This window comes from Ambystoma mexicanum, chromosome 13 (assembly GCF_040938575.1).
Source record: "Ambystoma mexicanum isolate Mex_15411 chromosome 13, UKY_AmexF1_1, whole genome shotgun sequence".
Taxonomy (NCBI): Eukaryota; Metazoa; Chordata; class Amphibia; order Caudata; family Ambystomatidae; genus Ambystoma; species Ambystoma mexicanum.
This window is the reverse complement of record NC_090938.1, coordinates 580,059,694-580,636,409: the sequence shown is the minus strand read 5'-3', so window position 1 is coordinate 580,636,409 and position 576,716 is coordinate 580,059,694. Positions and strand designations below refer to the sequence as shown.

General features: G+C 45.1%; 1 protein-coding gene across 1 annotated transcript; it reads right to left on the bottom strand.

Annotated features, from left to right (window-relative positions):
- Window positions 1-168,168: 168,168 nt before the first annotated feature.
- DUSP3 (dual specificity phosphatase 3) lies at window positions 168,169-567,213 on the bottom strand. Its single transcript, XM_069634406.1, has 3 exons — window positions 566,863-567,213; window positions 430,406-430,632; window positions 168,169-175,119 (listed from the first exon to the last, which is right to left on the bottom strand). The coding sequence occupies exons 1-3, from the start codon at window positions 566,982-566,984 to the stop codon at window positions 174,914-174,916; spliced, it is 555 nt and encodes a 184-aa protein (XP_069490507.1). The 5' UTR covers window positions 566,985-567,213; the 3' UTR covers window positions 168,169-174,913.
- Between the last annotated feature and the right edge of the window lie 9,503 nt (window positions 567,214-576,716).

Below are 576,716 nucleotides of genomic sequence, written 5' to 3'. Positions count from 1 at the left end.
GGAAGAACTGGTGGCTGCAGCCAGTAGCCACACAAGACTGGCTGGGGCCAGCATGAAGCCCGCTCCAGCAGAACAATGCATGCACATCTGGTGGCCTTGTGGGGGTGTGCCAGCTCTCCATCATACTGGGTGGCTTGGGGGTTCAAGTGCAGGGGCACGTGACTACAGGTGCCTCCATGGCACCCTTCCAGGGGCTGCTCATAGGCATAGGGCATCCAGGGATCTGGGGCCACGGTGGTGAGGGGGGCAATACCCTCTAAGGAAAGTGGGCTGTAGGGCCAGGGAACATTGCCACAGTAGGTGTTCTGCATGGCATGGGAGTGGGAACTAGCACACAGGGTGGACTTGGCCCTGCACTCATCCATCAAAATACAGCATAACTCACACATCATGAACATGCAAACATGTGAAAAATCAAAATACTGCTGCTGCATGCCACAGAAAATGTCCCCTTACGTGGAAGGTGATACACAGGTGCGCAGAATGCACATGCATGATGGAGTGGATACTTGACAACAATCATGGTAGGAAATAGCATGCAAGGTGAACAGGCTCGCTCCCCACCTTACCAAAATAAACTCAGAATAAATGACACATCCCAGTAGGGAATGAGACCAGGAGAACAGATTGCGAGGTTGCCAAAGATTTATATAAGAATCGGTATCCAGATAACTCTGCTGCCCTATGAGCACTCTGGCAAACATTACACTTACAATGGATTATAAGGCCAAAAGGCGTCATCAGTGATGTCAGCCATAAGGGTTACAAAGTATAATGTTATTGGTTCCGAGGCGACGATGCGTAGGTGTCTGTAGGTGCTGCTTCATCAGGATTGGCTGCTCCTTTGGTGGGGGGGTGAGCCTCACGTGGTTCAGGTGGACTTTTCCGCGTAGGGTGAATGTCGGGTCAAGCTGGAGATGCGGTTGAAACTAGCTAACCTGGCATGAATACTTATTCTTGGCATATACTAAACAATGAACATCAATATACCTTTCAGTAAATCTTAGAGCCTTACAAGTTGTACATACATAACTACATCATTTCACATTGGGTCATTCATAAGGTGCAACGTGTGGGGGTCTTACTTTCTGCGATGACCTGGGGACTGGGCTGGTCTGGCACATCTAGCTGAAATGGGGGCTGGAGTGACACATGTTAGGTATGGACATAATATACCGTGACAGAGGTCTGAGTTTATTGGGGGCACTCTGGGGTGGTCAGCACAGTGGGGGCACACTTCTGTTACATCAAGGGAATACCTTAGGAGGGCACAGGGTTACACAATCAGTAATTTTCCAACCGCAAGAGTGAGGGGTGAGGGAGCAGGTTTGTGGAGATGGACGAGCTACACGTCATGGTTCAGACTGGTTCACACACAGGACAGTGATCTCAGATGAAGAATGATAAGATACATAATGTTAATTGTTGCAGTTAGCTTCAGTGCATCCATGAGAAAATGGAGTCCAAGTGTGTCTTGCAATAGTCCCACCTCTGCTCCAGGTGAGGCCTTATTCCTCATGGCAGCAGAAGGGCGATGGAGGCGTCCCCCACTAGTGCAAGAGCAAGTGGTTCATCTCGTGAAGAATGTATGGGGGGGATAATTTGTCCCTTCCTTCCTTACATTCCCCCCTTTTGTTACATCTTAAGCAACAAATTACTTTTTATCATTGTTTGCATTCCGGTAGTACTCCGCCTCCATTACCTCCTCGTCCCAAGCAGGTGTCCCTTTATTGGCATCCAGGCCCTGCAGACCTCTCCTAAACTTTTGCCCCTTCTAGCATACTCATCAGGGGTACAGGTCATGTATATTCCCCCATCCCATCCAGATCCACCCACACCTCCTTATACCATTGTAACTCCCTTGGTTCCTTTGTTGTAGTGTGATACAAATTGTCTACCCTGTCCCCGGGATAACGATATACTGCTGTCATACGGTATTTGAGGGGATTTGACTCTCCTGTTTGTATTTGGGCATCTTTCATTTTTTTCACCCTTGTCCATTGCCCCATCGTCACCATCATCATAGCGGAGCTAGGCATTGATTTTGCACAAAAGCAAACGCCTACCTGACACACACAAAAAATGAGTAAAAGGAAAACGATAAGTGGGACAAACATTTTCATCATCATGCTGTACCAGGATGGTATCCAGATAAAAATGTCATCGAACCAGTTACTGGGGGTGATGCCTCCTTCTTTTCTCATCCTTTCACCAAAGTTATGCACCGCTGAGATCACATGGGACAGGGTCCCATTGCCCACGTCCGCAGAAAGTACGAATGTGCAACAGGCACTCCCGATTTTACAGCAAACACTACCGTCCATTGCTGTGACGAGATCCAGGACGTACCGGTTTTGCATGGTCATCAACCGCAGGGTGCGAATTTCCACTTTAATAACGTTGAAGCCTTCTTCTGTGTTGTTGGCCAGCTGGATCAACTCCCGGTGCACGATCTACAGCCATTTTGCATTTGTTCGCGCCTGGAGTCCTGGCAGGAGGAGTGAAGCAATTAATGTTTCGGTGGAATTGAAAAGCTTGTACTGATCCGGAATCTCTGCCAGGAGGTCTGAGGATTCACTGGAGATGTAATTTGATGATCTACGCTTGCGGGAATCTCTGTCCTGCAACTCATCTTCAGTCAGGATGTCATACGTGGAGGGCTCTTTGGTTGCTGGCTGGGGTGCCGGTGATGGTTCAATTGGCACCTTCCCCCCTTGGACATGGCTCTCCGGAATCACCATTAGGGCTAAGTGCAGTGTTACCATGGCACATTTACCTCTCCATGATGGCGGGAGGTGTAGGTATGCTTGTTTGCCACACACCCAGTAAGTGTCCATTAAGGCTGCTGTTCCCTTTTTCATGTCTGGAATGATAATTGTATTATTGCAGTGTTTGTTGATGCCCATTCGTACCTTTCCCTCACCGTGAAAACAAAGTTTGTGCTGGATATCTTTTTGCATCTTGATCGTTTCTTCAAGTGCTGTCACCCACGTTAGTTTGGCAATGTGCTGGGACCAGGTTGCAGTGCAAGTTCGTTTTACCCATTGGATGTTTTCTTCTGTCAGTCCTCGCGATGTTTCAGCTTTACATGTGATTGTTTCATCTTGCACTTTGTTTTCGTGAACATTGCCCCTTTGATGATAAAAAATGGTTCTTTCAAACATATCACTGCTTGTGGTTTGCTTGTGCATGTTTCTTCATTCTGCAACATTCGCACTGTTACCATGTGTGCTTGGAAGGTACTTTGTATTCTACATAAAGCTAAATGAATTAGACACTGGGCATCCGACATGGGTGTCTCTTGGGGTATGAGTATCTTGGGTGTGCCCGAGGCATGGGGTATGAGAGAGCAAACGTAACAGCTCTCATTTGTTGCTTGTTTAGCTGTGGCACTCACGTCTGAGTACCATTTTTGGACTGATCCGGGGGATGCGGGGGTCTTCAATTTCATCTAATTCTAAACCATGGTATGCATCATAACCCTTCCTTCCTGCCCCCCTTTTTCGTCTTTTACCCCCCCCTTGAACATTGTGTAACTTTTTCACTTTCTGATGTCTTATAGGAAAAATGTTTGTCCATGTTTCATCGTTTTGTTCGCTCCCACTCTGCAAGGATTGGCACACTTGGTACATTAAGGTTGTTGGGACATAGGGTGTAAAGTGCATTTTATCGCCATCTGAGGTAGGTTCTTCAGTTGTGTACATATTTACATATGGCGATTCCAAAATACCGAACGTGGAATAATTAACATCATACTAGTTTGATATGTTATCAACATCATAACCCATAGCAGCATATGTAAAAATATGGTTTTTGACAGTTCGGTTTTTATGCAAGGTGGTTTAGTTATCATTCAGGGAGGCATTGTGTGCCCAAATAGTTTTAACCCGAGTCCATATGAGGCTTGACCCTTCTTGTATTAAGTGTACACCATTCCACCCCTCTTTTATATCACCTAATATAAACAACACACTCCAAACATTCCAAGGCAAAATAGCATGATAGAAAAAACAATTGCTACAAAATAAAGACCACAGTCATAATTTTAATTTCTGTTACTACTAACATCTGCCCTATCGCTATCTAAATTTGGGTCGTTGTTAGTGAGGGCCCTCCTCTCCGTCATATTTCCACCTGAAGGGATGATATAAATGTATTAAGTACATAGAAAAACATATTTACATTATTCTTTTTTCTTTTTACATTTTGTCACATTTCTTTGTGCTTCTCTTACACTCACTATTTATTCATCATATTCAATCAATAGATTATTATTAAACCAGGAGAATGCTATTCTGCAGGAAGAAGTATTTATACCAGGGCATCAAGGTACCTTTTCAGGGGTGGATGGGGGTGGGCACTGGGATGCTTAGTGGGCTTGGCAATCTTATTTGGGAGGGTACAACCACATTAATAATAAGATGGAAGAGTAAAGCAGAGAGAGAGATATAGCGAGAAATTTTACATTCACATTTACTATTTATCATTCTTCGTTATTCATTATTAATCATAATATTATTTTCCAGTTAACCTTTGTTCTGCTGCATTTTACATTTTGTGATCTGCATCTTACCTCTAAGGGGTTGCAACCTACTGACTGTGTTGTACTTTCATGTGCCTTTCTTTGAAAGATGCACCCAGTATTTTAATCCTCGAACATTTACTGCTCAGATCGTGCAATAAATTACTTCATAAGGGCCATGAAATTGTGGGGAGTTCCACCTCCGCACGAAGCTGCGATGATATAAATTTTCCCCAGGCATTAGCTGTCCTATGGAGCTGTCTTGTGGGAGTGTGGTTGTATCAGTTTCATTTTCTCGAGTGAACGCAGGTGCTATTTGTCTTGCTATACTCCGCACAGCCCGTATCAGTTGGGTAAGATATTCATCCCCTAGCACTGTGGCAGCTCTATGAGCGTCTGATTATCTTACTGGGGATAGTGGCGTATGGATGTGCCTTCCCATCACTATTTCATGCAGGCTCAAATGGTGGTCCTTACTTGGCTGTGTCCGGAGTTGGAACAGTGCTAGGGGCAAGCAATAAACCCAATTTTTCTTAAGAGTGTGACACAGTTTTGACAATTTACGCTTGAAAAGGCCATTGATTTTTACTACCAACCCGTTAGCTTGCAGGTGATAAATCGAACAAAGTTTGTGTTTCACTCCTAACAATGTTGTCCCTTCTTTGAAGGGGTCATTTACAAAGTGTGTGCCGTTATCTGGGTGGATCATATCACATATTCCCCACCTGGAGAATACCTCTTTCACCAAAATTTGCCCCTGCATTTTGCGTCAGGGTGTGCACATGGTCCTGCTTCCACCCATCGTGAGAAGGGGCACATTATCACTATGAGGTATCTTGCCCCGTTACATCTTTCTCCCATGTTAGCATAGTCTATGTGTAGTTCTCGAAATGGCCCTGACGGGCGTGGCAGCGTTCCTCGCAGTGTTCTTAGTGTCATACCTGAATTGTATCACTGTGTGACGTATTGCTGTTGCCCTATCTGGTATAATCCTCTTACCATCTTTCAAAATCAGCTGTCCTAGAAACAATACTTCTGCCAGGAAGTATTGCAGTTTGCCCCTATCCACTTTGTACCCCTTTGTTGCTAACAGGTTCAGTAATATTATTGAATCTGCTCTACGTTGCTCTTCACTTTCTCTGCAAATAAGGAGATTGTCTACGTATTGAATTATTGTGCTTTTTACATCAATATTGCCAAGGTTTTCGTGCAAAATGCTGTTAAATATGCTGGGACTTTCACAATAACCCTGAGGTAGTCTGCAATGTTCATATATTTTCCCCCCCAAGGTAAATGCTGTTAAGTATTGACAACTGGGGTCAAGTGGTATCGAGAAGAAGGCATTCTTCAAATCCACAACTGTGAAACACGTGGCGTTTTTCGGGACGCTGCATAAAATGGATGCAGGGTTTGGCACCAGAGGGAACTCTTTTTGTATGATGTCATTAAGTGGGCGGAGATCCTGTATCATTCTCCACACTGCACCCCTTGCCTTTTTTATAGTATAAATGGCCATATTGCATGGTGAATTTGATGCCACAATTATACCTTGTTGTAGTAATGCACTTATTGTTTCTTTTATTCCCTCTTCTGCTTCTCTGGACAGTGGATATTGTTTTACTCTGGGCAGTACTGTGCCTGGTTTTAGTTTAATTTTTATGGGCGTTACTCCTTGCAAGAGTCGTACATCATGAGGCCCTGTTGTCCACACTTCTGGTAGTACCTTTTCCATATCTTGATCGAATATGGAAGGTGGTGTACTGACACTGGCCATGAGGGGGTTATGTATCTCTCTGTGTTGAATCATTATGTCAAACGGCACACATATTTCCATTATTATTTCCCCATCAGTGTCACTGTCAGTAAATAGCTCTTCATCTGTTAAATCTCTTAGCGCTATGTTTGGGTCTATGCATAACACTGTTCTCCACTCACATCCATGTGTGTCCAGTCCTATTGCCACAATACACCTATTTAACATCTGTGCTCCTTCTAAGTCAATAGAGAGGATGGTGCCAGGTACAATGTCTGGGTTTGCAACAGGGCGGAATACAAAATCTGATGGTACTTGCCATTCTTTTTGTGATATTTCTGGTACTACTCTAGCGAGAACCTGTATCCCATATATGAACATGTCAACATCTATGGGTACCCCCCTCACCGCTACTTCATTTGTCATGGTACTGATCATTAGCATTGCTCTCAAAGGACACACTCCTGGGGTGGAACACACTATTCCTCTTTCTGTAAAGGAGATGGTCATATTCAGTTTACTTAGGAGATCCCTTCCCAAAAAATGTATAGGAGAGTCCTCATGATACAGCAGGGGTGTTCGAACTGTTTTCCCCCCACTGTTATGTCCACATTTTTTGTGTAAGGAACTTTTAAAATAGCCCCAGAAAACCCCTGCGTTTCCAAATTATTTCCTGAGAGAGGAAACCGGCCTTCCATGAGGCACAATTTTTCCCCTCCTGAGTCCACCATGAAGATGAATTGTTTGTTGCCTATCTCTGCCCCCACCAGTAGTTCCTCTTCTGCACGTAGGGCAGTTGATAGGACTGGACACGCAAGAGCTTTCTGTGGGTTGTCCTAATCTGGGTATGTGTTTGTCCCTGGGATGGAAAGAACGTTGTCTCCAACTACTTTTGTGTTGCGGAATGGTGCGGTGCACCATTAGCTCTGGTAGCGAAAATATTAGTGTGTTTGTTTCCCATCATGTTCTGAAGTGCTACTTGTGGCTGCATACCTTGCTGTTGTGGTTGTTGTCTGTGTTGCATTTGTTGTTGTCTCTGTGGGCAATCATTATAATACTATTCTTGTTGTCCGCCACCATCCATGGTAATCTGTAGTAACTGCCTGGATGTGGGTGGCCAAATTGCTGTTTGTTTCCCATGGGAGGGGGTCCTTGGTAGTACCCCATAGGTCTCATTCTACATTCTCTGGAAAAATGCCCCAACCTTCCGCAGTTACAACAAGACCCTTGGCTCCCATCCCGCATGCCCTTCCCTCCATACCCTCTGTTTCCCGGTCCTCCGAATCCTCCTCTTTGTCCCCAGTACCCACCTCGTCCTCTTACGGGTCTGCCCTGCCATTGGGGGCCTTCGTACTGCTCCTCTCCCACCCATTGCTCCTGTCCGTCTGCAAACCAGGTTGCGGCCATCCTTTCTGGTGTACTTCCTGACCCCTCCTCCCCTCCTTCCTTTCTTTCCGTGGTTAAGGTTGCGTTAATCGCAGCAACCTTCACCAATTTATTCTGAACAAGCTTTGCTTCGTCTGCCAACCTTCTTTGTGCTATTTCCTTTTCTCTCTCTTTGATCCTCCTACAATGATGTAATATGATGCTTTGAATCTCGGGCCAGCCTTTGGCTTCTATCCCAGCTATTTTATCCGGTGGATTGGTCCCAAGCCATGCCCGTTTCTGATCTCCACAGGTCCTGCACCCCAAGAATGAACTGCGCAGCCTCTTCCTCCTCTCCCATAGTACACTGCATTACGAAATGTAAGTCTGGAGTATCTGGGAATGTGTTCCGCAGTGCATCCCACACTTGGGCCTTTACATTGTTAAACGATGACCCATCATGGCGGTCACAATTTATTGTTATTCCCGGAAAACCAGCTTTCACCCACACCCTGTCTGCCTGATCTCCCACTGCAGATACTAGTAAACTCTTTACATTTCCCATGGCTAGGGACACTCCTGCTGTATGTTTTTCTAATGCGTGTATCCACTTTCCCGCCCCACCTGAAAGTGGAGGCAGGCGTTTCAACAGGTTGTTTTGTCCATCTGCGCCCATGGTATGTAATGGGGTCTCCCTGCTCCTTTGTGTATAAAGGGCATTTGCATTTTTGCTTTTCCTCCTTTTCTACTTACCTTTACTTTCTTAACCTTACTTAGTGACATGTTTCCTAACCTGATTCTCAGCCTCCCCTGCCACCTTTCCAGCCCTCCCCATCCTCAGGATCCTCTCGTAATGGTAGGGATAGTCCTGCTGCTGCTGCCCCCTCTTCATACTCATCTAGATCACTCCATACCTCATATATCTCTCTATCTGAATCTTCACCTCCATGCCCCTCCCCTGCCTGGCTTTCTGCTGGATAAGCCTGCACAATTCTTATTGGTTTGTTGTTTAAATGAAAGAAAAACTCATTTTCTGACCCCTTAGGTATATTGCCTTGTGGTGGTGGCGAAGGTCTAGAACCAACCACTACTCTGGGTGGGGTGTCAACCCGATGGCTATGCTGGGTGGTGCTTCCCTTCCCCCGGCAACATTTGTCCCTTGTCACACAAGGCTCTTAATCGTGTCATGTCCATTTGTGTGCTGGCGAGTTGTCGTTCTAGATCTCCAGTGAGGCGTGCTAAATTTACTGGAGGGCGCTAGTTGGTCCATATAAGCCTCTGGGATCATAGGATGGTGCGGCAGTAGCTGCTGGGGTGGTCGGGGCACTCGGTGCAGGCACATATATGGGATCACTGTATCCTGCTGCGGGCCTAGTTAAAAGTGGATAGAGTCTTGGAGGTCATTTTCCCCTGCTTCTGTTGTGGGGTCCTGTACTGTTACTCCCTCCTTCTCTGCTGGGGCTGTCAGTGATTCTGGAGATGTCTCTTTGGTTGTGTCATTACTGGGGGCAGCATCTTCAAACATCCTCCACAAATCTAATATTTCACGTCTGTTCTGGAGCTGTTTACCCCGGTACTTGGCCAACAACTGGGTGGTAACAAGGTCTAGCACTGTTTTATCAAAGGACCCTTCTTCTGGCCATATTTGAGACGATCCCTATCCTTTTATTTCCGGAACCCATTGTTCGTGGTATTTTTGTATTTTCTTCGCTATGTAGGGGGAGATGCCGACAAATATGAGCTAATGGTGTGTCTCCTCCCATTGTTCCCTGTCCTACCTTCGTGTTTATTTAGGTGCTTAATGTGTCTTTTAGTTCTGTTAAAGAAACACTTGTAATCAGTCTATTACCACCTTCTGCCCCACACAGCAGTAAACCACAAAGACTCTTTTTACTTACACCTCTTCAGACACAATATAAATATATTTTCAATCAATACTCTTTACCTGAATAATGTGATCACATACAAATGTTTAGACAGACCAACACATTTACTTTTGACAACACATAACATATACTGTTTCTCTAATACTCCTTACACCTTTGTCTTATTTAAAGTTAATTTGCCCTTAATCTATTCTCTCACTCACTCCCCTCACCAGAGCCTGCTAGGGCTCTCTTCTACAAGAGTTTTGCTCACGTGGAAAAACAGTACTCTAAATTTCTACTCCGAGTCTACTCCATATATGAGACTCTTACGTTTTTATCTCCACTTATTCCCAGAACTGGTCAAGACAATGCTACGTGGCGCCGCCTTCTACCCCCCTTCGGAGCTAGGATCCCGTATTCCTTTACCTCTGTATCCACACCGTAATGGCGATATAAAGAAAAGATAAGAAAAAGCCTATCAGTTACAATCACACAGTCCCTAGGCCCAAAATCTGACTCCCCCTTGTTATTTTATCCTTAACCCTTACACAAGCTACTTCATAACTTTCCCCTCTTTAAGAATTTTGCAACTGGTACTCACGTGTCCGGGGTGGTTCGAGAGCCTCCGTTCATGGTCTATCCACAATCGGGCCGCACCCCAACCAAGCCGTGGCCCGCCTTGGCAAGCAGTCAGGTATTTGCAAAGATGGCAGGGACCCTTGGAACCTTATTTTTTGTGTTTGTTTGTTTGTTTATTCACTTATTACGCGCTCCAGACCCGGAGGTAATAGGGCGCGACAGTATGAGAATGCAAGGCTTACATAGTTATACAATATACAGATATATACAAATGTAATAAAGGCTTCTATAGTTACAAAGCACAATTCGATGTAGGAATATGGCAGCTATATGGTTACAGTAATATAAAGTACAAATATACAAATTACAGAGTACTTCGCTCCGTGGAGCAATTAGACTCGCAGGTAGAGTAGTTTACATATGCACACTGGGCTGGTTTTGCTCGGCGCGTCCCGGATCTCGCCGCATGGCACTTGGCCTCTCTTGGCGCACTTTCTTGATCACATTGCGGGGGTCACCAAGTGAAAGGGCTCAATCCCCACCTTACCAAAATAAACTCTGAATAAATGACATATCCCAGTAGGGAATGAGACCAGGAGAACAGATTGCGAGGTTGGCAAAGATTTATATACGAATCGGCATCCAGAGAACTCTGCTGCCCTATGAGCGCTCTGGCAAACATTACACTTACAATGGATTATAAGGCCAAAAGGCATCATCAGTGATGTCAGCTATAAGGGTTACAAAGTACAATGTTATTGGTTGCAAGGCGACGATACATAGGTGTCTATAGGTGCAGCTTCGTCAGGATTGGCTGCTCCTTTGGCAGGAGGGTGAGCCTCACATGGTTCAGCTCAACTTGTCCGGGTGGGGTGAATGTCGGGTCAAGCTGGAGATGCGGTTGACACTAGCTAAGCTGGCATGAATACTTATTCTTGGCATATACTAAACAATGAGCATCAATATACCTTTGAGTACATCTTAGAGGCTTACAAGTTGTACATACATAACTACATCATTTCACATTGGGTCATTCATAGGGTGAAAGGTGTGGGGGTCTTACTTTCTGCAATGAACTTGGGACTTTGGTGGTCTGGCACATCTGGGCGAAATGGGGGTGCAGTGACACATGTTAGTATAGGACAGGATATACCAGGACAGAGGTCTGAGTTTATTAGGGGGGGGGCACTCTGGAGTGGTCAGCCCAGTGGGGGCACACTTCTGGTACATCAAGGGAATACCTTAGGAGGGCACAGGGTTGCACAAGCAGTAATTTTCCAACCGCGAGGGTGAGGGATGAGGGTGCAGGTTTGTGGAGATGGACGAGCTACGAGCTACGAGTCATGGTTCAGACTGGTTCACACAGGACAGTGATCTCAGAGGAAGAATGATAAGATACATAATGTTAATTGTTGCAGTTAGCTTCAGTGCATCCATGAGAACGGGACTTGGGCCACGCAGAAAAGGTGGGGGCATTTGGTGCTCGCTGTGCGCGGCGCTGCTGAGGGGAGAGGAGACTTCGTAGTGCCGAATTGCGGCCTAGTCCAAAGATGGAGTCGAGGGTACACACAATGGAGTCCAAGTGTGTCTTGTAATAGTCCCACCTCTGCTCCTGCTGAGCCTTATTCCTCATGGCAGCAGAAGGGCGATGGAGGCGCCCCGCACTAGTGCAAAGAGCAAGTTGGTCATCTCGTGTAGAATTCATGGGGGGGCTAATTCACCCCTTCCTTCCTTACAAAGGCTCACAGGACATGACATCTAATAGCCCAGCAACAAACAAAGAGGTCATTGTATGGCCCAGCACCCGGAACACATGCACATAAGCACCATCAGTATACAGAATACTACCAGCATGCTTCAGAGGTCAAAACAACATCCAAAATCATGGAAATCTTACCACTCCCAGGTCCATACACTGTGCCAATCACCCACATATCACCAGATTTACACCCTCATGAACAACCCTACTTGTGCCTCATTAGGAAACTACTGGGGTGGGTTTGTAGTGATATTATCGAAAAAATATTACCGAAAAACAATTATGTTGAAAAAAATGTTGAATGTATATATATGTCGACATTACATACTACAAATGGCCGTGGTCATTTGTTTGAAAACATTTTTTAGTGTTGTTAAGGTGGGGGTCCCTCCAACGTCCTCCTTCTACACACGGAACCCTTGCACCCTCCGCAAAAATTAATATAACTGTTACTATTTAATCAAATATTTAATATACCACTGTTACTATTTAATAAAATATTTAATATACCATTATTTCTATTTACTAAAATATTTAATATACCACTGTTACTATTTAAAAACATATTTAATATATCACTATTACGATTTAATAAAATATTTAATATACCACTTACTTGTATTTCGAATAATTTCGATTTATTATTTATTCGACATAACATTTTTTGAAATAATATTTTCGACATTTTGACTTTCGAAAATATTACATTTGAGAATATAACTGGATACCACTGGAATACATAGGTCAACAAACATGCAAATGCTTGACTGTGTACTCCCTTACCTTGTGACACTGCTGTTGTGCTGTGTATCCCTCACCACCTCCACCTAACAATGTGCCTCCTCATTTGTGTCAGGAAGGTCAGTGTCCAGCAGAGAGAATGGGGAATTGGATAGAAGGATAGGAATCTGGGTGCATTCACAGGGTGGGTGTGAGCTGACTGTGCAAAGTGACCTGAAATGACAACTGATACATGTTCAATAGAGTGAAAAGGACCCTTTCACACATATTCCACATATTATGCACTTCATTGGTCAACATAATGTTTACTTGAATGGCCGATCGTGTCCCTCGGTTAATCAGCATGTCAGTTATCCTCACTGAACATGTCAGTATGAACATGCCACCTGGTGTATCACAAGCAAAGTCCCAATTGGATTGAACCCACTGCACATGGTGCATCATGGCAATGTCTGTCAAACAAAGAAAAGGAGTCCACCTGGGACAGCAAAAATAAAATATCAACAAAAAACATCACTGTGCACATAGTCAGCGGGGGTGGCATGAGGAAGGGGCATGTTAAGGTGAGAGGCAACATAAGAATGGTGTGCAGGGAATTCAGAAATAGCATCACTTGCGTGAATCCTTGCTAAGACCCACCCTGTGGATCATCCTGGGATGGTGGGCCCTGGTCGTGCAAAAAACAAAATATTAACAAAAAAAACATCACTGTGCACATAGTCAGTGGGGGGGCATGAGGAAGGGGCATGTTAAGGTGAGAGGCAACATAAGAATGGTGTGCAGGGAATTCAAAAATAGCATCACTTGCGTGAATCCTTGCTAAAACCCACCCTGTGGATCATCCTTGGATGGTGGGCCCTGGTCACGCAAGGCCAATGCCTGGTCCTCTTGTGTGGCTGCCACACGTGACACTGAAGCATGCAACAGTCCGCCAATTGCAACCAGGTCCTGATGACTCTCCTTGTGTATCTTCTTCATGTCCGCTTGCATGGCAACCCCTATTTCATCCATCTGGATGTTGAGAGTGTCCCTCAGGCAAGACATCTGCAGACTGTGACGCACCCTTGAGGCCTCCATCTGCTCATTCAGGAGTACACCAAAATCTATCATCTCCTGCCTGCGCTGGTCTTTTGAGGCTTTCATTTCCTCATGCAAGCATTGTCTCAAGGTAGACACCTCAACGGGAAACAGTTGGAATTCCGTACACATCGTGGAATTAGATGTGATGATATTGTCAGCCAGACGATGTATGTCCCTGCTGATCTTCTCCATGACCTCGCCCTGTTGCACAATTTCCTGTATCACCTCTTTGTTCCAGTCAAGGCTTGAAGGAGGCATGCACATCCCCACGTGTATGTGGCTGATGAAACCATGATGAGGCACTGTGTCCCTGTCTGAGTAAGCACACTGGCATGGGCTTTGGGCCTACATGCATCCCACTCCCAGTATACACCTCTGATGCCTCCAGGATGGATGTAGGCAACATTGCAGGCACTGTGCCATCAGAAGAATCATGAACCACCATTGGCAGGGGCACAGTCTCCTGCCCTCCACACCCTAGGCTCTGTTTCCTCCAAAATCCCAAGGAGAAACATGGGATCGAGACTGCTAAGTGGTGGTTGTTCCGGTATACACGCATTTCGTCGAATAATTTTACATCGTGGGACTTTTCATCGCCAACCCTTTCATTGCCAAAAACCTTTTTTTTGTTTTAAACTTTTTTATGGAGGGGTGTTTGGTGTGGTTTGAGGTATGGTTAGTAAGGGGGGGTTGGGCGGGCAAAGCCCCCCCATAAATAAAAAAAAAGGAGTTTTTGGCGATGAAAGGGTGGCGATGAAAAGTCCCACGATGTAAAATCATTCGGGGAAATAACGTAGAACCGGTTGTTCCACCATCTACCTCAATATGGCTGCCACATCTGCATCTTCATCCTCATCCGAAGATGCCTGTGAAGGCACGCTGAGGATGGTCTGCAACAGCAGCAGGTTCTCACTGCTGGTGCCTGGTTGTGCATCCCCTGATAACTCCTCTGACACCTTCTCCCCCTCTGCTGTGTCATCACCTACAAAATGGTAGACAACATAAGTCAGGGAATCATCTGGATATATACATATGCCTCACATGAAATGCATGCAGAACAAATGTGCTATCTACACATGCCTCAGACTCTCAAACTGGCCAAATAGTCTTGTTCCACATCCATGCCAGCCCTAGCAGGAGCACCATGGCACCCCAGGCACCTCAATCGGACATACATGATGGCAGTGTAAACCTGATCGGTAAGGAAAGAGGTATCCATGCAACTTGGACATGTCACGAAAGTCATCAGGATGTACGTGGAGCACACTGACAGTGGCCTGCAGATATCTGCGTCACATATTCTGGTGGTGCAAATGCAATGGCCCATTCAAGCAGACATCATCAGTTTGCCAGGAAAGCCTAGCAGTAATGTAATTGGCAGCAGGATTGGATGCACATGCTAGAATGTGCACATATGAGATGGCGTCAGTATTCACACATGTGACCAGCATCATGTAGCTACACTGACAGAGGAAGCAACACATGGATGTAGCGGCTGCAGAGGCAAAAAGCAGGGCAACATATAGCAGGTGTGGTATTTGTTGGTAATGCAAAATGTCACAATCAATGGGACATGCAAGTAGGAAAATGATACAGGTAGGAGTGGGAAATGGAGTGACAGGGGCATTTTTGCGAATGCAAGGTCTATGGGCCAAGGTGGCAAGAGACCGCCATGTTGATTTCTAACAATGTAACCCATCCAATCCGAAGGCAAACCTCTGTTTGTGGATGGGGTTGTGTTGAGTCAATGCCCCTAAAATCCCCCTACGACCTCCATGGGGTCAGGCAATGCCAAGGTGACTGGCAACCTCCTTGCAAAGGCTACAGTCAAGAGTGTATCTAATGCCAAACGCCCATATGCATCACAGGCATGTCTAGCCAAGGACCAACATGATTATCACCTGTGTGCACTTACTTGGACAACAGAGCATGGACACCCCATATACACCTGCAACATGAGAAGACATGACTATGCTGTCTGTTACCAGCATAAGGGCTGCAGTGGATGTCACCCCGTACATTTCACTGGAATTGCACCCCTTCCTGGATCACTGTCTGACCGGAGCAGTGAATAATTCACACATGCATGAGCCATTGCTAGTAGAGGAGCCAAGTGAGTGCACCCAACATTGAGAGTGCACATTGGACACATTTGCATTTAGCCACTGCCATTCACAAATACACCTCTAAGGTGCAGTGAAATGACAATTATGCATCCAAAAGACACGCTGCATATTATGTGGACAGAGTGTACATGTATGTACAGCCTGCATGTTAATACCCTGAAGTGAATCCCCTTCGGAAACATCAATACACTCATCCATTGCCATGCATAGTGGTGTCATGATCACATGCCATCAGTCACACATATCACTCACCTGCTGCAAGTGCATATGTGTCATAGCTTCCCACGCCAACAACCTGTTCACTCCCGATGAGTCCAGAGGAGCTCCTCAGCATGTGGAGACCCACCACCAGTAGCCTGTGCAGAGCACACATTTGCAAGAGGTTTTTCTTAGGAACTCCTGGTGATGTCACCCATCCCCTTATGCACTTCTGGGGATGTGCATTTCTCCACCCCACAGGCGTTGCTTAATTCAGTGACTTCCTGCCACTTCTGCTGCCGCTTGGCCAGTGTTAATGAAATAATGTATGATCCTTAAGCACACAGGAGGGTTCCAGTATAGTTCCTTTATTACAGCTTCATTAGGTTACATTAAGATAATACAGAAACAACCACTGGCTCCCATCACCCAGGCAGGGGCTCTTCAACTGACCTTCTCACCACACATTCTCTTATTCACACATAAACATTCTCTCAGTCACAACCAACATTCTCTCTTGCATCACCAGCTTCTGCATCCATCCCAAGCACTAAATAACAGTTAGGGTGCTGCCGGCCCATGTGTAGAGCTCCAATTGGTGCTCATCAACATAGTCTGTGAGGATTTGCAACTTCTCTTCTAAGAATGTATTCTTTCGGCTCTGCCCCTTCTCAGGGACCGGTGGCTGCCCCTGGGTCGTTGGAGTTCCACTGGCCCCTTCACCTACAGCACTGCTGCCCGTCTGTGCCAGTGATGCATCCCCAGCATGTGGTGCTGCTGCTGTCTCCCTGGCATGTTTTGGTGGTGGGCACCTCTTCTTCACTAGTCTCCCAGCCCTGCCAGTTGCCCTCCTATCCATGATAGGGCTGATGCAGAAGATTCACAGCAAATCTTGCTAGTTTGCACTTTCACAGTGTATACTCAGGCACCACCCATTAGCTACTTTTTTTAATATGACAACTAACAAAGTCAAGTTTTTCCAGGCAGCCGCCCACTATTCTGCAAGGCACAGGCGACGCCTCCCACTCGAATATATTATGCGCACGACAAACAGAATTAAAGAAAGCAGAGGGGATTCAATATTCTCAAACAATGAGGGCCTTCATTTCTATGGCATACATGTATTTTAACAATCGCAACTTCCACAAAAACTAATTTGCATCCCAAATATTTACACAGCATGAACTAAAGATTAGACTCATCTAATTGCTTTCCTGAATCCTTGCTGAACCATTTCCATGCCGCATACTAACATATGAGTGCTATTTGAAGGTTGCAATTTACAAAAAGGGACATAAATCGGTAAAGCATACTGATTGATGCCTATAAAAGGTGTTTGTGTAAGCATAAACTGATATGTGGTTTAAAGGCGATTGCCAAGCTCATTGGGGATTTCCACCCAGTCTTTCACTCCCTCAGCATGTTTCCATATTCGAGAAAGGTGCAGATCTGGTTACTGCCTGCCAGCATCTGTCCCTGCAAAATATCTGTTCCCCGAGCCACGTTTTGCAATAAAAGGCCCCATTTAGTGTGGTGAAAAGCATACCTTCCCCCTGGTCATTCAGTGCTCAAGTTCAGACCCAGTGACATCAAACCATCCGTGTGTCACATACATATGCTAGCTTACAATTGTAATTGGTTATTTACTACACGCTTAATACCCAGAGGTTTCGAAGCGCAGACCCGGGGATCGAACCTGTGTTGCACTGCTTTGCCTTGCTTCCAAGGTGAGCGCATTGCCTCTGAGCTATCCTCCCTGTGAATTGTGATCAGTGCTTCAGAGCACTATGTGCCAGCAGTAAACACATACATACCACCAAACAAACCCCTACTTCAGTGCATAACAAGGGACATTAAACTATCTACTTGCAATTATAGCATGTTGCCAAATGTATGCAAATCTTTTAACAGGGCAGGGCCATGGGCACTCCTGCTTCAGGGCCGACGTCCCCAACTTCGAAAACAAATGAATCCACCAGTGGCACCAGGAGTCATACTCTTTCTATATTTAAATAACAGTGTTCCTATTGCAAAGCGTACTAGTACTCCTTTTGTTACCATTACCTAGGGGTATGAAAGTCTAACTCAAGCTGTGACATGTTGCTTACACAGAGCCAGCTGCAAGGGCAGGTCCTCAACAAACTTAGCTATCCAACCATTTACGCATAGGCCATACAGACATCCTTATGTCGCTTTAGGCCTAAATACGAGGAGTAGTTTATGGGTGTGTGGGACATGCCTGGGTTTGCCTTCGTTTTTAACAGCAATGGATGGGTATAGGGCTCTAGCTTAAGTTGTAAAATATCTCTGTGAATGCAACATTCTCCTGCTAATATATGCAATTACTGTTTGAATGTCACATCTACCTTTTTCATGATGAGCTGAGCAGGGAGACTGCCATTCTGCTTGCAGCTACTTCGGACAGTGTGGGTGAGTGAAACTAGAGCTGGACAGGTTAGCTGATACAGAGAAAGGCCCTAGTCCCCTCTGCACTAGCACTCAGGCTCAGTGACGTGAAGCAACATAAGCTCTGCTGCTATACAGCAGGCGATGCTATGAGAATGAACTTCTATCTACATAGTACAAACTTCAAAACTGCAGCAGTAAAAGCGAGCAAGAATCAACATGTTAAACAAAAGTGACACATTACGATTTTAATAACCTTCACCTCACCGTTAAGGCCGCAGAAAGCAGTCTGACATCATCCCCTAGTTACAATTCCCTGCACTCTGCCAAATGGGTGCTTCTGATGGGTGGAGCCCAGTTGATGGCAAATAAGGATGTGACGTAACATGCGCTTGATAGTTTGAATTAGGTAATTTTCAATGGCAGGAGCCGCAGCAAGATGCAAACAGCAGGCACATTACGTTATGCAGATTCCTTGCATGTCCCAGTTGTGCATATTAATGAGCCGGGTCAGAAGTGAAAACATTTCAGTTCTTTGTGCAATCCATCTGTCCATCCACTGAAAGCAATTAAGACCAGCCCATACTTAACCAAAATAAAATGGCCCACTTTGGTTGCCATTGTCAGATTTATTTGGCCCAGGGCCGAATGCCCGACTGGGCAGTCCTTCAAGCTACACGTTTATTAAAGTGTTATTAAATGTACCTTATTTACATATTTAGTGGTTATCCACAAATCCTAGTGTGGTGGGGCTCTCAATTGAAGACACTTGCATTAGAACAGTGTAGGCTTTGCTCTGTTGTAAACCCATTTCTCACTGCAGGATCTACACCTGTTCACAACATTGTAAAATAAATACAGAAGATACTTATGTGCGAAATACGAAACCAGCCTAGATGTGGTGAAGCTGGGGGTGAGGTTCCTAAGCACCTACCACTCATGTAATTGTAGCTGACAAAAATCTCATTTGCTGAAAGCCACATGGCCTGACTGTATCCTACATTTTCTTTCCAAGTATCCAGGCACAAACCATGTCAACCAATTAGAAGGAGAGGCCTTTCCTGGCCTTGGTGACCTGGCAGAGCTCTCAGTTTAGGCCAGCAACACAAAGCTATTGAAATGACCTCCATTCATTGAAAACTGGACAGTCCTGTTCTTCAACCATTGATATTGGGTTATTGCCCAATCAGACAGAAAGTTACATTGACACAAATGACAGCGTCATCTGGTCCTTCATCAACAGAACTGTAATTGGACCCTCTTTAAATCCATGGATAGTTTCTGGAAACCAGAGAAATGTGATATCTCAACTGCTATCACAGTAGTGGTCCATGAAGAGTGAAGTAACACCACCGGTCCTAACCAAAGGTCAAACGATAAGCCTACAACTGACCATCTGTGGGATGCAGTTCTGCACCTGAACAATTGGTCACTGCTTTTGGCTTATGCAGATATAACCTATGTGGCCAGAATAACACACACCCACCATGGAAATTGAAGGCAATAAATAACCAGAAAAGGAAGAACACAGCAGCAAGCCCACAAATGTAACAATTGCAAATCAAAACATCAAACTATAATGTATTTTAAGCATTGATTGGACTCCGGCCCTAGGCCTCTGACCTCAACAATGATATTGGCTATCACCACTAAGGAATGCAGCATCCAGCACAAGATGTCTCCAGTATCCTGCACTACTTCAGCCAGGAGCCTGCACTGCGTGAAAATGGAGTTATTCTAGTGCAGCGTGCTTTCCTTTGCTAAAGCCAATTTCTACCACAGTGATAAAGGAAAATGGAAGGGCTAATCTATTTAGTGTGTGCTAAGTGGCTCAAACTGCGAAGATTGATACATTAGCCTAATAACGCCAGCTGATTAGATTTCTGTTTGTTACAGCTCAGAACAGATCAAGGTGAAGTCTGCCAAAATAATTTTGGCTTGGCGTGGCTTGTCGAGAAATTTGTCCCCATCTACCTCGATAAATGGGATTTCTGATGGGTGCTACAGCTTCACACAGCTTCGCTGGGCTGAGTTTGGGAACTGCTAAACATATCGTCAACATACTTTCATTCATAATTATTTTTCGCAGAAGCCACGATCTACGGATTGGATCAATCCCTTGCTCCATGCCAATAGATAATTATGGAAGTATTTTTATACAGTACCGTAAGCAAACCAAAACATACTTCTTTTATCTTTGTTTTGTTTCCCAAATAACGTTTATGTTTATTCATTTGATATGATATGATAAGGCATTTATAACACGCTTATACTCAAGTGCTTCAAGGCGCGACGAGCAAAGGAGGGGAAACAGGGGGAAGACAGAGACAACGATCCTACTAGGCCAGGTAACATTGAGATCGCGCAATATGTACATTGTTCATTCATTAGGATAATCATATAGAGATACATTGGCTCTGAAGAAGCACACACACAGTACATTCAGTCTGCAGATATGCGAAACACGTGTCAGTCAATTAAAATGAATCAGCAAATTATGCTCAGTGTAAATTGTTGCATACGAAAAATTCAGTGCGCCTCATTACGAGGTTGGTGGTGCGGGAAAAAAGGGGTGGCAATTCCGTTACCTCCACTTTTCCAGCACCACTAAACTACAAATTTGGTGGTGGGGTGGGGCTGGATTTACCTGCAGCTCCGAGCTGCCGGTAATTCCTGCACCCCACCACTGTAAAATGCCAATATTACCGTTGCCGGTAACACCAGCAATTCCCCGCATGGTGTCCTATGGACTCCATGGAATGAGGAATTGCATGCACTTACCAGTACTTGTACTCTGCTGGTAATTCCAGCAGATCAAGTGCCGGTTACGGTAATACCACCAAACGTGTAACGAGGCCCAGTATCTAGAAACAGGTATTGTGATCCTACAGACAGATTCTTTCCTAAGTAGCTAGTTCAAAATAAAAAGTATTTTAAATTAACTCATGAAATATCTTTTTTGTAAAAAGTACATTTTTTTTCTTATCAAAAAATGTTTATTAAATTTTCCACACAAACATAAACATTACACATAACACTGCATTGCAGGGGAAGGAAGAAACAGAGGGTAAACCATAAGGGGGGGGGGGCGGGGGTCAAAACAAAATTGGGGAGGGGCCTCTGCCCCTTGAACCATTTTTGAGATTGGAAAAATTATTGAATTTTACAACAATACATGATCTGCATTAATTCACTGTGGAGTGTTCAAGCACACTCAGCTGATCGCAAAAGGATTTTGTTCACATATAGTTGTCATCATAAATAGGTATTATGTCTTTACAGTCAGAGAAGCAGCTCCTTAAGCGCATGAAGATTTATTCGAAATAGGGACAGTGCAGAATTGGACATAACCTGTTTGCAACTTGTGCCTCTAATTCTGAAAGTGGGTCTTCTGTAAACAGTTCCCCCTTGAAAAGACTTTATCACCCTCCGAATTCATTGTCATGAATGATTTCATTTATCGAGACGTGGTTATGGGAATGATCCGCACCCCTCCCAATTCTGGGAATGTCAGAGATGATGTTCCAATTAGCTTTTCAGAACATCAAAGGTGGAATAAGCTCTGGGCCCAACGAGCGAATAATGGAGTGTGATTGAAGTTAATTAGCAAACAGATCTGTTGGCCAATATGAGAACGAGCGCGGTGCACTTGGGATTGTTAATTGCTACCTTGCTTTCTGCATCATTTAGAACCGATTGATGGCTTCTGATTTGTTCCTTCCCACTTCGGAAGCAGATGATAATGATTTGAACATTCCATTGAATTGCAAATTCCGGTGTAATGGTCGCACAATAGAAATGCTCACATCATTGCTTTGTCAAATACTCAAATTATTAATTTGTCATTAACTGTTTCTTTTGCCCCACACGTATCTGTTTACTAGTTCAGTGGGGACCACATTGGTCCCCGTGATTCCCTCAAACAACATGACAAAGGTAGCAATGTGTGTTTGCATCTGCCAATTTCTTTCATTCAGGCAGCCAAGAATGGTCCACATGCATGTACTGAAAACTGCAATGCGGTCAAATGTGTCCATAGATAAGTACTGAGCATTCTGTTCATGCTAGGACTGTTCTAGAAACATGTAAAGAACATTGCATTTGTGTTTGGGTTTACATAGCAAATATAGCCAAGAAGCAATAGAGCTCAGTACAGGTAATTTGGGGTTAACAGATGTAGGTGGATGGCCAGGTTAAAGGTTATAGTAGCTAGGATATCCCATACTACATTGCTGGTATTTAGCTAATAATAGCAGGTCCAAAGTAACCAGTAGGTAATCCCTGAATAGCAGGGCCTTGAGTTCCTTACGGAACTATGGAACCGTTGGAGTGGTCCGGATTGTGATCAGCATGGTGCTACAATAGGCTTGTACACAGCAGGAGAATGCCTGTTTCATGGTTTTCTCTTTAGTTAAGTCACAGGTCTTGCAATGGTCTGACGCCTAGAGGAGCACATCACGCCTGAACTAGACCATTTTGTGGTGGAAGGCTAGGTTGGCTGGTGTTGGGGAAGTGGGTGCCCTATATGCTATGCGGGCAGTTTTGGAGAGTATCCTGACTCGAATAGGTAGCCAGTGTCATTCTTTTAAGATGAGATGGTGCGGTCAAATCTCCTATTTCCTTTTATGAGGCGTGCAGGTGTGCTGAATGGCCTTAATGGTATTCAGGTGCCTGAGGCCTTGGTGGGGAGGGAGTTCTCTCTATTGTGGTGTAGGGTTAGTAGGATATAGATCATGGTTCAGAAATCCTCTTGTTATAGGAAGGGTTTTAGTCAGTCTCAAAGACCGCTTTATGATGGGAAGGAGGTTCCTGAAGAGCCACGGGTGTAATGCCTTCCGACCCTGAAGGAAATGGCCTGCCGGTTGAAAATATAACCACGAGGTGGAGCAGTTCCCCAAAGGCTGGAGTGCTACTTGACACACCCCTTTCCTGAGACGTGGAGCACTGGAGCACAGGAGCTGCAGGAAGGGAGACAAGATCAGGTATAAGGGAAGGGAAAACACAAAGGGCGGAGGAGCAGTACTTTAGGTAGGGGTTTACCTGGTTGCTCAGAGTGTCCAGCCTTTAAACTGGAGTCTGGTGAAGTCAGGTTACCCCTTGATAAAAACAAGTAACACCAGATTTGTCTTTAGACTAAATCAATCCTGAAACATGGCTAATTACCTAAGGAGTCTCCAACAGGCTCAATTCACAATGTATGAAAGAGTGTGGTCGTTGCATCTAAGGGTTCATATATTAAATGTAGAGAAATCCAGGTCTTAATGACCACTGCGATAATGGAGCACCACTACAGTGGTACTCCTTGTATGTGGGATCTGTTAATTCTCTTCCGATGTCTGGCGCAGCGTGCATCATCATGGATTAGAAAAAGGGACCTATCTGCCTCGACACGCACCGTGCCAGACCCGTAAACTCGGTCCCACCATATCTCGGGACCTCGCGGTTCTGAGATGGGTGACTGCCTTGATGTGCCCCCAGTCTTCAGGGCAAATGGTAAGTAACCCTGGAGTGGGATGGTTTGCCTGCTGGTCTCGGCGGGCCGGGGTTCCTAACTGAGTGCGGATACGATTAAAAGTGCATGCACTGAACGTCCCATGAGGGTATGAATGGTCCACACACAGCATACATGTGCCGAGCATTGTGATGCAGTAGGCGTGCTCTACATGCATGCACTGTGCATTGTAAGAAAGGCAGGATTGTCCACACATATGTACAGAGCATTGTGATGGTGTAGGACTGCTCAGCATGCATGTGTCATGCATCTTAATGAAGTTGGATTGGTCTTCAAGTGTATAGCAAGCATTGTAATAGGAAGAGAATTGGCACACATGCAAGTGGAGAGCATTGTAAGGAAGGCAATATTGGTCAACATGTATGTATTGAGGAATGTGATTGGGTTGGATTGTTCCACTTGCACTAAGCATGCAGTCCTACACTATGAAGTTAGACTTGTCAATGTTCATGACTTGAGAATTGTGACAAAGGAAGGAATGGAAGGTATGCATACATTGGTCATTATAATGAGATAGGAATAGTCAAAATGCATTCAATATGTACTGTACTGAGAGATGATTTTGGGCTTCATTACTTAATGGCCGGTGTGGAATTAACATGCCAGTATTAACTTCTACAAGCACGTTTTTGCACCTGTTAAGTACATGTTTGCCAGTGGGTTGGAGGAATTACCTCGGGCTAAGAGCTGGAGGTACTTCTGCCACCCTACCAGAAAAAACTACCTGTATTACAGGTGGCAGTAATACCGGTACCTGTAATACTGGCAAATCCCCCATGGAGTCCTATGGCACTCCAGGAATGGGGATTAACATTGTTAACCCGGCACTCGTGATCCAGCAGAAATACCACTAGACCGAGTGCTGATAACAAAAATACCATTTTACGGTATCCTGTTGGATTTACCACGAGGATACCGGCAAAGATGTAATCTTAAAATGCAAGACGTGTCCATGTGGGTATGCCCAGTATTGTAACAGGGTAGGATTTGCCCATGTACATATGCACAGCACTGTGATATGGATAGGTTTGGTCAACATACATCTATCACGTATTGTGATAAGGACATGATGCATCCACAGGCATCTATCAAGCAAGCATCGAGCGTTGCAATGGAGGTAGCAATGGTCCCCATTAATGCACTGAGCTTTGCAATGATGGTAGTATTTGTACACACAAATGTATGCAGCATTATAATGAGGCTAGAATGTGTCCATGTGCATGAACAGAGCATCATGATGGGGAAAGGATTGATATACACACTACATTCCCACAAGGAATCGCCTCTCCAAAACGAATAACAGGCTGTACCTCCCTACAAATCACAGGTGAAAATGAGGGAGGGGGTTTTCACAGATGAATTCTGGAAAAACACCCACCTGAACTTACACCGAAACTGAATCACTTCACGTTGAGGAAGATGCTGTGAACTTGTCCCAAGTGAGGGATGGCCTCTACCCGTGTCGCGTACCACGCTGCGCATGAAGAAATAGACGGAGCCAAGGTGCTCTTCAAACAATGTCTTTATTCTTCAAAATTCCAGCATGAACTGCCCTCTTACACCTGCCCTGCATCACTTCCCCCTTCCCCTTGCCCCCCCCGTGACCCCGGAACATACTTGTCAACGTGACATCCCCCCTAAATTAAACAGTTACCTCAACAGGGGTTCACCATGAGCTGGCGATGCTGTTGATCAGCCCATTTCTTCAATGAGTCGTCTAGGCTTGTTCCCAACCCTTTCAGGTCTCGAGTTCGCGGTCCCCATCGAACCCCTGTCCTCTGGCCCCAGCATGTCCTCAATGCCGGATGCGTCTGAGTCATCTGTCGCATATCCTCTTTGACTTGTCCTTCTCGGGCTGGTTAGTGGGAATCTCTTGAAGTGCGAGGAATTCCGGGTAGTGGGTCCATGGTCCCCCTGGACCATTATCATTGAGCCCTGCTTTGCTGTAAAGATCAAAGGTTCACTCTTGAACACAGAGGTGTGTTTGTGGCTGCTTCACGATTACCCATTCTCCTACCTCAAGCTTGGAAACTTGGGCACTTCTCCTCACGTCGGCGTACTCCTTCATTTTTTGCTTAGCAGTTCTGTCTTGGTCTCTCAGTTCCACATCAACCGGTCGCTTCCCCTCCATGGGTCCATGCTGAGGTAGCCTAGTATGCATGTTCCTCCTGAACATGGCTTCAGCTGGGCTTTTCCCTTTGGAGCTATGTGGTGTGCTCCTGTAATCCCTTAACAGCTGGTGGAGGACCTGTTCATAGCATTGACCTGCGAGTCGGGCAAATTGCAAAGCTCGTTTGAGGGTTGCCATGCAGCGTTCGATCATGCCATTCGCCTGTGGCCATAGCTGCGTGATCTTCTGATGATGAAAACCCATGTATTCACTGAACCGTGCAAAGTCCTGGCCAGTGAAAGGGGGTCCATTTTCTGTTTTCACCCTTCTGGGAATACCATATGCGGTGAAGATGCGGTCCAACAGTGGGATGACATGGTGAGCTGCTGGTGACGACACTAGCTGTGCTTTCGGATTGCGAGAGTATTCATCCATTACTGCGAGCACATATCACCCCCTTCGATGAGTCCAAAGAAGTCAGCAGTTACTGCGTTCCATACTCCTTCTGGTAGCTCCGACATGCAAAGCGGTTCGAGGTGTCTATTCGGTGTGATGAGACAGCATGCTGGACATCCTCTTAGAATTTCCTCCTCCAGTGAGTCTAGTTGTGGAAACCACAACTTTTGTTGCAGCATGCGCGTCATGGAAACGACACTGCGGTGCCCTTCATGGGCGAGCTCCACCACTTTCCTTTAGCTGGAGACCGGGATTACCATCTTGTGTCCCTTTAGCAGTATGTGGTTTTTTTTTTGTTTTTATTTTGCATTTTTAAAGCGCTCACACAGCCCGTGGGCATCGAGGTGCTGTTACGGGAATTGTTTGTTTTTTCAGTTGCGTAATTGATTTTTTTTTGTCTTAGTTGCGTATTTATAACGCGCTTAAATACCCAGAGGTTTCTAAGCGCGGACCCGGGGATCGAACCTGTGTTGCTTCGTGTCGTCTTGCTTCCAAGGCACGCACGTTGCGCTGTATGAGTCTGTCCACTTCTCTCCTGATGTTGTCTGCTTCAAGGCGACCTCTCTTGTTTGCTCTCCTCCACTGTGCCGACTTGAGTCCTTCACACACTATTTGACACACTGTGTCTGCCTCCATCTCTTGGGCGAGGTGGGCCAGGTCGATGCCCTTGGGTATCACTTGGTGGATCTGGTTCTGGAGATAGCGGTTTGCTACCAACGGTTCAGGAGTACTCCCACTCCTCGGGTGACGGGACAAGAAGTCGGCCGGGTTTTCTTCCTTACCGGGCCAGTGAACAATCTCAAAGAATAGTCTTGTAGCCTGAGTCCTCACCTGGCTATTCAAGGTGGCATCTTGGCCTGGGGGTTGCCATACAGGAGCAGTAGAGCCAGGTGGTCTGTTACTGCTTTGAAAGGCTTTTTATATAGAAAAAGATGGAAGTGTTCACACGCCCATACAACAGTCAGACTTTCCTTCTCTGCTTGAGAGTATGCTTGCTCCTTTGTCAAGAGACTACGGCTGGTGTACGCAACGATCTGGGTGCGATTTGGATCGTCTGGGTCAGTTTGAGCCAGGATTGCTCCTAGTCTGACCGGGCTGGCATCAACTGTCAATTCGGATTTGCGGTTGGCTTCAAAGTAGGCCATGTTCTCGGCCTGCGCCACTCTATCGCAGATCGTGGTGAAGGCTTGCTGACACTCTTCAGACCATTTGAACACAGCATTCTGTTTGGTCAGCGCACAAAGCGGTTCACTGACGGTGGCAAAATCCCTGATGTACCATGTACAGTAACTGGCAAGACCAAGGAATGACCTGAACTCTGAGACATTTGTTGGTGGCAGTGTTTCATTGAGTGCTGTGACCTTTTCTGGGTCTGGCGTCATGCCTTTCTCCAAGAACACATGTCTGAAGAATTTCAATGTGCCCTATCTGAATTCCCATTTCTCTTGATTAAAAGCGAGGTTGGACGCTTCCAACGCCATGCATACTCTGGACAGGGTCTCATCATGTTTCTCTACATCAGTCCCAAACACGAGAATGTCAACACTGTAATTGATACAGTTAGGTATGTGTTTGATTATGTTGTGAATTTCCGCCTGAATGATTTCGGCGGATGAGGACATGCCAAAGCTTAATCTTTTATATCTGTAGAGTTCGAGGTGCTTAACAAATATAGTGATGTTACTGCTTTCTGGGCTTAACACTAGCTGGTGATAACCTCTTTGTAATTCCAATTCGGAGAAAACCTTGGAACCGTTTAACAGATGTATCATGTCTGTGATGAGCGGCAACATGTGCCTCACTCTTTTAACAGCCTGGTTGGGTCTCCTCATATCCACACACAGGTGGATGGTGTCCAAGCATTTTTTCGGGACGGGAACAATGGGCGACACCCAAGTTGTGGGTCCCGTGGCTGGTTCAATTATGTCCTGCTCAAGAAGTTTGTATAGTTCCTCCTCTACCTTCCACTGAATGTTGACTGGTATGCCTCTGTAGTGTTGAGCTACCGGCGGGATGGTTTCGTCGATGTGCAGTTTGATCTGTTTGTTCCGTAGTTTTCCAATTCCCTTGAATAGGGCTGGATGCAGTTCCTTGATCATGGTTACTGGGTCAATATATTTATGCACCATTAGTTTGTATAACACATGTATCAGACCTATGTCTATGGCTGTCCTGAAGCTGATTATGCAACCACTTTCGCTCTACGTGGCCAGCACATATATGAATATTTTCTTCTCCTGTGACTTGTACCAGCACATGCCTTCGAATTGTCTTTGACACTTCAAGGGAGACGTAGCCCTGTATGAGTATATGTCAACAGTTACCGGGTTGAGTTTAAAGGGGCGCTGTAGCTCCTTGTATATCTGTTAGCTTATCACATTTACTGTGGCACCTGTGTCAATCAAGAATTCTGTTGGTCTTTCATTTAAACCCATAAGCAGTGTTGGGCTGTGTTCCATGGCTTCTGCATTGCCCAATGCGTATACATAGCTCTTTTTCCTGTGCTCACCTTCCGATGAGCTGATGTTAGTGTCTGACAGGGACTATTCTACCAGATATCGCACGTGCCGCCTCGATTTTCTGTCTGGTCATATGCGGGTGACATCGCGCCTTCTGTCCTTCCTGTCCCTCTTGTACTTGCCGTCCCCCGATTCTGGCTCTTTCGGTTCTGCGTCCTTGGGCCAATGTTGAGAGTGAGAGGCCGCTTGCGATGCTTGAGTCGCTGTGAAGGGAGGCCTTGGCCTGTAGTGATTCGTGGGCTGCCTTCCTCTCTCTCGCCCTCGTTCTCTTGCTGGGCGACATACTGATTTGAAGTGTCCTTCCTCACCACACGCTGAACACCTCTATTCTATTGCCGGACCAGTTCCCTTGTGTGGATACTCATACCCACACCAATAACAAAAGGGTTCTTCCAGTCTGGTCATTTTGTAGGCGGTGTATGGACTCTGCGGGCACTAAAGTGTTGAAGCTCTTGATCTGTGTGTACACTGCCAGTTCAGCCCTTGCCAGTGTTAAGATTTTGTCAAGCGTTCAGGCTTTTTGGAGCAGTTTGCACCTGAATGTCTGGGATTCACAGCCTGCAATGATTTGGGACTGCAGGGCCTCTGGGTTTAAATAGTTAGCAAAATCACAATGCTTCATTTTGATGTGCAAGTGCATGACGTAGGAGTCTATTGTCTCACCTTTTGCCTGCTTCGTGCTGTGAAATAGATGGCGCTCAAATCCTGAATAGAGTCAATGGACGTTGCTGGCATTTCATCAATGTCCCTTGTTGCTGGTCCCACCGCCAATTTGAACAGGCATTTTTGCCTTTCTTCATCTAAGGGCCCTGTGGCCCTCATGTATATATCAAAGTCTGTGATCCATTTTGCCCATCTTGGCCCCATATTGCTTGTGTCTGACACATCGAAGACTCCAAGCAGCCGAAGAGCTTTGGAATCAGGAAGTCTATAAAAGCAGCAGCAATAGGAGCTTCCTGACCCCTTCACTGAATGTCCTGGTACACCACCTGAGGTTCGTCCTGATAAGACATTTCCTGCCCCTTTAGATCTTGCTGAATTCTCCTGAGTTCCTCACATGGCCGCCTGTCGAGACACGAGCACGGTGTAATGGAAGCAGAGCTGACTGGGAAGAGAATGATGCAAGGGAAGGCCGCCACAAGGCACGTGCACCATCTAATTCCTCCCCTGTACCTCTCACCGTTGTGTGCTGCTTGTTGCGAGTGGGCCTTTCCCGATGTGGGCGGGGCACCTCCTTCACCACCGTGGCCCGGGCGAATGTTCAGGCTGACGGTTCCTGCCGTGCCTGCCTCCCTGTGCCGCCTGGGAATGTCCACGCTTCCAGCGTGTGATATTCGTCGCCAATGTGAACTTTTCCCAAGTGAGGGACTGCCTGTGCCTGTGCCGCGCACCACGCAGTCCATAAAGAAATAGATGGAGCCAAGGTACTCTTCAAACAACGTCCTTATTCTTCCAACTTCCAGCACGTACTGTTAAACCGTAATTATATAGTGCCTCCTTATATTTAATATTGGCCTACCCAATCGCGTTACACGGAAAACCGCATTGCAAAAGCTCTGATTTTTGAGTTTCTACTTCGCTGCCATTTTAAGATTTGTCCGCCATTTTGATTTTCACTTGTGTTCCATATTCTAAAATGGTGGTCTGTGTTTTCGTCTTGCAAGTCGAGCCGACTGACCTTTGAGTTCTGTTAATGTTTAGGTTGTCCGCGAGCCGATTTTTTAAGAAAAGCAAAGAAACCTTGTGCTTCATATGAACTGCTGTTCGAGTGTTGTCTGCGCTCACAAGCCTCATCCTTGTATAAAAACTGAAACAATGACGAGTAAACGACGATCGTATGTTTTAGCTGAACTACATTGTAAGAGGTTCTTGAAACAAGACTTACTGCAAATCCGAGAACCTATACCACCATTGTATTTTCATGGAAATGTAAATTCATGTAATCCTTTGCATAATATTGTAAAATCTGTCATATGAACTAGGCACGAACTCTGGACACAAATTATTAATGTGAAGAGAGGCTGGACAATATTGTGGGAAATGTATAAAAATGCCAGTGTTTAGATGTCCAGTACCTCACTCTCCTCAGTGTGTCGGCTGGTACACACGGCGAGGTGTTGGGGCCAGATACTTATCTGTTTTGCTTTGTAAACTGTACAGTAATAAAAGATATTTGTATCTTTTCAGCCCGTGATTGGTGTATTTCATTTGTGGTACTCAGCCTTGATATTTCTTTGGTCTTTCAGTACTGCCCTCTCCCTCCCGTGTTACTTCCCCCTTCTCCTTGCCCCATCCCATCCTTGCCCCCGAGCCTGGAACATACTTGTCAAAGGGACAGATTCTAAAAACAATCTCCTTCCATGTGGCCTTCCCAGCCTGATATACACAGTGTAGAACCCTGTACCAGTGGTAAAGCTAACTTACTGGGTTTGTATCTGGAAAGCAACTCAACATTTGCAACAAATTGCTCGCTTTCAGGCTCCTTTCTCCTTTACACCTTTCCCCAACCCCCTCCATCCTACCCTTCGGCCTAGGAAGCGATTCTGCGTGCAAGCAGTCAGGTAGTAAGCTTCAAATAAACAACTTTCATTTTAATGAGAGTAGGATTGGTTAACTTGCAGGTACCTGACTTAATAGTGGGGAGGATATGTACACATGTATCTACCAAACATTGTGGAGGAAAAGTAGAATATTCATGTACCGAGCAGTAACAGTATAATGAGGATAGGATTAGTCCACATGCATGTAACGAGCATTGTGATGGGGTAGCATTGGGCCACATGATTGGTACACATGCATGTAGCATGCACTGTGATTGGTTAGGATAAGTCCACATGCATGTACCAAGCATGTAATGAGCTAGTGTTGATCCACATGCATGCCCTGGGCATTGCACTGAACACTGTGAAAGATCATGATTGTTAGTCCACATGCATGTATCAAGTATGACACAAAAATAGAAAAATATGCAATCCAACAATTGATCGTAATCAGAAAAACATCTGGATGAAACCAGAACCCACTGAATCTTACAAGTTCCTTAGAAACCTACCTCCCTAGGAATGAGCCTCCAAAACCAAGCTCCCCTACCACTAAATAACCAAACATTCACGCTCCCTCTTCCAAGACAGGGCAGCATTGAAGCTCCATAATGAAAAAGCTGTTAGTCAAGAACTTTATGAATACGAAATCTGGGGAACAAGTGCAAAGAATCCCTAAGAATGTACTGAAAACAATGGCCTTTAATACGAGTTTAGCTGTAGTTCGGTGTAAGTCCGACAAACTCCGGACAAACGGAATTACTGTTACCCTCCTTTGGTCCTGCGGATTTACCATGGGATTACAAGGGGTGGTAGGTGGTGTGAGTCCTCCATAGTACTCTATCGGGATTTCGACAGAATTGCCGCCAATGGTTGTTCTAGCTGCCATCATGTATTTTTACATGGAGGCAGTAATCCCTCATGTATGCGCAGTGTACTCATATATGTGGAAAATCTGCACGCGATTATACTACATTTTTGAGAATGTGTGGCCTTGACCAGATTTCTCTACACTAACACACCAGTCTGAAGAAGGAAGATGGCCCGCCATATCACCTAAACACGTGGAAGACAAAGCGAGATGTCCAGAAAGGGTACCAAGATTTTTCTACTAGCATTGTTTCAAGGAAGAATAAGAGAAAGCATTGCAAGGCATCCATTTCATGGCTCCCTTTCCAGTAAGACGATGCCCCTCCCCCCTCCACATGGAAAACTCTAATGCAATCCATCTCTTATCAGGATATTTGAATATACAATTGAAAATGCGCTCGACGGCGAGCAATCTTCGAACTCTAGGACTAAACGAGGCATATTGTTGTGTGGTAATCATCTAAAATGGCGCCTAGTTCTTTGCGGCTTATTAAATTCTCCGGGTAAGAGGGAGATACTATCCCTCCAGTCGGCTGGCTGGGCCGTGCTATTACAATGGGCCGGTTATGTAAAGAAAATGAGAATCCGTGCCGCGCGCGAGACTGCCGAGAGGGATTTCATGCATATTTGATGGGGGTGGTGTGCGCGCCTCATTGTACATTTGCGCACGGCGTAGCGTAGTTGCAATCTAAGAGGACGCGAACCCATCCTATTCTTGGAGTCTAAAAGCGCAGGCATCTTAATTTAATTATTTACAGGCAGTTACAATGGCATAAAGAAAATGTAATAGTCACTTCTCCAAATAATGACTCCTTTTTCGGCTCTTAGAATTGCATTGTATTTTCACAGCTCTACTAGAACTGCTCTTCTATGTATCAACTCATTCACCATGTGAGATGTATTTGCAGAGCCCTCTCACGCAGATGTATAAACCCATGAAGCTCTCTCACAGGCCATGCCTGCACCCAAAGGGTTGCGATTGCGTCGCTTCTTCAGGACACGAGTGGCATAATGGCCAGGCTCGGATTGGCCTATAGGGCAACAGGCCAATGCCCGAACCAAAAACACAAAATCCTAGTGTGGGACAGTCTGATAAGTTACTTCACCATGCGGCTAGTAGTTTCTACCAGTGTTACTGAATAAATATGCTTTAAAACTCACAATCTGCATCACATTTGATCAAAAATCTCCCCCTTTGGACACTACTCGAACAGTCAGTCACAAAAGGAATGAATTGCCATTTACAATGGTGTGCAACTTTTTCAATTGTATACCCCAGTACGACCCTGATCATGGCCTTTCTTTGCTCTTAGGACGGCCACTCTGTGGTTGTGCGGTTGTAATTGGTGCACTGCTGTGTCCTCTTTGTCACTTCCATCTTCTTAATGATTCTCATGGGAGCGCTGAGTTGTAGTGTGCACCATGTGATGGAGATGGAGTCTCATGGCTTGGGAATGGAACTGGGAAGGAAAGGGGGACAGGGACTACCACTTGGTCCATGAAGTAGGCCGCAGAGGAGGTTAATAATGGGTCCCCCAGACTTCCCAGACCACACCAAGCTGCCTTTGCCATATAATGCACTTACAACTCGGGGATCCGTTTGATAGCTTGGGAAAAGCTTCCATCCTTGTTGAACGGGTTGGAGGGCAAGCTCCTTGTAAAATAGAAACAGACCTCAGCAGGTGACCAGCCGCAAGTGTTACTTAAATTCAACAACAGCCACAGGGGATTAAACTGGGACCAACGAGACATGTGTTCAGTGGGCATTTTTTGTCTGTTTCTACCCCTCCAATTATAACCGCTACCACAGGGCTCTGCAAAATGATACTATACAGCGATTAGCTGGAAAATAAAACGGTGACATCATGGTGCTTGCGTTCTCGTAGGAGCAGGAGTCTGCATGAGAAGTGCGGTAGTTTCAGAGCAAAAAGGTCAATTTAAGAGCTTGCTTGCGACAACCCTCCAAGTAAACACACTTACTTTGTCAGCAGGCCAAGAAATAAAAAGGGAAAAAATATCAGGCAAAGTACGAGAGTTGGAAGCTGGATGGAGAGAACATCAGAGAGAGAGAGGAGTTGGAGGTGATTGTTTTTTTATTGTAGAAGTCATTTATCTAGCACCTTTTCCCATTTGTATGGTCTCAACACGCTTTGTGGTAGGAACGCCTTCAGGGACTGAAGTCCAGGCAGGGTAAAGTTTGAAGAGGAGGCTTAAGATGCGTGTGTGTATTTGGCCAGGATTAGGACATAGGAGGGCTGCCTAGGCTGTGGTAAACAACCTGAGAGGTCAGGCACGTGGATGGGTACTGAGGGAGGTCACGACAGAGCTCTAGTGCGGGAGACTCAATATGTACCCTGCTAGACTGAAATGTGCGGGCTTTTGTCGCGGTATTCTATTGGCAGAGGTGTTGAGGCAAGTCTGGTGTTTCAGTGTGAAACGGTTATGTGGCCATCTAGACCGAATTTGGCATAGTTGTAGCTGCATTCTAAAGTGGATGGATGAGTAGCTGTGCCTGCAGGAGGTGTCCACCAAAGTGGTGCATTTATACATACCTTAAACTCAGGTGGAGTTTATCTTCAATGTCGCTATGTAATCCGGTCTTCTACGATGGTCGATCTTTATAATAACTTGTCATTTATAGACGGCTTTTATGCAAAGCGCTTTACATAGAACATATTTACATACATTGTTACCCAATCGAAATTGGAATTCAGTTTATCGATCTCAGAAGGATGAAAGGCTGAGTCGACCGTCCCAGGGTTTGAACCTGCGACCTGCAGATCAAACACAGATTGCAGCAATGAGCACTCAACCTGCTGAGCAAACTTACCGCCAATGGAGGAGCACAGGAGTGGACAGTATTTGGAGAGATCAGTAGAGATAGTGAGAGAAGCAGGTGACAGAGGAGAAAATGAGTGGGGATCAGGGTGAAGAGATCATCAGACAGAGATAAAGCAGAAGAGAGGAGGAGAAGAAAGAGGAAGTTGGAGGGCCAAAAAGAACCATTGATGAGGAAAGTGGGGACACTGCCCTTAGTGATGAGAATCAGGAACAGAGGAAAGATGGTTGGCCAGGAGCCAAGTTTCTAAGACTTCTCCTAGGTTAACGGAAGAGATTTAGCCGAGAGAGCCTCTGGCAGCCAGAGAAGGAGTTGCAGGGGTCAAAGATGCACCCATTATGATCCTTTGTGGATGTGAATGCACCTTTTTCTGGTGCAAGTGATGAGATGTGCTAACACTAGTGCATCTCATCATGTGTGTCAAAACATGTTTGCAAATCTGCCCCCTATGCCTAAATGAACCGTAGCGTGCAAGCATATCTTAATGGCTGAATGTCAAAATATTAAGGGAAAAAAGTGTAGTTCATGGTGAACTTGTTTGGTTGTTTGGTTCACAGTGTTCCTTCAGAAGCAAAACAACTGCTTAGGCTGCCTGACTTAAATAAACCTGCCGCCATGCAGCCCATTATTCCAGGCCTCCCGTTTAGACCTTTCAAAATGTCTTGGTATTTCCCAAGGTCATGATGCCTAAGAATAAAACACCATGTTAGCACAGTGTATGGCATTTGATTCTTTCCTCCAATAGTAAATGTTTGGACAAACAGTAGAGCAGCCACAGAGTCGGTGTTGCAAAACAGAGCTCAGTAGAGAAGGCCTTGCTTTCAGGCCTGCAGCCATGAATAATATCAACAGGCCACATTCACGTACACATACATTTGCTAGCAAAACTGCAATACAGAGAAAGCAGTGAATGCACTTTAGATGCACTTGCAAAATATCTTGCTTTTAGCTTGTAAGCTATCCAGGCCCAGCTGGCGTGACATGTGTAAAATCCCACCACAAATGTAAAACAGACTAAAATATGTGAAATTGACAGTAGAGAGAAAAAAGAGGAGAGAAAATGGCAGCAACTACTGTGCAATATTCCCTATAATTATGTTTCCCTAAGTGTAGAAAAGGCTTGCTTTCATGTGCAAATGATTTGACATGTGCAAAACAGGCCAAAGAGGAAAGCCACTTTGTGACCATGCGTGGTTAGTACTCTTGTGATGAAAAGGATTCCCCATGTCCAAGCACTGCAATTCGTGACACATTGGTATGAAAGGTGCATCCACAGAACCTTTTCAAAATGCATTGGCAAATAAAACACATGCTTTATATGTGTTTCTAAGAGAGCCAGAAAACAATCCAAGACTTCAAGATCTGCCATCGGACCTACCAAGAGTACATGAAATTACCAAAAGAAAGCATTGTATGCTCCATATAAATAATGGGTTTAGTAGGCAAGCAACCAGCACTGCTCAGAGACAATGCAGAACATGTTTATGCCATTGAAAAAAACATTGGGCCTCATTACGAGTCCGGCAGTAACCGAGGCGGTAAAACTGCCTGGTTACCGCTGGACTCGTATTACCATTCCGCCTCCGTGATTCCCGGAATTACCGGGGCATTACAACCCCGGTTTTCCGGGAATCACGGAGGCGGAATGGTGTTAATCCCCATTCCCATTGAGTCCTATGGGACTCATTGGGAATGGGGATCATGGAAACACCCGCAGCATCCCGTAATGCTGCCGGTGTTCCTCGTCCGCCTGCAGGCGGGCGGTGTTAAACCCGCCAGGTCAAACCTGGCGGGAACATCACCTCCCGCCTGCAGGAGTCGGGATCAGGCGGTCCGGAAACGACGACGAGTTTACCGCCACCATTATTTCCGGACCGCCTGATTTGTAATGAGGCCCATTGTGTGTGTTACAAAGGACAAATGTAGCTTAGCATAACTCATACCGCTGGCAAGAAATTCAGACATGCTATGCTATTTGCAAGGCAGACTAATAGCCCCCAAAAGGATTATGCCAGAGAACATGCCAATAGGAGTTCATGCGCCACTGAAAAGAACTCATTCAGGGGTCAGGGGAACATGCTGCTCATCATGTATATGTTAGGCGAATGAGTGCATCGAAATTGCTACATCACCGAGTGTGGTCATCTGAATTCGTGTGACACTGCTTGCCATGAACATTGCATTAACCTCCGAAGAGTGGAGGGATAATATTTACTCATAACAAGCCCTATAGACAAGGGGCAAACCAGTCTCTTGTACCCCCTAAAAAGAGCCAATAGTTCACAAAACATTGGCAGTAACAATATGCCCAGCAAATATATGGGCAAATAAGAGAGCATACCCTGCTTCCACCCACAATATTCAACTGATGTGGTCATTTGAGTGGTATCAGCAGAGCAGTGGCACAGGAAGGAGCTCTAATAATATCACTGCCTGATCAGAAGAGGACCTTTAAGGGCAAATTCATAGCTGCAAAGAGGTTTGGATTTCAAATGATAGCTGTTCTATAGTTACAATATATTTCAATTTGCCCACACTGTATCCCCATTAGCAATGTGAATGCAGTTCATTCTCCCTGAAAATTTATTTGATGGAGTAAAATCCTATCAGAGTCCTGCTTCTACCCCTTTCATGGATAGTGAAATGACTGTGCACAACATCTAGGCTAGAATTCCACCATACCTTTCTCATCCAAATGTAAACAAAATTAAATAGGATAGGGGGCCACTCTTCGCCAATCACTATTAACAGTTAACCAAGATGAAGGGGATGCTAGATGCTCCAAACACAGAATATATTAGAATATTGAAAAGCCATAAGCAGCTGAGCACAGAAAAGAAAAACAATGTGCAGTTTCCTAGACAGTTACTAGAGGCTGCTGTCCTACAATGCAAACTAATATCATGTTTCCTCCAAAGTACTGTACTGTCCAAAAACCTGGCTTGGATTTTGAAAGTGGTTCATTTGTCCTACACCCCAAGCAATGGGCACCTATGCCCACTGGGCTCCTGGGTTGGCATCTGTTACTAGTTGGCAGGGCTCAGTTAAAAGTTAGGTAGGGTCCTCTGGAGATTGTAGCAGTGAAACACTCTCTTGTATAGTTGCATACCCACGGTGGACCAGTATCCAATGCTGGACCGAACGAAACAAGGGAAACAGGTTGAAATAAGAGGATGCCAGGTCCCAAGCAAGGACATCAAAATGGCTTCCAATGACTGGACCAAGCGGGGGTAAGAGAGGGAGTGGGCGACATACAACAGGGAGTGAAGCATCAGGCTGTGGCAGCCGGGAGAAAACCCCTCTAACTGTAGGCACTTGCTGTGTCTCCTGACAAGGGCATGGGATATGGGAGTGAGGGAGACAGAGCAATACACAGTTCTGCAACCACAATTGCATGGTCAACTGACAGGACCAGTAGGGCACTGGGAGTGATAGTCAGCTGACGGGCCAGGATCCTGGGGTAAAACAAGCCCACTAGCATCACAGTGGTGATACCAGAAGGGAAGAAGGATCACTGCAGAGCGGCCCTTGAATGGCAGGCATCACCCTCCTGAAAGCCGGGATCAGTAGAAAGTAAAACCACCAGTGGGAGAGCCAGCAAGACAAGTAAGGAGCACAGCCCCGGACGGAGGAATAGCGAGAGCCCACACAATCTCCAGGGGAAGGGAACAAGCTCACCCCAAGACATGAAGATGGCGTGGAGGGGTCATCAAGGGAAGCACATGGCTCACAGTCCATAGCCACACAGACATGAGGTCCGGTCTGACGGGTATGGTGGTCATGACCAGTGAGATAGAACCTGCAAATAACATAAAGAGAAGGCCCGAGCAGGAGATAGAGAATTGAGTTGGTCGCGTGTAATCCCACGAGAGGCATGGTGTCAGTCAGGATATAATCACCAGTCATGGAGATGAACTGTAGAAGTGAAGGTGAAAGAAGGAGTAAAGCTCCTGGTTGCAGGCGCGACGCCTGAACACCCCTCAGGAAGACAAAAGCCATCAGCCCATACAAAGTCAGGCCATGTCTAAGGACAAGGATAGAGGCAAGAGAGGAGTTGGGCAGTCAAATATGGATGCTTACACGACTGGAGGGCAAATGTTGCACTGTACAATGGAAACTAGTGCTCCAGCCACAAAACCACCCAATGTGGAAGACAGTCAAACCCTGGCAATGCATGATATCTGGAAGGCAATACATGAGGCCAAAACTACACTTTAAAAGAAAATAGACACCATAGGAGTGGATGTGGGACTCATCAGAGATGATTTACACAAGGTGTCAGCCAGAGTTGGGAAGGCGGAAACAAGAATTTTGGACATGTAAAACGCATTAAGCCCACTGAAAAGGAACAACCAGAAGCTGCTTACAAGAACACACCAACTGGAGGACAAAATAGAGGACACGGAAGGGAGGGCCCGACGGTTCAACATAAGGATAAACGGGCTCCAAGAACCAACATAGGGCCCATAGATGGAATTATACTTGGAACAGTGGATCAAAGAATAGGTGGGTGCCGCTGGACTGCCAAATTTCTTCTCCGTGGAGCAGGCGCATTGGGTTCCCAGCAAAGCACCCCTTCCAGGAAGCGCACCATGACCAGGAATCGCAAAACTCCTACATTTTCAAGATCAGGATGTGATCTGCAGTCCGCAAGAAAGAAAGGTCCGATATCAGTGGACGGAGCGAGAGCAAGAGTGTAGTCGACCCTTTGACCGGACACCTACTCAGACTTCACTGAGGCAGTAAAAAAGGCCGGCAATCATTTGATATAGTCAGATGGAGACTTTGAGCGCTTAACATGAAATATGCGAAAATATCCCTGGATCAAGTACAGTTCTTCACGGACCCAGCTAAAGCATGGGACTGGGTAGACCAAACACACCCTACAAAAGATGGGAACGCAAGAGGGAATCCTGGGGCCACGAAATACATCACAAGAATTGGAAATGCCAAGGCGAGTGGGAGCATGGAAGCCAGACCATATCGAGAAGGACTTAACGATTGAAGAAAACGCACAAGTTACATCACAACAGTAGTAACAAGGCAAGACATCACCACTCTGCACCCTATGAAGGGGCAGGCAGGCTCTTGGTGGTACGTCAGAGCACAGCGTATGTGCTTGGAACCCCCCCACTTACTTGCACCAATTGATGAGATAGTATGTTTGTATTGGTTGGAAGGGGTGCCAGATGCTTCAAGTTGGGGGGAAGTATGGGGTGGGGATGCCATATGGTTTTGTTAGTTTGGTTCATGAAGCAGGTTTCATATCCCAATTAGGAGCAACCCATCAGGAAGATAATAGTGTAAGGGGAATGGCAACACAGAAGGGCCATGTTAGAAGCGGGGGGTGAGATATTCAACAAACACAACAGTGATAGAAGGGATTTGAACTGTCTAACTTGGAATGTGGATGGGTAACTAGACAAAATGAAAAGGGGGACAATCTGCATACCTTAGCAGGGACAAAGCTGTCATTGGGATGCTGTAAGAAACGCATCTGATGGGGACTTCATGTGTGTTCCTGTTTAGAAGCCAGAACAAAAGAGTGGAACATGCAGCATACTATAGAGGGTTGAGGGGGATGGTTATCCTTATCAAGAAGTCAGTCCCAATCCAAGTCGGGAAGGTCATAAGGGACACAAAAAGGAGATACATCCTAGTGAAGGGGGAGATAGGGGAGGAATCAATAACTTAGCTAAGCATATATGCACCGCAACCCTTTGCAGGCAAAGATGTTGAGAACCATCCAAACACTTTTGACAATACATGCGGCGGAGGTGACGGTAGTGGGTGGAGATTTCAACGAAGTCATGCATAGGCAGAAGGATACGACAACCCAAAGAGGTAAACCATCCCTACGGGCACACACACAAATTGGCAGCTTTCATCGAGGCAGTGGTCTTGAGGGATGTGTGAAGGAACTTACACCCCAATAATATGAACTTCTCCTTTTACTTTGGGGCACACCCGTAAATCTCCCATCTTGACTTTATGTTTCTGCCATGTACGATGGTGGGGAGGGTGAGTGAATCGGAATATTTGCAGAGGGAATCTTTGATCGTGCCCCTTTCAGAATTAGGATCCAAGGTACAGAACACAGGAAGGAATAAGGATTGGGGATTCAATGCCTATTATTTAAACAATACAGAAATTCTGGCTACCTTGGAGGAGGAAACAACAGAGTACTTTATGGTCAATAAGGGCGCAGTAGGAAGTGACAGTTCCATCTAAGAAGCATACAAAACAGTGATTGTGGGGAGCACAATGTTGGCAACTGGTAGACACAAAAGGGAGAGGGAGGCTAATCTGGAGGATATAGAGGAATAGAGGATATGGAGGGAGAAATGGCTCAAAAAGAGAGGGGAAGACAGTCTACACAACTCTATGAGGACAAAGAGGGGACTCCTGATAGACAACTCTGTGGTCAAGGACGAAGCCAAACAGGCCTACTGGGAAATTAAAACAAGAGTATACAATTTGTGAGATAAAGCAGGGAAAATGTTGGCTTGGCTGGAAAAGAGGGAGGAGGAGTCCGGGTGGACAAAAGGCATCAAAGCAGGGAATAACAAATATTGTATAAGGGGAAATCAAACAGCCAAAACATTCGGCCAATACTGTCAAAACCTATATAGAGAAGCAGGCGGGCCAAAACGTAGAAGGGTGTATGGATTACTTAAATGGAATAAACATCCCTAACATGGGGAGCAAGCCAGAGAAAACCTAGAGGCTGATTCAGAGGTGCATGTTAAATAGGAAAAGTGCTGTCTCAGCAGAACAACACTTTACCATGATGCAAAGTATTCTGAGCTCACCTGAGCGTGTCAGTAATAAATCAAGTCTGCCACTCCTGGAAAGCTGTGATCTATGGCATAGCATCATCCTTGCCAACCAACCCATGTGTTAGTGTCTGGCAGGGACTATATTATAAAGCCAGAACAACCTCTCTGCACCAGCCTAAATAGACGTTCATTAACAGTACCCTGGGAGGTATACTCCTGTGTGTTATTGCAGTACTCCTTCTATTTCCTGTGTAAGATCTCATAACACTAAGACCAGAAACACCAATATGAACATTCAGTCCCATCATGAATCATCTTATGAATCTACTGAGAAGAAGAAGAGCAAAGGAGTTATACAAACTACTCACTTGACCAGTTTAGAACATACTAGGAGGAGATGGCCTTTATGATGCATGAAGAAAACACAGTGGAATCAAATGAAGGACTATGGCACTCCGCTGGGGAGGACCCAGATACAGAATATGAAAAGGAAAGAAGGACTCAATGAGGAGAGGAGCAGGTGTGAAGCCTGGCTAACCCGGGAAGTTCAAATTGGGAAAGAAGAGTATGCTTAGAGGAAGAAAATCTGCAGTCTGGAGGACGACGATAGCAGGTCATAAGGATCCTCCACAGGCCGACAGAGAGCAGGCCTGAGTGGAAGCTGGAAACCGTCAGACGGTGGCGTGACCTCGAGGAGGTGGACCGCATAGTCCCTTAATTGCGCCGATACTGGCTGGCAGGAACATGCGCAGAGCCAAAGCGAGATAGTGAAACATGGAGAGAGCAGATAGAAGAGCGTTCACTGGGAATGCAGTGACCCAACACCCGAGGATGAAACGGTGATGTCCCCTGACCAGCGCAAAGGTAACTGGGGCTACGGGAGACCCCTCATCTCAGTCATTGTCTCAAGAGTGACAAATGTGTACGAGGCCTCCGGAGTGATCTCCCTCATCACAGTACTTGTATCAAAAGTAACAAGAGTGGACAAGGCCTCAGAATTAATCTCCCTTGTCTTGTTGTTTATGACAAGAGTGTCAAATTTAAAGAAAGCATTGTGAGATATCTCCCTCGTCTCAGTATTTGTGACAAGAGTGTCAAACGTGAAGAAAGCCTCAAGAGTAATCTCCCTCATCTCAGTATTTGTGCCAGGAGTGCAAAGTGGGAAGACTATGTCAAAGTGATCCTCCTCGTCCCAGTTGTTGTACAAGAGAGATTGAATGCGCAGAAGAAATCAGGAGTAATCTCCCTCAGTATATTAGTTACCAGAGAGAAACTGAACTTCAAGAAGGTCAGGAGAAACATCCCCCTTATCAAAGTGCTGGAAATAGTTTCCTTTGTTCTCACAAAAAAGAAGAGAAGAAGGAAAGGGAAGGTGTTTTCAAGTGACCCCTAGGAGAGCCTGGAGATAATTGCAAGGGTTGATAAGAACTGTTTCAGGAAGTGGAAACCAAGACCAATTGAACCAGGAGAAGTGAGCCATTCTCCTGGTTTTGCTTTCAAGTTGTTGAATAAGAAGCTAAAGCAAAAGCGTACCAAGACTGGTGTGTTGAATTGGAACTGTTACACAGTAATCATTCTCCTGGTTGCCTCTCAGGCAGGAAGGTGAACTATTATTAAGAACTATTGGAACACTGCCCTTAGGGCTGATGCCACTGAACCAGGAGAAGTGAATCATTCTCCTGGTACTTTTTAAGTTAATGTATTTTTGTCTAGTAGTACGGTTAGAGTTGAGAAGTCTGGACAGAGGACGGAGATATTGAGTTGGACTTCCACCCGGACGATGAGCATCCCAGTTTCCCAGTTATTCTTTAGTTAGGTATGGACAACCTTTTTTAAATAGGGAGAGGTAGGTCTTTTCATTATTATTTAAATAGAAATAACAGTTGTCTCTGTCCGACTCCTTACTCCAGCACACCACATACACCAAAACAAGCTTGTACGTTTTCAAATGTGGAGCAAAGTGGGCTGACACAAAAGGATATTTTTACAAACATCTGAATGAAACATGCAATGCAAAAAAATTTGGGGGAGCATGGATATCCCAGAGTACACACCATTGGAGATTAAGCTGTTGAGCGGAGTGACAGAAGGGAAGGAAATATCGACACTATATCAGACAATATCCAGCTACACCACCTCACCCTTAACTAAACTGAGATTGAAGTGGGGGAAGATTTGGAAATACTAGAAGAGGAAGAAAGGATAGAGAGACACAACTAGCAATAAGGGAATCCATCATCTGAAACAGTCTTAGACTAGTGCAATAGAAAATCCTCCATAGAATGTACTACTCAAGAGACAGGTTCCAAAGGATAGGGAGAATTCTGATGAGATATGTCTTAAATGCAGCAGTGAAGTGGGATAGTTTTTTCACCTAATCTGGGAATGCCAAAGGATGCAAGCATATTGGGACAGGACAATAGTGACCATGGGAAGTTATTTAGGTAAACGAATTCCGGTGTTCCGCAGGGGGGGCCTGCAACACATATGGGGAGATATGGGGAGAAAACAAGTGTACTTCCATGGAAAATAAGTTGATTACAGTGGCAGTGATGGTGGCTAAAAGTGACATTGCGACAAAATGGGGTACCAAGGAGATCCCCAAAATTCAATTATGGATAGATGCAGCGGGATGGAAGATATAACTTATTGGAATAGAGGATGTGCAGCTAAACATCAAAAGATTTGGGGGAAATTGATCAATACGAATTAAGAGGGAGACCAAGTACAAAAAGGTTAAACCACAGACACATCCTGAACTGGAGACCCATAGCTGGACAATTCAGAAACAGAATGAAAGAAAATAGTAATTATACATGGACTGGGATTAAGAGAGGGGGGAGACTGCTTTCTTTTGTTAATGGTGAATTAAGTTCAAACATGTGTTACCAGCAAAAAGCAATAAATAAATAAATTACGGTCTAAAAAAAAATATATATATTGTTGGGTAGAACTATGCATGTGTTCAGTAGAACCATTAATTTGTAGGAGAGCTACCATAACACTAATTAAAGTCTATGCCCAACGGAAACTTCAAAAATATCCAGATTGTCTCAAAAGCATTGTAGATTTCTGAACATCTGTTGCCCTTATGCCATTTATGACTGGTGACAGAAATATTTCCATAATCCTTTGATGGCCAAGCAAATGATATTGCAATGTTGTTTTCCCCTTATAAGGTAATGTTAACACTTGCAATGTAGGAGGTGCTGAGCATTACATGTGTTTAACTGATATCCTTAGAGAGGAGAATTATAAGGTTTTCAAGGTCACCCTTGCACATTGGTTTATTGTAAACAGATCTAGGACAGAATATTGAGGAGACTAGATAGTGCAATTTGGCTATCATGACTGAGAAAGCACATGGTAGGAAATTTACCTGGGAAGCAGCATCTGCAGCACGCACGTTGGTAACATCATGTGGTACGTGACTAATCACATGACCTGTGCTTACGTATTTAGCAGAGCGCGAGTATCCGCTCGGTGCTTCAGATTGTTGTTGTTTTGTCACAGCGTTCCGGAAGCTGATTCCTCAATCTTCTACATTTCCGCAACATTGGCTCCTGAATTTCAAGACCTTCCATCCGCAACTAGCTTCCACCCAGCAGTACGTGGATTACTGTTGCTTCGTTCTGAACGAATCCTTTTTCCCTTTTCCAAACGGATTCCGAATTCTCTGCTTCCTCGCCACGCTAACATTCTACCAGCACGGCATCTTGTTTCCTCATATCGAACGGCTTGCCTTCATAGCGGCTTACCGCTATACTCCAGAGGTGGTCGTTAGGATCTAATTTGTGCAAAAATCTGCTGTGCTTCCTGTGGCATAGAGTTAGCAGAAGTAAGTTCTGTTCTTCCTACTAAATTCTCATAACTAGAGAGCATTCTAGGACTGTTGCTATTCCTGAAATTAATAATTCAACAAGGGCATTGGACATCATTCCAGGACACTCATCAGGTTATTCCCCTCTTCTATATTTCTGGAATATGTGCACTAGACATTTATGGACGCTATCCTGAGTGCACCAACCCGACACTAGCGTGGCCCTCGTGCCGTCTGGGATTTGTTCCCCTACTAACTTCCTATTCCCTGTCGTTGTTCCTATTTGGATTTGCCTGGTGTGTCTACAATGAACTTCATGAGACTATCTACGCCCACAGGTTAGTGTGTTGTTAAACAGCTGACATACAAATCCATAAGTATTAGAATAGTACTTAATTAAGTGTTTTTTGTTACAGTTTGGCGAGTTGTTGTTATCTTCCATGCCATTTCTATTGATTCCTCTCTCTGGCTGTAGTTTTGACAGTCAGAGAGTGACATCAGTTGGAAGGTCTGATTTGACCGGATTCTTCTCCAGACATCAGACCCTACCATCTCCAGGAGACAGTCCTCCCACACTGTATCCTTTAAGGTGTTACGCAACCTGTATCCTTAGTCTGGTGTACTATTTCAGTACTGTTTGATTCATGACAAGGACTGATCCTGATTCACATATATATGTTCCTCTTCAATCTGTACGTTAACTTATACACCACTGCCTTCTTTTCAGCAGTTCAGTTTCATGGTCATTGATCAGCAACAGGCAATTGCAGTGTTATCTGCAGGAGGTGCACAGGAGCGACTGGGAAACTGGTGACAATGCAAATGATGAGTAGACCTGGTGCTACAGGAGACTCTGTAATCTAGAAACCAGTTGCAGGTGTTTTGCCCAGCCATGTTTGGATGAGGAATATTCATTCTGTTTTGACTGTAGCTTTCTCCTACGAGTACAGCAGAGCATGATATTCCAAGGTCTTCCAAGATGTAGCCCACTGTTGGAAGAATTGACTTTTTACTTTCAGTTCTGTCTGTTCACTAATGAGGATTGGAGCAGTCGCGCTTTCATTTGATTTTAGCATCTGAAGAGGAAGATTAGGAGAACTCGGATTACTACAACTGCAATGTTCTAAATAAATGTAAAATGTCAGTGCTCAGTCTTGACAGGAATTCGAGGATGCCTACCCCTGTGTTGAAGACAGAGTGTGCAACCGTGTCTTTGGCTGTTTCCAGAAATGAAGTGATTCCTGACAAGGCAGTGCTTTGGGGGACAAAGTAGTACTTTTGAAGACTGTGCTCACACCATCTGACCAAGTTGGAGTGCTTTCCGCGAGAGATTTGGTCAGGAGTTCCTTGCCTTGCCTGCTGCTTCTTGGAATGCCTCAGTTGTGCTGGGCATGGTACATTTGAAGCTCTTCGGGTGTGTCGACCTTCATGACTGCAGCAGGAGCTGAAGATGCCTGTGTTTACTTCAGACCATTGCAATGCACTGGATCAGCATGTGCTGGTTATTGGAGATTGATTCCACAACAGGTGGCCACACTGGCGACAGTAATCAGACTCCAGTTGCCACTGGCAGATTGCAACATGTTTTATTAAACCGAAGGATGTAGGAACCATTAGGCAACAAGTATAATCTACTCACAAATGCCTGAACACGCACAGCAGTCCTGGTGGAGACTGTAGAATCTGACGACAGCCCACATGACTGTTTTCTTGTGTTGTCTTGACATTTAATGTGGAGTGGTCCACCCGGTCTTTAGGGACATCTTCTTAGGTAGTCTTCATTGAGGAATTCTCAACTTGGTGAATATTACCCCAGGATCGTAGTGCTTGGCAAAGCAAAGTGGGGTTTTTAGGTACTGCAATTTCTAGCACCATGGACTGTCAAAGGTGTCCTATCAGTAATCCAGAAAGACGGTGAATACAAAGGCTTACTGAGTACACTCAAAAGTGTGTATATAGCCGCTGACAAGGCTTGCCTTCCTGCTTGTGCAGACAAACTAATTTCTCTCTTCAGAATGGGAAAGGATAGAGAGTTCAAATCAGAAACACCCCTTTACATGGTGTAGAGCAAGGAAGACATTTATTTATTTATTAGGAAATCACAGGGAAAAACGATGCTTTTGCCACAATAATGCTTGCTGCATATTAGTATATATAACAGAGCAGAGGACGTGAGTCCTTTACAATATGGTGCAAGAATATGAATTGACAACCAGCTGTTGCTGGGGAAGGTAAACACATGAACCAAGGACGAGGAGAGGACAGACATGAGCTAGAAGCGGGATGGTGGAGGAAGTGCTTAGTTACGGTGGAGGTTGATGAAAGCAGTGTAGGGTTCTATGTTAGGAGGAGGGCAGGAAAGCAGGGTGATGTAGTAGTGTGTAGTGCTAGGAAATAGTTTCTTCAGAAAGGAGAAGGGCTTTGAGGTATTTAAATGGTAATAGAGTGTTAGTACTACAGAGAGAGAGAGAGAGAGAGAGAGAGAGAGAGAGAGAGCGAGAGAGAGCGAGAGTTGAATCATTTTCCACATTAGGGGAGCAAGGGGAGAGAGGAAATGAGAGGCAACGCCGGGGGCATGAGTACTGGCAAGGAGGTGAGCTGGGGATAATCGTAACAAGCGAGGGGAGAGTATGGAGTGAGATAAGCAGATACGTAGGGAGAGGCAAATCCGCAAATTATTTTGAAGATGATAAGGTTATACTATGCCCTTTGTTTCATGGATAGTCATCCGGTATTGTATTAAATGACCAACTATAAAAGTCCAAACACACCAAAAGACCTAAAACACACACCACGAAAAAGTTCTAACTAACAAAAGTTAGAACTTTTCGTGGTATGTGTTTAGGTGTTTCGGTGGGGTCGGACTTGGGGCTGGGGGGGTGTCCCCCACAACACCCAGATTACTACAGTGAGTGGGGGTTGCGGGGGACACCCCTCCAGCCCCCTGCCAAATGAACAAAAAAAAGCCAGGGGCTGTGTGTTGTCCCCCGCAATACTGCGCTCATTATGCTATACAGTATAGTGAGCGGAGTGTTGTGGAGGACACCCCCGCACCACACCTGAGAAAAAAAAAGAAAAAAAACAGGGCTGCAGGGGTGTCCCCCGCAACACCCCGCTCACTATACTTTACAGTATAGTGAGTGGGGGTTGCAGAGGAAACCCCTGCAGCTGCCCAGAAAAGAAAAGAAGAAGAAAAAGACCCTGCAGTGCAGGTTCCTGATCATGGAAATGAAAGGGAACTGGCACTGCAGGGACTCAGCGCGTCTTCAAAGGTAAGTAGGGTGGGGGTATGTTGGGGGTGCGTGTTGTATGGGTGTGTGGTGGGAGTGTTGTGGGTGTGGTTGGGGGTGTGGGTTTGTAGGATCTGCGTGAATGTATGTTCGCACGGGAAATGTACAAACCTTTTGTGGTTCTTACATTTCTCATGCAAACTTTTCCATCGCAGACTTTTCCGCAATGGAAAATTCACGCAGATCCAGTCATCCAATCTGGTGACCTTAAGAAGAGCTAGAGGTAAAGCGAGGAAGGTTAAAAAGTGTGCGGAAAGCCACGTTGAGTATTTTGTCCAGAGGTGAAAAAGCATATTTGGGAAGACTGGCACAATAGTCAGACATGGAAAAGATCAAGGAGGAGATAAGATGTTTGGCAGTATGAAAAGAAGATGACAGATTTTTCTGATATTTAGTAGCTTGAGTCTGGCTGCAGTGGCAGATTTGGAGATGAAGAGGGAGAAGTTGTGAAACAGGTCAAAGTTGACCCCAAGGTTATGAACCGAAGTAGAGAAGGAAAGGTCGTCAGGAGAGAAGAGAAGAGGGGCGGGGGAAGGGATAGCATGTTTTGCAGGGAAGTAGAGAACTTGAGTCCTAAAGGAGACGCAGATTGATATTTTTGAAAGGAGCTCATCGGGCAAGGAGTGAAAGGCAAAGCAGATCTGAGCAGCAAAGAGTTGATAGGAGAGCCATAAGAGGAGATCAGCGTGCCAAGCGCAGAGGTATAGAGAGTGAAGAGAAGTGGACCAGGACGGAACTTTGGAGAACACCAACAAAGGTGGGCGAGTGGTGAGGAAAGGTTGTTGGGGACAACTGGGGATACCTGAAAGTGTCTGGGGCAAGGTGGGAAGCAAATCAAGCGAGAGCCAAGAAGAGATAATGTTGAAAGAAGGCCAGATGATTGACAGTATCAAAGGCAGAAGAGAGGTCAAGAACAATAAGAATGGAAGAGTGGTTAGCATGAGAAGTGGAGGAGATGAAGTTGCTGATTGCTGATTGAGGAAAGCTGTTTTGCTTTAATGCAGAGGCAGAAGTGGGTTCCGGAGATTGTGTGTATCAAAAGGAACTCAGTAAGATGGTTGAATACCACTTGCTGTAGGATTTAAGGATAGTGTGGTAGGAGAGAGACAGTATGAAAGTTGGCAGTATACTTAGAATCTAGACCAGATTTCTTAAGGAGAGGGATGAGAGTAGCTAACTTAAAATATGAGGGAAAAGTGGCATTGTCAAGAGAGGAGTTGAAGAGAGAAGAAAGAAGTGAACCAACACTGAGAGCAATGAGTGTCATGATGTGTGGGGACAGTGGGTCAATGGGGGCACAGGAAGGGTTAGCGCAGAGGAGTAGGGCAACAATATCCTCATGGTTAGTGGAGGTAAAAGATGACAAAGTAGCTGGAGAGGCGGGTAGGAGTGGTGGAGAAAAGTGAGCAAGAGGAGGAGATGGAAGATAAGTGGCTAGCGTACTGCAATTGGTAGACATTTTAGAAGCAAAATAGAGAGCAAGATTATTTGCAGAAAGAGTAGAGTAGATGGAGGAGGTTTTGGGGGTGAAAGAATTAAGCTAAGAAAAGTTTGTAAGTGCCTAGGTTTGGAGGATTGAGGTGAAATGAAGAAGAGATAGAAGTCACGTTTCGCTAAGTCAATATCAGAGGAGTAGATCTGAAGCACAGGGAGATAGAATTAGGGTCAGAGGAGAGCCTAGACCATTGCCAAGTGTGCATTATTGTTTTCACTGAGCAGATGAGAGGCGTTATCCATGGACGTTGAGGGGAGGGTTTCGGAGAGAATGTAGTGAGAGTTTAGTGAGAGGAGAAAGGAGTGTAGAGAGCAGTGTGAGTTCTGCATAAGAGGAGAGAGAGTGATGTAGGTTAAAGTGGTAGTAAGGGAGTTTGGATTAGGGAAACGTGTGTTTAGTAACAATAGTAGTAGATGGAGAGAGTGAGGTACAGGCAGTATTTCTCAGGTTTCACAGATTGATCAAGTACAATGTCTATACAACTAGCCCCACTAGCCCACTCCTCACCTGATGAATCTGTTGGAGAGGCAGTAGATTTGTCTGTAGAACTTTCCTTCTTCTTTTCTCTCCAGGTGGTTCTTGTGGACTTGGTGCCGATCTTGCTCTTGGGTTTGAAGAGAGAAGGACGGGCTCACCTGGAGGCCACTTTGCCAAAGAGGCTATGTGCCCAGCAGCGGGGACTCCAGGGAGCCCACCCCAAACCAGGGAAAAACTGGATGAAAAAACCCTGTTAGATCTTGCTATGGATGGTAGCTGATGCAGTCCGTAGAGAAATCCAGTAAGAGTGAAGGCGAGAGTAGTATTGCCTACAAGTACCAGAATGCACTGGTTGTTGTTGTAGTAGGCGGTTGCTTGTTGTCCAGGTAGAGGTCCAGATGGCGTGCGGTTAACACGCGGAGAAGATGTAACACAAGGAAAGGACCGTGTGTCAGGATCACACGGCTCCAACGGTAGACACCGCTCGCCGAGAACAATGAAAGCTGGGGAACCGCCCAGCGCGGGAGAAAGTACAGCAGTAGCAGGAAGGGCTGAGATAGAGGCATACCGGTTATGGTGACAGACTCCGCGCAAGCGGAGAGGAAAGTAGTCCAGAACAGAAGGAGGCAAGGAGCCATTCGAGTGGAAAGCAAAACCCACTAGCAAACGACAAACAAGGTAAGCGAAAAACGGGGAGGGAACACTAGAGGGAGCGTACGCAAACTTACTTGCGGGTACAAAGTAAGGAAGTTGCAACACACAGGTGCTTCTCATCTGTTGGTCTTTAAGGCGGCTAATGCTGGAAGACTAGAACGCACTGTGCATTGCATGGAATAAATCAGTCCTTCTTCCATATCGACCATCTCCTCCATACCTTCCATGGGTGATATGTGACAGTATGACCCCTTCTCAGTAGACTTCTGGATGAGACGAAGTGCTGATATATATCTAATAGGTTCCCAAGAGCTCTCAGACATAGGGTAACCCCTTCCATAGTACTAGATACTGCAAGGTGCCATTCTTGTACCTGGAATCAAGGAGTCTGGAGACTTCGTATTCCCTGGTTCTTTCTTTCTTCTGGAATCCGATTGTCTTTTTTATTTTTATTTTGTGTAAGTCCTCTGTGAATTCTTTCAGTAAGGAGGTGTGAAACACTGGATGGATTCTTCGTAGTTTGGCTGGCAGAGCCAAGCGAAAGGCCACCGGATTCATTTTAGCCGTGATCCGGACGGGTCCAATGTAACGGGGAGAGAACTTGCCTCGGTGTATCCATCTGGGTAGGTATTTGGTTGACAACCTTACTTTGGTACCAATTTCCCATTCAGGGTTGGGTTGTCGCTTGAGATCAACCCACCTTTTGCTCTTATGAAGTGCCATCTCAAGGTTCGATTGTGTCTTCCTGTGAAAGTCTTGCAGAGTTTTCATGAGCAGATCAACGGAGGGCACATTAGAAGAATTCTGAACAAAGTGAGGTATGTTTCTGGAATGGAATCCATAGGTGCATGAGAAGGGACTCATGCCTGTAGAGGAATGTCTGGTGTTGTTGTAGGAAAATTCTGCCATGGGCAGAAGCTGATACCAATCACTCTGTTCTTGATTACAAAAACACCTGATGTACTGTCCTAAAGTTACATTGAGACGTTCGGTTTGACCATTGTTTTACGGATGAAACCCAGACGAAAGGGATATTTTTATTCCTAGGGATTTGCATAGAACAGTCCAAAATTTTGATGTGAATTGTGAGCCGCGATCTGATACTATGGTCTGGGGTTGTCTGTGTAATCTGACCACGTCTCTCAAAAACACCTCTGCAGTAATCCATGCTGTGGGTAATCCTTTTAAGGGTGAGAAATTAGCCAATTTGCTGAAGGAATCGATCGTGACCATGATGGCTGAGTACCCGTTAGAAACGGGGAAGTCTATGATGAAATCAGTGGAGATGTGTTGCCAGGGACCTTCTGGAGGGGTTTCCTGCTGTAGGAGACCCAGGGTTTGCAATATGCGTACTTATTCTGGGCACATACAGGACATGGGGCGACATAGTTCCTGACATCTTTTGCCATTGTGGGCCACCAGAATTGCCTAGAAACCAATTCTAAAGTGGCATTTTGTCCCTTGTGTCCTGTTAATGGTACATCATGAGACCAGGCCATTGCTTGTTCTTGTAAGTCAGTCGTAGGCAGAAACAACGAACCTTCTTTGAATAACAGATCTCCCCTTTGAGTCATTCCCTTGTTTAGAGGGTCCTTTTCCTTGCTCTGGGCAGATTGTACTTGTTGCAGAAAAGTGTTAAGGGTATTAACAAACCGCTTCCCTGCTAAAAGGATCTCCTGGCCCTGATAACCTCCAAAGTCTCCTTGACTGCGTGAGAGAGCATCAGCAAGAGGATTGTCCTTTCCTGGTAAGTATGTCAGAACAAAGTCAAACTGAGAGAAAAAATAGGCCCATCTGGCATGTCTGGAATTCCGGCATTCCATCTTCTGGAGTACCTTCAGATTTTGGTGGTCAGTACGAACCTGAAAAGGATGAATGGTTCCTTGTAATAGATGTCTCCACTCTTTGCATGCTTGCCTAATAGCCAGGAGTTATCTTTCCAATACAGAGTAGTTTTGTTCACTTGGGCTAAGTGTACGAGAGGAGTAGACGATGGGGTGTTCCAATCCATCCTCCTTCCTTTGCAGTTGTGCTGCCCCAATTGCACCGCCTGAAGTATCGGTTTCCACAATGAAGGGTAAGGACTGGTCTGGTTGTCTCAATATGGGAGCAGTCACAAAAGCTGCCTTGAGTCTTTGGAAAGCTTGTTCTGTCGTTAGATCCCAAACAAATTTAACACCCTTCTTTAAGAGATTAGTAATGGGCAAGATGATTTCTGAAAAGTTGGGTATACATTTACGGTAAATGTTGGCAAGACCTAAAATTCTCTGTATGTCCTTCACTGATGTGGGTACCGGCCATTGAGTCATTGCTTGTGTTTTGGAGGGATCCATTTGCATGCTGTCTGCTGAGAGTATAAACCTTAAGTAAGGTACGGTTGTAGCTTCAAAGACTCACTTCTTCGGTTTTGCCAACAGACTGTTCATTCCCAACCTGTGTAGTACCTCCTGAACATGTTGGCGGTGTTCTTCCAGAGTGTTGGAAAAAACGAGTATGTCATCCAAATATACTACAACCGAATAATATAGTACATCCGCAAATATTTTGTCCATAAACCGTTGGAACTGGGAAGGTGCGTTCACTAAACCAAAGGGCATGACTGTGTACTCGTAATGTCCACGAGGTGTTCTAAAAGCCTTCTTCAACTCGTCTCCTTCACGGATTCTCAGAAGATGATACGCTCCCCTAAGATTTAATTTGGTGAAAACCCAGGCTCCTTGGACAGCCTCTATAATGTCTTTCATCAAGGGCATGGGATACCGGTCTTTTATGGTTAGACTGTTAAGTCATCGGTAATCGATACATGGTCTTAGTTCGGTCGTTCCTTTCTTTGAAATAAAGAAAAGGGATGCCCCTGCCGATGAGGAGGATTCACGGATGAGTCCGTTTTTTAGATTTGTGGCTAAGTATTCCCTGAGGGCCTCCTTTTCAGGTAGTGACAAAGGGAACATTCTTCCAAACGGTACTTCTGCGCCTGGAAACAATTCAATATTGCAATCCTCCTTTCGATGATGTGGAAGGTTCCGTGGCTGAGTGTCCAAAAACACATCAGTATACTCCTGGTATTGGACAGGTATCAAGCTGACACTGTTTATGGTTCTGTGTACCATTGTTTGTACTTTTGGCTTAGCTGGTTTTGGAATCAAACAATGTTGACAGCAGTAATGGGATTGAAAGTCAACCGAGGTGCGACACCAGTCTATGCTTGGGTTGTGTCTTCGAAGCCGTGGTATGCCCAAGATAATAGGAAAATGTGCTGCTCTTATAAGATCAAAGGATAGGTATTCATGGTGATTGGACATCTGGACCTTTAATTCCTGTGTCTCTTGACTGATGGGTCCAGAGGTTAACGGGGTACCATCAACTCCTTCAACTGGGATTGGTCGTATCTTGGAGCGTCTTGGTATCAGATTCTCCATGGCCCACTTATCGTCCACAAAGTTACCAGCTGCCCCACAATCCAGCATGGCTAGACATTCAACAGGATTCCCTATGTTCCAGTCAATAAGAATCTTGATCACCATTACACTGTTGCTGTCAATTTCAGCGGGTTGAGCCACTGCACAGGGATTAACTGTACCTTCCCCTTCCTTTTCCCTCTTCAAGGTTGGGGTCTTTCGTTTCCCTGTCTTCTGGGAGGTACCTCGGGACAGTCCCGTAACAAATGTGTATTGGAGCCGCAGTACATGCACAGCCCGAGATCTTTGTGTCTCTTTCGTTCGCATGCAGTAAGCGGTCCTCTTGCTGTTCCTATCTGCATAGGTTCTTCGGTTGGTGTCCTTTCAGGTGGTGAGGGTAGGCTAGGTAGGGCAGTAAAAGAATGTGGTCTCTTTTTCTCTGCTCTTCTTTCGGTCATACGGTAGTCTATCTGCAAAACCAAGGCCACTAGTTCCTGGAAAGACGCAGGCCTGGCCACTCTAGCCAATTCGTCTTTTATGTCCTCGTGCAGACCACGACGAAAAATGGCCTGTTGAGCCGTCTCCGGCCATCCGGCTTCAGTTGCTACTTTCTGAAAGTTGGTGACATATGTTTGTAGGTCCAAGGTTCCTTGACGTATGTCTAGTAGATTCTCAAAAGTTGAATAGAAGACTTCGGGTCTTTCGCATCTTGTTTTCAACTGTGTTACAAAGGTGCCATAGTTGTTTAAGGCTGGATCTGTAGCGGTCACCAAAGGAGTTGGCCAGGACAGGGCGTTACCTACCATACTGGAAATCAGAAATCCCACCTTAGCCCTGTCCAGCTCATATGTTTTAGGGCGAAAGGTAAAATGTATCGTACAAGCATCGAGGAATTCCTTCACCTTATTTGGGTTGCCATCAAATTTTCCGCAGGGTAGGGAAACAGGAGGTAAGTCTCCCATGGTGTCTCCTCTCTGTTGAACTTGCTTTCTCAAAGCGGCGTTATCCGCTCAGAGGTTTTGCATTTCCACAGTTAGAGCTTGTATGGCATTGGCCATTTCCTGATATTGCTCGAGGCTAGCCATTCTTTCTTGGCGTTGCAATCGCTCAGGTTTGACAGGTTGATCAAGTACAATGTCTATACAACTAGCCCCACTAGCCCACTCCTCACCTGATGAATCTGTTGGAGAGGCAGTAGATTAGTCTGTAGAACTTTCCTTCTTCTTTTCTCTCCAGGTGGTTCTTGTGGACTTGGTGCCGATCTTGCTCTTGGGTTTGAAGAGAGAAGGACGGGCTCGCCTGGAGGCCACTTTGCCAAAGAGGCTATGTGCCCGGCAGCGGGGACTCCAGGGAACCCACCCCTAACCAGGGAAAAACTGGATGAAAAAACCCTGTTAGATCTTGCTATGGATGGTAGCTGATGCAGTCCGTAGCGAAATCCAGTAAGAGTGAAGGCGAGAGTAGTATTGCCTACAAGTACCAGAATGAATTGGTGGTTGTCGTAGTAGGCGGTTGCTTGTTGTCCGGGTAGAGGTCCAGATGGTGTGCGGTTAACACGCGGAGAAGATGTAACACAAGGAAAGGACCGTGTGTCAGGATCACACGGCTCCAACGGTAGACACCACTCGCAGAGTACAATGAAAGCTGGGGAACTGCCCAGCGTGGGAGAGATTACAGCAGTAGCAGGAAGGGCTGAGAGAGAGGCATACCAGTTACGGCGACAGACGCCGTGCAAGCAGAGAGGAAAGTAGTCCAGAACGGAAGGAGGCAAGGAGCCGTTCGAGTGGAAAGCAAAACCCACTAGCAAACGACAAACAAGGTAAGCAAAAAACGGGGAGGGAACACTAGAGGGAGCGTAAGCAAACTTACTCGCGTGTACAAAGTAAGGAAGTTGCAATGCACAGGTGTTTCTCATCTGCTGGTCTTTAAGGCGGCTAATGCTGGAAGACTGGAACGCACTGTGCGTTGCATGGAATAAATCAGTCCTTCTTCCATATCGACCATCTCCTCCATACCTTCCATGGGCGATATGTGACAGTATTGGAGATTGAGGCAAAGATGATAAAGTGGTCAGAGGAGAAGGAGCAATGGAGAAATTGGAGGCAAGGAGCTAAGGAGAGATGAGAATAAGGTCAAGTTAGTTTCCATTTATATGGTTGGGGATAGAGTGGACAGAAAAGGCTGAGTGATTAAGGAGAAGAGAGCTAAAGTCAGTGGAAAGAGCAGCAGAGAGGGGATTTTTAAGTCACCAGTCACAATGAGGTGGTGGCCAGGAGGGAGAGAGTCAGTTAGTTGAGAGAGGTAGTCAAAGATTGGACCTATGGGATAGATAGTGTATTCGAAAGAGGGAGAATTAGCGGGCAATAGAGATGTAGGTGAGATAGGAAGTTTGATTGATGAAAACAGTCCTACACCACCACCCCTTCCAGTGCGGCTGGGAGAGAGGGTGACGGTGTAGGCCGGGTCATGAAGGGCAGCATGTGTATCAAAGTCAGAAGGAGATATCCAGTTTTCAGTAAAGGTACTTAGGTCAACAGAAGGAGAGTGAGAAAGGAAGAAGTTAGACCTAAAGGTGGTTTTATTATTGACAGACTTTGCATTCCAGAGAGCAATACTAAGAGAGTGAGATGTAGAGACATAACACCGTTGAGTCTGAGAGATAGGAAGATGCTGGGGGTAGATGCAGGAATAGGGAGTATACTGTAAACTAGGGTTGGAATAGGTTTTGTGGCTAGGGAGAGTAGTGGAGTGAGAGGGGGGTGGTGTTCAGAAAAAGAGGAGAGGGATGAGAAGAGAGTTGAAATGGTTTAGGGTGGAGGAGAGTGAGGAGAGAAGTAACAGTGAAAAGAGGAGTCGGCAATGGCTTTGCATTATAAAGGGGGACTGATAGGAAGCTGTAGTGGATACTAGCAGACAAGTGTGATGACAAAGCACAGCAAAGTCTTACAGGCGAAGACAAAGAGACTGGGTGTAAAGGTTGGGGAGTTCACCCTTAGCTGTATGCCCTTTGCTTGAGTCGCCCCAGTAATAGGAGTTATGTGTGGGGGTGCTATGGAGAACCCAATGGCATGAAGAGGAAGGGGACCATCAGCTGAGTGATGCATAGCACGGCAGGTCTGGAGATGGAGTCCTGAGCTGGTCCCCCTAATACTAATTCCATGGAGGGGCCAGTAGGTGGATGGAGTGGGCTGGAGGGAGGGGGCTTTGCTCAGCAGCTGGAAGTCGATGGTCAGAGTGGACGCAACCTCACCTTGGGGTGGAAGGAGCCTGTAGGGTCCCACGATGAGTGTCCATTGGGCTGAAGGCGGTGTGGGACTAGCAGCCGGTCGAGGCGGAGCATGACAGGCCGGGAGATGGAGTCCTGGGTCGCCCACCCTAATCCTTGTTCTGTGAAGGGCCAGGTAAGTGGATCGATTGGTCTGGAGGGTGGGCCTCGCTCAGCAGCTGGAGATCTATGAACATTCCTCACATTTATTTTGGTGAATGGCAATTTTGTCAAATGTATTTTTGCCCACTTTACTGCAAAAAGCAGGGAGAGAATCCCCCACCCCACTCCCCTCAACTCCCCAGACCCGTTCTATATACTTAACCCAAACGTAACATATATATTTTTGAGGTAAAAAATTGTAGTAAAAACAGCAAAAAGGAATTCAGCAAAAGCGGGTAATAGCCATGATCCTTCAGATGCTGTAATGCTTGGACAGCATTTTTCCAGGAGAGTGAAAACCTTGTCTTTTCCCTGAAGTATGTCTTTGCTTCCCTAGTTATCTGTGTGATTGCAGTGGAATTCCTCGACACATCCCATCCATCTATTTAACCATTGACTGGCTTAGCTTCTCAATAGGGACTGCAAGGATTGTGAAGTGTTTTGTGAGGTCCAGGCTCTATAAGGACTTATACTGGTTCTAAGCCTTCTCTTATTGCAATCATTGCACATTATTGTCCATGATGCTTCCATATCTGAAGGTTGTGTTATGTGACTTCTACAACTAAGCAAAGCTTCCTTTACTTTCTTTTCTTTTCAGAAATTGCCATCTTTGGCTTTCTGATCTAGATGAAAGGATATGTTAGTCTTGCTACGCATTGGGCCTCATTAAAAGTTTTGCCGTAAACATTATACATGCTGGTAAATCTGTATACCGGCACTTTTAACGTACCAACAAATTTCAAGTAGGCTGAAACTCTATTGCCGGTAATACCGGTGCCGGTGATGCAAGTCTCCGGAATCACTGTTGCTGGTAATATTACCAATGGAATACCAAAATGCTCAGACGCCCGCGCCTGAATTCCTGGCACAATGATATCGCGGGCAGATTACATGTCTAGATTTGCCAGTATTACTGGCACAAATATGGCAGTAACACCGGCAAAACCCTGGCAGAGTAACTAACACCTCAAACAGTCAGTAAAGGGACACAGGTGAGGGTAAACAGGCCATAGGTGCACCCAATCCACTCAGGTGCACCCAATGTACACAGGGAGAACAGAAAAGGGGCACATTTTCCCCAAACCCACTTACCAACACAACCATGCTGCGAGAAAGGAACTGGAGCTGCTCCATGCAGACTTACTGCCGCTGGAGTTGCAGTACCTGCAGTGGCAACATGATGCCAGGGACAGAAGGAGGAGGAGGCAGAGGATGCAGCAGATGGCCATGCTGGTGTGAAGAGGAGGAAGGGTGTGGTGATCCCACGCACAAGGTCCATACCATGGACATATACATATGCCCAAGCTACTACCCCCTTGTCAGGGCCAACATCAGGGAACTCCTGACCCTCATCCAGTAGGACATAGAGAGCAGGATTGGCATCAGGACAGCCATAGCACCGCTGTTGGTCTTGCACTTTCTGGCCTCTGGCACATTCCAGCACCCTGTGAGATAGCTGCACGGCATATCACAGCCTGCATTCTCCAGAGTGCTGGTGCAGGTGCATGAGGCACTCCTGCACCATTTGGGCCAACACATCGCCCTCACCACCACCCTGGCACAGATCAACTACACCAAGGCCCATTTCCACGCCATTGCGGGCATGCCCAATGTGTTGGCTGAACTGGATTGTATGCATGTGGAGCTGGTCCCCACCCATGCCTTAGAGGAAGTCTACAGAAATGGGACACAGTTCCATTCCCCAACTTTCAGGTGACCTGTGATACTGACCTGACCATTACACACTGCTGTGCACTGTTCCCCGGCTCAACACACAACTCTATGGTCCTGTGGTTACACACTGCTGTGCATTGTTCCCAGGATCAAGACACGACTCTATGGTTCTGTGGAAAAGGACCCGGATGTTGGGTGAGTACAGATGACATGTAGCAACAGCCACAGAGACCATGGCAGAGGAACACACACATGCAGAGACACAGTTCAGTGATGCACAAGTAGCCGTGCACATGCAATGACACATACTGAAATTGGTTGGCCTAGCCCACACACAGTTGGCGTGAATTCTAAGGGTGGGGCGAAGACCAGGTGCAGTGTCCAGAAACCACAATGTTGCACATGGTGAGTTTGTGTGATGGGGCACCCTTTGACTCCCACATGCAAGGAATTGTACACTGACTAACAACCACTGAGGGACACTGCACTGCCACTTGAGTTGGCATACACTCTGTACACTAGAAGTGACACAATCCATCATGAACAGCAGACCAACAGACCACCTGCACGTTTAACACTGACTGCCATCAGCAACCATGCTTTTCAGCAGTTCACAGGCCCACACCATCCCACCATGGCATGCCTCCCTCTCAGGCGAATGCCTTAAATAAAATGAGTGTTGGCCATGAGCAGTGTGGTTGTATCACCATGTTGGACTGGACCCCCCGCCTGTCCCCCAAAAGCAGTGCAATATGCATGCACAGACCAGAAAGAGAAACAGAGTAGCATAATGTGGGAGGCATGCACAGACTGTCCACTTACATGCTGCTATCAGAGGCAGTTCCATTGCCCATCAACTGACCTGACACTTATGTCTTTCCCGCCATGTAGGCGATTCTGGATACCCACTGCTTCTGTGGCTCTTGACCCCTCTGACAAATCCCCAGATGCCACAGAAACATGCGTACAACCGGGCCCACATCAGGACCAGGTGAGCGGGCCTTCGGCCTCCTTAATGCCCAATTCTTGATGCCTATACCAGTCTGGGGGTGCACTCATGTACAGGCCAGACAAGGTGGGAAACGTTCTACTGGCCTGTGCAATGTTGCACAACATTTGCATCCAGCGCAACATTCCCCTGCCCCTGTATCTGGTCACTCCTCCCCCAGAGGATGACAATGATGATGCCATGCCAGTTGGTCCCATACACCCGCACGCTGTGTGCAGTGAGGCCAGGGATGGGCACATGACCTCTCAAGAACTCAGAGAGAACTTTTTCTGAGTACCCCTTAACTCTGCACTTCACTTGCGGCATATTATGCACACACATTATAAATACTAGTTGCAAAAAAGGAATGCCCATTCATTGCTGATAGTGAACATTATGTATTGAATAAGCAGATCAGGGTCATTAAGGAAGTAATGTCTATGGTCCCACATTCGGAGATACTTTTGTTTGTATGACTTGGCTGCATTTTTAAAAAGTGCTTTAGACATGAGAATGCATATTTGGCATAATGGCGGTGGATAGACTCATGTTTTAGCCGCCCTGAGGTCTATCAGACTGTCTGGATTTAAAATTCTATGCTTGAAGGTGGAAAATGTTATATTGGGTTTAATGATGTTGTATTTATCTTGTTGTTCTGATTATGTGTTTTTGTGTACTGTTAATGGAGAAATCTGAAATACAGTTTTCATTGATTGATGTATGGAATACAAACGTGCATGCTCCCACACCCTGCCCTCCTCTTCCCCCACACTGCCATCCCCACACTCCTCCCCTCCCCTCACACACCCTCCCCAAACACACCCTCCCCACACCTCTCCTACCCCTCCCCAAACACCCCAATGGCAACAAGTGAATCTAAATGTCAGATCAAGTGTCACAAGCACCACCTCTTCGGTGCAGGGTTCTTGGCTGGCCTAGGTGTGGACGATAGGCACTGGGAACGGCGCATTGGGCCGCCCTGCAGCGAGCTCCCAGAGGCAGTGATGGATGTGGGTGGGTCAGACTCCTGGCTCCACAAGTGCTCGAGTGTCCGTTGCACCGAGTGTGTGGGGGGCACCGACATGGCTGACATCACCTCATTGCCCTTGCGGACCCTTTGGATCAGGAAGAGAAGGGCAGCGGCGGTACAGCCACATGCTCTCGAACTCTTGTGGCTGCTGGCCTGGATGCTTTCACATAGCAGCCTCAACACAACAAGCTGCTGCCGGACGATTGTGGACATTTCCCCATGGCAGTCCTCCATCGCATATCGTCGTGCATCCATGGCCCGGATGTTGGTCATTGGTAGTGAACAAGGGCTGTGGGTAGGGAGGTAGTTGTGGGGCGTAGCAGAGAAAAGGGTAGATGATACTGTTGTCATCCTCCTCATCCTCATCAGACGTTGCCCTGCCATGTTGTCCTAGCGACTGCTGTGGCCTTGGTGGTGTGCTGGGCATGGAAGGGGCAATGAGGCCAGTGGACACAGGTGATGAATACACAGCTGGTGTGTAAACTGCTGCAGTTGTTGGCAATGCTGGCGACTGTGCTGTGCCGATGGTAATGGTGATGATGATGGGCTGTGGGGTGGTGGAGATGGCGGTGAGGTTGGTAGGCCTGTAGCAGCAGGTAGTGTTGGGGCTGTAATCTGACAGAGGTGGGGCTGTAGCAACTGGTCGTGGTGGGGCGGTAGCAGCTGGTGGTGCGGCAGCTGGCAGTGGTGGGGTCTGGTGGCTGTGCAGTAGCTCTGCCCTGCTGCCTTTCCCTGCTGGTGGATCTTGTGCCCTTGGCAGGTATGCATGCTACAGTTCGCCCACATGATGGTCCTGCTGCATCAATGTTGGAAGACTGTGTTCATGTTGGGGAGACATGAGCATGATGTCAGTGATTTTGGAGTCATGTCTGCGGCCTTGCATCTCACTCATATGACATTGTGTGTGGCCGGCTCTTGCCATGTGACTTTTATGGTGTGTTGGCTACGATGTGTGCATGTACAAGTGGGTGCTGGGTGAGCACGTTGACTGTTGGTCTGGCACATTGGCTTGCAGTTGTGTGTGTGGTGGGCTTATCCATGCGCTGTCCTCCCTTGGCACACATGGGTGCTCATCATGTGTCATGTGTGGGCTGTACATATTGGCTATGGTGCTTGTGGATGGCTACTTCTACCCGCATGCCCGTGCATGTGTCTCTGATAAGGGCATTTGAGTGTCTCAGGCATGTGTTGGCCACTCTGCCTGGCAATGTATGTTACTGGACACAGTGTTGGCATTCACATGGGTTGTTTTGTACTTACCACCATTGTCGTGTTTCCTGGCTCCTACCTCAGCCATCCCAACACCCTTGATGCCCTCCATGTGCAAGATGGAGCTGCACCTTTCCTCCCAGGGCACAAGGGAGATGGGTGCCACTGTCCTTCTCCTGTGGCTGAGAATTCCCTCCGGTTGGTGGCAATCATTGAGCTTATAGCCCTTAGGAACGTGCATATGGAATGGATGCAAATACACCAGAATAATTCTGAGTCCAAATAACTGAACCAACTCAGGAAGATGGCAAAGTACTTTTTTTAAAACAATTATCTAAAACAGGGAGGTTACAACGAACATCAATGGACAGACGCTCAGTCTCTCAATGATCTCCACAAAAATACAATTCTTATAGTAATATTGCATCATAGTGACATCCTACTACGTGGCAATAGTGAAAAACCTATCAAGGGTCAGGATTGGTTAAGGGAAACATCTAGATATACACTAGCTAGGATTGTTACTGGCTGTCCAATTTCAGGTGGACAACTTATGCCTACCTATTAAAGCATGTCATTTCAGAAACATTGGATACACAGTTTCTCATTGGTTTTACAAGCTATAAGGTCCTTCGTTATATGGAGTAATACCATTGGTTGGCATGCGTGTGACATGTCTGGAACATTCGGTTCATTTAGCAGCACGTAAGCCCAGACACAGGTGCAGGGAGATAGGACACCTCAATACCCAATTAGCCCAGCATCTCTCATCACACATGCCTTATGCCATAAAATTGTCTTTGTAGTTGACTGTGTAGAGTATTCTCGTCTTTGGGACTGCACGGGAGTGAGAGCACTCGCTATCATGTCTGGAACTTCAAGTTCAAGCTCTATTTCCATCCTTGGCTCACTTGACAGGAGGCCAACGAAATGGTCCATTTTGCAGGTTTTTAAAAGCTCTAAATGAATTAAAACTTGCATCCTTTGTGTTCTTTATTGCACCTTAACATGAGAAGGTTCATCCTCTGCATACTCCTTCTTCGGTGTAGATAGGTGACCTCAATTTCTACGGTCTTGACTTCAGGCCAGGTTCTTATGACTTCATCAGTTCATGTAGCTAGCTCATTCTCATATTCCTTAAGGGAGTTCCTCCTGCAGGTTGTCATCACTTCGAGAGTACATTCAATAGGGTTGTCTCAATGGGTATCTTTTTATCAAATACTTGCTGCGGTATTGGTACAATAGCTGGCATTAGGCAAGGCATGATCTCATGCCTCCAATACAGGGGAGGTAGGGGGGTGGGATCCCCTGCAGATGTGCACAGCTGCTCCTCTACATCATCTTGCATACTCTAAGCTGCAGGTCATCTCCCACTGCTTGTGGCAGTCCCTCACTGTGCGCAAGACAGTGCCCACTGCTCTAACGCTGGATGCAACCTCCCGGCATATGGCTGACTTCTGCTCGGTGCTGGTTTGCAGTGTTCGGCCCTAAATAGCTCATCAGCGTGCTGGACTATATTTCCTACTAATGCACTGTGTTCTGCCCCAGATAACTTAGGCTTCCTCACTCTCACTTCAGGTACACGTTCCTTCTGACCTTAGGACATTTCATTTTTTGTTGGTCCTCTGGCATTGGATGGCCACAGGAAGTGGGAGATTGAGAGTGGATTGGTTTTTCAAGATGGCCGCTGGTGAGCTTCCCGTTCCGGCAGTGTCAGTAATTCCAGCGCCGGTAACTCTGGCAGTTTGTGTGGCAGTTTCGATGTTACCAGCACATTTCTGGTGGTAATTCTTGCAATTTACAGTGTTTGCCAGTAATAACGTGGTGACGGTATTACCATTTCTGGAAAGGTGTGTGTGCATGTCCGTGTACTTGTGGTGCACCAGTATTTCCAGAGGTCGCCATGCCAGAAACAGTAATACTGGCACAACAGTACCAGTGTTTTACAGATTGTCTCTGATATCCTCTTTTCTGTCCCCTCTCCAGACCTATGGACTCCACATTTGATCTCCACTCTCTCCCCGTTCTCTTCCTCGCCCATTAAAAGTGGCACTAGATGGGAAGTACTCTTGGCTGGTTTCTCATCCTCCACGTGCATCATTAATGTCTATCGCAATGGCCCTATTATGGCTCAGGGTCCTCAACCTAATCTCCTCCTCTTTGACCGGTACCTGCCCTCCCTCATCAACTTCCTTCCCACTCCTGCTTCCCTTCCTTCCTCTTTCTCTGCACCTCCTACACCACCTACAGCTGGTGTAACACCCCCCTGTACCCCACCTCGGAAAACCTTCAAAGTTAATGACCGACTCCACTTAGCCACGCTTAATGCTCTGTAGAGGAGGAGGTGCCTGTCTTCTCCTTAGTCCCCAGCCCCCTTGCCACCATCATATTGGGATGACAGATGAAGAGCCAGGATGGGGATCTCATGTCTGAAGACTTGCAATTATCCTGTACTACGTCGAGTATATGAGAGATAATGGGCCTCATTACGACCCTGGCGCTAATGGGTTAACGGCGCCGTAAAAGGCTGTGGCAGCGTTAACCCATTAGCGCCTAATTACGAGGTCCCTTTGCGGGACCCGACCTCAGCGGCTGGTCTAGACCAGCCTTTAAAGTAGAGACCCGCAAAGGGACCTTCGTGGTAAGTATGGTACCGCAATTTGCAGTACCGTACTTAGCGCCTTCGCCGTTCCCTTTATGCCCTATGGGGCAAAAATGGGAATGGGGAAGGGCCATGGGGAAATGGGGAAATACCGCCCCGCCAACCTTGGGATGGGGCGGTATTTCCCCATTTCACCATTGCGGACACGTTACGATACCGGCACCAACCATGGTGCTAATAGCGCCACGGTTTAGCGCCAGTATCGTAATGAGGGCCAATATGCACTCAGACAACCCTTCAGGGTGTACCCACAAGCTGATATAGTGGAATAAAGTTACCAAGAAGGATGTACTTTGCTGAGCTGTTGAAATGTAGCCATGAGCAGAATGGATGTGCATTAAAACAAAGTCTGATGACAGCAAAACAATGTCATAAAGAAGGCATAAGAACCTATGCTGAAATTATATGAAAATACTTATGAATGATGATGTAACTGAAGCACTAAGAGAAACATGTACCCTACAATACAGTAATTATCAACACAAAAGAAGAATGAAGTGACTCACTAGTCAATAACTGTAAATACGCTGAAATGCAAGGTAGAAGGAATACATAGGAGCTTGCTTAAGAGAGGTATATATTCAACGTTTAGGATGAACATCAGAAGAAAATGGATGACGGCTTATCTGAATCAACCCAGCTACCTCAAAATACGAGCCCAGGATCTTAAAGTAAAAAGATGATAAAGAAGTTGTTTTCCTTTCCAAAATAGAGGAGTACATTGACTTGGAACCAAGGATGCTATTTCGAGAGATGAAGGAAAAGCATGAAGGAAGTCTAACGAGCAGACCATGTGCGAGGTCATATTTCTCAAGAATAGGAGGATTAGGAACATTTACGGATGCCAAGTATTGGACAATTAAAGGGCATGAGGTTTGTATGGGATAGAGTGAGCAAGTCCCTAAAGGCCAAGGGGAGAAACTTCATGCATCTTAATTGAATTAAATGGTGTTAAATGCACTGCCGACATAGACAAATTTGTGGTCTTGCAACTCGTGATGGAGAGCTCGAAAACAAGGGCTATTCATTAAATCTGAAGCTAAGACAATGGTGTGCCTACACTCCCTCAAATGTTCAGAGACAGTGCAGACTAGCAAGATCAGCCTTGAAACAGAAGACACTGGCATGAGGCCTACTAATGAGAAAGGGTAGACTAATTGGCAAAACAAGGGGAGAGCTGACATATCTCCAGCACCTGGTATTCGTTTCTATGTATGTGCTGCTAGCGAGCCAAATGTCCAAGGCTAGATTTGGTTTGCCAACCAATCAGAAAAACCTTCCATGCACTTCTACATACAATGTTGCAAAGTATTATTCTGCTGCCATATTCTCTGCAATGACGAGTATATTACACCACGTGTATAGAAGTAGCTCAGGGTGTGTATCACAGACAAGAGACCGCCAATGAGGGATTGACACGCATACTATCTATATGTAGAGATGTTCCCCTAATCCAATCCCACCCCTCGATAGGTTTTACAGTTTGCCACGTAGGATGATGTCATAGATGACACATCTAGCATTATATAACCTGAGTATAATCGAACAGACATTGTGATCCTGCATAAATTGATTTGATGAATGTTATTCACCCTGCTTCATTTCTTTGAGATTAAAGAACTATTTTACCATCTCCTTTGAGTCTATCCAGTAATTTGGTCTGAGATATTTTATTGGTATTTCCATCTAGCACACAGACGCTTCAAGGAGCTAGAGCACAGCTTGCTCTGCTAATAAACATTCTTCTGACATATGCCTCCTTCTTGAAGAATTTGACCTCGGCATCCTCGTTCTCACTGAGACGTGGTTCAATGCCAGCTCAGTCACTATGGTTGTCTGCCTTCTTCCTAATGGCTACAAGGTAATCTCCAAGCCTTGCCCTAACCATGCTAGTGGTGGGGTTGCCTTGATCTTCCCTGAGTGTATCCCTTCTACCCTCATACCCACCCACCCTACTCCTCCTTCGAAAGCCTTGTCTGCAAGCTTGGTAAATCTCCTACTTCCTTTCTGACTATTGCCACTATCTACAGGCCGCCCTGCCCTATCTCCCCTTTCCTCTCTGAATGGGCAGATTTATCCTCCTCTCTCCTGACATCTAACTCTAAACTACTCCTCGTAGGTGACTTCAACATCCACCTTGACTCCACAATCATGGCTTCCTCTCTCTTCCGTGACCTCTGCACCTCTCTTTCCCTCTCTATTCTCCCCTCTGGTTGTACCCACTTGGCTGGAAACACTCTTGATGCCTTTATCCATACCGATCTTTGGCTCTCTGCTCCACTCTCCACCCTCCTTTCCTGGTCAGACCACTCCCTCCTCTCCTCCCACCTGGGTCCTCTTGGCCCTCTGACCACACCTCCCCCAGATCTGCCAGCCTCTTTCTCAGACATCCGTCCAATGAAACAAGTGTCAATTGCTGCCTTCGCTTCCACCTTCACCCGCCACCCCCAGCTCCCACCTCTCACTGCTGACTCTACATCTGACTCAGCTCTCAACAACCTCCATCGCGCCATCACTAACACTCTGAACATTCTTGCCTCTATCATGAAGATCCGCCTGAAACCTGCCAGCAAGCATAATACTTGGTACGACTCTGGTCTAGCAGCACTTAACCGCAAGTGCAGAGCTGCTGAACGGAAGGGGCAGACCTCAAGCTCATCCTCTGACAAACTGACCTGTTGCCATCTCCAAAGCGATATCATCTCTCCATTTGCTCCAAAAAGAGGGCCCACATCCAAGCTCGCATCTTTGGAGCATCCAACACTACATGGCTGAACTCTTTAAAATCTGCAAAGAACTAGCTTATCCTTCTGCATTCTCCATCTTGCCCCTTTCCTCAAAGTCCCTCTGCACTGCACTGGCTGCCCACTTGATTGCAAAAACTCAGAACACCATGAGTACTTTTCCTCCCCCCCCCCTCCTATCATCTCCCAGCCAACCTTGGCCTCTCATCTGCCCTCATTCTCTCTATCCTCCTTCTCTTCTATCACATTGGAAAAGGTCACAAGAGTTGCTCGCTATATGAAGGTCTCCTCCAAACATGTGCCCCCCCTGTTCTTCCAGAACTATTAAGGACAACATCAGCTCTCTTGCCACTGGGTCTTTCCCCTCTTTCCCCACTCTCTTGTGCACCCTCTCATGAAAAACCCTTCCGCCGAACCCTTGTATCCGGCTAACTACCACCCCATCTCTATCAATCTCTTCCTTGGGAAACTTCTGGAGAAGTTGGTCTTCCCCCAACTAACCCAGCATACTGAACTCGTTGGTTGTCTACACCAACATCAATCTGGATTCCGAGCATCCAGAGGCAAAGGAACTGCTCACCTGAACACATGTGAAGAACTGCTTGCATCTCGTGCATCTCTTGACTCTAACTCACCCGGTGTTCTCATTCTACTCGACCTCACCCCTGCTTTCGATACAGTCAACCACCCTATCCTCATAAAGTGGCTCCATAATACCCTGGTTATCTCGGAGTGGGCACTAGACTGGCTGACCGCCTTCTTCAATGAGCGTCCCTCCCAGGTTATCCTGGGTTCCTTCTCCTCCCCCCCCTCCATCTCCACATATGGCATTCACTATGGCTCTATCCTTTTGCCCTGGTTCTTTAACATCTATCTCGCCCTGCTTGCTCACCTTATCTCCACTTTCTGCCCGCACGTCCAGTGTTACGCAGATGACACCCTCTATCATTCCTGACTGCTTGTCTGCTATCCAGCCTAGGTGCACCTCTAATGATGCCGGTCTCAATGCCAGCAAGAATGAGATCCTTCCTATGGGACTCCTGTTCCTTCTTTCCTCCCTTCACTCTCGCCACCCTCATTGGGCTCTCCCTCTCTCCTTCCTCTAAAGCCAGACACCTTGGAGTCATCTTCGACTCCTCTCTCTCTCTCCTTCCCCACATCCTGCACCTTGCCAAGAAGGCCCATTTCCAACTCCACCCCCTCAGAGGTACCCTCCTTTCCTCACTTTTCCCCAGAAACTCAATGGGCCTCATTACAACTCTGGTGGCAGCCGTGACATTAAAAATGACACGGCTGCCGCCAGAGTTGCATTTTTTCTAGCACCCGTGAATGGGCAAGAACCAGGTCATGCCGAGTCATGCGGACCTGGTACTTGCCCATTTTCGGGTGCCGTCATCAAGGTCCTCCTCATCCCCATTCTGCCCCATGGGGCTGAATGGGGATGGGGACGTCGGATGCACCGGCACAACTCTGCATGCGATGGTGCATCCGACGTGCTCTGCTCGTTGGTGCCATTACACCCGCCAGGAAAAACCTGGTGGGTGAAACGGTTCCCGCGAGCAGAGCCTGTAGTATGGCGGTCTGGGAAGTACGGTACTGGCATGCTTAGCGGTAACCTACTTCCCAGACCGCAATGGTCGTAATGAGGGCCAATGTCTCTAGAGCTCTGGTACTCTCTAGGCTGGATGGACTATTGCAACAGCCTTTTCCTTAATCTACGCTCTTCCTCTCTCCACCCCCCTCTAGCAAATCCAGAATAGGGCTGCAAGAATTATCCTTGGCCTCAAGCCCAGGTACCACATCTCTCCAGCCCTAAAATCTCTCCGCTGGCTCCCGGTTGCTGCAAGGATCAAATTAAAATCCCTCTGCATCATCCATAAGTCTGTCTGGAGCCTAGGACCACGCTATCTACAAATTGCTCTCATAAAATACCGTCCCTACAGATCTCTCTGATCTTCTGGCTCCAACTCACTGCTTGTCAAGCACTTCTCTAAGCAGCGAGCGGGTGGCTGATCTCTCTCTCCATCTTGAGCCAGATCTCCTCACATTTCACAAGCTCCCCAAGACGTTCTGCTTCTCCTCCTCCTTCCCCCTCTCTCTCCTGTGCTAACCCCCAAGTTGCTGAGATTGGTGGCCTGGGCTATTATGTGTCCTCTGGGCCCAGGCCTTCCGTCCAATCGCCTGCAGCCTCTGCCCTACCCCTGCACTTGCCTTTGGGCACCCACTAACATGTGTTGTCTCAAAGGCCTGGACTTTTTGTACTTGTAGGTGACCACTCTCCTACCAAGTGGTCACTGCCTGGCACTTACCAGTTGTCCGGCAACTAGCTCTCTGGCACTTTCCCCTCTGTGGAACCGCTAGCACTTACCCACGTCCCTGCCCTTCTCTCTCTCTGCACTTGCACGCTCTGAATGTTCACAAGGCCGCCTCTGCCTTTTACTCATCATTTGTATTTTATTCCATTGTCTTGTTTTGCTCGCTTGTTCCGTCCCCTTTCCTCTGTGGGCGCTTTGAAACACAATTTCTTGAGGTATACGCACCTTACAAATGTACAATAAGTAAATAAATACATTACTGGCAAACTTATAATGATGCCCAATTACCTGAAAATGGGTACAATTTTTAAAATACATGAGACGCAGAAACCTGCATACACGTGTCACCTGCATGCAATTGCCAAGAATCACAGCAAGCGTGTGTTTAAAGGGAATGATTGTTGCCAGGAATGTCCTGTTATGTCAAGATAAAACATTCAAACACGTACTACAGTGCTAACATAATTTGGTGATTTAGCCATAAATGTGCTTCCATAACTGTAACCACCCCTTTAATAGGGTTCCAGTGTTATAAAGTGAAACTGTGCTATAAATTCAGGGGATGAATTTGAAAATGGTACTGCACACCGTTCTCAGTGGGCTTTGTTAGTACACTGCACTATGGTGTGCATGTAAAACAAAAAATGTATAAAAATGTGTAATCAAACAAAAACAATCAGTGATTTCCTGCAACTCTTCTATATTATCTTCAGGATTTAACAATGTTCCTTGGGAAAATGTTTATCCCTTACTTTTTCCTTATATACTTCTGAGTCACTTCATAGTAAATGTGTTGCAAAATATATGTGTATTCTGCTTTCCAGTGATGACGAAAAGACTAATAAATGGTTAATAGCAGCAGCTGCAGAGGATGACACAGGAACGGACACAAAACACAGCTACATACAAAGTCCCAATCCTGCATACCTCTCCTCTCTCCATGTGCCAATTTATATAGGTTTCCCAATGCATTGGAGTCCAACGGGGTCATTACAGTTTAGCTGGTCTGGACAAATTGGCAGTAAAATTGCGGGTAATTCTGTCAATTTTAACGGACCGGCAAAAGTGCCCCCCAATTTGCCACTGATTTACCACCAGCCTTGAGCTGCCGGTAAATCAGACCCCCACCATTGAATAAATCCTGCAATCACTGGCCCCGGTATAACCAGTGCGGTAATTGCGGCAATCTCCCAGGACATTTCCACCTGGAATATCCTGGAAATAACGGAATATCAGGTGCCAGTAATGGTAGGGTCTGTTTGCTAGTGTCCCGGCGGGATACCGGCAAACTCATAATTTTTATTTTTTAAATTTTTGTATTTTATTGTTTGATGCCTAAAGAATCTTTACAAATGTAACCGTTTTTACAGCTTTTTTTTTACATTTTTACAACTTTAGAATTTTAGAATTTTACACCTTTTACCACTTTTACAACTTTTGGCTACAGCTTAAACCAATCGGACTCAATCTAAAATGGCAATGCAATAAATACTCTAAAATATATCCTAAAATACCGGGATCTAAAGCCCACTATTATCCTATACACATTTAAAAAAACAGTCACAATTACTTTATAACCTTCATCGTGGTTCCAGGGTGACAGAATTTCATTCTTTCATTGTAATTTTGAACTTTGGACCATAGAAACCACAGCCCTGCTAATACCATTATCAATACACTATTAAAACACTGTAATCTTAAAGTTGAACTTTGGCATATATGACTCAAAAACATTGACTCTCAATTATTGCAAAAAAAGGATGCATACTAATGTTAAATCTATTTGCCACTAACAGAGGCTACACAGGCATTTCTGGAATAATAGATTTCATGTATCAGATAATTTTAATCACAAGAGATACCTAATCGCTTTAAGGTTTTCACAAACTCCCGCCAGAACCAGTATGTCTATAGGCAACTGTTCAGATTCATTGTTTAGGCAGAATGTCCAAAATGGCTCACTCTTGATTGTGTCATAGTCGTGAACATATTTGCCCAGTAAGATCATGTAGGTTTGGTTCAATACTTTACATTCCGTTAGAATATGTCTCGGTGTCTCAATTTTCCCTGGTAGCCCACAAACCCGGTATATCCTTTGTTCTAGTGGGATCTTGGTATATGCCCCCTTGAAACCATGACAGGTAGCTGGTTTGTGCATAACCTAAATCTTAGGCTGCGCACAACCGAGTTGGGGCACAGTTTTAAGTAAACCGGTGTGTCCATAAACCTGTGACGCTTTTGCATTATGTTCATATGTTCTCAATTTTGATAACCGATTGTAATTATTGGCCCAATCCCAGCATTCAGGTTTTACTGGTAAATATGGATTTTAAAATCACTATATTCGTGCCCCTCGCAAAATCTGTGTACCAATTTATGTTGTTATATAGTTTATCTAACTCCTGATGGAATCTCATACTGCTGTTATCAATGTCTCGACACCCATCTCCAGCACCAATCTTCAATAATGTACATTTTGGGTTACAGTTTGCCTTACAGTGCAAGACACCCTGTCATTTCCATAGCTGAGCTTTCAATGATAATAGCCTCAGCTCAACTCTGAAATCTCAGCATCTTAGGACCTTTCTCCAAAACTGCCCCTCCTGCTAGTCTAACCAGCTTACGTCTCTCCAAGCAAGGTCTTCCAACCCATATAGGATAGCAGGGCAGTAACTTTGCTTATATCGCATGAGAATACCCTCAATAGTGTATCCAGCTGACTTGTTCGCAAATTTGGCTATAAGGTGCGTTTGGCAGTATGCCTTATTTTGTTTAGCTTCAATAATACGTGCTTAATCTTGCTTTGCGCTCATCAGAAGCCCTAAATAAGGATATTTATCCACATAGGCCCCATTTCCCAGGCTTGAAGAGAACATCGGCCTGTTTACATTTTTTGGAATTATAGCCATGGCCTTTTTTGTCCATATTAATGACCAGATTGTTTAAAGCCGCATATTTCACCAAATTCTCAAACATCTGCTTCACGCCACTGTATCTATGATCGAGTAACACAAGATCGTCGGCATAAAACATGCAGGGTATGGGGGCCCCTCCTATTCTGGGGCAGCATCCTACAGTAGCTTATGAGGTAGGCCCGCCATATACAGGTTGTACAGCATAGGGGCTATAATGCAACCCTGCTTAACCCCTCGGCCTATCGTGACCCTTGCTGAAACATTGCCTGTATCGTCCAGTCTCACTCTGACCCCAGCGTTATGGTGTTACGGTGCAGTCCCGTTAGTATTGTTACCAACCATGTGGGGCATCCCTTTGCTTCCATTTTACTCCAAAGTTTAGCACGATCAATACCGTCAAACGCAGCCCGAAAATCAACGCTTAACCCCTCGGCCTATCGTGACCCTTGCTGAAACATTGCCTGTATCGTCCAGTCTCACTCTGACCCCAGCGTTATGGTGTTACGGTGCAGTCCCGTTAGTATTGTTACCAACCATGTGGGGCATCCCTTTGCTTCCATTTTACTCCAAAGTTTAGCACGATCAATACCGTCAAACGCAGCCCGAAAATCAACGAATACTGTATATAGTAATGCACCTCCTTCGGTTGCTGCCCTAGTTATGAGTGCATCCAAAAACCTAAGGTTGTGAGTGGTAGAGCTCCCTGGTCGGAACCCCGTCGGGACAAATTGCAAGATCTTACTTTCCTCCACCCATCTCTGTAGTATGGACACAAATCTCTTACCCATCACGTCCAGTAGGGACAACAACCTATAGTTTTCTGGGAGCATACGGTGACCTTTTTTTTAGACAGGGAGTAGGATCAATTTCTGCCATGAAGACGGAATTGTCTGTGACTGGCATACTTTCCCAAACAATACCTCCAATTTCTCAGACCACCAACCGGGGTCGGACTTCAGGACTATGCTGGCTAAATCATTGGGGCCTGGTGCTCTGGAGCTGCTTAGTTTCTTGATCTTTACCTCTATGGCAGCCTGTGTGATATTTAATGGCCATCCTTCTGGGCAGTATTGCAGGGTCAGACCCTTATCGTCCCCCCCCTTTTCATCAAATGGGCTAGACACACCTCTTCCTTGATAGGATTAAGTGTCTGTTTTTTTACGTCCCCTTTAGCCCCTGCTAGTGCAGACCAGATCTTTCTGGGATCCCTACTTTTGAGGAAACCAATCATATTTTGCCACTGTTTGTTTTTAACTGACAGTCTCCCGTGCTTGAATCAGCGTTTATAGTTACAAATAGTTACCCTTACTCGATGAATCTGCTCACTGTAGTCCTGTCCTGCCGAGCGTATGACTCTCAGCATCTTTCACATTTCTCTTTTCACAGCTCGTATGTTGGGTTCATGCTCCTGAGTCTGTTTATCCACTGCAAACAGTTTCCCAGTAGGGAAGGTACCTGTTTTGGCCGCTAAAACGTGCAGCCATTGTTCTATGTGCTTAGCACCAAGTTTATATACAAAACCTGGATCATCAGTCATTAGTTGCCCAAGTAATTGGTCAATGGTGAAAAAAAACTGCGAAGAAGCGGAAGTCACTAGGTATAAATGGACCCCAGCTGAATGCCTCCTAGGCTGCTACCCCAGATTGGCCAAACTCAAATATGCGGTTAAGCTGATGGACTTGCTATGCATAACAGCCAAGAGGACTATCGCCATGGCATGGAAACGGCCGGCAGGGCCGAATCATAGAGCATGGCGCAAAGAATTCGAAAGATGGGCGACTGCCGAAACAAGAGCTTGGGAGGACAGTGTGGCTAGATCCACAGACGAGTCGAGCATGGCCCTTGCTGCATGGAAAGACACCATGTCCAAACGGTTCCATTCCTCCGATGATAAGCCCCCCTGAACATCTCCCTGGCCCTATCACATGACTTAAAAGTTGACCAGAACACTCGATACCTGACCCCCCCATCATTATCATTCTTGGAAAGCCCAAACCCACGCCCGTGGCGCCCGGCCACTCCCCCCCGCCTGCGACCCAATCAACCATCGCTTGCCCTCGGACCGGAGATAGTTAATGTTTGATGTTTTTGTTATGTAAATGTTGTTATTCACTTGCAAAGACAAAATTTCGTTGACCACGTTGGTCAATCTGAATAGCGATTGTAACTATAAATGCCAATAAACAAATTTTAAAATAAAATTAGTTGCCCAAGTAAGCTATTTCATTTTTGGACATGGCCGATAGTCCAGCAGATATGGTTACCAGCGCAGTTAGTCTGTATACCTGCGCAGGATCCTGGGGTGTTTTCCTTAGCCGGTCTTTGCATTATCAAAGTCAGGATAGCATGATCGCTGTGATCATCCAATAAGACACTTAGGCCCAAGACCCCTTCTAGAGATTCATTGTTACCGAAAAAGTAGTCCAAGGTGGCCCTAAGGTTATTTTGTGCCCACGTGTATTGCCCCAGCCGAAATTAACCCACTTATCTCCTTTAGTGTTAGCAGCATTTTGCAGCATCTCACTTTTCTTTGATAAAAATCTAACATCTGTGCATGCTACCCAATCTATGCAGCGCACATTTAAATCTCCAGCCAGGAGGATTTGTTGATTTTCATTTTCTTTCCCCACTCCGAAAGTACATCCACTAAAAGAATATGTATTGATTCTAGAGACTTGGGGCCTGATTCATGCAATGGGGTGCAGAAATGGCACAAGGTTCGTGCAGCCCTGAGTGAGCCGTGGTGCAGAAAAAAATTGCGCGCCACGCAGATTCATGGGTTTCAAGATGCATTACTAGCCAGCGTGCAAGTAACAACAAGCTGCGCAAGGAATGCCTACAACATGCCCCACGCACAGCAAAATGTAAGTTAAAGGACTAACACGGTTCGAGCCTCCGTGCCACCCCTGGCCCAGCACCCAGTACCCCTATGAGAGGGCGTGCCTCACCTCGCAAGCCCAGGCTGCACCCCAGCAAAATCACGCGCCTCACCTCGCAAGCCCAGGGTTGTCATTCAGGGGTCACCAGAGCTCGCATGAGCGACCTCTGCTGATTGGACTCTGCCAATCTCATGTGACCTCTGGCATTTCCTCGAATCGGAGGAGGGGGCATGGCCACAGGCACCAAACGGTGCTGCAGGCTTGGTTCCTCCATTTTGTGGGAAGCCGGCAGCAGCATGTGTGCTTTCTCTGTCGCACTCCAGACTCCTGGTCCTGTCCTGCTGTAGTCGCCTGTCCTGTCCAAGAAACAAACTGGTAAGTGAAAGTCTGAGGTCCTGATGGCGGTGCTACTGGGTTGGGGTTGGTAAATTAATGCAGCGGCCTTCAGGCCTTGGCGCGGCACGATCTAGCATAATGATTTCCCTCACAACTGCACCTTGTCATTTGGTGATCAGGTTACTATGTAAGAAGAGTTTATGCAAACTTAGCTGCATTTTCGTATGTGTATAAAATCATTGAAGTGCTCCAGAGTTAAGTCTGTTAAGTCTGTCTAGTGCGCATTATAAATGCCCAAAATCATTCAAATAAGTTACATCCTGATTCATCACATCCACCACATCCTCTTTCTTTATTAGATTCCATTAGCAATGCCAGAGCGACTCTTAACACACCTGCGGACCGGTGCCCAGCTGCCCAACTTTCCAGTGGCCACGGCGCCGCCGCAAGCCCAGGCTGAGGTATGTGTGCGCATCATCACCAACTCGCCTGTGGCCGCAGTCCCCCACCATAGGCCCAGGCTGAGGTATGTGCCAACTCGCCTGCTGTCGCGGCACCACCAAAAGCCCAGGCTGAGGTGTGTTACACACCTCAGCCTGGGCCTGCGGCGGCACTGCGTCTGCAGGTGAGTTGGTGAAGCATTGGTCCCCCGTTATGTGTTTGAGTGCCCCCCTGCCCCTACCGCTCCCCTGTTATGTGTGTGAGTGCCACCCTGCCTCCACTGGTCCCCTGTTATGTGTTTGAGTGCCACCCTGTCCCTACTGGTTCCCTGTTATGTGTGTGAGTGCCCTCCTGCCCCCTCTGGTCCCCCGTTGTGTGTGAGTGCCCCCCTGCCCTACTGGTCCTACATTACGTGTGTGAGTGCCCCCCTGTCCCCACTGGTCCCCTGTTACTTGTGTGAGTGCCCCTCTGCCCCCTCTAGTCCCCCGGTATGTGTGTGAGTACCCCCCTGCCCCCTCTGGTCCCCCATTATGTGTGTGAGTGCCCCACTGCCTCTACTGGTCCCCCGTTATGTGTGTGAGTGCCCCCCTCTCCCACTGGTCCCCCGTTATGTATGTGAGTGCCCCCCTCTCCCCACTGGTCCACCGTTATGTGTGTAAGTGCCCCCCTGCCCCCTCTGGTAACCTGTTATGTGTGTGAGTGTCCCCCCTGGCCCCTCTGGTCCCCCGTTATGTGTGTGAGTATCCCCCTGCCCCCTCTAGTTCCCGTTTATGTGTGTGAGTCCCCCCCTGTCCCCACTGGCCCCCCGTTATGTGTATGAGTGCCCCCTTCCCCCTATGGTCCCCGTTATGTGTGTGAGTGCCCCCCTGCCCCCTCTGGTCCCCCGTTATGTGTGTGACAGCCCCCCTGCCCCTACCGGTCCCCCGTTATCTGTGTGAGTGCCTCCATGTCCCCACTGGTCCCCAGTTATGTGGGTGAGTGCCCGCCTGTTCCTGCTGGTCCCCCGTTATGTGCGTGAGGGTCCCTCTGCCCCCACTGGTCCCCCGTTAAGTGTGAGTGCCACCTTGCCCCTTCTGGTCCCCCGTTATGTATGTGAGTGCCCCCTGCCCTTACTGGTCCCCGTTATGTGTGTGAGTGCCCCCCTGTACCCACTGGTCCACCGTTATGTGTGTGAGTACCCCCCTGGCCCTACTGGTCCCCAGTTAATTGGGTGAGTGCCCCCCTGTCCCCACTGGTCCCCCGTTATGTGCGTGAGTGCCCCCCTGTACCCACTGGTCCACCGTTATGTGTGTGAGTACCCCCCTGGCCCTACTGGTCCCCAGTTAATTGGGTGAGTGCCCCCCTGTCCCCACTGGTCCCCCGTTATGTGCGTGAGTGCCCCCTTGCCCCCACTGGTCCCCGTTATGTGTGAGTGCCACCCTGCCCCTTCTGGTCCCCCGTTATGTGTGTGAGTGCCCCCTGCCCCCACTGGGCCCCTGTTATGTGTGTGAGAGCCCCGCGGTTCCCCACTGGTTCCCCGTTATGTGTGTGAGTGCCCCCCTTCCCCCTCTGGTCTCCGTTATGTGTGTGAGTGCCCCCCTTTGCCCTCTGGTCCCCCGTTATGTGTGTGAGTGCCCCGCTACCCTATTGGTCCCCCGTTATGTGTATTTGTGCCCCCCTGCCCCTCTGGCCTGCCCATTATGAGTGTGAGTGGCCCTCTGCCCCATCTGGTCTCCGTTATGTGTGTGAGTGCACCCCTGCGCCCACTGGTCCCCCGTTATGTGTGTGAGTGCCCCCCTACCCCCATTGGTCCCCCGTTATGTGTATTTGTGCCCCCCTGCGCCTCTGGCCTCCCCATTATGTGTGTGAGTGCCCCCTGCCTCTACTGGTCGCATGTTATGTGTTTAAGTGCCCCTCTGCCCCCACTGGTCCCCCCTTATGTGTGTGAGTGCCCCCCTGTTCCCACTGGTCCACTATTATGTGTGTGAGTGCCCCCCTGCCCCTACTGGTCCCCCGTTATGTGTGTGAGTGCCCCTTGCCCCCACTGGTCCCTTCTGATGATTGCTTGCCCCCCTGTGATGTTGCTGTGTGCCCCCCCCTCTGCTCACCGCCCTTTTGCATTGCTGGAGTTGCTGAGTATGATAGTTAATTTTTCACATTCTTGTTGTTCATGGCCTGTAAGAATGTTTTTGTATTTTCCCTTGTTCCCTCCCTTGTCGTGAAGCGCTTTGAAACACCTTATGTATCGGCGCTATATAAATAAATCATATCATATCAATGGCTATTCATTCATTTGCTCTGATATAGGAAGAGCGGGAACATGTACTGCTCCTATACAGGATAACTGAAGCTGTGTTGCTGAAATGGGCACTTTTAGCACCGGCGCGCGATTGGGAAGGATGTACATTTCAAGTCCATAATGCTCTGGTTTCAGGCGGCATTTAATAAAAAAATACTGTCACTAAGTACTAAGAACAGGTAAATATGTTTAAAGCAATGATTGGTTGCTAGTGTAGTGGGGTATTCGTGTTGTACTGGCCTGCAGAGAACTCTGGCGAGGTCCTGGTGAGCCCCTCCACCATGGGCCTCTTTAGGGTGGGCGGCATGGTTTTCTGCTCCTCACACTCCCTTCTTTCTAGCACTCCTCATCTCCTACACCCCAGTGAAGTAAAGCATTTCTATAAAGCGTCTAGTCTATTATTCCACACTCTTAGCGCATGCTATGTTCGTTTTTATGTTAATCTACTTTCTGTTCCATCTATGGGGGAACAATGTGTGTTAACATTCACTATTTCAACCTATTTATTCCAAATGTTTATGTGGGGCATAACCCCAAGCTATACTTGGAGCGGCTGGGCTTCCTAACCATGTAATATTGGGCCACTTTAAAAAACATTTCCAGGGCTGCTTTCGGGTCCCAGTCCAACCCTTAATATAAGGATTTGGTAGTGTGCCTGGCATACATCAGCCTCTGGATCACAGGCATGCATGTATCCACACAAGCGAACACCATTCAACAAGGTGTGGAAAGGCTCTGCCCCCCCCCAAAAGGAAAACATTCTGAGATGCAGGCAGTCTTCCCCCAGGCCATGGCACATTGCAAGTTTGATTAGGGAGAGCGCGCCAGACTGGCATATCCTTGCTTCCCGATGAAACCTACACTGGCCAGCGCTCAGGCTCGGACTGGCCTATAGGGCAATATATGACAATGCCAGAACCAAAATCACAAAATGCTAGCGTGGGGCAGGTTCTTTGGGTCAAATTGGGACACTTTTTTGGTCCATCTGGGCCAGTTTCATAAGTTACTGCACCATGCGACTAATAATTTTGACCAGGGTTACTGAATAAATATACTTTAAAATGTACAATTTCATCACATTTAATCAACCCCCTCCGACCTCATGGGTACTACTCAAACAATTTGTAACAAAAGGATTGACTTGCCATTTGCAACTGTGGGCCCCTTTTTCGTTGGTGCCCGAGACAATGTTATGCCTCAGTCTGACCCTGCCAGTGCTGCGCTTGTATAAGGGGCCAGCAGGTACTTTGATGTCCCACCACCAAGAACTCAGGCACAGCACAAAGTGCCAGGGAGCAGAGAGCCACCAGATGATGGCATTGGCATGCCATGTTCCTGCCGTGGGTGCTGGCTCAGACTGGCCTATACAGCGATAGGACTTCACGCCTCGGAGTACAGAGTCGCCTGGTGTGTGCCAGATTTATGGTTAAAGTGGTCCAGTTTTTGCCCAAAGTGGGCCCATTTCATGATTTTCTTCAGTGTGTAGCTAGTCATTTTGACCATTGCTATGAAACAAATATTCTTAAAATGCACAAATTGCCACACAAGGTACCAAAATACTCACCCGTGGTTTCTACTTAAACATGTCACAAAACGTAACAAACTGCCATTTGTTATTGTGGCCACTTTTTCAGTGGTGCCCAAGTCAATTATATGCCTCCGTCTGAAAGGGGCTGCTTCTGCCTGCCTGTTCTCCGACTGGCTTGCTGACGCCCCACCAGCAAGCATTTCAAAAGACCTCCAAGCTGGTGGCATGGTCTACAGTAGACGAAATGAGAGGCGAGGTCACCAACCTCCTACAAAAGGGGGCCAGAAAAGGAACAATATTGAACACGTCTGGGCAATAGAAAAATCAAGGGGCATGCGCTTTGACCTGGAAGGTCTGAAGTTAGCCAGTTGCCAGGAATTGAGTGTTGTCAGAGGTGACCATGTAGCAAAACACTGTTTGCACAATGTATTGCTGCTGAACTAGCTCAGCAAACACTGTCATGGAGGGATGGGCTTCAAAGAGCCTATCAATTTAGGGGTATGTTATAACTGTAAAAAAACAGCTCTTGAACTGTGAAAAATGAATTAAAAAAGTAGTGGAACTACAAACAGAACAAAAAAAGAAGTGACGCTCAGTTCCTGCTCACTTCGACCTCTGAGGGTCGTTTACCGCAGGTCCAGTTTGTCTTTGCATGATGCGTGCACCCCAGAACTCTAAAATGCTATTAAAAATTAAAATGGTGTGGTGTTGCACAAATGATTCTTTCATAATGCCATTTTGTTTTTATTTTCAGACCTGCATCCGGACCTGCATCTTCGTGTGGGAGTTCCTTCCTTTCTGTGTTCTCAACGCCAGTAAACAGTACCACCACTGAGCAGCTGACATCCAGCCTTATCTGTGACCGCTGTGGGAGGTAAATGAACATGAAGCAACATATTGAAAATAGATAGCATATGTTAATGAGATCTGATCTGTTTGTCCTTATCTATGTATGCACTGCGGCTTCATCCAAGTTGTTCCAACACTAAAGATTGCTGTCTCTCTCCCACTGAATCAGAAAATGCCACAGAGTTAGCTTCACACTGTATGACTTGGAATGCATATTTCACTTCAGTTCTTTTTCCGGACCTAGGGGTTTCCTTCTTTTAGGGGCAGAGCTTGAACATGTTGAACAGTTTGCAACTGTTAATCTCTCAAATTTAAACTATAACCATGGCAGATAGGACTGGCCTAAAAGTAAGCTACAAAAATAAAAACTTGAAGCCACTGCTTAGGTATATACTCTGTGCTCCAGATAATATTTTGAAGTGGAACTATTTTACTCCCTTTTTTGTAAACTTGGGAGTCAAATTATTTTTAGGGAGTAAAAATGTAAATCCAATTCCCCATGGCAGTATTTTGTAAGCAAGTAAAAATGCCTTAACTGAAAAACAGAAATGTTTTTCTAATAATTATGTTGCACCTAGTTACCCATACACATTAAAAGATACATGTGCATGTCTAGCGATCGGGCAGTAATAATAGTACTTTCTTTCTTTGGTACTGCGTGCACTACCTCTCCAAACATCCATGGAGCTGTGTGCGTGAAAGCAGGGGCTCAGGGTCCACTGTGTTTGTTTCCTATTTTTTTGTTGGGAGTATTTGTAATCTTTATTTTTATTTTGGGGGAGTATTACCTTATTTTCAGGGAGAACAATGATAAGCCAAAGCAATACATTTCAGATTTGTCTCCTCTTTGGTATGCAGCAGAAGTGGTCCCCCAAAGAAGAGTGAAGCACAAGTCAGGAGGACACTCAGGAATCCATCATTTGCTTGAATAAAAGCTTCTGATTTAGCAGTACTAAAAGAATGAACATTTCTACACCTACAGGAAAACCCAAGGATCCAAAACAGAGGTCAATCCTTCATATTTGTCCTCCAAAACCAAAAGGAGCTGGCCATACTACAGGCTCTGATTCAAGTTTGCGGAAGAAGTTGTCTTCTGATGATACCTCGAGTGGCAGTTCAAGCACAGCTGTACATGTTGTTCAACCATCGGCCAGCACATCAACCCTTGCTGGAAGCAGAGCTGCTTCTTGTGGTGCAGACAGTGCATTTACATGTGCTGACATTGGTCCGATATCTTCACATTCTGACACTTTGTCTAGAGCTCCTCCTTCCTTGGCTGACATAGCATCTCGTTCATTTGTAGTGGCCACTGAAGGCTCTTGTTCACGTGCAGACATTGCTGTGATGGTTTCACGTGATGCTGACCTAAGCAATACTTCAACTTTCCTGGATAATGCTGAATGTTCTTTCAATCCTGATATTGAGGATTGTTCTTCCCATGTTAGCATGTTTGATGATCCCCCACTGTTGTTTGCTCTCCCGACATTTCACTCCTCGGGGTAAGCACAGGCAGCTCTTGGTTGCAGAGCAATGACAGTATGCAGATGCGTCAATGAGCAGGTCATTCCAAGAAGATCTCCAGCTCTCACTTTAGATGACAGTGTGGTGACTGATCTGTCACCAAATCAATACAGCGACCCTGTACATCCAAAACCTCCTAAATGCCATGTAACTGCGGGTTCCCGTAAATTTCATGGAGACTACAAAACATATCCTTGGGTGGAGTATTCAGTTCTCAAACATAAAGTATACTGCTTTGCATGCAGACATTTTGGTTCTACTTCTGGAGGAGGGGGGCGAGTACGTGGTAATGTTCCATTTGTTGACATTGGATTCCGTAAATGGGAAAAGACAGTTTGTGCTCTAAAAATGCACTCAGATTCTAATAAGCATAAATCTTTGGTTGTAGATTGGGCAGACTTTAATCGTGTACAGCAGACTACAGACCTTGAACACTCAATTGGTTCAATGCTAGAAAAGATTGCGACTCAACAGATTGAAGAGAATCGTCTACATGTGCTGCAGTTACTAAAGGTTGTATGTCTTTTGGGTTATCAAGGACTTGCTTCCCGAGCCACAGACAAATGGCAACATTCCCACAATAAGGGAAACTTCATACAAATATTGTGCTTGCTTTCTGATAATAATGAACTTCTTAAAGTAAAAATGGCTAGAAGATTTGGGCACTACACATCTCCTGAGTATCAAAATGACCTGGTCTCGGTTTTGGCAAATCTTGTACGTCAGAATATCGTTAGGAAAGTGAAAAAGCACCTTGCACTGTTGGTTGATGAAACCAAAGACATTTCACATAAAGAACAGATGAGCTTTGTGATCCGGTTTGTAGATAAAGATGGGAACATTCAGGAAACAGCCATGAGATGTTACCACATGGAGAGGTTGGATGCCTCCAGTTTAGCTGCATCCACTGACAATTCTGTATGCAATGCTGGCCTTGACTGGAAGAAATGTGTGGCACAATGCCATGATGGGGCATCAGCTTTGAGTGGCTGTTTCAATGGAGTGCAAGCGACAATAAAAGAAATTGCTCCACAGGCAGTTTAAATTCACTGTCAAGCACATGGTCTAAACCTTGTGTTAGTGCAAACTATCACTAACATACAAACAGTGAAAGATTTTTTCTCAATTTTGCAGGCAGTGTATGTGTTCCTTTCAAAAAAGGTAGCAGGCGCTCCTCTCCAGAAAGAACATGGCATGATAACCTGTTCTGAGACGAGAGTTTGCAGCACGCGCGTTTTGCTCTCTGTACTTTTCACAGATGGGAAGGCCCATTTGCATATCAGTCTTTGTCCCGCCCACATGGGCAGTCCAGCACCGAAATGCTATGGCAATTCCTCTCTGAACAAGAGTACCAACAGCAACCCCATACACGTGTTTCAGCCTTGTTGGGCCTCATCAGTGAGGTGAAGCTGTGCCTCTCTGAGCACAGTGAGCAGGGAGTCCACGTCTGGTTGCCCCCAGGTAACTCAGGGTGACCAACCCCAAGTTCCTTGGAAATATTTCAAAAAAGGTAGCAGGTACTCCTCTCCAGAAAGAACATGGCATGATAACCTGTTCTGAGATGAGAGTTTGGTGCTCACGCTTTTTGCTCACTGTACTTTTCACAGATGGGAAATATCCATTTGCATGTCAGTCTTTGTCCTGCCCACAGGAGCAGTCCAGCACCGAAATGCTATGGCAATTCCTCTCTGAACAAGAGTACCAACAGCAACCCCATACACGTGTTTCAGCCTTGTTGGGCCTCATCAGTGAGGTGAAGCTGTGCCTCTCTGAGCACAGTGAGCAGGGAGTCCACGTCTGGTTGCCCCCAGGTAACTCAGGGTGACCAACTAACTATGTGTTCCTTTCACAAAGTTCTCCTCGACACAAACTCTTTGTAAAAGCTCAAAATGAAAGCGGTCTTGAATATATGAATTAGAAAGACTTTCTGACAATAGATGGTTTTATTGGTGCGCTTGTTTTAAAAAAATACAGGATTGATTTGAGACCATTGTAGTTCTCAAAGCAGTAGAATCACAACTACGTGACAAGCAGGCTTGTTCAGAAGCCAGAGGACTTCTCCGAAATATGCAGTGCTTTGAGTTTTTGCTAATTTTGCTAAGTATGGCAGCGATTCTGAAAAAGATTCATGCGTTATCTGAAGAACTTCAGAGGAAGGATCTTGATTTGCCAAATGCGAGTGAACTAATTCAAGTGACAAGTACTGACCTCGTCAACCTTCGACAAGAATGCCATTGGGTGCAAATCGTCAATGACCCAATGGAAATGGCAGATAAATTTGCTATTGAAACAGTTGGAGACCACGACTGAAGAGCTTTACCATTAAGGCAGCACCAACTGAGCAGCAAACTAACAGAATACTTTGTTGGTATTACTGTAGGGAGAGGCTTGGACATTATGAGCATTCTGAGGATACAATGTCACAGACTGAACAGTTAAAGCAAGAGGTGTTTTTCTCCACCTTGGATAGGTTTGTAAGAGAATTGGATGCTCATTTTAAAAATAACATGGGGCTTATCAAGGCTGCCGGCATGTTCAATCCAAGGGCTAAAAATGTCTTGGATAACTCATCTGCAGTTGTTCTTGCTGTACACTCCCTAGGGCCCCAAGTAAATTATGTTGGATTGCATTCCGGCCTTGACACTGCAAGGAGCTTTTCATCTGACAAGACTATAGCAGGTATTCACTCTGCCAGGTACTCCACACATCACCAGGACGCTTTTCTGAGGTCTTAAACCTGTTGGATCTGGTCCTTGCATTGCCGATTACAACTGCAACAAATGAGAGGTTCTTCTCCTGTTTGAAAAGAGTTAAAAATTATTTGCGAAATAGATGTGGAGACAGGAGACTTAGTGATTTGTTGATAACGGCATGTGAACCTATGGAGGTTGATGAGATAAATTTGAGTGATGCCATTAACAAATTTGCTGACATGCAGCACAGGAGGTAGGTCCTTCTTTTCAAGTCACGCAGACCTAATCAGCACCACATACAGTCTTCAAAACCATCTGCTGCTGTCCTACACTACCAGTCTCTTCTCCTCATGAAGTCATCCATGATACATCACTCATGCACTACAACCATTTTGTGTCTTACCTTCAAAACACTGCATGGTATGCTGTTAAGTTTTGTCAGCATCCTATTGTTTACCAGTGAGCTACGCAATGATGGACCATTACATCAGAAACATCCAATTAAGAAGGGCACCACATACACTTACAAACAGTCATGTGTGTCCTCAAAATGGCAGCCTCTGCCACACTGCCGGCATCCTACATATTTTCAGTCTAAGCAGCAGCGAGACGTTCAATCAGTATTTTCCTGTGAAGCCAGACAGTTACTACTAGTAGCACAGCCACAAGCATAAGCCTCCATCAGCATCTTCCTGACAAGTCAGCCAGAAGCTGCAGCACAGCCAGAGTTTTGTGTCATGAAAACATTTGCTATCCTGCCTGGCTCTTCTTGATTTCCAGTCAATGAAGAAATGATGCACCATCTAAGCAGCATCTTCCTTTTAAGCCAGTAACCAGCTGCCCCAAAGCTACAATCCTGTCTTCAAAATGCCACAATACCAGCACTTTATCCTTGATTTGTAGTCAACCAAACAATGATCAGATGATGAGACACACCCAGTCAGTGTCTTCTGTTAAAACCTTCCAGGCACCATGCGCATCACAGCCAATTTTCTGTGACAGCAAAACAGCACCTGCCATACTTGCAGTCTCTTCTCTGTCAAACACCTTCAGCTCCACTACCAGAGTTCTGTGTCTTGATCTGTTGCCATTGAACACTCACAGCCCTCCTCTCTGGTTTCTGGTCACCTAAGCAACAACCTGCATTCCAGTCAGAATCTTCGCCTTACATGAGGAAAGGCATGCAGCATTTGTTCCGCAGCCCAACTCTTTTGCCATTGAAACAGCAGCACCAGGCACGTCTGTCAAGCCATTGTTCTGCTCAATCTGGTAAAAAACTAAATTTTAAGTCTTATGATCAGAGTGAAGTAAGAGCAACTGCTGGGCATTATCCAAAAATCTATACAATAGTACTAATTGTTGGAATGTGTACCATTATGGAGTGGTGCGGGTGTAGAGGACAATGAACATGTAGGAATAGAAACCTAGGCATATAAAAAGTGTTGGTGAGAGTGGGAGTAATGCAAACTGCAGCCAGGATTTCTTTCCCGTAAAGTATGTGGACAGGAGTCATGAGGCTTTTGCTACTGAAGTTGGCATCACTCAGTAATGCACTGTATGCCTTGAACACATTTTGAACTATTCTGTTGGCAGCCAAAATACAACAAGACGAAGTGTTAAACCAGAAGCCTCACAAGAGTACAAGGAGGGAGATGGAGTCTTGATCTCTGTTTTCTGCATGTTAGTATAATACCTACCCATCCTTCAAATGTGTGATGGACTTGGCAGGTTTGCACACAGAGTACTCCAAGTACTCTCCTTTTCAGATTTTGGGTAAGGATGAAGCACTAGAATGGCAATGCAGAAGCACTGCATAAGTGGAATAACAGGTTTCTAATCAGGTTTTGTTACACACCGAACTTCTGCAGACCTTGTATGGTAGGATGTCTACCTGAAGCAAACAAATTATACATGTTTTGAAAGTGAAAGTGAGAATGCGATGGTAGTAATGTATAGAAACAAGAACTTGAAATGTTTTTTCCTCTTGAGTTATGCAAGCACTTTGAATAGATACAGGAAGATGATCAGGTAGCAGTATTTGCCAATGCACTAATCAAACCCATTTTAAACTTAGCTCTAGGTTCTGAAGGAGATGAACATCTCAGACGTCTGGCTGTTTGTGCAGGAGTAATGAAGTCCATGAAACAACGGCAAACAGTACAACACAACACTGAAGGTAACTTTTCAAATAAGAATACAAATGGGTAAGTGCCAAAATCATTGAAGACTGTGGATGCCATCGACTAGAAGAATACATGTTCTCTGGTGAAATATTCTTCCTCTCCCTTTTTATCCTGGCTTTCCCCTATCCTCATACCCACCTATGCGCCCCTGTCTCCCCAGAATGTGATTCCGCTCTGTAGTCCTTTTGAAATAACAGGGCGGATCCACATAAAGATGGAATTTGGGTTCATACACTTTCCATAGCAACATGAGCCTTGACACACTGCTACATATGATGATCCATTCTTGTATGAAATATAATGAGTAATATCGTAACCATATTTTTCTTAGTGTACTGAGGGATAATGCTTTATGATGCCACTTCCTGTGAAATAAAACAGGGGCATGGTCAAATGACATAACTTCCTGTGATGTCACTCTTGGGGGCGTGTCATTGTGATGTCACTTCTGTAACCCCTGGCATTTTGGTGAAATGACGTCCCTGCGCAAGCCCAGGCTGCACCCCAGCGAAATTGCACGCCTCACCTCGCAATTCCAGGCCTCACCCCAGAGAAAACGCGTGTCCTGTCTCGCAAGCCAAGGCCACACCCCAGAGAGAACGCGTGCCCTCCCTCTCAAGCCCAGGTAGCACCCCAGAGAAAATGTGTTCCCTGCCTCGCAAGTCCAGGCTGCATTCCAGTGAAATTGTGCACCTGACCTCGCAACCCCAGGCTGCACACCAGCAAAATCGTGTTCCTCACCTCGCAAGCCCAGGCCGCACCCCATAGAAAACAAAGCCCTAACTCGCAAGGCCAGGATGCACCCCTGCGAAATCACATGCCCTCCCTCACAACAGCAGGCTGCACCCCAGCGATAAGGCAGCCCCCTAAGTGTAGGCTACACCCCTTACCAAACGTGAGTCCCCCTACACCTTTGGCAACCATTCTGTCCACATAGCCCCTACTGCACATCAACTACTGTAGGCCAGACACCACCCCCAGCCCCCCTCACCTGTGACACCCCCACAGGCAGCCCCCTCCAGACTGGACACCACCCCAGACCCCATCACCTGTGCCACCCTTCACATGCAGCCCCCTCCAGACTGGAAACCACCCACAGGCAGCCCCCTCCAGACTGGACACCACCCCCAGGCCCCCACACCAGTGAAACCCCCCACAGGCAGCCCCCTGCAGTCTGGGCAACACCCCCAGCCCCCCTCACCTGTGACACCCCCCACAGGCAGCCCCTACCAGACTGGAATCCACCCCCTCAGCCCACCTCACCTGTGACACCCCCACAGGCAGCCCCCTCCAGATTGGACACCACTCCCCAGCCCCCCACACCTGTGATACCCCCCACAGGCAGCCCCCTCCAGACTGGACACCACCCACAGCCCCTCTCATGTGACAACCCCCACAGGCAGTCCCCTCCAGACTGGACACTACCCCCAGATCCCCTCACCTGTGACACCCCACAGGCAGCCCACTCCAGATTGGACACCACCCGCAGATCCCCTCACCTGTGACACCACACACAGGCAGCCCCCTCCAGGCTGGACACCGCCCCTAGCCTCCCTCACCTGGGACACCCCCCACAGGCAGTCCCCTCCAGACTGGACAGCATCCCCCAGCCCCCACACCTGTGACACCGCGCACAGGCAGCCCCCTGCAGTCTGGGCACAACCCCCAGCCCCCCTCACCTGTGACACCCCCCACAGGCAGTCCCCTCCAGACTGGACACCATCCCCCAGCCCCCCACACCTGTGACACCCCACACAGGCAGCCCCCTGCAGTCTGGGCACAAACCCCAGCCCCCCACACCTGTGACACTCCATCAGGCAGCCGCCTACAGAATGGACACCACCCCCTAGCCCCCACACTTGTGACACGCCCCACAGGCAGCCCCTCCAGACTGGACACCACCCCCAGGCCCTCTCACCTGGGACACCCCGACAGGCAGCCCCCTCCCGACTGGACACCACCCACTGTAAGCCCACTCCAGACTGGACACCACCCCCAGCCCCCCTCACCCGTGACACCCCCCAAAGGCAGCCCCCTCCATATTGGACACCACCCCCAGGCCCCCTCACCTGTGACACCCCCCACAGGCAGTCCCCTACAGACTGGACACCACCCCCAGCCCCTCTCACCTGTGACAACCCCGACAGGCAGCCCCCTCCAGATTGAACACCACCCCCAGCCCCCTCACCTGTGACACCCCCCACAGGCAGCCCCCTCTAGACTGGAAAGCACCCCACAGCCCCCCTCACCTGTGACAACCCCCACAGACAGCCCCCTCCAGACTGGACACCACCCATGGCAGCCCACTCCAAACTGGACACCACCCCCAGAACCCCTCACCTGTGACACCCCCACAGTCAACCCCCTCCATATTGGACACCACCCCCAGCCCCCCTCACCTGTGACACCCCCCACAGGCAGTCCCCTGCAGACTGGACACCAACCCCAGCCCCCCTCACCTGTGACACACTCCACAGGCAGCCCCCTCCATATTGGACACCACCCCCAGCCTCCCTCACCTGTGACACCCCCCACCAGCAGCCCCCTCCATATTGGACACCACCCACAGGCAGCCCACTCCAGACTGGACACCACCCCCAGAACCCCTCAACTGTGACACCCCCACAGGCAGCCCACTCCAGATTGGACACCATCCCCAGACCCCATCACCTGTGACACCCCCACAGGCAGCCCCCTCCAGACTGGACACCACCCCTAGACCCCCTCGCCTGGGAACCCCCTACAGGCAGCCCCCTCCAGACTGGACACCACCCACAGGCAGCCCCCTCCAGACTGGACACTACCCCCAGCTCCCCACACCTGTGACACCCCGCACAGGCAGCCCCCTGCAGTCTGCGCACCACCCCCAGTCCCCCTCACCTGTGACACCCCCCACAGGCAGCCCCCTCCAGAATGGAATCCACCCCCTGCCCCCTCACCTGTGACACACCCCACAGGCAGCCCCCTCCAAACTAGACACCACCCCTACCCCCTCACCTGGGAATCCCCTCCCCACAGGCAGCCCCCTCAAGACTCGACACCACCCACAGGCAGCCCTCTCCAGACTGGACACCACCCCCAGTCCCCCACACCTGTGACACCCCACACAGGGAGCCCCCTGCAGTTTGGGCACCACCTCCAGCCCCGCTCACCTGGGACACCCCCCACAGGCATCCCCCTCCAGACTGGATACCACCAACAGGCAGCCCCCCCTCCAGGCTGGACACTACCCCAGCCCCCCTCACCTGTGACATCCCACACAGGCAGCCCCCTCCAAACTGGACACCACCCACAGGCAGCAAACTCCAGACTGGACTGTAGTCCAGGGGAAATATATAATAAAATGAATATCCTATGCCTAAACAGCTATATGCAATAAAAACGGGGAAGGAATGTCTTCAAAGTCTGGGGAAGATAATATATAGAAAAAAGGGACCCTAAACCTAAAGAACTATGTATAAATGCAGCGGACTAGTCCAACTCCTCCTCTCCAATCTCACTGAGCCTTTCCACCAGGGCTGAGTCCAGCGCCACATCCTCAACCCACATGCAGGCCTCCGTTCTTGCCTTTAGGGCTTGCAGGGTCTCCAGCATTTGTGTCTCTATCACTTCCCCCCTTCCTACAAGTGGCCTCCAGGATGGCAGCCCGCCTCCGCGCCTGAAGCAGTGCAATCTCAGCCCTGGAGATCACAACCCTCGCTTACCGAGCCTGCTGCCTCTCTGCCCCGATCTGCTCTCCATATTTGTTTTAGGAGGATAGCTCAGGGGCAATGCGCTCACCTTGGAAGCAAGATGACACAGAGCAACACAGGTTTGATCCCCGGGTCTGCGCTTAGAAACCTCCGGGTATTAGGCACGTTATAAATAACCGATCATAATCATATCCTCTGAACACAGAAGGCATCCTGTCCCTCAGGTCCACATATGCCTCCTGCCTCACACTGCCCACCTGCCTTCTTTGGATGGTCTGCCCTGAAAAAGCTAGCCCCCTCCTTCTTGCCACCTGCTGCCACAGTGCCCGGTGCCTGCTATGTGTGTATGCCCTCCGAGCTGATGACGCTACCCATAGGCGTACGGCATGTGCACTGCTTCTGGGTGCCTGCTGTCCCTCCATTACCGGTGCCTCTGTCTGTGCCTGGGTAGTCATGGTGAATACCTCAGCTTATTTGTCTTGGACTCCCAACTCAGGCAGGGATGTTGTCTCCACCAGACTGGGTAAGGTGGATCGGACTGGTGCATAGAGGGTCCTTGTGGTATCTGGGCCGGAAGGCACCCTGCAGGACAACTGGCGCACAGAAAAGGAAGACGAGGAGGGGGTCTCAGCTGTGCACATCCCATGGAGCATAACACGGAACAGGCATTTTGCAAGCCAGCCGATGAGGCGGGATAGTTCACTGTGATGATGTACAACCAGACTACAAGTACCTGCACATCATCACAAATGACAGCTGTCTACCTCACAAACCCGGCCTGTGGGGGTAGCACATAATCCCGGATGGCAACACCAGATGGTAAGAGGGTGTTGGCCTGGGTGGACACATCAGCCCATACCTGGTGGTGGGTCTCCGTGGAGGATTCCTGGCTGGTGCATAATGCTGCATCCAATGGCCCAGGGACTAGATTTTGCACAGGCACCTCCACGGTGGCCTGCACAGCCTCATGCCCCTGGGAAAGGACTGCAGTAGGCATGCCCACCTCAACACCCCCACCTGACCCCATGGGCTGGGCTACAACTGCCACCTCCTTCCCCTCCACCTCCACCTACCTGGGTGACTCTGGGGCTTTTTCTGCCATGGATGGCCCCTGTGTGACATCACCTGTCCCCACCGCTGCTGAGGAGTCCAAACCCACCTTCACCTTCTTGAACTTACCCCCAGCAGCCATGCCCGATATCACTGGAGCTGCCACAGCCACATCGCTCCCCGAAGATGTGCTTTTATGGGGGCGTGGCTAGGCCCTGCATTTCTGTCTGGTGGAGGCATCCCTGCTGCCATGCTCCACAGCACTGGTTCCGCTCTCTTCATCAGATGCAACTGTGGCATGAACATGACTAGTCAAGGGAACAACCATCAACCTCCGCATCCAGGCGCATGGACATGCAATGAACATCTATGCAGACACCTGCCTGGCCATCACTCCACACATTGACATCAGGCTACTTGCCACTGTCACAACCAATCAATTGCGTATGCTCCACGCACATGCATCATTTGCACATGCACATATCAGCATGACACAGCAACAAGCAGATACACATGTCATGAACACATATCTACTGAGAGGCCCCAAGCAGTGTGATGACCAATCACATCAGAGTCCCGTGAACTGTAATGCCTCTAAGTGACTAAGCCAGACATCCAAATGCACATGTTGCATCAAGGCGTGAGTGATGTCCAGTCGCACATTCCCATCTTTGGCACTTACACATGAACATCATGCATGCACATGACGTGGGCAAAACTACCTCAGCTGTCACACTTGTCACCCTGGCACGTCTCAGACACAAGTAACATTGCATGTGCACTGTCTGATAGGCAGCACTACAACACACAATGCAAGTGATAGCTCATTCAAAATATATATCATCTGAATGCACACATGGAGAGCAATGTCTGGGGCATACACACAGACATTTGTTTCAGAAGCATACTTGCTGCAAGTTTAAGGGGGTCACTGCCAACATGCTGCGACATGCAGAGAGCACATGCACCGTAGAGCATTGCACCACATGGCTACTCACCAGTAGACTCCAGACGTTCACGTAACTCACAGACCTGGTTGTACAGCGCCTGGTAGAACTTCTACAGGACCTGCATGGTGTTAGATGACATCTGGCATCTGTGCGTATGGTGCACCTCTGCGGTGGCACCAGCAAGGAAGTAGCGCAGGGCCTTAATGGTGACATTGTGGTGACATTATTGCATTGTGGCGACATTATTGCATGGAACATGTGGGGGACACCCCCGCAACTCCCAAACTTATTATTTTTTTTTGCCCCTGTCCCCATATATATGGTCACCCAAATAATATTGCCACGACATTTTCCCGGCGATATTATTTACGGCGACCATATATATGGCGATATTATTACCTGATACCCCTTAATGTGGGTCCTGGATTTCAGGTATTCTCAGTGCTTTGTGCACGGTCTTGAAGGTGCAGGATGCCACCCCCTCAACGTTGATGTCATCTGTTATACCGCCCCAGATCTGCTGACGTCCTTCCTTGCCACGTTGCATCACATGGTTGAAGAGGGCATCATAATGTTCCAGGACCTTCTCCACCAGGATGTCAACTTCCCTGGCGGTGAAGTTGACAGCCCTCTGTCTCACTGTTGTGGGGTTGTCGTTCTTGTCTGATGATGATTGTGCATATATGGAAACCCCCGAGGCAGGTGTGGGTGGGCAAGGTGGTCCTGGAGCTCAGCTGTGGAGCGGTGGTGGTGGTATGGCACGGTGGGAGTGCAATGAAGCACCTGAGGTGGTGACAGAGCCAAGGAAAGGAGCATAGGCAATGGTTGGACAGCAGGCACTCCAAATGCAGTGCTGGTGGGCAGCAGTTACACACACTGGACAGGCAGCAGCAGATGGATAAGTACGAGGCAGCACATGGCAGTAGGAGGAAGGTAAAAAGGCTCAGAGGCAAGAGTGTGGGTCTTCCATGTATATCTAGGATGGCAACCAGGAACAGAGTCATGGGAATTTGCACGTAAAAAATTTGTGTGGACACGTGAAATCTGACGAAAGGTCCTCAGCACGTAACTTACATGACACGCACAGAGCACGCCATAATCGGGGATACATTAGCACATGTAGAAGCAACTCCGAATGTGCATACGAAGTGGAGGAGACGGACGAGTGAAGTGCTGTGTATTTTGGGGTGCCACGCAATCCGTTCACTTCAGGGACCTTACAAACTTCTTATTTTGGTGGGGGATTTGCCTCCGCACATACGTGCATCTACTTTTGATTTTTGCAAGGCTAATGGTGAGTCTTGTACACATTTTTCCAACTCTAGGTGCCCTTGTGTATTGCATACCTCTATTCTTACCTTTTGGGTAGCTTTCCGGGGTTTGTGTACGCATTTCTTGTGTTGCTGGATGCCACTGCGTATCACGTACCACTTTTATCTTTTTCCGAAGCTATCCTGGTCTTGCATACACATTTTATTCTTTTTTTGGGGGCGCCTGTGCGTTATTCATACCATATATTTGACACATGGGGTACTTTTGAGCCTTGCTGGAGCACAGAAGTACATCTTCCATCAGATACACTGGCCCCTCACTCTAATTGCCCAGGACAATTGCTTGGTGGGCCTTCCATTTTTCACTTACGCCTGGAACATGAGTGGAAAGGCCCCAAGAGAGAAATTGGGCAGAGGTGGCCAGAGTCAGGGACGTCCTGCGGATGCAGATGACCAGGGACGTCATTTCGGGGTCACTAGAGGTCATAACTGCGACCTCTGAGGTCTCCCTTGCGACCTCGGTGGTCACCCTTGCAACCTCAAAAAAAAAATTTTTTTTTTTTTGTAAAACAAGCTCCTGGGCTGTGGCCAGCACCACGTGGCTCTTGGCTTGTGGAGTGGCTGGCTTTCTTGTTCAGGCCCCTTGAAAAAAGAACAAAAATAAGAACAGGAGTGCCACACGTCTAGCACTTTCAGCACTGACCCTAAATAAGAAAGAATAGGAAAATAGGAATACCAAATAATGTGTCTTTCTGGAATTCTATTCAATTATTTCTAGACTCATTAAAGGTTCAGTTCAGGCACACTTCAGGGAGTGGTCACTGATTTAGCCTGTTCTTAAACGCCACAACTCAGCCTTTCATCCTTCTGAGTTTGATAAATGAGTACCAACACAGGTTGGATGATATTGGGTGTATATTTTTTCTATATAAAGCGCTTAAGCATGAGTGCTATATAATAACACATCATTATCATTTGGTCATGGACATCTGCTTGCATTCACAGTAATTTGGTAATATGGGCCTATAACACTGATCTTAACGATACATATGGCTATCCATTCTGGTATGAAATGTCCATCACATTATAGTGATATCGTAACCATATCTTTTGTAGTGTACAATGCTATGTAATGCCACTTCCTGTTTTGTCAACGGGTGAAAGGTTGTGTTCCATCGCTTCCCACAATATCACTTCGGGGTGAGGTCAAATGACATCACTTCCTGTGATGTCATCAGGGGGTCAATGGTCGTGTGATGTAATTTCTGCTACCCCTGACATTTTGGTGAAATCACGTCCCTGCAGATGTCCCAGTCCCAGGGGTCCAGGCGCAGGCAGCAGAAGCAGCTGGCCCAGCCCCAAGGGTCCAGGGAACTCCTGAGAAAGCATATGTCCCAGCCCCAAGAGTCCAGGGACGTGCAGCAGAAACAGCTGTCCCAGCCCAGAAGGGTAAGGGACGTGAAGCAGAAGCTGCTGTCCCATCCCAGAAGGGTAAGGGACATGCAGCAGGAGCAGCTGTCCCAGACCAGAAGAGTAAGGGACGTGCAGCAGAAGCAGCTAACCCAGCCCGAGAGAGTAACGGACGTACAGCGGAAGCTGTTGCCCCAGCCCCAGGGGGTAATGCCATACCTCAGGCCACTAGTGGTCCAGCATCTGGAGCCCAGAATGGTCCCAGCCACACAGGGCAACACCAACATCATGTGGAAAGAAGGCAAAGCCTGCACATCAGGAACAGGCTCAAACCCATGTCACGGCACATCACACTGGCACGTTGAGGAAGATGAACTTCCATGATGAAGATCCTCATGTGCTACGTGACCATGCACAACTGTGAATGTGCCAGCAACCGGGGAGCACACATACACCTGCTCATCGTATGGTGCATTGGCAGCATGTCACAAATGAGATCAACGCCTTAGGGTTTGAGAATCACAATGCTGCACAGGTAGTGAAACGCTGGAATGACCTAACCCATTGCACCAAGTCCAAGATGAGTGCCAACCTCGCATCTGCTCTGGCAACTGGAAGGGGGTCACCAGAGGAGGAGGAGCCGACCAAGAATGAAGAGTCTTTGTGCAAATTCATTCTAATGGAGCAGGTGCAAGGCGTGGGAGGCCTGGAAAATAACGAGAGCACGTCCAGTGAGTGACCATATCCTGAGTACATGTAGTGAAGCATCACCAAGATGTATGATAGTGGTGCCCAACTGGCTGCATTTGAATGACTACTCCAGGGAACTATGTCGTAGTGTTCTGACTCCTGGCCAGTGCACACAAGAGTGGATACAACCCATGTGTTGTCCATCAGTTGAACATGGCTGTGTGACAGTACTCATCCCCCACTAGCATACCCACCCAACATCTGCAACATGATACCACAACGTGCCCTCTTGTTAGATGCATCCTTGATGTCAGCAACTCTGCTCTGCTAGACATGTGCTTGTGTAAGAAAAACAATTTACACTTCATGCCCTTCAGGGTATAGATTCGCTTTTTACACATGTACGAAGGTGCTTCTGTGCTACATAGAACATCCAAGTTGACAACCAACACGCCTAACGGCATAACCTGAGTGAGCGTGCATATGTCTAGACTGCACATCCCCGCTACCACTATGGCAATGACTAATGCGTCAAATCGTTGTGAGGCCTGCTCCATGTTACCCTGCCACACACAACACACACTCCATGGGTCCATGCCCTACTACCTCTTGTGGGTTACTGTACCATGTTCCTATCTACAACTCCATTGACTTTCCACTTCACAGACCTTGGCTAGGTGGTACTCTTACAGCCATACATTAACTGGGACTGTTTCCTTTTTCTCACACTTACGGCATGTTTCCATTGTGTACAGTGCATGTGCCAGGTCAAGACTGGTGTGGCATGTGATGGATGCAGACTTGGATGAGGATATGTGTGTCTGCCTGTTGACATGTCATGTAATTGCACGTCACAGAGCCACATGGCCATGCCCATTTCACTGGTATTAGTCAACAGTTAGCTGTGCCATATGCCATAGTGTGCTTGTTAACAACCCTGTTTGTTGGCAATGTGTCCATTGGCTGCATGACCCTGAGCAGGGAATGTATTTGCCAGCCTGCATATGCCATGATCAGATAGCTTCTTGTACATAGTGTGTGGGTGCTGTTTCTCTTATGGTGGCATACCCTGCATTTTGCTGCATGATAGCAATGTGGTACACATGTTTACTGTAGACATGTTGCACATGACTCCACATGTTTTTTTCTGTCTATGTGAAGGTGAGGAGGCACCAGATACAGAGGAGGAGGAGGAAGAAGAGGAAAAAGAGTCTGTGGCGCTGAGGATCACCAGTGAAGGACATGGTGTGGCAGGCCGTGAGAATCCACTGGTGCTACAAACAATCCTGAGCCTTGCTGCAGACTATTCTGACTCTTTGGACTCCAATAGCTTTGATGCTGAACAGATGTGCAGTCCTCAATGCTGGTGTAGGTGAGTACACCAATGGGTGGATCAATTGGGGCCTGTGAGTCTGCAGGGGGCCAGGTGCCTTCACAAGGCCAGTCAGTGGTGTCACGTCCGTCTGTGATGGTTACGGCTGCAAGGCCACACACCCAAGTATTGGTTTCTGGTCCTGGCGCAGATGTCCAAGGGAGGGTTGCAGTCCTGCAGCCAGATACAGTGGCATCACAACAAGGGCCATGCTCCCTTGGGTTATGCAGGTGTGGGCCACGCACACATGATTGATTGATTGATTGATATTTTATTTCTATTGCGCTCGTACACAAGTGTTTCAGAGCGCGACAAGGCAAGGGAGGGGAACAGGGGAGAACAAAAACAGCGATCTTACTAGGCCCAGTGACATTGAGAACGTGTAAGTGCATGTGAGAGGGGGGAGGAGAAAAGTGCATGGAAGGGGGAGAGGTGGAAAGTGCGAAGCAGAGGAGAAACAGATAAATAACAATAAATAAATAATAAAGGCAACAAACAGTGGTAATGCAGCCAGCAATTTGCAAGTGCTAGGTTTAAGGAAGCAGACAGGGTAGGTCTGATAAGTGCAGGAAGAAAAAGGGGGGGCTGTATGGGTACAGATACAGACCCCAGTGCAAGGGGTGGCCCGGAGGCAGTGCGGGAGGGTGGCAGGATGAGCAGGTACATGGGCCCAAAAGACAGAGGGTGTCCAGGTGCACAGTGCCAAGAGAGAACAGATCAGCAGGGGAGAGGGGGAGCGAAGGCAGAAGAAAAGAGGAAGGTCTTGAGGTGCTTCCAGAACCGGAGATGGCTCTCCTCAAGTTTTAGAGTGGCATGGAGGCTGTTCCAGAGGGAGGCCCCAGCCGAAGACAGAGATCTACCCCGAGCTCGTTTCTTAGAAAAACGACTGACCCTGAGGGAGTTGGAGGTAGAGGAGCGAAGAGCTCGAGAGGGGAGGTATTTGCGGAGGGATAGATGAAGGTATTTTGGACCCAGGCCCCAGAAAGCCTTGTGGACAATGCAGAGGGTTTTGAATGTAATCCTTGTATCCACTGGGAGCCAGTGGAGAGATTTCAGAGCTGGAGAGATACGATCCCAGGGCTTGAGGCCAAGGACAAGTCTCGCAGTCCTGTTCTGGATTAGTTGCAGAGGGCGGAGAGTAGAGGCAGGTAGATTTAGATAGAGGCTGTTGCAATAGTCTAAGCTAGAGAGAACCAGAGCTTGAGATACCATGAGCTTCTGAGGGAAGGAGAGGAAAGTACCTCTGAGGAGATGCAGTCGGAAATTTGACTTTTTAGAGACCTCAGAGATGTGGGCGGAAAAGGAAAGAGTGGAGTCAAAGATGATCCCGAGGTTCTTAGCCTCGCAGGTGGGGATAGGGGGAGGGCCAAGGGAGGCCGGCCAGAGAGTGAGGGGAAAGGATGGTGAAGGTGTGCCGATGAGGAGGATCTCCGTCTTGCTGGCATTCAGACAAAGATCATTGGCTGCACACCAATCTTGAATGGCAGTTAGGCAATCAGAGATGAGAGAGGGAGAGGAGGTGGCAGAGGGCAGCCTGAAAATGAGTTGAGTGTCGTCAGCGTAGCACTGGAAATTTGAGCAGAAAATGGCAATGCAGTGGGCAAGAGTTGCCAGGTATTGGTTGAACAGCCAGGGCGAGAGGTTAGACCCCTGGGGAACAGCAGAGGTGGAGAGGAAGATAGATGAAAGGAAGGCCCAAGTTAGACCTGGGAGGGTCAATCTGAGAGGAAAGAGGTCAGCCAGGCCAGAGCCTGATCAGTGATACCCAGGTTTTCACGGAGATGGTTGAGTAGGATGGTATGGTTGACCGTGTCGAAGGCAGAAGAGAGATCGAGGAGGATGAGGACAGAGGGAATGTTAGACTCAAGGTTGGTGAGCAGATCTTCACGGATGTTTAGGAGAGCAGTTTCCGTGCTTCTGGCAGCTCTGAAGCCAGATTGGTGGTCATGGAGACAGCCAACAGAATTGGAATGAAGGTTAAGCTGAGAGATGGCCAACTTTTCCAGGAGTTTGCCAAGAAAGGGAGTAATGGAAATTGGGCGATAGTTAGCTGGACAAGAAGGATCAGCTGTGGGTTTCTTGAGAAGAGGATACACAAAGGAGTGCTTCAGAGGGGAGGGGAAGAATCCAGAGGCAAAGGAGTGGTTGCAAAAATCAGCAAGGGCCAGAGCGAGGGTGTCAATGTGGTCCTTGATGGTTTTAGAGGAACAGGGATGAACCTGTTTTGAAGAAGCTTTCATAGATCGGACTTGTCTAGCAACCTCGTCAGGGGTGAAAAGAGGAAAGGACGAGAAGGATGGTGCGAGGGTGGCTAAAGGAGGGTCAGCAAGCACAGATGGAGAGGGAAGAGGAGGAGTGTGGGTGGGGAGGGTGGACAGGATGCCCTGGGCTTTTGAAATGAAGTGAGAGGCAAGGGCATTGCAAAGAGCCTAGGAAGCAACAGAGGGGGGGGATGTGTGCAGCCTGGGCAGACAATGTGGGAGCAGCAGATGTTGTGTTTCACACACCGACAGGGTGCTGCCTGTGAGAGTTTGGCAGAAGGCATGGATAGGGTGGCCAGTTCAATGATCCCCCCCAGCAGCACAGGTGGAGCAACAGCTGCAGGTCATGCGGTCCATATGCCGCTCCCACAGGCTGTGCATGGAGGCCAACATTAGGGGCCAATGGGCAGATGTGATGTCTCTGCAGACATCCCTGCAGAGGGTCGGGCACAAAGGGAAGCCCTGAGGCGTGAGTTGTTGGCCCCACAGAGCTGCAATCCGTGAGGAAGAGGCATCCACCAGAAGACTGTTCTACCAGGAGATGCTAACATTGAGGCAGACTATCGCAGAGGAAGTCTGTGCAACCGTGAGGTTGTGCATGGTGACCTCCAAGCCCTCTGTCTGCTGGTGCATTCATCAGTGTCATGCATGGCCTCTGTCACTGAGGACAAGGCCAGGTCACTGCGTGGTGAGCCTCCATCACCACTTCCACCTTCTGATTCAACGCAGGATGGTGGTGCCTGCAGAGACATGCCACCGGTAAACAATAGCCGTGCAGTCCGTGAGCCAGGGGGTTTAAAAAAGAAAATGTCGATGAAGTTGACATGCAGCCTGCCCCTACCTCTCCTAGGTTGAACAGCCCCTTCCCACCCGGTCAACAATGGAATTTTTTTTAAAACTTTTTTTGGGATACTTTAGTTGACCCCAATCCCAGATGTTGCCATTTTATTTTTAAGTTGCCTTTTCCAGGTTTTATTTTGATTATTTTGATTATTTTACTCATTTTTTCCTTGAGTTGTGCTGTAAACCTCTCAAGGCCATGATGTTTGCAGTAGTGGACACGCAGGCATGCGTAGTGAGGTCATCTTGCATGCTTGCATGGTGGTGCACAGGATGGCATGTGCAGGTAACTATGGGTTCAGTGTTTCCTCGCACATGTGCGCTGTGTGAATGGTACTTCACTATGCCTGTTGTAATGTCTTCTCCCATGTTGTTTCAGTAATCCGTGATCTGGCGGTGACTGTGGTCTCAGGGGAGACACCCTGCACCTTTTGACATCAATACTCCCCATGCCTTCCACCAGGCACTGTCCCTCCTGTACCTAATTTGGAGACACAGTTCCGGATGAAGGTGATGCGGGAATCACACCATGCAGATGTAGTCAGTGGGTAAGCAAGAGCACTGTCTTGCATTTTGAGCATGCGTCATTGGTCACCATGTTTGCTGCATGTGTAGCTTAACTTATATGTGCTTTCCATGCTACCATGCTGGTATGGTTATTTAAGTGGTACTCATGTCACTGTGTTACATACCTTGGTCAGTTCATCTATGGCCGCACCTACTGTGGTGTATTTCATGTCATTGGCTATCTCCAATCCAAGCAGTGGACTCCTTGATGTGGCAATTCCTTGGTCTTCCCTATCAGTGTCACTCTATGTCCTTCTCTCTTTTGTGGTACGCTGCACTCATAGGCAGATCACAATATATGTCCTGTCACTCTCTTGCACCTTGTGGTGCTTCTGCAGAGGGTGCTCTCTGCATATTTTCTGTATCAATTCATGTGTTGTCATGGATGTGCATGTTCTTTCTGTTGCTACTATGCATGTCATTGCATTTAGGGGAAGCGTCTCCCGATGGTGTGCATCGTATGCAAGGCAGGTGGGTACCCTGTGCAGGTAAGTGAAGGGGATTTGCAGACACTTGTTTGGTGTTTGCCTGGGAGTCTTGCACTGTATGTGATCACTTGGGATTGACTTGTCTTGTGGGGCACCAGTACTTCCTCATGGGTGCATGTTTCACAGGGTGTGGTTCTGGTGATAGGTCTGGGCATTGTGTTGTTTCTATGGATTGGTGGGGCCACTGGTTTCATATTCAAAATTGTGCGAGTTCAAACTGTGGGCCTTTCTTGGGTGTTCGGAAGTGGGTTGCAGGGCTAGCTGTTTTTGGCCTGTAACAGGTGTTGATGGTTGTGCTGGTGTGTGTCTCAGTGCACTTTGACAATGTGTACTGAGTGACACCACATCCCGTGCAATGTTTGTGGGGTTTTGGATCGAAGGCACATTTGGCCTCTCTAGCTTAGGGTTCCTCACTTATGGTGTGCAGCACCAGTTAAAAGCCACAACCATGTGAACATTGATGCACACTTTTGGGATGCTATGCTGTGTAGCAGCACATTACATTTAGTGGTGTTGGTGTTTTTTTCGAATGCATGTCCCATGCATGCTGCACCAGGGTGTTTGCAGCTTCAGGTTGACCCAAGCTGGGTGCATGGCACTGCTGCATTCAATTGAAAGCAGTATTTGATCAATGGTATGCTGTCACAATGAAGTCTGCATTGACCATGCACTTTTTGTTTGCATCCTACATTTAGCATGCATTTATCCTTGCTTGATGTATCACATTGCATTGTGTTGTCTGCTTATGTCTTCCATGGCAGTTGCCTCTGTGGCCAGCCTTCCATTCTGACATCAGTCTCTGTGAATTGATGCGTCAAGCATGATCCTGCCAGGAGTGCAAGAGGTGAGTTTTTGTGTACTTGCATTCTTGTGCTTTGCATCACGGCTGAACTCTACAAAATGAGCAGGGAACTTGCCAACCCATCCACAGTATCTTCTGCCTCTACTCCTCCACAGTCCCTTTGTAATGCACTCTCCGCTCACTTCTTTTAAAAAAACATGGGCATACTGAATATCCTTGTCACGACTCTTCTAACACAAATCTCCTCCCTCTGCCCCCCTACCACTCACCCTCCTCCTTCCTCCTTCTCCTCCTTCTCTCTGTCTCCCCTGAAGAAGTAATCAGAGTTGTCAACTCCATGAAGTTCTCTTCCAAACAGGTTATCTCATGCTCATCCAGAACCATCAAGAGCAACATCTCCTCTCTGTCCCCTGCTCTTGGTGATCTCTGCAACCACTCGTTTGCTACTGGTTCTTTTCCATCCTCCCTCAAGCACTCCCTTGTGCACCCTATCTTTACAATACCATCTGCAGAACCTTCCTGCCCTGACAACTACTGCCCCAATTCCATCACACACTGCCTGGGAAAACTGCTCGAGAAGTTGGCCCTCCCCCAACTCAACACCCATACTGAACTGGTTGGCGGTCTACATGACCACCAGTGTGGATTCCAAGCTTCCTGAGCTACGGACATTGCTCTCCTGAACACCTGTGAAGACTGCTTGCATCCCTCAATTCAGAATCCCCCGCTGTCCTCATCCTGCTTGATCTCTCTTCTGCATTTGACACAGTGAACCATTCCAACCTCATAAAAAAGTCTCCATGATACACTTGGCTTCTCGGAGCGGGCACTGGACTGGCTTAGCTCATTCCTGACTGACCATTCCTCCATAAACATTCTTGGCCCTTTCCCCTCCCCTACTTCCACCTGTGGCGTACACCAGGGCTCCATTAATTTGCCATGCCTCTTTAACATATGCATTTCCCTGCTGGAACGTGTCATTGCCTCATTCTCCCCCAAATTCCACTGCTATGCTGACGACACACAACTCTTTCTTCAAACTTCCCGCTGACGCACTTGCACCTTCCTTCATCCCTGACTGCCTTTCGGTCATCCAGGCCTCGTACAATGCAAATGACCTCTGCTTCTATGTCAGCAAAACCAAGAGTCTCCCTATTGGATCCCCTGCACCATACTTCTTCCCTTCACTCTGCGCTTCCTCCATGGGCTCCCCTCCCAGCCCCCTCCGCTGAAGCCAGGAATTTTGGAGTCATCGTCAACTCCTCCCTTTCCTTCATCTCTCATATTCAGGAAATTGTCAATAAGTTCCACTTTCAGCTCTTCATTCTCAAAGTAACTGTACCCTTCCACAGCTTCCCGGAGAGACTCAATGTTACCCATGCTCTGGTTCTCTCCAGGCTAGACTACTGCAACAGCCTCCTCCCTAATTTTCCTTTGTCCACCCTGCAATCCCTCCATCTTATCCAGAATAGGGCAGCAAGACTTATCCTTGGCCTCAGGCCCTGGGACTACATCTCTCCTGCCCTACAAAGCCTTCACTGGCTCACGGTCTCTGCGCAGTTTAAATTTAAATTCCTCTGCATCATCCACAAGGCTATCTGGCTCCGGGGACAACTCTATATTCAACGCTTCCTGATCAAATACTCCCCTTCTAGACTCCTGGCTTCCTCTGGCACCAACTCCCTGCGTGTGAAGCAGTGCACTAAACAGAGAGCTGATGGTCGATCATTTTCCTCAGCGAGCTGCCTTCTGTGTAATAGCCTCCCTCACCCTCTGCATCTTCAGCAGGACCTCCTTAAGTTCCCAAAAAGCCTTAAGAACTTTGTCTTCACCTCTTCCTTCTCCTCCTCTCTCCCCTGCTAATTATACAGTAGCCTGAGAGTTGTGCAGAGCCCTTATGTATCCTCGGGGCCCTGGCCCCCCACATCTCTCATCCAAACCACTGTCTATACACTGAACTTGCTCAGGCTCAGCTGTACACGGGAGGTTGGACTTACGTTTTTCATTTTTTTCTTACCACTTAACCACGTGCACTTCTTCATGTGCACCTCAGTACCTTTTACCTTATCCCCCTCCCATCTACACTTGCACGTTCTGAACACTTACAAGGTATGGTATGATCGTCTCCCCTCCAAGTTAGTCTCATGATTTGTTTAAACTATTAATTACATTATTTATCTCTGTTGTAACTTCCCTGTCCCCACCCTGTTGTCCTGTGGGTGCCTTGAAAAAGTTTTGATAATTGAATAAGCGCCTAACAAGTGACCAATACATAAATGAATAAATAAATGTGCTCCCATGACTGTGTTCAAAGTAGTATAGCGAATGGTCATATCTGAGTGAGAGGGGTAAGGCATTCCATTGTTTAGCCGCCACTACGGGAAGCTGCGGCTGCCTGCTTTCACTCGTTTGTATTTAGGCATGGTGAGGAGGTTGGAGGTGATGGCTCGGGTGGGGTTTGGTCATTTTGTTGGTGAGGTTTTTTGGTGCTGTGTTAGCGATGCACTTGTGTGTGATGGAGAGGGTCTTAAATTTGAACTGGTTTATGACAGGTAGCCAATGGGCAGTGTGTCTAGCGCCAGAGATATATATATTTTTGGGGATATTCAGTGCTGCTATTAGGGCATTGTTCTGAATGATTTTGATTTTTTTGGTGTTGTTATATGTGATGTCTTCTCATTTTCATGCAGCATGTTGACTGATGCGTGCATTGTGTATTTGCCATCATCTAGTGAATGGGGATATGTGACATGCACATTTGCTGCACAGCATTGAGGGGGAGAGGCAGTGTGGGGATTTTGTTGTTTGTCAGTGTGTGTGTTTTGTGTGTTTTATTTGCATGCAGTATGCAGGTGTTGCTGCATGTGTGCTGGGACACATGTTGATGGTTGTCTTGTGAGTTGTTATTTGCATGTGTTGTATGTCACTGAGGGGGTTTGTGGCTCTTGAATTTTTGGGTGCATGGATGTGTTAGCTGCACTCTGTTTCATTTTGTTAACTGTCTGCAGATCCTTTCATCAGGGAACGATGGCTATTTCATGGGATGAAATTTGACTGGCGACTGCATGCCAAGGGGACAGGCAAGATGTCCATTTATCATGATCATTTTCGAATGGCTAATTTAGTTGCTACATGTCTGGATGTGGTAATTCTGGTGGGTCTGGTGGGTCGCACTCTTTGTCACTATTGTCTATTACCTCTTGTTAATGTTTTTTTTGTGGATGAGGTTTATTGTGGTCATGTTGACATGTTGAGTAACTTGTTGGTCAATACTGCACTGCTTTTCTACACCCCACAATAGGGACTTGTTTGTGCTCATCGTGCACATATAGGACATGTGTGCAGATATTTTAAATTATACTTGTTGTATTTTGTGTCCATGTAAATTGTTGAGGTCATGTATTGCTTGCAGCTCAGACATGTTTCAGGATTTATCGATACTTAGACATTTGACAGGTATGTTAGTTAATCAGATCCACCAGAGCACCAGGGGACCACTACAGTGAGGTTATTGCACAGCAATCCTTTAGCTTTGCACATGGGATTGTTTTTCATGCCAAAGGGGTACGTTAATTACATTTTTGGCATGGTGGTATGGTGGTAATAGCGTCATCCCTCTTCAATGTGTTTCTTTTGGAAACATAAAAAGAAATGTCTTTTTAGTTCTAAGGGATGCACACAAAGGGGCACTTTCTCAAGGTGGTTTTGTGGGCACAGTGGATTGGCCCATTGTCATCATTGAATGGCAGCTGGGATTTGGCGGGATTGTGTGCACTCCACAGGGGAAGGATTCTAGGTGAAATAAGATTACACAAGCTGGATTTGAGCAGCCTCTCCATGTGCCCTTTGCCCAGCCATACGCAAGTGGTGTGCCTGTGGGTGTGGATGAGGTGCCACCACCATGTCCACCAAGAGGCCACAATGATCCTGCAGACTACTGGTGGTGCATATAGCAGCACACCACTAGAATGATCAAGGGAGCGTAAACGTGACTTGAGTACTCCAAATGTATCCTCCACTATGCCTCGAGTTGCAATATGGGCAGTGTTGTACCTTACCTGGGCAGGCATGTTGGGGTTGCGTATGGGCGTCATCATGTATGTGCTCAGAGGGTAGGCACTGTGCTCAGTGGGCAGGCATTGTCCCCCGTAGAGGTGAGAATGGTTGTCATTGCCATTTGTTGACAGTGTATATTGGTCTCTGTGCAACATGCATGCATGTGCATATCCATTCATACTCACCAATGAGCCATGTGCTGCCATGGTTCCCAGCTTCCAGGGCCCTGTGTAGCGGGGACATCCTGAAGATGTAACTATCATGGGTGCTGCCAGGATAGTTGGCATGCACTTCAGTAATGATGCCCTTGGCATCACACACAAACTGAACATTGATGGAGTACCAATGCTTCTGGTTGCGGTAGATGTGCTCTGTTGCTCGAGGTGGACGTAGAGCAACATGTGTGCAATCAATGGCAACTAGCACTTTTGGGAAGCGTGCCTTCCCATAAAATTCCTGGACCACTGCTTGCCTTTCTGCCGGTGTTCTAGGCATATAGTTATGACGGCGGACAGAAGGACGTGCAGTTATGATTGCTAACACCTGGCTTAAGCAGCGTGACTGTGTGGCCTGGGAGATGCCATCTAATATTGCGGTGGTACGCTGGAATGAGTCAGTGACAAAAAATGCAGAACTGTGAGCACCCTTTGCAAGGGGCTCAGTGCGTGGGAGCATATGATGTGAGGTCATCTTCCCACCCTGTGACCAGGTCTAGAATGATATGGGGGGAGGGGAACCTCTACTTGTCTTAGACCTGGTCATCTAGCATCCTAAAAAGGCTGGTCCTTGGGTGGAAGATCCGGGCCATGGCCATCCTCCTCCTCCTGTGGTGTCCCAGGATGACTGCTACAACAAATGGTACATTCATTGTGGCTGTATACGTGGTTTGTTGATCATGCATGCTTTTTATGCATTTGTTTGTGTTCGTGTTGATGTTTACGCCTGCTAACGCGTGGCGCAGGTGTTTCTGAATTTGCACATGGTTTTTCGCGCACCAACGTTCCCTGTTCAATTCCATGAATACGTTTGTTTTGCACGTATTTTGGGCAGTGCAATTGTTTGACGGTGGAACGTCCCTCGTAATGGCCACATTTTTGCTTGTTATTCGTCATTCCACGTGTTCCGCCCCTTTTTAGGTGGCTGCGCAGGCCCGGCCAGCCCTTCCCTTGGAGTCTTGTGTAAGGCGTCAGTTGGCTCGAAGTAGCGTGGTGGACGGGTGCGGATTCCTCGCAAGTCCCGGGTAAATCCTGCGCACTGTGTTCCATGAATCAACAAACGGGAAATTGCGCGTGATTTAGCGCGCAAGTCCCATTTTTTTCAGCACAGATTGTTCCATGAATTGGGCCCATGTGTGTCTGGAGGAATGCAAGTGTTTATCAGTAACAATTTGCTCAAGTCGTGTTTATATAATGAATAAACTCATAATTACCCCCTAAGAGTATAGCAATGAATTTTAGTTCATTTTGGAGCTAGCTCTCACTTCCCAATTATCTCCAAAGTGTCTTCACATGCAAGCAATCTATTCAAGCTTTCCCCAGAACACTCTCTAAACCTCCTGACTGTTATCAGTGCAGCTGTGCGCATTCATTATAATTAAATGTACAGCTGCTATCAGGGCTCCATTTGAAGAGTAGTCAGCCTATACTACACATAAGCAAAGCTTGGTGTGACTGCTGAGAAGCGGGTGAATATATTCATGTTTCGTTGTGCTAAAACAGAAGTCCATCTTGCAAGCGAGCATATATTTTCAAGACTGGTTTCTCTAACTAAAGAAGGCCCGCGAAGGATTATATTGCATAGTCTGGAAGTAGTATAGTAATTCGCCATTTTCTATTCTTATTGGTTTACATTTCTTTAAACATTGCATCCTAACATTATGATGATGCCAAATGTCAACTTATATTTTTCCACGTCACCCATCTGATAGAAATCACCTTTTTTTATTTTTTTTAAATTTATTTTATTGATTTTATGCAAACAAAACAACGAAAACCAAACAAGCAGCATAATCATAATAGTTCAATTACACATCAAGTTATCGTAGTCACTGCTCCCATTATCCCTCCCTCCCCCGGTGAGCCTATTTGTCAATCTCTTTCAATGTTTGGCACATGCGGCCGGGTTTCGTTCTCTTCGGAGTCTGTTGGATTTGATATTACTCCAAACAATTCTGTTATTAGCGTTTTCCAGGCCAACAGGGTGCCCACCTCCCCTTCATCAGCCCGGCTACTCGCATCTTGCCATGCCACCGTTTCAGCCTCCCCCCATTTCTGCAAGTCCTTCCACCATACATCCACCTTAGGTTTGTGGCATTTCTTCCACCCCATGGCGATCCTACGTTTTGCAAGCACATACGCCAGATTTCTCAGTTTCTCAATATGTTTGAGTTTCCGTGGCCTAGGGAAACCGCCCAGTAAGCAGGCCCAAGCCGTGTCTGTGACAAGAGTAACCCCTTTATCAGCCAGTTTCTGCGCCACTTCTCCCCAGTAGCACCTAATAATCGGGCACGACCAAAACATATGTGTCATGTCAGCGTTTTCCAGGTCACATTTAGGACACACTTGTACTCCAGCATTTCGGAACTTAGATATCCTCAAGAAGGTCTGTATGCCCTATGCGTTACATACAGCTGAATTTGTTTTAATCTGGCATTTCTAGACACTTTTTTGTGGTAACCCAGGGCACGCTCCCACATCCCGTCCTCCATTGGGGCCCCCACTTCCACCTCCCAGTCCAGCCTCAGATGCGTCAAATCTTTCCCCACCTTAGCCATCACCATCTCATACAGTCTCGAGATCTCAGGACCCCCTTCAGATATATCATACATTGTTTCCAAAACTGCATCTGGTTCTTCTATCAAAACTGTTTCTGGCCAGGTGTGGATCCCTCTTGCCAAACATCGCCTAGCGTTGCCAGCCCCACCGATTCCCAGTAGGTCCTAACAATCGCCCTCAGTTGATCATCCCCTCCTGTCAAAGCAACCAGCGGTATCTGCGGGAGGCACGGGTATGGGACCTCCATTAGGCGACAAGCCCTACGCCAAATTTTCCATCCAAGCCTCAACATCGCAGGACGCACCCTCATTTCAATTTCGGACAGCCAGATCATTTCTTTCAAATAAAACGGGGCGCAGTCCTGTCCAAGCACCCTGTGCTCAGGGGTCACTTCATCAGAAAGCCACTTAGCCACATATTGTAACTGTCCCACCAAATAATAAACCTCAAAATGGGGCAGTCTGATACCTCCTTTTTCATAAAAGTTCTGCAGTTTCCAAAATGCCACTCTATTTCGGGTACCGTGCCACAGGAAATCCCTACACATGCTGTTCAATTTACTGAAAAACTTCTTGGGTATTATGTATGGGATATTACTAAAGTAATGCAGGAGCATGGGCAGAACTACCATCTTGAGCATGGCCCCCTGCCCCATCCTCGCCAAGGGCAATCTTGCCCAGAACTGCATACTGTTTCTAATTTTCTCGATGGCTACTTCCGTATTGTGTCTGTGTTCATCTTGCACCGTGTGTTATACATCTACGCCCAAATAGCGAAAAGAGCTAGTTGCCCATGGTACCTGTAGCACCGGTAGTCCTTCTACAGGGATCCCCTTATAGCTACCTAGCGGGAATATGACAGACTTTTGGGGGTTCACCGAGATGCCCGACAACTCTGCATACCTTTCCATCACTTCAAGTATGTATAAGAGATTTTCTTCTGGGTATTGCAAGTACAGCAACAAATCGTCCGCGTACAAGGATATCAAGTGTCGTTCCCCTCCTACCTCAATGCCAATCGCCTCATACTGTGCCCTAAGGCATATTTCCAGAGGCTCCAGGGCCAAGATGTAAAGCATCGGGGACCAGGGGCACCCTTGTCTGGTGCCTCTGCCAGTTCGGACCCTGGCAAGCGGCTCACTATACAACATCTTGGCCCACCTGATATAGCACGGCCCCATTCCATACCCTTCCAAAGCAGCCAATAGCCATGACCACTTGACCGAATCAAAAGCTTTAACTGCATCTAGAGACACTATTGCCATCTCACCCTCGTTCTTACTACCCCATTCAACCACCCGGTGAAGTCGCCTATGGTTGTGTGTTATGTTTCTGCTCGGGACATAACCTGTTTGATCAGGATGTATGAGTCTACCAATCACTTTCCGCAATCGATTTGCTAGGACAGCCATGAGAATCTTGCTCTTCTGATTTAGCATCGACAGAGGCCTGTAGGAACCACATCTATGCTCCGGTTTATTGGGCTTGGGCAGCGGTATTATGATCGCCTCTCTGAGTGACTCAGGCAACCGTCCTATCTCAAACGCTTCATTCAGCATGTCCAGCATTGGGGGGAGGATTTCCTCTCTGTATACTTTATAGAATTCGCTGGGGAACCCATCTGCCCCTGGGGTTTTACAGGTAGGCAACTGCTTCACAACCTCTTCTCAACTCCTCCAACGTGATTGGCTCATCTAACTCCTCCCTCTCTTCGTCACTTATCTTGGGCAGCCCTATGTCTTCTAACGTTTCGATTATCTTGCGCTGATCACCTATCTCATCATCTCCATACAGCACTCTGTAATATTCCACAAATTCTTTGTTAACCCCCTCTTGCGTGGCCACCTCATCTCCGTACTCCCTAATAATGGTCCTAATCGGAGGCCTAGGGGTCTCGCTTTTGTATAGCCAGGCCAAAAGGCGGCCTGTCTTGTCTCCCCCCACGTGCTGCCTCTCAACATATTTCCTATAATTGAGATGGCAGAGTCTTTCCCAATGCCCTGCACATTGTTGCCGTAGTTGGAGTACCAGCTTCGTGTCTACGTCATCGCTCTTCAATGCTGCTTCTAGCTCAGTTTCCACCCTCTGTAGGTCAGCCAAGACCCCACCCTGTAACCCTCTTGACTTAGCAATGGCCGCCCCCCGCATCACCACCTTAAAAGCTTCCCATAATGTGCCCGCAGAATCAACACTCCCAGTATTCTCTTCAAAGAAATTAGTAATCTCTTCCCTTATATCTTCTCTAAAGACTGGATCTTTGAGCGCCTCCGCTCAGAGGCGCCATGTAGGGATCTTCGCCCTCGGGGGGCAATATTGCCATCCGAGGATCAGGGGCGAATGATCTGAGAGGACCCTGGCCTTATATTCGATTTGAGTAATCTCAGACATCACATCTGCTGTAGCAAAGACATAATCGAGCCTAGTGTGCAGTTGGTGCGGGGCTGAATAGTGCGAGTATTGCCTCTCAGTGGGATGTTTCATCCTCCACGCATCTGTAAAGCCAAAATCAGTTAGCAGCATCTGCAACGCTCTCGCCGCTGGGCTAGGCTTACCCACCCTGCCATCTGATCTGTCCACCACAGGATCCAACACACAATTAAAGTCCCTGCCCCAGATCACCACGCTCTCTATACACGTACTAAGATTGGTACATAGGGCTCTGAAATATGCTGATGTGTTTTGGTTGGGTGCATACGTGTTTACTATGCATACCTCCCTGCTCTCCACCAGGCCCCGCAATAAAGCCATACTTCCATCAGTTTCAACCACCTCTTGTATCGATTTGAACGGGCCATGCAGTGCCACCCAAATTAACACCCCCGGGCATATGTAGAGTATGGCGAACCCACTACAGTCCCTTTCCACTTTCTCTTAACTAGGTCCAACTTCTCCCGCGTCAAGTACGTCTCCTGTAGTAATGCGATGTCTATTTTCTGCCTTTTCAGATACATCATGATTTTGTTTCTTTTCAGGTAGACGTTCCACGTTATTATCCTGAGGTCCCCCATAGGTCGTTAATAAGCACCCTCCCGATCCTCCGTCGATTACGCCCCTTCATGCACCGCAAGTACAACATACTGATTCCTCCAAATAGGCTCGAAACAAAACTTAAACTCCCCATAACCACACACACACTCAACTGCCGATCCCCCAAGCTTCTTCCCACCCGCCCCTCCCCCAACAATACCTTCCCCAACCGTTGCCCAGCTCCATTCCTGGATCTCAGGCACCCCCACATCTAGCCCTGCCTAGCGCAAGCTTCTACTCAGGGCTCAGTAGGGTAAAGCCGCCCTAATGGCCGCTGAAACTAATAGTCTATTGGGGTAGGTCGTCCGCGTTCTGTTGCTCCTTTCAAAAAACATTACGCATTCAATTGCCAAACCGTTGCCAATTACAGTTACACTCATTATATTCCAGTCCAAATCGAGCACCAGGCTCAGATTGTGTACAAGGTTCAGTTAGTTACAGTTTCTCTATACATTCAGGGCCTCCTCCTTACTAAATCTTCATTCGGTATGATCCTGCCGGTCACAGTCCGCTTCTTGTTCCGGGCAGCCCTGCAGGTCCAGCCATGTGACAACATCCTCAGGGGTATCGAAAAATAGCGCTTTGTTCTTATGTAGCACTTTCAATCGTGCCAGATACAGAAGCATGTATTTGATTCCTGCTGCCCTCAGCCTCCTTTTGACGGCTACGTAACTGTATCTCTGCCTCTGCACCAGTATCGTGTAGTCCGGGTATGCTGTGATGTTGGTGGATGCTCTCTCTATCGTGCCGCCCTTACGAAAATATTCGAGGATCTTTTCTCTGTCCCTGTAATTCAGGATCCTCACGATTATCGGTCTTGGCGGGGCCCCCGGCCGGGGTTTCCTCATTAGGGCGCAGTGCGCCCTCTCCACCGTGAATCCCTGTGAAAGATTCCCGGCTCCGGTCCCTTGTAGGATCATGTTTTCAACATAGTTTGTGGGGTCTTGGCCTTCTTCTCCCTCCGGAAGGCCAACCACGCAAATGTTGTTTCTCCTCGCCCTTCCTTCCGCCTCTTCCACACGATTTTCCAAGTTGGCGACCTGTTGTTTTAAGACATGGATCTCCTTCGCATTGCTCGTGCTAACATCGGGGTTAATCTTCACCCAACTTTCCAGACCGCTGGTCCTTTCTGCAAGTGCCCTAACATCTTGACGTAGCAGGGTAAGTTCTGTACCCACGGCATCGATCTTATTCTCTAGAGCTGTGCGTAGATCCGCCATTGCCAAGTCCCACTTAGTCCCTTATAGCCTCTAGGATCTGGTGCTTGTCCCCTTCGGGGGAGTCCTCCGCAGGGGTCTCGATCGTGCTCTGCACCGATGTTGAGGGGGTCTGTTGCGTCCTCGGGAAAGTCTCCATCGTGGGTTGCTTGGTCTTGACTCTCAACCCTTTCGCTGACATGGCGCTTCCCTCCACTCCTGTACGCCTCTGCCTTAGTGCTGCTGTTGCACTGTCCTCGGTCCGACAATGGTCCGGCTTTCAGGTCTCCTAACTCACATTCGAGATGGCACTTCGAATTGTCTTACGGATGGGCTATGGCCTCACACTCCCCATTCAACTTCCGTAGGCCTCGTCACCCAAGCATCCAATGTCATCTCCTCTTGCGGTCAGATCGCCGAGGCTCCATTAGCGTATGTCAGGCCGGGCGATCTCATGGTTTCGACCACTCCGCCATATCACCCTGTTGTACTATTTCTCCAGGCAATTTACTGCGGCCGTGTCCCGCAGGTCCGGGGAATCAGTTTTGTTTCTCCTCGGAGGCCTCTCCTTTGTTAGCCGCCATCTTGGTGTCGAAGCGGCCACACAGTCGCACCGACAAAAACATGTAAATCTCACGATTCTCGGGGACTATGAACTTCTCCAGCGAACTTCACTTAGCGTGCGGCTTCCGACGTCTGATCCTCAAAGTTCTAGGCGCTCGTTGCAGTTTCAGCAGGTAACTTTGGCAAAAATAGAGTCGGATCATCAGGAGCTCCTCACGCAGCATGTCCTATTCCATGGCCAGTTAGCCACGCCCCCAGATAGAAATCACCTTTACCAACGCATAAAGTGGTTTTACCAATGCTGTTTACTTATACGTGCAACCATATTTTTACATACCCAGTAATGCCTGAAGCTGTCTGTGTGAGGATTCTGTTAAGTATGTACAGTTTTGTTCTGGAAACTGTGAGACGTGCAACCCCCCCCACCCCCCACACAGAGCCGCCCCAACATCTGACAATGAGAACCCTGAAAGTGTAGCCTGTTTTTGTGTGATGTTTGTTTTGTTTTTTAAATTGAATATATATCCATTAGCTTCGATGGGCTGGTACTCAGGCCTTTCCTAGTGTGCAATACTATTTCGAACCAAATTGAAAACAGATGTATGATCTTGAATGGACCTTAGAATCAGAAGCAGAAACAGCAGTACCAGACATACCATTGTACATGTGTGCAGGGGTATATCACGCTGATGGTTCAAGAATTGCAGCCATTGGGACGTGCCTTAAATACTCAGCCCCATGTGCTTTGGGAAAGGACCAATTGAACCATAGTAACATCTTTGAAAGTCACGCAAAAGCATTTAGGTGACACATGAGCAGAAACAGCAGAATTGTGTGGTCTTCGACTGGAAATCAGTTGTAAGCACTCGTGGGGGTCACACTGAACAGAAAAGAGGCAAGTCTGCTAGCTTGGCTGCATCATTGGACATTTAGGAAGGTGGAAAGGAAGACTTGGAGGGGGATAAGAAGGAGGGGAAGCAAGAGGAAACATCTAGAAAGAGAAAGAAAGTCAACAGAGGAAAAAGAGGGGGAACGAGGGAGAAGGGTCTAAAAACCAAGTCGGGAGGGGAAGAGGGCTTGATGGTTGTTGGATGTCAAGGAAAAAGCAGAGAAGAAATAATGTTGGAGCAAGAGGGGAGAGCTAGACAAGCCAGGAGAAGGAAGTAGTGACAACGGCGTCAGTCACTGGATGAGTAGGGTGCCAGACACCTCAATGAAACCCAGGGTCTGTGCCTTGCAATTCCTTGGCCTAGAGAAGTTGAGTAGAAATGCCTATTAGTGTTGACATATGCATATGACCCAGGAACCCTTCAAACCCAAGCTGGAGAGTTGCCATGTATTTTTACTGAAAATCTTTTCTATGTGGGATATTTTACCGGTTTGTGGGTGTAGACCCTATGGCTCCTGCTAACCCACATTGCCCCTTCAACCACCCTTTCTACATCCTATTCTTCCTCATCCAAATCTACACCCTGCATTTCATGGGAAAAAGCTGTAAAAAATGTGTGGTAAAAACTCTGCAGAAAAAAACACCTTTTACCGCTGGTAGAGCATGCCATCATGGAGTTCAACACCCTGACTAAAGCTAGGAAGAAGCAACCACTCAGACAAGCCAAGAAAAAAGTGCCAAATCACTTAAACCCCAAAGACTGGGAGGCTTTATGTTAACCTCCAGATGGCGCAGCAAAAGGGAAGAGAGGGAAGGACGGGTGAATTAAAAGTCCTTGAGCAATCTTGAGTTCTTTGAGTTCCCCACATCCTCGGTTTCAGTCTACCACAAACCATGGGCACATTTACCTTGGAAAATGAACAACTTTGGGCTACACTTTGTGCTTCTTGTTAACTATCGATCCTTTGGCTGTGACAGTCTGAAGGTTGAGCAAACATAAGATGCTAAAGAAACCCCCACCCTTTGTCGGTTGTGTATCTGAATTCAATGCTGCTGTTACAATATGCCATGCCTCCCAACCAAATGTCATTGATTCTGTATTTGTTTCTGCAAAAGCAAATACATTAGGGTGGGAGCAGTGAAAGAAGTGGAGTACAAACAAGTATTCAAAACATAATTAATGAACAGGGTTACAGAAAATGATCTAAAGAAATGACTACAGTAATTGTAAAGGTTTCATCCCTTTTGATGCAGGCTGGCACAACAAAGTAAAGAGATAGCAGCGTGTTCATTTATTTTAGAAAGTAAGGAGATAGCAGCGTGTTCATTTATTTACATGCATTCTATTTGTGACCAATATAAATAGTTGGAGGAATGTATTATTGAGCCACATGCAAATGAAATGTTCCATTGGGTGGCTTTATAACAGTTGTAGACCAGAACACAGCAATCTGTAGTTATTTATTTAATTATTTAATTGTTTATTTTTTATTTTTTACAACGCGCCTAATGAGTTCAGTTTCCAAGCACGGATTCCGGATTCGAATGCTCTTCGTGGTCTTGCTTCCAAGACCAGCGTGTTGCCCCTGTACTATCCTCAGTTCAATTATGTGCGCCTCTAAAAAAATGTCAATTGAACTGGAGTGTCCTAGAACAATTCTCGAAAGGTACACGTTGGAAAAAAGCCTGTTGGAGTAGGAGAATATGTCAGCTGCTCTTTATATGTGTCAGGGTGATTTCACGTTACTGTAGATTTCTTCGAATACCATTTCACCTAATGAGACCTCACTGATTCCATTTCACCAAAAATGGAATGGGAAATGGTATATATGTAATGTATAATAGGTGGGGTGTGGGGTAAGGGTATATGTTAGGGTAGGGATGGGTGAGGGGGGTGCTGCGGGGGTCTCCCCCGCATTAAAAAAAGTAGAAAAACTAAAAAGTAGATTTAGTATTTCAGGGAGATTTAATGGATTCAGTGAAATCTCCCTTCGGTTAAATATTTTCGAAGAAATCACATACATCTGCATTTCATAGACTACAGGATGACCTATATAAAAATCTAACATAGTTACACGAATGTATAAATTAGCTGTTGGTTTTGAATAATTCAATGCATTTATCTTTATACCACAATGCTCAGGTATAAGGTGCACTTTGCAATGTCCTCTGCCTGACACTTATGGTGTGTGTGGGGATGAGTATGGGGGCCTGGTTCCACTACCCACTGCGTGATGCAGGGCCGAGGGATGGTGTGGAGGAGGACAGGGGCCCATAAAAGGGAGTGCATGTGTGTGGGTATTCAGAGGAGTTTGTGCACCTTTGGTGGTAGTTGGAGGGGTGAGCCGGAAGACAGAGGCAAAGTTAGAGATGATAGAAGGAGCAAAGTCAGAGGTGGAAAGAGCAAGAGTTAAGGAGGAGGCGGTGAGAAGGGCAGAAACTGAGTAAGAGGTGGTGCAAGGAAATACAGAGAAAGAGGTGGCGAAGGGAAGTGAAAAGGAGGTGCAAATGAAAAGAGGAACAGGTACGAATAGTGGAGAAGATGATGAGCCGAGAAGCTGGACAGAGTGAGTATGCCTAGGGAAGACCAGAAGAGCATAGAGAGGGAAACACACACCCCATACGTTTGGTTAGTTGTGAATGATAAAGGTGGAGGAATGAGCACATGGCAAAGCATTCGGGAGGCACACCTTGAGTCTGGACAGAATAAGGATGACGGTCAGCAGAGAGAAAGAGGTTCCATATAGCTTGACCCTTCTGGCCTAGCAAGGAGCCCAGTAATAGCATGTTGGTAGTCTGTAAGACCAGGATCCCTGGTCAGGGAGATGGTCAGGAATCTAGACACTAGCCTGTGGGCATTCCAACCCAGACTTACCTTTGGAGGATATTGTGGGCACTAAGGACAACTAGGTTCACCTATAAAGAGAACTGGAATGTGTGTAAAGAACAACCAGATACAGCAGCCAGAGAGGACCAAGATGTAAACTATCTACCCACTCACCAAGAACCTGTGAGTGACTCTGGGGACTGACTCAAAGAGACAACCTTTAGCTAAAGATCTTGGAGCAACCCGAGCAATGGACTTTCTGGCCTACTCCTTGAATTATAGCTTCGCTCCATTCTTTGTTAAACACCCCAATAACCTAATGACAGATATTTTCAGCATCGAGAGCTACAAAAGGCTGGACTGGACGCATACCCTGTGTCTCCAATCTCGATCCGGAACGTTGTATGAACCAGCCACATGGCAAACCTCCCTTTTCTGGACCACGGGGGAGCTGGCAGCTCAGATATCTGCAATGTGTAGAATGTAGTTGTTCCTACCGATGACCAGGCACTGTGTTCACAGGCTTAAGGGTACAATGTCCTACCGGAAAGTATGAGCGACTAGTTTCCAAGTCAGGGTTAGCAGTTAAGTATGGATTGGATCGTGCATAATATTGGCGGCTTGTATAAGTCCTATGCTTTAGCATTGGTGTTGGGCGATTAGTGGGCCAGGAGGGGGATCATATATTTCGAATCCGAGCGATTTGCCCGCGGCTGAAAGTGCAACGGGCAAATCATTCACATGAGAAAGGTTCAAACTACCAAAAGTTTGCACCTTTCTCATGCGAACACACATACATTCTCACACTCACACACAACACACCCATAACACACCCCCGACCCACACCTTCAGCACACCCCCACCCACACCCCAAACATAAACAAAGCCCACTTACCTTCATCTTCACGCTAGTTCCCTGCAGCGCCTGTTCCCTTTCACTTCCGTGATTGGGAACCGGCGCTGCATGGTCCTTTTCTTTTCTGCGGGGGTGTCCCCCGCAGCTCCCGCTCACTATACAATAAAGTATAGCGAGCGGGGCGATGTGGAGGGCCACCCCAGCAGTCCCTGTTTTATTTTTCAATGCTACCACCAAAGGTTCGAACTTTTGGTGTTCGAACCTTTGGTGGTAGCATTTTTAGAACTTTTGGTCAATGCGACCATTTTTTTTAGGTAATTTCGACCTAAATCTATATGTCAGATAATATGTGAAAAATTATGTATGCTGTCCTTGGAAAGGTGACAAGTCTAACTCACAGTGGAAGGGGAGGGAAAAGGTTTGGCTCTACACACTCACTGAAGGTCTCCGCTTTAGAACCCTGGTTTCATACTAGTGAGGGGTCAACCAACACAGGAGAGGAGACAGGTCAGGCCCTTAAGGGACTGTCCTTTAGCAATAGATTCACTGCTGCTCTGTGAAATGACCCATCTTTCCTGTGGGTCTTCGACCAAGCCATTCTGGAGGATGAGGGCCAAACCAGAATGGGTCCTTACTTTGTGTAAGGAAAGGGACGCACTTAGTTGAGAATAATCCAAAGAGGAATGGGCAACACTGGTACCAGCTGGTAGTGCCACCTCCCTTTCGAAGAACAGTTGTGAAGCTTACCCATTCCTATTTACCTGATGGCCACCAGGGGATGTCTTGAGTCATGGATTTATGAGATGTCTTTAATGCTCCTTGAAGGTTGATGTACAGTGCATAAAGCTAATGTTGACAAACATCATGGAAGTCTTCCTGTGAAAGACTCAGGATTCTGGGTGAGATTAAGTGCAGGGTTGTTTAATTCCTTTTTTCTGGAAATGTATTTCAGGTTCAGTGTCATATGTCCTATCACGTTGCTTCAATATGACGCACGAGGAAACGTGCAACCCGAAAATGCCACCTGAGTGTTTAGCTCTTACAGCTTATTCCTATCACTTTCCTCTCAGTTGGGCGCTGACTAATTAGGATCTGTACAAAAATCGGCCACCCGTTCCGAGTCTTGGCACATCATGTGATCTGATTTCACATGACATTGGAAATGAGGAAAGTGAGTCTAACATGCAGCACCACTTTTTTTATACACACTTGGCCCATGCAATGTGCAATCCCTCCCTCCTTTCCTCTACCGATGTTTTATTTGGGTGAGGTGCATAGCTATCTGGGGTGCTGATGCTTCACCAGCACTTTGGGCCTTATTACAAGTATGGTGGTATCTCTGCGGTAAATCTGTCAAGATACCACCAAACGTATTTGCCATTACCGCCACATGGCACGGCAGAATTACTGACAGATTACAAGTGGCGGTATGGTGGTGTTAGTCCCCAGGACTCCATGGGGATTTTGGCAGAATTAACACCAGCGGTAATTCTGCTAGCAGTGATCAAACCGAAATAGCTGTTTTTTGGTAGTAAGGTCACGGAATTAACACCGGCAGTTTGCTGGATGTTTTTCCTCCACCGCACCACCAAAACCATAGTTGGGCAGTGGTAATGTGGCGGGAACTCTGTTACCCCCTCATTATTGCCATCTTGAGCCGCACTGCTCCACTCATAATGAGGCCCTTGGTGCTCTCAGAGTCGTGCACTCTACAGAACCTCCTGCTGGATAAGCCCTACAACTCATCGTACTCAAGAGATTTGTCAATACACAACATTTGAAGTATTGTTGCTCTGGATTCAGCAAGCCTCCCCCTTCCAGAGTCAACGAGGCCAAGTCACCAGATCCCCTTCTTTTGAGGTCTATCACCCAGAGGAGTAAGGTAGGATCATGTGGTTTTCACAGGCCCAGGTTAGTTTCAGGGCCTGGTCAGGAAGTGGATCTATGGGGCATCTGGGTTGAGAAACTGTGTCAGAACAAAATGAAGTTCACTAATGGGGCACTCCCGTCCATCGCACACTATCCTCGCCTCTAATACAAGTCAAACATTTTCGAAAATGGGTTTCAATGGTTTAAGACTGTTCCTAACATAATTAGTAACAAAACAAACTTTTATAACAGAATCTTCCATACAGTTAATTATTCTCAGCATTTTATTTTTTCAAAACGGTTATCCTTGGTGTCCAAATGTCAACAAAGACAAGGATAACCGTTTTGAAAAGGAGTGGGTAAATTCTATGGCTGCACCTTTAAAGTATTTCTTGTCTGGGACTGTACTGTATTCTACTGTGTATATTGATAGATTAGTTTAATGTAGTTATGTTTCTAGATTACCATAATTGTATAATTGTATCATATTAAATTGTAATGTTTTTTAAATGCATGGTGCTCTCTTAGACTCATGGGAAATATGATGGAAGACATCTTGCAAAGATTGTATCTAGTGCCCTGAAGTGTTGTATATTTATTGTCATTTTTAGACACATCGTCATTATACATTTTACGGATTTACTGTTTCATATTCGCATTGCATTTTACATTTGTACTTAAACATATTGTATTGTATATTGACCTGCACACCTACAAATAGCATGGTGATTACAGTGTTTGGATGTCATTGTAATGATGTTTCAATGTTTTGTAGATGTCAAGTGAAAATGTTGACAGCAAAAATGTAGTCAGTGAAAAAGTTGTGGTGAAAATACCCCTGCAGCGAAAAAGTTGCCAAGCAAAAAGTAGTAGCAAAATGTACCTGAATAGTAGCCAGAAATATAGTGCTGGTAGGGTACTTGTTAGGGCTAAGGATAGCTGTGTGAGCTTGTGATTGCTTGGTTTGGGGTTACAATAGGAGTTAGGGTCAGGATTGCTGCTGCCGGCTGGTGAAGTTGAGGTTTGGTTAGTCATTAGTGTAGATTAAGTGTCAGGTTAAGTGTTAGGGCAGGGGTTATGAAAAGGCTGGGGCTAATAGAGTAATGTGTTGGCTAAGTGTTTGTTAAGTATTTCAATCAGGCGATACACCCTGGTCTCAGCCTAGTATGCAGCGCACAAATGAAATACTTATTTTATTATGTCTAGAGGTTCAATATTCTGAGTGATACCACTCATATCACACCTCTTCTCAAAGTACCCCTGAGTCACAATTGACCAGGAATCAGGCTGGTTGGTAAAGGTAATATTTATTTATTTATTTATGTATTTGCTTATTTATTTATTTAAAATTCAAATCACAAATATACTTTATAACAGGGAGCAGAAATCACCAATGTGGTTACAAGAACAGATAATAAGGTATGTAAGGCAGTAAAATTCACTTTTAGCAACACATAATATAAAACACAGAGAAAAGAACATGTTTAGCTTGTTTGGAAGGATAGCACTTAAGTTAGGATTTCAACCTGCAATATTCCTCAACCCACAAATAAGCAATTCTAAACAGATGTGAGTAAGCAGCAGATATTCAGCAATAAAGAACAGTGTACAGGATTTGAATACAACCTTCCCTCCACAAACAAGAGAGAAAAACGGATTTGAAATCTTACACTTTTAAAATGACATTCGAAAATGGTTTAGCAAACAATGAAAAGTGTGCAAAAATCCTTAAATCAATACAAATTTCTATGGAAGCAACATTGACAAAATGCCTAACAATCATGAGCTATAATTTTGAGCAAAAGTAAACACTTTGAATTTTAATGGAAATTTGGAAATAATTTAAATTTAGATTGAAAATCACACCTTTAAAACTTTGCAGAAATGTGGATTTCCGCCTAAAAATGAGCAAATGGTTTTTAAGAATGATTTGGAGTGTGGTTTTTAGGTTGGGAGGTAGCTATGGGTCTTACGTATACTCCAGAGTTGAAATGAAGTCTATAGCTATTAAATTGAGTGAGTTATGCAATGTTGAATGAGAGGCATTTTTGGAAATAAAGGCGCGAAAAAGAAAACAGAAATCAACTTTTACAAGGATAGTTTTATTCTACACTAGGGCATTCAGGCTAGGTTACCAGATTGAAACACAGTAAGCTCTAGAGTTGATCCGCGGTACCAACCCCAGCACCTCCAAGTCCGCCCTGGCTGACTCAGTCCGATTACCTGAGGGAGGATTTAAAGGTTTGGGATTTCACAAGGCAAAATTATTTAAATTATTTCAGCACTAGCGCAAAGAATCAAGACAAGGTTTCAAGAATTGTTCTGACAATGTTACAAGTTCTTAAGGTAAGGATAGGATGACTTAAAAAATTGGGATGGAACAAAACAAGGCAAGGTATGCTAGGATTCTTCTATGCTTCCTATTAATACTTACAGTCCACTTTAATTTAAGATTTTGGATGGTCAAGGGTTCTAGTCATCACATGGATCAGTCTAACTAAGGAGAGCAGGGCACAGTGGGCGGAACAGGGTCAGCTGGGCGGTTCTGGTCACCTGGATGCACTGGACTGCGCTGGTTACTGGAGACGGGAGATCAGTGGGATGGGGAGTTTGTAGCAGGCAAGCCTTTAGTAGTAGCATGCCAGCTGGATCAAGATGCTTCCCTGGGGTTTTGGGATTTGTTTCAGAATTTTGAGGCCTAGCTGAAAAAGAAGTTCAGCAATGCTGAGGCAGTAGCTTGGTAAGTAAAATCAGGAATCAGGAGCAAGGATGGAGAAGTCAGGAACAGGGCGCCATGCAGAAATTCGGGATGAAGTCAGGAATCAGTCTGAGTGTTTACTGTGAAGTTCTCCTATTCATCATGCCAAATTACATCACTAATTTATATGGCAGGGGCAAGCCTACTGTCCACTCCCCTACTGCTAGGATTGGGCAAAAGCATAATCTCTGCCTTTTTTTCGCTGATTGGATTACAGAAAGGGATGTCATGTTTTATGAGATGATCTTTACAATGTCTGGAAACCTCCCATAGCTATTGGGACCAAAATCTAACTTTCCCACAAATACATATTTATGTAGTTATGACCTCTAAGAAAATCAGATGCACATGTTACATATCTTGTGGGTCACAATTCAATCGAAGTCCCAAGTCTGGGAGACCTGGCTTTGCCTTTCTGTTACATTTTGGCAATTTTAACCATGAAAGATTTGGCCTAACATTTCCCAATTGTGTACATCGATGCGCAATTACCCCTGGGTAATGTGTACAAAATGTCAAGTGCACAAGATCAATACTTTCCCCCCAATTGGTTATTCTTTACAACTTTTGTTCCTTATGTAGTACTGGGTTCAATCATGTCTTCAAAGAAAGAGCATAAAACTAAATTTAGAATTATGCACTTTTCACATTTGTTCTCATTCTGGTGGCAAAGTTACATGTCTTGAAGTTCAATTGCAAATAGGCATTTTAAAACCAAAAGCAAGTCCATTGTCACTTAAGCAGGGTTTCTTTCTTTCTTTCTTTCAACTGTAAGCAAGTGCCAAATCCTTTGAAACAGGGTGGGGGTCTCTCTTTCTCTTGACTGAAGCTTCCTGCCCCTCCCACTGGAAGGTTGAGTGTCTTAGCCTGCTATTGTCTAGGCCTGGGGAAAAAACGAATGTCTAATGTAACTTGAAAGGCGCTGTTGTACTGGGGATTCCAAGCCTCCAGCCAGAAATTAGCCTTTTCCTGTTCCACCAATTGAGGTGTCATCCTTTCTCAGGGTCAGCACTGACAGGGCAAGTTTTTTTTTATTTTAACTATAGTTTGGCATTCAGACTGGGTTGAGCCTTGATTTACAGTTTTAAATCTTAACTTTAAACATATAGAATTAAAACAGTTCATAAGTGTGTCTTTCTCACAGTAGCAAATCCTTTCACATTCTTGAATAATCAAGCCTTTACACAATAATAGACTTTTTAAAATAGGCGATTTTGCTCTTCATTCAGGAAAAAGCACATTTAACTTATTTCTTTTAAATTTGGTTTTCCTCTGCAACAAAGTCAGCTTTTAGTCAGCTCTAGTCCTTCCCTTGAGTGCTGGAATGGTTTGCAGCATGGATACATGTATCAGACATTTGTTTAGAGCCTTCCTCTGGACAGCTGATTCCTGATACTTGTTGCAAAGCTTTAGCCGCGTTTCCCGTGGAAAAATGAAAACACAGTCCCTGGTTTGCTTTTCAAAGGATACTGTTGCCAGGAGCTGTCATCCAATAAGGCCCGGTTCCCCTGAGCCACAATGGATGATCCTGAGCATTTCAGGGCCTTTTTGATCATAGTGGTTTATGAGAAATGAATGGATTTGGCACAAAATAGCACTTTGAGGTTGAAACGATGACATTTAAAAGAGGCATTTGGGGTTTTTCAGCACAATAATGTTGCTTCTTTCCTTTGCTCCATGTTGACTGTGGCAGAGCACACTGGCATGCTCCTGCAGTAAGGACTCTGTTTTCACCCCACCTGAACTGTGTGTGGCAGGGTGTGCAGCCTTTTTCTGGTTGTGACTCAAACACAGTTTTTAAAGATTCTGGCATGCACAGGAGTCAGCGCGGTCATTGTGGGCTGTTTCTTTCACCATTGCAGTAAAGTGATGTAGTGAAGCACATCTGAGTGGGTCAAAATATCCCACATGTTAAAGAAAGGGTTAAGGAAGTTGGGGAGGGCTGGTGTTGTTGGCGTAGTATAGGGGATAGGGTGCACTTAGTAGTAAAACCAAAGTAAGCATTAGTCTAAGTGTTATAGTTGTGGTTAGGGTAAGTAATAGAGCAAGGGTTGAATTAGGGCAAAGGGGTATGTCATTTGTGGCAAGCTGGTGATGGGGTTGGAGTTAAGTTTAATTTTGTATTTGCAACATGCAAATAAATGTTTTAGCGCCCTGAAGCGTTAGTGTTCTGTTAGAGTTCAGGTTAGTAGTTAGAGTTAAGGGAAGGTATAGGAACTGAGTTAGGTTGCTTGTATAGGTAAAGGTAGGGTCATTGTTAAGGTTACAGCCTTATACTTTTGTATATTTAAAAATAGCTTTCTGGCGACCTTATCACTGGCAGCATTTTCACACTTTGCATTGATTGACATTTTTTAAAACAAATTTCTGCTGGCTACATTTTCTCAAGACTACATTTTCTGGGGACGTTGTCACATAGGACCATTTTCTGTTGCTAATATTGCTTTAATGGAAATAAGTCACGTAATAATGCTGTCATTACATCAGTTCCTATCAATTATCAACTGAGGAGCAAACAAGAAAGCAAATTCCTGGACGCTATCTTGGAATTATGGCATGCCATTTTCTCATTCATGAGCTGAAAACATTTCACGTTCTTGAGAGCTCCGTCATTCTCAGTAGCGATGTGTTGCATGGGAAATAGACACATTACAGTTTGCTTTCACGCCAAAGGTGAGGCTGCGCATATGTGTCATTGCCGTGAATAACTGGGAATTAATGTTTCTCTTTGGGAAAAGGCAGCAGAAATCATTGTACCATGCAAGGAGCGCATTACCGATTCACAATCAGCTGAGGCCATGTCAGCAGCGTGCTGATGAGCCAAGTCAGTTTCCTGAAACAGAAGGTCATTTCTCCAGGGCACAGAGCACTCTCCCCTATTGAATCCCTTACAATATGCAAACATATTCACATACAGCGCAGTCGCAACAATACTCAAATTAACAAGAGAACATAGCCCACTGGAATCAGTCATCGTATTGAAAAGCTATACCACCAAACTCTTAATGAGGCCATTGGTCTTGATGACACTGGGAAACTGATGTCCCGCTGCCTCAGGCATGTGACGCGCGTCAACGCAATGAAATATCCTGGGCCTCATTCCGAGTTTGGAAGTAATTCTGCCGAATTATCAGCAAAATCATGTTACCGTTACCACAACTTTGTGCCGTGGGTTTACCACGGGAGTACAAATGGTGGTAGGGAAGTATTGGCCCCATTTTAGAAGTCTGTAAGAGGTCCTTCCGCTGCAGTCTTTCTGCCGATTTTTGGCTTTAAAGTAGAGGATTTACCTCCAGCATGATGCTGGAAGTAAATCCTCCACTTTATAGCCAAAACTCGGGTTTTGGCAGAGTGGTAAAAACAGCAGTAATTCTGTTACTGCCAAAAAAAGTGTCAGTAACGGAATTAGCACCACTTTTTTACCACTCCGCCAAACTTATAATCAGGCCCATGGATTGATTCCAGATCAAGCACGCAATTCCATTATTCCCCATTTCCGAGTTCCATAGGACTCTGTGTGGTTCGGATGTTTACTCCAAGTGGTAATTACTGCATGCGATAATGCTTTTAGGGGGAGGTAATTACCTCCACACAATGCTGTCAGAAAAATGTGTTTCTATAACAAAACTCAAAATGTGGCGGTATGGTGAAACATCCAATATTTGTAGTTACCAGATGCTTTACCACTGCCACCAAATTCATATCCAGGCCCAATATTTCCTTATGATGAGCTCTTTTGTTTCCAGTAGCAGCTTAGTGTGTTTTTTTTGCCATTTGCTTTTTTCCCCCTGTTGGAAAAAGTGTGCCCTCATCCTTCTGAGTTGTGCTATGAGCAGGTAGAGTGATTTCGGTGAAAGTGCCATTACTTAACTAGAAGGCCAATGGAAGGGACAAAATAGATGCATCCAGAACGTAACTATATCCACAAAGAGGTTGAAACTTTCTCCAGTGGCTAAAGCGCCTGTCAGCTGGGGACTCAATAAAGTGGTTTTCAACCCTCAGCCTAGAACCCCATGATATTGGGAGCTTCTGGTTAAAAAAACTTTGGGCATCGCTACAAGTTTGGTGGTAAATCTGCTGATTTACTGTGGAATTCATTTAACATTACCGCCACTCAGCCCCGTGACATTACCACAAGATTACAAGAGGTGATATGGCAGTATGCATCCCCCATTTTGATGGTGATTCCTCCACTTTACCTCAAAACTTGGTATTTGTTGCTGTGGTAAAAGTAGCGGTAATTCTATTGCCACCCAAAAAAAGGTGCTGGAAATCGAATAACCACCATTTTGTTACTGCACCGCCAAACTCGTAATGAGGCCCAATAATTACTCTGTGCTTCTGATCCCTAATATGCCATTCTGAGAAGCCGCTTAGCTCCCCTAAACCAGCACTAAATACAAAAAACATTTAAATTAACAAGAATTGCCTACAGCCAGCACATTTCAAACACAGTGCTGCCAGTAGCAATGCGTCCACTATGACTATTGCGGTACTTTAAAAGCAACGATGCGATTCATTCTCAGGCTCTGTCAAGCATAGGCAGGCCCACAGTTTTCCAGGTGGAATTGTTTCATTATTGTGATCAATAATGTACAGCCTGGCAGATGTACTCCTGGTACATTAGTAGCCGCCTCTCCCATAATGCACTCTATAAATTCTTATATCACATTACAATAGCCTCGGCTGTGGCGAGCAGGCAGCTAAGGTACACCCTCGGTGTGCGTGGGCGCAGAGAAATGCATTTGGTAATCAATAAGTAAATTGATATCATAAATACACCGGAAGCCACAGTAAAGCGAATGTGGCTCGGTGGAGTCATCGGCTACCAGAATTCTATTTACATTTTAACCTGCTTAATTTAATCATAGCAATTGATAATTTGTATGTGCCAGGAGCAGTTTAGGAGATTCCGGGGCGCTACGCAGAGCTGAAGGGGAGATAGGAAAGGGGCTACAGAGCGCTGTTGGGGAATGGGGGGGGCAGGGGTAGGAATTAACAGCTAAACATGTTTGACATTCCACACTTGAGATGTCAATTGGTAGGATCCAATGTTCAGCCTTTAGGCCTCACCCACTTTGGCGCATATCTCTCGGCGCTTATTTTTGTAATTTTTGGAAGTAGGTGAATAGAAGGGTTTTTAGAGAAAGACGGCTGATCATGGAGTATCAGGAATGGGTGACGCAAAGGGTGTTCGAAAGGTGAGCTCACCTGCTCTTCTCTGCAACAAAAGGCAGTGCAAGGCCTGATGGGTCACTCTGCATGCTCTATAGTTATCTTCAGGAGCTTCCCTGATCCCATGATGCAACAGCGGCACCCCAGAGACACACTGTAGGTGCAAACCTAATCTATGTTTAACCAATATTGCATTCTCAAATCTACAAAGTGTGGCCCTTGGAAGAGAAATGAGTTAGACTCACCTCTGGCTAATGCGAGTCAAACAACCCCCCAAAATACATTAATGAATCATGCCAATTTGTGTTTGGACTATGAGGTTGCGCTTTAGCTCTACCTAAAAGCCGAAACTATTGCATTTGACTGCAGATAGGGAGAGATGGTATCTGAGAAGGGGCACAAAGCTTGTAGGGGTTGTTTGGCTATTTGCCCACCCATTGCCTACCCTTGGCCATCCTAATCCCTACAGCCATTCCCACCCAGTTCCTGCCCCCCCCCTTCCCTCTCAAAGCACCTCCTCATGGGAACTAATTGACCTTCCTTTAAACAAACCTTTCCATCAAACTTTGCAATGGAAGTGCCTGCCAGTGTTTCTTCAAAGCAGTGACTTAATTGGAGCTGTAAACCTGCTACTGGTGTAGTAAACATGTCGTAGCCAGGTCTGGTTTCAGCCACTCTATGTGTCACCACTATGTGCATCCTTCACTGAAGTCCTGATAAAAACAAGGCTTGGCAAAGCCGCCCGTTTTGGCTTTTGTATAAGCATTAGGCATTTGCAAGGCACTGCTATTAGATGCCCATTTACTTGCATCATTTTGTCCCTACTACCATGAATAGCCAGTTAATATCACTACGGCAGTGCATAGCAAATGCCTTTCCCATGTCTAAACAAACTATTGGCATTGCCAACGCTTGTTTGTTCCTGTAACACGCTAACACATTATACCTTTAACATGATTAACACATGATACCTCACCAGTATCATGGGACCCAATGGTGCTGACAGACAGCACGGGAGGCAGAGGAAGCGAATACAGGTCTTCCATCTTCGGTGATTGGTACCCCATTTATCTACCTTGCTATTTTCTCTCATACATGATAGCAGGGATGTCAATTGGAGGTAGTCAGAGGTCACACCTGCAACCCCTAAAAAAAGAATTTTTTTAAAAAAATCTTTTAAAATTATTTTGAATTGAAGCTCCTGGGCTGTGGCCAGTGCCATGTGGCTGTTTGTTTATGGTGTGGCTGGCTTTTTTTTTCAGGCCTTATAAAAAAAACAGGCAGATCCACAAGTGTAACATTTTGAGCAGAGACCCTAAATAAGAAACAATAGGAATAACAAATAATTTGTCTTTCTGGAAGTATATACAATACTTGCTAGACTCATTCAAGGTTTATTTCAGGCACACTTCAGTGGGTGAGTCACGTATTTAGTCTGTTCACATTCACACGTCAAATTCACAATGCAGACAAAAAACGTCCAAAAGCAGTTACAGTAGTATAAGTATCCATTTTGGACTGTCTATTTTGCTTTTCGCAAGTTGCAGTTGTAGCATTTCTTTCTGCCGTTGTCTCTGTTGCGATCATCACAAGACAATCTCGGTGTCCTCGGTCACTTGACAAAATCCTTGTGTCTAAAATGCTTGTGTACATTGTAGAATTGTTTGACCATAGCACATAAATTGGCCATTGATTTCATTGTGCCACAATCAATGCTTTGTTGTGATGTGTCTATCTTTCATATCTCCCTGGCATGCTGTTCAGGATGTTTGTTTTCATGTATGAGGTAACGTATGCCCAGAGTACGGGATGCCGTGTGAGTGTGCTGCTTTCCCTGCGCTGCTTTAAATTCTTTAATACAAAGTTATTAACTCTCCCAATGGTGTGTATGTTGCCAACATCTGACACCTGAAAAGTAAATCCATGCAGGATTGACACGTGGCCAACGTTGCACCAGACCTTCAGGTGAACTGGCCTGCTGTTAAATCTCAGTTATCAGTTTAATGGTATCCACTACGTAGTGCAATTTGCTTTCTGACTATGAGAACATTCAGACACATAATTTCTCATTTTACTATAGCCGTTAAGATGGCAATAGCCGTTAAGATAGCTGTAGCCGGTAATATAGCTCTGTGGGCTGAGCGCTCGCTGCTGCGATGTGTGTGTGATCTGCAGGTTGAAGGTTCGAATTCCAGCAAGGCCATCTCAGCCTTTCATCCTTTTGAGGTTGATAAATGAGTACCAACACCGGTTGGGTAATATTGTATGCATGTTTGTTCTATATAAATCGCTTAAGCATAAGCTCTATATAATAACACACAGGGTCGGACTGGGACAAGAAATAGGCCCGGACACCCAAAAAAAAGTGGCCCACCCCAGGCCTCAAAAAAGTGGCCCACAACCTCTGCCACAAAAAAGTGGCCCTCAAACCATCATCCGTGAATCGAGTCAATTCACGACTTTACAGAAAATGCTACTTATCGAGGGTTCATGTGTCTGTTACATTACAACACAACTCAAAAAATAACATAACTTTGCATACAGTTCTATGACAGGGTCCACACCTCGGAGGCACAGGAGTGGCATGAATCTACCACCCCCACTGCAGTTTTGGGACCTGCTGCAAGTCGATGCTTATACAAGACTCCGAACCCCAGCAGGGAAGGAGGGTTAGGGTGACAATGGTTGGATAGGAAGGGTGGGGGAGTAGGGAAACCGGAATGAGGTTTAGGGAGAGGTTATAGCATTGGTCCTAAGTACACTATGAAAAATATGGTTATGATTTCACTAATGTGATATACATTTCATACAAGAATGGATCACCATATGTATCATTAATATCTGTGTGTATAGATCCATATTAATAAATTACTGTGAATGCAAGCAGGTCCAAGGCCAAATGCTATGTTATTGTAGAGCACGCTTAAGCTCTTTTCTTATACAACAAATATGCATACAATTTCACCCAACCTTTGTTGGTACTCATTTATCGACCTCAGAAGGATGAAAGGCTGAGATGGCCTCTCTGGGATTCGTACCTGCAGATCACACACACATTGCAGCAGTGAGCGCTCAACCCACTGAGCTATCATATCAGCCAAAGTCAAAAGAGCAATTATTCTGTAGTGGATACCATTAAACTGGTAACTGAGATTTAACAGCAGACCAGTTAAATTCACCTGCACGTCTGGTGCAGATGTGGACCGATGTCAAGCCTGCGTGCATCTACTTTTCAGGCTTCAGAATCAAAGGTTGGCAAAATAGGGAAAGCAGCGCACTCACAGGACATCCCATAATCTGAGCACTCGTTACCTCATACATGCAAACAAACATCCTGAACATCATGCCAGGGAGATGGGAAAGATAGACACTTTACAACAAAACATTCATTGTGGCACAATGAAGTCATTGTTTGACCATAGCACATCAAGTGGGCCTGGCCACTTGATGTGCTATGGTCAAATATTTCTACATTGTACACAAGCTTTTAGGCACAGGGATTTTGTCAAGGGACCGACCGAGGGCCATATCCCGGTTGCTGGCACTCTCATGTGTGGCCTCTATCGCGCTCTGACCCGCTGCAGAGACGTGACAGCAGGGATCCGGAGTGATGGTACTGACTGGGAGGTGCCTGGCCCTAGAGTGAAGGAATGGCAGTGTTAGGAGGCTCCGGGGTGACCTGTTCATGGTGTGCAGGGGTGCAGCATGCCAACGACAGCACTGCCGCATTTGGCCACAGCGACTCCTGCTCTTGCGGTGGCAGATGGAGGGGCTTCTTTTTAACATTCTGGTGTTTAAATTTTCCGAATGGGGAGCAGATGGCTCCAATGTGTGCATCAGGCACAGGCAGGCAGTTCGGCCGTTGAGCACTGCTTGAGAGGCCCTCATCTTGAAAGTGTCCGAGGCCATGCGTGTTTGTTCTGGCAGTGTACCAGTGACTACCTGATTGTTTCTCTGCAAGGCAGGCTGGCATCTCACAGACAATGTGCCCCTATGGTTACTGGAGCGTGTACATGCAGGAGGCCATGTCTGCAATGATATCCGTAGGTGTGTGCATGTGAGGAGGAGTCATTTTAAGTTAATGTGCATATGTCAGCACCATGACTAAAGTATTATGCATTGTGCACATGTCAGAGGCCACGTGTAAGGAGTTCTTCACTGTGTACATGTTTGAGGTCTGAGGAAACCGAGATGGAATGTGTGATGATCGTAACAGACAACAGCAGAAAAAAAACATGCTATACTGCAACTTGCAAAAAGCAAAATACATAGTCCAAAATGAATGCTTACCTTAGCTCTCGGCCAATCTCCTAGAATCTCTCCATCTCCACCAGCAGGCTGCCCAGTCCCTGCTAAAGCTGCACTTGCTGCACTGTTTAGGTGAATGCTAGGTCTGCTCCAGAAGACAAAGCAGCGCTGGACTGTCACCACCCTGGCAAGCTGCTTTCTTCCAGCCACAGACGGCCCTGATGCCAACCTGGGGGGTGAGTGTGGGGGCCATTCTGACAGATAACCATTGCCATTCCGACAAAGGGCAGCAGTTCTTCCATCTCGTGCCACATGGACCATTGACCAGAGAATTGGCGAAAGCGCTTGGGACTGGGGAGCCTCTGCTCACTAATGCCTGCCCTCTTCCTTTCTAGCGAGAAACGCTGAACATAAATCACTGCCTTTCTTGCCGCCTCCCCCTTTGCTGTCACTTTCTCACCATGCCACGTGGCACGGCTTCATTGCTCTTTCAAATTGGCCTAGTACCAGCAGCCCCCAGGCACAACAACACGTTGCTTTGAACTTTGAAGAAGCAACACATTTGTTGCGTCCTGCAAAGTTGAAAGCAAGTTAATGTGCATGCAGGCACCATTGTGCCGTGGTCCCAGCGAGGCAAAGCCCAGCCCTGCAGGCAGCCTCCAGGCTCCTGCTGCAGCCGTTGCGTTGCTGCAGGTGCTTTTTGCTTTTGCTTTTTTTTTTCTCACACCGGCCCACCGTGGGCCCTCACGCCGGCCCAGCGTGGGCAGAAACCAGCCCCCAGGCAGGGACTGGACCATTTCACATCAGCCACTGGCCGATTAGCCAGGGGGACAATCTGACGCTGATAACACATCATTATCATTTTGCCTTGGACGTCCGCTTGCACTCACAATAATTTGGTAATATGGGCCTATACACACTGATATTAACAATGCATATGTTGATCAATTGTCATGGGGTGAAAGGTTTTGTTCCATTGCTTCCTGTTTGCCACTTTGGGATGGGGTTAAATGACATCACTTCCTGTGATGTCATCAGAGGTCAGGGGGAAATGTGATGCCACTTCTGCTACCACTGGCATTTTGGTGAAATTACGTTCTTGCATGATACTGGAAGTAAGTGCCATAAGTGAGAACATACAAAGCACTTGTGGATTTCAATCTATGATAACGTGTGATAATAGTGGTTATAAATACATTTACAAAATCCAATACTGGTGTAAAAACTACTTTTAGCAAAAAAACATGTTACAAACATGTACACATGTAAAATGTATATACGAGAATACATATACAAAACGGTGGGGTGAGATCTGTGCAAAAATGCATTAATTGAATCTAATATTATTTGAATGCTGGTGGGAGCTCAGAATCTGAATTGTTTGTATGATAGAAAAAGGGAGACACTGAGGTCCTGTCAAACCCATGACCCTCTCCAATACAATGAAGGGAACAGGAGAATCAGAAATTCCCCTGAATGTTTGGAAGACAAGGACATGTGATTTAAGGTAGTCATTTATCAATTCATTGGTAAAAAAGCAGTTTTTTGTAAATGTTCTTTCAGTCTATTTTATTGTTAGACCAACATTTTTACCAAAGTTATATGTAAATGCAGTGTTTTGAAACTATTTTTTTACAAAAAAGTTAATTATCACTTGGAATCCAATATCTTTCGATCTGCTAAGTAGGTGTTTACAAACATGGAACCTTTCAATCTGCAAAAGCGGGTACTGGGTCCCACGGCAGGGATAATCTGCTTCACTGCTTTACAATGCCAAACACTCATAGATCCTGTGTAACACGTCAACAACAACTATACACTCTTGGGAAATGCTCTTTAAAGGGGAAGTTCACTCACAAATTGTATTAAATTGTATTGTCCCAATCGATCGGCATGTATTTTTAAGCATACTTGTAAAAAAATGTCCTATGCATGTAACCTTAGTTTTTCTCACTTTTACACAAATGCAAAAACAACGGGTTGGGCGCCGCCATCTTGTGCTAATCTTATCCGTTTTTGCATCGCCGTAAGTTCAAGTGCCCTTGCAGCAAGAATACAGATCACCCACCCCTCAAACTGACATCACTAGATGCTTACACCCCACAACTCCAATGACCGTCTCGTGTCAACGTTCTCTATGCGCATGCTATCAATGTGTCTCTTTCCTCGACAAGTATAAACCGACCCTTTCTGAGCAGACAACATTGCAGTTGATTTTTCAATTGTCTCACTGTATTGAGTTTTGATCGCCCGTGACTCGTTTCTGATCTGTTCAGCTATCTTCCTAGTACGATGCCCTGCAAACAGCTACTTACACTAGCAGAACTGATTTAACTTGGTACTGGAGTTTCATTTAAATATTTGTCATATTATGTACCAGTGTCTTCATCAAACCTTATTTAATTTCGAAAATGTAATTGTTTGCGCTGATTGTGCATTTATTTGCTCTATTGGTATTTTTAACACTGCAATGTATTTTCTTCTCCTTCTTTACCAGTAGTTGCTACATACAAGCAAAAACGTTTTTATTTTTCTGACTGAGGAACTATGGCAACAATGCAGCCCTACCAGTATGAGCCTGAATATTCTGAAGAGGAACTCATTGAAAGAGAAAGCGAAAGAAGCGGAAACGATGGGGACTCAGACTATAGTTAGGAAAATGAATCACAGCAGCCTGAGCATAGTCGCATGGAAGACGTTTCAAACTGGTGTACCTGCAGTCGTTGCAAGGTCATGCCAACCGAGGTGGAGAACTGCTGCTGCCACGAAAACTCTGAATGCTTGGCCTACATAGCCGAAAAAGGCACACCACCGCTATGCGTTATCGTGCTGCATGACTTCAAGGCAACCTGCCTCACAAGGTCCTTGTTGCAGATTATGATGGTGCTTATGCATGAATTTTGTGCAATATTTCGGTCTCCGAATCCAAGTAACGAGTAAGTACACTCTAGATGTGATGTTTTTTGACCACTGAGATGACTAACATTTCGTGTTGTTCTCCTACATTGTCGTAACTTCGATCGATCACTGACAAATTAATTTAGTCTGTAAATTGAATATACATTTCTCACACTTATTGCAAATCAGAGTGTTCATTGCTCACGTGTCTTTCACTTTTGACTAAAAACAATATTTCACTATGGCCCAAACCATTCTGGCTTGAATGGGTGTTCCCTTATGTAATGTGTTGATACTTCAGAGCACAAGTACATTTTTTCAGAAAGCTACTTTTTATACAGTTTGGTCATCGTACAGGTGTCTGAATGTACATCGTCTGTGGCCATGGAGAAACATGGTTTCCTTAAATCCATTGAACTTCTGGGATCCAGGGGAATGCAAATAGACCTGATAGCCACTTACAGGCACGTTGGAATTGCAAAGGCCATGCGAGAGCAGTTTCCACACATCAGCATCAATTTGATGTATGGCACATTGCCAAATCAATCGTTACAAAAGTACAGCTGCTGGTAAAAAAGGGTTTGGAAAACCTTTTAAAGTAGTCTCAGTCTTTCAGCAACCGTCTTTGGTGGAGCTCTAAAACTTGTGATGGATCTGTAGAAATTCTACTTGAAAAATGGCATTCATTGATGCACCATTGTTCCAACATACACACGTGGAGAGAAAATGAACATTTCCATGAATGTGCACATGGACCTTTATCGAAGGAGTAGGAATGTAGGAACAAGTGTTTGGTGGCATGTTTTCCTGCACACACAGCACTTGAGAAGATTGTGTAGCTAAAACGCTTTCAAGAGTCCTGAAGGTATTCCATAAAATGTGCCTAATGTTCAGGCCAAAAAGGTTGCATTTGGCATAGATGATATGGAGGCCAGAAGAAGAGTAGCTGTACTTACGCACAATGAGAACATTGGCAGGGAACAAGTGAAAACTGCATGAACTTTTGGGGTGCTTCATTACCTCATGGCCTTTACAAAACGAAGCAATGGGTAGCCAAGCCAATATACCAAAAAATGGTTCTTGAATTTGTGAAAGATCTGACATTGACTGTACTGGCTATGCATATGCATGGAATGGCTCCTGAATCTGTTCCCAGGACACATACAATGCCACAGAACATTGCAAACAAGCCTTGTCGTCCAAAACTGGAATTTGTTGAAAGGTTGACTTCAGATTTAAATGATTTGTAGCTGTCTGTTTACAATCAAATTGTCAATATGTTCCCCAATGTTTGAACATTGTACAGAAACAATCTAATGGTATTACACTTGCAATTTCAATGTTAGACAATGTATTAAAATGTATTTATTTACACAGATATAATCAGGTTTATGATGCATTAATATATTTCTTTTAACTTTCCTTCATTTATATTGTTTATCCTCTGTCTAGAAGACACGTATCTGGGTTTGCTGTTGGTACTGTTGTTCAGAAGAGAATTGCCTGAGCATTTCGGTGCTGGACTGCCCATGTGGGTGGGAGAAAGACTGATATGTAAATGATGGACCTGCGCTCCCTAGCTATTCTCACCTTTTGAAAACTGTTCTGCCACCAAGGGCAGATCCTACCCGAATAGTGGGAGCCAATTCTTCATCGCCTCACGTCCCTTCCTGACTTGCTTCAGCCTTCCCAAGAAGACCCACTTTTTTCTTCACCTGTGCGATCGTGCACTTTTACGCACAACTGTACTGTTGAGCACAAGGCTACCCACTTCTTAGGGCTGGACTCGAGAGTTAGGGAATGACTCTGTATAATTGTCTAATGTTCCTAGTGTGTTAACCAGACCTTCCCTTTAGTGGTTGTGGCTGTGTTTTCCTCATTTTTCACATTAGGAACCATATTGTATATATGCTGTATGGTAGAGTATTGTGTGTGGTAACTGTTTTCGCATAACTAAAGTTTACTTGTGTCCATTGGTCCAGCCGACAATAAATGTATAGATATTCTTCATATACACTTGTCTAAGAGTAATTTGTGGTTCGTTGCTGTGTGTGCTCATTGTGGACTTCCGATCAATCTTACCCTTCCTGAGACTTAATCTTGACCACCTGCCAAGATACCTAGATTGGTCTGCCTTGTCCAGAGGTTTCCCTGTTTCACTAAACCCACGGTGGCCTCCTAAACATCTGCCAACCAGGTCAGAGTTTAGAAACCCATATTAACACCCATACGCTCCCCCTTCCATCCCCTTCACTAGCACTGCGATCTGTTGTTCGGAGCAGTTACTCACCGTGACATCGAGAGAATGGAACTTCCTGAAATTATGTAAGCTTAACTATAAATAGTATTTGTGCGATTAAAAACAGCATGTGTGCTATATGCATAATGACTAATGCAGTGACGTGCGACTCTGTGATTTGACCAAAAGAACTGATACAGTACGTTATGTTATGTTGAATGATATTTATACCATGCACTATAAAATCCGAGTGCGTAACTCGCGGTTTGTTTATCTGTCTAGTAATGGCTGTTATTTGTGTATAGTTTAAAGAGGTGTGAATAGTGGTATGACTTTTTTGGATGTATTGCTTACTGGCCTTGCCCATCAATATATTCTGTGCAGAGTTATGGGTTGTTAGCTGGACCATATTGTGATGATTATTCTTCGAAGACCCGCACCTACAACCTGTATGCAGGCTAATGATATCGACACTGCTTTGTCCCATGGGATATCCTGGTGTGCTGTCACCGTTGCATTCTTGTACACCATAGATTGGGGGCTATGCGGGCGGGGGCAGATCCTTTCCATGGGCACTTGATTCTCTTTTCGATCACTACTCTTACCACTTCCATTATAATATTATCTGTCTGTGGTTCAACAGAAAACATCACTATCTCTGTCTGCTATGTGAAGCGTGTGCATCTTGTCTCCATCCCATTGGGGGGTATAAGTACTTCACAGTGCTAACCTTTCACACACGACATGGTCTCACCTACTCCCCATGTTGTCATGTCTGTGTGATCTGTGTTTATGATTAGGTTTCTTCCGGTTCTGAATAATATGGTAACTTGCTATATTTGATTACAGAACGGCTACTAAAATATATTCTTTTATTCTGTTATCTACACAGCTATATTGTACGGTTCTGTGCATGACAAAGTTTCCAGCTACCGTTGGATGGATTCTTCAATCAGCATTGGCGGATAATCATGGACAGTGCTTATTTGATAACCGTGGGATAACTGACAGGGACCAATCTGCCCTTTAGCGGTACCAGCAATAAGGAGCAACCTGTTCGCTTTTATGGTGTCAAAACGTGTTGAAGCAAAGGTGTTGCACTTCAAAGTGCAAAGAATCCATATCTTTTCATGAACGGAAAACAATGTGCGTCATTAGAAAGTTTTGGCTGGTGTAACATAACAACACACAAGAATTGGAGTACAGGGATTGATCGATCGCTGATTGTGATCGGCGTATCATGAGGAAGTTATAAAGAACATTCGAAGCATGCGATGTTCTCTAGCTATACCTTGTATAGCAAAAAGATATCGTTCATTTAGTGGACTTAATCTTCTCTTGTGAGCATTCTTTGCAAAATAAAAGCACTTGTTACATTGCAGACCATTGATGTTTTCTTAAAAATAAATGTTCTGCTCTCCTATTTGAGACAAGAAATAAAAGTTATGCGCTGTGAGAGTATGTGTGTGTTTATCGTCCTGGTTCTGCGTTAAGTAACGTTATGGCGTGGGTGATGACAGGGCACGTTTGGCTACTCTGGCCACAAACGTCATGAAAATAGGTGGAGCTATCATTTGGACTAGTGAGGTCAATGTGAGTAGCTGTGTTTTCGCATGTGTAAAAGTGAGGTAAATTAAGGTAACATGCATAGGATTGTTTTTAAGAATGATTACAATATGCTTAAAAATACATGCCAGAATGATCGGGACAATAACATTTGTGAGCAAACTTCCCCTTTAAGCTTGTTCCCTTCTGATCCAATGTTACACATAGGTGGACAAATACATCAAAATGTTCAGAAACCCACTTCAGGAGTCCCCTTAAAAACATATACAGACACTAAGTAACCCTTAACAATGGCAACATTAACTCTACTTTTGATCATTGATAGTAGGACACAAAACAATAGCATTGGGGCATACCAGTGCCTCCAATCGTGAAACTAACTCACAATCTTTTTCCATTTTCATCCAATGATGGCTTTTGTAGGTAGAATTTGGGCTGGCTGGTAGAACAGACCTTGTATAAATTCTTCATATTGGTCACTGCTCTAGTTTCTAAACCTCCCAATAGCCATCGGTGAAGGTTCAGATCAAGCCACACCCCCTCAGTGTAAGGCTCTTGTAAAGAAGAATGGACAACTTTGGAACACTTTTCTGCTTGTTTATTTTAGATAACATATGCACAGACACCCAGCACAGTCTCCCCCCATTCTCAGAAAACAAAGGTTGTTACTGAAATAGTTTTAACAAATAACCCTCCATTTAAATTACTAACTACATCACACAGCACTTACATAGTATACATTCTAATATATACATGAGACACATTATAACACATTTCCCTTCTTTATCCAACACATCCCCTCTTTACAATTGCAATCTGGCTCTTATTCCAAACTTGACCAGCACTTAGTCTCACTGCACCTTTCATAACTGTAATCACCCGTACGGGTTCTGAATATAACGCATCTCCTTTCCTCTTAACCAAACCTTTCTTAATTCTCACCCAAACACCATGTTCAACCCTGAGCTCCTTCTTACCTCACCTCCTATTTCTCCCAACACCCGCTCCTCCTTCTTCTCCTTCAAACTCTTCCTCAAGTCATCAACCACACAGTATGACTCTCTTTCTCTCCCCAACCAGGGCTCCCCAACCAGGGCGGGCTCATCTCAGAATTAGCCCTGTGCCCCCTCATACATTCAAATGGTGTGTGGAGACATCTTTAAAGTGTATATTCTCTCCTGAATGGCCATTTGTCTATCCACCCCACACTCACCAGCCATTTGAATTGCTTCCATGATACACCTATTCATTCTCTCTACCATGCCATTTACTTCAGGATGGTACAATGCTGGTACAATGCTGATCGCATGTGTTTCATACCACATTTTTTAACATATTCCCTGAAACATCCACCAGTAAATTGCATGCCATTGTCTATCAATATAATGCTGGGAATTATTTCCCTAGCAAAAACATCCTGCAGAAAATCAATGAAATTCTCCCCACTTATTTCTTTAACCATCTTGAACTCGCACCACTGTGACACTTCATTTGGATTATTAACTACATCACAGAGCTGATGCTCTTAAATATATCAATGTATCAACACACTCAATGGACCCTCTGTTCTTGGTTTGAATGCCTAATAGGAATATGGGTTAAATATTCTGTAACTAATGAAAAATGTCTATCCAGATGTACAAAAGAGTCAAAAGAATTCAGTTTGTACTCTGCTTTTTGTGTGTACCTCAATGAATTCATTATTATGCAAACATAGAACATTTCTAGTTGAACTTCAAAAATTGTTCTGTCCACCCCAAAGTGACGTGTGCTTTAAAATGTATATATAACATCACATGTTTCTTATCAACAATTTAATTGTACTTTTTTCTTTTTAGAAATGATTACAGAATCAATACAATACAGAAGCGATTGAATATGTTACACACATTGTTATATTCAGATCCTTCTAGGCAATCTGTTCTGTGAAGAACAGTTTTTGGAATCTGCAACAGAAAATCTGTTTGGATGTTGGGGGCAAATGACTGGAAGCGGCCCTGTCAGCATCCTATATTGTACGAATATTTGCATGTAAAGTCTGTAGGCCCAGGCAGTCTAAGGTAAAGGTATTCCTGCAACAGGAGTACAATAATTGGAATCTTGAGGCAGGAGAAATGTACATAAGGCATGTGGGTTTTGACTGGATCCTAAACACCTCAACAACCTGACCATTAAAATAATATTCAGAAGGAAGTATATCATTATTTGCTCGCCTTCTAGAAGGAAGTATATCATTATTTGCTCACCTTCTGACAAACCAAAGGCACAATGGATGGCTTCCCACGCAAGGCCAGCACAGTCAGGGGCATCAACCTTACTAAAGGAAATCAGACCATGTGCCCGGGTAGCTACCTCAAAAATGTATGTGATGGTGTAGACGTTTATAACAACCACAGGGTAGTGAGTGACACAATATCAGCTGCCCTGGTCATCACCTAAGCAACAGGAAAGAATACATCATCCAACTGAAATGAGAAAGATACTGAGATTGATTTTAGGAAATTAATTGTTGGTGATTAATCAAACCCCCTGGAATCCAGAAGGCTTGAAGCTAAGCCCTGAAAGTCAGAAACATGTCCCTGTTCTTCCAAGTCTCCCAAACCATACTCCTCATCAGCGGGAAAAGGAGAACCTGATTCCTCATTCAGGAACTTCTAAAAGCACATTAGGCCTTCTTTCCATAACCATTCCTATATTTAAGAGCCCCTGCCACAAAATCTATATTGGCAAGACAGAACGAAAAATCAAAACCTGCATCTGCGAACACAAAAGCGGCATCAGAAACCAGATCCTGACCGCTCTCCTAGTTGCACATTGCACAGCAGCAGGACATACATGTGATGAATTAAAATGGGCAGTATTACTGAAAACTACCCCTAATAATAACAAAAACTTTGATAAGATGAAACTGACAAAACAGGAACAACATCTAATGTACCTTTCTGAAAGTCATGAACCAGGGCTGAACAAGTGTATAGAATGGCACAAACTAAATAGATAACCCAAGCGAGATCACCTGTAAACCACCTTTGATGGATTAATAAATGGAGCACAGACACCTCCATATAAGTTCCAGACACTTAATATATGTGAATATCATATCTGAAATTGAAAGAATGAGATTTAGTCATGTATGATTGAATAAATCCCAATTGACACATATTGAGTAGCCCTTCATCATAGAAATTACCAATATACATATATTTTTTTTTCTAAAGATTTTATAATACAACATGAGACACGCAAAGTATATGAATAAGATTTATTTCAGCAATATTAGGCTTCAAGTGATCCCTGGTTAGACGATACCATAGTACCTTATAGATCAGCCTACCACATCAAGATGGACGAAAGGACTAGCCATTAATTCACTCACAATATGTGAATACAATGTGCCCTTTGTGATTTTAAGTCACGCCATCTGATACATAATTTCTTAATACTCAGAATACATAACATGAGTAAAGTAAGTAAAAGGAACTAGCAAGTTTCTACTATGATAAAATCAATCAGAAGCTACCACTGTGTTAGCTATATCTTTGCTCCTCGCACACTAGTCCACTACATAAAGATGGCCGCCAGGATTAGTCCCAAATTCTCTCTACACAAGGGAGCACAATAAGGCCCATGTGATGCACTTTAATAGACGACTTCGAAAGATCGGCCACTAGAGAGAGACTTCCGTAGAAACAAACATGACACGGACGCGATTCCAGAAAAGACCATTGAAGCACCCAGTAAGTGATAGCCGCTCACAAAATACTCAGTTGACAAATCCATTTTTGAATTTAGCAGGCAGATAAACCTTAGATGTATATGATTGTCTCCTTACAGAGCCACAGTGACCAATGACTAGACTTGCAATGCCAACATTTTAAATAAAACGAGGTGACTTTGCCTAGAAAGTTTTATCAAAATTAAGTAAGTTAAGCTGTCGAGTTTATATCTACTGGTGAAGATGCACACACATAGGGAATACATCTGGAATGAGGACATGTATATTTGTGCTGTTGCAGCCTAGAAAAACCAGATGACTTTACTGCCCCCACGGTGCACCACACAGGGGTGAAACACAAATCGAGAATTTAAGCCAATTTGCACCACAAGGCTCACAAAAGTAAATATGAAGGCAGCAAATGATTGATTAAGCTGCATAACATACTCACCTATAACAGAAGTTATACACCAGATACATTGTAACTAAGGGATGCATTTATATATTTATAGGATAGGACAAACAGAGAAATTGATCTTCTCCATCACTATCCACAACCACACAAGTCATGGTGCTAAGCAGATCAAAATTACCTTTTTATTTCTTTTAAAAAGAGGCATCATGTCATATGAGAACAGCGTGTAATAATAGTTGTTTTGGTTGTTTATGGCAAAGTAATGGATTACTCAACAAATAAAGAGTACTGAATTCGTAACATTGGAACATGCACATTCACAGATAAACAAGAACTGATCTGATTGAATTTATCTGCATATATCACTTATTCTTGCCTAATCTAGTAGGGTTGGTTGCCATTGGAACTGCGCATGCAGAATACCCTGAAGAAGTTCCAAAAACTAGTCCAATAGATGTCGGGTTGTATGACAACCCCATTCATGAGGTTGATAAGAAAGTAGGCACTGTTTAAGTGTGTTGTCTAAAAAAACTATTACTGAACGATTATGACAATCAGAACAGATTTTTTTAAAATCGCTTTTGTATTGTGTTGATTCTTTAATAATTTCTAAAAAGAAAAAAGTACAATTAAATTGTTGATAAGAAGCATGTGATGTTATATATACATTTTAAAGCACAAGTCACTTTGGGATGCACAGAACACTTTTTGAAGTTCAACTAGAAATGTTCTATGTTTACGTAATAATGAATTCATTGAGGTACATACAAAAAGCAGAGTACAAACGGAATTCTGTTGACTCTTTTGTACATCTGGATAGACATTTTTCATCAGTTACAGAATATTTAACCTATAGTCCTATTAGCCATTCAAACCAAGAACAGAGGGTCCATTGAGTGTGTTGATAAATTGATATATTTAAGAGCGTCAGGCTCCACAAAAAAGACAGATGGCACTCACTCACGTAGTCAAAGGAGCAAAGGCATGCACCAGCATCGGCAGCATACACCACAGCGTTATATTCTATAGTGTCAGGTGCAGAGTCACAGTAGGCTCAAAGAAGGATCCTGGAGGAGCATGGTATTGGAACTTCAGCTACATACCACTAGCGACCAAAGATGCAGAAGGGGAAAGGGCTGCTACCTGAGATCATCTGGCATCAGAGTTTGTTCCTGTAGGCTCCAGAGCATGCCAAGCTGAAAAGATTCACACTCCACTGGGGTGGAAGAGGAAGAAGGCAAGGGGATGCTCCAACCCATTTTCTTGTTCTAATGCATCTGCCCTGCATCCCAGAAACAGACAATTCTCAGAGGATGATTACTTGTTCCTGGAATCTGACCTCTGTTGGGGTGGTCAGGAAGGATCCCCATGATTACAAAGGGTTACTTTTGCACAAACCATATTAATGACTGGGACTGGCGGCGCGCTGGGCACCATGTTGCAATTTCATAGATATCAAAGTGCTAGAAATAGATACATATTAGCTTGCTTGCATGCATGCATAAAGATACTGTATTAAATCCACCAAATGTAAAAATATGCATACACACTAATATAAAAACATGGGGAATTCATGACGCTCAATATAGTGGCCCTTTCACAATGAATCAAACCGTAGTAGTTGGGACTCTTTTGCAATTGCACTTTTGACTTTTTTAAACTGCTTTTTTCAGGTTTTCATATGGCAGAGGACAGGTGAATGAGGACAGGTGAATGAGTAATTGCACATCCTTCGCTGCCAGCAGCTGCAGAAATACCTCAGAGTTGTTATGGTCTGATAAGTCTCATAGATAGTAGATGTACTCTCCAGTTTCCTGAGATCGTGACAGAAAGAGTTTCGCTATTTATTTTGGTCAGTGGTAAAATGTGGGGTAAGCTAGTGCCTGAAGCTATTTAGGAGTTTCAATTGTGGGATGAACTGGGAGATTTTGCAGATTGGAAAGTTTCAATGGAACAGTGAGCTGGGTAATGAGATAGCATCACGAACAAAGAGGAATCATTCACCCAGCCTCCCCATATAGCGGGGAATGTCCATGCAAGCCATGTGCAAATTAAGAGTTAGGGTTTTAGTAGCTTATACCAGTTATTGCTAGTAATTAATTATGTTTTCAAAACCAATGTTTAAGCATGTGTTGACGTCATGACCTATTATGGACAAATCATAAGAAGAGGTATGTTATGAATATAATCTGAAGATAATTATTTAGATAAAACTGGCCAATGAAAACAAAGAAATTGGGAAAAGATGTGATTTCTTTGAAGAGGGTTTTGTCCAATCATGTTTGGGGGTGGACTGCAATAAAGTATTTGGGAAGTGTTTAACTGTTGCAAAACTAATAAAAGATGTGAATTGATGCGGTTTGTTGAGAGTTGGGTTAGTTTGGTCCTGCACTCCATCTAAGTGCTCCCTGGAAAATTGTACAATAAATTTGCTTTATGTAGAACTGTGTGCTCACTTCTTAAGTGGTGGGCCTGTTTGGCTTAAGGTGATTAAAGGCCCATCCACACATCTGGTGAGCCAGGGTAGGAACCCAGGCATTTGAAGATGTTGGGGATCTTCTGTCCACACCTCTCAGATGTAGCACCTCACAATGGGGATACGTCTTCCATGCACAGTAAAAAAGAGGTCTGCGGTCGCTATATTGGTTAAAGGTCCATCTTCTCACCAGAGATGTGGTGCTCTGGCCTACCTGTGCAGGATGATTTGACAAAGCACTCAATCACAGTGCCTCATGTTCACGTGAATGCATTTTTGGGGGTATAAAGCAAAGGGGAAATAGTGGTAAAATGAGTTGTTTCTTTGATTTAAATTTTATTTTGGTAAGGATAGACTTGGAGCGTGGGTGTGAAATTAGTTGAGGTTGCGGGGATTGGAAAAGTGGATGTTTTTGATAAAGTGGTTGAACTGTTCTGTGTTGTAATTCACCTGTATATATATTTCTTTTACCTATTTTATTGTTTAGAGGTGTGAAAGGGGTACCTTACCCCTACACGCCCAGTCTGACACTTGTCCTTATACCCTTTAGTTAGCTTGTCTGGTTGACTGGAGCTCTGCCCTGAAGGTGGGGTGGGATCTCATGGCAAGTCCAACTGTAGGTACCTTTCTGAAGTAGGCCTTGGCATTCTTTCGTATTTGCTGTGTGGGCAGAGCACTTCACCTCAATTTTCTTGGTTAGTCAAAGTCGTGAATGGAAACTTCCTGTAGTTAGGCAAAGCCGGTTTTGTAGTAGAGAACATCAAACTAGTGACGAAGAGAATGAGAGCAGCGGTGCTGTAGTGGAAAGCATTGCTTCCCTACTATGCTTGAGTGGTGGCGATACCTCAGAGATATTGGCCGGCGGAGTGCTTTTTTATAAGGTGCTGTTTTCTGTGTATTAGTGAGAGGTAGAATTGGAGTAAATAGTGAAGTGAGGTGATTGCGGTATATACAAGTACAGAGAATGAGTGAAGGAAGGAGTAAGGATATGGGTAAGGGTAAAAAGGGAGATCTTGGGTGAAAATCTTTAGTGCTACATGTTCGATTAAGTGTCCGATTTTGTTTTTAGTGAAACTATTTTTGATAACTTGGGTTGGAGTATGGAGGCTCCATTGATTCATTTGTGACATGTGTTGCTCGGCTATAAGGCAACATTTTAGAATATCATAGAGAAAGGTTGAGGGAGAGTAAGGGAAAATGATGAATTCTTGTCCTACTGAGGGAATCCACAATACAGGGATATTGGAGAACCGCCATACCTTTTTCATCTGTAAAGCACAGGGGCTCAAAGTTAGAGAAGTGGTTAAAACATCTTGGAATTATGAAGGATGTATGAAAAAGGCAGGAAGGGCCATATGATTGAAATGGTGGGGGAGGGCTGAAAAAGGAGGGTGCATGAATTTCTTCTGCAGCGCCCCCATATGGGTGCTATTCTTTATCACCTGCAGAGGGGCACACAGAACCTGAGTTCATACCACCATTTGCCCCAGCGTCTACTCCAGTAGTTTGAAGACAGACACAGGTAATGCCTCCATCATTTACGAGTTCTAGGAGCTGGGACTTTTTTGGAAAATTGAAGGATAACTCCTTCAATGGTTCGGGCTACAGAGAGATTGAAAATGGAGAGCAGGAAGGAGATAATTCCCCCGACTGCTAGGTTAGCAGATAGATTAAGGGTACAGGAACAAGAAGGAGTGAGGCTGATAGGCAGGAGAGTGGTGGAAGGGTTGAAAATGAGAGAGAAAGTAGAGATTAGGCCTCTTCCTGCTAGGGCAGAGGATAGGCTGCGAAGAGTGGCAGATGCGCAATAACATGATAAAATTAAGGAAGCGCTAAGGTTAGTGGAGGTAGAGGTAGTGCTGCTATGGCAGTAAAGAGATGAAGAGCAGGAGGAAGTGAGAAGACAGGTAAGGGATGTAGAAGGAAGGTGGAGACATGAACAGGTTCTTATTAGATTGGAGAACTCGGTTATCAGAAAGGTTGAGGTGGATATAGAGAACTGGGATGCTGCTATAAGTACAGGGGCTGAGCAGGGAGGATGGGAGATGGCACCCTATGGTAGTGCTGATTACGTTTCTGTGCCTGCAGAGAGGTCAGGGGATTGTAAGGGACTCGTGGTGGCAACAGTAAAGACAGATACAAGTGATCACAGTTCAAAGGTGTCTATTAAACTGTATAAATGGGTGAGAAATACAACTAATATAAAACTAAATCTAAGATGGGAGCAAGCTACGACCATCAAATAATAAGGCAGTCCTAGTGGCATCTTCTCAAATAAAAAGGGTCTATACTAAAAAACCTATTGTCAATCCTTACCGCTAAGTTACAAAATAGTATGGGATAATGTTCATTAGAAAAGAAAGAAGTGCTCTCAAATTGATAAGTCAGGAAGATATGGCTGGGGTCTCCCTACCCCAGGTTTTTAGCATGGGACAAGGCGGTACTCCTGAGCACAGCACACTCCAGGACCTCGTCAGCACGAGGTTACAGTTTATTTCCAAAATATCAGGGCCTTCTGTGGCCAAGTCTCTTTCACACCAAGTCTCTTGCCTCAGAGGACCCGATGTGTTACAATCAACAAAAACAAAAGTTCCTTCAATAATTCTTCATGGGGCGATTACTCTTTGCCTTAGTATCCCCCTCTGCCAGGCTCTGATCATTTATACAACGTGGCCTCCCTCTGTCACATTCACTACAGCCTTTCATTCACAATGTAACATTCAAGAGTCTCAATGTCTTTTTAAACAACCATTCACTGGGCCTCATTACAAGTTTTGTGGTAGCCTTGCTGGTAAAACTGGAAGGCTGCCACCAAACGTACACATTTTTCCAGCCCCAGGCAATGGGATAATACAGGGCTATTACAACCCTGGCGGACCTGTATTTCCCGATTTCCAGGGGCCAGAAACTTGTACTCCCCATTCCCATTCGAGCCCCATAGGGTTCACTCATGTCGACACAATGTTCACGGGTGTATTATGCTTCATCCCAATTTGCAGGCATCCCTCAGCCAGTTTCATGTTTGCCAAATACAAATTTCACTTTGCTTTATCAATATGTGGAATTCACTATCCTTAGCTATCCCCTTGGCATCCCTCTGCCAGGTTCACATAGCCATTCTAACACAGTTCATGATTTGCTCATTGTTATCAAAAAGCGGGGTTTCATTACACTAGCTTTCTTTTGGCATCCCTCTGTCGGTTCACAATTGCCTTAGTTCACAATTTCCCAACCTTATTAGAAAGCGGGGGTTCACACTTGCCACAATTCAAATGACAGTTCCTTTAGACCCCTTAGGTTCTTCCTTTTACCTAAGTCCGGATCTCAGCCCCCAGTCAGGCTTTCCACAGTTCAATTAATAAAATTCACATCCCTTTACTTTCCTTCTTGTCAATGTGTCAGAGATTTTCGATTGTATGAGGGGTTTGCCTCTACCCTTGTTCCTTTGGACTCCTCACGCCAACCTCTCCTAGGGCCTCCTGGTACCTGTAGTTTCAACAAAGGGGAACAGCCAGAGTCCTTCGAATGAGTGCCCATGTGGCGTCTGACTACTCTGCAGCTGGTCCTTCAGAAGACTTTCTTTCAAGCTTAAACATACACAAGTTATTTGTTCACAAGTCCATACAATGTTGCTGTTCGCAACCTTGGGCTCAACACAGTCTGGTTTGCTATCAGCTCTGTGCGTCTCAACGGCTGTGCTGAACCCATTGGCTTGTCTTGCCTCTGGAGTCAAGGAAGGTACCACAGTTGCAAGCGTGCCTCCCCGCCTGGGTTATCAATGCGGGAGGCCCCCATGCACCATTGACATCTGTTACACCATATGCCAGCTGTAAATCCCGGTCTTATGATCCTTTTCACAGAGGCTTCGCAGGTCTGGGTTGAAAAGGGCAAGAGCACTTCCCCCCCTTGTCAGCCTCTCAGGTCCCACCACATTTCTACATATCCTAAGAGGTACGATGGGGAACAGGTGTTAATGGGAAGGAGGTCCCGCATCTCAACCTTCGGTGTCCCACTTCCACTCCACGAAGACCCTCCATCCAGGTGATCCTCCCCCACTGGTCCACCCCCAGGAACTGGATCCAATAGCGATGGCCGTATCCTGGCCACCTGGATGACAGATCTCTGGGGACTAGCGGGTGAGACACCTTAGGGTTTCTCACAGGATGTAGTAGACTAAGTAGATGATGAAGAAGGAGAGGAATGGGATGTCAAGCAAGGAGAGCAGGGCGCTGCCACCCTAACTACCGCTCCAGAAGCAGCGATAAGAAGCACATCATGGTGCCATAGGACGTGCCAGGGTACTTGCATGGCTGTAGTGAGTGGTAGGGGAGAGAGATGGGGGAAGACACAGATAGAACAGGGGTAACTCAGTTTCTGTTACCCAGAAGGGTCTGGGAAGGGCGTATTATGTTCCGTGGTCACACATGGACCAGAGTAACCTGATGAAAGCACTCCCTTCGCTCACTGCAGGGGTGGGGAAGTGGATGTATGCATTAGAGAAACACACTGCCAGTGTCATGTTGGCCATAGGGTACATGAAGAGCTCATTCATGGCCCTAATGGGGCAGGGGTCAGATGATCTTTACAAGAGATCGGGGTATTTGGGAGTACTGTTCGATACAAATACCTATGATGGAGCAGCTTTTAATAATCCTAGGGCTCAGGTATGGCAGGTCTTGTGGATGAAGCATCCCAAAACACCTGATATCAATTCAATTTTAGCTAAAACAATGAAATTGGATGATGATCCTGTCACACACATCCAGTTAATTCAGGAGCTGTGGCAGGCAGAAACGGGAGAAGCATAGGACATGAATCACATGCTGAAGAAGGGACTTCTTAAAGAAGCCCCGCACGATTTAGATAAAGTGTTAGGGATGGAGGCCAAGAGTTGGCCAGAAATTCAGGCACACATCGTGTATTTTTGCAACAGAAGGCAGGAAAAAGAGAGGGAGAATGTAGAGCAGGCACAAAAAGCAGAGGCTAAGCTTGGTCAAAATAAATTGGTGAAGATTTGTCCTATGGAGGGATAGCAGCGGCAATCGGGACAACATGGAAACAAGGAACCGGGTATGACACCAGGGTGGATGGACAGGTATATCCCCGGTCCAAGGCCGATGAGAGGGTTTCCAAGGGGCAGAGGAGGGTTTCCTCAGGAAAGTGGGTCATTTGGTGGGTTCAGAGGAACGGGTCACAGTTTAATGGCAGTTTAATGTCCCAACAGGAAATAATTATGCAGGATTTTATGGGATTCAGTGTTGGTCATATGGAGAGTTGGGGCACGTGTCACAGAATTGTCATGAACGGCCACAGAACTTTAACATGGGAGCTCAACACATGCAAGCCCCAACCCTGCCATATGTCCAGTCTCTGTGCAATCGCAGCAGGCCTGGGTTGAACAGAAACTGTCCCGGGAAGATAGCTCAGCTGCAACGTGCTTGCCTTGGAAGCAAGACGACACAAAGCAACACAGGTTTGACCCCTGGTCCGCACTTAGAAACCTCTGGGTATTTAAGCGCATTATAAATATGCAACTAAGACACAAAAAAATCAATTATGCAACTAAAAGATACAAACAATTCCTGTAAAAGCGCCCCGATGCCCGCGGGCTGTGTGTGTGCTTTAAAAATGCTAAAAATAAGATAAAATAACCTACGACTGGGGCTGCACAGACCTTTGGGATCCCACCGACCATGCCAGACAAGAGTCCCATACCCCAAGAAACAGTTGAATACTACACTGGATCAAGTGTTTTGGGGGGTAATCCTTTTTTTCTCCCTGAAGCTAATATATATCAGGGGTAGGACTGCCCACAGCGGTCTCTGATGTGTCATGTCCTGTCCGTTACCAACGATCTGGAAGAAGAACCCTGGGTTGGTGTGCAAGTAGGTGACCAAACATTTTTGTTCATGGTTTACACAGGAGCTTCCTAGTATTGTATTAAGGAAGCCGAGTTCCCCAGGCATTCTCTGGGGCTATCCTGTCAGTTCCTTATACTGAAGATCTTCCTATCAAGGTGGGCAATCAAAATTTATCAGCCCCTTTGTTTTATTGTATAGACACCACAGCAAATCTTTTGGGAAGGGATATCCTGAGCAAGTTGCTGATGTTGATCACCTTCATGGAAGAAGGTATTGTATCATTCACCTCAGGGTTGTATCCAGTAATGGGAGCAGTGTGTTTTCAGACCTATTGTACATGACTTGGGAAGCTGCCGTTGGTCGTCGCTCGCTGCCTGTGCTTGTGAATTTATTTTAGAGTTCCACTCATTTTAAATTGTGTGTTTGCTTCTTCCCTTCCCCAAAACTCCCATTGATTGTTTTATTAATTGTGTGTGTGAGATCAGCTTAGTAGATATTTCCTCTACTTCCTATTAGTTTAGTATGTTTTTCTTTCCACCCTCCTCGCGGTCACATGATCTCCCTACTGACACTTATGTGCTGGCAGTTCAGGCAGCGCAGACGGCATCCAAAAGGTAAGCCTGTCTGGGCCCGTCCGGGTCACAGTCAGGGGGAGTGGTCAACATTTTTCCTTGTTCCCCTGCTTCCTGCGTGTAAGCTTCTTCCTCTTCTGTTTCACAGAATGGCTGATTGATCTAGCTCCTCACGCTACTTGTTGGCCGCTTGGCTTTTTGGTTAATCCTTAGGCTACTTTTGCAACACCATCTTCTGATCTGACTCAGCTGCATTGCATGTTGTGCAATGCTAGGTCCCTGGTGGCTCATGCCCCCGACTCTTTCATTCTGCTGTTAGACCTTGCCGGTTACTGAGTCTTGGTTATCTGACCCTTCAGGGCCTGCTGTAGTTACCATGCTTTTACTATACATAAGGTAAACAACAACCCCCAAAGGAAACCTCTCTCCACGGTCAGGGGTAGACCATGAATATTTATACAACAAGGAAATAAGGTTCAAAAAACCTAATCTGGTAAGTAACTCATCTGTCCAACATGTGGTGTTTAGAAGTGACCTACAACCATTGGTCCTGAAAAAATTGACTTCGTACACAATATACTTTCATAAATTTGACCATTTTAATTATCATTATCAAAATTGATAAAACACTACTAAAAATATTCTCTAAAGCACAATAACCCAAGATTTGACCTACATGGTGGGTATAACATCTACCTATTGGGATGAATTACACTGACATTTACAACATATACTAATTCAACAGACACAGGACAGTTACAACATACTAAACATTTGAACAACGTGTCAATTCACAAAAAACAATATCCCAACATGTTTCAGTTCTTTACAGCTCTTAATACTTGAACATTCTTCAGGGGAAAACTTTACACAACAGTTTTCACCACCATGCAATCCAGGGTTAGAATAAGGCGATCCAACAAGTAAAGCCACCTACATAGGGCAACAATAAACACCAATTAACATAGACAGTGAGCCAAGTTCTTAAAATAACTCCAGAGCACCTCTAGGTACCACCATAATGGTGTGTAGAGGGAAAGGGTACAGGTCTCAACTAGGCCTGTCCGTAAAAAAGTTAAAAATACTACTATACCTCTGAGTGGGACTTAAGTATGCAATACTGTTATAGTCCAAACAATAGTAGGAAACGTCTTTAATCAAGTTTGTGTTATTACAGCGGGTTCACAAAATAGCCTGTTGGTTCAAAGATCTGTACAGAAAATAAAATAAACAGGGAAACAAATTAAAACATATACCACATTACCACGTGTACAACTAGTGGAAAATACCACCGCAACCCTATAGCCCAAAGTGGCTTGAAACCATCACCTTTGAAAACAGGCATCCATCACAACCTAACACCATTAGCCAGTTGATACTACATGTGGTGTCTATAACATATAGCCAATGTCATCACCTTAAATAATGTGCACTGACAACATATGTGCTTGTACCTTCAACACAATACGGCCACTGGTAACATTTCACACTACTTCCGCATCGCTGAACCAAGAATAGCGCAGTGTAGTCTTTAGTATCCCTTTCAAACCGGACTCCATCTCGTGCTTCCGTGCCGCGGGCTCCCCGGCACTCACTGAGCATTGGACACTCTGTTCCCCTTCCTTCCTGGATTCTGCCGCCGTAACCTTCCTGGATACTGAACGCTACTGTGCTCTTAGGCAGTCGGCACTCCTCACGCTGGAACCCGAAGATTCACGTCCTTTCCTGTGCAAGCCCCGATCAGTCAGGAAGAAGGAAGGAGCTCCCAAGAAGACCGCAATCAAGGACAAACAGGTGAGAAAAAGGGAAGGGTGTGACAGATTGAGACGCCAAGAACCTGATATTTGATTAGACATGGAGGCTGCAGTCCAATACCTCATAAGAGGAATGCAAGAATTAACTACAGAGGTTCAAAACCTCAAGGCCGAGAATGCAGCGTTAAAGCAACTGGTATTGTCCAGAGAGTCCACATTCAAGGAAAGTGCCCTGGTAGGGGTTATAGTGGACAAATATGATGGTTCTTCCAAATCCGTGCATTCTTTCCTCGACTCGTGCCTGGTACATTTCACTTTCAAACTCTACTATTTTTCACCCCCCGGGCTAAGGAAGGGTTTATAATTTCACACCTCTCTGGCAATACTCCCTTGGTCAACTCGGGAGACCCACTCCTGGATAATTATGATGGATTTATAGAAGCCTTAAAGGTCATGTTTGATCAACGAGAACTTGTCTACAGTGCCCAGGAAAGACTTCTGGAGTTCCAGCAAGGGAGTCAGGCTATGCTTACTTACGTGACTCGTTTCAAACAACTAGCTAAAGAAGCCGATTGGTCCCAAGAAGCTAGTTTCACCCTATTCCGAAAAGGATTGAATGACGAGGTCAAGGATGAGTTAGCCAGAGTGGCCCGCCCAAGTTCCTTTCAGGCCTTGATGGATCTATCCCTACACTTCGATTTCAGAATCCAGGAGAGAAAGGCAGAGAAAAGAAAAACAAAGGCAACCCCTCCAAAGACAACCGTGGAACACTCTTGCCTCAAGGAAACACCCATTCAACATACATCAGACCCCAAACCCATGCAGGTGGGTGCCTTCCGCGGACTGATTTCTCAGCAAGAAAGGATCCGTAGGATCAATACGGGACTTTGCATGTATTGTGCTTCTGATAAACATCTTGTAAGAAACTGCCAAATAGCCCCACCCAGGCATTCAGAAAAACACCAGCTCCCGATCCTAAGCGGAGCACAGCTTTGGGAGAAATATGCCTGCTCCGCATCCATTCCTTCCTTGAATGGTCCCAGCCAAAACACCTTAGTGGTTCTCCAGATGGTCTTGTCACCCACTGAGAAAGACTTATATCCCATCCTGGCTCTTGTGGACTGTGGTGCCATGGGAGTATTTATAGACCATGACTGAGCCATCCGACACAATATTCCTTGAGAACCCAAAGAAATAATAAAACCTGTCGAAGTGATTGACGGGAGACCATTATCCTCCGGGCCCATTACTCACCAAACCAGGGAACTACTGCTTTTGATAAACAACCACCAGGAAAAGCTCTGTTTTGATATCATAAAGGGAGCACACTATCCCATGGTTTAAGGCATGCCCTGGCTCCAGAAACACAACCCGCACATCAATTGGGCAGCCGGATCCCTATCTCTAGGTTCTGAATTCTGCTTGTCCCATTGTTTGTCTCAGGATTCACTGCATATCCCTCCTGTGAACTCCCAGTATTGCAGGCAATCACCTCTGTGTGTGTGTGTGTGTGTGTCCAACATTACCCAAGTGCCTGAGATTTATCAACCACACTCTGACGTGTTCTCAACAGCTATTGTACAAGCTCTACCACCCCACCGACCTGAGGATTGTGCCATTGACACAGATGCTTCGGCTGTAATCCCATTCGGCAGAATGTTTATACTATCCAAACCTGAAAAAAGAGCCTTACGAGAATATCTGGACACCAACCTGGCTAATGGAACCATTCGTCCTTCAAAGTCTCCAGCCAGTGCTTCTCTATTCTTCGTACCAAAGAAAGATAACAAAGAACTACCACCCTGTTTGAACTATTGCAGTCTCAACCAGTGCACTCTCAAGGATTGTTACCCTCTACCACTAATTTCTGACATCTTGAAGGCAGTACGGGGTGCAGTCATCTTCACCAAGCTCGACCCTCGGGGTGCCTATCACCTCATTCAGATTAAGGAAGGTGACGAGTGGAAGACAGTCTTTAGAATCCCTTTTGGCCATTTTGAATATCTTGTAATGCCCTTCGGTCTCGCCAACGCCTCTGCGGTCTTTCAGCGGTTCATGGATAGAGTCTTCTCAGATATGCTGTTCCTTTTTGTCATCGTATACCTGGATGTTATACTGATTTATTCCAACGACCCCCAGGTCCATCAGGAACATTTAAATGCAGTTCTACAACAACTACGAGAAAACAAACTCCTGGCCAAGCCAGAAAAATGCCTCTTCCATGTCCAGACCGTTCATTACCTCGGATTTGTGCTGAGTTCCAAAGGAATCGGAATGGATCCTGCCAAGGTTGACTCTATACTCTCTTGGCCAGCGCCTACTACAGTAAAACAAATTCAATCCTTCCTGGGACTTGCAAATTTCTACAGAAAATGTATCCCGACATTTTCTGACATAGTGCATCCCATATTCGCCCTCTTAAAGGAAGACACACCGTTTAATTGGTCTACTGCTCAAGAGACGGCCTTTCAGGAGTTAAAACAAAGATTCACTCAAGGTCCTATCCTGGCTCAACCTGACATAAATAGACCTTTCCTGGTAGAAACGGATGCCTCAGACTATGCCACTGGGGCAGTCTTAAAACAAGAATTTGAAGACAAGGTGGAACATCCTATTGCCTACCTATCCCGCACATTGACTCCCAGCGAGACCCACTACTCTGTCTTGGAGAAGGAACTACTGGCCATCCGACAAACCTTTACCGACTGGCGCCATTTACTCTTGGGTGCCAAACATCATGTGCAGGTGCGGACCGATCACAGAAACTTGCAAGTTCTGCAATCCCTGGAATGCAGAAATAGTCGTCAAGCCTGTTGGGGATTTTATTTTGCCCAGTACCAGTTCCACATACATCACTTCCCTGGAACCAACAACATTATCGCAGATGTCTTATCCATGCGTCCTGACTATGAGCCTGTCGGAGCATATGCTTTCCCGAAGATGTTTTCTGATACCGTGTTTGTGACCCAGGCCAACTCCTTCCTGGAAGACGTCTGTACCGAAACACCTTCTTCTGATCTCTAGGAAGACTACATCAAGACCAATCAATGGAGCCTGGTTGCTAAGGATGGCTATCTCTTTAAGGAGAAGAGATTGGTGGTACCCACACAAAGATTGAGAGACAAGATCATACGTCTTTGTCATGATACCTTCCAATCAGGGCATTGAGGCATCACTACAACTCTCCACCTCATTCAGAGACAATAGACAATTCTGGTGGCCGAGGATGATCGATGGTGTAAGGGCTTATATCCAAGCCTGCGCTGTTTGCAATCAAAACAAGTCTGATAACAGAAAACCTGCAGGTCTTCTCCACCAACCCGCATTACCTACACGTTCTTGGGAGACAATGGCCACAGACTTCATTGTGGAATTACCCTCGTCCAGGGGATATACAACCATAATGGTTACTATCGATCTGTTCACCCTTATGGCTCACTTCACCCCCATGTACAAGTTACCATCTTCACTTGAACTGGCAGGGATATTCTTAAAACACGTATTCAGGCTTCATGGACTACCTTCCAAGATCATCTCCGACCATGGACCCCAGTATATATCCCAATTCTGGAAACATCTATGCCAAATGTTAGGCATCCGGCATGCATTAGCCTCGGGATATCATCCTCAGACTAATGGAGCAACTGAATGTGTAAACCAGACCCTGGAACAATACCTATGCTGTTTTGTAACCATGGTCCAGGATGATTGGTCACTTTTGATTCCGGTAGCTGATTTCGCCTACAACAACTCTGACCATTCGGCTATCAAGACCAGTCCCTTCTTTTGCAGTCAAGGGTTTCACCCTTCAGTTCTGGCAACTGTTCGACCGCATCCTACCCCAGTTCCCTCAGCTGATTCCTGGATTGAAAGACTGGTAAACGTGCATAGGGATGCCAAAAATCACCTGGAGAAGGTCAGGATCGAAGTCAAGAGATATGCAGATACCAAGCGGAGACCTAGCCCTCCATATGAAATTGGTGATAAAGTCTGGTTATCCTGGAAACTCTTACCTCGACATCTATGACCAAATAAACTGGCTCCCAAGTATTATGGACCTTTCTCCATTAAGGAAATCATCAATCCAGTGGCCTTTCGACTTCAGCTTCCAGAATCCTGGAAGAAGATACATCCTGTCTTCCACACTTGCTTGTTGAAACCGTATGTAGGATCCACCAGATCGACTCATCGGCCTAGCCCCGTGCTTGTCAATGACCAGATTGAATTCGAGGTCTCCAGGATATATGATTATAGACACAGACGGGGTCGATTCCAATGCGAATGGAAAGGATACCCCCCCCCAGCGAACGCACCTGGGAACCTGTCTCAAATATGAATGCCACCCATCTAGTACAAAGGTTCCATCGAACCCATCCAGGCAAACCCGGTGGATCAAGATTTAAGAGGGGGTATGCTGTCATGAATTGCCGATTTGCGTCCTTCTGGACTTCGTGGTCCATGATGGCACCGCACATCAGCTTGGTGGTTCTCCCAACATGGCTGACAGTACAGAAACACTGCTTTCTAGTGTTTAAGCGCAAAGTGCTGCCTCCTAGAAAATAGGCACGCTCCTGAGCGTTCTGCGTGTCTCAACGCTACTGTTCCGAGTTGTTCAGCAAGTGTATCGTTTCCTTCTATCAGTGCTATTTCCCATTTTTCTACCATCCTCTCCTTCCTGGAAATTCCTTTACCTGCCCTTGCTTCTGCCAGGCCCGTTCTCCCTTTCATCCCAGACTCCGTCTCGTGCTTCAGTGCCACAGGCTCCCTGGCACTCACTGAGCATTGGAGACTCTGTTCCACTTCCTCCCTGGATTCCACCACCAAAACCTTCTTGGATACTGAACTCTACTCTGCTCTTAGGCAGTCGGCACTCCTCAAGCTGGAACCCGAAGATTCATGTCCTTTCCTGTACAAGTCCCGATCAGTCAGGAAGAAGGAAGGAGCTCCCAAAAAGACCACAATCAAGGACAAACAGGTGAGAAAAAGGGAAGGGTGTGACACCCGCTCAAATGCATTATAGTTGGGGGTCGGGTTTCAGAGCCCTTATTTAATGACAATCTTAACTGCGCCTTAAACGCACGCAAGGTGAATGAAAGCGGCACTCCTCTTCTGCACCCTGTGATAGGGCCTCATTTTGTGCTATTACAGCTTGTTATCATCGAGCTGTTAGGGAGGTTAAATGAAATTTTTTCACTTTTTGCATTGAGAAATCGATTAATCAGCCTAAAGAACTGTTTACAGTTGTCCGCTCGTTGTCCACTTAGGTTTCTCCTTCTGACTCTACTCCCCCTTCCTAAAATGTATGCAACTCCCTGGCTGACTTCTTTATCTACAAAATAGTGGCTATTCATGAGCATATCTCGCTAGTCCAGAGTCAGACCAGTGAGTCTGTGGTCCCTCTTTCTACTTTGGTTTCTGTTTTGATTCCTGAGCCTCTGGCTGCTCTGGTATCCTTGTGGGACTCTTATCCATCCTTCTCGGTCACAGACATTCTTTCCGCTGTGGAAAAAAGAAATCTGCCTCACCTATTGATGCTATTCCTCTCAATATTGTGAAAGATATTCTGCCGTCAATTGCCACCCGTGTTGTGTCTGCAATCAATCACTCCTGCTCCATAGGTGAGATCCACATTCAGACCTGAAATATGCCTCGGTTATTCCGCTGCTCAAAAAGCCTTTTTTCGATCCTCTGATTATGTGCATTTTTGCCCTATATCGTGCCTCCCTTTTTTATGAAGTTTTTGGAGTCAATGGTTGCACCCCTGCTTGGCAGGTTATGTAAAGACACAGGTCTTTTTGATCCCTTTCAGTCAGGGTTCAGGCCAGGTCGGGGGGCACTGAGACTGTACTGGTCTCAGTGTTGGATGATTTGACACTTATTTCTGATCAGGATGGAGTGGCAGCATTGATTTTGTTAGATCTGTCAACTGCTTTTGACACCGTTGACCACTCCATCCTGCTCAGACAATTTCTGCTGCTGAGGTTTCTGGCCTGGTTTCATTCTTTTCTTTCTATTCTCTCTGGTTTGTGGTGTTCCCCCTCTCCTCCACCTTGTTCAATATCTACATTCAGCCTCCTGTTGCTCTTATCCGCTTCAACTGTTTCAGAAGTTACTCTTACGCTGATGATACTCAGATCATAGTCCGTCTGGATCTGCTCCACCATTCCCATGCTACTCAGCTGAGGGAACAGTCTGCAGGCCGTTGGGAGCTGGATGAGCGACAATTGGCTTAAATTGACCGGTGGCAAGTATGAGGTTATGGGGGTGGGCTCTACTTCTGCTACTACTCTCTGGACTCCTTCATGTTGGTGTTAAGTTTTCTGCGTTCCTTTCTATGGTCACGCAGCTCAGTGTGTCAGGCTGGCCACTTTCAGTTGAAGATTCTGAGAAAAGTGCTGCAGTTTATTCCTCTACATGTTTGTGCTCTGGTTGTTGCAACTTTGGTCCTTGGTCGTATTGACTACTGAAACTCCTTGTACCTGGCACGACTGGCTTTTCTGTTACAACACCTGCAGATTCTGCAGAATTCTGCTGCTCAGCTAGTCACTGATACCCCATTCAGGGATCATATCTCCCCAGTTCTTTGTGATCTTCATTGGCTCCCGGTGGGCAAGCAGGTGTATTTTAAGTCCCTGTGTCTTGTACACAGAGCTTTTCATACTGTGGGGCCTGAATACCTGCAGCATAAATTTTGCCTGTATGTTCCCCGCCGTTCTCTGCGCTCTGGGGACAGATTTCTTAATCCTGTGCCTAGATTTCAGTTTGTTCGAGTTGGTGGTCAGTCCTTTTCTGTGATGGCTGCCATACTGTGGAATGTCGTGCCTATTAGACTGCGGTCCCTTGTGGCTCAAATGAGTGTTAGATTTTTATTAAAAACCTTGCTTTTTGGATAGTCTGTGCTGGGCCAATGTAGGTGTTCTGAGAGTCCTGTAGGACCAGGTTGCCTTTTGGTGTTAGTTGCACTGTACCTCTGTGTATGAAAGGGATAATATAACATAACATAACATATTGTAGTGGCAGCACGATTAGGGGGGTTGCCGTGCATGCAGCATTGTTTCTTTATGGGGTAATGGTTTTGTTGAGTTGGATCCCGGGGATGAGAAATCAGGCTTGGCGAGTACCAGTTGAGTTTATTTTTCAGCCTGATGTGCTACAGGAAGCAATGACAAGCGCCATTGTTACAATTCTCTTTGAGGCCGTAGTGATCAAGAAGAATGGGGTGGTTTTCTCAGGCACAGATGTGGAAGGCGGAGAGTGGCGTGCAGTTCTGTGATTGTTCAAAGACACTGAAGATACAGGACAGGTGGTCTTTGAAATTGGGGTGCCTTGCCAGATAGCGATAGAGCAATGGGAAGCATCACAGACCATGTTGATCGCTGAAAATTCATCACCATTTTGAAAGGATTTGGGAAAAGTGCTGGACAACTAGTTGACCATCAATCCTCATGATGTGCGGCTGCTAAAGAGTGTTGGAGGGGTGAGGATAAAATTGATACCAGGTGCGATATTACCATTGTTTAAGTAGTACCCCATGTCTAAGGAAGCAGACGAAGGGATTTATAAGACAATTATGGCATTGTTAAAGCAAGGCATAATACATCCTTCTGTGTCCACATGCAACACAGCTATCTCCGCTTTGAAGACAGTGCAGGGGTCCAGTCGGAGGACGGTCCAGGATTATCAATCAATCAATCAATCAATAATATTGTTGAGGTGGAATTTCTGGTGGTACCGAATCCTGCCACCATTCTCTGTAACAACCCTACTGGGTCAAATCACTTCACCGTAATTGATTTAAAAAATGCATTTTTCTCTGTTCCCTTGCACCCTGATTCTCAGTACCTCACTGCATTTACATATTGTGGTGAGAGATTTGAGCACACAAGGTTGCTCCAGTGGTACTGTGAATCTCTGAGTGTTTTTAACAGGGTGGTTCATTTGTATATGGGGAATTGACATTTGTACAGTACGTGGACGATTTATTAGTCTGGAGCACTTCAGAAGAGCAGTGTCGAGGAGACTCAATAACGCTCCTCACCCTGCTTGCGCAGAAGGGGTACAAAGTGGACAACGAATAATTGCAGCACTGTCAGATAGAGATAGTATATATGGGGCAAGTAATATCGACCGTAGGAAGGAAGGTAATGCCAGAGAGAGCCATCGCATTTCAAAACATGCCTCAGTCAGTCACAGTGAAACAAATGTAGCAGCTTTAGGGGCTCGGTAACTATTGCAGATTGTGGATCTTTGATAACTCTAGTCATGTGAGGCCCTTACTGCAGCATCTAAAGGAAGCACAGAAGGTGAAATGTCTGATAGAGTGGTCTGAGGAAATGAGTACTTGCTTTCAGGAACTCAAGGCTCGGATCAGCAATGCTCCGGTCCTGGCGACCCCAAATTACAAGAAGCCATTCTTTCTGTTTTCCCATTGAAATAAGCAGGTGATGACAGAGGTCCTGACACAGCAAACATCGCTAGGCCACAAACATTTAGCATATTACAGCGGATTCCTAGAGCCAGTGATTGGCAGCAACTTTTGCTATTTAAAAGTCAACCATTACTATGGGTTGCTTAGTGACATTGTACATAGAGCATGCAGTCTTTGCGATTTTAGAAAAGTTGAAATCCAAGTTGACTACTCAGAGTGTCAGGGTATGAGGTCATTTTATCAAATGCATCAATTCATCCTGTGCAATGTGACCTAGTAAATCCTAGGACATTTGTAGCAAAGCCAGTGCAGCCTCAGGATATTCATGATTGAGCAACGTATGTGGGAGAAGAGGAAGAGAGGGTGAATGTGAAGGAGGATGCCCTGGGGATGAGGTGATTTTTATTGATGGGTCTTCGACCATCAACCAGGAGACGCTCATGGGGCTTGTGGATGGGGAATACAGGGTCAGACTGAAGAGACAGTTGCCTTCTCATTACTCTGCACAAGCAGCAGAACTGGAGGCGCTTATAGAGGTGCTATAAATGTGTAATGGGAAGGCATTCACTGTTTATTCTGACTTCGCGTATGTCACCTCCACCGGCCATTCTGGGTTATGAAGATGGCAGAGAAGAGGGTTTAGGAGGTCTGATGGGTCCCCTGTCCTGCATGCTCTGCTGCTATCTCAGCTAATTGAAGCGTTAGCTTTGCCAGCAGAGATAGGTCTAGTAAAGTGCACTGCCCATACTAACCGCACTAATTCAATAGCTTTTGGAAATGATGCCACAAACAAGGCAGTGAAGGAAGTAGCATAGTTTCCTTTTAAAGATTCCCAGGAAACAGTTACCAGCCCCGTAAACCACAGTCCAAGTGCGCTAGATAATAGAAATGCAAGGGGAAGCCCCTAGAGAAGAAGAGGAGCTCTGGAAAAAGAGAGGATGCGTTCTCTCACCCACAAATTTGCTGTCAAGACAGTAGGTGATGGGGAATGTAGTAATGGCTGTAGAGCTGCTTCTTTTGTTTCTAGAGCAACTACATTACCCATTGCTTACTTCACGATGACAGATCGCAGCAGAGCTCAAGGAGGACTGGTTTATCCATAACTTACAAGAACAGGCAAGTAGATTAGTAGGGAATTGTGTAATGCGCACGGAATTCAAACCCAGAAATATCATGAGGTCAGTGAGGGGGGTTTTGCCCACACCCTCTGATCCATTCAGTGAGGTTCTAATTTCTGACAACGGAACCCACTTCTTTAATGCCTTGTTTGCAGAAACCACTTTGTTGCTAGGAACAAAGCATTGGTTGTGCTCGGTATATTACCCGCAGGCCAATGGAACTGTGGAATGGCTCAATGGGATCCTTAAAGCTGGGTTAGTCAAATTGAGTGTAGAACTGAATAAATCATGGTATTTTTGCCTCCCACTGGCTTTATTTTATCGCAGAAACCTGCCATGGAGGGACTGTCACTTGAGCCCTCACAAAATTGTGACTTGGCCATAGGCTACATACACGTCTCCAACCTACACGTATGATATCAAATGCACACAAGACCGCAGCGGTCCTAGAAGAGGAGTTTAGAGAATACCTTACAGCATTAACAAAAAGTGTTAAGATTACATCATCACAGGTTGTGTCTCCTCAATAACAGACAACAGAAGAAAGCAGCAAGACTACCAACGATCACCATAAGTCACAGCTTCTCCCCGGGGACCATATCTACATTTGTACCTTTATGCGTCGGTGGAACGAGCAGCGTTTCCATGGGCCGAACACAGTGATCTATGCAACTTTGACTGCGGTGAAGGTGGAGGGCAACAACAGTTGGATCCACTTTAAGGATAACCAAGGGGATGCCAGCAGCACTCCACCCGCACGGGAACAGGGGAATGCATAGAAGTTAAGTATTCCCTAGGGATTCACTGTTCGTTTCAGTATAAAGGGGGGTGCAAATAGAGATCTGGAATTTAAATAATTTTTGTGTAGGGAAAATAATGTATACAATTGTAAATTGTGCAAAAATGAACACTTGTGTAGTTTTCTTGGTCCTTGGGTCATCATGTCTCAAGATAACGAGTATAAAAAAGGCCTATTTAAAATTGTCTAGTTTTATGAGGTCTGAGGAGAAAATGTTAAGAGTGAAAAGAAATCAATCATTTTGATAATGAAGATGAGGAATTAGATCCTACAATGAATGCACATGGTTTTGCAGTGCATAACATATTGTACAGCCATATGAGAAGGGTGGGTAGATTGAGATCCATAGGATATTGCTACATCTGCTCCCTCACCCCCCCATGCTTCTGGTGTTCCTAGGGTATTTATCCCAAATGAGAAAGAGGTAGCCAATGCTCTATATCTAGTGCATCTAGCCCTTTGCAGTGTTCGAGGGCAGTTTAAAGGGCGGTCAATTACGGCATCAATCATACCAAGTGATGATGAGTGTTCAATTGCCGAGTGTACAGAACACAAAAATATTAGGTGTGTTCAAAGGGTTCAATTGACCTTGGAAGGAGCTATTTTTTCTAAAAATTGATTCGAGCAAGGGTTGAAGAGTTGCAGAGCTGGAGGAATGAAGGGATTCTCAGAAGAAGGGGTGGCACGAATAAACAAAGACTATGGGACAGTATGGAGTAATCATTTGCAGTATCCGACATGGCTCAAAGAGCCAGAAAAACCTGTTATGATATAAACACTTACACATTTTTCATTGTGTTTTAAGGACAATGGCACAGTGCTCATGGGCACAAATGGGAACTGCAGTAGCACGCTTCACATCACAGATTTGGCTGGAGTTACGGCTACTCTACTTGACCATTTTTGGACCTGTGGACAGAACAGGCAGCTGCCTCCAGCATGGTGACATGTATATGCAGTTTCTATACGCTTCATGTGCCCATCTGTGTGATCCCCGAAGAACGGAAGAACATTTAATTTTGGCCCGTCCAATAACCAAAGTTACATCTGTGCCCCCTTTGTCCCCTGTGCCCCTTGTGTCCTATCCAACACCTTATATGGAAAGACTATGTTTGTTGGCGTACCGGGGTACTAATCATAGTTTTTCTCAAGTTGCGAAATGGTGTCAAAGCTGTTTCTCAACTCAAGAAAAGAAAATGGCTGCCATGGTTAGGAGAGAAGGGACTACACATAGTCCCTTTTCCCTTTCCATTTGCAGTCATTAAAAATGCTTTGAAAAACAAACTCCCTTGCCATGGTCGCTACTCAAGGGTCAGGGATGTGCCAGGAACAGTACTGTTTTAGGCACCAGCGAGAGACAGAACAGCGCAGGCAAGTGGCCTTAGGGTAGGGATGGGAGTGGAGGGGAAGGGGCAGTGGACGTGGGGAGCACACTTACCTTTGTTACCAACAAGGGAAGATGGCAACCTCTCGTTCTGAGGAGGCTTTGAGCGGGATCTTCACCTGTGTGGAAAGGACCCCGTTCCGAGTTCCATCATTGGCTGGGAGCCAATGCCAATACTGGGACTCAGTATGGGGTCCTCAACACACAGGGAAAGACCCCACTCAAAGCCTCCTCGGAGCGAGAGGTTGCCATCTTCCCTCATCGGTAACAAAGGTAAGTGCGCTCGCTGGGTGCTAATTCAGAATATCAGTGACTTTCTTCACACAATCTAGTTATGTCAAAACTCAACTTGAATAAGAAAAAAAGAAAACAAGCATTTATATAACTAGAGCAGAGTCCAGGTATTATAACAATATATTAGTGTTCCATGCAAATTTACTTTGATGAAAGAATTTTCAAGCAAATCTGACGGAATAAACACAACTGATTTAAAAGTGCTTTTTATTTCATGTCCTAAACATTTTTTTTTATCAGAACAGTTCAAACTTCCTTTTTTCTTTTTCCCCCAAATCAACATTGGAACATATTACAGCCCGCCTTTTCCAAATGCAATGGAAAAGTTTGCTCAACAATCAAACACTAGAGACTCCTAGCTACACAGCTTGCAGGGAAACACAATGTATAATAACTCTCTGCCACTTTAATCCAATCCAAAGACACAAAACATCACTTTCACGTTATAATAAAGCGTTCTAATGAAAACAAGACTGTCCTTGCCTGGAAGGACACAGCAGTGGTAAAGATTCTGATTCACCTTAAAATGGCGCTTGTGAAGACAGCTTATAAGAATTAAAACCTTTGGAAGGAAAAGGCTGAGATCGTTAAGGCAGTGCGCAACTAAACTGGCTGTTGGCAGTGGTATGCTTTACTACTGGATTACACAACACAATACAACAGTTGATGCTACGTCATCAGCAGCATGTCAGTGCAAACCAAATTCGAAAGGAGAGGAGAGGACACGACAGAGATTTCAAAAGGAGAAAGGGGCGTACAAGAGGCACTACATTGTATTCATGGTTATGGACATAAGTCACAACATACTACAGGGTAATCAAAGAGCTTACACTAGGATCTCTAGTGATGGATTCTATTATTAAAAAACCTATGTTATTTTCATGACCTTAGTAAATGATTTTTTTCATTTTTGTTTACCTGGAGAGATTCACAGTTCATGATCAAATGGCCGCCTTGTCCATTGCAAAACAATCTAAAGTAAGATCCTGTCAGTTGTCAAGATGTTAGTAACAAGCTTTCTTAGAGCTTGCAATAACTCCTCAATTGACAGAAGACTTTAAAGTAAACTTATGTTATTTTTCATAGTATTTTTGGTTGAATTTTCTGACGTACAGTTAGGCAGAAGAAATACACAGTTCATAAACAAAATGGCTGCCCTTGGGCTGTCAAATAAATTCTAAAGTCTACTGAATCCAAAATCTGCCAAGGTACATTCTCCTAATAAAAACTTTAGTACAATAACAATTCCATTGCATGCATTTATTATTATTTTTTTTGTTCTGACTTCCATCACTGAAGAGCATTCGGAGACTGGAGGCACCTCTGCTGTTTGTTCTTGAGGCAGACTCTCTTTTTTTCCCCAGGCAGGTTATTGATTTTACGCCACAAGTCCCTAGATGCTGCTAACATTTACCTTTCCTTATTTACTCAGTAAATAAAAGATTTATTAAGCAAGATAGGATCATACTTCTTCGCATATATCTAAAAAAAAGGCTTCAGCCGGCATACGCAAACTCCGTCCTCTGGATCTGTATTTAAGCACAAAAATAAATACCTTTCCCACAGTAGAACAGAAGTATACATACATTTGTGATACTGACCTATTTGAAAATAGCCTTGCCGTTCATTTATCAAAAATAATATTCCTTAGCTGACAGGAAGTTACACCCATAAAGCCAAGCATTTTCATAAGCTTGTTTAACACCCGGTGTCAAAATGATAACTTGTGGGTGTGCAATAAGCCAGTACTACTGTTTTCCAAGAGATCAAATGCTGTCAGTGTTCCAGATGGACACGTATGTTCAGCTGTGCCACTGGCCTACAGGGAACACTGGAGAGCTCCTGGGGGATCTCAGCATCATGGGCCCTTTTGTGTGGGTATCCCGAGTCCCTGCTCCTCATACCCCCTCTCTCTCTCTGTGTCTCTCTCTCTCTCTCTCTCTCTCTATCTCTCTCTCTCTCTCTCTCTCTCTCTCTATTTCTCTCTGTCTCTCTCATGTGCCCCCTTCATCCCATCTCCTCTCATACATGAAGTAAAGAATTTCCTAAAGAGCTTCCAGTATTTTATTACTCACTCTTCAAAAATGCCATATGTCAGTTTTCTTTTGTGTTAAACTATTGTTTAATCCCTATACAGGGATACATGTGCTTTCAAATTTGCTATTTGGACCTATTTTTTTCAAAATGTTCTTTTGGAAGAACCACCGCAAACCCACTACTTAGACTTGCTTGCACAGTGTAATAGAGTGGCACCTTGAAAAACATGTCCAGGGCCACTTTTGGTTCATGGTCCACACCTACGCAGGTAGTTCCGTAAATTGGACAAAGCTTCAACACTTCAGCATCAAGGCGTAATGGAGTGAGAGAGAAGACTCAAAACTGGGCTGAAGTTCCAACAAAATGTTCATATCCAGAAAGGACAGGCATGATGCTGATGTCCGAAGAAGAACACATCGCATCCAGGAATCCTCCAATCTTTGGGAAAATAAAATAAATGAATCCATACCATTTTGACTGTTACATTTTCTTTGCTGAGTTTCTCCCCTGGAGCTTGTCCACGATAGCATTGCATTAAGACATATCTCATCAAGTGAACACACTTTCCGGGTCCTAAATCCCTGAAAGCATTGCATTATTATGCTGACACAACATAAATCAGCTGCCCATGCACATTTATCGTGCATGTTTAGTAACCGATGCTTGAACATCTTTCTGATGTGGCCCAGACTTTAATTCTCAAACACAATCCCACTCTGTTTCAGATGTCATGGTTTCCATCTAAGCCAGCGTCTGTCTTTTATGGCAGAGTCTCATTACGGGTTTGGTGTGATTTCCTACGAAAATCACCTAACTCTATTACGATTTACTGCCAATCAGTCTGACAGTAAATCTGCCACATTACGAATGGAAGTAAATCTGCCACATTACGATTGGCAGAATGGCAGTGTTAAGTGTCAGACTCCATGGGCTATCTGATGTATTCACCAGGGCCAGTTAATTCTGTTTGTGTTGAATCCTCCATTTGTTTGAGGTTAAGTGGAGAAGAACCCTCCAGTCAAGTGGTGGAGGGATCTCCTCCTCTCCACCACCAAACTCAGAATCAAGCACTGCAGTGAAGTGGCAGTTAATCCACTTCTAGCTGTTTATAGCCATTGTTTACCATAACGCTGAACCTCTAATGACCACCATTGAGTTTCCATCTTTCTTACCCTTGCCCTATGAGGACCAATGAAGGGAAACCCAAATAATGTAAATCCATAAGCACAGCTGACTGGGCGATTGGGTAGTCCATTCATTAAATGATTCTATTTATTTATATTATATTATATTATATATATTATATCATATATGAGTCGTCATATAATAGTTTGTTGTGTACCTCATATGCCTACAGATCATTGACATATCAGGCACCATTGTTAGCATAATGTAATAACATGCAACAACAGATTAAGACACCAGTTACAAGATCAATGCAACTTGAGAGGCCTAGATCTGAATCCCATCAAAGCTGACTAAGTCTGTCCTACACAGCAACAAGAAATGAATGGCCATTTTTATTACGCATCTGGGCAATTGCAAGCATCTTCATTGAGGAATGTGACCACTTCAAGGGCAGCTGAAATGGAGTTCCTGTACTTAAGTGCCATTTTAGCAAAAACTCTGGTGTAATGAATAGGATCAGGGACCAGTTTAGTACTCCTATGCCAGATGCAGAGCATCGTCAATTTTTAGGAAAGCCCCTGCTTTTTCATGTCAAGAACCACCACTTGTTTTTTGGCCACAAAAAGATAATTTTGCTAAAAAAACTGGAAAAAAGCCCGCCCTTTTCAAATGTTAGGCAGATAACCGTATAATAGAATGGTGTAGGTATACTGATATTATGCATGCGTAAATGTACGTACTGAAAATCCCAAGACCACTACTTCATTCTCTGTAAAGGTAGTAAGTACACTCATTTCCAGCTGTATATTCTCAGTATTAACACGTAGGCAGAGTTTTCTTTTCCTGGTATTGGTGACAATGACAAGTTTTTGAGCATCTTTTTTTTTACGTTTGGTCAAGCTGTTTACTTGTAATACTTGCTCGTCCGTCGTCTGCTACTACTAGGCGTTGTCTGCTGACTTGAAAACAGGAGGTGGTGTAGGTTTTCTTGAAAACCACCCACACACGTCAAATGAGTTTTGGGGAATTCCCTGCTATTATATAAATTGTTGTAGCTTGCCCCAGTTCTTTGTCTGACCGGATGGCAGAATTGCAGGGAGCTATCTCAAATCATCTTAAAATTAAGAATAAGAATAGTGACAGAAAAATGATACTAATAATTTATGAATGGTGCATCTTTGTGTAAACTGAACGGCCAGCCCGCTATTCTTTTTCTCACTCTAGCAACACATTCTAGAAACATGCCTTGAAGCTCAGCAAGCCCTCGTTCTCGGGGACTGATACCTATTCAACCCCTTGAAGGCACAACCCTTTTCTTTGTAGCTACAGCTCCGTCTATACAAGTTATTTTAGGACCATTGAATAAACAAAAGAGAGCAACTTGCCCATCTCATTGACTGAGAGGCTGGCACCGTGATCCCCCCAACCCCCCAACCCCTGCCAGGTACTAATAAACAACAGAGAGCAGCTTGTGCCTTTCTCATTGGCTGAGAGGCTGGCACCCACCCCATACACCCCCGACCCCCCGCTGGGTACTAATAAACAACAGAGAGCAGCTTGTCTACATTGAACTAGATCAAACACTTTACAGTCACCAGCCTTTATAAACCTACTAATCCACCACATGATCGTAAACAACATGTATATTAGTCAGAGAGAGAAAAACAAAACAAAAATAAAGGAAGATGAATAATTGGGAACCAAGAGAAAGTGTGAGGGTGGTTTTTATGGATCTCCTAGGTAAAGTAGGGCAACAGGAGGGAGGAATTTGCCAGGCAAATAAAGATGAGTGAAAAATGTGGAAAATGTTTCCAAACTGAAAATCAAAAACTGATTTAACAGTGGGATTGGTACCATGTCATGAAGAAAAAGAAGTGATAGAGGTTGGGATGTAAATATAACGATGCAAGGGTCGTAGATATTAATACAATATAGCTTTGTTTACTACCAAAGAAGTGATCCATCAGGATTTCAATGGTGAGAATTAGCAACCTTATTCAGAAAAGTACCTATCATTTTTGTTTTGAGAACTCACTGACAAAAGAAGGCTCTTGCTTGCAATGAATTCACATGAACACAGCAAACAGCTGCACAAAGTGGTTATCAGCATGTTTTGATATAGTTGTGAACATTGTTGGCAGGCATAAGATATGTCTTTAGAAACTTGGAATTTGAACACCTGAATTTTGAATGATGTTTAGATAAGTAAAAAGACAGTATTTGGGTCTCCAAATTCGTTAAATGTCAAATGTGTTTTAGCGAGGGGCCACTGATGGTTATTTGGGACAAGTTGCATGCCGATGCATTGTTTCATTGGACAAGTCATTTTTTGGCTAACATTGGTAAAGCAGCACTACCTTTTATTTTGAGCTGTTTCTCAAATTAGAAATGGTTGATATTCCATGTTGCCCTGCGAGGCACAAACCGTGAATTTTTCACCATGGTGTGACAATAGTTGCCCTCATTGATGATATTAATAGTAGTGATAAGGGAATAATGATAGTGCTTGAAATCGCCAAAATATCTAAGCGCTGCTATGAGGTATTATTACTCATTTCAGTGGTACCCAATCCTATATGGAGAAAATGTTTTAACACACCAAGCTATTTACCGGACATCACAACGGCAGTCCTGTCATAATCAGCAACTCAGGAAAATCTTCTTGTGAAAAGGTGGCACTTCCTAAAATATGTCACTGGGGTATACAAAACATCCTGACATAAAAAAATGTCTGTTTTACAGAAATAAAACTAGAAGACACAGTAAAATACACCATTAAAAACAACAATAAAAAGAGAAAGGGGACTGGGCGAGCTCAAACCTGACATGTTGCCCTTATAATCCCCTTAAAATTGGCAGGTCTTGCTTAATTGAAGCGCATGTGAAATATTTCAAATGATTCGGAACAGGAGAATAAGGCCAAATGAGCTAAGAAAGGCTGCTCTTGTAGTACATTTGGTTTTCAGTCAAGAGAAAAATAAATATATGTACTGAAGTTCTGCCAGACAAACATGATCATCCAGAAATCATATTTTAAGGTCATCAGTCCAGCTCTCTTCTTCAGGACGGCTTGCTAAACGTTGCATCTTCAGAAATCACACCCCAACGGCCAAGTGTTTGCTTACAACAAAAGTCATGCTAAAATGTTTTGGGTGTTTGCATATAGACTTGTCTGTCCATCTACAACAGTCCTTGAAACTCCAAACATCATCCTTAATTTAGGCACCTTTAGGTAATTGTGTGAGGGAGTAAAGTAAAAATCAATACGTGTGCAATTAACAAAATAAAGCAAGCAACTTGTCCAAGGACAGCCATATCCTCACGGATGTGCACCAGCAGAAGAAAGCCAGAAGAAGATGAACAAGGCTCTTAAAAATTAAATGGGATTTGTCGCACGATGACGACAGGTAAATAGACAGCATGTAAAATAGAAAGAAAAGGATTGCAAATTGAACAATAGAAAGATAAGAATAAAAAATGGGTTGAGCTGTGCCTGCTAAAGAGAAAGAGTATTTTTTATTGCAACAACTCTAAGGATCGACCTGGACACTGTGCCAAGTTTGAACAGCATCAAAATCCTCCAGAAGGTACACTAAGCGTTTGGAATGGTCTTGGTGTTTCCCCTTTAACAGCTTACATTGGCAGTTTAGACGTATTTACGGAGCTGCCCGGGCACACGGTGCCTTCTGTTGTTCTTGGAGCTTGTTTTTTTGTTTTGTTGCCTGGAGAGCCTTTGGTACGTTTATCTGGCAGGTGACCCCGCCAGGCATCTAGGGGTTTACTTTTCCTTCTTGTACTAATCTTTCATTGAGTTGGCACAACTGTTTCAGAAATCCATCATTGGGTCCAATCTCCCGCTTCTGTCGTACAGTCGCCAGAGCAGTTTTCACGTCCATCTTCTTGCGGAGCATGAGGTATGCAATAACTAGAGTCGGGGAGCGACTGTAGCCCTCACGACAGTGGACAATCACACGCCCTGTAAAGAAACCAAACTGTAAATCAGACTTCACAGACAAAAATGAATGCTTACAAATTATAATTTTAGGTGACAGCGACTTGGTCGGATAAACACATGCTGCACGCTTTTGTTTCATTATCATCATCTTAAACCAACATTAGTATGTAAATGGATACTTAACAATAAAACATCTTAAGCCCACCACTATCAGTATAATACAATAAACATTTAGGTGAATGGTAAGCAGAAGAAGTGAGTTTTACCACTGGCACAAACCTACTGGAGACTCAGTTGGGGGCAAGTGCAAGGGGACAACTTTAAACAAACCCAGGGCAACACAGAATTTTGACCGAATGTCCCTTCGACATCCTACAATGTTTGGTGTACATTCTATGCCCATAGTGGGCAGGTGCACCATCCTGACAGTGTGCTGCAAGGAGCATGTTGGCAAATATTGCAGTGGCGATCCCTACAGAACCAAAATGGCTAACTGAAATGAGACCCTGAAGGACACAGGACATAGGCAGACCGGGAGAGACCACAAAATTGAGCTCATCCCAAAATTTAAGGAACGAGATTGTGTGTAATAAACCCTGAGATTAAATATAGTGAATTTCTGGATGTACATTATATAAAGTGTGAGTGAATGTACAGTCTGAACAAGCCAACATATAGGCCTGTGTCGTTGATTCATGAGCCAAAGTTGAGAGAAGGGTTTATGGTATCTGAGAATTCTTGCATTCGGAGGAAGTAGATTCGACCACATCAGCTACTTGGGACCCATTTATTAGGTTTGCATCAAAACAAAACCAATGTTGTAGAAATTGCCCACCAAAAAACATTGTATATCTGATCACTACACCAAAGCCATTGTGCTGTAAATGACGCCTGAACAACATTTTCCGTGGAGAAAACGAAGGCACACATTAGGGACCCAAAATACAGCTTTGAGTTCCAGGAGACTGGCTTGCAGTTTCCTGCCCTAGTTAGACTGTAGACAAAGACAAACTCCCATACCGTTCTCTCACAAGTATATTGTTGCAGAAATTGAATACAATGGAGCTTGGAAGGGAGAATCCTTCAGAAGATAGTTCTCTTAGTTACACCAAATTAGAGATGTATGGACCTTTTCAGAGACTACATTCTTTTTTTAAAGTTTCATCATCAAATTTGTGTGAATCATGAACTGGATTCTTAGGTATAACACAGAGCTGAAAATGTCACAAATACAATTTAATTAAATATATATCATATAATAAGACAAAGACTATCCACAATCAGATCACAGGCAAAATAAAGAAACATCCAGAATCCTAAAACAGATACAAACTGAATATTTAACAAATTTGGGACCACAACAACGTCTTCAGTAATGTTCTGAAACCTACATTGCCATAGACCCTTAAGGGGTAATGTTCCAGTAGGCAAAAGCAGCAACTGAAAAAGATCTCTTCAGTGTATTTTCTAATTAAGTCTGACCAGACTTGAGATAGCTCATTTTGAGGCCAGGTAACTAAGGGCCTGAGCATGAGTCGCCTAATCAGCCAGGCAGGTGATATCAAATACGATTCTAGCCCCTAAAGGGAGCCAGTAAAGTTACTTTAAAAGAGGGACAAAGTTGAATGGCCTACTCTTGGCTACCACCCGAGCTGTGGAATGAAGCTAAGTCCTCAGGGGAGCAAGAGTGGTCGGTGGAGGACCATCAAGAACCGAATGAACGGAGTCAATCCGTGAGACAACCAAAGACTGAATTAAAGGCGAATATGAGAGTAAGAAACACAATGTTTAATAGCATTTGTGAAAACAAATGAAAATTAGTACATTTCAACTGTATATTAATGTGCGGGATGAAGGAAAGAGAAGGATACAAAACAAAAGCCAATTATTTATAAATAGAGATAAAAAAAGAGGGAGTACCAGGAACAAAAGTCCCGGGCAACTAAAAAAAGGGCAGATCTCTGGGAACTAGCCAGTCAAAGGAGAAATGTTAGACTGCCCATTTTTCAATTGCCGTGAAGGACGTGCCTCAAACGATGAATATCACCCACAGGGGACAATTGCAGGTTCAGCTGGGTGTCATCCGCAAATCGAAACATGTGGCAAACTGGTGAACAGATCTCCCTGTGCCTTCAACTTTTACAACATGGTGAAATGATTGCCATCTTTGGCACTCAAGAGCCCATGAAGAGAGGGTTTGAGTGGGCCAAAGCCACCTTGATCCTATGAGACCAAACAGCTAGGAAGGAACGGATTTTGTCTAGCAACGTATCCTCTGGGAGAGGATTTCTAGGAGAATTCCATGGCCGAGCGTATTGCATGCTGCCGATGGATCAAGCAAAACAGACAAGGCTCCCATCATCGAGAATAAAAACACCAGGTTGACGCGGGAAAGGAGATGCAGCATGATCACCTATGATATAATTTATTTATATCGCGCCCATACACAAGTGTTTTATTGGCTCAGCTGAACAGAACCATATTCTGCAAAGCATATGTTGAAAACGCTGGGTATATTCAATGCGCTAAAACTTCAATGAAATACCATATCTTTAGTAATACTGTGTGAAAAAACTGCATTCTCTGAAAATATATCTGCCGCCCTGTTCTATGGTACCAATAGATCAGTGGATTACATGCAGCACTGATTCCCAAATGTCAGAATATACATGTTTCACACGAAAAAAGCATGCAATATTGACTATAATGCATGCTTCTTCAGGGCCTGATCACAGAAGCCTCAAGATCACAATGATTCTAAGAGCAGCATCACATTGACAAATCAGTGGTCTTCGAACTGTAAGCAGACATAAGGGCTCATTACAAGTCCTCCGGCATCGCGCTGGTATTTATGGCAGGATAACGGGGACTACTGTACCATCTCTGCCACCCGATATCCGGGTATTACCGGGATATTACAGGTATGTATGTATGTATGTATTTATTTTTTGTATAGCGCCGATAGCCCGTGGGCATCAGGGGGCTTAGGCAAACAACGAAAAACAAAACAATACAATAGGAACGTCTGCGCTAAGCCATGAGGTGGTCATAATCCCCTGTATCCCAGTTCATCATCTGAAAAGATGAGTCTTCAACCCTTTCCTAAAAACAGTAAGGTTGGTAACGGTTCTGAGTGTTTCTGGAACACTGTTCCACAAGCTGGGGGCCTGCACCAAAAAGGAACTGCCCAGCCCAGATTTCAATTTAAACTTGGGGACGATCAACAGACATTTACACTTTGAACGAAGATTCCTACTGGGGGTATGAAGCACTAAGCCCTTTTTCATATACCCCGGAGCAGAGCCGTACAGGCATTTATGCACCAGGCAGAGAGCTTTGAATTTAATACGCTCCTCCACTCTGAGCCAATGCAAGGCTATTCTCTCTGCAGTAACATGATCTCTTTTCTTCAGATTTTTTACCAGCCTATCCGCGTTGTTCTGAAGCACCTGACAACTAGAAACATCCTTAGAGGAGGCCCCTAATAACAGGGCATTACCATAGTCAAGCCTTGATAGTATAATGGCCCTGGCTACGGTGGCCATATTACCCTCATTAAGAAACGGCCTAATGGCTTTCATGAGCCTTAAGTAATATGCCGTATTTTTTTGTAGGTAGCTAGTCTGGGCATGAGAATCCACCTGTGAGTTGACCATTATTCCCAGGGTCTTCACTTTCTGGACCACCTGGATAGTGGCATTCTTGATTTTAAACGATTTATACTCAGCCCCCAAGTTCGCTAGCTGATGACTTGATCCAAACAGCATCAGCTCGGTTTTAGAGTCGTTCAGACACATCCAGTTTGTCTGCATCCAATCGTCGATTATCTTATAAACCCTGGCTATTATTTCACTGTCTGAATCATAGTGGTTGCCACCCAGTTCCAGAATGAGTTGGGTGTCGTCTGCGTAATTAGTAAACGACACCCCCGCATTCACCAGTAGACTGCACAATGTGCGCATGTATATGTTAAACAACATGGGGGACAGACTGGCCCCTTGTGGGACTCCGAATAAGATGTCATACGGATCGGAAAAACTACTGCCCCAATGTACTCTTGCTTGGCGATCCGAGAGGAAAGACAAGAGCCAATCAATGGCTCCTTCCGAGCAACCCACATTCTCTCAAAGCGCCTTGATAAGAAGGCGATGATCCACCAGATCGAATGCGGCACTTAGATCCAGATCGAGACACCGGTAAATTCCCATCCCCATGGAGTCCCGCAGGACTCCATGGGATGGGGTTACCGCAATCACAAGCACTGGTAATACTGGTGCTGGTGATTGTGGCAACTGTCTGCCGGTAAGAACCGGAACTACTGGCAGGTCAGGCCTGCCGGTAGATCACAGCCCCTTACCGGCAGACTTGTAGATTGCCAGTTCAGAAAGGTGCCGATACGTGATTACCAGCACATTATTTCCAGACAGGCAAACTTGTAGTGAGGCCGACAGCATCTTGGGAGACCCTGCAACATTATTTTTACTAAAGGGGGGCTAGGCAACAACATTTGTACTCAAGGGGGGCCCAGCATGAAAACTTTGAATACCACTAATATGCAGGCATAAATCCTTGAGTAATTAATATTTTATGCTTTGTCGCCTCGTGAAGAGTGACCCAGGTCCTCCTCAGCTGTAGACTTGAACTACTGTGTATATCTATATAGTTACAATATGGGAGCTTTTTGGTTGTGATTTACCTTCATGCAGGCAGTGACGGAAAAACACTTCAAATAATATCTGGTTCACTTAGGTTATTACAGTTAGCTGAGACTCCACAGACAGCACCTTGTTTTTTAATTGTAAATAACTGTGCAATAATTCATTAAGCAGGGTTTGTCATATTGATGAATCAACTAAGCAACTTTGTAATGTTTTTCTTTTCTTGCTTCCATTTGTTGTTTTTAATTAATCCCATGGCTTGGGCCCTAAAGAACCAGGCACTGTAGGTAATATTGTAAACCCTATAGTTTGAAACCCATTTAGATCGGAATTTATGAATCACTGTTGCATGTACCAAGGATCTATCAATCCCATGGAATAGGAGAGGAGTAAATCTATAGTACATTTACGCAAATTCATTTTTTTCACACAATAATAATTAACATATGGTATTTCATTGAAGCTTTGGCGCATTGAACATACCCAGTATTTTCTTGATATGCTTTGAGAGTGGGATTGTTCAGAATCAATCCCTACTGCGAGCCAATAGCAGCTTAAATTCGCTCTTGTATACAACACATGGTGAAGCTCTGTGTTCCTGTGTTTTGCTGCTTCACATTTTGTGAGACCCTCATTTTCAGTTCCCCAGCACAACTACATCAACACACTGTGTTGTGCGGCCTACACTCTACACACTACACTTCAATCTAGCAACCTTGCTGTTTATTTTGACTTAAGTCAAGAAAAATTGACCCTTTCAAAGGTGTAATTGTTTCTGGATGAAATGCTAAGCATAGGAAATGGTCAGGCATGGCTCCAATGAACTAGAGTGTGTGACAATTAATGTGTTGTGATGTGGATTTACTAGAAGCGGATCCTGCGGCATGAAGAGTACTGATTGCAAGTTGAGGATTTGATAAAGTCGGGGAAAATAAGCCTAAATCAACCAGTCCTCCAGGAGGTAAAAAAGAGCTGCCACGGCCGAGGGACAATTGTGAATACCAAAAAAAACCAGATTAGGCCGAACGGAAGGTACCTGTACTGGTACTGTTGTTGTCTGATTGCAAGCCTCAGATACTTTCTTTGCTGGAACTTAATGGGAATGTGGGAGCATGCATTTTATCTATTGGTAATTTGTAAGACTCCAAACTCAACGAGACGCTTCATATGAATTTATTTAATCCATTAGTGGGTGTAGAAGTAAGACGCGGACATGAGGGTGATGTGTTGATTGGCAAATACTTTTATTAATAAGAGAAAATAGGGGAGGGGTGAGTTAGAAGAAATCCTAACTAACCCTACCTCCAAGTGGGATTTCCCTGCCTCAAACAAACCAGCTAATGAAACTGTTGGAGTAAGAATATACAAAGTAAAGTTCGCTGTCCTGTGTCCAAATCTTAAACTATACCTCACAAACTGAGCTCAATGTAAAATGAAAAGGGAAATATCTCTTGGCTGTGTGCCTGCAGCCCAGTTGTGTAGTTCAAAATAAAAGTTCAGAAACGGTATAGAAAAGAAAGCAAGCAAAAATTCCACAAGACTCAAGGGGTTGATTCCCTTTCCCCTTAGTCTTTCCAACTTTATCCAAGATTATATCTGTGTCTTCAATGGTCAAGATAGGTCCTTGTCTTTACTTTTCAGGCCTGACTCCCAGGCCCGGTGAGAAGGAAGGATGGCCTGGTCTCCATTTCCAAGCTGACTTGAGGGTCCCAGGCCCTTTGTAAGCAGAAACGTCTCCCAGGTACTTCAATAATGAAGAATAGCCTGGTTCTCTCTCCCAGGCTATGTTGAGGGTTGCTGACCCTTTTTGGGCAGTCCCGGCTCCCAGGTACTGCGACGATGAAGAGAAGCCTGGTACCCTCTCCCAAGTTGTGCTCAGGGTCCCCAACCATTTCTGAGCAGACTTAGCTCCAATGCACTGCGACAAGGAAGATAAGTCTGGTTTTTCTCCAAAGCTCTGCTGGTCTCCCTCTGAATTGCTGTAGGTCAAAGACCCTGTTGTCAATACTTCCTCCTTGGTCCACATTCCTGCCAAGTAGGGTACTCAACGTTCTCACTGTTCTCTCTCTCTTTCTCTATATATATATATATATATTCACATTCACCCACTGCAAGGTCTCTGAGTGTCACTTGTACTTTACTGTTCAGGGTGTATTTCCCCAGCATGGGTTCCAGAACCCCTTCACTTTATTTTTTTTATTTTATTGTTCATTTATAACACGCTTAATACCAGCAAGTGGTTTCTAAGCGTGGGATCGGGATTCAAACCTGTGTTGCGCTGCTTTGTCTTGCTTCCAAGACAGACGCGCTGCCCCTAAAATGTCCTTCCTCCCCTTGATTGCTCTTACAGTTCTTTTTATCTGATCTCTCTTCAAACCACAGCCTTGGTTTACTCCCCTGCCAAGGTCTGTAGGTCTTTGAGTACTAATTGTACATGCAAAGTTCTTGTTTCTCTTTGTTACTGTTTTGGATCGACTTTCCCAATATGGGTCCCAGACCCGTTTCACTTGGTGTCTCTGGCCCTGGCGAGCTTCATTCTGTGCTTTGGGACTTCGCACCTTCTGGGTCTCCCCAACCCAGGGATTAGCCACCCTAGTACCTGCAGGGACTCAGCGGTCGTCCTCTGGTTGTTTGTGGGTCTTGCAGGATCCTCGGCTGCCTCTCTGGCTCACTGGAGCCTTCCCTGGTCTTCAGTGCTTCTCCTTTGCGGTTCTACCCCACTATGGCCTCCATCCCCATCAGGTATCCTTCCTCTATTGTGGCCTGCCTTTTGCTTAGTGGGCCTTCCATGAATGCACCTCTTCCCCAGACAGCGCCATCTGTTGGACGTCAAAGCAACACACGCTATACTAAATATTTTACGATTCTATTTCAATGTTTCCGATTTAGAATGGCTCAAATACGTGCTGAGGAAGCAGCAGAGCAACGTGCAGCCAGACTTCAGGATGCACGGTTGCAAGCACGGCGATCGCGTTCAGCAGCTTCAGATCAGCTTCTTTCTCAACAAAATGAACATGACAGGCTGAGAGTGGCTGAAAGACATCAACCAAAAATAGGAGATCAGCATCAAAAACACGATATCATGCTCAGCAATCACACGATTACAATCGCCTTGCATTCCGGTACAACTCAGCTGATGATTATTAGTTTGAGCCGGCATGTTCTCATCGGCACCATGACTAAAGTGTGTCCTAATTGCAATGCTCTGAAATTTAATGGAGAAACAAAAGGAATATGTTGTGCCACCGGGAAAATTAAACTGCCTCAACTTGGAGAACCGCCAGAGCCATTAAAAACTACCCACAAGCATTGTGAAATTAAACATATTAGAAATGTGCGCTTTCTCTTTTCTTTCTTTTCCATTTAACCAGACAGAGCCACAGCAACGCGTGGCCGGGGACAGCTAGTTTAAAATAAGGAAAATCCTTTGGTTTCTGGAAGATATGCACCTATAAGAAAATGTCTGAAAATAAAGTTTGATGCAGGATAAATAAGTGGGTCTTAGCAGGAAGAAAAATAATTAAACATTTTAAAAAGGAAACTAGTGGCAGCACTAATGAATGGTTAACAGAGGCAAATTTAGATAGTTTGATGGGTGACTGGAGGGACGAACTCTGGGCCTCCATTACACTGCTTGCTACTGAGTGGGCTATTGAGAATCTGGCCTTAGGCAACACCCCAGGCGTGGATGGCTCATCAGTGGAAGTGTATAGAGCCTATAAAGGGCTGCTTACTCCTTGACATCTTGGAGGCAATTCATTTGGGCAGGTTTCCAAGATCTATACTGGAAGCAATAGTGGAAAGTACTGTCTAAAGCAGACAGGGATGTCAGTGTATGTGGTTCCTATAGACCCTTATCAATGATTAATGTGGACATCAACATTTTCTGTAAAATATTGGCAGGCCGTTTGATCCCAGTGATCACAGAATTAGTGCACTGTGATGGCATCATGAAGTAGACACAGACAACTGAACTGAAGTTTGGGCTACTAACCTTTATTGAACAGAAAAAAGGGTTGGAAGAAGGCCTAGCTTGCCCTATGCTAAGGTGGGATTTCCCTACATAAATAGAACTAAGGATGGTCTGCGTCAGGAAGTCCAAAGTAAAAGTCTGTTTGTGTCCAAAACCTATGTTTGCCCTCACATCTATTTGTACATAATGGTGCTCATTACAAGTATCCCGGCTCGGAAACAACGGTGCCAGTAGTAAGCTTATCGGCACCGTTGTTTCTGGACCGGCATACTACAGGTCTGCCGGAGCAACCCGCCGGTAGCCCCGGCACAGTTACTGCCTGACCCATAATGAGCCCCAATGTATGGGATGCCAGCGTAAACATTCAGAGCTTCTTCCAGCTCTTGGTTTGCAAATGGTTTTCCCTTCCCAAAAGTTCAAGATAGTTCACAATGCAAAGGGATCCATTCCCCAAGCTTCCAAGTCATTCAACTTTTCAAAACATGATTCTTTGTGATACTTTCCAGCTCTTCTGGTTTGGTTACCTTTCACCAATTTCACAAAGGACAGTTCCTTAATTTCAGTTCAATTCAAATTCCCTTTATATTCCAACATAGGCTTCTTTGCAGGTATTTTTAGTGGCTTTTCCATAGGTGGGTGTCCTCTGTCTAGGTGCAAATGTCAGAACATATGGTCCACCCATTACAAGTCACGCAACCAACATACCAGACTTGCCTCTTCTTCCTTGTATGCACGTTTCCACAATTTCAGCTCTACAGTGGTGCTTGGTTTATTCTCATGTCACATCCTCATGATGCTTTACGATTGCTTGTTTTGCCACTATTCACTTGTTGCACTTTCATATGTTCCTATAGCTCTTGCCAATGCTTGTTCTCTCAAATTACACAGTTCCTTTATAGCGTGAGATTCCACAAAACTAATTTCATTCAGATGAGTATTCAACAGTACTTGCTTTCATTCAAATCAGTATTCAAAAGTGCTTGCTTTCCTTTGGATTGGCATTCATTAAAGTTCTCACAGGTCTGACATGCTCACCTGCTGCCCCAGTGTCCCCCCTGCCTAGGTTGACTCACCGGTGGGTGCTTCCCAGCACTCCTACAAGAATTCTGGCCGCAACAAGCTCTCTCTCTTTCTCTCTCGCTCATGCAGTGCCTCCCTCTGTCTCCACAGCGGCTCTCTGTGGTTTTTCTCCTGCCACCAATATGTCTCTCACAGCTCGGGCCTCACTACGAAGCTTTGCCTGATCACACCCATTCGCTTTCTATAGTTTGCCACAGGCCTCCAGATTCCTTCAGTCTTGCTTCCTGCAGTATACACTATGCATCTAATCAGGGACCTCGAGCACTCTGTCTGCCACGCCGCCTTCCAGGAGAGGTCTGCACTCCTCCTGCAATCTATAAATCGGCTTCCACAGCTCACTCCATTTTCACCATTCTTGCTGCTTTTAAATCTCCTGCCACGTTGGTTGGTCCAAAATGAACTAGACCGCTCACTGTCGGCTTGGGAGTTCCACATTGCTCTTGCTTGCCTCCTCCGCGTCCCAGTACATAGCTGGTGTGGGTACATGTGTGAGTCACTACAAGGAGGATGTATTTCTCTGGTTTGTCTCTTTCCCATCCCAGTATCTAACTGGTGTCTATTGGTGGATGTTTTACTGGAAAAAAGGGAAGGGACTGGCAATAGCCTATAAAGTCCTGGAGATAGCAGATTCATTATGAAAGGGAAATGGGAGATATCATGTCTCACCCAAGGATGTCTAGTCTCCACTCCACAAGTCTCCTCCACCCAGGTAGCCCTCCCCCACCTATCCACCACCACCTGGCCACCTGGGAGAAGGATATGCTGGGGAAAGAAGTGAGGATTCTCACAACATCCGAATCAAACTGGATTAATTCAAGACATGAGCACTGTTCATAACTTGAGGAGGCTCTTTTTGATTCTGAACAAGTACAGGGACGCGGCTGTGGAAATGGCTGTTGTCATTTTGGACTCATACAAGGCGTTTGATAATGGCTGATACTAGAGAGAATGGGATTTAGCCTTAGCTTAGGTGCTCCTTTATGAAGGCTCAGTTTCTAGGGTTGAATTTTATTTGGTTGTTTCTGAGTCTTGGCAGGTGCACAGGGAACGCGGCAGTGATCCCCTTTACCCCCTATGATCTTTGCGCTAGTGATTGAATCCCTTGTCTGGGTTATACGAACGAGACCTGAAGCAGTTGGTCTTCAAATGGGAGAAGTGACACATTGTGTTTTGTTGTACGCAGATGAGGTGTTATTTTATGTATGCGACCCAGTGAGAAACCTGCAAGGGGTCCTAGACACTCTAACAGAGTTTGAACTCTGTCTGGATTGGTGGTTAATTGGTCTAAATCTGCTATACATATGATGCCTGAAACATTGGAAATGGTCTAGTAGATTTGGGTATTAAGGTGAGTGCTGACTGGAACTGGGTTCATCAACAAAATGTTTGAGCATAGCTTGATTTCGATTGATAGATCTGCTGAATTCTGGACTAAGTTTCCATTGTCCATCTTGGGCCATGTGGCACTTGCGAAGAGGGTAGCTCTGCTGCGACTTCAGTTTATATTTCAGGTAATGCCAATGTTTATAACTGGTGAATGATTCTGGAAGCTCCATATGATGTTGGGCAAGTTGCTAAGGAAGGGGGAAATCCAACGATTGCCCTGGCAACATTGCAACTGCCAGCATGAAGGGAGGTGTTGGTGCCCCAGACTTCAAAACATACTACTGGGCCGCATCATGGCAACATGTGGTTGACTACTTTTCTTACCCACAGGCAGATGAGGTTAGTACGATGATAGCGGCCACATCAGTTGCTTCAATCACTCTGTGTTAGGGGAGGAAAACTCGGGAGACTTCCCACTCCGGTGGCCACACCGATATGTGTATGGTGGCAGGCGACTAAACTAACGGGCCAAAAAATACACTTGATTCCTGATATGTGTTGAAACTGCAGCAGATTAGTCTATTTCCTGGGTGGGACGAGATGAGTGGGGTGTCCCGGAGGGTGAATTATTGATGTATATGTAGGGGACAGAGCCATTACGTACCAGGAGATCCAAGTGACTCATCCTCACCTGACTTAATTTCTTGGAATTTGCTAAATCAATGGCTGAAGCTAGAGATTTGTGGGACAGGTTTCCAATGAGACCCCAGATACATGAGATTAACACCACACGCCCCACTAAAATATATGGTGCAGGTAAAAGGGCTAGGATAAACGGTGGAATGGAACTGAGGAGCAAATGGTATGATGATTTGGGAGAACCGTTCGCTGATAATAAATGGGGCATGCTTCGATTGTATATGAAACCAGTATCCAGGAATGCTCCAATGGATACAATACAAGTGTGTCATGTGGGCTAACATGACTCCGGTTAAGCTTGTGAAGATCACATAGGGTGCAGATTTGAACTGCTGGTAGTGTAGGGGCGAAACTGGGCTATACTTGCATTTGTGGTGGGGATGTGACAGGATCTATTAAAGACAGTTTCTGGCAGGCCAAGGTCGACCCTTGGCAAGCACAGATGACGGGAGGAAGAATGAGAACATGACACAGTGGCTACTTCAGGAGTAGAGCTGGGGAAGGGCCAGGTTCCAAATGACCAGCCAGAATACCAGGGAACGATGTCAAGAGAAAGAGATCCCTGACATTCTGGACGGGTGGCCATTTCCTTCCTGTCATGCTCTCACTCCTCTTCTCACTATGTTTACCTGCCTATGGCTGACTTGGTCCACCTAAACCTTTCTATTCTGCCTGGCTAGGCCATTATCTTCCTCCCGTTATTGCTTCTATATTTCCTGCACTACCTCAACTGCTTTATATCACTCTCCCCCGATGTCACAACTGGTTGTGTCTCACACAAGATTGTGAAGTTGTCGCTGGCCTCTCTTCTCTCTTGTATTATTACTGCTTCCTGTCTTCTTCCCTATGTTTCCATCGCCTCCTCACACCCCCCTACAGATTTGCTACCATCTCCTTCCACTCCACTACAGGTTTTCCTTCCTCCTGCCTTTGCTCTGTTTTCTCCTCCTTTTACTGTGCTGCAGTTCTTACCTCCCCCCTCCTTTTCGCTGCTGCTTTGATATCATCTTCTTTGAATATTCACCATGTTTTACCTCTGCCTTCCTTTACTCTGCTATCATCACATGCTTCCACTTCTTTCCTCTTCTTAGTCCCAGGTGTGCTGGTGTCCAAATCCCCGGATTGGTAAATGGTTGGGGTAAAAGTGGAGGAAATGATTACCGCCACTTTTTTGCTGATAAGGAGAATTTTGTAGGATTTGTCAGGCAAAGTTGGGAAGAACTGCACACTTTATGTCCCCCCCAACCCCCTGCCCCCTCTTTCTTGTTGTGCATATCAAATCCACCTGGTTTACCACCAGAATGAGATGTTCACTCAGGCGGTAAACCGATGGATTCCTATGGAATCCGTCTGAATTTACCACCTGGTAAAAGCAGGCAACTTCCATAGGAATCCATTGCAAAAGACCCACGCAAACATCAATAGTTGGAGACATTTATACTTTTGCAAACAAGTAGATGAAAAGTAAAGAGTAAAGCTGATTTCACCTCTGGTTTACTCTTTACTTTTCCTCTGCATGGCAGAAAGGATTAAAACTGTACGGCTGGGACTTTGTTTCACAGAAGTGCAAATGGAGCCGCTCCTCTTCATGCAATTTGCACTTTGGGGAATATGACCCCAAGGAGGGTATGGATTACAACACATTCATCTGCTTAAAAATTACAAATGTTATTTAACTTGATTAAAAAATACCAGTGTCAGGAATGGAATTACTTTTCTAGTTCATTAAAACAGTTTTACTCAAACTTCCAAAGTAGCTGTGACATTCTCCCGCTATCTCACCAGTGATCTGGAGGACTGGATGTGTGTATGGTTTATGTGTAATAAAATGGGTTAACATATGTAAACGATCTGCCATCTAGTGCTGGTGCACTTCCAACAATCTCTGCCTGAACACCCGTAAAACTGAGATCCTTCCCATTGGGGCTTCTGCTCCCGCCTTCTTCCCTTCACTCTGGCCTTCCTCTTTGGGCTCTCCCCCTGCTCCTTCGTCTGAGGCCAGAAACCTTGGAGTCCTCTTTGACTCCTCTCTCTCCTTCCTCCCTCACACTCAGGACATTTCCAAGAAGTCCCACTTCCAGCTCTTCCTTCTCAAAGGAATTCTCCCTTTTCTCACCTTCCCCCAGAGACTCAATGTTACCCGAGCCCTGGCTCTCTTTATGCTTGACTATTGCAATAGCCTCCTCCTGAATCTACCTTCTGCCACTCTGTGACCCCTTCAGCTAATCCAGAATAGGGCAGCAAGACTTATCCTTGGCCTTAATCCCAAGAACCACATCTCTACAGCCCTAAAATTTCTTCACTGGCTCCCGGTTGCCGCATGGATTAAATTCCAATCACTCTGCATCATCCACAAGGCTTTCTGGGCCCGGGGACCACACTATCTTCAGCTTTATCTCTCTAAATACTCTCCCCCTAGACCACTACGTTCCTCTGGCACCAACTCTATGCGTGTAAAGTGTTTTGCTAAACTTAGGGTAGGTGGTTGATTGCTTTCTTCAGCTAACTCCCTCCCATGGAACAGCCCCCCCTCCCTCTATGCCTTGAGCAGGACTTACTTAAATTCCAGAAGCTCCTCAAAACGTGTCTCTTTACTTCCTCCTTCCCTTCTTCTCTCCTCTGCTAATCCCACAGTTGCTCTGATTGGTGTCCTGGGCCCTTATGCACCCTCAGGGCCCCTAATCTCCCACACCCAAATGCCCCAGCTCCTGTCTACGCTCAGCACTTGCCTTGGCACACCCTCTGCTCTGGAAGTTTGCACTTACACCTAACACAGCTCTGGCCATGTAGCACTCACCATACACGCACTTCACCTGTGGCTCGCCCATGAGCCCAGGCACCTCAGCCCTTACCCACTATACCCTCTTCCTTGTTGCACTTTTTCTGAATACTCACAAGGCATAGTAGGCTCATCCTTTTTTCCTTTTTCCCTACACTGCTTTTAAATAGTTTATGTGTTTCACTCCCTTGCCACCTCCCTTTGCTCTGTGGGCGCTTTAAAACAGTATTTTACTTGCTGTATAAGTGCCTAACAAGCGAACAATAAATACATAAATAAATAAATAATGAGATAAAGCTGCTTAGGACGTACATCTATTTTCAGGGAAATTAATCCATGTTGTTTAAAAAATGTGACTTGCTAATATCCTGCTGAAAACTACTTGCATATATAATCACACCTGCTGGACAAAGGCCTGGCCTAATTGGAATTCTTTGATCCCCGAACACTGGGCAAATTAAATAATCACCCTAATGCTGTGGATCGCTTTCAGCTGCCGCCATTAATCCATTCCTTGCTTTAGAATTATTAATTCAAAATGACATAACAATGTTGGCGCCATCTGTGACCACCGCGGACAGACACTGTTACATTTTAAATGGTTTAGCTATTGAGCCAAAAGATTCAGAAATGGCCTAAGATGAAATAAACAAATTACATTTGTGGAAATCGTTTTCTTGTATGGAAATTAAAAGTATGCTTCTGTATTCATGAATTAAATATCGCAATTTGGAAATCTCCTGCTGGTAGAATGCACTTCAAAGCGCCACCTTACAATGCAGATCACATTTTCATGGGGGGGAGCCCCCATGCCAATGCATTCCGCCGCTTTTCCACTCCAACACTGTCAGCCATTTTGTGAATACAGTGTGGCTGAGGAAGCAGGGACGTCATCTCACCAAAATGCCAGGGGTAGCGGAAGTGACATCACACGACCCTTGACCCCCTGATGACATCACAGGAAGTGATGTCATTTTGACCTCACCCCGGAGTGATATCGCGGGAAGCGATGGAACACGACCTTTCACTCGTTGACAAAACAGGAAGTGGCATCACATAGCATTGTACACTACGAAAAATATGGTTACAATATCACTATAATGTGATGTACATTTCATACAAGAATGGATGGCCATATTTATCGTTAAGATCAGTGTGTATAGGCCCATATTACCAAATTACTGTGAATGCAAGCAGACGTCCATGACCAAATGATAATGATGTGTTATTATATAGCACTTACGCTTAAGCGTTTTATATAGAAAAAATATACACCCAATATCACCCAACCTGTGTTGGTACTCATTTATCGCCCTCAGTAGGATGAAAGGCAGAGTTGAAGCATTTAAGAACAGACTAAATCAGTGACTCACCCCCTGAAGTGTGCCTGAAATAAACCTTTAATGAGTCTAGCAATTATTGTATAGAATTCCAGAAGGACACATTGGGCCTCATTACAACCTGCCAGTCCGGGACCGTGCAAAATCCGTGACGGCGGTAAAAACGTTTCCGTGTCCGCAAGGTTGCGGAAAAACCGTCCGATTACACGCTGTCGGTCGCGCGCACCACACGGACTCGGAAACGTTGTTACCGCCGTCATGGAAAACCCCACGGAAATGGAAATAACGAAGCCACAAGTGGCGAAAAACCCGTTTCCGCCTCCGCCGCCACGGACACGGAACCGGAAATACCATGATCGCCAAAACAGGAAACAGAGAGGCGGCCATCATATAAAAGCACAATCCATTGCCATCCAGAGCCAGCACAAGCACAATCCTAACTCTGAGAAGCCAAAAGGGACCACCAGCATGTCTGCCAGGATTCCTGCTCAGAGGCAGCGCAAACAGCGCTTCAGCGAGGCGGAGCTAACCGTCTTGGTGGAGCACATTGTGGACAATGCTGAGATGCTGTTCAGCGCCGACCAACGGCGTGCCACACAGCAGCGGAGGAAGGAGGTGTGGGCCGAAGCTGCACGCAAGTGCACCGCCGTGGGCGTGGCAGTGAGGAGCGTGAAGGACTGCCACAAGCGTTGGGACGACCTGAGGCTGAGGGTACGCAACCTCATTTCCACGCACCGCCAACGCAGCAGTGGGACAGGCGGAGGACCCCCTTCCCCACTGAGGCTGCAAGCATGGGAGGAGCGTTGCAGCAGCGTCCTCCACCTAGAGGGAATCCATGGGATCGGGCAGGCTGAGGCAGGAGTGAGCCCACCTGCAGATGCCGGTAAGTGCCCAAACATGAATGCCACATGTTAATATGCAGTTGTGAGTACTGGGCCAAAGGACCCATTAACAACCCCCCCCCCCAGGCAGTGCGTGTGTGGGCCAAAGGACCCATTAACAACCCCCCCCCCAGGCAGTGCGTGTGTGGGCCAAAGGACCCATTAACAACCCCCCCCAGGCAGTGCATGTGTGGGCCAAAGGACCCATTAACAACCCCCCCCCAGGCAGTGCATGTGTGGGCCAAAGGACCCATCATGATCCGTATGGCAACCAATATCACTGAATGCAGACACCAGCAATCAGATGCATGTGACAAACACTATTCAATGTACAATCTTAATGACGCATGTGATGCACCCATCTGCCACCACAACAACACTAATTGCATGCCCTTTGTGTCCCCACAGCCGTTTCAAGTGACAGTGATACTGCACAACAGGCCAGCCAATCTGCATCGGCAAGTACACTAGCCACCGCCACCACACAGGAGGATGCTGCCGGCAGTTCTGCACCTCTGGCCACATTACCAGCCACTACAGATGTGCGGCACACCACCACCACCGACATCCCCACCGTCTCCACACTGGCTGAGTCTAGACAGGTGCCACGGGAACCTATCATGGACACCCAACAGAACACCGAAGGCAGCAGCACTGCAGAGGGGGCGGCCTGCAGTGATAACAGTGCCCCGCAAGAGCACTCGGAAACGGGGCCACAGGGGGAGATGCCCACATTGGAAGACCTGGGCTCCTTCCATGAGCTGGGGTTCAGCCCCACTTCACTGGGGAGTCCCATGAGGTCGCCCACCCCATCCATGGCCGAACTGAATGCCCGCATGCAGCGGATGGAGGACCAGCAGGCTACCCTCACCCAGCTGGTGGAGAGGCAGCTAGAGGAATCCAGGCTGCAGAGGGAGAGCTACAGCGCCTCAGTGCGTCGCCTGTCGAGGTCCATTGGACGCTTTGCGAGCACCATAGTGACCCTTGCACGCCATGTGCGGGAGGGCAACGACCACACCTCCAGGCTTGTAGAGGCCATGTTGGTTGGCCAACAGGCAAATCTGGCACGGATGCCCTCAATCCCAGATTCTGGCCCATCAAACACTACCACCCCATCCAGCTCCACTACTGCCAGTCCAAGGAGGCGCTCGAGTAGGCTAACGGGTCCTTCGGGGAAGGTTGCACAGGCACAGAAGCGCACACGGAAGTGATGGCATGTGTGTGGGGCAGTGCAGGACACATGTGGACTACAAGGGTGTGAGAGGGGTGGGCACGTTTGGGTGGTGGGGTAGGTAGTTTTGGGGGTTTGGACAATGGGCTCTGGGTGGGGGTGGGCACGTTTGGGTGGTGGGTGGCCCCGGGTGTACAGCTTCCCTGACCAATGCACCTTCTTCCCTGTTGTTATCACATCAATACATCACCATTTCAAATCAAGACATACATGTGTGGACATTGATCATTTATTTTGCAGTGCAACTATTAATTCATTGTCGTCACCATGTTTGTGCATTTCTGTGAATGTGCTGTGACTCAAAAGTAAATGCGAATCAGGGCATCCCGTGCTCTCTGGCCATCATGTGGACCCCCAGGGGGAGGCGGTGCCATCCCATCCCCATCTCCATCCACATCCCCATCCCCATCCCCATCTCCATCCCCATCCCCATCTTCCTCATCTGCGTCTGGTGGCATTGGGATGTTCCTGTGCAGGCATATATTGTGCAGCATGGCACATACGAGCGTGATTTTGCCCGTCTTCACTGGGCTGTACAGCAGTGATCCGCCAGATCTGCTCAGACAGCGGAAACGGGCCTTCAGCAGTCCAAATGTCCTCTCAATCATTCCACGTGTGCGGATATGTGCCCTATTGTATGCCTCTTCATGCCTGTTCCTTGGTCTCCGTACAGGTGTCATCATCCATGGCGTGAGTGCATATCCCGCATCACCTACATGGGATGTAGATGGGGGAACATGTCAGTGTTTGTGGCATCATGTCCTCATCTGCTGCTGTGCATTCGTGTATCATCATTCATTCATGCATATGTACCATGCAGTGTATGGAGGTATGTCTTGGGCATCACGAGGTATGTCGCTGACTGCATATGGGCCTACACATTAACTTGCATGTTTACTGTGCCCTGCGGGTGACATTTGATTGTGTGCATGTCACGGTGCAGTGCTGTCCACACATGGCAGAGTGACTCCACTGTACGGAAGTAGTAAATACACGTCGTCTCATTTACACGCCTCTCATGCTTTTTGGGGCAGTGTTTCAATTGAGGGTGGGTGTCTGCAGTGGCACAGGGTTCATGGGACAGTGACGGGATTGGCTGTGGCAGCGTGTGCACGGGCACATTGTGGTGCCCTGTCATGTCTTCCTTCATGATGTTTGGCATCCGCTGTGTATTTGGTAGATGGAAGGGGGGTGATGCATGTGCGGTCACAGCGGCACACTCACAATGCTCATTGGCCTGGACACACACACACCACTCCGACAGGGTTGTAGCATTGTCAGCTGTACTCACCCAATAGCCATGTGCTTTGTCCGGCAGAGCGTTCCATGTACTGTGGCAACGTGGAATTCCGCAGTACCATTGAGTCATGTGATGAGCCTGGGAAACATGCGCAGCAGTGTGTAATCAGTTGCATGGCATCACAAACCATCTGGACATTCAAAGAGTGATACTGTTTCCTATTGCGGAACACCGCCTCAATTGCATGTGGTACTGTCAGCTCGACGTGGGTGCAGTCAACTGCGCCTATGCAATTTGGCATGCCTGCTATGGCATGGAAGGCCAACTTGGTGGCAATGACCTCGGGGAGGGTGCGGGGTAGGGCTATGTGTTCCGACACATGGCGCAACAGGGCATCCAGTACCTGTACCAGGATTTTTGAGAAACACGGTTGTGATATGCCGTGCAGCTCACCAACCGTGTGTTGATCGGTGCCAGTGCCAAGGAAATGCAGAACTGAGACAACCTTCAAGAGGGGGGGGGTGGCGGTGGGGGTGTCAATTAGGCTGCTGATGTTGTCCACAATCATGGCGGTGATGTGCAGGATTGTTGCGCGGTCCAGCCGGTATAGGGTGTGGATCTGTCCTGGGGTGAGGTTCCAGGGTGTGGCCCTGATGCGTGGTATTGGTGGCTGGCGGCGGGGTCGGGCTGGCTGGGCAATGGGGTTTGCCATAGCTGCAGGGTTGGCTGGTTGCCGCCTGCGCCTCCTCCGCCTACGCCTCCTCCTCTGCGCCATTACTGCCACCATGTGCAGTGCTGCCTGTTGGTTGAGTAGGCCCAGTCCCAGTGCTACTAGACCTGCTGCCTGCATGGTTCTGTGTTGTGTTGGGCTGGGTGTGGCCCTTTTGTAGGCTCCCAGTGGCCTGCTAGGTCCAGCTGGGCTGATTTGGTGCACCTGTGCCCTGATTCAGTTCAGCAGGCAGTGTATAACGCCATGTTCGCGGTGGCGGCGGTTCCGCCACCGTGATCACGGTATTTACGCCATTTTTTTGCCGGTATTTCCGTGTCCGCGCTAGTTGTGATGCTCACGGCGTTTCGTGTTGACGGTAACGGAGGGGTTTCCGTGCAGACGGACTTAACGGGAACCCTATTTCCGCGGTGGCGGTTTAGGGTGGTGCTATTACCGGGGCCGCGGGTCATGATTGCGCGGACATGGAAACGATGCTGGTATGGTTTTACCGGCAGTGTTAATTCCGGACCGGAGTACTTGTAATGAGGCCCATTATTTGGTATTCCTATACTTTCCTATTTAGGGTCAGTGCTGAAAGTGTTAGACTTGTGGCACTCCTGTTCTTATTTTACTTATTTTTTTTAAGGGGCCTGAACAAGAAAGCCAGCCACTCCAGAAGTAAAGAGCCACATGGTGCTGGCCACAGACCAGGAGCTTGCATTGTTTGTGTTTTTTTTTTTTAGAGGAGTCGCAAGGGAGACCACAGAGGTCGCAAGGGAGACCTCAGAGGTCGCAGTTGCGACCTCTGGCGACCCCTAAATGACGTCCCTGACGCAAAGTGCAAAAATTCAAAATATTTATCCGAAATGCAAAAAAAGACTATTCAGTGGCTTTAGAACAAGCTGCATTGAATGTATATCTCCAAATGTTTAAAAAATGCACAGAAATTAAAATAAATGTGGTGCATATATGCATCAGCTCATTTCGGGAAAGCGTCACATGTGTAACAGAGATGATGAACAGTCGAAGATGTGACAATGAGAGAACTGACTGAGCGCTCACTTCAGGAACTCAGAAATATGTGTGAAACCAGTAGGCCGCTGTGACGCAGTTATAAGTCTCGGGTCTACACATGCCTAGACCTCAGCCCCGCTAGAAACAGATGACTGCAATTTCAGAGCAGGGAAAGTGGAGGAGGCAGAGGGGAGCCAAAGGGCTCTTAAGAAGTGAGAGTATGGAAAGTACTAATTACGCCATACCCCTTAAGCCCATGAGTCTCCAAGGCAGGCAAAGCCTGAGGAGTTTAGTGGGTGATTTCATTGAAGTCGATAGGGTTGGAAACCATTTTTGGAGTGTGTTTTGCTGGGAGGTTGATCCCAATGTAATCTTTTCAAGGCACAGAGCCTGTTGGAAGGGTGAACATGAGTCCAGATGAGCGTAACTTAAGAGGTATGCCACCCTCCGTCTTATACATTGTGTTCATGCTCAGATGAAGTGCATGCACAGTGGTGACCCGAGGGAGGCCTTCCAAAAAGATTCATTAGAATGGTCAGACCAAACCTTTAACAACAAACTGGACTTGCTCTTGAGTTAATGATGTGCTCATAATGATTATGCAACGACTGGGGTACAGGCCCGATAGCTGCTTTACGAATGATGTTGGTACTGGGTGGGAGTTTGGAAGGCCACGAAAACGTTTTTTGCTCAATGGCACAGACTGCATGGGTGTCATTTTAGGGGGAGCACAGGTGTTTGTCCCCCGCAAATTTCATGGCACACCATTTTGCCCCCCTCGTTTGGCAGGCGCAGCTTTTAGACACAGCGTGCGAGAGGAAACACCACCCAAAACGATATGAACCTTAAGCTGGTCTTATTAGGGGTGGTGCTTTGGGAAACATGATCGGGTCTGCCAGATACCTGCTACGGTTTTAGGTAAGAATGCTGAGGGGGAAAACGGGGGAAAAACATAAGCAGTAAGGTGGCAAGGAGGCTCCACCCCAATGTTATAGCAAGATGCTGAGAATTACCACCTGCCATAGGTGGCAAATTTCTTCTATATTATGTTAATTGATTTTTGTCCTACGCTTGTCACCGGTGTAGTTGTCTTAAAGCGCTGGCTCTTTGTCCATGAGAAAGCAAAATGTGAGCCCACCAAGGGTGTTGATAACAAGGCCGCAGTCTGCGGGAGGAGTAGAGGTGGAGAGAAGATAGGAGGAAAAAGTAGTTAGGTGGAGAACAGCGGAACTGGCTGTAAATGGGTCAGTTTAACAACAAAAGGGCAAGGCAAAGCAAGGTATGATGAGCATGTGAGCAGGGAAGTAAGTCGGAGATATATGGCTGAATGTTGGGAGAAGGAAGTGTCTGCCAGGCGAGAGAGATGGAACCTTAATAGCAGCCTCATCTAAGGAGGTTCGGTATAAATTCGATGTGTTGAGGGATATGTTAAGAGTTATTTGCGGAAGTAAGATGGCCTTTAGATGTGCTGAAGAGTTCCAGGTAGTGGGTGGCTATGATACTTGCTTGTAATGTCAGAACTCTCCCCTGATAGTGGTACTTGAACACAGAGAAGCGCAGGCCCAGACGGACATGGATGTTTCGGAGCCAAGCGTTGGCTTATGTTTTGAAAAGTATGCGGGGAAGATAAAACAGGCACACAGTGAGATAAGATCGGAAGGGCTTTCCCATCCTGTGCCAAAAACATTGTCTTCAGCTGCTGAGAAAGAAGGAACTATGTACACTTGATGAGGGGTTTGAGTTTTTAAATATCCCTCAGAAACAATGGTAAAAGGTGACGGATTGTCATATGGGCATTCATTTGGCGGAGAAGTCAGTTATTTGAAGTAATAGTTACATAGTGCGAGCGTTAGGGTCAAGCGGTAGATTGTATTGGAGAAAGGAGAGAAGACTGCCTATACATATGCTTGGATTGAAACTATAATGAGTATCAGTAGTATCCAATGGGTGAGGGTCATTGGTGAGAATATCCAGAGAGTTTTCCGATGACTGACTCCTGCTGCAACGCTAGTAGTTTTCTGTCAATTGGGCAAGATAGGACAATTTCACACAGTAATTCTCTTGTTGCAGAGAACTGCATGTTTGACGTGATGGACCCAAATTCAAGTCGAGGATCATGGGCTACATCTTCCGTCCTTCTGGGGACAGAAAATAAAGAGTAACATTCCATTGGGTGATGGTAATACCTATTATTAGCAACATGTTGATATTATTATATCAAATTAAATTAGTTTTCTTAACTTCTTGTCTTAAATTAATAAACATGCAGCTTATCCACTTCTACAACAATGTTTGCAACACAAAATATCATTCCGTTCATCTTTGTTGATAGATCAAATAAATAAATATTTAATGAACTTTGAAAAGCGATCTGGGCTTCATTTCAGAAAGGGTGTAATTCTAGCGTCAGTGGTAAATTCCACTGTTGTTAGATTAATCCAATTACAGGAGAGCAGAATACCGCCAGGGGTCTGCAACCTTTGGCTCCCAGATGTGTTTGGACTACCATTCCCATGATCTCCTGACATTGACTATGCTGTACAGGCCGGATGGGAATGGTAGTCCAAACACATCTGGGAGCCAAAGGTTGCAGACCCCTGCCAGACCATAAAAGACAGTCTGTAGATTTTTGGAAGCACATTTCCTGTCACCTATAAAGTGTTGGGATGCATGTACAGCTCCCATACAGGGCCAAACGATTCAGGCTGAGAAAAATCTATAAGCGCATGAGAAAGTGGAGGTACGCGGCTGCAGGGTGAGGGTGGGCAGTGCAGTTGGGAGCAACAAATGTATTCCTAAAGTAGGCAGAGGCTTACGTAGGACCAGGTGTTGGGCACGGGTGATATTATGTAGCAGTAGTGAAATATAATGTGTAACGATGTAAACACAGGACTGTGGTGCGGGAAATACTGAAGTATTGCAATATTGGAAGTGAGGCCTAGCATTTGGCATTCCCTGTCAGAGGTGTAGTAGCGTGGCATAATGAAGAGTTTGAATCGTGTTCCCTTTCCCAAGCCCCATGAGTGAAGCTAAGAATAGCAACACCGTTTAGTTGTATCAAGCTGTAGGCATGTAGAACAAGATCGGAATGCCGAAGGACAAATCCATGTGAGCCAAGTTAGATGTCTCGAGCTGACAAAACGCTCGGTTGAATTTAGGGTACTTATGTCTCGGGGACAATGGCCATCCTATTTGAACTGCCACGCTGGTAAATAGAGTACGTAAAGCCATCAGAATTGGGGCAGTATCCGTCCAACATTTATAGGACAGTGTCAGGATCTTGAGGGTGATCCTATGTTTTATTGGAAGCCAGTGCAGATCCCTTCTGGAATCAGACGAAATCCTGTCTTGATAGGCCGTGAATAGCACAAACTGCACCATTCTGGGAGACCTGAGGGATTGTATGTTGGCTTGCAAGGTGCCAGCCAGCAGACTATTGCAATAGTCCATCCTGGAGTTCACTAGGGCAGTGGCTAGTAGGGAGCAATTGCTGGCTGAGATGTAGGGACATAAGTAGTTTAGGAGCTTGGTTGTGTAGCCACAAGAGGAGTGGGTGTGTGAAACATGAGGGTTTCATACTGAGTTTGGCATCAAAGTACACACCAAGGGCCTCATTACGAGTGACCCGGTCTGGAAATAAAGGTGCCGGTAACAACACCAGCAACTTTATTTCCGGACCAGGTCACTCTGAGTCTGACCTGCTGTTAGTTCAGGCCCCTCCCAGCAGGTTTTTCACTGAGGCACCGGCACCGTTGTAGAGGAGGTGCCAAGCTCGATGCACACTCCAACCGCCCATTTTGAAGTACCAGGAACGTTCGTTGTGATGTATGGTGAGCAAATAAACCAACAGAGAGCCGCAGTTGGGCTCTGTCGAGTACCTATCAGAAGAACAGCACCTGTTGAAATACTGACACCTAAGAAAACCTGGACAGTAAGGTACCCATTGAGAAAACCAAATCGACAAATGAGACAGAATGAAGATTGTCAGAATGCAATCCCAGAAGAAGCTAAAAAGGAAGACGAATGTTGATGTCACAAGAACCTAGACTGACTCACATATAGAAGATATGATGACCTGTGAATGATGAAAAGAGACGAAACACCATGGATAAGTGATATCCTGAGCCTAAAATGAAATAATCGATGTCAAAGATGTCAGGAATTATGCCACATGCGCGATGAAGATATTCAGTTAGTTTAAATGTGTACATATGCAAGGAACCGCAAGAAGTACAGAAATCGTGAGGCTTGCTTATGCTTAGTAGTAAAATAGATTGCGGCAAGCACCACCTATACATATCTACCTCAAAAGGAGCACTTTATATAAGTATACTTCTACTATGCACAAGAGCAGAATCAACCAAGGTTACTAAAGGTCTGAAGAGGAGAGCTTTGCAGCAAACAAATCAAGAATTAAAGACATAGAGAAACTCAGACGAAGACAAATCGTGCTAAGTGGCCATGGTCATATCGCCTGAAATAGACCAACAGTGGATACAATTTATGAAAAGAAGAACAGAGTATCCTGTTCAGAAAGATCAATATAGGCCACAGAAGGCAGACGGCTGGCAGAATTAAATCAAATACATGAATTGCATGAAGAATAAGACGATTTCATGGTGTCGGAATCACGTCACCAGACGAGCGAGAAGGGATGAAACTTTCACACCTACGCATGGGCTTGTGCCATGCACAGATGTCTTAACTTTTCCAGACCAAGAATCAGTCTCGATGCCGACCACAAAGAAATAATTTACACACGACCACTGAGGTGATGAGTGATTGTAGCAATAATTGGAGGGAAGCTGGGGGTGCAGACGAACACCCTCCACTTGGCCGGCTATTCTGCACGCTGCTAAGCAAGTGGAAAAGTATGAGTGGGGTTGTTGCCAACCCAATCATAGTGGACCAAGTAATCTAGGGTCCTATAGTTAGCAGAACCAATGAGACATCGTACTTTTAGTGACGTTTACGGTAGCCATTTTGAAGGAAGGGCTTAGATGCCTCACCTGACAGTGTTTATCCAATCCCCACTCCCCGTTACCATATACAGATATAGTACATATATTAAAGTTACCGTCCTAGAACCAACAGAATTGCATGCCAGATTTTAAGAGTTACACGTCAGTGAGGATGAGTTTTTGGTATAAATGTTATGTTTTTTCTGAGTTAATTGGAGTTGAAGCGAGAAGGAAGATCGAGCGATTGCTGATATTCATGAACTCCCTGTTTTTTGTACTTGTCATTAAACGGACTCCCTTTGCCAAACTATTGAGTTGTCATTATTGATTTGATGCTAGATTATTAATCTGCATCCCCATCTATCTCAAGGATGCTGCTGCTCATCTTAAAGTGCTGTTGGGAAACCCCCAGCTCTATGGGTCGGCTGGGGTCCTACTGCACACCGTTAACAATGGTGCTTCAGTGTTCTCATTCCCATGAATGGGAACTTACTGTACCGCTGCAGCCTCTGATATGCCGGTAACACCGGGATGTCAGGCAGTGAAAACAGTAGTGCAAGGTTTCTGATAGCCCGTTGGTAGCACTGGCGGGTTCCAGGCAATCTTGTTATGCGGCCCCAAGTGTCTTCACACGCCTGGCTACTATGACCGAACCGCCAGGGATAATGAAACTACCATATGCTGGATTGAGTTTCCTCAGACGTGGACATGATACCACAATCAGGAGCTCAGTTTTGTCTCTGTTGAGGGCTAGGGAGTTATCGGCCATCCATGTCTGAATTGAGTCATACACTTTGCTGATGGCACATGAGTCCTGTGCATAGTGACCAGTCAGTTCGAGGACGACCTGGGTATAATTGGTATAATGCACACACAGGCGGCCTGAGAAGGGGCCTGATGTAGATGTTGATTAGCAGAATGTTACGTTACTTGTTTGATACAGAGGCAAGGAGCATTGTCTTTTGGTCAGACAGTATGTCAGTTGTCGAGATCATTAACAATCAAACGGCTAAGTGTAAGATGGTACTGCGTTTATTGAAGAAGCTGATACTCTTATAGTTTGCAATATGGGATTATGTTTCGGGCTTGCCATGTCTCAGAGGTTGATAATAACATTGATGTTCCTTTGTATCATTTTATGATGGCAGAGTTCCAGAGGTTGTGTCGAATGGCAGACGAACAGATGGCAGCCTTCCTGGTGGACGTATGGAGCATTGGTGTCCGGTACTCAGTTTATTAATTGCATCTTCTGTGCACCGGAACACGTAGTAGGCATACAAAGCAGCGGTCTGGACCTATTATTCCTTTTGTAACGACCACAAGTTGGGGGAGGTGGGCAATTGGTGTAATATAGTGTCCTACTTGCAGGTGTTGAGGGAGGAGGAACGGTCTCTTTCGCTAAGAAACAGGTATCAGCAATTTCCGGTTTCTCCAAACTATATGGGGTGGGTTAATTTTTCAGCCCATTTTGGGATGAAAGCATTTCAGGGATGGGTTAAGAATCCCCCCCGATTCCCACAGGCCGACAACCCGAGCCCTCCTGCAGAGTATTTTGGGGGTACTCCCGACAGTGTGCGAGACTAAGCATGACGTGATGCTGTTTTTGTCTGCTTACAGTTTAGCTTTTTTCGGCGCATTCACAGTGAGTGATCTGGCGGCATCAGCTAGAACAGATCAGATGGGGGGGAATAAAATGGGCTCACACGCGACTCTTCCTTCAATATGTGAAATTATATTTGCCCAGGTCAAAAACGGACCAGCTGGGCAGGGGTCATGTTGTTCGCAGCCCCTGACAAGGCGTGGTGGCCTAGGTTCATTTTGGATTTGGTATTTGATTGGAAGATTGGGGGCAGGTCATCAGAACTTGTCAGTTCATGGCGGGGTTCGGGCCCTTAACCCAATTCCAATTAACAAGGGTGATGCTGAAAGCATGCCAGGTGTTGGGTCTGTCTACTGTGGGTTTCACTTCCCACTCCTTTCACATAGGGGAGGACACCGAAACGGCATGTGTAGGTCTGCCCCCACAGGCACTACAGTGGATAGGTCGGTGGAAGTCTGACTGTTTTCAACAATATGTTAGGCTGGCTTTCAGGCCTGTGCTGCAGCATTAAGGAAGCTTTGCACTTGCATATTCTCTTGCAGGAGGGCGGCCCGTGCTGAGAGTTTCATAGGTATGCAGCCATTCATATATATCAAGATCGGTTGAGAGGCTGAGGGACCCGATGAGGTGTGGCAAGTGCATGCACAATGGATTTGTATTTTACTGGTTGGGGTCTGGGGGTCTTTGGCTAAGAAAGCTTCGTAAAGTTTTGTTGGAGGCTTTGGAGGTGGGTCAGTTACCTCACCCGAGGTTTAAGTGGTGCATATGGAAGGTAATGACATGTCTAGGTGGGGAAGGCAGCGTGTTAGGGAATTTCTGTTGAGTGAGTTTACATTCCTGGCACATCATTTCGGTGGTACGGTCTTAGAGTGGTCTGAGATGATACCAAGGCAGGATTGGGGAAAAGGGATGAACCCCGCAGCAAAGAACAAGTCAGTTAAGAAGTTGAACATCGAATTGGCTAAACTGGCTAAATTCACGTGCATGACATGGCTACGCTGCTTTAGGCATTGTTTATTAAGACTTTCCACCCCAGTGTTTTTTCAGAGGGTTGGAGTCTATCTCTCTGCAGAGGGTTTTGACATATTCATCCACGATTTGCTGGGGGGTATTCATGGGTGCCTATAGCCTAGCACTGGTGGGATGGTTGTCAGACAGTAGCCCAATCAGCCCTGTGGCGCTGATGACGGGGACCTACACAATGGATTTAGAAAAATCTTTAGACCATTACCAAATGTTGAACTAAGATGAGCTATCAATCTGCCACCCGGGTTGTGGGTTGAGGGGTCCACTCACGTCCAAAAGGCCAGCCAGGCGTGGACGACAGGGGTGGCCCCTTGGGGTGCCCATTGGATGGATATTTTGCCTGAGCGTAGACATTGGACTGTCCAGTTGGATATTGGATTATTCAATCAACCCTGGGACAGTCAGTAAGCTAATGAGGCATATGGCAGATTGGCAGGGCTGCTAGGGTCAAGGTCATGGTTACCGATGATGGATGATGTAAAAGACCTGTGGGGTCCCCGTCAGAATCTGTGTGGAATTTTCATGTAATATAATGCAGCCTGTTTACCTCCAAAATTTGGTGTACTATCATTTGTACAATACAATGGGTGATTTATGTAGGCATGGGCATATACAAGTGCACCCCTATGGAGGCACCGCCATGGCCCTACAAGAGTGGCACCATTAGGTGCTGCCTCGTGGGCCATGGCGGGGTCCTGGGTTGCACTGAGGCTTCCAGCGACGTAAAGGGGGCAGGGTCTCAGCGGTGGAAGGACTGGTGAGTGGCTCACATATCTGCATCAGGTGGGCCAAGTTTTTAAGGTGAGAAAGGCTTGGAATTTTCCTCTTTCCCCCGCCGTCCTGTGCCTGGTGGGCAAAGTTAGCCCAGACACCCAAACCCGTTTTATATGCTGACCGTTGTTGTTAGCTGTGAACTGTTTGATGGATCGTTTCCAATACATAGGAGATCAGAGTGCGTATCTTATACTGTATATATCTGAACGATGCATTTTATTCGGCACTGATTACGGGGACCTACACAATGGATTATGAACAATCTTAGGCCCATGCCCCAAATGTTGAACTAAAATGAACTATCAGTTTGCTACCCGGGTTGTGAATTGCATCCAATTGGCCAGCCAGGCGTGGACGGTGGGGGTCGGCCCTTTGGGTTGCCCATTGGGTGGATATTTAGTCTGGGCTTGGGCTTGGACTTTCCAGCTAGACACTGGATTATGCAATCAACCCTGGGACAGCTCAGACAGTCACTATGCCAACCAGGCATCTGGTGGGTTGGTAGGGCTGCTAAGGTCAAGGCCACGGCAACCGACGATGTACAATGTAAAAGGTCTGTGGGGTCCCTGTCAGAATCTGTGTGGAATTTCTACGTAATAAAATGCGGCCTGTTTACCTCGAAATCTTTGGTGTACTATCATTTGTACAATACAATTGGTGATTTAGGATGGCATGTGCATATACGAGTGCACCCCTATAACCAAAGCAAGACAAAACACCTCAGAACTTAGGTATCTCTCATACTATGGGGGTCATTACGAGTGCGGCGGTAAGGGCTTAACGGCACCAGTAAGGATGCCAGTACCGTTAACTCCTTACCGCCGCATTATGAGGTCCCTTAGCGGGTTCCAAAAACCAGCCGTCCTTAGCGGGAGCCGCTAAGGGACCACGGAGCTAATAACGGCACGTAATTAACAGGCCTGTTATTAGCTCCCTCCCCATTCCCATTGAGCCCTATGGGGGCTCGAATGGGAATGGGAATGGGGATGGGTATTTTGAATGGGGACTTACCGGGTCCTCCAAGGTTGGAATGACCCGGTCAGTCCCCATTCAGGGAACCCGGACACGACTTTGGAGGCAGCCATGGTGCTAGTAACACCATGGCTACCTTCAAACTCGTAATGACCCCCCATGACAAAGAGACAGTGCAGCAAGGTGTCTTCCAACCCTTGGCAGAGAGTGAGAGAGAGAGAGGTAGATGAGCGCATTATAGGCTAGACACATCAAATACATATAATAAATATTTAAACAGATTCCATTAGATACGAAACAGTGCATTAAAGAAGAAAATACACCTTCCGACAGTGTGGACTTGAGAGCATGACTGGGACGGACACCTCGGATGTAAGAGTCACAAGACATAATTCATTGTGTCTTGTGAGGCTGGACCCCCCTCACCTCAGAATACTCCTCATCATGAAAAGGCGGCAGAAGAGATCAAGTGCAAGCGACATGAGCCAAAACGGTAATGAGCAGAGACAAGGGACGAAGGCGAGCGCGGTGCAGCACGCGCAGTAGCAATGGTGCAGAATTAACAAGGGCAGACTCTGAGAAAGAAGGAATTCCTTCGAGACGATGGAAAAAGCCAATAAGAACAGCACAGAAGAGAATGACCTGCAGGGAAGTGGAGGAGACTAAATAACACACTTTAGGTCATCACCTGGAAGCTGGGGGATTCTTTCATTCTGATGCCCAGCGAAACTGTAAATATTAAACAGTTGGTCGATGAATTTACCCTGTCCGTGGCTTCTGAAGATAACAGCATATTCATAGGTGGGATTACTGTACCATGCGCTTTACTGTGTTTAGCAATAAGCCATGACATAATAATACGCAGGTACCAATGCAGTACGATTCCAGGTACAACGGAATTGGGGGGAAATTAAAAAATGAAAAAATTGCCCTAATATTTAGCAATACTTAAAAACAGGTGATCACTATTGGCACCGCTTTGGTAGCCAAAACATATAATGTAAATGGAGGCGGGCGCTGATTAGTTGAACAGTGGGAGAGACAGATGTGAAACCTGTTTGTTGATGGGTGCAGGTCAGAAGTACCGGGTTCCTGTGTCCCACATCTACTTTCTATGTTTTTGACGTACAAACCTGAGAGTATGTTATCCATTGGGAAGAGCACAAAATCTGATGCACTACATCGCTTTTGGTCTGTTTAGCCGCTGATGTGGGAGCGTTTGATAGGGCTAAAGAGAAGACCTTAGTTGCGGTTTGTTCAATGTTGATTTGCTAATGGGTAGGCCTGTGGCGGCCATCTGTGGGGGGTGGGGGTTATGTATGTGTAGTGTAAAGTTGTAGGGGGGGGAATAGGTTAGTCAAGGGAACGCCAGACTAGGGCTTTACAAGGCAAAACAAACTTCAAACCTGCACTCCCACCTCTTGCAGACAGGTCTCATTTCACCATCTCAAATTGCCATTGTGAGTCCCTCTCTCTATTTCTCTCTCTTACACGTTGATATATTGCATCCCATGGGCAACAAAACAAGCATCTACCAGTTGGCAGATGAGGGGAAAGGTGCAATCTGGAAATCCCACCCCATTACCATAAACTACAGCAAAGGGATGTTGGAAGCAAGAATCTCTGGTTCAGAGAAAGGGCTACTCGAAATGTGGTGCTGCAGTCACCAATTTATCCTTGCTTAATATGCTGTTTGGTAGGCTGAGAGATGCCTCAAAGCTTGTTATAGCATGCTCAGTAGCATGCTGGAGATGCTGTCAGTGCCAAATAGTGCAGTCTTGGGCAGCGCAAGAAAGCATTTGTCAGGTGTTCGTCGGGATAGGGGACAGAATCCCGGATTGGCTTCCTCCTTTGGGTCTACCCCGCTGTCTCCCACAATCCTCGAAACATTTCTCACACAGGCCAAAATGATATTCTAACTGCCCCCAGCCACAATTTACCAGGTTTTGAGGTGGCACCAGGACTTCATTATCAGAGTGCTGCTTTAATCCTGCAGGTGTTTCTTACCATTGAAATGAGGAGCAAAAAAGATAAACGGTCAAGTGCCCAGTCCACGAAAGTCGTATTTGTTGGCTATGTCCGCCCCCTTTGGCTGCCTGGTCATTTTCTACTTCTCTTGTGGCAGCTGGGCTCTTCATTTAGATGGATAGCTGTGCTGTCTAATGTTTGAGCATGTAGACTATGGTAAACACAATTTAGTTCTGTTGCTTAACGCCTGACCATGTACGGTGCAGGAAGTCCGACTTAGGGGTGTATCTATGTTGTCTACAGTCGTACCATGTGCCATGCAGGACATTTGATTTAGCTTTAGTGGCCTGTCCTACCACGTATGGCGCACGATGTGCAATTTAGGGGAGATAGCTCTGCTGTCTACAACCTGAACTTGTAAGGTGCAGGACATGGGATTTAGTGGGGGTAGCTGTGCTATCTGAGGCTTAAGAGTGTTTGGTATGTGGGATATGGGTGTAGGGTCCTGCTGTCTAGAGTGTGACTAAATAGGGTGCAGGAGGTGTGATTTGGGGGGATAGCTCTGCTATTTAAAGCTTGACCATGTAAAGTACAGTATGTGCCATTTGCATTATTCCCATACTCAGTCTTCCCTGTCCTACCAATTTGTAATCCATTGCATTGACCCAAACACCTTCTTCCTCACCCGAGCACACCATTACCTCCTCCACACTCTCCCCAGTCCCAGTACTGAGTTAGTAATCCGTTGCACTGCCCCCATGCTTTCTTAACCCGCATTCCTCCTCCTCGTCCCAGTACCTCATTAGTAATCCGTTGCATTACCCCTCCTCCCTCTTCCTCGTCCAGGTACCCCAATAGCCCCATGTCACTCTTCTGCATCCCAGTACCCCATCACCCCACCTTTTCTTGTCCCAGTATCCCATTAGTAATCCATTGCATTACTCCTGCCTCCCTCTTTCTCAACCCTTTACCCAACTAACCCACCTCCCTATTCCTCATCCCAATACCCCCATTACCTGTGTCCCACTCTTCTCCGTCAGAGTAATGTAATGTAATGTAATTCAAGTGGTCTTATATTGCACCTATATGCCACTATTGTGACCTCGCTGTGCTTGTCGCTGTAAAATAGGTGGGGTTAGGGTTCATTAGTGGTACAGTGGGAGAGGCAGTAGTGAAACATGTGTTGTTAATGGTTGCAGGTCAGAAGTACCCAGTTTCTGTATGCCTAATCTGCTGTCTAAAGTTTTGGTGGTGAAATTTAGGAGTATGTTATCCACAAGAAAGAGCTCAAGATCTGATAGGCTACAGCCCTTTGGGTGTGGTTAGCTGTCAAGAGACAGAAAAAGAAATATGGATCTGCCAGCAGCAACTGAGATACTCTCAATCTTTTTGACATGTGATAAAGGTGGAAGAGGAGCTACATGTATTGCACCACTCTGAACATATACCACTTTGACGAGTTGATGAAATGTGTCCCTTCTCCCCAAAGGGGAGGCCCCCCCCACCCAGTAAGGCTAAGAAGGTGACTCTGCTCAGCAACACCCTCCCTAGGGGTGGAAACAAGAGGGACCTCACCGGGAAAGACTCCCCCTTTGTGGTCAAGGACTCCCGTTCCCGTGAGGAACTCCCTGACACCCTCCAAGTGATGGCTTATATGAACTTGTGTGATACATCAGAATGTTATCAGTTTCGTGAAGATAAAGTGAACCAACATGATCAGTGACAAGAAACTGAGGCTATCCCTTTAAATCAAAGTCTCCAATGGACTTTGGTGGGGAGACTAAAAAGGGATGAGTTGCCAAAGAACCAGAGAGAAAGGGCTGAAAGCGAAGAGAGAGCGAGAATTCGAGAGAACCAGAGGAAGCCCACTGTATGTAGCAAAGTGGAAGGAGGCAGGGCTGTTGCAGAACTCAGAGCCTGCATGAACCAGAGCTGTTCCGATGTGGAGACAGAAACGCTGGAAGACCGGCATGGGAAAGCAGAGGAAATCTGAACACGATGGAACAGGGAGTTTGGTGGTGGCCTGACCACAAAGCAATCATGGTGGGCATCCGCCTGTACAACAACGCTGACACTACCAGTAGGAGTAAGGAACTCCTGAAGCGAGGAACGACATCAACGCTATCCAGAAGACAAGAGTGGGACGCTGATGAGAGAGGTGCCAAGGAAAGTAAGTCACAGAGCTACGCAGAAAGTAAGAGAGAGTTTAACATCCTACATGTACTGTTACCCCTGAAAACAGAAGGTAATACGGGGAACGGGAATACCTGATGATCAAAAGGCAAGACACTTGTACCAGTACTAATGCAAAAAGAGGTATAATCTAATAAACTAGAACTGTGTTACTGAGATCATGAAAATTACGAAAACCATTAATGGGGTGAGAAACAAAGTTGCAAACTTGTTACCCTGGGAAAAGGGAAAGGTCAACCCATATGCCGACGATAAGAAAGACACCATACTAGAGAAAAACACTTGGGGAACAAAGACCTCTGAGCTCAGGAAAATAAAACTCATACATGAAACAGCACCCTGGGAAGAGGTGGATTATAATTGGAAGTTGAGCAACCAAACTATTCAAGAGCAGGGCAATACACAGCAATATACAAGAGGGTCTCGAGCCCTACAGCGTCTGTGTCCTTTTTATGCTCCACACCACCCATCTATTATGGGATATCCAACCTATAACCTCCTCTTCCTATGACCTTGGTTAAGCTCAAATGACTAGTAGAGGGCTCTATTGCTTTTTTAGCTGGGTTTGCACTAAATAAACCCAAATACAATTGAAAATTCATATGAACATGCAATAAAAGAAATGTCCAATAGATGCGTATTTGTGATAGATCACTGGCTGTGTGCAAGCGTACTTTTTCTCACCCCAGCCAACAAAACATATCAGAATAATCGGATATAGCCCAACCATCGATTGGGCTAATGGTTGGCCGCTTGTCTTTGCTATTTGCGCATAAATCATAATCTGAAATCTAGCACCCATAGTCCGCTAGCTGGGCTACTCATCTGGTAGAAGGGCTCACCAGGCAGGCTTCATGTGAAGCCGTGGGGCCCTCAGAACATATTCCACAGTCACCCTACATGTCCAGTCATTGCACTCCCAGAAACTCCAATCACTTTGGGGGGGCAGTGTATGGAATAACCTCCAATCCCTCTCACAGGCTCTTTCCTTCTTTCTCCATACCTTGACCCACTAAATAAAACCTGAAATAACTTGATGCAGATGTGTTCCTCTCTTCCTCTTTCCTGGTGACCCCAGTAGTCTCTCTCTCACACAGGTGGTATCCCTCTGTCACTGCTCAAATCAAACCCCTTTATCTCACAATTTCTTTGACTCTAACTCCTCCTCATGTTCCAACTCAGTGTCACCCTTCCAAGTCAGATTTATTCTCCCTCTTTACAACTTCCCACTCCTCAAAACCTGCTAAAGCGTTCCCTGCAGATTATGACTGAGACTTCCTTCCATTCCAACCACAACCTTTCTTTAAACAGACCTCATTTTTTATTCTCAACCTCGGTCTTCCCTCGTTTCTCAATCCAACAGCCTGCCTGCCAACTAGATCTACTTGTTTCTTGAAATGACATTCCCCCTCTTTGAAAACCTTAAACCCTTTATGTAGTGGTTTCACCTCAGGGTTTTATATCAAAATCAAATCGGTTTCTAAACAACATTTCCTTCTAGCCCTAACTTCAGCAACCTTCTTCTCAACCAAACCTTTTAATTTCCCCACAAAACATTCCCCATTCTCAAACTTTAATACACTTTTCTTTAAAAAGTTCAACTTTTCCCATGCTTCCCTTACTTCACCACACAACAGTACCTTTTACAATGGCTCCTCCTGTGGCGGCCCTTCTGCATGCTAAGTGTTCTTGCTTGGAGTATTACAGGATCTGCACTCTTTCTGCTGGCAGCTCTGCCATGCACAGACAATCCCTGTTTGAGGTTGCTGCCTTTTAAGAGCCAGTTTCTCTTTCCTGTGTCTGTTTTTTGACAACATTTGGTTTCATCTGGGCTGCAGGATCTAGCCTTCTCCCTGATTGAGCTACGTGCCTGAGGTCAGGTGGTGATTCAGTGGCCTGGCCTAAGTCCATATAGAGGTTGGCAGCCATTTTGGATTGACCTTTGGTTCTGGAGTGGCAGGGATTTCTTTCTGCCTAACTGCACTAGTTGGAAGCTATTTAGAATGGACTAAGTCATTGGAAGAGGGGACTAATGTTGCTTTTAGTGCTCGTGTGATGATTTTCAAGACTATAGTTTTTACTTTCCTGTAGGTTTGCTGCAAATTCACAAACTTTTCACGTGGATTTGTGGACTTGAAAAATGTTGCTACCACAGAAACCTTATCTGCTCATCTTACTGGATCCACATACCCTGCAGTAGTGTAAAAACATGCATCACAGGTGTTCTGCGACTTAGGCAGCCTATACAAGTTTCCTGGGTGGCACCACCAGGAGCTCCCAGGCCTCAGGGACTGAAAACTCGCCACATACCCACACACAGCTAAGAGACAGGGAATAATACACATCAGGACAGAAGACACCTGACAACATCAACATTCTATTGTTCATAAATACTGTAAGGCGGTTGTCAACTTTGAAACTCCTCAATCATCAACCCTCCAGTAGCAAAGTTACATCCTCTGCAGCTTTTTTGACTTCTTCCCTGACACATAAATGAACCAAATGTTACACCAAAAGTTTAGTACAGACAACAGTAAAGATGAAAAATTGACTCTTTTGATTGCTATACTTTGAATGATGGTAAGATAGCTCAGCAAGCTAAGCTTTTTACTCTGATATCTGTGTGCAAACTGCAATTATAGGTATGACTTCAGACTCAGCTAAATCAGACCTTCATATTTCCGCGGTCGATACATTTTTAACCCATTAAATTGGCTAACGATAACACCTATCATTACAGCGTTTATAAGCAGAAGGCATTCAGCATGAAGTGGTATGAAACAAGTAATGTTATATACTTAATGTAGTAGATCAGTGACTATAGGCACAAGGTATCTGACATAGTTATCCAGCATAATAACCAAATTGACGTCAGGGTGATTCTGCACCTGCAGTTTCTTTCTAAATATGGAATATTCACACAACAGCCATCTATCTACCTCTCTATTTAATCTTGCATTCGTATACATCCAACGCTGGTAGGATAAAGGCACCCTTGATAATTCTTAATGAACAAGAGAGTAAATCAGCTTTGGTACATTTGTAGAAGTAGAGGGTAGTGCCATCAATTGCACTCGTTCAAATGGGGTCCAACATTGGTAGTTGTTCCAACTTCATAAAAATTGGGATTCCTACAAGCACAAAAAGCACAGGCCACAAAATCACTTTTACTTCAGATGTGGGTATAGAATCAAGGAAAGTAAGGGTAATAAACCTACATTCCCATAAAATATTTCAGAATATGTCTGAAAAAGTTAACCCAGTGTTCCATATCCAAAAACCATATCCAAAAAAGCCTGAAGGTGGCCTCAGGGAACTCAGATTTTGATTTTACTAATTGATCCATAACTCTTTGCAGCAGTCCCATATCCCAAATTTCACTCTATGTTGCTCTACATAAATATAGAGCCCCATGTTAGCAGAATAGAAAATTATGAGGTTTTTGAAATTATTTATTTATTTTGTGTTTTAGTTTCACATAGAACTTTTCACGCAAACAAACTTTTTTAACCTGGCAACAATAAATTACTAATAATCATATATCTTTACATCATTACATACACAAAACCATGTTTACGAAGTACAACACAGCAATAGTTAAAGAAATCTCATTAGTATTTAAAATACAAACCCACAACCAATTCAACGAAATCCCCCCAACTGTGCATAAAGCTATCAAATGACTCATGACGAGCTAACGTAAGGGCTGGACAATCAATACATAAATGTTTGAGAGGTTCAAGAGTGACTTTACAGAAGCAACACAATCTAAATTATTTTGGAAGAAAAGGGGATTCTGCACACATCCATTACTGCGCCACACATAGATTTTGCTTTTTTCCCATATTGTATTAGTGGCCCATAGTGATAACATGTGTTTCGGCACCCTTAACAAGCCTTTTTCAAATCTGGGCAATAAGGTACAAGTTGCTGTATTCATGCAAAATTATACACAACATATTGTCAAAGTAAAATATAATCATATTGGTCATCATATGTATTACATTTTGTTTCCCCATATAGAACATAAAATAAATCATTTTCCAACATTTGGGGCAATCAAAGACACACAATGAAAAGGAATAAAGTATCAAGGAATTCACGTAATGTAAAATGTTAACACATACCATCATGGCGGCCAGTTGTGTTGTTGATATTTGAGCAGAGGAAATGTAGGGGTGAGAAGACATTGTGGTAAAAAGAAAAAGAAAAAGAACAAAAAAGCTTGTGAGGGTGAAGTTAGGACAACTATAAATGCTTAACTATTTTATTTGTAAGATGTCTTAAGAAAAGCGCTTACCTATCTTTTGGTGTTCAAAAAAGTCTCTATTAACGTATCCGATTGAGTGAAAAGAGTCCCATCAGACTCGTAACATAGCCGGTGCTTGTAACGGTAAAGAATAGTTAAGGATGCGTTAGTTTCTCTGTATAAACTCCAAGTCTAATTAGTTACATATCTGACAACTTAGATGCATTTGTTGTAAAGAAAAATCCACGTAATCATTGTGTAGCGGTTAGCTTTAACACGTTTTCCTTTAAGAGGAGTTAAATTGCATTATCTTAATGTTCTTTTTATTTTAACTTTCCGTATTGCGATTAGCAACAGTGGTAGAAATGAAACCGCCTATTCTTCATGCGGATCTAAACCTAATTGGAAGTGCAAATGGGTGGTCTTGCACTGTCTGCTAGGGTTTACCTACAAATTCATGTCTCCTGCATCACACGTCGTGTCCCTTCTGAGAGCTCACTCTGGTTGCCGTGAAGTGTATATATATTGTAACCACGGCAACCCATTTGTCCTTCTTTCATTTTTGGTCACGAAAAGCCGTCTGCCATTTTTTGGGAAAGGTTTTACCCTACGATCTCATTTGTATTGTTTAACAGTAAGTAATCCGTTTCTCGTACGAAATAATTCTATGTGAATATTATTGCTTAGTCCTACACAGTGGTCTATGGCAAGAAAACAACATCTTAAATGTTTAGGTGGGAGTAATGAAAAGACTCGTCCATGTAGCCTTGTTCTCAAAAGCCTCATGGGAACTGTAGTTCACAATACTGGCTCAGGGTTTACTTCCTTTGCCTTGGTTATTATTTGCCAAATTTTACAGCCTGGAATATCATGGTGAACAGTTGACTTATCGATGTCATTATTTCCAAATTTCTAAATTCACATGGACTATATTTTCAACAAAGTTTTTGTTTTATCAATATTTAGAGCGTAGTCACGTGTACCTTTGTTCCCAAGCCTCATGGGGACTGTAGTTCCCAATGTGGACTTTGGGTTTGGAGCGTTTGCCTTCGTTTTCTATAGCAATATATTAAGTTAGAAAAATGCAGTTTGCTTTAGCACAAACATTATTGTCTCATTGACTGATATTACATCATCAACAGAAAAACACATGTTTCAAGAAGATATATTAGCAAAGTACTTCCTAAAGGCCTGAATACAGATTGCACTGATATTTGTTTTAGTTATTCTCCATAGGTTATCATAATGGTTATTTGCGGATGTGGTAATTACATAAAAAAAAAACACTAGAACAATTTCAACATTACATTTCCTGCACAAGATATATGTGTATATGTGTTTGTTCCATGATTGTTTACAAGAAATTAGACATCTCATTGTCTGTATTCAAACCAGTTTCTATACATCTAAAATAATTTATTAGCTTGGCTTCTTCCTGGCGTAGCCGCAATTCTTGATTTCCACCTCTGCGTCCCAAAGACACCTTCTTGAGACCAATGAATTTAATGTCTTGCTTATGCTCCATCTGATGAAATTTCTGCCAGTGTTCAGCCAATGGTAAATCCCTGTCTTGGCTTCCAATCACTGCCAAGTGCTCTCGGATTCTGACCCGAAGTTCACAAATCGTACTACCAATGTAGATTTTTCTGCAAATGCATATAATCGCATAGATCACGTACTTAGTACGGCAATTAATTTGTTCTCGAATCTTGATTTTTATCCCGTTTTCATTCTTAAAGTTGTCTGTCATGGTAATCGCATGCTTACACATAGTGCAAGTTCCACACTTCCTGAAGCCTAGTCTCGGTTTATCTAGCTAATTTGCTGGTACCTCATTAGTAATCCGTTGCATTACCCCTACAGTCTACAGTCCCCATGAGGCTTGGGAACAAAGGTACACGTGACTACGCTCTAAATATTGATAAAACAAAAACTTTGTTGAAAATATAGTCCATGTGAATTTAGAAATTCGGAAATAATGACATCGATAAGTCAACTGTTCGCCATGATATTCCAGGCTGTAAAATTTGGCAAATAATAACCAAGGCAAAGGAAGTAAACCCTGAGCCAGTATTGTGAATTACAGTTCCCATGAGGCTTTTGAGAACAAGGCTACATGGACGAGTCTTTTCATTACTCCCACCTAAACATTTAAGATGTTTTTTTTGCCATAGTCCACTGTGTAGGACTAAGCATTAATATTCACATAGAATTATTTCGTACAAGAAACGGATTACTTACTGTTAAATAATACAAATGAGATCGCAGGGTAAAACCTTTCCCAAAAAATGGCCGACGGCTTTTCGTGACCAAAAATGAAAGAAGGACAAATGGGTTGCCGTGGTTACAATATATATACACTTCACGGCAACCAGAGTGAGCCCTCAGAAGGGACACGGCGTGTGATGCAGGAGACATGAATTTGTAGGTAAGCCCTAGCAGACAGTGCGAGACCACCCATTTGCACTTCCAATTCGGTTTAGACCCGCATGAAGAATAGGCGGTTTCATTTCTACCACTGTTGCTAATCGCAAAGCGGAAAGTTAAAATAAAAAGAACATTAAGTTAATGCAATTTAACTCCTCTTAAAGGAAAACGTGTTAAAGCTAACCACTACGCAATGATTACGTGGATTTTTCTTTACAACAAATGCATCTAAGTTGTCGGATATGTAACTAATTAGACTGGGAGTTTATACAGAGAAACTAACGGATCCTTAACTATTCTTTACCGTTACAAGCACCGGCTATGTTACGAGTCTGATGGGACTCTTTTTACTCAATCGGATACGTTAATAGAGACATTTTTGAACACCAAAAGATAGGTAAGCGCTTTTCTTAAGACATCTTTCAAATAAAATAGTTAAGCATTTATAGTTGTCCTAACTTCACCCTCACAAGCTTTTTTGTTCTTTTTCTTTTTCTTTTTCCCACAATGTCTTCTCACCCCTACCTTTCCTCTGCTCATATATCAACAACACAACTGGCCGCCATGATGGTAAGTGTTAACATTTTACATTACGTGAATTCCTTGATACTTTATTCCTTTTCATTGTGTGTCTTTGATTGCCCCAAATGTTGGAAAATGATTTATTTTATGTTCTATATGGGGAAACAAAATGTAATACATATGATGACCAATATGATTATATTTTATTTTGACAATATGTTGTGTATAATTCTGCATGAATACAGCAACTTGTACCTTATTGCCCAGATTTGAAAAAGGCATGTTAAGGGTGCCGAAACACGTTTTATCACTATGGGCCACTAATAAAATATGGTAAAAAAGCAAAATCTTTGTGTGGCGCAGTAATAGATGTGTGCAGAATCCCCTTTTCTCTCAGCTTTGACAACTGTAGTAGGGGAACTCTGTGTCTTCGTTTTCTACACACATCATTGCGACACAGAAAAGCTGGTATCGTATTATTAGTCGCGGAGGTTGAAGAGTGAGGTCAAAAAAAGTCCCCCCAAAGTTTGCTTACCCTAAATTATTTTGAAACTTTAGTTCTGGCCCCCAGGATGTCACTAGTTGGATAAAGATAGCTGGATAAAGATTCAACTTAATTCTAAGCACTGAATTCCTGAACTCGCGTGATGGATGTTTAATAAAATATAGAGCTAAAATATTAAAACCGTTAATCGACCACTTGAAATGGTCGTTAAAACAGGTATTCCCTAATAAAACCTCCCTGTTTAAAATCCAATCTTTCCTAAACAATTTTAATCTAGTCTTTCTTGGATCAGAGCCCAGCTCGTCCGATGAGGAATTAATCCTTACCAGTAACTCCTCACAATTCTCTCTCCAAGCTAACAGGGTTGTTGTACTAGATTTCTTTACCAGCAGGTCATTCAATTCAATGTACGAAGACATCTGAGGAGGTATTTAAAAACAATCATAGACCTGCAAGATCTTCCAATCAACCTGTGCCTGGAGAGAGACGAAGCTCAATTCATGTCGCACACCACTGATAGGGACCGATTTGGGCAAGCAAAGGATTTTCCTCCACACCATAGCTTCATGTTTGGACGACTCACAGGTTTCAACTCCAAATATAATGCAAAGAAGAATTTTCTGCTTATAAAATTTTAGGACAGGTAACATTGGTAACTGGGTGGCAGCTGTTAAAAATCCTGATCTAAAAAATGTATGCTCTGCAGATTTACAACTTCTCACATAAATATAGTTACCCAGATACTTAAAATGCTCCAACACTTTAAAATGTTCCCCCTCAATTTTTCATGTACAATTTTCCCTTTTGACCTTTCTACATTCAATATTATATGTTTGTTTTTTCAATATTCAGGGCTAAATCCAAAATCAAATACAAATTCAGGCTTTCAAGTGACCTCTGTAGGCCAATCGGAGTCAAGTTGCAGATGATCGTTTCATCTCTGTAGTTTAAGTACTGCACCTTGACTCGACCGATTAATGGGGGATTAGTCCACACATTTTTCCAACAGAGTCCCATATCGCAAATATAAAAGCTGAATTAAAAAGGTGCAAGGACGCAACCCTGGCGAAAGCCTCCATTTGTGCCAATCCATTTAGTACAAACCGCCTGGCTATTTAACCTTATCTTTATCCTAGTATCCTTATGGAGAGCTTCTAATATACCAACCAATGATGGCTTTTAGACTGACGCCTTTGCACTTGAGACCAAGCCACCAAAACATTTTTGGGATGCCAGCCTGTGTTGCCTTCCAGTGCAAAGACTTGTTGTTTTCATGCATCACTGACTGAGGAGATAAAGTCCCAGATACTCAAGCAGGAAGTCACTTTCTACTTTCTCATTCAGATAACATTTTTATGTGACTTGAATCAGACACAGAAATGATGTTGGATGTACACCAACTGATAGGATTTTCCCTCTTTAGATCGAAGTTACAGGCCATGAAATGAGCACTCGCTACTAGCCATTGGCGAGCGATGGCACACGATTTCTCATTCCCAAATAGTGAATTATGTGCATTTGCAGAATTGACATTCATGCTTGTTGGCAAGTCACTTCTACGACTAGTTGGTGGGATACAGCTGTTTTGACGACTACATGCTAATGCATACAGAAAAAGGAAGTGCAGATTCCCCATCAATTTCCATGTTATTGATACCATAATGTGGCCAGGTCTCCTGAACTGCACATACACAAAGTTTGTCATCTAATGCCCTTATAGGAATGTGGAAGAGGAAAGCGATGAGGGAAACTAGATGGATCCTGCATCAGGAGAAAATGGAGGGAGTGCAGTGGGGCGCCGAGTGTAAGGTGGTGTATAGCAGACAATCCTGGGGTAAGGAGTCAAAGGGTCATGGAGCAGAAGGACTGAATGCCTGGAGGAGACACAGTAACAACCCAGAAGGTGGGAGACAAGACGTGATCAGAACCAAAGATCACCGCAGAGAGTAGTGAGATGGGGAGGAGGAAAGTGATGAGGGAAACTAGATGGAGTCAGCATTAGGACACAATAGAGGGAGCGTAGGGTGCAACCAGGCCGGGACACTTAGTGTAAGTAGAGGGAAGAGGAGAGGGTGGCAGACATTCCTGGGGTAAGAATGCCTGGAGTAGACACGGTAACAAGCTGGAGGGGGGAGGGCAGGAGACAAGAAGTGTTCCGCAACAACAAAGATCACAGGAGTGGGTAGCGAGATGGGAAAAGATAAGTTCAGAAAATACAATTTAGGAGTAGGGTCCAGTAAAAAGAGGCAACAAATTGCTCTCACACAAAAACATCCATGTCCGGGAAGTCAAGAAAAACTATATTTCCGGAGAACGAAAATGTCCAGAACATATTGATGGATGCACATACATACATCCTAGATAGTAGCTTGCAACCTGAAATGTGTCACTCAGTTAAATATGTGAAATGCATCCAGCTAAATAGTTCAGTGCATTCTCTCACCTTGCTATGAAATTGGGCCATCATCATAAAATGGGGAGGTGGAGCAGTTGCACGGGCACCAACTTTAGAATGTGTATGACATTGTTTCAACTTGCCTTTATAGTTGTTACTCAAAAAGGGGTAAAGCAAGTACTCTTGTTAGACACTGCATTTACTGAATGTGAGTGAATATTGCTATATGATGACTGGATGAAGCACGATGCACCCTATCACCAAGCTTATTCTGCCAGGCCTAGCCGTAGTCATATCATCAAAGGTCATGTGCAGACTCAGGAAGGTCAATGGAAAGAGACAATAATGACCAGTGAGCAAACTCAGATTAAAAGATTGATTAATAGTAGACTCCCACATCTGAACGCATGCAAGGCCGTCATGATGATAGCTTTCTCATCTAACAACGCATATAATCGATTTAAGGGAATCTCATTGATCAATTTAAAGATCATATTTAATACGCCAATTGGCTTATAAATGGTGAGTTTGAAAAGATACATTTTTATGAATGAAGGCACCTTTAATCCCCCAGCAGGGAGAGGTGCGAGCCAATCAGCATCCTGTAACTCTGTTTCAGATCCGCTGGTTTAAGCCTGCGTTCCAGGACATCCGATTCCTGCTGCCCTGCTTGCCAAGCCTTTCTGGCACGCACTGCTAATTTTCCTCTCGCAACATGCCCGCCATGGTAAGGGAGTCACTCCTGAGTCCCTCTCATGTCATGGCAGCCATTTTGCGTTGTGCTGATCTTTCCTTGGGTCAATGTGTGCGGAAGCGCGCATGATCATCCATCAAAGGAAACATAGATTTGCCCAAATTAATGCTTTTAGCACTGTCTGGTATGAACCGGGGCGCTACTAGCATTAAGGCCTGTTTTCTGGGATGGGTTTGGACAGTAACAGTCCTAATCCCTCACTGAGGCCGTCAATTCGCTCGGCCTACCTTGTCGCTGGCTAGTGGGCCATCATCCCGAAACCCGCCTGAGAACATGTGGCTTAACGCTATAACACTGGTCAGACGTAGTGAAAACCAGAATGGCTTCCCCTTAGGATTGATAACTCCAAGGATCATGCCCACTGGTCTTTCGTCCTTCATGCGATTTGTGGCCTTTTTGTATATTGTATACTTGCCAATCGATTCTAGAAAATATTTTTTTCTCCATAGAATAGCAACAATCATATACCCTCTTAATCACCTTGAGCATGTCTGCTTTGTTTTCTACAACTATGATTTCTCTCAAGTGAGAGCCCCCATGCAATGCTTCACCTGCTGCCTTGACCTGGGTATTAAACAGCAGTCCTAGAGTTTGGGATGACATGGCCTCCCTTATGGAAGGAATGACATGTTCCTTACACAAACCACAAACCAGTCGCTAATAATGAGTCACAAGATCTGAGCTACTATGAATAACTTCCAGGAGTCTTTCCCAAAATGATAAAGGTTACCCACTCCCGCTCTGCTTCTCCATGTGGACTCTGCCACCTGCAGGAATTCCTCCGGCTTAAGAGAATTTACTTTGCTGCATATTATAAGCTTCCTTCCTGTTTTAACTACACTGAAAAAGCCCCCAATCATATTGACTTGCATTATACTATCAATGTGTGTAAATACTGGAAGCATGCATTGTGGAGAGGTCGCCCATCCCACTTTCAGTCCTTTGAAGGGGGCTAAATGAGCATCCAAACTTCTGATGGAACTATCAGGAAGATTTTAAGGTTTAAAATACCCCAGATAAATTATTTTTGCAACACCATTTTATTTTTATTTCGAAGACATTTAAAAGTGCATTATTCTTATGATCTATCATTTTCCATAAAGTAATGCGAATTCTGGAAAATTGAAAGTGAACGGAGCACAGGGGCAACGCGCTGGTCTTGGAAACACGACCGTACACAGAGCAACATAAGTTTCGAATCCCGGATCCGCGCTTAGAAACCGAAATCAGGTATGGTATTAGGCGTGTTATAAAAAACAAATAAATAAATAAATATGATACATTTAGAAAGACTATCCATAGTACGTCGGTTTCACGGTGGTGTGTCACACATTTTTCACAATTTGCCATTAATATAACACATTATATGATGTAAAACCTACACTTGAACCTTGTAAAAGTTAAGTGACTCTCAGTAATTGTATAGATATGCATGTGTCTCGTCTGCCATCATTGTGTTAAATTCCATGCTCCTAATTCTCTGCAACCTTAATAGACAAGTTTCCTCCTGATGTCAGACGGGGAAAAGCAAAGATCCCAGTTACCCTTTCACCGGTGCGCTCCAGCATCTCTTTAAATCTAAATAGAACTCTGCTCTTATCTGGTCAAAGAATCCTATCATCACAACCTCATCTCTCATCTCTCCCATCATCCCTGAGGTTGTTTTGGTCGATTTGACCATCTCCTCTTCCCTGAATCCTTTTTCTGTTACTTCTTTCAGACGCGAGATTACATTGTTTTTTCTAAGAATGAAAAACTTCAAGCCACCTCAACCAATTGAACCTGAGATTTCTGTGCCAATTATCCCCTTTCTCTTGCCTTCATATGATGCCATTTCTGAATCCGAATTTCCTTTTTTGCATTTGGAAGTAAACTCCTTAAACCTCTAATCCATCAACCCGTGTCTACCTATCCCTTTAGTATATTTCCTGATTCCCTTATACATGCTACTGTTCTTACAATCTTGGAAATGTCATGTCATATTTTTCTTCTCTCTATAATTTCACCCTTCCTCAACTCTCCAAGCTTCAGAAGGTGGGGCTTTCAACCTACTACCCTGCCAAATAGTTTTTAATATCCTTCCCTCCCATCTTCCTTAGGGCTTTTGTCCTGCTCATTCAAGGGAATGTGCTCGTCTTTCCAGAATGTCTCACCACAACCTATTGGTATATTGTCCTTTTGCCGATAACCGTCTTTCCGACTGATGTTTTGTGGCAGGAGGTTTGCCGAAAATTCCCTTTGACATTTTTGGGGGGTGGGCGGGAAAGGGTTAATAAAGGATTGGGGGAGGGTAAATAAAAAATAATTAAATTAAGGGGCATTAGGGAGGAACCCACCGAAAAATAATAAAATAAAAACTTTGATGATGTTTTTCGGCAAAACTCTGGAACCAATCTATCATAGGGTGACCAAATGGCACGGTTTTGAAAAGACTGTTTCCGGAATTGGGTCTTCTGTCCCACTGTCACAACAATGTTTTTTCTGATAATTTAAAAACCCTGACCTGGTTTTGGGGCAAGGGAGGGCCGACCACTGGAGCAATTCCAGCACGACTGTAGAAAAAGATTAGATCTTCACAATCGTCAACAAGTATAAACCAAATAAACATTATAACACATTCCAATTTTACACTATCACTGAAGCAAGATATCTGCTTGCTCAACCATCCAAGCCTTCAGGTAACAGTCACATGTCTTAAGCAGTAGTGCAAAGGATTAAATAGCAAGTGCTGGAATAGCAATTAGAGCAAAAGCTCGTTTGTTTATAACATGCTCACATTCACAGTCAAATCTCCACAATGTATATGCAGCAATGGAAATACTGTGGGATCCCACCAGCAAGGGTGGGCATGACCGGTAAGGGGATTTGGGTGAGGGCGTGCAAGGTGGCAGAGGATGGGATTCAGGGAGGGGCAGTAGTCCTTTTTGCACTAAAGCACCACATATAAGCAGAAACTATTGTATTAGAGTCCAGCTAGGGAGAAATGGCATTTGAGGAGGGACAACAATCTTGCAGGTGTCGTTTGGTTATTTATCTACCCCATTGGCTACCCATGGCCATGCTAATCCTTATGGCCACCCCCACCCACTTCCTACAGCTCGCTGCCCAAAACACCTCCTCCCGGGACCTGTTTCAGGTAGTTTTTATCAAGTCTTATCATCAAACCTTGTGCTAGAAGTGTTGTCAGTGTTATTTCCAAATATGTCTTCTGAGAATAAATTACTTAATTGGATCAGTAAACACATTACTGGTGTAATGACCATGTCTTAACCAGGTCTGCCTTCAGCCACTCGATTTATAAACACTATGTGTGTCCTTCACTGAAGTCCTATTAAAAACAATCATTGGCAAAGCCAACAGTTTTGACTTGTGTATGTGTATTAGGCATTTGCCAGGCGCTGCTATTTTATACCTAAGTACTTGCACCATTTTGCAGCTGTGCCTGGCAAATTCTTTTCCCATGCTTACACAAAAGCCAAAACTGTTGCCATTGCCAATGCTTGTTTATGCTTGTGGCCGATCCATTTTTTTTATTTTGAAAATCTGGTCCCACAAGAATATCACTCTAAACTGTTCCATCTCCCTTTTCTGCTGTACCCGTCAGCAGCATTCAATATGATCCACCAGTCTATTCTCTCCACTAGTCTTCTTACTTTGGGCTCCATTAGGTATAAACCGAAACAATTGCATTGGAGTCTAGATAGGGAGAAATGGCATATGAGGAGCGACACAAAGCTTGTAGGTGTTGACTACCCATGGCCATGCTAATCCCTGTGGCGATTCCCAGTCAGTTTATGCGCCTTCTGCCCAAAAAACCTCCATATAGGAATTCTTTGAGTTTGCTTTACTCAAGCATTACAATCAAAGCATCTAATTTATCCACACATCTCAATCGCCACACTCTTACCTTTGCCACCACCTGATAGTTTTAGTGGCATCCCCCGTTAATTTATTTTATTTATTTTATTTACATTTACATAGCGTGCAGGCAGCCCAGGGGCATTGTGGCGCTGCTACTTGTAAGGGAACTTAGTTTCAGGTACAGGTACATGTTGTGCCTTGGGTTACAGTGAGGCTGGTCCCTGAGTTAAGCAATAGGGGGAATCATCCAGCAAGGTACATCAAACACCATAGTACATCATACATGTTAGTCATTAAAGATTGAGCATGTGAGGCTGGTTAGATGAACAGGTTAGTTTTCATGGCTTTGCGGAAAGCAGTCAATAAGGGTTCAGCTCGCAGTGAGGTGGGAAGTGTGTTCCAGTGTAGAGCAGCAAGGTAAGGGAAGCTGGCGCCACCTGCTCTAACTCTTTTTACCCTGGGTACTGAGAGCATGTTGGCATAGGGTGTCCTGGTGGGTCTTGTGGAAGCGACCGGGTGGATTCTTTGGGATAGGTACGCTGGAGCAGAGAGATGGACATATTTGTGGGTGATGCTTAGCGCTTTGAATATAATCCTTTCCTTTATGGGGAGCCAATGGGACGCTTTCCTGGCAGCGGAGAGGTGCTCTCTCTTGGCAATGCCTTGTGCAGCACACAGGGCGCTATTCTGAATTACTTGCAGCTTCTCGAGGTTTTTGTTGGAGGTCCCTAGGAAGAGAACATTACAGTAGTTTAGCCGGGAGCCAGTTATGGCTCTGGCTATGTTGGTGCAAGTGTCTTTGGACAGAAAAGGCCTGATTGCGTTGAGGAGTTTTGCATGGTGGGCTGCAGAGGAGTTGATCGCGTTTACTTGTCTGGTCATAGATAGGTTAGAGTCTAGATAGACGCCTAGTGTTTTTACCGTGTCAAGTACTGGGATTCTGATTGAGTCAATGGTAAAGTGGCTGAACTGGGAGTCAAGTTTCTTGAGGGTGTCAGTGGAACCTACGAGAAGGAGCTCAGTTTTGTCAGAGTTAAGGCAGAGGCCATTGATAGCCATCCACATTTGGATTGTGTTGTATATGTTGTTGAGAGTAGCGCAGTCAGTGTCATAGTCCCGTTAGTGTGAGAAGGATCTGAGTGTCGTCAGCGTAGTTAGTGTAGGAGAAGCCCATGGCGTCAAGGATTAGGAAGAGGGGGCGGGCGAAGATGTTGTATAAGGTAGGGGAGAGGCAGGAGCCTTGGGGCACACCACATAGCATGATGGTGGGTGACGCGACGCCGTGGCTAGGTCAGAAAAGAACTGCATGGTCCTACCTTGGAGGAAGGAGGTGATCCAAGTGGTAGCTTCTTGGGAGAAGTTGGCTGTGGAGGTGAGGTGATGGCAGAGGATGTCGTGGTCTACAAGATCGAAAGCTGCAGAGACGCTGAGGAGAAGGGGCAGGACAGGTTTGCCTTGGTCCCTTGCGTCATCCATTTGGTTTTTGAGGTCGAGTAGGGCGGTCTCTGTCCCATGTCTAGGCCGAAACCCGGATTGTCTCAGTCCTAGGAGATTATGCTCTTTGAAGAAGTGCTGAACCTGCAGGTAGGCTGCCTTGTCCAGAATCTTGAGGAGGAATGGGACTGTGGTGATGGAGCAGTAGTTGTTGGGGGAGGTGGGGTCAAGTGTAGGTTTTTTTATCAGTGGTCGGACCCATGCTTCCTTGAGGCATGAGGGGACTCTCCCTGTGGTGAAGGATGCATTGACGAATGCTGTTAGGAACGGAGCAAGGGTGTCAGCGCAGTCTTTGATGATGGAAGCGGGGCAAGAGTCTCCTTTGCAGTTGGAGGGCTTGATGTTTTCATTGATGTTGATCATGTTTTTCTCTTGAATGGTTTTGAAAGAGAAGGTAGGGGCGGCCTCTGTGGGTGAGGAGAGGGGGGGTTGGGGAGGAGGTAGAGGGGGTGAGGAGCGCTAGTTTAGTGTTCAGAAATTTGGCTTGGAGTGAACTGATCTTGTTGCACATGGCTGTTTGAATGTCATCACACCATGCTTTATCTTTGGTGAAATTTTGAATATGGCGAACATGTCTTTGGTGTTTGATTTGGCTTCGGAGATTCTATCGTCAAATGATTTGGCTTTGGCTTTGATGATGGCTTTCTTATATTCATTTGCGAGGGATTTTAAGCTAAGTTTGTCTTTATCATCACGGGATGTTTGCCATTGAGCTAGTGCTGCTCGCTTGTCTATGCGCAATTTAGAAGGTCTTGGGTGAACCACGCATTGGTGTGGCTGGTACGTTTGGTTTTGTGCGGTTTAAGTGGAGTGATGGCATTGATTGCTGCTGTGATAGCAGAGTTGTAGTTCTTGGCAAGGGTTTCTGGGTCGTTGGAAAAGGGGTGTCTAAAGTCAGGTCTCTGTAGGAAGGGTAGGAGTCTTTCTTTGGTCAGTTGGCGGGCACTTCTTGTGAGAGCTGGAGGTAAGGGTAGGGAGGGGATGAGGCGGAGGTGGGGATGTTAAAGGTGATGGTGTGGTGGTCGGACCATGGGGTGGGGGTATTGCCTGTGACTGTGAGTGGGCAGTTGTGGTGAGCTATCCAGTCTAGTGATCTGCCTAGTGTGTGAGTGGGGTCTGTGATGGTGTTTGCGAATCCTAGAGTGGCTAAAGCTTTGTCAAGTGATTTGGCAGCAAGGTCTTTGGAGTCATGCAGGCCTAGGTTGAGGTCACCAAGGAGAATGGCTTTGGATGACTTTTTTAGGTTGTCAGCCAGGAGGTGAGTGAGGGAGGTCTGGAAGTCTCCCAGGGGGCCTGGTGGTCGATAGACAATGTGTAGGGTGATGGTGCAGTGGTGTGAGATAGTGAGTTTCAGTTGAAGGTAGTCACTGTTGTTGTTTATAGTTTTGTCAACCTTTCTGATGGTGATCGAGTCTTTGGCTATGAGAGCAACACCGCCTCCTGTGGTCAGGCGATCTTGTCTAGTGATGGCATAGCCTGGTGGGAGAGCGAGGGATAGAGCAGGACCTGAGGCATCGTGTAGCCAGGTCTCAGTGACCATTAGAAGATCTAGGTCGAGGGTGGTGACGAGGTTCTGAATGTCTAGGGCGTGTGCATTGATGGATCGGGCGTTGATAAGGGCACACTTGAGGTGAGGTTCGGGGGAGGCATTTACATTAGTGGATGGTAGGGCTGTGGTAGAAGAATTGTACATTGCGGTAATCACATTAGAAGTAGTGGGGGGCACATTTTCTAGGGTCATAGGCATGGAAAAGTAGCATTTACATTAGTAGACGGCAAGGCTGTGGTAGAAGAATTGCACATTGCGGTAATCACATTAGAAGTAGTGGGGGGCACATGTTCTAGGGTCATAGGCATGGATAAAGTAGCATTTACATTAGTAGATGGCAAGGCTGTGGTAGAAGAATTGCACATTGTGGTAATCACATTAGAAATAGTGGGGGGTACATTTTCTAGGGTCATAGGCATGGATAAAATAGCATTTTCGGCGCTGGATGTCAAGGCTGTGGTAGAAGAATTGCACATTGGTATAGTTATATTCAAGCCTGTGGGTGGTGGCCTTATCCGGGGTTGCGGCCAATGTTACAGATGCATTGTGGACAGGGTAGTGCGTACTGCGTGGGCTCTGATCCATAGTGTGGCGCAGCCTATGGGGATTGTAGTTAGATGAGGCTGGAGTGTTTGGGCTAGAGGAGAGTTTCATTGTTCTGGTTTGCAGGCGTGCGTTTCGTACACTTGTTGGTGTGGGTATAGAGGGTGGTGCATATGTAAAGGTAAGAGCACGCAGACGCTGGGTTCTAGTAGCGAGTGTGTTAAGCTGATCAGGAGTGCGGGACTCCTTACCTTGTGATGCAGGCAGAGTTCCACGTCGGACACGTCGAACGGCAGACTTCGAGCAGCGAAGAGCTGCAAAGAGGAGTGCAGGCCTTGTCCTCCGGCCTTCTCCTCGCGGCTTCGCCTGGCGGTGAGCCCCGTCTCCCTTTATGGTGGGGGGGGAGTGGAGCCGGCAGGGCCGGAATCCGTATCAGGCTGAGGGCTGCGGGCGGGAAGAGGCATCGGACCGGCGGGAAATTCAAAAGATGCTTTTTGAAAAGCATTGCAGACGGTGATCATGCCTTCCATGGTGGAAGCCTCTGAAATGTGCGCGAGGCACGCTGGGGGACCGAAACAAAGGTCGAACGCTGCAGACAGCTGATCAAGCTCAGCTGATGGAGGCACTTGCAGGGGAGCTGCAAAGAGGAGTGCAGGTCTTGTCCTCTGGCCTTCTCCTCGCGGCTTCGCCTGGTGGTGAGCCCCGTCTCCCTTTATGGTGGGGGGGGTGGGGCCAGCAGGGCGGGAAGCCGTATCAAGCTGCGGGCTGCAGGCGGGAAGAGGCATCGGATCGGCGGGAAATTCAAAAGATGCTTTTTGAAAAGCATTGCAGACGGTGATCATGCCTTCCATGGTGGAAGCCTCTGAAATGTGCGCGAGGCACACTGGGGCTCCGAAACAAAGGTTGAACGCTGCAGACAGCTGATCAAGCTCAGCTGATGGAGGCACTCACAGCGGAGCTGCAAAGAGGAGTGCAGGCCTTGTCCTCTGGCCTTCTCCTCGCAGCATTAAGGTGAAGTGGAAGGGGCATTTCCAGATGAAGACTTCAGAATTCACGACAGGTCCTCCCTAGACCTAGGGTTTCAGGATTAGCAACCGGTTGCTCCTGGAGCTTGGGTTACACGATTCACAACTGGTCCCTCCTCGTCCTTATCTTCAGGATTCACAACTGTCCCTCCTGGACCTCGGCTTTAATTGGTATTTCTGCCCCTCACCTAGCGCCCTTTTGAAGCAACTGAAATTCTCTTGTCGTCCTGCCACGGGCCTCAGTACTTCTCAAGGGGTTGCTGGTGGAAAACCTTTGGCTCTGGCTTTCCAATTCACCCAGGACGTAAAAGGGGCTGTTGTCCCCTTCTGGTTAGCTTTTCTCCGGTACTAAGTGACTACATCGATTTTTTAAAAATCTATTAAAAAAATTACCGATTTAGAAAGAACGCTTGGATACCGCTCTGAGCAGTCTTTCTAAATTGAACTGTCAGCCCCTACGGCGCACATGGTTGCGCGCAGTGGCTGACAGGCACGGCGGGAGTCGGAGGTGAATGTGTGTGTATATGTAAAAGGAATGTTCGTGAAGGGGAGGGGTATGGGGAAAATGTAACTTGTTGCGTGTTTACATGTGCGTGTGAATGTGGTGGGGGATTGAGTGAGTATGCTTGGGGCGGCAGGAGACAGTAGGGGAGAAGGAGCAAGGAGGAAAGGGGATTTGGGGTGAAAACCCCCCGATTTCATGTTATTTCGGCTTTTTCAGGGCTGCACAGAATTGACCAAAATAAATCAGTCTTTATTAAGTGCAGCCTTTAAAAAGCGGAAATTTCACATAGAACTTCTTCCTCCTCCAGGTTTTTCCGGATTTAGCAGCCTTCCACTTCTCATTCCATGGTCTTCAGACTTGTACTGCCTCCTTCCAGGCAGTAGCCCTTCAACCCTTCTCCCTCTAGCAGCCTACTTTTGTATACAGGAAGCAATCGCATGTACGTCTACTTCGTCTGGCTCCAAGCCCTAAAACAACTGCTCCCAGCCTCTTTTATGCTCATGGGGCTGTAGGCTGTCCTATAAGATAACTTCTGAATGGCTCTTTTCCCAGCCTCCTAACTTTTTCAGTTCTGATTGGTTAATAGGGTACGGGTCACTTGAGCCTACCTGTGTTTTCTTATTACCTCTGAATAGGACCCTAATAAGGCTGCTGGCCTCAAACAGCATCTTAGTTTTCCTTGAATGTTGTTTGGCAAGTCCATGTGGCTCCACGCTCAAACAACGTGTATGGTGGATGGTTTCAGCACCACTCATGAGGTAAGCAAGCCACTGGCACTAGTTTACATGAACCACGACTCGTGTCCAGTCGTGTGTTAAAATGATGGCTTATTCAAGCAGTGCCGGTTCCTGGATCCACAATGCTGCGAGTCAACGGAGGGAGCAGGGACTTGCAGTTCACCCAATGTAAAGTATGGTCAGTGCCTCTGACTCACTGCAACGGTTACAATCTCTTGTCCAGATCCTTTATTGGGATTACAGGAGACGTTGGCAGTCTTAAAATGCCTTAATATTGGATCGGATGAGGCTCTGCAGCTTCAAGATGTTAAACAAGTCTGAAACACTTTGGGTGCATATGGAGCAGTCTTAGATGCATAGGGTTACCCTGAAAAGGTGGTGGCAGAGCACCTCGGCACATTGTCCCAGAATTCCTGCAGAAAGGAGTCCTATGTTTGTAGGAAGAATTAAGGAATTGAGGTATGAGAGAATGTAGATTCCTAACGCTGAAAATGCCAGTCCCTCCTGGCACTGATAGGTGACGGACTACCAATGAACCCAAGGAGTGCAGAGTAACCCCTAAACGCTCAGACCAGAAAAAAATACAACCCATTAGGGAAAAATGCCCAGCACAACTCTTGCAAGGAGAACAAGGTTTAATCTCACAAAAATACAAATATGTGTCAGCAAAGAACTCTGCAGCCACAGAGAGCTCTGATAAAAACAGCATGAGCAACAAGTTATAAAGGAGAACAGCGTCACAAGTGATGCAACTCACATAGGTTATAAATCCAGGTAGCTGGTTGGTGCCACCCTATTCACATATAGGGCCTCATCACGAGTTGGGCGGTATCCCAGCTGTAATACTGCCCAACTGTAGTAGCTTTAGCGTCCACCGGTCCGGCAGTATTACCGCCAGATCACAGGTTGGGCGTTAAAGGTAAATTCACATTCCCGATTGGGTCCATTGGACCAAATGGGGAATTTTGGACGCTAATACAGCCAGGGGTAATACAAGGCACTAAATGGGATTTTCACCTCCAAAAAAAGCTGGAGGTAAAAGAGCCCATTTAGCACCCAACTCATGTTAGGGCCAGCCCTTAAATGCGGGAGTAAAACTGTTACCAGTGTGATGGGGCCCATAGCTTGCTCCATTTAGGGAAGCCAGCGATTGGTCCCAGCATCTTCTGTCCATCTTCTTCCACATGGGGGTCTTCCTCTTCCGTCATCAGTCACAAAGGTGCTAATTGGCAACCTAGTTATACAGTTCATTATTTTCATAGCTTCTACAGTACACCTGGAACCAAGGACATGAGCGAGGTGGATACTTTTGAAGTTGTGATAAACTATGAGAACCCCCTGCTCCAATCCCAGACACCTCAGCGCCTCCACAACTCTCCCGCCCACAATTAGATTTAGGACCAGTGGTCTTGGGCTGGTCAGTGCACTCAAATTCTTGTGTCCTGGACTCAGGATCCCTTCCTGCTACAACTTAGAAATGTGGACTGAGGGAGCCCCTGAGCCCTCATCCTCCTTCTCGTGGGACAGCTCTTCAAAGACCGACTGAGGCCCTTTCTTGGCCTGGCAGGGCACATTCCTTCTGGATTACATGTGCTAATGATAAGAGACAATGAAGAACTGTGTGTCTTGGATTAAACTAGCCTTCTGCAGGGCAGGCAGGGCTTGGAACAAGAAACGCACGTACACCCTTCCAATTCTTGAGACAAAATTAAGCATACTGGCTAACCCGTGAAACTAGGCCTCAATTTCAAGATGGAAGCCTAACTTCCAAAATGGCATCTGCTGTCTACAGAATGTTAATACTAAGAATCTCATTTCCTCTGCCATACAGCTTCTACATGGGACCCCTCCTGCCTCCATTTTCCCAGATCCCTGACAACATCTCTTTCGACAACTGCCTTGTCTGCAATTGCTGAGGGGCCTGGGACTTCCGCACCTGCTCCCCAACATTAGCAGAGTGGCATTAAGACCCCAAGGATTTAGGGGGCACATGTGCTACTGATTATAAAACGAGATACTACTGCTATACTGTGTGTTGGGGCAAAAGAAGCTCATGGAGGCCCCAGGAAATGCCTGCTGTATTTTAGAGCATATATGGTCCTGAGATGTGTAGGTTGGGTATCACACCGCCGCCCAGCAATCACTCCCGGGTTGTGGAATCTTATATTTATAGATAAGAATGTGGTATGAGACCTGAAAGAAGGCCTCTAGAATGTAGAATCATGTACTGAGCCTATTGATCCTTTCTAGCATGCAGGTGGTTCAGTGTGACAGACTTGCGCTAATTGCTGAGGGGACATTGTGACAACACGTGCTAGTTGGAGTCAAGAGGGAGCCTGTTGCCATTATAGCTTGGTTCTGCAACCCGGTGGCTCGCCCAATGTTTTGGACTACGCTCGGGGAGGACTGGGCCCTAAGTGCCCTCTGGTCTTTTCCTTGTACTTCTTACGCGTCCCACGCTCATGTCTCATCTTAAATACGTCGATCTGATGCCAGATGATCTAACTGTGCCTCTGTGCAAAAACAAAGTGTAGCAAATGAATTTAGCAGCAATTGCAATAAGTAATAAAGCAGACAGGATTGATTCATGCCCATATTTTCTAAAAATGCTACAAAACCGGTTTGCCCAATCCGTGGTATTTAAGCTCCTGCTCAATTTTTAGCATTGGCCCCGATAGCTAACAAGGAATGCCCTGCCCATCTATTTGTTATTCTACTGAAACACCGCAAACTCTATTTAGTCACCAGCTCTGTCTGCTTCTATATTGTTACACTTTGAATGTTAAAGGCGACTAATCTTGGTATTAAAGCAAAAACAGAGCTAGAGACAGTGCATAATGGGATAAGGCTGGTGGCATTTCCTGGCTTTTGATCTTCGTGTCACTCAATTAGTGGAGGTTTTCTCAACTTATCAAGAGGATCTACGTTTTACTGAGACACTGATGCAGAGCAGGCATCCGGAAATGACATTATCCCCTTTGCTGCAATGAGATTAGGGCAGGAATATTGATCTGGCCGCTCTCCAGGGGGGAGGGGCTTTTCCCAGAATTAGTATGTGTGTTATGAATGTTAACCACATTAGTTAAATAATTCAAATTTCCTGGAACAACACGCATCGTTACCCAGAATATCGTTGCTGTATATAGATATGCACACCATTGGTGCAGACTGTTTAGACTGCCCGCCTCATTCTCAATGTAACACATCCGACCCGGCTGGGTCTCCAACTATGGTATTGTTCTTATGTATTAGTAGTACTCCATTGACATGGGTAGTGTAACTCAGTGGCAGAGCGCTCGTCACAAAAGCAAGACGACATAGAGCAACATAGGTTCGAATCCCAATATCCAAAATAACCAATTATAATTACACAGTCACGGTAGTGGCTGTGTAGATATGGTTGAGTTGCTGTTTCCAAAGGAAGAGCACTTTTTGGGTGGCTTATAACTCCCCTCCCCCGGGACGAATCCACACCAATCTTTGCAAAAAAAGTGAATTGTTTTGCAAAGTTTGGTGATGTTTGGTCCAGGGGGGGAAAAGTTATAGGGGGGAACCCAAAACATCTTTTTTTCCCATAGGCTGAATGGGGGGAAAACTTTGCGCACGCCTACAGCCCAATTTGCGGCCTTCACCACATTTGCGGCAGGAGCAGCAGCTTGGTCCCCAAAGCGTGCTTTTGTACATTTGGTGCCAATCCGTCCAGTAGTTTTCTTTAAAACGACCAGAAAGTGTGTCTCAATAAATTAGTGCTATCTATATCCGCTCCGCGGACACACTTCCCTGTTCGCTCGGCGGACAAGATACTGATTGGCTAATCTGTAGCGTCATGCCCGCGGACATGTGGCGCCTTCACTGACTGGATGTTGAACGGCGTGAATTGCGTCAGATTCTTTCGCTACGCCCGCCATCTTTCATTCATGTTTTGGTGTACGCTGACATCACCGATAACACATATAAAACAACACACCATTGCACTTGATAACCTTAGGAAATACTGTTTCAGAAGGTGAGGATTAATGAGGCTGGGATGGGGTGTGGCAGCAGGAAGTCAAAAAGTGAGGTTTATCGTCACCAAAGTCATATGGTAAATTGGAAGTTGCTGCTCCATATAATGTTCACTAAGTACAGGCGAAGGATTACTGCGTCTGTGTTACAATGTATTTAAAATAATATTGCAGACAGCTGGCATCTTAGAGTTTGAAATCTGAGGTAGCAACCTGCACTGTTGCATGGAAAAAGCGGGTCTGCAAGTGTATGGGGGTACCAGTTCTCATGCATGCATTCAGAAATGTTGTTGCAAAATCAGAATGTATTTTCATTCTGAGTGAAGGTCACTTGGTTTGCTTTTTTGGTTGCGAGCTCAGTAGGCCCACGCATGCGACTTAACCCATAAGAGTCAATTGTTTTCTGACCTTGAGGCAGAGGGAAAATTCTGTAAGAATGTAGGGAGTGAATGTTTGGAAAAAATACCATTTGATAAGGTTACGTATTGAAAACGTTTGTAAGACTCATGCAATATCAGTTCTAAAAAGATTCTTTGGTGCACGTACATTGCTGTCTGGGTGTAAAGAAGACAATGGAGACGGTAAATATCGTGTTCGTTTATTTTTGACGACTCTACACCGGAACAAGTTTTAATTTTGTATTACTACAACAATAATTTGGCATTGTAACAGAGGTACTATCTTTCTGTGTAGTTGGCATTTTTTTTGTTACTTATGGAGAGTGCAGATGCTCGTCCTTTGAAGACTATCACTAGGTTAACCCATGTTCACCGCTATTATTTCTTTTAAATGTTATGTATGACCACATCGATTTGTGTAGCAGTTTCCACGTTATTTTTGTCTTTTTTGCAATTGTATGATGAAGGTTGGGTATTGATACGCATTTTCTGTTACGTTTTCCAACCAGCTACATTCTGCCGTACTGTGACTGCCATGGATTCCAAATGCCAAGTGATGGTTTCTTTCCACGCCATATGCACGTACTCGTGACCGGCTGCCTAACCGTTACGGTTTTGTGGGACGACAGGCCCGGACCCATTTGTCCATACGCTGGAGTGGCCATTAGGAGTAACATAACATGTTTTATGGTGATGTAGGCCGAAGTGCATGCTGACATCTTGGAAATCACTGTGCGACCGAAGCGGTTGCTTTATCAAAAGCAAAAACTTTGCATATGCGAAAAGAACAACGTGTGCATCACGATTAACATTTTCGAAGACGACCCAGGAAACAAAGTTAATTGATTGAAAATGGAAATAGTCAGATGGTGTTGAACAGTTTATTGTGAAATAAAAGTACTTTACAAAATCTAAAATGTTAATGTTTTCTTTTACAAAGCAATTTTTTATTACCAAATGTAAGTTCTACGTAGTACGTCGGTGTGTGTTCATTTTCAGGTTGTGCGTCACGGCACACAGTTTTGCTTTTTGCATGCTGCCATGGAAAGCGAAGAGGGGCCATGTATGGAACAAACGCCTTCCCTTTCTATGGTGGCCATCTTGGAAAAGGATTTTGTTTTGTAAAGAACGCGAAATCCTAATTTTTAGTAGCACACGTTACTGCTTTGCAAATCTAGATTGTTAATTACAAATCTTATTGCATCTATTTCCTTTACTGAGAAATATAAAGTAGATGGAGTGTATGGGACTTTTTTTAAAAAATATGTTTACACTGTGAAAGGTGGTTCTTACAGGAAAATTTACTTTGTTTACGGATGTCTTTTTTTTTTTTTTTTAAAGAACAGCTAATAAGGAAATTTGCGAACGGAAATGAGGAAAGAGGCACCAAACAGTAATATGGGTGGGTAGGTGGAGGGGGGAAAATGTAGTGCATTTGTTATTTGTAAGGTAGGGGCAGTGTTTCTCATGCTCCTTCATTACACAGTGGTGCTGTTTTTTGGGGAGGAGGGATGGGCTTAGCTCATGTCGTTTTCATATAACTAGAACTTTTGCTAAAAGTATGTAATGTGTACTACATTGCTAATGGCTGACTACGAATAAGTGTTGGAGCTGTGCAAGGGAAATGTTGAAGGTGGACGTTCCTACATCAATATAAAATGTATTTCCACACTGTACACGAGGCATACATCTTATTGTTAAGTGTGTACAGATTCTCTGACACGTCACCGTCCTGTCCGCCAGCATATGGTCATGTGGCATTCTCCGTAAGGTGTGCAATTAAGTCAGAAGTTACTTTACATTATGGTTACGTGCCACTACTACAAAACAATGACCTTTAGCAAAAAAACTTTGTTGAAGGGACGTTATGGTTAAGTTGCACTACTAAAAACCTATGAAATTCACTAAAAAAACGTTGTTAATGGGACATTATGGTTCGCAGTAAAATTGAAAAAACCCTGAAATTCACAAGTTATGGTAAGCTAAGCAACCACAACTCGCACCACCACCGTGCACTGTTAAGACTGACACCCAGGACATCAAAGATGACATCACAAATGTCATTGATGTCATCACATTTGCATTTAGTTTTCATGCACAGCCTCCACAAGGGATTGTCATTATAATATTGGCAGAAAAAATATATGCCAAATGGTTAATTAAGCAATGCATTGATATAAATTCCTTCCATTGCATTAATGAGTACTTTAAGTACATGAACAACCTCATGAAGAAACGTAGGCATTGTCTGCAGCATGCGCCATAGAGGTGCAATATTCCAAATCTAGCCATGTTGAATAGTAAAATGATAAATGCTTCCATTACAGAATTTTGCATACTGTGAAACATAAGTACCTACTAATGCTTCCCTTACTGCATAATTGTCCTATTACACACAAAACATAAAGAGACCACAATGCATACAAATAGAAGCATATACAGGGACCGTAAAGTAAGCAACAACAAAAAACCTGCAGTATTACCAGAAAGTGTTCATAACCAAACTATTTAACTTCATGCACAGAAAAGATTCTTGTGTTTCAGGATTCCTTCTTCTCCTATGTATATGCATCATATGTTGTAACTGTACCCTAAGGAATTATTATAAGAACATATGAGAAGGATAAGGTCTACAAATATAGTACATTTTATTTGTTTAATTCCTGACTGACAGTGAAGAAAGCCACCTGGCTTAGATATGTCAGTGACCAAAAAAAGTGGGAGCTAGACATGTGATGTCATCAATGACATTTGTGATGTCATCTTTGATGTCCTGGGTGTTAGTCTCAGCAGTGCACGGTGGTGGCGCGAGTTATGCTTGCTTAGCTTACCATAACTAGGGAATTTCAGGGGTTTTTCAATTTACTGCGAACCATAACGTCCCGTTAACAAAGTTTTTTTTAGTGAATTTCATAGGTTTTTAGTAGTGCAACTTAACCATAACGTCCCTTTAACAAAGCTTGTTTTACTGATTAAATATTTAATTCTGTCTGTCCCACGCTTTTTTTTTAGTTTTGGCTTCTAGTAGCAACTTTGGCACCACTGAATAGCATACATTTATGTTGGCATGCAAGCTTTGGTATTGTCTGGACTACGTAAAAAGCACCTACATCCCAGAACTCTTGATTTCCTTGTGTCCTTTGACCTACATAGCTGTATGGTTCATAAATCCTAGCCTGTTGGCTACAATCTATTTGATGTTTTTCTAAAGGCTATTTCTTCGTCCAAGACACAGTGACAAAGTAGGATCAATTTGTGTGAAACTCGATCGGATAATTACACGAATGAAAACAAAGCTGCAGTAAGGAACGCCCCAAAAAGAAGCAAGGCGAGGGCGTCCCTGATTGCCAATGTCAGTATCACTTCAGCATCCTTAGAGCCTGATGAAGCAGTCATGAATTTAGGACCTTGTAAATGTCATTATGAATACATCAGGAAGAACCAGGGCTATCGTGACACCCCAAATGGAGAACATTATGGAACGTAGGAAACTGCTCTGTAGGTGTGATTAAAACGTACACACATTTTAGCCGTTTCCATTACTGTATCTGAACGAAGCTCCCCAAACTAGACACTTTCCTTTTATATAGACCTTTACAGGTTTTTAGCTGATATCTGAGCACTCACATTTTGGCAGATAACTAGGAGATCGTGGTAGCCAGGAGGTGAAGGGATTTGCCCACTAATGTGGTCAAATAGAAACACTGGCAGTAGAATCGGTGAACCTATGTTATGTGTTTAACTTCCGTCAGCACGCAGAATCAATGCTCAAACTGGAGTTCAACATAAAGAGCATGGGCTATAATCACGCACAATATGTATAACATACTGGAAATCAAGAACATGAGCTGATTCTAGCATGAAGTTGCTCTGGTCCTATTAACTATTGTTTACTTATTTCCCGCACTCATATTCCAGCATTAACATGAGCTGATTCTAGCATGAAGTTGCTCTGGTCCTATTAACTATTGTTTACTTATTTCCTGCACTCATATTCCAGCATTAACATGAGCTGTTTCTAGCATGAAGTTGCTCTGGTCCTATTAACTATTGTCTACTTATTTCCCGCACTCATATTCCAGCATTAACATGAGCTGTTTCTAGAATTAAGTTGCTCTGGTCCTATTAACTATTGTTTACTTATTTCCCCGCACTCATATTCCAGCATTAACATGAGCTGTTTCTAGCATGAAGTTGCTCTGGTCCTATTGACTATTGTTTACTTATTTCCCGCACTCATATTCCAGCATTAACATTAGCCGTTTCTAGCATGAAGTTGCTCTGGTCCTATTAACTATTGTTTACTTATTTCCCGCACTCATATTCCAGCATTAACATGAGCTGTTTCTATCATGAAGTTGCTCTGGTCCTATTAACTATTGTCTACTCATTTCCCGCACTCATATTCCAGCATTAACATGACCTGATTCTAGCATGAAGTTGCTCCATATTTCCCGCACTCATATTCCAGCATTAACATGAGCTGATTCTAGCATGAAGTGAGCTGATTCTAGCATGAAGTTCCTCTGGTCCTATTGACTATCATTTACTTATTTTCTATAACTATTGTTTACTTATTTCCTGCAATCATATTCCAGCATTTAGCCAGTTTTTAAGGATTCCCAATTTTAGAAAATGAGGGACCGCAGGGACAGACATGCAAAGAGATTTGCAGAGGCTTAAACGATGTGGTCTGGTGTGGGAGCCAGGATTCAAACCCAGCCATGGGTGGACTGGGAATCAAAAGAGGTCCTGGAAATAATTCTCATAGTGGCCCCATATCACACATTTTCAACAAACCCAACCCTTTCCCTATGAGAACCCGTGGAAACACCACACAAAAGAGGCCCATGTTGCAGAGGCCTACCAGGAAATTTCCAGAGTTCCCTATAGGCCAGTCCACGCCTGGGGTCACCTGAGATCACATCCACAAGATGTAGTCACATACCACACCTTCCCCCAGGAATTATAGGCTTGCAGTCTTTTAGAAAAGAGACAGTGCATTTATCAGTAAGCCTATACTACTAGAATGCCAGAAGGGCTGGGGCAGAGCAAGACATGTGCGGTCCAGCCCTCCATATGGCCTAGTCCGCCCGTTAGTAATGGTCAGTGGAATACTGCTGAGCACAGCCCTTGCCAAGAAGCAACACGCCAAACTGTTTAAATCAGGCAAATATTTCCGACAAATAATAATAGGGAGTAAAAATACTCCGAAAATATATAAAGCAACTAACACATAGAAGTCTGTAGCCTGCTCTAAGCACGCGCACAGAGCTCCACAGTACCATCAGAGAAGAGCCACAGGAAGGCACTCTAATAGCATCACTGTCTTTTCAGAAGAGGAACTTGAAGATAAAAATACTTGTTTTAATTTGCAAGAATTATTGGGCGCAAAGACATGTGGGACATTAAAAAATGTATCTTAAATTTCAAATATAATTCTACTCGACTAACACATGCTCCATCTCCAAACGGAAATTACTTTTTTCATCACCCAAAATTAGGGGTAAAAAGACAACCATTTGAACATTGTATCTGGGGGCCGGATACTGAGACGGAATGAATAGTGGCTAATAGTGCAGGGCTATTATTAAGAGAAGGTTCATGCATTATGCTCGCTGGAGCACATCCGTTCTTGAGGAATGTGTTACTCCATTCAATCACATGCACTCGACATTGCGTCCTGATTCTAGTAATTGTCTTGCGAGTTTCATGCAGCAGCCCATTTCCAAGTGTGCCGAATTTTGGCAGGCAGGGGAACTATGGTACAGGGAGGAAAAGCCAAGGCCTTTGGAGACCACAGTCATCAACTCAGTCACTAGGCCACATGCATTCCCAAGCAAATGCTAGTGCATCTCAGAGAGCGAGAGAGCTGGGGTGGAGCATGCCACATGCTGTGCCAGACTAGGGTGCTGGGAAAAACGGGACATTGCTTCCCATGGTGGTAGCTCTGGCTGGAGCAAACTAAGTACAGGCGTATCCCACTGCACTGGCAAGGAGTAGATGGCGACGTCCCTTCCTACTCCTTGGCATGCCTGGCTCCCTGGCACTGCCACGCTTCTAGAGCAGAAGCGCCGGGGTGAAGGTCCCTCACCCGCTCTTGTTTGGCCACCAAACAGCATTGTGGAGGAGCGGGGGGGAGATTTGGCATCCCTGCTATCCTCCGCTCCTAGCCAGCTGCCGCTTTGGTCAAAAGCGGAGTGCCTGAGCAAAAGATGGCAAACCTGCCAAATGGTTTACCTGGGCATACAACAGCAATACCCCAGACAGGGTGCGAGTACCTGGGCCTAGGATACCAATATCTGGCAAATGATGCCAGTTCCTGCCATGTGATATGATTGACTAGGCAGGTGATGGTGCGACTTGGCAAAATGTGAGATTAGCTGGGAATGTGATGGCAAAACCTCGCATCTGGTGTGAATATACAGACGCCGTACTCACAATTTACGATAGCTTATAGAAACAGCACAAAGACATGGCAAACCAACAGGATGATTAAGGAACTGAAGGCACACAGCAAACGGTACTATCAGAGAGGACTTACAACTTCAGAGGAGTACGCTTTCACTGATCGACAAAGCATTCTTCCAGTAAAGATCCACAGAGCGGCGTGACTAGAACCTAGAAGACCATCACAGCAGGACACCCTCCTCCTCCTCCTCAGTGGAGAGGCAGACACAGGGCTAGATATACCCATAGACAGTCCAGCCCCATCTGTCTGGTTTGCCTGACTAGGGGACAAGCTAAGGCTCTCTTCCGGGGGTTTCCCAGCCACCAAAAGGGGGCTGAGGATATACTGTCTACTGAAGAGGTCAAGCGTAATGAAAGACTGCTACGAGTTCTCCTCTGGCCTGGCATCTATTTTACTCCACTCACAATGTGGGGTGGCTTTCACTGAGAAGATGGTGCCTGCAAGGTAAACCAATGCAGTACCCCGAAAGTGCCCTAGTCGGGACAGACTGACCTAGGACAGAGAAACATCAACCAATCCAGGAACCATGGCACACCCACATATACCCAAGAGGGGTCACTGGACTGCTCCAGGCTGAATTACTTCTATACCCAAGCTCTACCCAGATGGTACCCTCCCTGACATACACAACCACCCTCATTGCACATCATTCTCCTCAAACACGTAGTGTGGCCCCCCCATTCTCTCATTCTGCCAGGGATCACCAAAGGGACCCTGTTCTCAAGCATTCAAAGTATACCCACACCATACAAGGGGGTTGGAGGGAGCCACCTGTCATATCATGGATCAGGGGCCCCCACGCTTTTGTAGACCATAGGCAAAATATATGTATCAAATGGAGCGGGGAACAATAGCCATGCTTCGACGTAACATATCAAACAATAGCCATGCTTCGACGTAACATATCAAACAATAGCCATGCTTCGACGTAACATATCAGCGTTCAGTTGGTGGGAAAACGATTGCAACACAAAGTACTGCCTAAAGAAACTTAATAATGCTAAGAGGATGTGTTAATGTCCAGTAATTAACAGTAATCTAGACAAATGTATGGTCCAGGCAATTTACAATGGTCTTTGACTTAATTTGACCCTAACTGGGGGTTTACAAGGAATGTTAAAGCACTGACATGACAAGCAGGATATTCTTTTATAAACGAGGCCTGTAAAATTGTTCAAAAGCATGACAGCACTTAAGAAACATTACAAAGTGCTTAAAGGGCTACTCTAAGAATGTTCCATAACATTTAGTGGCAAATGTATTTTAATCAAGCACGTTTGGTCAGTAAAACTGAGAATTGAAAGCTAAAAATATAAGTGGATTTTAGGATTCTCCCCCAAGGAAAAATCTACTGCGGCAAATGGTGTATTTATATGACTGCAAGACTAGCAACACTGGTCAAACAGGCAGTATGTAAAGGTCACTTCACTGTGGATTTGCGAGTTATTCCCCTTAAGAATTCTTGTGAAATGTATTGGCAAATAGAGCTTTTTAAAGCACACAGGGCCTGGTACATTGGTCAAAACATTATTAGGAATTAAAGAACATTTTACTGATGGAATGGTGGGCTCTTCCTCTGAGCTACATTCCAGGACCACATTGGTCAAAACTTGGAGCATTTGCAAACCATTTTACCGAAATGGTGGACGTTTAACTTTGGTATTTGGCAGAAGCTGTGGTCTTATTAACTATTATGACTTCAAAATTCTCTCAATTACTCACTGCTGTCTCTCTAACCAGGCTCCTTACTACCTCTCTTCTAAACCTACAAGTTCCTTCTACAGTCACAAACTGACCACACCACGCCTCAAACGTAGCTTCCCAGTCATCGCTGCCTGGCTCTGGAACAAACCCCCCCACCCCCCATTACGAGCTGAACCGTCCTAAAGGCCCTTCCAGAAACAACTAAAGACCATTCTTTTTCACTAAACATTTCTTTGTAGATTTAATTATAATACCTCAGACTGCCTACTTTGACAATATCCATGTCTATATAAACAAGTTGTGATGTGTGATTTACTGCACCTGCCTACCCTCCCTCTGCCACTCCCTGCAACCAGCACCTCGATGCCTGTGGGTTTTTGTGCACTTTACAAATAAAAAGTAAATAAATAAATCTGTAACTTCATTGTATTTCAATCAGGAGTTATGGAAATTAATTAATGATGAACAATATGTCATTGTCCCGGGAGGAGTGCTCAGCGGCAATGCGCTCACATTGGAAGCAAGACGACACAAAGCAACACAGGTTCGATCCCCAGGTCTGCGCTTAGAAACCTCTGGGTATTAAGCACGTTATAAATAACCTATCATATCATTCATTGTTTCTTATGTATCCATTATCAGCGTGCTAAATGGCAAAGTATAAGACAATGACAATTATTCCACTACAACTCCGCCATGAGTATGCAACATTGCTGACAATTATGCATGGTAGCAACAAGCATACCACTTGCTTGTACAAGAATTACCATATGCACATTATTTAATAAAGAAAAGTTGGCCTTGGATTCCACTTATTTGCCCCTTATGTTTTTGGCATTATTGCAAGCGTACAAAAGATGGGCATGTTCGCCAGGACACAAGCCTGGGCATCTGGTTCAATAATTTTATAAGTGTATATTATTGTTACTTATCTTCTCTTATGTACTTGCAAATCATCTGTGAATAGCACTATTGCAACCTTTTTCAGAGCAACCGGAGAATGCTTGGTTGATTGTAACAGTTGCTGCACAGCGTGTGTACCTTCTACTTGCCATCCGCTGAAGGTTCATGCAGCTCAAAGTGGTGCGGTGACGGTAGAGTGGGTCTGGCCAAGTAAATGCAGAATCATTGGTGGGTATTATTTTTAATATACAGCAGCCAATTCATGGGCTTCACTGGGATAGTCAGGCAGACCTAATTTCTAGGCCTAATGTACAACTCAATCCCTGCCTCTCTAGGTCTTTTTCCATTATATGCGCACATGTGCCAAGCAGAGTCAGGCACCAGTAGACTGTTTCTTCTGCTTTCAACAGCACTGTTGTGGTAGTCGGTTCTAACGGGACTAATCTAATTTGCAGATTACAATCATCTCAGCAGCCTCCACCATGCTCCTTGTATGCTTTAACCCTATCTAACCCTTGCCAGGCCTTAGCCCACTCTACGGACACCTCCACAACTAATGGTATATCGTGCATGTTTGCTAGAGTAAGTGGTTTGGCTAGCTTCCCTGCATAGTTATGGGGCAGGTTACACTGCCATTGCCGTCTCACATGTACAGTGGCCTCCACACCATGGTCAGGAGCAGCTGGCGAGCAACATTTTAGGCTGGAGCGAGAAACCTGTTGCTCTCAAGCTACACGTTGGGAATGGATGGACCTGGTGTTGCAGAAAGAATGAGATAAGAATCCCCCCAAGGCATGTCTGCCATGATACCGCTATTGTTGCTTAACTAATAAACTGCAAAGATTATAAGAACTGTTGTTGCCTTCTATAACCATCCCTTCACAACCATTATCCCTCCTTTCTATCTCATTCCATCACAATTTCATTCTCTGAAGCGCTCTGAAGCTGCACATGCTGCACAGTAGGGAACACTAATAAACTGGCAGAAAAGAAACTGCTGAAAGACATCTCATCAGAATGATTGATACACACAGTGCTTAAGCCTCTTCTTTTGGCTCCGACACTCACACCCGTCCTCATGCACCACATTGTTGAAGTTTCCCAGAACTCAGAGAGAGCTTGGAGCTTTTGAAAGAACTGAAAATGTCAACTCTTAGTGAAACCTCAAACCTTTGGCAATTGCACTGTCAAATGCACATTGTGTATGCATCTCCCCCACCTGTCCATGCTGGGTGATCCTGAGCAAGTCAAATTAGCTCACTGTAACTGAGTTTTCCTTTCTGCACAAATTGGGAGGGTTTAGAAACAGGACTATCGGGGGAGTGGCCAGGCGTTCTACTGAATGGAAGCATAGAGTGCTTTCTCCCGCTTCAAAAGTTTGTTAAAAAAATATCTTTATAAATGGTAACTTACTTTCTCTTATAAATATCTGGGCAGACTTCCTGAAAGATCCCTTGTAGTCCGTGGGGTTTATTGTGCCCTACTCCGTGACGGAAAGGTGAGGCCTGCGAGCCGGGAAGCCCCGTGACTTGCAAGCAGACTTTCCTGTCGGCTGTTCAGGGACGTATCGAACGGAGCACACGCTGTGCAAGCGGGGTGCTATTTGGAAGACAACACGGGCCCGGCACCACTCTGAACATGAGAACATGCTAATATTTAGCATTTAAAGGTACAAATACCTATTTCTTTTTTCTTTTACTTGAATTTTTCTTGCTGGAAGTGTAGTGCCTCCTCTTTCTTCACACCATAGAAATAGCAGCTATAATATTTCAAGATATATGAAGTGTTTACATATATCTATTTAGATCATTTTTTAATAATTAACTCCTATAATTGAACCTCATCTTACTACTTTAAATAAAACAAAGCAAAGGTGAATACCGCACATAATTGTGCTCCGCATGGTATCAATATTCTTCACAAAGTGAAGTGAATTTTGAGGTTTGACAGCTAGAACTAAGCGTTTGCTCAACTCTTAAGTGGTGAAGTAAATTATTTTTTTAACTTGCCTGCAAGATGTGTTAGTTTGCTCTAAACATCTACAGAGACCCTCCATAACTAGCACTGTCTATTTTTCATATTAACGAAACTCAATAAGTTGGTGCTGCAAACTACTGCATAAGAAGCATATCCTGGGGCTGTACTATTGTCCAAGACTACAAATATAGAGATTACTTGCCCAGTGTGTAGTTAGACATAGTATTAATAAAAACTCAATATGGCATCCAAGAAAGTTCTAACTAAGGAAACACCCATTTCTACTTCTAATAAGAGGTCTAAAAGCGAATCACTAAAACTGAATGAAGAGGCATATAATGATACCAGGCAAGCCATACTTGCGGAAGTTAAAACGCTAAAACCCTTCATGGAAGCTAGAAATATTAAATTGCAGCAAATGGATGAAAATTGTCTAATTTCGAAGATAGAATATCTGAAGTTGAACAAAGGATTAGTAATGCTGAGGACGTGCTAGAGTTTCAAGACTCGAAAAAACAGTTAAAGGACTACAGAAGCATACAGAAAATTTAGAAAATCGCAACAGAAGAAATAATTAGCAAATTATTGGGTTACAGGAGGGAATCGAAGGTGATAACACTATTCTGTTTACAAATAATCTTCTGACCAAGCTTCTGGAACTTCCTCCCTCAATCAAATTAAACATTCAAAGGGCACATCGCATTGGCCCTCACACACCGTTGCAATCATCTAGCACTGCTACCGATAATTCATCAAGAACTATGATACTTGCATTGTTAGACTACACCCATGTACTTATGATCCTAGAGAGCCAAAATTAAAAAACAACTAACATCTATATGGAACATTGATAATGATTACAGTCCAAGCATTAATCATCTGCAAATTCTAAAACAAAATCCTTGTATTTGGCTGGAATATTCTTTATACGGTTTGGGCGATTATTCACTTGATTGGAGGACTCCGCAAGGGCAGAGTTTCCACACTGATTTTTATTACCCAAGATGTTTCTAATACCACAGCTACAAGAAGGAAGGAGCTCCTTGCTTTCAGACCCGCTCTCAAACAACTCAATGCAAGATATGGCATGATACATCCAGCTATTCTAAAAGTAACTCTAAATGGTCATACTTCTTCTTTTCAGGATCCCAGTGACTTAAGACAATTTATTCAAAATCAAAGAAAAGAAGATATGGATAAATCCAAGGCCCCTACCTGAAAAACATTAACAAGATCCTTTTCTTTTCTGCCTATTACTAAGGACCGTTCACTACTTATTGTCTTCAAGCAGGATGCAAGACTAGCTATCTTCCCTTGAGGCTCCTACTCCCCCAACGTATACTCTTCGTTTGCCAGTATGGATAGGAGTGGTTGTTTCCTGTTAACCACTACTGTCACTACAGATATTTCTAGTTCTTCTTTTTTCTTCACTTTTCATGCTGGCTTTGTTTGTCTTCCCCTCTCCCTTTTGTTTCCTTTCTTATGCATCTTTAAAGAATACATATATGTTATTGTTATGTTGTTTGGCATTTATATAGTGCCTTATGTATCACTTGTATGATCTCAAACCGCTGGTAGGTTGAACGCCCTCAGGAACCGTAGTTCAAGTCAGTAGAGAGAGAGAGAGAGAGAGAGAGAGAGAGAGTTGTTTGGTGTGTGGGCACACCGGATATGTGTGCAGCTGGTGTGGTTGTTGCAGGATAGCTGCTTCTTAGGGGTAGGTGTGGTGTTGAGGAAATCAGTTGGATGTGTTCATTCTGGAGGGTGGACACCTAGACTGAGTTCTGGCTGCGTTAGGCCCGAGGAGATGCCTAAGATAGCCGGAATGTGCTCAGCTAGCTGAGTTTTATTAAGATGATGAGGTGTTCGTGGGGTCATGTTAGTATGGGAACAGCTAGACCGAATGTGTCATAGTATAGCTGTGTTCTAGTTGAATGATGGTGTATGGGAGAGAGTAAGTGTAGTAGTGTGATATGGTGGTTATCAGTAAAGCGCCTGCGATCAAGCATGAGAGCAGGACAGGGGGCATACATAGCGGCTTACGTATATAAAGCGATAGGATGGATAGGGGTAAACATGTGATACAGTTAACATGGGGATACAGGTACATAGCAAATATATAGGAGATAGAGATATAGAGAGATAAATCAATTCCATCCACTGTGTCCTTTCCATACATTCCATTCACTCCATCCCTTCCATCCACTCCACCCACCTTCTCCAACTGTTCCATCCGTTCTATCTTTTGTATCTGCACTATCATTTCCATCCACTCCATCTAGTCCATCCTTTCCATCCACTCCATCCTTCCATCCACTCCATTCTCTTCATTCTTTCCATCTACTCCATCCTTCCATCTACATGGAGAACGTGTGTTGTCTCTATCCGCACCATAGATGACGATATTAGTGACACTTTTTAGATTCAACTCGAAAACAGCACTGCCACTAGGCATACCCTCCAGACTCAACCCCAACACAGTGTCGCCATTAGGGCACACTTAATGATGTTGGGGTTAACTTCTAAGTTCAACTTTAACACAGTGACGCTATTAGGGCATACTAAGTGATGTTAGGAATACATTCTAATTTCCGACTTTAACATGGTAACACTCAATGATGTAGGGACTATCTTCTAGATTCAGTTTTAACACAGTGACACTATTAAGGCAAACACACAATGGTTTTGGGAATACCTTCTAAATTCAACTTTATCACAGTGACGCTATTAGGCATACTTTCTAAATTCAACTTTAACACAGTGACGCTATTAGGCATACTTTCCAAATTCAACTTTAAACACTGTGCTCATTACGAGGTGGGCGGTAAGGGATTTCTGGCACCGGTAAGTACACCGGTACCGGTAATCCCTTACCGCCCTACTACGAGTTCCCTTTGCAGGTCCTTCCTTAACGCCTGGTTTTACCAGGCGTTAAGGATGGGATCCGCAAAGGGACTTTGGTGCTAATAACGGTACCGCAATTTGCAGTACCGTTATTAGCGCCTTCCCCATTCCTATTGAGTCCTATGGGGGCTCAAATGGGAATGGGGAAGGGCCCTGGTGAATGGGGAATTACCGCCCCGCCAACCTTGGAATGGGGGCGGTAATAGCTCCATTCACCAGGACGGAGTCGGTAAGGATTTTCAGGCAGCCATGGCGCTAATAGCGCCATGGTTACCTCCAAACTCCTAATGAGGCCCAGTGACACTATTAGGGCACAATCAATAGTGTTGGGAATACCTTCTAAATTCAATTGTAAACACAGAGACGCTATTAGGAAGACTTTCTAAATTCAGCTTTAAACAGTGTGGGCCTCATTACGAGTTTGGCGGTAGCCATGGAGCTATTAGCTATTAGCTCCATGGCTGCTGCCAAACGGGGCTCCTTTACCGGGTTCCCAGGATGGGGAATTACAGGGCCATTCCGAGTTCGGAGGGCCCGGTAATTCCTCCCTCTGGGAACCCGGGCCCGGACATTCCCCATTCCCATCGGAGCCCCGATAGGGCTCAAAGGGAATGGGAGAGGGAGCTAACAACGGGCCGATTACGACTGGCCCGTTGTTAGCTCCCTCTTCCCCTCGCGGGACCCGGTAAAGACGCCTGGTTTTACCAGGGGTCTTTACCGGGTCCCGCGAGGGAACCTCATAATTTCGCGGGACGGGTTCAACGGGTACGCCTCCATTAGCCGAGCACATTAACCCATTCCGCGAAAGTTGTAATGAGGCTCAGTGACACTATTACTGCACATTCAATGGTGTTGGGAATACCTTCTAATTCAACTTTAAACACTGACGCTATTGGGCATACTTTCTATATTCAACTTTAAACACAGTGACGCTATTAGGGCACACTCAATGATGTAGGGAAAACCTTGTAGGTTCAGTTTTAACACAGTGACTCTATTAGGCATACTTTCTAAATTCAACGTTAACACAGTGACGCTATTAGACATACTGTCTAAATTCAACTTTATTTTTATTTTTTATTTTTTTTGCCATGTTCAAAAATTGTTTTATTTAAAGTAAAAGAAAACTCTTAGTTTGCCCTAGTTCTATCAGGGGAAATCAGAGGACCCTATGTTATCCATGGAAGGGGAAAGTCTGGCCTTCATTTTTATCAAGGTAAGGATCTAACTCAGTCTCCAGCCCAGTGTGAGCTGAAAATAATTCTCATGGATTTTCCCTAAGACGCTGTTTCCCAGATTCCTCTGCACCTCTCTCCCCTCTCTTCCGGTTTGATATTTTTCCAGGTGGACCTCATATATTAAATACCCCATTGAGTCTTTCCTCTGGATCTTAATTGGTTCAGAAGAGTAGAGCAGCACTATCATTTTAAATTCTCCAATGCAAGGCAAAAATGGTAATATTGTTAGAGTGTTCTTCCGCCAAGGTTTTGCAGCAGGGTCACATACATCAGGGAGCCTTTCAGAATCTCTGAAGGTCTACAGAAATGATTACCTTATCTCTCTCATCGATCCAGTAGTCATGGGGACTAAAGAGTTGACAATTATCCCCCTCACCATTTTCCTGACAGGTGTGATGGCCTTCTAAGTGTTTCTGTTGGTATTATGATGACCACAGGCCTCTGGCCAATCAGATTGTTGAGGTCCAAAATCTACTGGGGAGGGGGTCAACTCCATCTCAGGTGTTAATCTGTATAATGGGTTTATAGACTCTATATCATGGGCCAACTGTGTGTCGGATTGTCCATTTCCCACTACTGACACCATACTTGTGAACCAGAAAGCGAGTCAGACGAATTAAAACACTTTGCATCCTGGTTGGAAGAACCTATGAAGTAACAGGAGCCTGAGGAACACAAACCGATGAGCGCCCTTATGAATCTGATTGGCACAGGCAAAAACTCTTGGCATACAAGCAGGGAAAGCCAACAAGGTTACGAGAACCTGAAAAACCTGAACGAGCAAAGCTCCCATGTGAGTCAGAATTAGAGATGTATGAATACTTTGAGTCAAGGCTGAGAGGGCCTACAAGGTTTTGGAAGCCTGAGAAACCCTAATGGTCAAGCATCCATGTGAATCAGACAAAAAAAGATAGAAACACTTTGAATCAAGTTTGGGAAAGCCAAAAAGATTATGTGGCCCTGAGAAAAATGAACGGGCAAGTGCTGAATGTGAAACTACTATATATCAATACGAAGACTTTGCATCAAGGATGGGGGAACCAGTGAGGTTGCAGGACCTAAGAAACCTGTGTTGGCCAGGGTCCTAGGTAATAAACAAAGACTTTACATTGAGACTGGGAGCAGGTATGTGAACTGAGAGCAAACAAGTTTGCTAGAGAGCCAAAGGACTTCGGGGAGCCTAAGAGCCCCAAACTTGGCATCAAGAGACATGTATCCAGAGGAAACATATAGAAAATGTTTTGTTTTAACATCAACAGCTGCCAAGAAGATGTGAACTGTTGTAAAACATTGAAGAACTATTTTTCCAAGTGTTGGGCCAAGCAGAAGTCTAACCCGGAGTCCGTGTACTGGTATCCCTTTTATTGGTAGTTTTTGAAAGAGGTAGGCCAGTTAGTTGTATAGGATTTGGATGAAAGACTTTTATTTTGGACTTTGACTAGCACCCTTAATTTTTGTTTTGATAGGTAGGCCACTCCTCTCATAGAAATAGGGAAAGGAAGGAGTTTTCTTTTACTTAAACTAAATTCAACTTTAAACACAGTGACGCTATTAGGGCACACTCAATGGTGTTGGGAATACCTTTTAAATTCAACTTAAACACAGTGAAGCTATTAGGCATACTTTCTAAATTCAACTTTAACACAGTGGCGCTATTAGGGCAATGAATGACTATTATTTTATACACTATATATGATGCCTTTGAATCCTCATCAGTTATACTAGATGTATGGTTATAAACCGTATTAATATATGAGATGGCTCATTTACACTGTTATCTTCTCTTAGAGATTTCAAATTTGATCTATTTTATTATGCCCCATACTCATGCCACTTAATATAGTCTCATGGAATATTAAAGGGTTACATAATCCAATCAAAAGACAAAAAGTGTTATCTCACCTTAATACACTCAAACCATCTATTGATTGTATTCAAGAAACACACCCTTCTAATGAAGAAGCAGCAAAACTTGAAAGGCATTGGGTTGGTCAGGTTTTCTCAATTGCTGCTAATGGGAAGAAAAATGGAGTTATCACGTTAATTAACAAAGCTCTCCAATTTAAAGTTTTATCAAATGAATCCGACAATCTGGGAAGATGGGTTTTACTCAAATTATCGATTGATTCCAAAGTGTACTTTATACTGAACATTTATGGCCCAACATCCCCAGACCCTAATTTCGGGAAGCTACTTAGAAATCACATGCTCCAATGTGACCCCCAAAATGTGATTGTCTGTGGGGACTGTAACCAAATTATAGATCCTTTTCTAGATAGGAAATCTAGTGCATGGTTCATTAATAAATCTTCTCACAAACAATGTATTCGTTTTATAACGGATCTAGGCCTTGCTGGCACTTGGTGTTTAACTCATCCTATTGATTCTGATTTCACCTTCTACTCTACACCCCATAGTTCCTTCTCACGACTTGATTATATTTGTATACCTAATTCTATAGTTAGCCTTTTCCTTTCTGCTCATATAGAATCCATTACAATTTCCGATCATACCCCAATACATATTCAGCTTGCATTCTTACCTAAATCCAGAAGTTCAAATAGATGGAAGATTTAACGCTTATTTACTTAATGATGAATCCTTCTCGCCTTTTATAGCCCAACAGCAGAATAACTACGTCACTGATAAAGAGAATGAAGAGACATCTATTAAAAATAATTGGGACTGCTACAAAGCTGTTCTTAGAGGCCATATAATTTCATTTGTTGCCAATAAGAAAAGAAAACTTAAACAAGAGTCTGAATCCATTCATAAGTGGCTGAAGTCTTTAGAAACCTAGTTTGCTAATGATAATTCTCCTTCCAGCTTTAAAGATATTCTTAAACTAAGATTCCAATATAACAGAATTATCACAAAATACTCTTGCGCTAATATGCTTAAATATAAATCAAGATATATCAACTTTCTAATAAGGCCAACAAATCCTTAGCAAGTACCTTAAATGCAAAAAAGAGAGGTCTAGGATAGTTGTCCTTAAGGGCCATCTGGGTAACAGGAAAGTCTCGGATAAAGTTATTATTGATATTTTTTCCAAATTCTACTCTAAATTATATACTTCAGAGGCTCCTCTTAATAACGCTCAGGTTGATACATTTCTAGACAACATTCCTAGGAACTCAGGCTCTCCATTAGATCTTCAGGCACTTAATGCTCCTATTACCCCCTCCAAAATACTATAAGCTATTAGGCATCTCAACAAGGGTAAGGCTGCAGGCCCTGACGGCTTCTCTACTGATTTTTTTGCCCACTTTTCCAACCTGTTACTCCCTAAACTTAGTGAACTTTATTCTCACTTTATATCAAAATGGGAGGCTCATGGCTCATTTCTAGAGGGCATACTTATTATTTCCCAAACCCAACAAAGACCCTGAGCTTCCCCAAAATTATCATCCCATCTCTCTAATCAACACCGACTGTAAGATTTATGCAAAGATTTTGGCTAAGAGACTTCTCCCTTTCTTACCTATTCTCCTAAAACTAGATCAAGTTGGATATGTCAAGGGTAGAGTTGCCTCCTCAAATATCAGACTTTTCTTAGATGTCATAGATCTAATTTGTAATTCCAAACATCCCTATGCTGCTATACCTGTAGATGCGGAAAAGGCTTCGATAGAGTCGAATGAGATTTTTTATTTAAGGTCCTCAGGTGGCATGGTTTTAGCTCCACTTTTCTCTCTATGATACAAATCCTCTACTCTAGGCCCAGGACTGCCATTTTTGTTAATGGACAGATGTCCTCCTTTTTCCCTCTTTCAAGAGGGACAAGCCAAGGTTGCCCCCTCTCCCCAATTTTGTTTATATTAGCTCTTGAACCCTTCCTTGAAACCATTAGACAAAATAAAAATATTACAGGAATACATCATAAGCATCTCCATATCAAAGCTGCGGCATATGCAGGCGATGTTCTCCTATTTCTCAAAAATCCAGAACATAGTGCCCAACATGTACTTGATATCATTACAGATTTCTCCAAGGCATCTGGCTATAAACTTAATACAGATAAAACTGAAATTCTTCCCCTTAATGTTCAAGTACATTAAAAAAGCCCCGCTCTTAAGGAGGTGTCAAATTCCCAGATTTCAGAAATGATCATGCAGCCTTTGTCATTAAACAAACACAAATGTGGTTTATTCAGGAAGAACTGTTGCATGTACTGAATTGTGTTTACCCCGAGAGAGAGTCATGGTCTCCCCCATATCCCTAGCAGATATCTACCTGATTAAAGGTAAAAGTAAATTGACCAATTATTCCTGTATTCGTCAATCTATACTATATTTAAGACGCTACATGTTCCCATTCTTAACTAAAAGTTCCCTTTTCATCTCTCCTTATTTGGCTTAACCCCCTTATTCAAATTAAAGTTAGATTGATTTTGTGGAAACCATGGCTCTCCAGGGGTACAAGATTCTATAATCAGTTTTTTGTGCAGAATGCTCCTATAGTGACTAGACCATCAAATACCATATGACAGCTTCTTTTCAGAAACAATATTTGCTCATCATTGCAGCTATTATTGAGAACTATGAACTATTAATGCGTAACTCCAATGTTTCTGATGCACAAAGACTTCTACACATGCTGAACCTTAGCACTACAGGCTCTGCGTATTACAAAATGCTAATATCAACATCTTCTACATCGAATCTGGACCAGTTTTATAGTAATTGGAATAATGATTGCTCAGCATTGTATCCTCAACTATGCTGGCCAGTATCTCTAAAATTACTCCCTCAGCAAGCTTAACCCAAACTCTATTTTTCTTTCATCACAGAGCCTTTGCTACCCCGATTTCCCAATTTAAATATGGACTATTACCTAACGATCTTTGTTGGAGCTGTTCTCTTGCTCAAGGTTTTTTTAGACATGTTTATAGAATGCCAATATGTTAAGCCCTTTTGGAATTCTGTATGGTGTACTATTGAATCTATTTTTAAATTTCGTCAAGATTTCTGTTTTGACTTTCTATTCTTTGGAAGTTCCATTTTACAAGCTTATCAAATTAACAAACATATACTTTGATCTGTGCTTAATAGTTGCAATCCAAACCATCACTTGCAATTGGAAGAACCTAAACCATATCCATTATAAAATCTGGTGGAACAGAATTTGCAATATTCACAGATTAGAAAGCTGTACCGCAGCATCTCCTGATTTGTTATGCAAACACCAAATGAAATGGCAACCATTTGTTGACTATTTATCCAACACCGATACTCCCTAATGGTAACATTGACATCAAATTGTGCATTATCTGACTTTATTATTATGCATTCTATTCTCCCCCTCTCTCATATCCTTTCATGGAAGTGATGTCTAGTCCTTGTCTTGTTAGTCATTCAATGTTTCATCATGTGTACTGCCCTCCCCATCCCCCTATTTAAAAATGTTAACATTTTTCTACCCTGTTATTCTAATATACTTAGCTTCTATTTATGCCTAACATATGTTCTTAAAGAAATTAAGTTATGTATATCTCATATGCTTATGTATCTGTAAATGTTTATTAATTGCCATGTATATCTTTCTCATACAATAAAATCCTTAAACAAGAGAAACAGGACTATCAAAAAGCAGAACATTTGCACTTTCTTATTGTCATCTCTGAGATCCTGATTCATTGAATTATTTACATGTAAAACGGGGATTTGCGTTCCATTCTGCCCGCAAATCCCCATACGTCAAATGGGGATTTGCCGGCCAGAATGGCACGCAGATCCCTGTTTTACACGCAATTAATTTGATGAATCAGGGCCTGGATATTTACAAGACTTAGCCAGGTGACTGGCCCTGTTGAGCCACTAAGAATTTAATTCTATCGATGTGAAGCCACACCACTCTGTACAGGTCAACAATCCGCATTCAGGTTTCCCACTGGGCACCACAGTGCTGGGGCAAGAGTTTATTCTTCCTCAATAGAAGGGTAATTTTGGTGTCTGACGGCCACACCCACCCATTAACGGGCCCAGATTTACTCCATGAGAGGCCAATCTAGTGCCCCATAAATCCTATGGGCCCGATTCATGTCATTATTTGCATGGAAAATAGGGTACTTTTGCGCCAAACTGCGCGTGAATCCGCATTCATCCATTCATGGAATCGAATACGCAGTTCTTTTTCTGAGCTTGCGAGTTTGCGCAGGCTCAGCATGTCTATGACAGCCGTTGAGGGCCTTGCACAAGACTCCATGCAGAGCGTGGGTGTGGCTTGCGCAGAGGGCTAGGAAGGGGGTGGAACACCAAAAATGGAGAAGAACTTGGTCAAAAACGGGCGTTCTGAGGGACGGCCTGCAGGCAGTCCCTCGCACATCCACAACTGTGCGGACGAGACATATTCATGGAATCGATCGCGCAACCTCTCGGCCGGGAAATGGCCATGCAAGTCCTTCATACTATTCACCACCCAAAGGCAGGTGTAAGTACATTTGCACAAAGGATTTGCAGCATGGAGGTGGGATTGCCTGTCGGATATAGGGGTGTGTGCACTAACTGGGGTTCCGATCTAACTTAGGGGTGCGCTTATGCAGTCTAGCGGGTGCAGGAACAGTGTATGGTGGTTCACACGCAGATTTCCTGAGTAATTACTGAGTTACGATTTTTTATACGTATGTTGTCGGGTTGCTGGATACAGTTATGGGGGACTTCACGCAGGGTCCCCGAGATGGAGGCCTGCTTGCGGGGGACCCCAAGCACTGTTTGAAGGGTGCGTGTATTCGCGCCCAGGGGAGCATGCAAAGGTAGCTGTTCTGGCTGTTTAGGCTTTGGCTGTGGGTGTGCTGGGGGCGTTCCGGCTGCGACTTGCTATTGCGGTTACTTTGAGCTGTAAATTCCATGAATACACGGGGTGTGCATTGTCCTTCTCAGCACACGGCACTTGTGGGATTTCTGTGCACATTTCCATGAATCGGGTACTATGTGTGTGTACACTTAGTGTTCACTCGCCAAAGAGAGCCTTGATGAAGAGTGACAGGGAAAGGGGTCAAACTATCCCTTCTGAACTTCCCAACTAGTATGAGTGCTGATGAGAGTCAAGACCTCCATCTCAAATCTCCTCAGCAAAAGGACATACCATAGATTTTATTTTAAAGTGCCTCATCCAAACAAGATATTAACATTTTTTTTTGCTGCTATAAAAAAAAATTATAAGATATAGATGGCATGACCTTGCAGACCTTTCAACCAATCAACACAATCAAATTCGGTCTACACCAAGATACCGCTCTGTGGTCATATCAAGGTTGAGAAGATTACTCCATGTCACCAGGACACCACTTTTCCACTCCTGGCAACATGTGCTTACGACTAATTTGTTCAACTGATGATATACAAGACTATAATTCCCAGAATGCATGTGAATTTTAAGACTTAATTTATCAAATCCCATTGCCACCTGAATATTCAAAACAGATTTACACTGGCACAGCTGTCAAATACGGATGTATTTCTTTAGGTGAAGCGCAAAGCACATGTAATGTAATATAATATAAAGTTGTCTTGTATTGGTCCCCTTGCTGTGTACGACTCTGTTAGAATAACAGGGAAGATCGAGTTGCTTGTTGGATGGAGGAAAAGCAAGGAGTGAATCATGCCTTCCCTGAATCCAGAGTGTCTACGTTTCTATGTGGCTAGTCACCTTGACCAAAGACCTTTGGTGTGTGGGTTTCATCCCGAAGGGAGAACCCAACGTTGATTAATTGCTTGTACTACAGAGAACTAGTTGCCCCCCCCTTTTGAGGAAGGTGACAGATTATTATTATATTATTATTATTATTATTATTATTATTATTAATATATGTACTATATAGGCAAGAAGTCAGTGCCAGGGGAGGTGAGCGCTACAGAAATATGCTCTTCAGCCTGGTTTGAGATTGAACAAGTTAACACGTTTTTTGAAGAGGCTGATTGTGTCTGCTGATCTTATTGATGCTCAGAGAGCATTCCAAGCTGGCGGAGTCTGGATGTCAAAGACTGTACCGCCGAACCAGACAAGCTTGTACTTTAGTTGGAACAGTTTAGGTTTGTCCTGAGAACACACCAGGCGTTCCGGCTGGTTCTCCTTCATACGATCCTTCAGATATTTTGGGGCAGTATCCGTCCAACATTTATAGGACAGTGTCAGGATGTTGTGGGTAATCCTATGTCTTACTGGAAGCCAGTGCAGACCCCTTCTGGCATCAGGCACATGGTCTCGTGTAGATAAGCCGTAAATGGTGCGAACTGTGCCATTTTGGCTGACCTGAAGTTGGCTCGCAAGGTGCCTACCAGCAGATTATTTCAGTAATTAAACCTCATGTTTACTAGGGCAGTGGCTAGTAGGGAGCAGTTACTGGCTGAGATGAAGGGGCATATGTAGTTGAGAAGCTTTGCTGTGTTGCCACAAGAGGAGCGAGTATGCGCGACAAGGGAATTCATAGTGAGTTTGGCGTCTAAGACTAAACCAACTGTCTTCACACTCTTAGCTACACTGATAGAGCTGCCAGCAATGCTGAAGCTGCCATATTCTGCATCAGGTTTCTTCAGCCGTGGGCCTGAAGCCGCGATCAAGAGCTCTGTTTTGTCTCTGTTGAGGGCTAGCGAGTTATCGGCCTTCCATGTCTGAACTGCATCATGCACTTTATTGATGGCACCTGAATCCTGTGCATAGTCACCAGTAAGCTCGAGGACAACCTAGGTGTCGTCGGCATAGTTTGTATAATGCACACCCAGGGGGTCCAGGAGACAAAAGAAGGGGCCCAATGTACATGTTGAAGAGCGTGGGAGCAATGCAGTGGCGGCTGGTGAGTTTGAAAGCTGGTGGGGCGTAAATGTTCCAGGGCGAATTTAGTAGCGAGCGCGCGCAGCGCGTGAGCCCACCCCCCCAAGGCGGGTGCGGGGGGGTTCTCCCCCCATGAAATTTTTGGAAAAATGGCCTACAGAATGTGCAATTTACTGTCCAAAAAAACCCACCGAAATATGAAAAAAGCATTCGGTTCTACATATTAATGGTGGTACACTATTCTTACGTGTGCAAGTGTGATGGTGTATTTTACAGCAGCTTGTATTGAGAATAGCTGGTACTATGGTGTATGCATAAAGAAATTCATTATATAGTCAGTAATGATGGAAACATATGTTTGTCATGCTGTTACTGGCATTCACATGCACTCATCCTCTCACTAAGGTGGGATTTTAGGCATTTTCTGAAAGGGGGAAATAAGCTAAAATATTACTTTAGTTTTTAACCACTTAATTAATGCGACATTTGTCCTACCTCCCAGAAATAGCACATACATATTGCATGGAGAAAAATGCAACAGAAATACTTTACTAAGTTTATTATGTTGAGTGCTTTATAATCAACCAACAACCATAACATCCAAACATACTTCACATTTCTCACTGTTCTGTCAAATAGATCACTGCAACCTTACACACAATCCTAACATATATAAGGCCATTGAAACAAAGAATTCAAGGTAACCCACAAAATAACTGCAAATTTAGTTGAAGACAACACAATAAAGGACAACAGGTATTGAAGCATTAAAGCATATCAGGTGCTGAAGAAAACCTAAAGAAAAAACAGAACCTTGAGGAGTACAAAATGAAGCACGTAAAGGCCTCAAGACAGCAGCTCAGTGAAGCACATGGATTCTGAAGATAATCCATCAAGGTGGTTGAAGTGTGCCACATGCTTCTTTAGCATACGCCAGGCAGTGCCACAATCCAATAAATTACATCAGGAACTGAACGCAACCCGGCAAAATACATTGGGTCCAGAACACACTACATCAGAGTACATCAAGCACCAAACTCACTCAATTAGAGTACATCCAGTACATAACACACTCCACATCAGCTACTGAACACACTCGAGTGCATCAGACATTGTCCACACTGCTTCAATATACATCATATACCAAACATACTTCAAGGAGCAATGCCGGCCAATGAACACAATTCAGTGAAGCACATCAGACACTGAACACACTCCAAGTACAACAGGCACTGAGCGCAATCCAATTAAGTACATCAGCCACTGGACAGAATCCATTGTGCAGGGGAGGGGGGCAATACCTTTTGAGCATCTGCAGTGGAGTTCATAGGCGCTGAAATAATCCAGTTAAATACACCAAGCACTAAACACACTCCAGTTGCATACAACCATTGACATACAACAGGCACTGAACACACTGGAGTTAAGGAGATCAGGCAATGAGCAAACCACAAAGAAGTACAGCTGCCACGAAACGTTATCTGGTAGAGTGTATGCACTGCATACGCTGCAGTAAAGTGCATCAGACATTGAAGGCGCTGCAGTAAAGTGCATCAGATAGTGAACATAATGCACTAAACTCAATCCAGTGAAGCCGGCCCGACACTGAACACACGTCGTGGAAGTGCAAATGGCATGAAACTCACTGCAAGGAAGTTCGCAATGCACAGAGCATAAATCCAGTGGCGTTCATTAGGCAACAATAACAATAATAATAACTTGACAGTTACATAGTGCTTTTATCTACAATTATTATTACCTAATCGAAATTGGTACTCATTTTATCCACCTCGGGAAGTTGAAAGGCTGGGTCGACCATGTTGGGGTTCGAACCTGCAGATCACATAAGCAAGCCTAGCCCGCTGAATAGCACAGCTAAGTGCATCGGGCGCTCAACACACTGCAGGGCCCTGCACAAGATACAGAAAACAATAATGCGCACTGCATTATGCACTCATCACACTACAGTGAAGGACATTTAACATTGGACACACCGAGGGAAGTGCAGAAGACAAAGAAAACAGTGCAAAGTAATGCACCAGGCACCAGTCACACTGCAGTGAAGTGCATTAGGCACTGGGCATTGTGCAGGGACGCACACGAGGCAGTGAACAAAGTCCAATAAAGAACATAAAGCACTCAATACAATACTGGGATACATCTGATGCCAAACACAAGATTCCAATATATATGATATGATAGTTTATTTATATAGCGTCTATACAGAATTGTTTCAAAGCGCTTCACGGCAAGGGAGGGAACAAGGGAAAATAAATTGACATTCTTACAGGCCAATATATATAAACCACCAAACTTAATCGAATGAAGCAGGCCAGGCACTGAACAAACTGCAGGGAAGTGCAGCGGTCATGACACTCACTACAAGGTAGTTCACACTGCATAGAAAACAATCCAGTGGAGCTCATCAGGCAACCGTAGCAAAACAGCGAAATGCACCGAGCGCTGCATGCACTGCAGGAGTACAATCCCGTGTAAGGCACATTGCAACCATCAAAGCACACTGAAGGACAGTAAGCACCGGACACACTGCGGGCCGGTCAATGCAGCAGGCAGCGGGAACAATCCGAGGAAATGTATCAGGTACCCATCTTAGCGTGCAATGCAGTGCAGTGTCTGAGGCACGGGGCACCCTGCAAACAAGCACATTAATCTCAGGGGACTCCGCAGGGAAGCAGACAGAAACACAAAAAATCCAGTGGAATGCATAGCGGAGCAACAACACTGCAGCGAATTACACCGGGACTAAATATACTGCAGTGAACACTGCTCCCATTCCAGCGAAGAGATGTAAGCCTATTAAACAGTCCGCATTCAAATTCATCCGGCACTGGACACGGCGCAGTGAAGCACATTCAACACGGAATTCACACCCGGGCAGTATGCACGTCACTGTTAACAATCCAGTGAAGTGCATAAGACACTAGTAAACACTCAACAGTAACGGTGCCTGTGCTCCCTGGACACTGCAGTGCAGCATATCAAGCACATAATGAACTGCAGGGAACATATTTGACTTCCTAACGCACCTATCACGCTTTGGATGCACTGCAGTGAAGTACACACGAAACGTGTGACGGTGTGCAATCCAGTGGCTTGCATGCAGCGCCTTACAGTTGCAGTGAAGTGTTCCGAGCCTTGAACAGATGACACGGACGGGAGCGGTGCAGCACAAAACAGACGTTAGTTTCCACAACTCCTCTTAAGCGACAGCTAAGAACACACGGGAAGGCTGTGTCAAGCTCCACCATAAGGTGGAAACGGCTGAAGCCCAAATAAAACCCAAAGTGCCACGTGAAAGTGCCCGGACCTCACCTATTAGTTGATTTCCCAAGTTCGAGTCCTGGCGCTTTGCAAAAGTTTGAAGCGCACGGCAGCCCCTGAAGCAAACCGCATCTCAGAGAGCCGGGGGCGCTCCTCAGCGAGGAGGTCTGTCTGTCCCTCTGTTCCTTGCGGGGGTGTGGGTGTCCCCGAGGCTGACGGGACCCGCGCAGTCACTTCCGCGCCCAGGGGATGGTCCAGGGGGCCGGTTTCCCCCGTTCTAGGCCCTTTCTTGGCTGGGATCTGAATTTCCTGGTTACATTCCGAGCCTTTGTCTGCGCTCTTGGCTCCAGCCTAGCCGCGGCCCGCGACCACGGCCATCATGCTAATTGTGCCGTTTTATATTTTTGGCATTTGTTTTATATTTTCGGCATTTTTTTTCGAAAAATGCAGAAAATATAAAACGGCACAATTAGCATGATGCCGATGCGGGAGTGGTCGCGGGCCGCGGCTGCAGTATGGGCAGCAGCAGCGCACGCCTGCCTGCCCTGGGCCATGCGTACCCGGTCCGGCGTGGCCCAAGGCAAGGCCCTTGGGCCACGGCACGGGCCATGGTACGCTACCACCAAGGCTCGCCACAAGTTGACGGCAGTCAGCTTGGCAGCAACAATGAGCGACGTGTAGGCCGTGGCCTACACGTCGTTCACTGTTGACTGGGCCTGGGCCGTGGTGGACCACACAGTTTGGGCCCGGGGAGGGGAGTGTAAGTGTAACACTCCTCCGACTCTGAGTCCCCGGGCCCAAACAGAGAAGAAAGTTAAACAAACATGGGGGTACTTTACTTACTGCGGCGCCGCTGCAGCAGCACTCGTGTGTGTTGTTGTTCACTCGACGTCGAACTCTTGAAAGAAAGAGCAACAGACGTGTGAAGGCGGCGCAGGCGCACGCACACTGCCTGCGCCGCCAGTCATAGATACTGTAATGTCATTGGCTGTTTGCCAGCCAATGACATTACTGTATCCATGGCAGGGGAGGGGAGGGAATCCGAATAAGTGCGCTGTTTGCGCACATTTTATACTGGCGGGGCCACTCCTGAAGCGCCCCGCCAGGCTTCTAATTAAAGGGGCTACGTAGAGTGCGTGGAGCTATGAGCTCCACGCACTCTACTATAGAAAAAAATATACTAAATTGGGACGCGCCCCGCTGTGAAAGCGGGGCCGGCCTATACACACTATTGTTTCCTTGCCACAGTGCCCCCGCGCTGTTGGCAAAGGAAATGCAGCACTAGAAGCTAAAAGAGATTCAATCAGAGAAGTTCTCTGATTGAATCTCTTTTAGCTTCTCTCTTTTTTTTCTGGGAGGGCGGCGCCCGGCCGCCCTATCATAGCAGCCGCCACTGGAGCAATGCACATGCCCTCCGGAACATCGCAAGTCTGGGCAGTAGGTGTAGAGCTGGCCTCACCGATTGCCACTCTGGCAGTGCGTGGCCCAAGAAAAGATGTATTCCATTGAGCTGCCAGGGCCAACCAATGTGCCTGGTCCCATACTATGGTCACCAGGAGGGAGTGATCGACCAGATCAAAGGCCAAAGAGAGATCTAACAGTATCAGCAGGGCAGGATGTCCCCTATCCACTATGCTGGCCAGGGTGGATTTAAGATCCAGCATAGCGGTTTCGGTCCATGCTTGGCTCTGAAACCTGACTGGCATGCACGCAGGATGCCATGTTCTTCAATAAAGCCCCCCTGAAACTGTAGATAGACTACTCTATCCATGAGCTTGAGTAGAAAGGGCACGTTTGTGATAGTCCAGTAATTGTTAGCTACTGCTGGGTCCAGGTTGCTTTTCTTGAGCAGTGACGCAAACCAGGCCTGTTTAAGGGACAGTGGGACCACAACTTTGCTAAAGGAGAGGTTGATTAGTCTGGTTATCCAAGGAACAAGTGACTCAAGTGAAACTTTAAGAATATTGGCAGGGCAGCTGCCTCCCAAACAGGTAGTGGGTTTCATAGCAGGGATAATCTTATGGATTTCGGCCTCAGGGCAGTGTGTAAAGTGAAAGATGACGTTATCAGTCTGGGAGATTTTATCATCGAGAGAGGGAAGTGGAGCCATTAAGAGATGTGATTGGTCTATCGGGGTTAACAGTGGTATTGCTACTTTAGTGTGGGGTGCAAGAAGGCCGCTTGCTTCGCCCCGTGGGTTGATTGTGTGAGCAGTGTAAGGTGGAGAGAGGTGAGGATGTTAGTAGGTTGGTAGCAGGGATGATAGTGGAGCACAAACTGTTGAGTCGAGGATTGTCCGTACAGTGTTTATTTGGTATGGTCCGCTCTTATCCAGGATTCTTTCTGTTCCGGTTTTGGGAGGCTCAACTGAAATCTCTAGGGATACTTGTGCACGCGCCAATTGCATGTTAATGAAAGAACTGATCTGATTCACTTTGAAAGTAAGTCTGTTTGGTGCACGTAACCAAATGTCAGCACCTGTTGGTTGAGGTTTTGTGCTGCTGTCAGCTAAAATAGCTGGTCTGGTGCTGTTTGTTTGTCAGTCTGTCTTGTGGGTGAGAGTCCTGGACATTGTGGTTTAACTTGGAAGGTGTGGTGATATTGGTGAGGGAGATTCTGTTCTGCCGTACTGCTTGGCTGCTGCACTGGCAGTAGTCGTAGAACAAGTGTAGACTTTCATGAACCACCGAGGTCTGCAAAACAGCTTTGCAGTTCCTGGTGGCGCTATTATGAGGGCCTGAAACCAAGTCAGAAAACGTGTCCTGGCAGGGACATGTCCTTCTAAAAATAAAGCAGGATGGGGGAGATGGCATGGTACTAAAACCTGACAAAAGGGCAGTATGCAGGAGAGAGAGAGTGTGTCAGAGAGAGTGAAAGAGGGGAGGGGGGAGAGGGGTGTGTGTGTGTGTGTGTGTGTGTGTGTGTGTGTGTGTTTTTCAGCAATGTTGGCATTGCCTAGCGATTGGTTTGCATAGGTTTCGAAAGTAAATAGGCTTTGGTTGTCATATGTAAACTGCAGCCTCAAATGTCCAAAGAAATGTTATTCCATGGCTATAGGGCGGCAACAAAGTGCACACCATTAAAAGTGATAAAAACCACCAAAATCCTTAACTCAAAACAGGAACACATGATTTTAAGCAAAATAACAAAGGACAGCAATACAACCACTCTACTCTAGAGCCTGAATAGTAGGAGCTCCTTCCATTGACAGCAAAGGCAAACGACTGCAAATGAAGCACACACAGACAGAATGGTCATCTTTCAGGAAATCACAATGCCTGGCATGTACAAAAGGAGATATGACATCACTAAGAAGCCATGTGCATTCATACACATGTGCCAGCTACCATCATCCATATCAACTGTTTTTTTTCTCCACTATCTGTCTTTAGGCCAGCAGTGCAAATGTTTCAGATGGCCAGTAGCCTCAAGTGTGCATCACAGTGATTCACGCTCATTCCAACAGAAAAATACATTCACATTTTAGTATTTACGTTATGGATATAGGCATCCCGGAGGCCAAGGGAAATTACACTTACTAAGAATAAGTCCATAAAATAGGTTCAGTTTACTTGGTTTCAGGTCTATACTAGTGCTATTTGAAGGCATCTCATCGAGAGGTATAGCTCGCACCATTGCGGCACACATCTATGCACCAGCAACCCCCGGAAAAAGGGCATGTTTTTTGTATCCTCATATTGCCTACTACTTTATAAACAAGGTGAAAATGTTTGGTTCAGATACTTACAGTTTTAGTAGATGTGTGTTTGTAAAACCTTTTAAAATACATTTTTGAAACTAGTTCGCCTGCGTTCAATGCCCTCCTCTTTTAAAGATTGATATCCTAGTACTCACATACCTAAGGAAATGCAAGGAAAAGCTTGCAAAAGATTTTCCTTAGTAAACACAGGAGTGTTGATGCAATGATCTAGAATTTGTCAGGACGTTGTGCAGCTACGAGACACAGGTTATGTCTTGTGGAGGAGATGTATCTTTCAGGTGGGAGCACTGAATTGATTTCTTGTTTTGGGAAGTTTCTCATTGGTTCACAGGTTGAAATCTACTCCTGATTGGTCATTACGCACCCCACCTCCCATGTCAAAAACAGCTGGTCCTTGTGTAGGAGCCTGTATGGTTGCTCATGTCTTAAGTCTTAAACTGAGTAGAGGGTAAAACGAGAAAATGGCGTAAAACGAAAAAATGGCTTAGAAAAACAGGAAACTGCTGGACAAAGATTATCTATATGTAAAAAAAGACTGCAAGCAAAATGAGTAAATATGCCATTGCACGATTATCACAAGTTCATTGCCAACTCCTCAACAACCAAAAACATGCAACAACTGAAATCAGGTGGTACTCACGCGATGAACCACTATAAAAAGGTTCACAGACAACACAAACAGTGAAATGGTGGAAGCGGAAACACACATCACAGCCTAAACACAAATTCAGATATATATTTGTCATACCTGGCAGAAAGATGGGGAGCAAAAGCAGCACAGGGGGCTCAGCAGATGGTTGAGGAAGTCCATGCCATATGCGACTGCTCATTCTATAAAGAGTCCAGCTTTTTAGGACACGTGGCTCTTTCCCAGCTGAGTGGCAATGCCATCTGGTTCAGCATGGCTGGCTTACACTGATGCTCTTACGTCTGCTCTTTTAAGCTATGTAAAATTGAGTGGATCGTTATTAAAATTGTGCTAGCCGTGAGATTTGGTAGATGTAGGGCTGAACAGACCTTGTGAATGCAGTGTGTTGATATATTTATTGGACTTTTAGGATGCAGAATATTATGGTTGTGATTTTGTATTGATGCAATTTGTAATTATGTTATTCTATTTGTATGGCTTATGTTGTATGCGACGTGTTCTCGAAATAAAATAAAGGCTCTTTTGATGTGTTCATGAGCCATTGGTTTGGCTTTGTATCGTTATGGGCTGTGTGGGTGTGCAATGCGGCCTTGTCCTGGCGTTTTGTGTGACATTACTCTCATATTGCAATTACCAAGTGCATGCACACATCACCATTTGGTACAGATTTTAACAAGTGCGTGTTTTGAGAACACAGACACAGTGGAACAATGTATGGTTGGCTGTGTTGGTTGCTTGTTCTTGACGTACATCCAGCCTACTGGAGTCATGACCTGGTGGGAGGCTGAGTGCCACTGTGGGTAGGTGTGACTGAGTAGTCATGCACACTCGTCAGGAGAGGTCCAATTAACTACACATTGTGGGCCCTGAATAGGCATGAACAGGAACAGTTACATAATTTGCCTGGCAATTCAGCATCATCAGAGAAACAAGAATGCAATAAAACGGTAACACACACATACCATTCATACCCGCCAAATCACGGTACAGGTTTTCAGAAACAGAAATGGGAGTGGGAGTGCACGTGGAGTGCTGTACATGCTAGAACCTTTGGTTTGCTTCAAATCCTGCTGCTGTATCATCATTATAACACATCCTTTCAAACTCTGCATACTGATAGGCAAACACTTTATAAGCTTCACTAACTCTGTATTACATAATAACAACATCTAGATACAAGTATATACAATTATATTTCATCTTTTCCATAGTGGTAATTGAAGCCACGCCCCCTCCTTTGCTGAACGGGATAAAATAGCAGACCTGCGCGCAATGTGGGAGTGCACGTGGAGTGCTGTTCAGGTTGGCAGCCGGCAGCCCCGCAGCACTCCCAAGTTCTCTCACGTCACCGCCTGAAACGAAACATTTCAATTGACACAAGTAAACTAACGTTAGACGAAACACTGAAAACAGTGCTAAAACAATGGTGGCCTATATGCTGAAAACGGCAAAGCCGGTTAATACTGCAAGTTTCATGGTTGAAACAACGGAATACCATATTGAGGATCTAACAATGGAGGAAACAAAACAATCGATACAAAAACGAGGCAAATTATCAAAAAACAATGGAAAGCGTTCAAAATCATTATCACTAGATATAAGAAAAAATGTCCAACAAAAAGTGATTATTGATGAAACCATTAATCCTGAAAACAATGCAATTCTTTCAAAAGCTCAGCTGGACCGAGATCATGGACCTCAAAATGCAAACACAAGGAAAAATCAAGATACTAACAAAGCAATAAATAATGATATTTCAGACACAGCTCTGTGCGAATACCAGACACAAATGGAAAAGAACACTGGAAAATGCAATTAGTGAGCCATCGTTAGCAATTCGCGTATTAGAGCAGCACAAACAAATATTGCAAGTCCAAATAAATAATGCTGACAATGAAATGAGGCCATTATTATACTCGCAAGCCTTGAAGAAAGCATCAATGGCGAACAAGGAAAAAGTGGAAGGACAAAATATAAGTAAGAAAAATACAATTGAAAGCTTAAAAGCTGATACAAGGCTAAGCCCTCTGATTAACAAACGGTCAGTACTGCCCTTGTCTCAAGTAATAGTAGTAGAGACCCAATTTGAGTATTTAACTAGCCCAAACTCTGGCAAAATAGAACATGTGTCTAACTGCCTAATTTATACCCGGATTCCCCAAATATATCATCTATCAAATCACCCACTACGCCAATCTCTTACACTAAACCAGTCCCACGACCATCATTTGGGTTTCCGCAACAACCCCCAATGTTTCTGGATTCAACATTAATGGCAATTAGCAATGGCTTATTTACCTTAACAAAAGTCTATGAAATATTGGGGAAGAAAATAGAACAGAATGAATTCATTCTCAACTCCCTAGTGATGAAATCCAATTTCTTAGATGACACCTTATTAAAAATAACAGCAAGTACAACTGCAGACAGCGTAAATATAATACAAACTATAAATATAACTGAAAACACAATCAATGAGCGAAGTGGAGTCATAAAAAAAAAGTTAATATGCCTCAAAATGGAAGTGAATCTATTACTAATTTAGACACGGAAATTGAACAGAGATTTGAACACTAAATCCAGATAATGGATCAGGACGACCAAACAGCAGTATCTGAAAACGAAGAACTATCCGTTTTTTAAGTTTTTAAAACAAAAAGTAAAAAAAGGAAAACCTAAAAAATGCAAGAACTGCTTGCATTAAAAAAATATATCAAGCCCTAAACAAAAACAAAATAAGAGTAAGGTAAGGCAATTCACTAATGCAAAATCAACGTCACCCAGAAATACGAGGGAAATAAAAAGATATCTGAGAAAGAGTCTCAATTACAAATAGAGGCGAATGAACAAACACAAACTGCGGTAGAACAAGAACCAACAAATAACGTCCCAGAAGCAAGAGAGGAACAGGAGGAAGAAGATGAACAGCTCCTAGACCTCTCAACATATTCCATTACTGTAACTGAAGGAAATAAATCAAACAATGAGAACAAGGACCCACTATCATGTACAGAGTGAAACAAATGAAACTATACCATATAGAACAATCCAACAAAAAAGATATAATTTGATTGAGAAACAGGAAACATTAATCACAAAAATCATCCCAGATACAAATGTAAAACAATCCACTGGAAATAAAACAACAGTTTGGGAATCAAATAAAAATAGAAAACGAAAGACTGAGCAGAGTCCAACCCAACATGCTGGAAATAATATCTATAGAAAACAAGATCAAAAAGGGAGACACAATATTGAGAGAAATAAAAATGATGGAAACTTAAGCAACCAGACTCACCTCAATTATGAGGATATAATAACAATGTGTATGGAAGAAAGAACAAGAAAGGATCAATATCCAAATAGAAAAATCCTACCAGCCCTTATGGAAAAAATCCCAAACCTAGAGAGAATACAATCAAGCGACATACAGGGAGTTCTCATGTATCGCTTCTGGAAAATGAACGAAGCGGATCTACTAATTAAATCACAAATAATAAAGGAAATAATATGAACTGAAAAACCAACCTTTGCAGAATTCTGACTATCTTTATTATTATCTATCCCAGAATATAGAAGGCACACACATCAATGGGATAGGGCTGTACCAACAAGTATAAAACCACAAAGATCCACACATACGAAAACATCTAAAGCGAAAAATCCTTCAGAACCATTGATTGGAATCTGTGTTGCTGTTGGTGACAGAACAACAAGAAATGTGTACATGAATAAGCAGAATGCTCCAAACAGTAAGCCAACCTGGAGATGGCTAAAACATGCTATGATTCAGAGATCTCATGGAAAACAGTAGAGCCAGAAGAATACAAGCCAGCAATCATTAAACATAGCCATATGGAATACTAGAGCTTATGCACATCTAGTTGACCCAACTCTGAATAAACATTTGATGATATATGATTTGGTAATCCTACATGAAACCTGGTTAGCGCAGATGCCTATATGGCCAACCTTCCAAACCATAATTATACCGGCAATTAAACAAAAGAATGGACGTCCAATGGCTGGATTGTTAATCTAGGTAAAATTAGATCTTAAAGCCAAATTGACTGCATGGGCAAACCCTCACCCATGCATCCAACTAGCAAAGTTGGAATTAATGAACAATGACTTCAACCAAACATCGAATGTGGCCATAATCAATACGTACTGGAATACAAGTTTAATTACTGATGACATATTTTTTAAATATATTACAGAAATGCTGGATTTAACAGTAAATCAAACCAAAGTTTATACAATATTAATAACCTGGAGATCTAAATGTATCATGCTTTAAAGTGAAAGGTAAACAGATACAACCAAAACCAAAAATATGGCTCAAATTAATGAAGCAAAGAAATTTAACAATGCTGAATGGATCCTATGAAACAGACAATCCTACGAGACCGTCATGAAAAAGAGGTAAAACAACTTCAATTATTGAATATGCTTTTATTTCAGTCCATGGCATAACTCAAGTGAAAGATTGTACTATAATACATACGGATCTAAGTGATCATCATATAATGACGATGGAATATCAATACACTAAGCAAACAAAGAATCAGTTTTATATTTTGCTCTGTACACTCACCCAGCAACCAAATAGACTTAAATGGTCATATTATAAATTAAATAAACTCTTAGAAGATGTATACCAAACAAACAAATATGGTGAAGATTACACCTGTGCGATTATGATCTTCAAGGAAAACAATTCAAATTATGGAAAACCAATATTTAAGAATTTGAAGCCTTTCGATTCAGTCATCAAAGCTGCTAAGAATAAGATGAAGCATGAAATAAGGAGGGTAAAAAAACATGAGAATCCGGATACAAAGAAACAAATTACAAATATTCAAAGAAGATATCAAAATGATATAAAACACCATAAAGCAACAAAAGAACAATCAAATAACAAACAAATGTTACAAGCTCTATTTTCCAAATCGAGTCAACAAATATGGAAATTGTTAAATCAGGCCGAACACAGGGAAGGCAACAGTATTGCTAAACCCCATTTCGGAATTAGTGTGGGAGGAATACATAACAAACTCGCCACTTAAAAATCCATTACTGTTCTCAAATTGGACTTGGACGATAATACTACTCACTTGACATCTTGATCTTGATAAAAAAAACTAAGCAACACTAGAGCTCTGGGCCCGGAGGGATGGAGTAATCTAACTCTGAAAAAACATCCAGAAAAATTGGCCAAAATAATACATGAGATAATCATGCAAATAAAAACAATGGGAACAATCCTGTTTAGCTGGAAACAGAAATATCCTAAGTAATTACAGGCCAATAGCCCTATTAGACTCTGTAGGAAAAAAAAATGTGCGTGTCTAATATTGAAAGATCTGAAAACCTGGTTGACAGAAAAGAAGTTAGTAGATCCTTACCAAGCAGGTTTTGTTCAAGGAATTGGCACTGCAGCAGTGCTCTCCTCATATCATCTACATTCAACAAGTGATTCACGATACCTGTGCAGTTAATATATCCTTCACACCATACACTGTTATGATTTTCACTATTTTGTGATCAAAAAGTTAATTTTAACATTAGCAGTCTACATCACTCAGAAAGTGACATAACCATACATTGTTATATGCCCCCCAGAGATTAGGGCCACCTGTTTCAGGAGGCACGGTACACATCACTCTAACGGTTCAGATTGCATGCGGGCATCACCCAGAATAACAATGGTTTTTTGCAACAGCGGCCGAGACTACAGGTCCACCGCGTTATGTATCATGGCCCTTTCATTATTATGGATAACTCGGTACATTTAGCACCAATGCAAACATTTAGGACTTTATTTTGCTAAATCAAGGTCCACTCGCCCAGACACCCAATTTTGGATGAGCTCAGAAACAGGTCAGCCCTGGGGTTATATAGTTCTATCTTTCTACACTCATATAGTGCTTTAACATGGTCTGGGCACAACATAAATCCCCTCTAAGATGGCAAACCTATTTTTCTCTGCGCCAACCACATCCAAGTAAGCGCAGTACGTTGCCATAGCAACGGGTGCCGTTAAACCACTAAAAGTACAGCTGTGAGTGCCATGCGTCAGCTGCCCACACGGAGGATCCGTGCCACTTCGATCCACTGTACCCAGTCACACAGAGGTGAGATCCCTTGCAGAATTGTAGAACAGCAGTTACATGCTGTTGTTTTCACAGTTTTTCATGCTAGTAGGCACTGCCATTCCCGCGGGTACACCCGACACAGGAATCACAGCACAGACATGCCTGATCAGACTATCCTCTCTCTACAGGTAGTCTGTGAATATAACAGTCACACCCCTGACAGCAGTTCTGCTGCTGTAGCAGATTAATGTCTTGCTAATATGCAACGACTATCTAGAGGGTCCCATTGACGGCCCCCTAAACTCCACGTCCTCTGTGCACGGAGGGTGTGTGTATTTTTCACCTCATCCTCCACTTGCCCGTATGTAGAATAGAAACATAGAAGTGACTTTGGAAGTAATTACCTTTCTCTCCTTCTGCATTTGGCACAAGTGCACACTGCATTGCAAGCAGTTCCACGTGCGGACGTTGGCGGTTTTTTGGAAACACCACGTGTTGGGTGGCATCATCTTAACTTTCCGTGCTTTGTCATTAGAGCATGGTAAGTGTTAGATCCTTAGCGTCTTATAAAGCTTACATTTATTTATGTACCGGTTACAGAACACTGAATGTCACTTATTCATTTTTGTTTTATATGCCTACCACAGGCTGTGAGGAACCTATACCACAATTCATGTCGTGGTGAAGGCCGTTATACTTGGAGCTACCCAAATGCAATAGGCAGAAGCACTACTGTGTTGACTCTCTTTGTCTCATTATGCCAATTAGGCAGAAAAAACGTCATGTTTAACTCTATATTGTTCCACTTTAACCCCTTCGTAATACAAGGTTTTACACGTCACAAATCACTAGATGATTGAAAAATGTACCAATTGGTTTAGCACATTGTTTTTTGTTTTTGATATAAATGTGTTAGGTTCACTAAGTTCTTATGGTGGGCTAGGTTTTTCAAATTGTCTGTATGAATACATAGAAATGGCATTTTGAGCTTGAAACACTATTGAATGGTCAGTGTGTTTTTTTTCTGTGGTTCTGTCTGGGGTCACCCTGACCAATTGTTTACACATACGTGTAGTACCTGGAACCGTCAGGCAGAAGCCAGGAGCCCCTTTTCTCTCACACAACAGACTGAAGGTACTGGTAGCCGAATTGGTACTAGTATTGTTTGCCTTCAGTGTCATCAGAGTAGCAATATCACAATGCAGGAAGACCACTCAGAAGACTATAGGGATGAAAGTATTATTAAATCTAGAGACTGAAGAAGACGAAGAGACAAAGACACGTAACACACTGAAATCACAGTTGACGCAGTGTCCTCTTTTCCCATCGGGAACAGTGTTCCAATTTCCCTTCTACACAGGTGACTATTGGGGAAAATAGGTCTGGTGCAACCTTCGTGGAAACTGCAGTTACCTGACCTGGAGTTTGGACGACTATGCAAAGTATCATGGACATCTGTGAGGAAAAACAAAGGTTTGTCTCCCGAAATTTTTTCATGAACAGAGAGAGTTGTTTAGGTAATGTGGCCGACACGTCAACCAGAGGGGGGATTGAAGACAGATATCCAAGGGTGATCCTTGTGACCCTAAACGACATGCAGACCGAAGAAAGAGAAATGACAGATGCACATCATTCTTAGGCCCTTCATCACCATTGTTGATGTATCACAGATGTGAGAAACGTTACTCTATTAGACAGCCATTCAAATCACACCCGACAGACGACATGGAGGTGGTAGAGTTGTCATCAATTGAACAAGTCGACGGATTACAGCTCAAAAAGTTAATGACGTCATCACCGACATCACAAGGTAGGTGCACGTAGACATGGATTACATAGGCATCCATACACAATGCTACGCAAACATACATTTGATTATTGCAGGTAGACAGGAAACAAATGCTTCTGACTCACACAGAAAGATGATGGACATACATATATATATATATTGATATTTTATTTCTATCGTGCTCGTACACAAGTGTTTCAGAGTGCGACAAGGCAAGGGAGGGGAACACGGGAGAACAAAACAGCGATCTTACTAGGCCCAGTGACATTGAGAACGCGCAAGTGCATGGAAGGGGGGAGTAGTGGAAAGTGCGAAGCAGAGGAGAAACAGATAAATAACAATAAATAAATAATAAAGGCAACAAACAGTGGTAGAGCAGCCAGTAATTTGCAAAGGCTAGGTTTAAGGCAGCAGACAGGGTAGGTCTGATAAGTGCAGGAAGAAAAAGGGGGGGCTGTATGGGTATAGATACAGACCCGAGTGCAAGGGGTGGCCCGGAGACAGTGCGGGAGGGTGGTGGGGTGAGCAGGTACCTGGGCGCGGAGAACAGGGGGTGGCCAGGTGCACGGTGCCAAGAGAAAACAGATCAGCAGGGGAGAGGGGGAGCAAAGGCAGAAGAAATGAGGAAGGTTTTGAGGTGCTTCCTGAACCAGAGATGGTTCTCCTCAAGTTTTAGAGTGACAGGGAGGCTATTCGAGAGGGAGGCACCAGCCAAAGACAGAGATCTACCCCCAGTTCGTTTCTTTGAAAAACGGCTGACCCTGAGGGAGTTGGAGGTAGAAGAGCGAAGAGGTCAAGAGGGGAGGTATTTGCGGAGGGATACCTGAAGGTATTTTGGACCCAGGCCCCAGAAAGCCTTGTGGACAATGCAAAGGGTTTTGAATTTAATCCTTTCATCCACTGGAAGCCAATGGAGAGATTTCAGAGCTGGAGAGATACGATCCCAGGGCTTGAGGACAAGGACAAGTCTTGCAGTCCTGTTCTGGATTAGTTGTAGAGGGCAGAGAATAGAAGCAGGTAGATTTAGAAAGAGGATGTTACAATAGTCCACCCTAGAGAGAACCAGAACTTGGGATACCATGAACTTCTGGGGGAAGGAGAGGAAAGGCAGAGTACCTCTGAGGAGGTGCAGTAGGAAATGTGACTTTTTAGAGATCTCAGAGATGTGGGCGGAGAAGGAAAGGGTAGAGTCAAAGATGACCCCGAGGTTCTTAACCTCGCAGGTGGGAGTAGGAGGAGGCCCAAGGGAGGCCGGCCAGAGATTGAGGGGAAAGGATGGTGAAGGTGTGCCGATGAGGAGGATCTCTGTCTTGCTGGCATTCAGACAAATTTATTTGCATTTATAAAGATCATTGGCGGCACACCAATCTTGAATGACATTTAGGCCATCAGAGATGAGAGACAGAAAGGAGGTGGCAGAGGGCAGCCTTAAAATAAGTTGAGTGTCGTCAGCGTAGCACTGGAAATTTGAGCAGAATGTGGCAATGCAGTGGGCGAGAGTTGGCAGATATTGGTTGAAAAGCCAGGGCGAGAGGTTAGACCCCTCGGGAACACCACAGGTAGAGAGGAAGATAGATGAAAGGAAGGACCCAAGTTGGACCTGGGAGGGTCGACCTGAGAGGAAAGAGGTCAGACAGACCAGAGCCTGATCAATGATACCCAGGTTTTCACAGAGACGGTTGAGCAGGATGGTATGGTTGATATATATATATATATATATATATATATATATATATATATATACATATCTTTTGTCCACTGGCCAGTTTCGATTATGTACAAACAAGGTAGATTTGGATAGGTTTATTCAAAAATTGCGACTAAAGAAATTCTTTGCCATCTCAACATATAAAAAGACACCATAACAAACCTTGGAAGGAAGGACAGAAATAACAATTACAGAAATGGACACCTTGACAATTCTTGATGACTTAGAACAAGAAAGTCACACGGAAACCAATGAATATGTCACGAATTTTGAAAGACTAGGGGCCTCATTACACAGAAGGCAGTAAGGGTTAACGGTCACCGGTAATGGTACCGGTGACCGTTAACCCTTACTGCCTTACTACGAGGTCCCTTTGCGGGTTGGTACTTTAACGCCTGCTTTTTAGCAGGCGTTAAAAACCAACCCGCAAAGGGACGAGGGTGCTAATTACGGTACCGCAATTTGCGGTACCATAATTAGCACCTTCCCCATTCCCATTATGCCCTATGGGGCAAAAATGGGAATGGGGAAGGGCAATGGGGGAAGGGGGAATTACCGCTCTGCCAACCTTGGAATAGGGCGGTAATTCCCCTTTCCTCCAAGGCGGTGCCAGTATTTTACTGGCATGGACCAAGGTGCTAATAGCACCTTGGTCCACCGCCTACCGTGTAATGAGGCCCTAGGTATCAGCACCGACTGGCCATCGACCAGTAAACTAAAGTGCAAATCTAAATTCAATCCTCAAAGTGAACAAAACTGCCACATAGAAGCCTTCTCAAATGTTGTGATTTATGACTTAAAAGATGAAAGAAGAAGAACTAAGCGGCAACCCAAAAGCAATCTATCCAGAAAACAACAGAAAGTACTAGCAGACATTGCACAACTGGATACATATATCATAAAACCTGCAGATAAGGGCTGCAACATAGTCATAATGAACAAATACGACTACATTGGTGAAGCATATGAAAACTAAACGATTTGAGTTGCTATGAGCAACTTAGCAATAATCCTATTAAACAATTAGAAAGGGTAGTATGGGCCTTCCTGACTAAGTGGTAACAGGCTGATATCCCAGAGGAAGAAATGGTGACATTTCTATATACCAAGAATTCCGTCATTCCTACTATATACTTCCTCCCCAAAGTCCATAAGAATCCCCTCAAACCACCAGGTAGACCTATTGTGACTCTGTGTGTGTCCTTATTGGAAAATATGTCCAGATTTGTGTATGAAGTTCTTTGCAAATTTGTATCTACATTGTCATCCTATGTGAGGGACACCACTGATTTCTTATCAACAATTGACAAACCCCCATGGGAACCCACTTATTTGTTGGCAACCATGGACGTGGTGTCTTTACACGTCCATTAAGCATAGTGATGGGATATTTGCCTGCCAGACCTTTCTCAATACCCGATCTTTAATTCATCGATAACACTCACAGATGATTCTCAAAATGATTCAAATGTGCCTGGAAAACAATATTTTCATCTTTAACAATGAGACTTTTCGCCAAACCGGGGGAAGTGCTATGGGCATGACTTTCGCACCATCATATGCGAATTTGATGATGGGTCACTGGGAAAAAACTATGGTTTGGGCAGAAGCCAATGACAAACATACTGAGAACATCGTATTGTGGCTTCGCTTCATCGATGATTTATTCATCATTTGGGATGGGACAGCTCAGCTATGGTGCGAATTTGTTAAATTGTTAAATACCAATGACCTCAATCTAAGGTTCACTGAACACCATAGCCGACAGTCCAATGTATTCCTGGATGTGCAAGTAAAGATAGTGGCACAAAAAAATGAGTCCATATTATACAGAAAAGTCACTGGTGCCAATATCCCATTACATGCAAATAGTGCACATCCTAAAACCCTGCTATGGAGCATCCCACATGGCGAATTCATCCGTATTACACAGAATTGCAGCAACATTGCTGATTCTGATCTGGCATGCCAAGTAACAGCCCAAAACTTCCTACAACAACAACACCCTAAGAAAATTATCGAAAGGGCATTCCTAAAAGTCTGAGAAATGAACAGACAAGAAATATTAGTAACATCAAAAACAGACTTACGAAATACAGAAGAAGATAACACCATCAGACTGATTCTGACATTCAGAAGCCATTCCCAAGTTATCAAAAGAATGATAAAAAAATATTGGAAAGTTTTGAAAGCTGACAAAGACATAGGCAGCTTATTAAATGACCATCCTGACATCACTTTTCGAAAGAGCACCTCTATTAAAGATCTATTGGTGAATAGCTATATGACCGCAGAAAAGAGTGATGGAAATATTAACTGGCTTTCCACAGCAGGAGATGGCTTCTCGAAGTGTACCAGGTGCAAAATCTGCAAATATGCAAAAAACTGTAGAAGTTATACATATCCCATCCTTAAACATTTGGTCCACATAAAAAGCAGGATTACATACGAATCTGAATTGGTGGTCTATGCTCAGATATGCCCATGCCTTAAGTGGTATGTTGGAAGCATCAAATGTAAGCTCAAGGTGCGAATCTTGCGACATTTGAGAGCCATCATTAACAAAGATTGCATATATCCAATGGCCAAGCACTTCTCTGAATTCCACAACGGGACCCGGCCAGTTTAACAGCCTTTGGTATCTATAAGGTCATTGCCCGCCCCAGAGGAGGCGATAACGAGAAATTACTCCGGCAGGAAGAGACAAAATGTATCCTCGACTATCTATCGGTCATAATGTTGATGAAGAACTATACACATTCCTGGGGACATAAACCCGGATTATAATATACCCAGTGAACTCAGAAGAGATTATCATCAACCTTGAGGACCTGATATTGAAACCTTCCCTGTGCAGTTGTTCTTATGGGTTCCTTTTTTCCTTTCTTTTGGTTTATACATTTTTTAAATGTATCACTTATTCTTAATCGTGACTCATTCTGACACACTCATATCCATTGTAATAGTGTCTGTGTGTGTGGTATAGCAGTTTGAGGGTAATGTTGTTAGCAGTTTGGTAGTTAAACAGTTTATCCCTGTATTTCTGCATAACACAAACAGTCTTTATCATCATGACAGTTCAATGTTTTCTTTGAATTAGAAGTGCTCGGATATTCACTATTGCACTAGACATGCTGCAATTTTATCATCTCTTTTCATGATTTTTTATAAGGTTACACATCATACATTTATCATAGGAATGCACTATGCACTTTGTACTAGCTGTTCTTTTATAATTATATGCAGCTTATTGTTCTTAAAAGGCTATATGTCGTACATCTATCATAGGAATGCACTATGCACTTTGTACTAGTTGGTTTCAAAATTATGTGCAGCTTTTTTGTTCATAGGAAAGCACAATGCACTTTATTATAAGCATTTATTGTTCTAGGAATGTTAAATCTATATATAACTTGAGCCAGGCTCTAAAACCATTTTTGTTTTTTTAAATACTAAGAAACTGTCAGGCCGATTCATGGAATAATTAGCGCGGCGCAAGTGGGCAAAAACGTGCGAATCGCAGTGGAATAGCGAAAATCGCAGTGCAAGTGCGAAAATCGCACGAAAAGCAGCGCACATCGATTCATGGAAGTCCGTGCGCGAGAAAACCAGCGGATGTGCGATAAAAAAGTGCGCGGCGCACGTTGGCGCACAGGCCATCTAACAGCGTGCGCCAGGTCACAGCGAAAATCGCACAGGCCAGAGCGAAAATCGCACATAGCGCGGCGCACGCAACAAAAGTAGGCGGAACACGGGCGTAACACTCGGAATGGGGAACAACTTGCCAAAACGTGGGCGTCACGGGGGAAGTACAGGGCACAAGTGCGCGGAACGCCCACACGCTAGCCTACAACACGTATTCATGGAATAGAATAGGGCAAAAAAGCGCACGCTCAAACCAGCGCACAGGCACAAACACGACTGCCACAAGAAAGCAGGCGGTAGCGTCTCTGCGGCTGTAAGAAATGTGCGCCAAAAGGTGCGCCAACAAATAGCACCTATATACTGCCATGATGAATGTCCTATACTGTGGCCCTCCAGGACAAATGACGTGCAAAGGGGTACCCACAAACACGGACTCGCTGACAAAAAATACGTGTGCGTGTATACCAGGGTGTGCGGGAAGTGTCACACGCGATTTGGCCGGGTACGTGGATTTCAGGGGTGCGCGGGAAGTTCCACACGCGAATGGGCCAGTGCGAGCAGGGTACGTGTATTTCAGGGGTGCGCGGGAAGTTCCACACGCGAATTCTGCAGGGTACGTGCATTTCAGGGGTGCGTGGGAAGTTCCACATGCGAATGGGCCAGTGCGAGCAGGGTACGTGTATTACATGGGTGCGCGGGAAGTTCCACACGCGATTCCATCAGGGTACGTGTATTTCAGGGGTGCGCGGGAAGTTACACACGCGATAGTCCCAGTGCGAGCAGGGTACGTGTATTTCAGGGGTGCGCGGGAAGTTCCACACGCGATTGGCCCAGTGCGAGCAGGGTACGTGTATTTCAGGGGTGCGCGGGAAGTTCCACACGCGAATTCTGCAGGGTACGTGCATTTCAGGGGTGCGCGGGAAGTGCCACACGCGATAGTCCCAGTGGGAGCAGGGTACATGTATTTCAGGGGTGCGCGGGAAGTTCCACACGCGATTGGCCCAGTGCGAGCAGGGTACGTGTATTTCAGGGGTGCGCGGGAAGTTCCACACGCAAATTCTGCAGGGTACGTGCATATCAGGGGTGCGCGGGAAGTTCCACACGCGAACGGGCCAGTGCGAGCAGGGTACGTGTATTACATGGGTGCGCGGGAAGTTCCACACGCGATTCCATCAGGGTACGTGTATTTCAGGGGTGCGCGGGAAGTTACACACGCGATAGTCCCAGTGCGAGCAGGGTACGTGTATTTCAGGGGTGCGCAGGAAGTTCCACACGCGATTGTGCCAGTGCGAGCAGGGTAAGTGCATTTCAGGGGTGCGCGGGAAGTTCCACACGCGAATTCTGCAGGGTACGTGCATTTCAGGGGTGCGCGGGAAGTTCCACACACGAATGGGCCAGTGCGAGCAGGGTACGTGTATTACATGGGTGCGCGGGAAGTTGCACACGCTATTCCATCAGGGTACGCGTATTTCAGGGGTTCTGGGGAGTACTACACGTGAATTGGCCTTGTGGGTCCTCCCAGGTGTACGCTCCACAACCTCCATGGCCCCTGCAGGCAGCCCACACCACGGGGGACTACCCTGCACCCCTGCTCATGTCCCGCAGGCAGCCCATCCACCATGGGCATGCCCCCAGCCAACCCACATGTCACCTTGCACTACTGATCAACAATGCATGTCTCCCCCCACCCCCACCCCCCAGCCACCAGGGGCAGCCTCCACCAGGCCCCCACTCATGTGTCCCATCACCCCCACCCCCCAGCCACCAGGGGCAGCCTCCAGCAGGCCCCCACTCATGTCTCCCACCACCCCCACCCCCCAGCCACCAGGGGCAGCCTCCACCAGGCCCCCACTCATGTGTCCCACCACCCCCACCCCCCAGCCACCAGGGGCAGCCTCCAGCAGGCCCCCACTCATGTCTCCCACCACCCCCACCCCCCAGCAGTGCAGGGGCAGCCTCCAGCAGGCCCCCACTCATGTCTCCCACCACCCCCACCCCCCAGCCACCAGGGGCAGTCTCCACCAGGCCCCCACTCATGTGTCCCACCACCCCCAGCCACCAGGGGCAGCCTCCAGCAGGCCCCCACTCATGTCTCCCACCACCCCCACCCCCCAGCAGTGCAGGGGCAGCCTCCACCAGGCCCCCACTCATGTCTCCCACCACCCCCACCCCCCAGCCACCAGGGGCAGCCTCCAGCAGGCCCCCACTCATGTCTCCCACCACCCCCACCCCCCAGCCACCAGGGCAGCCTCCAGCAGGCCCCCACTCATGTGTCCCACCACCCCCACCCCCCAGCAGTGCAGGGGCAGCCTCCAGCAGGTCCCCACTCATGTCTCCCACCACCCCCACCCCCCAGCCACCAGGGGCAGCCTCCACCAGGCCCCCACTCATGTGTCCCACCACCCCCACCCCCCAGCCACCAGGGGCAGCCTCCAGCAGGCCCCCACTCATGTCTCCCACCACCCCCAACCCCCAGCCACCAGGGGCAGCCTCCACCAGGCCCCACTCATGTGTCCCATCACCCCCACCCCCCAGCCACCAGGGGCAGCCTCCAGCAGGCCCCCACTCATGTCTCCCACCACCCCCACCCCCCAGCAGTGCAGGGGCAGCCTCCAGCAGGCCCCCACTCATGTCTCCCACCACCCCCACCCCTCAGCCACCAGGGGCAGCCTCCAGCAGGCCCCCACTCATGTCTCCCACCACCCCCACCCCCCAGCAGTGCAGGGGCAGCCTCCACCAGGCCCCCACTCATGTGTCCCACCACCCCCACCCCCCAGCCACCAGGGGCAGCCTCCAGCAGGCCCCCACTCATGTCTCCCACCACCCCCACCCCCCAGCCACCAGGGGCAGCCTCCAGCAGGCCCCCACTCATGTGTCCCACCACCCCCACCCCCCAGCCACCAGGGGCAGCCTCCACCAGGCCCCCACTCATGTGTCCCACCACCCCCACCCCCCAGCCACCAGGGGCAGCCTCCAGCAGGCCCCCACTCATGTCTGCCACCACCCCCACCCCCCAGCAGTGCAGGGGCAGCCTCCAGCAGGCCCCCACTCATGTCTCCCACCACCCCCACCCCCCAGCAGTGCAGGGGCAGCCTCCACCAGGTGCTCACAATCCCCAATCATGTGCGTAATGGACAGCCTCCACATCCAAAAAGCCCTACCAAGTAACCCATTCACCCACATGGAAATGGAAATCACATGTTACACCCCAATGTTCATGAAGCTAATGAACCCATGTCCGTCACACACAATGGTTGCAATATAATGGGAAAACACACAACATGACATGCATGAAACCAATGAGATGATACCACACAGTGAAGTATGCTAACAAAATTGTATTAAAAAAAATTAAGAATGCAAAAGAAAGAAAACTAACTACAATGTGAATGAGAACAAAAAACATGCATGTCCGTATAAAAAACTACCAAGTGTCCATGAGCCCAACTGAACAAAGGAAACCTACTAAAAAAACCTACCTAAAAATCAACTATATACAAAAAGTGGAGCAGTGTCCGTCGACTCCAAATCATAATTCGAAAGAAAGGAAACCTAAAAGTAAATAACTATATACAAAGGCGGCGGGCTAGTCCAGCGGCTCACTCCGTGGTGTCCCGGGCCAGGGCATCATCGAACTCCTGTTCGATGTCCCGGAGGCGGTCCAGTTCCATGGCCCCGAGGGTCCGCAGGGACGACGCTGTGTCCTCCTCCAACCCCCTGCGGATTGCCTCGAGGCACTCGGCCCGCCTCAGGGCCCTCCGCATGGAGTTCTCCGCCCTGACCATTGTGAGCCGCGCCTCTTCCGCCCGCCGCAGCTCCGCACCTATGGCGTGGCCCAACCGCTGCCACACGGAAGACACTCTCTGTCCTGGGTCCCCCTGCCCTCCGGCCGATGGCCGCCCCTCCGATGTCGAAAGCCCCGAGCCTTCATGGCTCCCAACATGTTGCTGCTGCTGCTGCTCTGCCTCTGCCCGTGCACTGCCTCCTGCTGCCTGCACATCCTCCGCCGGCTGGGGTGCACTTGTTCATGTGGCCACCCCTGCTGGACCTCCGACTCCCGACTGTGGCAGGGATGCCTCCTCCACCAGCCTGGCCGCACCGTCAGAGGCAGCTCCACAGGGCACCCAGGTGACTGATGGGTGGGAAGATGGCACAGAGGACGACTGGCGCGTAGGGGGTCCAGTTGAGGAGGGGGTCGGAGCAAGCCCCATCAGACGGAGGAATCCGGCCTGGGTGACCTGTCCCAGCAGGCTGACGTGGTCAACGAGCCATTCGAGATGACGTGCAGTCTCTCCATGAAAAGACTGCAGGTCACCTCGCATGGCCCGTTGACGCAACGCCACACCAGCCAGGACAGGCTCAACCCGGACCTGGATGGCCACGTCCGCAGGCAGAGGAAGGCCAGTTGACGTCAGCTCATCCCCTGCCTGAAAACGGGTCTGGACGTAGGCATCCCTGCTGGTGCAAGATGATGCAGGGACAGGATCGGGGACAGGATTGCACACAGGCACCTCCGCGGCCGCCTGTGCTGCCTCCTGTCCCTGGTCCTGCACTGCACCACTAGCACCAGTGGGATCCCCACCTCCAGACCCCGTCTCTGGTGCTTGCGCGGCCCCCTCCTCCACCAAACCCCCCACCAACCTGGATGACTCCGTGCCATCTTCCCCTGTTGGGCCCTGTGGGGTCCCAGCTGCCCCTTCTGCTGCCGAGGAGTCCAACTGCAACCTCCGCCTCTTGGACCTCCCCCCGGCAGCTGCGGGCTGGGACGCGGCACCGGACTCCTCAATCCCCGACGAGATGACAACACGGGAGGGGAGCCGGGCCTTGCGTCTCCGGCTGGCGGTCGGATCCCCGCCGCTGTGCTCCACAGCACCTTCTCCGCCCTCTTCATCAGTTGACGCTGCAGACAGGGAGAAACAAAACACAGGCATCAGGGCACTGTACAATGGACACATACACGCATGACAGTTGCACATGAGTGGCATTGGCAAACCTCAGACATGTCATCACAATCCCCAACACACATGTCATTGCAACTGGCACACATGAGCCATACCACAGCCATTTTGCAACTGCCACCCCCATCCCTACACATACAACAGCATCAGCAGCCAAAGGGGAGCCAGACATCACATGCAACACAGGAAGTGCACCACACATGTAAACACACCACCACACTTGCATGCATGTCTACACCTCTGCCAAGTGTCGCACTGTTCAGACGGGCATCCATGTCACATCTGCCAATCAGGCTTCCACATACCGCTGTCACATGCATCCATGTAGCATCACTGTTGCACCCTTGAAAAATACACACACATGCACATGTACACAGTGCTCATACATGCAGCCGAAAACAACATACATGCCTGACATCACGGACATGTCTACTTACATACACATTCATCCAAACATGTGTGCACGCACAACTGCATTTGCCATGCAAGCCCACACACACAAGCACCATCCATGTCTCAAAGGGGTTGGGTACCAGATGGTAATTGTACCCTAGTGCTCTTGCAAGGCTGATTGTAACCCCTGGGGAAAGATGACGGGTCACGCTACGCACAGGTGCCCCAAAAAAGGGAGATGACGTGCACGCAACCCCTCCTAGACCACGTGTGCAGAAAGAAAAACCTGCACTACGCTGTGGCACCCAGTAACACAAGAATGAACGTATGCGTGTCACACGCAGCCTAGAATGACCTCTGAAGGGGTAGGCTACACACGGGGCAAGCACAGATGTTAGATACGTGCGTGACTCACCGTCTGCCAGGTAAAAGAGCGTGAAAAAGGAGCGCGTTTGGTTGGCAACACCCCCGCCAAAAGAAGATTTGTACGCTGTCTGAGGAGACAGGACAACAGTAGAAGGGAACACAACGGGACCCGGCCAGTTTAACAGCCTTTGGTATCTATAAGGTCATTGCCCGCCCCAGAGGAGGCGATAACGAGAAATTACTCCGGCAGGAAGAGACAAAATGTATCCTCGACTATCTATCGGTCATAATGTTGATGAAGAACTATACACATTCCTGGGGACATAAACCCGGATTATAATATACCCAGTGAACTCAGAAGAGATTATCATCAACCTTGAGGACCTGATATTGAAACCTTCCCTGTGCAGTTGTTCTTATGGGTTCCTTTTTTCCTTTCTTTTGGTTTATACATTTTTTAAATGTATCACTTATTCTTAATCGTGACTCATTCTGACACACTCATATCCATTGTAATAGTGTCTGTGTGTGTGGTATAGCAGTTTGAGGGTAATGTTGTTAGCAGTTTGGTAGTTAAACAGTTTATCCCTGTATTTCTGCATAACACAAACAGTCTTTATCATCATGACAGTTCAATGTTTTCTTTGAATTAGAAGTGCTCGGATATTCACTATTGCACTAGACATGCTGCAATTTTATCATCTCTTTTCATGATTTTTTATAAGGTTACACATCATACATTTATCATAGGAATGCACTATGCACTTTGTACTAGCTGTTCTTTTATAATTATATGCAGCTTATTGTTCTTAAAAGGCTATATGTCGTACATCTATCATAGGAATGCACTATGCACTTTGTACTAGTTGGTTTCAAAATTATGTGCAGCTTTTTTGTTCATAGGAAAGCACAATGCACTTTATTATAAGCATTTATTGTTCTAGGAATGTTAAATCTATATATAACTTGAGCCAGGCTCTAAAACCATTTTTGTTTTTTTAAATACTAAGAAACTGTCAGGCCGATTCATGGAATAATTAGCGCGGCGCAAGTGGGCAAAAACGTGCGAATCGCAGTGGAATAGCGAAAATCGCAGTGCAAGTGCGAAAATCGCACGAAAAGCAGCGCACATCGATTCATGGAAGTCCGTGCGCGAGAAAACCAGCGGATGTGCGATAAAAAAGTGCGCGGCGCACGTTGGCGCACAGGCCATCTAACAGCGTGCGCCAGGTCACAGCGAAAATCGCACAGGCCAGAGCGAAAATCGCACATAGCGCGGCGCACGCAACAAAAGTAGGCGGAACACGGGCGTAACACTCGGAATGGGGAACAACTTGCCAAAACGTGGGCGTCACGGGGGAAGTACAGGGCACAAGTGCGCGGAACGCCCACACGCTAGCCTACAACACGTATTCATGGAATAGAATAGGGCAAAAAAGCGCACGCTCAAACCAGCGCACAGGCACAAACACGACTGCCACAAGAAAGCAGGCGGTAGCGTCTCTGCGGCTGTAAGAAATGTGCGCCAAAAGGTGCGCCAACAAATAGCACCTATATACTGCCATGATGAATGTCCTATACTGTGGCCCTCCAGGACAAATGACGTGCAAAGGGGTACCCACAAACACGGACTCGCTGACAAAAAATACGTGTGCGTGTATACCAGGGTGTGCGGGAAGTGTCACACGCGATTTGGCCGGGTACGTGGATTTCAGGGGTGCGCGGGAAGTTCCACACGCGAATGGGCCAGTGCGAGCAGGGTACGTGTATTTCAGGGGTGCGCGGGAAGTTCCACACGCGAATTCTGCAGGGTACGTGCATTTCAGGGGTGCGTGGGAAGTTCCACATGCGAATGGGCCAGTGCGAGCAGGGTACGTGTATTACATGGGTGCGCGGGAAGTTCCACACGCGATTCCATCAGGGTACGTGTATTTCAGGGGTGCGCGGGAAGTTACACACGCGATAGTCCCAGTGCGAGCAGGGTACGTGTATTTCAGGGGTGCGCGGGAAGTTCCACACGCGATTGGCCCAGTGCGAGCAGGGTACGTGTATTTCAGGGGTGCGCGGGAAGTTCCACACGCGAATTCTGCAGGGTACGTGCATTTCAGGGGTGCGCGGGAAGTGCCACACGCGATAGTCCCAGTGGGAGCAGGGTACATGTATTTCAGGGGTGCGCGGGAAGTTCCACACGCGATTGGCCCAGTGCGAGCAGGGTACGTGTATTTCAGGGGTGCGCGGGAAGTTCCACACGCAAATTCTGCAGGGTACGTGCATATCAGGGGTGCGCGGGAAGTTCCACACGCGAACGGGCCAGTGCGAGCAGGGTACGTGTATTACATGGGTGCGCGGGAAGTTCCACACGCGATTCCATCAGGGTACGTGTATTTCAGGGGTGCGCGGGAAGTTACACACGCGATAGTCCCAGTGCGAGCAGGGTACGTGTATTTCAGGGGTGCGCAGGAAGTTCCACACGCGATTGTGCCAGTGCGAGCAGGGTAAGTGCATTTCAGGGGTGCGCGGGAAGTTCCACAGGCGAATTCTGCAGGGTACGTGCATTTCAGGGGTGCGCGGGAAGTTCCACACACGAATGGGCCAGTGCGAGCAGGGTACGTGTATTACATGGGTGCGCGGGAAGTTGCACACGCTATTCCATCAGGGTACGCGTATTTCAGGGGTTCTGGGGAGTACTACACGTGAATTGGCCTTGTGGGTCCTCCCAGGTGTACGCTCCACAACCTCCATGGCCCCTGCAGGCAGCCCACACCACGGGGGACTACCCTGCACCCCTGCTCATGTCCCGCAGGCAGCCCATCCACCATGGGCATGCCCCCAGCCAACCCACATGTCACCTTGCACTACTGATCAACAATGCATGTCTCCCCCCACCCCCACCCCCCAGCCACCAGGGGCAGCCTCCACCAGGCCCCCACTCATGTGTCCCATCACCCCCACCCCCCAGCCACCAGGGGCAGCCTCCAGCAGGCCCCCACTCATGTCTCCCACCACCCCCACCCCCCAGCCACCAGGGGCAGCCTCCACCAGGCCCCCACTCATGTGTCCCACCACCCCCACCCCCCAGCCACCAGGGGCAGCCTCCAGCAGGCCCCCACTCATGTCTCCCACCACCCCCACCCCCCAGCAGTGCAGGGGCAGCCTCCAGCAGGCCCCCACTCATGTCTCCCACCACCCCCACCCCCCAGCCACCAGGGGCAGTCTCCACCAGGCCCCCACTCATGTGTCCCACCACCCCCAGCCACCAGGGGCAGCCTCCGGCAGGCCCCCACTCATGTCTCCCACCACCCCCACCCCCCAGCAGTGCAGGGGCAGCCTCCACCAGGCCCCCACTCATGTCTCCCACCACCCCCACCCCCCAGCCACCAGGGGCAGCCTCCAGCAGGCCCCCACTCATGTCTCCCACCACCCCCACCCCCCAGCCACCAGGGCAGCCTCCAGCAGGCCCCCACTCATGTGTCCCACCACCCCCACCCCCCAGCAGTGCAGGGGCAGCCTCCAGCAGGTCCCCACTCATGTCTCCCACCACCCCCACCCCCCAGCCACCAGGGGCAGCCTCCACCAGGCCCCCACTCATGTGTCCCACCACCCCCACCCCCCAGCCACCAGGGGCAGCCTCCAGCAGGCCCCCACTCATGTCTCCCACCACCCCCAACCCCCAGCCACCAGGGGCAGCCTCCACCAGGCCCCACTCATGTGTCCCATCACCCCCACCCCCCAGCCACCAGGGGCAGCCTCCAGCAGGCCCCCACTCATGTCTCCCACCACCCCCACCCCCCAGCAGTGCAGGGGCAGCCTCCAGCAGGCCCCCACTCATGTCTCCCACCACCCCCACCCCTCAGCCACCAGGGGCAGCCTCCAGCAGGCCCCCACTCATGTCTCCCACCACCCCCACCCCCCAGCAGTGCAGGGGCAGCCTCCACCAGGCCCCCACTCATGTGTCCCACCACCCCCACCCCCCAGCCACCAGGGGCAGCCTCCAGCAGGCCCCCACTCATGTCTCCCACCACCCCCACCCCCCAGCCACCAGGGGCAGCCTCCAGCAGGCCCCCACTCATGTGTCCCACCACCCCCACCCCCCAGCCACCAGGGGCAGCCTCCACCAGGCCCCCACTCATGTGTCCCACCACCCCCACCCCCCAGCCACCAGGGGCAGCCTCCAGCAGGCCCCCACTCATGTCTGCCACCACCCCCACCCCCCAGCAGTGCAGGGGCAGCCTCCAGCAGGCCCCCACTCATGTCTCCCACCACCCCCACCCCCCAGCAGTGCAGGGGCAGCCTCCACCAGGTGCTCACAATCCCCAATCATGTGCGTAATGGACAGCCTCCACATCCAAAAAGCCCTACCAAGTAACCCATTCACCCACATGGAAATGGAAATCACATGTTACACCCCAATGTTCATGAAGCTAATGAACCCATGTCCGTCACACACAATGGTTGCAATATAATGGGAAAACACACAACATGACATGCATGAAACCAATGAGATGATACCACACAGTGAAGTATGCTAACAAAATTGTATTAAAAAAAATTAAGAATGCAAAAGAAAGAAAACTAACTACAATGTGAATGAGAACAAAAAACATGCATGTCCGTATAAAAAACTACCAAGTGTCCATGAGCCCAACTGAACAAAGGAAACCTACTAAAAAAACCTACCTAAAAATCAACTATATACAAAAAGTGGAGCAGTGTCCGTCGACTCCAAATCATAATTCGAAAGAAAGGAAACCTAAAAGTAAATAACTATATACAAAGGCGGCGGGCTAGTCCAGCGGCTCACTCCGTGGTGTCCCGGGCCAGGGCATCATCGAACTCCTGTTCGATGTCCCGGAGGCGGTCCAGTTCCATGGCCCCGAGGGTCCGCAGGGACGACGCTGTGTCCTCCTCCAACCCCCTGCGGATTGCCTCGAGGCACTCGGCCCGCCTCAGGGCCCTCCGCATGGAGTTCTCCGCCCTGACCATTGTGAGCCGCGCCTCTTCCGCCCGCCGCAGCTCCGCACCTATGGCGTGGCCCAACCGCTGCCACACGGAAGACACTCTCTGTCCTGGGTCCCCCTGCCCTCCGGCCGATGGCCGCCCCTCCGATGTCGAAAGCCCCGAGCCTTCATGGCTCCCAACATGTTGCTGCTGCTGCTGCTCTGCCTCTGCCCGTGCACTGCCTCCTGCTGCCTGCACATCCTCCGCCGGCTGGGGTGCACTTGTTCATGTGGCCACCCCTGCTGGACCTCCGACTCCCGACTGTGGCAGGGATGCCTCCTCCACCAGCCTGGCCGCACCGTCAGAGGCAGCTCCACAGGGCACCCAGGTGACTGATGGGTGGGAAGATGGCACAGAGGACGACTGGCGCGTAGGGGGTCCAGTTGAGGAGGGGGTCGGAGCAAGCCCCATCAGACGGAGGAATCCGGCCTGGGTGACCTGTCCCAGCAGGCTGACGTGGTCAACGAGCCATTCGAGATGACGTGCAGTCTCTCCATGAAAAGACTGCAGGTCACCTCGCATGGCCCGTTGACGCAACGCCACACCAGCCAGGACAGGCTCAACCCGGACCTGGATGGCCACGTCCGCAGGCAGAGGAAGGCCAGTTGACGTCAGCTCATCCCCTGCCTGAAAACGGGTCTGGACGTAGGCATCCCTGCTGGTGCAAGATGATGCAGGGACAGGATCGGGGACAGGATTGCACACAGGCACCTCCGCGGCCGCCTGTGCTGCCTCCTGTCCCTGGTCCTGCACTGCACCACTAGCACCAGTGGGATCCCCACCTCCAGACCCCGTCTCTGGTGCTTGCGCGGCCCCCTCCTCCACCAAACCCCCCACCAACCTGGATGACTCCGTGCCATCTTCCCCTGTTGGGCCCTGTGGGGTCCCAGCTGCCCCTTCTGCTGCCGAGGAGTCCAACTGCAACCTCCGCCTCTTGGACCTCCCCCCGGCAGCTGCGGGCTGGGACGCGGCACCGGACTCCTCAATCCCCGACGAGATGACAACACGGGAGGGGAGCCGGGCCTTGCGTCTCCGGCTGGCGGTCGGATCCCCGCCGCTGTGCTCCACAGCACCTTCTCCGCCCTCTTCATCAGTTGACGCTGCAGACAGGGAGAAACAAAACACAGGCATCAGGGCACTGTACAATGGACACATACACGCATGACAGTTGCACATGAGTGGCATTGGCAAACCTCAGACATGTCATCACAATCCCCAACACACATGTCATTGCAACTGGCACAAATGAGCCATACCACAGCCATTTTGCAACTGCCACCCCCATCCCTACACATACAACAGCATCAGCAGCCAAAGGGGAGCCAGACATCACATGCAACACAGGAAGTGCACCACACATGTAAACACACCACCACACTTGCATGCATGTCTACACCTCTGCCAAGTGTCGCACTGTTCAGACGGGCATCCATGTCACATCTGCCAATCAGGCTTCCACATACCGCTGTCACATGCATCCATGTAGCATCACTGTTGCACCCTTGAAAAATACACACACATGCACATGTACACAGTGCTCATACATGCAGCCGAAAACAACATACATGCCTGACATCACGGACATGTCTACTTACATACACATTCATCCAAACATGTGTGCACGCACAACTGCATTTGCCATGCAAGCCCACACACACAAGCACCATCCATGTCTCACACATTACAGCCCTCGCATGTGTCAGCCCCACGGCCCTGTACACCCCCACCCATACTCCACCCCATACAAACAGATGTGCAACCGGCACAATGGCGAATGATCACCACACGCCCTGCTCACAACCAGGATGCATGTACACTCACCGCTCAACTCCAGACGGGTCTGCTTCTCTAGGACCTGGACGTGGAGCGCTGGGGATATGCGTTCCAGGACCCCCATCTGTTCTTCCGACAAGTGGCCCCGGCGCCCCTTGGCATCCGCTGCCTTCAAGAGGCGCCGGGCCTTGTTCAGGGTCCTGGACCTGAAGTCCTCCCAGCGCTTCCTGACATGTTGTAAGTCCAGGACTGCCACCCCCTCCGCGTTGATGGCAGTCACGATGTCAGTCCAGATCCGAGTCCGTCCTTCCTTGTCGGCGCGGGAACTTCCAAAGAGGGCATCATACTGCCCCAGGACTTGCTCCACCAGGACACCAACTTCGGTGGCACTGAAGCTGGTGCCCCTCTGCCTCTCTGGCCGGGGGTTATCAGTGGTCACAGATGTTGTATGCCCCGACATGACAACCCCAGAGGCAGGAGTGTGTGGGCAACTGGGTCCTGGGGCTGGGCTGTGGAGCGATGGAATTCCAGTCGGGAGTCATCGGTTCCAGCAGGGGTGGTCACAGCAACAGCACCCCTGGCTGATGTGCAGGCAGCAAATGGCAGTGCACGTGGGCAGCAGGCAGTCAGGCAGCAGCAGATGGCAGTTGGGAGCGTGTTCGGGGCTCTGGGGGGCAGTAGTTCGGCCTTCTGGGCAGGAGCGTGGTCTTCCGTGTGCTTACGCGTGGCCAGCTTGGTACGGAGTGATTTGGCACGTGAAAATCCTGCACGTCAGCGTGAAAACCGAGGAAAGGCCCTTAGCGCGTAAGCGCGTCAGCACGCATACGCGAATCCATTGGACCAAAGGCCCTCAGCGCGTAAGCGCGTCTGTGACGTGACCCGCACGGGTGTTTCCCACACACCACGTGATGACAGAGCACACGTGGAAAGACTGCACGTCAGAGTCTCATCGCGTGTGATTGGTGGAAATGGCCGTACACGCAGAAGTGACAAAGCGTGTAATTGGTGGAAATGTCCGTACACGCATAAGTCACAAAGCGTGTAATTGGTGGAAATGGCCGTACACGCATAAGTCACAAAGTGTGTAATTGGTGGAAATGGCCCTAGCGCGTACACGCCGCGTAAGTGACGTTGGACGTGTGGGCCTGTATAAAAGGTACGCGTAGAACACCATTTCCTTGTACGTGCTTTTCGTGGAGAGCGAGTGGGTGAATTCTGTACTTCTTGTCGGTTTACACGCGATTTACTTCACGGCGTTTCAAGTTCGTATTCCCTGTTACCTCTGACAGATTTTTCTCTTTTTTCTCTTTTACTGGTTTACCTGGGCCTGTTCCCTCAAACAGTGTTCCCTTCTACTGTTGTCCTGTCTCCTCAGACAGCGTACAAATCTTCTTTTGGCGGGGGTGTTGCCAACCAAACGCGCTCCTTTTTCACGCTCTTTTACCTGGCAGACGGTGAGTCACGCACGTATCTAACATCTGTGCTTGCCCCGTGTGTAGCCTACCCCTTCAGAGGTCATTCTAGGCTGCGTGTGACACGCATACGTTCATTCTTGTGTTACTGGGTGCCACAGCGTAGTGCAGGTTTTTCTTTCTGCACACGTGGTCTAGGAGGGGTTGCGTGCACGTCATCTCCCTTTTTTGGGGCACCTGTGCGTAGCGTGACCCGTCATCTTTCCCCAGGGGTTACAATCAGCCTTGCAAGAGCACTAGGGTACAATTACCATCTGGTACCCAACCCCTTTGAGACATGGATGGTGCTTGTGTGTGTGGGCTTGCATGGCAAATGCAGTTGTGCGTGCACACATGTTTGGATGAATGTGTATGTAAGTAGACATGTCCGTGATGTCAGGCATGTATGTTGTTTTCGACTGCATGTATGAGCACTGTGTACATGTGCATGTGTGTGTATTTGACAAGGGTGCAACAGTGATGCAACATGGATGCATGTGACAGCGGTATGTGGAAGCCTGATTGGCAGATGTGACATGGATGCCCGTCTGAACAGTGCGACACTTGGCAGAGGTGTAGACATGCATGCAAGTGTGGTGGTGTGTGTACATGTGTGGTGCACTTCCTGTGTTGCATGTGATGTCTGGCTCCCCTTTGGCTGCTCATGCTGTTGTATGTGTAGGGATGGTGCTGGCAGTTGCGATATGGCTGTGGTATGGCTCATGTGCAACTGTCATGCGTGTATGTGTCCATTGTACAGTGCCCTGATGCCTGTGTTTTGTTTCTCCCTGTCTGCAGCGTCAACTGATGAAGAGGGCGGAGAAGGTGCTGTGGAGCACAGCGGCGGGGATCCGACCGCCAGCCGGAGACGCAAGGCCCGGCTCCCCTCCCGTGTTGTCATCTCGTCGGGGAGTGAGGAGTCCGGTGCCGCGTCCCAGGCCGCAGCTGCCGGGGGGAGGTCCAAGAGGCGGAGGTTGCAGTTGGACTCCTCGGCAGCAGAAGGGGCAGCTGGGACCCCACAGGGCCCAACAGCGGAAGATGGCACGGAGTCATCCAGGTTGGTGGGGGGTTTGGTGGAGGAGGGGGCCGCGCAAGCACCAGAGACAGGGTCTGGAGGTGGGGATCCCACTGGTGCTAGTGGTGCAGTGCAGGACCAGGGACAGGAGGCAGCACAGGCGGCCGCGGAGGTGCCTGTGTGCAATCCTGTCCCCGATCCTGTCCCTGCATCATCTTGCACCAGCAGGGATGCCTACGTCCAGACCTGTTTTCAGGCAGGGGATGAGCTGAAGTCAACTGGCCTTCCTCTGCCTGCGGACGTGGCCATCCAGGTCCGGGTTGAGCCTGTCCTGGCTGGTGTGGCGTTGCGTCAACGGGCCATGCGAGGTGACCTGCAGTCTTTTCATGGAGAGGCTGCACGTCATCTCGAATGGCTCGTTGACCACGTCAGCCTGCTGGGACAGGTCACCCAGGCCGGATTCCGCTGTCTGATGGGGCTTGCTCCGACCCCCTCCTCAACTGGACCCCCTACGCGCCAGTCGTCCTCTGTGCCATCTTCCCACCCATCAGTCACCTGGTTGCCCTGTGGAGCTGCCTCTGACGGTGCGGCCAGGCTGGTGGAGGAGGCATCCCTGCCACAGTCGGGAGTCGGAGGTCCAGCAGGGGTGGCAGCAGGGGTGGCCACATCAACAAGTGCACCCCATTCATGTCCCCCTGCACTGCTGGGGGGTGGGGGTGGTGGGACACATGAGTGGGGGGCCTGCTGGAGGCTGCCCCTGCACTGCTGGGGGGTGGGGGTGGTGGGAGACATGAGTGGGGGCCTGGTGGAGGGTGACCCTGCACTGCCGGGGGGTGGGGGTGGTGGAAGACATGAGTGGGGGCCTGGTGGGTGCTGCCCATGGTGGCAGGGGGGTGGGGGTGGTGGGAGACATGAGTGGGGCCTGGTGGAGGGTGACCCTGCACTGCCGGGGGTGGGGGTGGTGGGAGACATGAGTGGGGGCCTGGTGGAGGGTGACCCTGCACTGCCGGGGGGTGGGGGTGGTGGGAGACATGCATTGTTGATCAGTAGTGCAAGGTGACATGTGGGTTGGCTGGGGGGCATGCCCCTGGTGAATGGGCTGCCTGCGGGACATGAGCAGGGATGCAGGGTAGTCCCCCGTGGTGTGGGCTGCCTGCAGGGGCCGTGGAGGTTGTGGAGCGTACACCTGGGAGGACCCACACGGCCAATTCACGTGTAGTACTCCCCAGAACCCCTGAAATACATGTACCCTGCTGAAATCGCGTGTGGAACTTCCCGCGAACCCCTGAAATACACGTACCCTGCTCGCACTGGGACTATCGCGTGTGGAACTTCCCGCGCATCCCTGAAATACACGTACCCTGCTCGCACTGGGACTATCGCGTGTGGAACTTCCCGCGCACCCCTGAAATACACGTACCCTGCTCGCACTGGGACTATCGCGTGTGGAACTTCCCGCGCACCCCTGAAATACACGTACCCTGCTCGCACTGGGACAATCGCGTGTGCAACTTCACGCGAACCCCTGTAATACACGTAGCACGCTCCCCCAGGCCCGATCCCGTGAGAAAGTTCACGCTAACCCCTGAAATACACGTAGCCCGCTCCCCCAGGCCCGATCGCGTGAGAAAGTTCACGCGAACCCCTGAAATACACGTAGCCCGCTCCCCCAGGCCCGATCGCGTGAGTAAGTTCACGCGAACCCCTGTAATACACATAGCCCGCTCCCCCAGGCCCGATCGCGTGAAAAAATTCACGTGAACCCCTGAAATACACGTAGCCCGCTCCCCCAGGCCCGATCGCGTGAGTAAGTTCACGCGAACCCCTGTAATACACGTAGCACGCTCCCCCAGGCCCGATCGCGTGAGAAACTTCACGCGAACCCCTGAAATACACGTACCCTGCTGAAATCGCGTGTGGAACTTCCCGCGCACCCCTGAAATTCACATACCTTGCTCGCACTGGGCCAATCGCGTGTGGAACTTCCCGCCCACCCCTGAAATACACGTTCCCCGCTTGGCGTTTGCTGTTTGCCAGCCCGGTGAACTGGTCCAGGGTTAGCGCAGCCCTTTGCGATGATTTAGCGATTTTGATGGCTTTTCCTTGCGCGAGGGCGTTCTTCGGGGCGTTACTGGCGCTGCTGCAGGGTCGCTGCGATTCTCTGCGCCACGGCTGGTTTGGGAGCCTAAAATCCATGAATACGCTGTGCGCGGAAATCGGTTTTAGCGCATGTGCCTGGCGCAGACAATCACACGCGGACACTCTGCGCCAGCCGCTTGCGACACTTTTCTGCGAAATTCTATGAATTACCCTCTGAATTGGAGCACTGTGCCCCTCATTCTATTAATTTAAATAAGATATGCAGCATGTGATATTGTTATATATAGATTTATGATAACATCCAAATATAATATTGGACAATAAGCATGGTTTTAACTTATCTAGCACTATGCACTTTGGCAGCCGCATTTAAGTTATAACTCTATGAAACACAGTATGCATTTTAAACTTGGAAATGTTTAAATAATTGCATTACTAGAGGTACGCTAACCATTTGTATTGAACTGAACAACGTGTTAAAAAAAACGTGTAAGGAGGCAATGGCTAATCGCCACGGTCACATTTATACTAAACCTTCTTGAAAGCGCATGTCTATGTGTAATGTGAAAAAAGAAGAAAAATATTGCACTACGCTTTTTCTCAAATCCCTCTCTTCTATAAATCATATGGGCATATACAAATACAAATGTACGCAATTGCCTGTAAATGCTACTCACAATTGGTATCAGACAATATTGTCATGGAACAGACTTGGATCATATTTTACTGTGGGGACTTTCAGTTACATTTGTGAGGCCAAACCAAGATGGCCACCAGACAAAGTGTTTGAGGCTTAAGTCACCTTTTCTGTTTTAATCACTTGGGTGTTGTTTTAAAACAAACTTCCTCATGAGGAGGAGGCACTGTGAACAAGCCACTAGGTTGTGGCAAAACGCGTCAGGCTGCCGTCTGGCAAATAATGTTACTGGGAAAATCGAATTTTCTTTTTTTTAAGCTGCGAATATTGAAATAAAGGTTGTTTATTTTGTACAACCCATGCATTTGTGTATTTTGTCCGTGACAAACTGTTTTGGAATCTTCAGTGAGGAGTGCTGCTCGGCGGATTGGCATCCTGTATGCTATCCAGAATGAAAATTATATATATATATATATACACATATATATGTATATATACATATATATATATATATATATACATACATACATACATATATATATATATATATATCCATATCCTTCGCCAAAGCGTAAACAGCAAGAACATGGGAAGCCATGCATTTGTGTATTTTGTCCGTGACAAACTGTTTTTGGAACCTTCAGTGAGGAGTGCTGCTCGGCGGATTGGCATCCTGTATGCTATCCAGAATGAAAATTATATATATATATATATATATATATATATATATATATATATATATATATATATATATATATATATATCCATATCCTTCGCCAAAGCAAAAACAGCAAGAACATGGGAAGCCATAACAACAAGGATGGAATCTATAGGTGCTCTGAAGTGAATGGGGAATGGGAGACAGACTTTGAATGCATGGAGAGACTGACATCCTGATTCAGCTAAAGGCAGGCAGACAGAGCTACCAGCACAGACACAGTGCATACCCTAACCAAGGACGAGCAGAGATGGAAAGTTTCCAGTTACCAAGACAATACAACACCTGCAAGGAATTCCTTCTAAACATCCTCATAATTGTAAGCAGTAGATCTCCATTTCGTGGTCTCTACACACGTGACCTGGAAGAGCTGGACAATGCCTATTCACTCAAAGTAGATCGAGGGAAGCTGTTCCCATTGAACCAGAGGTGTAAAGATACAATTGTTGCATAAAGTTAATAACTGAGTGTACTCTCTCAGGATTAGGTGATCAGAGATGGCAACATGATGGAACACACAGCACCTCCATGCTCATTCCCATCGCCTTGGAAAGGTCCACCCAGTCTGGTAGCTGTCCAAGGTCCCAAGGCTGGGAAGGCACGTTCTGTCTGATCGTTAGTTACTTTCCATATTAAGACATTATATTGCAGTGACCAATAGCTTCTCTACTTTCCTGCAACTTTGTATTTGCTGTATGTAGAGGTGGTCCCAAGAGGAGCCAACAGTCCAATAATTAAACTAACCCCTACATATCGTATAAGCAGTTTACCTAAACTGACTAATCCGCATCCCTGATAGGTTTTGGGAGACGCAACCTGTTTTTGTGATGTCACCCATGGTTAAAACAGGGTGACACACGTTTGGAGGACGAGAGCTTTGGAAACGATATGCTGTTCTAGTGTGATCCCTGTCATTTTTATTGGATAATAAAGACAGTGCATTTTGCCCTATGGTTGAGTCTTCTTCCGTTCTTGCTTCAGGGATTTTGTTGGGGCCCAAGTATCCTTTTGCTCGTTATTGGGGTGAGTGCGAGAGCGCCCTTTCCTCTCCTTTACAGTGGTGTCCTGACAAATACAAAGCAACATTACATTTACTGAATATTGGGCGAGAGGAAAGTTGTGGTCTGAGTGAAAAGCAAGTGAATACTGCACTTATGAAGAATGGAATGAAAAGAAAGTTATTACTTAATCAGACTATATAAAATGCAAGAGACTGCATGAACATTCTGGGACCATCAAGTGTATCAAGTAACGCACTGCCAGAAAAACACCTTAAGATTAATGTGCAAGACATAACGGCATTGAAGAGTTGTCTTGAATATTACTGAACAACGACCTTTGGGGAAACTTATGGTTGCGTGAACTGTGATGGATGGATCATGTGGTCTAACACTGTGCCTAGACCCGAAACCACTAAATATTGGAAAATCAGCAAATACGTGTGTGTCTGGGTGAGGCTAACCAAAGGACATGTCAAGTGGACCATGTATTCTCTGGTAAACTTGTGAACAGAGGAAACAGGTCAACTGCTCAGTATCAGTCTTGGGGAAGGGAACCCTGAGAACCAAAGAACTGGAGAGTGTTTATCTTGGGGAACGGAGTCCAAAGATCACAGTATTGTACAAACTTGGTTATGTTTGAACTTGGGGAAGGGAAGCCCAAGACCCTCTTTTGATGCAAACTGTGATACCTGTGAATCTAAAGAAGGTAACTTCAGAACGTGATCAAACCTCCTTGAAACGAAGTTACATTGGAACTATATTGAAGTTGAACACTTATATTTGGTTGAGAACATTTCTCCACCAGATTTTGTTCTAGTTGTGAGGACAAGCATAGGTTTTGACACAGACAGACTTTTGATTTGGACTTGTAGACACAGACATACCATAGATTTCTTTAGGTAGGGAAAATCCCACCATACCACAGGAATATTTAGGTGTTACAACATCCTGATCATTAATAAAGTTTTGTTTAGAATTATATAATCTGTTGTCTGTGTCATCTCTCTTGATACCATGCCTGTCCCACGATACACAAACTAGCATTGACAAAGCCAAATAATCTGCCTATCTGTGTAGTGAAAAGTATGTGTGTTTTCCAATGACAATGTGATATATACATAGTTTGGTGAGCTGCCAGCTGGTGTGTGGGTACTGGGAACCACCACTTGCTTGAAGTCTTAGAAGAGAGGCCAAGGATTGAATGAGCATGGAGGGTTTACTCTTGAATCTGAAGTAGCAGTCAAGAGTATTTCTTTAAAAGGTTTTGTATAATACCAAGTACTTCTGTAATAATTCATTCTTTATCTGACACTTGCCGGCCAAGTATTTAAAATAAAAGTTGTCCTTAGTACCCAATTCATTGGTGCTCACTATCAACTGGTGCTTCAAGTCCTAATTTACCAACCGCCAGCAGTTTGTTCAGATGGACTCATCTAGATCGCCAATGCTACCCATCACCTGTTGTATCCCGCAGGGTTCCATCGTCTCCCCAGTGATCTTCAATTTATACATGGAGCCACTGGGAGCCCTCCTAGCCACATATGTAAACAACCCACAGCTATACCTGAAGATTGACTTCATTAAGGACATCCATAGGCTCAGAACCTGCCACTCACTGAGCCAGTCTTGGATGTCCAGTGCATACTTGAAGCTCAACCCCTCCAGACCAAATTCCTACTCCTCACCAGCAACACCAAACACCCAGGCATACAGACCTGGCTTTCAACCATGAACTCTGAGGGCTTCCAACCTGAGCTCACCTTCTGTGCCAAGTCACTCGCGTTCCACATCGACAAACACTCAGACAGCTTGGTATCAGCTCTCCCTCCTGCTCAAGTCCTTCCTCCCTCCAGACAGCTTTAGATCCACCATTCAAGCACTGGTCCTATCCCACCTGGATGTGGCAATGCACTCCTCAAAGGCCTCTTGTTGATCTCCCTTGTGCCCCTGAGAAGTGTCCCACACGCAGCTGCATGCCTCATTAAGGGCCTACGCAGGTAAGACCACATCACCCAAGCCCACATCAACATTCACTGGCTCCCACTGCGTGCACAAACCAACTTATAATCTTGCTGCATCATCTATTAGGCAGTCGCACTCAAGTCACCCAGCTACCTTGCGGAGAAACTCAGCATCTCCGGTGGACAGCGCACCACCAGAAGCCAGGACACATGCAGACTTGAAATCCACCACTGCAAAAAGGAAAGGACCCGCAAACAAGCCTTTTCTGCCTATGCCCCACGACCATGGAACATCCTTCCCATCAGCATCAGACTTGGCCCCCATGCTTCTACAATTCAGAAAATAACTCAAGACCAACCTCTCAAAAGAATCTCTCCGCCTCAACATCTAGGCCATCACATCGCCCCTTGCGCAACCTGACTCGCTAGATGCCGGCCACCCCTTTCATCCTCCCCGCCCGATACAGCTGTACCCTTCCTCTGCACCCCTCGCTATCTCATCCCCCCTCTGTAAATCTGTTCTATTGTTACCTCTGAAAAATGCTCCATTATGTATCTGTATTGTTGTATACTTCTGTAAAGCGTTCCGTTGCTTCTTGAAGCTAGGTCATGCTCAATAAGTACAATAATAATAATAATAATAATAATAATAATAATAATAATAATAATAATAATAATAAATCAACTGACGAAAGCAGAAAGAGTGCAGAATCAAACCTGAACTGAAGGTACCACACAGATTTCTACTGCTTAAGTACATGAAACTTGCCTAGAAACGCAGAAGTTCCATTTTGGGGGATTGGTGGGGATGGTGGGTGGGTCTAGCAATTCAGGCAAAAGTTCACATAGCCCTTGATTTTGTTTCCTGCAGTTTGACCCTACCATTTGAAGAACATGTGTGAAAAAGGAACCCTCTAACAAAGCATCCACTACAACAACTTTCTAGAGGGCCCTGAAATGAGATTAGGCAATGCCGCTTTGCAGTGTGAAGCATTTGAGCATTGTACATAGATCTGTGCAGTGGATTTAGTTTATTAGCTAGGATGTGGGCAGGGGTCACTGGCCTTTTCGCTCTCAGCAGAAGCGAATACTAGAATCAATCAATCAATCCAACATTTATATAGGGCAAACCCTCACCGTTAGCATCAGGGCACTAAAATGCAGAAGGAAAGGAACAAATTACTTACCTGTAACTGTTGTTCTCCAGCATGGGTCTGGCATGGATTCACATGCTCATGAATATTCCCCGACGTCAGGCCGGGAATCCTCGGTATAGAAAAAAAATCAGTATCAGTTTCGTTTCTGATCTGTCTTTCTTAGTAGTAACCAATCACTGGTCTCTGGGTCATACTGCCCCCAGCCAATGACTGCCCTCTCCCTAAGCCCCGCTTCCGGCAGCCAACCTCAGATTTGGTAGCACGTAAAGTGGCAGTATGACCAAGTGAAGAGCCGCAGAGGGGTAGGCGGGAGGGTTTGCATGTGAATCCATGCCAGACCCATGCTGAAGAACAACAGTTACAGGTAAGTAACTTGTTCCTTCTCCAGCATGGGGTCTGGCATGGATTCACATGCTCATGAATAAGAGAATACATAGCAGTACACACATGCACAACCACGGGAGGTGGCAACAGGCTCAACATTAAGCAATACAACAACTCAACATTAAGCAACTCTTACCTCCTCACCAGGCTCACCTTAGGCGAACAGATTGCGCAGCACTGCTTGGCCGACCATAGACTCCTCCCTGGAGTCCCGATCGACGCAGTAGAATCTTGTGAAGGTGTGCGTCGACCTCCACGTCACAGCCCTGCATATGTCCAGCAGGGGCACACCAGATAGGAACGCCGTGGTAGCAGCGATCGCTCTGGTCGAATGGGCTCTCGGACGGCCGGGCAGCTGTCGGTTTGCCAACCGGTGACAGTACATGATGCAGCCGGAGAGCCATCTGGAAATGGAAGTCTTCGAGAGAGCCTTCCCTTGATTCACAGTCCCAAAGTTCACAAACAGTTGTGACGTCTTCCGAAAACTCTTTGTGCGGTCCAAGTCGAACTTCAGTGCTCCAGCTACATCTAGCGAGTGCAAAGTCCTCTCAGCCGGCGACGAAGGCGACGGGAAGAAAACTGGCAACACCAAGGGCTCATTGAGGTGGAAGTCCGACGGCACCTTGGGCATAAAGGATGGGTGTGTCCTCAGCACCACCCTCGTGTCATGAAAAGTCAAGTATGGAGGCTTGCAAGATAGGGCCTGGATCTTTCCCACTCGTCGTGCGGAGGTGATGGCCACGAGGAAAGCTGTCTTCCACGACAGGAACTTCAAAGGCGCCGAATGCATAGGCTCAAATGGGGCCCCCATGAGCTTGGTCAGCACCACATTAAGCTCCCAAGCCGGGGCAGGAGCCTTCACCGGCGGGAATGATCGGAATAGTCCCTTCATGAATTCTTTCACCAGGCAATGAGACCACAAGGACGCCCGTCCCGTCGTCCCGGTATATCGGGAGATTGCAGCCAGATGTATTTTGATGGAGGCGTGAGCCATTCCAGCTTTGGCTAGCGACAGTAGGTACGGCAGTACTTGAGGGGCCGTAATCCGCAGAGGGTTAATCTTCTGTGCACGGCACCAGACAGAGAACCTCTTCCATTTATGTCCGTAGCACTTGAGAGTTGAGGACGCCCTGGCCTTTGCAAGAACCTCTCTGCAGTCGGCCGGGATGTCGTACCCTCCAAACTCTAGTGCTGCAGGAGCCAGGCCTGCAAGTTCAGAGACTCCGGGTTGTGGTGAAGAATGGCGCCTCCTTCTCTGGAGAGAAGGTCTCCGTCCGTCGGCAGCTTGACTAGTGGGGACGTTGACAAGTCCAGAAGGTCCGGGAACCAGATCTGCCTCGGCCATGCCGGTGCGACAAGGATCATCCTGCACCGGGACCTCTTGAGCTGGTTGATGAGTCGGAGCAGTAACGGCAGCGGAGGGAACGCATAAAGAAATAGGCTGTCCCAGGGGAACGAGAAAGCATCGCCCATGCTCCTCGGCTGGAGGAACCTGCTGGCGAACCTCCGGCACTTAGAATTCGTCGCTGTCGCATAGAGATCGATTTGGGGTTCGCCCCATCGTCGGAAGAGTCGATCCACTTGATCCTGGCGTAGTTCCCACTCGTGGCACGAGCGCAGCTCCCTGCTGAGTGAGTCGGAAATCGTGTTTTTTATTCCTGCCAGATGAAGAGGCACCAGAAACATCCCTTGGGTGACGGCCCAATGCCACAGATCCTGGGCTTCCTTGGATAGGGCTGGGGACCTGGTTCCGCCCTGCTTCCGGATGTAGAACATCGTGGTGGTGTTGTCGGTGAAGATCCTCACCACCTTGCCCTTGAGGGACGGAAGAAAGGACCTGGGGGCCCAGAACACCACACGGAGCTCCAAGATGTTGATGTGGAGAGACTTCTCCTCCAGGAGCCAAAGGCCTCTCGCATGAAGATCTCCGGAGTGTGCTCCCCAACCTTCCAGGGAGGCGTCCGTCGTCACTGTCACCTGGTGAGCTGGGGTCTGAAAGTCCGTGCCCGCCGACAGATGGGCGCGGGTACTCCATCACCGGATCACCTGACGGAACGTCTCGTTGAGAGGGATCCTGTCCTCGAAGCTGCCCGTCGACTGGATCCAGCGGGCGTCGAGGAACTCCTGTAAGGGTCTCATCCGAAGCCTGCAAAGGCGCACCAGATAAATGCAGGAGGACATCATCCCGAAGAGGGACTTGATAGATCTTACCCTGGCCATGTCCGTGGCCAGCAGACGCTGCACCTTGCCCAGAATGGTCCTGGTCCTTTCCTCCGACGGCGAGGCCAGCCGCGCCACTGTGTCGAGCTTGGTTCCCAGAAACAGGGCGACTTGCGACGGAACCAGGTGGGATTTTGGAAAGTTGATGGAGAATCCCAGGTCTGTGAGCAGTGGACGGTCTTCGCAGTGTGCTCCACGGTGAGCTCCCTTGTCCTTGCCCGGATGAGCCAGTCGTCCAGGTAGGGATAGACGTGGATCCCCTGTAGGAGCAGCCGCGCCGCCACCGGTGCGAGGCTCTTGGTGAACACCCTGGGTGCCGACTTCAATCCGAACGGGAGGGCCTTGAACTGGTAGTGCCGCCCTTGTACCACGAACCTGAGGAACTTTCAGTGTCTTTTTAGAATGGGGATGTGGAAGTACGCATCCTCCAAGTCCAACGACGACAGGAAATCGCCCTCCTCCAGCTGTCCCAGCACATGCTGGAGGGTGACCAAACAGAACTTCTGTGCCTTGATGTACTTGTTCAGTCGTCGTAGGTCCAGGATGGGGCGCCATCCTCCTGTCTTCTTTTTTACGAGGAAGTACCTTGAGTAAACTCCGGAGCCCAGAAGCCTCTTTGGGACGAGCTTGATGGCACCCTTCTTGAGCATCGCCCTTACTGCCAACAGTAGTTGAGGGACGTGATTTTCCTTCCTGGCCACGGGTGGAACGCGAGGGCACTTCTTCTGAAACTCGAGGGCGTGCCCTTGTCCAGGGCGTCCAGCACCCAACGGTCAGTGGAGATGGACTCCCACACGCTGACGAACCTCGCCAGCCGGCCTCCCACCGGGGTGCTTCGGCGGGGGCCCGACCCCACGGTCGGTTCAATCTTGTTTGGAGGCCGCCTTGCCTCCATGACCTCCTTGTCGACGACAACGGGCACCACCTGACTTACCGTGTCCCCTGTAGGCTTCCTGGGACGAAGATCTTGCCGCTTGGCGGTAAGTGGAGGAGCCACTGCCGGATCCCTTGGAGGCACCTTGTCTGCCTCCGGAGCTCCGAAAGGACGGCCGTCGTTGTTGGAGCACTCCCAGTGCCCGGGCAGTCTCTGTGTCTGTCTTAATGGCCTGAAGGGACTCATCAACCGCCTTCCCAAACAGGTTGTTCCCATCGAAGGGCATGTCCAAAACCTTGGTTTGTACGTCCTGGCGGAAATCCGTGGCCTTGAGCCATCCTCGTCGTCTCAAGCAAACGCTGTTGCCCAACTGACGGAAACCGGTGTCGGAGATGTCCGTTGCCACCGTGATGACGTGGTCCGAAGCAATTTCCCCCTCCTATAGGATTTGAAGGGCCTCAGCCCTCTTGGCGTCTGGAAGGAAGTCTAACAGAGGGGCGATTTTGAACCACAACTCCCTGTCGTAGCGGGCTACGATAGACAGGGCTTTGGCCGCCTTGATAGTCGTCGCTGCGGATGAGATGATCCGTCGTCCCATCTTGTCCAACTTCCTGCCCTCGCCGTCTGGCGGGGAAGTTGATGTCGAGGCCGATGCCCCCCCAGCTTTCTTCTTTGCCGCCGCCGAGACGACCGAAACCGGGGTAGGTTGTGCCCGAAGGCACAAGGGGGCAGAGTCGGGGACCCGGTACTTCTTCTCGTACGGGTCCCTCTTTGCCGGCGCCGTGGCAGGGTTCTTGAGGAGGGCGAGCCCCTCATCCCAGATGTCATCAAGAAGCGGTACAGCGAGGACCGTCTTTCTTTTAGCTTCGTGCCATTGGTATAGGAACCCTTCTTTCTTCTTTTCTTCTGGGCAGAGCTGGAAAAGCTTGGATGCCCTGGAAATCATGGCATGAAAGGATCCAATCTCGTCGGGTGGGGACGCCCGAGCAGGGGCCAACGGGGGACACGTCCCGTCGTCATCTGTACCTGTCGTAGCCGTGCCTGTATCATCCCCGTGGGTAGTAGACCGGGGGGAAGGCAGAGCAGGCCGCAGAGGTGGGAGAGGTGGCGTAGGATGCGTCCTCCTCCTCTTATGCGGTAGACTCTCCGAAGGTCCTGGCTCCGGTTCCCCCGTCGGGTCTGGCTCAGGTACCTCCGCCAGGGGAAGGGGCAACCTTGTCCTTATCTCCGAGCATAAGGACTGAATCGCTGACAAAATGACCGCCGAGGTGTCCTACAGCGCCGAAACGACGGGCGCAAGGGCTCTTGAGGAGCCTTGTCGGCGACACCGTCGCTCTCGTCGTCGCCCTCGTCGGGATCCCTCCCGATGGGCTGGGCCTCTTCCACGACTTCGATGAGCTCTTCTTCAGAGGTCGTGTCCGTATCCACGATGGCCACCAGCCACTCCCCCACCTTTTCCAACGAGGACTTCGTGGGGGTCTTCTCAATGGGCCTGAAAGACAACTCCCTCCGCGGTGGCAGGGAGAATCTGGGTCCTGAGGGCGCCTGCACTGGTGTAACCTCCACAGGCTGAGCCGGGGCCGCGGCAACATCCTCAATCGAGGTCTTAGCAGGGTGAATTAAGGCCATCATCACCTTCTGGACGCCTGGGCCCTTCACCTTGGGGGGAGGGTCCGAGCCTCGCTCCCCCTCTGCCGGAATCTTCGAGATCGACCAGGGCCTCTCCAGAAGCTTTGCCGGGTTCTCAGACTTCCTCTTACCCGAGCCAGAGCGTTGGCCCTGCCTGGCAGCCAAGGAGCCCGACCGTTCGGCGCTCCCGGTGCCCGCGGACTCGCGGTGCTTAGCCTTTTGTTTGGCCCCCGTCGCCGGGGCACCCTCAGAGGACTTAGAAGACCGCTCGGACTTCTTTTTCTTCTTCTCGCCCTTCTCCTTGTGCGTCTTGTCCTCATGGAGACAGTAGAGGCATGACGAATGCTCGTCCTCCTTGAAAACATTCTGAAGCTGGCATCCAGGGCAGGTTCTGAACAGCTTCCCGGGCATCGAGCTCCCTTTCTCCTGTGCTATGTCCGGGGTAGGCCTCGGAACTTCTGGAATCCTCCAAAAGCGTAACTCGACGAAATCTTCACCCTTGAGGGGCATACAAAACTCCGAAAGGGATCCCTGTTGATCGGATGTAGAAACGGTGGAGCTTGAGGCTCTATTTAACCGAAAAATCTCCTGAAAAAGCGCGAAAACGCAGCAAAAGCTCGAGAGCTAAGCACGAGGACTCCCAACACTTGAACGTGCGGTAAAAATCTGAGGATGGCTGCCGGAGGCAGGGCTTAGGGAGAGGGCAGTCATTGGCTGGGGGCAGTATGACCCAGAGACCGGTGATTGGTTACTACTAAGAAAGACAGATCAGAAACGAAACTGATACTGATTTTTTTCTATACCGAGGATTCCCGGCCTGACGACGGAATATTCATGAGCATGTGAATCCATGCCAGACCCCATGCTGGAGAAGATTGAATTTCTGAACGATAACCAGTCTGCCAGGCAGAGCAAGTGCATGTAATACAATTAACAGAGTAGATAACAACAAATAGGTCTGACAACAATTCTGATGTTTTTCCAAGAGCATAGAGCATGCGAGAGGGAAGACAGGGAGGAAAGGATAGACGATCTTCAAGGAATGGTACGTTCAGATTGTGAAATGCACAACGGTACAGGGGAGGGGGAGGAGGACAAGTGCAGGGGGGGAAATCTGGATGCGTCCAGTTGGTCAGAAACTGGGTAAGTGCTGAGAGATGCCATTCTCAATGGGTAATTGTCTGAGTGCAGTAGCATGAGGCAAGTGCAGGCCCTGAGGCAAGTGCTGGAGGACTGGTGAGGGTGCCGGGGACCTTTGTGACTCTGAGGTACTCCCTGTGGTCAGTCGGCATGCTGTGTGAAAAAAGGAGATAGGGAATAGAGTGGAGAGAGAGGTTAGCAGGGTAGATGGAGAGAGACGGAAGAGGAGAAGAGGAATGTCTTAAGGAGTATCCGGAATTTAGGGAGATCAGGTTCAAGACAGAGGGTGGCAGGGAGGCTATTCCAGAGGTAGGCCCCTGCGGAGGATAAAGATCTCCCTACAAATCTCTGATTAGAGAACTGGCTCACTTGCAGAAGGTTGGAGGTAGATGAGTGGAGGGCTCGGGAGGGACAATATTTAGGAAGGCATTGGTGAAGATAGGTCGGCCCCAGGCCCCAGAAAGCCTTGTGGACAACGCAGAAGGTCTTGAACTTGATCCTTGCAGCCACCGGAGCCAATTGAGAAATGTCAGCGCCGGATAGATGAGGTCCCTGGGCTTGAGGGCAAGGATAAGTCTCACAGTTCTGTTCTGGATGAGTTGCAGAGGGTGGAGAGCAGAGGCAGGGAGGTTGAGAAAGAGGCTGTTGCAGTAGTCAAGCCTTGACAGAACCAAGGCTCTGGAGACAGTGAGCCTCTGGGGGAAGGTGAGAAAAGGAAGAGTACCTCTCAGGAGGTGCAGCTGGTAGTTGGACTTTTTAGAGATGTCCGAAATGTGAGTGGAGAAGGAGAGAGTGGAGTCGAAGATGACCCTAAGCTTTTTTGCCTCGATGTGGGCGTGGGCGCAGGGCCAAGGGGGGCCTGCCAGGGTGAGAGTTGGAAAGTGGGAGCAGGAGTCCCAATGTGAACAATCTCAGTCTTACTGGCGTTGAGGCAGAGGTCGTTTGCAGCACACCATGACTGAATTGCGGACAGACAGTCAGATATGAGCGCGGTAGAGGAGGTGGCTCAGGGTAGCCTGAAGGAGAGTTGCGTGTCATCCGCATAACACTGGAAATTAGAGGTGAAACTGGCAATCTCACATGCCAGGCCAGCCATGTAGACATTGAAGAACCAGGGGGAAAGATTAGAGCCCTGTGGGACGCCACAGGTTGAAAGAGTGATAGTGGAGAGAAAGGGCCCAAATACCACCTGGGATGGACAGTCATACAGGAAGGAGGTTAACCACACCAGAGCCTGACCAGTAATTCCTAGGGTGTCACAGAGACGTGCAATCACGATGTTGTGGTTTACTGTGTCAAAGGCAGAGGAGAGGTCATGAAGATTGAGGACAGAGGGAATTTTAGTGTCAAGATTTGAGTGCAGGTCTTCACGGGTATTCAGAAGAGCAGTTTCCGTGTCTCTGGGTGCTCTAAAGCCAGACTGATGGTCGTGGAGACAACCAGCAGATTCAGTGTGGAGGGTGAGCTGAGAGATAACCAGCTTCTCCAGGAGTTTGCTCAGGAAAGGCATGAAAGAGATGGGGCGGTGATTAGCTGGAATGGAAGGGTTAGCAGAGGGTGCACAAGGAGTGCTTAAGATAAGTTGGGAAAACTCCAGTGGAAAAAGAGAGATTGCAGAGATAGGCCAAGGTTTGAGCGAGAGAGTCAATGTTGTCCTTAATGGTTTTGGAGGGGCAGGAGGCCAGCTGTTTGGACGAGGCCTTCATAGAGCAGACTTGTCTGGCGACCTGATCAGGTGTGATGGGAGTGAGAGAAGAGAGGAGTAGTGGTGGAGGGGCCAAGGGAGGCTCCAGGTGTGATGGTGTATGATGTGGTGTGGAGGTGACAGAGGAAAGGATGTCTTGGGTTTTCGCAGAGAATTTAGAAGCCAGGGCCGTGTAAAGGTCTTGCGTGGGTGTGACAGAAGAGGAGGCTGCTGCAGGATTGGCCAGTTCCTTATTGGCTTTGCAAAGTTTGGCCATGTTGTTAGATGCCACAGAGATGCAGACTTGAATAAAGACTCTTATTGGTGTGGATGCAGAGTCGATATTGCCTTTGAAGGAGGCGGTAGGCCTATTTGTCAGAGGGCCCGCCTGATGCATTCCATTTCCTTTCAGCTGCCCTAAACTTGCGTTTAAGGGCAGCCAGATCACAGTCGTATCAAGGGTTGCACTTTTTGGAAGGCTTCAGTCGGACCTTCATAAGAGGGGCAAGAAGGTCAAGGGTGTTGGAGAACGAGCGATTGAAGTTAGCAAGGGCTGTGTCAGGGTGGGAGTCAGCCGCAGGAGTAGGATGTGGAGAGTAGGTGGAGGCAAAGGCAGCTGCTGTCAATCTTTTCATGGGTCTGGTGACTTTAAATCTGAGGGGCCATGCTGGGTGTGCCAATGCAACGGGAGATGAGAGCTTTAAGTGTGAAGAGAGAAGAGAGAGGTAGTGGGAGAGAGAGAGAGGGATGTTGGTAGAGATGAAAGCATCCAAGGTGTAGCCCGCTATGTGCGCGGAGCCAGAAGGTAAGATAGAGAGGCAGAGGGAATCACATAGGTTGCTGAAAGGTTCAGAGGAGTCAGGAGAGCCCCAATGGATGTTGAGGTCACCCAAATGGAGAGGAGGAGGAGTAGAGAGTAGGCCAGGTCAGCCCATTCAAAGAGGAAGAGAGTGGAATGCCCTGGTGGCTGATAGAAGAGGGCCTATCCAGAATCTTTCGCAGAAGGAGGGGAAGGGAGTAACACAATTTGGGTCCACCACTTAAAACGCAAGACCACCAATTCGTTCCAGATGATACTTTGAGGAGAAACTAGGAAGCAGAACGGAAAGGTTGACCAGGACAATAAGGAAACATGTTTTCCTGTAGCCCTTGCCTTTCAGAGCCCGATGAATGACACAAAGGGACTTTAACTGCATCCGGGCTTCAATCAGTACGTCACAGTAAGTCACGAAGGGCTGGGGATACCGCCATACCATAAGAAATACCTTTAACTATACGCACTGCAGCGTTTTGCAACACCTGCAGTCGATTTAGTAAGCATGCTGGCTGGGCCAAAAACACAGCATTACAGTAATCGAAGCTGCCATTAAGTATGGCAGTGACGACCAAGGCATGAAAGTGGGTAGGGATATAGGGTAATATCTTTTTCAATTGCTTCAATTTAAGGAGCTTGGCACTGCAAAAAAACGTACCTGTGCCTCCAAGGAGAGAGATGCATAAATCTTCACCCCCAATTTCTTTACTGGTTTTGAAGGGTTAGGAAAGGGACCAATAATCCAGGGTCAAAAGTGAGGATGAATAAGTGGAGCCACAAATAGGACCTCCGTCTTATCCCCATTGTCTTTTAACCAGTTTGACCTCATCCAGTTACTCACCACTTCCAAGCAAGTTTTCAGCTGATTAGCATTGGCATCTTGTACCAGGTCCAAGATCTGTGTGTCAGCCATGTAAGAAAGAAAATAGAAACCAAACGATTGAATAAGACGAACCAATGGCTGAACATAAATGTTAACGAGGAGGGGAGAATGTGGAACCCCACAAGAAACTGCCAAGACGATAGAGAGATTGTTGGCAGGAGTCAAGAAAAGACTTAAACCATTCAAGGACTCTGCCGGTGATAACAATATTCTGCAGTCTGGTCAAAAGGATGACATCATCGCTAGTATCGAAGGCGGCCGACAGGTCTAACAAGATAAGACATGTCAATCTGTGTTGATATCTAATTCGAGCTAGATCATCTAGCACAGATACCAATACTGATTCTGTCCCCTTAAGCAGACAGCAACCTAGGTGGGAAGGACCTAGGACCTGGCGGTCTTCCAGGATCTAAGCTGCAGAGGGGCTACCAGTTCTAGCATTTTCATGAAAAAAAGGATCCATGAGATGGCACGCTAATTTGGCAGCAGTGTGGCATCCAGGGTCAGTTTTTTCAGCAAGGGGATAACCAGGGCGTGCTTTAAGGTCATCGGATAACTCCCTCCTAAGGCTGCTATTGTTGTATACACATCTTTGCCGGAACCTTGCATTCTTCATTGCCTGTGCTTCTTGTACTCATTACTTCCTTGTGTGTAAAGACCGCCCAGGCTACCATGAAAGAGCCAACTCTGAATATCTGGGCCAAAATGTTTTAAGAACTCAGCTACAGAATGATACACCTTTACAACACTCACTTCCATGTGTCCATTAGCCCAATTCCTGTGAGGTCACTGGGTCAAAGGATGCACCACAAATCGTCACTGCAACCACCCCCATCCCCAGGAAATTTTAAAAGATTGTAACAATGTGTTCAGCGTCCTACAAACGAGAGAAAACGCTGTGCCGCCATAAGCGCCTGAGCAGATACATTGCGACCAGTAATGGGCTAACTAGGCTGGAAAGAGAACATATTTCAATGCACTTCTAAGTAGAAGATAATCTTTGTGTACGACTAGTGGACCGATTGCTCCATTTGTTGAGCAGGCACTGGGATCAACCAATATTAAATCGGTTTATGGAAAGACTGGGGCACAACCAGGAATCCAGGATTTGCTACAGTGTGCCGCCTAAAGCTTCGATGTACTTACAACGATAAAGGTTGCCCTCATGCAAGGCATGGTGGACCATGCACCGTGCATTTAAAGTGATACGTGTAGCGGCAGGCAGCCAATGGGAATGAGTGAGTACCATTGGGAGTAGTATCATTGGTCATTTGAAGCAACTATGGTAGAGGAAAGTTCCTCTTTGTACAGCTTAGAAGGAGGCTGCATCCATGATCCTGTTATATGGACTGAGGCCTACACCTTTGTGATGCAAATCTGATTTGCTTTTTCAAGCCGTGCCCTTAGCATGCCACATGTGTAGTGGTGTGAATGGACATTACATTAGGTGATTTGCAGTGCATCTGGTGCATTGCGTTCCCGGAGAGTGTGTCTCCTACAAATACATGTTGATCCCAAAAAGGCATGTGGTTTTAAGATTTGCATTCAGTCGAGACTTTTGTATATTATTTTCACAATCATTTTATTTCGTCCTCGTGCATCGGCAATATCCCGCGGTTCTCAATTGTAAATGTCAGAACACTTATTACTTTGCAAACGCATCATCTAGAACAAAATATACTCGTGCATAATCCACCTTTTATTTTTTTATTTATTTATTTAAAATTTTATAACACGCCTCACACCTGGAGGTCTCAGGGAACACATTATATATTGTAAGTGATGAGAACAGTGACATTCAAACTTTACACTGAGCCCAACCTCCCAAGGATTAAAAATATTGTTGCTGGGATCCCACCTTTACCCCAACCCTGAAGCCATAACTGATCATATTTTCTTTTGAAAGCAGTCATTGCACCCCCTTTTTGAGGAGCCTCGAACTCTCCCCCACAGCCCCCCGGCTGTTCCCCCTCACTGGACATCCTTCCAGCCCCAGAGTTTGAAGACCACTGGGTTAGAAGCTTGCGAGCCAGGAGCGTTTCTGATCAGCTTGAGTGATAAGAAATTCCAGTGGGGGGTACAGATGTTGGTGGACGCACAAGCAACTCACTATACAACATCTTCACTCAAGAAGCTGTGAACAAGTGCAAGACTGAATATCACAGCATGTACTGAGTTGAACTTCTCAAACACCCAAAATGAAATTAAAACACACTGATTGTCTCCATTGGGCCTCATTACGACCCTGGCGTTAACCATGGCGCTATTAGCACCATGGTTGATGCCGGTATTTTACCAACTCCGCCATGGTGAATGGTGGAATTACCGCTCCATTCCAAGGTTGGCGGGGCGGTAATTCCCCATTCTGCATTGGCCCTTCCCCATTTCCATTTTTGCCCCCATAGGGCTCAATGGGAATGGGGAAGGTGGTAATTACGGTACCGCAAATTGCGGTACCGTAATTACCTCGAAAGTCCCTTTGCAGGTTCCTTCCTTAACGGCTGGTGAAACCAGCCGTTAAGGTCGGGACCCGCAAAGGGACCTTGTAATTAGGCGGTAAGGGTTTAACGGCGCCAACACCTTTTACGACGCCGTTAACCCCTTACTGCCTGGGTCGTAATGAGACCCATTGTCTTTTCACTTTATCTGCCACCTGTTCCCCATGACATACTTGCTCCAAGGGCCACTTGCATGATATAAGGCGCGGTTGGCCTCTAAGCAGGCTGCTAGCGGTGACACAGAGGTGATTATCATCCGCTCCTGTGTTGCGGCCACATATGTCAAATTAGCAGCGGAAACCCATTCTCCCAACGGATAAAATCAATTCCGCCGTTATTTTATCTGCTGTCTCGTGCTGCTTCCTCAGTTTGCCTGCTGCAGAAGACGGAAGGACGGAAGACCTTGAAGCGAAACAATCAATACTTCTGATCTAGGCCCCTCCCGGTTCCATATCACCTCAGCCGCCCACCTCCAGGAAACTTATTCTCAAAGGTGACCAGTGGCAGCTGGTGACTTTGAAAGGTGGTGGGGTGTAAATTTAGCAGGGTGAATTTGAAAGCGAGCGAGCAAGCCCGACCCACATCAAGGGTGGTCCGTGGGGATTTCCCCAGCGAACATTTTGGAAAAATGGCTTTCAAATTGTGCTATTTACTGTCCAAACCCACACAAACACGATGTAAAAATCATTAGGTTTAGGTACAAATGAAGGGACATTATTCTTATGTGTGCAAGTGTGATGGTGTATTTTACAGCACATTGTATTGTGAATAGCTGGTACTATGTTGTATGCATAAAGAAATGCATTACACAGATATGCGTTCATCTTCTTATCATTTAAAATACAATTCTGCATTGAAGTAGAAGCAAGGGCACAGTTTCTGTTCTGGATGCGCAGTATCTACTACTATAAATATGCTGCCGATCTTTTATATCCAGAAACTGGGTGCAGTAAAGTTGTCACCATACTATTAAAGCAATGAGGCCATGTGTATCGAGCTGTTTCAACTGCCGTAGTTCAGGGTGGTATGTAGTTCACTGAGAAGCAGCTTAAATGACGAGTAGAATTATGAAACCAGCATGGCCTGGGGTCATATTGAAAGTGTCAGACGAAGAACAAATGTCTGTCGAAGTCACGTGGCCATCCCTGAATAGGTCATATGTGGCTGTGGTTTGGGCAGTGATCGAAGTGAGCGGGAACGGTCAGGAGCGGTGTTCCACTACTTCTATTTTTTTCTGTTTAGCATTCCTCTACTTTTTTACGACCATAGTCAGCATTCTATATAGAGAATGTGTCCATTCATGTCCCTGTGCAAGTGTAAAGTTGTAATAGGAGCCTTAGTTGCTAGTCTGTTAGATTATTGCCATGCTCCAGCTGCAACACCTTGTCACATGTTGCACTATCCATCCGCCTACCCTCTCCCCTGCCCAGACCACAGTTCCACTAGTTTTTTCGGTACATTTCTGCCACTGGGTTTGCGGTGTGTGCTCTATTTTGAGTTGACTCTGCGTCCCTGGGCTTCACCAATTATGCTGAGGGAAGTATTAAAGGCAATTTTGTTCAGGTTATGTGGGTGTATGGAAAGATGTTGTCTGGTTAAATTAAGCCTCACATTCGTGATTCCCCGACCTCCTGTCAATATTTAGTTGTTAGTTATGGGGAACTACAGTGCCTCTTGAGCACTTTCAGAGTGCTTTATAAGGAGAGCGTGGAGGCCTTGGGATCCATGCCAGGGCAAAATGGCAGATTGAAAAGCAGGAGATGCATGGACCTTTAATTATGTTGACTTTCAAAACGTGATTTGTTGCTAGGTGTAAATGGGTGGAGATCTACATGTCTCAGACGTCTACTCCCATCAGCCCTAGCCAGGGAATCCGCAGTGAAGGACCATGGGAGTTGTAGCAAAGGGAATCGTTCTGGCGGAAAGTTGGCACCGTCGTTTGGAGCAAAGGATTGCCAGACAATCCTACCCCCCACTCCATTTGAAGTGGATTCTGGCCCTTAAAATTGCCAGTGCAGAACTTTGAAGCCACACGTCGAGGGACGTAGTGTAAACTCCATCAATAGGTAGAGTGAAAGAAAGCCTGAGCCTGTGTGCACCATTAGCTCACAGGCTCACCATTTGCACAAGTGCTGGTGACATTCTGAGGTGTCTAGCTGGAGATAACATTGGCTTTGCTGCTTTATAAGCAAGTCATTGGCAGAAGTCCCAGAAAATGCCATGCTGAAAGCGTGGTCTGGTCGGCTGGAGTCTCCATAACAAAACCTGAGCATAGTGGGACCCCCTAAGCCACAGGCTGGTGAAGCAACAGCCGCTTGATGTGCCAAGCAGAATGCTCATTGTGTGGCACCTTCCGCCGGCTTTGCCCTGGTAGGAGGCCGCACTGCAGCTGGACTACTGCTGGTGGTCCCGTGGTCCAGAGGCGTTGCTAGGGGGGGGGGGCTAAGGGGGCTATAGCCCCTGGTCTTTTGGTTGTAGCCCCGGATAGAATCTCAGGAGCTACAACCAAAAGGCTAGCTAGCCCCAAGTCCCAACAGTTCTGACATTAGCTTAGCCCCAGGTCTTTTCCAGACCTAGCAACACCCCTGCCGTGGTCGACCACCGCTGGGTTCTTCACGCTCATAGAAAGTTATCATTATTTTGAGTGGCCACTGCCCCGAATAGGCTGCAGGGTCGAGGAAAAATCACACATACGCCAGTCATCAGGTGTCCGACAGAGACCAGGACACATGCCAGCAGGCATCCCAGGCCCTCTCCCCCCAGTTTACTCCCAGTCACTGTCCCCACAACGCAGCCAGATTCCCCTAAAAAGCACATCCCTTTTCTCCATGTGTGCATAAAGGCTGCATGCTGTATTTAATTACATTGCTTCTTCAAATCATCCTCCTGTTGGATTAATTCGTAAAAATCACAGCTGCATTTGATTGGTATGGGCGGAGGAATACTAGTTGTCACGAGCTAAGCAGACTTCATAGGAGCTACTGCCATGACATACCTATAGCATGGGGGCTAGGGGGCACTCTTTCCAAGTCGGTCAATGGTCCAGGGGGTTATAGATTTTGGTTATTTTGTTCCACACCCGCAAACAGGAACACGTGATCTATAACCTAAACCAAAAAGGCTGTGAAGTCCATAGGTCTATGAAGTTACATGCCTCTTCTAAAAAAAAGAGAACACTGTGGCAAAGTAACATTGGTCCTCAGGCACCATTTTACACATAGTCATGATTCATGTCGCGGTACATTTGCCCCAACTGAAACCAAGTCCCCGGGACATTAAGTATTGCAGTAAGTTCCCATTCACAAAAGCAGCATGGTCAAGAAGCCGGACCGAACACAAGGTCCAACAGGTGCCGCGCGCCTAACAATAAAGGCAAAATATTCAGACAACACAGCCAGGCATGTAGGCCCGTCTTCTCCGACTCAAAGTACAGTTGGCATTTACATACAATGACCTACATTGACAAGATGAGGCACCAGGAGCTAGTGATTTGCCCAAAATCACACGTTTGTTCCAAGGCCAGGATCGTGGCCACGCGAGCACATCTCGTCCTTGGTTAGGTTTAAATGGACTAGTCAAAATGTGCCTTAGTGAAATCACATCCATATAGGTCAGCGTCCCCAGCCACTCTCCTGACTGAATGCAAGTTCTGCTCGTATTCTAAACCAATCATAACTGGCCTTTCCCGTCATCCTCAAATTAGATTCCACCATCTTCTTCTCACTAAGTGCTTGGTTTCCGAGTGGTTGTTTAGCGCTATACACATGGGCAGTTTTGAACCTGGCTTTTGACACGTGTAAATGCACAGACCGTTGAGCGTTACCCAGACATCTGTGTTGATTTTGGAGGAATGCTCCTGGCATTTGAAACTGAATCCTTAATTCTTCCAAAGGTCCCTACTTTGAGAAAGAATCCATAGAGTAATAAAACACCTGTTATTACATCGCTCAGAAGCTGTGGGACTCGAGCAGTAAGCGCTTTATGGTACGATACATCTACCAGGGTCTAAGAGTAAGGGACTGGGTGGACGTGGAGGGAAGGGGTGTCTAGTGTTTCGTATTCACCAGCGCTGGAATTAAATCGCTCTGAGCAGATTGCCTTCATAATGATGAGCGGTACAAGGGATAAAGCACGTCTGTAATTACGGAACATCTTTGAGAGTTGGGGGAGTTAGTTGATAATCCCCTTCACAGGTGACACTGGTCTTGGGTTGTGTTTTTTCGGTTCATTGCTGAAGTTTGCACCCCTTGCTTATTTATGCAGAGGTTTTGACGTGTTGAATAAATGGCTGCAGTGCACGTGTTCATGTTTCTGTGCAATTTTACTTTTGGTTTGCATTGCAGTAGCGCTGCCCGGCAGGGTTGAGCAGTCTCCAGTTTAATTCCAACGTGCCCATGTAGTGACAGGACAGCCGGCTGCCGAACACACTGCAGCATTTGGCTCCTGACCGAGGCTGCAATACACCCGGCCATGAATTAGCCCAAAGAACACATTCTCGTTGTGTGGGCCCAGTCTCAAAATACAGACGTCTTATGACTTGTCGCCATTATTTTCACCCAAAGTTCTCTTTTAGTTCCAGCGGTCCGCTCAGTCAGTCAGGGGAGCCGACTTATGAATTTCCCAGGGGGGGGGGGACCCAAATACAGGAAGTGACAACACTGGCAGTTATAGGACCGCAAATTTGCATGTAGTCGCCAACTTGGTGCAACGGCGCGCAGGGGGGTGGATGCGCGCGCAGGGCAGAACCGTGGAAACATTGGCTAGCATGTACTGCATATACTAAAGTCAAGTAAGAAGGAGATTTAAGCCTTCGAGTTGCATTCCAGTAGGCCATCACGGCCCCTACTCCACCCCTCTAATCATCCAGGTTGTAGTAGCCCTCAAAAGGCAGAACAACAAAACTGGGATGGAAGAACAAAATGCCGTCCCATCCTGTGAGTGTGTCAAACGTCAGAGCAAAGACTGTGCGTGTGCCTCCTACTTTGGAGCACAATCTCACTAATTTGGTGCAAATCTCGCAAGTGGGAGCATGGGAAACCCCTGCGTGTGTGTGGGCTGCAGACCCCGGATCACATGCTCACTTCTTCAGTGTGAAACTCTGGCCAGGGCTCTTTGGGCAAGCATTCAGGATGGGTCTCGCACCTATAAACAGTGTGATATATTGAGTGGGCACCTCACTCCTTCGAGCATACTATCAATCGTTGCTGGCAATCTCACAACTGAATGTACAGTTTCACTCTTGGTCATCTCAGAGACCCCATGTATATTAATGGAGTCAGTCTCCCAACTGGGAAGACAATTATATTTCTGTTAAAACACTCTGAATTGTCACTCCAGTTTTCTCGATCTATAGATCCATACCATATTCATTCAATGTGTGTGCAGGGGTGATAACTTGTGTCTGAGAGAGCTCATTCTTTCATTCAGGAGAGATAAAGGGGTAAAAAAAAACCTGTATGTGGGATCAGGCTCATTTTGCCCCATGGCCCCTTCAGAAGGAGTGCAATCCAATGTGGATAGCCACGTTCCCTGCACACTTTCTAGACGGCCAAGATAGGCCTATTGATAATTTTTTGTGTACATTTTTCTTGAAATACCGTATTGGTAACTTTCAATCACTTCTGTAGGAAATGTCCATAAATAATTCAATTGAAGCTTTCTATTTTATAAAAAACTATTTTTGCTTTTTATTTGTCTTCTGGTGACCCCAACGCGTTTCGAGTATAAAACACTCTTCATCAGGGGTGGCATTTCTTCAACAAATTAAAGTCTACAAAAAAAGATACATATAAACATCAATTAATGTGAACTTGAAGCAGATATTTCACAATTTTGGAGAACATCATAGCCATTTTTCAGATTAATTTTTTACAAATTAATTTTTTACAGATCAATTTTTTACAAGGCAGTCGGCCTAATGTACAGATCAACATCCAATTTTTCAGTCCTCATTAGTTATTCATCACCCATAGAGCGGGGAAATATAGGAATTCGTCAAAAAATCAACAATTAAGATTGACATGTAGATGTCCTAAGTCAAATGTAGGCATGTAGTTTCCTTCTTAATTTCAAATGTGGGGTGATGTCCCTTATGCATGCATAGTTGCGGTACACTGGGAGGGTGAGAGTGATTTCCTTATAAAATTCAAGTGTAGGGAATTATCTAGAAAGAATATCCCCTATACATGCAAAGTGATGGGAAACAGAATAGGAAAATTCAAGTGTAGGGAATTATCTAGAAAGAATATCCCCTATACATGCAAAGTGATGGGAAACAGAATAGGAAAGGTGGGTCAATTATTGCATAGTTTGTTAAAGAAAAAGTTGGGGGTGTAGAGAAATAGGCAGCATTCTTACCCAAGAACATGTATTTTGCTCATGGAGTAATCGAAAATTAGCGGAGAAGATCCAGGTATCCAGTGGACACGTGTAGTGTGGAAGTCTTGTTTCAAGCCACCTTTCCTATTCTGTTTCCCATCACTTTGCATGTACAGGGGATATTCTTTCTAGATAATTCCCTACACTTGAATTTTCCTATTCTGTTTCCCATCACTTTGCATGTATAGGGGATATTCTTTCTAGATATTTCCCTACACTTGAATTTTATAAGGAAATCACTCTCACCCTCCCAGTGTACCGCAACTATGCATGCATAAGGGACATTACCCCACATTTGAAATTAAGAAGGAAACTACATGCCTACATTTGACTTAGGACATCTACATGTCAATCTTAATTGTTGATTTTTTGACGAATTCCTATATTTTCCCGCTCTATGGGTGATGAATAACGAATGAGGACTGAAAAATTGGATGTTGATCTGTACATTAGGCCGACTGCCTTGTAAAAAATTAATCTGAAAAATGGATATGATGTTCTCCAAAATTGTGAAATATCTGCTTCAAGTTCACATTAATTGATGTTTATATGTATCTTTTTTTGTAGACTTTAATTTGTTGAAAAAATGCCGCCCCTGATGAGTGTTTTATACTCGAAACGCGTTGGGGTCACCAGAAGACAAATAAAAAGCAAAAATAGTTTTTTATAAAATAGAAAGCTTCAATTGAATTATTTATGGACATTTCCTACAGAAGTGATTGAAAGTTACCAATACGGTATTTCAAGAAAAATGTACACAAAAAATTATCAATAGGCCTATCTTGGCCGTCTAGAAAGTGTGCAGGGGACGTGGCTATCCACATTGGATTGCTCTTTTGTTTCTTGTATAAATCCAGCTTAGGTACCAAGGCTTTGTCTTTCTCCCCCGCACCTCAAACTATTTACCAAAGATTACCATTCTGTCTAGCTTTAACTAAACTACATTTACTTTGGTGTGCAAGTGTACTTACCTGTGTTGGTTATCATTTGTTTCCCTCTCTTGGAGGGTTGGTATCTTAACAACACTAGCACCCACACACAGAATATGTCATTTTCAAGCATCAGTACGCTTACAGATAAAACAGCCACCACTCTAGCTTTCTCAGCCGAAGAAGCCACAAGGATTCTTGGGCTAATCCAGGATACTGGTACAACCACACCATTGGATAATAATCCAGAAAGACTCATACAAAAACTAGAACGTTTAATCAGGCGGGAAATCTCACAGAAGCTTCATGCTACAACTCTCGCTCAATACTACAGAGCAAAACGTATTCCAAGGGGCCTCAGAATCTACCTCAGGCCCACCCTTTGTAAAGAAAATAAGGACTTTGTCACTAGATGGGAACACATCCTTAATAAGTGCTCATTAGACTTAATTCTTCTCACCATCGAAGAGCTTTCAAAATCTGTTACCACCTTACAGGAGGAAATTGAAGACATTTAAACCCAACTTTCCAAACTCAAGACAGAAGCAGAACTCGCACAGATTCTCGAAGACACCAACACGAAATTAGAATCCTATAAACAGGATATAGAGCAAAGAAAGATTAGAAAATTCCGCAGAGATACCTTGGACTACGCCCGAGATATAGTGTACTCGTGGCAAGAGTTTTATGCAAACAACCGACCAACACCAAGAAGACCCCCCAGGCAACCAACTGGGGCAAATAACCAAACGGACAGCAGCGAAGTGACTAGTGGTGAATTTGCAGAAACACCTAACACATCAGCAGCCCCGAACCAGACTGGCACAATACCAGACCTACCTACAGGGTCCTCTGGAACCACCGGTAGACCAACAACTGGAACCCCACAAATTCCTTTTTTAGGAAACGGAAAGCCAGAAGAGGACAGAAGAAAACTACGTCAGAAAAAGAAATAAAAAAGAATCTAGTCATCAATATCTCCTCCAAACCCCTCACTCAGGTTCAAATGGACACACTTAATCTGGGAATCGCATTCATTCCAACTAACTCCACCTCCTATTTTGAAGAAGAAATCAATCTCTTTAAACTAATAAGAAAGATGGAATTGAAGGTATTCTTTAACACCATAGAGGATAACTTACAACCTAAGCCTACACCAAGATACCTTGAAATGAAAAATAAAAGCAACTTCTACCCCCAGGTAAATCGCCCATTGATCAATTTATTTAAAACAGAAAACAACAAAAGACCTCAAAAGACTAAAATATGTTGCACCGAAAAAACAAAACATCCGGAAACATCAACTGAGACTCATCAAGCAACTTGCTGAAGACAGTAGCCTTACTCTAAAACAAGTTGACAAAGGAGGCGCGTTAGTCCTGATGGACACAACCCTTTATGACGCTGGCTGTCGCAAACTTTTAAATGATACTCGAACCTACACACCGCTTGACAGTGATCCCATCATGGGGATTTCCAACATTATCAAAATAACTATTGGGAAAGCATTAACAATGGATTGGATATCGTAGAAAACAGCAGAATTTTTGACACAAAAATACCCAATAACCCCGGTTTTCTATGGCTTACCCAAGATACATAAAAACCTACAAGACCCACCATTTCGTCCAATTGTTGCAGGAACAGATAGCATCTTCCAACCACTTGCTATATACCTCGACGCAGCACTTCAACCACTAGTACAAGCTACTCCGACCTACCTCAAGGACACTACGCATTTTTTGAAAATTCTACAAGCTTTACAACTGACAGAGGACAACCTGATACTATTTACTATGGATGTCAACAGCTTATATACTTCCATTCCACACTCAGAAGGCATCGAAGCCCTAGAATGGTTTCTACTAAATCATGGACGGGTAAACATTCAAAAAATGTTCCCATTGGAACTATTGAACATCATCCTTTACAATAATTACTTCAGACATAACGGCCAATATTATCTTCAGATCTCCGGAACCTCAATGGGGTCCTCAGTGGCCCCATCTTATGGAAAAATCTTCATGTACCACAATGAAAAGACTTTTGTACTAGATAACATTCTCTGGAAAGATAATATCAAATGCTGGCAGAGATACATCGACGACATTTTTGGAATATGGAGGGGCACCGAAACAGAATTGCTAAACTTTTGGAACTTCCTTAACAGCTGTAACCCAAAAATCGGATTTACCATCGAAATTGGCAAACCTCATGTTAATTTTCTAGATGTCACTGTGGAAATCACAGGCTCCTCTGTGAAAACCAAAATATACAGAAAACCCACGGATGTGAACAGTTGTCTTCACCACACAAGCCATCATCCCAAACATCTGAAGGATAATTTACCTTACAGCCAGTTACTAAGATTAAAGAGAATTACGTCAGAAACAGACACGCTGCATAATGAATACAGCACAATGAAGCAAAGATTCTTGGATCGAGGTTTTCCATCGGAAGTTGTTGACAGCGCCATAGCACGCACAGAAACTCAAACCAGAAATACACTATTGGAAGGAAATTCAAAAAGAAAAGACAAAGGGCTAATTCACACACTAAGATACTCGTGTCAAAGCTTCCAGATCAAACGGATAATACACAAACATTGGGACCTCATCAAATCCGACAGTACACTATCTGAATTGTTCCCGGACCCACCAATGATGGCCTATAAAAGAGGAAGAAACCTGAGAGACCATTTGATAAAAGCAGAGAAACCCAAGCAGACAGCCCAGATGACCTTCAGCAAACAAAAAACAGGAACCTTCGCCTGCTTACACTTCCAACATTGTAACAATGTGATCAAAGGCGACAATATCAGACACCCACATAATGGCAAGAAGATCATGCTAAGAAATGTTGCTACATGTGACACGAAAAATGTAATCTATGCAATTCGCTGCCCATGTGGTATGTACTATGTGGGCAAAACTAACAGGAAGGTTAAAGACAGGTGGACAGAGCACAAATCCTGTGTGAGGAAAAAAAATTGCAAATCCCCTGTGTACAGACACTTTCGGGACAAAAAACACAATGTGTCACAGATGAGATTCGTGGTACTAGAAATCTTACGACCCCTAAGTAGGGGGGGGACCTTCCAAAACTTCTGGCCCAAAGAGAACTTTTTTGGATAAACAAGCTTGATTCCATGGCCCCACTTGGAATCAATGAAGACTACTATTTCGGGCCATTTCTATAAATTAGTCCCTGAAAACTTTGTACCCAATCACCTCATACCATGATAGGAGTCCAGTGACCAAAATCAAGATTTGCCTGACACTCCCTAAAACCATATACATCTGTAGCACTCGACTCTTTAAACAGCAAATTATCTGCGTCAAAGAATCACCTATACCTGTGTTCCACATATAATTGTACTGTTCATCTATGTTATTTTTTTCAAATCAACATGTGAATACACAACAATTGAAGCCCCACTTAGGATCAACATTGTGAAATATGTGCCACTTTCCCATTACAAGAGGTAATACTATTCTTTAACATGAATCGGGCCTGCAAGCATCCGTTTGTATACCCGTGATGTCTAGTTTGTTGGTATCTCGCAATTTGTGCATACATTCTGTTTGTTTACTTTTTTAAGTTGAAATGTACTGACATTTCCCTGATTGATTAACAAGAAAATGTCTTCATTATCTCCTACTTATTACTTGCATTATTTTTTTGCAAGACAAAATGTTGATCAACACTAGATTGTACACCCACAAGTTCTATGGGGTTAGTGACTTTGTTTGAAACCAACGTTGTTCTAATTGTTCGTAATGTGCCAAATTCTTTCTTTTACAACATACCTCACAGTATGTGATTAATATGATCAAGTCATAGCTAGGGGACTCCCACATCTTTTACTTCACAAATATTCTTCAACTCACTCCTCTAAGGCTTAATATCATCCGTTCTCATAACTCGCATACTTTTGGTTTGTTTACGTCCTTTCGCGCGTGCGCAGGTGACGTCACAATCCTTCGTGATGTGGCCCGCGCATGCGCGCGATGACGTCACAGCCATTCACAGTATTTAAACATGGCCACCGAGTGATGTCTTCACTCTGCTGCGGCTCCCAAACGCATCCGGACATCTTCTTGACCCAGTTGGATACTGCACCTGTAAGTTTCTTCCTTAGTTAGGCGCTTGACCTACATTTTTCACTTCTTATCTTGCTTTGCAATAGAATAACCGCTAGGTTATACCATTATCCCCTGTAGATGATTATACTCATAATGGCTTGAAACAAGACTTCCACACTACACGTGTCCACTGGATACCTGGATCTTCTCCGCTAATTTTCGATTACTCCATGAGCAAAATACATGTTCTTGGGTAAGAATGCTGCCTATTTCTCTACACCCCCAACTTTTTCTTTAACAAACTATGCAATAATTGACCCACCTTTCCTATTCTGTTTCCCATCACTTTGCATGTATAGGGGATATTCTTTCTAGATAATTCCCTACACTTGAATTTTATAAAGAAATCACTCTCCCCCTCCCAGTGTACCGCAACTATGCATGCATAAGGGACATTACCCCACATTTGAAATTAAGAAGGAAACTACATGCCTACATTTGACTTAGGACATCTACATGTCAATCTTAATTGTTGATTTTTTGACGAATTCCTATATTTTCCCGCTCTATGGGTGATGAATAACTAATGAGGACTGAAAAATTGGATGTTGATCTGTACATTAGGCCGACTGCCTTGTAAAAAATGGATCTGTAAAAAATGAATTTGTAAAAAATTAATCTGAAAAATGGATATGATGTTCTCCAAAATTGTGAAATATCTGCTTCAAGTTCACATTAATTGATGTTTATATGTATCTTTTTTTGTAGACTTTAATTTGTTGAAAAAATGCCGCCCCTGATGAAGAGTGTTTTATACTCGAAACGCGTTGGGCTCACCAGAAGACAAATAAAAAGCAAAAATTGTTTTTTATAAAATAGAAAGCTTCAATTGAATTATTTATGGACATTTCCTACAGAAGTGATTGAAAGTTACCAATACGGTATTTCAAGAAAAATGTACACAAAAAATTATCAATAGGCCTATCTTGGCCGTCTAGAAAGTGTGCAGGGGACGTGGCTATCCACATTGATTGCTCTTTTGTTTCTTGTATAAATCCAGCCTAGGTACCAAGGCTTTGTTTTTCTCCCCCGCACCTCGAACTATTTACCAAAGATTACAATTCTGTCTAGCTTTAACTAAACTACATTTACTTTGGTGTGCAAGTGTACTTACCTGTGTTGCCCTCCAGAAGGAGTGAGCAGGTTTTAAGACCTTGCTGATTCTGGTATTCGACAGGCTCGAGCCTTCTATCCCTTGCCCCATCTCAGCTCCCAACATCCTGAGCGGCAGTTTATGGACAGCAGGCAGCTCCGGACATGCCTGTTGTAAATTGAATGTAGACAGATCTACTATTTAGACACTGGGAGAGAGCCATGAATCCACATTGGTGGTGAAGAAGCACTCAACATACAGAACACAATGGTATAGTGTTGCAATCCTGCTGAGAAATGACAATTCTGAGCATGTGAGCAGTAGACTGGATCAGTGCTGCCCCATAAAAGGTGTAGAAGCCTCTGTGAGAAGTGGCAGTACTGTCCCAATGGTGAGAAGTGTAGTATTTTCACATTAGCTATGCTTAAGAACTTTGGGTTATTGAATAGTGCTGCTACATTCTGAGTAATTCCATCCCTTTAAATATATGAGCTCTTGTATAACCACGACTGTGATGAGTTATTCTGATGATGACAGACTTGCTCAATAGTTCTGGTTCTGTATCATTAAATGTACTTCAGATCTTTAGAGTATCGGAAGGATAGCTCAGGGGCAATGTGCTCGCCTTGGAAGCAAAACGACACAGAGCAACACAGGTTCGATCCCTCGGTCCGCGCAACACAGGTTTGCTCCCTCGGTCCGCGCAACACAGGTTTGCTCCCTCGGTCCGCGCAACACTGGTTCGCTCCCTCAGTCCTCGCTTAGAAACCTCTGGGTAGTACACGCATTATAAATAACCAATTAAAATAAAAAGAAATACATCTGTTGAGAAGTGCTGGGGCCTTGTCAATAAGAGTGTAGCAGCTCAACTGAGATGTGCTGATGTTGTCCCATCAAAAGTATAGCAGCCCCACTAAGATGAACTAGCATTGCCGCAACAAAAGCAGAGTATTATCGCTGAGAAGATTCAACAATTATAGAAGCCATGTTACAGCAGTATTATCCCATCAAGAGTATAACAAGCTAACTGAGGAGTACCAGCATTGCCCCATTTCAAATATGGCAGCTCTACTAGAAAGTGCTGGCTCATACGCCTCTGCTCCCCGCCCATAGCATTCACCCTCACCACGTGCATTCAGAGACATGCAAACAGTCTCATTTGCCCTCTCCCTGCCCCCTCCCTCGCTTTGCATCTGTACCTCCATTTCTAAAAATCTTTCTGGGTTGGGTGTACCTCTACATATGTTCACACCTCTTGCCAAGAGGGGTGCACAGATGTACAAATACACCCAACCCAAAACGATTTTTAAAAATTGAGGGACAGACTTGTTTTGCATCTGTGCCTCCATTTCTAAAAATCGGTTTGGGTTGGGTGTACCTTTACATCTGTGCACCCCTCTTGCCAACAGGGGTGCACAGATGTACAAATACACCCAACCCAAAACGATTTTTAGAAATTGAGGGACAGACTTGCTTTGCATCTGTGCCTCCATTTCTAAAAATCCTTCTGGGTTGTGTGTACCTCTACATCTGTTCACCCCTCGCGCCAAGAGGGGTGCACAGATGTACAAATACACCCAACCCAAAACGATTTTTAGAAATTGAGGGACAGATGCAAAACAAGAGCCTCTTGCTTTGCATCTGTCCCACAATTTCCAAACATCGTTTTTCCCCGGCTTTTACCCGGGCCGCCAGAGAGAGACACAGTATGGATGGAACAAAGGGCCATCCATACTGCATCTCTTCTCTTTGGCCAGGGGTGGGGGGGGAGGTGGAGGGCTCAGCCCCGACTTCATTCTGCCGGGGGGGGGGGCGTTCTTGGCGCCCCTGCAGTCAGTACTAGTATTATTTGATGCAGTATTTATTCAAAGCGACTGCAGCCATGGTACCGGCTGAGCTGGAGACATAGTTCTCCTCTACACACACCGACTTACCGACAGCGGTCGTGTTCGGGGTGAGACACATTCAGGTGTCAGGTCCACAAGTTAAAGCAACGCCGCACCATGCTCATCAGCCCTGTTGTTCTCTAGCTCAGGCAGCTAGGCTAGGCGGAGCACGCCCTGGCTTTACTAAAAGAGTGACTATGAAACCGAGAATGTGGTGACATGTGCACGCGCCCATCGGCCCACCCACAGTCATCATTACAGATTTCATTGGCTGACAAATGGCCAATGAAAATAAATGTGTGAATCCTGTTACTATGCTGTATGTAGAAGAGCCTACAGACACTGTGCTGTTTGCACATAAATGAATACTGGCGGGGCCATACCTCTAGCTCCTCGCCAGCCTCCTACATCATTAAGATTATGTAAAGTTCCTGGAGCCAACGAGCCCCGTGCACTTATACTCTAGTAAAACTGTGTGAAATGGGACGCGCCCCTCTGTCTGGTCTGGCCCAGCCCCATGGGACACGAGATAATTATTTAGTAAATAGATTTGTTGCCACGCTGCGCTGCGCGTAACAAAATGATTGCACACAGACAGAACTGAAAACTTTTTCTCTGCACTCCCTGGAGGAGGTGGCAGCGCCCCCGCCCTAAATAAGCAGCCTCCGCTGAAGGTGACCTGCACTTTTTGGGAGGGGCTGGAGAAAGTGGTGCAAAGATGTGCCGTCCAGGCCCCTTGCATATGCGCTCCCATAGTTACTGGGAGCTCATTTCTCAGAGAAGGGCCCTTAAAGGGGATGGAAATGCAAGAGTGACAGACGCGGTTTAAAAATCTTGGCAGGGTCAGAAATGAACCGAACAGGAGTTGCGTGTCCCCCTATGCCTGTTTCAACAAGCGCAGTGGGATGACCCTCCCTTCGGCACATTTAAAACGCAACACAAATCCGATATATTCACAAAGGGGTGCACTGGGGCATCTGAATGAGCTTATCTAAGATATGGGGATGGGCCTGCTCCTTTTGTAGGACCAAGTGATGAGAAAATATCTTGAGAATGTGGCCCATGGAGTGCGTTCTATTTTCAGCAACCCAGCAAGCAGGCTCGGACTACCTTATAGGACAATTGTGCAATGATGGAAGGACAGTGGGAGAGAGTGGACTGTTCATTGTACTCGGATATATTAACCAGTGGCACAAACTCAGCGTGGTTTAAAAAAGCACCATTTGCCACAAATGTTTCCAATGACGCTTCCCCAGACCCTACCCTAGGAGTTTGCTGCAAAAACGTCCATAGAGCAACTCACAAATGTTGGCCATATTCATTTGTATTCTGAGGTCTATTTTTTGGCCTTTAATGATGACTTTCCCAGTAAAAGAGAGCAAATGGAGAAGGCAAAGGGGACTTCCTTTTTTGTTGTTGGCTCGAATCCTTGCAAAGGTGGCTCATAGAATCATCCATACAACACCAATGATCAAATGTGTCGGACCCATTGCAAGCAGATATAATATGTTTGTAATTCTGCCCTGGCCCGCAATGCTGGCATTAGAACTAGCAGCAGCAGTGGTGGCAGCTTGAGGGCTCAGCTCCTGCCGTGACAATACTTGTTGATATAACCTGGCAGATTCGGTTGACATGATTGATCCCCATCTCACAGAAGATCCAGAATGGGGGTGGCAGATGAGGAGTAGGCCATTGGTGTTTTGGATGAGGATTCTCAACCTTCCAAAAGAGTCAGGGAAGAGAAATTGGTTACCTCTTGAGCTGAAGGGCAGTCTGCGGAGGACTACTTAACTGACATTTTGGATGGAAGGTGCTATCCATTGGAAAGATCAAACAGACGGTACTTGAAATTAGAAAGGATCAGGCCTTGGTCAAGAAACTGATTAATCCTGTGGATGCCTCACTGAACCTGCCTAAAGTATCTTCCGAGGTGGCCAGGGAAAGGCAGACGTTTCCTGACCCTGACCTTGGCGGTGGTGCTCTACGGGAAGATCACCTGGGAGGAGAAAAGGCTCAGGGAGGTGAGAGGAATCCAGGGGATGAGACACAATGTTTGCTTTCTTTTAAAGGAGTCATTTTCACACTCTCACAATATAAAATGGCTTGCTGCGACCATACCCCTTCTGTTGCACAAGTTAATCATCTGTGAGTGGAATTAGTCAGAAACCCTATATGAATAAAAAAGATGGGCATCTTTCTCAAATTCAGGAAACTCAGACAATTGAAAATTCTCCTTATTCCCGAAAGTGTAAGATAAGGAGGTTTGTTAATGTTAACATTCCATCTAAAGACCTATATTCCTCTATACAAACTAGTCACATTACCGATTCACATAATATTCACTTAGTAAAGGTTATAGGAAATGGAGACCAAAACCTGAGTAAGAAACGTGTTAGAAAAATGAACTTTGTGATTCGGAACTTCAGGTCCCATAATTCCCTTAGTACTAGGATGAGGAAGAGGGATGAAGAGGAGCAAAACTGCAGTGACCAGTGAATTAGTGGAGATTGACCACACCTGAGGGAGACTGGGCAGTTTAAATGGCACCCTAAGGTGCAGAGTGTAGAGAAGACAGAGGTGCCGGAGTGGCCAAAGCAGAAGAAGCAGTGTATGCTGTGCGGGCCGTGTCTGCAGGTTTAGGTGGGATTGGGACCACTGAGGGTCCTGAGAGGGTCAGTGCCTCTCCTTAGCCCCCTTGCAGAGTTTGGCAGCTGAAAGTAAGTGTGCTGGAAAACGCAAGATATCTCTGGTGACTGGTTCGCGCAGGATTCGTAGGAGCTTGGGAATCTCCGAGTTGGTGTTGCGACAGCAAGAGCGAAAGTCAAGGAACTGTTTGCCAGGTCCAGGAGAGCCACAGAAGTTAACGGCCAGCGAGCACCGAGCGAGAGCAACTTACCCTGTGAGATCCCCACTTGCAAGTGGTAGCGGAGCGCTCGGTTGCTGCTCGCGTGCGCCAAGTCAGGCGCATCATTCTTGTGTGAATGACAGAGGCGCTTCTATTGATTACTATCAGAAAACCATGGAAGTGGCAGTTAGTGAAACAAAATAGCTGTGATGTGAGTTTGTTGAGAGCCCAACAACCCGGTGGGGAAACAATATCACCAGATCCCTACTGACAGAGCCTCTGTTTCACCCTTCTTCTCAGGTATCCCAAAAACCCCCAGGTGGTTCCTTCTCTCTTGGTTTCCAAAATGATACATTTTCAACACAATTTCCGCCTCTCTCCTCTCCAGCTCAGCCATCCACATATCCATTTAAGTTTCCAGAACATCGGAGGAACTTTGGTTGTATTCCATCGACAGCAGCCTCTCGTCCATCTTGTCTAGCCTGGCGTTAATCTTGTCCACCTTGCCACCAATGTCAGCCCTCATCCCTCTAATCTCTTCCAGCAGTGAGGCAATATCACGCTTAGTTCACATGGAATCTTCTCCTGCTGCAATGTACTCTGAAACAACCGCCCTTGTGGGGTTACGTCCAATCGAATACTCAAACTCCACCTATCGCCCCTTCGCCACCATATACTGTCAATCAAGGTGGGGGGAACCAGGCATGCTGGTCACTGCCTCCCTGGCAGCACTGTTTCCCCTGGTCAGCCTCTTACTTTTCCTCCCCACGATGCCTTAGTGTGACCAGAGCAATTCAATGAGGCATGCACCCTTCACCCCTCATCCCCGGATATGCCCCATGCACAGCCGTAGGAACCAGGTACAAAAGGATGCCGCGGCATACCTTGACGTTCCTCTCTCCACAATACGTCTCCCTTGCAACCACCTCTACTCCTTTCACGGCACAATCACTGTATCGTCAACCTGGCTGGTAGCCCTACCAGCAGCAGGGTGAGTCACTGCGAGCTGGGCACAAACCCCCGAGTCCATGCGGGGTGCCCACACCTCAGCCAAAGTCCTGTAGCACAAAGGGTCCATTGTTCTGACCCCAAAGGCAAGTGCAGCGTTCCTCGATCCCCCACCACTGTAGATCTGCCCAAAAGCACACTAAAGGACCACTGGACAACCGCAAACAACCAACAAAGGCCTCCTCTTAAGTGCTGTGTTAGTCCAGGAACGCCCTGTCCCCCTGCCACATGGGTCGCTTCTTCTCCCGGTGCTTGGAGTGATGAAAGTCTCCAAGCCAAGGGGCCAAGAAGGTAAGGAACCCGTGTCCCGCTAATCCGCTCAGACTGGGCCCCCGACCTGAGGCCCAGCAGACACATCCAGCTCCCCATAAGGCTCTACCACTCTGCCGAAGCCACTCATGAAATTCCAGCGGAGCCGCATTGCGGGCAGGAACACTTCTCACCCGTTGACCCCCTCACGGGCCATAACTCAGCCCCTAGGCGGTCGAACTCATCCAACTTTGGACCACCTGCGCACAGGGAGCACACCTCTTTATTGCTCCTCGATCCGATCTCCCAGGGCGGGTGGAAAGTGGGGGCTCCGTCCACTTTTAGGCCCAGTCTATCGGGAACAAGCGCTTAAGCTGCCATCATCGGCGCACCCCCTAGTGGCCCCGACTTATGACTTTTTAAAGGTACTTTATTAAAGTAACTGAACTTTTTGAATTTGAGTACAAAAACTTAAAAACTGGATTGGAACTTTGTGCTAAACTGGATTTCCTTGTTTTTCTTTTGTGGAGAAAACCCTTGGGTGGATCTGGGGAAGGGAAGTTCGACCAGACCACTATAAGAGACATTGATCATATTGGGAATCAGGTCATATGTTATATAATCCTGTTGAATTGAATTGCCATAGATTTCCTTGTTTTCTTTGATTGTTGTTTAAGTGTGAGAGTTAGATATCCCTTGGTTAGAGTGTTCCCTTCAGTTTATTTTAGGCAGGGAAATCCTCAACAGGGTAGGGATAGTGAGGCATGTATTCAACCAGTTTATTTAATAAGATGGCAAAAGTTGAAAACACTCTACAAAGTTGTCCGCCTCACAGGGCAGACCCCTCCCAAAATGTACTGAAGACCTGGAAGCTAGAGTATCTATTTAAGAGGATCACCTTCATACACTGGAGACAAAGGTGTCACATCTAAATGTATTTCTGAATTCTGCTCATAAGAAGATCTCACTTATTCTAAATGGTCAAACATAAGGATTGGTGGCCTCGCAGAGGGAATGGGGAATGGCCGTCCTCTGGATTCTTTACAAAAAAGCTTTGCCTATATTGCTAGAATCCAGGAAAACAGCTGGAGATTGAAAGAGTTCACTGCAGGTTTGCCTAAAAGCCTTTAGCAGGCCAATTCCTTTGTGCCTTTCCAGTGAAATGTATGAGATTCCCAATGAAAGAGTTACTAATGGAAAAGGCTAGACCTCTTGGGAAATTGAAATGGGGTGAACATTTTAGAATAACGCTCTTTAATGACTATGGCCAGTGCTACGGATAAGATTTTGAAGAGACAGTATTTTACTCCCTATTGTTTTAAAGTTGGGAGAAAAATGATTTTTAGGGAGTAAAAATGTAAGTCCAATTGCCAATGGGGGTATTTTATAAGCGGGTAAAAGTATGTTTTAACCAAAAAACAGAAATGTGTTTGTAATAATTATGCATTTGCAGCTAGTTATTCATGCAAATGTGTGTTTTTTCTGATACGGCAGTAATAATAGTAATGTCTGTCTGTGACGTGCACTACTGATCTAAACATATCCATGGAGCTGTGTGGGTGAAAGCAGGGGCTCAAGGTCCACCGTGTCAGTTTCCTATTTTTTGTTCAGAGTATTTTTACTCTCTATTTTTATTTTTTGGGAGTACTTGGCAATTTTTAGGCTGTAAATGTGGCCGGTACAGCCCTCATCTGTAGGGCTGGCTATGGCAGGGAGGTAGTTGCACAAAGGTAGTTATTTTCAGATTCTGAGCAATTGGCCAGGAATAAGCGTTCTACTACATGGTGTAATCTGACATTTTTCAAATCATTGTGGATGGAGTCACACATTCTTTTACAGACCATCATAAAGCAAACTTGTTCCTGGAACAATTACAACCTGTGTAATGTGTTTGCCTGGTTCTTAATTCTCTTTTAGTGTTTGTTAACTACGCTTCATATGTATATTGTAATAATAATCATCTTTTTTCATTTCTTTTTTAAATGGTGGCTGCGTGTCTTTCACAGTTTTTCGTTTACCGCTGGTTTTGAAAACGAAATGAAAAACAACACAGTGCTGTTGTCAGAAGGTCCCCTCTTCTAATCTCACGCTGACGTTCTCATGCAAGTTTAAGTTACTCTGGTCTCTGTTCCGGGATCAGAGTTCCATTTCCAAAGATGCCAGGATTTACTTTTATGAAGGGAAAGGCTTGTGAATCGCATTGGAGGTCTAAAGACTAGATATCAGATGGGTTGTCTTTCTCAAGGGTCATTCTTTTATACCATACCATAGTTCAATCCATGTTTTTGTCCTTTACTTGCTGGGATTACTATCTTTGTTCCTGTGTACAGCTATTGAGTGCATGATGCATAATGGATTTGGTTTTCTTATTTTCAATTATTACAGTTTGTGTTTTTGTTTGTCTTTTTTTGTAAAGAAAACACTCATTACTCATTGTAAATTCTTTGTTGTTTTTTGTTGTATGTGTATTGCAAAGGTTTGGCTTCTGAGGTTGCAACTATTATATCACTATTTGGTTTTAATGATTATATGTATATTGAGAGCTGTGGATGTGTGGTTTGGGTGATGACATGTTTATTTTGGGTCAGACAAGATGACTAGTTGCTTACGTATTTTAAATTGGAATGTAAAGGATATTAACAATCCTGTGGTAAGAGGAGAAAAGTACTTAATTTTTTAAACAAGAGGTGGCCCAATAGGATCTTTGTGATTTCACTGCATCACATAATTTCGAATTTGAAAAAGCTGAATTCGAAAAAAGCACTGCAGTGATATCACGCACGATTTAAGGGCGCATTGCCCTACTCCACACCCCACCAGAATCCCCCTACTTACCTGTTGTTGGCAAACCTCGTTGTGTGCCGCTGATTCCCCCATCTCCCTGCAATGCCGGTTCCCTTCACTTGCGTGGTTGGGAACTGCCGCTGCAGGGTCCTCTTTTTTTTGTGTACAACTTTTTGGGCTAAATAAAATTTTCGTACAGCTTAAATTTGATCAAATCTACCATACGTTTCTTTCCCTCGTGATTTGGGGGTTATACTGGCCCAATACAGTGATTTTACAAGAAACACATTTACAGTTGGAACATGTGGGTTATATATTGAACAAAACATATGTGAAAGAGATTTCCAGTGGTTTTGCCAGTAACTCCAGGGGTGTGGCCATTTTATTTAGGAAAAATACGACATATTCCGTGGACAAAGTGGAATTTGATTTTGGAAGGCAGGTGTGTGGCTGTTAATCTACTTGTGGAAAATAGACCTTTAACACTTTTGAATATCTATACGCACAATGTGTCTCAGAAAGAGTTTTTCAACAAAATTGATGGAGTACTGAACAATATGGGGGCATGCAGATTATATTGGGGGAGGGTTTAACTCTACTATGGATGTAAAAGTGGATAAGACAAGTGTGGCACAATTCCTATGTGGAGGGAAGGGCTAGGAAAGGTTTTATGAACCTTGTGGATTCATGGGACCCTTTTGACATCTGATGGGAACTGCATCAAGAATTTAAACAGTATACGTTTCACACCTCTTCTTCAAGTATTGACCTTTTCCTTGTCAGTAGGTGTATTTGTGGCAATGTATGTAATACTGGTATAGGCACAATTGTGACCATTGAACTGGGTCTAGAGAGATCACTGTGGGTCTGAGGGGAAAAGGCATTGGGGGTTAAATCTGAGTCTACTGTTGGACACTGATTTTGTTAAGCATATTGAAAGGGAGATGCCACTGCACTTACAGGAAAACCAAGGGTCAGTCAAGAGTCTGTCTACTGTCTGGGATGCTTTGAAAGAAACAATATGTGGTAAAATAATCAGCTTTGCATCTTATAGGAATAGACACAAGCAGGCTGAGCTCCTCCGACTTGAGAGTGCGTGAAAATTAGCTGAGAAAAAGGTGCCATTCTACCCCCTCTTTGGACAATAGGAATTTAATGCTGAGTCAGAAGCGCTTTCTTGACTCTGAACGGCATTTGGGAGCGGAAAAGGATTTGTTTTACACAAGAAATGCTTTTTGGCAGTGCGGAGAGAAGTCCAGCAGGTTGCTCACAAATCACCTGAATAGGAAAGAGGAAGGGAGGCATTTTTTCTTTAGAGGGAGTGATCTTGAGGAGAAATGAAGACATCTGTGGGGCATTTAAGCAGTATTATCCATCTCTGTATAGTGATGATGGTCATATTGATGTGTCGATGGTGTGTGAATATCTAAGCCATGTTGTTACACCTAATCTTGATGAGCAGGATAACCTTCGCTTGGATGTAGATATTTCTACTCAGGAAGTATTGGATTCTATGGAGCCAATGTCTTCAGGGAAAAGCCCTGGCACAGACCGTATCCCAATTAAGTTCTATAAAACCTTTAGGTCACATTCTTGCTCCTTCCTTAAAGCAAGTGTATGCAGAACTTATCATGAATTAAGCCATTGCGGACTCTCTACAATCTGCGTTGGTTACTGTGATTCCTAAACTGGGGAAACATCCCTCGGACTGTAGTAACTTTCGCCCAATTTCATTATTGAACACACATTTACAACTCTTGGCTAAAATCTATGCTAGGAGAAATAATGGTATATTGCCTAAATTGGTTAATAAGAATCAGACCGGGTTTGTGAGTGGCAGAAATAGCTATGATAATGTGAGACAATTGTTAGATGTTGTTCACCTTAGGAAACACTCTGTGGAAGTGTGTGTGGCTGTCGGCATTGACGATGAAAAAGCTTTTGACAGGGAGAATTGGGTATATTTGCAACAAGTTCTGCTTAAAGTAATATGTGCCCTGTGTTTTTTGCAGCTCATTAAGGCTTTGTGTAATGGTGCAAAGGCTGAAGTGTCTGTTAAGTGTTTCACATCAGACTCTTTTGCCATTAGAAGATGTACTCACCTTATCCCCTTTATTATTTGACTTTATTATTGAACCACTAGCTGTTGTGATTATAACACACCCAGACATAAAGGGTATCTCATTTAGCAATTGCATCTGAAAGGTCCTCTTGTATGTAGATGACCCCCTAATATTGTTGTCTGAAAGGTCCTCTTGTATGTAGATGACCTCCTAGTATTGTTGTCTGACCAAGAACTATCCTTTTGTGGTGCTGATATTTACATTAAGCTTGTTTGGTGGAATCTTGGGACTACACAATGCCTCCAAGACAATAATTTTTGCCATCTCACCTTCTTGCCATAGGGGCTTATTTGGTGTGGAAGGAGAGGTTTGGGCTGATAGAGGTTTTAAATATCTGGTCATCCAGGTTACTAGGGATGTTGGCTCGCTTCTCACTGACAACATCTGGTTGAAACTTGTAGAAATAGATGTGCTGTGTCAAAAATGGGAAAAATTGAATTTGACACTCTGGGGTACGGTGAATGTACATTGCATCATTGGCTCAGGGAGGATCATATAGATAGTCAAAATTGGGTCATCGTTGAGAGGGATTCTGTCTCCCCAGCCCTGATTGATAGTCTACTCTGGTATGGTAAAGAGGCTCCCCGTTAGTTTAACGCCTCCATCGGTGGGACACGTACTAAAGCAATGGAAGAAGAGTAATGACGTTCATGAGGAGAAATATTTGCTTAGTGATATTTCATGTCTGTGGAAAATCCGGCAATACAAATTGATAACCACACACTTTCCTGGATCTCATGGCAAACAGTGGGTATTTGGAAGATGAAGTTTACAATAGTCATAGTATGATGGATTCGAATTTTTAAGCTTTAAATACAAATTGCAGTTAACTCAGAACCGACTTTATCTTGATATAAAGAAACAGTTTAGTACATTGTTTTCACCCTTAAATACTAGTATGCATACTTCATCCATGATTTTTCACTTTTTCCAAAGTATGCAGCGTTCCTCCTCTACGATTTATAAATGTATAACTCCTTCTGAATTTCGTACAGCTTCTCAACATGGTACAACTGCTTGGGATTTGGATCTGGAACATGTACGGTCTGATATTGAATGGGCCCAAATATGTGCGGGTCCTATGAGATTTAGATCTGCATTTTACACAACAGAGGATCATTCATTATGTGTATTGTTCTCCGTGGAATATGTGGTCTTGTAAGCTAAACCAGGATAATAGGTGTTGGAACTGTGGGTACTACCCTACACATGTTTTTGGCATGTCAAAAGGTTCAATCGTTCTGGGATGATGTTTTTCAATGTATTGATCTGTTGTTGGGCCTTTCCCTTCAACGTACAACGATTTGTGTGCTATGCATATTCCCTGCTAATATCAATGGGCCTAAAGAAAAGCTCTTTTGGACATATAGAGCTCTTCTGATAGCGAAAAAACACATCCTGAAGTTTTGGAAGGGTGATAATAACCCTACTGTTGAGGACTGGCTATATAGCTTGTTGATCTTTTCCATAAAGGAAAATGTATCTTTTCAAATAAAACAAAACAAAAAGTGGACCAGTGGGGTAGCGCTAGCAACATTAGGGTTGACCGCCATTCTGTAGCGCCCATCAGTCATAGGGGTTTAAAAACTGACATTCAGAATTGGCAGCATGGTGCCGTGATTGTATAGCGCTCGCTGCATTTCAGGGTCCACTGTTCTACACACACAGTGTCTACCCTTACTTTGAATGTAGGGAGAATTGTCTGTCCTCATCTACAGGAGTCCCATGCAGTAATTTGTGTAAAAAATTGTTGATCCAATTACCCACACTTTGGGGTTAAAAATAAATACACAAATATACTTCAATATTTTAGATGGGTGTATTAAAATAAAATATGTAAAAATCACTGTGGATATTACATCTGTATCACAGCAGATTCCGTTTTCCTAACCATTGATGATGGATTCAGATGACTAGGCTGATAGAACACAATAACTGGATTCACTGAGTCTCAATAAGAACTTGGGTGAGTGAACACATTTAAAAAATCTCTATGGTTATCAGAAGATGTAAACCAGATAGAGAATAAGACAAAAGATACATCAGAATGTTTTGGCTCTTGTAGGTGTCGGGAGCTGGAGGAATTTTGGTATACACCCAGAAAAACTGGAAACTTGTATGCTGTGGCTATGAACAAGCAGAAATGATAAGTTCATACCGCTATGAGTTCATTAAAAGAATGTTTAATAAGAAGGGGAGAGAAATGGATACACAGAATTTAGTAGCACCTCTGTTTCACAGGGTCTTAACAAAGCCATAGACACCGTGAAGGATTTGTTCCAACTATCTACCCGCCATCCCGTGAATTGACACATGGGGGTGAGTAGAAGGATGTGTTGATATATGTTATACACATGTGACAACAGTAGTCATTCAAATAAGTAATATGGGATGACAATGGATACTGATTGTGTTTTATGTATGTTTTTTAGATCTAAAATGGGCTTATACCATTCCAAAAACAAGGGCAGACCCAATAGTCTGTGCCCTACGTCCTGAAGAAGGTCTTGAAAATCAAAGGCAGTCAGTTCTGCTATATGTGGACCGAAACACGTGTCGACGTTTATGTGAACATCCTGGTTAATTAAGTAATCATAGAAAAACCGACACCCGAAAATAAGGACTGGCCGTTAATACATGTGATAATCATTGTTTGGAAATACGTGTATTAGGAGAACAATACACCATGTATATTTTGCCAAATTTGTTTTTTTAACAAATGATTGTATGAATGAGTGAGTTTGGGATTGAGGATGAAAGTTGAATATATGAACTATATGTGGATGAATTGTTACTTATGTTTTTAAAAGCAATACATATAATGATGTATTATGTGTTTATTGATTAAAAATTGTAATATTTTTTTAATAATCCATGTCATCTCTATCCACTGGTCCACTTTTTGTTTTGTGAATCTCATATACCTTACCTGAAGGACCAGAGATTTAGTGCAGGTATACACCTTTATTTTGAACCCCTCTTTTCAAATAAAGCAACAACAAGATACATATGAGAAGATTGGGATTGGAGGGCCGGTTATTGCCTGGTTTAAAGCCTTCCTAGATAATCGATCGCAGGTGCTCTCTCTCACCCCTTTTATGTCTGCCCCATCTCGACTGACTTGTCGTGTCCCCCAGGGGTCAGCAATCTACCCCCTGCTCTTTAATATATATGGGCTCTCGCTCGCTAGCAGGGTTGGATTGGCCCCTCTGCCTTTCGGCCCGTGGCTGGGCCGAAATCGCCCATGGGGAGTGGGGGCTGGTTTCTGCCCACTCCTGGGCCGGTTTTGAAAGAAAAAAAAACACCTGCATGCATATGGTGATCCATTCTTGTATGAAATTTATATCACATTAGTGAAATCATAACCATATTTTTCATAGTGTACTTAAGAACAGTGCTATTTGATGCCACTTCCTGTTTTGTCAAGGGGTGAAAAGTCATGTTTCACTGCTTCCCGGGATGTCACTTTATGGTGGGGTCAAATGACATCACTTCTGGTGATGTCATCAGAGGTCATCAGAGGTCATCAGAGGTCAAGGGTTGTGAGGCAAGGAGCAGGCCACTTTTTTGGGACATGGGGTGGGCCACTTTTTTTTGGGTGTCCGGGCCTATTTCTTGTTCCAGTCCAACCCTGCTCGCTAGACTTATTGGTGCGCATGGGTGCCAGTTTTACGCCTATGCAGATGACACGCAGCTGATTCTGAGAGTCGACCTGGAGAAGGACCTTCTGGCTGTCAGACTGAGAAACTGCCTTAATGACATAGGCAGGTGGATGAATGTTCAGCTTCGACTCAGGCTATGCAGACTATCGATTCCTTGCATTCCTAACTTGGCCCTTTGCAGGACCCAATGTCAGTTTTTAAGGACAGAGGTTTAAGTGGCATCATCTCACTCGGTGCTTCCGTTAGGTGCAGTTCAGGGCATCTTAAACTGAAGAGCTTGAGGCAAATTCACAATTTCATCCCAGTGGACCTGTGCGGCCTTGTGGTCTCAGCGACTATCGCAGGTTCCCTAGACTACAGCTTTTTCAGCCCACATTTTGTATTCAGTGTATGCAGATATTGGAGAATTCTGCAGCTCGTTTTGCTACTGTCATCCTAAATTTTCCCATGTATCCCCAGTTCTTCGGAGCCTCCAATGGCTACCTGTGCAGGTGCAAATTAAGTTTAAATCCATGTGTACTGTCCATCGGGCATAATATGGGAAAGGTGCTCTTTACCTTCAGGATAAATGTATCAAGTACACTCCCTCCAGGAACCTTTATTCAGCTAATTCTTTACTGCTGATGGTGCCCTGCTTTTCCAGAGCCACTATTGGAGGCAGAGCCTTCTCAGTGGCAGCCTCTCAGCTGTGGAATTCGCTACCTCCTTCTTTACGGCCGACCAGTGACAATCTTGCCTTTAGAAAGGCCCTGAAAACCTTTTTTTTAAACTAGACCACGTGGTTCTTCTTTGCAGGCTATTGTTGTTACTGTGACTGACCCCTCCCTTGGAAAGGGTTTCTCCCCCCAGAAGCAAGATACCTTTCGGGTCTTAGCCGTGCTTTACAAATTTGGAAATAAATAAATACATACAAGGAACTTTGGAGTACTTTTAATGAATTATACAATTCGGTTTTTGGGGGTTTTGTTATATAGTAAAGATACACTTTGCTTCTATGTATACGTTTTATACGTGTGTAACTGATTTATGTAAATATGCTCATGTTGTTCTTTGCTGAAAAACAATACATCGTTTTTTTTTTTAAATAAATGAAAGTTACAATAATACACTTTTCATGAGCATTGTGACATTTCTCCACCTTTGAAATGGTTTTAAAGCGCACTTCACTGACATGTGCATTGTATCTTGGCAGAGTATCAGATCTGAAAGAGAGGCGGCCGAGGGTTTCGTTAGTAGGAGAAGAGGAAAAATGCAAGACAACTTTGTTGTTGTGTTGATGCGTGCAGTTCGGAAGCACCTGGATACTCGTTGAGGGTCTGATTGTATGTGGTTTGTGTCCAGAGTACTGGGGTATCTATGCCCAGGGGGGAGCCTTGTGTACCGTTAGTGGGAACCCCATGTGCTCCTTCGAAGAGCATTGGTAGGGACTGTAGGAATTTGCCTAGCAGAGATGAAGCTTTCAGGTTTTCGATGACTGTTGAGAGCCATGTCCAAATGCCATTTGTGGAAGGGTTATTTAGAATCTGTTTTTATTGTTTCTGGAACTTAGAACTTGGGAATGAGGGAAGCAGTCAGTGGAGACCTCAATGGGCCTTTGGAGCATTCATCCAGCAAAGCTGTGCCAAAGTCCTGCTAGTGCTGCACTTCGGGTAGGGTAACAGTGAGAAGTTCCAAGACACCTAGTAATGGGTTGTTGGTGTTTCTAGCAGAGAGCAGTGTGCAGTGCTTGGTCCTAAACCAAACATTGTAGAAAGACATGAGAAGGGATACAAGAACAGGTAGCAATTTAGTGCCAAGGCAACAGTGTAGTGAAATCACTCCATGGGATAAAATCACTTCGGGACAACTAAGAGCAGAACAGGAGTGGGGCACCAGGAAGCACAATCGCAATGGGCAAAATTACAGTGAGGCATTCGCAAGCAAAATCAATGCTGTGGACGTACGTGCAAAATTGCACTGCAGAACATGGGAGCAAAAACCCTACAAACATGCATTTCACTTTTCAGTAGTTATTTCACTAACTGCGTATATCATTTAACACAATTCAAATCAATAAATATTATGAGTGAGATTTAATTTAATGTATTTCTACATACAAGATATGAGACTCTTAGGTTTTGAGATCGTGCAATAGTACTACTGTAAACTGTCAATTTATACTATCCATCCCCATCCCAACCAGAGCCGAATCCTCAGAATATTAGTTTGAAGATCTGTATTTTCTCTTGGGTTATGAAATAAGAGCGGCAGAGAGCACAGAGCTCGCTCCTCCTCCAAAGAGTTCTTCTACTCACGAAGCCTCACGAAGTGTTCTGAGCCTCCCGGACCACCAGGAAAGCTAAGAACCTGGAGGAGAATTCAGAGAGAGGAGCGCAAATGTCGCCTGTGTGGGATTGAAATTGAAACAGCAGGCAGCATTTCCTTACTTGAAACCCCGCCTTCTGTCTGGGCTACGCCTCTTCCTGGCCCATATAATCTTACCCACCAGCGCACTGCACGCGCACGCCAAGTACAGGAGAAGTACTTTTGGCTGAGGCTGTGTCCGCTGTGCTCGTTTCAAGCCCGACCGATTTTCGCATGGAGGAAGTCTGAGGCTGCAACACCATATCATTGCCTGACCTAGCAGGAAGAAGGTGATTGTTTTGTACAAACATCCGTAGTGCCGTGCTACGGGCTGTGATTTAAACGTGGACTTACACGCTTGCACATGCCAGGCTCTCAATAGCGTGTGCTTTAATCGTATCAGTGTGCCTATTTCCGTATCAGTGTGCCTAATTCTTCAGTTACATAGGACTAACTAAAATAGCACGTGCTCTTTGTAGTTCTATTATATGTTTCAATCAGTACTCAGCATTTAGTTGTAAGTAAATTCACCATTTCTTTGTCTTTTGTTTAGGCAGCATTTCCTTACTTGAAACCCCGCCTTCTGTGTGGGCTACGCCTCTTCCTGGCCCATATAATCTTACCCACCAGCGCACCGCGCGTGCACCACCAAGTACAGGATAAGTACTGTTGGCTGTTCGCTGTGCGCGGTGCGGCTCGCGGGTACCGGCTCTATGCTTTAGCTACTAGTGAACTTGGGGTAGGAAATTGATTTTTCTTCCTGTTTAAGCCACGTGGTTAATTATTCTTGTTCTGTGTTATTCAGAAGTTCAAATTACTGTTGTATTATGGATTTGGCTTTAAGAAATGGGAAACAGAGGAGAGAGTGTTCCTCTAAAACCCTTCCCTCTGCCGACTCTCCAAAAAATGTAAGTAAAAAAAAAAATGTAGCCCTGTAACATCACTTAATGGTAAACAATCGTTTCTTTCCATGTCAAATCACGACGATGCGTTGAAACCATTTGATGAAGTTGACACTATGTCTGAAAAACAAATTGTACCCATAGGGCCTGATGTAGTTTGTTTGTTAAAAAAAGAAAACGATAATATAACCAATGATCCTTTTGATACAGAGGAACACACCCGCAGCATTCAAAATATAATTGTTGATATCCATGACAATAGATATTTACCGATTTCTGACATTTCTATGCTTGCACCTGTAATTATGTCAGACTTAGACAAAAGAGTGCGTTTATCACTCGGCCCCTCCACTCCAGTGTCTACTCAAGGCATGCGGATGGAGCACGTACACTTTCACAAATCTAACATTAAAGAGTCCAATTATCACTGTACAGACTCAGGAAATATCATAGAGAAGACTGGTGCGCAATTTCCGTCTACCAGTTCGCCTTCAAAGATATCCGTGTCTAATCTACTCACACAAAGCCCACTCTCTGAGCAAAAGAATACTTCGGTTCCTGTGTTTAACCTTTCCAATGTGCCCGTCATGCCACAGAATCAAGAAACTATTGAGGAGGACTGCTTTGAACAAAAAATCAATGATCTACCTATCTTCATGAAAATTTTAAACTTGTTGGATCGTGGTCACGAATACACACATCTTCTTTTGCAAGAGCTACAAAGGGAAATGATAAAAAACACTTGTCACATTACCAAAATTGAAGGTTACCTCTTGGCGCAAGAAGCATGGCAGGGTTTTCACATTAGCTGCAAAGTGAATGATGCCGCAGAAATCAACATCCCGCTGGTTGAAAAAAACAAACGGGTACGCAAACCTCTGACAAGCCAATGCTACTAAACGGTGTACCAGTGACTTTTGCACAAATAGTGCAGTGCAAGGTGGAAACAGTAGAAAAAGAAGAGGACAAGGAGTCATCGTTGGAACCTATTAAAATTGATTACCTAGAAGTTGCTAAATTGCAACATGAAAGATTGTCACAAGTCGAGAACATCTTGGTCCAGATGAACTCCAAAAATAATATTCTAGACATGCTAAAAGAGGATCAAACCCCCAATGACAGCAAAGATTTGCTAGAATTTGTACCGTACAGTCCTACGATTTTGATAGATTTAATGGATAACGCCACGGCCAAAGAAGATCATCAAGAAAGCGCTGAATCTCAAGCAAAGTTCTATTATACGTCACGAAGATCCAAGAAAAATCATTTAAAAGCTTTAAAAAGACGACACAAAAATAAAGGAACTTCCCTCAAAGACGAGAAAAAAATGCATGATCTGTCTAAAGAACTTTCTTGTGGAAATAAAGAATCCATAAGCACCATTTTAGGTGTAGCTTTGGTGAGCTCTCCGGAACAAAAATGAAACTTAAATGAATTAAATGAGGAGAGCAAAAATGCCCTGCAATTGAAACCATCTCCTACTCATGAAATTGCTCTGAAGCAATGGTTACTCAAAAAAAAAAAAACACAGAAGCAGCTTGTAAAACGTTCGAATGTGGAAGTGGTTGACATGAAAGGAAAAACTCATACGGAAATTGAATCTAAGGTACAGTCTGAGTCGATGGTTCAACCCCATTTAACATAATTTTTCACCGACATTTCCTCAAAAAAATTGGATGGGTTTACTAGAAACTTAACACTCAAAAGTAAAGAGGACAGTTATGGAGAGACTGCGATTACTGCGGTTGAAGAAGAAAAACATTCAAAAACCATACATAGTAAAGAAGTGTTAGAAAAAATCACCATATTACTAGAATCATTCCCCAAAGAAGGAAGCTCTTGCATAGATATTCACTTCATGCAAGGTCAATTGATTGAAAAGGTTTTGCAGACGAAGGGTCCCACTCAATCTATATCTGATTCTATAGTAACTACCCTTGTTAATAACATCCTTCCAGAAGCAATCATACAACAAGATCAAGATGGTCAAACAAGGGCTGAACCTAGAACAACAAATTATCATGCTGGGGGTGAATTGCCCGAAGAATTGAAAGAGAGCGCTGATGAGACTTTCCAACAAGAGTGCCCTAATGAAGTAGAAAAGAATCAAACCATCCAGCAATTCCAGAATATCCCCTCTGAAATGAAAAACCCCATTGGATGGATCAGTGACGTCAAAACCAATGGGACAGCTCGCATTAACAGATCGTTCCTTATGAACGCCCTATATAAAATTCCTCCACTCAGAAATTTGGTTACAAATGACAGAGTGGATTAGATTGCCTAACATGAATAACAACAGGATGCTGTCTAAAGTGTCTTCTCCCATAATTGCTAAACTGATGTGGGATCACCAAAGTGATCTTTTGATCCTTGGTTTGGTTATGGTTGGTTTTCCACAAGTAAAAATTGCTATGGATTTTCTGGAATACCAACCACCTCCTCCGAAACTAAATAGTGACTCCACAGATTCCCCATCTGTAGACAATGCGTTGAAAAAAAACATGTCGGAACAACTTTCTGCCTTGACTAATGCCCTAAATGGGCTCAAATGGCTGGAGCCTCTCATAAAGTCTGCTGTCAATATAAGTTCAGCTACAGCCCCTTCATAAAGTCATGATCTTAACATTGTGTCATGGAACTGTTGTGGGCTACTTAACTTACTGAAATGGAGAAGAGCGGCAGAACATAAAATCTTACCTAACATTTTATTTATTCAGGAGTCTATGACCATGAAGGATATCCAATTTGATGGCTATAAAACCTATTCCCACCATGCTACGAAAGGGTTGAAAGGGAGACCTACTGGTGGCATTGCGATCTTGATTGATACCCGTTTAGATTTTACCATCAATAATATATATGAATCGGATATGTTCATTATGTTGGATATTTCCTTTATGGTCAAAACGAACGAAAATCTATTGTTGGTCTCCCTTTATTGGAATCCCGCTCAACTTCCAATTGAAACAGCGGTTGAGATCTTGGGTGATGCCCTTAACCTTGCACTCTGCAAAGCTCCATATGCAGAAATCCTTATTGGAGGGGATTTTAATTCCCATATGGGACACCGTGGCATCTCTAGGAGTTCCCACTCATACCATCACCTTGCCTCTAGTCTAAAAGGAAAGATTTGGTGTAAATTCCTCAAAACCTGGAACATACACTTAATTGACTATACAGATACTCATTCTAATGTCACTTGGAAAAGGAGTAACGCAAGTTCATGGATCGATCACATATTTGCCTCAAATGGACTTTTTCGTTCTATGATCAAAACAAATACCCTTACGACTGATATGGGAGATCATGTGATGATCACCACCTCAATTCGGAACTATTTCACTTCGTGTCCTCCAGTAGCTCAACTAGCACTAATTCAATGTCACAGACCAGGTGCTTCAATCAACTGGTCTCCTGCTACTTGCAGAGATTTTACATTCATTGTCAACAGAGACCTCTGGAAAGATAAAGCACAAAATGGCATGTTTAATTCTGCAATCCTAAAATGGAATTGTGAAATGATTGCCACACATTTGGCAAAAGGTGTTTTTCGCAAGTCTGAGCAACTCTTCTGTGAATATAACAGAGATGACTTTTGTGCCAAGATAGCAGTTCTAAAAAGTTAAAAAACGGATGTTAAAGAAGTCTACGTGGTGCTCCAATGCCGAGTATTTTGCGCTAAAAAAAAGGTTCTATTTTCATATAAAAAAGCAGTAAAGGAGATTAATGATGCTAACAAACTGCTTCAAAATCAAAAAATAGTAACTCTTCTTTGTAATCGCAAGACTAAGGACATATGGAATACGATAAGATCCTTAGAAAAAGAACCATCGCGTGAGTTTGTCTCTGGCATTGACAGTGCAACCTGGACTTCTTTTTTTCTTGGCAAATATGCTCTCCCAGAAAATTTTAGCGTGCTTGATACTCCTCCTGATTGCCATCTACTTCCTAATATTTGTCCTTGGGGAAAGAATGACATACTTGGGGCTATTCAGAAATTAAAAAGCTCTAAATGTGCAGGTCCTGATGGACTCCCTCCTTGTTTAATAAAGGATGATCCTTTATTCTGGGCCCCTTTCTTTCCTACGATTTTCCAAGAGATATTCAAATCCAAAAAGATACCGGAGTCTTGGCTTACTTCTGTCATCATTCCCTTACACAAAAAAGGCTCAATTGAAGACCCAAATAATTATCGTCCTATAGCGATTATTGATGTCGCTGCGAAAATATTCGCCTCTTTAATTCTACAAGAGCTTGAAATATTTGCCCGCAACCAAGATTCTTTGTGTTCTTCGCTTCTTCGCAAGTGGGTTTTCGGAAAGGGATGGGAACCCCCCCTTAATGCGTGTTTGATGGCTCATATTATATCTCAAGCCACATGCCCGTCTCAGGGCCCCATCTTTGTTGCCTCCTTAGATCTGAAAGCTGCGTTTGATGGGGTTATTAGGAGCAAATTATGGGAAAAATTGCGGAAAGCAAAATTCCCCCAATACCTCATTACCCTTATTCAAATGTTGCACTTTAAAACAAATTTCAAAGTTAGAATTAATAGGGAAGGCTTGCTAACCCAAGCTATTCCATCTTTCACAGGTGTTAAACAAGGCTGTAACTTAGCAGCGATACTATTTAATCTCTATCTACGAGATATAGAAGATCTATGGAATGCTAAGAAGTCGTTTGCAATTCGCATTGGAGCCTTTACCTTGTCTTGGTTAGCGTACGCTGACGACATCTTATTTTTTGATCGGACTCAGTCAGGCCTTCAAGCTAAACTTGATTGCTTCATGCAATATTGTAATTCTAATAATTTGGTAGTCAATCCTCAAAAATCTAACATTATTATCTTTTCAAATAAGAAAAAAGTACGTAAGTTTGTATGGAAAATTGGTGTCTCTCCAATTACAATTAGCCCCACTTTACCGTACTTAGGATTGATTCTCTCCAAGAATATCTTCTATAAATTCATGAAAGAACAATTGATTGCGAAAATTTCTCCATTAAAATGCCAAATGAAAATTCTACTAAAGAAAATTTGCTCATTTTCTCTACTGCCACTATTGGAATTTTATTCAAAAAAAGTTGAAGCCATTCTATTATACGGAGTGGAACTTACCTTATATGATCTAGGGCCATTATTGGACCAACTTCAAGGGCAGATTTGGAAAGATGTATTAGGCTTACCTTCATCAATGCCTAATGTTGTGATAAGACATGAGTTGGGGATTAACTCCCTCTCCTCCAGATATAATTAGTGCATGTTAAACAGTTTTGCTAAAATATTATTTCCCATTAGAAATTCGCTCTACACAGGGCTAAACAGAATGTTAACAGATAACAACCCTCCCTCTATGGTGCAATTTAAAGAACGCATGCTAACCTTACTGGATAAGATCAACCTCCCAATGGAAGATCTGGAACTTTTTCAAGAGAAAATCAAGAAAAAGTTACTGTTACAGGATTGGGGCGATACCTGTACGAAAATGGAAATGTACCCTTCTTGTGCGGAATATCTCAAATTTATACACAAGCAGAAACCACGCATGTCTTACTTAAGACTTTGCCCCTGTTCTAAGGTCCGTCGCACTTTTATGCGCTTCAGGCTAGATTTAATTCACACTCAATCTAGAACGAAACACTGGTCTAAAGAAACATTGGCCCACTCTAACGAGGGATGTTGTTTTTGTAATCAAGATGTGGAGACTTTAAAACATCTGTTCTTATATTGCTGTTACTTTGAAAATGTACGATGTATTCTTATAAAGTCCTTTATGAAAGCTAATACGATTCTAGCTAGAGAGTGGATTTGGACTAAATGTATGTGGGGATCAACAGATATTTCTGTAGTAAAAACAACAAACTTTGTAAATATCATTGAGAAAGAACTAGAAAATGTATCGCAACTTTAAAGTACTAATGAATGTTGAGAATTGATGGTGCTTAAATCTAGTGTACTCTTGTACAAATCTTAATTTATGAATTTGATATTTTTATGTTCAACATGTTATATCGATTGTGTTCATACCATAATATCTTATGGTGTCCGATTTTAACAATTTTGTACTGTCTGAAAGAATCAACAATTATTTGTAAGGTCTACTTTTTTGACTAAAAACAAATAAAGTTTAAAAAAAATAATAATAAGAGCGGCAAAGCTCCCACTCAGTCACAGACCTGTCTTTGCTCTTGCAATATGGAATCACCATACAGCGAATGAAACAAACAGAAACGGGGACAGATAAGTCCTGAAGCAGTCCGTCTTGTCTGCTGAGCTCCCTTCCACGTGAAGTAACCAGTTACTTCTTGGTCTCTGACTATCTTTATCCTCACTCTATGATTACTTTAAACATCATATGATTCATAACATCCATAAATATTGAAGGCTTATAAAATCTCTAGGCGAATCTAGTTTGTCAATGATCACTGGGGTGGGGGACACTAGAACTTGTTCTCAAATCGCGGCTATAGAATGGTAATAATAATTTTTGAGCTAGCTGCATGTGCCTAGGAAGTTGGAGGCGGTGCCCTGCCACCACCCGGAATTTGATTAGCATAGTCACACACAGCCAACATGTGTTTCGACTCACACAGGTCTTTGTCAAGGCCAAGAGATTTGATTAACAATCGTCACAGGTTTGATCTTAATTAAATTAGTAGATGTGGATAGATCAGGTGTGTTAAGCCATTTGAGACGTTCCGCGAGTGATGAACTCCTCGCAGAACATCTCGCAGAGCTGAACATAGCCTGATGGATCCACATCTACTAATATAATTAAGATAAAACCTGTGACGATTTTCAACATTGACATCAGGAGAACTTGACTTCTACCACTTGCTTAAATTGATTGCCAGATTGTTACTATTGATAAAAGCAGAAAAAGGAACTAAACCATTTCCCGAATTGAAGAATCAGTACATGACAAAAGGAAAGACACAAGAAATAATACATTTGCCTAAATCACCCAATGCATTTACCGAACTAGGAAACTAATCCATAGGCCTTGAAAAAGACCTGTGTAGCTCGAAACACATGTTGTTTGTGTTTGAATTATCAGTCAACATTAACACTTGAATAAAACCACACGCGGAATGTTAACTGAAGCGTCAATCAAATACTGTAATCAATATATATATATATTTGCTTGGGACCATATCAATATTTAGATACCCTCGACGGTTGATGGAGCGCGGCAGTGGACTAGGAAACTTCCACTACACATCTAGTTTGTCCATTCCCCTTGCATGGTCAGACTTTAGACAGCAAAGCTATGCCCTAAATGGCACATACCTCACCCAACATGGACAAGGCTGAGAGAGCAGAGATATACCTTAAATTGCACATTTGCACCTTGCCTGGACAATGAAATCGGCAGCGGAGTGTGGTAAAAAACCAAGTAATGTACCGTTACTTAACATAAATCCTCGATGTACAGGGGCCTGCGCCCATCATATAATCCAAGCACTGCTCAAATTCCACAGAAATAGCACCTCATGCTAGTTAATGCATCATATGCGCGGTATAAACATGGTAACCAAATTTGCTTATAATGAATTTCATAAACGGTAGCTGGTGTGGTATAAGAGCTGAGAAACATAATTAGGCAATACGTCCTGAGCCTGCGGGCCATTACCACATAACGTAATGCCCCCGGGGCCCATAGTTACAGGCCCGAGCGTAGACCCTTCCTCCTCACCCGACCCCTTTATACAGCACTGGTGCCCACGTTAGGCCAGGTGGTGGTGCACCCAGCTTCATGAGGCACTATATCTTGTATCATTCCTTCCTGCTCACCATCTGATCTACCTCCCAGTGAAGAATCCCCTAAAACGTTCAGAATCATTCTCAAGCCAAAGTTATGCTGCTGCCTCACCACCAGTTTATCGGGGCGAGTGGGAATTCATTTCCGGCATGTGGCTGTGTTTGCCGTGTGACCGGGGTGGGGGCCTTTTTGAGACATTGGGGTAAACTTCTAATATAAATGACAAGTAATTCCAACTCCTGACCCAATAACAAGCACTGTTGAGCTGAATGTCAAAGTCCCAGCAGGGCTCAGTCATTAGAGCACCTGAGTAAGTTACTGTGAGGGTGAGGTTTGAGATGGCTCCACGGCTGCCAACTAAAATACCAGGGGTGGTGAAATTAGTGGCTGGTTCTTTCATACCTCGGGCAACACTTTCTCCACAGTAAATAAATGATCCCTCCCATAAACGCCCATAGCATGGAAGAAGGGTAATTGCTTGGTGCACAATGTATCTATATGAGAGCGGGAAAGCGACGGATAGGGTTTGTCAGTGGCAAAGTGAGAAAGAGAAATGGGAGCTGTGCCTGCAGAGAGAAGTGGTAGACGTGTGGGAGGACACACAGTTGTTTTGCATTTTTCTGCTTCGCCATCCCACAGTAAATTGTACTGTGCCATGATTTTGCGTCTTGGCAACCCGATGTAATTTTTGTTCTAAGGTGATCTGCTCACTGGTGCCCAAATCAGTTACCTTTGTACTATAACTCTAATAACTGGCTCCTAAATCCTGCAATTTTCCTTGTACCATGCAGGGTGGTTGCTACAGACCCCACCAGTACTCTGCCCTCTCTAGGATCCTTACTGTCTCTCTCTCTCTCTCTCTGTCTGTCATGGAAGTGCAGTCTGGTACATGTGCACTCTCTGTCAGTATGGTTAGGTTTTCACTTCCTGTCACTGTGTCCCTCTCTCCTCCTTTCCCACTATCACCTTCTCTTTTTCTGTCCCTCCCTTGTTGCCCCCCTCTCTATGTCTATCTTGCACTCCATCCTCCTGTGAGCTCATCTCTCTCTTGCACTCTCTCTCTATCTCTGCATGTCTCTTTTTCTCTGGCTCTTACCCGGTCTCTATCCCTCTCTTTTTACCTGCATGTCTTTATAACTCTCCTTCAGCGTGTGTGCATCGCTTTTTGTGCCCTCTCTTCCCCGCTATATCACCTTCTGTTATTCTCTCAATTGAACATTCCAGATCATTGGTTTAATGTGAGTACTTCCATTTCCAAGAAGGAAGGACATTTTGAGAGACTCAATGATAAGTATTCTTATCATAAGAAGCTATTAAAAAGGAAACATTTCATTTGTAGTAACTTTGTAAACGATCTCTTTTTAAAATGTTCATTTTTTGGTATATACTGTAGTAATAGTAACAACCTCACACATGTCCTACATTATCAAATGCTAGAATAACCGTATCAATAATTTCCTATTATACTCTTCAGAAATGCTCCTATGAGAAAATAGAAGGGCATAAACAGCACCAATGAGGGTTCCTGTCTGCTTTTCATAAAATCAAAGAGCATGTTGGGAACATAGGATTGACCACACATCTTTATATCTTTAAACTTAACAAATATTTCTCTGATAAATGGGTTGAATATTTGAATCATAAAGTGCATAATGCACACTAGGCCTGGTGCCTATTTGCTTTTTTAAAACATTTCAAACATTAAAGCATGTGTATCCTTGAACTATATATACTCATTCCTACAGCCTTGGGATTTGGATGTGAGGATAACAAAGCTGCAACATTTGTCACCTTATTAGGATCTAAAGGCCACCCCATGCTTAAGAGTGATACCTGGAAAATTCTGCACGAACCATAACCAGCGGCCTTGATCTGGGCAACTCTGCAGACCATCACTTTTCATAAAACACGAGCCAGATTTGATTGAATGCTCCTGGCCCACTTATGTTTCGGATACTAGAAAAGAACTAAAATGGCAAAAAGGGAAATGGGAAAGCTGCCTTACACTGCACCCCCAAACCTCCCCCAACTGCTTAGAACTAGAGATCTACACCCACAAGACCCACAAGACAATACTGTCTCAGCCCCATTGCCGCCAGCATGTGCCAGATATGGTTGAGGTCCCTAAATGGCCAACAGGCAATGGCAAGTTGTCAATGAAACCCTCCCCCAAATAAGGATTGAAGACTATGTTGATGTTTGACCATTCGTTGGGCAGATTCAGGTTAGTTCTGCAAATGAACAAGCTCCTGTTTTAAACCCTACTGCGGAAGGGAGCAGAATGGAAGCCATGGAATGGAACGCTCTAGGAGGAGAACCTACAAAGGCAATTGACACATTATCAAAAACTGCTGGACAGGTCCATAACCCGAAGGAAGGAGTAACACATCCAGGGTGGCAGTCAGGGTACAAATAAAGTTATAATGGCACGTGGTGAACAATTAAACTATGGTATATATTTATTCATTTCTTTAGGTTCCTGTATTGTGATGCTATTGATGACTTGAGAGCGCATCTTATCACAAGGACACGTCCCTTATGTTAGTTCTATGAAAGCCCAAAATAGTAAAACATTGCAGCAAGTGACTGTGATTGAAACCCCAGAAGTGAGGAGACAGAAATGGGAAGTCAAGAAAGGAGCATTGACTGGGAAGAGTGGTAGACACTGATAGGAACTCATGAGGTGGAGAAAGAGGTCATAAAAAAGACCAACTGTACGGAGTCATTTCTGTGAGAAATGTGAAGAATGTGATAGCTTTTTTCTCTAGCAGGATTACTGCTATATGGGAAACAATCCCTATTGGTGCCCACCTGTTTTTGATACCTTGATAAGGAACATATACTTTGGTTATGAGGTTTTTGATGCAGTTCCACTTTCTGAAGTGACTCAATTCCAAGAAAATACCACATTTTGCTCATCAACCGTGATACTACCCTCCAAAACCACGAGATAGGACTTAAATGTGCTTGCTCCGATGTGGTCGCTGCTGTTTTGTTACAACCGTGCGCAGAGAGAACGTTGGGGCTCAGGGAATTGCATGTGACAGTTACCGTGCTGCAGCGGCATTCGTGAGTAAGACGACCTGAATTCATGCAATTATTTGCGTGTAAAACAGGGATTTGCGTGCCATTCTGCCCGCAAATCCCCATTCGCCAAACAGGGATTTGCGGGCAGAATGGCACGCAAATCCCAGTTTTACACGCAATTCCATGAATCAGGGCGGAAGTGTTTACTTATAATGTAAATAATGACTAGTTGTATTCTTCCCCACGCGTCCATGCTGCAACACGTTTGTGCGGAGACGAAGATCACAATCCAAAACACCATGATCAGTGTGTTACTGTGGTGTGTGTACGCACCATTGGAGCAAGGGGTTCTGGGTAAGCAGGAGGCAGGTTCAGCGAGGAGCTGTGGATGGGGGTGTGAATTAATTCATAAAGTAAGGCGCTATCAACGCGCAAGCTGTGTTTTACCGTATTGTTGAGCACAGCTTATGCTTATGTTGCCCGCTCCTCTAATCTAAAGTAACCTGGTATGACAATTAAATACTCTGCTTGTCTTAAAAGAGAATGACATTTAATTATCCTCATACTGCTCACAGCATTTAGTCAAGCAATAAGGAATTCACACCCATGTGAATCTTGGTTCACACAATGCAGCAGCTAAGCTAAAAGCTATTTCAGACGAGCAACTGTGCTTCCAAGCAGGTGAGGTGTGGCACATTCTGCGCGCAATGTCACATGTCGTGTAGTCGGATGAGAATTCGGATCTACAACTATTTTATTTATTTGCGTCACACAATTATCATCCGTTGTCCGGCCATGAGTATGGAGGAAGCAAGTTCTAGTCAGCTCCCCAGGTCTCTGCCAGTACCAGGATCACCACAATTATGGTGTGAGTTGTGGAAAGCATTATTTGAGGCATTTATTGAAGCTGAAGACTGTGGAAACTTTTGGCCGACTAAGACATTGCAATGTTAAAAAATTGCCGGGCCCAGAAGGTATAAGGTTATTAAAACATCTTCTGCCTCAAGACGATGAGGAGATGAGGTGGATCTCTTCGATGAGGGGATGGTGGGCCCCCGGAGGGGGCACTAGAGGGACAACCTGCATAACGGGCTGCCCTTCTGGCCACCCCCATGCCAGAGGTACATACACCCTCCTCCCCCCTGAAGGGGAAGGGGCGTCCCCGGGACAAGCCACATCCGGCTTGGGCTCCGGGGTGCATTTATAAGGCAAAGGGGTTGCTGGGTTCATTCTCTTGTTCCAGTAGCATCTACAAGTGCAATATAAACGTTTTATGGCTTCACACAATGTGTCTTTCTCAGCGCCTTATCGTGAGGTTGTTTATGGATTGCTCTCGGGAGCGCACGTTTATTTTGTAGCACAATTTTGTAGCAAATCTAATTTACTTGTAATGCCTTGCAAATCATGCTGCTCTATTACCAATGTGCTGTTTTCTAACATTTGCTGTTTCTTTTTGGTTATGGCCTGGTTGGTCGCCGTGCCACCAGGTACAATGTTTTGCCAGCTGTATGACTATTTTGCAGTTCCATTTTGTTGTAACATGGGTGGTCGCCGTGCCGCCTGGTTCAATCTTTCTTTATGTATACAAAGAAGCTGATGCAATTATGGACCAAGTATTTGAGGTGCCGGCCCTCCGTTAGCACCTGTGAGATAGCTTAGTGCAATGTTATATCTCCGTTGAATTTTGAATTTGGTTTACGGAAAACTGCAATGTGATTCCTGGTGGTCAGCGTACCACCAGGTTGCCTTATTGTCCAAGGTGCCGGCCCTCGGTTGTAGCCCTGCTGCAATTTTGAATTTGCATGCCAGTAAACTACGGTGTGATTCCTGGTGGTCCCACCAGGTTGTCTTAGTGTACTGATCGAAGGGTTTCTTGACTACTGCTCTTTTTTCTAGCTTACCTAAAAGTGGTGTTGGGAACCTGCAGGCAGGCTGTTGTCGGATCCATGGCTGTCGCCGTACCGCCGGATTAGCAGAAGCTATTTCCCGATTGTGTCCATAGTGTTTGATGTGCCCCGACGGTCGCCGTGCCACCGAGGTACGTATCAATAATGTCGGATCTCCGTTTGGGATCTGGGGAGCATTGATCTTTATTGCTGTATCTGTATCTTTTTTGCCTGGTTGCACAGGAAATGCCCATGGTTTTTTCAAAGCCACAGAGTTGGCGGTTATTCTTGCACTTGAGTCGGTCACCGTGCAGAAGGGGGAATTTTTGGATGCATGCCGTAAATGTTTTGTGCAGCAGGGTGGAAACAATTCTTCAGGTGCCCAAGATGGGCAACTGTTTAGGCAGCAAAGCCCTTGGCATGGATTTCTGGGGTTATCGAGATCCGAGGCGAGTTGTGGCAGACATCGGTGTGGCAAAGAAGGGCTCAAAATGGCAGTTGTTTTGGGCCCAAAATATGAGGTTCTTTCTTTCATATAATGTTGAGCTTAAAACATGCTAGTTGATATGGCATGCTTCGGGGTTTTAGGAAGTGCAAAAAGGCTGTTGATTTCTTTGAGGCTGTGCTCATCACGACACGAAGGATATATTTAAATAAGGGGTACTTTTAAAGCACGATTTACAAACATTCAGAATGACATCCATTATAATAAAGAACATACATTGCTGTAGCCAAACGTTCTATTGGCTAGTAGAGGGGTCACTTCCCTTTGGTCCTCATATCCCGAGCTCGCATTCACTCTCGGAAAGCCATGGGAAGATGTTTGCCCATCCCGCGGCCGTTCTAAGAAATACAAACGGGACTGTAAACCACTCACGTGCTTATGGCGAGGGAAAGGGGCCCAAAAGGTTGGGCCCCTCACGACTTGGGTAATTTAATTTATTTATTTATTGTGCATTTGTAAGGCGCTTCCACAGCAAGTAAATTGTGTTTCAAAGCGCCCACCATGCAGCAGGTAGGAAACATGGGATTGAAATCAGATACAACATTGAAAGATAGAGGACGGACATACTAGGCCTTTTAAGAATCTAGAACGTGCAAGTGCAGGGAGAGAGAGGTTATCATTTGTACAGGGAGGTTTGGAAATTGCAGTGCGCGTCGCTCCATTTATAAGGATGTTTAAAAGTTACAAAGATGTTTTAAAGTAACATGGTTTGTGGCACTGCAGTAATGCACAAACATATTTAACAAACGTCAGGGTTTTGATTTTCCTGCATACTAATGGTTTATGTTTATGGGCTGTCATAGGAATGGAGATATCTGAGGATGAAGAGGACCGCCTCAGGCTTGTCACTAGAGTATGGCCATGGGCCCTGCTGAAGGGCCAAGAGGTTTGGTAAGGTGTGAGATACTCCCACGGGTAACAGGCTCAGCGGTAAGATTGGATAGTCATCCAAATATAGAAGACAACCTTACCATTAGAAGTATGAAATACAGTAGGACAAGCGAATGAAGACTGGGTGAAATACTTTGCATAAACTGGTTATGACCAAATCATTGTTTTCAGGTTTGGCACTATGCGTAATGGGCACCCGAAAGGGGGGATGGGTAGTATATTGGCCCAAAACCATGGGGCAAGTGTTGAGGGAGTCCTGACCTTATGGTCAGACACAAGAAGTGGGCAGTCCTCACAAGAACAGACAAATTAGTGATCCATACAAAGGTTATGGAAATGACTGGCCTGGCAGTCGGACAGCATAAGGCAAACGTTTCCTTGGGGTTATGTTCACAGCTCTAAATGGGCAGGAAGGGCTGGTGAAAGACGGGGAGTGTAAGTTTGGTCCGTTTTTATGGTCATCGGGGTGGCAGAGTTATGGGGTCCTAGCCGGCAAAGAGATTTACGCTGTGGTTTCAGCTGTGGATGGTTTCCCGATTGCCTCACTTGAGCCTAATTCGGACGATGGGCACTGAGTCCTTTATGGACAGTTGAGACTCCTCGTCAATGAGATTCAGTGGTCCTGAAGAATTACTGCTTGGCAGTTTATAATCAGAAGCGGACATCCGCTACTCTGCAAAACGGAAGTGACAAGTGTCCCCGGGAATGATAATATGATGACAAGCCTGACCAATGGGCTACCTTAGAAATCTAAGGAGATGTGACTTTACTTAGTGTACTAGTGCTGGGACCGCCCTCAAAATGTATTATGACTCAAATAAATGTGATCTTGTGTTTCTAAATATACACCAATTGTCCTTGTGATTGTTAGGTAATATGTAACCATTTCATGATGTCTCAGACCCCCGGTAAGGGGGGTGGGTAATAAGGGATGGCCCCGCTGTGAGCATGGAGTGCTAAAGAACAGGTTCAAAGAAAAGTCCAATGCTATTCTGGAAAGATTAAAGTTTTAGTCCAAGAAACAAATAGCCACAAGTCTATTGACGAATATGTGGCTTACCTGAGCCACACACTCTCTCTCTCTCGCGCTATCTCTCAAACACTTAGTTACTGATGGTATCAACCCATAATTTCATGGCTAAAATTGGCAAATCCCAAATTTCGGATGACCCATTTCAGTGCATATACATGTGGGGGTGGGTAAAGTTAATAAAATATGTGGACTGTATGGGGCGGCTGCAGGGGTCTACCCCTGCTTATTTATGCGTATTGATGCAGTGAAATGGGGTGAAAGAAAAAGAAAATTCTGTGTTTTGGGGTTTAATATTTTATTTTTCAATATATCACATGGATCCTTTCTAATCACTTCCTCGCACTACCTAACCCCCTTCTACTCTTACTCTCCTTCTGCCAGCTACTGCCAGTCTGTCTCTAGAACTGTCTCTCCATGATTAGCTCACTCACTCTGCACCATACTCTCAAACATGTTATCACTGCCTCACACACAATACCTTACCTGGACTCTCTCCCAACAATGTCACAATCTCCTCTCCACTGTCTGGTCTTTTGGTCTGCCAACTCAACTTCTGACCTCAACCAATCACTTTCCATCCATTTCCTGTCCTGCTTGGTTTTTATAGGCAGCCTCCTCAGTTCGGTTACTCACTGTGGCTCCCATTGGTCTCCCGGGTCACCTGCCTGCTTAAGCCAATTTCCTCCTTCTCTTTCTTCAGAGGTAGGGTTTGTATGTCAGAGGTTTCAAAAGTCTAGGTAATCCCTGTCCCCTTTTCAAACGTTTGTGTGGTCTTTCTGGAAGTTGTGTCAAAGAGCTTACATTCACCTCGCCATCTTCATGTGCAAGGCAACGTGGTTGCCTCTGCCGGAGATGTAGCGTTCTGTGGCCATCTGTTAATTCTTGCAGTTTCCTTCCACTTCTTTCTTGACGCAACTTGTTGTATTCTAGGAGATGTAGTTCTGTTAAAGAAAGAAAAGTAGCATGGCAAGACTAGTAGCCGCTACGCATTGCGGATGGGGCAGTTGTAACAATACTCCACACCGCAGAGACCATAGGGGAGAATCATGTACTGGGGTCCCTCTCAACTCCCTCTCGCCGGCTTTGGAGTAGGACAGACACTGGCAATGCCCTGGTAGGCCACCTACCCAGGTTGCGAGCAACCTGTGCTGCAGTCTGACAGGACATGTCCCTGACCCAGCCACACAGAGGTCTATTGAACATGTCAGCAAAGGAAAAGTGAGGTGCGTGGTATGCAAAAAACGAGGGCATTTTGCGAAAAATGTGCACGAGCAGGGACAACTGTAGAGTGAATGTTGTGTCTAATGAAGATTGTGAAGATGTAGGTGTGGTTCTGATTGTGAGGGGTAATGGAAGTCAGGCATTTTTCCCCAACTGTGGCGTCAGGCGGATTTTGGTGATCAAGTGGTCAGTGTTATTGCAGATCCGGGTATCAAAGCATAGTCTAGTTTCGAAACTTACCTTTGTGAAAGTATGGCCGAATGTAGGTTTACATGATCGCAACATTATGCCTGAGGGCTACGGGCGTAAAAAAAAAGAATGATGGCGTATGTGGTGGCAAACTGCGAATACCATGGGAGGATGGCCAAAACGAAAGTTTACTGTGCAGAGGAGGGAATACCTATTATAGGTTGACCCTTGCAGTGTGCCCTCAACATGAAATTACACCCCGATAAGTAGGACCATGTTCATTCTGTATTTTATGTAATGTGGGTGATATGCATAGCTATGCATTTGTTTTCAGGGATGAGACAGGATGTGTTAAGGGGTTTCCAGCACAAGATTGTTCTAAAAAAGACATTACACCAGTCAATCACAAGTTGCGTAAAGTGCCTATAAATTATCGTCAGGAGCTGAAGGAAATATTGAAAGATCTGTGTGCCAGTGACACAATTGAATCTTTTGATTCCTCCGAAAGTGTGTCCCCAATTGTGCTGTTGTGCAAGGCTAAGGGGTATTGTGATTGTGTGCTGCCTTTCTGACAATTAATGATATCAGGTAATACAATTGAGGCAAAAATGTTGGCGGTAAAAGAAATCGCGGCAAAAATGCTGTGGTTTGACCCGGTAAAGGTGTACCCCATTATACCATTTAAGGGAAGCGGGGATTGCAGGGGTGTCCCCCGCTCTCGTTAAATGGTATGAGTCCGGTGGTTGCGGGGGTGTCCCCTGCATCGTTTACATGATTGTGGCAGCAAAACCACAGCATTTTTGCCACAATATTTTGTATACATGACAATTTTTGCCGCAATTTTAAGACATGGAACCCAATTAATAAGTGTATTGTTGTGGATATCCACCCTCTGCCTAAATTTCATGACCTTATATCGAAGATCAGTGATGCAAAATATTACTCAACAGTTGATCTGACAAATGCATACTATTAGGTTCCAATACACGCGGAACCCATTGTTTGACCCCATCTCTTAGCCTGGGGGTTTCAAGTGAATACCTTTTGGGATAGTCACTTACTCTGAAGTTACCTAAACGTTAATTCAGGAATTTGTTAAAGGAGATGAAAGGAGCCATTGCATTCCAGGATGAGATTGTGATTTATTTTAATACCCTTGAGGAACACTGTGGACAGTGCAACGGTTTTAAGTATTTTGCAAGAAATAAGATATGACTCTACAAAAACACAATTTTTTTGTTGCAAAGAATGAAGTGGAATATTTAGGACAAAGATCATCTGGGGCTAGTGTTAGAGCAAAGAAAAAATGGATTGAAGCCATTGTTCGGCTGACAAGCCCAGAGAATAAGGAACAGTTAATGTCCTTTCTACGGTTGGTTGAGTTTTTTAGTTTTATACTAAGTTTGCATTAAACGTTGTATAAAAGACTGAAAACGTAAACATTTTATTGAAGAAGGCTCAATCCTTTATTTGGTGCCACACGCAAAAGAATGTTTCCATAACATCAAAAAGGGAAATTGTTCATGCTCTGGCATTGAAACATTTTGATATAAAGAAGGAATGTACGATTACCGCTGATTCTAATACAAAAGGCTTAGAGGCAGTGTTATTACAGAAAAACAAGGGCAAATAGGGTGCTGAAGCCTTCCCCTCCCACACTTTCACCAAAACTCAAAGCCGGTATTTGGTTATTGAGTGTGAGGCTCTGGCATGCTGGTGGGCAGTCAACCATTTTTACGTGTTAGTGTGTGTGGTAAAGTTTTACCCTCAACATTGACCATAAGCCGCTAGTAAATGTGCCAAAGTCCTGCAACGTGAACAATCATTCTCATAGGCTGGGAAGGCTAGCTGCCAAATTACAGCAATATCAATGAAAAACATTTTATGTTCCTGGAAAATCAACGATTCCTGCTGATTTTCTTCCACGTCATCTGCTTGTGGGTGAGGAAGAAGTGGATGCTAGTGACTGTGAAATGATGTGGAATGATGATTGGGTGTCGGCCATTCTGAATGTGGAATGGTGGAACAAGGAAGTGATTGAGGAACCGACGCGGGTGACTGAATGAGAAAATGATGCTGTCATAATAACTGTGTGTGATTTTTGCTCTGGTGGACGGCCACCTGAGAAGCCTCTGTCTTCAGATTTGTAGTGCTTTTGGAAGGTAATGGATGACTTATTTGTTAGGGACCAGAACTTGTTAAGAAAAACATTTGTACACACTACAGCTTTGGGGGGTGGGGAGAATAGAGGAACACAGTCCGAGCTTTCATTGTGGCATCTCTGTTATGAGAAGGAAGTTGTGAGAGGATTTCTAGTGGTCCAGTATAGATGATGATGTTGAAGTATTTGCATGTCACTGTAAGGTGTGTGCTGGTAGTAGTAAAATACTGGAGACGTCACCATGAATTGCATCATCATTGGATGTAGGGCCAGAAAACTCAGGTTCAGGTTCAGGATGTGGAAGGTTTTAAAGCTCAACATAATGTTGGACATTCCTACATGCACAGTTTCCTTACTATTCTCCATATTCGGAAAAGAAAGAACATATCTGCCAGTATCTCAATCTAATTCACCACCTGAATCACCCAGAACCAAAATTATCAATGGCCACCCCCACCCCCAAAGCACAGATGGATCATTCCACAGTATACCTTTCCGTAAAGCCTGCACCACCGTCCCCTCCACACTGCGCGATTCATGTCAAGGTGACCGTCCTTATATAATTTCTGGATTGTGCCCTCTATTTGTGCGATGTTTGTCCTACATCTAAAATTAGCACGCCCTCCACATCTGGTCATTAGATACAGGCAGCAGTGTGGCTGTCAGCATATGCTAGCTCAGCAGCAGAAGGAAGCTGTTCTCTCGCATCTCAAGGGGGAAAAACAAGCAAAGAAATCATATCTTGCCAGCCGTGCCAGATGTTGCTCTATTTTACAATATTATAAATATCAGCTCATAAATCTGTGTGCTATGAGAATTGTGTTGAACATCCATGCTAAGCTATGGCCGTCAGGAGAGCACAGGAAGGCAAATGGTGCGCCTCAAGGGTTACAGGCTGACCTTGTCCTATCCACCTATTACTGTGAAACTCGCACTCGTAATGTAGGCACTGTTGTCAATGGAATGCTCGAGAAAGGTGCTAGATAGGAGGGTCTCCTTTGCCGAAAGCAGGCACCACACTATGCACCCCACACTCGCTTATAAGGTAGCCCTGTGGTCACGGTGAGAACAGCAGCATAAAATTGACTCGGTGAACCGATGAAAAAGTGGCCCTGGGTTGAAATGGCAATTCCTTCCGTTTCTGACAGACTACTTGAGTAGTATCCAATAGTGAGTTATTTTCGCAGAATGTATTCCAAATTGTGCATTTTAAAGAATATTAGTTCAGCAAGACTGGTCAAATCTACTATACTAGAAGTGGAGTAACTAATCAAACTGGCCCACTTTACACAAAAAGAGGTTAATGTTGAAGAAAAACAGGCCCACACTAGCAAGAAGAACTTACAATTCTGGCATCGCCCTATTTAGACAGTCCTAGTCTGCCCGCGGGTTACTGGGCCTTTACTATCCTGGGCATGTCGCTGACACTAGCAAAACCTCCCACGAGTCCTAAGAATGTGCTCACTCCTGGGGGACTCAATATTTACCAGCATGTTCCACTATTGACCTCTCTGCTAAAAGTGAACTTCTTCTCACCTTTCTCGGTTACCCAGATAACGAATTACTGATTTTTTGACCATCTTTATTTCCTGAACTTAAGATCCTTCCAAATACTTCTCAGAAACAAGCACTTTCTTTTGTGCACCCTTATACCTTTAAGAACTCAATATTAAGCAGGCATGTGCATCCTTCTAATTTAATTGTATGCAGCTCACGGTTTTAAATGTATGCACAAGTGCATGGAGAAGTTCTTAGGCTGGCTCAGAACCAGACTGTTTTTCAGCCGGTTAAGTTAAGAATCGACACAGGGGCTTATATGGTGATGGGTGTGGGGGTTTAGATTGAGCCTAGCTGGCGAGGAGACTCGGGTGCAACCTTGGAGAGAGTTAGAGGTAGTAAGAGAAGACTAGCATCCTGACTAAACACATAAGAGAGTTGATAAAGAGTAATACAAGCAAACACTGGGGGAGGGCGAGCTGCTTCTGGGTTAATGGCCCTTTACCTTTCTGGTCATGTCGCGGACTCAGGAAAAAAAGGGGATAATAGCAGGGCTTATACTAGCCTTCACCCAATTTAAGACTTCACTTCTCACTGGCAAAACCTCACACAAGACCTGAGAATGTGCTGCCTCCTGACGAGAACAGAAATCAAGAGTACACAAGAAGGTGTTCCCGTGTAGGAAATGAGTTAACTAAGTACAACTTATGCTATTAAGATGTTGCCTTAAGTGGTGATTTAATCACATATTTTTACAGATCTATGGTACCTGTATATATATATATATATATATATATATATATTGTAACATAAGCCCTCTGAGTATTCAGGGTCTCAATGATGCCAAAATCGAAAAAAAGAAAAGAAAAAGTAAATCGAGTGTACAAAAAATTGTTTTTTTTATTTTTTTAGTGCAAAAGAAAATTGCCTGAGATTCATGAAATAGACATTCCGGCTTAATATAGTGCTTGGCCGATAAATCTAAAAGTGATACAAAAGCTAAATAAAATAGATCAACTTGCTATTATTTCAACAATTAAACAGTGATTGTGAAAAAAAATCAAAATGTTTTGGAGTTCCTCTTTGTCTTAGAGAACAGAAAGCAATACAGAGGAGCTACAATTACAGAGAGAAAGATCATTGTTATTACTCATTAACCCACTGGATCTAAAATAAATTGTGGTATCACTTCATACGAAAGGAGTGGTAAGAATGCATTGATGAAGTTACGATAAATATACAACAGAAGCGTAAAAAACACGAATTACTAACTTAAAGGTGTAACAACACGAGTAATTAATGACTAATTAATGTGTAACGTACACATCACGACTGGCTCCGTGGTTATGCTATAGAGAATGGGTGATTCAGCGAGGGCAATTCACTTAGTTGTGTCTTTTGCAACCTGTTGCATCCCCAAATGATTGATCGCCTCTCACTGTTTCTGTTCAGTCTTGTAGATTTTCCCAACTATGAAACATATCAGTGACACCAACTGCGTTACATGACAAGCTATACATAATATACAAGGAAAGAGGATCCAATGGTGTCCCCAAACGTTTGCCCTTAATGCAACCATGTGGCATTACCTCTTTACCACTGGTGAATCCCCTGTGAATCACTCACTCTGGATAGAATGGCCCCAGAGCCAGAAGTCATATGAATGTTACATAACAATTATTATTATAATTTTTCTATTGTGCATTTAGTCAAAACAAAATTTCCTTTTTACAGTCTTATCAAAATCAATACAGACCTAGCTAATCTAAAATCGATTTTACAAAATCATCCATAAAATACTTTCAGTTCTACAAAAATAGATGAATCATCTTAATTAATTCGTCAGACAGAGAATTTGTATGCTATAAAACTATTTTTATAAAATGTAATTAATTTAGTAGCTTTAAAAGCTCCAGAGACAAGAAGATGCATTTCCCTGCAGATAGACTTGACCAAAATTCTTCAGTGCTTACCAGTAAGTATGATGTACAAAACGTGCAAAATATCTGAACCTTAACTCCTTTGTGAATTTACAGGGAATCAAAAGGTGTCGAATGTCTTGGGGACAACTATCTCCACACAGGTCACAATTTCCCTCCCCAGGATCTAATTTTGACCAAATTCTCATAGTTTGTTTAGTTTTAATCAGGTTTAATCGAAACGCAGAAGTTTGGCTCGCGAATGCATCTTTTATACGTGTAATTATCTAGGGCTGTCTGTGCATTGGCGGCTGAGCGTATGTACAACCTGGCTTCCGATTCAGACCCTCCTCTTTAAATTTCTTGCTCAGTTGGGCCGTCTGTCCACCAATGGAACTGAGGCTGTCCAAATTAATATACATGCTTCATGGTTAAGAACATTTTAACTTTATGTAAGTGAAGGGAAAAATTAAATGGGCAACAACCCCAGTGTGAATTTTATACTTAGTGATTCAGAAATACAACACTGTTAGGACAGCCATATTTGTGAAATATCAAGATCTGTGGTCATTCCTTTGTTCCCAAAATGCTTTTGATTTCAAGCAAAGCTGCCAGGAACCCTCATTTGTTCTATTTGGCATTTCCCCTTTCTCATAGAGGGATTCTAAAACAGTACTATGCACATGTACCAGACTGTCCATCTTGGAATGATATGCATTTCTCAGAAAAAAATGTAAATGGTTATTTTTTGTTTTGATAATATATTTTGCTCCATAAAACAAGTGAAACATTACTATTATTTTATTTATTTTACTTATTGGGCATTTGTTAGGCGCCTATACAATAGAATAGTGTTTCCCGGAGCCACAAGTGGGGAGGGAACAAGGGGAGTAAATAACTGTGGTGAACAGTAATATACAATCGTGGTCCTACTACCTACCTTGTGACATTCGGACATGCAAGTGCAGTACAGGCAGGGTAAGAGAATAGGGAAGGGAGGAGGGAGCAAGGTATGGACAAGTGATGGTGGGAGCCTGGGAGGGAAGGGCCAAGGGGAGCAAAGGGAGGAGGCCACTGGCCAAGTGCTGGGGTGGAGGATTCCCAGGTGGGATGCACGGCTGCCAGACAGGCGGCTCGCATGGGCAGTGTTGAGGGGAGGAGGATGCTGGTGTCCACTGAATAGAGGGCCTGGTAACCTGTGAGATTCATGAAGGGCTAGGCTACCAGTCTCAGCAGCGGTGGGGTGATTAGCAGGGGAGTGAAAGAGGGAAAGAGGTAGAGAAAAGCAGAGTTTTGAGAAGTTTCCAGAACTTAAGGAGATCTGGCTCAAGTCTGAGAGTGGCAGGGAGGCTGTTCCGAAGGAAGGCACCAGGCGAAGAGAGACCTTCCCCTCCATTCTCTGCTTGGAGAAGCGTTTGACAAGCAGAGAGTTGGAACTAGAGGCACAGAGGGCTCTAGCAGGGCAGTGTTTAGGGAAGGAAAGTTGGCGGAGCATGGCCCCAGGGCCCAGAAAGCCTTGTGGATGATGCAGATGGTAATTAGCTTGCTCCCTTTTCCTCAGACTGTTTTAATAACTACTCCCCTAAGACCCTTGAAGGTATAGAAAGTCAGGATGTTAATGTCACTAAAAATCTTTCCAGTATCCCTTTCCTAGAAATCCACATTAAGATTGTGTAAGGTTCCCCGGGAACTTTCAACAACTCTTCCCGGTGGCATTAGGATTTCCTGGGTTACCTATCAAGGTTTCTTGATTTCTCCACCTAGTAAGTCCACTACAGAATAAATCCAACTGCAAACAAAGCACACAGATCAGTGTATTCCCCTTTTCACAAGGTAATGTCTCTGGCTCAAACAGCCTGTTTCCAGGTCTCTCACCAGTGTCACGCACAGTCACAGGCACAGAGTCGCTCTAGTGAATCTAGTCCTGACGGGCGAGTGACTTCTCTCGGTGTGCTACTGCTTAGTTAGCAGGTTTGACAGCATCTGCCAGATGTGCAGTACACCAGGTGGGTTTCTAAGAGCTTTAGTGAATTTTGGTTCACCTCAAAACCTTAAGGTCAAGAATTTACAACCACCCAATTCTTACTCATGTCCTTGCTGAGTCAACACTTTTCCATGCCTAGGGACCTGTCACTAAACTTCGTCTATATTCCCAGGACTGGTGGTCATCTAACCTTCTTGACATTTAGGCCCTGCTTGTTCCTACCTACACATCTCCCAGACAACAGATTGGATTGTGTTGTTGTGCTCTATGTCTGGCACTCTCCCTAGGTATCTTTCCTCTCCTCTTGTCCAAGACCCTTTCCATCTTCTCCACCTTCATCTTCCTAATTGTTTTCTCTTGTTCCAGTTCTTTACCATTTCCAGACGTTTCTGCTTCTCCCTCTCATCCTGGGTGTTCACCTGCTCCAACCTTTCTTACTATCTTCCCTGCTTGTGCACCTCAACATATTTTGCTTTTTACCATCCTCCTGCATCTCCAATCTCACTTGCTTTCTTCCCTCCCCCTTAATGGATCCTTACCCCCTCCAGCGTCTCTGAATTTCTTTCCTACTCATGCACATCCAACATCTCTTTCTTTATCCTTTCCTCCTGCACCTCCAACTCCTCCGCTCCTCCACTCACTGACTACTCCAAAGTTTCCCACTGCTATTCTCCCTGTATGGGTTTAGTAGGCCCTGCCCCCCACAACCCTGTGGACTAGGCTTTCTGTAAGGAATTGTAGCTGGGTATAATAATTATCCCTATTCAGTGATTTACTGCGCCGCCAGGCCTTCAGACAACCAGATGAGTCCAATTTAATTTATTTTAATGGCTTTCTTTCCATCATGGACTGAGCCTCTAAAATGCAGGTCTGCCACCTCTGTGAGAGTCCCACATGCGCACCGGGAAAATAACACTGAGACCGTACACTCTCCTGGGGGACAAGAGGATTGTGACAAATCTGACCATCCGCACAGGTAGTGTGTACGCTCGCCTATGCTTTTTTGATTTTTTAATAATGTAAATGAATGATGGGAGAACAACCTCTGAAAATGTGTGAGTTCATGCCACACACATTTTCGCTGCTGACTGCATGAAACAAAGTCACATGTACTCTGGGAGGACACAACCTACAGGCGCAGTCCTCCCCCATCATATCCAGCTGGAATGTGACAGCCAAGGGTACATCAAAGCATCTCAGGAAGGGGGAAGGCACACCTTCCTCCAGCCATGGGTAGCCTAATTAAAATATCAAAGGCTCCATGTATCTGCTTTCCCTTTGTCTAGTTCGACTAGTGGCAGTGCATACTAATGAGAGATAATTGAGGCAAGCAATGAAGTGGCTTGGTTGCCGAACAGACAACAGGAAAGCGGGGCAACACCCCTTTGGTATACAGTGAATGGCATGTCTGGATCCATCAGTTACCATAGATACGCCTACAGAGGGTAGAAGTATGTGATTTGAGGGAGACAGGGAATCTGCTCTCGCCACATACTTCAATGGAGACCTGCGCTTAAATCAAGTGTCACAGAGGGCTTAGTTAACCAGAGAGACACTTTGATCTACAACAGACAGGGAGATGAGTGGGACTAAGGTATATGTTGTCACCACATTACTTTTCCTGTTGCAGAGCACTCTAGCCCTGACCTCATACATGACCTAACATGAAGATTGTTGGTGGTGTAAGTCTAGAAATTACCCTACCAAAGCATAGATGGTATATTATGTTGGCCGAAAACCAATCGCATCATATGCCCTACATCGCCAATACAGAATCGTCAGCATAACCATAGAGCGTCCATTTTGTGCCCGCAAGATCCGCCATTTGCTTTTCTATGCCTTTCTGTTCCAAAACGCTTTGCAAAAATTATTTCATTTCGTTCTGCTCTTACATGAAGCAAGGCCACAAGTTACATGTTGAGAGACCGGCCCAGACAGAAATGCAAAGCAGTACATAAATACATTGTTTTCCTCCCTCACAAGTCCTTGAAGGCGAGCAGAGAGGCATTTAATCACCAAGCCAGGTGCTGGCCTGTCTCGCTGAAACTGTAGAAACAGGCCGTTAAAGGCATGAATTATACTTTCCTAGTGGCCCCCCTTGTGGGGCCCTCTTAGATCAGGCTGACCCCTAGTTCACGAATAGAAACTAGAAGATAGCATGCTTTGAAATGTGTCTCTCCTACGAACACAGTTTGCTAGCTAAACAAGTGCTTTGTGTTCTCCATAACAAAGAACTATGTCTGCTTACTGCAAATTGCAACTGTTGCTAAACCAAGTAATGTAGATTTAGAAAGAAACGTGTCATAATGTGTCATATTTGTCATAATTGTCAATTACCGAACTCTAACTCAAGAAGATACATTATGGGCGGTTTTGATGTGTCGCAAAAAGATTGTACGATTGTCATTTTGTATATATGATACTGTTGTAGAATGTTTGCTCTCTTGCATCTCACAAGGTCTGGGTGATCACACATTGTGAGACGTTAGACCGAGTTGGCCGACTGAGAATATGTGTTTTGCAATAAACCCTAGTACTTGGGAATTGAACCTTGTGTCTGTTTTATCACTTAGTGTATGGTGATTGTGCCTTGTTTCCATACGCGAGGGTCTTCAGAGCCTAGCAAAAATGGTGCCTGAATAGGGACCCTCCCCCATTTGCTCCATCGTGTACGTTGAATTTGAAGAAGGCAAAAACGAATCGATGATGAGGCCGTCGAACTGGGATCGGAAGGTGTTCGGGGCGCCCCTGGGAAAGTAATGAGAGACTGAGTTGCAGATCTGTACACAACCGGTCCCTGATCGACGAGCAGCGGCTAGAGAGCAAAGAAGGCGAGGGTTCCAAAATGAGGCAGATTGAGCCAGATACGCAGTCACGATGATTCTGGGTTGCATCTGTATACGGACGAATTGCGTCTTGAGAGACGAACTGATTGATCAGGTGAGTCGTGCCCCGATTCTTAACAGCCCTGATATTGGTTGAGTGTTGCTCTTGCAAGATCAAACGCCCAGGGTGAGGTACGAATAAGATCAACATGCCTGGGAAATTGTCTTGCTGTCTAGTGGGATTTTTCCACTGCAGTAGACAATCTTTGGAAACTGGCCAGGCTGCGCCACCCGTAGGGTCACCAGCGTTTGAGATGTATGTGAAATATGCAATAGGAGCGATAATGTTTAATGAAATTTGGCATAGGCAGACCAGACATGTAGTATATTTGCAGTGGCCGAAAGACGGTACTTTTGAGATGGCCCATATAGAAAACTTAGAATCAGTGCTGCTGCGCAAGAAAGCACGCCCGCGACATTTGACGTCATAAGAGACAGGAGGAAAGAAGCTAACCTCCGTTTAAAAAGTAGAGAGAAACATGTGCAAAGGCATAAATCAAACACGGAGAAAGCGATAGAACTAGAAGAGAGAAAATGGGATGAGGATATCAGGAGAGGGGATTGGAGTATCCAATTAGGCATAAAAAAGATATATCCACAACAAGAGTTACATGCATCAGATGAACTAATAAATAAGATTTTGAATGAAAAAAGACAAGAACACCCTCAAAGTAAGATTGACATAATTGCACTAGTACCCATTGCTCCACCTCAGTTGCCACCCCCCATTCCTGTTGTTCCAACTGCACCATCTCTCCCTGAGCACGTGATACCATTTCCCCCTCCACTGACAGAGCAGGAATTAGCAGCTGCCGGAGAAGGCAGCTCTACAGAGGCGGGGCCTGCACAGAGGGAAGCACCAGAGTAACTCGTAGTGCGGTTAGCAGGGCGAGGAGAGAGGAGCTTAAACAATGGGCAGAAACGTATATTGAAGGAAATGACGAGGGATCCACGCTGAGTGCAATCTGTGACTATAAGATGCTTGGTGAAAAACAGGTATTGTTAGAATGCATGGGGGAGTGTTTTATGGATAGATGGAGGAAATTAATTGGTATGGTAGCACCGCAGAAGTTGCGGGATCTGAATGCTTTTTCGTGTATGAGGGAAAGTGTGGCAGAAATAAAAGAGCATGTAGACAGGATATTTGAATTTAAAGATGAACTTGATAAATTGCATGCAGAAACGAAAAGGGGGAAACAAGAGGTGGTACCGTTTGTTGTGCAGCGATTATTTCTGCCGTCAAAACCTGTTCGTGAAGAAATGAAAATATGTACACGAGAGGCAATCAGATGGATCACAGATGCTAGCATTCCTACAATGGAGGTGCATGATACGTTCGATCAGTATACGATAGAGATGCAAAGGAAGGTATTGCAGGTGGTGGTTGAGTATTTGCAAGATAAATGTGTTGAGAAAAATGATTGTTGTGCCTCTGAATTAATGACAATGTACAAGAGAGCGTTTCACCTGAAACTGGAAGGACTGCCCTTTCCCTCGATCTAGCTATAGTGCTTAATAAGAGAGAGAACGAAAACAGGGCTAGTTCGATATTTCCCATGAGAGAAGTCCCTCCCACTTTTGTGCCAAAAGTAGAAGTTCCTGGCGTAGATGGAGCTCCAGCACAGGTAACAGAAGCCCATTATACAACCCATTACGTGCATGTCCCTTTTTCTAGACAAGAGGTAATTAATATAAAACAAACAATCCCTGATTTGAGAAAGAATCCGGCAGGGTTCTATAAAGAGATTGAGTCCTATTTGAAATCGTCCATTTTTAAAATGAGTGATATTGACCTATTATTTCCCGCGATTCTCCGAGTAGATATATGGAAGCAAATTAGGACTGTAGATGACAATGACATTTTGGGTGATACATGGGAACATTTGATAAAAGAGGATACAGACAGAAAAGCTGGCGAGAAGCCATCGCCAGCTCTGTTAGCATTACCAGCATCGAATAGTACAGAAATTAAAGATGTTCGTACCCGATAGGAGAATTATCTGGGACAAATTAACTGCATGCGTGCAAGACAACAATTAATTGGCTACCGACTATTTTAACAGATTTGAAGAAGTATTTGCAGACTTTAGTGGCCAAGATGTAAGTACTGAACCCGGAAAGAGACTATTTGTTGACAAATATGTGAGAGGGTTGTTACCGAAAATTCATAATTTGATAATGACGTCAGAAAGTGCGTGGCAAGCAAAATCACAGAGCAAAGTATTACACAAGGCACAGTACTATGAGAATAGAGTAAATACAGAAAAAGAGAAAGAAGTGAGGTATAGAGTGAATCTACAAACGAGAGTGTTACTGCAACAGGTAGAGAATAATAGGGGCAGAGGGAATGCACAAACGAGAGGGAATTTCTCCAACATGCACGGAGGTCCAATTGGACTGAATCAATGTGCATATTGTAGGGAAGAAGGCCATTGGCGAGCACAGTGCCCACATTTACAGAATAGGAATGGAAATGCCCAAAGAAGACAAAACAGAGGTCACCCGTGAACACAAGGGAAAAATAGAAACACTAGAATGCTACAAAATCAGAATAACCAAGGGAATAACAACCCAAATCAGAACCAAAACCAACATCAGCAGAATGGTGCAGGAGAAGGGAATGTCTTTGATACTCATTCTAATACATACTATTCTGGTGACTTTACATCGGATTATGTATTGTTCAACTAGGACAGCCCAAGACAGGGTCAGAACCAGTATCTATTCCCGTCGATCAGAAAGGACCCTACGTAGAGATGAAAGTAGGGAATAGAGAGCACACTGTCTGTCTAGTGGACATAGGTGCGCAGAAGTGCTCAATTGACCATCACTTGGTTCCAGAGATACCACTGTAAGGGTAAAAGAACATTTCAGTAGGGTTCGCAGACACACCAGTAATTAGCCCAGTGTCATAGTCGGTACCTATTACACCAGGTGCATTCACGGATTCTTGCCCATTCCTTTTGACACAAAATTGCGGCGAGAATTTATTGGGTTTAAATTTGTTGAAAAAATTAAGTGCGGTTATTCATTGTTCCCCTAATGGACAATATCACCACAAAAGATGCCAGTATCACAATTCTTGTCTAAACCATTACCAACTGAATTAAGCAAGATACCATCTTGTATATGGGTGATGAATGATAACGATGTTGGTTGTTTGAAAATAGAGCCAGTGAAAATTGTTTTGAAGGAGGGAGTCACATTGCCACGTATCCCACAGTATAAAAATTTCAGTGGAAATTGAAAAAGCATTGAAATGCATTGTTTCTGATTTGATTAAACAAAGCGTGATAGAAGAGATTACTGGTAGCACTTGTAACAGTCCCATTCTTCCAGTTTATAAGAAAGGAGGTAATGAAATATCATATTGTTTTAAAATTGATTTGTGCAGATTGAATAAAGTGGTTGATCCTCAATTTCCATTGGTCCCAGATGTCAGTACCATTTTGACAACGATTCCACCCTCTGCTTCACATTTTAGTGTCGTAGACCTTAAGAAAGCATTTTTTAGCATCCCAGTACATCCAGATAGCAGATATGTATTTGCTTTCACACTAGGAGGACGTTCTTTCACATTCACAAGAATCCCACAAGGTTACACTGAGAGCCTGAGTATTTATAGCAGAGCACTAAAAGAACAGCTAGACATGTTAGAATTGCCAACGGGTTGTGTACTATTGCAGTACATTGATGACCTGTTGGTTGCTGCCAACAGAGAAGACATTTGCAAAGAGAGTTTTTGTTTAGATACTTCAGCCTTTATTGGCTTATAATCCTTTCAAGGGCGCTTCTTTTGTGCCAATAATGGTTTTTGTGCTTGGTTCTGCACTCCAAGTGACTCTATTGTGGCTGTAACAATAATATCTAAATATTTTTCTTCATATGATGTCACTTGTCATTTGTGCGACTCCTACCCGCCTCTGCGCCCTGATTGGTCCCATCAAGAAGATCAGCATTCATTTCCAGTCCTCCCCGGGCAGCCCTCTGCCCGTGCAGCCCCTGCGGCTAAGGACCCGAGGCAAAGGACGGCACATACAGTGGACAGCTCCTGATCGTATCTGCAGGTATCCGCAGGAGAAGCAAGAAGCCAACAAAACAAGTAAGTGTGGCAAGGGCAGGGCCAGAAGCAACTACTTCAGGCCATACTACCCTACCACCCATCTAACAAAGCATCACCACTGTAAACTCATTATATCTGCACTCAGAAACTCTGTCCTTTACATGTGAAAGTTGCATTTAGGAGTTGTGCCCAATTGCATTTAGAAGTGTCCCCAATAGCCTCTATTTGAAAGTTGCATTTAGAAGTGTGTGCCCAATAGCCTCTCTGCGAATTTAGAAGTGTGCCCAATAGCCTCTCTGTGAATTTAGAAGTGTACCCAAGTTGCATTTAGAAGTGTGCCCAATAGCCTCTCTTTGAAAGTTGCATTTAGAAGTGTGCCCAATTGCATCTAGAAGTGTGTTAATATCCTCTCTGTGAAAGTTGCATTTAGAAGTTGTACCCAATAGTCTCTCTGAGAAAAGTTGCATTTAGAAGTGTGCCCAATAGCCTCTCTTTGAAAGTTGCATTTAGAAGTGTGTCCAATAGCCTCTCTGTGAATTTAGAAGTGTGCCCAATAGCCTCTCTGAAAGTTGCATCTAGAAGTGTGCCAATATCCTCTCTGTGAAAGGTGCATTTAGAAGTGTGCCCAGTAGCCCCTCTGTGAATTCAGAAGTGTGCCCAATAACCCCTCTGTGGATTTAGAAGTGTGCCCAATAGCCTCTCAGAAAGCTGCATCTAGATGTCTGGCAATATCCTCTCTGTGAAATTGCATTTGGAAGTGTGACCAATAGCCTCTCTGAGAAAAAGTTGCATTTAGAAGTTGGGCCCAATATCCTCTCTGAGAACAATTGCATTTAGAAGTGTACCCAACTGCATTTAGAAGTTGTGCCCAATAGTCCCTCCGAGGAAAGTTGCATTTAGAAGTGTGCCCAACTGCATTTAGAAGTGTACCCAATTGCATTTAGAATTTGTGACCAATGGCCAGTCTGAGAAAAGTTGCATTTAGAAGTGTGCCCAATTGCATTTAGAAGTGTACCCAATTGCATGTAGAAGTTGTGACCAATAGCCTCTCTGAGAAAGTTGCATTTAGAAGTGTACTCAATTGCATTTAGAAGTTTTGACCAATAGCCTCTCTGAGAAAAGTTGCATTTAGAAGTGTGCCCAATTGCATTTAGAAGTGTACTCTCTTTGAAAGTTGCATTTAAAAGTATGACCAATAGCCTCTCTGAAAGTTGGAATACATGGAACACATGAGTGTATGCGTGGGGCACACTGGAGAATGAGGGACAAACCAGAGCACGCAAAGTGGACTAGAGTGCGTGAGTGTGTCGAGCTGACAGGAATGTGTAGGGCAACCTTGAACGCATGAAAGGAATAAAAATACATAGAACGGACCTGACCCCATAGATTTGCGTGACGTACATATTATGCTTTGGAATGCAGGGAACATTTGTAAGAGCATATATCATACCACACCCCACGCTTACTCTCTTCTTTACACCACCACTCAACTAGAACACAGAGATACTATGACACCATTCGGTATAACTGTTCTCATATCAACATCTCCCGCTCACTCCCCATCACTCACACCCCCCAGCCAGGCGTTCACCTCAGGCCTAACGCAGCCACACTCGGTCTGGATAAATCCTGCCAGAGCGAACACATACTCCTGATCTCTCAACCACCACACCTACCGCTAAGAAGCAGCTACCACACGAATTCCGCACCAGCTGCACACATACCTGGTGCGCACACGCACCTTTGGACTCTCTCTACTCTCTCTACTGACCTGAACTTCGGTTCCCAAGGGCGTTCAACCTACCAGCGCCTTCAGACCATACCAATGGTATATAAGGTGCTATATAAATGCAAAAATAACATAACATATACTATGGTACACTCTCAATTTATTGATTCATGAGTAGTTTTATTCTTCATGTGTTTATTTCTCATATTCCAGTCATATGATTTTACATGAAAACACTTAATCTCCCAACACGTGTTTCACCCTAGCTATTAGCCGTGGTTCTTCAGGAGAGATTTCTGCACAAAAATAACAGTAATTAAGAATTTATCTTGAGAAGGTAAATATCAAGCTCAACCCTTCATTGGTTAACAAAAAAATCACCATTTTACACATTATTAATGCATTCACATAAGCTTTTGTACCATCTCAGTATTAGAAAGACTAAAGAAGAGAACTCTACTGTGTTAAATTAAATAATCAGGTTAACTCACCCTTCTGTGATATTCACTTTTTGAAAATTACTTGTAGTTTTTAGTTTCAAAATTCAAAGTAGATTTCTTCTGCACCCAAATTAATGCATCTGCAAAGAATTTCAGAAGGACCAGTTATTTCTCTAATATCCTAGCGCGAACGTAGCCAAGTTTTAGTGTTATAAGAATTGAAACCAAAGTTAAATGCAGTGAAGCATTACCTTAGTCTTCTTGACAATTGCCAGGTCTGATTGCCTGTTCTCGCCTCGCGATGATTTTAAACTGATTTAGTTCCATTTTTATAGTTTATTTTGACGCGTGATGATGTCATCTCGTACGCGTCCCGCGATGACGTCAAAACGCTCCAAAAACGTGCCACGGCCACCTTGGAAGAAGTTTTATGGACCACGAAACTTACTTTGCTAGTACTTTTATTTTGCTTTGGTCTATTTTATGGTGCTGTTGACAAGACGCTCCAAAAAAGCGTGCCGTGGCCATCTTGGACATTTTACTTACTGCGAACCCTTTTTTTTCTGAAGTTTATTTTATGGTACTGTTATCCCTAATTTTGAAGTATAAGACTTTTGACTTATTGAAGCTGATGTTTTTGTTATATACATAACTAAAATAGTTTTGTGATAGAATAATACTCGAATTAATTTGTTTGTTTGTAAGTCCTAGTTCAAGTAGTATGTGGATGGTCAAAAGGATACATATAAACATACCGATGATACAAAACAAAACAAAAGAATTCAATTCAATATTTGTACAAACCAAACAAAATTATGAGCGAGACAATTATTTGGTGACATTAATATAATTCTTTTGTATGTCCATTTATATAATCCCTGTGCTTCAAAGGGATCTTCTTTACAGCCAATAGGCCATCTCATGTTCCGTGTTCAAACCTGTGGTACATGCATCCAGAATCCAAATCCATTTTGATTCCCGTTTCCGTAATAAAAGTTCTCTATCACCACCTCTTTCTGGTAGGGCAATTTTTTCCAAGCCCAAAACTTTTATGTCCTTAATGTTTTCTAGATTGTGCTCTTTTGAAAAATGAACAGCCACGGGGGTATCTTGTATCTTGATTTTTAATTGCTTTTAGGTGTTCCATGATACAAATTCTCATCTCTCTTATTGTGCTGCCCACATATTTCTTCCCACAGACAGATATTACTGCATAAATGACAAATTTGCTTCTGCAATTGATAAATTGTCTGATTTCTTGTGTTTTGCCGATTGGTAGGTTGACTCGTTTGGTACCATGTAGCATATGAGCGCAAACTGTGCAACTTCCACATTTGTGTGATCCTGTTGATGATGGCAATTTTACAAATTCACTGAGGTTGCTTGTTTTTATATTTTTGAGGTGGCTAGGACTTAATCTTTGTTTCAGTGTGGGGGCTTTTCTATATACCATTGTTGGATTTTCTTCTAGATATCCTTGTAGGGTTGCATCTGCTTGTAGAATATTCCAATGCTTGTTTAATATTTTTTTCACTATATGTACTTCACTACTATAAGTGGTGATAAAGTGTGTTTTTTCACATGTTTTGATGTTTTTCTGTTTATTTGTCAATAGCTTTGATCTTGGAATTTTTTCTGCTTTCTTTATTGCTTGATTCAAAGTCTCCTCTTTGTAACCTCTTTGGATGAATTTCTCCTTTAAATCTATTAAATGTGCTTTGTACTTATTTTCCTCACTACAATTTCGTTTTACTCTTAACATTTCTCCATATGGGATGTTTTTGATAATGTGCTTCACATGGTTGCTTTGTGCATGTAGTTTATTATTCACTGCCGTAGGTTTAGTATAAAGATATGTTAGTATTTTTTCTCCATCTGTATATAGTTATAGATCCAAGAATTCAATTGTTGTAGCACTAATTTTCTCTGTGAATTTGATATTGTAATTGTTGTCGTTGAGATACATGATGTATTTGTCTAGTTCAATTTTGTTACCATTCCATATCATGAGTACATCATCGATGTACCTGCCCCAATATACCACATTGTTATCGCTAAATGCTTTGTCTTGCCATGTATGATTTAACTCGAAATGCCCCATAAATAGATTGGCATATGAGAGTGCAAATCTGGCACCCATGGCCGTGCCTTGCTCCTGTTTGTATATTGACTGGTTCAACATAAAGATGTTGTTGCTAAAGACAAAATTGAGCATCTCCAAAATCATATTATTTTGTTGTAAGAATGAAATAGACCTTGTTTTCAAAAAGAATTCAACTGTTTCCAGTCCTTTGATGTGTTGTATACTAGTGTATAAGGACACTACATCAAGGGTCACAAATAAGATATTGGGGTCCCACGGAATAAGTTCCATCTGTTGGATGACATGTTTCGTATCTCTCAAAAATGAGGCAAGTCCTGTTGTGAGAGGTTGAAGGTGTAAATCTATATATTGTGATATCCTCTCCATGAGAGATCCAATGCCATTTATTATTGGCCTGCACGGTGGAAAGGCTTCATAATTGTTATGTATTTTAGGCAAGAAGTAAATAATAGACATTACTGGTTTGGCTATGTCCATGTAGTCTGATTCTTCTTCTGTTAATAGACCCATTTCCTCCCAGTTTTTGATCATATGATGCCATTCTGTTTGTAAATCCTTGATTGGATTAGTTTTGAATATTGTGCAACAATTTGTGTCACTTAGTTGTTTATTTCCTTCCGCCACATAGTCTGTCCTTTGCATAAGTACTATGTTCCCTCCTTTGTCTGCTGATTTTATTACTACTTGTTGGTTCTTAGATAATTGATCTAAGGCCTCTCTTTCTGCCTTAGTGAGATTGTATTTAAGTTTGGAAATTTTGTTCGTCAAATAGATCTTACGTAATGCTTGGCTGACTGCTTTCTGAAAAATGTCTATTGCATTATTTTCCATCAGAATTGGAATGAATTTAGATTTGGGTTTCAGATAGGTTTCTTCTGTCTGAAAAGAATCTATGTTTTGTTCTTCCATTAGGTTTTCTAGAGAAAAGTTTGCTTCTGTCAAATTCATAATATTAACTGTTCCTTCCGCTAAATCCACAGTGAGGGGTGAGATATCTTAGAATTTGTGTGTTTTTGGTTTAATTGGTATTTCAGCAAAATATTTTTTCAGTTTTAACTTTCTACAAAATTTGAACAGATCAACTTGTGTATGAAAGTAATATATTTTGTTGGTTGGGCTAAAATGTAGTCCCCTGTTGAGTGCTGTTTGTAGTATTTTGTCCACATGTTGTTCTGATAGGTTGAGGATCAAATTCACTGGTTCATTCTGGTTTCCTTGTTTTTCGATCTTGTTTGCATGCCTCTTAGTCCTAAACCTTGATTTATTTGTGCCTCCTCTCTCCCCCCTCTTGCTTTTGTGAAATTGGTTGAAATATTTTCTCCGGAATTGGGATTTGACATCATTTTGGAAGAATTGGTTTGTTGAGTATAAAGTCTTGCTGTTTGCTTGTAAAAAGAGAGTACTGATAAATTGTTGACACATTTGGCAGCACATGGACATAAAGCGTAATTAAAAAAATTCCAGTATTGTCGAAAGGAAGTGGCCTATTTGGGCTACCTCCTTTTCGAAAGAGGGAAGGAGACTGACACCAGAAAGAATAGAAAGCATCTCTGGTATGCCTATTCCAAAGACACAGAAGGAAGTCAGAGCCATAATAGGCATGGCTTCATATTGCAGGAAGTGGATTGCCAATTTCGCTATGATTGTGAAACCTATGGTGGCATTGACAAATAAGGATGTTGCTTTGCCTTTACCATGGAGTGAGGAATGTCAGAATGCATTTGACCTGCTCAAAGTTGCGTTGTGCTCAGCTTCAGTTTTGGGCACACGAAATTATGAAAAGGATTTTAAGTTATTTGTGCATGAAAATAATGGCTGTGCGCTGGCTGTTTTGACTCAGGAACAAGGAGGAAGAATAGAAGAAATAGACCATGCAGTTATTTTTCTTCCACGCTGGATCCTGTTGCATGCGCTTTGCTGTGCTGTTTGCGAGCTGTGGCTGTGGCTGCTGCGTTAGTAAAACAAACTGAGGGAATGGTTTTGGGTCACGCCTTAACTTTGATGATGCCCCACACAGTAGACGTTCTTTTAAATAGAACGCAGATGCAACATCTTACATCAGCTAGACTGACGAGATACGAAATTGTCCTCTTTGCACCACATATTCAAATTTTTAGATGTTGCGCTTTGAAGCCTGCAGAGTTAATGGCCCCTCCCAATGAAGAAACAGGTGAGAAGAAATCACCACCCCATTATTGTATAATGGTTAGTGAACAAGAAACAAAAGGAAGAATTGACCTAACAGACACCCCACAGAAAGAGCCAGAGGGAGAACTGTATTGTGACGGTTCCTGTTTTAAACTGCCCGATGGCACGTCAACTGCTGCATATGCCATCACAACACTGAAGAGTATTGTAGAGAGCAAAAGGAGTCTGTATAATTCAGCACAGGCTGCAGAGATAATAGCATTGACAAGAGCTTGTGAAATGTCTGAAAATTTGAATGTAAACATATAAATTGACAGTCAGTATGCATTTGGGGTGGTACACAATTTTGGTCGACTCTGGGCTGAGAGGGGTTTCCTAACATCACATGGAACCAAGATTCAACATGGTGCATTAATAGCAAGATTGTTGTTTGCACTGACGTGTCCAAAGTGACTAGCAATAATTAAATGCGAAGCGCATAAGAAAGTAACATGTAACATTGGAAAAGGAAACGCATTTGCAGACAAAATTGCGAAACAAACTGCCACTGATCAACATACAAAAATGTTTATAATGCAGGCAGAAGAAGGGCCCTGCATGATAGATAAAGAGTTTGCCACATTCAAAGAGATGCAGGCGGAAGCAACTGCAGATGAAATAAAAGCGTGGGCTGAGGGTTCAGCAGAATTAGACGTAGAGGGTTGCTGGGTAGACAAAGAAAGTATAAAGTGGATGCTGCCCAACTCCTATGTAACTGCGATGGTCATTATGGCCCTCAGCCCCACACACATGTGCTAAAAAAATGATTCAGCATTTGGCCACGGTATGGCAGAACCCACACATTAGAAAAACTGCTGAATGGTTAGTCCAGAATTGTATGACTTGTTTGCAACATAACATTGGAAAAGGAACAACTACTCCAGTAGGTAGTTTTTCACCCCCCCTCTATGCCCTTTGAAGTCATCCATTTTGATTTCATAGAAATGGAAAGATGTCAGAAGCTTAAATAAATCCTGGTGGTAGTCTGTGCATTCAGTAAATGGGTGGAAGCATACCCGCTTAAGGACTGCACAGCAATGAGCAAAGCAAAAGTGATGCTAAAGGAATACTTCTCTAGATTCGGCTTGCCACGGGTCATATGGTCAGACAACGGCCCGCATTTTGTTGCTGCCATGATATTACAGATTTGTGCAGGCCTTCAGATTGATAAACGATTCCATTCCGCCAGACACCCGATGAGTGCCAGTCTTGTTGAGCGCCAAAATAAAATAAGTAAAATTTGTTCAGGGAGTCAATTGAGGTGGCCCGATGCACTGCCCTTAGCTTTGTTGTGCATGCGCACGTCTGTGCAAGCAAGGACTGGCCTCTCCCCATATGACATTGTTATGGGGAGACCTGCAAATGTTTTGTGCGCCCCACAGCCCAGGCGCCTGAATGAAGTAGAATACCCTTTGCTCAGCACTTATTGTAACGTGTTAACGCAGAAACTCTGTTTGATTCATCAGCAGGTGTAGGAGGCTCTTCCTGTCAGATACACAGGCCGGGGCATTGTCTGCAGCCGGGGTGAGTGGGTCCTGGACAAGAACTTTGAGAAAAATTCTTAGCTCACACCCAGGTGGAGGGCCCCTACCAAATTCTCCTGGAAACACAGACTGCAATCCGTGTGGATGGCCGAAAGGCATGGATCCATGCCACCCACACGAAAAGAATTCCATTTCCGTTGAAAGAGCTGCCTGATCCAGACGACAAGAAAGAAACAGCTGCCCTTGACTCGAAAGACACCGTCGCCAGTTCTATGCTACAAATACTGCCTGAGCCTGAGAAAAAGCCTGAAAAGGTTGCCCAAGAGGAGAACGGGCTAAATGTGCCCCAACTTTGCCCCGCTGAACCTGCATCATCACAGGCTGATATAAAGCCTGCTTCATCACTTGTTGCATCACAGGCTGACACTGATCCTGCATCTGGAAGTGCATCTACACTGTTCATTGATCACACAGTACCTGGAGCAATAAGGTACAACCTACGTTCTCAAAATCGAAAGTTATCTGATCTACGTGTTTTGTTTTCACCTCTATTCCCACCACGGATCAATTGGGAATCAGAGGCCTAGTGAAGTGGAGCGTGGGGGCTGTACCAATCTGCATCAATTTGCGAGCTCTGGAACACAGCTTCCCGGTGCTTCTTTGAATAACATATGTTAATCACCCCGTGCGAACAAGCAGGACGCATATGGTACAAAAGCAATTGATGTCTGCTCTGGAGTCTTTTGAGCACTGTGCAGGGGCACAATAATCTTGCCACATGTTTATCAATTCAGGCTGCCGAGAACTGGCCTAGAAGGTTGCTGACCTCTTGAACACTTACTGTTTTAACGGGCGCTGCTGTAAGAACTATTCACGAGGAACATTGTTGGAAAACAAGAATTGCACACAATGCCCATACTCGCTTCTGTTCCCTCCTGCACCAATGCTGATGATGTAGTAGAGATAGAGACTATAATATCTAGACGAATTTGCTGTAGGAAATTCATGCTAATGATTATAATACTACTTTGCATTCTGAGTACACTGATCCCAGGGTTATGGTATCTGGAAAGCGTGCATCCAGTGAGTTCTCTTATGCCTGCCACCAAAGCACCTGTCACAGACAGTCCAGTCCATGTACTCTCTTATACTCTCCCTCCATTAGAAGAAAGACACAGGGAAGGTTATGGTAATAACACGCTGCTTTTGATAAGGAATGTGACTCACTCTATCCTGAACAGAACGAACTGCTGGGTCTGCTCCCATTTACCCCAGCATGGCGGGAAAGGAATGGGTTGGTATGTACAGCCATTACCCCTCAATACAGCATGCTATGCATCACTAATTGCACTATTTTATGGGAAGTGGAATAAGAGTGATATGGTTCAGTTAGATGGAACAAACATAGATGAGTTTGAAAAGGTGGTAATGGAACCTGTAGGTTGTTCTATATTTAACTGAGCAAGAGTAATAAATCCAGTGGTAAGGCCAGTAGACAGACTGTATGTGCCTTATAAGTCATCTGTAATCACGTTTCATATGAACCCAGTAGGGAATGAGGACGTCGTGCCCCCTCGTATACCATAAATTACACAATCCTTGCACTGTCCCATTTTGTCTACGGAAAAAAGGTTCCTATTCAGTAGTGCAATAGATGCATGAATATTGCAGTACTTGAGAGAGAAGAAGAACCAATATTTGTAGGTGATCCCGTTTATTTTATATGTGGAGAAAAATCTTATCCCTGGTTGCCTAGAAATTGGGGAGGGACGTGTTACTTAGGGATCCTTTTCCCAGGGGTATTCCTTTCCAGAACATCAGACATATCCAGATTATCACTCCAAAATAGAATGGCTCTTGATATCATTTTGGCCGACCGTGGAGGTGTTTGCAAAATCGTGGGTTCAGCGTGCTGCATATTTGTAAGCGTCTCCTACCCTACGATTATTGAGGCAATAAAGAAATTACACATTCCGAGCTCTGACCTTCGTGCCCCGACAGGTGGTTGGGAACTGAATAGAAGTTCCTGGTTTTGGGAGTTAATGAGCTCATGGGGATGGAAACTAATTGCAATTTTAGTAATATTACTCGGAATCCTCATGTCATTTGTTGTTGCATACACTGCCTGCCAATCATTTGCTCTGAAATAACAGATGAATGCACACACATGGTAACAGCAAAGAGAAGTTCCAAATTAGATACCAATACAAACAACGAAACAGAAACTATGAAAGAGTTCATGTCGATTAATATTGATGATGACGATTACAGTAGTATGCATAGTTCAGAACTAGATACATGGTGTGAGGAAGATGCGATGTATGGATGATGCTCTTGGTTTATGGCCAAAAGGAGGGTTTGTGAGTCTAGAAATTACCCTACCAAAGCATAGATGGTATATTATGTTGGCCGAAAACCAATCTCATCATATGCCCTACATTGCCAATACAGAATCGTCAGCATAACCATAGAGCGTCCATTTTGTGCCCGCAAGATTCACCATTTGCTTTTCTTTGCCTTTCTGTTCCAAAACGCTTTGCAAAAATGTATTTCATTTCCTTCTGCTCTTACACTAAGCAAGGCCATGCTACAAAAGTTACATGATGAGAGATCGGCCCTGACAGAAATGCCAAGCAGTACAGAAAGACCTTGTTTTCCTCGCTCACAAGTCTTTGAAGGCGAGCAGAGAGGCATTTAATCACCAAGCCAGATGCCGGCCGGTCTCGCTGAAACTGCAGAAACATGCCGTTAAAGACATGAATTATACTTTCCTAGTGGCCCCCCTTGCGGGGCCCTCTTAGATAGGGCTGACCCCCAGTTCACAAATAGAAACTAGAAGATAGCATGCCTTGGAATGTGTCTCTCCTACGAACACAGTTTGCTAGCTAAACAAGTGGTTTGTGTTCTCCATAACAAAGAACAATGTCTGCTTACTGCAAATTGCAACTGTTGCTAAACCAAGTAATGTAGATTGAGAAAGAAACGTGTCATAGTGTGTCATAATTGTCAATTACCGAACCCTAACTCAAGAAGATACATTATGGGCGGTTTTCATGTGTCACAAAAAGATTGTACGATTGTCTTTTTGTATATATGATACTGTTGTAGAATGTTTGCTCTCTTGCGTCTCACGAGGTCTGGGTGATCACACGTTGTGAGACATTAAACCCAGTCGGCCAACTGAGAATATTTGCTTTGCAATAAACCCTAGTACTTCAGAATTGAACCTCGTGTCTGTCGTATCACTTATTGTATGGTGATTGTGCCTTGTTTCCATACGTGAGGGTCTTCAGGGCCTAGCAGTGGGGACCAGGATTGGTTCATTATGGTAGGCTTAGCCTGCTCCAATCAATGGGGCCCATTTGGCTTTAAAAGAGGACTGAATCTCTCTCTTAGCAGATCATCCAACGACTTTGAGAGGAGTAAGACGAAGGACTCATTTGGACCTGAGCTGAAGATGCAGTCTACCTCACATCTTCCACCAGTGAAGGAAGGCCAGGAGTTCCAATAGGGAAGCAAGATCCCTGCCCTAAACATCTCCCAGGGAACAGAGGGAGATACCGGACTCAAAGGACCCGTCCAGCAGCTCCAGGACTGGAACCCAGCCAGCACACATTGTGCCCTGCTAGGTTCTGCCAGCAAGCTTCCTAGGTGTGAAGTGCCGGAGAGTATCTGAACTAAGGACAAGGCCGCTGCATGCAAGCATACTCCTAAGCTTGGGCATGTCCACCTTGAAAGGATGCCACGAGCCCTGCAAAGAAGCCAAGAGGAGTGTCACACAAGCATCAACCAGCGTCCACCTTTTAAGGACATTTTTTGAGACAGTTGAGTGCTCGAACCACAACCGGCTGCATCGCTGACTGTTGTCATGCTGCAGTCAAACAATCCGTCAGAGACTCCTCGACCAGCGTTCCAGATCTGCCAACCAGCACAGAGTCAAAGATTTTGAGATACTGAGGTACCGCGCCGGCCAGCTTGCAGCCGTCCATCCAGCCTCGCTTGCCGAACTGCCTACCTGCCACCTGATGCCCGCAGCTATCTCCCGCCTCGAACTCTGTTTTAGGACATGCAGACCAACCTGGAACTGCCTTGATACTGTCAAGCATCTAGAACTTCTTAAGCACCAGGTACATTGAGGGTTCTGCCCCCCTGGTCCTTCTCCGAAGGCCCCTAGAGACAGTTAAGAACATTTGCCCCCTTGGTGCTGAAACCAGATAACCTTCAACAGTAAGACTGAGAACTTTACCAACTACCTTCCTGTCAGTATCCAGAGTGCTTCCCTTTCCATCATGAAACTGTCTGTCCTCTGTGTTCCTTTACAGGGTGGGTTGTATTTTGTAGTGTGCTAGAACTGCCTGTTGTAGTAATAATAAAGTAGATATTTGTATACAACCTTGACTGCACAGTCCCTTTTATCATGGTGTAATAATTGTATTTTAGCAGTGTTGCAACTAACCAACTATCCACGGCCTTGCAGAGATAAGCCTGTCATTTCGTTCACGATACCGATTGGACAAGGAGGTTTATAATTTACTTGTGTTCCAATCTGTTTGGATCCCTTCTGGTGTACTAGAGGTGGGGAGCTGATTGATGGTTTAGAAACCGATATTCATCCCTGGACCACAGGTGCCCCGGAAGTTGATTCATCACAAGGATACCATGCAACATGGGTTTGATCTCTGATCCAGTGCTTAGAAGCTGGAGTAGTCTGGCATAAAGCATGATAGAAGAAAATGAGCATGCTGAGCTCCATGAGTGGAGCAGTCCAGACCCGCGTCTGCTCTGCTGCCCTTTGTTTTCGACAGCGGCAGTGCATGCCTGTGATGAATTCTACTCTGGTAAACATATGAGTGTACTCAAAATGGGTCAGAATCCGCGGGTCCAGGTTTACAGGGGCATATTTCACTACAAACCTCTGAGTCGCATATCTTAAAAGGCCATCAGCAGCAGAAGTTTAAGGAATGTGGTGGTCCCCTACCCCATTCCCCTAGGGGAAAGGTGGGCTGAGGGATCCTCTCCATATTGTCCCTTACCCACACCCAAAGCATGAAAGGCATTCAGGCAACATACTTGCATTGCTATTTACAGATGCAAGTAGATTTTACCATGCATTGCGCTTCCCAGCAGCGTTGCTAGGTGGGATCTGGGGGGCCAATAACCTCAAATCTTTTGGTTGTAGCCCCGGATAGAAGCTCAGGAGCTACAACCAAAAGGCTAGCTAGCCCCGAGTCCCGACAATCCCGACATTAGCGTAGCCCCGGATCTTTTCAGACATAGCAACGCCTCTGCCACTTCCAGTGGTAAAGTGTGGACTGAAGAAGTGGAAAAGCCCTATTCTCCCCGCAGCTCAGTTGTTTGATCCACTGTGACAAATGTTTCAGAGGTTGCACAAAGTGCTTGGCAAAAAGAAAAGGAGGGGCGTGCCCGTTTTATTAGCACCATTCTGTCATCAGAGAAAACTACGACAATGTTTCCCTACTTGTCCTTAAATGACGAGCTGTTCTGGCAACAGTGACTTCACTAGTGATATTGTCGCCTGCCTAAAAATCGCTGGCAAGACTACAACCATTGCAGACTGCTGCCTCTTCAAAAGCCTTGTGATCTCACCGTCAATTGCTACACTATAGGCTGGGTGACCAGATAAAAAAAAACTGACAGGCCAAAGACATAGAAGTAGGACTACCATAAATACAAATACAACTGTAGTCATACTTCTATGCCACTGGCCTTTTGCGGTGGGCAGGGAGGGGGTGTACTCACAGGCACACTTCTCATATTGGAGGAGAGCACCGGGAAGGGAAAGGGGGAAGAAATGGGGGCGTGAAAAGCAGGGACGTCTGGTCACCCTATAGGGGGGTCATTAGAAGGTATTTCAGTCCGGAATACTGCATGCAGTATTTAATGTTACCATGTGATATATTCTCAGCAGAGTACATCTAGTAGGACAAGATGAAACACTCCAGGCCCGCTTTTTGTGGTAAAATGTCATAATGTATTTACACCCCTGGCTTTGGGGTGGAAATAGATAAGGGAAAGCAGTGGTCCCCTCCCCCCCCACTGCTGACCCAAGGAGATCCATGTGCAGAACGTTCATTCATGACTCAGACTCATGTTTCGCGTTGCTGCTCAAGAACTGGGTGAGGATGTAACATCCGATACTGTTCATTGGCACAAACAAAGTTTGAAGGCAAAGTGTGCCACACTGTTATAGCATTACATTGCCGCAACCTAGTAGGTGACGCACCTCGTCAGTGTGGGGTGCAAAGTGTGGAGGGGCTCAAAACAAGGCCAGAGCATGAAGTGTGGGTGAGAAAAGGGGCATGTTATATGTTTGCTTTGTAATGATGTGGTGAGGTGGCAAAGCTGTGAAAGAATCTCCCCGAGGTTTAACTATTGCAAATATCAATGATGCTCATGACGCTTGATGCACGGTGTTGAGGATGTAATATTGCTGATAATTCATCTTATAGTGTGGAAATGTATACTTACCTAAAGCACACTTTAATTAAATAAAAAAAAACTATTGCAAAGCTCCCCAAGAGTACCATATAGTAACATTCAGAGACAAAGGCATACAAATCTGTTCAGCATCTCTACCATCACCCTCTTTCTACAGTGTCTGTACAACAAAGGCTTTCTAGTCAGGCATTCCATTAGCCTGGAAGCCCTAGAAACCGGAACCTCCCATTGCCGGTATAAGTACACTTCCCGTTAAGGAATACCCAGATAACCAAGTGCGCTGGCTGAATAGCCAAGGCTCCATATGTCTTAGCAGAAGGACATGAGGCTTTGTTATCTGGCCTATTTATTCTGTGTTATTACTCCAGACACACACAACAGATATTCGGTTAGCAGGCATATTTGATTATCTGCAAAACCTGGATACCAATTTGTGATGCATAATCAAGCATTTATTGTAAGGCTTATGGGAGACAGCAGGGTAGACCCCTGGGTGAATGAGAATGGATTATGCCCCCGCCCCCGACTCATGCCTGAAACACCTTGGCCTTCACTGCGAGTTTGCCAGGTTCAGAAATAAGGGTGCCGGTAAGCTGCCCGTCACCCTTGTTTCCGGATCGGAAAACTCACTGCTGTGCCCGGCAGGTCTGACCCTGCCGGGCGTGGGGCCACGGTAGGCAGACTGTTCATCCGTGTCCCCACTCCCATAGAGTCCCATAGGACTCTTTGGGAATGGGGACTTACAATTTCCTGCGCCTGACTTCCTGGGCCGTCGGACACGTAATGAGCTGGTGGCACCGGGAAGTCAGGTGCAGGTAAAATATTACGGGTCCGGCTGCAACCCGCCGGTAGCACCGCCAGTGTTACCACCAGGCCCATAATGAGGCACCTTGTCTTCCCCATACGGACACAAGACCCAGCAGACCACTGAGCACAGTACCTGCGCATGATACAGTGAGGTTTGCACCATCTCTCAGCCCGCTTAGGAAGGTGAAATCAGTGACTGCAATTTCAAGTTGCCTTTCCACTGAACCTTAACTTAACCTCTTTCCTCCCATAAGCCTTAACAGGTTGTGGTAATTTCTGGGAAGAAGGGTGAGGATTGGGGGGGGAGACAGAGATAGAGAGAGGAGAGAAAGAGAGAGAGAGGGGGGAGAGAGAGATAATGAGAGAGAGCTAAGCTCCCATCTTTAACCCTGTTTCACTCTCCCACATCAGCCGCTAACCAGACCTAAAGCACTGTAGTCTATCAGATCTTGGGCCCTTCCCTATGGATAACATACTCCCAAGTTTCACCACCAAACCCATAGAAATCCGATTAGCACGTCAGAACCGGGTACTTCTGACGTGCACCCATCAACACCACAGGTTTCACATCTGCCTTTACCACTGTCCCACTAATTCACTGCATCCCTTTTTGTCTTACAGAGCCAAGCGTAACGAGGCCTCCAATAGTGGCAAATAGGCGCTATACAAGACCACTTACATTACATTCGTTTACAGAGCTAGAGCAGACATGGAAACCCAAATCAGAACACAGAAAGGGTTGGAAATATAGACTCAAATGACAAATAAAAAACAAAAAAACGTACGAATGGTGACTTTGCCTCTAGAGAGAGACGGAAAGATCCTCTGAGCCAACCAGTCAGACTGAGGTGGAAATTAGACATTTTATCAGTCAGGAAAAGCACCCACGCTAAAATCTGAACATTAAAGATTCAAGCAGACAGGAAAAAAGAAAGCACACTTTCCAAGAGCATACGTGGGAAATGACAGCGAAGCAAGGAGTGGCAATGGATAACACATCATCATGTATTCAGGACGGCTCAAAGGTAGAAGCAGTACTTCACACGTATTGTGATTAAGTCTTTAGAAGCATAGGAAATGCTAGAGTTTCATATTGATCCAGTACATCTACAGCTCCGATAGAAGTCTACAAAACGAGCAATAGAAGAGAAAAGGACGCAAAAGCAAAGGTTGCACACGCATACATTCAGGAATATGAATTACTGCCAGACCCAGGGACCAGACTTAAGCATCACCAAAGCTATTTGTACACACTTATTTGAAATCCCTTAGCAAACAGCAAAACAGCAAACTAAAGTGAATATATTTCTACCGTCCTCAAAAAATATTGTGTGATCACAAACACACGCACAGGGACTCAAGAAACGGGTGGATTTGGTAGTCAGAATGCATGCGATAATTAAGCATTATTGTTCTGAGCTGTGGCCAATATGGAATCGTATGAGCCTGGAAGCCTTGCTTATGGACCTGAGAGAAGCGACAGCGCTTAAGGAGAGATGAGGAGTCGTTCATATGGGGAGGAGTGCCATCCTACGCTGCCACAGTCCACGAGTCTTGTGAGCGGGAGGCAGGGTTCATTCAGTGAGCCATATTTTGTGTTCAATGAGAGGTTGGGTTGTTGATGTCTCCTTCTGACCCCTCGAGCTCTTGGCTTGCTGAAACCTCCTTCTCCCTTCACATCCTGAAGGGGTCGTGCTCCCCTGCCTTGCAGAATTCCTCCTCTCCCTTGTCTGTTTAGTAAAAGGTGGGTGATGGATGCGTGTAGGGCTTTGGTGATCTCCCTCCATCCCTCCGGGAACGCACTGAGGGTCACTGCATCTGACAACCAAAGACTCTGTTGCCCAGAGGATGGGAGATTTATGATGAAAAGTCCCTAGCTATCTCAAACCTTCATAGGGAAGTGGCCCTATCCTGCCAAGAAAACACAGTGTTCTATAATACTGTGTCCACTCTCCCAGTGTAGCAAGAACATGGAAGGGAGAAATCCCTGGGGAGGAAGCCTTACCACCACCAGTAGAATGGTGGGGGCCAGGGGGAGGGGGTAGGGCGTACTGCTAGAACCATGCAAGTTAATGAACCCACCACCCTACCAGTGCCATTATCTCCAATTACTGCCAGTATTGGCAACCTAATGCCTGCACCTCTGTTCCCAGCCAAGTATGCGGGAAACCCTAATAGATGTAAGTCCTTCATGGTCCAGTCCAAAACACACTTCATTGACCACCCTTCTGTGCAGGCTCTTGACAAAGCTAAAGTCGCCTACCACCTATACATGGAGGACAATGACTGCATCCTTACAAACTACGATGACTTCAATGCAGCTTTTCCTCCATGTTTGACAACCAGCCCACACAGCATATCCTCTGATATTTTAGATTAATGCATCTTAAACAGGCTTGATGCTTCTATTTCTAGAGAAAGTGGTCACTTGATGCACTTATGCCAATGCGACCGGCCGCAAGAGAGGGAAACGGGTATGCTTGTCAACAGCCAGGGGTCCAGAGGCAAGGATAAAACCTTCCATACTCACCCCTTCTCTGCACTAGACTGCCCATGAGGTTAACCATCACCTATATCTGAATCAATCTTGAAATCCCCGAAAGGAGGTAAGGGCAAGTCATGAGCCTGATGGATAGTAGTGCCACAGACGATTTAATCGACTTGGTGTTCACCCAGGCCCATCATAGTCCCCTAATGGCCAAGAACACTATTGAGCCCATTGAATCAGTGGACGGTTCTGCACTCACCTATGGCCCCATCTTGCAGCACACCATGTCTCTTGCCAAGGCCTTCCCTCGGTGGCACCACAACATCCTTAGTCTTCATGCTATCGCAGGCCCTCAGGACTCATAAGCCCATGATTGAATGGTTTCTGAGAAATGTCTGTTTTAGGACCAACGTTGGCCAGCAATCTTGCCTTGTCCAGTTTTAGGAAGGAATAATGACGCTAGAAGACCCCGAAACAGCTAGTGTAGTGTAGTGGCAAACCAGAAGAAGGAGTCAGACTAAGAAAGGACATGTTCAAGGGTGTTTATTTAAATAATAAGAAAAACGTTTATCTAGTCCTAACGCTATGAGGGAACTTCCCTACCTAATAAACAAAAATGAATGGTGTTTATCAAATGTCCAAAAGAAATAGTTATTAGTCCAAACCCTATGTACTATCTGCCCTACCACTGAGAAAAACATAACAAAAATATGGACCAGAGCAATAGCCCTATCCTTGGGTTATGCTCGGCCCAATACTGGGATCTCTTTCCAAGGGATGGTTTTAAAAGTTCTTCAAGTTCTCACAATGCAGTCTTTCATCCTCTCTGCAGGCTTTGCACAGCCAGTCTTACATCATTATGCACTTCTCCCACATTCCGTACTTTATGTGGAAAATGGGTCTCTTTAATGCAATGCCACCATTTTTGACTCAGTGTTGGAAAATGTTCCTTTCTTTGGTTTAGGCACACAAACCCTCCTGGTCCTCTCTGTTTGTAGTCTTGTTTTATATAATGAGGAGCCAGGAATGAAACACAGACATAGAGAAGTCATATTTATGGAGAACTATTTGTATTACATAATAAGGGGTTATACCTCACTGTCCCTACTTCTAAGAGGTATTTCCCTACCTAAACCAAATACTAAAAGGTATGTCCAATGTCAAGATGTTCCAAAGCAAAACTGGCTTGCGTCCGAAATCCTATCCTCGCCCTCACATTCGTAAGTAATTGTAACGTGCAAAAGGGTAACGTCACTCATCTTGAAAAGTGTACACATTTTCAAGTTCAAAAGAAATGTAAATGTACTCCAACACAAGAGTTCCCAATGGATACGATTCATGGGAATCCTGCTCAAGATTTCTCAAGACTTCAAAACACTTTGTATTCAATAAAAGTTTTAGATATAAGTTCTAACGCTGTCCAGTTAAAGGGTCGAAAGCAAAAGGGTCGAATGCAAAAGGGTCGAGTGCATTCGACCGAACACCAAAGGATTGAAAAAAAAAATTAAAATATATATATATTTTTTTTGCTCTAGTGTAGCTTTAAAAGGGTTTTTTTACCCCCAAAATGCGGGTTTGTGGGGGGGGCAACCCTTTTGTCATTCGACCCTTTTTTCGATCCTTTGACCTACAACCAGTTCTAACTATACAGGAGACCTGGTATACTCCCTGCCAGGTTCTTTTCCACTTCAATTTCATTTCTTTCACTGTCTTGGATTTACCAGGCATATTCCAGTGCCAGGACTTGTCTGGGTGGTCTATTTTCACCAGTTGCAAACTTTAGCTTTGGCCTGGTATATTCTCTGGCCAGGGCTTTCAATGCAGTTTACTTTACACACACGTGCAGACTTGTGCTTGGCTGGTATATTCTCCTGCCAGGGCTTTCAAATTGGTACACTTTACACACATTTATAAACATGTGGTTTCGCAAATGTTCGACTCTCACCTCAATCGCTCTGTGCTTTGCTCGCCTTGGGTACGGGTCCCAGACTCGCAACAGTTATGGTTTTGCAAAATTTCACAAGGTGAGGGGTTTTCTTTTTTCCCCTTTGACCTCTCTCGGGTTTTGCATACTCTTGCAGACATGTAACTGTTAACGTCTTGCAGAAGTTCACGAGGTGAGGGTTTTTCTTCTCCCTTGACCTCTCTTGGGGTTTGCCTCCCAAAATGATTCTCTTTCATTCCATTCCAAATTATTTAGCATCCTTCAGTATCGTTGCCGAAGCGCCCCAGTGTCCCAATCTCCCTCTCCAGGACTCACTGGCTTTCTGTAGCGCTCTTCCGATTCCTTGCGGTAAGCAGGGAGCAGCGTTTGGTGCTTTGCCGCCAGTTTATTGTTCCACCATTCTCCCACGTCCTATGCAGCTCCTGCCTGGTGGTTGAGCCTCTCTCCATGTTCCTGTGGCTGAGTGCTGCTCTCTGGCTCCCTTGCCTTCTTCCTCTGGTGCGGTCCCAGGGGGGCACACCGTTTGCTGCAGCCTTCCTCCTTCTACCTTGAGCGGACGTGTCTTCCCCAGGTAGCTCTCACTGAGTTCATTCAGGTTCCACCTTTTAAATCTCGTGGCACCTGTCAAGCACTCATAACTACTAGAGTGCGTTCTGTAGTTCTCAACATCGTGGATTTGCATTGCTCTCTTCATTCTGTTAATCGCATTATTCTTATATATATGGAAATGTTGGGCTTTCCTAGATTTTCTTTCTACAGGTTACTGGAAAAGGTCTTTTGTGGGCAGTCGGAGGGAACTTTTACAATAAGCCATAACAGCTTGAGACACAGAGGGAACATCCCTAAAAGGGAAAGGGGGGTATGTGCTTTCATTCTATGATGTCCTGTTCTCCCCTCAGGGTCACCTCCCCCCAAGTGGTCCTCCCTCACATAGCCACCCCCAGGCTCAGGGTGGCCACATGGGGTGGCTACCTGGCCACCCTATGTGGCCAGCTAGCGGCTGCCATCCCCTGGCCACATGGGGTGAGGCTATCCCCAGGTAAGAAGTGATGACATCATCAGATTAATCATATAAGCTTTATATTTCCAGGGCTCCCCCAAAAGCCCTTTGGTCCTCAAGTAGGCCATCGGGGCTTCAGTTGGGCATTTGCCCGTTTGACTTTTCCTGGCTCCCATAACCTTGTAGGCTTTCCCTGCCTTGGATATCAATGGCTCTCTTTTGAGGGCGCTCCAAAGCCCTTTGGCCCTTTGGTTGGCTTACTTAAGCAGGGCCTCGATTAAGTATCCCCCCATTCAGGTTTCCATGGCTCCAGTAATGTTATGCTTTCCCTGCCTTGGATATCAATGTCTCTCTTTTTAGGGTTCTCCAAAGCCCATTAGCCCTCTGGTCGGCTTACCTCAGTGGGGCCTCAATTGGGTGTCTGCCCGTTCAAATTTTCCTGGTTCTCGTAACCTTGTAGGCTTTCCCAGCCTTGGATACAACTGTACACCCCTCTGAACGGCGTTACCTTTCCGGAAGCCTTGGCTTCCCTTGCCCAGCCCTGCTCTGCAGCTGGAGCTCTTCTCTCACAAAGATCAGGGTTCTCTGCATTTATTTAAGGTGCCCAAGGCCCACCACGGCTTCCATGCGGTTTTTCTTTCCAAGTTTCTCAGGCTCCTCCGGCTCGGAGGAGCCTGAGAAACTTGGTAAGAAAACCGCAGCGTTTTCCAACACAACCGCGTGTGTTTCTGCCTGCTGTGGCTATCACTTTGGGTCTCCGGTGCTCCGAGACCCAAAGTGAAAGCCACAGCAGGCAGAAACACACGCGGTTATGTTTACATGCCGCGTAGTGTTTCTACCTGCAGCTGATTTCTCATTTGGGGCTCTCGGGCTCCCCGTGGGGAGCCTGAGAGACCCAAATGGGAAATGCTAAATCCTGCGTTGTCTGCCTAAATCTGCTTTCCCATTTGGGGCTCTCGGGCTCCCCGTGGGTAGCCCGAGAGCCCCAAATGGGAAAGCATTATCTTTGTAGAAACAACGCGGTTGTTTTCCGCAATGCCGCGTTGTTTCTGCCTGAATCTGCTTTACCATTTGGGGCTCTCTGGCTTATGCCTGAATCTGCTTTACCATTTGGGGCTCTCGGGCTCCCCATTGGGAGCCCGAGAGCCCCAAATGGGAAAGCAGATTCAGGTAGAAACAACGCGTTTTTTTTCCTCAATGCCGCGTTGTTTCTGCCTGAATCTGCTTTACCATTTGGGGCTCTCGGGCTCCCTGTGGGGAGCCCGAGAGCCCCAAATGGTAAAGCAGATTCAGGCAGAAACAACGCGGTTGTGTTGGAAAACACTGCGGTTTTTCTTTCCGAGTTTCTCAGGCTCCTCCGAGCGCTTCAAAAGCGACCGCAAACATAAATACAACGTTTTTAAAGCTGCGGTTTTATTTCTAAGTTTTCCGGGCTCCTCCAGCCCGGAAAACTTAGAAAAAAAAACGCAGCTAGTGCTTATTTTAAAAAAATAAATAAATAGCACTTACCGAGATTCAGCTGCAGCTTTCCTGCTCTGGTCTCCGGTCCCCGTCCTCCGTTTACAGCACTAATGAAGGGAAAGCCACCCAGCGGTAGCCTTTGTTTACTACAGCTGGCTGGCTTTTCCTTCATTAGTGCCGCAAAAGCAAAAGCCAGCACAGGAGGGCCTCCATTTCACAAAATGGATGCGCCCATGTGCTTGCTTTTGCGAATTTTGAGCTTGAATAGCTCAAAATTTTACATAGGAAGTTTTAAAACGGAGAATGCTAGTATTTTTTTTATGTTGCCTATCTATTTTTTAAATAACATTTTTTACTAGACCATCCCTTTAACCCGTGTTTGTGTGTGTCTTGCAATGTACTGTTCCTTTGCAGTTGCATTCGTTTTGGGTGATCTTTGTTTTGTGAGTCACTTCCTATTCATGTCTTTCTTTTATTTGTTCGCAAAGGAGATGTTTTGTATTTGGCAAGTTGATTTGCATGGCCTGTGGTTTCTTACGTTCTACAGGTTTTGGCTGTAGGCGTTTGTGTTTATGCTTGTTTTGGAGAGATTATTTTACAGATTCAAACAAGTTTGACAGGATTTCAGTATAGTTGAGTGGTCACTCTGTAAGTATGAGCGGGGTTGGGCTCGGGTGTGGCAGGGCTGAGATCTGGGTGTGGCAGACCCAGATATAAGGTGTATACTCTTGGTTAGTTGCATATGTGGAGAGGTTTACCCCCCTGAAGGCCAGGTTTGTGTTTGGGTGTGGCAGGGCCGAGATTTGGGTGTGGCAGGCCTGGATAAAAGGAACTTCGATATGGTGGTTGCAGGTTCAGTAATGGCTGCTCCTAAATGGGGCAGTTTGTGCCCTGGTGTGGCAGGCCCGAGACACTGGTCTGGCAGACCGGGGCAAGAGGTGGAATTGTTCACTTGTAGAATGCAAGGAATCCTGTCTGTACATTATACAGATGTATTCTTACTGAGTGTACATGAATTCTAAGCTTTTCCTGTTGATATTCTAAGGAGGGGAGAAGTGTAGCATCTAGTATGCCTGAGCTATGCCGGTGGGATTGGTGGGATTTCTAATGAAACATGGAACCTAGTGGTCCCTTGATTCCAGGAGTGACGATTGGAAGGGACTTCAGGGTGGCAACTTATACCTATGTGTGCTAACACCTTGCTCTCCTGTTTAACCACTTACCCTACAGCCTGTAACTATTAAAGTACTTTCCTTTTGTACTTATCTGAGTCTTCAGTTGCTCCTGCTTCCTTCCCGTCTCACCTGATATCTAGGATACTACAAATCTACAGCAAGCTAGACCCAAAAGGGGCCTTTAAAACTGCCAAAACCCTCCAGGAGACAAGTGCAAGATGGTGTTTTGCACAATCTAGGGTCACTATGAATACCTAATTTGGGCTTGCAATGCCCCTGTGGTATGCCAAAACTTTTAAATGACATCTTCCTGGACATTGTTGACATCTACGGTGCAATATTCTTCAATAATGTACTGTTTTGGATCTACATTTAGGTTAGTCACCCTACGTTTCCTAGGGTCATCCAGATGTTGACCCCTTGATCACTGTGGTCAGAGAGGCAGAGCTCCACCTCACCGATGAGGCCCAACAAGGATGAAACACCTGTCTGGGGTTGCTGTTGGTAGTCTTGTTCAAAAGAGAATTGCCTAGCATTTCGGTTGCTGGACTGACCATGTGGGCGGGACAAAGACTGATATGCAAATGGATATTTCTCCTCTCTGAAAGGTGCAGTGAGCTAAAGTGTGGCTGCGGACTCAGGAGTGGGTACCTTCCCAAAGAGCAGGTCAATTGGCCTTGTTCGTTCTCGTGGAGAGGGGCGCCTATGACTCATTTTTGCATGCTTTAAAGCAGACCATTAATAGCAACAGTAAAGTAGATTTGCATACAAGTGGTGAATGAGTATTTTTAACAGTGAAATCAGCTGAAAATGTCCTTGAAAAGGGACCCTTGGTAGTTAATATTTTTCAGATGTTCACAAATCTATCCTAATTCAAAGGGTACATTTCTAGAACGACTTTGTTGCTTCCAGAAGACGATATAATTATAATCCTCTTTGAGAGTAATTGTGCCAGATTTGTAAACAGATTAATTGTACACCTATTTGTTATTGCTTGGATCCCAGGGCAATATTAGTGCTTAAGGGCCATGAAGCCCGTCTGAAAGGCCCGAGTAAAGAGAGGGTGCACAAGGGCCGTTAACCAACAGCATTGGCAAGTCGATTGAGGGAATGTGTCTATCAATACCTGGCCATGGGACCTGGTGCAGATAGATTGCCGAAGGATGAGGGCCAACGAATCTGAATTGGATCAAGGTGCCACTTCATAATGGCTGCCAAACAACGGACACTTGTGAACCTACCAACCCAAGGCCTCTGTTTGGTTCCCTGGGCTGGTGGCGAGGCGCTCATCAAGGAGGAAGCGCAGGGATGAAGTGCACAGGGAGAAAATGTGATGCGAGTAGGAAGGGCAGCGACTGGTAAGGGAGCAGAAAGACAATCCAGGACCTCACAGGAAGGGAGTTCCGGGGAGTGGCAGCACCCAGCATGGCAAGTTAACTCCAGTGAGCCACCATAAGGTGTGGCTATACAGGCAACTGCAGCCCGGAAGTCCTGATTGGCTTTCAGGATTCCATTGTTCCACCCAGGAGGCTAATCCCACGTACATCTTTCTCAACCCATTGAACAGTGATATATGATCGGTGTTCTAAGTATCCACAATAATTCTACATGAGAAAAATGCACAGGTGTTGTCCATTCCTGAAACTCTTTTGGAATTCTCTATTCCATAGTCCAACAAATGCAGTCATACAGTAGATAGAATAATGAGACACGGAAGTCAGTGTGATGGGCGCATTCTTAACTGCATTCTCAAACTTAATCTAGGCACTGATTAGGACTGGAAGGACCATTTTTTGTTCCCGTTCAAAAATGAACAGTGCTGAAAAAAGGAAAATTCTTCTCCTGTTCAAACCCCCCGCTACACGTACGCCTCAAATTGATACAAACCCGCTCTAATGAACTTTTAAAGAAGAAATCGATCACTGCACCTCAAAATATTCTTGATGCCTGATTTATTTTAAATGTATTTATTTATTGTTTATTATATATCGTTTATACACAGGTGAAGTGCTTCAAAGCACTTTTCTGCTGAGCTTCTTCGCAGTTCCAATTTTCTTGTTCCGGTTTATAAATAATTATTGACAAAACACAGTAACAAGAAACCCACTGTTCCTCGACATGCTCTCTTTGAAAACTAATTAAAGAACACAAAACATTTCTGGCTTACAACAAAGTATTGGGAGAGGAACGGGCACTGCAATATGGGGAAAGTTTACACAGAGACAATACAGACAGTAACCCTTTTAGTAGAGTTCAAAAATACTCCCCAATTAGCATTACAACAAAAAAAAGGCGGGGGACACAGGCAGAGAAAAGCCCCTGAACTCAGGACCATCCGTTGGCACACCCGCCGAAGAGTAACAGCAATGGTAAACAAATGAGTTCATAACTGTTGTTCATAGGGGCCTGGTCTGAAATCCTTCCCACTGGTTTGGAACAACCCCATGTTCCCACACCCTCCTGCATTTACCCACAGGTGCTGGCCAATTCAGACATACAAGCTGCCATTACCTTCTCGGTATCAATGTGCTACACACACACTGGGGATATCCTTGTCAAAAACTGCCCACTAGGCCCCATTATAAACCCAACTACTTTGATGTAAGATAGTCAACCCAAGGTGTAGCCCCCATACAGTACTTTCATGGTTGGAAGAGTAGATAGTGCTAAACACACGCTAAGAGAAGGTGGCAGGGAAATAGCAGGGCCCTATTGGATCCATAATGGCTGCCAATAGAGATAGAGATGGAATGTGTAGGCCCACCATACAGCAGATAGGCACTGGCCGATGATACAGCAATACCACCACACTCGGCCTGGTGACGTCAACCAACAGTGCTGTTTGCCACAAGAGGTGCAGGGGGGTGGAGGATGGTCTTAGCTCAAACCCCTCTCAAGCCAAATGGCTTCCCAATGGGGGCACATAAAGCTGATATGATGTTGCCCAACTGAATTTCAATGCCAAAAGTGTGGCTATGCTCTCAAATCGATCAGATTAATACCACCACAAAATACATATGTTCCACTCTAATAATCGTTCAGTTTCTCCACCTTCGCCCTTTGCCACAGTCTAAGTGTACATGCCAGGCCTAGGTGATTCTCCTTGATACTAATAGTTCTTGTTACTGGGATCAGAGGAATTACAGTGGCCATTAACCCTAGAAACCTAATGCGCCAATGACATTAATCAAACCCCTGTATTTTTCTTACTGGATATGTGTCCCCATATTTGAAGATAGGAATTATTCTTAACAGGCTCATCACAAGGCCCACTATGCATCTGAACCTCCGTCTGGCGTCTGGAAAGGAAACATCATCAGTAACGTGATCCGCACTCCCTGGGGCATGCACCATCCAGCAAAGGTGAAGAATGCGGCCATGTTGAACAAACAATTGTGAATTCTCTCCAAACATGCTTTTCCATCTGTGTAGGTACCAGTAAGCCAAGAAAACATTCTCAGTCACGTGGCTCTTCAAAATTCTTCCTTTGTCCCAATACTTTCACGAAACTGTCACCCGATTCCCAATATTTTTTTTTATTTTTATTTTTTATTCCTGAAAGAATATCCAACATGCAGCTGCATTGTCACTGAGGTCCATCACCTACCTGGAGATAGTCCTCTGGCAACCGAGCAAAAGATCATAAACCACATGAAAAGACTCAATTATTAACTCAATAACTGACAAAGTTGAATGTACACTACTTTCCACTCTCTAAATACCAAAACAAAATAGTGGAGATGTCCGGCCATGTTCTAATCGTCAACAAAGTTACCTTGCCTCTTCGAAAGTTGCAAATCACAGGGCTGTCAGAATGGTTCATCATCTCACACGCTCGCATTGCGTAGAAAATCCTCCCCGGGTTCTTTTCAATTTTTCTGATTGATTTTCAATTGAAAAGAACCCGGGGAGGATTTTCTACGGAATGCACTATAGTATTGCTTGTTTTGGCTTGGGCTATGGTTCATAAAGTTAGAAGACATTTGCTTTGTAGCTCTCTGGTTCCTCTATGTACAACACCCCTCGCCTACCCTTTCTTCGTTTTGTTGTCAAAGGGGGCTGTGAAACATCTGGTTATGCATGGAGTTCCTCCTTATGCGATCTAAACGCCATCTTGTATAAACCACATGTTTCTGAAGACCCATGCCCATAATATCAAGCAAACCAACTACTTAAAAACCCTTACTGTCAACATAAACCAATACATATATTTTTATAAATAATGAAAAAAATAATGTTGCCCCGACCATCGGAACATGCCCTGGAATGTACACAATGGAAAAATGATCATTGATCTTCAAAAGAAGGTAAAAAAATAACCCTTGCACTCCAAATATGTATATCCACTTTAATGCAATTATCAATGACTACGCAAGTGCCCAGGCTATGTTTGGGTTACTTTTCTTTGTTACCAACAAAGAATCGTTTGAGGAGACATTATGGTACCTACAGAAATGTACTCTGTGACCACCACCTCTGACCACCACCTCTATTGTGCTGATCCTCTCTGGTGTATGGTTCTTTGGTCTAGCGGTCCACCAGAAGTGGCTAATCCTCCAGTTGTAGTATTCCTAGCACATAGAACAAGGTTGCTCTTCATCTTCAGGGTCAGACCTCTTTAATCAACTACAGGAAGCTCCATAAAGCACACATCAGTCAGGCCCGTTCAAGTTTATTTCACAATAAACAATAAGACAACATGTATCAGCAATAAAATTATAAAACAGAAACAAACTTATACTTAATCATGACCTCAAAATGGAGAACATTCATTTGTATTGATTTTACCGACCTAGTTTCTTTAGAAAGCGCTTTACGCTCTCAACAAATGTGTTAAGGCACATTGACAAGTGTTTAAGTTACAACGTTTTGACAATTGAAGTAAAAACAACCTACACTTGATTCTATACAATGGACATTAGAAATGATTTATCAATGCAGAATACAAAATGCAATAGGGACCACCTGTAATGAATGCACCAAGTTTTGATCTAATAGGCTTGCAAAAGCTACTAGCCCATTCACATTGGCGAGGAGTTTCTATGAAGGATGGGTATTGGTTGCACGGTAATTGACCTTGCTGGTGAATATGGGGATATGTGAAACTTTCATTTGACACGTATTACAAATAAACGTTGTTTGCAGTAAATGGCCAATAAAGGTTTCACTGTGCATGGCAGGCCTTTGGGTGGCAGCAATGCAGCAAATATGAAGCACCATTTTACAGAAAGCACTGGTAAATATGTTTGCACAATAGGCCGAGTGCATTTCTCTTAGGTCGAGTATGTAATCTAAAGAACTTGCCCTGAATGTCTAGTGAGATGTTAAATATTTTGTGTGCCTGGCAATACAGTTCAAAGGTTTAGATTTGTTTTTTAATATTTTTATTTTATTTGTGTATAGCCAATCTAGGTTTTTACAAAAAAAGGTTTAGATTTTAAAACATTAAAATGTAACCTAGTTATAAAAAAACGATCCTTAATATGCAGGGACCACATTAGATATACGCACAGACCAGGGTGAACAATTAAGTTGTTCTGATTAACTTTTCCTATTTCAATGTTTTTTACCCTCATAATATTTATTTAGTTGAGTAGATGTATACATTTTAAGTGTAATTTCACTCAAAAGGCCCACTGCATGTATATTTGGATCAATGTATCGGAAAACAAGGTCTTTCTACACATGTGTGACCCAGAGAATATGATTCAATCTTTCACTTTTCCATGCCGATCATATAACTGATTAAGAATGGTTAGCTGTAGAATTAGAGAAACATATTTGAAACAAATAAGCAGGTGCATCATTCAAAAGATCCTCTATAAAAGCCAATTCAAGGTCTGCGCGGTGTGCAACGTTTGCTGCAAATTAGAGCAGGTCAAGTCATCTTTTACTAAATGATTCTTGGAACCTTTGAATCAAGGATCCGTTGGTGTTGAATCACTAAGTACCAACACCATAAAGTGCTACTGATTTCATTTTCACTTCATGTACTCCAAGCATAGGGTTTACTGGTTGAAAGGCAAAAACCGGTGTAAAAATTAAAACTCAGCCAATTGTTTGCCTCATCTGACCAGCAGAATTTTTAACATGATAGATATTGGGCATGGATTTAGACAAATGCATACCCAAACAATCGAATTGATGGACAAGCGGAGTTCTAGAGGTACACTGGATACAACCAAAAAGCTGCTGTTATGTTTATAGGGTAATCTGGTCAAGTAATTGCGGAGTAAAGATTTACTACAACAGTATTAAAGTAAAGACTGATAATGTCAACTTACTCTTACATAGTCATCCCATTACTCCATAAATATTTTGTGGCATATCAAGGGAAACAATTGGTCTTGCTGGTCTATGAAAGTGATCACAATTTCAAGCACTCCAACCATCAAAGTGTATTTCCAATATTAACGGGTACTGGAGGCACCAATTGCAAAGATCATGCTTGCTTGCTAATCTAGGGATATATGTGTGCAGGCAGTGCAGCATGAAACTCTTTTTGTGTGCAGTGAATGCTGCCTGCAGACAACTTGTTCCTGAAATATAACATTTGAATTGCTCCCACCAGCAAGGGCTACAGGTGTATGTTTAGCTCTTACTCACATTTGTACACAGTTTAGCATTAACTTGCTGGTCACCTGCACCACATTGCTAGCCACAAATAAGGCATGATTAATTGGGATTTACACCTATTGTTCTTACTATATTTGCTACTTTGGGGTTGCATGTCTTTATAACGCAATATTTTATGAAGAATGCACTTGTAACAAAACTTTTACAACGAAAAATGTAACGATTCTTTTGTGCCCCCTTAAATCCCCGTTTTCCACTCCTAAAAACCCACCACAACCTTTCCCAAACAGATTTAACCATTTACCCCACCCCGAAGTGCATTCTTCCTAAAAAGTTTTGTTATAAAATATTCGATATATGTTCATTCTTCATAACATTTTCCATATAAAGACTGCATACCCTACTTTGACATTGCTGGGCATGTTTTGTTAAACCACTGGTCCTGAGAAAGGCTATTGCACTATATATTGGACACTTTCAAAATGGAAAACCACTACAGTTTTTGTGCCATGTGGTTGGCCCGTGCACAGTTAGGAGTGATTTTTCGTCAATAATAATAGTGGCCATATAAATTTCAAAATTTTATATGGACACATTCGGCCACTCGAAGATTTATATCTCATTCATCACATTATTTACTGATACCAATTAGGGTTATTAGTACCCGGCGACAGTCAAGCAGAATGCAACACGCATTCTGATTGGCTCTCGCCGGGTCCTTATCCGGCCGAGAATCTTTCGATTCTCGGCCGGGATTCCAGCCGCCTTGTCCTCGGCGTGGGGCGTGGCAGCCCCTCAGCCAATGAGGAGGCTCGAAGCGGGGCCATCCACGCTCCGAGTCCCCCACGGCTGAGAGGCTGCCTTCGCCCTCTGCCGGGGACTCAGGTAAGTTTTTTTTCTTTTTTCTTTCCCTTCCCTCCCTGCTCTCTGCCCTCCCCACCCCACTTACCTTCTATCCCTTGGTCCCCGGTGGGGGACGATGGCAGCCTCCTGCCGTGTGGAGACTCGGAGCGGGGCCATCCCCGCTCCGAGCCTCCACACGGCTGGAGGCTTCCATCGTCCCCCGCCGGGGACCCAGGTATGTTTTATTTTTTTTTGTTCATTTTTTTTCCACTTCCCCTCCCTTCCGCCCTCCCAACCGCACTTACCTTCTTTTTTTTTTTCGGGAGCAGACGCGCTGGAAACGCTTCTCGCTTCTGTTTCCAGCACGTTCGCTCCGGATAGCCGCCGTTTTCCCTTTCCCGGCAGCCATTTTATTTGTTGTCTTTTTTTTTTTTTTTTTTTTTTTTTTAGAAACGCTGCAGCGTTTCGGGCCAAAATAAAATAAGCTTTTAGTGCCCCGGTCACACACAGTCTTTGTGGGCCGGGGTACTAATAGCTATATGCCCCTTGCGGCGGGTGCATTACCGACTCTGGTAATGCCCCACGGGCTTCGTTAAGCCCCTCGCTTCATGCAGGCCTGTAACTATGGGCCCAGGGGCATTACCGGAGTCGGTAATGCCCCCACCGCTGGAGGCATATTGCTTTAGTAGCATCATCGTCATGTAAGCCTAATTTAGTTATCCTTAAACCATGTGTGTGGCAAATTAGAATTTGTCTTGAACCTTCAAATAACTGTCATATCGGAATGCTCATATGGCTATAACTATTTTCTTTGCTTATGTCTGCTCTTTGCACGAAGAAATTATGACCTTCATGATTTTATCTTGAGAGACCACCAGCCATTTTATCATCACAAAGTTGCCACAAAGTTATTTGAAAATTGCCACAACATTTGAATCAATTGTAAGCCAATGCCTCTACAAACGGTACCAGTGACTGCGTGGGAAAGGAAACTTGCACAGGTTTAATTATGTTGGGTGCTTTGCGTTCAATATGATGGCATAACTTTATTAGACATTTAACTCAATGGCATACTTAGCTAGAGTCATGTTGAATCAAGCAGTGGATAGGGGCTCAACAGGTCTACACCGAAGTTGTGTCAGAGTTGTTCAGAGCATCTACTGATGCAATTAGAATGTTGCTCCAATAAGAGTTAAAATAGCATGATTAAGGAGAAGTAATTGTGCATCGGTATAGATCCCCTCACGTAGGTGCCTGTGTGACTAAATGATGTCAACATGATTTGATTTTCCCTGTCTTGGTATCAACATCTGAGATGGATATTTGAATTGATATATCTAAGGAATACTTGTGAGTATGATGATACTTAAATACACAAACATGAAGGATCCTTGAAGGATGATGGATATACGCCTGAATATATGTTTTGATGTAAAAGATGTCATGACCCACAGAACCATTATACAACGTAATCTCGCTGATTCAGTGGCAATAAGGTTAGAGTGATTTTTGCTTTGGTTTTTTTCAGAATCAATTTTCAAGTGCGATAGGTTTAGACAATTGAAAAGCCTTGAGGAAGACGAGGGAGGAAGAAGAGACATGCACCCATCATCCACAGATTGAAACATGCATTGCAAATAAAGTATGGACTGTACCACTTGTTCGCACTAAGATTGACAGGATGCGTTGTTTGCAAAATTAACATTTTCCTTTGAAAAAATTGTATTGCACAATTGAGTATCACAGTCAACCAATAACTTGTGGTTATTCACTAACGTAACAATTATTGTAATTGTGTGGATAGTATAAAGTGAGGAAAACTATTTCTTCAGTGTTTGGGCAACCTGTATTCAGCGACCTGAATAAGGCTAGGTTCAATCGTTGACCACATAGCTAAAACTGAAGTCGAACTTGATAATTAGTTACTTTTTTCAATGTATGATCTAAGAGAAATGGTTGCTTTATTACATGTGTCAATATACAAACAATGTTGCACTTCATGAGTGCAGCAACCAGTGGACCTCATTCACTGCTTGATTTCATATGGCTTTAGCCAAGTATGCCATTGCATTTTATGTTTGGAATTTGCATGGGTTAAGCCATCTGCGCATTTTCTTTTAGCATCGTCTTCGTCACGTCATTGTGGGAGTCTTTTGGTTAAATCAGCTAACAAGTATGTCTTGTACTGTAACAAGAAAAATCTCAACAACAACAAAAAAATAAAAGAGTATACCAATTTTTAGTAAAATTAAATGACTCTGTTCTAGTGTGTGTACAATTTGTGAGCAACATTGTTAGTTACCTATGTGATCTAAAGGAAATTCTTTTAAACCATGACTCTTAATATTGCCATCTCCGAGAATCTCAGCAACAATGAGAACATTCTGTAGAAAATATCCTACAGCTTACACTTTCCCATCCTCTGCAACCCGTAAGGAGCAATTTGAACCATGGACATCATTTGGGGTTTGCCAGGGTTAGGAGCTGCAACCCCTGGTTCCCTCCTCTGCTACCCCGGGGTCACTGCACAAAGAGGCTGTGCCAAGAGCAGATATCTGTGTTGCACCTGAAAAAAGGCGGTTGTAAATGCAACTATATGTGCCACAGTGTTTTTCACCTGGAATCTAGATCTTGTTAGCTCAAGAAATAGCAGGGATGCAGGAAAAACCATGAAGCCGCCATCACTAACCATCACTAACAGATTGGCAGTCCATTAGTGAAGAATGCCTAAATGGTTGGGTTCAGAGGCGGCGCTCTCTGTGCAGCTCATTCCCGGTACTGTAGCAACAGGAAGGGAATGGGGGCTGGGTGTAGCTAGCTGGGAATTGGTAAGAGCAGCTTGCAGTCCTCAGTGACATCACAGCATGAACGCACATCTCATCAGTGTTTCTCGTTGTCTGCTTTGCACATATAGTGAGCCACTGGGTCTGTGATAAGAGGGGTGTGCCTCAGTGGCTTCTGCTGCCAATCCTGCCTGGGCACTGTGTGACCTGAACCCGATCTGCCAGACCTGCCTCACAGGCACACTGTAGATAGATGCAAGGTGAGATAATTAATGTAAATGAAGTTGCCCTCCGCCTTTGAAGTAAGCCATCTGTTGCTTCCACAAGCAAAAAAGAATATACATGTTTGGAAGGATAGCTCAGGGGCAACGCACTTGCTTTGCGAACAAGAGGATGCATTGCAACATGGGTTCAGTTCCTGTTCCAGTGCTTAGAAGCTGGAGGCGGCTGGCATCAAGCAAGATATAAAGGACATAAGAAAATAATAAGACAGGCCTTTTCTAGGGGTGATGTCATCGAGCTGCTGCTTACATTTGAAAATAAAAGCCCTGCTGTTACTGTGACCTGCAGCACATCCTCCAACACGTCACCTCTGTGTCCCATCTAACTAACAAAAAGAAATGTGAGTTACCTACCAAATAAGCCAAACAGAAAGGTGATGGCTGGATGGTTTCAAATCATTCATAACCACTGGCACAGGTCGCTGCAACCCTACAGACCATTGTTTATCAGCCTGCCAAGCCACCACAGGAGGGGAAAGACCATATGCAAATCACACTTGGTCCCGCCCCAAAAAGTACACTAGTGGTTTTCTTAGTGTACTAAGGAACAATGCTATGTCATGCCACTTCCTGTTTTGTCAAGAGGTGAAAAGTCGTCTGCCATCACTACACGTGATGTCACTTGGGGGCAGGGCCAAATGACATCAATTTCTAGGATGTCATCAGAGGTCTAGGGTCGTGTCATGTCACTTACGCTACCCCTGGCATTTTGGTGAAATTACGTCCCTGCTTTGAACTCCACTGCACAAGGAAACATTGGAAGTTACTGCAGATTGTTGATCAGGGGTAAATTATGCTTTCATCAGATAACAGGCAGCATGTAATTAGTACTAATTTACGTACTCACTAAAGTCGCAGAACCGGTTCCACAGGAAGCTCTACGTAGAAGGTAAGGTGAGCTCCATATGCAAACAAATATCTGGTCTGAGGATTCAATTTCTGGGACAATTAAAAGTTTGCTCAACGAGGGAGCATAGAGTAAGAAAAACATGTTGTTCCTAGGTTTGTTATGATATCCAGACAATACCACAAGCTATGAACATCAATGGTGATACCTGTTACAAACTCTGGAGTCGAAAGTCTGATCTAAAAATTCACCTAAGACCAATGCGCAAAATTGTGGCCGTTAGTGAACTTCCTCAAGAAAGTATTGTGTGGCTTATGAAGTGTGTATATTTGTATATTTCGAGATAAAACTGTTTAATACAGTACCCATACAGAATATTCCAATTAATTACACAGATGTACATAGATTCTTATTGCTAAGCATATGCTTAGCGTTAAAACTCTTATTAGGCCTTCCAAGCGCTAGAGGCAACTCAAAAGGAGGAAAGGAACAGGTGAGTTCCGATAACCGAACAGAATCCTGGGAGGCTGTCTTTTAAGACCAAGTGGGCATTTGCTGCAGAGTTTCAAGGCAACGTAAAAGAGCGGTCAGTCACCTTGTTTTATACCATTTATCTTGGTGACATCAAGTAGGCAACTATTTCTATACCTTAATTCATGCGGTGGAGAGCAGGGTTGAGCTGGTCCCTTCTCTTAGTCTATTGGCTGCTGGGTTATGGTATGCAAATGTGTCTTTTGGTAGCTGAGGTCCATGCTCAACAGTGGCACAGTGACTCCAGAGCCGGGAGTGAGATAAAAATAGAACACTGGCCCCGAGGTGCTCAGAAATGTGGGGGCGGATAGAAGTTTCTTATTGCTTTTTCCCCATTGGGGCTTGTTTGTTTATTCATTTGTAGGGCGCACCGAATCCTTAGGTAGCTGGGCGCACAGCATAACAAGAATACTTAAAACTTAGTTACAGATATAGACAGGTACAAAATAATACTTAGAAGCTTAGTTACAGATGTAGGGAGGTACAGGTAGGAAGCATTTGCGTATACATACAACTGCAATCATTATTGTTAATGGTCGTTAAGGTGTAACCAGGTGAGGGTGTTGCGTCGAAACTGTAATAGGACTGATCCCTTCTGAGTTCACTTGGTAGTGCATTCCATTGCTGGGCCGCTTTTACTGGGAAGCTGTTGCCTCTTTTTTTTGTCTGAATCTGGGTATTTGAAGGCAGTAGGAATTGGTTGTCCTAGAAGGTCGTACAGAAGTTTTTCTAATTATTCGTTCCTTTAGGTATGGAGGGGCTGCGTTATTAAGACATTTGAAAGTTAATGACAGGGTTTTTAGAAGGACCCTCTCACTAATTTTCAGCCAGTGATGGTTTCTCCTAGCATTGTATATATGCTCTCTTGTAGGGAGGTTCAGGGCTGTTCTGAGCGTATTATTTTGCAGTGTCTGTAATTTGTTGATGATATATTTGTTAGCTCCTAAGTACAATGCATTACAGTAATCCAGTTTTGATTCAATGAGAGCATTAGCTAAGATAATGCAGCTTGCTAAGGAGAGGAAGGGTCTACATGCTCTAATGAGTTTGCCAGTGTAGGCAGTGGGGAGGCTAAGGAGTTTACCTGTTTTTTTAGGGTTAGCGTGGAGTCCAGATAGAATCCAAGTGTCTTCTCTTCTTTAGCGACTGTAATTATATTGCTGTGAATGTTGAAAGCGCTATAGTTAGTGTCAAGGTTTTTTTGGTTGTTAGCCGAGCCAAGGATCAGGATCTCTGTTTTATCGTCATTCAGGCAGAGGCCATGGGTTGCCATCCATGCCTGAATGAGAATGTATATTTCATTTACTAAGGCTGAATCTGAGGTGAAATTGCCCAAAAGGGGAATAAGGATCTGGGTGTCATCCGCGTAATTTGTGTAGGTGACACCCAGTCTATCCAATTTGTCAAATAAAGGCTTAGTAAAGATATTATACATGGTTGGTGAGACACAGAAGCCCTGTGGGACGCCACATGTTGTTTGCATTGGGTCTGCTGATGCTGAGGTGGAAAAGACTCGCGTATTTCTGTTGTCTAGAAATGACTGGACCCAAGCTATGGTTTCGCTTGAAAAGTGGGCAGCCAATGCTAGGTGTTTGCATAACATTACATGGTCCACCAAGTTGAACGCTGCCAACAGATCAAGGAGAAGCAGCATAGCTGTGTTTCCTTTGTCATTAAGCTCGTCAATTTGCGCCTTAAGGTCTATTAATACAGCCTCTGTGCCATGCTGGGGTCTGAAACCCGATTGGCAGGAGCCTAGAAGTTGGTTGGTCTCAAGGTAATTCTGAATTTGAAGATAGGCAACTCTATTATCTTGAGGAGGAATGGGACCGTTGTGATTGGTCTGTAGTTTGTTGGGATGGACGGGTCTAAAGTTTGTTTTTTGAGAAGGGGTAGAACCAAGGATTCTTTTAAACTAGTTGGGACAGTATTGGATGAGAAGGAGGCATTCATTATTTTTTTTAAACTTTCTTTATTGGTTTTTTCCAACAAAACAAACAAACCATGAGACCGAACGTCGGTCTTACTGTGATAACTGCACCCTTCCCACCCTCTCCTCCCCTCCTCCCCCCCCGGCCCATCGTGTTGAAAAGAGTCATTGTGCTAAAGGTTATCATCTAGGTGGCGCTGCTGCTGGGGCTTCAGCATTGTGTGTCGGGCTGGTATTTGAGTCCTGTGTTGGTTCCGATTGTTGTGAGTCAGCAGCGTCGGTCGTTGAAAGCAGGTATATGATGTACGGCCCCCATATGTCCGGAGGGCGTGCGTGTAATGGCATAGTCTTGATAAAGTCAGTTTCTACATCTTGACAAAAAGTTACGTCTTTCAGCCAGTGCTGTACGTTTGGAGGGGGTTCTCTACCCCATGTGTAGGCAATTCTCCTTCGCGCCAGGATCAGCAGTAGATCTGTCAGCCTTCTAACTGAGCTCGGTAGCGATCGAGTCCGGCCCAGTAGCACTGTTTTTTGGCTCGGGGACAAGCTCTGTTTCGATTATTGCTGAGATTTTTTCGAGTACTGCGCTCCAGAAAGTGGCTACTGGAGGACAGGACCATGCCAGGTGAAGGAAGTCGGCTGTGGGTGCCCCACATCGGTTGCATTCTGCTGAGATGGAGTCCCTTTAGGAATGCAGTTTCGCCGGTGTGTGGTATGTTTGGTGGAGAAAGTTGAAGTGGATCAGTTTGAATCTCGCATTGATCGTTACTCTATGGGTGAGTTTTAGGATGTAGGCCGATTCTTCATCTGGAATCGCGCTGTCTAGTGCCTTTTCCCATCTCCTTTTGGCTCTTGCTCGGGTGGGATCGCTTTGTCGAATAGGCCTTTGTAGATGTTAGTTACCAGGTGCCCTTTTCCGTGGGCTTGGATTGCGTAGTGGAGTAGTGGCCAGATTGGTGGTTGTTGAGGAAAACTCGGGATTACTGCCTGAAGCGAGTGTCGTAGTCTGTAGTATATGAACGTGTCGAGGGCGTTGTTGCCTCCTCTTTCTCGGGCTTGCTGTGCCATCATGAAGGTCCCTGCCGGAAAGAGGTCGTCCATGGAGTGCACCTGTAGCTTTTCTGTCCAGAGCAGGAAGACTTTTTCGGTTGTGATGGGGATTCCAGGAATGTGTTTTACTGGCAGGAGAGGGGAGTATCTGGCCGAGATGTCGTCTACCTTGGCGATTTTCCTCCAGATTGAATATGTGGTGGCGACTGGATTAATTCCGGACTGAGTGACTGGGAACTGCCCAAAGATTATGGATCGGAGGAGGTGCGGCGTCGCCAATGCTCTCTCTATCTGGACATGTGGTATTATGAACTGCGTTGCGTACCATTGGCTGAGGTATTGGGCCTGGGCTGCCCAATAGTAACGTTTTAGGTCTGGGAGGGACAATCCACCTTGTAGTGTCGGTAGGGTTAGTGTGGAGTAGGCGACCCTTGCTACCTTGCCGGCCCAGACGAGATCTAGACCATACTCTTTATGAGTTGAATACGTTTCTGTGTGAGGAGCATAGGGATGTTTGAGAAGAGGTACAACAGTTTTGGTAAGATGATCATCTTTACAATTGATACCCTGCCCCAGAGGTTGAGTGGTAGGGACTTCCATCTCTCGATCTTGGCTTGGAGGATGTCTATGGTGGTTCCGTAGTTGTCATGAATGATCTCCTCTCTCAGATGGGACATGTAGATGCCGAGATACCTTACATGTGTATGTTGCCACTGGAAGCCAAAGTCATCAGCAAATTCAGTGGTGGTGGCAGTGAGTGGAAAGATGACTGATTTGCTCTTATTGATTTTTAGCCCCGAGAAGCGACCAAACTGTATTACTGCTCTCATTGCTGGGTTTAGGTTTTCATCTGCGTTCTGTAGAAACAGGACTATGTCGTCTGCGTAAAGCGAGATGACCATCTTGTGTGGGCCGAAAGAGAGGCCTCTGTGAAGGTGTCGCATACGCATGTCGGAAGCTAGGGGCTTCATTACTAATGCAAAGAAAAGTGCAGGGAGTGGACATCCCTGTCTTGTTCCTCTTCTCAAGTAGATATCGGCAGAGCAGTGGCCGTCTAGTGTGATGTTGGAGATTGGTTTTTTGTAGAGTAGGGAGATCATTTGCAAAAAACGCTTACCCAGCCCCATCCTTTCCAGAACTGTGAACAGAAAGGGCCATTCGACCGAGTCAAAAGCCTTCTCGGCGTCTAACAGTACCGCTATGGCCTGACAGTCCGGTTCTAAGGCCTCCATTGCTCCGAACATCCTCATCCCGTATGATGTGTTCCTCCCAGGGACGAAGCCGGCCTGGTCAGCCAGCACCATTGCGGGCATGAGGGGCATCAGCCTCTTGGTTAGGACTTTCGCAAAGATTTTGTTGTCCAAATTTATTAGCGAGATTGGCCTGTATGAGCCGCATTCCATTGGATCTTTGCCGAGCTTGTGCAAGAGGATTATGTTGGCCCTGTATAATGTTGGTGGTAGCTGGTCTTTAGTCAGGGCCTCGTCGTAGACCTGGAGGAGTAGCGGGACAAGGAGGTCTGCGAAGTGTTTATAGAATTCGCCAGACAGGCCATCTGGACCAGGTGCTTTAGAATTGGGTAATTCTTTGATGACTTGAGGATCTCCTCAATGGTAATGGGGGCGTTTAATGGTTCTCTGAGCTCTGGGTCGACCCAGTAAAGTTCTATTTCATCTAGGTATCGTGCCAGCTCTGTTTGGTCCGCGGAGTAGATTGAGTCGTACAGGTCCTGGTAGAATCTGCGAAAAGTTTCAACGATGTCGATTGTCGAGTGGACGGTGTTGCCTGTTGGGTCTCTCACTGAATCAATCGCTGTGGGTTTTCTATCGGCAGCTATGAGCCTCGCGAGGAGAGCTCCGGGTTGCTGCCCTTCACTGTATTGCCGGATTTTGCGGTGACTGCCTAGAAATTTTATTTCCCTTTCAGCTGCATCTCGGAACACTTCTAATTCTTTCTGGATTGCTGCTAGCGATTGTGGAGTATTGTTTATCAAGAGAGCGCCTTCAAGGTCTTTGAGTTTAATTTTGCTGGTGTTCAACTCCCTTTGCAGTAGTTTTAATATTCCTCATTCTTTCGTCATGCAGACCCCTCTGGTGAAACATTTTAGAGTCTCCCACAGAGTCCCAGCTGAGGGCACTGTCCCTAGGTTGGAGTCGAGGAAATGTTCTAGTTCACTTCAGAGTTCTTCCGCAAAGACTGTGTCTTGCAGCGCTCGTGGCTTGAATCTCCAATTAGGTCGATGTTTGGTTGCTTGTGTGGTGTTGCAGGTTAGAGACACCATGGAGTGGTCAGACAGGTGATGTATCTTGGTGTAACTTTGTGTGGTATGACACAGGCAGGAATACTCAGGAACCACACCAGAGCCAGTATGGTAGAAAAGGTAAGTCTTCTTTAATGTTACAGGTTACAGTGGGAAAGTAAGACAGGAGATGAGGTGATGTGCTTCTGCTTCCCTTGGCTCTCTCCCTGCCAGTCGCCAACCGTCCTCTCTGGAATCCTCACACTCGCACCATTCCAGGCCTCGCACAAACATTCCGAGCTCCACTACTCAATCACATAATCACACAGCACAACATAGCATATATGATGCTAGGATACTACACATCCCCCTCCTTTGAAGAAAAGGAAAAGTATAAACATACATGTGTTAACAGGAAACAACCCTCGAGAAAACATTTCACCTTATGTCCTGGTCTGCCCCCCAGGACCTCAGGGCTGCCACCCCCAAGCACAACCTGCCCTCCATGAGCAAAACACATCTAACTCACCTAACCAAAATATAATATAGCTTTTCTCCTTCTGTAAGGGCCTGCCACACCCAAACCCTGGACCTGCCACGTCCCGGCACAACCTCACCCTAATACAGGACACTCCCGTCGCTGTAATTAAAGCATGCTCACTACTTCCAACATCCTATAAAATATCAAAGATAAAACACATGAAGAATAACTATGTCTAGTTGACAACAACCTTGCTAGTAACCAACTATCAACATCACCGATGTATCTTGGTGTAACTTTGTGTGGTATGACACAGGCAGGAATACTCAGGAACCACACCAGAGCCAGTATGGTAGAAAAGGTAAGTCTTCTTTAATGTTACAGGTTACAGTGGGAAAGTAAGACAGGAGATGAGGTGATGTGCTTCTGCTTCCCTTGGCTCTCTCCCTGCCAGTCGCCAACCGTCCTCTCTGGAATCCTCACACTCGCACCATTCCAGGCCTCGCACCAACATTCCGAGCTCCACTACTCAATCACATAATCACACAGCACAACATAGCATATATGATGCTAGGATACTACACATCCCCCTCCTTTGAAGAAAAGGAAAAGTATAAACATACATGTGTTAACAGGAAACAACCCTCGAGAAAACATTTCACCTTATGTCCTGGTCTGCCCCCCAGGACCTCAGGGCTGCCACCCCCAAGCACAACCTGCCCTCCATGAGCAAAACACATCTAACTCACCTAACCAAAATATAATATAGCTTTTCTCCTTCTGTAAGGGCCTGCCACACCCAAACCCTGGACCTGCCACATCCCGGCACAACCTCACCCTAATACGTGACACTCCCGTCGCTGTAATTAAAGCATGCTCACTACTTCCAACATCCTATAAAATATCAAAGATAAAACACATGAAGAATAACTATGTCTAGTTGACAACAACCTTGCTAGTAACCAACTATCAACATCACCACCCCTCTCTTCACATATAAAAGAAAGGAAAAATAAAGGATAGCCACTCACAACGCAAAGATCACAAAACCACGACACAACCACAAAAAGGCGTGGTGTGTAAAAAGTGCACAGACACTACCGTGCAAAACAAACCTTCAGCTAAAACTCCAACTATTTGTAAATATGTGGTACCTGCTTAAAGTTTCACCTACTGAAAAAAAATTCAGTACAAGCACAACAAGGTGGAAAAATGTAGTGCTACTACGATGTTAATTAAAATTATTTTATGATAGTAATAATTTATCAACACATTGTGTCCCCTGTGACACTCAAAACCTAAATTCTACTGTCTGTGTGCCCAACTCGCAGTAACTTCAACCTAACTAGGTATAAACAGGAACAAAAACTTCTCACATTTACTGCACTAACTGATACCACAGACATTAGGAGTCTAACTACTCACTCCTAAACCCGACACTATAACTTCCCAGCAGAGACAACACGGATCCAATTACCGCATGTTTCAAAATTTTGTAGAGCCTACTCCTACAACTTCACGCGTAATACTTACGCCTCATAGTCTCTTACTATAGTGTCCTACTATAGGAACTTCTTTTCTATCTCCAAAGAAAACTATCTACTTACACCTCATAGTCTCCTACTATGGTGTATTACTATAGGAACTCCTTTCCTATCTCCAAAAAAAACACCTGAAACACAACTCCCCTGTTGCTTTCTACCTCCAATTACCGGTCTCCCTAGGGTCTCTATAAGGTATCACACCTAGCCAGTATGTGATCCTCACCCTCAACTTCATGCGTGCTGCCTCTCACACGCTACTACCTCTTAAAGTACTTGATCTCGATTGCACACTCCGAATGCAATCACTCCACTTCAAACGTGCTCCTTCTCACACGTTCCCAACATACACATGTATGTCACTACATACTTCCATATGCACGCTCCCAATGCACACTCCTCTCCCAATGCATAATAACCTTTAAACTTCAATGTGCATTGTAACTTCTCTAAATTGCATTACATATTACAATTGCTCTAAATATTTGCCCACTATCTTCTACTGTAAAAAAAAAAGGATGATAGGCACTAACAGACATGGTGTTGATCAGGCACCATTCTGGAAGCATCATCTCAGAGATATTTTCGTTTTGTAAAAAAAAAAGAAATCCCTTATTTGTGCAAAATTAACTTCAAATTACATTTTTTCTGTAATTACATAAAAACACTGTGGACATTTTCTTTACCAAAGCAAATTCAAAGCATCATAGTCTCGCCAAACATCATTCCAGACATTTAAAATCTTCCACTCTTTTGCTTAATTGTGCTCTTCTAAACCATTAAGTATTCAACAAAATATATATCATGTGAATCCTAAACGTTACCGTGCATTGAATTCCAAACTAAAAATTTCTCCTAACGTTACTGTGCATTTACATTTCAAACCAAAATTGCATTACTATTCTTCAGCTCCCTGCAGGATTAAATATAAACGTTCTCCCAATAGATAAAACACGTGTTCCCATAATGGAAATGCTTCGTTTTCCAAATGTTGCAACAGAAGTTAATCCATTGCGTCTACTACTCCAAACACAAATCAAATCAAAACAATGTGCTCATATAGTTAATATGCCGTCTGCCCCCAAGTATTCTCTATTAGATCATAAGCCACTAATCTAGGTTTATACGGCACTGTGCCCTGCATTATACTGTCAAACATGCGGGGTGCTCCACTCCGTAGGATTAACACCAGCTGTCTATGACACGCCGGGTGGGACCCTTAATTAAAAATACTGTCTCCTCGTCCGTTGATGTTGCAGCGCTGAATAAAAGCACTTCCTTAGCTCCTCCACTGCAGCTTAACGCTTGCTCACAATTCAGCATTCCAATTCTTTGCACATTCCAAACCGTAAAATAAAACAAAACACGGAGGCATTGTTGCTCCTCCTCTGTTCCGGAACGTCATCACGTACGAATACTTGTCATTTCCTCAATCCCATAGAGATCAAGAGACAAGTAACGCCACTTACTTCCATTCAAAGAGCTCCATTCCAACCGACGAGCTAACACAGCAAACAATGTCATCATTACGTGGCGTGGAAAACGTGCGCGGGTACAATGGTCCTTTCTTCCAACCTTTCATAGAACACGGAAGAGAAGGACGATGGTGCCTGTAAGTGATTGCGTTCCAGCCAAACGGCAACAGCTGGAACGCAGGGGAGAGCCCGATGGGCGCGCGCCACCCACGGCTCCCCAGGCACCCTACAGCGGCCCAACTCTCGCCCGCTAAGCATGTTTACCCCACAGTACCTCCAAAAGTGTGGGCCGGGTTTCTCAAAGACTTGGTTATTTGTTTCTCCTTCATTTTCTCAGACCATGTTGCGTACACGGCATCAGCAGCTGTCGTTTTCTTCATTTGCACACCGAAACCAGCAGTGTGCAGACTCTCCTTCAGGCCGCCTGCAGGATGCGCTGCTCCGCATCCATGTGCCCTGCAGGACTTGCCGCTCTCTTGGGCCAATCAGACCCCACAGCATAGACTTCTCTAGTTACACTTCTGCAGCCTCGCTTCATTCTCCAGGATTCTGTTCTCCATCTGGAGCGACATCACCTCCGAGGCCTCAACTCTCCGTCTCTCTGGATCTCCTTCTCCAGATTTTCACTGCTTCCCACTGTCCTCCAGGTTCTTAAGATCCTCGTCGCCAAATGATGTATCTTGGTGTAACTTTGTGTGGTATGACACAGGCAGGAATACTCAGGAACCACACCAGAGCCAGTATGGTAGAAAAGGTAAGTCTTCTTTAATGTTACAGGTTAGAGTGGGAAAGTAAGACAGGAGATGAGGTGATGTGCTTCTGCTTCCCTTGGCTCTCTCCCTGCCAGTCGCCAACCGTCCTCTCTGGAATCCTCACACTCGCACCATTCCAGGCCTCGCACCAACATTCCGAGCTCCACTACTCAATCACATAATCACACAGCACAACATAGCATATATGATGCTAGGATACTACAACAGGGTTCTGGGTAGGATGCGGCAGTCGTCCCATTGTAAGCGGCTATGGCAGGACACAAGGAGATAGTCTATTCTCGAACTGGTTCTGTGTAGCCAGGAGTGGAAGGTGAAGTCGCTGGTGTTCGGGTTCTGGTGTCTCCAGATGTCGATGAGGTCGTAGGCTTTGCAAATTTCAGTGATTTGTAGGGACGCCTTGGATGGGGTCGCTGTTTGGTTATGCGATTTATCTTTAGCTGGGTTCAGGGTTGTGTTGAGGTTGCCACCCCATATGATCGTCGACCTACTGACCGTGCTCAGTTGGGTCATTACCCAGTCGAAGTTATTGGGACCGTCGGTGTTCGGGCCATATGAATTCACTAAGGTGATTTCCTCTCCGTCAATCGTCCCTTGTATCATGAGCGACCTGCCTTCTGTGTCCTTTTTTTGAGCAATTAGTTTGGAATTGATTGCCTTGTTGATTATTATGGCCACTTCCCTGGCTTAGGACGAGAAAGAGGCAAAGTAGCAGTGACATCCCCAGTCTTTGGCCCAGGGGTGTTCGGACGTTGGACGTAGATGTGTTTCTTGGATGAACGCTATGTCGATTTTGTGCCGGCGTAGGTATTGAGTCATCTTCCTCACTTTCGCTGGTTGATTCCCACCTTTAATGTTCCATGTAGCTACGGTGAAGGTGCCGTGTTTTCAATTCTTTGCTCATGTGGATCGTGGCGTTTAGCTACTAACGGGCGAGGGTGGTGGGCCCTGTTGGGTCGATTTTGTTTGTGGTGTGGTCTTCTCCTGAGTGGAGCATATGGGGTGTCCTGGGTGCTGTACAACTTGTTAACTCCCAAATTGTGTGATTTTCCCTCCCATTTCCCGCAAGCAACCCCCAACTGGCTCGTCGTGGATCCCCCTTTTTTTAACTTGTAATTTGAAAACTTGAACATTGCTGTGCTAGGGGCGCTTGGATCTTCCCAAGTCGCACGGCCTTGAGGTTGTGTTACCGTCTATTGCGCGTTCCGGCAGTGTTGATTGTCGCAGTGCGCCGCATTCCTTTGCTTCAGTCCATCTATGGTGGATTCCTCTGGGCCCTTTCTCTTTGAGCTTGTGCCTGGTTATTCTCTGGTGGTCGACAGCCCGCCCGGTCCAGGTACATATTTGCCTCTTCGGGTGTTTGGAAAAACTGGGTTCTTCCCTGGTGTTGTATTCTCAGTCGGGCTGGGAACAGCATCGAGTATGGTATCTGGTTCGTGCGGAGTCTCTGTTTAATGTTTGTGAAAGACCTCCTTTGTGCCTGGACAGCTGGGGAGAAGTCTGGATAAAAGTGGATGCTATCGACGTCGTGCTACAGCTGGCCTTTCTCTCAGGCCATTCGGAGTATCGTATCTCTGTCCTTGTAATTGAGTAATTTTGCAATTATTGGACGAGAGGGGGCACCGGGAGCGGGTCTTAGTGTCGGTATTCTGTGGGCTCTTTCGACGACGAATAGGGGCGAGAGAGTTTCCAGACCAAAGAGCGATTTGCACATTTCTTCAACGTGGTCTTCCATTTTGCCTTGTAGTTGTTTCTCTCTTACTCCCACTATCCGGATGTTGTTCCTTCTGGAGCGCCCTTCTAGATCTTCATTTTTGGCATTGATTATTTTCATTTGGGCCTCGAGGGACGACACCTTGGTATTCAAAGATGATACCCCATCGTCCAAAGTGGAGATCCGTTGCTCTGCTTCATCCAAAAGTTCATTGTGGGTGTTGGACTTGATCAACCTTGGACGATAGGCCGTCCAGCTTACTATCTAGGTTACTGATACCAGATTTCAGTTCCAGGAGCAGTGCTCTGATGTCAAGGGACTGGGTATCGTCGTTCTCTTGGTTTAGTATACGTGACGGGGACTCTGATTCGTTGCTGTGTCTTGGGATTTTTGCCGAGGTTCCAGCTTCGAAGTTCAGTTTGCGCTGTTGTTTGTCAGTTTTCCCCATTGCGGGTATGGATGGGCAGCGTCATTGGTTGCCTGATTGTAGGGTTCGTATGGCGGCCGAGGCAGGGGTTTCTTGTTCCCCTGTGCGGGGTTTTGCGAGATATTTTGCTCGACTATAGGTTTGGCCCGTGCCGGACACTCAGCCCGCCATATGCGTTCTAGTTGGCGCCGGGGCCGGTGGATTATTGGTCTCAGGGTCGTTGGTTCAGTTTGGCGTCCTATGGCCCCTGCGGTGTGTCACTGTGCTGCCAAGGTGGGGCCTCTTGCTAGATAGCGCCGAGTGGGTTGTTGGGCACAGCCGCGACAGTGCTCCTCGCTCGAGCTGCCTCCCCCCAAGTGTGCGCCGTACCCGGTGAGGCCTCGCCCATGTTCTGCTCCTTCGATTTGGCCCTGTCTCCCGGCCGCCGCTGCGCCGTTAGGATGTTGCTGTGTAGATCGTCGACGGGGGTCTGTGGAGCTGCAAGGTTTCCGCCGGGATGTTGCTTCTCGGCTGCCGAGACGGCGCAGGACTGCCTGAGCCCCCTCGGGCTCACACCTGATCTCCGGAGGTCGACAGCACCTTTTATGTTGGGCGGGGGGCCTTGTGGACCCGGCTTCTGCTGTTGCTGTGGGGATGGAGCCGAGGGGGGCACCCGTAGCGCTGCCGTCCCAGGCGGCGGGGCGCTCCTTTCTCGCGCTTTCAGCGCGGGCTCGGCTGGGCCGCGCGGCAGCTGCCGAAGCTCTCGCGGCCCTCGAGACGCCCCAGCCGTCCGGGGACACCGCAAAGCAAGATCTAGGCGGCCAGGGTCTCTGGATTCAACTTCGGCACGGCTGATTTTCTTCCCTGTACACTGACTGGAGCGATGGTGGTTGTTTGAGGGAGTTATACTGCTGGATAAACAGGATTAATAAGGATTTTAATAGGCCGCGCGGGAGCTCACATGGGAGCGGCCATCTTGGTCGGGTCTCTAGCGCCCTCTCTGAGAAGGAGGCATTAATGAGTTTAGAGATGAAGGGGGCTAAATCTCTGGTTGCAGCCTTAATTATTTTGGCTGGACAGTTGTCTCCTTTACAGTTCCATGGGTTTAGGGATGCAATGATTTTTCAGTTTCCTGAATGGAAACTTTGGAGAATTTAAATGGAGCCAGGTCAGGTTTGTCATTGGGTGTGGTATTGGTTGGTATTTCGGCAAGGAGGAGAGAGGCTTTTTTTGCTGAAATTTTAGTTTTAAGTGTTTTATTTGCTACGGCATTTTGAATGCTAGTGCACCATTGTTTGTCTTTGGGTATGTTATCCAGCGGAGGTATGGGCGATTCTAATTCACGAAGGATCACAAACAGTTCCTTGGTGTTAGAGCATGCTTTTGAGATTCTTTCATTGAAGACTTCTTTTTTTGTTTGGATAATTTTTTTCTTGTAATTATTGGAACAGAGTTTTAGTTTTAGTTTATTTTCTTCCGTGGGGGAGTGTTGCCATATGGTTTCTAGTTTCCTTTTTTCCAGTCTAAGTTCTTTGAGGTGAGGGGTGAACCAAGTATTAAGGTGAGTCTGTCGTTTACTCTTACATACCTTAAGTGGGGCAATGGTATCTAGGACCTTGGCCATAGTGTCATAGGAATCCACCAGGGTATCTGGGTCGGAGTTGCTTGGCAGGGCGCTGATCACAGGAAGGAGGAGAGGTAGGATGTTGTCTGTTGTGATGTTTTTCTTTGATCTGGTGGGAAGAGGGAGTGCCATAATTTTATCTTTATCTGTTTGTTTAGTGTTAAGCTAAAGTCAATTGGGTGCTGGTCAGTCCAAAGTTGGGGTGTAATTTTAATGACAGCTGTTGGGCAGGCTTGGGCAATGCAACAGTTTTGTGAGATAAGGCATGTGGGGGAAACAGACAGTCTTTCCTTTTAAGATTCGTGTAGTTTGATGAGAGAAAAGAAAATGTTCATATTGAGTAGGTTAGATTTTTCTGAAACCACTGAGACGATGGAGAGGAATCGTGAAGAAGCACAGACTGGGAGAACCCCGTAGACCGCACTTGTCAAGCCACCAGGTATATGTTATGCTAGAAGAAAGCAAAACAAAAAGGGATTTGCCTTTCCTCATGGACTGCTCTGAGGAGCTGGGCTTTGACGCAAGCCTGAGTCTGATAGCGATAGAACCGATGAAGCAGAGTGAGAGGAGAAATTGACAATTAGCTCCACAAAGATACTAATGATTGCCTGGCGCTAGGTTACGGAATGAGAGGTCACTCCAGATGTGGTGCTGCCTTTTCGACATAATCAGCAAGAGGGATTAAAGAATCTACTGCCTGTAATTGTGACAAGATGAGGGATGTGAAAAGTATGTCTCTCAGTAATGTGCATGAGAAACCTGGGGAAGAGCTCAAAAGTTATACTGCAACATTAGTATGCTTGAAAGGATCACAGCAGGCCACCAAGCACTGATCTCTTGGGGCTAACAAAGGGTAGAGATAGCCAGAGCTTAAAAACACAAAAAAAGTTCTTGGGCCCAAATATTTTCTAGCACACTGGGAACCACTGCTGCCAACACCTATGATTGTTCCACCAGAGTGCCTGAATATTAAGGGTTAATGCTGCAACTGCGACTGGCTATTTTGGGTGATGGATGCACTAGCCATGGCAGATGTGCAATTTTCAGATGCCAAACAACATAAAATAACATGACATACTAGTTTAAGGCAAATGTTTAAGTACCTCTTCAAACACATCATCATTCTTAACATTTTGCTCAGATTGTATAGGTGGCAATTGGAACATGTCCTCAGAAAAAAGAGCAAACTTGCTTTCCTACTAAGTTTAAATAATTAACAAATGCAGGAAAAATTATTACTGAACTTTTAGGCTTGTCTGTCAAACATTGTAGTAAAACCTTTGTGTATAGGTTAACTTGGCCTTTCCCTGGCCTTTGCTCTGTGTTGGTGCTGCTGACTGGTGACTGTCCTCTTGTTGCCAACTCACACTAATGATGTATTGTTGCTGGGTATTGCAATAGTGGAGGAGCCCCAATGTTATGCAGGAGGACTGGAAAGGTGTGTGGGTGTGGCCATCACAAGCACCCAGCAATGTCACCTTCCAACTCATTGTTACCAATGGAAATGGATAACTACCACTCTGCTATCTTCGTGGGTCATCAGGTTCAGGAATAACGATGCCCCGCTAGGGTGAAGAGAATGTGGCCAGTGCCCCCCGTTGTTGCTGGTTGTGTGACAACTGCTGAATGAGATTTAATAATAAAGTTGCCAAAATACAACATCATAATCAAACTGGAGTATGAGAAAATAAGTGCCAGGCTCAAGTCCCTTGGCTGAGCCCTTGTAAACGCCCCCAAAAATTAAGCACTGGGGATAGCTAAATATTAGGTTTTGGATCCTACTAGTTAACACCTAAAGGGAAACAAATGAATGCATTTATTGGGAATCCCGCTGCTCTGAACGGATAGACAATGCAGGTATGTCCGCAAAGGGGAACATTTATTGTTCTGGGAGTTGATATTTGTAAGTAGTGCCTCCACAAAATCAGTTGCCTTTAGGTACTCATCTAAACGTAAGTTGTGGCATCGAATCCCGTACAGTTTAAAAATAGTGATAGTTCTGAAAACTTAGAATTTCTCAAAAAGGTGTTACCTTAACCCTTCACGAAATACTCAAATGGAAGAGCCTCGCACAAATGGACAGGTCATTATTTTGATGTCCAAGCACCCAACAGCCTTCTCTACCTGTGCTTAAAAAACTGCCTTTGGGAGCCTAAACTGCATTCAGTGTGATCGGAATGTGGGGTAAAGTGGCTCCCATTTCATGGACTGATGGAGTCCTTGGGGGCATTGCCGTTAAGACATGTAAACTCCAAGTCCCTAAAGTTAAGTCTGCCCGCAGTGGAGAAGATATCTGCCCATCTGAATGTCACACTTCCTCAATGCCATGGCTCGACACTCTGCAGAGATGTGCAAATGCTATTGAGGAACTCCTGGTAGGGTGGAAATAATTCTTCCCAAGTGGGTTTATCAGAGTGAAAACAGTGGGGTTCTAACCTCAATCTATGGGAGCATGTTTTCCTCAAAGATCAGAGGCAACATAACTAGCCGCCCTGCGTTCTGGTTTGCCCGTCTTCTAGGCAGAGCGGGATTGCCTCCATTGAAGATGACTTAAGGCGGAGCAAGCCTAAATCACCCACGACTGAAAGATATCACATTAATTAGAAAATGTTCACAACTGTGGAAAAGATGTACTGTTCACATCTGGGTCCATTAAAGCCACTTCAGAACGTGTGAATGCAAAAATACCTTTGACAATCACAATGGCGGGGGTAGGGTAATAGAAGTGTGCGGGGAAAAAAAGACAACAAGATGCATAGGGGCTACCAACGTTAACAGACCCGGGCAGATTATATGCCCTTGCCTTACCTCAATCTGTGTGTGTGTGTGTGTGCGTGTGTCTGTGTGTGTGTCACTGCTCACCTACTTTTTGCCAGGCATCTCATCAGCATTTTGTTGCCTCATAAAAACCAGCTCATTGCTACGTTGCTACATTACAAGCTGCATTATAATTGCTACAGTGGTGCAAGGACCCCGAACCCGTGCTGCTGCAATACAAGCATCTCATTGCTAAACTGGCACACAGGAAGGATCATGGTGCTACGTTGCCACATTACAAGCATCTCATTACTAAGTTGGTGCATAGCAACGATCACATTGCTACGTTGCCACATTACAAGCATCTAATTGCTACAGTGGTTCTTTACAAGGATCTTGTTGCTGTGTTGCTGCAATACAAGCATCTCATTGCTAAACTGGCGCATAGGAAGGATCAGATTGCTATGTTGCCACATCACAAGCATCTCATTGCTAAATTGGGACACAGCAAGGATCACATTGCTACGTTGCCACATTACAAGCATCTAATTGCTACAGTCGTTCTTTACAACGATCTTGTTGCTGTGTTGCTGCAATACAAGCATCTCATTGATAAACTGGCGCATAGGAAGGATCATATTGCTACGTTGCCACATTACAAGCATCTCATTGCTAAATTGGTGCACAGCAAGGATAACATTGCCTCGTTGCCACATTATTGCTTAGTTGGTTCACAGCAAGGATCACATTGCTATGTTGCCACATTACAAGCGTATAGTTGGCACATAGCAAAGATCAGATTGCTATGTTGCCTCATTACAAGCATCTCATTGTTAGGTTGGTGCATCATAAATCATATATAACACTTCATAACATAGCATAGTAAGAGATAGGTAGCATCGGCATCTGGGAACAAGAATACCCAACAGACTGCATCAAAGAGAGCATACAAAAGCATGTCAACAAATACACTGCTTCGGTTTGTTGCTCGATATTGCGGAGACAGTGCTTGCTAATGAGCTCAAGAGGCTGAGCGGCGTGAGCAGATAAAGGGGCACATATTGTTTCTATTGTGCCTAACACTAGAATGTTTGTCGGTGAAGTTTAAAAGGGGGTTATTTTCGAGGACAGTGTTGGTTGAACTGATTTTCTCATTTGCCTGGATGCCATGCAAAACCATCGTGCCACCTGGCTCTATCGCTCTCCCTCCACAGGCTCGACCATGCAGACAAATTGTACAATACCTCTGGGGCGGTTATTGCCCCCGCTTTGTTCCACCAAAAGTGTGAGGTACATGCTCACCACACTGTGCAGCGGGTAGAAGGGCATAAATAAGGGCACAAGAGAATAAGAGCAGGGTATACATTTGCGTTGAAATATGTAGGCTGGCAAAGCAGTGGAAGAATAACCCCCAACACCTCCTTCCCCGCTATAGCTAGTGCAAATTAGGAGGCGCTTGGACCAATGGTGCACTTTACCAGTCTGTTGGGCTCTTGGCAATGGTGTCTGTGCAATATCGATTTCATTATTTTTATTGGTTTTCTTACATTTTATTTCTAGTGCCTCTTTTTGCCTTATCACCCTTACTCCCTTCTCCCCCCAAAAACACTCACTGCTTCAGTAAAGCGGAACAACCTGCATTTTATGGTGGTAATTCCACATGGATGGCCCAATTCAGAGGTATGTATAAAATTGAAAAAGTGTTGTTCTCTGGAGGAATAACACTTTTCCTAAAGTTCTCATAAGTATGTGTTATAAAGAGTGTGATGTGCTGAGATCAAAGGCCGGACTCTTGCAAATGCCTTATTTACGGACTGAAAATGGGCCCCATCGACTGTCAGCAATGCTGGGCAAACACTGCAAGTGCATTCTCCTTGCAGAGACCTACTTTTTCATTTAAACGAAAGGAGTTAAAATAGGGCACCAGCGGGTTGCCTTTATAATGTATGAGCTAGCATTTCCTGGATGACAGCACCAATTTTCTGATGTACTGGAGGCGCAACAACATTTTCGTAAATCAGAAAAGTGTCCGGCCTTTTAGAAATGCTTGCAGTGACACTGGTGCACACGCTACCCCAACAATGAGGTGTTAGGGACAGCACAAGCACACCAGCTCCCTTCCAATCCTTCTACCCTCCTAAGAATGGCGGTGCTAGAAACCGGAGGCGAGAATGTCAGCTTCCCACACTACTTCCCTCCAGAGCCCAGAATCAGGCCCAGAGTACTTCTGGGCAAAGTATTCATTATGTGCAGCGGCAGGTCATGGCCTCAGTGACTGATGCATTGTGCACCATGCAATAAATAACTTTGGGGGCCTGATTCCTAGCTCCATGTAAAATAAGAAACATGTTGTTTCATGATGGAAGATCACTTTTCTGATTTGCGTTATTTTATGGGTCTATTGTTATGGCGGGTCTTCGGAAGGCCTCGCTCTGGCATCGTTGGAGGCTGCAGCCAAGATCGAGGGTTTGTACCTCCAACATGCATCCCGAACCACGGAGGAGCGGTGTAGCGCATCAGAAGGAGAACGAGGCTCCTCCTCTCTCTCCGGAATCACTATATGACTCTGAGGCGCCAGGAGTACTGCGCGTTGCTACTGTTTTCATCAGCTACGCTCCGTGAGTTATCGTATCTGCGATACGCGTTTCACATTACTTTGTAATTGGTCTGTGATTTCCTACTCACCTCTGTCTACATTTCTCTTTAGGGACACTCCGCCTTTCTATTCCGGTTTTCTCAGCCTCGCCAATACTACCGGCTCGACTACGCAGACCAAACCCGCTTCAGACCATTGTAAGCAATCCCTATCCCTGACACTGAATGCATCAGCACTTTCCTTCTACTATTGTTTGCTTTCTCCCCTGGCAGTATACAGCACATACCGGTCACGTCCCGGCGCAGTCACCATTCCCACGTGGTCCCGTCCTCAAAATACCTCCACCAGTATACTCCCAGGTAGGATCCTCTAACAGTCTTATCTCCACTCCTGATATCTCCGCTTTATTACATTCTACATAAAACCTTTCTTTTTCTTTAAATTGGCACAGACTGGATTATGTTCATAGCTACGGGAGTCTCTCCACAATAGCCCTCGGGAAATCCTCTCAGGTACCTTCCCCGCTGTCTATCGACATATCATAGACTTGTTATTTACAAAGACTACTGGGGTAACACTATTCTCTCCATCCCTCCAGAAAGGGCTGTTCGACTAAACCATTCAAGAAGATTTATCCCGACACTCCCCTGCAAGACTTTGTAATCCATCGCTAAGGATCAACGAGGCCAGTCACTCCTTCAACTCTCAAAACCAGGTTTTTTTCCCGCAAGAGGGTTTCCCGGAGGCCTCCTTCCGTCACCTGTGTTGGAAGGTGAGGCAAGGGAGCTTCCGGTAAACTTGCACATACTCCTACAAACCGAAGACAAGGTAGGAAGTTTCTTATTGTTGCCTGCAAAGTTGTTTTGGTGTTTCTCCAGAGAAAAAGAGGAAACATGGTTTAAAAAAAAAGCGTAAATCTGTTACACCTATATTTATATAGGTACATAATATGAAGCAAATGAGAAAAGTGTCGTTCCATCACAAAATTATTTTTTCTTATTTTACATGGAGGTCAGAACCGGATGCAAAACATTCTGGAAAAGGGTCATTGACCTAGAGTGACTTTAAAGAGAAAGTAATGTTTCATCTGCAGTGCTGTAATCAGTATTCAGGGAGGTCAACGTAGATTGTTGTCGATTGCAGTAAAAAAGCAGAATGGATGATAAACTGGGTTGTGCACGTATTGATGGCAAGTCCAGGGGAGATGGCTGTTTTCTTGTCATAGCTAATGCAACAGTCTGAAATAATAATCACTTGGGATGGAAAGGATGGTCAACAATAAGCCACTACACTAAGAGGACATCTTACCATCCTTCTGGGCCTGCGCTTTGTCTATGAAGTCCGACGCGTCCTCAAAGTAGTGGCTCAGGTTGAACTCTTGGGTGTCGTTGGCCTTGATGCCTTTGTAGGTGATGCCGGTTCCATCGTAGTATTCCGCGTTGGTGTTCACGTGCATGAAAGACTTGCCCTCGGCCGCATTCAAGACATGGGTGATGCCAAGGCGCTGCAACCGCATGACGTTTTTTGCTATGAACCTAGAAGACACACAAATTACAAGATAGGTTAGTTGCTTGTGCCCCCAGTAGGATACACATCCCAAAATGACACTAACGTTTACAAATACCTACAGTCTTTCAGCAAGAAAAAGTTTAGGGCCGTGTCTGCACCTTTTGCTATGAAGAGAAGAGTTCCCGGCAACTGTCATTTAGTAAATCAGGTAGAGCCTGGGGGGTGGAGGGGGAAAAGGGGCAGGAGGTACTGGTGCTGCCACATTTAAAGCATTGAGGTAACTACTGCAGAAGAGAGGGAGTTTGGGGAGGGGGGTATATGAAGATGATTCCCAGATGATCCTATTGCTGACTTAAGGGCGGCTGTATCACCCCTCTCCCCCAAACTCCCAAGAGTGTGTTTTACAAACTTGCTGGGTCACTCCCTTGGGTAAAATTATTGCTGGGCATCCCCGCCATGAACTGCTTGTATTTTCTATCAAACCCAGTTACCGCCCTCCCATTTTAAAGATTCGCGTGCCCCACATGGACAACCTCCTGGCCCTTGTTAAGTGGGGCAACACCATAGGCTCATTCTAGAGGCATTTGGCAGGATGGGAGGCTGCCTGTAAAGCGAGTGACACATTGAAATCCACCCTAGCTTGAGAGTAGCCTCAGGGCTGGCTGGCAAGGGGGCCATGGTCTTCAGCCCTCGCCTCTCAAGGGAATAGGGCTGAGGACCAAAGCACAGAACCTGTGGCGCGGTGATGGGCAGTCCGTTTACAACTTAGGCATGGCCTGGCCTTTTATGGCATCACATCTTGCTACAATGTGTCAGAGCACTCAGGAACAACCGGAAATAGTAAAACAAACAAACATTTGGTCATTGCAGTGTAATCTTCCACACCTGGGTGACCCTAGAGAAGCGGGCGTTGGTCAAACGGTTAAGTGTATGGCCTTGGAACCAGTGGTTCCGAATGTAATATTTGCGTCTTCACTTGAGCGCCTTCCCACTCATGTTCCCATTCATTGATCACACAGTCTATTCTTGACTTGGCCACTTATCCCAGGATTACTGAGGTATGTTTGGTTGGAGGAGTTAAAGACATATCCGGACAACCAAAAGCTTTCACGCTGAAAATGGTTTGCTTGAGCACATCTCGAGTCCTTCACAAAGCCACTCACCCCAAAGATGAATACCTAGTCATCTTCCTAAAAATGCTCTAAACTAAATACTTGCTGCTTCTACAGATACCTTCAAACAATCCTCTACATTTTTGTGCACCCTGAGTCAACAATCCATTTTATCTCTATTTGCACCCAAAATATCACAAATATCCTTCCTTTGCCTGTGATCCCAATGAATCCCTGTTTGTTTCAACATTCCCTTTTCGTCCCCAACTGCTTCAACTCTGTTCTTTTTCTTCTTCTTACTCAGACTGCGGTCTGGTTACCATGCGTTGGGCAAAACAGACCATCTTCCAGACAGGCACTACTATGGTGATGAGTTGAAACCCTATAAAAGATTCATAACATAAAATACCATCATGACATGTGATCTGCCTCTGCTTACTTCCCTTATCTGTGTAAGTTAGGAGCGCTTTGACATAGGCCTTATAATATGGGCTGTATACAAAGTGAACATTAATGCTGTAGCCAACATATCCATAAGGTATTTATTGCTTTTGAAATTTCAGTAAGAGTTTGTAGTGGGCATGTTGCACAGGATTACATTATCTCGAAATGTTGGTGGTGGATTTATTTATTTATTATTTATTCATTGTTTATTTACATAGCGCTTGTACACAGGAGAAGTGCTTCAAAGCGCTTCAAGGTGGGAAGGTAACAAGGCAATACAGTAATCATTCTTAGGCCTTGAAGATTCCGAAAGATCTAAACAGAAAAACTAGCATACTAGGCCTGGCAACGTTTCTCCTAGATTATAGCAAATTGGGTAGTACATCACAATACAAGTGTACAAAAAGTGCTGATGGGGATCCAGGTGTCGGAAGAGCCAGCTCTGTTGCAACTGAAGGCCTTACTGTTGAATCTAGTCCTCATGATGTTAGGGTTAGGTTTTGAAGGCATTCAAGAGGTCTACTGTGTTGAAGTCACGACAAGGCTTACCCATACAGAGGAGTCCAATGAGAAAATAACCAGAATTGAAACTTGCCACAAAAGGATTGGTGGTAGTCAGGGGGTGCTGCGACAGGGAGTAGGTGGTTTTGAGCTTTGTGGGACAAGGGATGAGCAATGAACAGAGGTAAAAAGTCGAGGGTGGACATCAAATCAAGAGCGTTGATACATTATTCCATTATCCTATGTAAGTGGGCCTGCTTTTCGAGCTTTGTAAGAGGAAGTTATATCTAAAAGTATGCAAACCAGAGGGGGGTCTGGGAGTCTCTCTACCAGCATGAACACGGCCCAATGACCTGTTCTTGGGTGGATGGCCCCCGGGAGAGTCTCAACCAAGTCTTTAGATCACTGTCCCTTTCACAGAGAAGAAATATCCCTGCATATCAGTCTTTGTCCTGCCCAGGGGCAGTCCAGCACCAAAATGCTAGGCAATTCTCCTCTGAACAAGAGTACCAACATAAAGCAATCAAAAAACAATAACAGGGCGGCCAGTATAAAGTATCTAATATAACAGCATTGAATAGGAAATATGGCTCTGGTGCTATAAACCATCATTAACAAGCAGATTGGCCCTAAAATACGAAAGGTCGGTGATGAAACACACAGCTCGAAGACACCGAAGGCACCCAAATGATGGATGCGAGAAAAGAGACACCCACAGCCCACAAATGACAAACACAAAACACAGAGATATAAATGCAAGATGACACAAGAGAGAGGCGAACCTAACATGGCTAGACAGGTGTCCCATAGACAGAGTAGTCTGGGTCTGTAGGAGTAGAGCTCCATGTTTTCACCCCAGATTTCCACGTATTGATCCTTGTTCCCTCACCGTTCAGACGTATTGATTTCAAATCTGCCCAGATTCAGCACTCTTCTACCTTTCACTTTTTCAATATATTCTAAACTTTGAGAATTTGCTTATTGGCCACGAGCAAGAACCTAAACAGGTAGCTACGCAGCCCCACTCACCTCACATTCATTAGGCTTAGCGCCGTCCCACTCAATGTTCCACCTCCCCATGTAGGACTAGCTCCACTCATCAGGGTTCTCGTACCAGAACTCTCTCACCTGAGGGAAGTGTCACAGCATGTGACCAAGGCAGTCTCCGGCTCTGTCAGCCTGCCCAGCTGTCACTACAACGATCAGCCCCAGGAGCGATCCCCTCTATAGCAGGCGTCCACCCCCAGGGCAGGCACACGGGGTGTGTCTCTGACAGTTTCATTTAGTTAATCGCACCAAGTTCTCCAGATGTTTACTAGGTCATCTTCCTCCTCAACATCGCTTGGAATGAGCTTGCCAAAGTCCCGGGCCTTCAGGCTTGACTGCCTGAGCTGGTAACCCATTCTCGGCTCATCTCTAAATGCCTGTAGTTGATTCTCAAACCCTGCTCTTCATCAGCCTCTCCAGACACACTGCTCAATCACTTTGTGACTCGGTTAAGAAGAATTTACCACGCAGCCGATTAGGGAGGAAGGCACGCTATTGTAGTTTGGATTTTTCCACCAAGATTCACTCCAAATCACAAATCAAACAGAATTAGTATGTCTGTCTTGTTTAATGCAAGAGACACTCAGACAATATTATTCCAGAGTTGTAGACACTGTGTTTCACGGACCATTTTTCTGATTTGAAAGCAATATGCAAAGTGCATCAACCAGGGCCGGGTCTGTCTGGGGGCTTTTTTGCACGGCTCCACTAGGATCAGCCAATCAACGTGCTGCTAAGCAAAGGATTTCAATTCAGGCTGAGTGAAGAGATGCAAAGTTGTGGGTTGGGATTGGATGCGCAGTTAGGCCTTCTGTCAGCTGTGCACAAAAATTGCATCCAGAGCGCTCCTCAATTTGACAAGAAAATCTTTACAATAGAATACAGTCAGCAAGGGCTTCCAAAGTTTGACTCACTTCCTGCTAAGTGCTGACCTTTTTTTAAACATGGGAACCAACACAATGTTGTCAGTGTGACCGTACGGCTCTTTAAGGATGCTGTTTTGGGAAGAGATTTTGATAGGTGGTGATCCCTTTGTCCAGTGAGCAGTGAGTTGAGCACACGCCACTAAATGGGGCAGAGCCACAGAAATCTGTGGGGTAGAAGTCAATGGGGATTTTATCCTGGGAGCCTCGAATGACAGTGCTTCTGTTATGCCATTTTTGCTTGTTTGAAAGCCCCTTAAAAACAAAACAAAACTCTACAGAAATAGGACGTTCTAAGATTGCGGTGTGTTTAATATGTGTCTTCCAGTTGTGGATCCTCAGAAATAGCTCCTCGAATCCCTCCCACCATTCTCTAGCATCAGATCGGTGAACCCACTTGTTCCTTTGTCCTTTTTCTTCTCAGACCTCAAAACCACAAAGCAAGAGAAATCTAACTGACTTACTATTCACCTTGATTTATTTGTCACAGAAGTCATTCACTCAATGCATTTAAGCGTGGAAGTATTTTAGCTTCCAAAAAAATGGAAGGACCTTCGAAATGTGGGTCTTGGAATTGTAATACTTCCTCTCCCCAAAGCTTAGTGAAGCACTGCCGTGTCACCAATAGGGTACGTAAGGTGAAGGAGGGGCTGGCTACCGGTACACGCAGCCAATCCTTCATGCATATTCAAGTGTCGGATTCACTCCAGACACTAGAGCACCGATTGACTGAATGATCCCACTTGGGTGGCCGCCTGGGGTCCGCATCCAGGGGTGGACTCTGGAGATTTTCCAGTAGGCCTCTACTCCCTGAGCCTCTTTTGTCTGGTGGGTCCAAATGTTCCCATATGGAAAGAGTTGGGCTACCTGAAAATGTGTAATATGGGACACTTTGAAACATATTTCCAGGGTCCCTCTTGGTTCCCAGTCCACACCTGTCTGCAACCTGCCCATACGGGGTCGGTGAGCACAATTTAAGGGCACCCCTTCAGGGACACAGGGGAAAGCGCCTCACGCCACAGTGCATTTGCTGTGATCTGGAATGTGCTTTGTTCCTTGGCAGATCCTCCCCCAGCACAGACGTAGATGCATTTTGCATATGTGGCAAAGCAGATTCACTTTTGCAAATCAGCCCACGCACAGAATGTGGGCGTTTCGTCCATGTAAAACCATTTTGCAAATCTGCTCCTATGTGTTCAGCAGCCGGGAGCAAGTGGAGTATAATCATTTTGAGGAAATTGTGGTCTTGCTTGTTCAGGCATTTCAGTCTTGAAACAAGGTCTCCCGCGCACCCAGAATGCATTGCACGGGCAGAATGTAACCTTAACAAAGGTAGGAATCTCCTGACCAATAGCACTTGATGGTGTGATGTGGAAAGGCTGATACGTCCCCTGCCACGATACGATGGAAATTACAGTTATTGGTCGCTCGTTCTGCCTAAGTTTTAAAGGAATAATTATGATCGAACTGAGCTACCAAGTTCCTCCTCTTGGGAGAGGCAAAGCTCTTCCAGGGCTGCTCCTAAAATACATCAACTGTAGTCAGCTGTTTAGGGTTCAACCAGCTCAAGGCACCACAGCTGGCATAGCAGGCCAATGAATATCAGATCTGGCACCAATGCAAGAGAGGCAGGGAAATGGCAGCCCACCAAAATCAGCAGAATTCCTTGGACCCTTCCTCAGCCCATTAAACATGGAAATGTGAAGGAAGAGGGGCTGCAGACCCCTCTGCTAATGCTGCGGTTTGATTGAACTTCTAGAAAACAGTGATGCAAATTAATAGCTCATCACTGCTTCTCCCTCACCTTCTGCTGGCTGTCAACCGCCAGATGCGTTCCAATGACCGTCGCCAGCAACGGATCGTGTACAGTGGTGATCTACAGTTAGAGGGCTGTTTTGAGGGAACACACAAAATGGGTATTCTAAGACCAAATCTCTACGAGCCTCATTTACTTCACCTACCCACTGTCACGTTTACTACTCAGATAAATCCAAAAAAGCATGAAGGCAGCAGAGAGAGAAAGGATTCCCTAGTAAGGAGGTGTTTTTTTCTTACATCAAGCACCGTGGACTCCAAGTTCTGCACTAGGTTGCATTTAAACTGGCAAGAGGGCAGAAGTCCACACTCTTCCAGGCGGGTCTGCGATGAGGATCTCCAGCCCTTTTGTACTACTTGTAGATTTGAAGGGAAAGCTTCATGAGTTGTCAAGAAGAAGGTTAGCCTTTAGTAGGAGGGTGAAGCAGCATGCTCGAGAGTCTATCATTCCACATTAACTTCAAGCAAACATGTCACAGCTCCACATTGTATGGTGGCTCTCCCAGGAGGCAACCCCCTGGCTCAAGTAAGTGGACAAGCAAAATGTACTGATAGCAATTTAGAAATGAATTCCACCCACTCGATCGCTCCCCCGGCATAGTTTATTTTTATTTCTTTTACGCTCTCCCACCTTCCTCAACCCCTCTTAATTGTAAATTAAATCCTACACCCTTGTCTCAGCAGTGATCTGGATTCCAACTATTCTTGACCTTCTAGCGGCGTGGTCTGTGCCCCGGTCAGATATCTGAATAAACGGATATCTTCAAAGGTCTTGACACCAGAGTTGAAGTTGAAAACAATATAGGGGGCAGGGGGTGGGGTGTGTGGGGGTGGAGGGGCTTGGGGATTTCAAAAGTTTTAATGGTAGTGAATATGTTCTCATAGATTTAGTGGTCAGCAGCCATAGACAACAAAGATCAAAATTGCTGCAAACTATTTAGTACCCGCTTACAGCCGAGAAGAGCCTGGTTAGCTTGTTAATAATAGCTAGCAGGAGCCACATATGACTGCCCAGGCCATCTATCTATCTTTCTATCTGCATTTTCTATAGCGCCACTAACTATTGGTCTCAGGGCGCTCACAAAGAGAGACACAGTAGGCTTCATTATAACCCTAGCGGTACAGTAACAACGGTGCCAATAAGCTACCGGCAGCGTTGCTACCGCACCGCCATACTACAAGTCCTGCTCGCAGGTGCCCATCTGCCCGCCACCGGCACCCGTGACCAGAACATGATGGTAGCACCGGTACCGGTGCTACTGCCCTCCTCTTTCCCATTGAGCCATATGAGGCCGAATGGGGATGGGGAGTCCCTTATTACCGCCCCCCGCGAATGGGCAATTACTGGGTCTGCCAAACTCGCCATGACCCGGTAATTGCCCATTCACGGGTGCCGGAAAAAATGCAACTCTGACGGCAGGCGTGCCTGTGTTACAGGCACAGCTACTGCCAGGGTTATAATGAGGCCCAGTAACGCGGGAAGAAGAGTGGGATTCCAGAAAACAAGGCGGGAGTCGGAGCGAGGAAAGTTAAGGTAATAGCTTCAAGTTCAGCATCAAAAGGAACGTTTTCAAGTGTTTCTGATGCCATCCGACATATCCAAATGACATTAAGTGCATGCAATTGGTAATTTGTGTTTGGGAGCATTAGAACCCCTTTACAAGATATGTATATGTGACAAAAAGGTATAGTTCACATCTCATGTAGAAGTAGATTTTAAGGCATGCTATTTCCTAGTTCCTTAGAGGTAACTCCTGCCTGCTGGGTGATGCCTGCTTCTGGGGTGCTGACTTTAGCTCTGTCTCTTCCAATCTTTGTTGAGAACGTGAGGACAGCAATACATTATGGAAGAAGCATTCGCTATCAACATATACAAGCAATATGTAGGTGGGGCAACTTGCATGCGATGACCCACAGGGGCCAAACACCATGAAAGGAAAGTTGATTAGAGAGTGAGGAGCAGAAAGCAAAGGATGAAGCATGGCATTCATGGTAACTCAGATTGCACTGCTGGTGTTTAGGGTAATGGGGACACCTCCATTTAGAGCACTGTGTCCAGTTTTGTTAACAATATTGTAAGGGGAATACCATGTCGTAACAGTGCACAGTGTGTATAGCAAGGGGTGGTGCAGTGAATCCAGTGGACGACGGACAGTGCTAGAAATAGCATTCTAAACTACTGTTATCAAGATTGAAGCAAGCATGCAGATAATAAGTGGAAGCTTAGTGCTCTACGGAAACATTAGAGCTAGCACAAGAGGGGATCCAACATTCAGCTGCCCGCATGGCCATCTCTACACCTCGGGGAGCCCACACCTCCCATGTGCTACGGATGTTGCATTGGATTCCAGTAGTACAGCGCATTCATTCTAAGGCACTTTGCCTTGTCCATCGGGTCTTCTACGGACAAGGAGAGGAATACTTCAAGGTGAAGTTTCATCCATATATCCCGGGCCAAGCTCTGCGCTCGGCCAATGCTCTCCTTTTCCCCGTTCCTCAGTTCATACTTAGGCATGTGCGTGGATGCTTTGTGGAACTCACTGCCACGCGCATGGCATGCTATATCCACTCCCCTGTGTTTTTGTCATGCCCTGAGAACTTACATCTTCTAGGCCACTTGTCTTTCTCTTGTCCAGGAGCAGTGCCAAGGTGCCTTTGGGTGTATGCTGCGCTTAAGAAATTATATTAACATAACATACCATCCATTGTGTAGTAGGGGACCGCTGCCCAGGACAATGGTCCCATTACGAAGGTCACCTAGCACACATTAGCAGCCTGATGGCAGGCCTTCAATGCTGTAACATCTCTTACAGGGGGACAAAGTGGAGCATCATCTGGAGTTTCCTGCAACACATTTTGCCCATGTCTCCTTGGCCAGAACTGATTGTGCGCACATCACACATCACAAAGGAATGCATGCTTTACAGGAGCCTCCATTCCAAACTTGTTGATTGGCTAGAGAACTGCAACTGGTGAAAAAAAAGGAGAAGCACAGAAAGCAAACCTGTGCTGTGGCTACAACCTGCATTCCACATTTCGGCTTGTCCAAAGAGAAGAAAACATGCTCTAATGTGGGCTAAATTTCCCACTTTTGTGCCTAAATGCTTTGCTAAACGGTGATAACAGCTACACGTCATCAGAACCAGTGATTTATGAGACTGTGTAAAAGGGGGTTTTGTACAAGTGGTTCAGATACGAGGTTGATACTAGGACAAACTACTTAAATATTGAATTTTTTCACAGATGTATTTTTTTCAACTATGTGCTATATAGTGAGGCCCTAGCTGGCCCAAAGGTGCTGTAAAGCACTTTGCACCATTTGCCAAAGTGTGATAACAGCTACACCTCATCAGAACTAGTGATTTATGAGACTGTGTAAAAGAGGGTTTAGTATCAGTGGTTCAGATACGACGTTGATACAAGGACAAACTATTTGAAGATTGAATTTTTTCACAGATGTACTTTTTCAACTATGTGCTATATAGTGATATCCTAGCTGGCCCAAAGGTGCTGTAGAGCACTTTGCACCATTTGCCAAGGTTTTAGGACCCAGTTTGCCACTAAGCCTCATCCCTTTGCATCAATCAGCATCCCAGCTAGCTGGGGCAGCCACAATTCAGGAGACCCAAAAGTCTTCTTTTGAAGGAGGACGAGCTTAACATTGAATCTAGCTTGGGGCAAGGGTCTGGGACATGCAGGGAGCAGATAAGAGAACGGGCTGTCAAGACTAGCATTACAGCCATTACTCCCTGTAAATTCTATTGACATTATGACTGCTGTTACTTGGCACCTTATAAGGATGGAGAGCTTTCATCAGTACCACATAAGCGCAGAAACATCTCTGAGTGGCTGAGGCAATAACTAGCAGAAGCCCAGTCACGGGTCATCCTAGGCCCTGTCAGCCCAGCCCTATTATCTCCCTCCATGCCCCCTGCTATTGGATTCTGCATCCTTCCCGGATCATCCCCTGATCAAATGGTCTCCTTTTGAAGGGTGATTCTCTTTGGACACAGCTTAAAATGGTATTCCCGGGATTCTCCCACCCCTGTTGATGGACCGCTGCACCAACTGCGGGTCACTTTGCTGGTGCGCCCTCTTCCAACATCAGGTGTTATAATCAGCTGGTCAGACCATCACTGCTGATAAAAGAAGAGAGGCCCAGCACCCACTTGGTAGACAGGAGCTGTGAAGTGGCTGCAAGGTGCGATGCATTGCTGAAGAAAACACAAATGAATAGAAAAAATGGAGTAACACTGCACTAAAAAGCATGATTACTGGCAACCCAATTGTAGTAGAGGCTCCTCAATCTTTAGGGCATCCCAAAGCTAATCTGAATTCATTGGGTACAATGGCTCTCATATATGAAAGACATAATTCTGCTCTGCTCCTGAGCATCGGCCACTGTGATAATTGAAGGTTGCGTCTGATACTAGAAGAGTCTCTACAATGGAACTGAAGCGCCCACAGTGAATTACAGCTTTTTGTAACTACGTCGTGCCACCACAAGCTGGACATAGAAATTGATCCACTCCGACAGCTAAGGAAGAAAAATCTTTACCCAAGAATTAAGGAGAGTAAAAACAGACAATTATAATCATTAGACAACATTTAGTGAGCTCATCAGGGGTCAAGCCAAGTCCTGTACTGTAGATCTTGTCAAATCAATTTAATCAATCTCTTTAACGTGACGAGTCGGAATGGTCGGCGGCCAATCACGCATCTAGATTTATCAGACTTTGGTTAAGGTCTGCTGATCCCTCGGCTCGGAATGACAAAAGCACTAGTGAGGCTATCAATACATGGATTAGTCACTGAACATCTGACATGAGATACACTGAAGTAAAATGTACAGTTCGGAGCAAGACTAATGGAGTACAGAATCAATACAGTGCGCCGTAACGCTAGCGTGTCACCAGGCGTGCGGAAGGAGCCTTCATCTGAAAAACGACATTTGCTCAGAAGGTGTACCCAACACATCTTCAAAACAGTGATTGTAATATAGTCTGTGCAGGGTTGGAATAGAGGCAGACATATATTGTTGGGATTTATAATGTACCCCACTGCCACTTGTATGGCAGATCTGAAAAATAGATGGGTGGGTTAGGTAAGTGGGAAGAGCAGGAAAATGACCGATACCTTTGCTGTTCTGTTGGTGCATGCAATTCCGAAGTGCCCAGTTCCCATGGGCGAATCTGCTTCTAGTTTTTCTGTGTTGAGCAAATAGAGGCAATTGTGCCCAGATGGGAGCCTTGTGTGCCGGTTGTGCTCAGATGCATTGGCCAGGGCAGTGGTATCTAAGTTGATTGTAAGAGATATAGGGCCTCATTATAAGGCTTGCACTCCCGTAATGAAGGGGGCCGGTACGGGACCGGCCCCCTTCATTACGGGAGCGTCGATTACGAGCTTCCCATCGCAGGACCCGGATCGCACACCTGGCAAAACCAGGCGTCGCTTCCGGGTCCCGCGAGGGGAAGAGGGAGGCAATAACGGCAGATGTAATCTGCCCGTTATTACCTCCCTCCCCATTCCTATTGAGCCCTATGGGGGCTCAAATTGGAATGGGGAAGGGTTCCTGCAAGGAGGAATTACCGGGTCCTCCTATGTCGGAGTAACCCAGTAAGTCCCCATTGCAGGAACCCAGTAATGGAGCCCGGAACGGTGCCAACCATGGAGCTAATAGCTCCATGGCTACCTCCATTCTCGTAATGAGGCCCCTAGAGTTATGTTGCTCGATGTCTGTAGGGAGAGAGTAGAAATAGACTTGTCTGAGTGGCTTTGCAGGTCTGTGCATGTGTGAGCGCGTGTCAATGGCGAATTAGGGCGCACAAATCTTGTTTCAGGGAACAAAATATAATAAGGCATGACTTGCAATTGGTTTCCATGCAGCAAAATATCAGGGACCCACTCCCCTCCTCTAAACTCCTATGGAGAATGTAACAGGCAGTTCAGTTAAACATGGGGGGCAACTAATGGTCTAGGATGCCAGGAAGCAAACTAGAATGGGACAGCAATTAGTTTAGGGCACCAGTCAAACAGGGTAGGACCACTAGTTAATCTAGGATAACATAGGGAGAGAAATTCAGAGCTAGTGGCAAGTAATCTAGAGCAAGCAAACCACACACAGGTGACATATGTAATTGTCGCTCTTACAATGCTTATGAAGTAGCTTGAAATCACAGGAATATAGGAAAAGTAAGCCGCATGGTAGGGGCCCTCCTTAAATGTGGATGAAATGGAAAAATCAAGGGACAGCTTTGAACAGGTGTGTAGGAAAGTGCTGACGACCCTTCAACAAAATCCATGAGGGTCGCGGGAGTGACCTCATACAACCATTGAAACCCCCAGCCTCTCCAATGATATCTCATGCAATTACATCTGACGATCTTAGACTGCAATGATGGGTGCTTGTATGCTGGTGCGAGGGAACATCCGTTGGCAAACACAACCTACAGATTCTGCTCTACGCTTCCTCAACTGCATCAGAACGGAAACCCGCACCTATTTTTCGATGTCCAATTTGATGGGATGGATGGGCCATGACTGGCTGACATGTCAAGCATTGCCACCAATTAGTGGCTTACGAAATGTGCCCATTAGATGACATGAAGGGTTCAACATTCCAGCCAGTCAGGGCACTCTTATTAGCCAAAACATATACGAACGCCTGATTGGACGGAATTTTCTGCAACTCTGAAATTTCATCCAATCAGAGAGGCTGAGGGCTGGCACCAATGTGACTTCTGCACCAAAGAGTAGAATTTCAGTACCAGTGGGTTTAGCCATACAGCACGGTTGCTGAGGCGTTATAATAATGCCGTTATTATATGCTTTTTTAAGACTATTTTTTTTAAACTCGAGGCAGCGGTTTTTTGATGAACAGCAATGGTAACAGACACACATAAGCCAGTTACTGAACCAAGTGCCCGGTAAAGATATTTTAATAAGTAGTGTCAGATTGGTTAAATTGCAGGGATTGCAAAGGAGTACAAGGGTGTTGGAAAATGGGGTCACAATTGGTACTCACAGCAACACCGAAATGAACACCATGGCTAATACACTGAATTTCAGAAAAATTAGCAAGCATGCCTGGTCTAGCCTTCTGTCTATTCACGCCTTTCCTTGCGCGCCTTGCAATATCGACTGTGAACGCTGTGCCTTCTCAGGGTGAGGAAACAGATGGCAAACAAAGCAGAATCTCAGCTCGAACAAGTGACAGAAAATCTGCTCGCATGCAAGGTCTTCATAAATCCCTAAAATAGCTGAAGGGATTAACGCTACAGTTTGATGCAAACTTGTGGGGGTGCAGGTTCGACCCCCTGATAGTGCCAACTCCGTTTTTCGCCCTTCCGGTACCTGCGTAAAATGTGTCTCTGCTACAACCTTTGTAAAGTTCCTCGGCCCTTAAACCCTCATTCTAATGGAATCAAAAGCAGACAAAATGCATACATGGAAGGATGTTCTCCACACCCAGCCACTCTGATTGTCGGTGGGATAAAGAATCCCTGCTCTGGTGTTGGAATCCAACGTGGGATTGACATCTAGATACCATCACTTGACTAGAGGTGTACGGTTTGTGCCTGTATTTGCTGCCCAATCAGGGGCAGCTTTTGGCACTAGGGGTGTTGGGGGAGTGGATAATAGGACACCAGTGGGAGGCTAGGGGCGCACTGGAGAGCCGGGAGAGGGGGGGTGCAGCCACCCCCTCCGCCCCTCCCCTGACTCCGCCACTGAGCAGGAGCCAGGCGCAATCTGTAGAAACAAATGGGGCAACAAAGGAAAGAGGATTCACTGCTCGGTGGAGGAACCCAATGTGCAATCAACATTCCGATCCCCTGGAATGGCTGGATTTTCATGGATTATGTCTGGATTCGCCTTCCCCAGCAGGAGCAAGGTGCAATCTGTGCACTCAGTGGAGATTACTGACACGTGCCCCCAAGCCACAGACCACCATGAAAGATCCAGATGCCAGAAATTAAAGGGTGCATAAACCAGAGCAGATTCCTAGTTTCAACACTCTTGTCTGCTTGCAGACATTCACTGATCAAGCTCCGCCCTGTGCAGAGGTGTATCGAAATCGCGACAATGGAGACTCACCAGGCGGAGACACTAGCGCCTGGGCCCTTTCCAGCAGTGGAACCGCAGCCACCAGAATTAACATGGTGTACTATGGATGTACAGCTATAGTATTCTCTTTCAAACATAGTATTATCATTTTCCTAATTAGGGGGAATGGTCTTGTCCAGGTTACTTTGTCATGGCATCAGGTTCGATGGAATGTTGCTCATCACTCTAAGATATGCCTTTATGGCATTGCTGGTGTGCCTAAAACAAAACCAAATGTTGATGGCTGGAAGGTTTTGAATAAATCATAACCACGGGCACACCTTTGGAAAACCCTTCAGACCATCGTTTTTCAGCCTGCCAAGCCATTACAGAAAAGGGGAAAGCACCTATGCAAATCAGACTTGGACCACCCCAAAATGGGCAGTCCAGCCCAAACTGCTGGTTCACATTCCTTCTGCATGAGACCACAGGGATCCCCACACATGCTTCTGCCTTTTTAGGCGTCATCAGTGAGGAGTAGCTTGGGTCTCTGCTGGTGTGCCAACAGTTGCTTTTCCGCCAGCTCTGAATGATGCCAGCTTCTGCTCTGCCACTGCCGTTGCCTGTAGCCGTCCCAACTGCAATAGTGTCCAACTGTCTAGCAAGGTGCCCTCCTCGTCAGTGGGCTATCTTCTGCAGCCGCCATCTGGGTGGTGGCAAAGAAGACGTCTGAAGGTTGGTGCATCCACCATGGCGCTAGTTGACCATTGCTGCACAAACATGAGCTCCAGGCCCGACGGTTACCTTGCTAACACCTTGCATGCATGGAAGCCTATAATCCCATCTTCCTTTTAACTAGTAGTTTCTATAGGAGTAGCATGTTCCCCAAAAAATAATTCATTGGAACCGTGGCTCTTTTTCGTCTATCAAAAGGAGTTGGCACTCGCTACCACTAATAGTGCCCCATGGACACATTTGGCTTTGCCAATTGCCAGTATATGTGCGTGTTTAGAACAATTACCTCCGAGGGAGTGCACCTACAATCCCTTACTGAGCACTCAATTCACGCTCCTGGAGGTGTTTTAGACTACCACTCCCATTTTTGCTAGGTAGCATTGTCAGTGATGGAGGTTCATGGGAGTTGCAGTCCAAAATATCTGGGCTATGGACCCAGTACCCATGCTTTAGATGGGAGAGTATAGCGCTTTGTCAGTGATGCTCCTTTGCTATGACATTAACTAGAGTGGCATTGCTTCAGCAATGAAAACCTAGAGAGGTCAGAGAGCAGAATAGATGCCTTGTGGCTTGGGTGGGTGTTCCACGGTGAGTACACGCAGACTACTACAGCTACGTGTCATGTGCATTCCACCTTGGGGTCATCAGTGCTACTGATCAGGATGTTGAGCAGATCAAAGTTTCTGTTTGGACTCCCGAAACTCACAGCAGAAGACCACCGTCATCATACACTTTCCAAACAGGGCAAACATCTCAACAGTACAAAGGAGTGTGAGAACCCTTCTACTGAGAACTCAAACATGGGTCAAATATCCTGTTCTATGGAATTTCTTCCCTCAGGAGGGACGACAACCACGTTTCAGCTCACTGCACACTTCATAGAGAGAAAATACCCATTTGCATATCAGTCTGGTTCCACCCACAAGGGCAGTTCAGCACCAAAATGCTAGGCAAATCTCCTCTGAACAAGAGTACCATCAGCAACCCTAGACACGTGTTACAGCCTTGTTGGGCCTCCTCAGTGAGCAAGGCACAGCGAGCAAAGGGTCTACATCTGGATTACCCTGGGTTAGTTAGGCTGAAACCCCAAGTTTTACAAAATTACAAAGGAGTGTATTGTATGGTGGAAAATCCAGGTGCCTCACTCTTGATCCAACCCCACTTCTCCTTCCCCTCCAAATCCTTGCCCTGTCGCAACATCTCCTTGTGCACCCCCCACCTATATTCTTTCTTACATTCCTCTTCATCACTACCGTTCACACACTATCCCCGGACATTAAGTGTGTGAACACTGTCCAGTCCTTCGACATAACTCCTGGGACCTCCAAGTAATTATCCATCCCCCAATATCCATGCTCGTTTATTTATTTTATTGGATTTATTAATTTCTATTGCGCCGGTAACTCGCAAGTCTCGGGGCGCAGATACATGGACACAAGAGACGAACATGAAGTAAGACAGGACAGCTCTGTGAGGGGATCTAAATGTCAGCTGAATCTAAGAGCATTGGTTTAGTCAAAGAGATGAGTTTTCACTAGTTTACGAAAACGTAGGTAGTTCGGTTCTTTCCTTATGTTCGACGGTAGGTTATTCCAGATACCTGCTGTGATGACTGGGAAGGATTTACCAGGTCCTAGCTTACGTTTGGGTATGGTTACTGCAATCCTGTTTTGGTCCATTGATCTAAGGCTGCGATTAGGAACATAGGTGTACATTTTGGATTTTAGGTAACCAGGGGACTTCCCATGAATACATCTATGGGCTATTGTGAGGGCCTTAAAGTGGGTTCTGCTTTCCACTTTGAGCCAGTGTAGCTCCTTCCTAGAATTATTGATGTGGTCGGATTTTGTATGCTACTGTGCGTTGTCTGACGCACAGTAGCATAAACAGATGTAACCTGTTGTCAGCCTGTGATGTCCACTTTCAGCGATCTCCCGTGTATCTTCCCTATCACTACTTGCACCATATTCTGCTCAATGGCAGAGACAGCTTTTGCCAGCGGACGAGGTATTGTGAGTGAGCAGCTCCATTATGAATGATTAAAGGTCAGCAGTGGCTGGTGATTTCGTTCATTGCTGGTGCGTTTATATTTCCCCCTATACTAGCGCTATTGACTAATTGTATTGACGGAACACAAAACAATGAATTTGAATTCTGAGGGGTGTTTTCTCCCTCCACCCCCAAGAAATGTCTTTAAACAATGGGTTGAAATGGTGCATTTGCAGCTCAACCTTGCAGAAAATTGTGCAAAAACCAAACCATTTATAATCGGTTCTGTAGGGTAACACAACATAAAATCCAACAGATTGATGCTGGTTCACCAGGAGTACACATGAGCACTTTACATGTTGCTGGTGCATATGTTCACAATGCAGGCATTGCTGCTTTGAAACACTTTAATGATGGTGCCTGCATTGTATGCTAGACATGCCATTATAAAAGCACATGCTCATGATGCCGGTGTCAATAATACTCGACTGCATGGCCCTATAAAACACTTTACCATCATACCTGTCATCAAATATATGACAGCTTTGCCAATGTAAAGCACTTCCATGGTAGTACCCACAATATATGCCAGCACTGCCACTGTAAAGCACAATCATGGTGTGTGGGGTCAACAATATATGCCAGCATGCCCTTCTAAATAGCGTTCATGAGTTTGATGACATGTATGCCGTTACTGCCACTGCAAAACAGTTTTAAAATGGTGCACACCATAGATGCCAATGGGACAGACACTGAAAAGCACATTCATGTCGTCAATATGCCCCGCCTCTCCTGCCAAACTTGCAACACATGTACACATACCCCAAGTGTACTCACCAACACAAACTCACATTCCTCTGCGCACATGAAGGCACACAAACACTTTTATTTCTTTAACTTACCTTCACATGCAGTCATAGTGTCCTGTCTGCTTTCAGGGATTTTCTTTGCTGCGGTCGTAATTAATTTCATTCAGGCCCCAATCCAAGCAAGGATGTATGCTGTGAACAGTGGCAGTTTGTCTCTGAAACCTTTCATCATGAGTTACACATGTCATGCAGCCTGTAAGAAACATTCACCCTGAAATAGCCAGAGCCAAACAGGCAGGGCAAGGCACACGAGTCGAGTACTTATATTAACATATAAATCATTTTCCCAGATTGGCAGCGGGGTTTGGGGGGTATCAGGGGCACAGGAGGATATGAAGGAAAGCCAGATGGGCCACAGTCCTCATTCCCCCCAGAACTCCAACACAGACTGCTCACTAATCACTACTATCTACTACAGCAAAGCACCCTAAAAAGGGACTAATCTGAACACTGCTGTTTCTTGCTTTTGTACAGTGTTTTTTATTAACACACTCACCTTTCTCCTCAATAAAATAATTGTGCTGGGGTTCAAGTGGATATAATTTCCTTGTTTAGCCATGAGGCTAAACATTCCCAGACAGGTCCCCTTACACTGGATGGACTACAGGGAGTACTTCTAGCCAATCTTCTATGAAGGTCCTGATGAAGGATTCCTTTCTTTCAGAGGACAGAGTGTTGTTGGCCTTTATCAACCAAAGCATTGATCACAGAGGTTAGCTCCATCTATCGCATCCTTTAACTGACTTAGGTCAAAAGAGAGGTCTTGCTCCGATGCTTAAGCATATACATGAATGAAATAAAATGCAAATGCCTAGAAGAAAACTAAAACTGATTTCTTTTCTCCCGAAAAACAGTGGGAAACAGAATAGTTTCCCTATGGGAGGTGATTCCCCAAACGTAAATAGACCTGAACTTCTGAAAGGACAGTGGAAATCCATTGCAATTCATGACAATATCTCTGCTTGTCTGCTGAATGCAAAATCATGGACACTCACGCTTTCTTCATCTTGATATGTCTAAAACGGAAATTCCTTTTAAACCCTTGTTCCATTTCCTCTACTGCCCCTTCTCCTTCTAGTTCCTTTCCTCTGTCTCATAGCTCAGTGCCCTATACTGCTCGGAATCATGGGATCACCTTTGATTTTTCTCTTTTTTTCACTATTTCTAATGCGCTACACCAGGGTTGTCCAACTGCAGGCCTCCACGGCCGGAATTAGGACAGGTTTTCAGGATATCCATCATTAATATTAATGAGGAAAAATGTGCATCTATTTAGAATCATTGGGCCTCATTAGGACCCTGGCTTCCGCGAAATGAACAATGCCGGTAAGGGACCGGCCCCGTTAATTCCGGACCGCCTCATTAAAAACCCGACATGGATGCTAACAACGGGCCCGTCATTAACGGGCCTGTTGTTAGCATCCTCCCCATTTCCATTGAGCCGTATGCGGCTCAAATGGGAATTGGGATTAATTTTTACCGAGCGCCCAGAAAAGGGCAATTACCGGGTCCAGCAAGGTCGGCATGACCCGGTTATTACCCTTTTCTGGGCTCCGGTAAAAAATCATTACCGGCGGCAGCCGTCGCCTTAATATGGGCACGGCTACCGCCATGGTCATAGTGAGGCCCATTGTATACAAATGTATCTCATGAATATTAATGAGGGGTATTCTGAAAACCCGACATGGAGCTGGCCCTGTTGGCCTGAGTTGGACAACCCCGATCTACACTCCATTGCATGGCTAGAATTTCAATCTCGTCTTAGGTCCCATTTCTTGTGCATTGTTTTTCAGTGCACAAAAGGCTTGGCACCTGCGTAGTTTTCATCTTTGGTTTCTTACTATGCTCCTACCCGTTGTCGGAGATCCCAATCTTTCTTCTTACTACCTCAAAATCTCTGTGTGGCCTCTGGTTTTTGGTCTTTCTTTTCCTTCTGTATCTTCATTTTGCTCCTTTCTCAAAGCCCACCTGCTGTGCTCATAAGTCTTGTTTTTTGTAATTCATCAATTTTCCATTTTATTGAACCATTGCTTTTCAGTGTTCAATGAAAATTCAGTATAATACAAATTCAAAAAATGAAATGAAATTAAATGAAAACATTCCAATATTATGAAACCGATTTGAACGAGTATTAGCACTTCAGCTACTTGACCAAATGCTCCAAGGTTAAGTTGTCACAAGTTCTGAATGGAGAGATCCATAGTCCATGCAAAATTCGCCTGTGAAGCTCCCAATAAAAGGATTTCTCAATTCAAGCCAAGCAGCACTATGAGCTGAAGAGGAAGGGGAGGAGGGAACACCAACCAACCCGAACCCAGAGGGGATGGAAACCCTTTCTGACCTGAGCAAAAGTAAGAGACGTGGGGAAGAATAGATGGACAACAACCACTCGAGATGGAACAGCATACACTTGAACTATGGACAGTCGCACTCAGGGAGTTATATAGAACCACAGAAAGCCAGAGCAGAATACAGAACACCAAAGGAAGCACGACAATTTAGCGGAAGAAGCGGTTGGTACCCACAGATGCTAACTGGAGCGTGACCCAAATAGACTGGGAGATGCTGACTGTCATGCAGACCAAAGGGAAGGATGTGCATTGGAGACGCCTCTTTGGGGAAGCACATGAAGAAGACCTCTGACGGGCGAACCAGGAGTGGATGACTACAGACACCAAAAGAAGGCATGGCGGACGCAGCATTGCAGGGCAGGCTATTGGCCATGACTGAAGGGAAAAGGGGACATCAGTAACAGAGGGTTTGCCGTATGTTCTGACTATGAACAGCTGGAATTTGTGGAAGACAAACAAACCCTCTATAAAAGCAGAAGGCAATAAATCAATGGTTGACAATCGCTTCCCCTCTTGCAGGAGTAGGATGTCCCAGGAGATTGTTCCAGACTTCAATGGGCCAATTGGGAGAACCAAACCGACAGACAGATGAAGAGGAAAAGGAAAACACGCTTACCATTTTGCGAAAACCTGGCTAAAGAAGGGCAAATAAGGTGAAGAAACCAAGAGTTAGTACTGCCTAGCCTTGACTTTTTCAATAAACCTAATTCTAAAAACCCTTTGTGAATCTGGTGGTCTCTGTTCCACAAGCCCCTAACAGCCACAGCTACTTAGCCCCACTATGCAAAAATCCAACTAAGAAAACTTAAGGGAGGAGTATATTCTCAAATATTTTTGGGCACCATTCAAACTGCAATCCCCATTACCACTCTCGTTTTCAGTTTTCCATTTGATGACCCCTATATTTGTGTTTACCCTTAAAGCATTGTGAAATATTCATTTTACTTTTAAACAGCAGCAAATACTTGTAGTGTGCCCATTTATAACCGTTCCCTGCTTTGGCAAGTAATGGAAACGAGGCAATATGCGATAGAGCCCTTTGAAAAAGATCACAAAGCTTCCTGATGTGGGGAAGTCACTAGGATTATGAAAGAAACAAGGCTGAAGCTGTGTTGAATGAAGAGCTTCTTTTGTACTAAAAATTAAAGGAAAAGCAGCAGAGGGATGGAATAGCAGATCGAGAGAGAAGCGCGTGAGACGGGATAGAAAATCGAAAGACAGAGAGGGCTAGGAAACTAGATAGAGGGGCAAGTCACAAAAGTATACTTTAATGGGAGTGGCTGATGAAGAGAAAAGGGTGATTTTGAAGAGGCAGAGAAAAATGGAGAAACAATAGACAAAAAGACAGTGGGCGTCATCAAGAGTTGGGCGGTAAGGGATTACCGGCACCGGTAAGGAGACCGTGCCGGTAATTCCTTACCACCCAATTCTGAGCTCCCTTAGCGGGAACCATAAGGAACGTGTGGTCTGACCACACGTCCCTTACGGGTCCCGCTAAGGGACCAGGGCGCTAATAACGGGATTGCTAGTCACGAGCCCATTATTAGCGCCCTACCCATTCCCATTGAGCCCTATGGGGCTCAAATGGGAATGGGGAATGGTTTGTTCAATGGGGACTTACCAGTCCCTCCAGGGTCGGAATTCACCGGTAAATCCCACTGAACAAGGCAGGTTCCGGACCCAGTATTGGAGGAAGCCATGGCGCAAATAGCACCATGGCTACCTCCAATCTCGGAATGAGGCCCAGTATGTCTGCGAAACTGTGTTAATTCCACCACCGCAGAATTACAGTTACCTCCGTGTTGTGTGGCGGAATTACTGTCGCATCACAACATGGCGGGAGCGTGCACCCACCACTGGCGGTAACAGGTATTCCGTCTGCGGAATTATCACAAAAACAAACTAAGAAATGGTAATTCCACCAATTATTTGCCATGTCAGCGCTAAATCCATCGGCGGAATTACTGACGGCGGAAAGAACGTCATTGCATGGAAAGGAAGTACTGCGGCGGCCATCCTTAAAAACAAAATCCATTGAAAAATCAACCTGTAGGAGTGCCATCCATCCACAGAGGCAAGCAAAATCATGTCTGCAGGGAAGGCCAAGTCCAAGGTACTCGATATGTGGGTGTGAAAACCAAAATTCAGTGACCAAGAGCTCACAGTGCTTGCAGAGCAGATGGTGGCCCGATTCTGATGAACTCTATGGATCCCAACATCGGAATACCACCCAGCAGTGCAAGAATGCAAATTGGGCAGACATCATGGACAGGATGGTGGCGTAGACCATGTCCCATGTGATGAAGAGGACATGAAGAAGAGGTTAAACAAACTAATGTCCTAAGTCTGCATCTTAATAACTAACCATCACAGGGAGACGGCTGCCACTAGTGGAGGAACAGTAGATCCTCTACAGCTGACCCCATGGGAGGAGATTGCCAGCGGCATCCTCCACATGGTGAGCCTGGAAGATGTGGGCTCGGCTGAGGTCGGATCCTTGCAGCCAGGAAGAACTTGGTGAGTACATGAGTGAATGATGGGCCCATTGCAGAACAACCCTGATAGCATGTACACATACACAAACTGTCCTACATCCAGGCGACAGCAACCCGACAATGCATGATCAATCCATGTAACACTGCAGGCCATAACATGAGTCATTGAAGCCGTAATCCACCCTACATTCCAACCAAGCAGAACGACTAGGGCATGGCGTACGAAGCTACCACCATCGAACTGCAAGTAACAAGTACTGACACGCATCTGCAATGCCCATCACAACCACTCCTTGCCCGCACCGGCCACCCATTCACAGATACCACAGCAAGCATGGTACAAAACATGTAGCACACGTCAAGCATAGAACACCACTGGATGTGTGTCTCAAACTAACAAGCACTGCAACTGACCAGTAGCTGCAAGGCCCCCATGGTGATAATGTCCAACTTCATGTCGTAATGAGTCCACCAAAACTAGCAAGGCACCCCTCAGCCGACACTGTTACAGGTTATGCAAGCAACATCCATCCTGCCCTACATGTGCGCATGTGACCCTGTAGGTCAATGATGCACATGACTGCACGGTCCAAGCAAGGCACGGCCCCATACTGACATTATGCACACACATCAATCAATCAATGCAGTAAACTGACATACTGTCAGCCCCATGAAGTATGCCCCCTGGAGGCCTAGCACCCTGTTACCTCATAGTACATGCAACGCTACATGACAACTCACCAAACACCTTTCCATCAAGGTACTGACGCACACTTTCATGTCTACCAGCAGGCACACAAGACACCCAGGAACTCTCTGAAGGTGCCAGTATATCGGCCACACCAGCAAAAACAAGCGCCACAAAGGCCACATGCCATGACTGCCAGGAGTGGGAGAGTTTCCTGTTCTGGAATGTGTGCTCCATTGCAAGGTGGGTACTAATGTCACATGTGTACATTACACTGCCGCAGTGGTGTTGGGGAATTGGGCAATGGTGTAGAAACGTGCCTTTTCAGCATGCACATGTTCCTGGGTGGTGGGCATGGAGATGTGCTGGTGAGCATGCCCAATGAGCGCATCCAGGACTTTTCCAGCACCTTTGAGAAAGTTGTCTGGGACATCCCATGCAACGTCCCAACAGTGTGCAGGAATCTGCGTGTGGCACAGAAGCGTAGAACGGATACAAGCTTGACTGGGGGTGGGAGGGTTGAGGCAGTTCTGATTGTGATGGCACTCTGGAGATAAGCCTGGGTCAGGGTGAGCAGGTTGGTGATGCTGGGACAGTCCAAACGATAGAGTGTGACTAATTGGTTGTTTGTCAGTTTCCAAGGGGGTGAGCGTACATGTGGTAAGGGTGCTCTGCGCAGCACACGTCTCCTGTGCCTTTGTGGTGCCTGTCTCCTTCCCTGCTGGGGTCTTGCATGCTGCTGTATCTGGATGAATAGTAGCAGATTGTGGATCCCATAATCAACGTCTGCTTGTGGCTGCATGTTGCTTGGATGTGTGTTTGGGGAAGGTGCTGTCCTTATATACTCCTCCAGAGTGGATCTGGTGCACCTGTGGCTTGATTTCCATCATCTGTATACATTTACCACCACCTTTTAGGTGAAGGTAACTTCTTCACTGTGTTTTTGGCTGAATTACTGCCGATTGTTAGCTGTAGTTCAGCAAGATTTCCATGTATAATACTGCGGAAATGCTATTTTTTGTTTCTGGTGATAATTCCGCCACTGGAATTAACCTCAACGCTAATGCAGCCAGTTCTCAGAGGAATTACTGATGGTGGTAATTCCGCCGGTGGAATAACCGCCAATTAACTGGAAGGCATAATAACCTGTATGATATGCGATTAAATCAATTACCTTGAATCCAGTGACATCACAACGGACTGGGCCCAAGATCCCACCATCTATAGTTTAAAGAACTGGACATCACAAGGTTAGCTTATCCTAGATATACTCAGTCATATCAGTGCATGCAGTTGTTTATGGTGAGACGCGCTATTCAGACAGCTACGAGTCAAAATGGCTGTCAAAACCACTTCCTCGTGGACTGAGCCTGCCCAGTGATACAATGTGAAATTTCCATCAAATCTTGTAGGTCAACCAAATATCACGTTGAACAAAAAACACTACTTAATATAAAACTGAGCATTGTCCATGACTATATTTTTCTCAAATCAGAGCGATCAAGGAAAAGACAAATTAAGATCTCATAAGTTTCCTGGATTTGCTCTTTTATGTGGCAAAATTGGACTTAGACAATGATTTGCTGCAGCCTGAAGCCATCTAATAAAATGATAAATGCCCCTGAAGTCGCGATGCCTGGAATAACGTTCCCTAAACTAATCAAAACAACTACTCTGGCAGCTTGCACTGCGCTATGAACAATGTTCACAATACCAATGTAAACCGCCGTCCCTGCCAAGAAAAAGACTGGTCTCAGCACAGCGTAAAAAGTCCAGCAGGGCCAGGCCAGCGGCTGCCAAGCGTACCCATATCATGAGCGAGAGTTCTCACTGTTCATTTTGCATACTGGAATGGGGAACTCCCGTCCCCTGCACACTATCTATAATCGGAAACCATACAAAACGGTAGTGGAGTGCATAATTTGATTATATGCCTAATTATGCACTCCACTACCGTTTTGGTATGGTTTCCGATTTGCACCCACTTACCCCCCTTTTTTTTTTACTGACCATGCAATGTTCATCATGCGCATGCGTCGCGATTTACCAGTGATACTAAATATACCTTATGTATATGGTGGTTTGTCACATTATCTAAAAACACATTTGGTCCATTTATATGGCTCACATAACCCAAATCTCACGACTATCTACTCATTGCCGGCAACCCGTTCGGCTTTCGTTCATTTCATATAGAAAAATGTTGCACTACGCGTGCGCATTTCTTCATGAGAACTATTTGTCATGAGCATGCATTGGCATGCCTACGTTACTCTTATGACGTTATAAATAGTAAACAAACGCCGTGGACAATCAAGTTCCAGCGCGACGGCGTCTGCTACCGCAATTCTCCACACATCGCATGAAAAAGGCTCTTTCCAAAGTTTCTATGGGCACACGCTCATTTTAGCCTCGTATCTAGTTTAGAGCACTTTATTACAACGATACTCTGCACGATTCTTTTACAGTTACGAGGCGTCCGCCCTGTGACATTTCAACTAACGTTGGTCTGCCTGCAACCATTCCACCCCTACCTTCTAATTGGCGCTTCTAAGTATGCCAACAAGGTTAGCTTTTTTTGCAATCTTATATTTTCTTTAGAAAAGAACATATATTCTTTTATATTCTTTTAGCCTCCATTCATTAAATATACATATATGCTTATCATGAGCAACCGTGAGCTTTCTTCTAACCTACTATCCTTGTAATAGGCAACCATGTGTTAAGCATTTCTATGCAATCTTGTATTTTCTTCAGAAAAGAACTAATACTTTGTTAGCCCCTGCTCATTGCATCTACATATATACTATTTATAAGCCACCATGCACTATCTTTTAATATATGATCCTTGTTATAGGCAACTATGTGCATTTGTTGAACCGGTGGTCCTAAAATAAACCCCCTCTGGATGTCGACGTCCTTCCTGAGACAAGAGCTCCAGAGAAACCTTTAATACTACACACAAGGTTAGCAACATGTTTTTCATTTGCAGTTCTTAGATTGCAGCATTATTTGAAAAGCATTGGCAATGGTATTTGGAAAACTGCAAACCACAGCTATTATGCTATATCAATACTTTGGGATTTCATGGAAATTTTGTTATGGCATTGTATGATGATGAGCTAAAAAAAAAAAGGATATTTGCCATAACAATCATCTCAAGTAGAAGCTCTGAATTTTGAACTAATTGTTCGTTGCTAACTCATTTGCACTCATTGAATTCTGTTAAAACTTATATTATTTTTGTTTTATAGAAACTATGAAAATTCTCGATTTATGTACCCCTGATGAAGAGAGAAATCTCGAAACGCATTGGGTGATCACATTATGGATTAAAGTCAAGTTCTTGTGTTAAAACCCTGTTACTGTCACTCATTTATATTTTGCTTGCATTGAAATTTGTTAGTCAATTTGACTCACAGTAGATTAAGACTATATAAATTTACTTAAAACATATGAAGCCCATTTGGTGACTCTATACGACAGTGTTACATCACATTGCCTTATGAGAATACACCACATTGTTAAATTACTTTTCTGTACATACAGATTATAGATAATGTGCAGGGGACGGGAGTTCCCCATTTTGGGAACATCCACCCTCTTTTTTGTTCTAGTACCAACCCAAATGCCAAGGTTGAGATCATCTCCCCTGCACCTCAAATCTTCTCAATCAAATAACCAAAGATACCTAGACTTCCTAAAAAATATTGATACAACAACTATTTCGAATTGAGGTGTGCATAGTGTTCAACACTTGGTTCCATTTTGCATACTGGGACATGTAGTTTCGTTCCCCACTCCCCCATTACCATTATAGGCATACACGTGCCAGCATGCAGATTGAAACGCCAGGACTGGCACACATTTCACACGTTACCTGGGACCACTTGGTAGCTATGCAGGCCATGATGGGCTGGGTGGGTTCTGGCAAGCAACATCAGCCTTGACAACTGATTATGGAACATACGGTTCATTAGTCAATATACATTTTTTTTAAAAGTGATTTAAAATGCTCCCCCCCAAATATTCTTGGGGAAAACCATCCTAAACCCACAAAAAAGGGATAGCTGTTATATGGAAACCTTTCTTCATACGTATCTGTACGAATGGTTCTGGAATCTGTGCATTCCAGAACCATTCAGTTAATAGCATTGGTCTCTGGTGGCCGTCGCTCCGGAGGCTCGTAGATTAAATAATTTATAAAGAAATCAACATATTTGCCTCACCTCGTCTTACTTTGTAACATTGGCGACGAGGCTGCCAAGGTGTTGGTGAGCCTTCGGGAGGAACACAAACCTGTGGTAACAGCCTGTGCCAGCTGGGTCGGTGCCCAAGTGAGGAGGGGCCTGCGTGTCGCAGACGAAGCCGCGCAGTGTGGAGCACTCGAACGGAGGGTGAGAGCGAATCTGGCAATCATCCTGCAGAACGTGTTCGGGGATGAGGACATTATAAAACTTATAAATCGACGCCAAACAAGTCTGCATCATTGAAATGTTCCTGAGTCAACCGGCACATTAGAAGAAAGGACCCTCTTGCATGCCCAAACGAGGCCTCTTGGAAATTGCCTAGTGGTTGCCATGACAACTAAGGCATCGCCTGCAATGGAGCTTCTTACAAGGAAACAAGTTATTACACGGCCACAGTGAACTTGTTGGTAATGAAGGGAAGATAGTGACACGGTACAGCAGTAAACAATACATTGAACTTCACCACATATATGCATGACACTCTTTGTGCAATTTCATCTTTGATACATTGAGTAATGGAGCCCACAACAACAAAATGGCTATGCAACATGTGACTGCCCCAGTGCACTTCTTGTCTCAACCAGGGAATCACATATGCCCGTGGGAACAATGGGTTGACGGTTTCCAAGTGTATCTAAGGGCCATTGGAGGAGCGAAATACAATGATGACCTAAAAGAGGCCACCCTACCGAATTGCATAGGTGCAGAGAGTCTAAGAATATTCAGAGCTCTCCCTGACTTAGATAATGTTGAGGGTGGATCGGGAGACAACAACAGGAAATCTGAAACTGCTTTAGGAAAATTAGCCATGCACTTTGGGGACAAGGTCAATATTCTTTTAGAGAGATATCACTGCTTTTCGAGGCATCAATTAAAGAATGAATCTGTGGATGCTTATATGACTGCTCTGAGGAACCTCATGTCCACTTGTAAGTTCACAGGAATAGCCGATGAGTATCTGAGGGATCAATTAGTACTCAATGTGGCGGACCCTCATATCCAGCAAAGACTGTGGCAGGCCAAGGACCCATCACTGGAACAGGCGTTAGAAATTGCTAGGACAATGGAGATGGAGGAGCGATGCATTAAGGAAAGATTCGAGGGTAATGGTGTTAAAGAAGTAAAATCTATTCAAGAAGAGGTAAAAGAAAAAGGAGGATGGTGATGAATCTTTGGTGGCATTAATAAAGAGAAGGACTGTGGGAAATCCAAGATCACAACCCAAGAGAGATAGAGAGGTTAGCTACAGAGGTCGATTCCAGAAGCGCTGTAAAAAATGTGACTGGTAATATGCTGCTGCAAATGATTGCTACAAATGTGGTCACCTTGAACATTTCGCCAAAATGTGTAGGAATGTTTGGGGAAGAGGGAGATACACACAAACACAACAAGGGATAAACAAAACATAACAGAATATCGTCAGATCAATTGAGGAGAGCAAGGGGTATAGCAGTATGTTGTCCATTGATGATGAAGATGCCCAACATGTACAAATTATTACAGTTGGAACAAAAAAAGTTAACAAAGGACCTTGGGTGACCATGCACATTAATGGGGTGTCCATTCCCATCATGGTAGATACCGGATCACCATACACAATGGTTGATATAGATGTTTCTATTGAGGAGTTAAAGAGCCATCCTGGAGAACTATTGTGTACAAGTGTGAGAGTGACAGGATATGGTAAATCACTGATAGACATTGATAGACATTATGGGCTACACTTGGGTGAAGCTATGCTTTCAGGAAAGAGAGACCTTCTGCAAACTGTATGTGGCAAAGAATGGATCGTCAGTGGTTGGATGGGAAGAACAGGCCACTCTTCGAGTTAGGATTCACCCTGGTGAGAAAGTGCCCATTTTGGGCGTGTTGAAGGAGGATTGCGACATCAAGAGTGCTTTGGCCAGACAATTTCCCAAAGTGTTTAATGATTCCGTCGGACTCCTAAAAGGGTTCCAACATAAAATAATACTTAAAAAAGGAGTGAAACCCATAACACACAAAGTAAGAGGAATTCCAATTGGAACCAAGGAAGCTCTGCAAATGGAACTCACCAGGGTATGCGAGCTAGGAATAATAGAGCCTATAGAGAATGGTTGTCCCCTATTGTTCTGGTGAAGAAACTTGATGGGGCGATAAGAATGTGTGTGGATTTAAAGGATTTAAATAAGAAAATTTGGGTGACAGACATCCACTACCGAACATAGGGGAGTTGCTCACAACAATGGCTCCAGCAAGATATTTCACCACATTGGATCTTTCTTCAGCATATCACCAAATAGAATTGGAAGATGGATCCAATCCCTTAACATCGTTTGTCACTCTGCTGGGTGCTTTCATGTTCAAGAGGATGCCGTTTGGCCTTGCTTCGGCTGCAGCGGTCTTCCAGAGGCTCATGTCACACTTATTTGGGGGTCTCAAGGGAGTATATTGTTTCCAAGACGACATTTTAGTTTCGGCGGAGTCTGAAGAAGAACATGATGCTAAATTGGTGGGAGTGCTACAAGTTATCCAGGAAAGAGGGCTCACACTGAAGTTGGAAAAGTGCAAAATAAAGAGAGAGGAAGTATCATATTTGGGTCATTCTATAAATGCCAATGGAATAAGCCCCAAGAGAGAATTAGTTAATTCCATAATGAACATACCAGAACCAAGTAACAAGGAACAGTTAAGACGTTTTTTGGGTATAACTGAGTACTATTCGACATTTTTGTCAAATTATACAGAGAAAACCAGACACATGAGAGAAGTGATGAAGAAATGTGTCAAATTTATATGTTCGAATGGGTGTAAGCTAGAGTTTGAAAACATGAAGGCAGAAATAAAAAATGCTCCCACGTTGGGTATGTTTGACTGTAAAGCGAGCCCTGAGGAAGACGACTGTCAAGCCATCTCTCTCTTTTTCCAAAGGAGACAGATGTCTTAGACATTTTTGGAGGTCGTTGAAACTACCTGATTGTGATACCAGTGTGGCACATGAGAACGGTGGGAGTCACACTAGGTACCGGTGGTTGGCTGTTTGCATCTTTTATTAATTCTGCACTGCAAGCCTGTCCATTAAGTTGTAAAAATAATTTCTGCCACTTTTGAACATGATACTGGAGAGGTGTTGTAATTTTAAAATTTTTGTATTTCCTTTTTCTTTATCTTCTATTCTTAATTGATGGAATAGTAGCAGCCAGACTTAGAATTGATTTTTGGACTGTGCATGCAGTTTGAGACCGGGGTTAGGATTAGGACCCTATCAAGGTTGCCTTCTCTTTACCTTTATGCTCCCCGTCCCTCTCTTCCCCCCTTTCTTTCAATTTGCTTTGACCCTCCGGCAAGACTCTTTCTCCTTTCTTTTCTCTTGGGGGGTGATTGCACTTTGCAGGGAGCCCAGGAGGGCGACATGAACTTTATCTGTACATATTCCATATTTATTGTCTCTTTTTATGCTGTTTTACCATGGATTCAGCACCATGTATTATGTGATTTAATATGTGAACAATAAAGATTATTAGATTTTATATTATCCTTGACCTGACCTATCCCCTCATTTGGGCTTTCATATTGATGGTTACTTACCTTGCTTGATTCTTCTAGCAGTTTGCCTCGCGTTACCCCCTCTCTCTTGTTCACTTGACTATAAAGCGGAGACAATAATTCAATGGATGCCAGCCAGATTGGTCTAGGGGGCGTTTTGGAACAAATTCAGGCCTGAGGGTCAATTCTCATTGCTTTCAGAAACCTGGTGTGGGGATTACCAATATTACTTAAAACTGATCACAAGCATCTTGTGCATGTGCTACAATCTAATACACTGCATCTCATCTCACCAAGAATTTGTAGTTGGATACTGGACATTATGCATTATGATTGTAGCACATGCACAAGATGCTTGTGATCAGTTTTAAGTAATATTGGTAACATTTGTAGAAGTTATACTCCTGGCAAACTCAACATGGTTGCTGATTGTTTTTCAAGGTTGCCATGGGATTCAGCAAGTGGTGAGGGAGAGTCCAGTAGTGACTCGAATGATGTTGTGGCCATGGTGAACCCAAGCATATGTAAGGAAGAATGGAGTAAAGCGGACAGGGAAGACCTGAAGCAAGAGAACCTCAGGAAAGCAAATAGCAACTAGTGGAACGACTATGACCAAAGTGTAGGTATGTACTCGCAGTTAAAGGATGACATTTTGATGGATGCATCCCACGTGTACAGGGGCGATCGTAGCATTCCACCTGCCAGTCTTAGAGGAAGAATAATGTCATTGGTTCACGAAGGACACTTGGGCAGGGACCTTACAAAGAGAAGGGTGAGAAGCAGTTAAACTTAAATATATATTGTGATTCTGTTGGATTACACCTCGAAATGGGTGGAGTGGGGTCTCATCGAGAAAACTGTTATTGCGGGAAGAATTGTACATTTTTTAAGTGAGGTGTTTAACAGAGAGGGTGATCCAAAGGAGATTGTTTCTGACAATGGAGCTCAATTGACCTCTACTGAATTTCAACAATTTCTAAGTGAAAGGGCAATTACACACATAACCACGTCATCGTACCACCCCATGGCAAACATGTTGAAAGAATGAACAGCTTTGTGAAGAATATTATCCAGCTGTCCCTAGTGAATGCACTTCCATGGAGAGAAACTTTGAAGGAAGCCCTCTGTGCTTACAGGACCACTCCACACTCCATGACTGAAGTGGAACCGTTTACCATGATGCGAGGCAGAGTCACCTCCAACCGTTTGAGGCCTGCATGGATGTTTACGAACAACTTTAAGGGTCATGTTGACGTTGGGGAGATTGTCAGAAGAGTGAAAGATAAACAAGGCAAGTATAAACAGTATTATGATTGCAAGAATGGCATAGTGGAGAGCAAGATCAAGGTGGGAGATTTGGTTTGTGTAAAAGAGGCAAGAAAAGTGTCAAAAGGAGAGTCCAAGTTTAGGTCCCCACAGAGAGTAAAAAAAACTGTTCAGGGAAATCTGCAGTATTAGAGGATGGCAAGAAGTAGTCTTGCGATGATGTGGTGAGGATAAAAGAACTTAAGTTCCCACTGAAACTACAGGATTCGGCTAGTTTTGAAGATGGAAATTCAGCAGATTGGGAATTTAATAAAGAAGGTCAAGACTTTGGAGCAGAAAGTGTTTAGTCTGGAGGCACACTATCACGAAGGAATCGCAGAGTGATCCAGAACTTTGATAAAGATTTTATTTATTAATTATTGAGGATCTTTCTGCTGGATCCTACCTACGAAGCTGTGTATCCTTTTCTAGTGTTGGCTGTTTTGTGTTGTTATTTTGCTTTCGTCTTTTAGGTTTTTTTTACTTTCTCCTCCTTTTGTTTTCTTTATTACGATTATGGGGGGGGGATGTTATATGGAAGCCTTTCTTGATACGTATCTGTAAAAATGATTCTGGAATCTGTGCATTCCAGAACCATTCAGTTAATAGCATTGGTCTCTGGTGGCCGTCACTCCGGAGGCTCGTAGATGAAATCATTTATAAAGAAATCAACATATTTGCCTCACCTCGTCTTACTTTGTAACAGTGGCATACGCTCAAACGAACAGTATATTATGGAGCAGGAATTAGCAAATATTGTATGTAATGCTGATTTCGGTTCCCAGGCCAGTGCTGTGCATTGGTTGTCACTAGTGTTAACGAGTACTTGGCAAGGCTGATTATCTGTACAGAACAAAGAGGGCCGCGCACACGCAGAGCTGTGCAACACAGGATAAGTCATCTCCAAATACAGATGGAAGTTGCTTCATAGTGAAAACACTACACAACAGTCATGGAGGAAATATGTTCCTTTAATGCAGTGGTCTTCAAACTAGTACCATGCTACCCCTAAAAGATTTTTGTTTTTAGATTGAAGCTCCTAGGCTGTGGTCAGCGCCATGTGGCTCTTTGTTTGTGCAGTGGCTGGCTTTCTTGTTCAGGCCTCTAAAAAAACAGGGGTTTCCACATCCACAAGTTTAACACTTTGAGCAGGGACCCAAAAAAGAAAGAATAGGAATAGCAAATAATTTGTCTTTCTGGAATTCTATACAATAATTGCTAGACTCATTAAAGGTTTATTTCAGGCACATTTCAGGGGTTAGTCTGTTCTTAAACACCTGAAATTCACAATGCAGACAAACACTTCCAAAAAAGCATTTAGAGTAGAATAAGCATCCATTTCGGACTAGGTATTTTGCAAGTTACAGTTATAGGATGATTTTACTGCTGTTATCTCTGTTACGATCCTCACAAGACATTCAATCTCTGTGTCCTCGGTCACTTGACAAAATCCTTGTGCCTAAAAGCTTGTGTACAGTGTAGAAATATTTGACCATAGCACATAAAGTGGCCCTTGATTTCATTGTGCCACAATTAATGCTTTGTTGTAATGTGTTTATCTTTCCTATTTCTCTGGCATGCTGTTCAGTATGTTTGTTTGTAACAAGTGCCCAGCGTCCGGGATGCCATGTGAGTACGCTGCTTTCCCTGCCCTACTCTAAATTCTTTAATACACAGTTATGAACCCTCCCAATGGTATGTATTTTGCCAACCTCTGAAGCCTGAAAAGTAGATCCACGCAGGCTTAACATGTGGCCAGCTTTGCACCAGACCTGCAGATGAACTGACCTGCTGTTAAATCTCAGTTACCAGTTTAATGGTATCCACTACAGAGTGTAATTTGCTTTCTGACTTTGAGAACATTCAGACATGAGTACCAACGCAGGTTGGGTGATATGGTATGTATATTTGTTCCAAATAAAGCGCTTAAGCGTATTTGTTATATAATAACACATCATTATCATTCGGCCTTGGACGTCTGCTTGCATTCACAGGGATTTGGTAATATGGGCCTATACACAATGATATTCACGATATACATGGTGATCCATTCTTGTATGAAACATATATCACATTACATGGTTTGCGTAACCATATTTTTCATTGTGTACTTAGGGCCAATGCTATGTGATGCCACTTCATGTTTTGTCAAGGGGTTAAAGCTTGTGTTCCATCGCTTTCTGTGATGTCACTTCGGGCGGTGTCAAATGCTTCACTTCCTGTGATGTCATAAGAGGTCAAGGGTCATTCAATGTCACTTCCGCTACCCCAGGCATTTTGGTGAAATGACATCTCTGATTTTTGGGCTATGATTTCAAAGAAACAAGGTTGTTAACGTGTTGGTCTTGTAGTTCTACAATACAAGGGAAATGCAACAGTTAAGGCATGATAATCTGCTGTCGAAGTTGGGAGCAGTCAGATTTCCTGCAATTGGTCGGAATGTAGATGCATTGACTGCTTCCGCAGAAAAGGGTGCTTGCCCATGGTCAGCCCCTGCCCACCTAAGCAGACACATATCCACAGCTGGGTCCTTCAGTTGACTGTGTCATTGTTCATTTCTGGTCAAGAGGTTATAGTGCCGATTTTGGAACTGCTCCTGTGCCATTCTACGCAAATTCTAATTCAACCATCATCGAGATAGGAAGAAAATGATGAACCAGCATGGAAGTGTTTTATTGAACCTGTCAGACACCCACAGAAACAAACTGGCGTCAGGAACGTGTCCATCAAAAGGCAGACAAGTGAAATAAGGAAGAAGAAAGCCAGAAAATGAGCAAAACTGCGGAGAAGAGGAGGAGTTTAAGTGGCACAGATGGAACCTCCATTTTTGTTTTGTTAAACGAGCCAATTTGTTAAAAAAAACATATTGACAGAAAGTGGCTTGGTTTGGCCAGTTCGACAATATGTAGCACTCGTCAAGATAGCCTACAACCATGCTTCTACTGTGTAGAGCAGTGGTATTCAAACATTTGTATACTCTTTATTCTGACTCCACCATCCCCGGATTAAAAGTATCGTTTTTCCTACCCCCTCCCCAAGAAGGTATAACTCCTTATATTTTCTATTAAAAGCAGTCACCGTAATCCCTTTCTAAAGAGCCCCTCGCCTCCACTGAAAATCCTTCAGTCCCACCTAGGAGACCAGCCCCACAATTTGAAGACCAGCAATGTAGAGTCTGACAACTCCATGTTTGCCTCCTGCCCTCAAGCTTGCATCTTGGTTTCTGTAATCTGGTCTTAGCCAGACCCACACACACCCTAATGTTCTTCTTCTAGCACCTCCTTTCACAATAAACGTTTTCTGTAAGGTGCTCTGCTGAGCCTTGGAGCAAGTTCCTTGCTATACCAAAATAAACACTTGGCTCAGCCACAAGAGTGAACCTTTCGAGCATTTCAGAGCACTACAAAACAAAGAAATAGTGGAATTTAGTCAATAGACACACACACAAGCAAATTTTCAAGAAATTATTCATTTGATGGCAAAAAGCTATTACATTTGCACTGCAAAGAAAACGGCTCCCGCCGCCACATTTTCATCATTTGCACATCAGGTTGAAAAAGTGTGGTCAAAAGGCGGCGCACGCCACCTTATGCCCTGCACTTTTGCACTGCTCTGTGTAAAGTGAGTAAACACTTCCAGGCAGCGTTCACTTTTCATTGTGAGTATGGCTTGCCATGCTTTGCATAATTGCCCCCCTACACATGAGAGCATATCAGACAGCGTCTAATTTTCGTTTGTGCACATAGCTTACTTACCATGCGCGCATGATAAGCAGTGTTCACAAATACAATGTCGGGCAGGGTTTAATTGTAACTGTACACATGAGCATGGCAGGGAGCATGTGCAATAGATCCCTATGCGGTCAGCATGGTGCATAAAGCAGGCGGACCCCATAGGGATCTCCAGCATTTGTGCCTGCATAAAATTCCATGCAGATGCAAATGCTGAAGCATTTATATGGCAGACGGGAAGAGAGGCGGCGGAAACGCAAGTTGTGTTCCACCCCTCCTCTCCGCCATGCAAATGAATGTTCTCCTCTCTCAGATTTTGATGCTGCTAATTTTCTAGCCTGTGCCTATGCCACGGCTTCCCCTTCTAATCCTCTCCCATCTGCACTCATCCCCTCGCTGTACCCTCAGATGCTTCCCTATTTTACCACTCTTACAAATCTCCCTCTTTCCTCATCTACTTTCTCATCTTCTTTTAAGCATGCTACCATTACTGCTTTCTTGAAAAAGACCTACTCCTGATCCTCACCTTTCCTCTAATTTTCATCCCATTTCTCTTCTTGCCTTTCTATCTAAACTATTGGAGCATACTGTCTATTCAAACGTTTATTCTTGTTTACACCTTCAGTCACTCCTGCCCCCACTACAGTACATTTTTCGTCCTGCCCACTCCACTGAATCTGCTCTTTTACATGTCTCAAACTTTCTCTCGGCACGTCACAACAAACTTTCTTCTATTCTTATTCTTCTCGACTTACCTCCAGCTTTTGATACTATAGATCACCCCACTTATTTTCTTGTCTTTCTTCTTTGGGCATTTTTAGCCCTGCATACTCCTGGTTCCAACCCTATCTCACAGATCGTTGTTACTCTGTGTCCTGGGCCAGCACTCCCCACATTCACTTTTATGGTGCGCCTAAAGGGTCAGTGCCCGGTCCACTGCTCTTTTCTCTCTACACTATCCCTCGGTCTTCACTCATCTCGTCCTTTTATCTATCCTGTCATCCTATGCAGACAACGGTCACATTTTCTTTTCTTTTTCTGAATTTACTGATTCTCGCTTCATTCTAAAGTCTCTGCCTGCCTTATCGCTATATGTAAGGTGAGTCTCACCTTAATCTGTAACGGAAGGAAACTGACAGACATACATTAACTTATTAGGAAGCTACCTCGGTGTAAACAGTCCTGAGAGAATACACAGGAAACATTTGGGGGACACACCCCACTTCAGTGGGGTGTCGGGTGGAGGCCAGTGTCACTGCAAGGTGCGACAACACCTGATTAACTCCTTTACCGGCAAAAGAAAGTTATCCAGTCCTGTGTCTATACCAACATCTAATAGTTGTGCACTATAAGAGAATAAATGAAATGCACACTAAGGATGACTTAAATACCCTGGGCTGGGCAGCCTTTATATCCTCAATGCTTCATAAATAAAATGAACCAACCAGGTAACATTATTACAATGACAAGCAGGCTTTGAATCCTTCAACGCTGTTACTATAGATTTCTTTGAATACAATTTCACCAAATTTATTTCACCGAAAATGGTAGGGGAAATGGTATATGTGGAATGCATAATAGGTGAGGTGTGGGGTAAGGGTATATGTAGGGTAGGGAGTGGGGAGGGACAGAAGCGGGGGTCTCCCTCCTCAATAAAAAAAAGAAAAAAATCAAGCAGAAAATGTAGATTTCGTTTTTCAGTGAAATGGATTCGGTGAAATCACCATTAGGTGAAATATTTTCAAAGAAATAACATGCATCCCTTCAACGCAACATATAACACCAATGGTCACCTATGCAGAATGACCTTTGACACAGGGGAAATTAATTCACATTTGACAAGTAAATTAATACAGGTGTTACCCTAAATCAGGCCGGACAGCTTGTGGGATGTTTTTACCCATGCATCCAAGCCCTACCATAAAACTGTGCATTACTGACATTGAAAACATCATGATGGCCAGAACTCCCCAGAGAGTACACAGGGAAAACATGAAGAATAGGCTGCCACCCATTTTTGCCTATGTTGTGAGCACAGGAGGGCACTGGCTAAAACCACCATTGGGCTACACACACAGTAGCCTGAAAGCATTGGGAATGGCAATGCTGATTGCCAAAAGCAACCCAAAACTGTGGGGAATTCATTTTCTTAATGTAAAAATGGATGCAATACTGGTGCTCACCACTATCAGAAAGCCGGCGTTTTAAAACCACCAGACTTGTGTGTAAAACTGGACAAATGAACCCAAACCAGGCCAAGGAAAGACATGTTAAGAGGTGGATACAATGTAAAACTATATTCTGAAATGGCTAGAAGGAAGTAATTATTTAATGTGTATATAAAAAAATAGCTGGGGATGTCAGCAGCTTAAGTGAATTTGGGTTTAAGCCACTAAAATCGAAATGTTTAGAATAAATGAGTGACCTACTTGTGAGTGTCACATAGGTTGCAAATGTTTAAATGTTATAGTTTTGAACTTAGAATCAGTATTCTAGCTGCATGTGCAAAAATTGTAAGTTGGATTTGAATGTAGAAAACTGGGAACTAAAGTGACATTTAGCTGAATTCTGCCCGACAACTACCCCCGACAGGAGAAACCTGCTCAGCCACTCTTCCCAGGCCTAGCTGCATCCTGCTGCCCCCACCAAAAGGAGGTGACACCTCTCTGATTGAATTAGGGGAGTGGTACCTGCAGACTGCAGGAAGTTAAACAAAGCACTGTCCCTGGCTCAGGCAAATGTTATATTGGGGGGGTCGTAAAATGGCTTCCTCTTGGGAGAAACTGGGAGGGGCAGTGCCTGTGAGAGCAAGCTGTTCTTGGGGGAAGTGGATAAACCAGAAATTCCACCATGTGCTTTGGAAAACTACACCCCTTTGGGGCCAGAGCATGATTTTAAAAAGATGGATCATTCATAGTGCGGACTTGTAAAAATTATATAAATAACATCATCATGCTTTTGAGTTTTCTGTGCACATTTTAAGAGGTGTTAGGACCCTGTGGTATGTTCTTGGGGATAGTAGCGGAAAAAAGGTTGTTACTCCAAATGTATGCATGTTAAAAATCTGACACTTTATCATCTGAAACCCATATCCCTGGTGCACATTTGTGTAAAATCTGGAAAGGTTTAGAGGTCGTTATCTGGATGAAAAAGGGAGAATTCTGTCATAAGTGGACACAACATCGTACAAAGACAGGGATCGGATGGTTTGGTGCTACAGAAAATATGTTAACTGGACCTATAATATTAGAAAAATGGTACATAGATATATATGTATTTGGGTCAGAAATAGATTTGTGTGCAATTTGACAAGGGGAGGTTCCTCTGACCATAAAACCTACAGCATCACTCTGACACTCCATTTCTTTCCCCCAATCATGGGAGAGAGGAAAGCTTGGCCAATGATAAGTGAGAGGGGCAGGCTTAGCTAGGCCCAGGCACACACCCATTTTCAAAACACATAAAAGGAACATTGAAACCCAGGTAGAGACATTCACTTTCCACTTTCTTGCGGGACGCTTTGCCGGGAGACTTCAGACTTCACATCCAGAGATCCAGACTTCAAATCCATCAATCTCCAGCGACCAGAAATTAACTCCAGAATTTGTAGCAGAGAGGCCTGAATCCACAAGCTGAATCCTCTTCAGCAGGCCTCAAAACCAGCCAAACTATTCAACAGCCGGGCGAGCTGTTTGAATTCTTTGCCAAGAACGTTTGCAAGAACCTGTAGCAGTATCCAGAAAGCAGTGCTGTATCCGGAACCAGAGAGAACCAGAGACCAGATCGCTGTGAAGAACTGCTAGCAGAAGTCCAGCCAATCCTGACCTGATCAGTGACGAAGTCGCCTTCCTGTCCAAAATCTAGTGGGAGTACCCAGCTAGCACTGTGCCAAAACCAATCTCTTAGTTTAAAATAATCTAATCCAAACTATTTTAGCCTATTAGACCTGCCTCCTAAAATCGTGTCATTCTGTCATCTTTAAAACTGAAAACTGTCATCTGTCATTCTGAGCTTTAAAATTTAAAATCCGAAAAACTACCTTTACTAAATCGGCCGTATCTCCGGAACCGTTTGTGCTAGGAGCGAGTTTTAACTGTAAAGCTAAGATTCTAAGCTTTTCAACGAGCCTAGAACCGACTTCCTACTCCTTATAATCCCTCCGTAACTGCGCTCGACGCACGCGACTAAATATGCCACGATTTGACATTTTGCTTAATTTCAGCCACGTGTAAAAATATTTGTCCTTGCTTTCCTTGCTGAAATTAGTGTGCAACCTGACAATCATTCATAGAGCATTGCTAAAGTGATCCTGAATTAATTTAAGTATCTCTCACTCAACCTGAACCTCCTATAGGGAATTAAAAGCATTTTTCGCATATTTTTCACTTAATTGCAACCACATCAAAGTATATTGCCTGCGTTTAAAACTACTACCTGTTTTCCTCTAAGCTTGCTAGGGGTGAACTGAATTAGATTTGAAAGCATTCATGAGAACTGTGTGCTTTCCTTCCATCTCTTTACATTGCATAAAGGGGGTGGGGGAGTGAATTGTCAAAGAAAAGTGATTACATTGTCTTTTGTTGAAGCCATATCAAATTTATTTTCTGTACTGCATTTTCATTCATCATTGCATTGTCCTTGAAGCCATAAAAGCATTCTCAGCTATTTTATCCTCTCCATATCACTTCTAAGCCATCAAAAAGAGTGTATCACTGTAACATTATCCATTGTTGATCACCATCATCCTCACAAGTGTGCTATCAAATATTAATTTACTATAAAAGTGTGATAGTATATATTGTTTAATTTTCAAATAAACCTTTTAATTTGCGAAACAAACCTACTTCTTGGCTCAGTGGGGTCAGGGGGATTCTAAGAGAGGGGTGTTATATAAGGGTTGTCATCCAGAGTAAACGAACTGGACATAAAAATATATCAATAAGGGTTTCCCTCAGCATCCCAGACTAGGCATTGACTTAGCTGTAGTGTTGAATTGAATCCGCTTACAAAGTGGGGGCTCGTAACCGGGATATTCTGGATTAGATTTACCACTTGTGCAGCTTAATACAGTGTGTCAACTGACCGGATACACATATCTGGTTAGATCACCACGCTGTTTTACACTGTGAAAGCACCCCTCAAAGGAACGCTCTAAGGAAATGGTCTGTTTTGCAAAATAAAATACAAACTTCTGTAAGTCAGGAAGGAACTCAAATTCCAGAATGACGACACTGGTAGACATCAATATAGCCACAGAGCACTTCTTACGTAAGCTATTTGTGAGAGGTGAATGGACTGAGCAGGGCCAGGATGCGTGGTTGCAGGCAATCACACGACAGGTCACTGCAACTGGGTTAGATATCTGGAGAGATCAGGGTCCCTTACATGTGGCCCTGAGTGAACTATACATGGCTCCTAAAGCTAAAGATGAACACGACAAGATGGTTAGGATAGTGGCATATTTGTATCTATATATGGGAGCCATGCAGGACAAATGTGCTGAAGGCCAAGATCTGGCAAATAGGCAACAGATCGCGTTAGAGAAGGCCCAATCTGACCTGGTCTCTTCTGAACAGAGAATGCACAGAAGCCAGGAGTCAGAAAATGAGAGCAGACAGTATCTCATTAAAATCAAAGAGGACATTTGTATCCTCCAACAGGAAACGTCTGACCAGGATACCAGATTTCTGGCCTTGCAGAAGGAGTACCAAGAAGGTTTGGACTCCCTACTGCAGAGCCAGAAAAAGCTGGAGCAACAATTAGATTTCAATAGGGCATGTTCTCAGCAGGTAGTCACCCTGCAAAGCCACCTAGATAGGAGAGCAATAAACTGATCCTGAAAGACCTGGATACCCAGGCAGAGTTTGATCAGGAGCGCCAGAAAGCTGGTGTCCTTCAAAGGCAAAGGGATGACCTGGCGGCACAGATGCAGACTCTTAGTCAGGAAAGGGACACCTTAGGCCAGGAAGTCTGTCATTTAAAAAGAAAAACTGAAGAAAATCACTTGGCCCTCCAGGGACTGGGTGACCTCCAAAAAGAGCATCAGAACCTGTTAGAGCACACCAGGAGGGTGGAAGAGGCTCTGTCAAGAAAGGAGCAGGCCAGCAGTAGGGATGGGACTCAGGAGGTAACCCTTCTGCAGCAAAGACTGGCCCAGTACTCCAGTACCAATCAGGAGGCACAGAGAGAGAATGAGGCTCTCTGCCAGCACAATGATAGGCTCCAGCAACAGGTAGCCATGCAGGAGAGACTGATAGAGTCTAGTAATGCCTTAACTGAGGAACTGAAAGCGCAGGCTCTTGCATTGCAACAGGGAACAGGGACTGATAGAGATGAGGTTCGCTGGGAAAGGGAAATGCCTGAGCATAACCTCAGGAGCCCTAGTACCAGAGGCCTTCATCTCTCCCAGTCCCTGGACTCTGCCACCCCCATGTTCCCTGGCGCACATGAGCACAGGGCCATAAGGATGGCAGATTACTATCCAGCCAAAAGGATTGGGCTCATAGGCCAGTACCACCCAGGAATGGATGGGCGGGCATCCGGGTATGGGCACCTAAGTACAGTGCAATTTAGTGGGGAACCCCTGGAGAGTAGGCCCACTTAGGGCATCCTGAAAACCTCTGCCCAGTTAGGTCAGTGGGGGGGTACCCATTACATCCTGGTAGCAAGGAGGGATCTGAAGACTCCTCTGAGCGTCACAGGACACAGGAGATCAGGTCCCCACATTCTGCCAGCTATTCCCAGGCTCGCAGAATCCGGGAAAACCTGGAAGATCAGACGGGCACCTCTGGGAGCAGTGCTTCTGAATCAGAGGATGAATGGACCAGGGTTATCCGAACCAAAAAGCCCAATAAGGTGAAAAGTCCCTTGCTTAAGGACCCCTTAAATCAGATTAAGGCAATCAGGAGTGTTATCACGCCTTATCATAAGAACGCCAAGTATTCCGTTTGGGAACACTTGGAGCTCTATGAGCAAATGATGGAGACTTTCCATTTGAAGGACAGCAGTAGCTGTATCCAGTACGTCAAATGGACATTCTCCCCTGAATACTCCGGTTTCTTTGTGGGGCTGAAGGACCAAAACCATTCAAGATGGTCCACATATAGGGCGGCCATCTTGAAACATTTTTCTGTACGTAGAAATCCCCAAGAGGCTCGCAAGGCAGCCTACAATTTGCAATGTGGGGAGGATCAGGCCCCACAAGAATTTTTGCAAAATTTGAAGCGTGCCTTTGCGCAGACCACCAGAAGGGTGGGCACGGACAGCAGAGAATTCATCGACACATTTTTCCATGCTCTTCCCAAGTACATAATGACCCAGCTCGTGAGAGATTTTCACGAGAAAAGATCTTTAAACTGGGTCATTGAGCAAGCCACCCGGATCTAGGAGGTGCAGAAGCCCATAGACAATAAAAGTAATGCGCAGAAAAACCCCAAAACCAACAGCACCCCTGCTGCTGCCAAGGTGGCAGAGGTAAAGGTTGCCCCCGTTTTAGACTTGGAGATGGGGGTGCCTAAAAACCTGCCTGCACCAAATAATTCACAGCCCAGAAGGCCTTCGGGCCAGTCACAGACAGGGAGTCGAGGAGGTAGTCCCACAAATGGGGTCCCCCGCTCGCCTGACTATGTAAATCCCAGCTACAAGGGAAACCAACCAATCCTGGGTTATGTGTGGACTCCTCCAGCCCAAGGGGGGGGTCCAGCCAAGCACCTGATCCAGGGAACTTCCCTCCTAACTTCTCACAGGAGGGCAGAAATTCCCCAGACACTGGGCAGAACTTTTTTCCCCAGGTATCCACAAGGTTTCCAGCCCCAAAACCATCCATCCTTCTTTCCCCAATTCCCTGAGCCCAGACAACCTAATCCGGGAGAGGGGAGGCCAAGGGTGGAGGGGTACCCAAATCTTCCCAACCCGGGGTATTACCAGTGAAGGGATAGCTACCCTTCCCGGGATCAGCCCAGGGGAGAAAATAGAACCCTGTATCAACCTGAGCGGGTTTCCCAACTTGAGTGCCAGGTCCAAAATATGGCACATGATCTGGGTCACATACTCAGGGCTCAACAGAACCCTCAGATGAGCATGCCACTGCAGAATGCCCCAAACTCTGGACCTGGTGCTCCAGAACAATGACGGGGGCAGCACTTAGATAACCCACTGGTTCCCAGGTTGGAGGCACAAGGGGAAAAGGGGTGTAAAGCCTTGGAGGAAGCTTCCTTCCCAACTTGTAAACAGCCCCTGGAAAACCAGGAACCGGAAACAAAATCTCCTGCCCCTGAAAGCCTGCCTCCCAGGGAGCAGAGGGGGGGGTAGGAGAAACAAAGGACCCAAACAGACTCACTTTGTGGAGGAGGTACAGGTCTTCCAATTTGAGGGAGAGGGATCCTCAGAAGATCCTGGGAAAAGGATCTTCTCCTTCAGAGATGGGGGAACTCCTCCCAAGGAAAAATGGGTCCCAAGAGATTCCCATCCAGACTGGGTAGATGTGGGGATTGAGCTGTCGCCGCCCATCATCCTATCCCAGAACCAACAATACCAAAAGCCCCTGGTTCAAACCCATCCTGGTGATTGCCTCCAAAAAGGCAGGGGCGGCCCAGAACCGGAGCCAGGGGAACCTAAATCCGAATCAACAGACTGGGTAGATGTGGGGATTGAGCTGTCGCCGCCCATCATTCTATCCCAGAAGCAACAATACCAAAATCCCATGGGTCAAACCCATCCTGATGACTGCCTCCAAAAAGGGGGGCGCGGCCCAGAACCCGAAACCATTTCCAGTTGCCAACTTTTTCTTTCAGATTCCCCAGGCTCTTCACAGAATTCTGCCCAAATCTCTTCTCTCGCCATGTCCAAAACCAGAAAGTTAGCCCACCAGTTGTCCAAAAATGTGCATTATCTGTGCCCCCTTGAGGAGAAGGAGGGAAGATACTATGCCCCGGTACAAGTACAGGGGCAGGGCACAATTTTGGCACTGGTGGACACTGGATCCCAAGCTACCCTTCTGTCCAAAAGGGCCTTTGATGAACTAAATGCAGGAAGGGGGGAGAATTACCGTATTCCTCTCACCTTTCTTCCTGGACAACTGCAGAACTTTGATGGGAAGGAAATTCCCGTCGAGGGGACTGCAGAGTTGGACATTAAAATTGGGCGACACAAGGTGAAACACCCGGTCATAGTAGTGACACCAGAGGGCACCCTTTGTTTACTAGGGAACAACCTCCTGAGAAGGTTGTCACCCCTAATAGATTGTGTAAACAAGGTCCTCTGGACCCAGACTAGCCGACCAATAAAATTAAAACAGAGTGTCAACCATGTTAGTTTAAATGGCACCTGCCACATGGTTGAACAAAAATCTGACCAAGTAGAATTTCACTTCCAGAACAACCAAATTCCAGACGTGACAGTAATAGCAGTAGGACAACAGACTGGTGATGGGGGGTCCTCTCTATTTCTGAAAATCAACCTTCCTTCCAGTTTAAGGTGGTATTCCACACTGGAAGGAAATACTCTGAAATTCTTTACCAATCCACAATCAGACACTCCCACTTCTATAGTCCAGAAAGATGTGAAATAAGCTCAGAGCCTGGCTGATATTCATCAAATTAGAGAGCAGTTGTTCATCCCTGTTCAGTTAAATAATGGGAAGGACTCTGTTCTCGCCCGAGTGTGTGTGAACAACTGTAAGAGCTTCATCAGCGAAGCCATGTTCCGCCAACTCCCAAAAGATCCAGCCATTCCCACATTCAAACTGATAGACAAATGGGAAGTGGACCTGGAAGCACCCAATTCCAAACATCTCCTGCCAACCAGGTGTATGCTCAAAATCTCCATTGGCAACAAGAGCATAGTCCATAATTGTTGGGTCGTGCGAGACGTCACTGCCGCCTTTTACTTAGGCAGTGACGTTCTCAATCGCTTTGCCATTAGTTTGGACCTAATAAACTTCAGAGCTTGGTCCCGATTAGCAGATAATCCCATGGGCTTTGATGATCAAGAGAAAGCATTTAGGTCAGCTCAATTGCTACCTTATGCAGTTTAAATTCAGGTAAAAGAGGAAGTCACCATCCCAGAAAGGACCCGACAATTCTCCCTGGAAGTGAAAGTTAAAAGAGGACAAAAATTGAAAAACCCAGATGCTTATATTCATCTAAATGCTTCTCTCCAACAGAAAGGGTTGGGGGTAAACCCAACACCATTAGTCAACATAGAACATGACACCATTCCAATAGAGGTGGATAACAGCGACTTACAGAGTATTACTCTAGCCACAGGCACCATTATTGGAATGGCGGTTGATGACCGACATTTCTCCATTGATTTAGGAAATGAACTGTTAGGACCAATCCCCAAGGACTGTTTGGACAGTGACAGTGATGACAATACAACACCAGACAGGATTTTCACCCGGCATGGGGGGGGGGACTTCCTGGTGTACACTTCTTGCCCTTATGGTAAGGAAGATGTGACTTGTGACTTCAGGAGGGATGAGGTGATTTTCCATGTCCATGATTTGCCTTTCCCACCTGATGCCTCCAGTCCAAATCAGCACTCTGACCAGGGACTTCTCCACCCAGCTGGAGGAGGCCGCTGAGATAGCTAAACCAGAAGTCTTTCCAGGCTTCAGGCAGATGGTGGAAGAGAGAGTCAACCTAGCTGATGCCTGTGTGACTCTGGCACAGAAGCAAAAGTTGAAACAAGTTTTCTTGGATTTCCAAGATCTCTTTGCGGTAGACTCATATGACTGTGGTCGCACCGACATCCACACAACAATTCCCACGGACCCTGGCATGACTCCAGTGTTTGTGAAGCAATATCGCTTGCCTCTTGCATCCATGGAGTCCCTTACTGAAATAATCAAGAACCTTGAGTCCCGGGGAATAATCCATCCAGTACACAGCACTTTCAATAATCCGGTGCTGGGAATATTGAAGCCAAACGGCCAGTGGAGACTCTGCGCCGACCTTAGGGAGCTCAACAAACGGGTCCATACTTCTCGATGGCCTCTGCCCTACACTGACCAAGGGCTGGCCCAGACCCCGGGCTCACAGGTATTCACTGCAATAGACCTAACCAATGGATACTGGACCGTGCCTGTCAGTAGGGAGGACCAATACAAACTGGCTTTTACCTTTGGGGGCCAGCAGTACACATGGACCCGGACTCCCTTCGGATACCTCAACTCCGGCAATTAATTCAACATTTTCCTACATAAGGCCATGCCCGACCTGGGTGCGAGGAGTAACTTGGCTTATGTAGATGATGTCCTCATCAAAAGTTCATCTGTGGATGAACACATAGCGGAGATCCGTTATGTTCTGACACAGTTGAGGGCCGCCGGAGCAAAACTTTCTTTTCAGAAAGCACAGTGGTGTAGAACCCACGTTAATTTCTTGGGGCATGAGATTACTCCTCAGGGTCTCTGTCCCCAAGAAAAGAAAGTGGAAGCACTTCAGAAACTGAAGGATCCCACAACTCTGCGGGAACTAAGGAGCCTCCTTGGACTGACTAATTACAGCAGAAAGTTCATTGAAGGCTACGCAGAGATCACTAGACCCCTGATTCATCTCTTGAAAGAGGGGGTCAAGTGGGAATGGGGTCCAGAACAATCTGAGGCAGTAAGACAACTCAAGAGAAGCCTCTCACAAGCGCCTTGCCTAGCTTACCCTGTCAAACAAGGAGTTCTTCCTGGAGACAGGGTTTTCTAATACGTGCTTGACGGCAGTATTATACCAAAAGCATGACAAGGTCAATAAAGTAATCTCCTATGCGAGCAAAACTTAATCCTCTGTGGAAGAAAAATTCAACGATTGTGAGAAGGCACTCCTGGCAACGGTGTGGGCATTGAAGAATTACTGCCCGTTTATCCAGGGGGAACACATCATAGTGGAGACTCCACACCAGCCCCTGCAATATCTCCAAAGTGACAGAATCCAGGCCGGAAATGTGAGTAATTCCCGAATTACTTCCTGGATTCTGTCAATGCAAGGCTTTCCTGTGGAGGTCAGATATGGCCAAAACAAGAAGAGTCCCCTCGCGGAAGGTCTGGCTGACTTGCATGATTGTGCCAGAGAAAACTGTCTCGAGGACGAAAGTCTAAAAATCAAGGACAACATGGAGTCATACCTTAATTCCCCACACAAAGTCTTTGAAGAAGACAAGTGTGAGGGAATGCCCACTGTCTATGTGGATGGATGCTCTTACCATGTTGACAACAACGGGGAGAAAGAACTGGTGGCCGGCGTAGGGAATGCATGGGTGAAGGATTTTCCAGAACCCTCCGCTGGATACAAAATTGGTCCCCGAAGTAGTCAGGTGGCAGAGTTGATGGATGTGCATCAGGCCATCCTCACTGCTGTCCAACATCAACTCCACAAACTGGTCATAATCACAGATTCGGATTATGTACGGAACGGGTTCATGAAGCACCTGGTCAATTGGAAAACCAGAAGCATGTTATGTGCTAATAACAAACCTTTGAAACATGGGAAGTTAATTCAAAACATTGATGATCTGGTTACCTCGAATGGGATGACCATCTACTGGAAGAAGATCAAGGTTCATTCCAAAGTAGAGGGACCAGACAAAACTGGAAATGACTTAGCTGATCAGCTGGCCAAAACCAGGGCCATCCAAGGGGACCTAATAGAAATAAAGTCCCTGTTGGGGGATATCCAGGTCACTGCTATCACTAGGTCCCAGACAAATGCTCACAATGATCTTTCAACTGCACAATGGAGTAAGGAGGCCCCTGATGCGGATTTAATTATGGCCCAGAAGGGGGATCCAATAATTGGTAAATTTTACCAACACATTGAGGACCCTGAGAACTTTCCCCTGACGGATACCGATTACATTGGGAAGGAGGACCTTAGAGTGTTGATGAAATGTCCAAAGATGTTCTGAATCCAAGACGGTTTGTTGGTAAGGAAATCCCAAGCTGGCCATGATCAGTGGGTGGTTCCTACCTCATTCCAAAGCCTGATGTTAAGTCACGCCCATGATGCGGCCACCGCCGGTCATAGGGGGTTTCACACAACACTTGAGATCTTAAGAGAGGTTACATACTGGCCACACATTGGACAGGACCTCGACCAATACTTGAAGGGGTGTCTTGTGTGTGCACAATTTCAGCCATCATCCCTCACACACCGTGCGCCTCTCCAAAAGAGGGGGATGACACTGCCGGTCAGATTTGCAAATCAACTTCATAGGCCCTGTATTTTGCTCGTCTAGAGGAAAAAAGTACATGTTGACATTCACATGCTTGTTTACCAAGTGGGTGGAATGTCTCCTGGCCCCAAATTTCAAGGCAGAAACAGCAGCTGCCCTGATGATTAACCACATCTTTTCCCGTTTTGGTCTACCTCAAAGGATTGAGTCAGACAGGGGTAGCCACTTCACCAGTGAAGAAATGACAAAGATGTGGGAGATACTGGGGGTCAAAATGAAGCTACATATTGCTTACAGGCCAGCTTCTTCTGGGGCAGTGGAGAGATACAACCGAACCATTGTGAGCATCTTAAAAAAGTTTGTGGCAGATTCTGGGCCAAGTTGGGATATCCGATTACCTCTGGTCCTAATGGCCATCAGATCTACCCCATCATCTGCAACTAAAATGTCACCATTTGAGTTGATGACCAGACGCAGGATGGTGCTTCCCCAGCATTTGCTCTACAGGACCCAAGAGCAGACATTGATAAATGCCTCCACAACTCATGAGTATGTGGAGAATTTAAGGAAACACCTTCAGCATGCTTTTGCGTATGCTCAGCGGAATCTAGAAAGATCAGCTGATAGCATGAAAACCCACTACGACCTGAAGACCACCAGGAAGGAATATACTGCGGGAGACCGGGTCTATCTATACAATTTCCAAAGGAACCAGGCCAAACAGCGAAAATGTTTGCCTACGTGGAAGGGACTGTTTGAAATTATAGAAAAAATCTCCTCTGTAGCCTATAAGATCCGCATCCCCAAAGGTAGTCTGGCGGAAGGGGAAGACAAGTGGGTCCATATAAATCAGCTAAAGTGTTGCCATCCCAGGCACACTGTGCAACAACTGGAGGAATCCTCTGGAATCCCAGAGGGGGCCGCTCCAGATTCATCCAGTTCCAACCTAAATTATCCCATGTATATAGTCTCTAAAATATTATGATTTTTGTAAAAATGCTTCCTGTTTTATCTTGTTTTTAAAAAATAATATGACTGAAAAATGTAACCGGATGTATAAAATGTATGTGTTCGCCACACCATTAATAGTGGTGGAGAAATGTCTACGAATAGGTATTGCCGCTTTTGCTTTATTATCCTAGGAGAGATGAAACCACGGAGACTGACCAAGGAGAACGACCCGGAGACCGGGAGCAAAGATCCGAGGGGCCTGGGGTACCGCCCAATATTCCCATCAGGACATGCGAGGAGAACCGATCGATCCAACCGGATGGAGGAAAAGATGCTGAACTGTGCCATCTACGGAACTGGAAGAAGATGAGGCGAACATCCCAGATCTTGCGAGTTCCATTAGTGAAAGATCAGAACGGCCATCGCAAGAGGGGGGGCTTGTGGGATGTTTTTACCCATGCATCCAAGCCCTACCATAAAACTGTGCATTACTGGCATTGAAAACATCATGATGGCCAGAACACCCCAGAGAGTGCACAGGGAAAACATGAAGAATAGGCTGCCACGCATTTTTGCCTATGTTGTGAGCACAGGAGGGCACTGCCTAAAACCACCATTGGGCTACACACACAGTAGCCTGAAACCATTGGGAATAGCAATGCTGTTTGCCAAAAACAACCCAGAACTGTGGGGAATTCATTTTCTTAATGTCAAAATGGATGCAATACTGGTGCTCACCACTATCAGAAAGCCAGTGTTTTAAAACCACCAGACTTGTGTGTAAAACTGAACAAATGAACCCAAACCAGGCCAAGGAAAGACTTGCTAAGAGGTGGATACAATGTAAAACTATATTCTGAAATGACTTGAAGAAAGTAATTATTTAATGTATATATAAAAAAAATAGCTGGGGATGTCAGCAGCTTAAGTGAATTTGGGTTTAAAGCCACTAAAATCGAAATGTTTAGAATAAATGAGTCACCTACTTGTGAGTGTCACATAGGTTGCAAATGTTTAAATGTCATAATTTTGAAATTAGAATCAGCATTCTAGCTGCATGTGCAAACATTGTAAATTGGATTTGAATGTAGAAAACTGGGAACTAAAGTGACATTTAGCTGAATTCTGCCTGACAACTACCCCCGACAGGAGAAACCTACTCAGCCACTCTTCCCAGGCCTAGCTGCATCCTGCTGCCCCCACCAAAAGGAAGTGACACCTCTCTGATTGAATTAGGGGAGTGGTACCTGCAGACTGCAGGAAGTTAAACAAAGCACTGTCCCTGGCTCAGACAAATGTTATATTGGGGGGGTCGTAAAATGGCTTCCTCTTGGGAGAAACTGGGAGAGGCAGTGCCTGTGAGAGCAAGCTGCGCTTTGGGGAAATTGATAAACCAGAAATTCCACCATGTGCTTTGGAAAACCACACCCCTTTGGGGCCAGAGCATGATTTTAAAAAGATGGATAATTCATAGTGCAGACTTGTAAAAATTATATAAATAACATCATCATGCTCGTGATTTTTCTGTGCACATTTTAAGAGGTGTTAGGACCCTGTGGTATGTTCTTGGGGATAGTAGCGGAAAAAAAGGTTGTTACTCCAAATGTATGCATGTTACAAATCTGACACTTTATCATCTGAAACCCATATCCCTGGTGCACATTGGTGTAAAATCTGGAAAGGTTTAGAGGTTGTTATCTGGATGAAAAGGGGAGAATTCTGTCATAAGTGGACACGACATCGTACAAAGACAGGGATCGGATGGTTTGGTGCTACAGAAAATATGTTAACTGGAACTATAATATTAGAAAAATGGTACATAGATAAATATGTATTTGGGTCAGAAATAGATTTGTGTGCAATTTGACAAGGGGGGGTTCCTCGGACCATAAAACCTACAGCATCACTCTGACACTCCATTTCTTTCCCCCAATCATGGGAGAGAGGAAAGCTTGGCCAATGATAAGTGAGAGGGGCAGGCTTAGCTAGGCCCAGGCACACACCCATTTTCAAAACACATAAAAGGAACATTGAAACCCAGATAGAGACATTCACTTTCCACTTTCTTGCGGGACGCTTTGCCGGGAGACTTCAGACTTCACATCCAGAGATCCAGACTTCAAATCCATCAATCTCCAGAAACCAGAAATTAACTCCAGAATTTGTAGCAGAGAGGCCTGAATCCACAAGCTGAATCCTCTTCAACAGGCCTCAAAACCAGCCAAACTATTCATCAGCCGGGCAAGCTGTTTGAATTCTTTGCCAAGAACTTTTGCAAGAACCTGTAGCAGTATCCAGAAAGCAGTGCTGTATCCGGAACCAGAGAGAACCAGAGACCAGATCGCTGTGAAGAACTGCTAGCAGAAGTCCAGCCAATCCTGAACCGATCGGTGAAGAAGTCGCCTTCCTGTCCAAAATCTAGTGGGAGTACCCAGCTAGCACTGTGCCAAAACCAATCTCTTAGTTTAAAATAATCTAATCCAAACTATTTTAGCCTATTAGACCTGCCTCCTAAAATTGTGTCATTCTGTCATCTTTAAAACTGAAAACTGTCATCTGTCATTCTGAGCTTTAAAATTTCAAATCCGAAAAACTACCTTTACTAAATCGGGCGTATCTCCGGAACCATTAGTCCTAGGAGCAAGTTTTAACTGTCATCTTAAAGCTAAGATTCTAAGCTTTTCAACGAGCCTAGACTGACTTCCTACTCCTTATAGTCCCTCCGTAATTGCGCTCGCCGCACGCGACTAAATTTGCAGCGATTTGACATTTTGCTTAATTTCAGTCACGTATAAAAATATTTGTCCTTGCTTTCCTTGCTGAAATTCGTGTGCAACCTGACAATCATTCATAGAGCATTGCTAAAGTGATCCTGAATTAATGTAAGTATCTCTCACTCACCCTGAACCTCCTATAGTGAATTAAAAGCATTTTTCACATATTTTTCACTTAATTGCAACCACATCAAAGTATATTGCCTGTGTTTAAAACTCCTACCTGTTTTACTCTAAGCTTGCTAGGGGGGAACTGAATTATATTTGATTGCATTCCTGAGAACTGTGTGCTTTCCGTCCATCTCTTTACATTGCATAAAGGGGGGGAGGGGTGAATTGTCAAAGAAAAGTGATTACATTGTCTTTTGTTGAAGCCATATCAAATTTATTTTCTGTACTGCATTTTCATTCATCATTGCATTGTCCTTGAAGCCATAAAAGCAATCTCAGCTACTTTATCCTCTCTATATCACTTCTAAGCTATCAAAAAGAGTGTATCACTGTAACATTATCCATTGTTGATCACCATCATCCTCACAAATGTGCTATCAAATATTAATTTACTATAAAAGTGTGATAGATATATATTGTTTAATTTTCAAATAAACCTTTTAATTTGCGAAACAAACCTACTTCTTGGCTCAGTGGGGTCAGGGGGATTCTAAGAGAGGGGTGTTATATAAGGGTTGTCATCCAGAGTAAACGAACTGGACATAAAAATAGATCAATAAGGGTTTCCCTCAGCATCAGAGACTAGGCATTGACGTAGCTGTAGTGTTGAATTGAATCTGCTTACAAGTACAATAAATAAGCCCTTTGTTAGCTTTGACTATATAAGGCCTCTCATTAAAGGAAACAGAAAAGTTGCATAAACAGTGTCCTGAACAAACTCAAGTTCGCTGCCTTAATGACATTGGTTTCGCACTAGAGGGAATAATTACCCAGTGTCATGGATAAACACAGCTTGCAGCTTTAAGTACATCGGTTTCTCCTGTAGGGAACCTGGGGGCACTCTCACTTCTTCCCCACCCCTGGGTCCTCCGCTCAGGTGGCCTGGGAAAGGCCATCCCTTTTGGATCCCAACCCTGGGGGTGGATATGCGAGGGAGGATCACCTGGTTGGAGAGAACTTGGTAAGTGGGGAGAGGACGTCTTTAGGTGAGATATGGTATCCCTTTTCCCTTGTCAAAGTGAACCCTCTATTCTCCATGCCTTTGTAGGCTATCAGTCTTTGTCCCTTTCTTCCACCCAAAATATCCCACAGACATATCACCTTAATATTGGGACGACGGGGAACAACCGGGTGTTATGAACACTTCCATTCATTCAAACCTCCCTAAACACCACTTTGGTACTGAGACAAGTAAGAGGGCTTTGGAGGAGTTCAGTTGGAATAGCCAGGCATGTCCGGCTATTAAGCTTCACCGTGGTCAGGCAATTAAAGTTAAGGGTTTTCACCTGCGGTCATTTAACAAGTTCCAGGTGTAGATAAATGGTGACCGGCCAGCACATAGGGAGAGATGGCCTGGAGAGAAGCACACAGCCTGCAGAATCGGAGCAGGCTGTAGAGGAACAGGCTTCAGAAAAGCTGTGCCAGGCAAGAGATAGAGAGAGATGCCAGGTCCAAGGCTAGCCGTGAGAAGGGCCAGGATCCTGCTGTCCTCTTTGCCCAGTGCCCACAGCAGGATATGTGGTGCACCAAAGCCTTCCAATGGCTGCAGGTCTCTGAGAGAGTGAGTGGTGCTCGGAGTAGCTCCCACTAGGAAAAGCAGAGCTACGTGCTGCAGAATTCCAGAACGGCAAGCACTGCTCACTGTGGCTCCCAAGAAAGGAAGGTGGAACGAATAGAAGCCGGAAAGTGAAGACGAGAAACACAAAGGGGCTGCGGTATACCACCGTTGAGTGAAAAGAAGGGAACACTCATACTGGGATGTGCGAACAAACTGAGAAATGTTATAAGTACTATAGACGGCCCACGCAAGTATATTTGAATAGCGAATAAGCTGTAAGATATTACAAGCACTTTTGAAAGTTGAAACAAGTAACATTGAATAACAAATTGAATGAAAGTCATTGCGCGCATATTTGAATACTGTATAGAACAAAAGTAAGTGATGAACACTTATGAATGAAAGTAAGGTGGTGCTAATGATAAATACCATGTAATTAAATGTTTGAGTGACACGTGGTGGCAAAGCCAGAAGGTTACCAGGAAAGATAGGATATGAGAGTGTGAGCCACAAGGCGTGGCAAAGCCAGGAGATTGCCAAGCAGACATGAAACGAGTATTGGCCAAATATAAAGGAACCACGGAACTACAGGTTAAGAGAGAAAACCTGGGTTGGCAAAAGCCAGAAGAACACAGAAAGCGTAACAAAGTACATAGTGGTATCAGTTGCATGACCTATAATGAGTGGACCCTGTGGTCCGACAACTGCACATAGACCAAATGCCCCCTACTTCAAAAGAGCTAAGGAATAATAAATGTAAAGAAGCTTGTGTTTCTGCAACAGTTGCTGAAGTGAGTTATGAATAAAGAAACAGAGCAAATTATGTGAACTATTGAAAAGCCTGGGTGACAAAAGATTTGAACTGGTATTGATTTGAAAGCTAAGAGATTTGAACTGGTATTGTTTTTGAAAGCTGGAAGATTTGAACTCTTGGGGATGGGAACCCCAAGGCTTTGTTGAACTGTTCTGAACTTGGGGAAGGGGAAGCTGAGTGTAAGCCAAGATCTGGAAGAAGCTCAGAACTTTATGTTGAACACTATTCCTTTTGCTGCTGACATCCCTACACATTGTATACAGTTAGTTGTGAGGGCAAGTATAGGTTTTGGACACAGACAGACTTTTGATTTGAACTTACTGACAAAGACTATCCTTAGTTTTGATTAGGTAGGGAAATCCCACTTTGGTATAGGGCAAGTTAGGCCTTACTCCATCCTGACATTTAAGTAAAATAAAGCATTTGATTAGAAAGTAGAATCTGTTGTCTGTGTCTTACTTCATGAGTGACTTCACACTCCCTAGAAGAAATGATTACCCAGGGTCATTGACAATGTTCCCTGTAAGGTGCCTGGCTGTGCGGCCGCACACCTTTGATTCAAAAGCCGCGCACATTCTTTCAATCACCGCACACACCAATTGTGGCTCTCCTGCCTTCCCTTCATCAGTATTTTGTGTTCAGCCAATCATGAGCTGTGCACAGTGAACAAACACCATGCTTTTAAGACGATTGGCTCTAGCAGCGCTTGGCTGCAGTGCTGCGCGGCTACAGCCAACCAAACACGGCTCCCTTCAACCACCAGCCCTCGTGCGTAAGGCGTGGCACCTTGAAGTGATCCAGTGTGGTGTGAATGCAGATTGCTCGTGCCCCAGCGAGTTGTTTTCAGGCCCATGCGCTCCATAGATTATAAGTGTTGCCAACTTGTGGGGGTATATTTCCGTGCGTGTACTTGTTGAAGCCCAGCAGAGGCACCCTCTCTTCATACCGGAACGGATTGTAAAAAAGTATGCACCAAGCGCTTTACTGCAGTGGTTGAAGAAATATGGGAGCGGTTGGCTTGGGCACTGGGAGGGAGTGGCGCGCCTTTCCTTTTAAATTTTTTTTACCATTCCTATGCTTTCATATTAAAAAGAAAGAATTCCTGAATCGTTTCCCTTTAATATAAAAGTGTATGAAGGAAGATGTCAGAGCATGCCGCTGCTCACTGTGATGAGCAGTGGCATCGCCTGCACATTTAGCAGAGTATCCAGCCTTGGCTACATTTGCTATGTGCCCTCAGTGCGCAGATGCGGCCCCCCCACCCAACTTTGCTTTCATTGCACGAGCTTCGACTAAGCCGTCGCCAACACCATGGGTGAAGAACAAGTGAAGCGCTCAACAAACACACACAACTGCCAGGCAAGTTTCCCTTAGTTATTAGGCTTTTCTATGCCAACTCGCTTGGAGATTCGCTGAAGCAAGGCCACCAGCTTCTTTTTCCCATTCCCGGGCCCTTTCTCATGATGCATTTCAAGGCGCTTGATACGGTGTTTGAAGGTCCCAGGTCACTTTCTGTCACGAACCGATTAGTGAATTGCACATGGGCCAAAGCTGAAATGAGAAGTAGTACCGAAAGATCCATGCTAAACTCATTGGGCCTCATTACAACCCTGGCGTTAAGGGGTTAACGGCGCCATAAAAGGCTGCGGCACCGTTAAACCCTTAACGCCAGATTCACACTTTAATGCCTGCTTTTTGCAGGCGTTAAAGTCCAACCCGCTAAGGGACCTTGGTGCTAATTACGGCACCGTAATTTACGGTGCCGCAATTAGCGCCTTCCCCATTCCCATTGAGCTCTATGGGCCAAAAATGGGAATGGGGAAGGGGCCATGGTGAATGGGGATTTACCGCCCCACCAACCTTGGAATGGGGCGATAAATCCGCCATCCACCATGGCGGAATCCGGCATGGACCATGGTGCTAATAGCACCATGGTCCAATGCCAGGGTTGTAATGAGGCCCATTGCCTGCACTATGCACCTATATTCATTTAATTGTTCCTTACAGCACGGGCTGCCCCAGTTTACTGTACTCACTGGTCCAAGACCACTTCAGTAACATACATAAACTGCCAGCCACCATTCGGAAACAATGAAATGTCTACCCGTGTTAACAGTGGCCTTCAGTACCACATAAGCCCTCCATAGTGTGAACACAGTGCTTAATATGCAGCCCCACCGACATTCCCAGAAAGCATACCATTGCTGCTATTTCTTTTCCTCCTTTTGTTGCTTATATAGTGCAGTGACACCTATATCTGGGTACCTACAGCGCTATGAAAAATGGAATTGAACGAATAGCATGCTCTGTTAACATACTTACCTGTTGGTGCCAGGTGTATGTATTTTGAGTTGATATGGTCTAATTTGAGCTCTGCTGCAGATTTTGCATTAGGAAAGAGATGTCAATCACTACCGACCCGCTCCGACCAAGTCCATATGTGCAGCGCGGCTCAGCCAGGGCAGGCTATGTGACTCCAGATTAACTCTGAGAACTAGGGGATGAAAACAGGTTTCAGGTGCCATCAGCGTCGTGTGTCCCTGAGGCGTAAATAGCTTATCCAGGGAGGAAGGGAGTACTGAAAACAGGATTTCACTTGAGGTGCCCAATACATTTTGAAATCTGCTGGTGCACTGCAAATAAACAGTCCCTTTATTTTAAGAAGTACACACCAGATAGGCCGTCAGAATCTGGAGAGACTACAAGTGCACAAGAGCAACCCTGTGCAGACAGCGGGAGGCAGGCCTTTCTTGCCTAAGAGCAGGCCTTTGTATTTCCTGGAGCAGGCCCGTGGAGACAACGGGAGGCAGGCTTTTCTTGCCTAAGAGCAGGCCTTTGCGTATCCTGGAGCAGGCCCGTGGAGACAGCGGGAGGCAGGCCTTTCTTGCCTAAGAGCAGGCCTTTGCGTATCCTGGAGCAGGCCCGTGGAGTCATGGCGAGCAGGTCTGTAGTACAATTCACGAGATATTTCAATGTAGATGGCCAGTCTGCAATCGTTTGCAGATGTAATGCAGCGCTTCCTATGCAAGGTTAACAAGTCCGAGAGTGGGCAGAGTGTTGAGTGATAGCCAACCTTGTCTGTGCCTACTATTCCCTTGGAAAGAGGCTAATGCTGTAGGAACATTTTAGATGGCATTCGTAAAGCGGTTAACTGACTTGAGAAGGCCCTCATGGTGCACAGAAGGTGGAATTGTTTGTTTCGAGTGGACCGTGGTCCGACATTCTAACACATTGTCCAGCAGTAGATTGGAAAACCTAGACAACCGCATTAGCAGAGAAGACTGGGCAGTGGGCATGTTGCAAAGAAGCCTAATTTAGCTAGTTAAGTGACGCTGTGCGCAAAAGTAACCTGGGGATACCATGTGATGGGAGGTTCCACCAGGTGAGCCTGGTGCTTCCCTAGTGCCACACCAAAGCCAAGGAGCTGCAGTTAGTGGTGGTAGCATGGCATCTATGCTGTTGCCGCCGGGGTCAGTTGGAGGCTGGTTTTCTGCGTATATGGCCCCACGGTATTTACAGAGGTGAGGACTGGCGGAAACCGAGCGAGAGGTCTAGCCTGCCTTTCTGAAAGATGGCTATCCACCCTCGCGCTGAGCCCCCCAGTGGGTAAACTAATGTGCCATGTAGGGGTTGAAGGGCAATCGTACGATGGAGGTCTTTGGCACCCAGCAATCGTGCATTGGAAGGTGGCTTGGCAGCGTGGCAATAGGAATAGTATCCAAATCCATGTATACACCCATACTGCCAGCGAGTGGCTCTCCCGTGAAATGGGCCATTCCCACCTCTATCATTGAGGTGGCAAGCCAGGCGGCTCTATTGGCCTCTCCAGTGCGGTGGTTATTGGCATGCGACCCATGTCTCCATTTAAGCAGGCGTTTTTTTATTGATGCTTAGTGTGTCCCCTTGTCCCAGAGAAGCACATCTCCGAACCCCCCTCCATCCACACCTAATTAGGCCGGCCGGCCACCCTCATTTTATTCCATTGCCTCCTAGCCTCATCTTCCGACGCCAGTGCCTTGGGGAACTTTCAGGATGCAGGGTGCTATGTACGTGCCCAGTGTCCACACAGGCTGTCACACCACCCATATAATACAGCTGAGTCGCACGATGCGTTAACATTCACAGCGCTTCGAGGCCATACCAATGGCAGCAGACGCTATACAAGTGCCACATAATGTTTGCTGAAATCTGCAACTACATTTGATTAACACAGAGATGCCCAGCCAAACCCATCCATTGCTATAAACTTGTAAGCATATACATATACATTTCTCTCATACATTTCTACATGTAAAGCAGATACGCAGATACATTGTTTTAAAAATCTAATATGTAGTTTTTTGCACACTGTAAATGCCCTTTTACCACATGTGCACTTGATTTGCTGGGGATTTAGGATAAATGCTGGTCTGCATGTATACTGCATAGAAGATGGGAGGTCCAGGTCTTATTGAATGCATTTTAATGCATTACCCTATGTAAGGGACTTGCTCATACATGGCAGCCAGGTGCTCGCACGCACACACACACGAGGCATATCTGCTGCAGGGAAGATGTTCACTGCTTGAACGTTTTGTTACTTTTGAAGTACGTTGTTAGGTTGTTCCTTGTAATTCACGAGGCTTGCATGGCAACCATGTGCCGTAGTTGATTGTAGGACTCCACATCCTTGAGATTATTCTGACCCTTTTCTATCTTAAAGTTGATTTGGATATTAGTTACGTGCAGCAGGTGCACTGCACATGCGCACTAGCCTTGCCCCTGAATGCGTTGCTTTCACCTCCGTTTCCCAGTGACCTGCATGGAGTCCACACCCATCTGGAGTTTAGTCTATACTTTATCTGTTTTATGCCGACAGCAGCCTTTGTCTATTTTTAAGTACATATTTTGCCAATACCTACTCAACTTGCTAATAGAGCTGCACTAGCAGCAGGAGATATGGCAGAGCTGCTACAAAAACGTTTTAATGGCCATTATGAGTAACGCACCAAGTGGAGACTCCAAAAGTGCACAGTTCACACAAGGTTCAAGGGGCTGCATTGGAGACATCTGTAACCTCACAAAGTGGTTTCTTTTTCATTATAGTGAAAGAGTATTTCTTGTTCATTTTTTGACAAACATATTTCAGCAGCATTTTCAGCTCTGATATTCCTTTGTTTTGCCATTTTCCCCGAAATGTGTGCAGAGTCCCTGACCTGTTTTCACCACTGAATCCCCATGCAGTTGTATACGACATTCCTGCCTGTACAGTACACCCAAACAGGTTCACCTTTTACAAAACAGGAAATGTGCATCGGAATATCTCTGAAATTGGTGTTTTTTCACTTTTAAGGGACCTACATACAAAAACCTCACATATGCCTGCCAGTCTGGCAATGCATCCTTTTTATCATCATCCCACACCATACTGGCCACTGCCACTGTCCTAGTGAGCAGTATGTGTTCTTCTGAAGCAGTGCAGACTTGGTTTTTTCAAGCCATTGAGTGAGCAGGCCTGTTTTACCAGCCAATGAACCCTTTTTGGGTTATTTTCCAATGCTAATAATATTTTCAATTTCTGAAACGTTTGCATGGATTTTCAAATATTGCACACAATGCCTGTTTTCCACCACATTAGGTACGTGTTTTTGTGGCTACTCAATAACCTACTGCATTCTAGAAAGAGGTACTAATATAAACGAGTTCTGGTTACTTACTCTGACCAGGTATGTGCTTATTTAAGTAGTGGAAGTGACAATCTGACATTATATGATTTAATGGTATTTATTTAACTCCCCATACCCCCTCTCTTTAGTCATCTCAGTCAATCATAATGTTCATGTATTGCTTATTTCGTTCAACCAATAGAAAGCGTTTCCTTTATATACCATACACTTAGTGAACTGAGGATGCAGGTGCTACCGCTGTGCTACTGCTAATATTCATTTGTGAGGCAGAATCTGTGTTCCACCAGAAGAACCAGTCTCCCTTCTTGTACTAAAACAAAAGATCTTGCTAATCTTTTGAGATTTAAAAATACACAATTGCAGATGAGTTAAAGTCTTAGGAGGAGAATAGACCACTCAAATGTCCTTTGAAGGAGAGCTTGTGCTGCAAATTCGCATTCCTCGCATGCACAGTGGATCACTAACCACTAGCTCAGTGGCGGGCCACCGACCGCCACTTCATCACTCAGTTGCGCACATGACTGAAAAGCAGCCCGCACACAACTATTCTTTGGCGCACGAAGCCAAAATAAATTAGAGGGAACATTGGTCATTGATAAACACAACTAACAGCTTTAAATACATTGTTTTCTCACTAGAAGAAATGATAAATACTGTCATGGATAAACACAAACTCACAGCTTTAAATAGATTGTGTTCTGGGGACAAAGTGAGGACTGGACTCCTAACATGGCACAACACTTTGGGGAAAGCCCACTGTGACAACACCCATCCCCTAAGCAATAACAGTGCTCCCTCAATTTAATTCCTTCCTAATTGAGTTACCTCCAGTGCCTTCCCCTCTACTAATTCTCGGTGCCAAGGCCCCTTCACTCGGAAAAAACCTTAGAAAAACCTATGAGCAGGAAAGACTCTACACAAGTCTTCTTGCTTACCAAGGACCCCTAAACCTCTATCTAACTCTGGAGAGAAAACAATATGGGTGCCTTCTCCTTTCTTAGCTTTCCTTATTTCTCGATTGAATCCCACCCTATGCAAGTTATAAATACGCTGACATCTTTTATGGTATTGCACGCTACGTACGGCTGACAGTCAGCCTTCCTCATGGATCTGAACTCTGCATCACACATCGCTTGCACAACCTGGGAGGCCTCTAAAACCTTCACCAAGTACAGGCATCAATAGTACATATAGCCGCCTGTGAAGTCTACCTTTTATTTTATATTTCCTTTTCCCGAACCGGCACTGCCGGCTCTATGATAGTCGCTTCACTTATTTCTGGACTACAGGCTTAAAAGTGGACATCCAGCATTCACAAGTATCCCTCCTCCAACCATTCTGTTGTGGATGAATCAGAAGGGAATAGAGGCTGCTTTAACCACCAATGTAATACACACAGGAGACGGCTCTATGCTTGAAACCGGCACCGCAACATGCCGGGCTCCGGTCCTCAATTCAGGAACTTCACCCATCAGCCACCACACGTCCCTCTGAAGGGAAACTACAACGTGGATAGACCTGGCCGACCTGTCTGCTGCTGACGGGCTCCCGTCCGGGATCCACGCTCCATCTCCGACTACTCTCTCAAGAAGAGACAGAATATGACAGGCCTGGCTGGCCTCATCAACACCGAAAAGAACCCCTCACAGCATACGCCCATCTTCCTCTCTCTCTATCTCTCTCTCTCCCTGTTTCTTCCCCTCAGTGCTTAAAACCGTGTGCCTTTCTCCCAGATGGCAAACCAAGTCACTGATCCCTGGGTGCAGTGGGGTCTGCTATCAACGGGGCATCATTCTCCACAGGGATCACCCAGTCTCGTCTACCGCAGGACCAAGCAAGTGCCGCCCTTTTGAGAGACTCTAGAAGGGACATCAGGAGTCAACAAACGAGCGATGAAGTAATCTCTTTGCTGTATATTAACTTGTTATTATATGAAGGGTTACTAATATAATCATGGATGTCTTCACATTTCCTTCATCTCAATCCCTCCACAACCGATGTACTCTTTCCCCCCTGCACCTTCTACACATCTTTCTCTCCCTCCCACTTTTCTTCATTTCCTCCATCTCCGCTTTCTTTCTCTCTTTCTGCCCACAAACTTGGTTCTCTATTTGACTCTTCTCTTTCTTCTCACATTTCATCAACGGTTCGCAAGTGTCACCTTCTTCTTTTTAACCTTCTTTATGCTGTCATTTCATGCCTCTAAACTTCTTATCACTGCACCAATATTTTCCAGACTAGACTACTGCTCTGAACCTCTGGTTGTTCTCCATGCAGCTCTTCTTACTCCCTTTCGATCTATTTATAACTCCTCTATCCGTCTTCCTTTTTCTTCCCCTCCCCCCGAGCATTCATTACTTCCCATCTCCTTTCTGCCTCCATTTGAATCCCAGCTTCTTTTCCATTTCTAATATATTGTCTTTAATTGCATCCATGGCTTAGCTCCTTTCTATCTCTCATCCTTAGTTTCCTTGTATACTTCTGCTCGTTCTCTATGTTCTCTAAACACCTTTCGTCTTGTTATCCCTAAACCCCATTTGTGCTTCCTTCCGCTTTCGCTCTCTCTTCTTGCACTTCTTCACTTCCGCTGTCTATCCGTTCCTCATGAACCCATCTACCTATCAAATGTAATGGACCCAACTCAAAGCCTGCTACCTTTCTCTTAGGTTTGATTCCCAACTATTGGCCTATTTTTGTACTCTCATGATCTTCATTTTTTGGACTGTGTTTAAATGTTTGCACAGTGCTTTGGCAAAAGCGCTCCATAAATTCCAATAAATACATAAATGGGGCGTAACATGACAAATATGCATAAAAGCCTTACACAAGGCGTTTGAGCATGTTTCTTACATTACGCCCCCCATGAACATGAGCCCCTATATGTGTGTATGTATGGGGGTTTATAAAGTGCACATAGTGCTCTGTAAAGAGACAAATGTAGATGCTTCTTACGGAACCATTGACACGTATACTCAGCTTATCACTCCACTGAAACTCTTCAAGGAGCACTCTGTTTCCTGTGATGGCATTCAGCGCACTGGTTAAAGGAGGCCATACAAATCCAAGTCAGTCATTTTTTTACATCATAAATGCCATTTAGTCCAAAATAAGCATGGAAATATTTGCCATCCAGAAAAATGTACTGACTTTGAATTTTGTGAACACCGCTACCAAAATGTAAACTGATGTGCCGAAAGCTGTCATAGCAAACACAGCGCATCAAAGAGTTTCACCGGAGTGATAAGCTGAGTGGAGGTGCCCTGGCATACACATGTATACACATCTATACAGCGTGATAGATCCAGTGTGGCCAGGGAGACGACAGTCACTATCTGATCCGGACCCTGGGGGAGGATATATGAGGGAAGATCACATGGGAGAAGACAGTTGTCAGAGGGCTGTGGTGACTACATCAGACAAGATGCAATATTCTTCACTTCCTCCTGAAGAGGACTTTATTATACCCAAGTTCTTGATGGCTTTTTGTCATCACACAAATCCCCCCAATTGTAAAAGTCAGAAACCCCTTCCTTTTTGTCACTCTAGTCAAAATCCCATTTATACCTCAAACATACACAACACACATATAATATCTCCTGGTTATGATGTCTCTATGTCAAAAACCTTTGAACATCATTTAAAAAATCTAATAACATATATGGACTCCAGATCCGATAATGCCTCAAGTACTGAGACAAAGAAGAGGAGGAAGGAGTTGATGCAGATCGACAAGAGCTCAAACAGCAAGCAGACTATTTGGTTTCCAAACCCTGAGGGGCGCAGGACTTTTAAAACCAGAGCCTGCACTGTGGGAAGAGAGAGTGCTGGAGAGGACGTCACGTCACAGCTAGAGGCTCAACCACACGAAGCACACAGGATCCGAAAAGGCTGCCGGTGCTGGGGAGAGACAGTGCTGATGAGCACGGAAGGTCCCGGAGGCATTCGAGGCAAAGCATAAGCTACCAGGTGGCGGGACGCTCGAGGACCCAGAAATTCCATACCCGGACAGAAGAGGCAAGCCGTCCTGCAACCGCAGAGCCACATGGACAGCTAGAGGCATGTTAGTACACTCAAAGCTGGAGAACGGATGAAGGAATCATGTCACCTAGACGCAAACCACATCGGAGTGTCCAAAAACACCATGTGAATGCAGAATATATATATATACACAAGTTATTATTATAAAAGCCAAGATTATTTAAATATAGACATAACCCAATGTTAAAGCAAAGCCCAAAAAGGAAGAATATTTGAACACCGACAAGAAAAAGGGCAGCAGCAAAACCTTAATGAATATCTATGCATGAAATATCAATGCAGGGGAAAACTGGAGCACTTGTTACCCTACGTAAACATATTGGGCCTCATGACATGTTTGTAAGCTCAACGGCACTGTTGTTTCCGGACCGGCAAACTATGGGTTTGCCTGCCACAGCCGCTGTGCCCGTCAGTCTGACTATGCCGGGCAAAACTGTCACTGTAGGCAAACCCGTCATGGAAGCACCGGCACCGTTAGCAACGCTGTTGGTTCTTCCATGTCCCCACTCCCATAGAGTCCTTTGGGACTCTATGGGAATGGGGATTAACACATTTACTGGCGCTTGACTTCTCGGCCGCCAGACTCGTAATAAGTCAGTGGCACCGGGAAGTTGGGCGCTGGTACATTTTTAAAGGTCCGGTGGCAACCTGCCGGTTGCTCCAACAGGGTTACCCGTATTTAGGCCCATTGCAGTACAATAAAGTTGATTTGACTGTGGCATAGTGAAAAAGGACAGTGAAACTAATGAGAAGTCCTGGCAAACATAATCCACCTGGCAGCTGACATTTGGTTAAAGGTACCTGGCAGGGAAGTATACCAGGGGATCTGTAGGACCCCAGACAAGGATTCCTGGCAGGGGAGTATATCAGGTAATCCACCGAAGTTGCATAAAGTCTCTAAATCTGTGGTAAGATACCTGCCAGGGAAGTATACAAGGGGATCTAAGAAGTCCATAAAAAGTCCTGGCAACCAAATATACCAGGCATTTTAAAACTGTGGGAAGATACCTGGCAGGGGAGTACACCAGGCGATCTGGAGAACCCATAAAAGGATTCCTGGCAGGGGAGTATACCAGGAGTTCCACCCAAGATTGTGGAAGAAAGTTTATCCATGTTCAAAATACCTGTCAGGGAAGTATACCAGGGAAATTAAGAAGCACATGAAAGAAGTCTGGGTAGGTAGATACACCAGGCATTTGAAGTTATACAAAGACTGTTAACACTGTGACAAGATACCTGACAGAGGAGTATACCAAGAGATCTAAAGAGCTCTCAAGAGGATTACTGGTAAAGGAGTAAAGAGAAGCTAATTGTGGAATTTATGATGTGAATAAGAATTTTTGTGAATCTAATAACTTTGTGAATCCTGTATTAAGAACCAAGAACCTGTTGTTTGAAAGAGACACTTCTGTCATCCTACCTAAATATCATGGGCAAGGGAACCACCCTCTGGAACCAAGGGTTTTTCCTTGGAAAACACTTTATATTGGATTTATCTTTTCGTTTTGGTTATTAACTCTTTTTGATAAACATAAATCAGAGACATTTCCCTGCACCCCTTAGTGGTTTGTTTCTAGTCTGCGAGTCAGATTAGCTTCTTTAGGATAGGGTCATAGAGGCATTATCCAACCCATTTCTGTTACATAAAAATGTCAGACAAAGACAATATTACAACTTTGTATCTGCCTCTGAAGTTGCAACAGTAAAAATTAGGTCAACAGATACAACTATTAATGCATTACAAATATCATAGAATTAATTCAATACATTTATATTAATGTTAATTGGTCTTGTACTGTTGCCACATATTAGTCAAATTAATAGTCCACATTTTCTGCCAAGGATGTTTTTTAAAAATCTCATCAGATAAATTTTCCAGTTCAATTGAGGGCCTTCCAGTATCCTATGCTGCAATGCCTCAACAATAATTATTCTATTATCCATTAATTAAATTCTAGCTGCTTTTAAACTCTAACGCAATATGTCTTAGTGTCTCTCTTTCATTCAATTTGCAAAAACAGCAGGTAAGATTTTCCCAGGGAATATTTTCTCTAGCACCCTGAATTTCTTTAGTATGTAAAACATTCAGCCTTTCTTTTCAAAAATATCCACTCCATCGCGAGGCTGGTTACTTTATTAAATAGTTGGGAGAAGTGTGCATTGGTTTCCCATTCAGATCAATATAATGGTGGAAAGTATATGATTTGCAGGTTTCAACTGTTTGTATCCAGCCTAGTTCCCACAATTATTTTTTAATCTGTAGGGGATTTTCAATCAGTAGATCTACATTTGCCTCCAGTCTAGTTAATATCCCTTTACATGCACTCATCCAATTATTCATAGTTGGGACTCTTCTTCTTCTCAAATGTCTTAGTACATGGTAATGTAGAGACTGCTCATTTACAGTGATGATTTTCCTCAACTTTGATGAAATCTTCCATGCAACAATTATTCTTATCAAAGGAAGCCTAAGTTCAAATCAAATCAGATTTACAGGCGTTCCAATAGGTAATCGTAAAACGTGTTTCCAATAAATACCTTCGAGAAGTTCCCAGTTCATTGCCTCCCACTTTAAGAGAGTTTGAGCCATATGTTAATATTGAAACTACTTTAGTTTTATAAAAGCGTAAAAGAGGTAAAATATGTTACGCATGTACATGTGGGTGCAGGGATAACGGGTATTGGTCTGTTCACGGAAGTTAGGTGGCCGGGGGCAATATGTTGAGATCTTGAAGACATTGCTCTTGGAAATCAGTTTAAGCAAACAATCAAATGCTCTTGCCCTGATGGGCTTTCTAACATAACTATAAAATCAAATATTTTGCTATGGTCTCAACTATTGTCCCATCTGTTTGGGAACATTTTGTAAATAAAAATGAGACCCCTGAGTCCTGGAGAACATCATTGGTTGTTTTGATCTTCAATGGAGAGAACAGATTGTCCCTGTTACGGTACCAACCAATAACCTTTTTGGATGTTCCAAACCAACCTTTTGCAAAGATGATTTTAAAAGAGCTGCAGATATGGCCGGGGGTTGGGAGGCAAACTGGTTTGATCACTGGCAGGCAGGTTTTAAGAAAGGAGTGGAGACATCTTTAAACAACTTTGTATTGTCTCTGCTATCAGGGAAAGCAGCAGCTCAAGGGAGACTTATCTTCTTTGCTTTCCTTGATGTAAGCCACATCAATAGAGCTATTCTCTGGAAGAGCTTATGTGATAATGGTTGCCCCCGCCTTTAATTAGCATTCTGGAGGCTATGCATTTGAGGACCAGTATCGAAATCAGCTTGGAATTGCATGGGTCCTTTACGGACAGGATAGAAACGAATCAGGGGCTGCATCAGGATGAGTCCTCGCTCTTTTTCTGTTCTGGTTTGACATCAAAGACATCATCAAATGCTGGAATTTGGTAAGGAAAAACCCCCCAAGGTTGGGGGAGGAAGAATTGCAGCATCTGAAGTATGCTGATGATATTGTAATCTGTGACTTGACCCCTATCAGCCTACAGAGTGCCCTGTGTGCAGTTCATACATTTTTGCTCAAATTGGACCTCTCAATTAATGGCCAAAATGTTGGTGCTAGACAAAGAGAGGTCGAAATATTAAAAATGTGGGTGGTCGATCGATGGCATCGCTCTGGAGGTTGTAAACAAATACAAATACTTGTGCTCTTTTGTACGACGGGAAAGGCAGAAATGGTCGAGATGGTGACTTAAATGCTACATTTCTTGCAGCCGCAAGTCAGCTGATCCAATTTGATTTTAGATTTGGTAGATTTTCAGCGATTCCTTTGATTAAGCTGTTCAGACAAAAAATTGATTTCATTTTTTCAAATTGAATCCTCCATAGAGGAGTTGAGAGAAAATCCAAATAAAGTGAAATTAAAGTTGCATAGACACGTGTGGATTCAGCTGTGGGCTGAGCTGCTGAAATACCAATATTTTGATGACCACTTCACTTGGTCTATTAAAAATGTCAAGGTATTGGCCCGTTATCTGAAAAAGCACCCATCAAGACACTTCAGGTTTAAAATGTTGCGAATGAAGCTCAATCTGTTTCCAACTATGGAGGTGTTGGGGGCAAGGAGAAAGGTGCCTAGGGGAATGAGACTGTGGCGCTATTGTGTAAAAGAGAATGAGACCCGCCAGCAACTTTGCATTCATTGTCCTCTTTCATGGCCCATGTGGAGGGAGAAAACTAAATTATCTGTCCATGTACCAAAGGAGGAGCTATGGATCAGAATTTTAAATACCAATGAAATGTCTTCATCGTTAAGATTTTTAGAATTTTTGGAGGTAGTTTTAAATTCTTAATGGAGCAACATTTTAGGTTTTACAGTATTTTTAGTATTTTGAATTTTCAAATTTGCATTTTGTACTTGGATTTGTAATTTGCACCTCGCACTTTCTCTTTTGTAAAATTTTATCCTGTAGAAATTGTGGTTTTAAAACGTTAGAATTGGCAAAATTGTGTTCAAACGTTTTTAAATGTGTTAACTGTGTGAAAAGTCAAATGAATGTACTATATCGCACAATAAAAACATTTAAAAGAAATAAAAGCGTAAAAGAGGAAACAATGAAAAAACCTCTGAAGCATCTATCAATCAATTTGCGCTGAGCAGTCAGTGTGGGAAGGTTTACTCCTCAGAAATAAAGTCTGCAAATGTAAATCACTAATATCAGACATTAAAAACCCCAGATAAATAAATTCCGGGAGTACTTCTAAAATTCCTTTATATAAAGGTACACGTTTGTTTTTATGAGCCTTCATAATCATCAGCTTGGTCTTACTTCTATTAACAGTCAAGCCATTGTCAGAGGCATATTGATGGAGGGCTGTTATCTGACGCTGTAGACCATTTAGTGTTTGATCAAACAAAATGAGGTTATCAGCGTACAGCAGCCAATTTACGAGAGGGGAATCTAATTTAGGGGCAATGCATGCACCTTCGAATGCTTTGCCTGTATCTGTTATGAATAAAATATGTGCAAGGATGCATCCTTGCTTAAGCCCTCGAGACGTAGCACTCAGTGCTGATAAGAGAACCTCACTGTTCAGCCTCACCCTAGTAGAGGTTTCTGCATATAGTTGTGTGATGATAGCAATCAGGTCCGATGGAAAACACCAAATATATAGCTTTGCCCACAGCAGAGAGTGATTCACGCTGTTAAAAGCCATTCTGAAATCTATAAAGCATATGTATAGTGCTGCACATGCTTTAAGACTTTTAGATTTCAATATATTGATCAACAGCCCATTCTTATAATACCAATCCCTTTGATAAAGCTGGTTTGGAAATGATCCACAATTCCTGTGTTGGAGTCCCAGTGGGATTCTATCAAGGAGAAAATATCCAGAGACATCTAGCAGAGTGATAGGTCTGTAATTGGCTGGACTTGATCTATCACCTTTTTTGTGAATGGTTAATATGATCAAAGTGTTCCAAGACTGTGGAATTTGCAAGCAAAATCGATGCCCACATGGTTGTGTTGCTCTTCTTGATTATATTCGACAGGTGGTCCGGTCCAGGGGCTCTAGAACGTTTACTCCTTTACCTTCGCAGTAAATGCCAAACTCCAGTCTATATTGTTAAGGGCTGGTTCTTTCAAGGGGAACACAGAATCCTCAGTTTAGATCTTAAGAGTAAAAAGCTATCCAGTCATCCTCAGAAATAGGATTTGTTTGCAAAATATCTTAGGGGGTTTAAAGGGGGTTTAAATGCGTGTTAATAATCCCCCAAAATTGACCTATATTACGGCCTTTCAGTGACAAACATCATCTCAGCTTCACGTTGGGCCAAGACATTTTTATTGCTTCTGCCAGTTATCATACTTATTACGTATCCTACATTTACAAGTTCACCTCTGACCATATGGTAATCGATTAAGCAACCACAGTTCTCTTTTCATCTTTCTCTTTTGCAAGAGGACCTCCTAATAAAAAAATATAAGGGTGTCTGGGTATTTTAGGTTTAGGGTTGTACAGGACCGAATATAGACCTCCTAAAAATTCATCATAAGAATTCATGTGTAATACCCTGTTCATTATCCTGTAGTTCAACAATAAAGAGATTATTAAACATTGCAACAGAGCTTGCGTTCCAAGATATCAGATTTCTTGTACTGTTGCAATTCATGTCGTATTTAAAATATACCTTATGACATCCTTGCATTTTAACCTTTCAAATTAACCACAAACATGCGGGATCACTTCCTAAAAATTCCTGTAGAGAAAATTAATCACAGTTATAAAAAACGGAATGAGAAATGTAAATTTAATCAATAGTAGAGAAAGAAGAACTATTACTCCAGGTTGGTTTCGATGGTAAGTCACCTAACAAATTACCATTAACAGCCACTCATTCAACATACTGTTCCATTGCCTTCCCTGCAGCCTTCACTCCCAAGTTCCAGTCCTGAGGCTGGTCTGAAGGCGACCTTCATTCTTCCAAGGTCGATTAGAACCATCAAGTTAGCTCATAATACTTACTGTTACAGCACTTAGAAGCAGCAGGAATTGTGCACAACACACTTTAAAAGAATGACATTATTATTATTTAATACAGTACATCTATACATTTAGACTCTGGATTTTGCCTGCTGCCCATGGCCAAGGAAAGGTAAATTCAGAGCACTACCTCTATGGCCCTCATTCCGAGTTTGGTGCTATCCCACGGGAATTCCGCCAGGATGCCACCAAAACAGAATTAGCTTTTCCGTCGCCTGATATCCCATTATTACCAGGAAATTATGGACGGCAGGAATGCTGGTAACTCCCCATTCCATGGAGTCCCATAGAACGGATTGCCGCAATTACCAGCACCGGTAGGCATGGAGGTAGATCCGTGGCCCCCACCGTCAAACTTGTGTTTCCCCGGTCCGGTAAAAATGCTGGTGCCAGAATTACCAGCAATTTTACTGGCATGTTCTCCCAGACCGGGGAACATGTAATGACTCCCTGTGTGCCTTCTCATGTGACCCGAATCAGAGGTCGAAATTAAGATTTCATGAAGAGAAGATAAAACTAGCGTCTGGATATCTGGCCTCACCTAGTATGCAGGAGTTAACCCTACAGATCCAGGAACTAGAACATAGCATGCCACATATGTTAGATGCAAACTCTAACTTTGTGTTTATCATAAATAATCCAAAAGCCCTTAAATGTCTTATTGATGTCTCCAATGCTTCTTCATATGTTCCCAAATACAGTATGTTAATGTCACAGACGCATATTTGCATTATACCAGTTGGCCTTGGAGCCAAATGTAGCTCCTGGAAGCTGTTGGTGTCAAGCTAACCAGGCGCTCCAGAGCCAGAAGCAGAAGCTAATTACCCCCGCCTACTGTTGAATGCCAGACACGTGCAAACTCCTCCGTGGTAAGCTCTAAAGCGTGTGAGCTCTGCCATGCCTTCCCTCCTTACAGAGGCCACTGCCTGTGCCAGACAGGAGTTAGTCTCTGCCTATTTTTCTCTACTACGCTCAATCAGCCATTATCTGTGAGAGTTGTCGAGTATGAAACGGCAGACTGCAAACATCACTTCTCTGGAAAAGATACCCATATGTAGAGAGGATGGCAGGAGCCTCAGCGTGGAAAACTCTCTATACCGATTTGCAGGGAGTTTGCAGGCTAATGTACAGTGTGAGGGGATTTCAAAATCCTAAATTACAAAAGGTGGGTGGAAAGGTGAGGTATATATTATTAAAATAATACATATGTATGGTTCATATTCACATCTGGTGTCTACCATGAAAAGATAGGTTTTGACCTCCTTACAACTTGTGAACAGGGAGGGGTGGTTCGCCCCTATAGTTGCACAGTTTAGCCTTCAGAAATTCTTGGTGGAGATGAATGGCCTTATGGGTATGGCAGGTAGTCTTGAAAATACAGCAGGTTTCCATAGGGGGCATGGCTACAGAGACAAGCACCAGGGACATGGGGCTATAGCCAGCCTTGCCAAGGATCACCCTTGTTAAGACTGCTTTCAGGAGGGCAAAGCCTTGCTCACTTCCTAGATCAAATGCCCATTGTGAATCCAAATTCCGCGATAAAGCAGTGGAATAGCCAACATAAATCAAAACCACACAAAATAAAGCAAAATTGGCTCATGGATTCAAAACAACAAAATGATCCATTCCCAAGGATACCAAAAGAAAAGAGGTCACGAGGACAGGAATGTGGTTTTCGTGAAGCAAGGCGATGGAAAAAAGCACCTGTGAGTGTTTCCAGATATAAGCCCTTCCTCACTGGTGATTATTGGTCTTCTGTTCTTTCAGAAACGTATGTATAAACATGTATTGCCAAGAGAACCCCCATCAGCCACTCAAACTTTGAAAACTCAGCCTTTTTCAGAAAGAGTCGGATCCGGGATTCTAGGGGGAATCCCGTGATAAAGGATGCGTGATGGATGTGTGCTTTACATGTTGTTTAGGGGGGTTTCCGAATGCAAACATGGGTGACATTCAAGTGGTATAAAAGTGGGTATGGCGAGAGCGGATAAGGGGCAGGTTTCTGTAATACTGGAATGGTTTTGGAGGCCAGACTTGTGCTCCCATCATGCAGACTTGGGGATGGGCACCTCTTTGGGCCTTCCAACAAAAGAGAAAGGCAACACTCTGTGAACCCAGAATAATTTGGGATGCCAGAATTCCATTACTATGATCAATAGTAGAGTAAAAGATTTCCAGCTGCAAGATACTACTCAGGCATAGAAGTCACTCGCCCTCAGGCATGAACGCAACTTCTCCAGAACCACTTCTTCAAGAATAGGTGCTCGCTCTCCTGCAGCCAGTGGCAAGAGTACACTTTGCCATCTGGGGCCAGATTACAAAACCTTGCACCAGTGCAAGTGCAAAGTTGCACAGTATTAGCAATAGGGCAAGGTTTGCACTATTTTTTAAAACACTGGTACAGATTAGAAATCCATTGCACTGTGACAAGTGCAGTTTGGCATATTAAATGCACCAGGGCGAAAATTGCCCTAGTGCTAATAAGGAAAGGCATTAGCATTAGGGCAAACGTGCATGGAAAATGTATCTTTTTAGCAGTAGGGCATTTTTTGCCCTTGTGCTTTTAATATGCCAAACTGAACTTGTCGCAGAGCAATGGTTTTCTAATGTGTCCCAGTGTTTAAAAAAAAATAGGGCAAACTTTGCCCTAGTGCTTATACCTTGCAACTTTGCACTTGCACTGGTGCAAAGTTCTGTAATCTGGCCCCTGATCTTGATTCAGATTGAGGGACAATTCCCGCCCTACAACAAGATACAGGCAGCGACCTCCTTGCCCGTCGCCAGCAGCCCAAAAAGCAATCACTGCTACCACAATTCACTTTGTTTGCGATCTACGAGTTGTCGTAATAGGACCAGAAGACACCATCCTTTTCAGAGAGATGGGCCCCAGTTGCTCATTTTTAAATACATGTTTTAGTGATCTGTTAATTTGTATCACACATGGGATTACTTACCCCTGGCAGAAGAATGCGCTAAACGCCTAATTTGCAGTATCCCTTGAGCATTTAAAGGAACCGTGGGAATAAGACAATTGCTGTGATCCAGAATAAAGGTCAGATAAAAGAACTATGTTGTATAATTGTTATCCCTAGTAGGAGAATAGTAGCTTTACAAAATGTTTCACAGACTTGTGGTGTAGTCCGCTGGAAGCACAACAAAATGGTAGTTTGTTGTGTTCCCCCAAGCAAGCGAGGCTGAAATCAAAACCTGAGAGAAATGGCTCGAACCCACCAAGTATTCAAAGAAAGCCAAGGTGTCTAGTCATTTCCAGGCTACAGACTGTGCTGCTGTTTGTACTGAGCTAGCAAATCACTCAATGCTCCAGCTTCATGAATATTCATGCCCTTCTCTCCATCAGATTCTGAGTGCTCAAGTGTTTCCTTGAGTGTATCCAGAGAGGTGAACACACATTTTCAATTAGACAAAAGAAAGATCACTTGTGGCGGGGGACCTATGTGCATGGCTCTCTGGGAAACGTGCATCGGTGGCTTGATGGCCACAGAGTGAAAACCTTTTTAGGTATGACGCGTTTGTTTATGCTGGAGCATATTTATGACCATTCAGCACTCTCTTCTTCAGGCGTAAACACACTATGCCACTTGCACACAGCAAGTTGAAACCCCTCCCTACAGACATCAAGCCATAGGACTTTACACCTCTACAACCCACATGCATACCACCACTCCAGCCAGTGCACTGTAGCAACAGCTCCAATGTAGACACGTTTGCCCTATGTCCTCTTAACAGACCACCTAGAAACAGATACACACAATAGGTGGGTATTTCATAAACTGCACACAACACCACAGTAACACAGCCATCTTGCATTGTCCCTCCCTCCGCACTAACAAAACCCACCCCCCTCTCGTTCAGGCCTGAGACCATGCACATGTCAGAAGGGCATGGTATAAGTCCCAGCAGCATAAAATAACATCTGATGAAAATGCTTGGAAAGCTCCACAATAAGGTACATTTGGAGCCACAACATGATAGACACCAGCCGCTGCTCTTCTTCACAGCGTGATAGGTCTGAGCTAACAAAGACTGCAGTCACTTTACACATTCATAGAATAAAACATCTCAAACCATTAAATAATGTTTATGTTTGCACCCTGATCAGAACATTGACAACCCGAAAGCCAACCAGGAGTCACGGCTTGGGTGCAGACATGGAGCCGGATGACTCTGGATTCCAACATTTGCTCTGCCTCTTCCTTCTCCATGTGCTTTCTCTCCCTGAGGCGGTCCCACTTTGCCCCAAACTCCTTCTGTATACCTGCGTTTGCACTCTGCCCTCCTTTCCACTCTACTGTTTATCTGTCCCAAAATAGAAAAGGGACTTATCTCAGGCTGCCACGCATCTTTTGTCCCGCGGCCCTCTCTATATGTCTTTCCTCATGCACTTCTATCTGTTCTGGGCTATTAGATGGCTCCAACTAGAAGCCAAACCTATTGCATTAGAGCACAGATAGGGAGAAATTGCATATGAGGCAAGACACAAAGCTTGAAGCTGTTGCTTGGCTATTTGGCCACCCATTGATTGCCATAGCTATGCTAATCCCAATGGCCATTCCCACCCAATTCCTACCCCTCTGTGCCCAAAACACCTCCTTCATGGGAACTCTTTCAGCTCACTTTAATAAAGCCTTACCATCAAACTTTGCACCCGAAGTGCCTGCCAGTGTTTTTTCAAAAGTCTTCTGAGAATTAATAACTTAATTGGAGCTATAAACACCTACTGGTGTAATAAAAACCTCTAAACCAGATGTGCGTTCAGCTCAATTTATAAGCACTATGCGCGTCCTTCACTGAAGTCCTGTTAAAAACAAGCATTGGCAAAGTCAACAGTATTGGCTTGTGTATAATAAGTATTAGACATTTTCCAAGAACTTCTATTAGATGCCCAGGTACTTGCACCATTTGGCACCTGCCACCATTAATGGCCATTTGATTTCACTACGGTTGTGCCTGGCAAGTGCCTTTCCCATGTCTACACAAAAGGCCAAACTTTTGGCATTGCCGGTGCTATTTTCCTTGTCACAGCTATCGTGCAATAAGGGCTCTTGTGAGCCCGGAAGCCCTCCTTAAGAGTCCTTGCTTCACTCTGACGCACAAGTCAGGTTTCTGGCCTCATAAGAGCCCGAAATGTACCCCAAACTCTACGTCGCTAACCATCTCTAACAACAACCCATGCTCTTGGCAAGGCTAATTGGCTATGTCCCTGTTTGACCTCTCAGGCAATTTCCCTTTTCCTACTGGTGCTTTCCTGCTATCCACAGATTAGCGCATAGAGATACCTTTCAGAGCAGTACTATTCAAACCAGCAGGAACAAACCCCGAACTATCCACATTTTGAGTGATTGCATGTTTGTCAGATGTGCCAGGTCAGAAGAAAGAGTCAGTCACATTAAGGACATTATGAACTCTATCTAATGACATTATATGAGAAGGCCTAACTTTCCCTGTTGCTAAAGGGGCCACCCTGCCTAGCTAGAGAAACTAAGAGCGCTCCTCTGTCATCGGAAAATCTCAATGTAAAAATGTCCTTGGTCCAAACCCAGCTCTAACTGAACCTACCACTATTTAAATAACTTAAATTCAGCCAAGAGAAGGTCTTTCTTATCCTGGGCTTCTCGCATTTTCCGATAGTCCCTGTATGGAAATGCCTTTCTCTTCTTAATACAATCTTCTTTTGTAAGCTCTGGATATCATGAGCTCTTTTAGTTTGTCTAAAAACACTTCTGGGCTTTGTGCTCTCTTTAAAGTTAAGCTGCTTACAGTTTATTTTGAGATAGTCTCCCATACTCTTGTCTACACTTATGACACATTTGCAGACTCGGAATTCATCCTTGGCTACTTTGCATGGGACATGCTCGCCTTTTAGATTCCCCCACTCCCGGGTTCTCTCTTTTATACTGTTTCTTCTATTATCTGGTTGTCTTGATAATCTTATATCATTTTATTCAGAAGCCGTGCTTGGTCCTATCTTTATCCACTCTTTGTTATTAAGACCGTTTCCCTTCTTCCCAGGGCAATTGTCTCCAACCTCTCTTTATTCTCCTCACAGGGTTATTTGTTACTTGCTTCATGAACCTTTCACATTGGCAATCAAACAACTTTATTCCTCATATCTCGTCTTCATGACTGGGACGAGTTGCACTCTTCATGTGATCTTGCCCCAGTGACCTCCCACTTTTCCCGTTCTCCACGATGCCTTCATCTCTATAAAGGAACATTGTAGGCATAGACGTCATTTAGGGGTAACCAGGGGTGGCAACTGCGACCCCGGAGGTCTCCCTTGCTATCCCAGTGGTCTCCCTTGCTACCCCTAAAAACAAATTTAAAATACATTTTTTTTTAAATTACTTTTTTTTTTGAGGCTCATGGGCTGTGGGCTGTGGCCAGCAGCATATGGCTATTTGTTTCTGGACTGGCTGGTTTTCTGATAGCTATAGCTGGTAAGATAGCTCAGTGGGTGGAGTGTTAGCTGCTGCAATGTGTGTGTGATCTGCAGGTTGCAGGTTCAACTCCGAGCAAGGTCAATTCAGCCTTTCATCCTGCTGAGGTTGATAAATGAGTACCAACACAGGTTGGTAAATATTGTATGTATAATTTTTCTATATGAAGCGCTTAAGCGTAAGTGCTATATAGTAACACATCATTATTGTTTGGCATTGGACGTCTGCTTACATTCACAGTGATTTGGTACTATGGGCCTATATGCACTGATATTAACGATATATCTGGTGATCCATTCTTGCATGAAATGTATATCACTTTACAGTGATATCGTAACCATATTTTTCATAGTGTAGTGTTATGTGATGCCACTTCCTGTTTTTTCGAGGGCTGAAAGGTCGTGTTAATCGGTTCCTGTGATGTTACTGGCGGGTGGGGTAAGATGACCTCACTTCCTGTGAGGTCATCAGAGGTCAAGGGTTGTGTGATGTCACTTCCGCTATCCCTGGCATTTTGTTGGAATAACGTTCCTGATTGCAGGGCTCTGCACACACATGGGTATTCTTCTCCGTTGTCGGTTTTTCCGTTCTGGATTTTTGGCAGCAGCTCCCTCACAGGCTGCAGCTGTCTACAGACACGGGTGACATGTCAGCACCAGCTCTTGGATACTTCACTCTTCTAAAACAGTGGCTTCTCTGTTACCGTTCTCACCGGCCTCCTGGCGTCTCAATGTAGCGTTCCTCACCGATTCATAAGTCGCAGGCTCTGTGGTTCGTCTGCACTCTGCCCCTATAAGGCGCGATCAAGTCAGGGGGCTTCCCCTGCATACAATACCCTCTCCTCCTCCTTCCTCCACTCATCTGAGTTAAATACACGTCTCTTCTTAAAGGGACATCCTCTTTTCCTTTTTGTGATAGATTCACTGCAGCATTGCCTGCAGCCAAACAAATATAAAGATGTTACATTCCTCTTCAGAGCCGGCAGTCCCATATATGCCGATATGCTGGGCAATATAGGGAGTTCAGCATAGGAAAGGGAGTCCTTGTCCCCTAAGGGCGAGTAACTCCCAGTGAGGTCCCACTTGCCCAGACCTCTAGGAATATTATTGAATATTGCATAATCTTACCCGTTTACGCATCATGTCCTCCTTCAGAGCATGACACAAACTACTCTTAAGATTATACAAAGATTTCCAAATGAATGTTCTATTTCACACGTGATTACTCCCCAACTTGTTCTGTCGCAACCTCCAGGCCAAACATAAATAGCTGCCCACATCATATACAGGTGTGGTGTCAATCTGAGGTGCACTTTCTACTGTCCGTAAGGTGAAACTGCCACTTATTGGCCTGAGCCAACTCAAATCCAGCGGGCACAGGAAGAGAAACTGATCAACATCCTCCCTGGTGTTTTCACAGTGGGCGCATAAGTCAGCACTGCCCATTCATTGAGATGTGTTGGATGCGAGCGGCACGATGCCCAATTGTCACTCTGTATACTATACTCTTGTGCTGGATGGTTGCATACAACTCACATACCCCTCAAGTTCTGCTTTTACTTTAACCTCTATGTAACTTTGGAGTAACCATACCAATTGGCTACTTATAATCATTCCCCCCAGAAACCAATCGTTAAAACCTGATTTACAAATCTCTTCCTCTCATCACTTATTAATTATGGGTTCTCTCATAATTGGGATATTACTATCCACCTATATAAACGTCACACAAGCTTTATCCAAGGTAAAGTTAGTGCATCAGAGAGCCTACAAAATTCAGCCAAAGCCCACACTCTACTTCCCCAGGCATGAGAATGCCAAGATTTGAATCAAACATAGGCGTACCTTGATTTTAATCTGTGGGCAAACCCCATGCGTCCCAATTCTAAAACTGGCATACTGGGTGCACTAATTGGAAGACCCTTAAGCTTTTTCATGAATAATCTGGAGGCTGCCTATACGGGTAGCTCCTCAGTCCTCTGCCCCATATGTTGCTGCTGTGACTGCCTGTGCAACATAAACTACTATTGCTGGCCCAATGTGTTGCCACCATATCGTTCTGAAAATGTCCTAACCGTGCCACTTTTAAAAATCTTATCCTTTCAACTGAAATTGTTTTATAAATCGTGTGTCCCGGATGTCAAGGCGGTCTACTTGATCCACTTTTTGATCCAGAAGGAAATGAAACAGTTTAAAACAAATGTCAAAAGTGGGAAGACATGCATTTGTTCTTGCTTACATCAAATGATTAGACCAATTTTATCACAGTTTTCTTTTAGTTGCTTTGGATGGTGCTGTGTATCAACTGGGATTTTAGATGGAAGTACTGCGTCATTCACAAAAAGAAAAATGGTTATCTTCTCCTTTACCAATTTAGGGGCATCCAGCAAAAGATAAAAGAAATATAAGGCTATATCATTAACATTCAGTGAAAAGAACAAAACACACACCTGTCTAACCCCCTTTTCAACTGTAAAAGGTCTCGCCAGACCCCGAACGACTCTTCATCTCATCTATGCACAATCATCTGAGTATAAACCCTGCATTGCGATCACCAATGCAGGGGGGAGGGTGTAGATATCCTGACAAACGCATCCCATCATTTCCTCTGACGGACAGTATCAAATGCAATCTTAAGGTCTATAAAGACCAGATATAGTGCCTGCCTTCCTGAAGACCTATACTTATGGAGCAAAAGGTTCAGGCGGAAAGTCTGGTAGATGGTATGAACACCTCTCCTAAATCCTGAAATGTGGTGCTGTCAAAGCAGTGTTTTGAAAGATGACACAGCGCTCCCCTAAGTTGAATTAATAAATCTTTATATTTTAATATTGATATACAATACTTATATAATACAGTACAATCTGATACAATCATTGTCCCCTATAGGAAGGCCTTTTTAAGTCTGGAAGATAATATTTCAATCGGAACCATTGGTGTTTTAAAGTGTATTCATAACAAATGGTTATATGAGGGAAACATTTCATTTCTATCTGGCAATGTAAAACACTGGTTGAAGACTAAATTACGAGAGGCTGCTTTTGTGCAAAATATGTTGGGAGTATGTAATTTACTAGTGATTTCTGCAATGAAAGAATGGTACGTACCTCCTTTCCGAGATACATCACTGCCTATCCGAGTCCGTATATATTTCGTACTTACCTTCTAATCAAATTTAATGCGTCAGTGGTCCTTTCATCTAATGGAAGTTACAACTATTCTCACTTTTCACACACCTTTTGTCGATTATGTGGAAATTTGGTATGTGAAACAGTGTCTCACTTGATAACAGAATGTGATAGCTTAGACTCACTATGCATGAAGTTTTTCAAATCATATGACAATGCGACCACTATTAATGAATTACCGTCTTTATGGTTGGCTTTTATTCAGGGAAACGATATAAATTTAATATATTTTATTGTTCAATTTTACATGCACTTAGTCGAAATTTTTAAATGTCTTGATCATTCCGTGGCGTTTCTGTGAATCATGAAATTTTTTGTATATAATCTGTATGTTATGTGTTATATAAAGCCTTGTTGCTACATGTATATCAAATAAAAATTTAAATTATAATACTTATATAACATTTGTTAACTAGCTGCATCAGTTACATGAGAGGCTGCCACACTCAAACACAACCTATAAATACTAATACTCTTAAGAACAACCAGGATAATGATGCGCTAAATTCAAAAGTTGCATGTATCCATGAATTTAATACATTCTTTTAGATATACACAGTTTTCAACATTAGGTTCATGGATGATGTTACTAAATTCAGAAATACCTTAGATTTAAAAAAAATAATAATAAAGCAAAATACCCGCGAAACCTAAAGGACCTGAACACAAAAATGTCAGGCATAGGTTCCAAAATATAAAAGAAAAGACAGTGGGCCTCATTACGAGTCCGGCGGTAACCGAGGCGGTAAAACCACCTGGTTACCGCCGGACTCATATTACCATTCTGCCTCCATGATTCCCGGAATTACCGGGGCATTACAACCCTGGTGACCCGGGAATTCTGCAGGCAGAATGGTGTTAATCCCCATAGTCCCATAGGACTCAATGGGAACGGGGATCATGGAAACACCGGCACCATCTCGTGATGGTGCCGGTGTTTCCTCGTCCGCCTGCAGGCGGGCGGTGTTAAACCCACCAGGTCAGACCTGGCGGGTTTGACGCCTCTGCCTGCAGGAGTTGTGATCACCCGGCATGGAAACAACAGTGGCGGCGGGTTTACCGCCACCGTTGTTTCCATACCGGGTTGGTCGTAATGAGGCCCAGTGTGTACTCAGCATCCAAATACATAAAGACAAAAGGCTATGTATCCCAAAACGTATTGTACTCAAGCACTTTCTGTTGCTAGACATTCAATGCCTTATGCCTCAGTACCTTGTGCCAACATTAACTCATTAGTTACACATGCCAATGTTTCACCTCATTCAGGCTTTTTCTAAGCAAATATGAACCTTAATCCAATAATTACTAAGAGTAAAGTGTATATTTCTAAAATGAACCACCATCTGTCTTTCAGTGGTTAATCTAAAAGGTGAGGGAAGAAATAAAAAAACTGTTGACAACCCGAATTGATTATTTCCAGTCTCCCCAAGCAATTTCTATTCACATTATGTGTTGCACCCTTGTTGCGTGTTTACAACATTTGAGTGACTTTCCACCACTTTCAAAACAGTTAATGCATGCCAATTGCACCATGGTGTGTTTTGCACTGGCCCCCAAAATCACCTTGTGGGCACTCGTACTCCTCTATGTATCCATTTAGCCCAGAACTTGGCATTCCTAGCATGCTCATACAACTATCATTACCTTCAAACATGCTTCTCATGTTAATGTTAATGTTAAAGGAAATTTGTACCGCGCAATATCACCACCGAAGTGGTCCCCTGGCGCTCTGGTGGCTCTGAAAAAGGGGAGGAGAGGGGGTGGGTTAGTGGGAATAAGCTGGAAAAGTGCAAGAGAACAGTGATGTGCTGTTGGCAGCCTCAGACCGGTGGGTCCGTTGGCTGGGCTTGGGGTGTTTTATGGTCCGTAGTCGTCGTGTGCTGTTGTGCATGTCTATGTGTAGTTTGTTTTGTTGTTGCATTGTTGTGAAGTTTGTGTGGATTGCTGCATTTAAGGCTTGTGGTTGCCTTTGGTTATAGTTTGAGAGGTGTATGCAGAGGGATGGAATTGTTAGTTGGTTGGTTAGTTAGCATTGCTGTCCTTGCAATTGCGGGATTCCAACTAGGTCCGGTACATGCTAACAGTCACATTTCTATCTAGATGCCGCGCAAGCTAAAGTTCAGAATTCCATACTAGTGTGGCACATGCTAACAGTCACATTTCATGCTAAACTCATTCCCCAAAAATATGATTCCAGATGCCTGCTAATTAGGAAATTGAAAAATTGCTCTTTGTGGTTATAGTCTTGCTTACTCTTTCAATGTCTAATCCATTTTTTTTTCTAAATACATGGTCATTCCAAATCTACGTATATATTTGTGAAAGTGCGTTTGTATGGTCAGGGTTGCCCCAAGCCCCACAACAGTTTGTGGGCTGACATTTTGGCCCACGGTCAGCATACTAGTATGGGGTGTACTAATGGTGAAATCTGACCAACCCCAGCCATCGGTCCTGCATAGAGCGGGGTCTTGGCCTGTGCTATCAGTATGAGCAATTTTGGGAGATTGGGGATTTTTTGACTTTTCCAAAAATAGGAAGTTAGGACACAAGGTCGGCATACCAGTGTGGGGTGTACTGGCGGAAGTGAAATTTGACCATCCCCACCCATTCTGCCTGCACAGGGGTGGAGCGGGTCACGGCCATTTGGATAACTTTTGATGGTTGAAGGACCAGCTCAACGGTTGTCCCAGAGTTACTTGGGAATTTTTTCAACAAATTGAGGTTTCTGGGTGCACTGTTTTGTTTAGTAACCCAAGGGATACTGCAAACTGCATCAATGTTGCCTTCTCTCTTTGATGCATCATTGATATTCCTAATCGAATATCCCCTTTCCAAAAATCTCTTCTCAATAATATTCTTTTCAATATCATAAGTCGTGTCCCTACTACAGTTTCGTTTGGCTTGTAGAAATTCCCCTTTCAGAATGTTGTCAATCACACTTTTTTGTGACAAATGCTAGAGTATTAAACTTTAGCCAAGGTCATCTAGCAAGGGTATTGGCCGGTAAATAAAGGGGTCTCGTCTACTGATCTCTTTTATCATTTGGCACTATTACTGCCTCCTTCCAGTATGCTGGAAATTGCACATCCAAAGTGATACACTGAACAACCTTTGTGAAAAAGGGTACGCAGACAACTTGCTCAATTTTCAAACAGTTCAATTGGTAATTTGTCTGGGCCAGGAATCACGTCTATTTTCTTTACAGCAGGGGTGATATCTTTACTGAAGGTAAGTACCTAATAAAGAATGAGAAACTGCTAACAACTGTGATGAAGAAACCCAAAGGAGTTATAATGAGTATGGGTCCAATACAAAGAAAGGACTATCATGAGGAACTGGGGAAGCCCCAGACCTGTGTCTTAAAAATGGGAGGAGCAGAGTCAGAGAGAGATTCGTGAGCTTCAAACCTGCTGGAGCAGAGAGGCTGATAACTCCTTTAGAGGTGCCCAAAGTGCACCAATGGACTGACAGGCTGAAGGAAGGCTGACAGCCTGATCACAGCCCCAGGAGGGAGACTTGCAAAGGGCTGGGAGGAAGCCCCAACACAAACGAACACGAAGTGAGGCACGTAAGGAACTGACACCTGAGAGCCGGTCAACCCGTGGAGAACATCAAAAGGAGAGAGGGAGAACGAAGTGGTGGCAATGGAGAAGACCGAGAGAGAAGTCCTGTCCTAGTCGATACAACTTACCGACACCGAGGTGTGTCTACGGAGAAGAGGAACGCCTACAGCAGAGCCATCCTGACCAAAGGAGGACCCTTCCTGATTGAAGTAAAGGAAGATATGAATGCTGACTCAGTGACGCAGCCCCCTTACAATTGAAGGTAACAGGAAGAGCCAGAGAACCGGGGACTCTGGCATGTATAATGAATGGGAAATTTGTGTTCAAGTAACATTAAATAACGAATATAGTGATCCTACTCATCCTACTTGTTCCAGTGAATGGCAAAGCCTTCACAAGAGTGGGAATATTTTGGGACCCATCCTACTTGTCCCAGTGAATGGCAAAGCCATAAGAAGAGTGAGCATCATTCAGGGACTCATCCTACTAGTCCCGGTAAATGGCAAAAACTTGTGATGAGTGAAACTGGTCATCGGGTACACAGCACAGATCCCAGTGAGGATGTAAAGAATCAGAGAGACATAATAAGTAATCTCAAAGAAGTAGAGAAGCTAGTATGAGAAGGAGAAAGACTGTTGAATGAGAAAGACAGAGTACTAGAGAATGCAGGGGTCAGCACCCCTCAAAATAGAAGGTCAAAAAAACAAGGAGGGATAAAGAAACAGACATGGAAAAGTCCTCTAGGAGAATTGAATGACCTGGTAAAAGCAATAGCCAAGTGCAACTTGAAGATCCAATAGTGAAAAGAAGCATTGTTGGAAAGGCAACCTTCCACGCCAGGAGAAGGGAGTCATTCTCCAAGTCCTTAGTTCTTTAGTATTAGTGGTAGGGTCAGTGTAGGTTAGTTTTGGACTGAAGACAGATGTCTCCTTTGGACATTGACATGGACAATAGGCACCCTAGTTTACTTGTGTTAAGCAGAAAAATCCCTAGATTAGGGAAAGTGATGCCTGTTCCCTTATTATTTAAATAAAACATGTCAAAGATGGCAAACCTTGGTCTGTCTCCTCCTTCTGACCCGCCACATAAGATATACCTGTCCCCAGCCCTAAGGATAAGGGGAGCATCAGCCACTTTGAATCCCTACAATTAGGCAAATAATCCCAAAAAAGAAAAATAGTGTGTAAAATTATGCCTACCAAAAAAATGTAAACACACACAGAGGAGCCCATCCCTCTGCTTTCACACAAACAGCTCCATAGATATGTGTGGGCCAGTGGTACATGAAAAAAATCTAGTATTATTATTGCCGTATTTGAAGAGGTAAACGTGTATCATTTATAGTGCATGAATAACTATGCAAATAAATATTTATTGCAAAACATATCTGTTTTACAGTTAAAACATATTTTTACTTGCTTATAAAATTCTGCCTTTGGGAATAGGGCTTACTTTTGTACTCCCTAAAAACTCATTTTGCTCCCAACTTTATAAAATAGGCAGTACAATACTCCCACTTAAAATCTTATCTGGAGCAATGCCTGTACCAACCACTTTACTACAACTTGTATTTTGTATTTGTATTTTATTGTGTTTTATATAGCGTTTTAACCCAAAGCGCTGTACAATTTTAAAACAAAGTACAGTATAACAGTAATGGTAAATAAACATCAGGACTTCAATGCTGGTAGCAGAGAATCAAAAACTATGTAAAAGATGAGATTTCAACGAAGAGCGGAAAATATAGTAGTCAGTGATAGAACGAATAGCCACAGGAAGGGCATTCCAATGTAGGGGGGCAAGGAGCTGAAAGGACCAGAAGCGGGACTGAGCACCTGGTGGGCGTGGAACATTCAGTCTGAAGAGACAGGAAGAACACAAGGAGCTAGATGGACTGTAGAAGGATAGAAGTGAAGCAATATTGTCAGGTGCAAGGTGGTAGAGTGATTTAAAGACTAAGCATAGGAAATGGAATTTGAGTTGAGAATGAAATGGTAGCGAGCCAAGTGATACAAGTGAAGAAGAGATGGAGTCATGTTAGGAAAGAAGGCAATGTGGGCGAACAGAGGAATTATAGATTGATTTCAAGGGAGCAAAACGAGAACTGGGGAAACCGAAGAGAGTATTAGGGCAGTAGAAGAGTTGCGAAAAGATTAAGGAAGAGATAAGGAGTTTGGTGGCCTGAAAAGTGAGAAAAGGGTGGACCTTGCGAATGTTGTAAAGATGGAAAAGACAGGAACGAGAGGTAAGGGCAATATGATGAACAAAAGGAGAGATTGGAGTCAAGATAAAAGCCAAGATTCCGAGCTGTGGGAGAAATAGTAAGACTAGCGGGTGGAAAAGATATAAAAGGAGGAGGTGGGTGAGGCAGAATAGTGTTAGCATGAAAGAATAGTACCTCAGTCTTCCCTGCATTTAAGGAAATGGGAAGCCATCCAAGATTTGATAGCAGAAAGACAAGCAGTAAGGGTGTGGTGAATTTCTTGAGTGAAAGACGAGGAGGATAGAAAAAGTTGTGTTATTGGCATAAGAGTGTTGAGAAAGACCAAAAGAAGAAATTCTGGCTGAGAGTTCAGAAGTGTAAAGAGAGAAAAAAAAAAGGACCCAAGACTGATCCTTGGGGAACACCATGATCAAGAGGAAAGGGTAGAGAGGTCTCACCAGCCCAGGAAATGGAAAAGGTTTGATTTGAAAGATAAGAAGAGAACAAGGAAAGAACAGCACCCCAAGACCAAACGATGATAAAGATTCCAACAGCAGAGAGTGATCCATGGTGTCGACAGCAGCAGATAAGTCGAGCAAGATAAGAAAAGTGGAGTGTTTAGAGTAGCGAGCTGAGAGACGAGAGTTAAGTACAAAGATCAGGGCAGTCTCAGTGGAGTGACGAGGACGAAAACCAGACTGAGAGCGAGGAAGAAGAGATAGGTCAGTGACAAAGGATGAAATCTGAGAATAGACAAGACGTTCAAGGAGTTTGGAAACATAGAGTAAGAGAAAGATAGGCTGGAAATTGGAGACAATAAGAGGGTTGGCAGTGGGCTTTTTCAGAATAGGAATAATTGTTGCATGTTTGAAGGCTGTGAGAAAGACGGAAGTACTGAGACTGGTATTGAAAAAATAAACAAGATAAGGTACGAGAAGGGGATACATTTTAGGAAGGAGAGCAGATGGGATTGGGTCAGTGGGAGTAGCGGTAGGATGAGCTTTAGCTAACAGAAGTAGTACATCAGAGTCAGAAACTGGAGAGAAACTAGAGATGAAAGCAGATGGAGTAGGATTGGGTGCAGATACGGTGGATGGAAAAGGAGAATTTAGAATGTCTTGACGCAGGGAATTAACTTTAGAAGAGAAGAAGTGATAACATTCAGGTGCAGACAGGGTAGAATTAATAGAGTGATCAGGGGAAGGGGGAGTGTACCTGGAAAGTACCTGCACTTTTTTGGCCAACAACATTCATTAATAATTCCAATCTTCTTTCACTAGCCTCAGCTTTCTTAGCCTTTGACAATACGTTATACTGTTTCCTTTTCTTACTTAAGGTTTGTCTGCCCCCATTGTGTAACATGTTCTTAATGAAAGAAAACAGTTCTAGTTTGACCTGCCTACACCCCCACCACCCCACCAAGCTATTGATTTTTATACCCTTCACTTTTATCACTGCATCACTGCTAGTTGGGAAGGGTATTACTATCTTTGTCAAGTTCTCATATATTTCATGGCCAAAGAACCACTTTCCTGATTTTGAAAGATCTCGTGCATGGGAATCGACTCTGTACGCAACTGTGGGATTTCAACTTCTTAATTTCATTTCACTCATCTTACACTCTGAATTTGTAGGGGTGATCGTAGGAACGGTTCTACCCTGCTCATTTTGGCTGTCTTCCCGGCCCAATGGTATTGTAGTGGCCATCAGCAGAATGGAAGATGCTTAATTTCCTTTTGTAGGGGCCCTTGCTCATACACACTTACCCTTATTTTTGTGAATCTTTGCATTCGTTTTCTTCTTTTTTTTTTTTTAGGGGCTTGGGGAGTAGGGAGTACATATTTTCTTTTGTGGGGAGACTAGGCATGTTTGTCGCTGCCTTCAAGGTCTTCCAAAAATGTACCCATGGAGTTTGTTAAATTGTTCTTATCGGTTTAGTTGCTTGGGAAAAATAACAGGAAATTGTGGTATCCTGCATAGTGATGCTTGATGAGAGCCTGTGGCATGTTGATGTGTGGGAGGTCTGCATTGTGTGCGTGAGGGTTCCGTTTGTGGCAGTGCAGTGCAAATGGGAGATGATGGATTCAGTGGTGGTTGCTACTGACTTGCCAATCATTACCTGCAATTGCAACCAAGACTTCTTTTTATATAACTGAAGCCCTGCCTGGTTGATTCCTTGCCTTCTCAACTTGGTGACAAGGAGCATACTTTAAGGATAGTCTTGTTCTGGTATGGAAGGGTTCCTTGTTGCATGGGCAGGTGTCACAGTTTAGACAAACTTATAAAAGGATACAGCCTTGTAAAGGATACAGTCAGCATCCACTTTCGGGGAGCCCTTCCGCTCTGGGGTATCTTGAACGTGCAGCGAACCAGATTCTTCCGGGACACCTTGCGCGTGATGCTAAACAAGACTTCCCCCCCCAAGAGCATAGCCTGTAGGAATTTAACTACAACTAACAGGCCAGGGGCTTGAGCGAAAAGGCAGGAGCAGCGACAACAGAGCTAAGGGAGCAAACAAAATAATGATTCAAAAGAGCAACTAAGGTTACCCAAAATACAGCGACCAGCCACCCACAATTACCCTCTCTTACCTGCTTAGCCAGAGAGAAGTCCCATAACCTTATGTAAGTCCAAACCCACCACGGCAACCAGGTGATGCAGGAAGAAAGTCCCAGTTGGTAGAAGTTAGTGCAAAGATTCACCTAACCCGAACGGCACGAGGGCGCAGCTAGTGTCCAAAAAGCAATCCCAAATTCCATTCAGCAAAGCGTCCCTGAAGTGAAGGTAAGCAATCCAAGTAGTGACCAGTAGAATCAGGAGAGCGTTCGTTTAGTCACGTTGATGTGTGGAGTGATGTGTTTTGTGACAAAATGAAAAGTACCATTGAACAATCCAGAATACGTAGATAATGAAGGGAAATTAGGAAGTCCGTGAAGATAGCAGCCAGAGGGGAAAAACGGAGCTTAATTGGCAGTTCAGTGATGGGGAAGCAAATCCGAGAGCGTCACAACAAACAGGAGCAGGAGAGAGCAATCCGTATACAAAGCCAGGAGTTCGGTTACCAAAGGGAAAACAGTCGAGGGTTTTGGCGCCAGAAATGGTAAGGGAGGAGACGTACGGAATAGTCCTTAAAGCATGAGCCGGGTCCAGGAGATTTCAGGAAACAGGATAACGAGAATCGGGCACTTAAAATGCTTAGTTTTAGGAGCACCCGTTGCATGGACAAGCTGAGTTAAGTACGATTATCTTTCCCAAGACGTGAGACGCATTGCCGGCGTGTCACGTGATCGCAAAAAGGGGAAATGCTGGGAAATGTAGTGCGGCGTGTCCCGCGACTTGGAAGTAGTCGCCAAGGCAGCTTCCACATGGAAACGGATGACCCTAGTCGTCCGTGTGCAGGAACGCGGGGCATGACAGCAGGACATAGGGCCTACAGGCCTAAATCATTGGAAGACCAGATATAGAGGTGTTTTTGTAGTGTTCCAGTGAGGCATTCACCCCAAAACATTTGGCCCCAGATCAGGAACACCTCTGTCCCAGACAAGAAAAAGCATATTTGTTAATTTCGCTTTGAAAGGTGCCTGCATTGGAAACAGGAACACAACTATTAGGAACTGAGCAAGTCTTGCTGTAAAAATGTAAATCTTATTTCTCAAGTGGATGGGGCTCGCAATATAGTATTTTTTTATCCAAGTGAGATGTCCAACTGTGATAGAAATATATTCTTTTCAAGAAAATGGGACCTCGCCTTGCCCCTCAGCAGGAGAGTGGGGCATGATTTAAGGCTGTTCAAGAAACAACAGTTTGCCCACCTATGCAGGGCTGTCCTGCGCAAACTCTTTCAAGCCCAATGATCAAAAACGTTCTATGATCTCACAACATGGAACCACCTGAAATGTGGATAGGTTTTAGTGTGCTCAGGCTAGCTAGAGCAGGAATACTCATGACAGAGGTTAATACAAAAGAGCCAGTAGGAAACGGAAGAGTGCTCAAGAGGACCAAACATGGAGTGGGGGCCCAGTAAGCCCAATGGTGTGGGTTGTTGTTATAGGTGGCAAGGGGTAAATGAATTAGTGTAGATTAATTACCAGTTAGAGTAGTTTGTCCTGCAAAAGTGCAAGCCAACAGCAGAGTTTGATTGCATTACATACAATAGCAGCACGTGAGGTGTGTCGTGTCATAGCCCCCAAATGTATCTCGTGAAGTTTTCCAAGCACTTCCTTCAGAGGTTTATTTGAAAATGTGTTTTCACCTCTCTGGATACACACAAGGAAATGCCCTGGGCATTCAGAATCCGCAAGAGCTGGTGGAGAGAATGGCATGAATATTCAAGAAGCAATATGCAAATGGACTCTTTCAGTAGAAACAGCTGCACAGTTTGTTTCCTGGAAATAACTCGAAATGCTTGGCTTTCCCTGAATGCTTTGTGATACGATAAATGAGCAACCTCCACTTCCAGGGTTCTATTTTAGTGTTGCCTGCTCTGGCGCAAAGAATTTGCTTCCATTTTGTTCTATGTGTAGAGGGCTATAATGAAAGTCTGTAATGCATTTTGTAAGACTATTATTTCCCCTACTAGGGACAACATTTATACAACATAGCTCTCTTATTTCATTCTCGTTGTAAATCGCAGCAATTTCTAACAAACAACGGAGGCTCTTGCTCTTAAGTGCACAAGGGATGTTGCAAATGAGGTTGTTAGCCCCCTACACCGAATACTCGAACATCTGAGACCCATCTGCAAGACACCAGACATAATAGAGTTGTCGGCTTACCTGACAGCAGCATGAGGGACGCGCCTACATTTTCCGGCCATGACCAAAACTCGTTCAGAACCATGTTATTATCCCACAATGCAACGTAGCGAGCCGGTGGATATGCTCCTTTTTAAACGCCCTTCAACATGCAACATGTAAGTGGAGGTGCTTAACCAGAAGACCATCCACTGTGTCATGCCTGGCAGGTAGAGGAATGATACACATTGACCATCCTGCAATCTTTGCTCTTCAATTCGCCCCTAGGTCCATTCTTTCAGAAAAGCATCCAAAGTCGCTTTCTCTGACTTCTAATTTAATAACTGCACCAGGTGAGCATTGAGTCGGGATGCAAACAGGTTGGTACAAAACAGACCCCATCGCTAGTCTTCTAGATATATTGAACTCCAATTTGCTACAATATTGGAAAGGCCAAGTAAGTACTCATCTGTTTTCGAGATCTGCATGGCCAGACAATAAAGCCAACATTCTTTGAATAGCTCTCGTACGAGTTTTGACCTCTAGCCACTTAGGTGATTTATGTACCCAACTGTTGAGAAGTTGTTCATCTTGAAGGCTACTCAACTATATTTGGCCAATGTGGGAAGTGTGAAAGAGCCTGATAAGAACTCTAATCCATGTATGTGCAATTCCAGCTCTACTTTCCTCCTGGGGTGTGCCTTACACAGTTGGAACCCTAAACTTCTCGAATCGCCTCTGATTCGATTATCATATCAGCCATTTCAGGCCTCCATTTGCTTCATCCACCAGCACAGTTCCATTCTCCACTCCTCTGAAAGTTACTGAGTGTTACTCTGAAAGTTATTGCCTGTTGTAAGGAACGCATAGTGGCTGTTAGGGAGAATTCTCAGAAATGTGTTAAATTCCTCCCACCTTAGAGACCCCCAGCTCTTTTGCTGAACTTTGGGATTTTGTTCTTTTAATTCTATGTGTTTTCTGTGTTTCTTTTGACTTTGGAGTCTGACAAACTTTACATTGTGACACACAGCAACCTTCAGTGCAGTTGCACAGGGAAATCTCTTAGATTTCCCAAAGCTTTAAATACATTCTCTTGGTGAAACTACTGTTTTCAAGAGCAGTGAAGTGAAATTGACTTTATTAACATGTTGTAACTTTCTAGACCCAGCACACGCTATCTGACCATAGAGTAATGGAGGGGTTCCTTAGTATCCCATGTGTCTAATTTCTCATGTAACATTCTTATGTTACCCTTTCTAGAATTAATGGCTGGTGGCAGTGGTTTACTTTTTAATACTAGTGTGTGTTTTACCGCAGGCTGCGTGCACAGCTGCAGTAAGGCACCCATGGGTGCCCATTTTGTCAAAATGGCCCCGGTCTTCGTTTTTCGCCATTTCTTGTTGGAAAGGACCATTTTGAGATTTACTCTGCACGACAAACCAGGTTTGGTTTCTTTGTTCATTTTGTCTTTGGCGGGATTCACGAGTGAAGCCCACCTTTGGCTCCAGTATGTCTGAAAGGGGCAGGAAGTGAGGGAGGTGCCAGAGACTCCCTGTGCTTAATCCCCTTGGTGATTGGCTGGCTGACTGTCCTTGGAGGACAGACAACCTGCTGTTTGATTGACAGCTAGGCTGTAATGAATGGGAGAAACCTGCATAAAAAGGCAAGGCTTAGTGGCTTGGAAGGCAGAGTGGACCACTGGACAAAGGAATCCGATGAGGAACTTGGAAGAGACGCCTGCTGCAACTCCCGGACCATTGGTTTGCCCGGTGAAGCCCTGCTGCTGTGCTGAAGCTCCAAATTTGTTTCGACTCGAGAAGCTCTGCAAAGACGACTTCTCGCCCCTTAGGTTGGTGAGACCAATCAAACCCAAAGTGAACTCATTTGGACATCCTCTTAGAGCTGGCTGTACTTCCACTGCTGCTGCTGCTGGAACCAAAGTCCCAGGGAATGGAACACCAAACCGAGTGGATCGCTTTTAAGTCGGACCTGAGCGCCAGGAAGATCCTCTGGACTTCCCTGAAGCAGGACTGACCAAGCCTGAGCCACCTCAACAGAGTGCTGGACCCCAGATACGAAAAAAGTCTGAAGTGGTATCGGAGAACTGCAGTGTTGCTATTTGCTGTAGACAAGAGGAGCTGAAACCGCAAAGTGCCGCTGAATTGAAGTTTGCCCATTGCTGCCGCTGACCTTCCCATCGCAGTGCAGGAGTCTGCAGACATCCTCCCTCTGGTCCCCACGACTGAGGCCCAGGAACACCAGGATCTGCAGAGCTGTACAAGAACAGAAGCCAGCTGGAACCATTTCTTCTAACCAAAGGTACTGTAAAGTTAAGAGGACTTACCTCTTGTTGTATAGCCTTAGTTGTTCTCAGTTGAGACTTGTCTTGGTTGCCCTTGCAGAGTTGCTTGCAGCATTGCCCCTCACAAGCCTCACAGCTTGTGGCCCTTTAAGTGATTTTTTTTCTACATAATTTCTAAAAACATTGTGCAAGACTTTTACTTACCTGCAAAGAAGATCTTCAGCTCCTCTAGACTTTGCTCAACTAACATTGGCTGTCCTGGCTCCCTGAATAACTCTTCTTACCTCTGACTCTCTGCCTTTACCTTTCCCACCATGAAAGGGTTAAATTGACTTTGCATTGGAAGGTTCCAAAAGTACTTACCAGTTTATGAATTATTTGTTAACCTTGTTTTATTCCCCAATCTAACCTTTGCACGAAACTCAGTATTCCTCTAAATGTACCAGAGATAAATCAATGCCCACAGTGTCCTAGCTATTTAAGTCACCTGGGGTGTAGGAAGTGTCTGTGTGCCATCCCCAATGGGTATCATCTGATTTAGAGAAATAGGGCGTGTTTTGAAGTATATTATAATTGTTACACGTTTTTTGCTCCCTTCTGAAGAAGGCTTACATAACTGACTGTTAAATAAATTAATAATTGTTTAATCAAGAAACCTTGAGTGTAAGAGTTTATTTGAATAACCGTCACTGTGAAACTCTGTGTTACAACCCTACTGCTCACATTGAGCCCTCTTGGGATAAACTTGGCTCCTCAGCCACACTACCAACCTGTGTAGTACAGACTTATACCAAAGGTTGGGTTCCTATTGCCAGGAGGTCAAGGTTGCTGTAGTCTTCCAAAAAAGGATACTGCACACAATCTTGCCTAACAGTGGCAACTGAAAAGACAGACACAAGTGATCACAGTTCAAGGGTGTTTGTTAAACTGTCTAAGTAGGTTGGGAAAACGCCTAATATAAACCTAAATCTAAGATGGGAGCAAGATTCAACCATAAAATAATAACAAGGCAGTCCTACTGGCGTCTTGTCAAATAAAAAGGGCCTATACTAAGACAAACCTATTGCCAATCCTTACGCTAAAAACAAAGAAGAATGTGGGATAATGTTCATAAGAAAGAAAGAAGTGTACACAAATAATAAGTCAGGATGTGGTCACTGGAGGTCTCCCTTCCCCACGTTTTGAGCAAGGGACCAGGTGGGCTTCCAGAGCACAGCACACACTTGAGCTTTCCCAGCACGAGCCGACAGTTCCGCTCTCAGTTAACAGGACTTTCAGTGGTTAGGTCTCTTTTCTACAAAAAGTCTCTTGCCTCAGAGGACCTGCTGTATCCAAAATAATAAACCAAAAGTTCCTTTCCATATACTTGCTGGGTGATGATTTCTCACCCCTGGATCCCACTCGTCCGGGCTCAGATCCACAAAGAAGTTCCTTGCGATATCGGGACCTTCAGTATTTAAATCTCTTGTTTCCGAGGGCGCCGGATATATTAAAAATTACCAACAAAAGTTCCTTTCAGTTGGGCACTGGGTGATATCCTTTCACCCCTAGATCCACCTCTTCCAGGCTCAGATCTACAAACAGTTCATTTTTACAAAATCCCAAACAAAGGTTCTGGTTCTGTTCGAACTTGGTGATGCTTGCTCACCACTAAGTCCCCCTCTTCCGGGCTCAGACCCTTCTCAAAAAACAGCCTTCCTCTGTCAGGTTCACTATGGCTTGTATTCTATAGATCTCAAAATAATCTCCTCTGTGACATTCACAAATTTAAATGTCTGGTTGCTTCTCTCCTTGACACCCTCTCCGGTCGCGCCGTCTTTCTCCTCTTCTTGAACTGCAGTGCAGAGTTCGCTCTCTCTTCGTCTGGTCTGCCTTGCTCCTATTGTGCTCTCGTGCTCCACCTTTTATCCTTGCCGGGAAGAGAAAGGGAAGTAAGGTGTGTGTGATTCTGGTCAATTGCCTGACTTTGCCTGACCCTTGCGTTTGGTCATGCCAGGTGAACGACTTTGGTGTTTGTCTGTCGTCTTTTGCACTGTGCAAAAGTGATCATGTCAGAAATGGGGGGTATAGAGTGTTTGAGTATCCTACATGGTACGATGGGGAAAAGGTGTTATAAGAGAGGGGAATTATATTCTTGGGGGAGGTAGGTGAATTCGGAAGGGTAAGTTTGGGAGGGTTTGTGAAATGAATAGGGGGGATTATGGGAACAGTAGTGTTTTGACAATGCTGACTGCGAGTGCGGAAAAGGATAACCAGAGGGACGTAGAAAAGAATGAGCAGGAGTGTTCAGGCAGGACACAGGAAAACAGGGATTCTGGAAGAGATCGTTTCTGGGTGTCCCGTGGTTTTAGATCCTAGGGGATTGGTTGTATATGGGGGATTGTTAAAGATTGCGTCACTAGGGCGCAGCGTACCTGTTCGTCCAGAAGTCTGTTTAGTAGATGATGCCAGATTGCCAGTAGTTCTGTAGTGAAGTGAGAGTGACACCAGGAACCAGCCCAACTCCCGTCCAAATAGGTACCGGACTGGAGGTGAACCAGCTCCCGATGCCACAGGTTCGCTCACCCCTGATTAATGTGGCATCAGGACAGTGCAAGCACTGACAGGGGGAGCCTGATGGTCTTTAGCTGGAGGTTCTCTGAAGACAACTGGAGCGAGATGAGAAGTGTCGAATCCAGAAGCAGGAATCAGGAAGCCACTGAATGCAAGGGAAGGCGGGAAGGCAAGGAGCTCAGGGAGGACAAAGAACCCAGAGAAGGAACAGAGAACCACTAGAGAGGGGAACCACCCCAGGAGGGAAGGGGCAAGGAACTGGGAACAGGAAGGGATTCCCTAACCGGCTAAGGAAGGGACAGACCGGAAAGGAAGGGAAACCAGCAAGCAGGACCGAACGGTATTCAGGACAAGGGCAAGGAGCAAAACAACGATCCGGTCAAACCACGTTGAGACGCGATATGCCAAACCACCGGGCTCCTTAAATAGGACCTCCGACAGCCGGGAGGCTTGAAACGCAAGCCGTGTAGTTTCCCAGGTGCTGGAGACCCAAAGCGAGGCTTGGGCCGCAAATCGGCCAGGAGCCGAGAGCATCGTACACCGCGCATGCGCGGAAAGCAGGAAGAGGTCGGCCGCACCTGCGCGGAACGACACGCCCCGTACCTCCCAGGCGAAAGCGAGGGTAAACCCTCCAAGGCGTGGCACGCCGCATCGCACGAGTGGGCTGGGACAGGACCGGGTTGGGTGGCGTGACACCATGCCCCCTCCCAGAAAGACCCGGGGCCCGAGGCTTCCAGGGAAAACGGAGAAAAAAAGTCACGGACAAGGCGAGGTGCATGCACGAAATTGTGCGGTTCCCAGGTACGGTCACAAGCAGGATAACCCTTCCAATCTACCAGAAACTGGAGCACACCTCGACGAATTCGGGAGTCACAAATCTCCTGTACTTCAAATTCCGGTACCCCCTGAACCTGAATTGAGGCTGGACATGGGCTGGCACGTCCAAATGTGTCTTTCACAAAGGGTTTTAACAGGGAAACGTGAAAGACAGGGTGTACCTGCCAAGATTGGGGCAATATCAATCGAAATGCTACTTCCGATATGCATTTGGAAATCTTGAAAGGCCCAAAAAACCGTGGTGCTAGTTTAGTGGGCAGATTACGTACAGGTAAGTTCTTGGATGATAACCAAACTTGATCTCCCACCTGAAATCTGGGTTCAATGGTCCTTCCCCGATTGGCCTGCTCCCTCATGCGCAGTTGTGCATCTGCCAGGGCACTCCGAGCCAAATCATGCTGCTTTTGGATATCGCGGATCATCTGGTCAGCCGATGGAACAGCGCTTGGTGGCATAGGACAGAAGGGGATCAGCTTAGGATGCTGTCCGGTAGAGCACATATAAGGACTGACACCAGTGGCTGCGTGAGTCGCATTGTTGTAAGAAACTTCCGCCAAATCCAGGTATTTCATCCAGTTGGATTGGGTGGCATTAGTGTAGCAACATAATCATCATATAAAGGAGACAGAAAATACATTCCCCACTCAACAGTGATCTTTACATATCGTGTGATGCTGAAAAACCCTATTTATACCAATAGTCTTGAAAAAATAGACCTAGTACTTATTTGTTTTTTTATAATATCAAAAATAGTTTATTTTCTTTTATAAAACTAACTCTAAAACAGTGTTTTCAGTAAAAAGGACCCCACAACACAACATACAGTGGATACATTTACAATACAAATTACTAGTTTCACTCACATCCATTCCTGTAACATGACAATACAATACATCAACATATAAAATTTATATAATGATTTAAACATTTCCAATCACTGAGTGTTATTAACTCAGAATAAACAGTCCCGACATGTTTCAGTTCCTCTTGGCACCAAATGCATGAACCTTCTTCAGGGGAAGACACTTTTAATTTTTTCTCCACCATGTAATCCAGGGCCCCAAAAGTACTCTTCAAACCGTACTCCTATAATTATTCAATACACAAAGAAAAATAGGGTATCACTACAGATCAACATCATCACAAATACATAAGTCAGCTACATAATGCTAACTATATTCCAGTAACATTCAAATATGTACCTATATACTGGCAAGATCAATTGAACCCAATGGTCACTACATACCTCACAAGTAGGATTGCTGCAGTGTAGGTGTGCCTCAGTGCACCCAAATGCCCTCCGACCTCTTTCAATAAGTCTGATCCTGTTCTATAAATGGTTCTTTGGTAACCATGAACCTGATTCCAGCTGAGAAAGGAACAACAAACGAACAGTGGTGTGAACAACACAACCACTACTCCCTCACTTCATCACAAATTCACGTGACCGCAAAAACTATATAGTGCTCCGATGAACCTACTCATCTAAGTAGTGACCCCATGTGTATTCCTATCATTCAATGTGGTCATACCTTCCATAACAACCCTATAGAGCTTTTGAAACTACAACCTTCACCAAAGCATTATCACTCATTTAAAACAATATATGCATATATACCTATTACGCCATGCCACTACTCCTGCGTGGTTGAAGAGATTGTTTACATATTCTTCGTCGCTGTTAAATTGTCCACAAAATTGTAACCTACAACAGAAGAAACCTGATCAATGTTCTAGACAAAAAATATATCACAAGTATTTCTGTAGCACGCTATGCCCAATACAATGTAGTTTACTTAATATCAACCATTCTTAGAAAATCCAAATAAATGCTCGTATAAAACGAAGGCCCATCATTTAATACCCAATTAGTAACGTTTGCAGTACAGTGTACTAAATATCAATAGTTGTAACCTTAATTGAGGACGGAAACTTCACCCAATGCAGTTCCGACAACCAGAGATCGATTCCAGTAAGGGCGGCGGTTCGGCTGCTAAACCCATGTTTTCATAATGAGAAGCAGTTCAAGTAAACAAATGCTAAGACACAAACGAAGGACTAACCTTCTTTGTTTCATGGAACGTCGTGCATCCTATTGCTGAGACATAAACGAAGGACTAACCTTCTTTATTTCATAAACATAGTAAACAGATTAACTCGATCATGGGTAATCGACCGATAATGTATTCAATAACAATGCATAAGGACGCGAATTACACCCAATGCAGCTCTGGAAACCCAAAACCAAAAATCCGGTAAGCGCGGCGGTACGGCTGCTAACCCACTGCTCTCATAAGTACAATAAACCCGCTCACATACACCTACCAAGGAAGGCCAATTAGTACCATAATTACAATTTACCCAGAATTACATGCTGGAGAAAGTCTAGTCCATTCGACAGGTAAAAACCTGGGGTTTAAAACATAACCAGGGGACCATTATCAGACCAAGTTCTGAAAGTAATAGTTTCTAGGTAATCAAAGTTACCCACACAAAGTGAAGTAAACCATACAACACATTACACAAATATATTCCAATACCTGAACCATATCCGACTCATCACATTATATTTTCAAAGTCTAAAACAGTGTCATTTTTGAAAAAACCATTTCTATACATAGTGCATCTTACTAATTCTTCATATTTCTCACTAATGCCCCATCAGATATATCTATATCTCCATAGGGATTTACCACCACCCAATGTCCTTTCATCTCTGAGTATGCAGCCAATCAATTTCTTCATTAAGACCAAAGATATGACTTTGGCACCTGTAAATCATTTTTTGTTCGAATAGAATGAGTTTATCATCTATTTCTGATTTATTTTTGCCATAAATTTTCTTTAAGATCACCCAACTGAAATCCTCGTGGGAATGTTTCATCTGTACAAAATGTTTAACCATAGGAGCTAGCAGTACTCGGTTTTTTATGCAACTTCGATGTTCTATCATACGAGTACGACATTTCCTATTGGTTTTGCCTACATATTGTAATCCGCAAGGACATGTAATTAAATAGACAACATTTTCGGTGTTACAATTGGTCATTTCATTAAGAACCCACTTAATATCAGGATTTAACATAATATATTTTGTTTCCTTCGTCGTGGCACACATCACACACTTTCCACAGGGAAAATGTCCCTTAACGGGCGGAAGGCCCCATAAAGTAGTTTGCCTGGGTGCTAATGGACGTTTGATGGATATGTCATTCCTAATGAGCATCTGTCTGATATTTTGGCTTTTCCTAAAAGCCACCAATGGAGGTGGAGTCGATTCAGCAGTGTAGCAACGCAAGTATTGCTCCAAGGTCTGATTTGTTCTTTCAGTCTGCCCATTAGTCTGCGGGTGATAACCCGAACTTAAAGCTCTGCGTATTCCAAGGTGACTGCATAACTGATGCCAAAAGGAGGAGAGAAACTGAGATCCACGATCTGAAATGATCTTTTCTGGTAAACCATGTAAGCGGTAGATGTTATGCAGAAAAGCCAAAGCCATTTGAGAGGAAGTAGGAATCCTGGTAAAGGGAATAAAATGTGCAGACTTAGTGAAACAATCCACCACTACCATGATGCAGGTGTGTCCCTCTGATGGTGGAAGCTCAACAATGAAATCAGTGGCAATGGTATGCCAGGGATAGGGTGGTAGTTCTGTGGGTCGGAGCAACCCCAAAGGTCTTCTTCTGGGTGTCTTGGTCTGGGCGCAAACTGGGCAGCTCTCCACATATAGTTTAGTTTCCTTAGCCCAACCTGGCCACCAGAACTGTCTGGAAATCAACTCCTGAGTTGCCTTGATGCCCCGATGACCTCCTACTAGTGAGTCATGGAACCCATGGAGAATGTCCAAACGTCGTGCTCTAGATGCTATGTACAACCGGTGTAGGAAGAAGAGAAATCCTTCACGTTTTGAGATTTGAGGACGTTTCAGTAGATTGGTGCGGTCTGGGTCTGTCTGTGTTTCCTGGAGGATCTTCTGCAAATGGGGAGAGATCGTGAGAAGAAAGTGCTTGGGGGAAATTAACGGAATGGGTTGGTTGATCCCCTCCACCTCTCTTTCCAAGGAGCGAGATAAAGCATCAGCTTTTAGATTCCGGGCACTCGGAATATACGTGATGTTAAAATCGTAATGGGAGAAGAAAAAGGCCCATCGGGCTTGACGGGCGGTATGACACTGCAAAGATCGCAAATACTGCAGGTTGCGGTGGTCGGTGCGGACTTCAACTGAAAAGCGGCCACCAAGTAAATGATGCCTCCATTCTTCAAACGCTGTCTTGATTGCCAATAACTCCCTTTCTATGACTGAGTAGTTTTGTTCGCAGGGAGTGAGTTTCCGTGAGTAATAGGCCACAGGATGTTCGTCACCCGTAGAGGGATGTTTCTGCAACAGGACTGCACCGACAGCAAAGCTGGAAGCGTCGGTTTCGACGATGTAAGGCATCTCGTCATTGGGGTGACAAAGTACGGGTGCTGTACAGAATGCAGACTTCAAAGCATCGAATGCTACTGATGCCTCAGTATCCCAGAGATAGGGTATCTTCACACTGGTCAGACGTGTCAATGGAGCTGTGAGTCGTGAAAAATGTGGAATGAAACGCCGATAGAAGTTTGCGAATCCCAGGAATCGCTGAAGTGATCTCACGTCCTGTGGTTGTTTCCAGTTCTGAATAGCCCGGACCTTACCGGAATCCATACTAATTCCTGTAGCCGTGATTACATATCCCAGGAATTCCATCTCATCCTGATGAAAAGAACATTTCTCAGCCTTGGCGAACAGATTATGTTGTAACAATCGTTGAAGAACTACGCGAACGTGGGAGATATGTTCCTTTATATTGTCGGAGTAGATCAAGATGTCATCTAAATACACCCAGACAGAGATGCCAATTAAGTCGCTGAAAACATAGTCCATAAACCGTTGGAAGACAGCCGGGGCGTTACACAGCCCAAAGGGCATGACCTTGTATTCATAATGCCCGAAAGGTGTCTTGAAAGCCGTCTTCCACTCATCTCCCTGTTTGATTCTGACGAGATGATAGGCTCCGCGGAGGTCTAATTTAGTAAAGACCCTGGCTGAACGTAAGGACTCCATGATATTCCGGATCAATGGTAACGGGTACCTGTCCTTAAGGGTGATGTCGTTCAATTGGCGGTAGTCAATGCAAGGCCGTAAAGAACCCTCCTTTTTCTTCACAAAAAACAATGGGAAACCTGCAGGTGACTTGGAAGGGACGATGTACCCTTTCTTGATGCACTCATCGAGATAATCCCGGAGGACCTGTTTTTCGGACTGGGTGAGGGCATATACCTTACCATGTGGCATTACGGCTCCGGGAACCAAGTCTATGGAGCAGTCAAAAGGCCTATGAGGCGGCAGAGCTATGTCCCTTGGTTCGGAGAATACCGACATCCAATCAGCATATTCAGATGGTATCATCGACAGGGAACATAAACCAGATGATTCTTTAGATGGGACTAAGGCCGTCGAGACTGACGTCTTAGAAGATGTGTTTGAGTTACAGCATTCTTGAAGGCAAAAAGGGGAAGCGAACTCCAAAGTACGTGTTTCCCAGTTTATAGTGGGGTTGTGTCGCTGAAGCCAAGGTAACCCCAAGACCACTTGATATGAAGGTGTCTTTATAACATCCAGCGCGATTTTCTCCTCGTGTCCCTTGATGCATAACAACATACCTATAGTATGTAATCGTATGGGGCCGGAAGCCAATGGTGTTCCATCAATTACTTCAACTGGAATCACTTCTTTCTTGGTAAGCAAAGGTATGCCGTTGTTGATGGCAAAGCGCTCATCGATGTAGTTCCCAGATGCCCCACAATCCAATAATCCATGGATCTCGACTGTTCTATTCAGCCACTTGAGACTGACCTTCAAAATCATGAGGACGGCAGGCAACATGGGTGGAAATACCGATTCAGAGCAGGAAAGGACTGGTGGCTTGATCAGACCTGTCGGGGCCTTTCCAGAGCAGGACAGGTCACCTAGTTTCCCCCTTTCTTGATTGGTCTTAGAGGACAGGTACCTAGAAAATGACCTGCGGCTCCACAGTATAAACATAAACGTTGGCTCCTCCTCCTCTTCTTCTCTTCCTCAGACAAAGGGCCCCTTACGGCACCTAACTGCATGGGTTCTTGAGTGGTGTTCGGGGACACTGGTGTCCCAGCGGGCGGAATTGGAGGTCTGAGGTCCGATCTCTCAAAACGGCGTCTTTCGCCTCTTCTCTCTGCCAATCTCTGATCGATCTTTAGCACCTGTTCAATGAGCTTCTGTAGATCTTCGGGTTCAGGAATGTGTAACAACTCGTCCTTGTACTCTTCTCTTAATCCTCGGCGAAACAAGGTCTTTTGTGTTATTTCAGGCCATTGAGAATCTGTTGCAAGTTGGCGAAAACGGCCTATATAAGAGATTATGTCTGTGTTGGCTTGTTTTAAATCCATTAACTGGTTCTGTGCTGTTGAAGCCAGATTGGGGGACTGAAATACTTCCAAAAATGCCTTTTCAAAGGCCACAAAATCACCTAAAATGGGACTGTTAGAAACCACAAGTGGTGTTACCCAAGCAAGCGCGTTGCCAGACAAATTGCCCAAAATATATCCAATCTTGGCTCTATCGTTGTTAAAGTGGGCTGAACGGTACAGGAAGTGTATCCGGCAATGATTGCAGAATTCCCCCACACGTCTGGGGTCTCAATCAAACTTGATTGGAGTGGTATGAGCCATAGCACTCTCAGGCGGAGGAACAGCATTATTGCTTTGGGTTACCATCTGGCGTAGGGTCTGGTTCTCCTGGCGGAGGGCAATCATCTCAGCACGTAAGGCCTGCATCTCATCACGAAGACTGGTGTTCTCATCCATCTCTGATTCCGAAGAATTTGAAGTCTGGCGTCTCAATCTGTTAAAGATTGCGTCACTAGGGCGCAGCGTACCTGTTCGTCCAGAAGTCTGTTTAGTAGATGATGCCAGATTGCCAGTAGTTCTGTAGTGAAGTGAGAGTGACACCAGGAACCAGCCCAACTCCCGTCCAAATAGGTACCGGACTGGAGGTGAACCAGCTCCCGATGCCACAGGTTCGCTCACCCCTGATTAATGTGGCATCAGGACAGTGCAAGCACTGACAGGGGGAGCCTGATGGTCTTTAGCTGGAGGTTCTCTGAAGACAACTGGAGCGAGATGAGAAGTGTCGAATCCAGAAGCAGGAATCAGGAAGCCACTGAATGCAAGGGAAGGCGGGAAGGCAAGGAGCTCAGGGAGGACAAAGAACCCAGAGAAGGAACAGAGAACCACTAGAGAGGGGAACCACCCCAGGAGGGAAGGAGCAAGGAACTGGGAACAGGAAGGGATTCCCTAACTGGCTAAGGAAGGGACAGACCGGAAAGGAAGGGAAACCAGCAAGCAGGACCGAACGGTATTCAGGACAAGGGCAAGGAGCAAAACAATGATCCGGTCAAACCACGTTGAGACGCGATATGCCAAACCACCGGGCTCCTTAAATAGGACCTCCGACAGCCGGGAGGCTTGAAACGCAAGCTGTGTAGTTTCCCAGGTGCTGGAGACCCAAAGCGAGGCTTGGGCCGCAAATCGGCCGGGAGCCGAGAGCATCGTACACCGCGCATGCGCGGAAAGCAGGAAGAGGTCGGCCGCACCTGCGCGGAACGACACGCCCCGTACCTCCCAGGCGAAAGCGAGGGTAAACCCTCCAAGGCGTGGCACGCCGCATCGCACGAGTGGGCTGGGACAGGACCGGGTTGGGTGGCGTGACAGGGATTGATGGTGTCTGGGCAAGAAAGATTCAATGGGAGGAAGGGAGGCAGATGTAGTGCAGCCTACAAAGGTCTTAGGGATCTCGTCCTCCTCTACTTCTTCCCCGGTAAAATACTGCTTTTCACCTGGGGAATTTCCCCAAGCACAACCTCAGGCTACCCCATGCAGGTGATCCTCTCTTGCTCGTCTGCCCCTAGGGTTAGGGTCCAAGAGCTTCAGCCCTTCCGGGGCCACTGAATAAGGGATTCTCAAGGTTTGCTTGGGAGAATACCCTCAGGTTTCTCACACTGTGCAACAAGAGAGTACACTTCAGGTGCATATTTCTTAACATCTGTAGGGGCCTGGCAAAATGGCTTGGATTGATACTGCTAGCAGTCGGATCACTTTCTCAAGCTCTCTACATCTTTCCTAATAGTCAGATCCCCCAACTGATCAACATTATGTGCTTCGACAGTAATTTCAGTGGGCTTCCATTGTGTCTATCGAGAAACCCATGGTAGATATATGCATCTTTGAAGTCCAGGCAGTTAAGCCAGTCATTGGCAAGGAGAATGTTCCTGAGCATATGAATGCCCTCCATCTTGAAGATGTGATACAATATAAAAGGGTTGAAATATCTAAGGTTAATAACTGGTCTCATCTATGAGTTATTTTTTTACAAGAAATAGCTGCTGATGTACCCACCAAAGTGAAGGGACGTGGCTTATAAGACACCTTTCAGTGCCAAATGTGTAGCTCCCTCATCCATAGTCCTCAGATACTATTGTGAAAAAACAATGACATTAGGTTCCCTGAATTGCAGATGCTCAGCAAAGAATTCTTGGTGGAAACCCTTCCCTGATAATAGCAAGGTGTTTGGCAGTACCTTTCTAGCTCCATGAGACGCTCTGTGAGGAACAGCCCACACTTTGTGCATATGCTAAACCCTGACAGCCCCCTCCCTTTGGAAGGACAGACCTTACAATATGATAGAATAAAGCAGGACTGTTTTTGCCCAGGTTCCATCATTTAGCTGTGGCACAAAGGTTTGTAAGGAACTCAACCACAAATCCTTACCCAGGAAGTGACCAGAACTACTGCAAACTCAGGATTGCGTGTTAGTGGAAGGTTTATCTTAACCCTCCCACCCAAATCCCCTTCCCCTTACTGCCAGCCTACTGCTCTTCACCATCCTGCATGCTGCCACAAACCCCTCAACCCTTTCTAGGCCTAGATGGTGCACTTTTGAGGAATCCACACTCTACATTCTATCTTATCTGATTCTCATTTCATTGTGGCAAATCCCCTGCAGGGTTGCAGCATCACTCTGATACCAAAGTCCTAGTTCCACCTCGAAACCTGGTGGGTTGTGGCCGTTTGAGCCCACGGGGGTGAGATTTCATTTTGCACCTTGCAAGAAAAGTTTGGGGCTTGTGTGCAACACCATTAGACCTCTTGGATAAAAGGTGCAGGGTTTCTGTCCCCTGCCTCGACCACCTGACAAACACATTTAGAATTGCCCCCAACATGGTCTGCCCTTGACCGGCAAATATCCTAATATGCCACTGACCACAACACAGCAGCATAGCATGTTAGAGTGCGGTTTGCGGCGTTGCTCAGCCTGCCAACCAACAAACTAAGGAAGGTGAAATGGGTGCTTGCAGTCCTCAAATTTCAAGCAGCCCTTTCTCTGAGCCAGAGGTTCTTGCATCCAATAACTCGTCACATGTAGCCTATGGTAATGAGGAGTTTCCAGACTGCCTCTTTCCCTTTCTACCCACCCACAGATGTTTGTTTTGTTGTACATGGGATCAGTGGTCGAAGTGTACGATAAGAAGTAGTGGAACTATGTTTCCCTGCTGGCCTGCACCCACTCCCCACAAACCCCATCGCCAAGCCCCCTCCCACACACAGTACAAACTCCCAGACACATGCACATGCTGTTTAAGGGAACGTTTAGTGTAGTGCACTGAAAGTGCAAGCTTCAACTTCTTCCAACACATTTATTTTAAAACGAAACCATTCCGGAATTGTTTCTTTCGTAAAATAAGAGTATAGGAACCGTAAAACTTAATTTAAGAAAGTATAGGAGCACTGCTCACAACCACTCCCGCTCACTTCGACAACTGCATGGGATACAATGTATCTATTTGAGATAGCGATAGAATTAGCGGGAATAATTGACAGTGGTAATGTAAGCTGATAGAATGGGATGTATCTGAATTAGACCAAATGTAGGAGTCCATGTTTGCATGTTGTGTTACATTTTAAGGCATGTGACTAACCAACTCCCCTCTCAGATCTCCTTCCACCTTAAACTGCACAAACAAACCCCACACAGATGGCTGCCACAGGTCTAACAGTTAGCACATCAACACTAACTGAACCATGACACCCCCAACCCAGATCAGCAGCTAGCCATACTCAAACCTCTGTAGTCTAGAAGATCCTGGGCTCTTCCTTAAGGATAACATACACCCACATTTCTCTGCCAAACCCACAGAAAACAGATTGGGATACAGGAAACAGGCACTTCGACTTGTACTCATCAACACAACAGGTTTTGCATCAGCATCTCCATGGTCCAACTAATGACACCCAATTTTTTCTTACAGATTCACGTGTAGCGAGGTCACAATTTTTATAATTATAATTCGAATAGGTTATTTATAACACGCTTAATACCCAGAGGTTTCTAAGCATGGACCTGGGAATCAAACTGGTGTTGCTTCGTGTCGCCTTGCTTCCAAGGCGAGCGGTTTGCCCCTGAGCTATCCTCCCAAGACTGCCACCAGAGGCAGAAAGGCACTATGCAAGACCACTTACATCCATATGGGGCACTTGTTATTATGAAGCGCTTTTCATGCCTATAAAGGCTGAAAGCATCTGTACAAGAAATATTGTACACTGAATAACAAGTGGAACACATTTGCCGTCAGAACAAAAAACAAATAGGTTCCACAACTAAGGAAGGCTGCCCAATGTCCACTCTATTGTTTAGTACTGTGCTTGAGATGTTGGCTACCATTCTTACTATGGATGGACCGAGTATTCAAAATAAACAACCTGAAAGTAAAGTCATTGCTATTTGCGGGCTACATACTCCTGTTTATGGGTCTGCCAGAAAGAGACCTGCCCAGTATCAGTGAGAGATGTAAGGCTACAGCTGGATTTCAGGATATAAAAAGAAACTGGGAGAATTTGGCTGTGGTGTGACCATGCGACAGAGCTTTAAAACCTTGAGTCAACTGTTTCAATATAGGGGTGGCCACAAACAGCATCAAATATCTATATCTAGGGATGAGCTTCTCAAAATACACGCACATTACAAATGACATGGAAAATTGGTGAGCAATGGAACAGGACATTTGTGGGAACATCAACATGCTGAAAACGATGGCATCACCGAACACTCTATACGTTACCTCAAACTTACACTCACCGCTCCCAAACGATAGATTTCTTGAGATTGATAACATCGTCTCTCATTTTGTGTGGGAAAGGAAAAAAGGTTTTTGTTAGCCGAGCTACAAACACCTGTGAACAAAGGAGTATTTGGTCTGCTGTGTATCGAAGATTATTACAAATCTACAGTGCAAGAACAATGCCACCAGATAACACAAACCTTGCACCAAGTTGGGCCAACCTGGAAAGTGCAATATGAAAAGAGAGGAACATGAAACTGCAGCCAGTAAACCTGCACACTGCAAGACATCTTGTGAACTAGAGCAAGAAAATATAACTGGGATATGCAAAATGTGGTGGGAGCACCAGTATGGAACAGCCCAAATATCCAAGTTGGAGTTAAAGTAGTAAACTAGAAGATTCAGAGAACCTAACATGTTCAAATTATTGACTATTTTAGGTGGAGAGACTGGTAAATGAAGTCATTCAAAGATTTGGTGAAATAATTTGGTCTCTCAACACATGAAAAATAGAATTTACAGCTCCGTTAAGCAGTCTGTGAAACTTGCTGAGTCAATGCAAGAGGCACACAGGGGGACACTTCCTGCCTTAAGAATGACATCACGCAAAGCAATTCCAAATCTCTAGTCATGTCAAAAACATGCACACAAAATGCAGCTGTAAAAATAAAACTGTTTGAGAAAGCCAGACTACACTGGGCGGAAGAACTCCAAAGAGATATACCTGAAGAAAGGTGCTCAGGATGGTTGGGATCATCCCTAGAGTATGTGTTGACTTGGAACCTTACACTGGCCAACCAGAATCTGCATGCAGAACGCATTGGACATCAGAATAAATGTTTAAGTTAGGACAGGGTTGTCCAACCCCAGGCCTCGAGGGCCGGAACTCTGACAAGTTTTCAGGATATCCCTTATTAATATTCACAACAACAAATTTGGATACGGTTAGAATCATTGTATGCAAATTTATCTCATGAATATAATGCTGGAGATGCAACAGAGACAAGGGAAGTTATGTCCATATGCTATGCACCGGTCCCAAAGTGGGACAATTCTGCTCAGACAAGGGACGTTATGTCGATATGCTATGCATCAGTCTCAAAGTGGGACAATTCTGCTCAGACAAGGGACGTTATGTCTATATTCTGTGCTTCTGTCCCAAAGTGGGACAATTCTGCTCAGACAAGGGAAGTTATATTCATATGCTATGCTCCTGTCCCAAAGTGGGTCAATTATGCAAACAAAGTAGAATGAATAAACATGGTAAAAGGCACCGAGCATTCATTTTCTTTAATGGTGTGCCTCTGCAGGTGAAGGTGAGTACAGTGGCCAGCTCTGGTTATAAAAGGCTCCCTCAGTGAATAAGTGTCTAGTACTTGGGTGGTGAAAATAAATCGGGCAGATCAAACCAGGTTGAAGGTTAGATGGAAGAATTAGGAACACTTGCTTCTATGGAGAGGAGTCACCATGAAACGGCAGAACAAGGAAAATACTATTTATTTTTGATGCATGGGGTAAATACATAAACCTGTACTTAAATTGACTTCAAGCCCCCCTGTTATGGGAACAGCACTCAATGTTATTACTAAATGGTAAACATGAAGACTATTGTTGTATACAGAACTATCAGATTAATTTGCTTTTGTCTAATTTTGACCACACTCCACGTCATTTGAGCTGAACCTATGATACTCCAGAAGTTACCTATAAAAGGAGCCCTTCTAAATGCCTGGTCCCTCGTTGCCCATGCAACTGAGATCGCAGACCCCATTCTGACCAACACCCTTGATTTCCTTGCTGTGGCAGAAACCTGGCTGCGTGACACTGCAGGCCCTTCCCTCACCTTAGCTGTCCCTGACAACTACTCCATCATCAGCGCTGATAGACCTAATGCTCGAGGAGCAGGAACCGCCATCATTTTCATATCCACATTAGACATGAGATTGACCACCTCTTCTCCTCTGACATCCTGTGAACTCCTCTCAGTTAAGCTCCAAACATCTCCCAAAAACACCATTACTATCCACCTTATATATAGGCCCCCAGGTCCTCCCGGATCCTTTGAGGAAGACATCATATCGCTAGCAACTAACACTAAACACACGACGCAAAATATCATTCTAGGTGACTTCAACCTTGGTTATAATGACCCTAATGACATACCTGCCACCTTCCTAGCCACTACACTATCTGAACAAGGCTTCACTCAAGTAAGCACCCTACCCACCCATGAGAAGGGCAGGATACTTGACTGGGTAGCAGACCTCAATTGCAACATCACCATCAAGGACCTCACACCACTTGTGTGGTCTGACCATCACCTCCTATCCCTCGAACTCAATGTCAATAACCCAGAGCTGATAAAGCCTCCAGTTGCACCACCTTGTCTCACTAGAAACAAATGTAATATTACAGCTGAGGCCATAGTACCCCTGGCCATCCCCACTCTCAATGATTTACCTGACACAAATTACCTCAATCTACTGGTTAACGCCTACAATGATTCAATGACTAAAGCTATAGAAACCATTGCCCCGCTCAAACTACGCAAAGGTAAATCCAGAGCACACCTGAACTCCTGGTTCACCCCTGAACTTAAACTACTTCGTGCAGAAAAAAGAAAACTCAAAACACTCTCGAAATTGTCTCCTTCCCCAGAAAACAAAACCAACCTCATCAATACCACCGCCATATACAAAAGCGAGATCATCCGAACTAAAAAAGAAACCTATAACGATCGAATCAATCAAGCAGGATCTAACACTAAGGAACTATTCACTATCCTTAGAGAGTTAGAAAACCCCACCCCACCCCCCATAGACACCAGCACTAAGGATAAACCCTGGTGGACCAGTATCCAAAATGAGATTTCCAACAAAATCCCAAGACTCCAGAATAAAATAGCTAACAAACAACTCCAACTGTCCTCAGCCAATCCAATTAGTCTGACTCTGCCCTCCACCACATACCATAACTCAAGTTTCAAATTCAAGAAGGTATCCATTCCTGAAGTACAAAAAATCATAGCTTCACTAAAACCATCGAATTGTAAAGGTGACAGATGTCAAGCGCAGATCATAAAAGATGCGGCCAGAGACTTAGCCTCCTTTATTACCAAACGAATAAACTCCTCATTCGCTAATAACTTAGCCCCAAGTAACCTAAAACACTCAAGAAACAAACAATTGACTCAGCTATTCCCACTAACTATATATAGGCCAATTACTACAGTCCCTTTCTTACTGAAAATCTTAGATAGAGTAGCCTACTTGCAAATTCAAGATTATCTTCAGTCCAATAGACTACTAGGAACTCATCAATCTGGCTTTAGACCACAACAAAGAACAGAAACGGCCCTTGTTGACCTCAAAAGCCAGATTGATGACCTAAAAGACAAAAGCAAAGTTGCCATTCTACTCCTCCTAGACCTGTCGGCAGCCTTTGACTTGGTTGACCATAACATACTATGTGACCACCTGTCATCGGCAGCTCATTGTTCTAACTCCGCTGTCATGTGGATACGATCTTTCCTCGACAATAGGACCATGCGCGTCTTCTCACCTACAGCAGCGGCAGACCCAATCCATATCACCTGTGGAGTCCCACAAGGCTCATGTGTATCGCCCACTTTGTACAATATCTTTACAAAGCCCAAATTTGACAAACTGGACTGTCTGGGTGTCAACTATACTAATTACGCAGATGACACCCAGATACTCCTACCACTATCTGGCACCTACGACACAGACGTCTGCCGGATCAACAACGTCTATTCCATCATTCAGGCATGGATGGCGACTCATGGCATCAGCCTGAATGATGATAAGACTGAGCTGCTCCTATTCGGCTCAACCAATAACCTACTAAAACTCAGTCCCAACTACACTAGTATCCACATAGATGGGAATAATAAAGCCATAGCTAAAGTTGTAAAAACCTTAGGGTTCTACCTCGATGCCAATTGCAATCTTACTAAACATGTCAACATGACTGCCTCAGCCACTGCCTACACAGGCAAGCTGATCAGGGCTTGCAAACCATTACTATACCCCAACAGCTGCCTCACATTGGCCATAGCACTTATACAATCAAAGCTGGATTTCTGCAATGGCCTATACCTAGATGCCAACAAATCTATAACCAACAAGCTGCAGATTCTGCAAAATAATACGCTTAGAGCAGTATTATTACTGCTTATTACTAAACATACCCAAAAGAGAGCACATCTCGGCTACTAGAACACATTGTAAGTGGCTGTCCATACAAGAAAAAAAATTACATAAAAACCCTTTGCCTTACCCACAAAGCTCTGAACCATCGGGCCCCACCCTATATCACGGACAAATTTACCCAAAAGCTGTCAGCTAGAACCCCCAGATCTACCAACACCTCCTGCCTTGTGGTGCCCAGATATGACCTTAAAAGGGCTGGCGGAACCAGTTTCCCGGTTCTTGCCACCCAATTATGGAACACACTTCCACAGAATATCAAATCCACCCAATCATTCATAGAATTCAGAAGTCTTGTCATCTCATGGCTACTTAACAAAAACGAACCCTAAATCTGCTCAACTCTGTGACTCCAGCAGATCATTTTCATTTGTACTGATCATTGGTATGCTGTACATACTCATGTGTCTTGCTTCTCTGTATATTTGTACACATCTGTTTTAAGTATTTGCTGCTCACCTGTAACCATAATCTGTACTTGAAGCGCCCAGATACCCCTGGGTCAGGCGTGCTATATAAATAAAATAACAAACAAACAAACTTACCATGTGCTAAATATATATTTTGAAAAAAGAGATGCTTGGAATACAAATAAATATGGAGCCTGTATGGGCCAAGGTAGGCTATTCCTGCTCAAAGAGGAGGTACACTCACATCACAGCATCAAACCCCACATTACACCATTTCTACCTCACCCAACTACCCCCAAACATCCCCATGACCTCAACACACAATCAACCACAATAATCTCATCCATAGCCCACTCACTAGTAACATACAACAACGTTTAAACATTGTCCACCACATTGAGGTTTATAAGTGCTAGACTGACAATATCAAACGCGGCAGCCACTAATAATCTCAACACACCACAGCCAAGACTATGGGCCTCATTACGAACCAGGCGCTAAGTGGTTAACGGCGCCGTAAAAGGCTGCGGCGCTGTTAACCACTTAGCGCCTTGCTACGAGGTCCCTTTGCAGGACCCGACCTGAACGGCTGGTCTGGACCAGCCGTTAAAGTAGGGACCCGCAAAGGGACCTCGCAGGCAATTACGGTACTGCAATTTACGGTACCGTAATTGCTGCCTTCCCCATTCCCATTGAGCCCGATGGGGCAAAAATGGGAATGGGGAAGGGCCATGGGGAAATGTGGAAATACCGCCCCGCCAACCTTGGAATGGGGCGGTATTTCCCCATTTCACCATGGCGGACTCGTTACAACACCGGCACCAACCATGGTGCTAATAGCGCCATGGTTTAGCGCCGGTGTTGTAATGAGGGCCTATATTTATTACATAGACATGATTCACATCCTTAATCACCCAATACTCAAGGAAATCATTTCAAATGACTGCTCAATACAACTAATTTCCCTCAGTGATAAAAGAGGCAGCAGACTCACCATAACACAAAGGATTCCAGGTCCCTGTACCCACCTCCAAACCACACCTGAAGTGTACCCATGCCAATTATTTCTTCCATCTACAAACACAGCTAAAACACACCTGGTATCCCATCACTGGGGGACAAAGGAAAACATAATCAACCAAATCATCAAACTTCCAACTAAAGCTACTATCACACATCCGTTCAACACCTGCATAGGAGATTTCAACTTCCGACTACTCAGGACACTCACAACACCCAGCACAAATTCATCTTTCACTTTAAATTTGAATCTCATCCAGCTCATTATAGCACCCACAAGTAACAAAGGCAATACACTAGACTGCATCAGCACTTCCCTTGCACCCTTTCTTGTCCCTCACCACCATCATGGCATCGGCTGACACCTTAGGCCACCCATTCTACTCACCTCAAACAAACACATCAGTAAATCCTGCCCTCCAAAAACAACCAGAACACACTTATTTTTAGTTCTATCCTTATCGGATTCAGGATCAGGAGCCTTTTTCATCTGTGTTGTCTTGGCTTTGGGCTTTGGAGAGGCGGTGATGCAAGTAAGTATGCCCCTCCCCCAGAGCTATGGCTGCCTGGTGGTTAACACGCCGACTGGGCTCCATAGAGGGATGACACAAGGACAAATCTGAAAGGGTGAAAAAACCTAGGGCAGTCGACCTCGAAGGTGGTCTCTGGTGAATCCAATTAGTTTGGGGTCAAGGCTTGATGTGGGTTGGAGTTTCAGGATCCTCTGTAGGATACAAAATGGAGTGGAAAGGCAGGAGGAACTGGAGAAAGCAGCGGGGGAAAGGCAGGGCAACAGAAGGGCAAGGAAAGAACAAAGAAGGCTAGGAAGTACACAAATGGCCGTGGAGGCGGACTGGAGCATTACGGCAACAACGTTGTCGAGTGCAGAGCAGAGTGTGTTACCGTGTGGCCACAATCAGCTGGAGAGTCTTCTTTCTGTGCCTATTGCAGGAAGGCAGACTGAAGAGGAGTAAAATGCTGGCTTTCAGTGAAGCGGAGCAGTGTGTGTTGCCGTGTGGACACAATCAGCTGGAGAGTCTTTTTTCTATGCCTATTGCAGAAAGGCGGATTGAAGAGGAGAAAAAAAAGCCAGCTTTCAGCGGAGCAGAGCGTGTTACCATGTGTTCCCCAAGTGAGCTTGTGGCGCCCAGCTCCGGGTCGGACACTGCAGTCTGCGATACCAGGTCTCCAGGTCACCAGGTCACCAAGCCAGAGATTTTTGCTCCTTGCACTCCTTGTAACGCTTCGACTGTTTTTGTACTCCGCTCTCCATATGACATCAGTGCAATAGTCCTCAATATCAGAGATTTCAAGGGCTATCGATTCATAATTTTACATCTTTACAAATTTACCATCTCGCAAAACCGCTGACACTGGGCAACCTTACAAATAAGAAGTAATTTACCCATCCTCTTTCAACAACATTGGGATATCAGTGACTAGCTGAATGACGGGGCAAAGCGTTAAAAATCTTCACAACAAGGATAAGCCTGAAAGTAGGCGGATGCCCAATTTCTACAATTTAAAAAGTGGGAGTCTCAGCTGGAGAGACATCTTGAAGGCTGAGGAATTAGTTAACATGCTGCAAGAGCAGGATAAGGAAATCGGTATGTCTCAGTCCCTTGTCTACCCACTACAGGAGGTGTATCCATCCCGTTGTGACCAAATAACATCATTAACCCCCACTCCTTGCCCAGTGTTACACTCTTTGGGAGCCATACTAAGGAATGACCCGGAATACACATTGTCCACATCCTCAATGAAGCGCATCATAACTAATGGGATGAAGAACAGAAGGAGGTCCCTGAGTGATAGTATACTCAGTGATGGAAGATTCATTGAACAAACACATCTGGGCGTGGAGGTGGCGCAGCCTTTGACCCATTCCTTGACCAATGGAAGGGAACTGAGTGAGGTTTAGGATCAAGGGGCCTCAACATCCTCTTCTTTGGGGCCTCAGGTGGCTAGGCCATACATTGAGGACCAGCAGCAGTCAACAAAAGCCTCAATCCAAAATAGTTCACTCTCAAACTCGACCCTTTCAGCACTGAGTTTTGTCTTAAACTCCTTGGTCGATATTTTCGAAATATTGAGGACAGATGTCCAATCACATTCCAGAACACTTTTAGAATTGACCAGGGAGGTGGGGGCCTGTGAGTCCTCAATGGTGGGTTTGAGTTGCCTGATAACCCCATCTGTATCCAAAGATTTGGGACTCCTAAAAGAAGAAAGCAGCAATCAATCCGCAATGTGTACAGATATTAAGTCTAATTTGGTCGATCTATATCAGGAACCACAGTCAATGAGATGTGAGCTGAAAAGCCTGTGGGTGGAAAGCAAGGTGGCAAACCATCAAACACGGCATGTGCCACTGAAAGTATCCCTCTGGACAATACCCCTCTGTCACAGTCAACACTAAGAATTTGTTAGGCTGGCACAGTTTGGGGAGGCCATTTCTGAGAGAGACAAAAGTGGGCCAAATGGAGGTCAGGCCCAGGAAGTTCCTGTGAGCAAGAATAACAGAGTTATTGAATTACAAACTCCGGAGGCACCTAGGATTGAGGACCCAAAGACTGTACCCTTACTTAATGCAGAAAATGGCTGCATTGAGGGCCCAAATAAAAAAGAAAACAAAAGGAAAGAAACAAAAGGACGCCCAACTAAGAAATGAAACACCTAAGGAAGCTATCCCAGCACAGTCTCAGAAAACTAAGAATAAATAGCAGACGAAGCAAAACAAATCTGGCAAAAGGCAATTCTTTAATGCTTTAAATAAAGTTATTAATAGGGATACCTCAGATGTGCCAAATCACTCTTTTGTTCAGCAAGTGGATATGAATCAAGAGAACGAAGGCACTGAAGCAGCTATGGGAAGTGCAACACTGCAACCGCCCAAAAGTCAGACCAGTTCCACTGTCAGCAAAATCAGTGTGGGTCAACAAACGGTAAACCCCATTGAAGGGAAGATAGAAACAATACGCTTGCCACCAATCTTTCTTAAAGAGATAGCTAAGCGGGGCCAAGAGCAGAAAAGTACCGATAATTCAGGCCCTGCAGAGCAGACCCAACCAATAGACGCAGTTTGAAAGGGCCTAATGCCATCAGAGCCAGATTTATGACAGACGAGGATTTACAGTCACCTTTAACATCTCAGATCCTGGGGGCGGACTGTGCGCCCCACATGAATGGAGCTCTGGTTGACTGAAGAGATAACATGTAGGAAGGAAATAAGCCCCTTCTCCTTACCCAGAGTATGGCTGAAGAGAATTGACCCAATTAAGGACAAAGCTAGCCTGAACCAGGGAAACATCTTAGCTGAAACAAGACAAATCCCAGACCTCTACTTACTCTCTTCACATGATACTGACCGTATAAGTTTCCCATAGATCAAATTACGGATATAGTGGAGGTTGTGATGAAATCTCAAATGGGTGTAAAGGCTGAATTCGGGGAGGGATTTCAAAGACCTGGGGTTGGAGGTTTCTCCTACACTGCTGCAATGTCCACAGAATCAAAGGACTGGGATAACCCGAGATAACTGGAAAAGAAGAGCTTGGTCTCTGGAAAGTGAGAGTCATGCAGGCAGCTTAAGATTCAGAAATGGGGGTGATGAAGGAATTGTGAGGAAGGAACGGGGAGGTGACAAAAATAAAATCTGAGCTATGCTCTGGAAGATGCTCACCGAGGTCCTCCAGAATTTGAACAGTGTGGAAGAGTCTCTTTAGTTGGTGAATGTTTGAGGATCTTCAGTTGGAATTTGCAGGGCTTTGGTTCTTTTTAAAGGTGGGGCAATGAGGAAAATCTTTCAGGACCATGATCTGATTCTTCTACAGGAGACATGGTTGAGGGACTCCTTTAAATTGGATGGCTTTTTCATTTATAATCAGGTCGCATCCAATGTGAATGGGAGAAGACTCTTGGGAGGCCCGGGGTAGTTTTTGGTGGCACATCACAACACTTGGGTGAGGAGCAGCGAAACAACTTTTCTCACAGAGACTGTCAGCATCAGTCTTCCACCTCAGCCACTCCTCAACTCATTGGTATTGATAGATGTATAATGAGCCCGGCACATTCTAACCTGGAAAACTTTTCGGAGGATTTAGCAATTGTATTGTCGATCGTTAGAATTTCCTTCCCAGAAAATAACATATTGGTTGTGGGAGGCCTGAACTCCAATTGTTTGGGGGGGTCTTGGGGGTTCATATAGTGCGATATGACGTGTGAATGGTCGAACATGGGCACACTTCATCAAAGAATGGAATCTAAACATCGCCAATGGCACTGTAGTCAGGGATATTCCCCTGGCTAAACATGGAGAAGTGGTTAATCTGCTTCCACCATTGACTATCTAGTACTCTAAGAACACCTTTCTCAGGAATGTATGGAGTTGAAAATTGTTGATATTGGTACTAGTGACAATATACCACTTTCGGCTACTTTTAGACATTGTATATAAGGGCAGCCTTAACCAGTATATGATGCAATGGTATCAGTAAATCAGGTTGGAAATCATTTGTCTGTGTTCAATCGCAGAGGGAGGCACCTAAATTCCAAACTGGAAGACCTAGCAGGGGCTAACAACCCAAGGGTATTAGATGACCTATATGATCCCATGACCTTTGTTGATCTTTTATGAGATATAGATAGACCAGGGACTAAACAAGGTCCTATGTATAGGGCACACGTCCATAGTTTTGATGCAAAGACCAGAGAGCAGAAGCAAGTACTTTGTAGAGATATTGGATTGCTGGCAAGGGACAGGGTTGAATTGGAGGTATTCCTTCTGGAATGAAGGCTTTCTGTAACCAATACAGAAATTGGACCAGGAATAAAAAGTTTGAGAGAAGTCATTCCGATGGTCTGTCCATGCTAAAAGCAGTGACAAGAGACAATTCTCACAACTTCTGGGGAATCATAAATCCACAGGCTCAACAGCAAGCCATAGTCCAATCAAATATAATCATGAATTAGCATGGACAAAGCATCTCTCTAGGATATTTGAGGAAAAGAATCCATGGAGCTGCGGAATGGGACCTTAAGTGAAGTGGGATTGAAGGTCTAATAAGTAGCTCCGCGAGATCAAAACAAGTGCCCTGATTCTTGGTGTAAAGCCATGATAATAACCATATATAAGAAAGGTGATGGAGAGGACCATGCTAACTATCGTCCAATTGCTCTGATGGATATCGAGAGTAAAATCTTCTTGAGAATTATCCTGAAGGAATTAAAGATTTGGCAGCTCAGGAAAATATTATTTAAAAATTACAGAGAGGCTTCCGGAAGGGACTGTCAATGACTTTGAATGGCCTAGTGCTAAACATTCTAAATACAAAGCGGCACAAAGATTGTCGACTCTATGGGGTTTGGATAGACACATCCAGGGTGTTTGATTCAATAAATAGATGGAAACCCTGGTGTGAATTAAAAGATTGAGGCATTCCAGAGGGTATTTTAGCTATCCTGCTTCACCTCCAAGATAAAACTGTGATACAGGTGAGATTGGACTCACAAGGTCATTTGTCTTCACCTATTCCTACTGAGAAGGGCTTAAGGCAGGGATGCATTGTAGCACCCTGGCTTGTTAACCTCTTCCTGGCCTATCTCTGGAGTAAATGTATACCTTATTCTCTAGCTGCTACCTCGACAGGTACTCTTAAAATCAATGGGTTGGCCTATGCGGATGATGTGGTCCTATTGGACCACACGCAGATAGGTCTCAGGCATTTGATCACAGCCTTTGAAACTATGCATTTTCTAATGATCTTATTATTAATCCCAGTAAAACTTTCATTATGACCTATAACAATTCAACCAAAAAAGACCGTACTCTTTAAGTGGAAACTGGCTAAACAGTGTTTGCCTCTGGTAAAAGAAATTAAGAACCGGTGCTTTATAATTAGATCAAGTCCTTCTACGGCATCTCTAGAGGCAGATTTAGGAAAACAATTGAAGCAATTTATTTGCCAAATGAAAATAATCCCCCATGTTTATTGCAGATTCACCCTATTAACATTAATTAAATTCTATAAGGGCAAGGTGATTCCGATTTTAATGTATGGAATTGAAATAGAGAAAATGGCCCTAAAGATTAAGTGGGTACGAATTGAGGGTTTGATTTGGAAAAAAGTTCTCAGCTTGCCACGTTCACTACCTATGGCCAGGCTTCGTTATGAATCAGGATTACAATACTTACAATCGTATGCAGAATATAGACGATTATGCATTATAGATCCATCATAAGACCTCAGAACAACTCTCTGTAAGTAGATATAGGTGGTTTGATGGAAAGAAAATACCAACGACTGTCTCTGGGGTTTGAAACAGGATGAAATATCCCTGTTACTGAAATGCTAGTCGTCAGAAAAGTAACTGATTGATAACCCGCTGAAGTTGAAAAAAGTGATAAGGGCATTGTTTATTTATATGAAATTGTACAGGTACTTCCCCGTAATGGACAAATCTCTAGGCTATGTTTTACTGTATTTTAGGAGATTTCCGAATGCAAAGTGGAAGGCGGATTTCCTAAGGTTTCACATGAACTTATATGTCATCTGTTATTTACAGAGAATTAGGAACAAGGGGACTCTGGCGGATGGTCTGTGCAAACTGTGAAACATCTACTTATCATGCATAGCTATAAGACAACAAAGGGTTGACCACATTCCTCGTTTTGTCCACAATATCGAATGGTTACATTCTGAGGAATTCTGGAATCGATTGTCAGTAGGGAGGGAAACTTTTCAATCTTTAGATGTTTTAAGGTTTTTAGCTAAAATCGAATTATTATTAGGGCTTCAATGTTTGTAAGATTGTAAAACAAATGGAAATAGTTAAAGTAATTAATTTTGTTGGTGTAAATGTTTTGTACAAATATTTTCTTATTTAATGTAATTAATTTTATTGGTGTAAATGTTTTGTATAAGTTTCCTATTATGAACTTGATTTGGTTTTCCTTTTCTTACGTACTGTGAAAAGTCAAATGTTGACTAAACACGAATAAAAAAGAATACGAAAAAAAAAGAAAGTCTGTCCGGCCATTGAAGTGTATCTGGAGAGGACACGCCTCGTGAGCATGACAAGGTTGGAGTAGCGTAGTCCGGGATTGGCCGTCGTGCGGCTATGTGGTTGGCAAGGTCTGAAGGCCGCCATAATGGGAATGGCAGGTGGTTGGAAGCCACGGATCGGTGACATATTGTGATTGGCGCAAATGCTGTTCGATTCCTACAGGTGACATGCCAGCTTCTGTAGAAGGACCAAGGATGTTTACGAGTACCAACACTTATTGGGTACCCACTCATAACATATACCTACATGGCATCACTTGTACACTAAATCCCTAGACTTCCATATAGACAGGCAACTCATTTTCATTGAAAAATACATTCTGCTGCCAACTCAAACTCTTTAAAGAACAAAACCATCTCACGGGTACAATTTTCAAGTTGCAAGCTACTTGCTAGGCACACAATGTCACTTGCCACCTCAGTACTCTGCATACATCCAGCTTACTACCTGTTACTTGCCAAGAGTCATTTATCACTAGCCTTTGATTGGTGGCAAGTGTACGTTTCGAGGCCTGCCTATCTCCCACCAACTCTAAGCCAAAATCCAATTATTCATCTCACATATAGAAGGTGGTAACACACACATTACAGAACTCCCAGACTCCTCTCTATCTCTTCTCACTGCTGTCCGACATGGAGCCACGCACCACATATCATTACATTACACCTGTGCTTATTCTTATCACTCACCACTGGCTACCTCTTCCAGCCCCATCCTGACTGGCTATATCATATTCAAACTCCTTGACACTAATTAATCCATATGTCTATCCAACATGCTTCACATATTGGATGGAGTTTGCCAAATCCGAATCCAAGCCTTAGCTGGACTGGATATAACCAGATGAAGACAATACAAGAGCCAAAGACAGCCCATTTGCAAAAGGGAGGGTATTCCTGGTATAGCTTTTCAAGCTGACTGGCAAACAAAAAATAAATAAATAAATTGGCCTTTTATACAGTGCTTCATGCCGGAGACCAGTCTATAAGCGCAGGACCTAGTATTGAACACAAGCTGGTCAGTGTTGTCTTTCTTCCAAAATAAGCAAGTTTCCCCCGAGCTATCCTCTCGGAAACAACCCTAATCATCTTCAGGCGAGTACTTCTTTAGAAAATACCTCATGTATCACCCTCCAAGCACTGATCACAGATAAACCTTGACCATCCACAATGTTCTGAACTCCTTGCCATGTACCGTGGAATCTTGGAAGGCATGGAGTCCGCCCCCTTCCATCTACATTTCTTCTATATAGAGTAATGCTTGCATAAACCCAGGAATTACTGCAATTGATCTTTGGTTATTGTATGAGGAGATTGATATTATTTCCCCCAGATCCTACGGATTCAATTATCTGAAATTGTATAGCCTGAGCACTCACTCATTTTTAAAGTATGAACAGTATTGATCTGCTTTAAGAATCAGACCGTTTATAGCTCCCTCCCCATTTTTGTACCGCCTTCTGTGCTATCCTTCTTCTAATGTATAGTGTTCAGTGAATACTGTGTAGGTGTGAAATCTTTTCAGATCCCTACTCAAATCTGAATTGGTATATTATGACTTGTTTTAAAGGTTTTCAGTACTATACCTCCTCAATCTCTTGTAAAGTGCTATAATTATCTTGTATTCAGGGACATCATTTCACCAAAATGCCAGGGGTAGCGGAAGTGACATCACATGATCCTTGACCTCTGATGACATCACAGGAAGTGGTGTAATTTGACCCCACCCCAAAGTGATATCGCGGGAAGTGCTGGAATGCAACCTTTCACCCTTTGACAAAACAGGAAGTGGCATCACATAGCATTGTTACTAAGTACACAACGAAAAATATGGTTATATCACTATAATGATATAGGTTTAATGATAAATCCTCTTTAGGTTTCAAAGGCTCCGTCCTCAACTGGCTCTCTTCTTAACTCTCCCACCGCTCTTTTACCGTCTCCTGGGGCAGTCATACCTCTTCTACGCTCCCACTGGACTATGGTGTACCCCAAGGTTTTGTCCTTGGCCCTTTTCTTTTCTCTCTTTACACCTCGCTTCTCGCCCCTATCATCTCCGCTTTCGGTATTGCTCATCACTTCTACGCTGATGATACCCAGCTTTTCCTCTCATTCTCTTCCTTCACTCCTGACCTCCATCTTAAGCTCTCTTCTTGTCTTACTGCCATTAAAAATTGGCTGTCATCCCACTTTCTCTCTCTCAATACAGACAAGACTGAAGTCTTATTCTTTCCTTCAAACACTATTCCTCCTCCTTCTCTTCACTTTCCTCCCACTAATCTTCCTCTCTCTGCCCATGCTCATAATCTTGGCATTTACTTTGACTCCTCCCTCTCCTTCACCCACCATATCTCTCTCACTTCCGGCGCATGTCGCTACCACCTTTTCAATATCCGCAAAGTACGTTCCTCTCTAACCTTCCACGCCACTAAACCTTTAATCTCCTCCCTTCTCTTCTCTCGTCTTTTCTACTGTTCCTCTCTCCTCCTCGGACTCCCTGCTTCTCATCTTGCCCCCCTAAAATCCCTCTACAACTCTGCCATTCGCACCCTCTGTCTACTCTCACCTCATGACTCCATCTCCTCCTCGCTCTCACAGCTTGGCTGGCTTTCCTTTCATTCCCAACTCAAATTCCACTTCCTCTGTCTTGTCTTTAAATCTCTACATGAACTTGCTCCCCCTTATCTCTCCTCTCTCATCTCATTCTACACTCCCTCCCATTCCCTCAGATCTGCAGATCACTTCATTCTCCTTGTTCCCCCGTCTCCATGTGCCTCCTCTCGTTTTCGCTACTTTCAGCTCCTTGCTCCCCTCCACTGGAACTCCCTTCCCCTCTCTATCCGTTCCATCCCCAATTATTCTTCCTTTCGTGTCTCCTTAAAATCTCTTCTTCTCCACTCCCCTTCCTGATACTCTGGTCCTCCCCGCCCTTCCCCCTCCCCCACCCTTCTTTTATCTTCCTCATCTTGCCTCTCTACCCCTGCCTTGTCTCCTCTTATGTCCCCTCAACCCCTCTCTCGCCTTCACCTTACCTCACTTTCTGTTCCCCACTCCATTCCCCTCTCCACCCCTTCTTCCCTCATTTATCTCCACTGGCTAATTGTTCTAGTTGCTGTATTACTGGTTTGACTCCTATCTTGTAATTGCTTCTACTGTTATTGTATTCTTGTTGTTATAATGTACAGCGCTTTGGCGTAAAGCGCTATATAAACAAAATAAACAAACATAATGGGACATACATTTCATACAATAATGGATCGCCATATGTATCATTAGGATCAGTGTGTATAGGCCATATTAGCACATTTCTGTGAATGCAAGCAGACGTCCATGGCCAAATGATGTGTTATTGTGTAGCACTTACTCTTAAGCGCTTTATATAGAATAAATATAGATAAAATATCACCGACCCTGTGTTGCTACTCATTTATCGACCTCAGAAGGATGAAAGGCTGAGTTGAGGTGTTTAAGAACAGACTAATTCAGTGACTCACCCCCTGAAGTGTGCCTGAAATAAATCTTTAATGAGTCTAGCATTCTTATTTACGGTCACTGCTGAAAGTGCTAAACTTTTGGAACCCCTGCTAATTTTATTTTAAGAGGCCTGAACAAGAAAGCCAGCCACTCCAGAGGCAAAGAGCCACATGGTGCTGACCACAGCCCAGGAGCTTGCATTAAAAAAAAAAAAGACTTTGTTTTTACATTTTTCTTTCTAGGGGTAACAAGGGAGACCACAGGGGTAGCAAGGGAGACCACAGGGGTCGCATTTACGACCCCTGGAGGCCCCTAAATGACGTCCCTGCTTGAATTATATTATCCCTTTGGAGCTGAAGAAAATCAATAACATAAAAATTAAAACAAAAAAAGAATGAGACCAATTCCATGGGAAAGACAGGCCGCCCAGTAACTGACTCTCGCCATACTCAAACATCTCTCCTCTAGATGTACATTGCACAACTGACTTTTATAATATACTGTTCATCACCCCCTTCAAACACTGAGAAAGAAGGCGATAACCCATAAGGCATCGTTCCAAGTGGCCTATTAAAGGCTGTTCATGGTGTTTGCCTAGAGATATTATTCATTTTCGCGGTACCCGCTGGCCACATTTAGCAATGCACAGATGTCCAGGTCCCCCAATTTAACATCAGTTCATGGACTTTGGGCGTGGTGTGACTATCCACCTCGGCTCACAGAAAATATATTCCAGAGGCATTCAAGCATCTCTTGCTAACAAGCCAGACCTCATCTTCAAACACAATATGACACCAAGGGCTTGAATCCACAACATTCTCCTGCTCCAACTACAAGCTGATTACATCTCCCATGGATGTCATGAACTTCAACACTGCCTGTGCAACACTCTGGGAAGGTAAGCCTTTTCCAATAGACGCCTTAAAAAAGTGACCTCAGTGGCATTTGATATGTCCAATGCGTTCTTAGAGCCACTGTTGATCAACTACTTGAAACGCTGCACACTAGCATGAGGGCGGTGCAAATCGCGCCCATCCCCACTCAGCTCAAAAAGAATATTAGACTCCAAACACAGCTCAGACGCTTCACCCCATTTGCACCATTAAACCCAGCCCAGTTGAAGGGGACTGGTGCAAGAACCAAGCCAACAAAGCTCTTCTCTGAATCTTACACGGCAGCCTAACACCATTGACGCATATGATTGTGTTCTGCAACACCTATGTTTGTTAGGATTCAGTTTGCATGTCCCTGAAACCAATTGTGGCGACTACGTGGGAGCTGGAGGTTAAACCTGCAAGCCCGATTTTACTCTTAGCACCTCCCCCATCAGCTTAGGGGAAGTGGCCATGAGGTCTCCATCTGCTAGACATGGGGTAGTCGAGGGGAAATACTCCTTTAAGGGATGTGGACTGCTTCCGTAATCCTGCAGCTTGCTACCTTCCCCACATTTATTCAGTTTATCTCCACTCTGTCCTACCATCCAGGACATGTGGGTGCCACCTGTTGCTCCCTCTTTTGCCTGCTGGGGAAAGTACCCCTAGGGCATAAACACAGAGGCAGCTCTGTTTGCTGCCTGCCCCTCCCTTCCCAGGCAGGAATGCATGAGCTAAACCAAGGTTGCTCATTGAATAAGCTTCAAAGGGATTACATGGTTTGCCAGCACATTCAGAATAGAAACGTGTGACTCACAGTTGTAGACGGCTTGCTGCTTATCAATTATATTCAAATAATATCTTCTATGGGTTACCGTCTTAAGGATGGGTCAAAAATAAGGTTTGATATATGAGAAATTTTATTCTCGAAGGAAAAGTTGAGTAAAATCAAAAGGTGGTGCAATTTAATGTAACTGTGTTTTTAATACAGTGAATTCTTCCATTTGGGAGGCCTCTTTGCAATAGAAACATGTTGGATACATAATCATGGCTACTGTGATTTCTCCAGCAGTCATCCATGCCATCATTTTTTAGTCTGCCTCATTACAGAAGGGAACCAAACAGCTGCAAACCAGACGTGGTCTGGCTACCAATGTTTGGTATGCTAGGTTGCCCAGAGCAATGTTATTAGGGCTAGGGAGATAGCTCAGGGGCAACACGTGTATCTTGGAAGCAAGACAACACAGAGCAACACAGGTTTGCCTCCTCGTCCCGCGCTTAGAGACTGATCTCCAGCATTAAGCGTGTAATAAAAGATTAATGATTGTTTATGATTCATTTAAAACCTTCTATCCTTTACATTTTAGTGGAAAGCAGGTTGTCATTAAAAAAAACACGGGCTGGCCAGTGTGTCTCCCTCAGGCACTTGCTGGTGCTATCACTTCGAGTAAACAATGATGTCGGATCCCAAATATCCACTAACTGCATGCCGATCTAGAACCTCCCATATCCAAGCAAGATGGAGGGGAGTGAGGCTACGTGTGGGTTTAGACCTGCCTATCTACTCAAGTCAGTCCTGACCGAGATCTTTAAGGACCTCACCAATGTCCAGCCTTGGGGAAACATCTTGCTTGCCTAAACGGGATCTACTTATTCTGGGGGAGAGAGAGTTGCCGGTGCCTACATAGGAGTAACACTGAGGCCCTACAAGTTAGACAGCAGGCTAAATAGCACACAAGCTCCCCCATTACTGGGGAATCCCAACTCCAACACAAATGGCAAGACCACGTGCATTCTTTTTAGTGGAACATATCTTTCTCTCCTCGAGAAGACTTGGAGGTGAGCTTAAAGAAATGTCAACTAGTCATGCACACAAGGATTGTTCCTCTAGTCAAATGCAGCCACCATACACACTTCATAAGGCTCTTGCTTTTAACACCATCTGTAAGGACGGAACAGATCCTGAAATAACAGCTTGCTGAATGGGGCAGCTACACTCTGCTCCAATCTCAAGCAGCAGGAATAGGTGACACACCCACCAAAAGACCTTCCACTAGCTAGTTCAAAGTCATAGCTTCCATTCACCCGTCATTTTGTTGTACAGTTCTTAACACCTTTAATTGTTGTCTCTGACTGGCTATATCATATTCAAACTCCTTGACACTAATTAATCCATATGTCTATCCAACCTGCTTCACATATTGGATGGAGTTTGCCAAATCCGAATCCAAGCCTTAGCTGGACTGGATATAACCAGATGAAGACAATACAAGAGCCAAAGACAGCCCATTTGCAAAAGGGAGGGTATTCCTGGTATAGCTTTTCAAGCTGACTGGCAAACAAAAAATAAATAAATAAATAAATTGGCCTTTTATACAGTGCTTCATGCCGGAGACCCGTCTATAAGCGCAGGACCTAGTATTGAACACAAGCTGGTCAGTGTTGTCTTTCTTCCAAAATAAGCAAGTTTCCCCCGAGCTATCCTCTCGGAAACAACCCTAATCATCTTCAGGCGAGTACTTCTTTAGAAAATACCTCATGTATCACCCTCCAAGCACAGATCACAGATAAACCTTGACCATCCACAATGTTCTGAACTCCTTGCCATGTACCGTGGAATCTTGGAAGGCATGGAGTCCGCCCCCTTCCATCTACATTTCTTCTATATAGAGTAATGCTTGCATAAACCCAGGAATTACTGCAATTGATCTTCGGTTATTGTATGAGGAGATTGATATTATTTCCCCCAGATCCTACGGATTCAATTATCTGAAATTGTATAGCCTGAGCACTCACTCATTTTTAAAGTATGAACAGTATTGATCTGCTTTAAGAATCAGACCGTTCCCAGGGAAGGTTCAGACGTGCCATGCATTCAGGCGGGCTGGTGGGTTGCAAGTGGCTCGCCACGGGGGCGTGAGCGCTGGTCCCCAGAGAGCAAGTAACAGGTGCCTGGCATTACTCACGCATTGCCCACGTAGATCCGGGGGAAGACCTCGTTGAAGTGCTGGCTAGGAAGGCTGTAGCAGCCACTTTCGTTGGATGCTGCACACTAGCAGGAGGGCGGTGCAAATCGCGCCCATCCCCACTCAGCTCAAAAAGAATATTAGGCAGATGCTTCACCCCATTTGCACCATTAAACCCAGCCCAGTTGAAGGGGACTGGTGCAAGAACCAAGCCAACAAAGCTCTTCTCTGAATCTTACACGGCAGCCTAACACCATTGACGCATATGATTGTGTTCTGCAACACCTATGTTTGTTATGATTCAGTTTGCATGTCCCTGAAACCAATTGTGGCGACTACGTGGGAGCTGGAGGTTAAACCTGCAAGCCCGATTTTACTCTTAGCACCTCCCCCATCAGCTTAGGGGAAGTGGCCATGAGGTCTCCATCTGCTAGACATGGGGTAGTCGAGGGGAAACACTCCTTTAAGGAATGTGGACTGCTTCCGTAATCCTGCAGCTTGCTACCTTCCCCACATTTATTCAGTTTATCTCCACTCTGTCCTACCATCCAGGGCATGTGGGTGCCACCTGTTGCTCCCTCTTTTGCCCGCTGGGGAAAGTACCCCTAGGGCATAAACACAGAGGCAGCTCTGTTTGCTGCCTGCCCCTCCCTTCCCAGGCAGGAATGCATGAGCTAAACCAAGGTTGCTCATTGAATAAGCTTCAAAGGGATTACATGGTTTGCCAGCACATTCAGAATAGAAACGTGTGACTCACAGTTGTAGACGGCTTGCTGCTTATCAATTATATTCAAATAATATCTTCTGTGGGTTACCGTCTTAAGGATGGGTCAAAAATAAGGTTTGATATATGAGAAATTTTATTCTCGAAGGAAAAGTTGAGTAAAATCAAAAGGTGGTGCAATTTAATGTAACTGTGTTTTGAATACGGTGAATTCTTCCATTTGGGAGGCCTCTTTGCAATAGAAACATGTTGGATACATAATCATGGCTACTGTGATTTCTCCAGCAGTCATCCATGCCATCATTTTCTAGTCTGCCTCATTACAGAAGGGAACCAAACAGCTGCAAACCAGACTTGGTCTGGCTACCAATGTTTGGTATGCTACGTTGCCCAGAGCAATGTTATTAGGGCTAGGGAGATAGCTCAGGGGCAACACGTGTATCTAGGAAGCAAGACAACACAGAGCTACACAGGTTTGGTTCCTCGTCCCGCGCTTAGAGACTGATCTCCAGCAATAAGCGTGTAATAAAAGATTAATGATTGTTTATGATTCATTTAAAACCTTCTATCCTTTACATTTTAGTGGAAAGCAGGTTGTCATTAAAAAAAAAAACACGGGCTGGCCAGTATGTCTCCCTCAGGCACTTGCTGGTGCTATCACTTCGAGTAAACAATGATGTCGTATCCCAAATATCCACTATCTGCATGCCAATCTAGAACCTCCCATATCCAAGCAAGATGGAGGGGAACGAGGCTACGTGTGGGTTTAGACCTGCCTATCTACTCAAGTCAGTCCTGACCAAGATCTTTAAGGACCTCACCAATGTCCAGCCTTGGGGAATCATCTTGCTTGCCTAAACGGGATCTACTTATTCTGGGGGAGAGAGAGTTGCCGGTGCCTACATAGGAGTAACACTGAGGCCCTACAAGTTAGACAGCAGGCTAAATAGCACACAAGCTCCCCCATTACTGGGGAATCCCAACTCCAACACAAATGGCAAGACCACGTGCATTCTTTTTAGTGGAACATATCTTTCTCTCCTCGAGTAGACTTGGAGGTGAGCTTAAAGAAATGTCAACTAGTCATGCACACAAGGATTGTTCCTCTAGTCAAATGCAGCCACCATACACACTTCATAAGGCTCTTGCTTTTAACACCATCTGTAAGGACGGAACAGATCCTGAAATAACAGCTTGCTGAATGGGGCAGCTACACTCTGCTCCAATCTCAAGCTGCAGGAATAGGTGACACACCCACCAAAAGACCTTCCACTAGCTAGTTCAAAGTCGTAGCTTCCATTCACCCGTCATTTTGTTGTACAGTTCTTAACACCTTTAATTGTTGTCCCTTCTCCTTGCATGGGAATTATTATTGAGCACTTTGATCTTATCTAATAACAACCTGACGTGCCGAAAAGCTGAGCGAGCAATGAAAATATCTCCAAATCAGAACCAGCAGAAAACCATGATATGATATGATGTGGCATTTTGTGACGCACTTGTACACAAGTGTTTCTAGGCGTGACAAGACAAGGAGGGGGAAACAAAGGGAGGACAAAAAAACAATCTTATTAGGCCTTGTGTCAATCAGATCACGCAAGTGTGGGGAAGAGGGAAGGGGAGAAGTGCCAGGGGGGGGGCGGAAGGGGAAAGTGTAGTTAACTCACAAGTGCAGCCAGTGGGTGGCTCATAAGTACAGAGAGAAGGGACTGTAGGGTTGCAGATGGAGACCCTTAAGTGCTGGGGAGCCTAGAGGCAGTGCAAGGGCAACTGGACATGCAGGAACTTGGGCCCGAGTTCAGAGGGTGACCAGGTGACCAGTGCGCGGAGCAGTCAGGTCCATCAGCAGGGGCAAGGAAGAGAGAAAGCGGAAGTATAATGGAAGGTCTTGAGTTGCTTCCGAAACAGGAGGGGTTGGTGCAAAAGATTGAGAGAGGCGGGGAGGCTGTTCCAGAGGGAGACTGCCAGCCGAGGAGAGAGATCTGCCCCCAACTCTCTGCTTGGAGAAGCGTCTGACCCTCAGAGAGTTGGAGGTGGATGAGCAGGGAGCTTCAGAAGGAAGATGTTTTGGAAGAGAATGTTCGAGGTACAGCGGTCCCAGGTCCCCGAAAGTCTTGTGGACAATGCAGAGGTTCTTGAACTTGATCCTTACAGCCACATGTAGCCAGTGAAGAGATTTGGGAGCTGGAGAGATACGATGCCTGGGCTTGAGCCCAAGGTTAATTCTTGCAGTCCAGTTCTGGATAAGTTGTAAAAGGTTGAAGAGTAGAGGCAGGAAGATTTAGAAATAGGCTGTTGCAATAGTCCAGCCTAGAGAGGGCCAGAACTCTGGAGAAAGTGAGCTTCTGGGGGAAAGTGAGAAAAGGAAGAATACCTCTGAGGAGGTGCAGCTGATAGTTTGACTTCTTAGAGATGTCAGAGATGTGAGGCGAGAAGGGGAGGTTGGAGCCGGAGATGACACTAAGGTTCTTAGCCTCACAGGAAGGAGCAGGAAGAGGGCCCAGAGTGGGCGGCCAGAGAGAGAGGAAAGGAGGGAGCGGGTGTCCCAATGAAGAGGATCTCAGTCTTACTGGCATTAAGGCAGAGATCATTGGCAGCACACCATACCTGAATTGCGGGCAGACAGTCTGGTATGAGAGAAGAAGCAGAGGTGGGGGGAGGGGAGCCTTGTGATGTCATCTTTGATGTCCTGGGTGTTAGTCTTAGCAATGCACGGTGGTGGCACAAGTTATGGTTGCTTGGCTTACCATAACTGGCGAATTTCAGAGGTTTTTCGGTTTTACTTGTAACCATAACATCCCTTTAACAAAGTTTTTTCATTGAATATATATATTCTGAGTTCCCTACTCGTGTCTTTTGCAAATACAATCAGAAACAGCCACTCAGAAAATCCTCCAAGTTATTTGGCCCTTCAAACTAGTTTCTCCAATTAAGTTGCTAACTGCTCCCACAACATTAAGGGAGAGCTGTCCAATTTCCGCTTTGAAGATATTGCACTCTATCTAAAAGGCATATGCATGCACTGGTTACCCAACTTCTCTGCAAGACATCCAGGTATCCTTTACGTGCCCACCCCTCCTCCAACCCAAATGCAACAGTCTCCCGCACCAGAACTAAATGCTTATCCTTTGAACAAAATAATGTATTGTCCATGTTGCAGTGATAGTTCCCAAAAAGAAGACACTGTTTTTCGTTAAATCGGAGGTTGAAGCTGACACTGGGGTTTTCAGAGTTGCAATTACATGATATCAGCTCCTTTTGCTACATAAAAAGGGACACGTGTTTTGCCACTGAAGGCTTTCTCGAAGCCATTTAGGTGACGTATAAACACATTATTTGCGCTCGGTTTCCGGAATGAACTTCACATACAACTTAAATCCACTGCTCTCTGTTGCTTGACTCTAGTGTGTGTATGTAGTCTGGCAATTAATTTGCTTCTCAATATTCAGAGGGGCTCCTCACTCCAAAGTTGAGTACATCTGGCGTGACACAGCCTGGCAAGGAAGAGGCTACCCCCTTCTACCATCACCGCACCCGATGGCTATTTACAGCGCACTAAAAAAAAAAAAAAAGCCGACCCTTTTACCACAAATGGAAATAGCCCCTTAAAATAATGACAGTTTTCAAAATGAGTTCCTTAAAAAAACCAGTCACATGGTTACAAGGCAAGGTTATGTCCTTACCTTGCACGGCCACGCAGTCCTACCTCGATTGTATTTGTGTCTTACCCACCCAACAGGAAAAGCTTCTGTTTTCACGATTGTTTGGTGGTAGTGCATAGACAGGGCGAATCTTCTTGCCACTGCCCACAAGCAGTCGTATTGAATATGTGCTCTTTTCCATTAACCCCTTAAATGCTGAGGGTTTATGTATACATCCTAATTTACATAAGAAATCATTGGAGTCCCACTTAATAAGTTGTTGTTGCTATCCATGAAGGCCGCCCTTTCTAGGCTGCATACACTTTCCCCTCTACAGTATAGCCGTTATACAGCCATTTACAATTTGAATTCCTAAAATTCTATCAGGGCACCGGGCTTAATATTAGGTGGTTTACTTAATACCATTACTTGGGTTGGTGTAATGCTCAACGCGTTCTGGAAGAGGACCATGCATCTAACCGGAGCCTGCAAGCACCTCACTGTTAATCCCCCTGGGAGCAACTCAAATGAATGGAACCCTGACCAGTTTACCATTCCTAACACTTGCTACCTGATCTCACTTTCTCATCCTCAATGAAACTTCCTCAAGGTGAGCCTCACTGCTTCACCAAGTTTGGCGACACCTAATCCGCTTTTAGGTCCCCGGCACCTGAGCAGCAGCCATAACTTTCTACAAATTGACAAGCCAACAACAAGTCAACTAAATCATTCTGGAGTGTCCACAAGATCCCCATACTTGGGACAGAGAGAATGGCCCACACGAAACAGTACGGCACCATGGAACAAAAGGCACCATACTCACCATCAGACAGTTCATGACTGCACATGTGGAGTAGGCGGTCTCATGGCAAGATGAGAGTTGGTTTGACTCCGCGACAGTCTTTTTCAAACAGTGAAATGCATTAAAATTATGCATATAGGTGCCTGGTCGCATTTGGGCGCGTAATCCAAAAACTGCCCTCCCAATGTGTCTGCAAAAACACTCACTCAGCTGGGCTGCTCTCTAGTCTTGGCATCTGGGCACTTCTTTCCAGCAGGCGCCCAGGCCCTCTGAGACTTCGGTGCCCTTTGGATTATTCCTAAATTCAGATGCTTTGGTGCAGAGCCTCATGTGGATGGACTGTGCCCATTTACTAACACTGGTCTTCCACTGGCTAGAACCATAACCAATCATTTTGTCAGAATTAGCTGCTGACAGACGCTCACTTTCACGTGGCAGCCTCCGTGCTAACTTTGTTGATTCATTTCCAGACACATCAGTGATAAATAGAGACATGTCGGCTCTCATGACAAGTTTGCCAGTCCGGGGGCAATAAGAGTGTCGGTAATTCCATGACCAGCACTTTTCCCAGACTGACAAACTTGAGGTAAATCAGGCCCCCACCAGCAAAAACCAGCCGGTATTACCGGTGCTGGAAATACCGGCAATCCCCTCCTATGGGACTCTATGGAATGGAGATTTAGCGCCCTTTTCGCAATCTGTAATATCCCTGGATACCAGGCGGCGGAAACGGACGGTCAGTTTGCCAGTGTCCCCTGGGAATTGCCAGTGGGATGGGCTTGACACTCATGTTGCAATACCTATCCCCTTTTAGACAAAATTATGAATCCCCAACAATCGAACTACTCTATAATCAAATACATTCTTCAGAGCTCATGTTACAGAAAATAACAGGTAGCTAGCCAGCCTTCAGTTTACAGCATAAACAAGTGTGGATACCACTTCTGTCCAGTGAAAGACGGGATCGGGTGCAGTGCGAATAAAGGTCAAGTAAAGTTATGCAGACGCCCTGCGGGCCTCGTGCAGCGATGCCACTCCCTTGTATGAATGGCAGACCGATAGCACGGCCGAGGAAAGTGAGGACCGAGCCACGGGCAGTCTAACCAGTTTTCATTTCCAGAACTTCAGAATGTTTCGACTACCCATGATAAATGTGTTTAGCAATGCACCACACCTTGCTGATATGTTGTAATTATAATAACACATTTTTTCGCAAATTATATCTAAGGGAGAGAATGGTAAATGTTTTACGGATGAAACCATTTTCCAAATGTGGGCTTTCGTGTGGATAAACCTATAACGCGTGTTAAACCCAATATGCATTTAACACATGCCCCCGCCCAAACTCGACTTCCACGCATTTGAGACTGTTTGCGATTCCAACTGCTTAATTTCTGCATCATCCCATTTCCCCCATCCCCCAGCCGACGGAAATAGAGCGGAGGCGATCGAGTTCCTCATGCATGCCCATTTCTGCCCTCTACCTATCCGTGTGAAAACCTTGCTCGGGAGCGCCGCCATGAACGCATACGTGCTGGCGCTGGGTGACAGAAGGCATTGGTGCACGAGCGAAGAGGCGAGACTTGCACCCCGGGGACTAGCGTGATGCATGTCAATGGCAGCCAAGTTGCTAAAGAAGAGACCAGGGTCATTTAGCTGTGAGATGGCATTGCAGGCGTGAAGGCCCATTTCGGGAAAGTTCTCAATTGTAACTAAATAGAGAAGGTTACAATGGGGGCGACACCCTAAATAGAGAAGGTTACAATGGGGGCGACACCCTTCAAATAAGGGACGCCTCCCTCCAGTGGCTATGTCAGAAACAAATGCGCACCTCTTAAGGCAGAAGTGTCGTGAGGCCAGGGTGTTGGAGAAGGGACTGCATTGGTAAAAGTCTGGAACACAATCAGTATTTCTATGCGTGGACATACCATATATGTATGGGAGGCAGAAGAGCAAGGGCACACAGTTATCACTATGTTACACATATAACTAATTATGGTTAACTTGTAGACTGCGCTCTTCTACTCCCTCAAACGGTGTGATCCTGGACAGATCACATTTTCTTCCGAGTTTGTATTTCTCCTATCTCTCAGAATTAGCCTGGAAACTGGCTAACCAACACACAGTTGTTTTAAACACAATTACGTTCTCATACGTAGGCGTGAGGGGTAGAGCAGCTGGTGTGGTCTTACGTATTAGCTACCATCCGTGGGACCCTGAGATGGCATCGTTGGGACCAGTTGGAAATAGGCTCAACAGCAATATTAATTGATATATTAAACAAACAAGAAATTTAAAACGAGGTGCTCATTGGTCAAAAAGGGTGTTATGCAAGGCAGGTGGCTGGGGTAGTGCCAATCCTGGGGGAGTGTCTGCTCGCAGTCTCTGGGCAGAGAGGAGTAGGGCATGGGGAGTGGCTGAAAGCTTGGTGTCATGTGTGGGGCAGTGGTGTCAGTTCCCAGGGAAGGGTCAGACGTGCCATGCATTCAGGCGGGCTGGTGGGTTGCAAGTGGCTCGCCGCGGGGGCGTGAGCGCTGGTCCCCAGAGAGCAAGTAACAGGTGCCTGGCATTACTCACGCATTGCCCACGTAGATCCGGGGGTAGACCTCGTTGAAGTGCTGGCTAGGAAGGCTGTAGCAGCCACTTTCGTTGGACAGTAGGTCGTTCAACTGCTGCACGGAGACCTGATAATCTGACATGGCTGGTGCATGCAGCAGGTTGATGGAGGTGGTGGGAGTCGTCTCACAGCTGCTCCTCACAAGCAGGGCTGGGGCTTTCTGTGCCCACGGTGGGGGCTGGTGTTCAATGGCACCCAGGAGTCTGGAAAGCTCTGTGCCCTGCCAGCACACCGGGGGCCCACTGCCCTTTCAGTCCTCCCAGCCCGGGCACTCCCCCCCCTCTCCCCTCACGGCTGTCAGACTGCAACCGCCCCTCCCCTTCCCATGCAAAGGAATCAGCTGCAGTGTTGCCAGGTCTGCCTGAGAAAACAAGCAGAGCCGCCTATGGAAAGAAGCCCAACCCACACAATGACTAGGACAGGCAAAAGAAGGAATAGGTTCAGAAAAACCCTTTAAGTTAACTTATTGGCGAATATTATACAAAGTAGAAATTCCTTCAGGTGTCATGCGCACCTCGTGTACTCCGTACACAACAGTGTCTACTACTTAAATAGCAAACTTCAACTTTCCAATGTAATATTTGAAATGAATGCATATTATTTCAAGACATAAAAACTCAACTGAAGCATGATATGTATAGTATTTTTGCATAACATAATAATTTCACATTATGGTAACTTGGGAGCGGTTTCAATATTCGCTCTGAACTAATTTTTAAAATCACAATTTGGAAATGTTTGCATATTTGCCAACATTCTGTGACCAAAAAGATGTAGGATTTTTGAAGTTTCAAAAATGAATAATTCCCATAATATTGACATCACGGGAAAATACATAACATACATTGTTGGCACCATTGAAGTATTCTAAAATACACAACCCATCAAACAGCACAATATGGAAAGATGTTCAAATGTTAAAAATGTATAATTCTGAATGGTAATTTAACATCAAATTCAATGACCTAACTTCACAGAAGGTAATTACACAGAGCTGGTGGGCAACGTTTGCCACTGCTCTGCAGCAGCAGCCCGGGCAGTACATATTTATTGCAAGTTGAACACTGAATGACATGATCCCTGATACCCCCCTTTGTTTGATAGGCAGATGTTGTGGGAAGGTGTTAGACTCTACCACTTGCCTTCGCTGGTGGTTCACCTAAGGGTTGTCACGGCCAGAGTGGAGGACAGTCACGTAGCTGTCAGGTCAGTGGATTGGTCTGAGCCCAATCAAAGTAATCACCTACCAGTCCATTGTACAGACAGACTAATTAATGAATTGCATGTGTAGTCACATACATTACTTTCCACTATAAAAAGCAGTAGGATCTGTCACTGAAATCTATAGGCGGTAGGACTGCTTAAAAAGCAGTAACCTACTGCCTACATCTGTAGGGTTGGCAAGTATGTGTTTGGAAGACCAACAATATGAAAATGAAAGAAGAGTGGCAAGTTATGGCACCAACTATTTTGATGGCTAAATATCACATAGCTGTAACCATCGTACCATGCGCATACCTAGCTCAAGCTCTCTTTCTCTCTCGCTTTCCCTTTTTGTTTCACTCTGTGCAGCTCTGTTTCTGTGGGGCACAGATGAGGGTTTCTGCACCACACGTAGAACTCTCATTTTAAAGCCTGTCTGTGCGGCCTGGTGCTGCACTTGATTTAGAGGTGAGAGAGTGGACCTCGTCTGAGCAGAACAGGCATGGAGACTGACCAGCACCAAAGTGACCGTAATCCTCATTCATAGCTCTCAACTCACACGTTTTTGGCGAGTGTCACCTGCCTTGTAAAGAACTGACTCACCCGCCAAGCCTCCTGCACGCCCCTTCATTTCATGGGCTCTCACCCACCAAAAACAAAATCGGGTGTTTCCACCACCTTTGCGACGCAAATGGTTGAGAGCTATGCTCATTGTGGCTGTAGTTGACCGACCGCTGCATACTTGCCAACTCTACTGATTTAGGCAGTAGGCTACTGCTTTTTAAGCAGTCCTACCACCTACAGATTTGGGTGACAGAGCCTACTGCTTTTTACAGGGGCAAGTAATTTATGTGACTCTAAGGCAGGCTGCTTGAGACAGGCCCATGTTAAAGCATGCAACACATTAGTTAGTCTATGCGGTGGGAGGGTAAGTGATTACTTTGAGTGATGGGCTCAGAACAATCCAGTGACCTGAAAGTTACATGACTGTGCCCTGCACTCTGGCCAATACAGGCCGTAGGTGAACGACAAGCGAAGTCAAGCGGCAGAGCGTACCACAATTACCCAGCATCTGCATATCAGATTTAGGAGGGTATCGGTCTCCATGTTGTTCAGTTATTCATCTTGCACTGCAGGAATAATTGAATTCGGTGTTTACTTACCATTACATTTGACATTTTTTCCATGTTGTGCTGTTTGATGGGTTTTCTATTTTAGAATGCTCCAGTGGTGCCAACAATGTATGTTTTATATTTTCCTGTGATGTCATTGTTATGTGAAGTATTATTTATGAAACTTGAAAAATCCTACATCTTTTTGGTCACGGAATGTTGGCAAGTATGCCGCTGTGGCATTTGGGACCACATGAAAACTGTCAGACAGCGTTTTTTTCCTAGGCAAGCCGAGTGTGTAGGCTTATCAATAGAGCAAACATCCTATTTTAAGCAGATTATAATATGCTTCATTTATACAAATACGAATGGCTATTTCATAAGCACATCACAAAGTTGTACCTCAGTATTACATTCTTGTAATGTAGCTTCTTATGATACACTGCCCTATGAAAGTCTTGTATGCCTCCCAATGACATTGTATTGTGTGTTATCACTCTTGGCAATATCAAGAAATATGCAAATTGGCGATTCGATTCAGTACTGGTTGGCTGTAATAAATGGCCATTGTTACTTTGTCCTCAGGAATACACAATAAGTGTTTGTGTCCGTCTAATGCCTGTGTATCACAGCCAATCCGTTAACCTGCAAAAACCAATGAAAATGACCCAGCCCCACTGGCCGGTCAACCGTTCACTTGAGACAGCTGTTAATTTGCAGCATTGTGATTGTGTGCAAGGTAACGTCCTGCTGCAAGGAAAGTCGTCTCTAAATCTGCTCTCTTCCCTTCTTTTCAATATTTACATTCAACCTTTGGTTAAACGTATACATTTTTTTGGTTTCCGTTGCTTCTCTTATGCAGACGACACTCAGAGCTTGGTTCGTCTCAATCTTTCCCTTCATTCTACCACTGAGCGCTGTCGCTCCTGTCTCTTTTCTGTGTACACCTGAATGAGCAATAACTGGCTTCGCCTTAACATACATGCCAACCCTCCCGATGTAGGCGGGAGACTCCTGATTTTCCTGTAAAAAAGTAGCTATTTTCTAATGTTTCCTGCCTAAAATATCCCTAAGCCCAATGCAATTCGATAGGGAAATTTCATGCTCCCGATTTTCATGAACAAATCTCCCTCTCAAGGGATCTAAAAGGTTGGCATGCATGCCTGAATGGCGAAAAAACGGAGGCTCTGGATGTGGGTTCTCCTCCTAATACTGCTCTCTGGTCATCTGATTTCTAGCCCTCGGAACTGTTGCCTGTGGCAGTCTCTGTAGTAAAGAATTAAGTGGCATTAAGCTCTCTGCTACTCTTTCTATGGAGGCCCAAGTGAGTTCTGTCTGTCAGACAGTCCACTTTAAATTGAGGATCCTCTGTAAAGTCTTGCCTTATCTTCCTTTACACCTCTGTCCTGTGGTGGTGTCATCTATTATCTATGGCTCTTTGGATTATTGTAATGCACTCTCTCATCTCGCTCAACCCACCTATCTTTTGCAACGTTTAGACATTCTGCAAAACAACGCTGTATGGCTGGCCACTGGCCTGCCTTTCATGTTTCTATTTCTCCGACTTTGTTTTCTCTCCACTGGGTCCCTGTGTCTAAGCGTGTCAAATTTAAGTAACTCTGTATCGTTCATCAGGCTTTTTATGGGACAGATCCTTAGTACCTACAGGCCAAATTCTGTCCTTGCGTTCCCCTTCCTTCTGGTGCAGCCTTGCATACTTCTGTCCCCTATTTCAAACGCTTGCGGATCGGGGGTTGGTCTTTTTCTGTTGCTGCTGCTCAACTGTGGAACTCTCTTCCCTTTTCTCTTTGGGCTGTCCGGGACCATTTATTGTCCGGTCAGTGCCACAATGCCCTTGTCGGTGTTGGTTGCGCTTAATAAATTGAAATAACAGAACATAACATGAATCTCAGCGCATTGGGGGGTGAGGAGCAGTGGCAGAGGCAGAGGGGAAGGGGGCCCACTAGCCTCCCACTGGTGCCCTATTATCCACCCCTACCGATGAGGACTAGAAAGGGGGACTGATAGCAATGAGGGCTTCAGTCTTATTTTTGGGAACATAAGATGACCACATAGCTTTATATTTGGATGTGATGCCATCGATGATGTCATTTGTGATGTCATCTGTGGCGTTTTGTGTGTCAGTATAAGCAGTGCATGGCAGGGGTGCACGTTATGGTTCTGTAGCATACTGTAACGGGCCCATTTATTTGGTTTTTAGATTTTGCACTTCGACCACAACATTTTTCAAAGTATGCCACAAACTTTAATTAGAGCAACTTAAAGGAATAGTGCGCTCAAAAATATTATTGTCCCAAGGGTTCGGGCACGTGTTTTCAAGCGTATGTTGTTCGATCGTACAAACATTTCCTATGCACCTTACCATAGTTTTCCTCTTTTTTACAAATGCGAAATCAGGCAGCAGGGCGCGGCCATTTTGTGCTCATCCTATTCGTTGCCGGATCACCCTAAGGTGAACTGCCCTGGCGGCACTAAATCGTATCCACCCTGAGGCTGACATCACCAAACCTAGTGATATTCTCCGCCTATCTCCATGACGTTACTGGGCAGCGTAGCCAAATGCGCCCATTCATCACCTACGTGTTAATGTCAGTTGACGCAGAACCCGGAATATCAACCCACATCATCTCACAACACAGCGCGTCCCAATTTTGAATATAAAACTATACTTTTAAAGGAAATAGCAAAACTCTACAATTTGTTTGCTATATTCAAGCAAATGGGTAATATTATTCTTTGTTCTCGATCCACAAATGTTTATCGTGAGTCACGCAGTGTTCCTTTAGGGTATAAGAAGCGCATTGGAGGCACTGTGAATCGCAAGGCTTGGGCATCAGCTTGGTGCTAGGCCACCGTAAATGATGTGAGGTTGCTCCTTATCGGTGATACCACGTAAGGGCATATCAGCCCGCTGCGATCGTCCCAAAAAAGCATCACAGTGATCCAGCCATTTAAGTGTATCTGCAGCTGCCTGTTAAAAAACCCGAAAGTTGGTATCTGGAATCGATGACAATCGCAGAAAGGCAGGGTGTAGCTGTTTGAAAAACATAACAGAAATGTGTCTCAGTAGCTGATCTTTGTTACAATTGATCATTTTACCCATTAATTCTGCACCGTGTGAAAACCAATGATGAACACTGATGTGAAACAATGGGAACACAGAGAAAACAACGTGGAAAGTAGTCTACAATTTGCTTCTGACGTTAGTGTTATGGAGTATGTTCAACTCGAATTGGGAGGTGGAAGCTGACGCTACAATTCGAAGAACACATAGATGGCATTTTAAATAAATATTAGCGCAGAATTAGCCATTTGTGGAACCTGGGGGAACCCAGTTGTGGACTACATGCATTCGATGCCTGGGCACATGGACTGCCCATGTGCCCAGGACAAAGACAAGTACACACACAGGTTGTATTTGCGCGTTGTTGCAATATGCAACAAAGAACAACCCAGTACAATGTAAGCCAGCAATAACGGTCGGCTAATGATATGTTGACTTGTTGGTCTATAAAATCGTCTACAGTAAAACATACATAATATTCGGCATTTCCATTCTCTCAGCGTAACGCAGAGACTCTGTTAAGATCAACACATTTTCATAAAATGAAAGTACATGTTCCTTTGTCCAGTTTTGGAATGGTGAACCTTATCATATTTGTCGGTATTACACCCCTCCCTTCATTCATTCCTTTCGGAATCCTCCCTTTCTTTAAAGGTCGAAAAACAATTGAACCGTATACTGTGTACGATGCGTTGGATTGCTCAGCTCACAAGCAAAAATGAAAGCCCTGACCTTCACTGCAAATGCGACCGAATAGCCCTTCAGAACATAGTGGCATTAGAAATATTTTTGAAAAACAAATGAATTGTTTGCGGCCATCCACCAATGCCGCATAACATTTCTAGCAATTTACTTTTTTTTAATGAAAACAGTTACAGTTGGTTTGCTTCCAAACACCTTATTTGTAATGTCCCTCCAGAGAACTTCGCACTCTCTCAGCGACTCCAACAGCCAGCCCACACCATCACTATACCTTTTAAGTATCTATTAGAGGCCTAAAAATTTAACACATGTGTTTGTACTATCCCACTGTGGGTCACTAGCGAGGTGAAGGGTGTGGAGGTCTTGCCCCTGAGGTAACCTGCGGGGGTTGGGATTGATAGCTGACAGATCTGGCACATCAAAGCGAGAAAGGGGGTGGAGTGACACATGTTAGTTTAGGACAGAATATAAGACTGGGGTTTTGTTTTATTAGGAGGCGCTCTGGGATGGTCAGCAAGGAAGGATCACACTTCTGGTACATCAGAAGAATAGCTTTGGAGGGGCACACGGTTGAACAAGCAGTAATTTTACAGCAGCGGGGTGAGAGGTGCTGGGGCACATTTGTTGAGATCGATGAACAACTACAAGTCATGGTTTGGCCCTATCACACAGGGGTCAGTGATCTCAGAGGAAGAATGAAATTAATGCATTCTTTGTTCGCAACATCTTGTCTCAGCGCATCTGTGAGAAAGGGACTTGGGAAGCACAGGCGCAGGAGGAAAAAGGTGCGGGCTGTCAGTGCTCGCTGTGTGCATCGCTGCTGAGTGGGAGGGGAAACTTCGCAATGCCAGAATGCGGCCTAATCCAAAATTGGAGTCGAGGGTACACAAAATGGAATCCAAGTGCTTATGTCAGGGCCTTCTTTGCCATGGCTACAGAACGGCAAAGGAGGTGCCCCCCATGAGTGCAAGAGCAAGGTGTCACTTTCGCGTGGAATGTAGGTGGCCTGGGGGCTCAACCGACACTTGATAGGCCAGACCGAGAAACTTAGCGATACACAAGAGAATCCAGACCGCATCATCTCTAAACTTGAGAGAATTATTAGACGCGCTATTTCACAAAAGTTACACGCCTCTACCTTGGTAGAGTATTATAAGTCTCAACGCATTCCCAGAGGACTTAGAGTCTATCTGAGACCCACTTTATGTAGGGAGAACAAAGATTTCATTGCCAAGTGGGATCAGATATTGAAAAAATTTTCACTGGACCTTATTCTTTTGACTATTCAAGAATTAGCAAAATCACTAGACGTGATAGATAAAGAAATCACAGATTTAACAGCTCAATTGAGTAAATTGAAATCCACACAAGACCTTCAGGCTATTTTAGAAGACATTAATCTGAAACTTTCATCCTATAAACAGGACATTGAACAATGTAAACTTCGTAAGTTTAAACGTGACACTTTTGATTACCATAACGATATCGTCTATTCGTGGCAAGAGTTTTATGCCCAAAGGAATAGAACTAGATTTCCAAACCCTCGACCTACTTCCTCTGATTCAGAGAATACAAGCGAGGGCAGTATAGGTGATCCTATACCAGGTAAACAAGTATCAACCCATCGACCACCAGCATCCTCTCAAAATTTAGAGAATAGTACAGTTGCATCTAAACCTGTAGGTGTATCCATTGAGCCTCCTTTTTTAGAAAAAAGACCCGACGTGGGCACAAGATTAAAAAAGAAAAACAAGTAAAGGATTCAATTATGGTGAATATCTCAAGTAAGACTCTGTCATCTAGCCAAATGGACATTCTGAACATGGGACTCTCTTTTGTCCCGACTTCTAATTCTACCCTCTTTGATGAGAAAGTTAATTTACACATATTACTCCGGAAAATCAAACTCAAACTATTTTTCGCATCGCAAGTTGATGACTTAGAACGAGAAGATTCAGGTGACTCATTGGAAATTAAATCTAAAAGCTCCTTTGATCCGCCAATTGACAATCCAGTTCTGAATATGTTTAAATTGAAGGTTGAGGATGACCTTAAGAAAATACATTTTCACTTAAAATCTCCAATGAACTTGAAAGATTTTCAACTGAAAGAGTTGGAATCCTTAGCCAGAGATCTTGATCTCACGATCAAACCAGCAGATAAGGGTGGTGCGGTAGTGGTTATGGATTCTACCTTTTACCATGGCCAGTGTACCACTATGTTGGAGGACACCACCACATATTTAAAGTTGAACGGCGACCCAACACATAAAATCAAGGTAATCATTGAAAATTGTGTTAACTATGCACTTGAGAATGATTGGATCTCTGTAAAAACTAGGTCTTTCCTTTTGAAAAAATTCCCTATCATGCCAGTACTGTATGGTTTGCCAAAAATCCACAAAGATAAAGACCACCCCCCATTGAGACCAATTGTTGCCTGTACTGAGAGCATTTTTGGTCCCTTATCCAAATATGTTGATCGAATTTTACAACCAATTGTTCAATCTATACCAACGTACTTGAGCGACACCACAGACTTTTTGTTGAATGCTAAAGAATTTTCTTGCCTGTCATCTGAATGTATTCTTTTTTCAATGGATGTATGCAGCCTATATACCTCTATTCCCCATCAGGAGGGTATTCAGGCAGTAGAATGGTTATTATTGCAAGCAAGAAATGTTAAATGTGATCCACAATTAATCATTCAATTTATCACGATCATCCTTTACAACAGCTTTTTTCGATACCAACGCGATTATTTCGCTCAAATATCTGATACAGCGATGGGGTCAGCGATGGCCCCAGCATATGCTAATATATACATGTATTGGTTTGAGAAAAGATTTGTACTGGACAATATGGAATGGTCGTCAAAGATTATTATGTGGAAAAGGTACATAGACGATATTTTTGGTGTGTGGTGTGGCTCCAAAAAAGAACTGGAAGATTTTCTTGACTATCTTAATTCTGTTCATCCAAGAATTAAATTCACTTTAGACATTGGGGAACCTTCTCTCCATTTTCTAGACGTACAACTAGAAATTGTGAACAATCAAATGAAAACATCTGTATACCACAAAGCTACTGACGTCAACAGCTTACTACATTACGCCAGTTTCCACCCTAAGGCAATGATGGCCAGTTTGCCATATAGCCAAACGTTACGTCTGAAGAGGATCATCACTGATTGTGATGTTTTTCAAGAGGAGTGTGTGAATTTGTCTAAGCGATTTACCTCAAGAGGGTATCCAGTGGAATTAGTAGAAGAAGCACAGGCAAAGTCACTCCCGATGACCAGAGAACAACTATTGACCGTTACAACCAAGAAAGAGAATACGGCTATCCTCCACATTTCTAAATTCTCTAGACAATCATTTCACATTAAACGTATTATCCAAAAACATTGGCCCATTCTGCATTATGATCCAACTCTAGGCGAGCTGTTTCCTGAACCACCAATGATGGTATACAAACGAGGAGTCAACATCCGAGACAAAGTTGTAAAGGCAGAACGCACACTTAAGGAAACTCAATTGACACTAGCCACAAAGAAAAAAGGTACATTTCCTTGCTTATCCTGCAGTCACTGTAACAATATATCTAAGGGTGAATCTATTTCACACCCCCATACAGGGAAAAAGATCAAATTACGACATTTTGCAACTTGTCGATCTACTGGTGTCATTTACTGCATCAAATGCCCATGCGGT

Coding starts and splice junctions, on each gene's coding strand:
- DUSP3 (XM_069634406.1), bottom strand. CDS start 566,984: ATGTCAGATTATCAGGTCTCCGTGCAGCAGTTGAACGACCTACTGTCC. Junction 430,633..566,862: donor CGGATCTACGTGGGCAATGC/GTGAGTAATGCC, acceptor TGTGTCTTCTAG/GTTCATAGCAAAAAACGTCA. Junction 175,120..430,405: donor AGCGCAGGCCCAGAAGGATG/GTAAGATGTCCT, acceptor GTTTCTTTACAG/GGCGTGTGATTGTCCACTGT.